General features: G+C 42.3%; 15 protein-coding genes and 2 long non-coding RNA genes across 24 annotated transcripts; 7 read left to right on the top strand and 10 right to left on the bottom strand.

The window, feature by feature from the left end:
• Positions 1 to 63,383: 63,383 nt before the first annotated feature.
• LOC143421544 (uncharacterized) lies at positions 63,384 to 73,966 on the top strand. Its single transcript, XR_013101226.1, has 3 exons — positions 63,384 to 63,546; positions 70,778 to 70,916; positions 73,711 to 73,966. It is a non-coding gene; the product is annotated as an uncharacterized LOC143421544 (long non-coding RNA).
• Positions 73,967 to 122,984: 49,018 nt separating this feature from the next.
• tenm1 (teneurin transmembrane protein 1) lies at positions 122,985 to 318,728 on the top strand. The gene is made up of 38 exons (XM_014409889.3): positions 122,985 to 123,357; positions 139,085 to 139,357; positions 144,620 to 144,949; positions 190,120 to 190,363; positions 197,532 to 197,770; positions 215,894 to 216,067; positions 226,572 to 226,774; positions 228,535 to 228,742; positions 232,799 to 232,900; positions 235,420 to 235,614; positions 238,022 to 238,222; positions 240,068 to 240,253; positions 240,420 to 240,449; positions 240,561 to 240,707; positions 246,166 to 246,400; positions 247,673 to 247,792; positions 247,882 to 248,143; positions 250,452 to 250,737; positions 259,256 to 259,399; positions 260,096 to 260,348; positions 261,118 to 261,138; positions 270,142 to 270,374; positions 290,520 to 290,674; positions 293,545 to 293,628; positions 294,115 to 294,309; positions 299,239 to 299,326; positions 300,859 to 301,055; positions 302,030 to 302,343; positions 304,520 to 304,692; positions 306,561 to 306,805; positions 307,504 to 307,797; positions 309,031 to 309,275; positions 309,838 to 309,980; positions 311,653 to 311,864; positions 312,338 to 312,639; positions 313,583 to 314,289; positions 314,966 to 315,108; positions 317,123 to 318,728. Exons 2-38 carry the CDS (start codon positions 139,141 to 139,143, stop codon positions 317,876 to 317,878), a joined length of 8,283 nt encoding a protein of 2,760 aa, XP_014265375.2. The 5' UTR covers positions 122,985 to 123,357; positions 139,085 to 139,140; the 3' UTR covers positions 317,879 to 318,728.
• Positions 318,718 to 323,135, bottom strand: LOC101487407 (SH2 domain-containing protein 1A). Its single transcript, XM_004563255.5, has 3 exons — positions 322,529 to 323,135; positions 322,173 to 322,236; positions 318,718 to 320,473 (listed from the first exon to the last, which is right to left on the bottom strand). Exons 1-3 carry the CDS (start codon positions 322,663 to 322,665, stop codon positions 320,210 to 320,212), a joined length of 465 nt encoding a protein of 154 aa, XP_004563312.1. The 5' UTR covers positions 322,666 to 323,135; the 3' UTR covers positions 318,718 to 320,209.
• Positions 323,136 to 326,254: 3,119 nt separating this feature from the next.
• On the bottom strand, positions 326,255 to 329,376 carry LOC101486923 (type-2 angiotensin II receptor). Its single transcript, XM_004563253.3, has 2 exons — positions 329,130 to 329,376; positions 326,255 to 328,633 (listed from the first exon to the last, which is right to left on the bottom strand). Exon 2 carries the CDS (start codon positions 328,568 to 328,570, stop codon positions 327,233 to 327,235), a length of 1,338 nt encoding a protein of 445 aa, XP_004563310.1. The 5' UTR covers positions 328,571 to 328,633; positions 329,130 to 329,376; the 3' UTR covers positions 326,255 to 327,232.
• A 7,211-nt stretch (positions 329,377 to 336,587) lies between these two features.
• On the bottom strand, positions 336,588 to 344,284 carry apool (apolipoprotein O-like). 3 transcript variants are annotated; one of them, XM_004563252.6, is made up of 10 exons: positions 344,172 to 344,284; positions 343,435 to 343,533; positions 343,230 to 343,355; positions 342,657 to 342,711; positions 341,559 to 341,657; positions 340,072 to 340,163; positions 339,862 to 339,972; positions 339,268 to 339,490; positions 338,913 to 339,128; positions 336,588 to 337,256 (listed from the first exon to the last, which is right to left on the bottom strand). In XM_004563252.6, the coding sequence occupies exons 1-10, from the start codon at positions 344,181 to 344,183 to the stop codon at positions 337,168 to 337,170; spliced, it is 1,122 nt and encodes a 373-aa protein (XP_004563309.2). In that variant the 5' UTR covers positions 344,184 to 344,284; the 3' UTR covers positions 336,588 to 337,167. The 3 variants fall into 3 exon arrangements, with proteins under 3 accessions (XP_004563309.2, XP_023009226.2, XP_076747340.1); XM_023153458.3 differs by having other exon boundaries at positions 338,913 to 339,125; XM_076891225.1 differs by lacking the exon at positions 344,172 to 344,284 and adding an exon at positions 343,827 to 344,078.
• Positions 344,285 to 345,540: 1,256 nt separating this feature from the next.
• Positions 345,541 to 412,852, bottom strand: si:ch211-26b3.4 (connector enhancer of kinase suppressor of ras 2). The gene is made up of 26 exons (XM_012922452.4): positions 412,437 to 412,852; positions 398,707 to 398,870; positions 391,399 to 391,601; positions 391,089 to 391,176; positions 389,891 to 389,932; positions 385,225 to 385,344; positions 383,151 to 383,210; positions 382,949 to 383,017; positions 378,969 to 379,115; positions 372,310 to 372,437; positions 371,981 to 372,192; positions 369,923 to 370,009; positions 368,906 to 369,114; positions 363,885 to 363,922; positions 363,734 to 363,776; positions 361,987 to 362,035; positions 361,500 to 361,672; positions 358,773 to 358,846; positions 358,565 to 358,636; positions 354,482 to 354,552; positions 354,272 to 354,372; positions 352,986 to 353,739; positions 350,028 to 350,290; positions 348,286 to 348,491; positions 347,190 to 347,235; positions 345,541 to 347,021 (listed from the first exon to the last, which is right to left on the bottom strand). Exons 1-26 carry the CDS (start codon positions 412,498 to 412,500, stop codon positions 347,007 to 347,009), a joined length of 3,498 nt encoding a protein of 1,165 aa, XP_012777906.3. The 5' UTR covers positions 412,501 to 412,852; the 3' UTR covers positions 345,541 to 347,006.
• Positions 412,853 to 414,547: 1,695 nt separating this feature from the next.
• Positions 414,548 to 422,340, top strand: hdx (highly divergent homeobox). Its single transcript, XM_012922451.2, has 11 exons — positions 414,548 to 414,686; positions 417,206 to 417,367; positions 417,488 to 417,634; positions 417,902 to 419,059; positions 419,138 to 419,194; positions 419,302 to 419,448; positions 420,093 to 420,291; positions 420,381 to 420,460; positions 421,408 to 421,500; positions 421,665 to 421,787; positions 421,870 to 422,340. The coding sequence occupies exons 2-11, from the start codon at positions 417,302 to 417,304 to the stop codon at positions 422,128 to 422,130; spliced, it is 2,331 nt and encodes a 776-aa protein (XP_012777905.1). The 5' UTR covers positions 414,548 to 414,686; positions 417,206 to 417,301; the 3' UTR covers positions 422,131 to 422,340.
• A 1,113-nt stretch (positions 422,341 to 423,453) lies between these two features.
• rps6kal (ribosomal protein S6 kinase a, like) lies at positions 423,454 to 444,413 on the top strand. Its single transcript, XM_023153457.3, has 22 exons — positions 423,454 to 423,918; positions 426,762 to 426,821; positions 426,925 to 427,041; positions 427,128 to 427,209; positions 427,320 to 427,400; positions 431,266 to 431,345; positions 432,121 to 432,227; positions 433,365 to 433,402; positions 434,115 to 434,257; positions 434,377 to 434,447; positions 434,583 to 434,671; positions 434,840 to 434,904; positions 435,346 to 435,448; positions 435,611 to 435,735; positions 436,563 to 436,685; positions 437,426 to 437,515; positions 437,600 to 437,758; positions 437,837 to 437,998; positions 438,086 to 438,162; positions 438,271 to 438,388; positions 438,644 to 438,784; positions 443,139 to 444,413. Exons 1-22 carry the CDS (start codon positions 423,892 to 423,894, stop codon positions 443,262 to 443,264), a joined length of 2,184 nt encoding a protein of 727 aa, XP_023009225.1. The 5' UTR covers positions 423,454 to 423,891; the 3' UTR covers positions 443,265 to 444,413.
• Positions 444,414 to 450,684: 6,271 nt separating this feature from the next.
• Positions 450,685 to 454,177, bottom strand: LOC101485482 (POU domain, class 3, transcription factor 4). The gene has a single exon (XM_004563248.3). It carries the CDS (start codon positions 454,106 to 454,108, stop codon positions 453,023 to 453,025), a length of 1,086 nt encoding a protein of 361 aa, XP_004563305.1. The 5' UTR covers positions 454,109 to 454,177; the 3' UTR covers positions 450,685 to 453,022.
• Positions 454,178 to 503,386: 49,209 nt separating this feature from the next.
• On the bottom strand, positions 503,387 to 512,006 carry LOC101485212 (transmembrane protein 182). The gene is made up of 5 exons (XM_004563247.3): positions 511,694 to 512,006; positions 508,880 to 509,003; positions 508,258 to 508,356; positions 505,913 to 506,050; positions 503,387 to 505,596 (listed from the first exon to the last, which is right to left on the bottom strand). Exons 1-5 carry the CDS (start codon positions 511,865 to 511,867, stop codon positions 505,376 to 505,378), a joined length of 756 nt encoding a protein of 251 aa, XP_004563304.1. The 5' UTR covers positions 511,868 to 512,006; the 3' UTR covers positions 503,387 to 505,375.
• Positions 512,007 to 512,279: 273 nt separating this feature from the next.
• LOC101484726 (sodium/hydrogen exchanger 2) lies at positions 512,280 to 519,284 on the bottom strand. Of its 2 annotated transcripts, none has more exons than XM_004563245.2 (13): positions 518,967 to 519,284; positions 518,455 to 518,677; positions 516,615 to 516,855; positions 516,289 to 516,539; positions 515,972 to 516,189; positions 515,690 to 515,886; positions 515,515 to 515,604; positions 515,131 to 515,201; positions 514,817 to 514,954; positions 514,618 to 514,714; positions 514,373 to 514,498; positions 513,875 to 513,938; positions 512,280 to 512,744 (listed from the first exon to the last, which is right to left on the bottom strand). In XM_004563245.2, the coding sequence occupies exons 1-13, from the start codon at positions 519,211 to 519,213 to the stop codon at positions 512,560 to 512,562; spliced, it is 2,148 nt and encodes a 715-aa protein (XP_004563302.1). In that variant the 5' UTR covers positions 519,214 to 519,284; the 3' UTR covers positions 512,280 to 512,559. The 2 variants fall into 2 exon arrangements, with proteins under 2 accessions (XP_004563302.1, XP_023009230.2); XM_023153462.2 differs by having other exon boundaries at positions 514,373 to 514,495.
• A 3,492-nt stretch (positions 519,285 to 522,776) lies between these two features.
• LOC143421534 (uncharacterized) lies at positions 522,777 to 530,379 on the top strand. 2 transcript variants are annotated; one of them, XR_013101211.1, is made up of 3 exons: positions 522,777 to 522,877; positions 525,408 to 525,482; positions 530,070 to 530,379. It is a non-coding gene; the product is annotated as an uncharacterized LOC143421534 (long non-coding RNA). The 2 variants fall into 2 exon arrangements; XR_013101213.1 differs by lacking the exon at positions 522,777 to 522,877 and adding an exon at positions 523,101 to 523,198.
• si:dkey-237j10.2 (uncharacterized) lies at positions 524,979 to 527,135 on the bottom strand. Its single transcript, XM_004563244.4, has 2 exons — positions 526,888 to 527,135; positions 524,979 to 525,937 (listed from the first exon to the last, which is right to left on the bottom strand). Exons 1-2 carry the CDS (start codon positions 527,054 to 527,056, stop codon positions 525,267 to 525,269), a joined length of 840 nt encoding a protein of 279 aa, XP_004563301.2. The 5' UTR covers positions 527,057 to 527,135; the 3' UTR covers positions 524,979 to 525,266.
• sh3bgrl (SH3 domain binding glutamate-rich protein like) lies at positions 528,361 to 541,417 on the bottom strand. The gene is made up of 4 exons (XM_004563243.5): positions 541,132 to 541,417; positions 532,541 to 532,726; positions 529,653 to 529,733; positions 528,361 to 529,272 (listed from the first exon to the last, which is right to left on the bottom strand). Exons 1-4 carry the CDS (start codon positions 541,174 to 541,176, stop codon positions 529,234 to 529,236), a joined length of 351 nt encoding a protein of 116 aa, XP_004563300.1. The 5' UTR covers positions 541,177 to 541,417; the 3' UTR covers positions 528,361 to 529,233.
• A 952-nt stretch (positions 541,418 to 542,369) lies between these two features.
• LOC101483899 (uncharacterized) lies at positions 542,370 to 545,868 on the top strand. The gene is made up of 6 exons (XM_004563242.6): positions 542,370 to 542,528; positions 543,485 to 543,517; positions 543,695 to 543,724; positions 544,376 to 544,423; positions 544,515 to 544,634; positions 544,751 to 545,868. Exons 1-6 carry the CDS (start codon positions 542,514 to 542,516, stop codon positions 544,796 to 544,798), a joined length of 294 nt encoding a protein of 97 aa, XP_004563299.2. The 5' UTR covers positions 542,370 to 542,513; the 3' UTR covers positions 544,799 to 545,868.
• Positions 545,869 to 552,852: 6,984 nt separating this feature from the next.
• Positions 552,853 to 561,353, bottom strand: tent5d (terminal nucleotidyltransferase 5D). The gene is made up of 3 exons (XM_004563241.4): positions 560,544 to 561,353; positions 557,948 to 558,262; positions 552,853 to 557,688 (listed from the first exon to the last, which is right to left on the bottom strand). The coding sequence occupies exons 1-3, from the start codon at positions 560,556 to 560,558 to the stop codon at positions 554,398 to 554,400; spliced, it is 3,621 nt and encodes a 1,206-aa protein (XP_004563298.3). The 5' UTR covers positions 560,559 to 561,353; the 3' UTR covers positions 552,853 to 554,397.
• Positions 561,354 to 561,446: 93 nt separating this feature from the next.
• On the top strand, positions 561,447 to 568,644 carry LOC101483318 (charged multivesicular body protein 1B1). 4 transcript variants are annotated; one of them, XM_076891179.1, is made up of 8 exons: positions 561,447 to 561,664; positions 562,887 to 562,993; positions 563,087 to 563,233; positions 564,242 to 564,310; positions 564,403 to 564,510; positions 564,658 to 564,701; positions 564,894 to 564,966; positions 568,043 to 568,644. In XM_076891179.1, exons 3-8 carry the CDS (start codon positions 563,105 to 563,107, stop codon positions 568,265 to 568,267), a joined length of 648 nt encoding a protein of 215 aa, XP_076747294.1. In that variant the 5' UTR covers positions 561,447 to 561,664; positions 562,887 to 562,993; positions 563,087 to 563,104; the 3' UTR covers positions 568,268 to 568,644. The 4 variants fall into 4 exon arrangements, with proteins under 4 accessions (XP_076747294.1, XP_076747292.1, XP_076747290.1 ...); XM_076891177.1 differs by having other exon boundaries at positions 562,854 to 562,993; XM_076891175.1 differs by lacking the exon at positions 561,447 to 561,664 and adding an exon at positions 562,237 to 562,586 and having other exon boundaries at positions 562,896 to 562,993.
• The last annotated feature ends 8,072 nt before the right edge of the window (positions 568,645 to 576,716 follow it).

Genomic DNA, 576,716 nt, shown 5'->3' with positions numbered 1-576,716 from the left:
GATCAGTAGCATGATTGATAGTAAACCGGCATTCCTCGCACTGAGTCGTCACTGGAAAAGTCCTTTTAGAGTTGTCTGTTTTATCTCCGTGATGAATGTTGACCTCTGACCACGTCATTGTTTCTGGTCAGTGTCCGCTGTGCTGGTTTAGCTGTTGAAATCAAGTTTAACCAACTGTGTTTTTAACAGATACGAAACAATAGCTCTATAATGAGGCCTATCATTTATCTCCCTTTCTTCTCCCTGTGTCCTCTCAGCTTTCTGTGAACTGTCTCCTGGCAAAGGGAAATACATGGAAGTGCTCTTCCAATCATCAGATACTCTGTATAAAGGAAGGTGGTAAAAAGATGCCTCTATAAGTAGCATAACAAAAATATTCTTTTATAATCCCACAAAACTCATCCAAAAGCAAATGCTGCTTATCTGGTAGTCACTTACTAAGTATTGTCTGGAATTCTAACACAAGCCTCATTTCTTTAAACTAAAAATTGTATTTTTATTCACTTAGTTGCAGTTTTTATGTCTATGGGCCAACCCAGCTCTGTGTGCTATTTCTATAGCCACAGCAGACCCTTAGATTACAATAGCAGAACATGGTTCAGCTCTTGGCGCTGAGAAGAGTGCATAAATGTGCAAATGCCAACATACCAGTATTTACAATATATGGAAAATGGACAGACATTGTATATTCTGGACTTTGCATGTACTTGTGTACACTCAGTGCCATCTGAACAACTGTCCCCCCCTAGATCCTCACTGTTTGGGATTGTGTGATTTCCCAAATATGCAAATACAATTGGGTAAAGAGAGACATCTGGAGGAACCAACTGAAACTGTCCTCTTTTTACACCAGGGACATGAGGGATGTTTTTTTTCTTCTACTAAATCAAGTCTCTAAACAGAAAATACACAATAAGTTTCAAAAAACAATAACTTAGGTCACTGAAATATGCTGTCACTCCTGTAAATACTTTTAATAGTGTAACAGTTTATATAATGCAGTCCACACAGCACCCTGCAGTTAAATATGTCCTCCACATGATGGCACTCTGGTTCTTTTAAAGCGTGCCGCTTCATCTCGCAAGTTGCTTTGGATTACAAGACAATCCTTTATTATTAAAAATCAGATATACAATGCATTTGAGAATATTGTCTATTTCACACAGGCAAATCCAGTTTTCAGGGGAATCAGAATGATAAAGTGAAACTGGAGGAATGGATCTAAAATGATGAAATGAAATGAACCAAATTTCCAATGAGGATTTTAATTAACTACCAGAGTTCCAAGGTTTATTTCACTCTCTCATCGGATTATTGGCAATTGTTGGAGGTTCAATAAGAAACTGCTACCAAACCTGATAAAGGGGTTGTGATTGTGTTCAGCACTAGTCTGCACCTGAATCCAGGCTCGCTATAAATGAAAAAAAGTTGTCGTAAGGCTTTGGGCACCGTACTCTGTAATAAATATCTCGTTACATGTGCAGTAATTCCACAGAAACAGGCAGGATTCCTGCTACTGCATGTGCTTTACGAGGAATCCTCTCCAGTGGGATTCAGCCTTTAGCCGTGTGTCAATCAATGGATCATGGCCGTACTGTTCAAGCTGTGACCACAGATACATTTTTTTTTTCAGAAAATGTGCCCTGGGCTAAAAAGTAATTTGGTGTGAAAGTAAAGCATTAGACCTCGGAGATGTGGCTAGCATTAAACTTAGATGTGATTAAAGCCACAGGCATCAATTGGATCTCTGTTACAAGGTACCGAGCCTCGGGATGTTCTTCAAAACAGCGGAATCCCTCCATTCAATATCATGATTTTTCCATGTAACACTGTGAAATCATTTTATTTGCTTTGCACATTTGCAAAAATGTTGAGAAAAATAACAGTAACATGATCTGCCACTTTTTTCCTGGCCAGTTCCATAGAATCCAAGGATGCCTAATTGATGCAAGTTAGGTAATGGCTTGGTTTAAATTAAAAACTACAAGTCAAGTGGAACTTTCTCGTTTATAATTCAGTGAAGCACATCGTCCTTGCTTAAAGGCTTTAAGAAGCAAGATAAGAGGCTTTTTAATCTGTATATGGGGAGACATACCTCTGTTTCAGCTCTCAGTTCCAATCAGCCAAGACGGAGCAAAACCAGTAGAGATGGTTCTCACATGTGTGTTTGTGTGTCCTGTATGTATTACCTGAGTTCCACATTCATCTTTTCATGCATTCCTATTGAGGTTATGTGAGAGGAAAGAGATATCCTGGTTATTAGGGGAAAACTGTTGAAGAGGTTATAGAGCCCAGCACTCCAAACTGAAGCCACTTTTGCTTTCATGTTAGCAGCTGTCCAAGTCCAAAATGGCCAATTACCATCATTTTTTGCTGCTGGTGGTAATGTTAGTGAGATTCAGAGAGAGAGAGAGAGAGAGAGAGGCAGAGACGGGTGTGAGATGCTGTCGGAACAGGGAGCAGATGAGGTAGAGGCAGTCGAGATAAGCCGGGAAATAAAACCATATTTCCACCAGCATGGAAATGTGACAACATCCACCATGACAGAAGGTGAATCCATCATCTGCAAAGGAAATAGATTCGATTAGATAGGTCCCTCTGGTGTGTGAATATACACAGAGATTGTTTTTATGGTAATAATGAAGGTAATTGCAATGTTTCTATATATTGATATACACGTGCATGCTTGTGTGTGTGTGTGTGTGTGTGTAAGAGACCCTAAAAGAAGAAAGAAAGTGATATCTTTGCATTCTCGACTCTGTAACCATGGATGTTATTATCATTGGGAGCAGGAGGGAGACTTACTTTTCCCCAGAGACTCCTCCACTGATCTGTGTCTCAGGCTCTCAGCCTGATCTTTGCTTGAAGGTAAATGCTGCTAAAGCTCGCGTGTGCATTATTTCATATGGGTAATATATGATATTCACTTAGAAAGGGCATTATGTTTTAATCAGTCCTTCTCACAGTGTGCTCAGCCCAAGCCAATCAAAGGTATGTAGCATGAATTAAAAAAAGAAGCAAATACCACTTGATCATTTTCAACTCTGTTAATTTGAATAATCCCTCAAGGAAACATATATCTTTTCAGCGGACGATCAGTAAACAGAAATGACAAACAAACTTCAGCACAGGCAAGGTCCCGCTGAAAGAGATGACATTTCCCAGGTGAGATGAAAGATTGCCTCGTGTCTTTTCATCAGGATTGATAATGCAGCGCACAGTATTACATGTGGGTGGCTTTGGTTGCTACTGAAAAGGAATACAGAGTCTGTCTTCTGACCTTTCATTCGACTGGCTAGACCTTACCAATGGATTGACATCAATATGAGACGGACTTGTCTGACAGAAATAAAAGAGCGAGAGAAAAAAACAACTCGCACCCTTTTTGTGACACAGTAGGATTGTGGAATTAAAGCAAACAGTGGCAGAGCTCTAAAAAAAACAGGAGAAAGGAGGAAAGAGTCAATTAGTCATTAGTAATTTAATTTATAACATTACTTGCATTAAATAATCTGGGGTGATTTATATAATCTATAGGGTTGAATGGTTTTACACACACCTGTTTAAATCTTGTGAATGTTTAATGTTACCATTACAGGCGTCTCTGCTTTGACAAACAGGTAGCAGTTTTCTAGCTTTCATCTAGGCTCACTGAATGAACTGAAATGGACCTCTTCACCATGTTTGTGTTGCTAGTGATGATGCATCATTTTTAAGGCGATAATCAAGCAAGTAATATGGCCCGTTTGGTTAATTAACACCCCATCTAATAAGCCTGCTCCACCGTTTATGAGTCAAATTCTAGTATCTCAATAATATATTATTTAGCGGTAATTAGAAGATCTCTTGCTGTGTGATACATCCTTGCAGTCTGTGAATGTGTCATGCTAGCTTAACTGCAACTTTGTATCCACCCTCTCATCCAAATCTCCTTTTTCTTTCGGCTCTTTCGGCATCTCACCCTATCTCTGGCATCCTCTTCTGTCACACCAACCCTATGCATGTCCTCCTTCATCACATCCATGTGTCTGCCCTGGGGTCTTCCTGGCAGCTCTATCATCAACATCCATGTCAGAGCCATCCCCACTTTGCCTCTCTAAGGGTCTCCAAAACGCTCAACGTGATGTCTCCCTTTGATATTATCATCCACAATCAACCATCACCTGCCCGTCTGCATTTTTCTCCTTAACTCCACACCTACCCAACACCTCATCATCTCTGGTCCCTTTACCTACACATCCATTGACGTCCACTCCAATCATCACTGTCTCTTCTAACTGACATCCAACCTGTGGGGGCATACACACGGATAACACTCAACACTTCAAGCTCATGATCCTGTCTGATTCTCACTTAAACTCCACAAAACTGTTACTGTTACATACTTTTTCTTCAGGATTGCCCCTTCTAGCTACACCATGGTAGAACAGCTTGAATCCACACCCAGTACTCCTGGCCTTGCTTCCCTTCCACAAGGTCTCCTGAGCACGCAATATATCTATTTTCCTTCTTTCTCTCTGTCTTATCAGGCAGCTCTCTCCCTTTACTAGTCAAAGCACTTCTTCCTTTCCTTCTTTCTTGCTGCCTCTGGACATGCCTTCCCCCTGTCCTCCTCCTTTGTCTTCAGCCAACAGTCTCCACTGCCACCCTGTTGGCCAACAGCACCGGAGGCAGTCGTTGTTAACCCAGGCCCTAACCGATCTGGTATGGAAATCTCATTCTTGATGATCCGCATGTTTGATTTGGCAAAGGTTTTATGCCGGATGCGCTTTTTGAACACAACCCTGCCCATTTATCTGGTGGTTTGGGCACTAGAAGGACTGGCTTGTGGCCCCTCCATGGCTGAGTTCTCCCTCTCATCCAAATACATCCCTTATTCTGGCTCCAAAATACCAAGGTGGTGACAGCTGTACAGGCTATCTTGTATTGACACATAAGGTCAAATATACAGCAGTAGCAAAAAAAACCTATTAATTGTGAATACTCTACTCTCTCTGCATCTTAACTGTAATAACTTTGATCTTTTAATTCTCATTTTAGGTCCTTGCATGATAAGTAATGAAGCCCTCCTCATGCTGAGTTTATTTTTGTTTAATTAATTCTAATGCAGCTTTGCCCAGTCTGTGATAACAATGAGGGTTGTATGTCTCACTGCCTCCATCTGTCCTACTAGAACATGTCTGGGAACACAACATCACCAGAACAACAGAACGGTTAATCTGCCTTATTTACTTCGCCCAATATGGCTGCTTTGTCACACACATCATTTGTCCTCCAGGATAAATATTTCTCCAGCGTTGCTGCACACTAAATGTTGATTTATCCTCAGCCTGTTAAACTGGCCAATCTGCATATGGTGTGTTTGTGTTTTGTCAGGATGCATCCACTGTGACAATATATACTATAATTATCATCTAAGTGTGGCAGCAGAGCTGGAGTCCATTCCCTGGTCTGCAGAGACCTGAGTTTGTGTGAACTTGGTTTTCATTTTGTGAATTATGTACTGAAAATATCTTGTCTGATAAAGGGCTGATTTAATAGGCGAACAATTTAATGTTGTCTGATTTGATTGTAACGAACAAGATTTTGACTCATTTTGTTCTCCTCAAAGGGAGCTAAAGTGGGGAGTGGGAGAGAGAGAATGAGAAAAAGATGAAGATCTGATTTGTCGTCGAGCTATTTATGTTGCTGAAACAAAGAGAATTTGGAGCAGGCCATTTAACTTAATGCTCTCTCGTCTTTGCTAACGGTCTGATGATAATTAGTATTACTAATCAAGACACTTGTGTCTTCTCTCCCCTGTTGTGTCACCATCCCCCTGGGCCATTGTAAACTGTCTATTGTTATGAAGGGCACTCAGTTGTTCCTTTTATGTTTCCATTGGATATACATGAGTACAATCTAATGTATTTCCCATCTGCACTGTCTGTTGACGCGGCATTAATGGTCTTATTTTTTTGTTTCGTGTCAGCTGACAAATAGCAACTGAAACACCTAAATCATCACTTCATTTTCCTTGTTTGAACACTGCTAACAAACTTAATTTGCTGGATGTGAGTTGGATAGAATCGAGTGTTTCATGAAAACCAGGTGTTCTTGTGAGTGATGAGCTGCCGCTAGTTCAGTAACTCGCTGAATAAATAATGGGTGAATAAATAAGTTAAATCAGACGATTGTTCAGAATTTAAATACTTAAGTGAAATACAGAAGATTCATTGATTGTCTGTATGCCGTCTTCCCTTGAGTAGCTAGTGAAAAATGAATAACTATTTTCAATTGATGGGTGAAACGTCTGTTAATTGACTGATTATTTAGAGAATTTCTGCCAGTCTCATATGTGATGAAATTGATTTTATATTGCAGTCCACAATGAAGCTGCTTCATGTCTTGTTTGGTCCACAAAACACTGTCCCTGAGGAGAGTCTCACAATTTTAGAAGCTTGGACATTTTTCAGTAATTTCCAATAAAGCTAAAAGTTTGAGGCTTGGTAACCTTGCCTGAAAATTAGAGACTGGGCTCGGCCACCAAATGCTTACCTCCTGGAGCAGGTAAGCATTTGGTGGCCGAGCCTGAGTTCATGGGGCTGTGGCAGATGCATTAGCGCATTAGCGCCCTGTGGAGCCACTAACCACAGGGAGGTGTTGGGAGGGAGCCACAGATTAATTATGACTAATGGAGACAAACTTCAAGCAAATAGATTGAAGTGACTACGAGTGCATGATTGATGCAGGATACTGTTGATTGAGCCTGGAACTAGCTTTAGTTTAGCATGCTAGCATGCTAATTTAGCTAATTTATCTGTAGCAGATTTCACAGCAATCCTTCAAATAGAAGTCTGAACTCAGAGAAAACTACAACAAAAAATCACCATGTGAATTAGAACAGGGGTGTTGTTATTGAGAGGCAACACTGATATCCCCTGAGCCACTGAAGAAAAAGCAAAAATATACACAACGCAGCAAAGCTATATACATAAAAGATGAGCAACATTCAACAAGATGAATTACCAAGCACATTTAACTGAAGAGGGCAGGAAGCCGACTGTATATTTGCTGGTTTCTTTGTTGTAGCACGCTTTCCCTGTAGATTATACTTTACTCAAGGTGTGGATATTGGCAGAGTGGAGAAGAATCACTGTGTGTGACTTCATCTCAATAAAATACAGCCTGTCATGGATTACAGATTAATTAGTTTGTCTTTACCTGAGAGCAGTGAGTGGAATCCAGCGAAGAAAAGACCAATTTTACACATCTCTGATTAAATAGTGTAAAATTACTTTTTAGAAATATGAGCCAAAAGGAAATTGTGGATTTTTACTTACTGGGGTGCATCATGAAGTCTGACTTGGAAAGCAGTTCTGCGTAATTTGAATTAATAACATGAATTAGACTTAAAATGAAAGGAAAATACCATTTGTGCTGACAAACTTTTCTTCCGAGATATGCCACTGGTGGGAGAAACTTGTCTTCAAGGCTTCCTGCCAGAAAGCCTTCAGGAAGTCAGGTGAGCTAGTAGAAAAAGTGTACCAGAGGCAGAAGGGCCGCAGAGGCAGCAGGCTGCACAGGATGACTGGGTTAAACACAGGATTTACACCCAGGAGATATGGATTCTAGTTCAGAAGTGATTATGAAGTTATTATTATTATGAACATATAAAGTTTCTTTTAATTATGGTCAATTTAGACAACAAAACAAAATGGTTCGATTTTGATTGGGCGGAAAATGCTTTTGATTAAAACACACCCTGCAGCAACTTTTAATGTGCTCTAGACCCCTCTCGGCAGAAAGCCCTCGTGACCAAATACATGAATGCGGGAAAATGTGTAGCATACATAACAAGAATCCTTTCAATATGTTTGGATGCAGTCTGCCTCCTGCCTGATTGTGACTGCAGTGCCAAGAATGAAGCCATATAAAGGTTTCTTTTACTGAGAAACTGCAGTAGAAGTAGTGCACGTACCTCTGCCACAATACAAGTCATTGACAAATCAATGGCTTTATAGGAAGAGATATGCCATTTAAAAAACACCCAGGACAAGCCATGAGCGTTTGTCTCTTTCGACATTACAAATCCCATACACTATACTTTCTGAACTCTTAGTCAGCACATAAAGTCAGCAGGCAAAATGCCCCCTGCCAGAACAACCCCTGGGGATGCTACAATGTAGCTGAAGTTTGTTTCAATATTTCTGACAAATGCATATTATAAATATTGCTTATGTTGGGGAATGGAACATCCTGAGAGCTTTTATTATATTTATATAGTTATTTAAAAAGGATGAACTCGGAGATTCAATTTGGATGTCATGAGTGGAATTGATACTGAATTTGGAATTTATGAAATGCCGTCAAACCCCAACCCACAGTGCATTCATCCAATTTTCAGCCAGTGGTTTTTAGCCTCTATATTGTTATTGTTGTGGTATGAACACACATTACCATATTCTTTAGTGTCTCCCGCAAGCCTTGTGTCAGGCGGTATTTCATCAACTCTTATATATCTTTTCTGATTTGCGGTTCTCTGTTGTTTTTCAGTAAGATGTAGCTGCTAGCTAGGACAATCATTTTGCACTCAAGAGCTAAAAACTAATCAGGGTCACAGAAATCAGTCATTCGCTGATAATGACAACAAAAACACCACAAGACAATTCAATGCTGTGCAAAAGTTTCGAGTCAGTCAGGAAAAGGTGCAATGATTTACTGAAATGTGTGCAAACATACATGGAAATAGAGAATATCAAGTTCAAGTTCGAAGTTTATTCGCCACATTTTTGTTCGGCTCCAGCCTTGGGCCCGTGCAGCTGGTGCCGTGGTGTCCACATGTTGATGTCGTTGATTTTTCTTTTATGCGAGCAGCTCAGGAGAATTTCAAAGCTGTTCTTTAACACTCCGACACTGGTCTCTCAATCTCCCGTTGGAGAGCCGCGAGCCTCCCCATGATGGTATCAAACTTCTGTTCTGTGGTGTTGTCATTCTTTTGATTCTGAGACCCCACAACTGCAGTGAGCCTTTCTGCGATGTGATCCAACTTTCGCTCAAGGGTCTCATTTTGAGCAGGCCTCTCTTTGATGTATCCCATCATACGCTCAGTGGTGTTATTTTGAGTATTCGTGGCAGCTGTAAGCGTCTCCAAGGTGTTAACCATGCTGCGTTCGTTGTGAGAGGTCGCGCCTCGTCCCATCGCTTCGATTCCAGCGGGCAGCCTTGGAGGGGGGGGTTTGAACAGCTGGTTCAGCTCTCTTAATTCTCCGATAAGCCAGGGCCAAGCCAGCTCCGATCAGCAAGAACCCTGTTATCATGGTTCCGAATAGGTAGATATCTTCAGCGTCCTCGATCGACAGTCCCGCCAGGCACATGACCCTCCAGTTCTGCCCCCCGTCCATCGTGTATCCGGCAGGGAAAGTCCCTCCAGGGCACTCGGGCTCTCCCGAGCCCAGACTTCTCGTTGAGAAAAGGGTGTCAATAGCATTCAGAGACCAGTTGATCAAATCCATAATTCTCTTTTAGGTTTTAGAGAATGACAGTGAGAGACTGTTCGAGGGAGAGTAATACACACGAGACAAGACAAGGACACAAGAGGCTAAGCAGGAAAGATAAGGGGAAGGAGGAGAAGAGAAAAGTGCGACCGCCTTCGCCGAGAGCCAAGAAGAGAGAAAAAAGGTAAATATGAGGTAAAAACAGAGTTTACACAATTCTAATGAGCTTGAAAGTCAATATTTGTCCACCTTTATTCTTCAACACTGTCTAAACTCTCTTATACAAGCTTTCTTGTCATTTCTTTAAGTAGTCTTCAGGAATAGATCTCTTGGCTTCGTGAAGGACGTTCGAAGCTCTTCTCTTTGTTCTGTTCTCTATCAAGTTGATCCCACACCGCTTCTCTATCACTGTGGCCCAGGGTTTGTGAAACCAATCCATAAATTATTGTATGTGCATTGTGTGTTTTTCTATCTAGGTATGCTTTTACTGCATTGGCAGTGTGTTTGGGACCATTGTCATGCTGAAAAGTTAAGTCATTACCAGCCAGTTTTTAGATTGCATGGTGGATCAAAATCTGATGGTAAATTTCTGCATTCACAATTCCATCAAGGTTTGACAAGATCTCCAACATAGGTCTTTGCCCCAGCAAAAGACGTCAGGTCTTTGCTGGATTTTTTCTTAAGAACAAGACTTTCGGATACTCTTCACCTATAAAGGTAATTTTTCACGGTGCCACTTGTTCTTTTGTCTTCCACTTGTCCAGTTTCCTCAGCTCTTTTAAGAATACGTTGCATACATACCAAGCTTTATGCCAAGCTTTCAGCTGATAGATCTTATGCTACGTGCCGGGTTATGGATGAAATCCAGTAGAATGACGCTCCCACAGTAATACACCTTCCACCCATTTATTCCAGCCCAAACCATAACCTTATCCCTAACCTGAGTTACTGTTTTCCAAAGGAATTTAAGTACCGTAAATGAATGTACATGTGTAGATTCATTGCAAATGGTTCTCATGTTTCCTCATTTTTTCAATCTTGTAATACAGGGACGTGTTGGGTGCCCGGAAGCGTAATATACAGATGATTTGTCAACTAGCGTAAAATGTTACGCTTTGGGAGTGAGAACGTGTTGGTTATCTTGGCATTTCTCGTAGATCCCTTGAGCTAGGCTACATCCACACTAGCCCGGATAGATTTGAAAACGGCATTTTCGTCTGAAAACGCTCCGCGTCCACACTATCGTTTTCAGTCGTTTTCACAGAGTTGTGCGTCCACATTGAAACGGCCAAAAACGCTTACATTCCAGTCCTGCGCATGCATGAAACGTAAGACGATTCAACCTGCCTCATTTCTGTCTGCAGTTAATTTATTTTCCAGCTCTTGAAATGTCACAACAAAACGTGGAGGAAACGCACCGAGTTTTTTAAATGGACTATTAATGAGGTGGAGTTGTTGCTGCGAGTAACACAAAAGTACAAAGTTGCAAAAGCAAGTGAGAATTAAAGAATTTGAAGAACAGCTGTTTGGAGCATGTACAGACTGATATTAATCTTTAATCTCACAATTGAGAGCAAACAAAACAACTGCTGTATAACGCCCTCCGCTATCTTAGTTTAATTGGTCACTTGACTGCATCACATGACTAAAATGTGTCATCGTTTTTAAAAAGTCTCAGTTTTCGCCGTTCACATTGCGACGCGAAAGCACCGTTTTCAAATGTATGCGTTTTCGAGAGCGTTTTCAAAACGCTGCCTTTTCCTCGAGAGAAAACGCCATCTCAGTGTGGACTGGAGGCCAAAACGGAGAGAAAACGATGCGTTTTCAAACAAAAATGCATTAGTGTGGACGTAGACTTAGGTGCCCTTTTTTATACTGGAATAAGTCATAGAAAAATATAAAAATGTTCGTCAGAAAATGGTCAAGCGCAAGGACTGGAATTAAACTGAGTGGAAAAACAGCCAGTGTCCAAAGACAAACTTTTAAATACATTCAGAAATCCTTGACAACTATTGCTCAAGATCAAAGTCTGGCTCCTTGGAAGAAAAACACAAAGAAATGAGAGGTGGCTAAAGACTTTTGCACTGCACTTTATTATGGCTCTGTCTACTTTCTTTTCTACTATTCTGCTCTCCAATGGCTAATAATATATGATTCCACATGCTGTCATCTTACACCGTGTGAATACTTTCTGTGCTTACAATTTGTTGTGTGCATTCCAGAGTGGCTGGAAATCATTTCAAAAGCAACAGCTGTTTCCTTTCTGGCAATTTGCTGAAAAAATTGGAGACGTGTCAATGCTGTATTTATTCAGAGTGTTGTTATTGACATCATGCCAAAGAATTAATTTACCTCACTTGAAAACATATCATTATTCATGAGTCACCTTTAACAGCAAAAATCAGCGATCGTCCAAAAAGCTAAGCCTGGATCAAAACACAACAAGACAGTGAGAATGAGTGCGATTTACCATCCCTGGAGACAACACAACCTTGATGGGCTTCAGAAACTGCTTGTGTCTGACAGGGTTGTTTGGTCTCTCCCTAGTGACCTTATTCATGAAACTGTCCTTAAAAAAAACAAAAAAGCAAGTAAAATCAGTGCTCTGTGTGCTTGATAATAGAACATTTAAAAAGAAAACAAGTTTGCTGTTTATTCTCAGATACATGCACAGTACGTGACAGCTGAAGAGCCAGCATGGATGTTATTTGAAATGGAGAAGGGGGGGGGGGGGCTAATTTGAAATCTCATGCATATTCACATGTTAAGGTAGGGCAGCCTGACTCTTGAAGATGTTTCAAAGTGTTCCAGCTTTACTCATCTGTCACACACTTTGTACTGTGCAAAGCTCTACTGGGAGAAGGTTCGTATGTTTTGCAAAAGACTCCTTTCAACATGTGCTTTTGGCAAGCCATCAGCCCCCTAGCCAGCTCGGCTGTGATATGCGTGTTCGAACTAGTGCATAATAAGAAAGTAGTCTTAAGCCTGAAAAAATACCATTATTTCTCATTTAGCTGTTCTAAACTCATCAGTGCAAGCTCTACCACTGAGGATAGGGTGCTCGTGCAGCTGCAGCTGTGATAATGTGCAATATGCACTCATTGTGTGTGACTGTGTATGAATTATTCAGCTGCACGTGTGTTTCTGTGCTTACATTTGTATGGGCACCGTGTGGGTGTGTGTCCCTCTGAGACAGGATTAAGTGTAGATAGAGTTTTCAGAGTAGAACCGATCTCTCTGAGACACGGGGGTCTCTGGGCTCTCTGTGCTGAGCCCCAGTTCTCCTCCTCGGCATTTCCCTCCCACTCCTTTTAGCACCATGCTTAAACACTGTTGGGCCTTGGGATGAAACCTGGATACAGTACTGTAGGCTCAAGGTTATGGTTTCCATTTGAAATCAGCCTGAATCTTTGTCTTTTTATATATATTTTTTTTCTAAGAGCAGTGAAGGGGAGAGGAGTCTGCTAATGGATAGCTAGAAGCATAGATAATATGTGCTCCCCACTCTTTCTGATCACCAGCTCTGTGGGTGTCAGGCTTTAGAAAAAAGAAAAGAAAAGAAAAAAGCAAAGTAAAACTCAAGTTTTGTGCACTGCAACCTCCGAGTATGCGAAGGATGAAATGAAAGAAGGTCGCTGTCATATTTGAGGCCAAGAAGCAACAGTGAATACCCACAGTGTTTGTGTTTTTCATCACCCGATGTCTGTGGGAGAATGAAGGAAGATTTTTTTTTACCTTTTGCGCACAGAGCAAAATTGAAGAGACAAGCGGACATTACCTTGCAAAGTCAAGACCCAACATTTGCAATGTGTATTGACATATTGATTTTCCTTGGCAGCTATTGGCAGAAGGAGTGAGGAGGATGGGGCCATGTGTGCAGGTCCACAGGAGCTCGGTGAGATCCAGGCAGCATTATGCACACCAAGAGAATGAGGCTTAGCATATATTGAGTGTTTATGCTGCAGAATAGAAAGTGTGGAGCACCTTTGCTTAAACTCACTGACTGTTAAATTGGGCTTAACTAAAAATCCCTCTTACACAAACAGAAAGTGAGCCAGGCCCTTTCTCCTCCTTCTTCACCCTTTTTAAAAAATAAAATCTTTTTCATGTGAGCATGCTCTTTTTCGGGCTCTGCTGTACATGCAGATATACAGATGCAGGTGTACATGAAAAGGATCAAGAATGAGTAGATGAAGGATAATGTGTTGAAAGAGGTGATTTGGAGAAGAGTGAAAGATATCCATTGTTTGTCTTCTTAAGGGCAGGGCACACATGGGGGACAGAGCAGGAGTGTATCTGGATTAGAGCGAGGCTCCTTCCTGAATATATAACCAGCCCAAGGTCTCCTCTGCTCTCCTCTCCTCTCCTTCTGCACAATTGCCATTACAGAGTTGTGCGACTGTAAAATATTAACATCGTTTTTTCTTTTTTCTTTTTTTTTAAAATTCTTACTGGACACCTTTTTGATGTCAACTAGATAATGAGAATAGCACATGACAAGCACGCAAGCTTGTGCAGTTCACTCACGTCGCTTTCCTGATGTAAAATGGGTCAAAAGTAGAAATCATGGTTAGGGATGCATTTTTTATGACTTGCTTATAAGCATGGATGGGAAAGAGCAGTGTATGTCAAGACACGTTTTGATACACAATATAAAATGCTCCAAATAAAAATGCAGAAAATGAGGTAAATGTGCACCATAACGTGAAAACAAAATCCTTTATTTTATTTATTTATTTATTTTCTTCTGTATGAAACTACGATAAAGTACATTTCCCCCCGGAACACTGCAACACTGTTTCACTAAACTGAACTTTATACGAGTGAAATATCAAACGGACTGACTGATCAAACAGCAACAAATATTAAATGCACAAGCGATCATTCATGTAGCTGCCTCACATTGCTCCCCAAGCTGAGGTTAGGTTCTATTGTTATCCGTCATAGTGTGAAATTCATTTCATAAAATGTATACCATCTCCCTGTGGCAGCATCAGTCTCTTAAACACCTGAAGTATTTCTGTGGCATGCATTTCAATCTGCATGGTCCTCCTATCTAACGGCAATTAGGGGCTAAATACAGTAAATGTATGTGTTGCCTGTGTAGAGCACGCAGATACATGAGTAATAAGGAACATGACCAGTCATGTCAGATCCTTCTCTTGTAAATTTGCCTAATGTCCAGCAGCTATAACGAAAGCATTGTTTGTGCAATATAAAAAGAGTCAGCATGTTCCCTCCTGCTAACCTCTCGCTGATAAGTGTGAGGAAATGATTGTGTTCAATTTGCAGCATGCTGTCTTCGAAAATATTTAGGCTTGACGACAAAAGTTACTGGACACAGATAAAATGTGTTTCTAGCAGGGTTATTCTCGGTGTCTTATTGGGTAAGTCAGAATGCTAATCAAATGCACACAAACAAGAGAGATAAAATTCAACATTATGTGGATTTCACATGTATATCTTTTTGTTTTGTTTGTTCTTTTTGTTTTACCTTAGCTTAGTATGAAGACTGAAGATGTGGTAAAGAACTCAATTCAGACACCTCTAGGGCTTTTTATACAACAAGATATAGCTGGGTTGCTTTTTACTGATCTTTTTTCACCTTTGGATAGAGACAAGCAGGCTGGGTGTTTCCCTCTGTTTCCAGTGTTTATCCTGAGTTAGTTGACTTTTGGCTGTAGCTTCGTATTTACCACCAAGTATATCTGAGCGGTTTTGACCTTTTCAGGGGAACACGTGCATTTTCCAGAATGTCGAAATATTGCCGGTATCACAATTCACCATTCCTCTTCACTCACACTTCCCCACAGTGAGAAAGGATGCTTGTCTTAGCATGCAGTGCAGCACTGAGGCTATTTTGGAACCCCCCTCTCTCCGGCTTGGCTCCTGTCAGATGAGATGCCATGAATTTAAGCAGAGATGTGGCAAGTGAAACTGCATGAATCTATAACTATAACCTCAGTGCCTTTCACATGTGATATCTGGAAACACGTACGTATATATTTGGACACAAGCTGAGACGCCGACTCCCACACGTGCACATGTAACGCAATTATGTTTCAGCTGATGCTGGAAGGCTGACGGTAAGACACAGCTTACCCCCAGCTGAGCAGGCATGACTTAGCCCGAGTTTTACAACTAGCCTTATTGATTTCCTCATTATCTTCTTCACAGGCGATCCCCCTGTAGGGGATCAACGGCCAGCACTCTACTCGCTTCTATTTAGCTCTATTGTGCTGCAAATGGAATGTGATATCACGACACTCCCCAAACAGATAAAGCTTAAAGCGTCAGTTCACCAACAGTATGAATATTCCAAGCGTCGGTGGGATGCAGGCTATTTTGGTTTTACTCAAAAAAAAGAGGGGGAAAGAAATTCAACAATGAGAACCACTTTGCACCAGTGAAATATTCTCAATAGAAAAAGCTGACGCCGAGCTTTGTCGATTACTCAGATGAACCTGAAAGACCAAGCTTCCTAATGACATTTTTCAGATCTTTGAGAACGCACAGGGAAGGCAGCTAATGGACCATGAGGTGACATTGACTTGGCTGGAAATTGTTCACTAATCCTTTTGAGTGTCCAGACTCTGAGTATGTGCAGTTATCCACTGAAAAGTTCACTCAAAAAAATTTGACAATGGCTAGAAAAATGCTGTGTCCACAGTATGTACTTTTTGTCAACAATCCCACATCGTGATGTGCCACATTTACTGATGCCAAACTGGCGTTTTAGGACCGGACATGGTGGCGTTGACGTAAAATGACAATAATTAACCGTCTGAAATCTCTATCCTGTTCTCACTGTTGACTGAATTGCTGCTAGTGTTACAAAAGGCACAGTTACGAGTGACAGATTTCTATTTTTCCTTTAAAGCAGATAACCTCTGGCCATCTTTTCACGTTCTACATTATATGACTGTTGATGCATACACTGACAGACAAAGCTTCAGAATCAACATAATATTCCTTTGTTTAGGCTGATGGTATTAACAGTCAGCACAAATCACATCAGGAAGGAACTGTGTCATTGTGCTGTAATTGGAATTATGCAAATAGTTGCAAGGCAGGACTCTGTAATAACCACACTTATTCAGAAATTTCCTTTTTTATTATTAGTTCACTCTGAGGCATGGACTTTTCATCATTTATGTGGCATTCATTATTTCCTGTCGCCACCTTATGCTGCTTTTCTTGTATCGACTTGTAAACAGAAGGACATGAAAAAAACAAGTGCATCCTATTGAACGACGAGCAGGCAAACAAAGTTAACAGTCAAAGAAGCTTTTCATGCATAAGTGTTGATTTCTCTGGGGAGGATCAGCAGGCACTTTTTCTCTCTTTCCCAATTCGATCCGCTCCTATGCTGCTGTAAAGTTAGGCTCTGAAGAGACGAAAGAGAAATCCATACGTGTCTCCGTCTGGCCATTGATATTCTCCTTACTCCCTTCTTTTTCTCCACATCTCCATCACCCCATCTTTCTCTCTCTCTCTCTTCATGCTTTCTCAGATGGTCCGTGGTGGCCAATCCATCCTCACGCCCTCCACTGGCCAGGTCAGAACATCCAATATCCCATGGATTCACACTTTCGCTCCCTCCCCAGTCGCCTGCACTCGAGAAACTTACCCAGCAACCCACCCACTCAGTCTTCCCTCTCCTTCAGCCTCACATCAGTCTTAGAATACTCAGTCTATCCTTTCACCTTTTTACCCTTTCTCTCAATCTGCTGTGAAATGTTTGTCGTGCATTTCGTTTTGTGCCCTTTTGCATTTCTACATCGCTGTTCCCTTTTCTCCTCTAAACGCATGAGGAATACTTACCTGCTGGCAGAGGATCACATAATGAGTCTCCCACCCACTTCCATTTGTGACCTCCACTTTGTCTGAATAATCAGAAGAGCTTTGTTTTCCATCATTTTCTGTCACATATAAAGCTTTTGCTTCAAAAAAAGATTAAAAAAAAAAACAACTATACTTATCTGAAGCATAGATGCAGTTTTGCAGCTTTTAGCACTCACACAATACATCTGTGTTACAGCAATGTGACTCTTTTTAGTTATTATTATTGTTATTATTATGCATGGATTCGTTCATTCAATCATTCTTTATAACCATAATATATAACAACAGGGTTATTAGTTCAGGAAATTCGATGTAGGGTTAATATCAGTTTGTTGGTCCACTACGTGTTAACTTGGCACCGACACTTGACTAGTTACCAAAGGTAGAGTAATCCACCAACTTTTTCTTGCTACATTTTTATGTTTCTGGCAATAATTTTGAGTAAAATGTAACTAAAATATATAGAATAACATTTTTATTTATTCAAATACTTAATCATTAAGAAAACTAAGCATGGGGTAAACAGAATCTATATCAGTGTCAATTTCATTTAACCAGATTCCATTAAATGTAACATTTTCCATTGTACTAAATAAAATTTACATGTATTCAAATAATTTAAAGTCAGCATCTTGTACATAATTTTGGTTTTATGTCTATGACGTTGGCAATAACACCCTGGCCTTTGTCTCATACCAGCATAAGGGTACATGGTAAAATTTAGAAACTAAAAGTGGCAAAGTGTGAATTAACTGCTGGAGATGCAGAATGGGTGAGTCCCAAATTAAACTTTTCTCAACTTCTAAGAGGAAAATTAAAGCAACTACTGATGAGAGCAAAGGTTAACACTGATTGACTTACTCTACAATAAGGTAGTGTGACGGTCCTGGGTCGGTGACCTAGTGTTTTGAGTTTGTACTTTTGTTCTCTTAGGATGGTTGTGTTTTGAGTTTCGGTTTGTACTTCTAGCTCTTATGTTCTCCTTGGCTTGAGATTTCTGGTACTTCGGTTTTGGTCCCTGTGCCCCATGTTCAGTGTAGGTTTACTTCTGTCCTCATGTTTGTCTTCTCATTCCCCAGTCAGTGGTGTCTCATGTCGCTCCTGTCTCCGTACTCAGTGTTCCTTCTGTTCAGCGTCTAGTCTGGGGCTGTGTCCCAATTAAGAGACTGCACGCTTGAAGTACGCATTTTGAGTGCGATTACGTCACCGCCACGCGACGACGGCTGTCCCGAAGTGTACTTCAAATGCATACTCCAAATGCGCCGTCGATTTCCCCAAATATCAAGCGTGGTCCGGTGCACGGTTCGTGGTCACATATATCCCACAATCCATAGCGCGGCGGTGGGTGTGGATAATTTTGCCGCAAAATACGGCAGACGGCAGAAGGGAGCGGCCGAAGAGTGAACTGTCAAAAGTAAGTACTGAATATGATGTCACTTATTTATGTGCGAATGTTTAATAATGAAGAACATTAAAACATTACTGTTGGCCACATGTCGGCAAAGTTATGTGACATTAGTGATGTTTTGTACTTTCAGCGTTAACTTGGTTTTAAAGCCTCTACTTCAAAATATATATATAGTCGACCTTAATCATGGTTGCTAGGCAACCTGAACAGCACCACGAAGGCTAGACCGTCCCATTTCACAAGCCTCTCACTTCCGGACTTCTCATACTTATAGTACTTATGTGGTACTGTAGTGCACGTACTTCAAGCGTGCAGTCTCTTAATTGGGACACAGCATGGGTCTCTGTGTCTGTTGTGTACTTCCTGTTTTATTTTGACAGTCCTGCTCTATGTTCAGCCTCTCTTCCCCATCTCTGTGTAATTAGTACCAGCTGTGTTTCCCTTCTGTCTCCTGTTTCCTGATTACTCCGTCATGTATTTTAGTCCCCTGTCGTCCCTTGCCCAGTGTTGTGTCGTACCATCATACCACTCTCTGTGTGCGGGCCTGCCTGCCTGTTTAGTTTATTTGTATTTTCAGTTTCAGTTTTGTTATATGTTGCAGTACAAACTGCTTTACTGCACTTCAAACTGCAGTAAAGCAGTTTGAAGTGCACTTTTTGCCTCCAAGTCCTGCTTTTGGCTCCATCCCTGCCTGCCTGCACACAGCCATGACAGGTAGTAAATATATTAAACTGAGGTTTAATATAGAACGCACTCGATGACGCAGACTGGGGCATGTTCAGAAACAGCTCCAATGATGATGTCAACGTGTTTACGCAAGCGGTTGTGGGATTCATCGGGAAACTAGCGGATGATACCGTGGAGACAAAGACTATCACAACGTTTCCCAACCAGAAGCCGTGGGTGGATAAAACCATCCGCGACGCTCTGAGATCCCGCACCGCTGCCTACAACACGGGACTCACGACGGGGGACATGGACCCGTACAAAGCCGCGTCATATAACGTCCGGAGGGCGGTGAAAGAGGCGAAGCAGCGCTAAGGGGGGAAACTAGAGTCACAACTCCAACAGAGTGACTCTAGGAGCCTGTGGCGGGGACTAAGGACAATAACGGACTATAAAGCACCAACAACCAGCATGACGAACGCGGCCGTGACTCTGGCAGACGAGCTGAACACGTACACCTATCTGGAATAACCCTGACATATTACAAAACAATAATATGATTAATTTCCCAGAATGGAGTTGTAAAGGAATTAAATACTTAGAACATATATTAGAGGGAACAGAATTTATTCCATTTGACAGACTAGTTGAACAATATGGGATCAACAAGACAAGGTTTTTAGAATATCAACAAATTAAATCCATAGTAAAAAAGAAATTTAACCTCAGTCAAGTTGAATTACAAACACCACTAAGTGCGGCACATTTTCTTACTCTTAAATCCCCCAAATTATTATCTAAAATATACAGAACACTTTCTAAATTAGATGAATCAATATCCCTTCCTATTGCAAAGTGGGAAGCAGATTTATCAGTCAACCTAGACCAAAACTTCTGGTCTCAGATTTGCTTAAAAACTTTTAAATTAATTAAAAATCCCAGTCTGCAATTAATACAATACAAAATACTTCATAGAGTGCACTATACAGGTCATCGGATGTTCAAGATGGGCTTTACATCTTCCAACAACTGCTCACACTGTCAAGGCAATACACCAGACAATTACATCCACGCTCTTTGGTTCTGTCCACCAGTGCAAAAGTTTTGGCGCGAGATATGTGAAGACTTATCAAAGTGTCTGAAATGTAACATCCCAACTTCCCCCTTAGTGTGTCTACTGGGAAGCTTAGATAATGTCACTTCAGAAAAGAATATAGCCCATATGATCTTCACTGCCCTATGCATAGCCAAGAAAACAGTCCTCATGAACTGGAAAAATAAAAATAATCTTAATTCTAACCAATATAGAAATTATCTATTAGATTACATTAGTCTTGACACAGCCTCTGCCACCACATTAGATCAATTGCTCTGGGCCCCTTTTATCAGCTCCATCACCTAGTGGGGGTGGGGGGTCATAGTTTGGTCCCGCCTTCACTGTTGTGATTGGTGAGGGGGTAGGGACAGGCTTAGGGCGTCGGGGGGTTCCCCGGAGGCATCTTCCTTGGGGAGCTCAACCCGGGGTAGCGGTCACGTCCGGTTGGGGGCTCTGTTGGCTCTCAGGTGACTGTTTCCTCGCGGCTGCGTGCAGCGGGGCTAGGGGAGGGTCTGTGCTGACGGACGTGGGTTACTGACCTGGCAACCTGGCTGCCCCTGGGTGGGTCCGGGATGGGCGTGAGGTTCTGGGGGCGCTCCGTCTCTGGGCTGGGGCCCGGGCCGGGCCTCGGGGGCTTGGGTCCTGGTTGGTGTGTTGCCGGGGTTGTGGGCGGGTGGGTGCATGGGGGCCCGGCCCTGGAGCAGGGTGCCACCGGTGCGTCGAGCCGCCTGGGGGGCTCTTCAACTGGTGGGGGGGATGGTCACATCTTGCAGGAGCTTTCTTCTCTTCAGGAACTCTCTGCAGGAGGGGGAGATACAGGAGAGGTGGAGGAAGATCTCAGCCTGGGCGTTTACCGTCTTATGTAGTCTGGAAGATGTGTGGATGGTGGGGTGGGTGCAGTTTTCTCTGTGGTGGGGTTGGGTGGACTGTCCAGGGCTCTGTGGAGCCGGGGGGCGCTACTGCACTGGGCCCCGGTCTGATGGGCCTGGGCCCCCCTTCCCTGGCGGGTCGCGGTAGGTGGGAGTGCCTACTGGGGTCAGCGGGGGAGCTGGCCCCAGGGAGGGGTTACCTGCCCCTCCCTTCCTTCCCTCCCCATCTCCAGCTGCCTCCCTCTTCCCGCTCCTCCACAACCACCCACACATGCAGGGCCTTGGAGTGGGGGTATGTCACCAGGGTGCAGAGGAGGCTACCCCCCCCCCCCCCCCCTGTCCCCTTCTGGCTGCCTCTGCCTCAATTTTATCCCACAACTTAGACATTCACATTATTCACACTCTCATTACACATACATATAGGATCTTGGGGGTGGGCACAATCACGGAGTCCAAATCACCATCAGGGTGTATACCTCACCCCTGACGTCGTTGCCCACCTCTCAATTTTAAATACACTTAGTCATTGAGGGCTAGCAGGAGGGACTATGCGCTTACCTGCTGCTCCTTGGCAGGTAGCTCCATGCCCTCCTGGGTTTTAATTGCACCTTAGAACACATATGCATCAACACTACAATGAGCGGGTGGAGGGAGGTTTGGAGTCTTCTCCCACCCCCATTCTCTGCGGCCTGCTGGAGCGGGAGGGCTAGTAGGAGGAGTTGGCCGTCCGACTGCGGTCTGGGGTGTGGGGCCTCCCTGCTGCTGCGGAGTCGGGGTGGTCTGCCTCTCCCCACCGCAGGGAAAAGGGTAACACCACCTGGGTCTGGGTGCAATTCCCCCCTCCAGGGGCAAGGGTACCTAGACCCGGTTTGTAGAGTACGCTTGGGGAGTGTGATCGTGTGTACAGCGTCTCTTTATGTCTGTCTCCACGTTGGTTGAGTGTGGAGTGAGTGCATATGAGAGCATGAGGGTGGGAATGGATGTTTGTGTCTGTGTGTGCCTGTATGTCTGTGTCTATATGTCAGGTTGGGTATCAGACGCCACCTCTCTGGGGACACCTCAGGCCCTCCAAGGTTTGGAGGCCTATCTCCACCCACCACCACTTCCCCTGCCGGTGGCGGACTCCCTCAGGTGTCGGTGTGTTGGTGGTTCTTTGTATCTGGGGGTGGGCGTCCGGGTACACACCGGCTCACTCCTTGGCGGCCGCTTGTCGGGGCCTGGGGCCTGGGGCTCGCTCGGGCCCCTTTGGAGGTGGGGTGCCCCCGGCCTCTCGGCCTGGGGCTCGGTCACTCAGGCACAGCTGGGGGCCGGCGGAGCTCACGGGCGCGTCACTGCAACTCCCCCTGACTTCTGCTCCGCGGCTGCTGGGCGAGCCCTCATCTGGGACTCTCCTCAACTCTTACTGGAACAGTGGCGCGGCTGCCCCTCTGTTGGTCTTCCATGGTCTCTTGTGTTCTGGGGGCCTCTGGATGTCTGGAGTTTTGATCTCCTCCATACCCGCTTTACACCCTGGAGGACGGGGCTGTGGCCCCCCCACACTCCCTAGCAGATCATTACATGGAGAAACCTTTGGAATGCAAGCATGCTGATCCACACAGGTATGCACACATGGGTATTCACAGACGCGGACTAAAGCTTTCTTGGCTGCTGCCTCAAAGCACACTGTGCGCTGTCTATCTTGCGTGCTGCACAATATCGTTTATTATTTAGTAAATATTGATATCTATGACTAGCTAGTTTATTGTGATGGTATGGTGCTTTGTTTTCTCTATTATTATGTTACTCTTTGTTGTTTGCTGTCTCCTCTGTTTGTTTTTTTTGTTTGTTTTTTTTTTTTTTTTTCTCCATACAGGTGACCCAGGAGTTCTTTTTTTTTTTTTTTCTCTCTCTCTTCCCCCCCCTTCTCACCGTCTCTTCTCCCCTTTGGTTTTCTTTCTTTCTCTCCCCCTCTTTCTCTCATTCATTCCCCCTGTCCCATTTATTAAAAAAATAAAAAATAAAAAAAATAATGACAAAGGATGAACTGAAGCTCTGCCATCACGTAATGTCGCATACTGCTGTTTCTGATGTCATTTAAAAAAAAAAAAGACGAGCTGAACACTTTCTATGCTCGCTTCGAGGCTGCAGCTAAGGACTCCAACAATGCTAGTGCTAGTGGCGCTAACGGCTGCAGACAGGAAGATACTGCCAGCACCGGAAACGTGCTCGTCATCTCCGAGCATGAAGTAAGGAGAGCCTTCAAAAGAGTGAACACCAGGAAAGCAGCAGGACCAGACGGCATCCCAGGTCGGATCCTAAGAGACTGCGCATACCAGCTAGCTCCTGTGTTCACTGAGATATTCAACATCTCTTTATCTCAGTCGGTGATCCCCACATGCTTCAAAGAGTCCATCATTGTTCCTGTCCCGAAGAAACCCCACCCTGCTTCTCTCAATGACTATCGCCCTGTAGCCCTCACCTCAGTAGTGATGAAGTGCTTTGAACGCCTGGTCAGAGACTTCATCATTTCTTCACTACCAGACACACTGGACCCACTACAGTTCGCTTACCGTCCAAATCGTTCCACAGACGATGCCATCTCTCATCTCCTCCACACATCACTCACTCACTTGGACACTAGAAGGGGGAATTATGTTAAAATGCTCTTCATAGACTACAGCTCTGCATTTAACACTATAATTCCCTCCACACTCACCACCAAGCTGGAGCATCTGGGACTCAGCTCATCTATGTGTCAGTGGATCTCCAACTTCCTAACTGGCAGACCACAGGCAGTAAGGATGGGCGGACATGTCTCAGCCTCCACCACTCTCAGCACTGGAGCCCCCCAGGGGTGTGTTCTGAGCCCCCTGCTGTACTCTTTGTACACATATGACTGTGTGGCCACTACCAGCTCCACCACCATCATCAAGTTTGCTGACGACACCGTCGTGGTGGGCCTGATCTCTGATAACAACGAGACGGCCTACCTGAAGGAGATTAGGAATCTGGAGAACTGGTGCCAGAGGAACAACCTCCTTCTAAACGTCAGTAAGACAAAGGAGCTGATAGTGGACTTCAGCACTAAGCAGGAGAGGAACTACCAGACCCCCGTCATCAACGAGTGCCCAGTGGAGAGAGTGGACAGCTTCAAATACCTCGGAGTTCACATCACGCAGGACCTGTCATGGTCCTGTCACATCAACACCGTGGTGAAAAAGGCCCGACAGCGTCTCTACCACCTCAGACGCTTGAGAGACTTCCAACTGCCCTCCAAGGTGCTCAGGAACTTTTACTCGTGCACCATAGAGAGCATCCTGACGGGAAACATCTTAACCTGGTTCGGGAACAGCACCATGCAGGACAGACGAGCTCTACAGAGGGTTGTGCGATCAGCTGAGCGCACCATCCGCTCCGAGCTCCCTGACCTGCACTCAATCTACAGCAGGCGGTGCTGGACCAAGGCCAGGAAGATCGTGAAGGACCTCAGCCATCCCAACAACAGACTGTTCTCTCTGAGGTCAGGAAAGCAATTCCGCTCCCTGAAGACCAACACAGAGAGACTGAGGAGGAGCTTCTTCCCGCAGGCGATACAGTCTCTCAATCACACCACCACACAGTACTGACCCACACATACAGTTCTTACACACACACTAGACATTCTGGACATTGTTTTCACTTCATCACTTAAATCACTTTAAGCATATTTGCACTGCAAAAGACATAATGTGGATTGCACAACACTGGTCACTACATTCTTCATTTCCGGTTAATACTTGTACAGCTGCTGTTATTGTGTATATATTTATTTATATTTCTTCATACATTCTTATATAGTTCTATATTGTGTATTTTGTTGTACAGTTATTTTATTTTCAACTTTAATTTATATATTTTATCTTATTCTTTCCCAGTTAAATTTACCCTTCATTCTAATTTGTGTTGTACAGTTATTCCTTTTTTGTTTTCTTTAGGTCACGAGCAGTTGTCCAAGCATTTCACTACATATCGTACTGTGTATGACTGTGTACGTGACAAATAAAATTTGAATTTGAATTTGAATTTGAGATAATGGTACTGGCCTCAGCAGCTGGACAAGCTTTTATCAATGAAACACGCACACATCTCCAAATTGGACAGACGGAAGTAGACTGCATTGGATTTTAGTCAAGCAGAGTTATGCCTGCTTCCAGAGACAACAGCTGACTGTGGCCTCAAGATGGCAGTAATTTAAAGGAACTTTAAACAAAAAAACTCAAATACTTTTAAAATTATTTTAAGGCCTAAACTTGTAAATTTATTAAGGCTGTGGCCACTTTTGGTGAAAGGTGTATGTTGTTTTGTCTTGTTCAGGTTGTATGAAAAGGTAGCCACCAAATTTCCAATTTTAAAATCATAGTGAATTACAAGCACCTGTTTAAGCTAGCTAGCCAGTGCTAGTTGATAAAGCTCTGAATATACTTTTGTGTCCAAATACAGTCACACCCAGTTTTAAAATGTCAATCTGAGAACAATAAATGTTTCAAAATGAGTGCCTTTGAGTATCTTTTATGTTCAGTTAGCAGCCTGGTGCTGTGTAAAACATATTGTCTCATTGTCTCTACGTGTTATAAAACATGTCAAATGTGGCATTTACTACTATAAATATAATGAGCAACTGATTTACTCATGCACTACTCATCAGACACATGGCGCTGGATAGGAAGTTAGTGGTGCACAAAGGAAATCGAAACAGAGATAGTAATCATGATGGGGTGTGTAGTATAGTACTGCATATACAATTTTAGGCTGGCTGATAATCACAGCTTATTATGTAAGATGGAAACAGCATGTCTTTGAGGTCGAAGAAGAGAAGCTAGCGCTGGACTGTGTTAAAAGCACTTGAAAAATCAAATCAACACCCTGACAGAGCTATCTGCATTTTTTAAGTGTTCATACTTGAAGCATGAAAAGAATGGCATCCTCAACACTAATTCTGCCCTTGTAAGCAAATTGCACTCAGTTCGCATTTCTGCCTGCCAAAAAACTCCAAAATACTCTAAATTGAAACAATCCTCTCCAAAGTTTTCATTACGTGTGAAGTGAGGAAAACTTTGTAGAGGTTTTTTTTTTTTTTGTGCAAAAAGAATTGCCTGTCAGATGTAAACAACTAATACTCTTCTGTGACAGCATCTGGTTCTTGGCTTTTCAGTCGCTGGTGTTTTACTGTAGTCACCCTTTTAGTCATGTTTCGCCTAACCTCATTCTGTCACAACAGCACCCTAGTGGAAGCATAGGAAGGTGATAAAAATCAGAATTAATATCCAATTTATTGTATACATAAACTCACACCTGGACTAGCTGGTAGGGCTGCTGTAGCTGGAAGGCTGCTACTATAACTGTGGACTAAGTGTGTGAAGGATTAAAGGAAACACCTGGATACTTGGACCATACAGGGTGAGGGGTGCTGTGGGGAAAATTTTGCAGCCTTGATTTGTGTTTACTTGCCCTTCCAGATGTAAGAGTCACTGCAAATCAATCAACTGTTCTCGCAAATCGCCATTACCTAATGATCAAATATCATCTTGTTGTGTGTGTTTCCTTCAAGATAGTGTGAGTAGTCAATGAATTGTTTAATTACTATAAAAGTTGTGAATCATGTGTTATGGCATATCTGCGGTCACACCAAATAAGACATTGAAGATTATGGGAATGAATGCCAAATTGCACTGAAGCTGTTCAGGCGGCACGTAGTGGATCTAAAACGTGACTGGGAGACTTTATGTTGGTTTTGCTTTTAATTTGTCCCCCCAATTGCAGGTTGCTTTAATGCAGCTACTTTCTCTTTTCCTGACATGGAGAGGAAATTAGACTGTTACACACTGTCACACACAATTTTGGCCAAGTTCCAGTGAAAGAATTAGGAAATTAGAAAAAAAAGAACTTCTGTAAGTAAAATTATAGAACTCAGAACTGACTTGGACACTACATTTATTGTGTCGGTTGGCCACTTCGATTAGAAATATTCAAATTAGCCACACTTTTTTTCTTCCTCTTGCTTTTTCTCACATGTAATTAGCCGTTCTGAAAGGTGATAACACTCAAATGCAGAACCTTTTGAGAGAATGGGTCAAATTATCCCCCATAGAGTGGATATTAAAATTCTGCACAGCATTACTGAAGCTTTTTATTTTAAAAGCACTGTGAAAACTTCACTCACCTCCCTCAAAAAAGGGGTGCATCACTTAATTACTGACATAGAGCCAATTTGCGTCGAGCATGTCTCTCAGCAGATAATGATAATCATTATAATTGCTTGAAGCGTTTGTTTCATGCAGCAAAAGCAATAATGTTCAGATCTTCTTTAATAAAGGCTTTGGCTCAGCACTTGGCTTCCTCCAAGCTGTTATACAGTGACTGGACGTGCATAATCATTAGTGAAATTGAAATGCAGGGGTAAATACATGGCTGTGTCTGTCCTCTCCTCTGTACTAGCTGTCTCTTTTTCTTGGTCCCCGGGTACAGCGCCAGAGACTGATCAAAGACTGGGTCTGATTCACTCTGAATGATCAAGGAGTAGAGACAGGGAGCTCTGTGATTACTGAACATTGACATTGCATCAATTTCAATCATTCTACAATACGTGGCTGTCACACACAGGGTGTATTATGCACTGTGTCTGATCACCTGGGATCCAGTGGTACAGGCTTTTATTGATCATAAGGGAAATTCTTGCATTTTTCATGAGGGAGAAGAAATTTTTTGATCAAAAGTGCCACTGGCTCAAATCCACTGATTGCCGGGAAGATTAGGGTTTGAAAAGTGAAAAAGGCATGCTCGTTTGCTCACTCACAACAGCTTCAGCCACAGTGGTTTGTTGGGGTTTTTTTGCTCAAAGTTTTGTGATACCACAATAAGACTGGCATATGTGTGTATCGGGTTACATTTAGCTTTTCTGAAACTCATTAGGTAGAGCTTTAGACACTTGTTCTGTAAGATACAAGTATAAGATAGCACACCAGGAGATAAACATCTCACATGTCTAACAAAAAGAACCGAAACTAAACAGTTATTTTTGAAAGAGCTGTGTAATTGTAAACAGACAGACCCTCTGAATAACTCTTTCAAGCCAACAACAACACAGTAGGGTAGTTTAGGGTTAAGGTTAGGATTGTTTGTCTTGTATACTTACTTACATTTTGATTAGATAAAAATATGGGAAGGTTTTGGGTTTTTCCTTTTTTGCCATTCCGTAGTTTCACAAATGCAAAGAAAAGAAAAAAAGAAGTACATTAAAATGCTTGGTTACTAGTGTAACCCTGGTTCTCTGTTATCAGCATGCTATGAATGGCAGTTTTTTTTTTTCTTTAAGTGGTTTATTTATTCAATTTATTTATTTATGAAAGCGTAAATAAACCTACAGAAAAATTAACTGGTGGACTATAGAAAGCATGTCCTCCACCCCCTGGAAACATGGGATTACAGAGCCTGTAGAAAAAGTATAAAATGAGTCTAAGTTTGACATCGAAAAGACGTCCATTACGACCACACTTGAACTTCAAATAGCTCGTACACTAAGGTTCAGTAGACGTCGAAAAAAAGATGTTGTCTGGCATTACAAAACAACCCCTTGAGTGGACTAAAACTGAAAATCCAAAAATGACACATAAAAGACATCAATCCAACGTCACTTTGAGTTACTTTGTTCAGTATGAATGGCCATATGAGAGGTTTTTATCAGCAGGAAAAGCTGTAAAACTTATGAAATTACATTTAAAAGTCCAAAATTTCTCCTTGTACTTGTTTGTGGTGAGCTGCAGATCAAACAAGTTAAGAATTATAAATTGCCTCAAGCGCACATTCAGGCCTGTGAGGCTCATTTAGACACTCAGACACTGAGCCATGGGTTTGTGGTTCATGCAGATATTTCTGCATCTCTGCCATTCAGAGACACTTTGTATACAATTTATGTAATAGTCATTACTGAACTGTAAATTTAGTCTTTTTCAAGGAAGCAAGTTTTCATAAAAGTCTTATTTTTATGCATTTACTACTACTATGGAGAACACACATGAGGTTTAAGACCTTGACAGGTTTGAAACCTTTTGTCCTCCACAACGGAAAATACCTGAGAATATAAATGGGTATCACTTTAGCCAGCTGCTAATTTTATACATGCACTCAGCTTTGCAGTTTCCAATATCATTCAGATGCAGCCATACTGTTTATTTTATGTTGTCACTCATTTCTTTACTTTTCCTGACACTTTTGCATTTAAATGCAAAGCTCCCTTTCTCTCTTTGTATTTGGCTTGTACCGCTGCACTTGCTTTCTGAGGAACATCTGCGTAGCATCCTTCGGTATGATCCCAGTCTGTCTTTGCATGTGATTGGCTGCATAGTGTGCCCATCAAAATAAAGTCCCACCCCTGCCTGCAAGGATCCTCAGCAGGGTTGAAGATCTGGCTACCACATACCAACAGGCCATTAATAATTGATCTATGAAATTATCTCACGGGCCAGATACAATTGCATTCCAGACTGGATGTGGCCCTTGGGCCATAAGTTTGACACCCCTGGAGTACACTTATTGAAATAAGTAAAAAAGCATCAAAATTATAGTGCAATGGAGAACAAAACAAACAAACAAAAAACTGTATGGACTGAAGGGATCCAGAGGACATGTTTATGGATTTTGTTTTTTCTTAGCATTTGTCCACTAGCAATATCACCCTTGACTCCACCTCAGTGTCTCCACATGCCTCTAATTGCATGTCTGGCCGAGGCCTGCTTCTCCATTCTTGTCCCAATCCATCTATTACTCTGTTTCTTCCTCTGTGCATACAAAGCTCTCATAAAAGAGGTTAACCTATCAGAGGTCTATTTGTAGTAAAGCAAATGACTGGAGTTCAATTACTGTCGCTTTTGTGAGTGTGGATGGCAACATGTTTCAAGTGTGGGGTGCTGTGAGGATGACCCTATATGAGTTGGATAGCATGCTTAGCACCCATATAGACAAAGAATATATAAATGATATGTGCTATAAAGTGAATGCTTGTTATGCATGATTTCCTGTATAATTGTGACTTTTAAGAAAATCTGCAAATAATGTTGGTCTCTAAAAGCGCAAGCATATATAAAAATATACAAATAATACAACCTAGCTACAACTCCAGTAATTAACCAGTCAAAGAAAAGTCTGCTGTAAATAATACGATGATAATAACATCACAACTGACTCTAATTAACTATCAAAACTAACCACAATAACAAAGACCGATAGGATTATACAAAAATCATTTTATAAGCATTCTGAAAAAATGCACTGATCAATTAAAAATGTTCAGTGTTTCATGCTTAGAGTAGACAAAATTTATTTAAAGAGACCCCGCTCCATATTCATAGCTTTGCATGATTTCAAGTTCAACATAATGCTTATTTTTCATATACTGAGCCTTGATCTATTTTAGCTTCCTTGTTCCTCACTTTAAGCCATCTTTCTTCTGATTGGCTGCCTGTTGCAAACAAAACACTTGAACAAAAGGTGCGTAGGGATTCTGTGCTCACAGCCAGACCTGTGTACCTCGAATCAGCATATACATCTCTACCAAAAGTGGAAAAAATGTCTGAAATAACATGTGTAAAACAAGTGTTGGTCAAGTTACTTGAAAAAAATAATCAGTAACTAATTACTGATTACTTCCCCAAAAGGTACTTTACTGATCACTTATTTTCAAAAGTAATTAATTACTTAATTACTTAGTTACTTTTTAAAAACACGATTTAAAACCTGAATAGGTAATAAAGCAATAGATATTTCAGCCCAATTCTACTTTTTCTGCATAATCCATCATAAAAGATGTAATCAAATGGAAAAGTCTCTTTTTGGAACTTGTTTTATTAGTTTTAATCTTAGTTTCGCATCAAGCAAAAATTAAATTATATGCAACAACCACACATTTACATGGTAATGGGCCCTTTAAACTCCGAGGGGCTGTAACTTTGGTTTCTTTTGGTCAATTTGCATGATTGACACCTCTTTTTAATCGTTTTAGCCAATAGAATCAAAGTAACGATGCCCGTTCACGACACTTCAACCAATCAGACGTTGCAATGCCACAATCCACGTGGGCCCAAATTTTCTGCATGTGGCGTCTGTCCAGTCACGTGCCTGTAGGTGGGTCTAAAATGGACGTTGTTGACGGAAAATGGTTCTGATGCGGCTAGGTAGGTGTGGTAACTTCTGATAACCAAGTTGCTACCAGCTACCGGTGAAAATATCGGAGGAAATCTAGACAGTAAGCCAATCTCTGTCTTAGCGCATTTGCGCCGCTATGTGTTTTTGTGATCTTCTTTTGCGGCGCATACAGTGAATTTTGGTCTGAACTAGGCATCAGTTATGTTACACGTTTGTGCAGTTATATATGTTCTTGGTTGTGGTGAAACTTGGTGTGTGGAGTCAGTGATAGCTCTGGAAGCTAACCAGCCTATCTTTAACAGGTGTTCTGGGAATCCATCCTACCTGACAAACTATCCCACCTGTTGTTTCTATGCATGCGCATGTGAATTTCCGGTTCGGTTTTGTTTGTTTAGCGGTCTTCGGCGCATTTACGTAACTGCTCGTTTAATCACGGCTTGTTTTCTGTGTGTTTGGTGGTTGTAGAAATGGTTTATTACGGTGGGCCCTAGAGACAAAGCACGTACAAACTCCAAAACACTTGCAAACTCCAAAACACATGCAAATTCCAAAACACATGCAAACTCCAAAACACATGCAAACTTCAAAACACTTGCAAACTAAAGAACACATGCAAACTCCAAAACACGTACAAACTCCAAAACACTTGCAAAATCCAAAACACTTGCAAACTAAAAAACACATGCAAATTCCAAAACACGTACAAACTCCAAAACACTTGCAAAACTAAAAAACACTTGCAAACTAAAAAACACATGCAAATTCCAAAACACGTACAAATTCCAAAACACTTGCAAAATCCAAAACACTTTCAAACTAAAAAACACATGCAAATTCCAAAACACGTACAAATTCCAAAACACGTACAAATTCCAAAACACTTGCAAAATCCAAAACACGTACAAATTCCAAAACACGTACAAATTCCAAAACACTTGCAAAATCCAAAACACTTGCAAACTCAAAAACACATGCAAATTCCAAAACACAATGGAAGTGCTCCAGGACGCTAGGGGCAGTGTTGAGCTCGATTTGCAAAATAAACGGCAAGTTTGTCTGTATGGGACGGTCTAGTCTCCGTTGCGCTTCCCAGGTTGCCTAGCAACCATGATACTAACCGCTGGAAACGTGTCATACAACTTGGTTTGACAGAAATGAGGGAGAACATATTTTGTTCATTTGTTTGTTTGTTTCTACAAGAGCTTTGTGTGATTTGATAAGTATCTGAGGCTGAGACCACAGGACAGTAAAACATGATTTTTGGGCTTCATTTCTGTACTGAACAGTTATTTCAAGATTAATTAGTAAATAGGAATTAGCTGATGTTGTTCATGAGACTAAAGTCATATCACTTTGGTAATGTAAATATAATATGGCCAATATTATAGTTATTATATTAATCATTATTAGCTATTACAGCAGTGAACATGAACTCTGTGTCAAATACTGAGCTTCAGTACAGATTCAAGTTGCAGTTATTTATATGTCTTATCACCTTAAATCTTCACTCAAAGACAAGTATCTTTGACAGTGCATATATAGGTGTATCATATATAAGAGACAAATGTTGTTCCTTCAGTATGTTGGCATTACTAAATTTGGCTCATTGCTTACATATATTTATAAAAAGAAAATGTACAAGCTGTGATAACTGTTTCTGATAAAATGAAGAGTAGACTGATATATGAAATATTCCTTTATTGGGTGAGAAAATCAGACCATGTCATAACTGCTTTAAGTCATACAGAATAGATATCAGAGCCTTAAACAGGCTGGCTTCTCCTAAATGGGTCAAACTGGGCAGAAAGTCTACAAACACATAACATCCTTATAGAATATGATGTAACATTATAGATCAACTTACCTCAGAATATATAAAGCATATAAACAATTACAGCAATATGATGCAACAAACACAGCAGTGCTACTGATCCAAAATACTCAAAGCTTCATAGAACTGGAACAAACATTTATTTTTAGGTCCATTCTGCTGCTGATACATACTTTAGGTTTCTGAATATTACACTTGTTGCTGCCTTTCATAGTGTGTAACTTGAAGGCCCTGAGTACTTTCTCCCACACTGAAAACACTGGAATGATAAAATTATTTGAACATTACCTAATAAGACTGATTCAGGACAGACAATTAGTTATTTTAAACTTTTCTAGCAGTCCTTCACAAACAGGGAACAGTCTGTCTATTCTCTCCATCTGTCAGCTGCTGCTGGCTCTTCCTCCTCCTCTTCCTCACACACTGCTGAGTTTGTCCTGGTGGATCATCAGGGGTGCAAAGCCTCACAGATGATGTGCAGCAGTGTGTCCCTCAGTCTGTCCTCACTCTGGACACTTGCAGTTGTCACACATGGAAATCAAATGTGTGATAAGCTGCAGGATTCAAACACAAGTGTGACTTATAAACACATGTTCATACTTTTATTCCACAATCAGAGAGAAAGAAACAGAGAGCGAGTGCAGGACAGACAGACAGGTGAAAGTCTCAGGTGTATACACTGCTACAAAACAGCACAAAAGAAGGAGGATTTAGTGTTTGTGTTATTACGAAACAAGAGGAGTTCCCAGATGGTGCAGTGGACACATGTGTGACTCCTGTGATTAAAGCATCTTTCTTTCAGCTTAATGAGTGAACCGTCAGTTCGTTCAAACACACGTTAAAGTCCGTTTGGCTCGACACCACCGAACAGAGGCAGCAATATAACATAGCTAACATTAAAGTGCAGTGAATCCTGCTTGTGCCGTGATATTCAGGACTGCAAACCGAGCAGCATCACTGACTTTCAGCTTGTTGTGTTTGTGGATATATGACTGACTTTAATTATCCACAAAATCATCACAATCTCTGTAAGATTAAGGTCGACTATATATATATATATTTTTTAAAAGTAAAGGCTTTAAAACCAAGTTAATTCTGAAAGTACAGACATCACTAATGTCACATAACTTTCCCGACATGTGGCCAACAATAATGGTTTAATGGTTCTTCATTAAAAAAATATTTGCGCATAAATAAGTGACATAATATTCAGTACTTACTTCTGAAAGTTTACTCTTCCTCCGCTCCGCTTCCACCGTTTTTTTTCGGCAAAATTATCCACACCACCACCGCACTATGAAGTCTGGGATATGTTGGGCCATGAAGGCTACACCGACCCATCCTTAAAATTCAGGGAAATTATGGACGCATTTGAGGGCCGCATTTCGAGCAGCCTTTGAATTGGGAAAGCCTTCTCTTGTCGCTGTGACGTAATCGGCCTTAAAATGCGGCCTTTAAGGCTGCAAACCCCAAAGCCGGTCATTGGTACTTCCTGGCTTATGTAGTTACTAGGTAACAAAAGCTCAACACTGCCCCTAGCGTCCTGGAGCACTTCCGTTGTGTTTTGGAATTTGCAAGTGTTTTTGAGTTTGCAAGTGTTTTTGAGTTTGCAAGTGTTTTGGATTTTGCAAGTGTTTTGGATTTTGCATGTGTTTTTTAGTTTGTACGTGTTTTGGATTTTGCATGTGTTTTTTAGTTTGCAAGTGTTTTGGAGTTTGCATGTGTTTTGGAGTTTGTATGTGTTTTGGAGTTTGCATGTGTTTTGGAGTTTGTATGTGTTTTGGAGTTTGCATGTGTTTTGGAGTTTGCATGTGTTTTTTAGTTTGCAAGTGTTTTGGATTTTGCAAGTGTTTTGGAGTTTGTACATGTTTTGGAGTTTGCATGTGTTTTTTAGTTTGCAAGTGTTTTGGATTTTGCAAGTGTTTTGGAGTTTGTACGTGTTTTGGAGTTTGCATGTGTTTTTTTAGTTTGCAAGTGTTTTTTAGTTTGCAAGTGTTTTGGAGTTTGTACGTGTTTTGGAGTTTGCATGTGTTTTGGAGTTTGCAAGTGTTTTGAAGTTTGTACGTGCTTTGTCTCTAGGGGCCACCGTAGTTTATACGACATTTTAGCAGAGATTCAGAGGTTTCTGTGGATACCACACATGTCTGGACTTATATTTCTCACCCCGTTTTATAACCTATTTAACGTTATCTCATCCTTAAGTGGTTAAAAAAGAAGAAGAAGAAAGCATATTAGGTCTCCTTTTTAAACCCAAAGTGGGAACAAAAGCTAAGAAAAAACATCGAGGTTGTGTAATGTTCTACAAGCCTCTGTTTTCATATGTCCTATGTTTGATATGCTAAGTTAAGCTAATCAATCTCTATGCTAACAGCTAGCTGAAAAACAGTAAGTTTGTTGGGGGGAGATGTAAAAGTACACTAAAAACTCCTAGCCTAGCTGCCACCCTCTGAAGAGAACCATGCTTGATATTTTATGTTATGCCACATTTACATAATTCATACAAAAACCCTTGTAAAAACAAGAAGTGGTTTTGTAGCAGACAATTTCTTGGCTGGTAGTCTCTTGTTTTTAATTTTATGCTAAGCTGAGCTAAATGGTACTGGGTGGGTGCAGTTATATGAGTGCTGTGATTATTTATATCTATTCTCGGTGAGACAGCAAATGAACAAAAAAAAGAGAAATAGATTTAAATACAATGAGTTGCTTAGAAACAACAGACTAGCATGGCTATTTTTGGGGACGTGTCAGTGGTGTAATTATCCTTGCTTGACATCCTCCAAGAAATAAGAATATATTTTTAGTCAAACAGAGGGGTTGATGTGCATAAGCATATCTTTTTGCAACCGGTGAAATGGATTCAGTTGTCCCAGTGTGGTTGTTTCATAGTATGAGCATCTAAACACCCCTGCAACAGAGACATGAAGTGTCTTATTTCAACAGGGAAAGTGGTTCTCCTGAGGTAACTGAGGCGTTTTGTTTTGGTTGCGGTTTAGCAGTTTACTGTGTTCTACAGGTGTCATGAATAAAACATTCAGACGTGTTCGAAGAGGCGCCTTGGATTGAGGGTCAGCCGTCCAACAGCCGCAGGAGAATAGAGGAGCACCCCATCAGGAGAAGTGCGCCAAATCGCTGCCGTTTGATGGAAAAAGCTGCAGGGGCAAGATAGGGAGAGATTGGGTGCAGATTTGAAGTCCCCCGATGCATATCTGCTAGAGGGTAATACCCATTGTGGATTACATCAATATTGGAGCTAAACATGTAATCGTACACTAAGGCCACACTCCGGATCCACGTGGATGACCTACAGTCCCATCAGAACAAATTGCTTTAGCGGGAAAGGAGCTTCTTGGAATAATTCATAGGGTAAGCTGATGAGCATCAGAAAACATTTGAATTTAATCTCAACACACATGACGCGGGGTGACATTTTTCAAACACAGCAGTGATTGTGCTTCTAAAAGCTTTCCCTGGGATGGCATAAAGCCACACAGGATCAAGACAATGCGGTGTAAAAACAGCACTCTGTGGAACTCTTATATGCCATGACAAGCTTAATCACTAAACCTGAGAATCAACAGAGTCTATTTAGAGCTCTCATCTTAGGCATGAAGTAAGCCAAATGGATTCAAGATACAATCCTGTAACTTTCGCTGTCACTTAATTGGAAAACTACTCCTTTGATTAACTCTGTCTTTCCCCCCCTTTCTCTGTGTCCCTCAGGGATGTAAAGGGGGGGGCATAAGACATGATTGACAGCTTATAGTTTATCAACAGCTGCCCAAGGCTTTTTTGTACCATAGCAGATGTTCTCCTAAGGATTAAATCTGCCTTTAGAACATGATAACTCAGTGTAATATTAGATCTCTCAATCAGTGCACTTTTCTGTGTAAAAGAACACTGTTAGCTAAAAGTACATTTCTTTCAGTTGCTATTGCTTGGAATATTTGCTAAGTTAGATGGCTGGAAGATAGGAACTATTCAACATAGTGTATACAGTGGGGCAAAAAAAGTATTTAGTCAGCCACCGATTGTGCAAGTTCCCCCACCTAAAATGATGACAGAGGTCAGTAATTTGCACCAGAGGTACACTTCAACTGTGAGAGACAGAATGTGAAAAAAAAATCCATGAATCCACATGGTAGGATTTGTAAAGAATTTATTCGTAAATCAGGGTGGAAAATAAGTATTTGGTCAATAACAAAAATACAACTCAATACTTTGTAACATAACCTTTGTTGGCAATAACAGAGGTCAAACGTTTACTATAGGTCTCTACCAGGTTTGCACACACAGTAGCTGGTATTTTGGCCCATTCCTCCATGCAGATCTTCTCGAGAGCAGTGATGTTTTGGGGCTGTCGCCGAGCAACACGGACTTTCAACTCCCGCCACAGATTTTCTATGGGGTTGAGGTCTGGAGACTGGCTAGGCCACTCCAGGACTTTCAAATGCTTCTTACGGAGCCACTCCTTTGTTGCCCGGGCGGTGTGTTTTGGATCATTGTCATGTTGGAAGACCCAGCCTCGTTTCATCTTCAAAGTTCTCACTGATGGAAGGAGGTTTTGGCTCAAAATCTCACGATACATGGCCCCATTCATTCTGTCCTTAACACGGATCAGTCGTCCTGTCCCCTTGGCAGAAAAACAGCCCCATAGCATGATGTTTCCACCCCCATGCTTCACAGTAGGTATGGTGTTCTTGGGATGCAACTCAGTATTCTTCTTCCTCCAAACACGACGAGTTGAGTTTATACCAAAAAGTTCTACTTTGGTTTCATCTGACCACATGACATTCTCCCAATCCTCTGCTGTATCATCCATGTGCTCTCTGGCAAACTTCAGACGGGCCTGGACATGCACTGGCTTCAGCAGCGGAACACGTCTGGCACTGCGGGATTTGATTCCCTGCCGTTGTAGTGTGTTACTGATGGTGACCTTTGTTACTTTGGTCCCAGCTCTCTGCAGGTCATTCACCAGGTCCCCCCGTGTGGTTCTGGGATCTTTGCTCACCGTTCTCATGATCATTTTGACCCCACGGGATGAGATCTTGCGTGGAGCCCCAGATCGAGGGAGATTATCAGTGGTCTTGTATGTCTTCCATTTTCTGATGATTGCTCCCACAGTTGATTTTTTCACACCAAGCTGCTTGCCTATTGTAGATTCACTCTTCCCTGTCTGGTGCAGGTCTACAATACTTTTCCTGGTGTCCTTCGAAAGCTCTTTGGTCTTGGCCATGGCGGAGTTTGGAGTCTGACTGTTTGAGGCTGTGGACAAGTGTCTTTTATACAGATGATGAGTTCAAACAGGTGCCATTCATACAGGTAACGAGTGGGGGACAGAAAAGCTTCTTACAGAAGACGTTACAGGTCTGTGAGAGCCAGAGATTTTCCTTGTTTGAGGTGACCAAATACTTATTTTCCACCCTAATTTACGAATAAATTCTTTACAAATCCTACCATGTGAATTCATGGATTTTTTTTTCACATTCTGTCTCTCACAGTTGAAGTGTACCTCTGGTGCAAATTACTGACCTCTGTCATCATTTTAAGTGGGGGAACTTGCACAATCGGTGGCTGACTAAATACTTTTTTGCCCCACTGTAGGTGCTGTTCACCTCTAACCGTGTCACCTTCTAGTAGGGGCAGTCAGACAGCTTTTGCAGAATCTCTGCAGGAGGTATGGATACCTTGACATGCACACCCCACATTCTCTGCCTTGCATTCTCTTCCTATTCTCTAAAAATATTTATGGTGTTCCTTAACCAGAAGGTGATCCTGCCACTACTGTCAAAATAATTATATTCAAGGGAGAGTCAATTCTAAGACTAGATATGCTTATGGTTAAAAATAAATCTAAATGCCCAAATCTAACCCTCAGGGCTTAGCAGAAAAACCGCAGCAGCTTTGGTGCTCTATGTGGGTCTACACAAGAGGCGCTCAGGCAGTGCATTGAGTTTTAGGTCACCTGTGTTTTGGAAGCACTCAGAGCCTGGCACACAATTACTGTGCACTGTGTAAAATGCAGGAAAATAGACTTGAAATTCAAAGGCTACGCTTCCACTCATGCATATATCACAGGTAAAAAGCAAGCCTCTGCGACAGCTGGATTGAATATCTGAGACGGACTACTTAAAAAACATGCCTGAAACACTTCTGTGTAGCAAGTCCAGCATGTCAGCGAAGCAGCAGTAGTTCCAACATCAAGACAAAGACAGGTACGAGTTTTGCCTACAAAGGTGCTGTAATGACTGAGGCAATTTTGCCAGTGCAATTTAAATGCATAATGGTAAACCATATCGAGTTGCAATGGCATATATGAATGTTTCAGAGGGGTAAGTTGTATTACTGGATTAATATTATTTATTCAGTGTACCACAAATAATTTGAAGGGACCTTTCAGTGGTTTATTATTCCAATTTCAAGCTGGAAGCAAAGGTGGTTAACTTTTAATGTAACCAGGATTAATAGGATTAACTAACGCATAATCAGCGTATAGTTGCAGGAAAAAGTTTGTGAACCTGTTGGAAATTTTTCTGCATTGGCTCACATTTATACAGAGGGCCTATAGAGAAAGAGAACCAAACGCAACTCACAAAGCAAAGAAACTATTAGATTTACTTATCGAGGGACATGACACATTTTTCCATAAAATATCTGAGGAAGTCTGAGGAATACCAGTATGCCCTGTCCATGTAGATATATAGAAACATTTCAGAGTATAGAAATGTTCCTGGCAACAACCCTCTTTGATGTTTGCATTTTGATAGTTTACAATAAATTCTATTTATTTGAGTTACCTTCTTATGTGGACTTCCACCTTTGAGCTAGTTCGTGACAAATAGGGGCTCATCCAGGATATTAAAAAAAAAAAAAAAAAAATCAAGGAATTAAATTTTGGAATTCACCATTGTGACAAAGATGCTTGAGAGCTCTGCAAAAGATGTTGTTTTGTTTGTACTGGGTATTTTAATAACTTTAGTTGAGTTAATTTTTGTTAGTGTTGGAGGAAGGCAGCACCAGTCGCTATTTTGTTTGGCTTTCAAACCAAAAAATTAAATTTTAAGATTTTACATGTTGTTTTGGGTTAAATATAGCCATATTTCAACTTCCATGAGCCATGCATCTCTTTAGTGGTTGATCATATATAGGCAAGTTTGTGGCTGAAGACAATGTCTTGGGAGCATTTCCCTGGTTTACAGATGGTTCCCAGTTTTTGGTGCCAGTGGAATCAGTGCGTAAGTACCCAGCACACGTATCTGTCCAAAGACTAGGGTTGAGATTAATTTTGAATGCACTGGCAAGAACTAGGGAGCTTGGAATTTCTGGCTGTTACTGCAACACTGCATTTGTTCTGGTACATGTGTTTCTGGGTTTGCCGTATAATTTAAAGACAAAATATATGGCCAATAAAGTGGTCCCTTGTTTATCGCGGGAGTTACATTCTACAAATAACCCACAATAGGGGAAACTTTATTTTTTAGATAGATGTTTTAAGGCTGTAGAACCCCTCACTACACACTTTATACACTGTTTTCAGACAGGCATGAACGTTTTCAAAGTTCAAACCTTCATAGAAAAACAAGTCCAGTATTATAGAATGAAACCCTGTTTTCAGGGTATAATATAATATAAGGGTATAATCCAAAAAATACGGTAACTTCTACCTTCTTTTAGCATGTCCAGATGTCCAACTTTTTGTGCGATGGTTAGCATCTTCCTCTGCCTTTTTGGGTGCTTTTGGCGGTGCAAAATGTTTCATCGACATTGTTGTGTTTATTGGGGAGAAACTTACAAATATACAGTACAGCACTTCAGCATCAAACCGCTAGCGATCAAAGATTTATGTATATTTGACAAGGTGAACACATTCTGTACTGTACAGGAGACATGGCACGGAGGAGATTGATTGAAAGTGGTTTACAGCCAATCAGGATGCAGAACACAGAACTGCGTTATAGCGAGGGACCACTGTGTATCCAAAATGCTTATGATATTTGGTTAACATGGCTCAGTATGGTATAACTAATAAGTCTATGAAGATTAAGTGACCTTAATGTTAAATGGTGTTGTGATATCTGTAACTTAGAAGCTTGGCCTGGTAGTTTTGGTGTACACCACTAATTGTGCTTTGAGTTGGTTTAAGCTTTTTCGTTGCTTGGTTAACTGTTGGTGTCTTGGGAAGTTTGGGCTTGTCAGAGAGCCTTTGTTTGGAGGAGCCTTTGGCTATGCTAATTTGGCTCGTGCTCAGACTTCAATTCCAGTTTTTTGTTTAGTTGCTGGAACTTTAGCAGCTTCAATTCATTTAGCTCCACTCCACCTGGCATCAGCCCTCTTTGATGTTTGCATTTTGTTAGTTTATTTGCAGTAAATTATTTCTAGTGGATCAAAGTAAGTGACTCCCTTCTTCTCACCAACCTTGAGCCAATTCTCGGCACAGGGTAGCAATATAACACAATATGTCTGTGAAGGTTCTCAGTCATCCAGGTCATCGTAGTCAAAGGAGCTTGCAAAGAAAAGCGTCTGGACTTCTTTAAGTTGCTTGAAGACGTTTCACCTCTCATCCGAGAAGCTTCTTCAGTTCTAAGGTCAAATGGTGGAGAGTCCCAGATATAAACCTAGTGGGAGTGACCCCCCACAGAGGGACAAAAGAAGCCATCTATGTCCACTGTGAGCGACCATCTTTGAACAGAGGCGGGGGTTTACGACACCAACTCTCTGCCATCTATAATCCAGTTTTGAGATCCCTTCCCAGACGCCTTAACGCCCACTCACATCCTGGGCCATCTGACCTCAGGAATTCGCATGATAAGGTGGGGCCAGGTTTCACAATGAACACACCCGAAACTCTGGCTGATTGGGACCCACGCCCAGTTTCCCACCTTGGCTCAGGCGATTAGAGGATCATCAGGGGGTCCTTTTGTCCCTCTGTGGGGGGTCACTCCTACTAGGTTTATATCTGGGACTCTCCACCATTTGACCTTAGAACTGAAGAAGCTTCTTGGATGAGAGGTGAAACGTCTTCAAGCAACTTAAAGAAGTCCAGACGCTTTTCTTTGCAAGCTCCTTTGACAATATAACACAATATTAGTCACTAGTCAGTAAATCCTGCTGAGATAACTTGTTTGATATAGAAAAGCTATAGGGAAAACACTATTCTTCATCTAACCAGAATGTATTCAGCACTGTACAGCTGACGATGATGAGTCACAAGCAGAGACTTTGAGTTTCAGTCTCACTGTCTTAAACTGATAATATCCCAGAGATAAAACCAAGAAGGTGGACCATGTGGAGAAAATGTAAATGTATTGTCTTGGTATTCTGTAGCAGTTTTAAGGTAGGCGGAAGTCAAGTCAACTTCAGATAATTTCACATTATGATTAATTTTATGTTAATATTACAGTCATTTAAATGCCAAAATGTAAAATACTCACAGGAGAAAAACCGAATACATTTTTGCCTCGGGTACTGTGCTGTATTTTGCAGCAACAGCAGAAAATCACACCTCTAACTTTTTAATCACCCCCTTGAGAAGCACAGTTGACCTGTGCAGTGATGTCTGCCTCTCTGAGCATGACTTCCCCAGGCCAACCTCGGGTCATCCTCTCCGCCCTGCACCCCAGAGATCTTCTTCTCAATGAGGCCCGGAGTGCTGATGGAGTCTAGAGGTGTGACCCATGAAGTGGTCTAGCCTTCCTCTCTTCAGAAACAGAGCACCTACTCTTTCTCTAATTTAGTCCTCAGAGCTTTCAGATTCAGGTGTATACAGACACACACGAACACATGCACGCACAACACACATATACGCACGCGTGTGTGCATGCAGTAGGAACTTTCTTCAAATCTTTTTGTGGCATTAAATGAACTATTTTCTTGCAATTTAGATTCAAGATGAATTTGGCAGCTTTTTAAATGTTCCTTTTATTTCCAAAACTCAAATATCTCCATAACTGAAAAGGTTCCCTGTAGTTAGTTGTATAATCATGTCTTATGAATGTAATAGCTGTGTGAACGTGGAGGACGTAGAAGAAGAAAAACAGGCTGTTTTCTCTTAGCATCTTGCTCTTGTCAGTATTCATCTCCTGCAGAAGATAATGGGGTTGACTGATGTACAATATGCAGACTCACACTGGTGTTTGTGTGAGTGAACGCGCCCATCTGCAGCTGTGCTCATGCATCGCCATTACGTTTGTATCTGTAGATAAAACCAGACACACGGCTTTGTTTATTCGTGTCATTTCATGCATGTGGCTGTATGTTTACGTACCAGACCGAGCCCATTTGCATCCGCCTTTTAGAATAGAATGCAACAGCTTTGTTGGTTGCACAGCCTTCCCCAGGCTTCCCCCCGCCATCACTGGCTTTTTAACATGCATGGCACACCGCTGGACTACTGCAGGCACAAAGCACTTCATCACCACAGCCTGCAGAGAGAAGCAGAGACAGACTAGAAGATAGGCTTAGGGTTCAAGAAGTCCCCTATTTGGATGGGATATCCCATAGATTACAAGCTGCATATTTCTTGCCTCAGTTTTAAACATAATTCAAGGGGTTACGGGGTAAAAAGAATGTCCTCGTGTTTTTAGATTGCTTGCAAATTATTCGGCGATGAGGTTAGGAATCCACATTATTTTAATTCAGTTGAACCAGCAGGCGTTTCTGCCCTTAAACTCCAGCCTGAGGGGATATCTTCAGCTAACAGCCTTGTGTAGTGGTTACAGTGCTGAATTCTGTCAGAGGACATCTCCGCTGAGAGAAAATGTTGAGTTGAAACAGAGGGGAGCGCAGGAGGGAGACTGTTTCCTGGTGTCAGCTCTAACTGGGCTGGGAGTATTCGAGCTTCTCTCAGGTACAATGATATCATCCCTGACTGCATGCTGTGGAAAGAAACAGTTGCACCGAGGTGTCAGCTTTAAGTGGGTAGGGGAGTTTTGTCACCCATCAGCTATCAGCATTTCACAGTGACTCCTCACTGAGGTGTTTGTCTGAGCCCTCTGAATGTGGATCCTTTCCTTCCTTCCTTTCCTTTCCTTTTGATTTCTCGTCCTTTAATCTTTATCTACTCTGCTCAGTATTTCCTTTCCTCTCCTCTCTCAGGAGAGTGAATAATCTCTTTCACTATCATGGATAATGGCTGTTCTCTATAACAGTGCTGTCTCTCCAATTCATCAGGTCTGACCTTCAGGATGCATCGTGATCAGAGCCGAAGGTAATGACACCACTCTACTCCCCGGCTCCCGTAGAGGAAAAATACCCACAGTGGTGAAAAGACCATAATCAAATCAAGTTTGCATCTGATGTGATTGTTTGATCTGATCTGATTGTTACTGCGATGATACAGACTGACAAAGTATTGGCTTTTTATTATCATTATTATTAAGAGTTATGCTTCAGTGCTACATACTCTTGAGTCTCTCATTTCATTTTCCCAAAATAATCTTTTCTGAATCTGACGCTAGTCCTTGGGAGAGGTTTGATATTCAACAAAGCGAAGGAAATTGATTTGTCTGGGGTTTGAAACTGTATTTTAAAGGGTTATACAGTGTCCCTGCAGGCACCGGGACATGGGGAGGAAAAAAAAGAAGCGGTGGCCGTGTAGCGGTGCAGGCTGATCTCCATAGAGACTTCTCTATTGTCTGTCTGCACGTCTGTTCTGCTCCCTGCCAAATCGCCGTCAAGACATAGAAGCCCGAGCAGAGTCGCTGCTTCATAAAGGACATTTTCTATCCGCTCCTGGCTCTGGGCTGCTGTTCAACCGTAGGCAGACTGCATCCTGCATGTGTGGGTAGAACAACTCTATATCATCTGTTGGTTTGAATAGACAGCTCTTTGTGGAGCAGCTTAGTGTGTGTTTGTCACAGCCCCAGCCAACACATGTTTGACAGTGATCAAATGTTTGTGGTATGTGTGGAACCTCCTACTCAAAGCAGTGAAGGGCAGCGCCGACAAATCAATAGATATCAGTTTAAAGGGATGAAAATGATGATAAATGGGTTAGGGGGGGATCAATGAGCAATGGCCTCTTGTCTCCTGGCTGCGTGCAACTTTTCTCTCGGGCTGCGCACACAGGTACATTTTAGCATTTCAGCTAAATCCTGATTAGCAGGAGTGCTAATTACACAGACAGGATTATCTGGGTCTGTAAGCAGCTGGGATTAACTGTGAGTAACTGAGTAGTTTGTCACTATGTTAGTGCACATGTCCATCTCCAGCCGTGAAGAATAATTTCTTCCCCTAGAATGATCGCTGATGCCTCAGACAGGAGTCTTCTATCTCTGAGTTAATGAAACCATCCTGACACATCATTCTCCCAACACTAACTTTTATCTCCCGTCCTCCTGCAGACTGCAGTAAAATGACCATTATTCTTTCTATGAGCACGTCTGCGTGCGTGTGTTTGTGTGTGTTTATGCCTATGGCCTATGTATGCGTGAACAGCCTTCTCTATTCATCAAAATGTCACCTGTAATGGCTGCTAAATTAACCATGTGTTTCGGGGAGCAAAGCTGGCTTGATAAATCTCTCCGTGGCAGGAGGTGTGTGTGGTCCACTCCCATCCACCTCTCCACTGACCTTCCTCTAGTGGGGGGGGGGATCCTCCACTGAGGTTAGTCACAGTTAATCCAACATGTCCATAGAAGATTGGACATAAAGTCACCCAACTTTCCAGCATCTAAAATCTGTTTCTATCTATTCATTCACCGAGAGTTCAACTTTTTTTAAAAAATTAAATTAATGTCTTTGAAGTAACACAAATGAATTCAGCTTTTGACTGTCCAGTTTAAAAAAAAAAAGGGTCCTATTCATAGTGATGAATCATGAATAACTTAGCTCATGGTTTTAGTTCTATGTCGCATAACTTTAATGTTTGCTCTAGTCCACCCGAGCAACCTCATTTAAGGCAAAACGTTCAGATAAAAAAAACCTCAAACAGCAGGTACGCAAAGCAACTTAGTCTGACATGTTGTGGATTTCACTTTTAGCTCCTAAAGAGTTGGATATTTCTCTCAGGAGGTGGTGAAGACCATAGCAAAAGATCAAGGAAACAAACTTAAGTAAGGCTGTGAGCTTTTAATTAACTTCAGTAAACTTATTCTCGCAACTCTTGGCAAGCGTAGATTGCTTTTTTTGTATTTACTTTGGCATTTAGTATTTCAAACTTTGTCCTTCATGACTGATTTCGCTTTTGTGCTTGCAATCCAATTAGATCCGAGAACACTAATCTAAGACACGTGTATGAAAAGATGCATAAAAACTACATTAATCTAACTGTTTTTTATTTTGGAAAAAGAAAAAAAAATAGATGGTCCAATCAACTGACTTTCAGATTCTGAAAATGAAGCTGAATAAGCTTGAAATGCCAATCAAACATAATTATGCTGTGTTAATAAATATAGGAAAATGTTACAGCAGAAAGTCCTTGCTGGTAGTCAGGCTTTATACACGTCCCTTGTACTGCTGAAATCCTCCACATTAGTCTGATTTGCAAATTGAAATGACACAAAGCATTTCTTCTAACTGTGTCACAGGTTTAAAGAGTAAGAGTCTCTAGTTGCAAAGTAGTACACACTGCAAGACAGTACAAAAGCTGAGCGAGCATCCATTGATTGCTGTACACTTGGGCCATGCTATGCCTTCTATTTGGTGCCATTTCATGATAGCACCATTGTCAAATTTTCTATGATTCTCTCTGATGGAGAACTTGTTAAATTATCAGAAAATATATTCCTCAAACTGAGATATCACGCTAAAACAATTTTGTCTCCTCGCATGACGTGTCCCTAAATGTCCCTCCTGTTACGAGACAATATCTAATAATAAGTGTTTTGAATGTACAGTCACTTACACATTTGCATTTTCTAAGAGCTAAAATGTCCCCGTCTTTACTTTGCAAATATATTTTAAGAGGGTGTTAATAAACAAGTATCACGCCAACCTCCTTGATAATCTTTTTTGAAGTAGAATTTGTTGAATTCTTTTATTGAATTTATTTATTATGAAATTTTGTTAATTTATTACCTTTATTTAACCACAAAGCTACATACAATACTGATTTCTTTAATTTAGTTAATTTTTTGAAAGCAAAACAAAGAAAAAACAACAGTTAACAGGATGGGGCTGACCTCACACCAGTGAAAGCTTGCCTCACGCTATAATAAACCAGTGGGTACATGCAATTTTGACTTGATTTCACAGCTAGGGCTTAGCAAAAAAAGTTTTAATTTACATTCATTAGATGAAACACCCCTTCTTCAACCTCATTCCCAATCATCCTTATTTCACCCTGTTTAAGAAAATCATAATCCTGCGAAGGTTTAAAAATCTCTAACACCTATTAAATGAAAACAATAACCATAATAATAAGTCACATTAAGCAGTAATAACGATTTTAGGGATTTAATTTATAATCCTTGCTTTTAATAAGACTTTTAATAATTTCTTGCAACAGGACCACCTTACTTGTACTATTACTTTCAATTTAAGCAGACTTTTACATTTTTACACATTGGTGCCTGTGTGTAATAAAATAACATATAAACTTAAATGAAATAAAAATCTTTTATTTTACATTGCTTGTACCACATGAGATGGAAAGTGTTCCAGCACTACAAAACTTTTCCTCCAGCCATAAGGACTCCATGATGTGGTCCTTATGCCTGGATGATGAAATATGAAATAGGAGGAAACATCTTTTTCGCTATTATTACTTTTTAAATTAATCATAACAAGTCTCAAAAGGATTTCCATAAGAGTAATGGGGGACAGGTAATTCAGGGAATTATTTCAAAGACTTAAAAAAAATATGTAAATAGAAAAAAAAATTGGTGCCAAATATTATAAGTAAGGCTGTGCAGCAGTAATAAAAAACGCAAATCGGTTGAATTTTTTATAACTTCTATAAGTAAATGAACTTGAATGAAGATGTTTGGAGGCATTTAAACCACTTGAGCTAAAGAAAAAATCTGTGATTGTTTTAAAAAAAAAAATTTAAATAAAAACTGTTTTTTATGGTTGGGGGAGGGGTGTTAATTAATAGTGTAAATAAGTAATGGCCCATTTTTATACATATGGACCTGGTGGTGGACTCAAATAGCACTAGATAGTTATTACAGTGTAATAAAGCTGTGGTGTGCAGAAATTAAACAAAAGTGGAAAAACACTAATTTAACCATAAAACATTAAAAATAAAATTAAAAATTGGCAATTTTCTTTAGTTTATCCATAATAATCCAAAATCCCAAGCTATTTCCAAAATATACATCTTACGGTTTCATCGTGGCTCAAGAGTTGGCAGTTTGTCTTGTAATCGGAAGGTTGCTGGTTCAAGCCCCGGCTCCGACAGTCTCGGCCGTTGTGTCCTTGGGCAAGACACTTCACCCGTTGCGTACTGGTGGTGGTCAGAGGGCCCGGTGGCGCCAGTGTCCGGCAGCCTCGCCTCTGTCAGTGCGCCCCAGGGTGGCTGTGGCTACAATGTAGCTTGCCATCACCAGTGTGTGAATGTGTGTGTGTGTGTGTGTGAATGGGTGGATGACTGAATGTAGAGTAAAGCGCTTTGGGGTCCATATGGACTAAGTAAAGCGCTATACAAATACAGGCCATTTACGAATAATATGGGTGAACAATAAGAAACTTACCTAACTACTTTTTGCCCCACGTTGTTATAGATTTTCCAGCACATAACAGCTGAAATTCAAGGTGTTTTGCTCAGTACTTCCCAGCTGAGGAACAGAAATGAAATGCTGAAATGGGAGTCATTAAGCCTTACATTTTTAAGGCTTAATGACTCTTTATCTTTGTAATTGCTGTTTATTTCAGGATAATTGCGAATTTCAGATTTTGCACTGCATGCTTCCCTTTCTAGTAAAACTTAATTTGAACTAAATAAGCAAAAAATAAACTCAAATTCTAACAACTGTTTGAAAACAACTGCTGAAAGTATGACTTACCTTCTGCCAATCTTACTCTGGCCCATGCACTGCCGGGGCTTTTTAGGCTGATGTTGATAGCACTTATTCCGGACGGGATAACCCTGTTCCGACTTTGCCTATTCAGTTCCGAGCTGATGCAAACTCTTTTGGTCTCCTCTGTGTGTTACATCTGTGGCTAATAGCAAGTATTAGCTTTAGTAGGCTTCCATCCTGACCCCTCAATCTACCAAACTAAAGAACCTATAGTCATTTATCTTGTACAATAAACCACAGGAATACCTCTGAAGTGGCAGATGAAAGAAACCCTAAATGACAGATTGCACCGCATTACAGACGCTATGTGGCGAACACCCACCGGTATAAACTAAATCAAAAAGCAGAACAAAATACAATTCAAATTCTGTAATGACAGTGAGGAGGAAGAAAGGATTGAAGGTATCGCACTTTAATGATTTTTGGCACTGCTTCAGAAAAATGGGGAGGATTAAAGAGAAAGAGACATAAAAGTACAGGGCCTGTAACAGAGAGGAGAAACACAACAAAAGGAGTAGTATCCCGCGGTGCAGATTGATTCCTATCAGTTGGTACATAGACAGTGACCTGCAGGGAGAGCTTATCTTGGCTCATGCTCTGTCTCTCTACATTTTGATCTGACTGCTGCAGGGTGCGGACTGGTTAGGAGGAACAGAAGAAGTGTAGTTAGCTGTGTGAATGGACGGACGGATCCGAATGATGAAGAAATAGTTTTATGAATATACTGATGCGGGAAGAAGGCGATGAATGAAAGTTGGGAAGTAAGGTTGAAGAAATGGAAAGAATATTCCGAGGGGGGCTGACAGATGGAGCGACTGTGTGTGGAGAAAGTCTTGATGGATAGGGGACAGAGTGGGGAACATCCGGGGAGAAGGATGGTTTGACGGGGAAGAGCCTCCTTCTGCAGAATAATCAGGGCATGATCAGCAGATGGGAGGGCAGGGGGAGAGGAACTGAAAGGGACAGCTGGAGAGATGGAGAAGATAATGCAGAGATAGGAAAGAGGAGGGAGAGCTGTAGAACAGAAGCATGGAGACTGGCCAGCATTTAAAAAAAAAAGAAAAAAAAGGAGAAGATGAAAAAGGCAAAGCACAGAAGCAGAGAAACAAAGCGAGTGGAAGAGCAGACCCTGACAGAGAAGAGGATGATAAAGTGTTCACTTAAACAGGCTAACACGCTCACCGCAGGGTGGAGGGACAGGCAGTCACATATATGCACACGATCAGTCAAATGGACAGAAGATGAGAGGATAAAAGGAAGACACAGAGCTGGTGCTACTACCAACTCACTGAAACTCATGTGTTTTCCCCTTTGTACGATTGTATGATTACAGCGAGGACTAATACAGCGCAATAAACTTGGAGACGAGCACGTTATGAGGCTATTTTTTCTCATTCTTTATAGTCTACTTGGATTTTCCTTTATATTAATTAGTGAAATCAGTGCTGATTCACTGAACCTGACCTTCCCTCCTAGCTCATTACTCCTTCACAAGTAGATAGAGTTCACCGTCAATTAACCAACTTTTAATGAAGAGAAGGGCTGTTGAGCAAGACCTACAACTGTTCCAGTGCTAATGTAACACGCCACTACCTTTACTGCTTTTAATGACAACCTGCGAAGCTATCATCACACAGGAATATAGTTTGGAGAAGCGAGGAATATTAGTGATGAAGGGCGCTCTTGTCACATTTTCAGGAAAGTATCATGAGAGAAAAAGCTCCGCCTTACAAGCGATAACAAATGTGCGCCCTTATATCTCAAATAGCCACATACTTGCATAATGTTAAATGACTGCTAAATATAGCTTACACTCTGTATTACAAATGCAGTGCTATGATTTTTAAGCACTTTGTGGCCCCATAAAATAGTCTGCTAAAATGCTCATTAATTGATTCATTCACATATGCACTCATTGATGGTTGCATTTGTCCTCTAATGCCAGAAGACCTTCATCCTTAAGCAATAATACACACTCACCTGACATGTTATTACCGGATTGGACAGTCTTTTGCTGTCAGAACTGCCTTAATTCTTCATGGCACAGATTCAAAAAGAGATTTTGTTGAGATTTTGGGCCATAATGACATGACACAGTTGCTGCAGATTTGTCAGATCCTGTTCCACAGCATCCCAAAGGCACTCTATTGGATTGAGATCTGGTGACTGCGAAGGCCGTTTGACTACACTGGCAGTGTTCTGACTGGCATGTTGAAGAAATCAGTTTGAGATGATTTGAGCTGTGTGACATGGCGTGTTATCCTGCTGTAAGCATCTATTAGGTAATGGTTATACTGGTCATAACAAGATGGACATGGTGGGCAATAATCCCCAGGCTGTGGCATTTCCCTGCCATCCAAATGTCATAGCAGATATTGAGACTCATTAGACCAGGCAAGAATTTTCCAGTCTTTGATTTTGGGGAGCCCTTTCAAACTCGGTCTCAGTTTCATGTTCTTAGCTGACACCCGGCGTGATCGTCTGGTGCTGGAACCCATCTGTGTGTTGTGCAGTCAGCTTTTTTGGATACTTTGCTTGTAATGAGTGACCATTTGAATTACTGTTGCTTCCTATCAGCTCAAAGCAATCTGGGCATTCTTCTCTAACCTCTTGTATTAAAATTGTATTTTTGCCCAGAGAACTGCCGCTTATTGGATATTTTCCGTTTCACTGACCATTCTCTGTAAACCACAGAGATGGTTGTAAGTGAAAACCCCTGTAGATCAGCAGTTTCTGAAATATTCAGACCAGCTTGTCTAACACCAACAACCACGTCATGTTCAAAGTCACTTAAATCTCAGTTTTTCCTATTCTGATGCTCAGTTTGAGCTTCAGCACACAGTCTTAACCTTGTCTACATGCCTAAATACACTGAGATACTGCCATGTGATTGGATGATTGGATATTTGCATGAGCAGATGAACCAGTGTACATAATAATGTGGCTGGTGAGTTGACATGTTACAGTAGACTTCAGGTATATTTTAAATATAGTGCTGTCATTACTTGAAATCTATAAAACTTGTAATCTATAGTGCAAAAAGATACATATTTACCTGATATTTATATATGTGACATTTGATCAATCATATCAGCTTTGTTGAAATTATATGCTTTTAAATTCAAATTATGGAATTATTAGTGCTCAATTTTTATTAAAAGGTGATGATAGTTCTAAAACTTGTGGTTCTGTAAATCGTGATTTACATTTGACAACGGAAATAAACAAGAACAATTCAAATACCATGACATGACAAAAAATATAAATAAAACTCCACTTTTAATGAGAAAAACACTAGTAGGCTACTTTATTTGCACAGTACTTAGCACAGATGAGCAGCTATCTGTATATTGCACATATATTCTATGGGTCGACTTTGCTAACCAAGCTTGCTAGTCTAAGCTGATAACTTCACCCTCATTTCAGATTTCAACACTTCTGGCTCCAAGAAACAATCCTGGCGAGAACAATAACACTAAAGCTCGGGCTTCCAAATGGAAGCTGCAAACAAATGGGTGATGTCACTGTGGCTACCCCCATCTCTCTATGCATGAGCATGTTGACATTAGCATTTGGCTCAAAGCACTGCTGCAGCTGCAGCTGCACTCAGCAGCTAGTATGGCTTTCAGATTCATTTTTAGAAGATTTGTCAAAGTTTTAAAACTTGGATAAAAACTGAGCAGCAGTCTCTAAGTAGAAAATTAAAGTTTTCTGCACTTCTGCACCTTTAGCAGTTACTCTTACCTTTTGTGCACAATAGCTGGTTTGACCTTACTTGTCATGAAGCTTCTGCTAGAAAGTCTCAGTTCTTTAGGTGGCGTGATTTCCACAGAGTCAATTCATATGTGACCTTGTGGGTTCCTTTCATCAGTGCATCATAGCAGAAGTACTGACATGTGCCCTTCCCATGATAGCAAATAAAAGGATATCTGTGATGTGCTGACAAAAATATAAGCCTCTGTCCATGCTGGGGAGAAAGTAAAGGCCATCACCTCTTCACCCTGGAATAATAAAATTGAATAAAAGCTATGGTAATGTAAAGATTTCTGTTGTGCGATTACAAAGCACGTCTCATGGCTGTTATTTGTGCACTGCTCTCCAAAGACCCCGCACCGCCTTTATGAGCACTCACCTTCTCATCAAGGGCAGACTGTTTCTTTCAGTTTTGTGCAACACTGTCGAAAGCTTGTCTGGAAATTTTCAAGGTGGCTGTGTGGGAACAGTGTTATATATTAGGAGCATTTTAAAATCTACAGATTATGCTCTGATGGCGGTGAAGTGGATAGAACCGTGGCCTTACAGAAGGAACTATCTTGGTTTTAAACATGCACTGTCCTGGGGCTATTTTGTCCAAAGTTCGCATTTTCCTTTCTCTACCTGTGTGGGTGTTAGTCATTGGTGTGCATTTATATATTTTTGATGTAATGTTTTTAATGCGGGTGTTATGCTCCTTTCTGCATGCTGGACATGCTGCTTATAACGTACAGATCAATGGAGCCTCTCACGCTGACATAAACACCAAATCCATTGCTGGTTTATTCAAATAAAGGTTAATCTAACAAGACAGGAGTGTCCAAAAATTGCAAAAAGAGATAAAGATATATTTCCTTGCAGCTTTTCAGTGGAATTCTACTATGAATGTAAACTAAGCGAGGGGGAAAGCAATTGGGTTTAAAATAAAAATGTGCAGCCCCAGATGGCTTGAAGATGGAGGCAATGGTAATTCTGTCCTTCAGAGAAGTTCACCTTTATATGCCAACACAATCAAGACTTCAGTTATAGCTGTAATAGTTTTTAATATTATCTAAGTAATCTTTTACAAGATCACTACATTTCTTTTGACAGCAGTCATGTCCAAAAATTAAACCACAGAGATACCAACCTTCTAGAAATCTGATCATCTAAAAACCTGATTGGTTAACCCTCTCGAACTGAACCTCAAGTAACACACTGGCTGCTTATGTAAAAAATAAATCAAACACAGCTAGGCTAGTAGTTGCAGTAAGATATTTACACTTGTAGGAAAAAGCATTCCCACTGTTTTTCTCACAGCATGTATGTGCAACAATGACATTTAGTATTTTCACTACTTATTGTTGTTACTTATTGTACTTACATGTTCTACATGAAATTGCTCAAGCTGAGAGCTTGGTGGAGAATTTTCAGTGCTCTTTGTTTGTTTATCTGCCTGTTTTCAAGGTTATCTAAAAGCTACCAAGCCCTTTTAATTACGGTTCAGTGTCCTACATCCTACTTCTAGTTTTGGCAAAAGGTTTGTAAGAAATATTGATAGACTTAGACAGAAATAGTGCTTCCATCCATCGGTCCATCCATTTTCTTCTTCAGGTCCAGGTTGGCAAGTTAACTAAGAGACATAATCTCTGTAGTGTCCTGTGTCTGCCTCAGTCAGAGACACGTTTCCAAACAAGCTAATTTCCACCATTTGCAGAGATCTGACTTTTTCGGTCACTGCTCACAGTATGTGGCCACTGGTGAGGGTAGAAACATAGGTCAACCTTTAAATCCACAGCTTGGCTTTCACAGTCAGCCTCCATATCAGACAAGTACAGCCTCTGTATTACTGCAGGAGCTGTTCCAATCCACCTGTCAGTCTCCTCCTACCTTCTTCTTTAACTCATGAACAAAATCCTTGAACTGGGAGCCCAACTTCTCAACCCATAGTGGGCACGCCACGCTTTTCACTTGGCACAAAACCAACCCAGTGCGAGCTGGAGGGTAGAACTGACAGAATCATATCATCTGCAAAAAGCAGAGACGAGATCCCGAGACCAACAAAGCCTCCAGCACCTTTCCATAAAACGTAGGACTTGTTATTAGGAAGGGACAAGGTGTCTAAAATGTTCCTGTCTCCTGAAAGATCTTTGGTCAAGTATTTGGATTTTACCTTTATTTTAGAAAATAAGATTTTGGATTAGATACAATGCAAGCTCTCCTGAGCAGATACAGGAGCATCACTGCATTTAACCTTTACATATCAACAAAGCATGACCATGTGTTGGCACATTGCTAGCTAAACTTAGCAGAAACACACTGCACTTTCATAACAATCAAGAACCAAAAATAACACGAGTAAGACTGAACAAGAACACTAATAATCCATTGAGTGTTTGCTTTCTCAAGTGCAAAGCTGTCCATAGTGTGAGAGACCACCCTTGAACTCCTCAGTTTGTTTTGTTATCGCTGTCTTATGAAAGAGGATGGTTAAAATGCTGTTTCATGATTTTTGGCCGACAGTTGTTTCTGTAACATTAACTGACACAAAACTGGATTTTTAAACCACAGTACAGTGACATTTCACATTTTGTTGTAAATCATTTTGAGCTTTAACCTTAAGCTTCTGGCTTCAGTGGTTTAGGCTGTAATGCATTTTCAGTTTCCAAAGGTTGGGAGTTTGAGACACTTTCTTGGCCTCACCACACAACTGGCTCGCTCAATAGACTTTATATAAAACATGGGCATAGCCTCAAACCAATGTAGAAGTGCTTCAAACTTATATTCTTTCTAATCTGGTTTAAATAAACCAAGATGGTAATAAACAAAAAGCTGAATTTGAGGCTCCACAATATAAGAAAACAACACCACAGCAGTAAAGCTCATCTTTTGAAGACAATCTGTTGGAGTACCAAAAAAAGATTATTACAATTTATCAGTTGAATTCAATTTATTTATATAGCACCAAATAACAACAACAACAACAACAACAAACCTCTGGCAGAGCCAGGCTCAGGAGGGGCTGCAACCAGTTGGGGCCGAGGTGAAGTAGGCAGGACAAATGAAACATTTTGAAAGAGAGCCGGAAATTAATAATATGAATTATAAACAGAAACCTAGTAGGAGAAAAGCATTTGGTCCAGACTTCTTTATCACGGACTTCAGGTTTTTTGAGTACTTTTGTCCAAACAGTGTAGATGTCCTAGTAAATTTGTATGTATGGTTACAAATTATATATTTATTTGTATGAACATTACAGACAGGTTAAACGAGGAAAAGTACACTCAGATTTTGTTTAGGTTAAAGTCCCTAAGAATTTTTAGTGACTTATTTCCAACATATATAAGTTAAAAGAAATGTTATCCAGCTTGATCTTTTCATACTTCACTCACCGCTTCAGCTGTTGTCAGTGGAGATGGTGGATGTACTTAAATTTTGACTGGTTGACTGGTTTTGGCAAGTATTTTGTTCAAAATCCATTACCCGTGTGGTGGAGGCAGACAAGTAGAACAAGAGCAGGAGGGAAGAATGAGTGAGTCACTCAAGTACCCAAGGCATTTGCCTGGTTAAAATGTGCTCAGCTGTTTGTGGCAAAACGCATAATCTGACAGAAGTGCTAACACACATTTCATTTAATGGACACTTATCCCAAAATTCAATATGAATGCAAGCATTTATAGCACGTCGGTCCCACTGGGACACAAACCCTTGCGTTCTCACTGAACTATACAACACCAAAAGCTATGTACTTAGTGAGTGCAAGTTGACCTCCCAGCTTTGAGAAGAAGCTCTTAAGGGTTTGTTGATTTGTTTTTACTTTTTACACTAGAACTGAAGATGCTGTCAGAACATTTTAGAGAAAAAAAATTGCTCTAAAAGTGACACACGCTTTTCACTCGTAAATTACAAGGTTCATTAGAGGCTCCGCAGTACCATGTGTTTGTTTGTTTCAAAACATCGAGAATATACTTACAACAACCATCTGCTGGTGGTTAAAGATTAAATTTATACTGGTTTTCTTTTTAACCTCATTCAAAAGTATGAAGCACAGTTTCTTAGAGCTTAATCCCCCCCCTATTAAAGAGTAATGTTTTTATCTGATGCAATTCATTCTTTTGGAAAAATAGCACACAATACATAAATGATCTAAGTTATCCCCATGCAGAGCAGATGGCAGCCAGGAGGCTGTTTCTAGGTTGCGTCAGAAAACTTATCAATTTAGGTTAATTTTTAATATATATATGTGTGTGTGTGTGTGTGTGTGTGTGTGTGTGTGTGTGTATATATATATATATATATATATATATATGTATATATATGTATGTGTGTGTGTGTGTGTATATATATATGTGTGTGTGTGTGTATATATATATATGTGTGTGTGTGTGTGTGTGTGTGTGTGTGTGTATATATATATGTGTGTGTATATATATATGTGTGTGTGTGTGTATATATATGTGTGTGTGTGTGTGTGCGCGCTTATTCCGTTTCTAGAATAAATACTTTATCGAATAAGATTTGGGGTATGATGGCTTTCTCTGCCCTGCACCTGTTACACATGCGTTTTGTGTGCTCACGAAACAGAGAGCCTTACACAATCAGCTCTGCTTGAAGGGTTAGTGGAGGGCAAACTTCATCAGCATGCACGGTGGAAAAATCTGGGCGCCAAAAATTTGCTTTCTGCCTTCATTACACTCCTAACCTTGACCTTAACTCTCCACATTTGTTTTAACAATTTCCAAACTTTTGAAGCTTTGACCTTTGTAAATATTCATATGAAGAAAAAAAGTATGTATCTGAAAGCTAGTGAGAGTTACCGCGGAGGTTGGGTTGGTGGTAAGTTTGGGGGCAGAGCGCTGAAAGGCAAGGTTGTGCTTCTCCACGTTTGTTAAACTCTCCGCCTTGGTTTAAGTGTGCGCCTCCATGTGAAGACTTTTTGCCTTGAGTTTGTGTTGCTGCTGTATTATCTCTGCATGTTGGATGGGAGAGGTCACAGCTGGAGGCTAAGCTCTGCTATTCCATGTGAAGAGGCTGCTTGTTGTGGACCCCAGCTTGCTGCTCTAATGAACTCTCTCACCTGCTACAGCCTTCGCTCCGTTGTCAGAAGCTGAGGGCCAAGCTAGACCAGAACAGCATGATGTAGTGTGAAACTGCATTAAGCAAGTAATCAGCTACAGAGGCGGCAGAAGGACTGTTTTTCTCTGAAGTATTTTTTGTTGCATGTTGTAAACCGCTGAAAAGAGATGTGCTATTTTTTTTTCATCCACAGCCACTGTCCTCACCAGAAAAACAATGAAATTTCTTGTTCAAACCTTTGAAAAAAAAGTCTGTTTATGTTTCCCACAGACAAGCGGCCCCTTGCTGTTTCGTGAATAAGATTGTCCTCTCGTAGCAAAGGCGGATATTGTGTGATATTGTTTTAAAACTACAAAAGCTTTTCAGGAGGAGGTCACGCTTTTTGGGGAGCACAAAGTGTGCGGCTTCACCCCACAGGAAAATGTGCTCATATCCTGTTTCTTCAACAAAAGATTCTTTTTATCTTCAGTAACTTTAACTGTGACCATGACCTTTCTCTAACAAAGCCATTTTACTTTCCTAAACTTCTGTTCTGTTCCATTCTTCTCATATATAAAAAAATAATCCTCTGTGTTTTCTTTCTTACTTTTCTCTAAGGCACAATGTTTCTATCCACCCAGGTCTGGACCAGGAGTGAAAGCGCAGATATTCAGACATCCAGTACAGACAAAACAGTGTGAGGTCAGATGATGTGTGAAACTTAAAATGCGTTGTGATCACTGAACTGTAGGGGGGTATTAGGTGGTCAGCGGTTTTGTCTCATTAAGAAGAGGAAGAAAGAAAAAGATTCGGCTAACATCCTGTAGTGACCAGAGGACGGTGCTTTGGCCATGGGCAGAGCAAAGACTCATGGGACTGTTAAAACTCTTGCTCCACATCATAAGTTAGCATTACTGCTATTGCTTCTGCTCCTATGTTGTATTTAATGTTATTTCTGTCTTTTTTGAGGTTTAGAAAAGAGTTAAGCTTAGAAGCTTACTTAGCAGGAGGCCACTGTGGCTGAGGCTGAACACGTGATTTACCGACAGTATATTTAAAACAGCAATCCTATAGCTGCACGGTGTATGAAACATGTAGATTTGTAACTGTGAGTCAAGATTTTTTTTTTCTTCTTGTTATTTCTGTTGCACACTTAGATTAAAAGGATATGAAATCAGTGTGGCTTTGTGAGTCTGCCTTTACTGTATATTCTGCAATCATTACATATTTGACTCACTCAGCTCATTAGGCGCACTGCGTTACTCTGAGTCGTCTGGCCTGATTCAAACTCAAAACACCAATACTTCTTACAGTACAATAAATGAAATAAACATAAACAGCCAGGTACAGGTGTAGATCCACCACAGCGCCACAAGGTTTCCACACCTAGCGAATTAGCTCTAGCTGCTAATCGTTAGCTTCATGGCTAATCTATATGCCTACCAATAAATGTACACTAAACACAAATAAAGGTAATTGACGGCCAGCTTTCTCACATTCTCTGCAACCCTGTGGACTTATTCTTAGACCAAGTTTAAGTTATTTACTATTTTGTATCTGCTTTCCTATCCGGTTGTTCAGTGATGACGCGACGAATCCTACTTCCGGGTCTAAAGTAGTCTGCGTTTAATATGGCTTTTGTGTTGTTAACATGTTTAATGTTGTGTATTTTCTTCTATTTGATCTCAAAAAGCTCCTAAAACAGTCAGTGATCCCTGTTGACCTCCCTCGGCTTTTATTACCGCTAATCATTTATTTAAGCTCAGTTTTTAAAACCTTAGGATGTAACTACAGCCCAGCCCATGCAGCAGTATATGAATGACTAACCTCGTATTGTGGATGGATTATCTCAGTTGTTCTCCTGGCTGAAGTTTGGTCCTTTTACAGCATCCTGCCATGCGATTACATTTGTTCCTGACCACCGACAACACTCACGTTAACTTTTATCGAGTGGAAAAAAAGTTAGCTTGTTTATATTATGCTAACATAGCTGTGTCGCTAGCTGTCACGTAGCACATCATTATATACCAGCTAGCCCAACTTCAGTAACCCTACAAACGTCACTGCTGTTTAGTTTTCTGTCTTCATTTATGCTGGAAGTGATAACAGAGCTGTACGTTTTAATTTGTTTCCAAAACCCCGCAGTCAGGACATGCTATATTGTATTTAGATAGAAGCTAGCGAGCTAACTCCCTGCTAACTTCTAACTCCGTGCTATGCTATTTAACTTTGGCGTGCTGTAGATTATGTAAGTTTCACTAGAACCTAAATTCCGTTTTCATGGATGCCTGGATGTTAAACTCAATTGTTACACCTGGTAGAGCAGAACGCTGATCATTTTATTAAAGATGAAAGACTTTAGACAGTTTTTCAACTCTCAGTAATGCCATAGTGATCGTTTGATATATGGACCTGCAGCGGAGTTTAGACCCAGACACAGCTAGTGAAGTCAGACTGAACAACCGGATAGACTTTACTCCCACTAGAGCTGCTCATTTTAGGAGATACTCCCTCTTGTGGTGTAACGGAGGAATAGCTACTCTTCTTGTACTGTCTCATCGGTGACTCGGGCACACATTATTTTAAAACAACTGAAGAAAATAACATATTTGAACAAACATATCGTTTTAACCAAATACTCTTTTGTAAATAAAAAGTGCTGCATTTCTTGTCTTTACATTTTCCCATGTTGTGTCACAGTTTACAATAAAATTATTTTAGATGAAAATGACAAAACCTGTGATTAATAGAATAGGCTACCCTCTTTTGTGATTACTTGTTTTTTTTTACCTTATGCCTTTTACTGGATTATGATGGATGGATGAACCAGGGACAGTGGTGATGCCTGACCTAGAAATAATGTGGGACAAGGGGTTTTAAGTGGGAAGGCCAATGGCCCTTTTGCCCCTACTTACAGATAGCCACAGTGTAGTGTAGAATATTTATAGCACTGCATATTGTACTAGTATGCGTAATTAACTAAACTTAATTCAAGAGACTCTGTATCATTTAAACCAGGCATGCAGTGCAATAATCTAACTCATTTATGTGTTTTTAGTGGTTTTGGACGATATTGTTCCATGGCCCTGAGGAATGAGTCTTTAGTAGAATAGAAAATAGAAAATTGTTGGCAGAACTCAGAGTTACTTAAATTTTTTATTAGTTTTTTTTATTATTTCATTTTGAAAAATGTTTCATTTTAGTTTGGTTTTTATTAGATTTAGTCTTAGTTCAGTGTTGTAGGGACAAAATATTTGAAATTTCAGAACAGGTAGACATCCAGAGTCAAACTAAGATGCCTCCCGTTCTTAACTGTATTGTCAGATTTGACAGAATTCAGATGAAAGCCTTTTAGTTGATATATTGATTTATTTTATTTAGTTTTGTGAGTAAACACAGTTTTTTCAGTTAGTTTAAAAAATATATATTTTTATTTAATATAGCAAATATGCAGTTAGTCGGGTAAGGTTACTTATTCTGCCCATAGGTATGAATGTGAGTGCAAATGGTTCAGTCAGTCTCTATGTGTTAGCCCTGCGACAGACTGACGACCTGTCCGGGGAGTATCCTACCCTGAAACAGAAATGTGGACTTGACACTGAGACATAAAGGTAAACAAACAGAGACGGGGACAAGAGTGAGCCACAGAGGGAACCACAGAGAGCCTGAAAATACACAACCTAACAACTAAAATAGCCAAGGCACAGATAACTGACTAATAAGGGTCAGGAAAAGCAAAACAACCACTATAAACAGAATGGCAAACAATTACACAGAATATCAAGATTAACCAAAACTGCAAAACTAGAGAAACCTAAGAATCCCAAAACTAAAGAAAAATTAAATACTCGCACTATTAACATCACTGTTTGATGAACACTTATTTACAGACCCCAAAGTGCCACTGCGCTGAAAATTGTTAACAAACAATGTACACAGACACATATACATATATAGTGTGTTTCCTTCCAATTGATTAATGTGTCCAGGAGGCATTAGGGAATAGACATACATGCTAGAGCTGGGCGATATATCGAGTTTTTAAAACATATCGATATATTTTTATACGAGATATAAGATGTGACAATATCCTTTATATCGATATAGTCTATGTTACGTTATAATTATAGTTGTGGAGCCGCAAGTTTGCCTCTCTTTCGTCCACTTTTGTCTCTACGCAACGTTACTCGGCCTCGCCTCTCTCCTTCACTGAAGACAACTCCCCCTCCTCCCCCATCGCTTCACGTGCAGGCAGCGACAAGACGTTAACGGAGATTTGCCGTGTCCGAGTTACTGCGCATCGCCCCATGCGTGGGGCTGGACGGCGTCAACGTGTTAACGAGCTAACCATGCTAACGAGCTAACCGCGCTAACCCTAAAATCCTTTCATTCTCTCAAAAGTTGATAGCGCGCCTTATGTATGAATTCTGGTTGTGCTTGATGGCCGCGAACCGATTTTATGTGGTACACGGCGCTCAGCAATCTGTCACAAATGTTTGAGTACGACTTTGGTAAGCTACGGAGCTGCACCGCTTGATAGATTGTCGGCACATTACGGCTACTGAGGAGCTTCGCGGAGTGATACGTACTGTGCTTCAACGTAATATTACCCTACTGTGTATAAGGACCATAAATGGCACCTGTAAGAGACGTGGTTATGAAGCGGATTTCAAACTCCAGGCTATCAGTCACACAGTAAAACTTGGGAACAGAGCAGCTGTGAAATCTGTCTGTCTTTGTTATTACGCTCAGCGTCTTTTAGTTTACATTTTGACTGCACAATTGTGAGCTCTTTGTTTAGCACAAAAACAACATTGTTTTCTTTTATTTATGGAGCATTATTATTTAATGAATGCTCATAATTTAATTTTGAGTAATTTTTCATGTACATCTGTGCTGTATGTTAATAAAAGTGCCTGTGTGACATCTGGGACACAGCTTTGACTAAGAACTCTTTTTGTTCTTACTTTATGGCTTAAAAAAAGTATCGAGATATATATCTTATATCGCCATCCAGCTAAAAAATATCGAGATATGAATTTATAATATATATATATATATATATATATATATATATATATATATATATATATACATACATATATTAGGGGTGCAACGATATTCGTATCGATATTGAACCGTTCGATACAGTGCTTTCGGTTCGGTACGCATATGTATCGAACAATACAACATTTGTAATTTATTTTATCAATTTTCCTTCTGACGATGCTGTCTGTGTTGAGCGCTCAGTGAATCTGTGTTCGACTACTCCGCCTAGGCTGCACTGTCGAGCGCAGATCCACTGAGCGCTCAACACAGACAGCATCGTCAGAAGGAAGAGCGCAGGGCAAGCTAGCGAGACAGAAGTTAAGCTCTCCTTGCAACAGGCAAGTTGAACCTCATTCAGATCTGGCGTTTGGAATTATTTTGGTTTTCATGTGACATATGACCCTGAAGGTAAGCGAGTCATGGACTAAAGTAAAACAGTATGTTGGATGTGCCATGCAATGCTCAATTACATTGGTGTGACCTAGTGTGTTAGCGCAGTTAGCTCGTTAACGTGTTGGCCGTCTAGCCCCATGCACGGAGCGATCGGCGGTAGCTCGTTAACGGAGATTTGCCGTGTTGTGGCGTTAAGGTCATTTCAACGAGATTAACCTGAAAGCACTAGTGGGAACACAACGAATATGAGTGCACATTTATGCCGACATCATCCTAGTGCAAAGACAAGTGGAAGCAGACAAAAAAAGCAAGCATGCTACTAACTTTAGCCGAGTCATTTAGACAGCTGTTAGCACATGATTCTCCTTATGCTGCTGAGAATATAGCCCAGAAGAAGCGGATAGTATAGCTTTTATTTTGGAAAGAGCCATTTCTCTGTAATAAACTCTCTTTTCCAAAGATGAGTGATTCCTCAATCAGATACAGGGCTTGCAATATCGCTAGCCCGACGTCCCGGAGCTAGCGATTTTTTCAGTCGGGCTACCAAAATCTATCTCTTCCCTGCCCGTCGGGCTATTGTAGGAAAAATATATGTCAATGCTTTTGCATTCTTTCAGAAATGTAGCTGGGTAATTATGTCATTGGCATCGGTGAGCCACTGTCAATATGTGACATATTGAAGTCGCGTTTGAATTTTCGCTTGTTTTTTTGCTTTCACTTTGCAATCGTGCGAACTGTGTATAGAGAGCGACAGCACTGATCTGTGAGTGATGATAATTTGTGCACCAATTCCTCTGACATCGTCTTATTAATCGTTAGCTTACTATGCAAACTATGCAAATCGAATTTCCCAGAGGAACCCACCCGAGGGATTAATAAAGTTCTATCTAATCTAAAAAACATGACAAGTGAAATCTCCCGCAGCAAGCTTAAACATGTGAGAGGTTGATTGCGCAGAGAATCGCTGAGCTTATGTGAGTGAGTGTGTAAAAGCATTTCAGTTCTGCTGAGCCAAATAAGACAGGTCAGGGTGAAGAAGTGACAGCCAAAGAAAAGCTTACCACAAAACGGAGAAGTTATGACAAATCAGACTATAAGGCAAAAAGAAAGTGCAGCTTTATGGTTTCATGGACAAAAGAATTTCTGTGGCTGCAATATGACGAGCTAAATAACCAGGGCTGCACATAAGTGGTCCGCAGGTGCGCATTCGCTGTCAAAATAAAAAACACGCACAAGGGTTAGGGTTAAATTTAAAAACTGTACTTTTGAGTTAAAATATATATTTATAATTTTAATAAATGACAAATTAAAAATGCATGAACATTTTTTTGTATCGAAAAAATATCGAACCGTGACACCAAAGTATCGAACCGAACCGAATCGTGAATTTTGTGTATCGTTGCACCCCTAATATATATGTATATATATATATATATATATATATATATATATATATATATATATATATTTATATATATATATTTATATATATATATATATATATATATATATATATATATATATATATATATATTTTAGGGGTGCAACGATACTCGTATCGATATTGAACCGTTCGATACAGTGCTTTCGGTTCGGTACACATATGTATTGAACAATACAAAATTTTTTATTTATTTTATTAACTTTTCTTCTGATGATGCTGTCTGTGTTGAGCACTCAGTGGATCTGCATTCGACTACTCCGCCTAGGCTGCACTGTCGAGTGCAGATCCACTGAGCGCAGCGCAAGCTAGCAAGACAGAAGCTAAGCTCGTTGCAACATGGCAACTACCTCAGCGCTACCCGAAATTGAACCTCCCCCACCCTCATTCAGATCTGGTGTTTGGAACTATCTTGGTTTTCATGTGAAGCGTGACCCTGATGGTAAGCGCGTCATGGACAAAAGTAAAACAGTATGTTGGATGTGCCACGCAATGCTCAATTTGTGGGAACTAGTTAGCTTATTAACGTGTTGACGCCGTCCAGCCCCACGCACGGGGCGATCCGCGGTAACTTGTTAACGGAGATTTGCTGCGTTATGGCGTTAATGTCATTTTAACGAGATTAACGCTGATAGCACTAGTGGGAACACAATGAATATGACTGCACATTTACGCCGACATCATCCTAGTGCAAAGACAAGTGGAAGCAGACAAAAACAACGCATGCTACAAACTTTACCCGAGTCATTTAGACAGCTGTTAGCACATGATTCTCCTTATGGGGACCTAATATGTTTAATATGCTGCTGAGAATATAGCCCAGAAGAAGCGTATAGTATATATATAGGCGAGTGGCTCCAGCAGATCCCGGGAACAACATCGGAGATCTCTGTCCAGAAGAGCGCAGTCCTAGGAACAGCTAAGATACTGCGCAGGACCCTCAAGCTCCCAGGCCTCTAGCTTGAAGGATTGACTGCCCACAGGGGCGAGTAGGGAATTATCATAAAATATAATTTTCCCCACATAGTTTCCAATGAACAATGACATTACAATAATAGAGCACCCAATTTAATTATACTAATGTGCCAGCAGCTAAAAAACTGAATATGTTGCGCAAACAGGTGAGAGATAACACTGATGATTCTAATAGTAATGTTTTGTCACTGAATTCATTTTTGTGATCTTGTGTAATTGATTTTTACATAGTTTTTATTATATATTTTATTTGTGTTATTACGCTTTAGAATAAAGGTCTGTTTTTACTCAGGCTACGAGACAAGCGTCTGTTAGGAACTAGATATCATTGGTGGAAGAAATTGGAAACAAATACTTTTAAGGACCTGTTGGGCAGTCGTACACGATGCATAAAAATCAGAAATGGCTGACCTATTGTGGCTGATCACCCCTACATCTCCTTCTGTATCTTTATACAAGAGGTGGGCTGATTAATCCAAATGTCAATAGTATTGACACCAATGCTGGTATTGGTCCTGCCTTTATAGGTTATAGGTCATTATTGGTATCATCAATACTCGCCCTGTATTTTCTTGGTATTGGATCACGGCATTGTACACCACTACTTCAGACCTCTGTCTGCTAAATTAAGAGGCCTCCTTGAAAATCTCATTCTTCCTGAATACATTCCTGACTGGAAACAACTACCTCTGCATTGCAATTGCACACACCTGCTGCTATATATTTTTAGTATTTCTTTTAGCACTATTTATATTATTATATTACTATTACTGCTGCTATAATCTTATGCTGCATTAAAACAAAATACTACCTCAAGTAGACTAGTATACTATTTTCCAGGGAACACTGTTGGAACACTTTATTTTATTTATTTTTTGTCTATCCTGTTACCTATTTAATATTACCTTATTGTTAGGGCTGTTTTTGTTGTGCATCTGCACTTTATTGTTGTCAATGTCTACGCATGGGACAGTGTTAAACGTAATTTCAATTCCTTTGTATGGCAAGTACATTTGAAGAAATTGACAAATAAAGTTTTCTATTCTATTCTATTCTATTCTATACCTGATTTCAACATGGACCTTAAACTTGGGCACAGAGCAACTTCTGTGTCAAAGTGACCCAGCTTTACTTGTAGAGGATCTTCACTGGTAATGAGAACTGGCTTTCTGGCTATGACCCAGGGACCAAAAAGCATGTCAATGTGCCATTCAGATAGCACATAGCACGCTGAAAAGACATAAGATTTTTGGCCACGCGTAGACAATCTTAGCTTACCGCCAGCCCTGCTCGCCACAGTTGGCTCCCTGTGACTTAGTCCTCTTTCAGAAAAATGAAATTGAAGTTAAACCGGTGCTGTTTTGACATGCTGGATTAGACCAGATCCACTGCTCATTGCAGATAAAACACAAACGGTCATACGGGGACTTCTAGGAAGCATTTAAGAACTAGCAGCAGTAGTAGAGGTATGTTTTTGTTTTTTTAATAGGCATAAACTTATAATGGTAAATGGCCTGTATTTGTATAGCGCTTTACTAGTCCCTAAGGAACCCAAAGCGCTTTACGCATCCAGTCATCCACCCATTCACACACACATTCACACACTGGTGATGGCAAGCTATATTGTAGCCACAGCCACCCTGGGGCGCACTGACAGAGGTACATCCAGATAATCTGGATCCTGGATGTAGTTGCACTTGTTCTTACTCATTGTATAATCTCAATTATAGTAGAAGAGTAATGCCATCTTCACCATTACCACGTATCACCAACATTTTCCATTATTTGAAAATGGGTGTTGGTGAAGCGAAGACTTTCATCAGTACACTACATATGAGAAGTCAGTCACAGTCAATAGGTGTCAATGAGGGGGCCAAAACTCAACCGAACCTCTCGACTATCACTCTTGTCTTTCACATATCAATAGGTGTTTGCAGCTCTGCATCAACTTTAATGAAGTCTGTCCCATTCTCTGCTCACACCTTTTAATCTTGTATTGACGTTTCTTGCCAGCCTTGTGATAATAGCTTATAAGTCACCTTTATGGAGGCAGCAAATAAAGTGGTAACTACAGCTATTGAAAGGGCGTCAGAGGCAACAGAGCCAGTAAAAGTAAGAAATATGTAATAGGATTCTCTTTATTTCTGATAGAGGAGAACTGCTTTGCAGACAACGATTGAGAGAAAATTGAGGTGAGATTGAAAGTGTTTTTGATGTCTTACTTTCCCTTCTTTGATGGGGGAGGTTGTTTTGTTTTTTTACTTGGATCATTGTGAGTACATTCAGTCTGGCTGCTTTTTGATGGTTGGCAAGCAGGAGCTGGGGTGGAAATGCAGGTGCAGCACAATGTAGAACATCTGCATCTACGTCTCGGTGGAGAGAGAGAGAAAAAAAGAAAACAGGCATTAAAATCGAAAAGCCAAAGCAAAATGGAACGGCATCTGTCCTCTGTGTTTAATGCAGGCCGACCCCTCCATTGTGATGCAGATATGCGTCACCCCAGCAGCACCTCAGGTGATTAGCTGCACTGTATTTGTGAAAGATTGTATAAACAAACAGGTGTCCTCCACTCCCTCTGCAGCTCATTATGCCTCCGCTCATTTTGTTTTGCTTTATTTTATTGCATCTTTATCAACCGAACAGTGACTATTTTGAAGGAACAGCAGGCTTCCTGAGTGAATAACTGTGTAAATGTGTGTGTGTGTGTGTGTGTGGATGTGAGGCAAGAGAGCGAGGGTGCATATGTTCTGCACAGAGTGTCCTAGACATATTGGGGGCTATTTCCTAGTCTCTAATGGGGTGTGTAGAGAACAGTCTCCCTTGTGTAAAATGTGACTCAGGCAGACAGATCATGTTGCCTAATGGCAGGTGAGAGATGGAAATGCTTCACAAAAGAGGACAAAAGCAGGACATTCTGGTATGCTAATGTTAGCTTTTAACATACACGGAACAAAAAAAACATAAAAAGAGGGCTGAGACTGAGGAAAATGATGCAGAAGACAAAACAAGGTGATGTCTAATGCAACCCAGAGTGAGCTAAGGTAGAATAGAGTATTGTTAGGCGAGCAGAGCGGGGTGTTAACGGGAGATGTGGCAGATGCATTTATGAGTTTGTGTGCATTGTGTGCGCGCAAGCTCGCCTCGGAGCTTTTGTGCGAGTCATAGAGTGGGTGGCTTTGCAGCACGCCTCGAAACCTCTGCATCAGCATCTTCTCTCTAGCGACCAATTAGCTTAGACATTCAGAAAAAAAAATTCAAAATAACTTTTCTCCATTTGCATCTTTTTCATTTGCTTATCTCTCATTCAACCGGCAGCGCTCTCTCTGCCTCCTAGACTTTCTTCAGCTTCAGTGATGTCACACCTGCAAGATAATTGGATAAACTCAATTCAAAGCGAAAGCTCACGGAAACCAAGACAGTGAGGCACCATTTAACAGCTGCAGAAATGGGGCATTGCTGAATATATTCAGGAAGGAAACGCAAACACTTACTTGATACCCGATACCTCTGTGGCATTTCACCCATCCTCGTTATTTTATTTAATAATGCAAGTCATCCTGACGTTAACGTATGGGGACATGTACATCTTGTTACAACGCCCGCATAGTTCCGCTTTTTGTGTGTGTTTCTTTTTGGGTTGGCGCGTACACATGTAGATGTAAAGAAAAAGGTATAGTTGCAAGTCTACAGCACGTGCGTTAAGGAGAAAATCTCCAACCCTGCTGTCTGCGAAGACTCTGCCAGCTTTATGGATCAATTCCCTCTGATTCTGGATGAATTATTAATGCCCACATTCTGGTTTTTACTGATGGGCAAATCATTTGGGATGGATTTTTCTTGAGCTCCGAATGAATTCATCAGTTGTTTAAGGTGTCAATATTATTTCCTGATTTTGCTTCTGCAGAAAGAAGCGCTGATCCCGATCCCTAACGCGGGGACGTTGATGCTCTGACCTTGAGCAGAATGCTTACAGGGATCACACCTGCCACGCGCCACCAAGAAGCCGCGTGTACACAGCACGCTCATCTGCGGTCTGTTACATTGCTTAGCATAAATTAGCAGCTGCCAGTGTATCATGCATTTTTTTTTTTTTTTACATGCAGGCAGTGCTGCTTCAATATGATAATTCAGGTCTGAATCCTTTAAACGGCTGCTGTGAGCACAAGTAGAGCTTAACATGGGTTATGCAGACGCCAGTTGAAGTTTCATTACTGCTTAATTAAACTTTAAATTTAATTCTGCATCTTTAGAAGCAAAATGCGAGCGCGTTCTTCCACAATTGCCCCTAAATAAGTATGCGGCAGAGTGACTTAAGAGACAAATGATATTGTTAGCTTTATGTCAAAGGTGGTGCCAATGCTGCTTTGAGACAGTGACTGACGGCTCTGTTTGTGCGAGAGCTCAGCCAGAACAGGATGAATAGAGCACAGTTAGCGTTGCCAGCTGAGATCAATAGGCTACAGTCTCAGGTAAGCACCGCGGCTCACCCTATGGGTATTTCCTGAAACAATGATAAATGCGAGATGTTGCCTGCTTTGAAATGTGATATTTTTCATTTGTCGTGTTATATCACGTCATATCAGTGATTATACAGGGAAAGAAATGAGGCTAGCGTGAGACATTATTCCATTATCTCATAGAGTAATGTTTTACACAGCCTCAGTGGACCTCGATAACAGCGAGGCAATAACAACACCAGGATATTAGAAATCCATGTTTAAAGTTTTTGCACTTCAGTTCTTGTGATGAAATATCAAAGGGAACCAGCGCTCGGGCAGTGCTAGCAGCAGCTTCAAAATTGTCCCACATGATTTAATGTGTTCTGTGCAGACTTTATAAGATGCCACTGTCAGACACGCAGATGTGAGAAAGAGGGAAAGCAGGAGAAATCTCCCTGCAACATGACCGCCTGCCTGTGGTAGCAGTAAGACAACCACGCCGGTACCCAAGGGACCTATCAGCATCTGCGGTAAGAACAAATGGCTTCGCTGGCTGGTCCTGTACAGCGACCGCAGAGTGAGAGGGGCTCTGGGAATGACCTGTAAACCAAACACATCACCACATTTAGTCTGTTGCCTTATTAATCTAATCAACAGCTCATTCAGTGCTCCTCAGAGACGGCCATCAAAGCACGGCCGAGAAACCAAAAGAGACATGACATTCTGGTCTGTGAAACCTGCTCGGCAGATGAGTTTATTTTCTGATTCCAGTCTGAAACGGTCAACTTTGTTTCAGTGGAACCATGAAGGTGAATGCTGAAGTTATCCTTTGTTTGCCAATATCCCACCATGCTTGCATTTACAGTATGTTGACAGAAGCAATTCAGCGCTAAGACCTTGGAAAACCTCTCTCTGTTTAGTCCAAAAGGGAAGCTGATAAATACCCCCTCACACTGCAGTGCTTCTCTTACAGGGTGCTGCCCTAAGGATGAAAGCTACAGTCACAATACTCAGTAAGCGGTAAAGGATCCTAGACCCTTATATAATAATAATTGTTATTTCATCAGATTCACTCTGTCAAGTGTGTCGTTACAGTATGAGGTAGTTAATAGCAGGTTTCACAATCTCTACAAAAAATAATGTAAAAAATTAAGAAAAATTTGATTGTATATCCTTATTACATTATCATAAAATCGTTTTTCATGAATATCTGCTCGATTTTCTGCATTACTTAATATTAACAACCGGGATTATAACTGAGAAACAGTTATTATTACAACATTGACTAATCTGATCAACTACTTTCTTTCAATGTATTTGTTTTGTGTATAACTCATAACATTTGAACCATCTGTCTAATATTGCCAAAACAGCTCTGACCCATTGAGGCACGGGCTCCTCTAGACCTCTGAAGGTGTGCCGTGGTATCTGGCACCAAGATGATAGCAACAGATCCTTTCAGTCGAGTAAGTTGTGAGGTGTGATCTCCATGGATCAGACATGTTTGTCCCACAGATGCTGAATTGGATTGAAATCTGGGGAATTTGGAGGACAAGTCAACACCTCAAGCTTGTTGTTGTGCTCTTCAACCCATTCCTGAAACTTTTTACTTTGTGGCCGGCTGTTTTATCCTGCTGAAAGAGGCCACAGCCTTTAGGGAATAGTTTCCACGAAAGGGTGTTTATTATCTGCAATAACGCTCAGGTAGGTGGTACGTGTTAAAGTAACATCCACATAGATGGCAGGACCCAAGGTTTCCCAGGAGAACTTTACTCAAACCATCACACTGCCTCCACTGGGTTGCCTTTTTCCCATAGTGCACCTATCCCCAGGGTAAGCCATGCACGCACACCTGGCCACAGTTCTGAGGCTCACATGCTCATTGCTGGTGCTTTTGATGGACAGAGGTCAGCATGGGCACCTTGACTGGTCTGCCGCCCCATACTCAACAAACTGTGATACTCTCTGTATTCTGTAGTGATGGGTCGTTCGCGAACGAAATGGCTCTTAGAGCCGGCTCTTTGACGTGAACGACGCGAGCCGGCTCCTTATCGCGCGCCGTCACGTGGGTTTTTTTTTTTCTTTCTCTCACCCTGTCTCTCTCTCTCTCGCACTTTTTTTCGCTTCACTCTGCACTCGAGCCTTGTGCTTTACGCTGGGCAGAGGGGGGAGGGGCGGTAGTTATACTCAGTAGCACAGGAACAGAGCCAGAGGGAGAGAGAGAGAAAGAGAGCCAGGGACAACAACATCACATTAGAAAGGTATAGTAATCATCCACAACTATTTTACGTTGCAGATGATAAAGGATTCAGAAAGTTTATTCATGCAGGCCCATATGACAGAGAATATGCATGTTCTTCTTGTTTTAATATTATAATTTATATTTAATTGTGTTGTGGTTTGCAGTGTTGTTTTCACTTTAAATTTGTAAAAGGAAAAAGCTGAAAATTTAAATAGTTAAAAGTTGAAATGTAAATAGTTGATTTTTGTATTATATGATTTATTTATTACATTTTATGTGGAGTGAATAAATAAAAGTATATTTACGGTGGCCCCTAGAGACAAAGCACATACAAACTTCAAATCACGTACGAACTCTGAAGCATGTACAAACTCCAAAACACGTACAAACTCCGAAGCACATAAAAACTCAGAAGCACATAAAAACTCAAAACACTTACAAAAGACAACAGAATTGCTCCAGGATGCCAGGCGCAGTGTTGAGCTTTTGTTATCTTGTGGCTACACAAGCCAGCAAGTACCAACGACCGGATTTGGTGTGTGGTAGTAACAGGTAAATGAACTTTTTTTAAAATTATTTGAATATATATGAGTGCCTGTATATAAATACACAAACAATACACACATGCTTTCAATTGTGTAATTTAAGTGATCTAGTAGCTCTGCTTTGGAAGTTCAGTTCATGCTAGAAATGTGTTTTGGAGTTTGTACGTGTTTTGTCTCTAGGGGCCACCGCATATATTTATATATAAACATATATAAATAAAACCACTTTTTTTTACATTACTAATTCCTTTTGTGCATAATTTTATATTATTGTTAATAATAAATAAATTAAAGCAACAAAACAACCTGAAGAGCCGGTTCGGAGCCGAAAGAGCCGGCTCTTTTTAGTGAGCCGAACCGAAAGAGCCGGATCTCTAAAAAGAGCCGGAAATCCCATCACTAGTATTCTGACAGCTTTCTCTCAGAACCTGCTGGGCAGACGAGGTTTGAGCTTGTCTGTTTGATCGAATTACCGGACCTGCTTCCAACCCTCACTCACCACATGCATCTGTTTCTTCCTTGGACCACTTTTTATAGATACTGACCGCTGCAGACCAGGAACACCCCCCAAGAGCTGGAGTTTTGGAAAGCTTTAGTTTACCTATTTTTCCTGCTTCTAACACAAACTTTGAAGAAGAAATGTTCACTTGCTCCCTAATATAACCCACCCACTAGCAGATGCCATGACGAAGAGATAAAAGTGTTATGTGCTTCACCTGCCAGTGGTCATAACGTTGTGCTTGATTGGTGTATACACACAAAAAATGTGAATAAATATATACGAGTCACTGAAGTCCAAATAAACTGTTTATAAGCATTACATTTACCCTGCTAAGCCAACAATTTAGTCTTCAAAATGATGGTGAACAAAACATGAATCTCAAATTGCTTTTTTGTTTTCAACCAACAGTCCAAAGGCCAAAGAAATTCAACCTAGTGACAGACAAATAAATTGTTCTCATCTTAGAATTAAAAAGAAAGGATGTTTTGAAGGTTCGCATTTTTAACAACATTAATGTCTGCAGTATAGGTGCAAGTGTGAGAAAATCAAATCTCTGAGCATTCGAATGCAGTTCCATCAGTTGAGCCTCCAACTTGTGTGTAAACTCAAATAAGCTCGAACACTCACTGATCAGATGTACGGATGAACTGATTTATCATCTCTATCTGCGACTGGAGCAGAGCAAACAGTAATGGCATTTCCAAAAAGTCTCACCTCAAATGCATCATTAAGCAGAGGCAGAATAACGAAATTATCAGCTATGAATAAATAGACAATGAAGTGAGGGAGCTTGAATTCTTGAAAAATGCATGATTTTAACCTTCTGAGTCTGATTCTTATTTGGGATGCATTTTAATTTCTCCTCACTATTTGTGATTAGTTGGACCTGTTATAAGTATGGTAAATGGCCTGCATTTTTTTATAGCACTTTACTTAGTCCCTAAGGACCCCAAAGCGCTTTACGCTACATTCAGTCATTCACCCATTCACACACTGGTGATGGCAGCTACATTGTAGCCACAGCCGCCCTGGGGCGCGCAGACAGAGGCGAGGCTGCCGCACACTGGCGCCACCGGGCCCTCTGACCACCACCAGTAGGCAAACATGGGGTTAGTATCCTGCCCAAGGATATTTAGCATGCAGCCAGGAGGCAGCCTGGGATCGAAACACCGACCTTCTGATTAGTGGCTGACCTGCTCTGCCACCTGAGCTACAGCCACCCCACTTATATACCCCAAGTATATAAATTTACGAAGTTTGCAGCAGAACACTATAAGAAGTCTGTGTGAGCTGCTGTGTTTCTGTCTAGAGGCGAAACACTAAACAAAGTAAAAAATACTGCTGAGCAGAATGACGAAAAAGTAGCAGAAAAGCCAAAATCATTTCCAGATACAGTGGGGCAAAAAAGTATTTAGTCAGCCACCGATTGTGCAAGTTCCCCCACCTAAAATGATGACAGAGGTCAGTAATTTGCACCAGAGGTACACTTCAACTGTGAGAGACAGAATGTGAAAAAAAAAATCCATGAATCCACATGGTAGGATTTGTAAAGAATTTATTCGTAAATCAGGGTGGAAAATAAGTATTTGGTCAATAACAAAAATACAACTCAATACTTTGTAACATAACCTTTGTTGGCAATAACAGAGGTCAAACGTTTACTATAGGTCTTTACCAGGTTTGCACACACAGTAGCTGGTATTTTGGCCCATTCCTCCATGCAGATCTTCTCGAGAGCAGTGATGTTTTGGGGCTGTCGCCGAGCAACACGGACTTTCAACTCCCGCCACAGGTTTTCTATGGGGTTGAGGTCTGGAGACTGGCTAGGCCACTCCAGGACTTTCAAATGCTTCTTACGGAGCCACTCCTTTGTTGCCCGGGCGGTGTGTTTTGGATCATTGCCATGTTGGGAGACCCAGCCTCGTTTCATCTTCAAAGTTCTCACTGATGGAAGGAGGTTTTGGCTCAAAATCTCACGATACATGGCCCCATTCATTCTGTCCTTAACACGGATCAGTCGTCCTGTCCCCTTGGCAGAAAAACAGCCCCATAGCATGATGTTTCCACCCCCATGCTTCACAGTAGGTATGGTGTTCTTGGGATGCAACTCAGTATTCTTCTTCCTCCAAACACGACGAGTTGAGTTTATACCAAAAAGTTCTACTTTGGTTTCATCTGACCACATGACATTCTCCCAATCCTCTGCTGTATCATCCATGTGCTCTCTGGCAAACTTCAGACGGGCCTGGACATGCACTGGCTTCAGCAGCGGAACACGTCTGGCACTGCGGGATTTGATTCCCTGCCGTTGTAGTGTGTTACTGATGGTGACCTTTGTTACTTTGGTCCCAGCTCTCTGCAGGTCATTCACCAGGTCCCCCCGTGTGGTTCTGGGATCTTTGCTCACCGTTCTCATGATCATTTTGACCCCACGGGATGAGATCTTGCGTGGAGCCCCAGATCGAGGGAGATTATCAGTGGTCTTGTATGTCTTCCATTTTCTGATGATTGCTCCCACAGTTGATTTTTTCACACCAAGCTGCTTGCCTATTGTAGATTCACTCTTCCCAGTCTGGTGCAGGTCTACAATTTTCCTGGTGTCCTTCGAAAGCTCTTTGGTCTTGGCCATGGCGGAGTTTGGAGTCTGACTGTTTGAGGCTGTGGACAAGTGTCTTTTATACAGATGATGAGTTCAAACAGGTGCCATTCATACAGGTAACGAGTGGGGGACAGAAAAGCTTCTTACAGAAGACGTTACAGGTCTGTGAGAGCCAGAGATTTTCCTTGTTTGAGGTGACCAAATACTTATTTTCCACCCTAATTTACGAATAAATTCTTTACAAATCCTACCATGTGGATTCATGGATTTTTTTTTCACATTCTGTCTCTCACAGTTGAAGTATACCTCTGGTGCAAATTACTGACCTCTGTCATCATTTTAAGTGGGGGAACTTGCACAATCGGTGGCTGACTAAATACTTTTTTGCCCCACTGTATGAGGATGTGAACTCTCAGAAGAATTATTTTAAATCAGTCCTCAAATTCAGAGGTTCAAAACCAGTCGGACAGTTGACTGACAGATAGTTTCATGGTGAAGTGAGGCCTGTTCCCTTGATATTCCATGACAAATCAAGCCGATTAATTATTTGGATTTCATCACAATTTTTAAAATTGTATTTGGTACCATTTCACTGGAACCTTCAGTATGAGGTTCGGAGCAAGTGAGAGCAACTATCATTACACTAAGAAACCAAAACAACCCTATCAGAGAGAACAAGAACTCAAAAGTCTGGTATATTCTTAAAAACAATAAACACACTGACTAGTTCAGTAGCACTAAAAGGCCTGAAAGACCACGGAAGAAAACTAAAGTGGATAATTGCAGTGTTATTTCCTTGGATAGGCAGAAAAAACTTCTTCACAATAACTAACCAAGTCAAACACATTCTCGAATAGGTCAATGCCAAGATCTACAGTCAAGTGATGGCTGTTTATGACAAGGTGCAAACCACCAGTTACACTCAAGAGTGAGAAGGCTTTGCCTCAAAAGTTGGGAAAACATCTTTGGACAGATTGAATGGAAGAGAAAAGTACAGCGAGGGAGAGAAACGGCTCGGGAAGATAGCACATCATCCGTGAAACATGGCCGAGGTAATGTTATGGCCTGGTCATGTATGGCTGCCAGTGATAGCAGCTCACTAATGTTTATTGATGATGCGACTGGTGATAGAAGCAGCTATGAACTATGTAATCTGTACTTTCTGCTCAGATTCAGCCAGATGCTGTAAAACTGGTCATACAGGGCTTCTCAGTGCAAATACATAATAACCCAAAGCATACTGCAAAAGATATCCTTCAACGGCCAAATCAGTCACCTGATCTCAACCCAATAGAGCATGTTTTTTTTTTGGGGGGGCTATGTCAGGAAGTGTATCCGGTATAAAAACTGCCAAATCAAACATGCTGAGCTACCCGCTGTGGTGACCCCTTGTGACAAGGGAGCAGCCAAAAGTAGCTAAATACAAAACTGAAGGCAGAAAGACCAACAAATAAGCAGCAGCTGAAGGTGGCTGCTGTGAAGGCCTGGCAGGGCATCTCTAGGGAGGAAACACAACATTTGTTCATGTCCATGGGTTCTAGACTTCAGACAGTTATTGACTGCAAAGGATTTTCATCCAATGCATAAAAAACAATTCTTGTATTTAAGAATATGTTTGTTTGTCTAGTTACTTTTGTGCCTCTTGATATAGGGACTGTGTACAAAAATGACTGTAATTCCTGAACAGTTAATGCAACACTTTGGTTTAAAGTCTTGACTCAAAGCTGAAAGTCTGCACTTCAATCAACACGTGATTAATCTAAAATCCACTGGGTTAGTGTACAGAGACAGAGAGATCATGCAGGAGGAAGCGCGGTAAGATGTAAAACATATGCAAAAACTAAAACTGAAAATCAGGTTTCTTGAGGAGAGTTTGCAACATACACATTTACCCTGAAAATGCATTTGTTTTTTCAATCAGAAGGCAACATTATATTTACTGACAATGCTTCGCCATTACTTTTGCCATTTCAATCGGTACACTTTATAATCACATATTAAAAAGAGGACACTACCTTTCTGTCGACTCGCTCTAGTGTTTGGTAAATCCTCAAATTCACCAGCTGCTTTCACGGTTTTATCCCACAACTAAATAATAGCTCTGGCTCAGGCTGTATTTACAGGGTAATGAATGGGTGCAGCTTTCGCATGCTCATACAGCAAAACAGCCAGCAGTCACTTCCAGGCCATGCTCAGACACACATACTCGCACACACATACTTGCAATCATAAACACACACCTGTGAAAGCAATGATGGGAGTTTGTCTGTTTGTGCTCGCAGGGTCATGTTTGCCTCATTTAGTCACTATTGTTGCGATGATAGAAACTGTATGCAAACTCATTTGAGAGCGGGACACACAGTCAGTTTGGATTAGGTATCTGAGCTCTCAGCGTTTGAAATTAAATTACAAAGTGACAACAGATTAAATGTCAATTTGTTGCTGAGAGACACTGCTGGAATTTGTTTGCTCCAACTTTGTAACTGTGCTTAGCTTTAAGTAATGAACTAGTTTGTTTACTGAAAAGTGAAGCAAAATTTCCATCGTTCAACTGGAAGAGAAGTGCATATCTGAAATTAGGCTAGACAGACGGACAGACAGACAGATTTTGCAAGCAGGGATTGTTCAGTTAATGAGCTAAAAGACAATGAAGGGAAACTGAGGTGGACTTTATCTACTTTGAACAGCAAGTGGCTGATAGCATAGAGTCATAAGCGACTGCAGCTCACCTGGGCCTTCCTCTATAAAAGCTGCTCCATGTCTTCATTTGCTCTCTCTCTCTTCTCCATCTACCTGACATCATCCCTCTTTGGTGTCTGTGGTTTTCTTTTTATTAAATTCTATTTTTATTTAAGTAATTATCTTGTGTGGGCTCCCCCCTCGGCACTTACATAGAGCCATTGTGTGACCGTAAAGATATAGAAGTACTGATGTCGGAAACATTATAGGTATTACAGAAGTTCATATAACCTGTAAACATAATAAATGCATTAAAAAAAGAACTAAGCATGAACTTATTACACAGTAAGGCAAAACAGAATGTGAGCAAAGACGTGTAATAAATGACTCAGCGATTTCTTACTCATACATACAGTACTGCACAAAAGTCTTGAGTCAACCCACATTTCTTTATATTTTAAGAAATACGTGCAAAGATTTATTTAAATATGCAACCATACGTACGACATATGAGGAAAAACTACGGTGGCCCTGAGAGGCCAAATGGACTGCAACTTAAGAAAACACCAGCAATAAGAAAAACGCTGCAAAAGCACACAAAACACAACGGAAATAGGAAAAACGAAATAAGAAGAAAGAAAACAGAAATCGGGGAAAAAAACCAAAACATATTTCCAAAAGCACAAGGGAAGTGTTTCTGGGGAGACAATAACCCGACGGACCAGTTGCAGGAACCAATATGCTAAGAATTGCGCTGGGAGACACAAGAAGTGGAGGATCTGTCGGTTTTGTGAGGAAAGAAAAGATGAGAGGTAAGTGTGTTAGCCTAACTATTAGCCTAAAATCCGTCATCAGTATTATATGAATCATGAGATTAAAACACTTGCCTAGCATGTTTTGGTTCCTGCAACTGGTCCGTCGGGTTATTTTCTCCCCAGAAACACTTCCCTTGTGCTTTTTGGAAATCATTTTTTTCCTATTTCCGTTGTGTTTTGTGTGCTTTTGCAGTGTTTTTCTTATTGCTGGTGTTTTCTTAAGTTGCAGTTCGTTTGGCCTCTCAGGGCCACTGTAAAAAACAGAGTTGGTGCATAACAAGCCTGAAAGTCAATATTACAGCTCAAATTTACGCAAGCTTTCTTTTAATTTCTTTCAGTAGACTCCAGGCTTCATGAAGGACATTTTCTGCTTGTTTCATTGTGTTTTTCTATTCAGGTATGATTTTACTACATGGGATCATTGTCATCCTGAAAAATGGAGCAGACTCCCTCCAGATGATATTATACTGTGGATCAAAATCTAAAGGTGGTTTTGACATAGGCTGTGTCGTGTTTTACAGAAGGCTGCAGACACTTACTGTTGTACTGCTGCCCTGACTTCCTCTGCACATATTGATAACTTGAACCAAAAATGTCAAATTTGGTCTCATCACTTCATAGAACCTGTAGCCACTGATTTTCAGTCCAGTTCTTGTGATATTTGGCATACTTGAGCCTTTTCGTCCTGTTTCCGTTCATTAAAAATGGCTTCTTGGCAGCCGTTTTTCTGATGAGGCTTCGCCGAGCAGTAGATCGATCAATTGAAGCACCAGCTGCATCTCTCACTTCCTGTGTCAGGTCTTTGCTTGATTTTTTCCTGTTACTTCAGAATATGACTTTATCTGCTGAAGAAGTTTTTTTTTAGTCCTGCCACTTCTTTTGTCCTTTTTGTTTCTTCACATTCTGTAAGGACACTGTGCACACCATGCTGAGATATGCGAAGGTTTCAGGTAATAGTCATTTTTGGACTCACTTTGTTGGTGCCAAAAGACTATTTTGTGTCTGTCATACTGTGTTATGTTTGGCATTTTCATAGGCTAATCTAAAGAAATGGGAACAAATAATGTGTTTTTATTACAAGCTGCTAGTAACAAAGTGACTGAATTTAAAATTGGTCCTTTGCTGTCTGTAATGTGTAGACACAACATTGGTTCATCCCATGCCTTGTTTATGCATAAATGATTCATAGGTCAGTGTTAAGTGGCTTTACCAACAAAAACATTCCTGTGAAAATGGTCAGGTAAAATCAATGGACTGAAAATCAGTGGAAAAAGCAGCCAATTTCCAAAGAAGAACTTTAAAAGACCTTCAGAAATTTTAGACAAGTATTTTAGACAACAAAAAAAAAGAAAAATAACTAGAAAGCATGGCTCCTTCGAAACAAAAATATAAAAAATTAGGGTTGCAGTGTTGCGGACTTTATACCGGTCCATCATGATGAAAAGAGAGCTGAGTGGAAAAGCGAAGCTCTCAACTTACCAGTCGATCTACGTCCCTACCCTGACCTGTGGCTACGAGTTCTGGGCAATGACCGAAACATCAATGAGCTTTTTCTGAAGCGTTGTTGGCCTCTCCCTTAGAGTTAGGGTGAGGAGCTCAGCCGTTCAAGAGGGGCTCAGAGTACAGCTGCTACTCCTCCACATCGAAAGGAGCCGGTTGAGGTGATTTCAGGCATCAAACAAGGATGAGAAAGGCATGACCCTCTGGGAGGAGGCCCTGGGGCAGACCCAGGACACGCTGGAGAGATTATATCTCTTTGCTGGTCTGGGAACACATTGGTGCACGCCTGGATAACCCTGTGACCTCGGATGAGTGGAAGAAAATGGATGGATGGGTGACACAGTATTGTACATTATTTCTACTTTACAGTAAACAAATCACATTTAAAGACCAAAGCAACAATTTTTCTAACAACTATTGCAGCTAGAGCCTAAAGTTTAATATCATCTAAACTATATTAAATGACAATACACAGCCACATATTGCTCGATCAATCCACACACTAGTGTTGTGCTGTAAATATTTACTGCTGGTTTGTGCATTTATCCCCAGCTGCACAAAATGCACTATTTACTCTTAAGTAAATATAATTTCCTAAAGAAACTGCAGAGCCAAGCTGTCTTAGGAAATTAACAGAAGAAATATGATTAGGGTTGCCAACCGTCCCTTAAAATACGGAATCGTCCCGTATTTCGAAACAAAAGTACACGTCCCATATTGAGCTAATAAGGGACGCACTTTGTCCCGTAATACAGTGAGAATCAAAAGTAGTCTATAAATGTTTATGGAATTAACACTTTGTTTGAAAACATAATTCCCAGCCCCTCTCCTGCTTTGTGACACATGAGCTGACAGCACACTTATGACAATTCGAGTATGACAATTCAGATTACCGCTCATCTCATTGGTCGAGGAAAGGTCGCTTGCGGAGAAAATACCGGAAGACGACAGATGACCACAACAAGAAGCATGGCCAACAGGGAAACAAACGCCGACACTGCGGTGCAAGTCTCGGACGACAGTACACCTAAAGCTGGACATACACTGTGCGATTTTCAAACTGCACGATTGACTCGCCCGATGCTCTGATGCGACCTGAGTGCTCACACTGTGCCTCCATAAAATAAAGGTTATAACAGAAAATCTGTCGCTCTCTCTTGCTTTCTCTCCCTCTCTGTCTTTCACTCACACAGACACACCACCACCATCAACTTTGCTAAATTGCTAATGAAAAACATTGATCAGGCAGCTGTGATTAAGCAGCAATGTAAATCCAACTATTTTCACGGTTGTTGTGATCGTGATAATTTTGTGATGCCACATCGAAAAGGCTCGGATGAGCTTTCCAAAGTTCTACAAGTTGTGCCTCCATCGCTTGTGTCCAGAACACCGTCTTTTTCACCGACGTTTATGTGTTTGCGCGTGAGCAGTGTGAGCGGCTGCGGTGACACGTCACGAGCGATTGATGATCGGAGCTGGTCGTGAGGTGTTAATCGCTTCTCGTTACCCCACGTATACTACACGATGCACGATGAAGGCCAAAATCGGTCCGATCACCAAATCGGTCGCACGACTCAAAAATCGTCTCAAAATGGGCCAAAAACCGCAGTGTGAGCCCAGCATTAGAGCAGCAATGTTTGTTCCCCTCAGAGAAAGGGAAGAATGGGAAAAGGAAAACACCTGGCTGGAAAAAGTTACTATGGGCATGTGCAGTGAATATCAGCGCTATGTGGCCAGAAGTGTGATAATATAACTTATTTTGTGTAATAAACAACTGCAAGGATAGATGATTACAACAAATAGATGACTAATACATAAAAGTAATACATAGGTGAATAATGATGATGAGTTAAGATGCGTAATCATGGGAACAAGCGGGTTTACAAACAGGAGCAGCTGATTAGCATTAGAAAAGCTGAAATAATACCTCAACTGAAGCCAATTGTACTAAATGCACTAAATGTGCACTGTTACAAGAATATTTTTCTTTCTATTGTTTTCTATTATTTTAAGTTAAGCAGGACAGAGTTCTTTTAAAGAAAGGTTTACTTATATTCTCAAAAGTTAAGCATGACAGGCTTCTGTTTAAGAAAGAGACCTGTTTTATTGTGTTAATGTTGTCATTTTGAGCTAAAAATAAATGGCTAAATGATCATTTGTTTCCCATATGGTCATATCACAAAGAATATGCATCTGCTTAAATCAACTTCAAGTCAAATGGTTAAAAAAATAATTTCACACACAAAAAAAGAGCTACCACACTGGGAAGGGTGAAGACAACTGGCCCTGGCCACGAGGTGTCCCTTATTTATTTTTCAGGGAGTTGGCAACCCTAAATGTGATGTTTCTGTAGCTCGACGGCGTGGAGCATATAAAACTGGGAAAACTGTCCAGTCACTATATGGCTTTGCAAAGTGCGAAAACTGCTGGGGGTGGGGGCTTATTTTGAACTTGTCACTGTATTTTGCACCAGAAAGCACTGTGTTGCAACTCATTAGAATGGCTCATGTCATCAAAGTGACTATCTAAACTGTTAATTACATTGAGCCAGAGGTCTAATTATGTCAGTTTTACAGCCTTTCTTACTGACAAAGACATTACCCACAGCCTACCCATACCAAACCAAGCTGAGGATGAGTTTCTCTGATGGTATTATTTCTGACTGAGGAAAACAACTGCAATTGCATATTTCTCGAGACATCTCAGACCGGTCACCATCTGTTCATACTAAAAGGAAGGGGGGGAAATTATGGGGGCAAGTTATTACGCAGCCATTTTACTGGTCACACTGGGCTGTATGTGGCAAAATGAATTTGTGTCCTACTTTAGGAGGAACAACTGAGCTTGGGGCTGCAAGAATAGCGAGCTCTGAGTGAGAAGTGAGATAGGCTAACAGATTGCTTAGGTCTTGCCGTGGGATTTATGGAAATTCTATAAAACATAAAACATGGAAGAACACCTAGAGGTTTCTATGACAGTCTGCACTTTGTGTGGCTTCTGCACGTTTCCGATGACAGAGATGAACAAAGGGTCAGCGATGTGACCCAGGGTCATAGTGCTGTCCAAAAGGCCAATAATGCCTGTGACAAATGTCAGAGAATCTGGTGTTACTGTGAACCTGCATGGATTTATTGATTCCCTCTCTTTTTGTTTCTGTTCACAAAAGCTCTGACTCAAGTTTTATGCCCACTGCAAGCCATAAACATTTCCCAGAGTCAACAACATCCCTCCATTTTTTACACAGTCTCCCACCTCTTCCCTTTGTGTGACCGGCCTCTTCATTTGAGTGGATTTGTTTTGTCCCTCTTGTTTAGGCCTGGGCTAATCTCCCTCATCGGCACAGCTTTGGCCTGCTCTTTCACCCACTCTCCCTTGGAAAGACTGTTTGTAGTAAAGATTGTAATCTAACGGCTAATCTTTACGGCTTTCTCCAGGGCAGGGGCACAGAGCCTGGCCGAATGATTTGCCAGAGATGCAGAAACTTCTTTGTGAGCTGGGATTGAAGGAAAGAGATTCTACACATATTCAGATGTGGCAGCTGTCGCTGCTGGAGTTGTCAAATAGTGAGCCAGAAGGTGTGTCAGGTTGTATTTGTTTTATGATAACGCTCATTACTTATAGATTCTCATACAGTTCAGTTTTCCTTACTGTATAGAGAGCCAATTATTCAAAAACAGAAGATGTGTGTCTGAAGTGTTCCCTACTACTCTTCCTCTCTTTGCTAGTAAAGCCACATATGTCTGTCATAATGAGGCACAAGCAGTACCACCAAGCTGCCTCTCGTCACTAACACAACACAAAGAGATTTACTAATGCAGACTGTTAACACAGCCAGTTTTAAACACAGCCTGGGTTTTATACAGCACTACAGCAAGCAGTCCCTGGACGGCATGCATTATACACATCTAATTAAGTCTTCACATGTCTATAATAAACCACATTATGCCTTTGGGGGCTAGAGGGCAGGTCAGTAGCTGGCGTCGAGCTTGTGTGAGACAGCCAGTTGTCAGCACACATGTGTGCGTGCATGTCCGAGTTTGTGTTTTTTCAGAATCATGTCGATGATAGCTATTTAACTTTCACTAATTAACCCAGAATAAATCAGGACACCACAGTAAATATTTGTAGCCAAGGGAGTAGAGCGACGGAGATGCTCCTCTGCGGTGCTATCACACCACTGGTTGATGAGAAAGGACTGTGGCGGGGGTTGAGTGAAAGATGCACAGAGAAAGGGACAAACTGAGACAGAGAGACAGAGATGGAAAGAGAGCATGGCTGAGGAGGGCAGCTGGCCAGCTGTTAGTATAGTTTGATTGGCCTGTGGAGAGCTGCCTCTGTCTTTTCATGGCACCAGTAAAGTGCAGTGCTCCCAGTAGCAGGTGGCCGCTGCCCATCGCCTACCTCCCCCTGGGACAGCAGGGACAAAGATCATCAGTCGCTCCCTTGTTTTTTATTAAACACCTTCATGGTCTGCGGCTCCATAGCTACTGAGAAGGAAACAGAAAGGCTCTTTTTTCACACAGAATAGTTAATCAGCACATTAAAGTCAGGAAAACTATTTTTAATGGCACAGCTACACTGCACTCGCTACTCCCCCCCCCATTTCTCTGACATCAAAGTCTCAGAAGACCTGATGCTACAAATCAGAGGCGCTTCAAACAGCCCACACAGATTTACACAGGTTGCTTCAGACATGGCATAAAAGTGTGGAGTAGTCGGCCTTTCCTTCACGAAGCCGGGCTTGGCAGTTGGAGGGATAAGGCTACAGTAAACCGAGGGAAAAGAACAGCCTCTGTAAGTGCTCTGAGTGCTTTCACCCCCCTCTTCCTCTCCACCCGAGCAGCTTGACAGCCAGGTCTCGGTGACCGTGTTTGTGACAATCAGGCTACCTCACATCATCACTTGGTTTAGCTGTTGCCATAGCAACGCACGGTACAGTAACACCGCCAGCCTCGGCTCGATTGTGAGCTGATACTCCTGGTGTTTGCTCTTTTCAGTGCCAGAAAACTGTATTTCCACATTGTTAGCCACACAACGCAAAGCAAACTCCAATTTCGCTCAGTGTCTCCATTTTTTTCCGTCTCTGTCTCTTGCCCCCCCTCCACCCCCACGCTCTCCTCTCTCCACTCCGTCTCTCCAGAGGGGTGTAATTCAATTCTCTGAATACACTTCAGAGAGGAGTGTGAAGACTCATTTAAGCCTCTCTAACACTTGTGAGTTTTTGTACCAAATGTTACTTATTTTCACTGGCTTTGGATCCTGGAAGGCCGTGCGTTTGTTTTTTTCTGGCTTCGTCCAGTAATTCAACTATTCTGAGGATTATTTTTCCTGGAATCTGAGATGAAATTCAAGCAAACTGCAAAATCAGTTTGGTTTCAAACTTTGCAAAATTACTCCTATTTTTTGCTGAAACAATTTTGTCTGATTTCTCATATTTTTCAGGGGTGATAAACAGTCCTTTTTTAAAAATAGCAGCACCGACCAGGATTCACTGGCGTTTATTGTAGAAAAAAGCCTAATAAATGAATGATACCACATATTAGCCTGCGCGGCTATTATCCGAGGAAAATGAATGTGAGGTTCATTCGTTAACTGCCCCTCTTTGTTATTCAGATTCACTCCATTGTGCAACTTCAGCACCGTGAAGGCAGAGCAAAGAATCAGAAGTTGTCTGGCGACAAAGGTGTTACTCAAAGGTGAGACAGACTGATGGGACAAAAGCTTTGAGAGGCATATTGTAACACTGCTCCTCCTTGGAGTGGTTATCTCCCTCCACTGTCCTTGAGCTTTTTTGAGCAAGTCAGCAGACATTCTGCCAAGCAAAGTCCATTTCTTTAGAGGTACACGTTTATATAAAAGCAAGGAAGCAATCTCTTACCGAACGGTTGTCCGTGTGTAATTAGGATTACAGTCACATTTAAATGGAGTGCTTACTTGGCTCTGTGTCGTGAGCTGTGGCAGCGAGAGCTTTTCTGCTTGTGGATATGAGCTGGCAAGAAGGTCAGGATGTGGGCTGGCAAGAAGGGCACCGTGTCACTCCCGACCTCTCGGAGGGGCTTTGCTGCGAGGGGTGGGGTGGGAAGGGGGACGATGACATGTGTCTCGCTCTGCCAAGTCCTGCTCCAGCACTGTAATAATACCCAATTATAACCTGGACTAATTGGAATGGCGTTTTGTTTTTCTTTCTGTTATTTCAGAAAGCTGACAGCAACAACTCACGGAAGGATCGATGGCGGATTACGAGGCTCATGGAGCTGCATAGAGAGGAGGGCTCAGACTGAGGCAGCAGCTCTCATTAAAGCCCGGCCTGATCTCAGCCAAGCCCTGGGAAAGGAGGGTGAAAAAGGCAGGAAAAAACAGAGGAGGGAGGAAGAAAGGGGAAAGCTGCAGGAAGAAAAAAACACAGAGAAAAGTTTACTGTCCCCTTTGGACATGGCCTCTGCTGGACTCTTATAAATGGGTATTGTTCCCCATGAAGCACACAGCGACTGTTTACAGTTTCCCATAAAGGAGGGCTTTATTCCTGCTCAGGGATGCATTGTGACAAGATAATTTGAATAGCTGAGGTCTTACCACAAAGCTATAAACATTTACGGGCAGTTGACACGGAGAATAAAGAATGAGCCACGTAACCTCTGCAAGATGCCGGCCTGACTTCTGATGACACAGCCAAAGCTCAGTCGACTACTTCCAAACTCTGCCGCCGTCCTCAACACGCTGGCAGACGGGGCGAGGAGGAGAGACAAACGCAGAGAGGAAAATGCAAACGAGCACATAAAAAGGAGCAAAAGAAAGACAGATAACTAAAGAGAGGCGATGCAGGTCTCCGACGTCCCCTTTGACTTGTTCCACAATGAAATGGCGGTGTCTTGTTTTTATGTTTTATCACAGAAGTCGACCGCGAGAGCAGACCCACGGGAGCAGCCAGACATGAGGCTGAATTCGATTAGACGGTAATCGGAGATGGGCAGGCAGTGGTGCAGTCAGCGCCCGCGAGCCGAGGGGACTCCATAAGCAAACTATCCCCATGACTTTCTAGTTTAGCGATCCGTCGCGGTGGCCTTTATGAGTGTTTATAATCCACGACTTAGCTTGGTTTCGAGCTTTGTTTTAACTCTCAAAACCATCCTCTGGAGTGCGTGCAGTAATAATATCAGGACTCAGATCCATTAATGAATTACCAACCTCATCTCACTGCTGCTGCCATCTCCACGGGCTTAAGTAGGGAAACTGAGGTCTTGGGGAATTAATCACATTGGATTGCATTTTCTTTGAGGCTTTCCCATCTACACACAATCTTCCACCTCTCTGTCTATCTTTCCCGCTCTCACTGCTACAAAGTTGTGTTTCCTTTTTCCCTTTTTTCTCCTTGTGCCTTACTTGGCATTCTGTTCATTCTCCAAGATGTTTCCAGCGTAACCAATGATTAACAATTATGCCAGTGCATCTAATTAATGCCGGCTAATTACGAGGTTGAGATGCTGATGGGGAATGGGGGGTAGGACTAGGAGATTGCAGCATCAGAAATAATCAGGAGAGAAGAAGAGGCTGTAGCAAAAAGCCAAAAAAAAAAAAAACAGAAGAAGATGAAGAGAGGGAGAAGATGAGTGTCTTAATTGGCGTGCTCAGTTTTTGTCTCAGGACCCTGAGCTTATTACATTAAAAAAAATTGGAAATGTTGTGCATAAAATTGTTATACATACTCATCTAATTTATTAGCCATGTGCATCACATTAAAGAAAAAATAAAAGGGATACACAGGATGTCTGTTTTCCCACTTCTGAACTGGATGGGAATTAAGTTTAAACCACGTGAGGTCCCTGGAGTGGCGGGGAAACTCAAGCCATAATTACGTCCATAAAATGCCCACAGACAACTAATTTGCTGTTCATTTGTCAAGAGCTGGTAAACCGAAATAGCCAACGCATGCACGAAACACGCACACACACTTCGACCTTTAATATATATATAAATCACACCAACTAACGATCGCTCGCTCTTCATTTACCCTATTTCTTTTTTCCTTCTTTTACAATCCACACACCATAGACCTCTGCCCAGTTTCCCACCTCAAGCAATACTTCATTGGGAAAATAGCCAAGAAAAACAAGCTCTCTCCACGGCTCATAATGAGGCTGCACGGAGCGTTCATTAGCATAGTCAGTGTCTACGGTCCTACAGTATATCGGGGCGTTATGTTCAGTGACGTTTTTATTCCTACAACTATTCTGTAAGGGCTCCATAATACTGTCCAAGAAAGAAAACACATCATATATTAAAGGGACATGATTCCTGCTTCCTATTCAAATGAGCACATCTGAAGAGAGCAAAGATGGAAGAGGGGGGAAAAAGAAAAGGGAAAGGGGGGGGCGTGGTTGGGGAATTACCCGGAGAATAGTAATTATATTCAGAGGAACCAATTTAGAGTGCATGTTTGTTGTTTTTTATCTTTCGGCTCAGAGAAGAGGTAGGAGGCTGCGCAGCTCGGAGCGGTGACACGGGTCCTCTTCAGTCTTCCGAAGTGCATTAAACTAAATGATTGACAATGATTGAAACCACATGGAGCCTGAGGCAAATTACCGGGGGTGAGACTTCATTGTGCAGATCTGCTGCTGAGCTGCTTTCACAATTCATGTTTAGAGTGGGGTGGGGAGCTTTCTGCAAAAAAGGGATATTTGTTAGTCATACAAATGTAACATAAAGTTCAAGAGGAGGATAAAGAAACGTTTCCGCATCCTGTAAGAAAGGATGTAGCTCTCAGTGGGTTGTGAGAGGCTGAGCTAACACTGCGGCCTGCTCAAACACAATCAGAACAGCAGCAGGTGAAGTCAGGGCCAACAAGCTCGACTCCAGGGATGTTTGTCATCGAGTGTTGAACAGGGCGGGTGGCGGTGGTGGGGGAGTGGAGGGTTATGTTTAGCGCCGTCAAAGCGAGCTATTTGTGTTTGAGATGCTGCATTGAATAGCGCTTCCACCTGGCAGAACTCAGCCTGAGTGGATTTCCATCTATTTTCCAAGTCCTCACCCTTTTAGTGTCAAGGTAGGAAGCGTTAAGTTCGATGGGAATCTTAAATAATAAATCAATAGTGCGGCATTTATTTCTTTATTTTCATTCAGGAAGTTGCATCTTAGTCAATATCCTGCTTCATTCATCCTCACCTCCATCTTCCTCGCAGCATCGTCGAGCCTCGCGTGCACATCTGACCTCGTTAAGTTCAAATGAAAATGTGCAAAATAATCAGCGGCTCCCATCAAAAGCAAACAAAAAAGAGCGAGAGAGAGAAATGGGAAATTTTAGGAGTGTTTCAAGACCACCCGTGAAAAATAAACATTAAAATTCAAGGATTGCGTGCAGTCTTTTTTTTGTAAAGCCTTCTCTTTACTTAAAAGTCCATTAAGTTGTTTCTAGCTGTGAATGGTGCGCATATAAATGTGAGCAGAGACGCATATTAAACCCTTGCTTTTCATAAGTGACATTTTTGTTAACGGCAGCTTAAGACTGATTTCTTTTTGAGTTCGGAGAAGCTGAACTTTGGGCATTTAGTCGCTGGCTCTCGACAGAAGTAAATGTCCAGTTAATTAGTTTCCAGGGTGTATGGGGCATTCGCAAGCAGGAAAAAGAAAAGGGGAAAAAAGCAACTGTCAGCTGAGTGTGCTTTTCAAATTCGTATAGCAAATGCCTTGGGGTAGGGTGGCAGGAGCCAGATGTAGTTGTCTGGGGACAATAGATGAAAAATTCGTCTAATATCATTCCTTTTTGGAAGCATTACATTACATAGGCATGAGGGGGTCTCTGGCAGTTCTGCTTCCAGTGAGACAAACATTTTTATCTTGCAACATCTCCTATCATGTAGGTACATTGCTGTTTAAGTTATTGTCTATGATGTAATAGCCAGATCCAGTGTAGTAAACATTAGAAGGGAATAGCTCACTGAATACTGTTGTGAAAGTCAATAGGGCTGCAATAACATAAATCAATGGCAGACAACAGCCCAAAGCTTATGCAATGTTCTACTAAATTAGGCATGTAACAATTAGAGCGGTGCATTTCTTTCCCCTCCCTCTCTCTGGTGTGACCTTTGATTAAGGTTCTGTCAGTACAGGGGTGTGAGGCCGAAGGGGTGTTGGGGGGAGTGTGTCATGCATGGCCCCGTATGATTACTTTAGATGGTGCAAGGTGAGAAATTTATGAGGCAACTTGTGTGTGACGTTCCTGTGTGCGCGTGCACGCATTTTGAGAGAGGTGGTGAGAAGAGGGTGGATTAGTGATGTGTCGCCCGGTGTCATTAAGGGGGGGCTATACAAATAATTTGATGGGTGTTTGCTGTTTACAATCCTCTGCTCTGGACGCACTTAAACTGCAGTGCCAGCTGCAGACACAGCTCCTAGTCTCCCTCAAATGTTGCTTGAGGGGGAAGCTGCTATTCTTCTCCGGAAGCCTTAAATAACGTGGTCTATAACATTTTTCATGTAGTGACCCTCTGTTCGAGTCACACGCGGAATATTTTAACACGCTAAGATGTTAAACCTTTTTACAGCACTCTCCCTGCTTATTTTTATTCCCCAGCACTGGCCAAAAATAATAAAAAATAATAAAAATCACAAAACAGTAGTGTGTCAAAACAAGCGATGAGCTCTTTGATCCCTCCGCCTGGCGTTTACAGGGGTCGTTATGGTCACTTTTTGAAGACTGTATGCAAAATGATGAGGCAGGTAAAGCACCTTCTGAGGGGAACCCTTGGTAATTGACCTTGCTGTCTTGAGCCTAGTCAGCAAGCAATAAAGAACGGTTAAATGTTAAGGCAGAAACTAAAGTGCTTGAAGGGCTACACGTTCTCTGCATTAATGAAATAATAGCCCGGCTTATTTCATATTCTATGCGAAACCAAGGTCACCATTACGTGTTGTTTAATAGGCCATGTGAGGGTGAAAAGCTCTGATTTGAGTGAGCGCGTCTCTGTGTATGTTTGTGTTAGCGAGAGAGGAAAAGCGAGCGCGTGCGTGTGCGCGCGTGCGCGTGTGTGCTCATGTGTACATATCTAAGTATCTGGGAGGCTTTTTTCATGCCAGGGAGAAAATGAATATTGGAATGATTATCACTTGATTAACGATCCGGCTTAACAGGTATATGAGGTTTCTGATTTAACAATGCAGATATATCAGCTCGCTGATTAAAACTAAAATTAGAAATGCAATGACAGGGCACCTGAATGATTTAAATGAAAGTCTCTCTTGCCGGTTGGTGTCACATGCAGAGATTCATTTTTTCTTCCTCCCTCTCTTGGCCTACACTAGTTTGTTTAAACATGGTTAAATACATGCACTTAGAGTTTCAGTTTATTTGCAATCGCCTCATTTTAAAGCCTCTCTCCAGACGTAAATAAATGGGACCACCTATAGACGGGATGAATGGGAGCATGCTGCTGCCAGCCACTTACAAAGCCGGTATGTTTAACCTGTGACATCAGGGATCACTTTTAGATTTATATATGTTTCAAATCAAAATGTTTCTAATGGAGCAATTTGAGCTCTTAGCATCCAGCTGTCAAAACTCCTCAGAGCGTTCCTTGGGCCAGCCGTGACAGAAACAGAGCATGTGATTGGCCTAATTGAGATGACATTTCCCTGTCTCTATGGAGAAGGTCACCTCAGAGTCAGAATGAGTAGGTGCTTATGTCGCTGTCTCTTTTCCTCGTCCTGCTCTACAGACAGACACATCCATCTGAAGCTATTAAAATCATGTTGATGTGCCCTCCTACGTCCTGCTGTGATTATCATCTATTAAAGCCCAGCACCACTGAGACAGCATTCACCGTGGTGGCAGCTGGCTGACGGGCTTAACTGGGGCTCGCCGTAGGTTACACCTGCGAGTGTTAATGTGGTCAGCGGCCGTGGAGCAGAGATGAGAAAGGCAGGCAGGATCCCTGAAGGAGAACACGCAGAAGCCTGCACTGACTCTGCGACGTGTTTTGCTTTATGTTTGCAGCAGTCTCACAGGACTCCCAACAAGGAAAGCACAGATGATGAGGCTGGAATGAGTAAACACAGATTTAAATACACCTATCAAGGAGGAAGAAACACGCGGTGCATGCAAATAGTTTGGGTTTTGGCTTATTAAAGTTGAAAATAAAATCAGCAAAACATCTGACATGCCTCTGCCATGACCCTAATTACAAGGAGGTGAATAAATTAAATTTGATAAAACCACGACATGTTTAAGACTACAAATTAGCAACAGTGATAACAAATGCACAGTTATTGGGGTGCTGGAAGGAAACTTTGTTTTTAGGAACATTTTCACACTGTATTTCGTTTACTCTGTTCCAAATCAGTTTATGAATTTTGAGTGAGGGTGCTGTGTTCTGGACTAATGGAAAGATGGAGAATTTGCAGTTACATGTTATGGATAGTAGCTCTGTTGTCTCATTCCAGAATTCAAAGCCGAACAAGCAAAGTCCTCAGTCACACAGTCGATGATGAGATCTTCGATGTAAATTATGGGAGACTCCAGCAACCCACTAGCTAAGAAAGCAATCACAAGAAGATTTTCCGTGTAACCTGTTTGCAACCAACTTCATGCTAGCAAGTGGACATGGAATACACATTTTTTTCCACTTTCTTTGCAATCCAGTCTTTAAGTCCGAGTCATTAGTCGTTTCTGGATCCACACTCCGCTTCAGGTCCCAAAGTCAAACGAACACTGCGGCATCACTGAAAGCTACAAACTCTAAATTCTTTCATCTTTAATAAAATGATCAGCATTCCTGCTCTACCAGGTGTAACAATTAAGTTTAACATCCAGGCATCAATGAAAACAGAATTTATGAGTTAGAAGTTAGCAGGGAGTTAGCTTGGTAGTTTCTAAACATGGTATAGCATGTTCTGACAGAGGGATTTCTGAAAAAATTAAAACGTACAGCTCTGCCACCACTTCCAACATAAATGAAGACAGAAAACTAAATAGCAGTGACGTTTGTAGGGTTACTGAAGTTGGACTAGTTGGTATATACATGGTGGCAAGCTACACGGCTATGGTTAGCATAATATAAACACAGTGAAGCAGGAAGATGAACGCTAACTTTTTTCCATTTGATAAAAGTTAACGTGAGGGTTCCCAATGGTTAGGGACAAATGTTATTGCATGGCAGGATGTTGTAAACGGACAAACTTCAGTCAGGAGAACAACTGAGATAATCCTGGAAAAAGGCTCAGATCCATCAGGTGCAAAACCAACAGACTTTAATGCAAATTCAGAGTTTGAGCAGTTGTCTTCCATACAATCATATTAGTATTCTGTTGCTGCTATTTGGCATTTATTATGTTGATGTCTTTTTTGTGCAATATTTTGGCAGATGTGCAACTTCCATAGCCCTTCCACCCTTATTTATGATTTAGTATATTCTAGTGTACATGGTGTTCTTGGTATACATAGTGTTTTGTATATTGTCTTTTACTTTCACACCTTGTGGTCTTGTTACATAATTTCATTGTGCAAGCAACTGTAAAATGACAAAAAGTTCTAAGTCTAAGTCTGTAGTTACATCGTAAGGTTTTAAAAACCGAGCTTTAAAATAAACAGTGGTAATAAAAACCCAGAGAAGCCGACAGTGATCACTGACTGCTTTTAGGGGCTTGTTCAGATTAAATAGAACAAGATACAAAGCATTAAAACATGTTAAAAACACAACAGCTTTAATAAACGCAGAGTAGTTTGGACCCGGAAACAGGGTTCACATGTCATCATTTAAAGACGAGAGAGGGACTGTCAGTACCCATATGGAAAAGATATATATAAATCTTATAAAGTTTGTATCTGTCTTGTGTGAAACTTGTATGAAAAGCATATAAGAGTGAAAACAGATATAAGATCCCTTGAAAAATTATATAATGAAAATGTACGAAAGTAATGAGAAAGTGGCCACTTTCATGAGTAATCACATATAAGTTTTTACTATTTCTTTTCCATATGGGTAGCCTCCATCAAGCTCCAACATTACAGTATAAACCACCGTGAGGTAACTGTTGTTGTGATTTGGTGCTATATAAATAAAAGTGAATTGAACCACTCACCAACGAGCCAGGAATACACACTTTTCCTTAGTGACTGGTAAGTGCCAGATGGTTGCAAGTAGTATGAGGCCTTAACCCTAACCCCGGGGATGGTGTCTACCTCAGACTTGCAGCATATTACCTGGTAGCCGGGTTTATCCTAAGACTTAAACAGAACATTTTTTTAAGGTTCCTTGTTTTAAATCCAAGTGGCCAGCCTAAGTGGTCACAGGGGGGACTTGTAGACCTCCAGAAACCTTGAGGCCTTACACAAATAAAACTTTTTTAATGCAAAGAAAGTACGATTGGGATTTCTTTGTCACACCTTAAGATTTTTTTATTTGCAGTAGTGCAAATAGTGCAGCCATGCTGCAAGGTGAACATCGCCACTGAAAAGGTAAAGCAACATGTTGCTCTTGTTAATATAGCTTATGTCAGTCATAATGTTATTTTTATTGCTTTAATCACATAGCTATAAAAGTGTCAGCTGCGAGTGACCTAAAAGGCCTTGAAATCCCATTTGGATGGGCTACGCTATTTAGCAGTTTTGCAGTGTTTTACATACAAATGGTTGTCTTTCTGGTTTTGTCTTTGCCTTTATGCACATGTACAAGTAGCGCAACACCAAAATAAATGAAAGAGTACTGCTAAACTTTCAATAACAGTTAATGTTGCGTCAACACTTGATAGGAACACCCCATCACACCGATGAGGCTGGGAGATCAATTTCAGCAGCTAAAATCTAAATAAATAACAAACAAGGTTCTCGTAATCTAACTTGGATTCACAGATATCCTCAGGATTTACTTTAGTTTTCAGAGGGTTTAAAAGCCAAGCACAACAAAAACTATTTCCTGACGACATCTGTAGCTCTTTTCTTTTTAACACGCGTGACAAAACAAAAATCTTCCACTCTCCACTTGTAATTTTCCAGAGCTCACAGTCAACATTTCTTCGGCTGCTTTGGGTCAAGCGAATTTGAAAACAAAGTTAATTTGAGCACAAAGTGAAATATTGACTTCAAAGGCCAGATATGGCATTTACTACCCACGAGGAGTTCACAAAAGTTTCGGAAGAAAATTCGTACTGCCTTTTTCCTCAGGCTGTATCTTTTCATCTAGACTGTTTATTGAGGGGAAATTAGTTGAAAACTGCTCATTGCCAGGATTGTAGATTGTCTGCAGTGAAATGAAAAATTGTTCTAGAAGCAGATGTTGCAGCTCTTTTGTTTTCATAAAAAACAAAACAAAAAACAAATTTTTCTAATTTCAGTGCCATGATTGCACACAAATTTGTTTTGGAGTGATGGCAAAATCAAAATTTACAAAGCTGAAATGTTCCCCAGGATTGAAACCCCTGTGATTTCGTTTTGTTTTGATTTTTGGGGGGGGAATGAGGTGTTCCTCTGATCCCAGCTCTGCTTTTTCAGAGTTCAACAATGCCCCTTCTGGTGTCCATCTTACCAGTGAAAAAGAAACATGTGAATGACTTGACAAATAATAAGTTTCTAGGATGTCTTGTCACCTCGTGAGAGCCCTAATTGTTTTGTTTTTTTCCCGCCTGTCAGACGCACCCCATGTTTGACACAGCGCTTGTCTCGGTAGTTTTGCGTCCCCTTTGTTCCATGCCTCATTGGTATGTTGCGATCAATAGAAGACAGTTCAATTTTCAAGTCTGTCACTTGGAAAAATCATTTTAAAAAAAGATAATTAATTTTAAAAATATATTGTGTCAAAGTGATTGTTTAGTTTGTCCAATTATACGTGACTCCCTACCTGTAACAGCGTCTGCTCGTTCCCTTTTATTTAACGAACACACATCAACACACCCAAACACACTGGTTCCACTACAATATGGCACTTGATTCATTATTTCACAAGCAAGGCAGGCAGTGAGACCATCAGCCAGTGTCATGTTAGAGGGATATCAGTGCGAAAGAGAAAATTACAGCGACGTGTTCAGGTGTCCCCTCAGCCATGCGTTCAAAGCACTTCTGGGGGCTGAGGGAGAGGCAAAGTGGATGTGACAGGCTTAGATTAAATGCCAGAGATAGGGCGTTTCTCACACACGCTGTAGCCTCCTGGACAGCAGCCTAATTAGGCACTTCCATGCTCTGCCATCAGATCTTCCAAAAGAAGAAGAAGGGAAAAAAAGCCATCTCCAGAAACACATTTGTTAATGTAACGAATATAATTTTGCAATGAAGTGCTACTCTGATGAGGAGAGATTTGTGAAAATGAATCGCTGATTCATTTTAATCCACAGCTGTGGAACTGAACCGTTAACTTATTTTTGTCATCTTCTCATGCCGATTTAAGGAGGACCGAAAGTGCAATAATTGTGAGGAAATAAACAAATGACGTGAAGTAAATGAATTTTGATACCATTAATACAATAAAAACAGGCAGTATTTTTAGTTTACTGTATTAATTGCACCCTTTTACTTTTTCATTTAACTCTGGGACTAGAGTATAATCATCTATTTTACTTATTTAATTTCAGCATTATTTTCCCTTTTGAAAATTACTGCCTACTTTGTTCAGCTGCACAAAACAAAACATGGCAGTAACTCAGTGCATTTAGGCATTCATGCATGGTCAAGACAACCTACTGAAGTTCATATTTGACCATCAGTTTGGGGAAGAAAGGTGATTTTAAGTGACTTTGAACATAGTGTGTGTGTTCTTTTTTAGCCAGGCGGGCTGCTCTGAGTATTCCAGAATCTGCTGGGATTTATCTACACAACCATCTCTAGCATTTACAGGGAATGCCAAAAAATATCCAGTGAGCAGCAGTTCTACTGGCAAAAGTGTTGATGTCAGAGGTCCCAGGATGGCCAGACTGCTGTGATACGAAGCCACTCCATACAACCAAGGTATGCAGAAGAGCATCTCATGCACAACACATCAAACTTTGAAGCAGATGAGTTACAGCAGCAGAAGGCACAATTTACCAAGGATCACCAAACATTGCTTTTTATGAGTCTTGATTGCTGCTGTAACATTTGGATGGTGGACTCAGAATTTGTCATAAACAACATGAAAGCAGGATCCATCCTGCCTTGGATCGACAGTTCAGGCTGTTGACACTGAAAATAGCGAGTTTTCCTGGAATGGGAGACTCACAGCCAAATGATCTGCAGCAGCTGTCTGATGCTATCATGTCAATGTGAACCAGAATCTCTGAGGAATGTTTCCAGCACCTTCTTGGATTTATGCCATGATGAATTAAGGCAGCTCTGAAGGCAAAAGGAGGTCCAACTGGTGCTAGAAGATGCACCAAATGAAGCGTCCAGAGAGTAGTTACCTCTGCCAAGGAAGTGTGTGAGTGTCTGTCTGTAAACACAGTAACTCAAAATGTTTTGCATGGATTCTGGTAAGACTTAAAAAATGTAAAAGACTTATAAACTTGGTGTAAAGTGAGGTCATGTTCATGATCCATTAAAATTTTGTTTTTGTCTACCAAAGTGTTCAAGGTCAACTGAATGATTTATTGTTGAAAATTAAAATAAAAAAGTCTTAGAAACTATTGTGTGTGGTGTGTTGTCAAGATATATAAAGTTTCATGGTCCTGGGTCATTTTTACCCATCGGTTTGAGTTTCCTGTGTTTTTTGTCATTTTTTGCATTATGCTAAGGATTATTCTAGGTTTCCTAGGTTATTCTGTTCAGTATTGTTTATTAGATTTCCCGTGTTGTTGCTCTCTGTGCCTCCCCCTGGGTGTCTGCGTTTATATTGTTGTGTGAGTTCTTGTGCCTTGTTTTCCCAGCCTGCCATGTCTGCCCTCTTTCCCTCGTGCTCCTGCGTGTTCTCTCTCTCCCTCTCCGGTCCACGTCTGTGTACTTCCTGTTTTACTTTGATAGTCTCCGTCAGTGTCTGTCAAGTTGTGTTTGGTCTTCCCCTCTTATGGTTATCTGTGTCATTTGTGCTCCTCATGTGTCCACACGTCCCTGTTATCCCTCTGTGTATGTAGGTCAGCGTCTCTCTCTGTTCAGTGTTGTGTCGTCCCTTACTGTTGTGTGCGTTTCCCCGTGTTTTCCTTGTGTGTTTAGAGCTTCCTAGTTTAGTTTTGTACCATTTCCTTTGTGTCAGGAAATAAAGCTGCATTTTGAGTTCATCCACGTGTGTAGTGAGTCCTGCATTTTGGGTCCAATCTCCCGCCTGCCACACAGCGATCCATGACAGAAAGTACCATATAAAGATTTCAAATACCACGTCACATTTGACCTCTGACCTGTCTTTCAAGGTCAAAAGATTTATCTCAAGGTCAAAGTGCTAATAATTTTATTCAGTGCTATTTGAAACTAATTTTTCTTACTGCATTTGTTTGAACTGACAACATATAGGAATATAGGGAATGATATTCTAAATATCACATAACCTTGGACTTCTGACCTCTGACCTCTTCTTCAAACAAACTCAAACTTTCAGAAAATGTCTTTTATATTTAAAACTGCTTCAAATCTCACTGCCTTTGTTTACATTGACATCATTAGGCAATGATACTGGTCTATCAGGATTCTAAAAAACGCATTATCACTTGCATCCAAATACTAGGGATGAGTATCGTTTAGGTTTTATCCGATACCGGTGCCAAACCGGTACTTTTGAAACGGTGCCGGTGCTTAAACGGTGCTCAAACCGGCGCTTAAAGAATGGAGAACACAAAATTGGTCCAAAAACCTCTCATGTTCAGCTGGTTTTTGTAAAAATATAACAATGTTAGCCTTTTCTGCAGCTATGGGGCATATATGGTATCACTCTTGGCTGGAAGCAGTGCTTAAACAATGGAAAAAACACAAACTTTGTCCAAAAACCTCTCATGTTTAACTGTTTTCCACTTTTTCTTTGGTCATTTTAGCCTTTTTGGCCAGGGTGAAGGGAGTATCTGCCATCAAACAAGAAGACAGCCGCATGTAACTACGACGGTGTTTGCTAGTTCACCTTACATGCATTAATGTAATAACGTGGTTAGCCTACGCAACGTAAATTAGACACGAACAACATTAAGCTACTCATGCAGAGAAGAACGGCTGCTGCTGCCATCATCATCCGTCATCATTTCTGCTACACTGGCAGGGCTAGGGGCCAGGACTCTCCTCCTCCGGTTTTTGGGGGATGTTGGTAACTCCGGGTCTGATAACAGGCAACCCACCCGCAGTAGATGTGCTCGGTGTGAGGTCTCGCAGCAAGCTATCAAATACGGCGCATTTTTCGGCTTTTAAAAAAAACGCTATGTGTCGCCAGGTGTTTCATCGGATTTGACGTGTTACCTCCTTTGACAGTATCACAGTATCAGCTTAAAGCACTTGTTGCAGGCTGCTGAGTTTGCATCTTTTGCTGTGAAGTACAGCCAGACTTTTGACCGCTTTGCCTTGGGCATTTTTAATCTGTAGCTCTGCTCTAACAGAACGTACGTACCTGGCCCCGCCTACTATCCTCGGAAACGTAAAATGATTGGCTAGAATCTAAAGTGTATCACAGCTCAGGAAAAAAAAGCATCGAAAAAAAAAGCACCGAAATGTGCGCTGCTTTTCGGTCTGGTTACTACCGTTTATGTCAGAACCGATACCGTTACCCATCCCTACCAAATACTATGTCTCATTTGACCTCTGACCTCAAATTTTTATTTCCCACCTGCCTCTCTTTCAAGTTGACCCCAAAATGTATCTTCAAAGAAAGCTTTGTCGAGATAAAGAATGAATCCACATAAATACAAAAATTAATTATACTTATATTATATATTCTGTTACGTAATAGTAGTATTAAAAAGCCTGCACTTTGCACCCATTTTTACTGCAGTATAAACTTCTCAAAGCAAGTTTCAAAAGGGCAAAGAAACTAAAATGAATATATACAAAATACCTTACTATTCCCTTTAAAGGAAATGATGAGTAGAGAGGGAGCTGGCCCTGAGTGAGCGCTCTCGGAGGGCTTCTTCTTTATTTCTTTATCTCTGATTGTCTATTCAAAGCAAAAAAATAAAGAACTGCCAGGTAATATTAAGAGTATGTTTTTTTTGAAAGAAGGAAGTTATAATTTAAGGGGTTTTTGTAACTTCAAAACAATGAAGGTACGTACTACAAGAAAAGGCTTTTGTGTTTCTGTTCAAGGAGTGAAACTATGGAACAAACTGAATATGGAATTAAAGCAATGTCCAAACATAAAACTGTTCAAAAAGAGTTATAAAAATATGATCTTCTCGATCTATAAGGAAAAGGAAAATATTTAAATTAAGTGAATGTCTCTATTTAAAAACAAACAAACAAAAAATTCATGATGTGATATTATAGTATATAGTATATCAGAAATCTGTTCACTATTTTTATTACAAATTATATCAGTAAGGAAGCTGACTAAATATTCACTGATAATTTATGGGACAGGGGAGGGATTAAATAAGTGTATACTTCTTCCCACTCCCTTTCAACATGTAAATTAATCAGAATGTTTTTTTGTATGTAATTTGTATAGTATATTTTTTTTTCTCTCATTTCTTTTCTAAATGTACTTGTATATTGTTCACATGTTGAAATAAATTACCAATCAATCAATCAATCAATCAATCAATTGTTTTCAGGTATTTCTCACTGATTTTGCAGATGAAGTTGCTGCAAGTGTTTCAAGGCTTCAAGTACTAGTTGATCCTTATTTCTTTGCTCCCACTCCAGTCAAGAGATGCTTAGAGAACTGAGGTGCTTACCTAATCAAGATGAAAATAATAGTTAGTCAGACATTAAGGTTTTATACATTTACTCAAGTCCATCTTTATTTTATCAGTATTTTTCATGTGTCAGAGTAAGTTATTATTTCACTGAGTCATTTTCTTTTTATTTAATAACATAGCAGTTTTGATCATCCATGCCACATTATATTACTAAAAGTATTCACTTGACCGCCCTTACATATTAACTTGAGTGACATTCCAGTCTTAATCCGTTGAATTTAACATGATGTCAGACCTCCCTGTGCAGCTTCTGGGAAGGCTTTCCACAAAGGTTGGAGTGTTTATGGAATTTTTGACCAGTCTTACCAGACAATGATGTTGGACGAGAAGACCTGTTTTGAAATTGTTATGAAATTGTCCAAAATATTTTGGTATGCTGAAGCTTTAAGAGTTCCTTTCACTAGAACTAAGGGGCAGAGCCCAACTCCTCAAAAAAAGCCCCACACCATCCACCGTCCATCAAACTTTCCACTTGGTACAATATAGTCAGACAAGTATCGTTCTCATGGCAACCGCCAAACCCAGACTCATCCATCAGATTGCCAGACAGAGATGTGTGATTCATCACTCCAGAGAATACAGCTCCACCGTCCAGTGGTGGTGTTGTTTACACCAGTGAATGCAACGCTTTCCAGCACAATTGCGCTTGGTGACACAAGGCTTGGATGCAGCTGCTCAGCGATGGAAACTAATCATAAATACTTGAACAATGTGTTTTCTGCACACTGTTCTTGAGCTAATCTGAAAGCCACATGAAGTTTGGGAGTCTGCAGAAAGTTGGTGACCTCTGTGCACTCTGCACCTCAGGATCTGCTGACCCCGCTCTGTGATTTTATGTGGGCTACTACCTCGTAGCTGCGTTGCTCATGTTATAATACCACTATCAGTAGTAGTAGTGAGAAAATTTCATGACTGAACTTGTTGAGCAGGTGGCATCCTATCACAGTGCCACGCTGGAATGCACTGAGCTCCTGAGAGCTCCCTTTCTTTCACAACTGTTTGTTGAAGCAGTCTGCATGCCTAGGTGCAGCATTCTGTACACCTGTGACCATGAAAGTGAATGGAACACCTGAATTTAGTGATCTGAATAAAGCATAGGTCTCTAAGTAAGCAGATGAACAGGTGGTCTGTGACACTCCACAAGATCAAATGGCCTCCTTTTCTATCAGTTCCTATATTTCTATGAGAACTTGTCAGTCCATATCAGAGGTCAGGTGTTTTTCCTCAGGCACAACAAACACAGATACCGTCTCCTTCTCCGATAGAGTGTTCTTCATGGATATTATCCCGTCAAGTATAGGGCAGAATTCTCTCGTCTATATCTGCTCTCATATCTGTTCATAGGCCTCAGCGTAGACATGCTGGACAGGAAATAAATCTGATTATGGAGTGCGTGGGGTAATGTTCAATAATAAAAAGTATTATTTGCCAAGATCAATGTGTGTCGCCACAGCGATAAAGTACAATGAATGGAAAGTGCTGGAAGCCTGCAGTAAATTTTGATGCGTTGTGATATTGAACACATTGTGACAACATACTGCTCGCCTGGGCTGTAAAACATCTTCCAACAGGCTGTTGAACATCCGCCCGCTACAATCTTACACACCACAACTGCCATACATCAAGCCCCGGCCACAGCATGCAAAAGGCTAAGTATGTGAGGGATTACGTGGCAGCAGAAAGGAAAATAGGACAGCTATACATATTCATTAGGAGAGAGTGGATCACATTGTGTGTGAAAATTAATGGTATGCCGCCTCCACGTGTACAAGTGTTTGTGCATGACAGGATGGAGGGTAAGTTCAATCAATCAATCAAGTGAAGTTGGACGTGACATTGACAGGAATCGTCTCAAGTCTCGAGGCTTTGAGCTCACACTGGCTTGATGACATTCACACCCACCAATGATCAACAAACCGCAATCACATCGAGTGCGACCGACATGCACTCAAAAACTTTTAGCAGCACCCCCGTCTGCCTCCCGTGGCCCCGGACTATGCAAGCCACGCTTCCCTCAAAGCTTTCACTGTTGGGCGGCTCGGGGTATTTAAGAATGTTATCTCTAATGCACAGATGTCTTAAAGGTCCCAGTGGAATAGGCCAGCAATTTTCCCTCCTAATTAAAAATTAATTAAATCGGCTGTGGCTCTAGCCAGGCATAAAGCTGAAGGCCGCAGCAACCGCCACTGGAAACGCAATCATTTATTTAACTCAATTACAGGGAACCACAGCAGGCTCCGCCGCCGCTCCTGTCACCTGGAGATTCGGGGCAGCTTTACTGACCCGACTGTCCTCTCGCACGCTCTGCAGCGGTCCAGTGCTATTTTCCCTGCCCGCCTGAGAATTCAGTGAGGAATCTGCAGCCAGATGCTGCTTGCGATTGCACCCGCATCTCTTTCCCCCCTCCACCCCACACCCCTGCTGTGATTAATATGTACATAGTCATAGAGATATCCTTTGTCACCTGTTTTACCTCCCTCATCCCCAGGGGCTGATTTGGGGTGATTGATCAGAGATTCAGACATGGGATCAATAAGGCTTTCACCTCTCTCTTGGCAAGAGCAAGGGGGCTCAGCGATGGCCCACTACGCTGTCCAATTATTCAGTAATGGAATACTGGAACCTGCCCAAGACTATTAACACAGTGGACACAGGGGATAGCAAGTAGGACTGCTAATTGTTGGGTTACATTGTAAACTGTGACAACAATGCAGTGTCCTAATTCCCCTCTTTTGTTTTTCAGCACTAACACAGAAGTGCTGGAAAAAGCACTTCTGTGTTACACCTAAATAATCCTTGGACTGCAGATATAGTTATTGCATTGTAACAGCAGCTGCTGTGACCCTTGCACTCCTTACATACTTTGTCATCTGCAGTATTGACAGTCAGGGAATTTAAGCTCACAATGGGCTTACACTAACTGTCATCTGTTCCTGACGTGAACGTGCCTAAAATGTGAATCGATCCTGGTTTAAACTGTTCATTAATTAAAGTCAACACGCCTCGTCCATGGGTAGATTCGGTTTAAGCTTCGTCCCTTTATCGAGACCTCTGAATAAAATCAACACAGATGGGAAATGTCTGGTGTTTGACCTGGCAAAGCCAAATTTGCAAATGTCATTACCAAAGGAAACAGAGAAGGAGTTGAAAGCATTTTTTTTTGATGGGCCCCGTTTGAACAGGGATAAAGATCCTGCTCCTTAGCGTAATCTTTTCCTCGCCTTTCTTTCTCACAAATGTTTGCATCCCTGCAGATAAAAGACTTTCTGAGTCTGCCACAGCCTGGCGTGAATGTGAAAGGGGGGAGAAAAAAGCATCACATTTCTACAGATGAAGACATGTACGGCACAGCTTCTGGGTATATTGACGGCGCTTTATTGTGATCTTAAGACACCTAGCATAGTCGGACGCATCTTCTGGGTATTTCTCTGCTCGTTGGTTTGTTTGATTATTAATTAGCCTGAAGCAAATTCATGTTTTTTTTAGACATACATTTGTATGTATGAATTAGTTCTGCTACATCGGTACTCAGTGAGACGTCAGTAATCACAGCTCTAAGTGTGATGTGCTACACCCCTCCTCATTATGAGCAAATCACATTATTCTGTTCTGGTGATTAAGACTGTTTACAGATTCACCCCCCCCCCCCTTTCTCAATCAGGGTGCATTGCATGAAGACGACCTCGGAGCCCAAAAACAACTAAACATCACCTTCTACTACACTTGGCAGATTTCAACTTATCCAACTTACCTTTGAGGTTCAACACAAAACCTCCAGCAGATACAGTACTGTTTCAAATTCTCACTACTGTAATGCAATATGTTCGGGCTTTGTAGACGAGAAAGCGATGCTCCGCTGGGAATGTCGACGTTTGGATGTTTCAGTACCCGGTGTTACAGAGCTCATGATGATGTACACCAGCTCCAGACAGATACTAGCGTGTGATGTAGCTGCCTGCAGATATGCCTTTGGTTCCCTGCAAAGCAGTCTCTGGGGTTCAGGGACCTCTGGTGCACTGTGCTCCATGAGCTTTCAGCTACATATCATCATATCATCAGGGCAGCCCTTCCAGACTGCTACAATGAATCTCATATGCAAACACTGGGGGCATGTGTTTGTGCTATTCTGTGTGTATTTCTTCAAAAACAGGCATTTACAGTTTTAAATTTACAGTATTTATGCCATGTACTATTTGTATATATCAATGTGTGTGTTCATCTTGTAAACACGGTTCCAACAAATCAGTGAACACAAGCAAAAATAACTCCGCTTGTCACAAAATATGCATTACAACACGGCTAAAGCTGCCATGAATCAGTTCAATTCATTCTCTTACTTTTATCCTGTTATTTTTTTCCCCATCTCTCATGCCTACAGAAACAGCAGGGAAAAAAATAGTCATGTCACGCAGCCGGGATGTGCTATTTTCGTGGCTTTGCCAAATGATTCAGTGTGTTTCATAACCTGCTATTTTGAATGTAGCTACACACACAGATAATGTGCAGTGTTGTGGCATTGTTAATAACCAGTACAAACAGCAACACAGAATCACTTCTAGCTTTGAATCAGCGATGCCGCCACGAGCCTCAGAGACTCAGACTAGTGTGTTGTCCAGGTCTTATTTTTGGATGTCCTCAAGTTACATCTCAATTGTTAACTGGAAGTGGATGAATATGATCAGTGCTTATTTTTTTATTGGGACTGTTGTCTCAGTCTTCAATGAGGCAATGCAAACAGGTGACAGTTTAAAAAATAGCCACATTATTGTGAAATGTCTCCGTCTGGTGTTTGGTCATAAACCAGTGGTGTTACTTTAGATCACTGGTGTCTAATGATCACAATTTGTCTCCAGTTACTTTTGCAGAAGTGGAAACTGTTGTTTAAGTTTGACTTAGCACAATGGTTGGCTTATAATGAGCAATGTACTTACAGGTGAAACTACCACATATTGCATTTAAGTCCATCTTTAGCGACAATGTACACTGCCTATTTGTTAAAGCATCGTTCCAAACCCCGCGAGTCGTTTGGTGCCGGGCCGCGAGAGTTGAGGCTCGAGTGTGAAATTCATGGTTTTAGGTTTTTTATCGTTAACTCGGTTTCCCTGGGTATTTTCCTGTGTTGTAGTTGTGTGTCTTATTTTGAAAGAAATATTTACGCGTTACCATAGGAACCAGAGAGCATTAAGGGGCAGAGAGGAGGATGTTACTCTCAGTGTTGTTGGCACATTTCAGGAGGACGCTGCTAATAAAGTTACACAATTACACAGTGAATTGGCATTTATTATTATATTTACAAAATACCACAGTTTTTGTCTCGGTCATATCATTTTATTTTGTTGTATTTATCCACGACACCTTAAAGGCTGGTCCGTGAAAATATTGTCTGACATTAAACCGGTCCGTGGCGCAAAAAAGGTTGGGGACCGCTGGTTAAAGTATCAGTCGGTAATCTTTTAGCTCTATGAGTCTGACGTGACAGCCCTGCACAGAAGTCCATTTTATTTCCAGTGAGGGCTGTTACTTTTTCATTTGCATTTAAACTTTTACTTGTGGAAAGAATTAAATGTTTGAACTGGACTAACCTGTTTGCATTAAGCGTGGCATTTAAAGGAACAAAAGAGCTTTTGAAGTTGTTTTTCCTTGTTTTCTCAAAATTGAAGGTTTGCTGTTTGACCTGTTGCTTGCCTTGCTGTGCTATCATTAGCCTAAGCTAGTGGATAAAAGAAAAACACGAAAGCATATGAGAACAATGTAGCTTGCCATCACCAGTGTGTGAATGTGTGTGTGAATGGGTGGATGACTGGATATGTAAAGCGCTTTGGGGTCCTTAGGGACTAGTAAAGCGCTATATAAATACAGGCCATTTACCATTTACCAACCAGCGAGGACTTTGAAATGTACAGAGGGAGGAACTGGCAGTTAAACTCACAGCAAATTGGTGGACTCAGCTGCGAGATTGCCACCTAAGTGGGCTGTGGAGGCGCCAGAATAAAAGTTAAGGAAATTTGCGTTTGGGTGATTATTTCTTTATTGCATCAGTGCTTCTTGGGAATAAATTTTATACCATTGGAAAGCCTGTTTATTCTCTTTAAATGTTGCCAAATTTGTAAGAAAAATGCATTTGTAGGTTGAGCAGCAGAGTGGAGCGTGTGGGTTGTGCTCATAAAAAACTTGCCAAATCTTTTCTTGCAAAGCCAAACAGCTTATTCTGCTACTGACTCTTGTTTGGTGTCATTTATTGGATTGGATGAGGTCTGAAGAAACAAGACATATTAGCAATTTGTAATTAAGAAAATGTGATGTAATTCAGTTGCTTTCCAACAGTACAAGATTTATTGCCAAGAAACATTGCTACAACAAAAGAATAATCAACCAAACACAAATGTTCTTACTTTTTGTGCTAAGATGAGCAAAGATAAACTCTGTGTTGGTTAGAGTGACAGGGCTGTGCAAGTAGAAAATCTGTGGTTGGAAAACCAAAGCAAATAGCTGAAAGGGTTCTCACCCCATCAGCTCTATCCTGAAAGACAAGATGCCAAAGAAGTGGATAACTTTACAGTGTTACTTTTAATTATAGGAAAAGCACAGGTGTTGCTAATTACATTAATGATAGCTGTGTTGTGTTTAAGTGCCACAGTAAGACATGGCTGTGAGCCAGCGTACACATTAATAGCCTTCAGAACTCTGAAACGGAAGCAGCTGAAAGGAATTAGGCTATCATCATCACTATTATTATTATTTTTTAAATTTAATTCGCACGTGTGCTTTTCTTAGACTGACATGCCACTTTAAGAGCCTTATAACTGAAGGACACTTGTATCTAGGCGCTTAGCTTAGCAATATCTGCTTAGTGATTTGGCAAAGTAAAAATATTTAATGCTGAATCTTTCTCTAGCTTTTGGTTAAATGCAAAAACCAAAAAAAAATCAGATTTTAATGCTTAATTATGGGGATCGTATTACCAGAAATCATAGCTCTAAGGCTTTCAAATTCCACTTTAAAACACACCAATTTTAAGTTTTTACCTGCAGTCAAAGATGAGTAATTTTATGGATTTAAACAAATAGAGCGTCAGATAAAAATAGTAATGTTTCTGCTCGTGGGATAAGCTGTGCAAATGTTGGCTCAACTGCACCTGATAACAAACTGTCATTTCATGACTTTTGGCCAAAGGGAAAGTCACGGGATTAACTAGAGAGTGGTATCCCACCAGCATTGTTTGTCATCATTGCCCTTTGAGTCTCATTGGTTCAAAACTTTATTGCTGAAAGCCCTATATTGTGTAACACGGTGGCTTTTTTAGACAAAATCAATGAATAATTTCGTTGGCTTAATATTACAGGCTGTGAGTTCTAGGAGCTGAGCTGTACAAGTGGGAAATTGGTTTTGGAAATTACTCTTTTTTTTTGTATTTATGTAAATGTCAGATATCTCCTATTTAAAGTTTCGACCTTTTCTGAGAAGTAATATTCAAACAAAATGCTGTTTTTATATCTCGCACAATAGCTTTGTTACAGACCTTCATACCATATGCAGAAAATGTCTGCCTTGTATGTGTGACTTGCCTTGATATGTCACTCCACGCAGTCACCAGTCACTCCACGGGGCTTTAGTGTCATAGAAGGACACAGAAACAAAACAGAAAACTCCACACGCTGAGAGTGGAGATGTTAACAGCCAAATTCAAAGAGCTCTCCATTTTCTCTGAAAGCTTCGGGGTGTGATACCGTAATTGCAAAGGTATCAGGTGTTAGCTTGAATCCAGAGGAAAGGTCAGATAGTGAATTAATAAAAAACACGCCACAGTCACTCTTGGCTTTAATAATGTCACTGTCTTAATTAACTCGCCTATCAGATGTCAGGCGGAAAATCCATCTCCACTCAGAAAAATATCTGTGAAACAGCTTAACAAGGTTAAATCAAAGTGGAGGGAAGAGTTTACAGTATTTGCGCATGTCTGCCTGTAGGCTTTTATTACACTGACAAGCTGCGTGTGAAAGTGTTAACGGAGGAGCGTTTAACGCCTTGCCAACTGATGCTCCATCACAGATCAACAACACTGTACTCTCTCACGCCTGCAGGATCATTGATGCCTTTTGGATCAGCCCCACGGTGCCTGTGCAACTTTCAAATCCGGTCCTCAACATTACCTATCGATGTCTTCAAGTTCCCATCCACTGCCACACACACACACACACACACACACTACTTAAATGCAACCCAATACCCCAGACTTGCAGGTCTGACTTACCCCTTCACTTCTCCTTCCCATCAAACTTGGCATGAGGCCGCAGGGTATCCTGCACTGTACCTCACATCTTTTGGTAGCTAGAATACAGAATGTTCCATAAATATAACAGTGCTCCTTGTTTAATATGACACCCACAAACCTTAGAGACACACAGAAAGTGGAGTGAGACTGTCTTCAGTTTTCATGTGAAAGTTCACATTCAGATTGGTATCCATCACAGAGCCATCAGGGAGTCAGCTAAGTCGTGCCAAATTCCTTGTTCAGCATGAGACAATGAAGCATGCAGTCAGAGACATGAAGAACTGTAATCTGTGGCAGGAAGGAACAGTGAGGGCCTCGATATGAAGCTTTAAAATTAGGGGTGCAACGATACACAAAATTCACGGTTCGGTTCGATACTTTGGTGTCACGGTTCGATATTTTTTCGATACAAAAAAAAATGTTCATGCCTTTTTAATTTGTCATTTATTAAAATTATAAATATATATTTTAACACAAAAGTACAGTTTTTAAATTTAACCCTAACCCTTGTGCGTGTTGTTTTTTAGCTCGTCATATTGCAGCCACAGAAATTCTTTTGTCCATGAAACCATAAAGCTGCACTTTCTTTTTGCCTTATAGTCTGATTTGTCATAACTTCTCCGTTTTGTGGTAAGCTTTTCTTTGGCTGTCACTTCTTCACCCTGACCTGTCTTATTTGGCTCAGCAGAACTAAAATATATATCTGTCTGTGAAGGTTCTCAATCATCCAGGTCATCGTAGTGAAATATATATCCTGCCGCACTCACATAAGCTCAGCGATTCTCTGCGCGATCAACCTCTCACATGTTTAAGCTGCGGGAGATTTCACTTGTCATGTTTGCATAGTAAGCTAACAATTAATAAGACGATGTCAGAGGAATTGGTGCACAAATTATCATCACTCACAGATCAGTGCTGTCGCTCTCTATACACAGTTCGCGCGATTGCAAAGTGAAAGCAAAAAAACAAGCGCAAATTCAAACGCGATTTCAATATGTCACATATTGACAGTGGCTCACCCAATGACATAATTACCCAGCTACATTTCTGAAAGAATGCAAAAGCATTGACATATATTTTTCCTTCCTACAATAGCCCGACAGGCAGGGCAGAGATAGCCCCGGGATGTCGGGCTAGCGATATTGCGAGCCCTGTATCTGATTGAGGAATCACTCATCTTTGGAAAAGAGAGTTTATTACAGAGAAATGTCTCTTTCCAAAATAAAAGCTATACTATCCGCTTCTTCTGGGCTATATTCTCAGCAGCATATTAAACATATCAGGTCTCCATAAGGAGAATCATGTGCTAACAGCTGTCTAAATGACTCGGCTAAAGTTTGTAGCATGCATGCTTGTTGTTTTTGTCTTTGCACTAGGATGATGTCGGTGTAAATGTGCAGTCATATTCGTTGTGTTCCCACTAGTGCTTTCAGGTTAATCTCGTTGAAATAACCTTAACGCCACAACACGGCAAATCTCCGTTAACGAGCTACCCTATACAGAGGGGCTAGACGGCCAACACGTTAACGAGCTAACTGTGCTAACACACTAGCTCCCACCCATGTAATTGAGCATTGCATGGCACATCCAACATACTGTTTTACTTTAGTCCATGACTCGCTTACCTTCAGGGTCATACGTCACATGAAAACCAAAATAATTCCAAACGCCAGATCTGAATGAGGGTGGGGAGGTCCACTTCTGTCTCGCTAGCTTGCCCTGCGCTCTTCCTTCTGACCATGCTGTCTGTGTTGAGTGCTCAGTGAATCTGCGTTCGACTACTCCGCCTAGGCTGCACTCTCGAGCCTAGGCGGAGTAGTCAAATGCAGATTCACTGAGCGCTCAACACAGACAGCATCGTCAGAAGGAAAGTTGATAAAATAAATTACAAATTTTGTATTGTTCTTTTTTTTTCTCCCCTTTGGTTTTCTTTCTTTCTCTCCCCCTCTTTCTTTCATTCTTTCCCCCTGTCCTATCCCACAGTCATGTCTGTCCCGTTTGCAACTGAAAATAAAATAAATTCATAATTATAATAAAGGTCAATCAAATGGACCAATATGATGATCCACTTAAAATAAATCCTCTTGGCATCTTTCTTGGCCTCAAGACAACAATTCTGATGGCTATAGATCCAAACAGGACACAAAAAAAAAAAAAAAAAAAAAAAAAAAAAAATTGTATTGTTCGATACATATGCGTACCGAACCGAAAGCACTGTATCGAACGGTTCAATATCGATACGAATATCGTTGCACCCCTATTTAAAATGTCATATTTATGTAAACAGCAATTACAGAGGAAGTCCAGGAAAGGGGGATTCTTTTTGAAAAGATGTCAGGGCTATGCAGGTGTGTTTTGATTTGACTTGAATGACACACAATAGGCAGCATTAGAGACTGTAGTTTGTGAAGTTGTGTTTTGAAGCCTCAGTTTAGTATTTTGTGTCTTTGTGGAGGGAGAAATATTTGAATGAAAGTGTGCAATGCTAAGTTGGCAGTTAATAGTAGCTTCGCCTGCAGCGACAGTTGCCTCAGTGGGATTTATATTGTGAGGTAAAGACCCTACAATAATACAGACAAAACCCCAACAATCAGACAACCACTTTGAGCAATGGGAAGTGAGAGTGGGGGAGCAGTGGGAATGAAAAGCTCCCTTTTAACAGGAAAAACCAGGCTCGGGGAGGAGAAGCCATCTGCCACAACTGGTTGGACGTGAGGGGAAGGAGACAGGACAAAAGAGAGACATGTATTAATAACAATGATTAAATGCAGAGTTGTGTGTAAACACGTGGAGAGTGAAGAAGAAACACTCATGAGACACTCCCAGTAGCCTAGACCTACTAACTAAGGGAGGGTTTGAGGTCACCTGATACAGCCCTAACTAAATAATTACATTTCTAAATCAGCTAAATTGGAGCACAGTTCTTTGTCATATAACTGCATTAAAAATATTTCAAAAAGCACCAACACTACAACAAGTTTAAGAGATCAGTTTAGCTCAGCTAAAGCCTAACAAGCTGCTAAACTCATTTTTGACAGGCACTACCTCTGTCTCACCCTTAAGCACAAGATGTCTTCATGGACCTTTTTTTCGACAGCATTTGGTCCTTTGTGTTTGCATTATTTCCTCCTTTTTTCCCCACTGGCTCGTGTTTAATTGTCACTTTTTGCTTGGACTGGGTTAGGTTCCCACACTGAAAACTGATTAGTCATTGGTCAAAAAAAAATATGTAGAGTTATTTAAAATGTGCCACTTAAAAATAGCAACCCCGCACGCTGTAAAATGATGAGGTGGGGATGACTGATGCCATAACCCTGTGTGTCATGTAATGCTGCCAAATGACACCTTATGTGTAACTGAGACACGTCGGCAGCTTTGACAAAACGGTATAATTTGATGCCCGGGGAATGAGATGTGGCTGGACAGCTTTTGAGTACAGCCACGTGCCTGAGTAATCACCAAGGGCCAACCCGTGGAGCTGTAAAATGAAGCCAGTGTGGAAGTGGAAAAAAATTGCAGTTCCTCTAGGAGTCGATCCCCACAGACGCAAAAACATTACTGCGTTTAACAGCATGCTTAAAGCCTGGTGCAAAAGAAGATTGTTTTGAATAGTTGAATAGTTTTATCTTCATAACAACTCGAAGCTCATCCACTTGGACGATTGAGTTAGGGGGCACGACTCACCCTGGCCCTCCAGCCAGTCATGGTAGACGACCGCCCCATCCTGAGAGGGTTCTGCTGGAGGTTTCTTCCTGTTAAAAGGGAGTTTTTCTTTCCCACCCTCCACCTGCTTAATCACTTTGCATTTAATCATCATTATTAATCTCTGGCTCTCTTTTATCTTGTCTCCCTCCCCTTACCCCCAAACAGTTGTGACAAATGCCTGATCCTGGTTCTGCCTGCTTCTTCCTGTTAAAAGGGAGTTTTTCCTTCCCACTGTTGCCAAGTGCTTCCTCATTGGGGGTTGTCTGATTGCTGGGGTTTTCTCTGTATTATTGAAAGGTCTTTACCTTACAATATAAAGTATGTTAGAGTGACTGTTCTTGTACTTTGTTGCTATATAAACACAACTGAACTGAACCGAGCTCATCCACTACTTAGTAGTCAAGTAATTAAGCTGGATCCCTGCACTGTATTTGTGCTGTTGGTGCCTTTTGGAGCATTTACAGTGGATTACAAATCACAACAACAGTCACCTCAAGGCACTTTATATTGTAAGGTAGACCCTACAATAATGCATACAGAGAAAAAAAAAACCAACAATCATATGACCCCCTATGACCAACCACTTTGGCAACAGTGGGAAGGAAAAACTCCCTTTTAACAGGAAGAAACCTCCGGCAGAAGCAGGCTCAGGGAGGGGCGGGGCCATCTGCTGTGATTGGTTGGGGTGAGAGAAGGAAGACAGGATAAAGACATGCTGTGGAAGAGAGACAGAGGTTAATAACCAGTATGATTCAGTGCAGAGAGATCTTGAGTGAGAAAAGTGACTGAAGAAGAAAAAGTCAATGCATCATGGGAGTCCCTTAGCAGCCTACGTCTATTGCAGCATAACTAAGGGAGGATTCAGGGTCACCTGAAAACTGAAGGCTCTCCCTCCCATTTTACTTTTAAATATTCTAGGAGCAACAAGTAGGCCTGCAGTGTGAGAGTGAAGTGCTCTAATGGGGTGATATGGTACTATAAGGTCATTAAGATAAGATGGAGCCTGATTATTTAAGACCTTGTATGTGAGGAGCAGGATTCTAGTATTTTACTAACTCACTCCTTAGCACTAATTAGCCAATATATGTGTTTACCAAAAATGTATGGTTTATGAACGGACCTTGATAAGATAGCTGATAAAAGAAGGTTCCACCCTTTCATCCATATAAGGCTTAATAAAAGCAAACAACATGACAGCAAGCAAAGCACGAGTCCACTGTTTATGATATCCACCTGTCAGAAAAAGAAGCCACACCCCGAGTCATGCAAACTTTCTCCTTACCGTGTTTCTATAGCTGTAAAACCATTTTTTTGTACCAGGCTGTGAACAGACATGTTTATGTTGTAAAGGTGGACGTCTCAACATGAGCGTCCATTAATGTGGGTTGATTCAGCAAACAACAGTAACCTAAACCCTACCTCAGAGCTTCCTGCACAGCGTCTCACACCTTTTCAAGGACGCATTTATTTCTGTCCGAAAACTGCAGCGCAGCGATGCAGTCTGAGCACAGGCTTGTTATCAAAGTCTGATTCAATCCAGAGATCAGAGCACAAACAACAACAACAACAAAACAAACACTGAAATCTCCCAATTTAAATTAGTTGTTCACACTGTCAGAAAATAATATGCTTACAGACTCCATCACTAAAAAGCTGCCAGAGAAACCGTGCTTTGAGGGCATTTCGGTTCTGTAAACTGTTTTGGCTCATAGCTACCTTTGTGAGGAGGGATGAAAACATTTAAATACACACAAGCTATTTTTGTTGTTTATCTTTAATATAACAGCGCAAGAGAAAAAGAGAAAGCAACCATCCTTGGTCATGATGAGCGTCGTAAGGAGCGGAAACATGATCATTCAAAGCTGGATTGATAAGTCACTCTATTGTTGTTCGCTAACCCATTCACGTACCACAGTCTGCCTGAGAGTAATTTGGAGCCAAGGGCAGTCACAGCTGAATTCTCATTGTGATCCACTGAAATACAAAAAGGGTGCAAAACAAGTTATTGGGAGTCTGGTGATATTTGTGAGTTTAAAGCTTAAAGAACACAGACGTAAAATGTTAGTTTTTGGTCAATATGTTATTAATCTGTCTGCAAAATGTTGATCCGTGAGCAAATTTTGTTTCTTAACTCATGCTACTCTGATAGCAATCACAACTACAGAGCTTTTTTTTTCAAGGCTTCTCCTTTAATCCTGCTCTAATCACATATAGCACAGAGCAGAAATTATTAGGCATTTTTAATTATTAATTTTAATATTCTGAATGTGCTATGCCTCACCCAGATAACATTTGCTGTTTCAGAGCTGGCCCTCTCCAGAGCACCACACATGTAAGTGTGTGGGTCTGTCCTCGGTAAAAGTAAAGATGATTTACTGTGTTGTTAGAGTTTTGCCGCGATGAGATTAGATTCTTTACCACCTCTGTTATCTGTATTAACTGAATGTATGCTCATAGCAATTGCTTTATCTCTTAGCAGAAATGCATTGACACTGGGACACCGTGTACCATATATATATATATATATATATATATATATATATATATATATATATATATATATATATATATATATATAAATAATTATTTTTTTTTTTTCCTTTTGCTTCAGTGATTACACAACTAATTAATCTAACTTTTGACGGCTCTGTCTTCTAAAATAGAAGGAAATAATGCAGGATTTGTGCTGACATGTGAAGTCGGAAGGCTATTTTTCTCTGTTGTTCACAGCTGGGTGCTAGAAGCTGAGGAAATGCTATCAATCTTCTCCTCTAAATCTCTCAGAGAAAGTGTGTTTTCTTTGAATATCAAATTATTCTCTTCCACAAAGAGAAATCTAAATGTTTGTTTTCCGAGATATTCCTTAAGCAGTCTCACTGCCGTACACAATTTGCTTTATTTTATTTTATTTTTTTCGTCCCCAGCTGCGAAGAGCTTTTCTGCAGCATTGTGGGATAATAACCTCCATCAACAGCGCACTTGAATACAAGTGAATTTAGTATGCATACTGTTATCTTTGAGTATGCTTAATTTCAGCACTTTTCCAGAATGAACCCTATGCATACTGAGTATTGGTTACAATTAGCATGTCACTTATAAAGTTGGATACAGCATATGTCTTGATTTTAGCTGCTGTATTTCAGCACCATGGACAGAGCCGCTTCTGTGGGAAGCTGTGTGGCCTGTAGGGTGAAATTCTGCTCTACAAGCCTCTGCAGGGAGCACAGGTTAACAACAGAACAGCGCCCCTAGAGCAGGTGGGGATTAAGTCAAAAAAAAATACTCAAGGACACTTAAGCAAAGTAAATGCTTCCTGTCACCGGGGCTTGAGCTTAAGCCCACTGGTTGAAAGATGGGAAAGACGTGCTGACAACTTCATTGGCTCGAGCAGAAACAGGAAGAAATCGGAGAGGGGAATTACAGTGTTTGCTGCAGATTTAAATCAACAGCACTGTAACATGCTTAAAATGTTTCTCCAGGAAACCCCAAGGACAGCACCCCTCTGACCAGTATTACCATTAATATGTTTTATCTTCGGCGCACTCTCATGTAATTACCACTCTCCCTGAAGGCAAAAACCTCCCTCCTTGGCACTACCCTTCCTTGTTTCTTTTGCCTTAATTCAGACGCACACAGCCACGCACACGCACAAATAAAGACCCCTTTTAACAGCTGGGATGCTGCCAGCCTGTGTTTGTGTTGCTGCTGATAATGTGCCACCACTATATTTGTCACCACCACCCCACTCACTCAAACACACCCAAATAGCTATGCCAGCATATGCACAATCTACCCCATGGGTACCACGCGCACACATGTGCAGTATGCAAGCACTGGCAACCTTGCGGTGCAACAATTCACACCATGTGAATGCTTAAATATAAATCATGAGAAATACACACAATCCATTGTGTGCACACTCTGGGGCCAACCGGTGTGTGAAGCAATAAAACAGAGAAAAGAGTAAATATATCGCGTGCAGCTGGAATACACTGGTCACGCTCTATCTCCTGCTCCCGCGTACCGGGCCTAATTTCACATTCAGATTTTACATTCATGTCTAATTAGGAATAGCTCTTTCTCTCTACTCATTATCGCTGTTTGACCTTTTGCTTGGGCTGTTTGAGAAACTGAGCAGTAGTCAATGAGTGGTCAGTGATAATGGCTTGTCATTTAGCTCAACACATGCTGATTAAATAAGATAGGCCCATGTGTATATACCAGCCTGTTGTTCCCAAATGGGCTTGGCTAATACGGGGCACCTCCTGTAGTCATAAAGATGCTTGGACAACAATATAGCTTCAACAAGCTGCACAAGAACAAGAAGACGCAGCGAGATCAAACAGTCCCTCTGCTTACTGGGACTTTCCCCCCTTTCAGATTTTACCCAGTCTCCCTTATGCAGGCATTCATTGGCATGAATTAATAATACCACTTCAAACAGATGCAAATTCATTGTACTGTGTCCTCTCCTGTTTTGACAAATGCTAAGGTATGTAGGCAGACTCCATCTGAATCCGCTGCTGTGATGAATTCTCCCGAGAATGTGGTGCCTATGCCAAAACTAGACTCCCGTGGCCTTTTGGACCTCTAAGTTTTATAGACACAGCATCCGCACAATGTATATTGATCCCTGAGACACTGCAAAGCGAGTGCTGCGCAATGTGTTCTTGCATTTAAATACAAGAACATCATTTAAGTGCATCTTAATTTAGCATATAAAAACAAGCAGCACACAAATATACGTGAGCGCAGACGGAGACACGCACGACACTCACACAAATGTTGGCAGCGAAGTAGGCTCGGTATGTCTTTCATAAGCTGTGTCTGTGTGTGGGCTGCTGTGGCATGCATAAAATATTATTTTCTCAACAACTCGAGGTTGTGGAGGAGTTAGTTCAGGAAGGGGTGGGAGGGAAGGCCAGGGGATATACAGTATTTGGGCAGCTGACAGCTGCGTGCGCGTACGTCTGCGTGGGAGTCTTGGAAACGGGAGTGGGAGTTACTGGCGTTTGAAATGCAATGAGGTGCTTTTGAAAGGAGCGCCTGTCACAGGTAAGCAGGGTAGCGAGTGCAAGAAGTGTACAGTGATAAAAGGAGGAGAGGAGAAGTGCCCGTGCTTTAGGGTGGCGTTCGGTATCTGAGGGCTTTTTGCACAGTCTGAGGAAAGCACTCAACGCCACACACACTTAAATACAAAAGCTGCTGAAACATACATATACACTTTGATCCTTTTGGGAACAATCCTCAGATTTTAGGGGACCAAAGTAAAAAGCTTTTTTTTTTTTAGCCTTGGTTTTGGGACCAAAGAGTGTGCGTGTGTGTGTTGAAGCTTTGTTAAGCCCAGAACAAAGACTTGATTCCATTGCTCAAGGTGATTGAGAGATGCTCTTGATGTTCTCTTCGCTTTCATGCATACTGTAAGGATAAAGATATGCCTTATAAATCAATAATTCCTGCATCACGTGCTCGGAGCCCGTCTTTGGTGCAGTGATGTCCTCCCCCTGTATCATTCTGCGTCCTCTGTAGTGCAATCTCCTCCTCGCTCTTCACTAGCTATTGAATGTCAGAGCAGTGCTGCTTAAAAATATAGCTTTCTTTTAAATCCTGCTCAGTTTATACATGTGGATTTTGAAGTGGAATTTATTAATGTCATGCCCTTTCAGGGATATGACTAATTATGAGAGAAAGGTTTGAAGGAGAATGTGTCGCCTGGGTGAGGTTATATAGCTGTTTCATCTGTCAACACTTTGAAACTGGTTCACCGTGCTCACACATTAGGGCTCTTACTGTTGTTGGTTAATCAATAGCTACCTCTCCATGCTCACTTCTTTTCTTCCCCTTTCCTTTTCTCGATGGGAAGCAGATGACAGGCTTAGGAAAGGACAGGCTTTGACGATGCTGTCAAAATGTGTGTGTTTTTCAGGACAGATTATACCACCCCCTTTTTTTCTAGAGTGCTGAAGTGCTATCGAAAAGTTTTTTTTGTCTTTAGAAGAAAAAAAAAGAAGTAATAATTGAAGATGAAAATACTGTATTCTTGCCTGTAGGTTGAAGGCTGTGGAGGTGTTAATTTGGTTGTGAATGCTTGGAGGAAATGTAAAATGAAATCTGCGAGAATTTATGGTCGTGAAGCGTATGCATCGGGAAAGGTCACAGCTCTGTCATTTAAAAGAGGAGAAAAAAAAAGATTTCAATAAATGGTTGGCTCTGTCTCCGGTGAGATACTCGAGCTGCGTATGGCTGACTGGGTGATGCTGGAGCACTGGTGGAGAACAGAGGGGAGAAAGAGTGATGGAGCACATCCCTAACACCCTTCCGGAGAAAGAATACCCCAGTTAACTCTTAACGTCCCCCGAGATCAGGCCATCCACTGCAAGGGCAGAATAATACTGTATCTCTGCTGCAGCTGGTGAGCATTGTTGACAGCACTGATCCAAGATCCCTTATTAGAGAATGAGAGAAACCCCTTCAGCAACGTCACCCTGGAGAGAGGATGGTGCTAGGCAGGGGGATTGAGAGAGAGAGAGATGAGGGTGAAATAAAGCAGAAAAATAAGAGAAATTGTAGAAAATTGAAGGAATATTTTTAGAAGACTGCACAGGAAGAGGCAACCACACTGAGGGGAAAATAAAGGAGATAATCAACAGAGAGAATTACAAACTATTGAGAGAATAATTGTTAGTTTCTAGTTGCAACGTGCAACGGCTGCCTTTTTTGGTTTCCGTGGTGGAAAGATTGATCACCGGCCAATCGAACGCAGCCCACAAGGAGCAAAGAGTTCCGAGAAGTAGAAGCTGTGTTGGCTTTGCAGTTTGCATGTATGAGACTAAGTAATGCTCAAGGAAACTGCCTCCAGCTGTGAAGTGAAGTAGTGCAGGGATACTTGGAATCCAATATCAGTGCTAAGGCTTGAAGTAGCTTTAAGGCAAGGCTGCATTATAGATCTAGCCCTTGTTTCATGACAGCATGTGAAGTGCAACGTACCCCGAGCACGCAGGTTTTAATAGATGTGTCATAGGGGATGAGCATGCTCGTAATCAAGGGGAGAGGACGGGTGGCAGGACTGCGGACAACTTCCCATTAAAGTGATTCCTGCCAGACTACCATCTTAGCATTCACACCAGTAGCGGTTGCTTTCTCTTTAGACTCTCACATCGTCTTTTATGAACCTCTAAATCCACCTCTGTGCTCGCTGTTCCTCCCTGTACACCCCAGCTGAGCTTCCATGTTTTCCAAATAGGGCAGGAATAATTAGATGAGCAAACATGGTCTTATGGAGAACAAGCTCATCTTTTTCTGTTTCGACCAACTGCATTTATTTATTTATTTATAGCCTGATGAGATACTGTTTAATTAGGTCGTGTCACTTTAACTATAATGCGGTGACACCAGATTCAATGCAACTGACATTACGTCTGAAATGCACTCTAACCAGCACCATACAGCTTCTGCGGCTCTAATGAGCCTTATTATCAAATAAAATGTTGTCTGACTTTGCTCCAAAAACTTTCCCCAGCATGAAGTGTATTAGATACACTGTATCATAGCTGTATGCCAGGGCTAGTTATAAAACATTACTTTCATTTTCTTTGTGTCATCCTGTCCTTAATAAGTCTCTCCTGTATAGCAAGGCCAGTCCCCCCCCACCCAACCACCCCCTCTCCACATCTATTATCGCTCTCCTCCATAGACAATAATGTTCAAAAAGAATCACAGTAAAACACTGTGACATTTCAAATCTCTGCAATGAGCTGGTTGTCAAGGAGATGTCTCAGTGAGATGTGTCAGGCAAAAAGAGGAAGTGCTCTTTTAAAAGAGCGTTTACCCAGCCACCGGAGGTGTAATGTGCCTGCCATTAGGACTCTGCAGGCAAATAAGGGAGTTAGAGAGACGCACTGTTCTCCACAGTGTAAGAAAGCACCTTTAGAGATCCGGGGGGAGTCCCTCTGAATCCTGATCAAAATCCATTAGAGTCTTGCGCAGTTAAAGGGAGCATGGTCCTGTAGTGACCAGGCAGCTGCATATTGACACACTGACACACACTGGTCATTTCTGCACCAGCCAGGCACAGTTAACATCAAACGGACAAGGACCTGGAGATCTTTTCCCCTCACTGAGGTCTCCTCTTGGATAACCTCATCCCCTTGGGGGGGAGGGGTGGGTGGGGTGGGGCGTAACTGTTTAGAGCGGACTGGCCGATGAAACTGACGAAAAGTGCCAAAAACTATTGTTGATAAAAGATGCATACTGCTGTGTTGTGTTGGGGGGATATAGCAAGACAGGCTGAAAGGCGGGTAGACTGAAGCAGCTGTCAAAATGGTTGTTTGTAGCCCCGCGGTACAGCGCTTTGGGGAAATAATAAACTGCATCATTAGAACCCCTGTCATTCACAAGTTGTTTGTAGCAGGCTGGCTGTAAATACCCACTCCAATGCATCGCACATAGAGCACAGGTCAGAATCATTAGGTGGCTAATTTAGCAAAGAAAAACACATCTTATGAGATGGTGTGCAGGTGTAATAACACACCAGGCCCACTGCAGCCATAAATTAATGCCATATTCCATCTTCTGCTTAAAAGTAATTGAAGTGAATGCTGTTGATTTTTAAGGCTTTCTTTGGGTCCTATATATTTCCTCGCAACAACATGGAGTTTATTTTATTTATACTTTTTTGTATAATTTTTATAAAGGTTTTTTTTTTATGGGGGGTGGGGGTGAAATTGCACCTCTGCAGCTCTCGGGCCTGTTGCTCCATGGGACCGGATGAAAAAGCGAAACTTTTCCTCGTCTTAATGAGTCAGCATTCCAGCGCAGGACCACGGTGTGCAGCCATATGGCACCACCTGAACGAGTCTGACTAGTGATCCAGACGACCTCCTGACGCCTGCAAGTGTTTGTGTCTGTGGCCGGTCTGTGCCACACCCCCTTCTCCTCGGTGCGGTGGTATGATCCAGGGATACTGTTATAGCACCACCGAGCCTCACCAGCAACAGCATCATCGGGTTCAACTGCGGCTAAACGCACCGCGCCGGGATCCCTGTCACACCGCACAGCGGAGCTGGCTCGCGCACAGCCCCGTGCGAGGAGATCCCTTCCTCCCCGCGCAAAATCGTCTCGTCGTCCTCCATCGGCATTTCAGCGAGCATCATCAGCATCATCAGCACCGCCGCCTCGAAACCAGACCGCGGAGAGAGGGTGTCTCGTCCACATTTTTTAACCGGAGCTCAAGTCACATTTCTGCCGGTGGTGGGGAGGGGGGATAGCACACACTTCGGCTTTTGCAGGCTGCTTATAGCACGGAATCGGACTAAAGGGATGTCTTTACGTCGGGAAGGTAAGCGGCACGTTCAGTTCTGGCCTTTTTAGTGGGCTCATTAAGCGGGGGAGGGAGATCGGGCTACGGTGCTGCTTGGCTAAACGAGGCTCGGGTGCCGAGACAACGTGAGTTTCACGGGAATGGTGATTATCAGCTGTTCTGATGCGCCGTGCAGTGCTATGACCTGTGCGTGTCTGTGCGCGCGTGTGTGTGCAGTGTATGACAGAGTGAGGCAGACACGCAGAGAGGGGGAGAGTATATAAACGTGTGTGTGTGCGTGTGTATGTGAGTGTGTTTGTGTACGTGTGTGTGGTTGGGCTTTTATGAAAACCAGTGCACCTCGTTTGAAGTGTGGGGATGCAGACTTTGTGCCTGTGTGTGTGACAACCTGTCTAAATGATGACGATCCGAGTACAGTGCGCGGAGCAGCAGGCTGCCAGCTTTGTATGTGTCGTAGCCGTTTTGAACACTCACAGCCTTGAGTTGTTGGGGTTTTTTTGTTGTTGTGTTTTGCTCCACTTCTGACTCGTCCGCTTTATCTCCATCAGCAATCAGATCCAGAGGGTGTAGATCTCTCTGACGCGCCTACCCGGGCCCGGGCTAGACATTACCACCAGTATAGGTCCAACAGGCACCGTGACCCACTGTGTTTCTCTGTTATTTTTACATCTCTCATGTCAACTCCTAGCCCTTCTGGATGGCTGGTGAGGCAATTTCTGGCCTAAATTATTGAGCTGCGTGATATCTATTTTCCACGTTGGCGCAGTTTAAAAATGTGTGAGGGTAAATAATTAACAGGCGGCAAATGCATTTTGATAAATCATAATTATTGTGAAGGCAGCGCAAATTGCACCGAGATGGATAGGCTCTGAGAGACTTAAATTAGACCTCCTCACTTCTCCCCTTCACAGCAGATTATAAATAATTGTTTGGAGTAAACCACTCAAGGCACATTTCCAATAAATAAATAAATAAGTCATAGATAAGACAACAACAAATAAGGAAAACAAATATATGAATAATGCAGATTTCTGAGGAATTCTCCAGATATATTATTCCATTAGCTTTGAACTCTCATTCCACATCTTTTCCGATGGTATTAAATCTGGCTTTGTTTGATTGAGGGGAGGCAAAAGCATTTTAATCATAAGCTATAATTCATCAGCATCTCTAATACATGCATCTAATGCATCACCCACTACAGCCACTGTACACATCTCTCAGAGAGCTGCATTAGTGTTTGGACTGTTTCACCCATCTGGCATACCTGATTCCTGCATTATTATTTTGGAGTGTTCAAAAAAAAGAAAACAACAAAAGCAAACCAACCCGGTGTGGCTTCTGCTGCAAGCTTTGAACTGTGGGGATTTTTGTCACACGGTGTAACCCTCCCGTGTCACTGCCCTACCTGGCTTTGCTCACAACGAAGCTGTAGCTGTGCTTTATTCTTCTTCGGCTTGCACATTATTGATAGTCATGATAAAAATCAGGCACTTTGTCTCAGCTCCATGTGATTAATAGAGTGCATCTTGTACAGGAGGCTTGATAACACACATACACACATGCTCTCTTCTTCACCATATGGACGCACACTCTTTTAGTCACATTAGTCATAGGGAGATGATGTGCATGCACTGGACCAGCAGAGGTTGATGGTTGGTGCTCTGGTGTAGATTGGCTTCGCGTCGTGGTGGCGGCCTTCTTGCCATTCGCATACATGCAGATGACTTTCAGTCCTTCCGCGATGATCAACAGTGATTAAGTGCATATTTTTTTTAAATGGCACACCCATAATGGCAACACCTTAACAACCACAGGACAGGCCTTTGAATTGAAATGTCACTTCAGCAATTAAATGCTGCGCACACACCACTGATAAGGCCTTCCTGTCAGTCAACCAACTCACCACACCACCCTTCAATCACTCGGATATTCCAGATTGTACATTTAAACTTGAGCTAGCACACACACACACACACACACACACACACACACACACACACACACACACACACACACACACACACACACTCTCTCAGCAGCAGTTAGCAGTTGTCGCTGTGCTAATTATCTCCCTCAGTTGTTGCACTTTTTAATTTTCACAATTGTTGTTCTTAAGCGGGCGGTGCATATGGTGTTTTGGAAATCCAAAATAGCTGCTTAGTTACTTGGCTTGGAGTCACATCATTATTTCAGTGCAACTTCCTGACAATTTGGGCCCCGAGTGCCGATTGTTAGGATGCTGGCATTTTGCCTCGGCTGTCAGCAGATCCCATTGTCCTGTGTCAAGAAACCACTAACAAAAAAAAAACCAAAACAAAAAAACTGTTCGCTTACTTCCAATAATTTGTGTTTTTCTGAGATTTGAGTGATATTGCATGGCCTTTGGATAGTGCAGTGCTGTGCGAGACAGCGGGGGAGTTCTTTTTGTTATCCAGCTCTGCATTATTTATGAATTTTCATTCCAGGAATGCAGTAGCCCCTGGCACTGTAATGCTCCCCTCTCCCATGGAATCGCTCACAATCTTCCCTTCTGACCCACAAGTTTGTCCACAAAACTCATTTTCTTTAATAAAATTGGGGTCATGAATTAGCGAGAGGACAATGTGAAATGCATCAGAGGTTGTTTATTATATAGAGTACAACAATCAGTGCTGCAGCCAGGCAAAATGTGGCCCGGTGGGAGTTTTTATCCCTCTCTCTCCTCTTCTTCCTCTCGCTCTCTCTCTGCATGTCCATCATATAGTAGGAATGTAATTGCTGGAAAAGCATAAAATGCGTTTGCGTTCGCCACCCGGCTGATAATTTCAAAGTAAAAGCGCTCACGCCAGCCAGCTAATCAGAGTGCTAGACCCCTAGACTTGCAGACACAAACACACATATACACACACACACACATACGCAGCGTAGACACTTAGAGATGTAACCACTGTACAACTTCAAATATTTACCTTCTTGCTGCAATGCTGCTCCATCCTCAAGAGGAATTGTTTAACAAATCCTGCAGTGCTAATTAGCGTTTCCTCTATTCATTCGCCTGTGGTTGGCCTCTGCAGCAAGGAAATTGCCAGCCTGTGATTTTTTTTTCTTTTTTTTTGAAAAAAGGAAATACAAAAGCAATATAGTGCTACCAAATTACCCTATAAAAACCTCACATAGTGAGCCCATCATTTAGACTTGACAATTCAGGCACTTGGAATAAGAAAGCAGGGTTGGCACCAAAGTGATTACTGTTAAAAAAGCAGTAAATATGAAAATGGTTCAGTTGATGGCTTTGCAGACTCATTAACAGCTAATTATAAAAACAAGATTCATCAAAACAGTTGAACTCTTAGATATTTGGTCGCCATTTATTGATAAATATCACAAAATGTTACTTCAGTAAGTATCATGTATTGTATTTTTCTAGTAACTGACCATTATTAAGAATTCAGTAGTTACATATTAAGCTTTGAAGATTTTTTTTACTAGTGAGTGTGTGTGTGTCTAAACCAAAACCTGCACCGACAGCAACAGAGAAACAGCTAGAAATAGTAACCAAAATCACCTTCTTTGCCAATGCTACACACACATGCACACACACACACACACACACACACACACACACACACACACACACACACACACACACACACACACACCTACAGACGCATAGATACAGTATATGCCGGAGGCACTCTTCTTTAAAGTACTCTGCTAAGTCTCAACTGGCATCTCCAGCCCTCTGTTCTCTCTTGTCGTCTTCCATTGGGCTATGGGCAACAGTCAGGAACTATGTACAGTTCAATAACTACTCAGGTGTTATGTGAGATTTCTATGACAAAAATGCAATCACAGCCTCCCTTCACACTCCTCCACTTTCATCCTGGTCCCCCTCCTTTCAGATTTCTAGTCTGCACACAGAAGGATCAGAACCACGAGAGGCTGGCTGGTCAAGCCCACTCTACCTCTCTTTAAAATATGAGATTAATTTGTCAAGAGGTGTGTGTGTGTGTGTGAAGACCAGCGCTGATGGCGCACACCTAGACAGAAATTTGAGATAGCTGTCAGAATATTTTTAATTTCAAACCTTAGCACGTGCGCGTTAAGGTTTGAGGACCTAATTTTGCGTATTTATGTTGAATTATATTACACACAGGGATACAGCAGACAATCTTTTTCATCGCTTATTAATACATTTTCTTGCTTTTTAAAAAAAATAAATAAATATGGTTCTTAGAATTTGTAGTGATGCCTTTAAATGTCAGCCCAAGAGCCCCAAGCGCAAACATACAAAAACAACAAGTTAATGTTAGAAGGAGCCATAACCTCGCAATATGGAATATTTTTGCTTGAGTAAATACTTTTAACCCTAGCAGATAAATGTTATTTCAGTCAATCGCTGAGCTATTTCGGTGTAATTCTTTCTTTCATGACAGCATTTTATTTTCTGATATTGCTGTACTGGAACTATCATAAAAAATGACAATGCAGTATCTAATGACACACATAGAAAGCACTTCTACATGGACACGCATCCCACTGTAAAATCTTTTATTAATCCAGTCAGCAGACAACTTTAGCAGAAGAAAAATCAATTTTTGTTTCTTTCCCAATTTATTACCACATAAATTGTCCTTCACCTCCAGGTCCACATCTTGGAATTAGTGTCAAAATAATTAAGTTTAAACCAATTATATCATATCCTGCATTTGTTCACACAGAGGACAAAGGGGCAGCTGGCACTGGCTAGCTTATCGCCTGCAGACACGGGAGCCATCAGGAGAGGGTACCGGCTGAAATTGGATGCGTCAGATATGCCGAAAAACTGCGCACGATCCACCTTGAGGGTGAAGCAAACAGCCATGGTTTAGCCAAGTTACTAACTGGAGACTAAGTCGCCTTCACGTCTGCTCCATATTAGCGCACAATGAAGCTCAACAGCACGTCACACACCTACAGTTGCACCTCAAGACCGTGATTAATAACTCAATATGAATGAGTTGCATCAGTAGCTTTGTTGCATGCCCATGAAATGATTTATTTAGCACTATAAAACACAGTGATATTACACTGTAGATCTCTCCGCTAAACGAGTTCATCTATTTCCTGCTGACTGGTAAATAGCCTCATGTGTATCATCAGTAATATTCATAGCTCTACTTTCTAGATGATCATGAATTATTAACTCATAGAAAAGATGAATAGCGCCAAAATGGTGCTTGATGCATCTCTGCTGGAAGCCACATTTTGCACAATGCAATGTACAGTAGGGTACAGTACGGTTGGGTTGGGTGTGTTTTTCAGTGCCTTGCGAGGAGGTGAATTGTTTTCATTGTTCAGGTTTAATTTCAGGGAGGAGACTTGATCCACCGTGAACTCAGGGATGTATTTCAAGCGCGTGCATCATCGCACCAAATTGACTTCTGTCTGTAGAGACACATATTCTTCGCTGATTGCAAGCCAGGATGTCAAGCCAAACTGCACAAAGCAAAGTGATGTGAAAAAAAGGAAGACCAAAAAAAACAAGGCAATATGTACTCCAAGAAAACCAGAGAACGGCAGAGCTGCACAGCCATTTTTCATGCGAACCAGGCTTTGTACATCACGTTTCCGGACGTAACAATCCCGAAATCTGAAATTTTACCAGATGCTCTCGCGTGTCATCCCCACCTTGGTCTCAAAAAGGAATTGTCTGGGGGGAAAAAATCCTTATTTTGTTCTCGTTAATGTGCTCGGATGACACAGTGATTCATTTGACAGGAACCAAAATGAGAAATGCAAATTGGTGAGGAATGTGCCCACTGCAGATTTTGCCTAACAAATTTTGAGGAAGGAGAAAGAAAAAGGACTGCAGTGGAAAATAAGATGCAGGATAAATGAAAAAGCAAGGCGGAGGTTTGAGATATCGAAGGAAAAAGTGCTTCAAATGTCTCTCTGCCACTTCCTAACTGTAAATACATTTTACAGTATGTGTGCTATTGATTTCAAATTTATGTGATTTGTTTATCTGGAAATCTGCAACTCTTCTCTTTCGCTGTTACATCTCACCATGGCCTGTCTGTGCGTCTCACATATATATTATAGCCTTTAGGGCTGAATACACATTTCTAACAATCCTGCATTCATTCTTGGTGAAAGCTCGAAATTTTTATGTCTGTCTCAGAGCATGGTTAAACAGACTGTCTGCCATAACCTTGAGGCGGATTTATATGTTTATATAAATTGAACAGACGTATAGGTGGGATGTATTCAGCCCATCGCTTCTGTCTCGTCAGCTCACAAAAGAGCATTGCGAGAACGTCGGCTTGTTCCCGACTGAGTCCCGTGGTCTTTGAATAGCTGCTTCTCTCTTTGTTGAGAAGTATTTTCCTGTGTGAGGCTGCTGAATGCCATCCGTGGCCTCAGTCTCTGAGCCGCCAGGAGAATCAGAGTGAAAGTGAGGGCTGAGAAGAGATCTGAGGAGCAGCAGGAGCCCTCTGGACTTTTGCATTGGGAGTGCCGCAAAAAAAAAGAAAGAAAGAAAGAAAAAGATCTCCTCTTACACGCTCCTTGGTTTTCAGAGGCTGAGAAGCATCAAATTGTAACAGCGCAGACGGAAGATTAGCCCACTTAGCATTCAGAAATCAATCTGCTGGGCTGCTCAACAGCTACTAGTACATCGTTTCAGCTGCTCCTCTGGAGGACTAATGCTCTTTACTCACTCATTTCTCCGTAATCAACAACTTCATGAGTGAGGACGCACAGGAAATACTGTCTAAATCGCAAGTCACCAAATCCAATTTCAGGAATCAATGGCATTGATTTATCAATTAATTTTGCATCCCTAATGCTGCCACTTTGCTTGGCTTTGGGTGTTGGGAGGGTTTTAGCGGTCAAATGCATTATTGAAAGAGGCTTTTTTTCCAAGCAGTGGCTGATGCAGAGAGCTTAGGAGGTTGTCACTCATGATGTAAAGCTTTATTTGCAAAGCGAGTTAGTGCGAACAGCCTTTTAGTCCGCCGAGGAGGACAGTGACATGTATTTATCTTGCGAGAGAGGAGGAATATCAAATGTGTTGAATAAGGCTTTGCCTTGTCAGGAATATTGATTAAGTGGTTTTGGGTGGTGTCTCTTGCTCCGTGTGTGTGCGTATTTGCGGTCAAATCCCCGTGTGCCCCTTCAAGTGGATGTGAATACAGTACATGTGTGCTGTTGCATACTTGCATCATATTTTGTGTTTTCTTGTTTGCTCTCCGGCCTTCTAGGGAATCAGCAGAGGGCTTTAGATCAGAGACGGGCAGGATCGGAGCGTGAATAGAAAGAAGCAGTGGGGGAGACAAAAAAGACTATGGGCTACCTTAGTCGAGATCTGAAAGGAAGAAAAAAGTCATAACTGTAGTCAAGATATAAAAGAAAGCTTTGAAAAGTTAAAGCTTAGCTACTCCCTTGCTCTAGGCCACATTCAGAGAGCATGAATAGTGTAGGACCTTATGGATTTCTCCACACTGCTCAGGCATGAAGCGCTGATATGGGATTTGAGCCATGTCCACTATAAATAGTCAAATGGCCCAGGTTGGTCCTGACAGCTCCTGACAGCTCCTGACAAGGGCCGATCTGCTCCGTGAGCGGACGCACGCAGACTTTATTTCCTGCTTCTTGGTCATGCTCTCATTCTAACACGGGTGGGAATACAACAAGGATTTGCAGGGCTACACGTGTCACCTATACGACTTGCTTTGCACATGCAGCAGATGCATTAACCTTGGGTTATATGGTGTGCGGAATAATGAGGGCGTACGGTGAACCGGAGGCTGAATGGTGAAAGACACTGCGACGACAACACAGGAACAGCAAGCGGGGTTCACACAATGCTGTCTTTGCTGAGAAGGCCAGTGAAGACTGTTGAGCCTCTGTGGCATGTGGGTGTTCAAGTGTGCTGTTTGTCAGCTAGCGTGAAATGCTATAAGAACTTGTAGGCGCAAGGGCACTGAGTGTGTGTGTGTGTGTCCATCTGTGGATGATTGTCAGTGTGTTGTTCATCTTCAAACCCAGGAGCTAATAAAGTCTGTATGCTGAGGTTTATGTGTCCGAGCATGCGTATGTATATATATATTTATATATATTTATATGTGTGTGTGTGTGTGCTTGTGTGCTACAGTATGTGTTCTGCTGGTAAATTCGGCAGCAAGAGATTTCAGGCTTGGTCAGCTATGAAAGCACAACTACGTGACAAGAGTGCTGCTGCCGCCCACAGATAGCTAGCCCTTATCCACTAATTAAAACCCTCTATCACTCCATGTCTCACTTGGCAATCTCTCTATCCTTCAATGCTCCCCATTTTCATAGTGAAATCTCTCCATCTCTTATTATCTATCCATCACTCCCCTTATCCTTGTTCGCCGTTCATCCCTCCCTCCCTCCTCTCAGCAGGAGCCGAGGGCTCCCAGTGGGTGGTGCACTCTTTTGTTGTGTTGTGGGTGGTTTAGGTATAACAGGGTCCTGTGGGTCCTTCAGGGCCGCTCGTCATCGTCGTCCCTGTCATATGCCTGAGGAACCGTGGTGGTGCTAACGAATGGAGAAGATAGCTTTTTAAGCCCTATCCCCCCCACACGCACACACATCCTCCTCCCATCTCTCCATGCAAACAGCCACAAACACACACAGGAGGTGCACACACACACACAGACACATACACCCTCGCTTTAGGAGAAGCGCTCTCTCTCTCTGACAGCTCACTGTTTACTCCCGTAGGACCTGTAGCCTGGATCTGCATTTGCAGCTACAGACTGTGCCTCAATTGCTTCTGATGATTAAGCCATTGTAATGGTAGACAAAATGAAAACCTGCAAACAGCGACAGGATTGTCATAACTTCACTTTGGAGCATCTGGGGCGATAAGTCTATGCTGTGGCATGAATATATTTTCTCAAGGTTCCTCATCGTCATTCCTGCGACTCGCCGGGCCTGTTTAGCGAGCAGAATTAGCTTGTCTCTGTGCAAACAAGCTTCAAGGAAACGTATAAAGGCGAGAGCTAACAAAGAAACTAGCTTCCTACTCACATGGGGTCTCCGGCCTGTTATGAAAATAAGAGCCTTCTCTGCATGTAATCCTGGAACGATACTGTATCAATAATCTGAGGACTAATATGGTTGGATGCCACTCTGCTCTCCCCGTCCTCCTTGTTTATTTACCAGTTTGAAACTCAATTTCACTGCCTCTGCCTGGCCCCAATCCTCTCTCTGCCTCATTCTCTTTTTCCATTTTGCATGCTCTCTCTTCTTTTTGCTTCATGACTTCAGCACATTCATTTGAGATTGGGAAGCGAAAATCGGTTTTGACTTGTCCTCATGGTCCTTGCCTTTTCACATGACAATCTCGACCGTGCTGTTTGTGTTATCGTCGCTGCTGTTGGACATCTGAGGGACCCCGCCCCTCCAGAGGAGACTCGGAGCGTAAATCCTTTTTAAAAGCAAGTTGTGTATGTGAGCCTCGATCACTTCTCTAAGCAGATTTTGTCCATGGCTGCACTGTTTGAATAAATAGATAGATAGGACGGAGGATCAAGTGGGTGAAGGGTCCCATTAGATATTATTGCATTTGTGTAGCCATGGATTATCACTCCCGTGTCACTGTGTGTGTGTGTGTGTGTGTGTGTGTGTGTGTGTGTGTGTGTGTGTGTGTGTGTGTAAGAGGGATTGATAAGAAATAGAAAAAATGGCTAGTGGCAGTGGATAAGCACTGGAAGGGGATAACAAAGCAACATGATGCTTGTGTTGTACTCAGTGTTGTCACTTTGTATTAGTTTGGTAAATAAGGAGGATGTAGTCCCCACATACTGAATCAACACTGATGCTACCTATGAATTCTGATTTGTACCATGCTGCTCAAATAAAAATGATAGATGCACTTTGAAAATGTCAAATTTCAATGGGAAAAGTCATGCTGGATATCTATACTGATATGGATGAGTAATGTGTTAGGAAATAAAGGATGACACGTTGTTTGATGGAAATGAAAATTATCCACCTACAGAGGGCTGAATTCAGAGAAACCCCCAAAATCAAAGTGAAAGGCTAGTCCATTTTCTTGAAATTTCATTGTAACAACTCAAAATGGTCCTCGGCAGTTTGTATGGCTCTCACATGCATCCTTGATAATGTGAGAACTCCTAATGAAATGATGGATATTGTCCTGGGGGATCTCCTCCCAGATCTGGACCAGAGCCTCACTGAGCTTCTGGACAGTTTGAAGTGCAACCTGGCAGCATCCGTGGACCAAAACAAAATTTCCCAGAAGGGTTCTACTGGATTTGCTCAGGCGAGCATGGGGGCTAGATCATTTTGATCATTTCCTTCATCCTTCAGGAATTGCCTCCAGACTCTCACCACATGAGGCAGAACACTGTCATCCACCAGGGCGAACCCAGGACCCATTGGACTGACGTAGGGTGTGATAATGAGTCCAAGCATTTCATCATGATACTTAATGGCACTCATGATGTCATTGACTAGCCTGTAGAGGTCTGCGTGTCCCACCATGGATATGCCTCTCCAGACCTTCACCGACCACCAAACCAGTTATCCCGAACGATGTTACAGGCAGTATAAAATTCTCCAAGGCTTCTCCAGACCCTTTCATATCTGTCACATGTCCTCAGGGTGAACCTGTTCTCATCTGTGGTGCCAGTGGTGGACCTGCCAATTTTGGTATTCTATGGCTAATGCCAGTCAGGCTCCACAGCACTAGAGAGTGAGCACAGGGCCCACAAGAGGACGAGTTCCTCAAGCCACTCTCATGAAGTCTGTGTCAGATTGCCTGGTCAGAGACACCAGTGATCTGCTGGAGGTCATTTTGTAGTCGGCAGCGCTCATCCTACTCCTCGTTGCACAAAGGAGCAGATACCAGTCCTGCTGATGGGTAAAGGACCCTCTACGGCCCAGTCCAGCTCTCCTATAGTAACTGTCTGTTTCCTGGAATCTCCTCCAGACTCATGAGATTGTGCCACCCTGGAGGAATTGGACTATCTTTGCAACCTTTATATGGTCCAGATATCACCTCATGTTACTAGTAGTGACACTGACACTAACACTATCAAAACTAGTGAAAAAACCGAAAAGATTAGGATAAAAAAAAAAGTCAGTGTCCTCCACCTGTAAAACCATTCCTGTTTAGCTGGTTGTTTCCTTGTCGCTCCTTTAGTCCACCTGTTGTTAAATTCATTGACACCAAAGCAGCTGAAACTGATTAACAACCCTCTCTGCTACTTAACTGATCAATGTCCCAGAAGTTTAATCAACTTGATGCTCTACTCTGATTAAAAGGTGTTCTTTACATTTTTAAGCAGTATATTTTGCTGTACAATCAAGTAGACTGTATAAAACAGGGGTCGGCAACCTGCGGCTCCTTTTAGTGCGGCTCCGCGTGGTTTGGGAAAATAAATTATTATTTTTAAGTAATTAGCTGAAGTGTATTTTATTTATGTTAGTTCTTTTTTAACTTGTAGTTCTAAATTGGAAGATTATTGTGATATTGGAATATAAAAATAAAATTATATTCTATAATTTTCTTAATCGCTCAAAATAAGCGTCACACTTGCCGTGCATTTATTAAGACTTTCAACCCCAGGTAAGACAATTCTGGATCTTCGGATCCACATCATGTCAGCAGCTCCACCGTGAACTATGTTAAACACAAACACCGCTCACGCCTCACAGACGACAGCTTACAGTCCTGCGTAAAGATGAAAGTGACTTCGTACAGCCCCGATTTGCAGACGCTGTGCGCAGAGGTTCAGGAGCAGAAGTCCCATTGTAAACATATCACGGCAGGCCCGACGATGTTTGCATGAACATGCTTTTCAGCATCTCTCTATTGACCACTTTTCACACACGGTTGCTGTACGCATACAGCCGGTGTTAAAGCTCACAGCCCGACACATACCAACACAACAGCATAGAGACCACAGACGTTAAGGCGGCGAGGCGCGATTGCGGGTGCCGCTAAGGTGCGTCCGCCTCCCCTGCAGCGGCTCTGCAGACCACGCCCCGCCACACACATTAACTAGGTAAAATACATATTTAGGCAGAATATTGCAAATATCTATTTTTCATTTTTCAGCAGCATAGTGCTTTTCCCCCCCAATTATTTTGGGGTCAATGCTCCAAAAGCCCAAAGGCGATATAAGGCTGGCGGCTCTCAACAGTTTTTGTTTGCTACATGGATCATTTTAGTTCAGCTGGGTGTCTTTCCTTTTGTTATATTTCTTTAAGAGTTCAAAATGTGTTAATTACATAAATAAAATGTAATTTTCTCTGTAGCACTTCATGGATTTAAGCAACACACCTTAGTTGTTCACACAAAGCATAAAGGTGAAAAAAAAAACCAATATATACAGTGTTATCTTCATTTTAGATGTCAAAAAGTATTTGCGGCTCCCAGTGTTTTCTTTTGCGTGGAAATCGCGTCCAAATGGCTCTTTGGGTGTTAAAGGTTGCTGACCCCTTGTATAAAAGATGGTAGTAGTCAACAACATACCTAACGTGAAGTCTCCAACATAGCTGGTGCAATCTTGATTGACCATAATTATACAAATTATACCATCAGTGCTAAGTAAAACACAAATAAAATACTTGTACCTATCAAAACTGGAACACAAAGTTTATGGATGAGCTGTACCACACGAAGCATCCAGATGTCTGTCAAAGAGGCCACGCCCCTAACTTTAAAACCTAATAAAAAAAAAAGAAAGCATAATCCTTGATAGCTGCAGAGATGCAAAACAAATTATCGATGGGAACAAAAAAATACGATTTTTGTTCCAGACTGTAATCCCAATAATTTCCTCTTTAAGGTTCAGCATTTTTAACATTGAAGACTACGGAGATTGACTCACTTTTGGAGCCTGCTTCAAGTGAACTGTGAATTTTGGCATCTCTACTTTGGCTTCCTTTTTCAGCCTCCAGGGTTGCTGTTTGTGAAATAAAGACAGTGATTGTGGCTGCTTTTGACACACTGAAAAAGCTCAGTGTTCATTTCAAACAGATAGTGATAATGTACCTCCAGGGTCAAGGCCTATAATCTCCTTACCGATGAAAACATTAACAACCATGAAGAATGCAAAAATGAGATATTTCTGGCTGCCAGAACAGCTAAAACTAAATTCAAAGTTATACTAAATACATAGCTCCTCCTCCTAAGATGCAGGCTGCTTGATCACCTTAGCAACAGCCCATATGTTTCCCATATTGTTTGTGTCTATCTAACAAGTGAGAATAGATTTTCTATTTCTATTTTATCACTGCTTTCCATTCATAGCAGAAACACGTTTATTATGCTATTCACCGAATAATAAGAGATTCAGTGCATAAAAATATTCACCCATAATCGATTTGTGACACATATCTTATAGCTTATACGTTTTTTTACAGTCTCCCAGTCAGTCTGTCTTTGCATTTGCAATCAGACTATGATCATTTTTAGTAACTGGCAGTATGGTGATACAATGAAGCACTTAGCTTAACAAATGCACCGTGTAGTCCCGTGTTCTACAAGTGTATAAATAAATGATGAGAGATGATACAAACCTTGTAAGGATGGTCTGAAAGAATCCTATATTAAAAATTTACTCTAGCACGGAGCTAATTATAACAACATCTTTGGACCTTTTCAGAGCAATTGTGCTTTTTCTCTTGGAAGAGTTGCCAGTAGCTGAGCCAATGTGCCCACTCTGCCCCAAGGTGGTTATTCCTCAGCTGTGAATCTCGCCTGGTGTTGAGCTCAGGTGGCACATGCTGACTTGTCCTAGAGAACGCCCCTGTGTCTTGTTTGAAGCAAGCTTGGCTCTAGGAAACAATCTCCAGGTTTCAACATCAAAACCGAGAATCAACCCCCCTAATGGGCACCCTACTGTGGGCTAGAATTAGCAGGAATAACCCCCGCCAGCAGGCTTACTTCTCTAAACGCAGGAGCCTCGAAGGACGAGGTGGAGGGCGGAGAGCGTGCGAGGCAGGGGAAGAGCGGGGAGGAGGGAAAGCAGAGGTGGACCGGTACAAGAAAGAGGGAATTATACATGTCACATACAAGCGCAACTACATTTATTAAGAGCAATGTTCACTACACCATCTGTGCGAGTTCAAACGCGCGGCGGAGGAACAAGATGATGCCCCTTTGTGCCGCGTTGCAGTCTTTCATTTTTCTGTGTAAATGTAAGACAGACATAAAACGGGACAGAGAGCCTCTGTAGAGACAGACAGCAGTCAGTGCCTGAAGCAAGCTCAGAGCTCACAGGGTAATGTATACTCGCTCCTCACCGTACCAGAGAGAAGGTGACACCAGTCAATCCCGTTCTGACAGGGCAGCTGAGATAATAGCGGGCTTTGATTCCTTGCAATAACTTCTGCCAATCAAAACCAAAGGCATCATGATTGCAGAGAGAACCACAAGCATGCGTGCGAGTGAATCCGGAGAAGCTTACTGTATGCTACTGTACGGACTGAGAAGTGAGATAATTGCACAGAAAATGCTCTTGTGCACTTTAAAAGGCCCTGTTGTGCTTAAAGGGGGAAAGATGGATGCAAGCAAAGGCTAGTGGTGAGCTTTTAGGGTGGGGGTGTGTGCAAGATGAATGCGCGAGTGACTTGGCCCATTTTTTGACTGTTTGCTGTCAGAGGTCAGTGGGTGGTCTGCATGTGTGTGTGTGTGCATGCATGGAGGGGATGAGGAGGGTGAGTGCAAGGCCAGGCTAGGGAGGCTTTCAGGTGGAATAAAAGCGTTACTGCAGTGGTAGAAAGGTCAGCTGTAAACTTGTATCAGGCGGGTGGTGATCACCCTATGCCGCAGATCTCTGAGGTATTGAGCAGGCACGCTCTAATGGCTTTGATATATGGACTACAGGACTCCCTGAAGAGGTCAATACCATAGCACTTTGTCTCTATGAGCAATGACCCTCTCAAGCTCCATTTAGAAGCTTTATAACTGCAGGAAATAGGCTGGAAAGGCCTCGAGCAGGGCACGATGAAAGAGAACTAATATGAATGAAGTATTTTCTAATCACGTCTTCTGTGCTCTAATCGTCGTCCCAATCAATCATTAGTTTGGCGGTATAAGTATATAGCGATGGACGTTATCGGAAGCAGATTTTGATGTGGTTGAAAGAAGAACAAGAGAATCGGAGCTGAATAGAGCCAAAAGAGCTGATTTATCATTACTCCATTCGGGAGGGCAATGACACTGTAAAGACTGGCTTCTAATAGCATTTCATCATTACTTCAGAATCTGGTGAGTCACAGCGTTTAATGAGAGTGAGAGACACGGCTCTCAGCGACAAATTTGTAGATTTATTCGTAGCTTGTCAATGCTCGTCTGTAAAAGAGAGATAAAGCTTAAAGTAGCGAGAGGAAAAATAGAAACCGCAACTGACAGAACACTAAGCTTTGCTTTATTTGGGCCAATTTTTTTTCAAACACGTGCGGACATAATGGCTACCATCGCGGTCCCTTCTGAGCGTATTGATTTGGAGCAACCTTTGGTGTGAAATATGAAAGAAGCCAAATGCTGTTTATGAATGTCTGCTGTAATTGGAATGAGCAGATGTTGCAATACTGTTCCACTGTGTTCAATAATAGACTTTTGCGCTATTTTTCTCCTCTGCCCCTGTCCATTTTATCCCCTGTTTCCTTTCATTTTCCACTGCTGGCCCATTCTTCTTTCTCCCTGCTGCCCTTTTCCCTTCCTCGCTGTTTCTACCCCATTGCCCTGCGTCTCACCCGCCTCGTTTTCTTCCAGACTCTGTGCTCTGTGCTGTGGCTGTGCTGAGTGACTAAAGTGGAGCCCTGCGAGCCATGGAGGAGATGGACAGCAAACCCTACCAGCCGTTGTCTAAGGGGCGTCATGAAATGGAGATGTCCTACACCAGCTCATCCGATGAGAGTGAGGATGGGCGCACCCATCACCGCTCCTACACATCACGCGAGACCCTGCCTGACTACACACACGAGCTTCGCCTCACCCTCGGTTCACATCGGGAAAGGCAGAGCAACTACAGCCAACCCCAACAAGGTACAAGGTCACGCTTATCATGCTATCAGGGCATGCTTAGGCTGGATATAGTTACCTTGAAATATACGTCCGCGGTTGCAAAGATACTGTATGTGTACTCAAATGGATACTGGCACCAAAAGATAGGCAGACACACACACACACACACACACACACACACACACACACACACACACACACACACACACACACACACACACACAGAGGTCTTTAAAAAGACCTCTGTGAATTACCTATTACAGTCCACAATGAGCCAGAAGGACAGTCGGAGGCAGCCAATTACCTCTTCTCCACGGAGGTGATATTTCTCTCCCACAGCTAAACTAGGTCAACCCCAAACCTCTCTGGCCTCACCTGGGGTGGAACACCACCCTTCATTACACACACACAGATACTGACACGGGCAGACAGAGGCACGCATACATGCACACACGCTTGCATATACGCGCGTGCACACACCCCGACATGTACACACACCCCGACACGTACACACACCCCGACACGTACACACCGAAAAATGTCTTCCCTGTTGGTGACAGGAGGAGAAATGGGCCAGCATGCGCTGTGATGGATGGCCTTTATGCAGGTCATGTGTGGTGTTAAAAGAGAAGCAGCACCTCATCGGGAGCACGCCACTGTGCAGGGTTCATGGTGATCAATAGATACTCTTTCCACTATCTCAACCTTGTGCTCCTCTGCAAGACCTACCCACCATGCTAACAAGCGACATTAGCCATTCATAACGGTTACAACTCCTGACAAGCGGCCCGCTCCAGGGATTTCATGGTTTGAATGCCACCTGCTATGGATTTTGTCGTCCTGTTTGCCCATACGGCAACCTGTCAATGGCCATTAGTCATAATGATGCTGCCTCGATATATTCCACGACACTGCGGTGTCAAAAGAGCACTTGCCTTTTTCAGCAGTTACTCGCCTTTCTGTTTCCATAACAAACAACATCCCCTGCCATCAGTGTCATATGGTAAGGTGCACGAGACCCCCCCAAAGCAGCCTTTCAAATGTCAATGGCAGCCGGTTCTGCAAAGCACATCTGTTCATCTTTGGGCCACAGAGTTATATATAGTATACCCTACCAAAGTAACCAACTGTTAAGGGGGGACATTGCCTCCAGTGACATTTTTAATGGATTACGGTGTTCGTGACAAAGATCAGCCAATTCGTTTCTCATTTAATTCCCCACCCATGTTCTTCATATTTTCCTTCATCTTTTAAGCCTCCCCATCTTGCCCTCTCCTCCCGTTCCTTCCGGTTCCTATCCTTCCTTTTCTTTTTCCCACGTGTTTCACTATCCACTAATATTACAAATTCCTCTCTCTTTCCATTTAATCCCACATCACCTCCTTTCTGCGCTGCACCTGTCTGTGCTAAGCCTGTTTACTTTGGACAGATACTGTTGATAGATGGCCAGATAGACAGCCAGGTCCCCAGCGACGTGACCATTTTACAGAGCTGAAAACGAATGACCAAAATAATTACATTTTTTTCCTCTACTAATGGATGCTAATTAATTCGTGCTTTTTCAGCATGCTGTTTAGAAAGCCAGAAATGCATCACAGTTTAAATATTTGAATTAAGTAAGAATCTGATTATTTATGAACCTTTTTCCAACTAATTCATTTCACATTCTTGCAAAATACCTTCTGATGACACCAAATAGACAAAACCAGAAGTTCTCTGTAAACTGCTCTGTACATAAACATACAAGGCTCCTGCCAACTCTTATACTAAAAAGAGCAAAAAAATAAACAAATAAATAAAAGCGCTGCGCATGATCCCAGCCGATCACACAGAGGGGCAGTGTACGTGCCCCGAGTTCATTAGGTTTACAAACATTATTGCTAAGTGTGCACAATAACAATTAAAAGTGTCTCAGACGGGTTCTCGGAGTTTCTCTCCTTTTAGAGAGACTTCAGTTAGTTAATCAAACCTAATCTGTAATTAAGAATAGATTTTAAAAAGCAAGTGGCCGTTTAGAATCCTCAATTAACCTAACCCCAATAAATGCACGTCTTTGGACTGTGGGAGGAAGCCGGAGAACCTGGAGAGAACCCACGCAAACACGGGGAGAACATGCAAAGTCCACACAGAAAGACTCCGGCCACACGGCGGAGTCAAACTCAGGACCTTCTTTCTGTGAGGCAACAGTGCTACAGTCCCAACGTGGACTCTATATACAGTGGGGCAAAAAAGTATTTAGTCAGTCACCGATTGTGCAAGTTCCCCCACTTAAAATGATGACAGAGGTCAGTAATTTGCACCAGAGGTACACTTCAACTGTGAGAGACAGAATGTGAAAAAAAAATCCATGAATTCACATGGTAGGATTTGTAAAGAATTTATTCGTAAATTAGGGTGGAAAATAAGTATTTGGTCACCTCAAACAAGGAAAATCTCTGGCTCTCACAGACCTGTAACGTCTTCTGTAAGAAGCTTTTCTGTCCCCCACTCGTTACCTGTATGAATGGCACCTGTTTGAACTCATCATCTGTATAAAAGACACCTGTCCACAGCCTCAAACAGTCAGACTCCAAACTCCGCCATGGCCAAGACCAAAGAGCTTTCGAAGGACACCAGGAAAAGTATTGTAGACCTGCACCAGACTGGGAAGAGTGAATCTACAATAGGCAAGCAGCTTGGTGTGAAAAAATCAACTGTGGGAGCAATCATCAGAAAATGGAAGACATACAAGACCACTGATAATTTCCCTCGATCTGGGGCTCCACGCAAGATCTCATCCCGTGGGGTCAAAATGATCATGAGAACGGTGAGCAAAGATCCCAGAACCACACGGGGGGACCTGGTGAATGACCTGCAGAGAGCTGGGACCAAAGTAACAAAGGTCACCATCAGTAACACACTACAACGGCAGGGAATCAAATCCCGCAGTGCCAGACGTGTTCCGCTGCTGAAGCCAGTGCATGTCCAGGCCCGTCTGAAGTTTGCCAGAGAGCACATGGATGATACAGCAGAGGATTGGGAGAATGTCATGTGGTCAGATGAAACCAAAGTAGAACTTTTTGGTATAAACTCAACTCGTCGTGTTTGGAGGAAGAAGAATACTGAGTTGCATCCCAAGAACACCATACCTACTGTGAAGCATGGGGGTGGAAACATCATGCTATGGGGCTGTTTTTCTGCCAAGGGGACAGGACGACTGATCCGTGTTAAGGACAGAATGAATGGGGCCATGTATCGTGAGATTTTGAGCCAAAACCTCCTTCCATCAGTGAGAACTTTGAAGATGAAACGAGGCTGGGTCTTCCAACATGACAATGATCCAAAACACACCGCCCGGGCAACAAAGGAGTGGCTCCATAAGAAGCATTTGAAAGTCCTGGAGTGGCCTAGCCAGTCTCCAGACCTCAACCCCATAGAAAACCTGTGGCGGGAGTTGAAAGTCCGTGTTGCTCGGCGACAGCCCCAAAACATCACTGCTCTCGAGAAGATCTGCATGGAGGAATGGGCCAAAATACCAGCTACTGTGTGTGCAAACCTGGTAAAGACCTATAGTAAACGTTTGACCTCTGTTATTGCCAACAAAGGTTATGTTACAAAGTATTGAGTTGTATTTTTGTTATGACTAAATACTTATTTTCCACCCTGATTTACGAATAAATTCTTTACAAATCCTACCATGTGGATTCATGGATTTTTTTTTCACATTCTGTCTCTCACAGTTGAAGTGTACCTCTGGTGCAAATTACTGACCTCTGTCATCATTTTAAGTGGGGGAACTTGCACAATCGGTGGCTGACTAAATACTTTTTTGCCCCACTGTATGACCCCAAGTTTAATTACATATTTGATTGAAAGAGTTAGAAATACTTTTATAAATGTGCAAGCTCTTAACTCAAACAGAGAAAGAAACACAAAGCTAAAATTTGGGATCCAATTCAGGGATTTTGTACATTATATTCAGCCTACTTTCTTGTGATTGTTTTACCCAAACTGCTTGGCAAATAATGATTTTTGCTCATGACAGGTACTTACGAGATTGGAAGAAAGCACAGTAATATAAAACAGTCACATAAATAGTCCGGAGGCCTGAGCGGGTGACTGTAATGGCAGGAAATGGGAAGTTCTTCAAAGAAAAATATTGTTGCTCTAATCACTTCCACCCCCGGCCGTTTTATCATAAATACGTTTCAAAACAAAGCGGTTAGACAACTTTTCAGTTTGCAGTCAATCCGTGTTTGTTGCTACTGGGAAATGGCCAATTTGCTTCCAAATTGCCCTCTTGCAGCCAATTTGAACTAAACAGTAGTGTGGAGTGGTGACCAATCTTTGGCTGCTTTAATTCCAGCAGAACAGTATGTGAGCCAGACTTGGTCTTGACCCCATCAAACAGGCACAGCAGGACACATCGCTGGTCAATGAAGTGGTCAACAGGACTGCGGCTTTTATTGAAACGCTGCGGTTCATGTTCAGAGGACCTGACCTAACACACGTATTAGCTGCGCTAAGTGAGAAGGAAGGGAAGTGTTTCTTTCCTCTGTTCTCAGAGGGGCCTGTGGTACCAGGCTGCTATCTATATGGATTTCAAATGATGCCCTCATTTCTTCACAATTACATCAGTTCCTTCACTTCCACTTATACATTCTAAACAGAAAACTCATGTGGTGAGAAAGAAAATTTACTCAACTGCCTCTACAGGAAAAAAAAAAGTAGCACTCAATTGAATTGAATTGAATTGAAGTGTAACCAGAGGACTAACACAGTATATCTGATGTTCTCAGATAACAGGTTGATGCTCGGGATTGGAGGGCGTTCTAATACCTGAAAGCATATGAGGCTCAATTTTTCCCTCAGTCTGAGTCAATATTAATAAGGTTTGATCTTTATCTGATCTCTTCACCCCACCAAGGAGAATATAGATGAGATCAGTGCTCTGTTTGAGCAGCAGTTCAATACATCTCGAGCTCAATAACACACATCGGGCAGCCCGAACAGGATATAGCCTCACTGCAAATGGTTAAGAAAAATTGAGGCTGGCATTTTGATTTGGACCTCTGCTAAAAAAGAAGAAGAAAAAAAAAAACTTTTAATAAATGCTTGCTCAAATAACAGCCTGCCTGTTGGAATAATTTGGGAGGTGTTCGCTGTTTGGCTTGTAAATGCCTGTCTTTAGCAAACACCTGGTCAGCTTAGTCGCTGAAGCAAATAAAAAACACACGCCAGTATTAGAGGCTTTGCAGTTCTTTGGCTGTGCGTGCTCATTTTGCATGTCTCCCCTCCCTCTAGATTTAGACTTCTGTAAGGCCGGGCAGTTGAGGAGCCCAGACTTTCACATCCACCAACAGCAGCAGCAGCAGCATCAGCAGCATCAGGAGGAGGAAGAGGAAGTGTTGTGCTCTGGACCGACCGGGCACGTCCACAGCCACGGCTACTCCCTCGGTGTGGGTTCGGACGTGGACACGGAGCCGGAGGTGGACCCGTCTCCCGCTCACGGCCTGCAGCACATGTGGATGCGCGGCCTCAAGTCTGAGCAGAGCTCCTGCCTCACGAGCCGCGCCAACTCCGCCCTCTCTCTAACTGACACCGAGCACGACAGGAAGTCTGAGCCTGACAATGGTGAGTGGGGAAAAAACCCTCTCTTCTTACTCGTTAATGGGATTGTCCATCAGCAGTGGAGATCGGCTTGGCAGATAATTTAGTAGCACACGTTTGATGATTTTCTTTTCTACAAGCAAGGAGAATGCAGCATGTGGTGAAGTGAGATGGTGTTTCACATCCTACACTTATAGCCTCATTATAGAAAAGAGACGCAAAATAAACGCAAAAAGAAAAACAACACCTAACATTCTTCTTTTTTTTGAGATTTAAGTTACACCCCTGGTCCATTGCGTGATTGAAACTCTCAGTATTCGAACTAAAGCTAATGCTTAAGTTCCTCTTTCTTTGAAGGCTATTTGATGTGACTAAATAGAGTAAATGTACTATTGGTTATTTAGTCTCTGAAGTGAGCTCTTATTGAAGGTGAAGCTGGGGTTGACTCTGAGCTCAAGGAAAGTCCAATGATGAACATCCACAGAATATGAGTTGGAAAAAGGATTGGAGATTTTGGATTAAAGGAATTGTAGCGGTCCCATGTCTACAGTGCCTGAATGGCTGCCTGAGGGCATCTGACAACCGCCTCTGTGGGAAGACTCTAGCCTAGAAGGAAGGAGAAGTTGAGAGGCAGGCGAGGTGGGGAGGGGGTGAAGATATTGGGCCAACTAGAGAAGAGCCTGGGATGGTGCCAGCTATCTGTCTTGCGCTGCTGGGCTTGGCTGGGCTCCCTGCAGATGGAGAGTTAGTTAGAGGTGCACGCAAACAAAGACAGAGCTCTCCAACCCGTCCCCAAGGGCACTGTCTGTTTATGTGCCGCAAAAAAGGTGGAACGTATTCAGTGGCTGAGAAAAGGAAGGGTGATGGAGAAAAAGAGAGAGGGGAGAAGGAGAAGGGGCAAGCAAAAAATGCAAATGAGAGAATAGAAATGGTAATGTAATGGTATAATTAGAATGAGAATAAAAGGGAATGAGTGGTTGAGGGTAAAACAGGTGAAGGAGACGCTAGTTTCAAGTGAGTGCTAGACAAAGATGGTGAAAGACTGGGAAGACAGAGGAGAGAGCGAAAAAGGAGCTAGAAAGGTTTTGGGATGCTTGGGAATAGCTGGTGCACTGGACAGGAAGTCAGCGTCACTGAAAATGAGGGTGAGAGAGAGTGGGAATGCTTGCAGCAGTACACAGTAACCAATTTGTGATGGCTGCGTGCATATGGTCCAAAGATATTACCATTTCAGATGAGGGACTCTGTCTTTATCCGGGGTCAGAATTAAAACTGCAAAAAAAAAGAAAAGAAAAAAAGGTGGAGGCAGCTTTGAATGAAGCAGACAGCAGGGAATAAGGATGGATGAAGTCACAGACGTAAGAGGGGAGGATTAAAATGTTCAAAGTGTTGGGCTTTGCTGCTACAGTGCACCAGGAAAGCCGGTTTATGTGTGGATTTCATGTGTCACATGATGATGTAATGCATGTCCTGTGTTTCTCTCTCCAAACTTTTCTCAAGAACACGCTCTCCCCCCTTTTCACTCACACCTATGCTCCTCTGCTGCGTCCGTATCCTTTTTACTCTGCAACCTTATTCCCTCTCCACCACCGGCAGCAGCCCATTTATTCTTATCCTCTTCCTGTCCATCTCTCTCTGAGACATGGCCAGGTGTGTCCATGCGTGGCATCCTCTAATAGGAAATGTATTATGGATGTCACATTTCTCTCCATCAGCACAACAAAGTCTCACACGCCCCTCTGTTCCCGGGCGATAATGAAAGTTAGAGGCACTCGCAAAAAGATGTTGGCGTGAAGGGGCTGAAATCTAAAAGCTAACGTCCCTGCCAAAATGAAAGTGCATTTTAAGTCGGCCCGACCTTGCACTCCCTTTGTCTTCAGAGCTCACCCCCCCCAAACCTATTAATGATGTCAGCTTCAAACTGGCAGGAATCCTTTTGTTCCTGGTCTGATTGAAGCTGACAAGTCAATTTAGTCCCCGTGTGTGTGTGTGTGTGTGTGTGTGTGTGTGTGTGTGTGTGTGTGTAGGTGTGAGAAAATAGAGAGAGGGCTCGACAGATTAAGAAAGAGTAAAAGAAAAGGAGATTCAGCTTGTGTGTGAAGCCACATTTGTACAGATGTCTGTCTTTATTCTCTTTCATGTTTGCGTGTGTGTGTGGGAGGCTGTGTGGTGGGGTGTGTGTGTCCAACTGTGACACCTCCCTTGAGGAAGGCTGCAGGCATTTTCGAGCGCCAGTCAGACCTGCTGACAAACTCAGGAAAGCATCAACACCCCGAATTGACGACAGTTCATCGCAAGAACAGAGGAGATTGGCAGTAGAAAGAAAGTGTAGTTCAGCTGGAGTTCACTACTGGGAGATGCACACACACGTACACCACTTACAATACATGGACAAAAGTATGTGGACAACCAGGTGTCAGTCTAAAATTATGGGCTGCAGTATACTTTTATCTGGGAAAGCATTACATAAGACTTGGAAACCTGGAGTGGTAGTGAACACTGATTCTAAAGTAGTTCATCCCAAAAGGAGCTGGCTGGGAATGCTCTGGAGTGAGTGACCTGAAGGTGTACCAACTACAGGTTAGTGAGAAAACATGATAACTAATCATCAGAAAGACGATAGTTGTATTGCAGAATAAATGGACTGGACAGTAAAACTGACTGAAGGAGTTCAGGCTTCGGGTGGCCAGCATGCAATAAATCTTTTGACTTGAGCTTGTAAACTGTGTAAGTCTGAGTGTGACAGCTCGTGTAAGTGTAGCAAAGCTAAGAAATCCATTTCATTGTTTATGTTTTTAGGTGTATATATTAGTGCTGTCAATAGATTAAAAAAAATTAACTAACTAATCTCACAATTTTCTGTTATTAATTGCGATTAATCTCAATTACTTTATTAATAGCCTGGCTCCAATTACATTTTTTTATTCTTTATATTTTAAGTAATTATCGTTGTTCACCGAAGTCCAGTGGTCTCCGGTGAGAGCGACATTCCTTACTTGCACAAGCTTGCTGGACTGCTGAGCCCTCTGGTCCCCATACAAAGTGTGCAGTCTCGACACAATGGTTCCTCTCGAGGGCAGATTGTAACACTCATCTCCTGATGCAGCACGAATGACTTCTCTCAGTCCATCATCTTCTACTATGCTAACTGGTCGGCAGTTTTTAGCTATCCAAACAACCAAGGAATTGGTTACCTTTTCTCTCACATTTTTTGTTATTCGTCCACAAGCACCATACTCCTGAAGCGTAGACTGGCGAGGTCCCGTAGAGGTGGATTCAGTTGGGTGTTTTGCTCTCAGGTGATACGCCAGTGATGAACTGCTTCTGTGGTACTTGAATTCAGCGTTGCAAATTGTGCATCTTACTCTCGTTTTGTCCAACAAGCCATCAGGCAACTTCTTAAAGAGAAACTTTCCACCCAAAAGTCCGCCCTCGTCCATGCTTGCGTGTGTTAGCTAGTGTTAGCTAGATAGTAGCATGGTGTCACTTCTTCTTCTTCTTCTAATCATTTCTGTCAGGCCAAACGCCAGCATAGCACACTGTTGCCCCCTCCTCCAGAGGTGCTCATGAATTTAAAGGTCTTAGATTACAGGAAATTAATAAAAAAACAAAATCAGCGTTAAATTTTTTTAATGCATTAAACATTTCGCGTTGATCTTAACAATTAACGCGATAATTTTGACAGCACTAGTATATATGAATAATTTAAAATGCCATCCCTGTTGTGCTGCATGCATAAATGTGCACAAAACAAATCTTTGGCTTTGGTGATGCACATATCAGCCCTCCCTCTGTAGCTGCAGGGATTTATAATATTAATAAACCTAGAGGGAAGACTCCCACATTCAGCTGTAAGCAACAGACTAAGTCCAGTCATGCTCACTAGTTCTATTTTTGTGGACTTGAAATCAAAGTGAATCAGGCAGAACTGTGGTCAAATGAAACACACACACACACACACACCTCCTTAGTCTCAGGGGCTCTGTAATTTTTATAGACTAGATTCTGCAGCTTTAGTCCCGTGTGCGGGAGAAATCCTGTTTAACCTATTACAAATATTTTTTTCCCCAAAAAGCAGAGGCTTGAGACAGATATTACATATCGGTCTGATACTGATGTAAATTACTGGATTGGATATCGGAGAGAAATAAAAAATGTAATCTGATCCATTAAATATCAAAAAAAGCACCTCACAGAACTTGTGACACTGCGTAACTCGGCCCATATCCGTAGCACGTCGGAGCAGTGTGGTCACGTGATAAAGCAGCTGTGTGTATTTGTAGCCTCGCTACCAAACCAGCATTTCATCTCCGAGGAAGTTATCCCAGAGAGAAGTAAAGCAAGTGTGTAAGTTCATCTCTGAATGTTTGTAAAGCATTCCCACGTTAAGCTTAACAACCGATATATGGAGCGACTGCCTCTTCTCTCCCTCCCTCTTCTTGCTGCTACTTCAATCATGAAACTGATCAGTGATCAGCTGATCGGCTTTTCTGTCGCTAGTCCATCTCTCTTGTTTGTTTATCGCCCACTTTGCGCCAGAAAGAGGAAACCAGCGGCTGAACAACAGCAGCACGTTTAAGCTTGATAAGCTGTTGTTAGAATTTATTTAATATTACTTTCTACACCAGGATCTTTTTCTATGTAGCTGACGGCTGGTAACTGTGCAGGGGCGGATCTACCAAAGTTTAGCCAGGGGGGCCGATAGGGCATGAACAGGGACAAGGGGGGCACAAAGACATACTTTTCTTTCTTATTCTCATTTAAAATGTCTAGCTTTTAATAAATAATTATCTGAATCTTACACCCAAAGTTTTAATCTTATGTAAAATGTATAGAAGTCCATTGCTGTATATAGTAACTGTTAAGTCTAATATACCCTAGTAAGCTATACTACTTTTTCCTTTGGGAAGGTACCATCTGTGCAGTCTGCAATTCTGTTGAAGAAAGATGTTGAATCTATTTAATTATTGTAGAAAAATAATTTATTTCTGCGCATTTTTTTTCCCACACTGCATCAAATTAAAGTTGATTACGTCAATTAAGCATCATAAGGTGGAGGGTGGTTCCCTTTTTCTTTTTCTTTTTCTTTTTGCTGGGAGTTTGCAACCCTATTAGTTAGGTTGCTTAATATTTCTGCTAAGTACTCTTTAAAATACCAGAATAGGAAGGATTGAGTAGGTTTAAGTTTATTAGATTGATCAGTTTTGCTGAACTATGAAATATTTTCGGTGCAGTATATTTTTTACATACAGGTATAACAGAATAGCTTTAGTGTTATTGTTTATTTAAACTTGAGTATGAACTTATACAAAATGCAGCAATATATTAAATTATATTATTATTATTATTGATTAAAAAAACACACTATATCGGATTCATATTGGTATCGGCAGATATCCAAATTTATGATATTGGTATCGGACATAAAAAAGTGGTATCGTGCCATCTCTAGTTCAAACCTGCCATTAACTATGAAGCTTAAGCTGGAAACCTATTAGTTGATTTCTTTGAAGAGTAGAGAAACACAGAAAGAAGCTAGTCTCACTACCCAGTTGCGCTTTTGTGTTTAATCCATATAAAAACAGGGATGTAAAAATATCAGTTTATTGAGAAAGATACATAGTATTTGTTTAACTGTTATTTTATGTGTAATGCTACAGTCACAAAACTGTGTTGGAGACAACAGCGCAAACTAAATTATTGCAACCGTGTTCAATGACCTCTTGATCTTGTTGGCTTTTGAAATGGTTATTTGGTGCACATAGATGACAATAAAAGAGCAAACGCAGTCAGTCTGCCATCTGTCTGCAACTGAATGGGGTTAAGGTAGCAATTACATGCAATCTGTTTGTGGTAATACGTGATTATCTGTGGTAAACTGTCAAACAATTGCAGGTTTGTTGCCGTCTGCAAACACATAAATTCACATTAAGTATTCAGATTCAGAGTCCTGGCAGAACCTCAAAGATTTGAAGCAGAACTCCTCCAAAAACAGTGAAATTGTCGCTGCAGGGCAGTGATTTAATGTGAAAATGATACAAGGTGCTCAGCAACCTTGCTGTTTTACAGGATTATAACCAAATAAAACCAGTTAGCAAACAGTTAACAGTTCACTGCAATTGTTTAGAGACAGGTTGCCTCCCGCCAGGTGACCTTGCGATTTTTTTTTTTACAAATCACCAGCAGGTTACCGCCCTTTTTTCTTCTATTGAGACTAGGGCTGCCACAAACGATTATTTTGATAGTCGACTAGTCACCAATTATTTTTGCAATTAGTCGACTAATCAGATCCATTGAACGTAAAACGTACAGCTTATTGCACCCGCATGCATCTGCTCTTATATAGATATCATTAGCTTACAGCTTGAAGTGTTTAAGGTATGTGCTAACTAAAAATAAAGACAAGATGATAGTTTATTAAAGTTTAATGAAATCTGCAGATTGTTTCGTTGGAGTTTAATAAACTCAGTCTCGTCTGCTCCTTGCTATCTAAAATATAACAGGACACGGGAGTAGATTCTCAAGCATCTCACACTTCTGATAATCAGCTGTCTGCTTGACGTTTATTCAGCTGTGTAAAAACTATAACTTTATTTCTCAGCCAAACTGATTTACTCAGGAACAAATAAAATACTAAAAAAAGCCAAACAATAACATTTTTAAGTTATCTAAGTGACTTATATCACATGTGTAGCGAAAGACAGCGGTGGCTTTGAAAACTATTTGCTGGGAGTCCGGTGTTCTCACGGGCTCTAGTGAGCCTTGCCCCCAGCTAGCTATCGAGCTAGTGGGTAACAGACGCCTCCGAAAACGTCCGAGCGCTTTTGAAAATATGTGGTGTCTTGATAAACTGAGCAGATATTTGAAGTTTACACAGCTACATTCTCGCCTGGAAATATGTTAAACTTTATTTTGTGACCCAAAAAGACTAATAAGAGTAATATTAAAACTAACTAGCTGCCGCCATTGTTGACAACTGCGCTGGGCCGCGCTATGAATTCTGGGACACAGCTTCTTCTTCTTCTGGGTTTAACGGCAGCTGGCATCCTTATACATGCAGTGCTGCCATCTTCTGTTTCAGTCCATTATTACACTCTTAAATCCTACTACTTATTCCTGCGTCTTTGGGATCTTACAAAGCTTCAAACAACGCGTCGACTATTAAATTTGTCGTCAACGATTTTAATAGTCGACGTAATCGTGACTAGTCGACTAATCGTGGCCAGAGATGGGCAGTAACGCGTTACTTGTAACGCGTTACTGTAATCTGATTACTTTTTTCAAGTAACGAGTAAAGTAAGGGATTACTATTGCAAAATCGGTAATTAGATTACCGTTACTTTCCCGTAGGAACGCTGCGTTACTGCGTTACTAAAACCGTGATTTTTTTTGCGAGAATGTCTCATGACAGTGACGTAAGCAAGTGCGACGTTGGTGACAGCAGCTGTGTGCAGATCAACAATGGATAATATATCGAGTGCGGGAGAGAGTATGAGCGTGCAGCGTTTAAAGTGTGGAAGTACTGACCTTACTTTGAGTTTGATTCCATAAAAAGTGACAAAAACATTAGCGTCCATCGTGCGTGGGAAGAAAACTTCTTTTTACAGCGAAAAAAACCCCTAAACTTCCGAGCAAGCACCGAGTAGCTACGACGTGATGGGAAACTCACAGAGACACTCGCGCGGATTCTTCAACTGACCGCAGCACACCTACACCAGGGTAACCCTCCGCCTACCCTGCTCCTGCTTTACAGGTGAAAATAGAGCAAAAGGACCGCTGAGTCTTTGACTTTATTTATTTTCTGCTGTGTTTTACTTGCATCTGTTTGAAAGAGTGAGTGAAAACACAAAAAATATTTTATTTTATGTGCTGGAATGTGTAGAAAATAGGTTTAAATGTTAAACTAATTTATTCAAGTCAGAGAATGTTGCATATAATTAAATGTTTTGCTTGATGCATAAAGTTAAAAGATTAAAACTGATAAAACAAGTTAAAAAAAGAGACTTTTCCATTTGATTACATTTTGTATGATGGATTATGTAGAAAAAGTAGAATTGGGCTGAAAGATCTATCACTTTGTCACCTCTTCAGGTTGTAAATCGTGTTTTTAAAAAGTAACTAAGTAACTAAGTAACTAAGTAATTAATTACTTTTGAAAATAAGTAATCAGTAAAGTAACGGGATTACTTTTTGGGGGGAGTAATCAGTAATTAATTACTGATTACTTTTTTCAAGTAACTTGACCAACACTGATCGTGGCAGCCCTAATTGAGACTGAACCATGAAAGGTTGCTCCTCTATTCTGTACATATGAGTAACATCTCTACTTTTTGGCAACCCCGCTGTGCTGAAACGACTTCAGAAAGTCACTGTTGCCTTTTACACTGCTGCTTGCGTATAAATTGAGTAAAAAAGACCGGGTTAATAAATAGGTTTATGATGGCGAGGGTCATTGACTCTGGTGTTCAGTTACTTTGTGACGGTCAGAGGCCTATAGTAAATGCTGAGACACAGACGAGAGAGGGCTGATGAGAGAGAGGTGTCAGTCTTCTGAATTACTGCAGCGTGGAATAATAATCATAAAAACAAACATTAGCTATATAATCTGAGTTACAGCACTGTCATATAATGAGATGCTAATTACTTGACTTGTTTTTCATCAGTTGAACAGTTTTACTCGTCACCCTCTTCTTTAGGCTTATCTTTCTCCCCGCTACTTTTGAGATTGACACATTGACGTGTATCAGACAGCCTCCTGGTTTTATATCACTGCGCGTTTCATCCATCGTCCATGAGATGAACGGGTTCCAAGGCGTCCGCAAACAGGAGTCCAGCGAAAGGCCCTATCGCTCTTTATACTAGATAACTTTCTGTGCTAAATGCAAATATCTGTGTAATTACCCGGGCCTGAGTAAGCACTTGATCCCGATTGGCTGCAGGATGTCCATTACTTTTTAAAAACTTGACAACTCCCTTAAAACTGTCTGATCGCGGCGCTAAATTAATACTCTAGAAAGGTCTGAATGTTCCCTTTCCGCCATACTCTGCAGATAATGGTTTGAAGAAAATGGGTTTTCAAATTGCCTCAAACATTTACAGTCTCCGAGTTACCAATCAGGCTTAATGAAAGCAGTGCTCTGAAAACACGGCTCAGCGTGGATGTCGTTCCCATGGGTCGAGGTAGGTTGTCCCAGATTTGCCGATCTGACCCATTGCAGACGTTGTAAACACATTAAGACAAAAAGCCAAGCGATCACAAGATGACTTTATTGTGTAATTGATTGTTAATTAATTGAACATTTGTATTCAGTGTTGGGTGTTATCTTTTGTCACTGCTTAGCAGCCTGGTATTAGATGAAGTTTTCAAAGGAATCGTGTCAATAAATGAATATTAAAAGCCTTTGATCATGTGATCTAACGCCCAAACATAATCTGAACAGAAAAATGCAAGGCCCCTCCTCGTTCATTCTCACCAGACATGAATTTATTTACACTTGACAGCTTGCGGGTCTTGAATTCAATTTGCCCACACTCATTTCTCAGACAAATTTTCCCTCAAGTACTAATTTCTTTGTTGATGTGTTTAAAATACGTTTCAATTTTTTTTTTTCAAACAAGGAACTGTCCAAGATGGATTGCAGAATGCCATCAATTTAATCATTTTTCCATCTCAAAAATTAGAATTTGATCCCTTTTTTAAAACAAAAAAAATCTTTGTAAATGGAAAACATTTGGGACGTGTGTCGTCGGTTAGACTAACCAATCTTTTTGGAGACTTTACAAACAAGCGTTGAAAGTCAGTTTTTTGTGACTATGAAAAGATTAATTGCTTAAGTGTGAGGCTTTTTCACGAGTGGAAAAATATTTGGCAATTGTAGCAGTAAAGCAATTTAAAAAAACAAACCACGAGACGACAGCAGTTTCACTCACACGTCTTTGTGAGAATTCAGGCATGATTTCAATGCAGCGCTTTCCATCTGCATTACAAACTTACCGCTAATTCAAAGTGCACTATAATTACTGGAGAAAGACTCTAGAAGGCAATCCTCACTAATTGTCATTTCTCTTAATATGCTCTTTTTTTCAGTAAATGAACGATAAGCAGTATTAATGTTCTCTGCCTTGAATTAGAGTGTGGAAGTTACCCTGTAACAGAGTAGATGCTGCAGGGTTTATACTTACCAACACTAAATGAGGCATATTGCCCCAAAATAGATTGCTCCTTTTTAGACCTTCAAATAAAGTCATTTAAAATATATATTTTTTTCATAGTGTGGCTGTTGTCCTTGCCTTGAAATAAGACAAGCATGAATGTTACCTTAAACATAAATGTTACAAGCCGACTATAAACTAGGTTGCTCGAGGGCCTAGGGGACTGCACAATGTCATAGAGGAGCCTCATAGCCTTTGTAAACACGGTCCATTATTTTTATAATGACGTGCCAAAGTTTTTCAGTCAAGTTTGACCAAGCTGTGTTCAAGTAAGAAATTGCGGAAGGTTAGCGAGGGCACGGAAGGCGTCTGGTGAGAGAGCAAAGTACAAAAACTGACCACACGGTTTAATGAGAGCGTGAACGGCTCGGGGAAAGACAAAGCAGGAGAGCAGAGAGTGGAGAGAGAGCCGGAGAGGCTCGCTAAGATCCATCATTAAAAAAGGCACTGGTGAGTTTTTTTTTTTCTTTGACAGTAGTCATTTGATGCGCGTTAAAGCTATGTTTGAAATACCATTCCTTACCATTTCTATGCGCTGATGGAACTCAGTGAAACAGCAACAGGTGTTAGATTTCAGATGGGATTCTGATCCGTGTGATGCAATTCTGACAATTATTAGGCAATCTGGACTTTTAATTAGATAGTGAGGGAATTACACATGGCTCGTGTAAGCTCTCTTATCCAGGGGTATCAGATAGGAGCGTTTAAGCAATGTGAACGAAATGGATTTTGTGTGTTTTCCCCCCTTCTGATCTTGCAAGACACAAATCTCCTCTTGGCAGCTCCACGACCTCGATAACCTCAGGGGAATCCAGAAATGACAATGCCCTCGGAAACTGAGATGTCTGCAGATGTGCCGGTGAAACCGCACATGTGGACACGCACGAGACACACAAGCCCCATCCCGCTCTCTCCTCCGACCTCTTTGGTGTGTTTTGTGTGCGAGTGTAAGCGCAGGTTTAAGTGGACACATCAGGCAAACAGCCACGTACTTTAACACCCTTCTTGCCTTCCAGAGGCCCAAGGGGTTTTGCAGGAATGGATTTGTCTATTAGCTCGTAAAGAACATTGCTCAGTGCCATATCGATCATCGAAGCTGTAACGTTTAGGGTCTTTAAGTTGTAGAGTTGATCTAGAGGTACATGGGCTCCCCTGGCTATTTTACCAGAGTGAGAGATGATCAACATAACCCTGGTGTTGCGCTTGGCCAGAGGAAACGCTATAAACACATCCGCTGGAGCCAGAAAGCGTTTTTATTGAACTGCTCGTTCAGCCATCCGGGAGAGGCTGAAGAGTTACCATGAATCCGCCAGGTGCCTTGTTGTAGCAGCAGTGCAGTTGTATGGTTTTCCTCTTCTTTAATGGTGGTCTCATCACGCAGTTAGCCATGCAGGCCTCTGTTCTTGACAAGCTGTCAGGATGTCGGACCCCACCCTGTTGTCCTAATGATGGACTCGTACAGCTCACTGATCCAGTGAAGGACCTGCTGGACTGTAGAGCTGGTTGATGCGGGGTTAGGGATGTGTGTTTGTGAGTGAGAGAAAATGAGACGAAGAGAAAGAAAGAGTCAGATGCGGTGGGAGAGAGAGAGATAATTTTCTGTTCTTTCTCCCTCACCCCCTCCTCCATCATCATCCCGCTGCCATGGCAACAGTCATCAAATCAGAACATCAGCCGTAGCTTTCATCTCAAGCTGTCCACTGGCTGCCTACAGGCTGTATACATAAAAACACTGCAATGGAAACATCAGAGTCCAGCCATTTTAATAGGCGGCTAAATTGTAGAGAATCCTGCAGTCACCTACAGAGCAGAGGAGGTGAGAGGCAGACACACTTTTTTCTCTTTTTTAAACATAAACAGTCAAATAAGCAGTCTTAAAGCCTGTTTTTAGCTCGCAGCGCTGTTGGTATTAAAATGAGAGGAGAGCGCAGTGAGTGGCACATGAATAAGCTCGCAGCAGAAAGGAACAATAGCCCCGAGAGTGTACCGAGAGATTAGTGCAAATCAGAGTGTTCTGCACTAGGGAAGAGAGGCTGAGAGGGGGTGGAGGACACAAAGGTGCCTGTACGGACACGCACACATGCACACTCGGATGCCCACACACGCTCCTGCTGTTTTTTGCGCTCTCTGTGTGTGAGGAGGTCAGTGGGCTATGTATTTTGGAGGTGTGGTAGAAAGCATGAACTGTACTGACAAGGCAGTGGTTGGATGGGAGGATGAAACAGAAAAAAGATGAAAAGAAAAAACAGAAATCAAATATTTTTGATGTCTCTTATGTCTCAAACGCTTGTATGAGCACAGACGCCCGTGTGAATGGTTAGCTCGAAAGCCTAAATGAACAATGACTGAGAAAGAGGGAGAACAAGTGAACGGGGACTTTTACGTCCTGCACAATGCCATCCTCGGTGTTGATGAACCGAACCTGTCGCTAAGCAGTCTCCTGTAATAAAAAGAAAAAAGCTCGTCTGAATAATGAACGCACAGATTCATTGTTAGTCTGACGATCAGAATCGCTATCTGAGCCTGCACGGGGATTCAAATGCCAGTCACAGCAATAACGGCGCGCCGGTTTTCCCACCATTACCAGTTGCTGCCATTTTAGTTTAACCACTTGTAGTAATGGCTGCTCCTCTGTCGCATCAGTCCTCAAACTGCCAGGGATACTTCTGCCATAGCTGCGTCAGCGCCAGCGTTAAAGGCTGCCATCACAGTTATGGTGCCAGTAGTGAAGGCTGTTGTTACGTGGCACGATGCCCTGAGCCTGTCAGACCTCCAGGGTTTGTGCACCACCTGTCATTATCAGCGCTCGGCCCTGGCAGCTTTGGACAACTAATGGTCCGCTGGGTCTTACCCAACAATCTGCTGACCAATAGGAGTGTTGAATGGTCGGACATGCACGCGCATGCCAGGGAACACAGTGACATGAAAACACAACCTGTCTACATCTGAGGAAAAATTACTTTTATTTGTTTTCTTACTTTCTTTTTTTTAAAGTAAGGTGCGAGTTGAAGCTTAAGCCACACTGAGAAAAGTAGTGATGTATGAGTCTATTTCACTCATTCACTTCAGCCCTGGGATGGAGGAGAATTGTCTGTATGATTTATAGGATTGGATTGCAACCTTTTTCACAGACAGCTTTTAATTGAAAAAACCACAATAGGACTTTGGAAAGCCATTAATTGTTACGGTTAATTAAGGTAAACATTAAATGAAGAGATTTTTAATTGGTTTGCTCTTGATGAGGGAAGGGATCTAGGGTGACCAGAATCTGCATATGTAAATAACTGAAAACTCCTCCAGGCCTTGGCTTATTACTCGCTCCCTCGCCTTTTTTTTCTGTTGCTGTTTGTTTTCCCGTCTGTTTCTGACACTGTACCTCTTTCTGTCTGTGCACACAGTGTATGTGTGCAAACACACACACACCTTGAGGCCCTACAAAGCTGTCAGAAACACAAATGGGGCGCTTTCGTCTCGTGGCATTGATGTGATGTATGTACATGCTTAATGCTAAACTGGCGGTCCCTGAAGAGATACATTTGCTATGATGAGACATGACAGATTGGCAGAAGCCGTCACCTTCATATTTAAGACACATGGGATTACCCCCAGGCTTTCAACATGCAAAGGAGGCTGTTTTATTTTTATATATATCTGTATTTTTTAAAAGTAACTCCTTTAGAGATGTGCGTGCCGCCACAGAATGCTAGATTGACCACCAAATCAAATTTGCCACACTGTGGCAAAGATTGTACGTTTGAAAACTTTCACACATACGTCAAGAATTAGTCTGTTTTTTGGGTGGGGCGGGGCTTCTCATTTGCTTGTCCTCTAAACAGCTGCCACCTGTGCTGGGGGAGCGGGCGGTAATAGCACACCCAGTCGCTTAGCTTGATAGATCGCTCGAACACCAGATAGATAATCATGCTGTTAAATAAATCGCTTCTTAAAATGTTTTGGAATGCCTCTAAAAGCTAAAGGCATGAGCATTTTATGGGTGACTGGGGGAAAAAGAGACTGTTGGTGTCAGGGGAGGGGATGGGACTGAATTTGCATTGCGTAGTCTGCAGGTGACGGTGTGTGCGCATGTGTGTGTGCATGTGTGTGTGTGGAATGAAGCAGGCAGACAATTGGATGGCTGCTTGGTCACCCGGTCACCCTGCTGCAGTAGGAAAAGCTTCTCGTGGCCAATGCAGAGCTCTTGCCAGTGTTTTGCAAAACCTGAATGTGCTAGCGCTGTCCAAACAGATGCACAATGTCATTTAGATAGGGTTTGTATGTGTGTATATGTGTGCGTATGTGGCGGGTAGGGTGAGCGTGTGCTTGTCTACGTGTGCTTCCAAGGGAGTGTTCACTTTGTATTCGTGTCTGTGTGTAAGTGTATTTTGCTCCAAACAGATGTTTTTTGTTTTTTTGTTGTTTTTCATTGTGTGTGTACGAGCAGAATCAGATCAACACCAGCCGGTGCAGTGAGTCTGGCCAATGTGGATAATATTCAGTAATTGCTGTGGCCAGTATTACACACGTACACATAACACTGAAGAGACGAGGTAAAATGAGATATGGAAAGAGCACATGCAAGCAAGCTTTTACATGAAACGTACTGAGATTTTATGCTTTGGCTGACTCTGTGCAAACAGCACATTAACTCAACATGAATCATCATGATTATAAGTAGCTTTGCTATTGCAGGAAATGGCACACAATCAATTGTATACCCCCTTTTCACTCACATTCACACCTAGTGGCAATTTGGATTATCCAATGAACCTACCCCCACAAGCTGCATGTCTTTGGACGGTGGGAGGAAGCCGGAGTGCCCGGAGAGAACCCACGCAAACACGGGGAGAACATGCAAACTCCACACAGAAAGACCCCGGCCTGATGGTGGAATTGAACTCAGGACCTTCTTGCTGTGCGGCAACAGTGCTAACCACCGTGCCACCGTGCTGCCCCACGGTATACTGAATACATCCAAGAAATTAACAAACAACCATCTGTAAACGCTGATGTCTAAAGAAACACATTCTATACCTTGTTGGATCCTAACGGGATGCCTCCAGGTGGAAAGACGTATACTTTCGCTACAAAAAATGGATATTATAACACTGAATAATTGCACATATGCAACCATAGATCTCACACATCTCTCCTTTTATAGGATTTCTGTTCACATTTATCTCCCAACGAGAAACATTTGTCAATCAGAACACAAGAACATAAATCCCTAACTCCAAGAAATTCTAGAAATAAAGTACACCCAGTGAATTAATGAAAAACTGTGGGCACTGTTTGGAACTTGTGCTCAGTTTTAACTCATCACATGGCGACACTTGGTCTCCATGTGGTCTCCCTTGGCTTCACATTTTAAAACACAGTGTTCCCTTTAGCGTAATTTTCCAACATCACACACAACTGCTGTCATTTCCTAAGCCCAGTTTTTGTCCCTGAATCGAAGATGGAACGAAAAAGATAATGGCACTGATAAAGCTCCCACACAGGACACACGCTCAGTGGTCACGATATTTATATCACCTCTACACCTCCGGCTTCCTTAAAGCAAGACAAAAAGAAAGATGCATGTGTTTGGTGTCCAACGTTCTTTGGGCACCATGTCAAGGCACAAACATGAATTAAATTAAACTCAATGTTGTCTGTTGCCCAAAGGGTGACGTTGTACTTATAGTCTTTAAGACACCCAGAAGCAGCCATGCCAAATGGTAAACGGACTAGTGCTTTTCTAAGATACTTGGCAGGCGGATTGGAGAAGCCAGGGATGAACCACGGCACTTCCCACAGGTAGACTAACTCGACCTCCAGAGCTACACCCACTGCACAAGTGGTTCCAAGGATTTGAACGTAATCCCCATCTTTATGTTGCCCAGTAAGAGACTCTTCATAAAAGACTAAAAGCAAAAAAATCTGTACATTTAAAAAGAAAAGAAAAGGGAGCAACATGATTGACAGCAGCATTAATCTGCGAGGTATATGCAAGGATACATGCTGTGACTATTTTTAGTAAAGGCAGCTTTAAATGCCGAGGTACACGGTGCACACCTGTGCAAGCAATCATTAGGAAAATGAAGGCAGAAAACAAAGTAGCAATCAAATTCAAGAAAATGAGGAGGAGGAAGTGGCTGTATAGGCATATCATGAATGAGTGGACTTCATGCTAGTCAGCTGGGCTTCTGTTTGTGTACTGCAACTCTTTTTCTATGCACTTTATAATCCTGCGCTAGCAAGAGGGGTTCGTTTACTTTTTCCCTGCCAGCACTACCCGTGTTTGGATAAAGTATCCCGCATTTACACGAGCAACTCAAGTTAAAGCAGTAGATTGTATTTGTTCATAATTGCAAACGAGACGAGGATCTGACAGTATTTCAGAGGTAATCCTTGTTGTAGATTGTAAGCCATCTGGATATGTTAATGTTTGAGGCACATTTGAGGACAGATAACAATGTATAATTCATTGACCTAAGACGTTTGCGCTTGTATTTTGGTTTTAGGAGATTAAAAGACATTGCATCAAGTCTCTTTAAATATCAGTCCTAATAAAGACTTGCTACTCCAAAAGCTTCAAAGTGCCTAAATTATGATTGGAAGGCTGCTGTTTGGGGGAGGGGTTTGATTTAATTTGTTAATTGGAGGAAAATGATGAGAAGGATATAAAATGAAGCATGAAGGTGAGCATCATAAGCCACTTTCCTTTTTGTACATCTCTGTCTTTTTTGGGTGGTTTTTTTTTTTAAAGACAGAGTAGATATTCTCCTCTTAAGGTCTCTTTCCGTCCCTCGAGGGTCTGGTGTTACATCCGAGGTACATTCATCTATTGTTTTTCTGTCTGTGGTGGAGTAAAAAAGGGAAAGACTGCAGCCCGGCTGGGCTGGATGCACGTACAGTTTGAGAACGCGCAAAAAATGAGTCCGGTTTGTGAGATGTGTTGAGAGATGATCACCTCGGGGGAAGTGTGAGCTGAGCCCCCTCGTAGCTGCAGAATGAGAAAGAGAGAGAGAGAGAGATATAATGGGCTGTGCAGCCGACAATAGGTGGACACAGGCTTTTCTTCTTTTTCCTTTTTGGGTCAACACCAGAGACGGGTCGGCACACAGGCAGAGTGAGGGAAATAGATGGGAGCAGGAATGAACGAGTGCTAAATCTCGCCCCCTGGTTGCCTTCAGTCAAATCCTCGCCATTATGCTCTCTTGGCTGATTTATGTGATGCGGGTGGTGCCGCGGTATCTTTTCTTCCTCCTTTGCGAGACAGGAAACAGAGATGGCAACCATCACAAAACCAGATTTGGAACCGTATTCTTGACCTGTGCCACACAAAGGCTCCAACCCCCACCCCAAAAAAGCAACTAAATATAAATCTTAGTTTTGTCTGATTGCAATTTCTCGTTCTCAAAGCCCTCGTTTTCGTTCCTGGTGTGATCGCGATTAGGAAGGACTTACGCAAGAGCTGTTTACATGTGGACCTTCTCCGCTGAATGGATCTCCCCTGACAGCTCAGCTGAGGGGATGTAAAGAAAAAGGTGAGGGAGGAAAGTGGGTGAGACGCGCAGTTGTGTGCTACATTAACGGAATGAATGTAGGATGGTACACAATCACTTCTAATGTTTGGCTAGAGGCGTAGAGGGAAGATATGAGAGAGAAAAATCTACGGATTAATGTTCTCATGACCACTGCACGGCGAATGAGAGGCAGCTCAGTATGGTTTTGGTTTTTTTCACAGATGAAGGTCGTGATTGCGTGGATGTAACACAGGCTATAATTGCCGCTGGAATAAATATGGCTGGTTGGTGGTGCTGCAATCATCGGTTAATACTTTAATGAAGACACGATGGCTCAGAGATCAAAACGTCTCCAGCTGAGATAGCTGCTCCCGCTAATTTTACTTAAACAAGCACCGAGTAGCTCTACACTCCGGCTCGTTGAGCTAAAGTATTTCTTATGTAAAGTGGGTTCTTTCATGCCACAGTATACACTTTGTAGTTTTGGAGCAACATAAAATAAAAGCCAGGGAGTCGCAGTTGAAGTTAGACTAGATATGTTTTGTTTTGCCAACAGATGACATCTGGGGATCAACCTGCACATGGTGTTCGTTCATTTGTCAAGCCTCTTTCTCTCTCTCTTCTTCCTCTCTCCCTCCGTTTCTCAACACCTCTCAGTATCATCAGCCACAGACTCTAACCACCCGCGGCGAATGTGAATTAACAGACGGCATGCTGCTAGCAGCACCTTGCTTGCCACTGAAACAGATTCATCACACAGACCTAGATTCTGCCTCACCCCACTAATACACACATACAAGCATAAACACACTTTCACCCTAGAATAGCGCCTCACATATCATGCATCCATGGTGTAACACTCTTCGCACTTCCACACTGTACTTTGTGGTCAGGAGAACAAAAATATCGGTAACAGATTCTTCTCTGTGGCTTCCTTCAGGATGATGCAAAGCCTTTTAGCTCGCCGTGGTTGCAGGTTAGCGGCAGATGAAATGCTCCCCTGTATTTTCCTGCTCAAAGCCTGGTCTACACTTTAAATACATCCCCTCTCATTTCTCCTCAATTGACACATTTATATGAGTAGGAGTTGCTTGAAAATCAATCTCCATCGGAAGTTGAAAGGGAGAGCGAGGCAGGTTTGCCCACAGGTCAGAGGTGCATTGTGGGATATTGACTAGTCCTCGGTGCTGCAGTAGGCGCAGTGAGAAAACACATCTACACGGATATTATTGACAAAGGCAGCACAACCCTGCACCTCTGTAAAGATGACAGAAACTTTATTATCCTCTGAGAGGAAATTCGCTTTCGCAGTCGATACATGAAAACACGAAACGCACTCAAATGGAGGCATACAGGAGGGGTTCGTCTTTTCACTGAAAAGCATATTTCTTTACCACAAAAAGCACTCACGACACTCATCCGCCATAAACAAGTTTCTGACGGTTAAAGATTGAAATGTGGTTCCAGGCTGGTTTAAAGTAAGAGCAGCATTTTCCAATATATGTATCGCATGATGTATACGAGTCATACAATTATTAATGAGTACTCTGTAGTTTGACAGTGGTTTAAAAGCACTGCCTGTGCTTTGTCGGTGTCTCTCAGCTGTGGACCTTGAAAGCACTTGCCCAAAGACATGGCAGCATTGCTTCTGGCTTGGCTGAACATGCCATCAAGCATAACTGACAGTGTTTGTGGGTGGGAAGCCAGTGCGGGATCATGTTCTTGTCAGCAACAACAACCGCCCCGTAGGGTCACCTGTATGATGGCAATGGGCTCTAAAGCAAGAAAAACTTCTTACAAAAGAGAAGCAAATAGTTTGTCTACTCCCTCCCAAGGTCAGCAGTTGCAGGGACTGTAACGTAGGGGGGGTAAGTGTCCGTTGAAAAGGGCTATCATGCAGATTTTATAGATGTTTAGCTAGCGTGATGTTTATGGTGGCCCTGAGGGGTCAAATGCACCGTGACTAAAGGAAACACCAGCGAGTATAAAAATGCTGCCAAAGGAGACACAACAGAATCAAAGCTGAATAAGGCACAACGGAAGTACAATAAAATGAAACCTCACAACAACATAAAGGAAGCATCTTTGGGGAAATATTAATGTGACAGAACAGCTGCGGAAGTCAAACCAAACCATACAAAGGACTGAAACACACTTAAAGGAAGTGGGGGATTCATTGGAGCACATGTCACATGATTCACATAATACTGTAGATAAAGGTTAGCTGTTTACGGTTAGCTTGTCACTTTGCGGTTAGCTTGTCACCTAAAAACACTTCTGTTGTGTTTTGTGAGTTTTATCGGTCTTTCGTTGTGTTTTGTGTGCTTTTACAACATTTTTCTATTTCCCGGTGTTTTCTTATGTTCCAGTGCGTTTGACCTTTTCACTGAAAACGTAGATATTTTTTTCTTAAAGGTCTTTGCAATCACCTGGCTCCACAATTGTACCTTTGAAGTTAAAAATGGTTCTGTCCAAGGTAGCTTCTCTTGGACTCAACTTTTCTGATTGTGGAGAACAGCCACTAGAAAATGTGACAAAAAACAACAAGGTATGTGTGAATGTTGGCCAAAATCCACTCAAAGAAAAAAATACTGGCGCATTATTAAACCAGAAGACATAAACTTTCTTCTTTTGCTTGGTAAAGAATGATTTGTTCTGCTTAGCTTATCTTGAGGTATTAATTATATTCCAGTGAGAACAAAAGTGAATAGAATAGAGACCATGACATAAAGGGCATCTAAAGTTCAGCCAAATCAAGCATTAATAAAAAGCTTCATTGGCTTAATTATTTATTTGTTAGTACTGCTATAAATCCTGAAAATTTAATGTAGGCTCTTTTTTGCTCGTGCATATCAGAAACAGAGTACAGCTACAGCCTCAGAAGCATTATCTATCTCTTTGCAAGTACTAGATGATATAGAGACAAAATCAACAAGTCTTTGTGAATATCAAATTCGTTATTTCTTCTTATTTTTACATCAAATGATCATTTAAAAAGTCGATGGTGTTCAAGAAAACTCGATTTTGCGCAGCTGAGCAAAGTCGAGGTGGACATTAAAAAAACAGAGCATTTTATTTCTTCTTTGTAATTTTCCCTTGTGTAGGATCTGAAACTAAGATTGATAGAACTACGTAGCTTACATAGGCAGGATTAATAGAATGATTAATCCTATCAGGACTTCAAGGCCACAATGCACAGATATGTAATTGCTTGTGAAAGGGCACAAAGCTTCTGATAGCTTCTGCATATGTGCAGCCTATCAGGAGGTGGGTGAAACACTGGTTGAGGGGGTGTTCGAGTTGTTTGGAATAATATAAATTACAGTAGAGCTAGTCCGCTAGTTCTACATTCCCCTGGAAATACTGACGTTTCAGGTTTGTTAGGCTTCTGAAAGAAGCTTGTCATTTCACATTAAAGTAGCCCAACATTGCTGCTTTTATGGATCTCCTCCTCACCGGACAAAGAAATTATATATTTATGTAAAGATTTAAGATGGAAGGAAGACAAGGTCTACTCTTACCACATTACCTTCTATGTGTGTGTGTCTATTTAAATACTCGTGTGCTCTTGTGAGTGTGTGTTTGTCCCTAGCCGATACAAAGTATTTCCATTATAAGGCATATGCCATCCTGCGTTATGGTGGGAAGAGATGCTGGCTCTTACTGTGACTGTCACATCTATAGAGGAGAAGGGAAGGGGATATTTCCTGTTTAGATGCCACCAATTTCCTCTTCATGCATGGCGCGCACGCACATGCAACGCACACACGCACACAACTGATAGATTTATTATAGCGTGTCAGGAAAGTGCAGGCTTCACATTTCAGCAAAATGGACCCATTTGGCGGGCAAACTGCTGCATACACCCCTCTCCCCCCCGAACCCTCCGTTACCTCTCCCCACCACCCAGTCGGCGTGCCAGTCCGCTCAGCCGAATCCATAACGGCACCGAATACATGTTTCTGTCACAAGCTTCGCGTCAGCCTTTTTTTTTTCTTTTTTCTTTAACACGAGCAGGAGAAATGGGGGAAGAACGGGTCATTCTGACAGTAGGAATCACTCTGTGTGGATCTTAAATGTTTTACCGCCTTAATGGGACTCCAGAAATAGATGCAGCGCTAATGTCCTCTGACGCTAGGAAAAAAGAAGGGGAAGAATGTGTCTATGCTAAGTGTGTGTGCTGGGAAGTTTGTGTGCATGTCCATGTGTGTCTGCAGAGGCCGGTCTGCACGATTCAAATGGGCTCAAGTGAGGGATTCACGCATGCAAATGAAGCCACTTAAATCTGGGTCCTTTCCCCTCTATCTCAAAGGACACCCTTTTCTCTATTTAGAGCACCACTTTGACATCAGTCCTACGGAGGCAAGGCCCTTATGGGGCTTTGGTCTTAAGTGGTGCACTATAGAATATAAGGAATCATCCAGATTTGCCTTATGTAATCTCTCATCCTTGGAGATATCCACAGCAAATCTTCAACAAGCACCTTGCTTGATGCAGACACTCAGCGTAACTTATCGCCCAGCTTGAGCATTAAGCATTACCTTTTGAAGACGTGTTCAATATCGTGGGATTCCTGGCATTCGTTGCTTCCAGACAGCATTTGCTGCTTTAGAACAGTTAACCATCTCCCAGCATGGTTCCTCCTCTCCAGACAGACTCTGACTTAGAATATTGATCTCTCTCCTAGCTGTATCCTTACCCCCTCAGACGATCCATACTAAATGTATTAGCTGTGGAGAGAGCTACAATGTCCTCTGCAGCTAATCATATTTAGAGAGCGGTATCTTTAGTTAAAGAAGCAGCCCGTTTTTGTGGGGCCAGAGTGAAATGTTCAAACCAGAGGATTCTGCTGCAATGTGCAACATCAAAAGATGGGCTTCAAGGCTGGCGTATTAGAAGACCACTTAGGTTCATCACGAGAGATTAAGGCGTGGGCTGACACATGCTAATGCACGTATGTTCGTGCATTATGGTGGGGGGGGGGGGGTCATTTTGAATTGTTCGCGATTTATCGTAATTTCTTGCCTCTCTCACCAGTCGCACGCGCCCTCTCGCACACGCACACACTGTTCGTTTCGCACCACGGCAGGCATCATACGGGAGAGCAGCGCTGATTGTTGAGTGGGGCAATCAAAGGCTTTGATGCTAATCAGAGCTCTCTGTCCTGCCAGTTTGGAATGATGCTGGAAATATACAATAAAGAAAGGCTTTTATAGCAGATGCCCGACGCCTGGCTGATGTGATTGCTCTCTACCTCATTCACTGGGTAGCAGGGGATAGAAATCAGACTTGAGCTGAGGGATAGAGCTGTATACTGGCTCGTGTGAGCTCCTAATGCAGTGCCACATGTAATGAGCTTTGGATTTGGGCCCCCATCATGCATAGAGTTTTTCCACCTAATCTGCTAAATACTTTGTGAACCGTTCATTACATTTGTTTGGGTTGATTTCCATGCTGCTACTTGTGCAGAGATGACAGTAGTACTTTGTTTGGCGGGATCTCCTGTAAAGCGCTCTGATAACACCTGTGCTGCTTGATGCAGCAACTGTATTCCTGGCACTCATCTCCTCTCTCGGTGGGGGGGCTGCCGGTGATGTGTGTTTTTCTAACTGCCGATTTCTCTGTACGTGCTCGGAGCGCTTCCGTGTTCATCTCTTGCCTGTCTCAGCTCTTGCCAGAACCTTTTTGGACATATGTGCTTTAGCTTTTCGATTTTTTTCTTCTTTTTCCCTGTGTGCCTGCGTGTGCGACTGCTTGTGTGCATGTGTTTAAGAGAGAAAGAGAGACAGAGAGAGCAAGTAAAAGAGGGAGTTTTGACAGTCCGTCTCCATTATGGGGTTTGGGGTTTGTTTGTTTTGTTTGTTTTGTTTTTTTTTTGTTTTTTTGCTTTGTTTTTTTTTTCTTCTTTTTTGGGAGTCTGTGTATGTACTTGCGAGTGTGCGTGTAACCTCTCCTTGTTGGTTGACAGACTGTTGTTCAGCCTTCTGACAGACAGTTCCATTAAATCATGCTGCAGTAGTAACCTGCAGTGACAGGACACCATTGCCTCCCTGGGATTCCTCCATCAGGGTTCCTCATGCGCTTAACGAGGAAGTAAACATGCTAAATTGTCTGCTGGAAGATGAAGTGGAGAGGCTGTCTCAATCCCGGATGTCACATGCGACACCCACGCACGTTACTTACCTTGCTTAAATCACACAAGGTTTCTGATTGCTCCTGCCTTAACATTAGCTTATGCGAACACAGGTAACTAATGTTAAATTCTGCATGCTGCCACAACAGCAGGAGACTGTGTGGGCCTGCAGAGTGATGGACCTGCAAACACTTGTGAAAGACTTAATTGTGGTCACAATGGTTAAAAAGAATAATAATGAAAAAAAAGCATGGTGAGGCATAATGCTGCAAAATACTGTCCGCCTCCAGTTTTGCAATAAAAATAGACGAGCAGTAATATTTTGCATTGGTTTAACAAACAGACATTTGTCTGTTTGTTAAACCACAGCTGCTCTGACAGCCTTAAAGAAACAGTGTTGTGGTTTTTGTGGCCAATGGTTCTGCAGTCAATTATTTTCAAGTGCACAGTAGGAGTAGCTGTGCCGTAGTTCCTGGAAGGTCATGCAATAATAAATGCAGCTGCCTTTGATGACTTGTCTAATAAACGAGCGCAGTATTTGGAGATGCTGTTAGTTGTTACGACTCTTCCTGCAGATTGAGGCAGAGGCTGCCCGCGAGCTGCCTGGTGAGAAAACGCTGAGTGGATTTTGAAGAGGTGTTGAGTGCAGGGGATGATGGCTCCGCTTGTTCCTTTTAAGGTTATTTTAAGCTGCAGACCTGCAGGGTGTGTGTGTGTGTGTGTGTATGCAATGTGTGTCAGGGTTGTGTTTTAATTAGAGAGACAGGAGTGTGTCCTTGGGCTGCCGCAGAGGGTCAGGAGAACCTGGTAGTCTGGGAGAGCGGTGGCTGGAACAAGTCTGGCAGGCCTGCTAAACACCCATTACCCGGCCGTGTAGACGTGCTCGAGAGTGCACGCTCGCGCCCACACCTGTACACACGGGTGCACACGCAGACGCGCATCTTGGCGCCATTCCTCTTGGCCAGCGATACCATGGTAACTGAGCAGCCCGTGCCTCCATGTGTTCCGCGGCCTTCTCGTGTCTCTGAAAGCAAAATTACCACTGGCACTGCTCTCAGGAGATGGAGGGAGGCGGGCGGATCGAGAAGGGCCACGGGAGGTGGAGTGGAAGGAGCAGGGGGAAGGTTGAAAAGGTGCTGAGGGGATTTGAAATAGGAAAAGGTTGAGAGGGGAGCGGAAGGATGCATCTGACATTTATGTTCCCGACCGACAAAAAATGCCACTTGAGGCTGGCATCTCTCTTTCATTCTCTGCTGCTCTCTCTAGCCTCCCTCTGACTCTTGCCTGTACCTTGGCTATTCCTCCCACCTCCCATCGGTCACCTCTCCTCTCAGTTCCCTGCATCAACCTCTTCTCACTTTAATATCTGTACTATATGACCCCTGGCTTTTATCCAGGCATTTCTTCATCTCCCTCCAGTCATTTCCATATCACAGGCCCCCACCCATGCCACATCACGCCCATCTTTCGTCAGCCTCCCTCTTTGATTCTTTGCTTTTGAATCTTTAGCCTGCCCTCTTTCCCCTCCCATACCTTTATTTGCATCTCCTCCTTTTCTCTCTTTTTCTCCATAGCTTAATCCCCCCCCACATCCTTCCCCACACACCTCTGGTGTTCGTAGCCTTGGTTCCAGGCGATGATGGGGCTCATACAGCCTCCCAGATGAGGCAATAGCTAATGGCTGTTGAATAATGCATGGCAGGCAGGATTTAGAGAGCCCAGTCTATTAGCCTGACCAAATACTCTGGGCTTTTATTAAAGACCAACACTTACAATTACAAACTACATTAAGGCCCAGGTCCTGTCTGAGCTCAGCCTCTCCTATTCATCGCTGTCTTCGGAGTCACAGCTAAGGCAGAATATTATCTTTGCTTTTTAAGATTTTTATTGCCTCGGAGCACCTGACCCTTTTAGAAGGGATCACAGACTGTCTTTTCTGGATGCTGTCTTTTTGTGCATTATTGTGTCATAGGTTAGTGGCCCTTTTAGTCACAGCTGTGGACAGGAAAAGAGATGGGCGAGGCGAAGGGCACAAGTGCCGCATTTTCACTGCTTGTGCCTGGTACAATCACGGCAGGCTGAATCATACATGTACTTTTTAAATGTTTCTCCCACTGTTTGGTTTTATGGCTGTGTTGTTGAGTAGGTGATAGTTGGTGTGGGGTTGTGTATGTATGCACGCGTGAAATATGTTGCCATTTATGCGTTTTGTAAACCTGCATTGTGCCCCTGTGCTCCACCGCTGGCTGCACAAGTGTCACCAGAATTTAGTTTTCCCTGTGTTTTCTGTGGTGACTGCAGATGAGGCTCCCTTGCATATCATTCCACATGATTATACATGAATGATAATGGCTGCTAATAGCGCTAAGTGTCTGGAAGTGTGTGTCCTGTAAGTGGTTTCTGAATAGTCATAAAGTGCAGTTAGCTAATGGCTATGTAAACATCCTTCTAACTGGAGAAGTGTAAGTGCATACGTAGCTGTCTCGCCGTAATAGTGTATTGACTTATCTTTTAATTTTCAGACTGCTATGCATGGTTTCATCTTGCATTTGCATTCTACGCACTGACACGTCTGCATATTTTTGACGGGTTTGCAGAGCCAGGTGCTTGGGTGTCATAGTTTGTTGAGATATTTTCACCATGTGACCGTAGTCACAGGACCAGTGGTCACTGGGCTACTGCTGTCTTTTATGCTCGAGGGCTCGTGTTTTTTTTAATACACTGACAGGTCTTTAATCATTTTATTCTGGAAACCAGGGACTATTCAGGCTATGACAGATACCAGAGTAGATAACATGAGGGATGATGGATTGATGTCAATCCGTTCATCCCTGAAAGTCAGCCGCAAACCCTTGATCCGTCTACACATCTTCCTCCGCTGTCCCTCGTCTGTCACATGTCTGGAGAGCTAAGTGATTATATGTGTGACCAAGGATCACATAAAAAGCTTGTATTTAATTGGTGTCCAACAAAAAAATCGACCACTTGAGCTACCTCTTCTCTTCCGTGTGTGTTTGTCTCTCTCTCTCACTTGCTGATGTTTATTTAATCTGATCTCCTGGCTGACCCTGCAACCAGCGAGTGCACTATATAATAGATGCCCTAAATGTCACCGGCTTTAAAGCATGCTCCTCGAGTAACAAGCACAAGCTCATGAGGGTTTTTTTCACATGTGCATTTTCGATTCATTCGTACATTTATGTATGAATATGTGATAATGAACCAATTAATTCAATATTGAGCCATAATATATATCCATCCATTTTATATTCCTCTTTTACAATTCAGGGTTGTGGGGGCTGCAGCCTATCCCAGCTGTCATAGGGCGAGAGGCGTATTACACCCTGGACAGGTAGCCAGTCTATCGCAGGGCTAACATGAGAGATGAGATTTAACTGATAAAATGTATAATTTTTGCAGTAGGCATCAACTCATCTCAAAAAGGTTGGGTTGGGGTGCCATATTTCAGAAATGCTGCTGTTTTCTTTGGGCAAAAGATCCTTCAAAATACATCGAGGCAAACTGGAAAACTGTTCTGTGGTCGGCTTCTGAAAATATTCAAAAGCCTGCATCTTTGTTGTCATCAGTGTGGGTACATCAGTGCCTATGGAACTGGCAGCTTGTACATCTGGAAAGGCACCATCAGGCACCATCATCACCCATCCAGATGATTTATTTTACAGGGAAGGCCTTGCATATGTCTCTCAGACAGTGCATCTATTACAGCAACATGGCTTTTTAGTAAAAGGGTCTGGGTCCTGAACTGACCTGCCTCCAGTCAGGACCTTTTTCCAACTGAAATTATTTGATGAAATAAAAGATAAAATAAAGAGGCACAACTGTTGATCAGGCAGAATGCTATACCTGACAGGTATGGGACAACATTTCTCTCAAAAGTCCAGCGGGTGGTCTCTTCAGTTCCCAGATGTTTACAGACTGCAGTTAAAAAGAGAAGGGATGCACAGATGTGTTGCTGTCATCAAATTTAAAATCTGTCTGCTGTTACGTTCTATTGTAACTGCATATTGTTTACACACCGACTCAACTTTTTGGGGTTGGGCATATAAAGTATATCAGCAACCGTTAGCTCTAGCTCCATCTCCACTAGAGTATATTTGATTAGATTAGCCTTTACAGTCGTCCCTCGCTATAATGCGGTTCACCTTTTGCGGCCTCGCTGTTTTGCAGATTTTTTTGGGTGCAGTTTTGCATGCTTTTTTCCCCCCTTGCAGCGCATTGTGTTCTGCGTCCTGATTGGCTGTAGACCATTGTCAATCGATCTCGTGCCGTGTCCTCTCCTGTAAAGTACAGAATTTGTTCAGCTTGTCAAATTTACATAAATCTTTGATCACTAGCAGCGTGACTCTAAAGTGCTGTACTGTATGTTTGTAAGTTTTTCCCCAACAAACACAACAGTGCAGACGAAACGTCGTCACCTGCAGGTGCCTTTGGTTTCATTATGTAATACTGGGCTTATTTTTCTACGAAGGCTTGAACTGTAAGTGTTTAAACAAGAGAGACAAGCGTGAAAATGTCCATGCTTGTGTGAGAAAAGTCTATAAAGTGTGTTTTGAGAGGTTTTACAGGCTTAAAACATAATAATTGTAATAAAATACAGTTGGCTACTTTGCGGATTTCACCTATCGCGGGTTATTTTTAGAACGTAAATCCCGCGATAAACAAGGGACCGCTGTATTGTCTCTCTTATGAAAAATTCATCTTGGAAAAATGAGAGAACACATCACAGTCCATCCATCATATTCCTCTTATACCTATCTGAGTTACAGTCTGGTATAAACTGTACCTTCTTCCTGAGGGCATCAACTCATTCTCTAATCTGAGTCATGTCTTTGTGCCTTTTGGAGTATTTTCAATTAAACTGTCTGCCCTGCTGTGAGGTACAGCCTGTCCAAGAGGTTTGGGCTCCAGTTTTGTCAAATGAAAATCTAGTAGTTATATATAAGTTACAAGCCTGAATTAATATTTATCTGTGTCTTTGCATTGCACTCATGAGGTTTATTTATGCACTTGTTAAATAAGCTTTCTGGCATTACGTGGTAATTGATGCACTTTGCTGCCCTTAAAACTGGTCACTTCTTGGTCCAAAAGACCAACATGGCAGCAGCCCAAACACTATGGCTGAGATTCACTTTAAAAATCACGGCGGTAAAGCGTGTATGTTCATCTTTTATATACAGTGCTTGCTCAGTATACAGCTAAAGATGCAGCAATAGATATACTCCTAGCATAACAACAACAAAAACAGGCTACATAGTTAAACTGAACTGCAGCCTGTATTATCATAAATATATTACGATCATTTTGTATCTGAGAGAGATGCACAGCCCTTTACCTTAAAAAGAAAAATTGAAGCTTTCAACAAAGAAGTGTTTTTATTTTCCGCCTTGGTTGAATGTCTGGGTACAAGAGGGTCACTAAATATCTTGTTTTCCTCTTCACCTATCAAAGCAGCTCCTTGAGTTCAACCAGTGAGTAGAGGGCGACAGCAGCCAGAATAAAAAGGAGTCACGTCCCCAGAAGAAAGAAAGCATAAGGGAGGATCGCTTAGAAGTGTTTACAGCAAAGGAGGGAGATGTGATTGGAAGGTGGGCATGAAGAAGGTATTACAGATATTCTGGTTGTATCTCTTAAGCTTTATATTGATATAGACATTAACAAACGACTCAGAAATGTGTGTGCGTGTGTGTGTGTGTGTGTTCTCTGTGGGCATCTGTTAAGACAGCAGAGGACTGCGGGGTCTTATCTTCGTTAACGGTATCCCTCTGTCTCTCTGGAGGCATACAGGGAGCAGAGGGCAACTGCAGTCTGATGTGGGGCATCTGTTCCCACATTTGTTAAGTTTCTCCTGGTGTGTGCGTGTGTGTGTGCGTGCGTGCGTGCACAAGTGTGTGTGACAGAACGATTTCAAAAGAGAGGTAGACAGATAGAAAGTGGTGGAAGAACGTGAAAGCGTATGCATGTGCATGCGCCGTGATTGGTGTGATAGGTGCGGTCGGTGGAGCGGAACGGTAAGATGTTGCTGCAATAGAGGGCAAGTGCTGACTTGTCATTGGTCTGTGTTAATCCTGACCCGGGGCGTCGGCCGCTCTCACCTCATTGACCGCAAGATGGCCACCAGACTAGTCTGCAGGTGGTGCTGAAGACACGTCTCTTTCCTCTTATTCTTTCTGTCTCTCGTCTGCTCTCCCGTTGTATCTGTATCTCACTCCACCATCTATTACACCGTCTAGTCGGAATACCAAGCAGCCCCTGGTTCCATCTGCTCCTGTTCCTCTTCCTATATTCAAACAGACCTGTCCTCTTGTGCAGAGTGCACATATGCGTGGACCTCTCTCTGTGCTTTCCATACTTTAATCTCAGTGGGGACATTACATGCATAATCTACTCTATAATAAGACTCTAGTTGGCCCTGGAAGTCTGGTTAAGATAGAAAGGGAGATGTGTTAATTAGGCTCATTTACTGCACTGGTTAGTAAAGAGCAGGACCCCTTCACAGACAACCTGCTTCTCCTTGAGAGAAGCTGCAGAGTTACTGATCAAAGTTTCGCATTGGAAACCGCTGGGAATCTGCAGGTGAGCTACGCTGGTACTGGTGAGCATCTCTAAGTCCAGAGCAACGCTGGTGGATGTTTTGGGAATAGGAATTATTGACTGGAGCAGCATGGTATGGAAATAGTGTCTCTGGTGTGCCATCATAGAGATGGAAAGCTTATAGCGCCCTGATTTATGACTGCTGTGGAGAATTGAGTGCTTCATAAAGATTTGCCGCTGGCTGAGATGGAGTAATCAGTGAAGTGATCTGACTTTGGTGCATTACAATCCCAACGAGTTGTAAAGTCGGTGACAATGCCCCGACTTTGTCTGTCGCACAATGCATGTGGAAGGAGTTACGGTCTAGCTGTGGCCCTCTGTCAAGGTCATATGGATTAGAAATGATTGGGTTTCCAATACTCTACTGGGGAGTTCTGCATGATGAATCATCACTCCGTTCCAAATCGACACCAATTAAGAAGGGTTTGTTTATTCCGCTGTGGGACATGCAGGGGATATTCGCTTGGAACGCACAATTTCACTTTCTCTTTTCATAAGCAACACTGTGCTGTTTGTAGGGATTAGTATAATGTGTGCGCGCGCCTGTGTTGCGTATGTGGATTTGTATCTGTGTGTGCTTCCCCACGCACGGTGGGGTTCATATTTGTTTCATGCCTGCGGATTCGCATTTTATTTACACACCTGTGCACGTCTGTTTCTGCGTGCGGACACGTTGGCACGTGCATGTCCACAGTCGTGTCACTCAGTGTTTACCATGTAGCCTGCCTCTGTTTGTGCCAGTAACTTCATGTCTGTAAGGCGTGCTATATGAAAAGTGAGGTTGTGGAGCCCATTGCCGGAGCCAGTGAATTCATTTGCATTCATTCCACTGCCTGTCTCTCCTCAGAGCCCATTCTAATTACCAGCAGCTCAGGTCTACTACAACACTGCGCATACTCTCTCACTCTCTCAGTAAAAAAATGGATTGCTGGTGGTGCATTCGTGTAGCTTTGATACCACTCTCTCTTTCGCCTGCCAGGAATCTCTTAATGTTGGTTTGTTTGCTGTCAAGCCCAGGCACTTTCTCCTGTTTTACTGTCAGAGGAAATACAGTGTATGCATGTGTGTGCAGGTGAAACTCCTCCTCTATGTACACGCTGTGTGCATGCTGTGATTGTTTTGGGGTTGAGGGAGATGCCGTGTGTCTCGATGTGTAGAAGAGAGGGTGAGGGGGATGGAGCGAGACAATGGTAAGGCTTGTAAAAGATTAATGAACTCACTAATCACCGTAATGGCCGCTGTGAGTCTCAAACACCTTTGCCACACCCTTTTCTTGCTGGTGCAAATTTCTACCAAGACTTAGAACTCACATGACATCATGCAGCCGAGCACGCTCCAAATCTCTGTCAGACTCTAATGTGCATGCTTACGACGGATTTAGACATAACGTAGAAGGCCAACGCTGTTACCAGCAGTCATGCTTTTGCATGCTGTTTAATGTGTTAATTACCATGTGGTCATGTCCTAATGTGTTATATGCAGTACCATCCACGATAGAAACAAATAAATGCTGGAACATTTTTCTGTCGTCTTTTTTTTTATAGGTTCTTTTTTTTTTTTTCAAATAGTTGGAAATGCATGGTCTAAGTTACGGCATAGTTTTTGGTGTACGTTACGGTGTAGGTTTTGGTATAGTCTCTGTGTAGGTTAGCGTATATGCTATGGCATAGCTTGTGGGGCAGGTTACTGTGTACGTAGGCTATGGCGTAGTTTACAGTGTAGGTTATTAGGTTGTGGCTTTGTTTGCTGTGTAGTTATTTGTGGCTGAGTGGTTATGGTATAGTTTATGTTATGATAGATGTTATGGCATAGGTTGCAATGTAGGCTACAGTGTAGGTTATGGTGCAGATTATGGCGCAGGTTATGGTGTAGGTTATGGTATAGTTTACAGTTCACAGTAACCTATAGTGTAGGTTATGCTACAGTTTTCGGTGTAGGTTTTATGGGGTTTATAATGATGACATGGTTATGTTATGGTGTAAACTATGGTACTATGGTATATGTTATGGCATCGTTTACTATGTAGATTTTGGCAGAGTTATGGAATCGTTTTGGCCCATAACACAGGTTACTTTGTAAGTTAACATGTAGGTTATGGTTTATGTTACTGGGGTATTTTATGGTATAGGTCAGGGGTCAGCAACCTTTAACACCCAAAGAGCCATTTGGACGCGATTTCCACGCAAAAGAAATCACTGGGAGCCGCAAATACTTTTTGACATCTAAAATGAAGATAACACTGTATATATTGTTTTTTTTTTTACCTTTATGCTTTGTGTGAACAACTAAGGTGTGTTGCTTAAATCCATGAAGTGCTACAGAGAAAATTACATTTTATTTATGTAATTAACACATTTTGAACTCTTAAAGAAATATAACAAAAGGAAAGACACCCAGCTGAACTAAAATGATCCATGTAGCAAACAAAAACTGTTGAGAGCCGCCAGCCTTATATCGCCTTTGGGCTTTTGGAGCATTGACCTGACTTTTAAAAAAATAATTGGGGGGGAAAAAGCACTATGCTGCTGAAAAATGAAAAATAGATATTTGCAATATTCTGCCTAAATATGTATTTTACCTAGTTAATGTGTGTGGTGGGGCGTGGTCTGCAGAGCCGCTGCAGGGGAGGCGGACGCACCTTAGCGGCACCCGCAATCGCACCTCGCCGCCTTAACGTCTGTGCTCTCTATGCTGTTGTGTTGGTATGTGTCGGGCTGTGAGCTTTAACACCGGCTGTATGCGTACAGCAACCGTGTGTGAAAAGTGGTCAATAGAGAGATGCTGAAAAGCATGTTCATGCAAACATCGTCGGGCCTGCCGTGATGTGTTTACAATGGGACTTCTGCTCCTGAACCTCTGCGCACAGCGTCTGCAAATCGGGGCTGTACGAAGTCACTTTCATCTTTACGCAGGACTGTAAACTGTCGTCTGTGAGGCGTGAGCGGTGTTTGTGTTTAACATAGTTCACGGTGGAGCTGCTGACATAATGTGGATCCGAAGATCCAGAATTGTCTTACCTGGGGTTGAAAGTCTTGATAAATGCACGGCGTTTCGGCGGGTACACCGGCTTCCGCAAGTGTGACGCTTATTTTGAGCGATCAAAAAAAATAATAGAATATAATTTTATTTTTATATTCCAATATCACAATAATCTTCCAATTTAGAACTACAAGTTAAAAAAAGAACTAACTTAAATAAAATACACTACAGCTAATTACTTAAAAAAAATAATTTATTTTCCCAAACCACGCGGAGCCGCACTAAAAGGAGCCGCAAGTTGCCGACCCCTGGTATAGGTTATGGTATAATTTACTGTGTAGTTTACTGTGTAGGTGTAGGTGTAGGCTATGGCATGGTTATGGTGTAGGTTATGGTATATTCTACAGTTTAGGTTATGATATATGTTATGGCATAGGTTACAGTGTAGGTTGTGGCATAGTTTATGGTGTAAGGTGCAGCTTTATGGGGTTTATAGTGATGATATGGTTATGTTATGGAGTCATTTATAGTGTAAGCTATGGTATATGTTATGGCATAGTTTATGGTGCAGATTACTGTGTATGTAGGTTTTAGCATAGTTTACATTGCAGATCACTTTGTAAGTTATCATGTTGGTTATGGTCAGAGGTGGAAAGAGTACTAAAATATTTTACTCAAGTAAAAGTACTATTACTTTGCTGAAATTTTACTCAAGTACAAGTAAAATTACCTGTCTAAAAATGTACTCAAATAAAAGTAAAAAGTAGCTAATTTAAAATGTACTCAGAGTAAAAGTTACATAGTTACTTTTCTATCAGCAGGAGGACAGCCGCTTCTGAGTAGTGCAAAAAAAGACAGTGGGATATAAATCTCAAAGTAATTCTTTTTTAGTGAAAAGAAAAACTTTACAAATTAAAGTGCAGTGGCAGTTAAACTGCAAGTCTATACATGAAAATGGATAATGGTCACCAAACCAAACTGTCAGGTATCACAGTGTTTTCAATACAAAACCATATCATTCTTTCACATGAGAATGTGTTCTAAACTGTCAAATAAGAGAACAAGTACTGAACTGAACGGCAGCCGCTTTAAAAATGTTTTTTAATTTTTTTAACTTGGCCCTGCCCTACTGTACCTCTAGATTAAAGTTCCTTTGTATCCATGCTAGAGTGTTACTCTCTGAACTTCCTGTTAATTTTGAGGAGCAGTTGATTTTCAAAGTTAGTAGAGTTCATCCTTGCTCACTTTGCAGTGAACAGTAGTCCAGCACAGCTAAAGAGACGCTCGAAGGCAGCTGAGGCAGGCAGGCCAGTGTTAAGTTTGAGAGAAAGTTTTTTGACGTCCCTAATAAGACATCAATGCATTACATAGCTACCGCTGGTAAATTATACCAATATACCTCGTGGGTTTTTTTTTATTGGACAGTAACAGGCTAGTTAACGGGAGGTTGCAAGTGCTAATTAATAAGTAACAGAAGTCAGCTGTCTTTGACTAATCTAAGGTAAGAGAGCGCTCTGTTATTCTTTTGCCTGCAGTATGAACATATGTGGGTTAAGTAAGAAACTAGCTGCTTCTGTCTTTAATTTAACTATTTTTTAAAATAAATTATTATTATTAACAAACAGGAAAAACGTAGGTAAACACATTTTCTTTTTGCAATATACCAACCCAGTAAAAAAAATGTAAGTTGCGTGGACAACAACGTGCCCGATTACAGCAAGTTGCTAGTACCAACCAACGTTATCTGTGTTCTTCACAGATGTCTTAACTTAATGTGATTAATTTGAACACAGCCTTTTTGCTACCATAACGGTACGAGTTGTATTTAACTTACCTCTACATGCTTGCGCAGGTTTGATGTGGAATTTTTAAAAGCTGCTAACTCGGTCTCTCTGGGCAAACACAGCTTACACTGCATAATAAAGCTGTTGCCTTTCTTGCACTTGAAGCCGAAATGGTCCCTTAAATACGGCCAGGGGTTCACATCCGTTTCTTCGAGTTCAGGGTCAGCAGAATTCGACGGGGTTTCTTTTTTCACTGGATCCGTAACACCGATGTCAGACTCCATCTTTAACGTGACCTTAGCGCCAATTTGTTCTACTACCCATCATTCCCTGCAGTATTTCCGAAGCGCAATGTTTTTATTTTTATTTTTAACTTACTCAGTAACGGGTGTGATTGAAAACGTAGCGAACTACAATACTTTTTAAAAAATATACTTAAGTAAAAGTAAAATTACAGACTTGAAAAATGACTTTAAAAAGTACAAATACACAAAAAAACTACTCAATTACAGTAACGCAAGTAAATGTAATTTGTTACTTTCCACCTCTGGTTATGGTATATGTTACTGGGGTAGTTTATGGTATAGGTTATGGTGTAATTTACTGTGTGGGTTTCGGTGTAGGTTATTGTATACAGTATGTTATGGTGTAGTTTATGGTTTTAAGAGGTTTCAGAGGGGTTTAAAGTGACAACATACATGGTGCAGATTTAACACAGAAGAATGAATCCCCTATCATGAGTGTATAGATGGATGAATGGCATGACACACACACACACACACACACACACACACACACACACACACACACACACACACACACACACACACAGAAATACCTGTACTGCTTAATGGCAGTGGTGATACTGACTGGGCACCCTGCTGCAGTCACAAGGTCAGGAAGGATCAGGACACTGCTGTGCTCTCTGGACAGATGAGCTGAGCTGAGCTAGCTTTTTCTTTTCCTTTTTTTTCCCACTATAAGCCACTTTCAGAGAAACCTGCTCTGGCCTCTTTTGCCTCTTCTGGCAAAACAGCCAACATTGATTAAGATCAAAAAAAGTTTGGTCAGGCAACTCCTGTCTGCAAAACATCAGCTGATTAATTAGGACTTTTAAGCAAATCATTTAAATTGGAGCTCACTCTACTGAAAATGTAATTTGAGCGCAGGCCCCTGCAGTGAAGTGTTTGAGTGATGGTAAGCCTCTTGCTGTAGCACTGAGGAGCTCGACTCAGGAGGTTTCATGCCTTCTCTTGGGAAACGCTACTTTCAGAATCACCTGCAGCCTAAACACGAGTTTGTGCCGGAGTTGTTTTTGGAGATGGGGGTACAAATAAGCAATTACACAGCTATGCATATCCACTTCTGCATGCTTGCATCCACGCACCTCCCAGCTCCTACGCACACAGAGTTCTCTGATATGAAAAAGTCAGATGATGCATTGCTGCTAATTATCAGCCTCTGTATGAGAATCGACTGGGTTCCATAAGAAAGGGGAAAGCTCTTAGAGCACTCTGCTTCTTCATTTGTATTTTCTTGCTTTAATTGGACAACATGATTGTGTCACTTTGTTAAATGGAAATCCCACCGTTTATCCCTGCGTCTGCAGAGATGAATCAATGGCTGTTTTTATTCTAATTGCTGTCTCCGAGCCCACTGTCATCAATGTAATTATCAGTGTTTCTGCTGCCATCGCTGCTGTTTTCATCATCATTGTTATCGCTGTTATTACTGATGCTATCGGCATTATCTTTGTTATTTCCATCGCCACCAGCGCCGCTATCGGTAACATCATTTTCTTCAACATCATCATCGTCCTCATGATCATTAGCAATATTAGTCCCCGTTGTCAAACGTTCGCTATCATTGTTATTGATATTGTGATCCCTCTTGCCAACTTCGTCAGCATCTGGCTGATGAAAGGAGTTATTGGAACTTATAATGTCTGATGAGATAATGCGTTATCTGCGATTCAGAAGACAGAGACAAGTTATTGCAGCGAGTCCGATGGTCAGTTAGGGCAAGATCCTTTCTCATTATTGCAAAAAAAGAAGAACAAGAACCAGTTAGTTCTAATTTCAGTTGTCTGACCTTTTTATAGGGTTAATTATTTATTTCATTGAAGCACAGCAGCGGAATAAACTTTGTGGCAATTTAATGCAAGTCAATTAAGAAGGAAGATAGATGAAAAGTTATCCTGGGGGAAATTATTAATCTGTTATTTTTAGAGTGGGGTGGGTGATGTGTGTTTTTTTTGGTTTTTTTTAGCTGGGCTGGTGTTAAATGTTCTCTAAAAATGGTCACATTCCTCTGTTTGTCAGGCAGGCTAGGTGTTGTTGAGGTCAGGCTCTATGGATTTTATATTGCTTCCCTGGAATAAGTGAAATTAACTCTATGCTAGAGGGCTAGACACAATAATGAAGAGAAGGGGGAGTGAGAGAAAACACGGGGAATGAAGAAGAGGAGAAAACCTCCTGAAATTTAGGCTTCAATATTTTTGCGGCTCCTGTTTTTCTGGTCTGCTTCACATCAAATGTGGTGTGGTCTCTTTTTATTAAAGGAGCTATATGTTTTGGATTTTCTGCTTCCACACTTGACTGTATGGAAATTAGTAGAGTGGGGAAGGTCTGAAAACCTATATTTAATTTCATAAAAAGTAAACAAGGTGATTATTTTTTGTTTGACCCTCTACTCTGACTTTGAAAGAAATTGCAGCCCACCCCTAATACACCAAACACTGAGCTACACAATTTTAATAAGTACTGCTAGAAAACTGAGCATAATTACAGTGACTGAATGAGTGAATGGAAGAGTGCGTACTTGTGCTGTGGTGAGGTGTTCCTCATCCATCTACAAGTGCTATACTGTTGGGTTTTTTATAGACACTTTTCCATTTTCCTCTTAGATTAGTGAAACCTGCACACAGTACAATAACATGAGTCAGATGAGCCACATTCACGTTCCTTCATCAGATTATCCCACAAGCCCTAAAAGTAGAAAAAGAGAAGCTAGTTTGAGACATTTGAGAAAATACCATTAAAATTTGTCACTTTCAGATATTGCACATCTGTTAGGGCTGTTATGGGCACCTTTGCTTTTGGTAATAACGGCAGCTAAATGTTTCCAGCACCTGTTGATCAGTTCTGTGGAAATTTATCTTATTCCTCTGTAGAGAAGAGCTTCAACTGTGGGATTTTATTGGTTTTCCTCACGTGCATTATTTGCTTCAGGCCATTCCACGATATATCTGATGGATCAGGGTCAGGAGTGAGTTGCAAATTTTGCGTGTTTTGGTTATTTTCCCACTGTCCTCCGAGGTTCAGGTCACAGGCAGACATCGGTACATGTTGCTGGTATGACTGGAGCTTAATTGCTCCATTAACAATGACTCAGATGACTCAGATGAGATAAGATCCGTCCAATATGCTTATAGGGTTGTTCAAATAAATCAATACTAAGATCCTGCAGATTACTATTGGATTAGTAATTTCCAACAGTATTAGGGTCTTCTAATATGTTGAACATATGGACACAGGCTTCACCTTAGCAGCAGAAGTAGCTAAAGTTCACAAAACTTAACAGTTTCCTGTCAATAACACTAAACAGTTACCATAAATGTTAACCTGCCCTGCTCACAAGTTAACGTTAGCTGATGACTGCATTAGCCATCTGCTAAATCATCATTAAGGTAGTGGCTAGCTGCTAATGATAAAACGCTAATGTTAATGTGGAAGCTATAGTAAACATTAGCGGTGCCCATCTGTAACATTAATAGGCAATATTCATTTAACGGGACAAAACACAATTATCTGTGTCTAAACGGTGTCATGTTTCTCTTAAAGGTCCACAGTGAAGCTGGGGACAGTGTAACAGTAGCAGCCTATCTCACTATGTTTGATCTGCAAATACATAAAAAAAAAAATACTTACAGTAAGATCTACATGTAAGATCGACATTTTAAGATTCTTTTAGGTAGTAGTACTCGTACCGGTTACTGCTATAGATCTTACAGTTACTGTATTTCAACAGCCTTGAAAACAGAGTTTGTATTTTCCCATTCTTTATTTTTAAAAAAGCCTTTTGTCTTTTTCCCCCCAGCAGTACTGAAAATGGTATTGAGTATTTTCCTGGGTATCAGTATCACGTTTGAAATTCTAGTGTCGTGACAGCCCTGCGTGCTTATGCTTTGTCCATGTAATCCTTAGCAAACTGCAGATGGGCAGCAGTGTTATTTTTGGAGAGCAGCGCTTTCTCCCTGCAGTGCTGCCATCCACACTATTGTACTCCAGCGTTCTCCTGAAGGGGGACTCATGAACATTAACATTAACCAGTGAGAGAACGGCCTTGAGTTTCTATCTGGGCTCCTTTGTGACTTCTCAGACCGTTGCATGCCTCCCTTTTTTGGTTAACCGCTGCTGTGGAGGGTAACATTGGTCACGAATTGCCTTCATTTGCAAACAGTCTGTCTCTTTAGAGATGGCTCGCTAACCTTTTCCAACCCATTATAAATATCAGTGACGCTTTTTCAGATCCCCTCAGAAATCTCCAATTTTTATCCAATGATTCATTTTCTCAAAAGTGTTGTGAAGATCAGTCTTTCATAGATAAAAACGTCATGCCATTGACTGAAATTACCTGACTCCAATTTCACCTTGAGATCAGCCCCTAATGGCAAATTACAGACTACAGAAGTGCTTAAAACTATAAAAGGATTCACAAACACTCGAGCAGTGCTGCAAAGCCCTGATACGTAATCTTGAACTGTTGCTCACTCCACGCAGGCAAAGAAACCCCCTTTTCATGCCTCGTCTTTTTATTGTTTAACTTTTCCTCTGCCCATTACCACAACAGTTCCATGTACTGTTAGCGCTGAACATCTTTCAGGCTAATCAAAAAAGAACGTAGATAATCTTAATGAGCATAACAAGCCTTCATTTACAAGATTATTTTACTCAAGTTATTCATTTCTGCGCTCAGTCAAACAGTTTTATGCCCATTTGTTAATATCCCTTCAAGAGAGAATTGCGCCATCATGACAGCTAGCTCATTACGCACCGGTGCTATTACTCAGTGTATGCATGCTTGAGTCATGTTTTACTATGTTCTCCTCTCATTTCATTAGTAGGACTTGGCTTTAAATGCCCAAATTATCATAAATACTTAATTACCGTGCTATTTTGGGTTCATCTCACCTCCAGTAATGCATTTTTAATACCTGGCCCCAATACCTGTTACCTGTTACATATCCCAGTAAATCCCCCCAGATCTGCCTTCTACTTGCTATAAAACTCTTTTTCCTCATATCTCGCTTATGTAACCAAAAGCTGATGATTCCAGGAAAATATCTCATAAGCGACTTTCTAAAAGTATCTTTTCTGGAGGCCTAAGTCCCAGAGGAACCCCGGGGCAGAGGATGTTCTACACTGTCATGAATGTCATCGAGAGCCTCGGTCTGCTCCCCGCAGACTCGATTTGATGTTTCTGAACTCCTGGCCAAATATTACACGGCCTCTGCCCTACATTTCCAGTCCTATTTGGGTTGCTTTTACTTCTTAACAAAATATCACAGCTTGTGTGTTTAATGTGACTTTGTTTGAATGAAGGAGAGAGGAGGACTTTTTTCCTGCCATTTGCTTGATTGTGTGAGGAAAAGTTTTCGGATCTTTGGAAGCGCAGACCCAAAGCTGCCTTTACTAAGCCTTCTAAAGCACCATCTGGCAGCCAGGGCCCCTGTGTCACCCTACTCACCAAGATTACATTCTCCTCTGGCCCTCTATCCCTGTCCTCTCTCCTCCTCTCCTGTCCACTTTATATTCTTTTCCTCTTTCCTTTGCCAGAAAACACAAATGTAGCCGAATGAGGGTTTTTTGTGTGTGACTGCAAAGCCTGGGCTGTTGTAGCCTAGGTTTTCTAAAATGAATAATGCACTGGCAATCAGTTGAGACTTAACAGGCAGAAATAATTTGCATGTATTATTTTAGTTTCAATATAATTGTGACCCATTTGGGCTGAAAAGAATTTCTCATTAAATTTCTTCCTAATATAAAAAACACTTGCCTGCTTGAATCCAAAGATTGTTGGCAGCCCACTGTGGTACAAATCTATTAATGGTTTCACCTGTTTGTATTTATATGCATTGTTTAATTTGTGGTGTCATATTTGCAGAAAATCACAGCAACGCAGATTCTGATATCACCTCATAATGATGTCGCACATAGAAATGAGTACATGGCATCATCAGATTGTGAAGAACTAAAGCTGTTAACATCCAGCATAAATGTATGTACTTATGTGATGTGCAAAAATCTTTATTTTTTTATATTAGGAGAAGACTTTCTCATTAATATTTTAAAAAATGATCTTGAGCAGTAGTTCGCCAGGCTTTCTGGAGATCTTTCTCCAGCTGCTTTTGTTTGCTCATTTTCAGTCCAGTCCTTGTATGTAATTAAAAATTATTATAATTCAGGCACTGTTGCAAAAACAAGCACATCATTTGTTCCCAAATCTTAAGCTGACTCTATGAAAAATGCCAAAGATAACACAGTTTGGCAGGCATAAAATACTGTTTTTCATCAACAAGGTAATTCCCAGAGAGCTATTAGCTGACAACGTGGACTATGTTGGACAACTGGAAGCTAAAAAAGGTGTTAGGTCTAAAAAAATCTACAGAAAATGAACAGTATCTGAAAGTCATGTCCTTAAGAAACTGGGGGGGGATCCATGAAAGACCTGACGCAGAACCTGTGAGATGCATCGGACCCTTCAGTTTGCCACATCCTTATCAGAAGTTGTCTGAGTGGAAGGGTGGCTGTTAAGAAGCCATTCTTAAGGAAGAGAAACAGGGAGAAAAGGCTGAGGCATGGCAAATTACACAAGAGCTGGGCTGAAAATCAGTGGCCCAGACCTGAGCATCGTTGAAGCGGTGTGGGATCATCTTGACAGAGAACCAGTCAATATCCAAAATATTGAATGGAATGTCCTTCAAAAAGTCTGGAAAACTATGCCTGAAGAGTACCTGAAACTTGAACACATCACAAGTGACGTGTTGAAGAATAAAGGTGGCCATTCCAACTACTGACTTTCATACTTGTTAGAATTACACAAACTCTATTGTTGCCTTATATACATGTGTGTTTGCACGTTTCAATACATTTCCTGGCATAAGACTTTTTCACAGTACTGTATAGTGTGTTCTTAGACATCTAACTGACCAGCAGTTAGTTATTATTATGTATTATTTAATAAATAACATTTGCTTTAGTCAACTGAATTAAAAAAGAACGGCATCTTTTGTAATTCAGTATCACTTTTATCTGGCATTTGTCATGTGAAGCAGAATCAGTCACCTTTGAAGAGAAGTGTTCAAATTTTCTTCACAATTTCTCAATGCCTCGTCGTGTCCTTAGGTGCCACATTCTCAATGAAGTTGACAGTTGACAATGAAGTTAAGTCCCACTTAAGTTTGAAGTCTCAAGCTAATTCACAACCCTAAGTGCGATTTGAGTACAAGTTGCCAACTCAAGTGCCCAGTGCTGGCTGGGAATGCACTTCATGTGGGGTTTTTTTTTCTCTTTTTTCCTTTAAACATTTAAAAATATTACAATTGCTAAAAACATCTACCTTCAGTATTTAGAGCTGTGAAAGCAGGGGAATCTGGCAGGACTCAAAGGACTCTAACTTACTGATGAATCAGGTCCTGCTAAAAACTGAAGCGCCACTTTAAAAATCCTGCAGCATTACAGCGGCGCACTACAGTGGAGCCCTCACTTTTCCCTAAGCGTGTAATTTTTAATACTCAGGGGTGGTACAGTCAAAAATAACTTCCATTTTCCACATGCATTAGTTTAGACTAAACAGCACCTTCAGGTGATGGCACAAATGCATTTCCTGTCATTTTACTGGGCCCTACATTGTCAGATTGAGCACAGCCTGGCTGTCTGATGAGATCATCGAGTGATGTATTATAGTAATACCAAGCAGATGTATATGCTACAATATCATATTGTCTCAGGAGGCAAATTAATTCTCTGGCTTCACACAAAAACAGTTTGAAATGTGGAAGAAGTCTAAATCTCTCGCATCCAGTTAATGCACATTTTCAGCTGCTGCCATGAACTGCATAAGATGTGGAAAAAATCACATCTTTTAATGTGTTAGTATAAAATGCAAAGCCCATAAAGAGTAACGCCACATAAGGGAATAGAGTCGAGCCTCCTTAATTGTCTCAGTGAAACGGTAAAAGGAACGTATTGCGCGAGAAACGGCGCTTCGTGAAAATCAAGAGCAAATTTTATTATTCAGAAACACATGCTAACTATTACATGCTCTGCATTTGTGCTGTGACAGTTCAGGCATTTTGGGAGATCAATAACCAGCAATGTGTCACAGAGGATGAAAAACCTGTCACGTCTTCAAAGAGCGATTCGACAGCACTCACACACTTATTATGGCGATATTTTTGTCAGATATGTATATATATCTGACAAAAACATGTGCATGCCCACATCCAAACAGTGGTTGCTAAAACAAATAAATCTTGAAAAATGCCGTTAGACCTGGACAGATGGCACTGTGGCAATATTTTAAGGAAATGATTACAGGAGCTGTTTTTGTCTCGCCATTATCATTGTTACATTTCTGCCGCGACGTACATATATCTTATAAATATGAAACTTTCAAACGTACGAGTAATAATGTGATGCTTCAGTGGATATGACATAGCTTACTGGCTCACATATCTGCACAGAAGGCAGCAGTAATTTTGAGGAGATCAAAGCACCAACGTGATATCGGTGCCTGTGCACACATTTTTCTTATTCTGAAAATATTAACAATAAACCACTGCTCTATGTAACGCTGTGAGATGTTTTTCAGGTGGAACGGTAACAGAGCTACATATTTCCGGAAACATGCCGGTGATAGAAAGCACAAAAAAAAGATTAATATTTTACTTTTCTCAGTGTTCATCTGCCAAGAGTCAATAAAATGTGTTTTGCGGTATTATCTGTGTAATACTTACACTTGAATAGGGAGGGCTGAGGTAATCTCCCAGTTGGACTACACTTCCAGATACTAAATTATTGCTGACATTTTGGCAGCAAATACAATTGAGGTCCGAGAATTCTGGCGGGCAAACTCTTTACCCTCTGGTTTGAGGCTAATGTTACATTCATTGTCAATACAGCTGGACAGAGTCGGTCTTTTGGGACGGAGGATTTGCCTCGTTCGTGGAACCATGCTGCAACCGTATGGCACGAGCTGTCCCCCCTAAACAGTGCTAGCTGTCGTCCCAGCTGATGCACATTCATGAATTCACGCAGCCTGTTACACACGCATGGGCGCATGCACGTATGGAAATGCATGCAAAGCAGCTTTATCTGAAGCCATACCCATACGTTAAGCTGACATGTGCGCGCGCATTGCATTTAATAAAACTGTAATTAGCCTGCTCAGTTATAGAAGACAGGCAGGAATGCGGAAGAAAGCAGCATGGAGGAAGAGATGGGGAGAGGGAGAGTTATAGTGAAAGAGAATGATAAATGATGGATTGAGAGCGCTCTCCCTAGACCCCGGGGTTAGCAGTGTGAGGGAGTTACAGCTGGCTAGCTCATTCCGTCCAGCCGCAGATCCCATAATAAACATCACATGGGTAGTTTGGGCTGGCGGGTGCAGATTAAGCCGGAGCTGTTAGCTCTTTAAAGACTGCTCAATGTTGCAGCCAGCCAAGAACCTATTTATAGGGCAGCTGGAAGTGTATCAAAGCAGGTAGGCAGGAAGGTGCAGGACAGAGATGGTTTTCAAGCTGATTTATGGCTCTCAATCAGTGTAATAACAATAAACTGTCAACTAACACGCCACGTTTATTTGTAATTTATGGTACTGTGCTCCTAATAAACCTCTGTTTATTTCTCCCCTGTCCATCCCTCCCCCTCGTCCCGGGCCTTCTGTTGTGTCTATCCTACGCAGAGCTTCCCAGCAGTCCGGGCGGCCAGTTCACGTTCCGTCCGCTGCCCCCACCTCCGCCGCCGCCCCACTCCTGCACTTGCGCCCGCCCGGCACCTTACACTCAAGTCAGCCTACAGAGGAAGACCATGCCAACTCGGTGCCAAGCCAGCCAGGGCGGCCAGGGGGCAGACACCAGCTCGAGCGCAGACCAGGCCCAGCTTCACAACAGCTGGGTGCTCAACAGCAACATCCCCCTAGAGACCAGGTAAGGGAATGCTTTTTTTTCTGGAGTTATTTTTAGCGCGGGCAAACACAGGGCTGCGCTCCAAAAAGCTTTCAGTCCAGACTGGATGTCATTTTGTAATGAAATTCTTCAAGTGAAAATATCTTCAAGGCAAACCGCCCTCCCTCAGCATAATGTCACTTGATTAAAGACATTTCTTTAATCTCACAAATGAGGTTCATTAGATTAAAGAAAATTCTTTCATCAGGACTGTGACTTGGCAGACTTTCACAAACTTCTTCGAAAAAAATCAGAGTGTAATGATTAAGAATGAATGCTGGACTAAAGGATTTGTTAGGATGGGCATGTTTTGCACATGTTTGGAGGAATAAGTGGAACACCACGCAGGCCTCTGGGGTATTATTAAAGGACTTCCATCAAAGTAATCATGAAGCTTATTTGGAATTGTTTTTGTTCTCCTACCACACACACCACCGCATTTACTAGGGGACCTGCGTTTGTGTAAAAACAATCCAAAATGAAAGCAGAAATCCTCTTTTCAGGAACACATTGTAATTTCACTTTCAGCTTTAGTACCCCGAGAAATTGTTTTTCTGCCAAAATGCTCGGAGACAAGCCACTGGAAGTCGGTCCCATCAAACAGAATTAAGCATACGCTTACCGCATAGGTATTAATTGATCAGAGAATTATTTAGGAGATCCTCATTTGTGCGGCTGCTTTTGAGAAGAAGGAGAACCAAGGTGGAAAAGAATATGTTTGCATGTGTAATGAGCGGCTGGGCGCGGGATTCTGGTATATTATGCGCGAGGATGAGATTGGCAGGCTGCCACACCAGAAGAAGGGATTTTAATAAGTTATGCATTAGGCCATAATTAGATCTTACCTCATTTAAAGGGAAGGAAGAATAAAATTAGATTCAGTGACAATTTAAATTAATCATTGGCTAGACATGAGTATCAATGTAAAGGCTTGTCAGGAGCGCACTGTAATTACATTACTTATCAGTGAGCGTGTGAGCGCGCGTTAAATGAAAACTCACCACAAACAAAAAAATTCGGATCGTTCAAACAATATTTGATGAGCTCAAAGAACTTTTCTCCCAAAGTGAGATGTGATTATAAAAACACAATTTCCGCAGTGACTCACTATATTTTTTCTTTTTTTTTTGTAAGAATACATTTTGCGCGTTTGGGACTTTCTAGTCAAATATGTTTTATTTGATAGTGCGCTATTAGTTCTGAACCATAAAATGTAATCATATTCATAGTCAATAGAATAGCGTCCCTGCGTAAAATAATTCAGATAATATTGGCTCTTTTCTATCTAGTTTTTGAAGAGAGAGCCCACAAAAAAAGATCCAACTCTTCACTGCTTAACTGTTTTGAGTTTGGATTTAATATTCAAGCTCTCCTCTCTCCTCTCTCACATTCTCAGATACACTGCTAATCTAATGATTTCATATTTCTGCTTTTACCCTGGCAGCGCTATCGGCTCGATCTCCAGATTAAAGATTAATCAAGTATTTACAAACTTGACACGGGGGCTTATGCTGACAGAATTCTAAGTGATGCTGTGACCTTAATAAAAATGGCAAAACATGGATAACATCTCTTGTTGTCAAGTGTGCTTCCATTTTCCTCGACTTGCGCACTTGATGAATCAGTATTCAAATGTATTGACATTGCGTCAGCTGAGATTAAGATTGTTTGAAGTGTGCATAGATTTTCCTTTTCAGCTGCACATCCGTTATGTTTCTGGAGAGGCCAGCTTGTGTAAGTGGAGGCTTGCGGATATGGATATTCAATCTATCTGACTGGCTCTCGCTGTGGGTGTGTTAAGGGGTACAAATGTTGGGACTGTAATAAATTGACTTGTGCCCTGCCTTCTCTCCTTCCTCTTATTGATAGGACGTGAGTGTACGTAAGTCACACACTGTGGGTGTGCACCAACACTGTGAAATCAGCTTCTGCATCGCACACCGCACATTGCCATGCACCTGTGAAAAAAGTCCTCCACCTACACAGGCAGACACACAGACAAAGACACACACTTATCCAGGTAGAGACAGCCCCTGGGCCTAGACTCCGACCTCCTGGAGAGCGGGAACTCTCATTTTCTTCCTGTCTCGGGGGAAATCTGCCCTCTGATATGAATTCAGAGCTTCCTGGGCGTCGCCCCTAGATATTGTCTGAGAAGATCAAAGGCGGAGGAGCCAGGAAGAACAGTGAAGCATTTTAAAAGCACCGAACAAGAAGAATAGAGTTCCACTTGCGTTGACAAATGCAATTTCTTCAGCTGGATTCTGATCCCTTTCGCTCTAATCCACCTTCGGCAGAGCAATAAAAGTGCCGCGGTCTTCTCGACCCGTGCGTTGGCCTCGAAAGTGTGAAAATGCTGTATTTGACATCTTTTTTGTGCGTGTTTGTCTTGCGCGCCATTCTTCGAGTCGAGCTATGTGTCTCTCTCTATTTGTGTGGCTGTGTGTTTCTCGGGTTTATCTCTGGCCTTTCAGAGTTGAACTGCCATTGACCCGTAGGTGTGTAGCTGCTCTGTGCGCAGTCTCCTGTGTCCTCAATCTAGCTCACAGTCTTCAGCAGATGCTGGATGAGAAAGGAAAGGAGGCAGACAGTGAAGGATGGATGTCACCTGTCAGGCACTGGGCCACAATGGAGACACACAGAGAGAGAAACACAAAACAGGCATGGGTTTAAGATGACTGAGGCAATGCTTCCTCACATGCAGCACAAAAACCATAAATAACACAAGTTTACTGACAATATAAATATAAAAACAATATATAAATAAAATGTGTTGACATGTGTTCGTGTGACACGTGTTTCGTATTTAATAGTTATCCCACTGTTTTTCCCATGTTGGTGAGGATTAACTTTGCAACTGACCAATCACTTGTTGTGATGTCATAGCTTTGCAGTGTGGAGAAAAAAACATCTTCTGGAATATGGTAGGCATTTCAAGTATTTTCTTTATGTAGTTATACAATGTAATAAATATGTTATCAAGTTGGGTTTACAAATTTGGCTTTCTCTTAATAGTTGAGCCATATTCCTGGCTAATTCTATTACTTAGCTAATTAGCTACAAATTTAGCATTAGTCATATTCTTTGCTAATGCTAACTGAGCCGTTAGCATTAGCAAAGAATATGACTAAACTATTAAGACACAGCACACATTTTCCATAAAATTGGATGTTTGGACTGAACATTATTAGTTATTTACAGACTATTTTGGTATGTATATGTAATATACATACACAAATATATGTATATGTAATAAGCAAATTTCCCACATGTGGGACTAATAAAGGTTATCTGTTATTTTATCTTATATGATAGATACCTGAGGGTTGTAAATATACTCATCTAAAGCAGTAGAATATCATATTAGTTAATTGCATATAATAAAATGTACATCAGAAGCAATGATCCAAGGAGTAATACATGGAATTAGGCAATAAATCAATAACAGGAGAATACAAACATTAATTGAACTTGGAAAAAAAAAGCAATCTAAGGCCAATGTAAGTCCTAGAGAAAAATCCATTAAAAATCTTGCACTGGGGCTCCACTTGTCCTTTTTCTTGACTGCTTTGATGCTGCAACAGCTGTGGCCACAGACTTGACGTTTGGCCGGTCGTATGTCCTCCCATCTGCCGCTTTGTTATGAACACAATATCTATTGGAGGTACTCACAAGAATGTTTTTGAGTCTGGTACAAATGCTCACCAAGTTCTCAAGGCTGAACTGACTGTGTTTTGAGAGATCAAAAGTCAAGGTCACCATCAACTCACATCCAGCGTGTCCTCTTGAATGCGAACACCTGGAAGACATATGTTGTTCTCCTGTTTTACTTTTCAATAAAGCTTATAGTTCTCAGTTGAAATTCAAAGTCCTTCATGGAGAAGTCCACTGTCGCCCCAGTTTTCTTGTTTTTAAGTAAAATGCGCCTGCAGGGCAGGATAACAGTTAAATGGATAAAGGAGATTGATGTAGTTTAGCCATGTGTGAGGACAGCGTTAGAGTCTGGAGTCCAGCGATGTTGTCAGTCTGTTGTCTGGCACCACTTTAATGGCCTGTCTTGTGAGGTCCCTTTAGAGACTGGTGTCCTGCCGGCAGCCTGTGACCTCGCACCTTTTACTGCATGGACAGAATAACACTCTGGCGAACTGCACATATCCCCCAACATATCGCACCAACAGCCAATATTAACCCCTGGAGAGCACACAGTAATCTGGAGCAATAATGCTGTCTGTGAATTGCAGGAGCTCAGAGATATTTTCTTGTTGTTTTCTTTGTTTGCTTGGAAAAACACACACACACACACACACACACACACACACACACACACACACACACACACACACACACACACACACACACACACACACACACACAGTGCAGAGAATAAGACAATGACTCATAGCTGTTTTCTCTTTCTGATGCTGTCTCATAGCCATCCTTTGTTTCCCACCACCAGCAGTCTTTATTCATTTTTTTGATGGGATCCGGTACGGCCAGATCAAGCTGGAATCGCTTATAATTGCTTTACCCAGATCTACTTTTCCACGTTGCATAATTTCCATTCCCTGCTTCTCATCTGACACCATCCAACCTTCGCCCCCCATTATCCAAACACAATATAGATGAAATGCTACTTAGATTAATTGCCCCGCAGCTTAGTTTCCTATCATCAGTGGCAATCTAACACACTCTTTTTCATAATGAGAATAAACCTCATCGTCGTTTAACGAATACAGCCGTATAACTTAAGTAGTCGCTTTGATGAGTCAAAAAAGGAATAGGTAAGTCCTTGATCCTTGGCTGCCAGGGCTGTTTCATTCTCTTTCATATCAGTGCTGCTCTGCATTACAGTAGTGGCTCATAACGTTGCACCAGAGAGAGATACTTGGTCATATATGCCCTTTTTCAGCCTGTCAGCCTATACTTTATCTATAATGTGCTACAAGTGTATTACATAGCTGTTTCTTGCATGCAGTACATTCCAATACTGTCCGTTGTCTGATTGTTATAATGCAGTAACTGTGAATAATGTATGTGGTATACATTTGCCACAAAAATTGCCTGCTTTCCAGAACACATTATAAATTACAAGTAGAATCCTAGCGCTTAGGGACTTCCTCAGACTACTCTTCTTCCTTGGATTTGGTTCCTGTATTAATTTTTGATGATGCTTTTCTTGGAAGTTTAACAGATTGCTTAGATTACAGGCACACAAATGGAGACAAACACGTAAGATATTAACAGTTTAGCTGAATTTCTTTTGCACAGCACTAAGTGCTTATTCTGGACAGGTTCAAAAAAGGACTGAGTGTTCATGCATGGGCAAAGTGGAACAGTCTGCCCTCTCTGTGATATGTGAAACCTGAGTCTGTATTCATCATTCAAAAAATAGTGGTCTCTTCTAAAGTCCCCCACCTTGGGGGCTCTTTAAATGAGCTTCAGTCAGGCGTGCATCAGCGTGAGACTGAAATCCACCGAGTACAGATTTGCATGAATAGAATCAGAATATGATACTAGATACCTGAGAAAAATGATGTCTGCACTGTGCTAATTGGTGAAGCGTTGAAGCACTGTCCTAGATAGGCCTGCATGGTTACTGTGATCGTTTCCAGCTGTGTACTGTAATCTGCTTTACAAAAGCACCAACAGCGGTCCCAGAGGTAGGAGTTACTTTGCAGAGCGCCGAATGCAGAACAGCTCCTCGCTTGTAAGATTAGGGCAGCAATTAATACAGCGCTTGTTTAACCTGTCGCCTTGAAGAGCAACGGTCCAGTCATAGCTTAACCGTAGCTCTGCTTAGCAGAACTTTCAAGCTTTCTCCACTTGAATAGGTGATGTGTGAGGTACTGTAATTGGGGTGAAAAATACAGTATTTAAAAGCTACATGTTATAATAGTTTCATTCAGAATGTGTCTTAAAGTTTCAACTGAGAAAAGTCCAGATTTTCTTTTCTTTTACTATCAGTATGCTGTAGATCTCTGGTTTTAGCCCCATTAAAAAACAGGCTGTTTGAGTTTCTGTAGCTTTAAATGCACTACACTCTTCATTCAATGGCAGAGAGGAGCAGCATATAGGTGGCCACATGACAGATCAGCAAGTCTTGTTTCAAATTATACAAGATCAGGATTTTAACAGGGGACTGGCAACGGTTTGGAAGTGACTGCTGGGTAACATCTAGGCTTCTTCCCTCATCTGATAACTGAAAAAAGCCTTACTGGAAAGTTAGCTTTATTAATAGATTATATTTGAAATCAGACGGTGGGAGAAATGCAAAGAGATGGATGGTCTGAAAGGAGCCTGTAGCTACCACAAAAAGATAATTGTACAGTTTTCAGATTGGTATTACATGGTAATGTCAGCCATATTAGACACAACATGTAAATGGTAAATGGCCTGTATTTGTTTAGCGCTTTACTTAGTCCCTAAGGACCCCAAAGCGCTTTACACTACATTCAGTCATTCACACATTCACACACAGGTGATTGCAAGCTACATTGTAGCCACAGCTGCCCTGGGGCGCACTGACAGAGGCGAGCACTAAACATGTATGTTTGTTTCATGTTGTTGGATGTTGTCATTGTAAATAAGAAATGATGATCCTTTAGTTCTGTATGTATGAATCCATCCAGGCTTCTTAATCTGGCTCAGCTATTTGCGATAAAATAAATGGTCATTTGGTTTCACTAGTTTTGGCATTTTGTGTCATTTTCAGTAATTATCAAATTGTTGTACTTCATCAAATGCAAAAAAAACAAAATCCTCTAATAAAAAAGAACCCAAAAACCAAACTTGTCAAAAAACCTTTTTTTTAACAAGTGAAAATTCTGGTTTTGAACCAACTACCAGAGCCAATGTTAGCTTAATTAGCTGGCTACAGTTGATTAAAATGAGTAATAGCTATCAGGTCAACTGCCATAATTAGCAGTTCCTGGCGAAAAATGAAAAGCATGATTTGTTTGCTTCTGGCTGGGGCCTAAAAGCCATTTTTTCCATGAACAAAAAAAAAAAATAGAATTTAGAGTAGTAATGTCCCGGTGTTATAACTGAAAATTGCACATGAGACCGCGAGAAAGCATAGCAACAGTAACTGAGGAAGGTAACGGTAAACTGCATTTTGCAATAACACCTTTTATGTATGTTTCTCCTGCAGACACTTCCTGTTCAAGCAGGGGTCTGGTTCGTCAGCTCTGCTGTCAGGGGCGGGACAGGGATACCCCCTGACCTCTGGGACCGTGTACTCCCCTCCACCTCGGCCTCTGCCGCGCAGCAGCGTGACCAGACCACTGTTTACCTTCAACAAGCCTCACCGCTGCTGCAACTGGAAGTGCACAGCCTTGTCTGCGTCACTCCTCACTCTCACCCTGGCCCTGCTGCTCACTTACGTCATCGGTGAGTTGCCGTCACGCACCCAGCCCGTGTCATGAATGAGAAGCACGAAGAGTTCTGAGTTTAGTGGAAAATTTACATTTTCAAAAGGGATTGTTAGAGGAGTTGGAAAATTGTGGGACTTGCCAAGAGAGTGCCTAATTAAATCATAAAAGGAAGCAATAAAAATACAGAAACAAACTGTAGCCTTCTAACAGGGAACCTTACGCATGCACAATGTTTCTGTATTCAAAGGGTAATATAAATATAGGAACTTAAATAAAAGGAAAGAAAAAAAGAAAGGGCGATCGATATGGGATCAAAGCAGGCCTGCTGAAATTTTTGCTCTTACTTTGAAGCAGTATTGCATTGTCTTCACTCCGAAGGATATTCTAAATTGTAAATTAGCTGTTCTGGACCAAAGCTCACAAAACTAATATTTGAGGAATCCACACATGCAGTGACTTATTTGATGTTTTTCACACAGTCTCTCTCCCACACTCACACATACACACAGCTGCACAAAGTTGCACAACCTTATTAAACTTCTCCCTTGGTGATTTTATTATATTAATCAATCCAGGTTTGTCTAAGCTTAGCACCTAATTGCCTGCACCTTTTCTTCTTTTCTTTTTTTTTTTACTGTTTACATATTTGTCGATTGTTTTTCCCCTTTAATGATTAATTAATTTGATTTTTCATTCGCTAAAAGCAAAGACTTCCTATTTAACCCCCACATTTTATTTCGGATTAATCACAACTTTGTAAATGTCATTACTGCACTTTGTTTTGGTTATTTTTCATCCCTTTTGTTTTGTATCGTTTTCACTATTAAACCAAGATAACCTAAAATTAATAAGCTCAACACTGGCTGCTGAACTATTGCCTGCATTTTAGTACGCTGCACAAAGTACTAGTTCACAGATTTAACATATAAACTGTGCCTATATGTCCCCTCAAGACCATTAAGGTCTGCTCCTCAATCACTCCTGATCATCCTGCGGTTGAAGCTTATTTCAAAAGGAGCTTGTGTCTTTGATGCTGTTGCATCAAAACTCCCCAATGACCTCAGACATGAACATGAACTGTGACTGTTTTTAAGTCTAAGCTAAAGGCTTAGATAAGCTTTTCTGTCAAGCTTATGGAAACTGTTGATTGGTACCTGTTGGACTGTTTCATGTAAATATTGTGAATGTGTCTAGCATACATTTTTTGGGAATCTGTTTATTCGGTTTTAGTTTTAGTGTAAAAGTGCAACTTTTTGGTTTTAAATGTGCTACAAAAATAACATTTACTTACTTACACATGAAATATTAAATACGGTGTGCTATTATAGATTAAACTAGACAACAGCAAGAGTTAAGCTATAAGTAGCAATAAGCAACAACCTATTTGAAATAACTATTAATATAAAAGTTCTTAAATTTTGTCTTCTTGCATTAAATTTTATATTTTAGTCTCATCTTAAATTAGTTAAATTACATAAATTGTATTATTGTTTAGTGCCCAAAAACATGGCTGATTGCGTTTCATCAAGTCTTCTGTTAGTTACAAAGGAAATAATGTGACTCTACTCTGCACTACCATGTGAAAATTAATGTTTGCCAAATAAAAGTTCAACAGTAATTGCATCTGTGTGACGCTAAATGGAAATACGGGATCAGACTCAGTTCTGGAGAGGAATAAAAGTTGGAGAATTTAATAAATCAATAAGCAACTTAGATGGGAAGGTGTAAAAATAGTGAAGTTAATAATTGAATTGTATTGTCACCGCAGGGCGTTTATTGGTCATACCTTTAATTGTAACGGAGTGCTGTTAAACTGCAGTTTTGTTAATTTTCCTTGTGCAAAGGATTTAAATGTTCTCATGAAAGCAGATCAAGTTCAGTTTTTATGACTGAAGCTATCTTTGCAGTAATTAGAGTCTTAAAAACTGGAAAGTTGTTGAGTAGGTCTGTGGTCTGGAAGATCATTAGCAGAGTTTGTCAAAGTCAAACACCAAATTTAATCATCGATCCCCTCCAATTGCTTCATCTCCCTGCTTAGCCTCAACCTTGGCCGGGCCCTCGACCGCAGCACATCGGCTCCCCTCCGCTGCCCCAAGTGCAGATATCCCAACCCTCCACCCAGCTAGTTCATTTCCCTCCTGTGGTGGTGCTCAAGGTCACGCTGGAGCAGGGCGGGGGGTTTGCATTAATCACACACACACACACACACACACACATCACAGACAGACATCACACATACACAAGCGAATCCACGCAGATTAATCCCCAGGCTGAACCATGCTATTCCATTAATGTCCCAGCCCCGGTAATTAGTGCATTAGTGAGGAGTGTGAGTGATGACTCGGAGACGACATCACCTTTTAATTGGTGTCATGCTCCACTCCTGTTTGGCAGTGATTGATCTCCGTGTTGACGTCACCATGGCAACCGCACCAAGACGTATGGGATGTAAGCACAGATGATATGTTAGCCTGTAAATCAAAGGCATTCAAATTGCAAGATTAAAGTGGTCATGGACTTAATGTCTTTGTCTAGGGGGAGAGGTTGAGACACAGGCCACAGGATGATTAGGTTCTCTCATTACATAATGATTCAGTAATTTTAATGAATTAATTAACAGCCACTGACAGGAAGAGGGGAAGAAAAAAAATGTCCCAGTGCACTTTCTCATCTTCATCGAAATACTCGCCGTGCTGACTTTTGCCCGTTTATTGATTTCAAATCGCTTCTTCTCATTATCATAATATAATCCAGAATGAAATGAGTTCACTCTGCTTTGAAAATGAGGTCATGTTTGTCTTTAGTTTAGCTTTTCACAATATGATCAGTGCCTGCCGTATCCAGTATCCAGTTGTCAGACTTATGTTATATCTATTTATTAGTTTTACATGTTGAACATGTTTCTCAGCTAAATTATTTTTACCTTTTTCACTCACTAAATGCAGAAACTATCTCTGACAGCCAACAGAAACAATGTGGATAACTGATGAGTCATTTAGGTGAATTGAAGTCAAGCGAGATGTCAAACATACTGACAGTCTTTGCTTTTCTTCCGGTTTTATGTAGGTTGACTTGAAAAACTAACATTTACTTATTTTGCGTTATTTTTCCAATTCATTCATTTACTTGTTTTGGCTCTTCAAACCTTTTGCGGATTAATAAGAAGGTAGATTCATGGATGCCCCACATAGTTTTTCTTTTCCTTATCCTGCAGTAGGTAAAATGTTGTGTGTATATCTTCTGCAGTTTTATTCCGCAGACACTGCTGATTATTTGCAGGATATGAACATGACATATTCCTTTACAGGCATGCCAAGCTGGAGCCTAACATTTCAGAGCGTTGGAGAGGGTTCCTCCCCTCGGTGGAAATCGTTTTAACGCAGCTGTCAGTTTTGGCTCAATCTTCGTCTTTTTTTCATGACTCTCGGCCAAACCTTACACTGCTTTCCACAGTGCTTCGACGTGTAACTAAGCTTGTAACTGATCCCGCGTGCTCTGTGAGGACGCGGAGTGGACGAGCGGTTTAACGGTCAGCGCCGTCCTGCCAGCGGTTTCTTAACAGCTGGGAAGCCGTTCCTAACACCCTTCGAAAACCATCGTCTTTATTGTCTAAAGCTCTGTGTGTAAGTTATGTGACTTTGTTTATTAATTTGAAGCAAAGTAACCCACCAAATAATGAAGCAATAATATTGTATTTCAAATTAAGAATTCCAATTAGCACAACAATAGGACGATGCATGATTGCGGAGATAATACTGTGCCTAAGTGATTGCGGTGTGTGCCCCCTGTTGTGATTAGCTAAGGCAGCCATCCTCTCTTCCTTTACTGCCCTCTCTCCTCTCCTCCCATACCCCCTGGTGTTGCAGGGGCTGCGAATAGCTTTGTTAATTTGTTTATCCCCCAACGCGCCCCTCCCTCCCCAAGTCATAGCTTGTTATTAAGCACAACACGGCCATCAGATATGAGAGGCAGGCATTATGATAGTGAAAGGGGCATTTAAGGAGAGATAGAGGACAGATTAAGATTGCATCTGTAATCTTGAAGAATATTGCTACTGACAACACTACCCGTAACTCATTTTTCTATTTTGAGCCTCATTTAAGCCTGCGTTAAAAAAGAAGAAGAAGAAGGAAAAAAAACTACCTACCATTGCTTTATCATGCTGTCAGAAAAAGCTAATTAGAGTATTTTCTGCATTAATGAATGTCTTGCTGTTTTAAATGGTTACAATCCTCAGTTGCTCAATCAAATATGAGAGAGGGTGGGATGTTTCACTTGTGAATGATAATCATCTCTATGGCAACAGGGAGAAGCTTCTGATTCAGGTGAAATGAGCAAGTCAGCAGCACCCTGCAATCAAATAATCACCTTCAAATCACATTTGGTCCCACAGACACACACACAGACACACGCATGCATGCACAAAGACACAGCGTGCACTTTCAGCTATGATCGTCTTTGTGGTTCTGCTGTGCAGTGTGTGTCGCTTTGGGGCTTTTGGTTCCATAAAGAGCCAAATGACTTGTTAGTGGCTTTAAGTTTATTACATTTATGTCTTTTTTTCCTTTGCGCAAATCTACTTTCACAGTTTGATGGCAAATCCGAGCATCTGCCCTTAAACGTTGCATATTAATCAGAGAGGTCAAACACAGTGCAGTTTCCAACTGTGCTTAAAAGAAAAAACATGTGTTTATTAGAGCTAATGATTATTTCCATTAAGATAAAGCCACAGATTATTGTCTTAATTTGATTTTCCAGAGCCTAAGGTAATGCCTTCCAGTGAATGGCTTCTTCCAAATCTCCAAATATATTCTGCTCACAGGAATAAAAGGCAAAGTAGCACACCAGTCTCGGAGGCTGGAACAAGCAAATGTTTGGCAGCTGTGCTTGAAAACTTCTCATGATTAATCAGTTCTCCGTTGTCAGCTCCAATGTTTATGTACACGGTGCTGAAATTGTTTTTCACTTTAGTTAAAGTTGACAACAAAATGAACTGATAACGTTTTTTTTTTTATTTGTAAAGATTAATGAAATTCATGTTTTGGTTTCGTATTCCTAAATGTGATAAATTGGTGATTTAAATCATTTTTCTGTTGCACAAAACAAGCAATTTCACACTCTAGACACTCTGATAAATCAATTGCTATCAGAAAATCAACAGATACATTTATAATTTTTTTTTAAAAAAGTATCTTAATTTTATGTATAATATAACACATGGTATGTTTGACAGCTTCAAACTGAGGCAGGGCTTTTAGGTTCTTTCCTCTCAATGTGGATTTCTCCTCTAAATGTCCTAGCAGGCCTGTCTGTCTCAAAGCTCCGAGCTGATTACAGCTTATCATAAATGAAGTGCTTGTTCTATGTTGTTGACCTCCCTGGCTTCCAAGTTGGGCAACTGCAAATGTGATTTGAGGAGAACATTATGCAACAAAAACAGTGGAGGAAATTGTCTTGATTAACAGTCCTGTGCAAAAGTCTCAAGCCACTCCTCATTTCTTTACCTGCCCATTTTCAGAGCAATGTTGTTTTTTTGGTTTTTGTTATGCTTTGCGAACACTGACCCACGAATCATTAAAGCATAAAAAACTAAATCAGGGGATAAACCACTGCTGTATCTACATTTAACAGACAGACAGACTTTGTTAGGAGCAGACTGACATAAAATCCCCTTTTTTCCCCCAGGATAACACAGTGGTGCAGGCATAAACAATTTTTTGCACCAACAAGTTGATTCCCAGAGAGCTATTAGATGAAAACTTTGGCATGGTGTGCAGTGCGTCCTTAAAAAAACTAGGGAAACCGGACAAGTGGAGGACAAAAGACAACGTGGCAGACTTAAAGGGCTATCTTGAGCAAAGGAACAGTATGTGAAAGTCATGTCCTTAAGAAACAGGGGGAAAAAATCCAGCAAAGACCTGACAGAGGAGCTGAAAGATGCATCTGGCCCTTCAGTTGATCCATCTACTGTTCAGTGAAGCCTCATCAGTAATGGTCTCAGTGGCATTGTTGTTGTGAACAAGCTGTTCTTGAGGAAGGGAAACAGGGAGAAAAGGCTGTTGTAGCCAAATTACACAAGAACTGGACTAAAAATCAGTGTCTGATGGAGTCATGAATCCAGATTTTACTTTATTTAGTTGTCAATTTGTATGGAAAAGGTCAGGAGAGAGGTACAGCAGCGAGTGTCTACAGCCATCTGTAAAACACAGTGGAGGCTGTGTCATTATTTGGGGCTGAATTTCAGTCAGTTGTGTTGAGGTTTGAGTTATGAACACAGAAACTACAGTCAGATTTTCATCCATCACACAATACCATCTGGTAATGGGAACGCTATCAGTGATGGACTGGCCTCCCCAGATACCAGACCTCAACAGTATTAAAACAGTGTGAGATCATCTTGACAGAGAATGTAGCAAAATGCAGCTGACATCCAAAAAAGAGCTTTGAATATCATTCAGTAAGCCTCCATTTATCAATATAATCATTTTCTTGGCTGTTTCCTGTCAAAAACCTTTTAAAAACAGATAAAAGACACAAATCTGCATTTGTATTATTCTAATTCTTTGTTCATAGTAATTATCTCCAAATTTTAGATATATGCAGATCAGAGTTCATAAACTGAAATGAAATCAAAGCTAGAATTTGTCAAAAAAGTCTAATGTGTTGTCTGCTGCTGTTTTTATATACAATGCCTAAAAATGTAGCAGCTGATGTTACAATCAAGGCGAAATAATTTTTACTCTTCATCTGCTTTCACAGTGTGACAGAAGACGTTAGGGTATAGACACTGCAGTTACCGACTGCTGTCACGATTGCTGAGCTAATGTGAGCCAAACAAAGAGCATCTACTGGCTATGAATGATTTACAAATCATGTCTGAGATCATTAACCAATAATCTAATATCTAGCTTATCTAGGAAGACTAAGAAAAACCTTCGTACAAAACAAACAAATCTCCATTACAGTTTCCAGCCTATCTGATACAAGCCCCACAAACCTACCAGTGGGGCTTGTTATATATTTTTTTAAAACACATAAATCCATATCGATGTTTAACCCCAGAAAAGTGAAACGTTTGACAAACACAGATTTATTTGTATCAAAATGACTCATTTAGTACAAATGTTGTAACAGACATTTAAAAGAAGTGACTATTAATTATAAATCATTCATAATTTTTAATGAACTTTCATCAGTCCTGTGTTCCAGTGGAACATTGTGTTACGTGAAGTAATGTTTTTATAATTAGAAAACCAAAACAATCCCAATTATGCAAAAAACTGTTGCACTGATTAAGGAAGCAATAAATTTGGTTATTTGAGTGTGTGTAGCAACAGCCTCTGTGGGTTTGATTGTAGCCTGAAAATGGCCATAAAAAAGAAAACAACAGAAAAACAACAACAACTTTGTTTCGAAACTCGTCAGAATAATCGTTCTGTAAAAAAACGAGGGCTATACCTCGTGGGGAAAATGCCATAAAAAACATTAGGTTGTAGCCTGCTACCTTCACAGAACAGCACCAGCTGGTCTTAAAATGAATAAAAGAAATGTGAGCAAGAGGACAAGTACATAAGGGTCTGTAGTTTCAGAAGGGGTAACCGCACATAGGAGCTGGCAGCTGTATTAATTGGCACCAGTCTCAAAATGACCAGTTAGGAGGCAACTCCAGCATGCTTACCTTTGAGGCAGAGATGTTGTACATGTGACTGACCACTGAATAGAAACTATTAGGATGGGTGAAAGAGAACCAGTGTTGGATATAAGAACATATGAGGGAGGTGTCCAGATTAAAAATAAGAACATTTGTAGGATCAAGTAAGATGTTGGAGGAGTGCTCATTAGGGTTGTTTGGGTGGTGCTAAGCGGGAGTGTTCTGGAAGATAACTGAGAAGTTGAACCAAGAAGGCTAATACTCTATTTTCCAACCCCGTGCCATGCCCTGTGGACGTCTATCAGTCACAGCCAGTTCCCTCGTAAACAGGTCAATGACCTCTCAACCGCATCCCAACTGCAAAAGCATCAACCATGCTTAATGCGTACACAGTAATGAACATGATGCAGAGTAGAAACGAACACAATCTCATTTGCCTTTAGAACCTGATTGATCCCATCTCTGTGTAGGGAATAATTAATAGTTGTGAATAATGATGATGTTACCTCTGTTGTACCGACTATGTAAATGTGCATGACTCTCTCGCTTTGAAGACGCTCGTGGATGGATCCTGCTGCCGTCTGATGCCGCAGCTATTAAATAAACTCCGCAGACGGGCACAGCTCAAAGCAACAAACACAACTTCAGCTCTTGATAATGTTTTATCGAAGCACTTTTATTACACTTTCTAGACATGCGAGCGAGTCTCTCACCACTCACTGGTATGACTTTTTTACGGACATTTCAGTTTGTAATAGATGTGAAATTGCGGAGCAAAGTGAATGAGGCAAGAAATGCGGAAAAAGCCTGCTGTTCAGACCTGGAAGAAAAAAAAATAATGTTAAATTTTACAAGTTTTTTTTTTTTGTCGTAAAGGCTTTCTTATTTAGCATGAGATTAGTTTGGGCAGCATGAAAGCGCGACACAGACATTGAAAGAGTTTGACGCCTGCCAGAAGCATGAGAATTGGCCATTGTGCAAAAAGTCAAGGTTGATTTTTTTTCTCCTCTTGGTGAATTTTATTCTCCCCACCTAAAGCCACTTGGACCCTTTACATCGTCAGACCCCACAGCTTGAGCCCCAGTAAGCCTGTGCTTTAAAACAGTGGTGGCTCCGTACTTTCTAAGAGCTGATCAGAAACAAAGTCAGGTGGTCTCTGCCTGTGATGGAGTGGCTAGCACAATCTCTCTAACTCTCAACCCTGTTGAGCTGTTTGGGGAGACAGCATGACCGTGTGATATGTGAGAAGTGTCCAACTGCCTGTCAAACCGGTTCGTGGGAAGCACTTCAGGAAACATTAGGTGAATACCAAAGATTTGCAAAGTTCTATCTGCTGACACGTGACTTCGTTTGATAACAAAAACACATTTTTAAGGACAAAATTTCTATTTTATTTTATTTTATTCCAACCTTGTCATCGTGTTCAGTATAATTCTTTGTCACCTTGCATAAAAGTTAGATTTTTCAAATAAAAACATTTTGAGTGACTTCAAACCTACATAAAGGATTTCTTGTAACGTCCCAGACATTGGTGACAGACTAAAAGTGGCTGTTATAGGAGCTAGAGCACTTGCAGTGCTTTAATAAATTACCTTATGTCTGGTCAAAAAGTTCCTGTGGTGTTTTTAAAATGTAGAAAAGTAACAAAGCTAGTGACAAAGTATGTAACAGAAATAGAGTCAGAATCTTTATTTTCATCGCACAAAAGGTACAGCGAAAATGAATGCAGCCCCATTCAGAGTGCATGAATAACATTGTGTGTGCTTTTATCGTTACTGATTGCACAGTTATTCAGAAGTATAGAGTTGGAGGTAGATCTAGGCTGAATATACAGAAACTATATAAAGTGTAGTGAATATGTAAAAGTTAGACTGAATGGATGTGCATGGGACCTTTAGGCCTCTCCTGCCTATCCATCCATTTTCTTCTACTTATTGAGTCATAAGGGGTCACACGGGGTGGCTATCCCAGCTGTCACAGGACATGAGGCAGGGTACTGCCTGGACAGGCCACCAATCAGGACTAACACATAGAGACAAACCACCACTCCCACTCAAAGTCACACCTATGGCCAGTTTCTGATCACCAACCCCAAGCATCTCCTTGGAATGTGGGAGGAAGATGGTTTACCAGGAAATACTCACATAAATACATTCAACCTAAACCTTCTTGCTGTGAAGTAACGGTGCTGACCAGCACACCACTTGTGATTCCTGAAAGTTGAATATTATTTGGAAGTGTTTAGACATGATAGTTCCTATCACAGACACGGTTTCTCAGAGACTGAAAAGAGAAAGGCTTTCCCAGCTTGGACACAATGCTTGGTAGCTTTGTTCTTTTTCAACACTAGTGCTCTGGGCTCTCGTTTAACTTGTCACAGTTTAATAGCGAACATAGCAAACACAGAAACGTGAACAAAGGACTTCACTTTGGTATGGAGCTGAGAAAACATGAAAACTGGTATTGCTAGTGAAGAAAATATGTAGCATTCCTTGCTTTACCTAAGATATTTTCTCCTGTTGTGACAACAAGGCCCTCTTCTTCCTACCAACAGCCAAACACAGGGCCTGCATGTTGCACAGTTAACTGGTATGAACGGTAATAGAAGTGAACTTATTAAGAAATGTTTAATTTTACTAGTTAATACTAAAATATTGAAAGTCCATGGCCTGATTTTCAGCATACATATAGAAAGGACAAAGAAGCAAAGACTTTGAATAAATCCATCTACAAGACATAAATAAAAGGATGGTCCAAGTCTAAATGGGAAGAGCTCCACTGTGCTGATTCACTCGGCTGAGGGTCTCCTACTTTTATTCCATCTGAACTGAACCCTATATGCAATCAGACAGCACAGTCTTCCAGCCACTGCGCAGCATGCTGTGCTAAGCAGTCAGTGCAAAAATGCTTCATGGATTTTGAACCTTCAGTGACATGAGCTACTGAAATAATCGGCAGATGGACAAAAGCTGGGGAAAAAAACACCACAAGACTGTGGAGGCAGTACTAATGAGGTCTTTTTAAAAATACTGCATTGCAATGCATTCGTTAGCTTACAGAAACTAGTGTGTAGCAGTAATGACCTCAATAGAGTGAGCAGTTTGCATGAAGAGGTTTGCAGTCTGTTCTGATAGCAGGTGGTGGGCAGTAGGCCAGAGATTGTGTATAGAGGTAACGTTAGAGGGTCAGCTCAGTCTGGTGATGGCTGTCGGGACGAAGCCGTTGAGGTGCTGAGTTGGCGTAGCTCTAATGAAATGTTACCTTCCCCCGAAGGAAAGCTTCTGAACAGGTGGTTGCCTGTTTGTCTGGGATCAGCGGCGATCCTCTTCATTGTGTGGCTCTGTCATGGAGGGCAACTGGCAACCAATTATCTACTCAGCAATGCTGAGTAGGTAAGATTGGCTGCTACAGCTTGTTTCCAGTAGTGCCGGGAAAGTAGAATCCTTTCTATTCGGAGTGTTCCGGCTGAGAGCGGTTAAGGTGGACACAAAAAACGCTGTCACACACATAGCGACTCAATCACAGTACAGCAGCTAACGCAGAGGTGCTCTGTGCTGATGTTGGCTTTATCCTTTTTGCCCCGACAGATGTTTTCAAGCATATTTATCTCAGATTTACAGGACAGTCACTTTACTGTATATGCTGTGAGCTAATGACTCATTAGTTAATTAAAAAGTATGTATTTATTCAGATTTTGAAGAGTAAAAACATTATTTTTTTTAGCACAAATACATGTATTCATACAATTTGCTGTATTTTAGCCATGCATTTCAGTTATTTATTTATTTCTAGGCATACAGAACGATGCATAAATAATGGTGTGTAACTGGCAGCACATTTGTAGATCCTTCTCATTTCTCTCTTTGCTTTGCAATTAATGGGACCAAAGTCTGCTTGCTTACTACAGTCTATCGTGCTCGGTGTTCTTTTGTGTGAATGGAGACCAATTCAGGCTGAATATTGGTTTAAACTGTATTATTGCCTAAATAATGATCCTTAAATACTCGTCCTTGACGAGTCCAAACGTGTGTGTGTTTGTATGTGCAAGACGGTGCATGTGTGACTTTGTAATTGGATTCTGTGTGTTTCCGTGCATGTGAGCACGCGCCTCACCTCCAGCTTCTTTCAGCCAGCTGCTTCATGCCTCATTGGGGTTTGTATTGATTGTTCCAGTTTCTCTTTGTTTTCAGTCCTCTATTTTGGTCGTCTGATGCAGCTCTAAGAAACCCGCTGGCCTTTGCTAAAACTGCCCTAACAGCTACAGGAGCCTTTGGTAAAATTGCTTTAAATGGGTAGACAGACTGTGGTCAGAAAGCTCTGAATGGTGAGAGAGCCCTTTGGTAAAATGTCTCCAGAAGGTCAGAGAAGCTGCAACAAAATAGCCTCAATAGCTCCAACGGTACACTGGGCGAGTTCACACACGTGCACGGTAGGCACCGCGTGGCAACTCACACACACGCATTTCCTTATCTTCCCGATCCTCTCTATCACACACACAAATGTAGGCATGCACCCACGCTCCAAACCAGCAGAGATGGAGCTCGTATATGACCGGCGGTGCTGCGTCGCTGTTTGTCTGCAGCATTTCAGCATTTCAGCTGTAGATGGTGGCTGCCAGAGGGAAATGTAACATGGCGGCAATCCCCTGCTCATTGAGTAATATCCTGCCCGCCGTAACATTACTCAGCTTTCAGTAAGAGACCAGATCAGTGAGACAGCTAGTGGGAGACAGATGGAGAGAGATGGGGGGACTCTGACAGAAAGAGAGAGGAGGCGTGATGGGAAATGAAAGAACAACAGAGAAATGCGTGAAGAAGAAAGCTGTGATCTGTTGGACTTGGTGTACTGTCGCAACCATGACTAACTAGATAAGTGTGACAGCGAGTTTTACTGGTAAATAAACACCGGCGTGTACAGCAAATCTCATCATTGAAGACGCGTGAAGTGTGTCACCACCTCCGCTCTTCGTTTATCCTTCTTTCCGTCATTTCATCCCTTTATCCGAGCGAGACGTCCCATTTCAGATTAGCAAGGTCAAACCAATGATGAGTCCTGAGGTTTATACCGGTTAAAAAATTGCGGCAATGAGCCTCTGCTCATGCTCTCTCACACACCCACGAAAGACAGTCCGTCATGCATGCAAAAAGCACACAAGTTAAACAGTCTTGACAGTGGCATTAGTAGCTTTCAAGGAGTTTGTGGAGGGGAGTAAGAAAAACACTTTAGCACCTCTCTTCTGTCAGAGTGAAGCGAGGGTCGACAGGCGAAAATGCGGCAGGGCACGCGGACCCCCGGGCTCTTAGTCTCTACTCTAACGTTGACTTAGACACAGATTTGTTTTATTGGCTCTGAAGTCCCTCTCCTTCACTCTCCTTCACACTTGTTTTTTCCCCATTTGTCTCTCCTCTTTTTTACTCCCCCCCCTGCCTCTCTTTCTCCCATCCCTCAGAAGTCTTGGCTTAGCTAGAGGCTGACACAGCCATGCAGAACTTGGATGAGCAATTGCCTTTACTGTACATGCTAAACTACGCACTAAATCGAATGACTGATGTGCTTGAAAGTGTTTGCTGCTGGGCAAAGCTGGCTGTAGTCTTTGGTTGTCAGACAGAATATAGTCGGCGGTTAGCCATGTCTACGAGCGAAAAAGGACTTGGCAATCAGGCCAGGATGTGTTTCCACTTGTGTGAGGGTATTGATAAATCATTTTTAACTGACTGCAGTGCTACCTTGGCTGTAATGCTTATCGATAAGGCAGTGTATTCACAGTCAATCACCCCCATTGTGCCCCACAGCTCTGCCCAGGACTGATACAAATACTTGATAACGATATCTGGTTTACTTCAGTGGTTAAAGAGGAATGAACACATGCATGCTCACATGCACATCTCCCACTTTCTCCCACCACAAGTGTGAAATCTAATCGTCATAGGAGCACACAATCATTTTTTATCTAATCTGGAGACACATACATGCCTGACAACAAGAGCGAATGCTGCATGCTAGCATTGTCGCCATGTCGACCACCTGAAATGGTTTGTCTCCTATGTAATCTGTACATCTTTGCGTTTTAGCCGCTAATGTGAGAAAGCTTATGATGCTGCTGCTATCTCAGCAAGCCTCACTTTGCTACTAAATTTCCACCAGCTTGAATTCTTCTCTGTTCTCTCATTTCTCTCCACGGTAGTTTAAGAAAACCTGAAAAAGCCACATCAAGTACCTCCTTCTTTTAATAGTGAACTGTCTGTTTCTCGCTCCCTCCACCCCACGCTCTTCTCTTCAGCTTTCCTCATCCTCCGCACACATCTCGGCGGGGTAGCCGACAGCGAGGGTACAGCACAGAACCCCCCTCACAGCGGTACCGTCCTATTACCTCTGGCAGTCATCTCACTGTCACACTGATCAATGATTCATGTGTGCGCGCGCCTCAGCCTGTTAGCTCACTGCACTGCTGCTCATCGCTGGCACTGTGCTGCTGCCGACGCCGCTGCTCCTTCACCAGTTATAATGACTGGACTAACTCAGAGTCCTCTCACTAACGTGTGCCTTCGCCAAAGCACAAGAGAGAAAGATGGACGCTGAGAGGGATGGATAGACAGGCAGGAGGAAAAGGGAGCGAGAATGAAGGGTCAGGCTGAGCACATGCTGCTCGCATAACTGGCTGCACACTGTGTGGAAGTGAGTCTGTGAGAGCGTCTCTGTATTTTAAATGGAAAGAGGTGCCGGTGTCTCTCTAGATGAAATTCTTGCCACTCAGTAGCCATCTTTGAAATGTCTCCAGGCAGTTATGTGGACTAACAAGTTCAGATTCCTGTGGGGGGGTGGTTCTATTATATAAATACTTTTACAACAGTGGATGAGTATGTTACACATGGCCAGAGTCTGAAATCATGAGGTCAGTATATCTGTACATGTATTCCTCATGATTTGAAAGCACAGGCTTCGGCTCTCTGTTCAGTTTTTTTCTACTCTTGGCTCTACATAGTTTAAACTCCAGTGCATTTCCTAAATATGCTACAGACACTGCTCTGCTGCATTTTAGCTCAGCAGCACTTCCCATCCTTTTGTTTCTAAGAGGCAGGAAATCAGAAGAAACTCAGTCAAAGGGAGAATCTGCACAAAGGGAAAGGAGTTAAACAGGCAGTGAATTAATGGACTGAACTGATGCCTTGTTTAAAACAAATAAGAAATGTATGGGGCTAAGCTAAGCTAAGCTAAGCTAATTAGCAGCTAGCTGTACCTGCATATTTACTGTACATATTGCCCTGCCAAGAAAGCAAGCTTATTTTCTAAAACATCAAGTGAAGGTTTAAATGTTCTACATGGTTTTGTGGGAAAAATTATTTTCTATTAAGTTATTTCTCCTTTTGATCTAATAAAGAAATGCGAACAATAAAAATATCAAGGTGTCACAAAGGGCCTATATTAAACACTCCGTTACTCTGTTTATCCAACATTGTTTGAGGGGGTTGTAGTTGACTTTTTTCTTATATTTCCTCAGGAGACTGCATGTCCTTTTATCATCACAGATAAGAACTAACACCACAGTTCATTTGACGATATAATCCAGATTCTCCAAGGTCTCTGTGATTTTCTAGAGTGTAGGATAGCGTAACCCAGGACGACAGGACATCTCTATGACGACTGTGCCAGTATCGTTTGTGTGTCCAAAAACGATATTAATTTGTCTGTGAGTCAGGGGTCTGACAGAATAAATGTTAAGGTCAAGAATAAACCTTCATGCTCAGCAGTTGCTCATCTTTTTTCATGTCTCTTTGGCACTGAATAACCTGCAGCAATTGAAACCTTGTAACCTCTACATGCCTAATAGATAGACATATATTAAACTCCCATTCCTGTCCACATTATGGGCTCTATGAGTGCTCAGTTTTAAATGCCCGGAATTCATTTGCTTAAATGACAAACCAACAAATATGTCCTCACTGGTATTAATATTACTGTTTGGACATTAGATCCTCAAAAGTACAAGAGCATATGCTCAAACGCTCACTCTTCCATCATCTCCTCATCACACTCAGAGGTCCTTGTTCCCTTCTTGCTCCGGTGTGTTTGCGTGTGCATGCATGCTGTGCAACTCTAGATGCTAAGTGTTCAAGCAAAAGGTCAACAGCCATAAAGTAAGAGAGAGAGAGACAGAGAATGGGGGGAGGGCTGATGAGGAGGAGCAGGAGAAGTGGGGTCTGAGGGTGTTTTGAGGAGAGATGGAGTGGTGACGAGGAGAAGGTAGGAGAGCCGGTGAGGACTGTCGCTGCAGAGTCATAACTGTAGTGGGTAATACTTGGCCAGCAGAGGTGTGGGGGACACCAGACAAACATGGAGAGCAAGAAAAGCAATTCAGATGAGAGGAAGCGAGGAGAGAATGGAGTCTGAGAGACTTAATGGTGGAAATGCCAAATGTATCAGTTTGGGAATAACTTGTCATCCCTCACTGAGCACTCTTACAGACTAATTTATGAAACTATGATAGGTTGTTCCACTCCACTCCACTGCCAAATATAATGCCATACAAACTGTGACGAGGAATACAAACCTACATTTTTAGGTGTGGTATGATATTTTATGGTGTATTTTAAGAGAAAGATAATTGCCGTGGTCGAAAGGAAATTTCAGCGGCGCTCTTGCTAATTCTGTCAGTGTCAAATACGTGTGATTTTGACCACCTTCACTGTGTGTGTGCTTTTTTCATGAGTTTCTTTCTACCTGCTTCCGTTCTCCTCCCACCTGTCTGCTAAGGATGCAGTACGGGCAGTACCAGACAACCGAAAGGATTTTGCTGGAAGCTAAATCCATGAAATTAAATGTACAAGGAAGATCATTTGGGTTACTGTTTGACATCCTTTTTTCCAGCATCAAAATGAATCATCACAGGTACTTTCACAGCAAGGTGTTTATGCGAAAAATCCCCCACGTCGCCTTTTTTTAAAAAAGAAAAAGAAAACAAGAGATGTTTAAAAATGACTGACTCGTACTCACACTGACGTGAGGAGCTTGTGCGTGTCCATGTCTGGTCTCGTCACAGACTGACAGTTCAATTAGTTTGAGCTAAATGATGCATGACGTCTCCCTCATGGCCCTGGTAATCGTCAGTGTTCTGCTTTGAAGAGCTCATATTGTGCATGAGTAGATAGCTAAACCAATAGTGGCTAGTGCTAGTCAAAAGTAGAAATGTATGATTTGCTGATCCCCGTAGATGCCAGAGTGAGGCATGGGACCCTGTTGGCTTCAACTCTCAGAGCTCATCATAGATTTGCTGGTATTTTTCAGAGAAAACAGTTTTATTTCCCCGCCTCGCACCCCTCTCCTCTGTGCTTCCTCAAAGGAAAGTAGCAGCAAATGGCTTTGAACTATTTGGAGTTTTAATTAGGTATCCTTCATCAGGAGGGGGTGGAGTGTGGGCGACTGTGGAGGCGTGTGCATGCATGCATGTATGCACAGATGAGAAAAGTGTGAGTCTGCGCCGTACCTGTGTGATTGTGTTGGTTGCGCCGTATAATTGTGGATTTGTTTTTCTAAGCAGCCATTTTACGCGAGCGTTATCAAGCTCGTGTCAAGTGCTTTTTCTGGGTGTCGGCAATCAGCAGACAGAGGACAGACAGTGAAGATGTTTGAAGTCCTTAGAAGTTCCCTACCTTGATCTGCATGCAGCAGCCATCCTCTGACTGCCACCAGCACATAGTAACTTTTTGATTTAAGTCTTTGCTTTTGTTTGATGTTCCAAATGTGTCAGAGGAGGGGAGAAAAAAAACTGCAATGATTTATTTCATTTGCTTTGTTCTTCCTATCAGCAAAGGCACATTACCTTTTTAGATTCTTTTAAAGAAATTAAAAAAAAAAATTAAAACACTGCTCAAGTATAAGCCTGAATGAATGGAACCTCGTGATTGGTCAGAACACAGCTGAATGTTTTACTCAACACTTTACTGACAACACTCGCAAAAAACTAATTCATTTCCTTAATGGGCGTGTGTTAGTTGTTTTTATTTAACAGCATGTTGGTTTCCCGTCCTAGTAAACAATTTTATGAGTGGGAGGGGGGAATCCAGTATTCTCTCTCATACCCTTTGTTGTTTAAAAGGCCCATATGGATTGTGAATCGGCAGCAGCTTTCAAAGCATCATTAGTCATGCATAAAAGCCTGTGTTAGCGCTTTAATACTAGCCCTGGGCTCAGACTCACAAGATCTGCCTTAATTGCCCACCACTGCCACGTTCTGTGTTGGTGTGCACATGTGCCATGTGCGCAGGCATGCACGCATGTGTGCGTGACAGTTTGTCTTCTCTGCGTGTTTTCTAATTGTCCTTTGCTTTGCCGGACGCTAATAAGCACATAAAGCGAGTGAGTGCTCTAAGATGGGCATTAAAAAAAGGATTCAGACACACCCCTCTTGCATGTTTTGAATAATGATCTCCTCTGTCTGTTTTCTTTTCTTTACCCTTGGCTGCCAATCTGCGTGTGTGTGTGTGTGTGTAGCGGTCCACCTGTTAGGTTTGACCTGGCATCTGCGTCACGGTGAGAGCCAGCTGTATGAGAATGGCCTGAGCTCAGCAGACCATCAACAAGAGGACCGCAGCAAAACCAGACCGACGAGCTCCGTCCACCTGCTGGACACGCTCAACCCTGAAAACACACACAGTGGTGACAGAGGTGAGCTGACACGCACACAGTGTACACTGTAATAACAGATGTTCTGCACTCAGCCACTGACAGGATCTGCCCGTTAGTAACAACAAAACAAATGTAATACAGCAGCTTGAAAAATTTGTATTAAATGTATTGACTAAAAACATAAGTGATGACTTCGAGTGCTTCACTTCATTTTTCTTTATCTGTGCCTGGCTGTTTTCTTTTTCTTTCTATCGACATTTTTGCAAGCAAAAAGGCAAGGAAAGCATTTTTGACTATTTCATTAAGCATGCCCAATAAGAGCGTATTTTGACAAATCGGAATTATTTTCGGGGCCTTCATATTTCAGGTTTCCATGGAAAACCACCCCTTCAGAGTTGCTCTGGACTTACCTTCATGTCAGTCTTTAACCAGACTTATGCGATGTTAGTCAGCTGGGACTTTTCATTTTGACAATGTTTTTAAAAACTGTCTGCGTTGTAGCTTCGAAGTTCTGCAGACTTTTGCAGAGAGCTCCTCATCTTTGCTTTAGGTTGTCAGCTCAAGGCTACAAGCCTTTACATGTGTAACACACCCGACTCATCAAATGGATTATGAGTAATGTACATGCCAAATTTTGAGACAGGAGAGGAATGTGTTAAAAAATTATGCACATGAAGTTGTCTTTGGATAACTGTTGAATCTTTGCCTAAATCCTGGAGAGCGCTCTTGACGGGCTGCAGAGACATAAATGAGTTTTTCTTCTTCATGCAGACTTCTTCATGCTGTTTGCCATTTTTTTTACTTTTGCTGGGTGCACCTGGTTTTCTGGAAGGAGGCCAGCTGTTGGTTTTGATGGTACCTGTGATAGTGCTCTGATAGATTTGTGCTTTTGTGCGAGTCCTGGTATTATGTCCTTCATTTGCATGGCTCCACTCTACTCCTCATATTATCACCTCTGCATAAATGGCAACTTTCAGTCAACTTTCAGCCACATGGCAGCTCTTTTAGGCATGAATTATTGATCAAAAAAATGAGACACATCTGCCCACTTAGTGTCCCGGTTACTTTTGGACCACGGCAAATTGTGCACCATAGCTTAAGAGGATTCTAGTTGTTTCTCTTCGATGATGCTGTGAACCACAGCTGAGACTTCAATTAGGATCCATTAACTTCTGCAAACTAAACATATTGAACAATGACATGTAATGTTTTAATCACACTTTTACAAACACCATACACATAAGCCAAAGATTAAGCCTGTCATGTTGTGTTGCTGCAGAGGCTAAAACGAGTACAAAGAGTTGCTGAAGAGTGAAAACTGAAGATGCACCAAACACATACACCAAACACATGCACTTATATTCGGATCTTCAGGTACAGGTCTACAAATTTCAATCAGCTTCTAGTGCATTAAGTCCCTGGCTTCGTAAATAACACTCTTCCCACAACTAATGATCCAATACAATAGAGAGACATTAGTCCAGAGATAAGCCTTACTCTGATTACTCATTTTTTAGAAAGGCTAGGAAACTGGTTAATCGCGTTTTCTTTTTCCTGCTACGTGACTGGAATTGCTTTTCTCCACTCTGCCTTCTCCCAACTAGCCAGAGGAATTACTAACACCAGTTTAACCCCAGGATATGGGACATTAATTGTGAGCGTCTCAGGTCATGAAGTCAGACAGGACAGAGCAACCTTCATGGTTGGTGTGATTCTGATGGATATTACATCGGAGGCTGTCGGAGCCCACGTTCAGCGCTTACACAGAAAACGTGCGAGGCAAAACTGCAACTCGCTGCAATTTAGGCAACCTGGGACATCCCTGAAGCAACTATTCTTGATGAATCCTCACATTCGGAGGATTAACGCTCTCATCAGTATCTAAATCCTCCAATAGAGCACGCAGGGGTCGTGGAATTCACTTCTGAGTGTTGCGTCACAACAATCTATTGTTTCAGCTCTTATTGCTTTATATGCGCCGTGAAAGCTGGGAAATCAAAATGGGCAAAGCTAAGCTGTTGATGCAGGGGGCTCAGATTAATAAAATTGGCACGGTGGAGGTGGTCCCCAGGCAGAGGAGGGCCAGGGAGATTAGAGATTAGGCTGTAATCCAGTGTGGCAGATTATCACGCTCATCCTGCTGCACCCATCACCTCTCACACCAAGAGACCACACAATCCCCTAGATTACACCGCGAACGATGGCGAGGGAAGGAATGGAAAGGATAGAGAGAGATAAGGGGGCAAGGGACGGATACACGATGAAGCTAAAAAAGAATTGCTGTCATTAAAGTAGCAAATTCCTTAAACATCTTAGAAGAAGCTTTCACAACTTGTCTGCAAACCACCAAAAAAAAAAGAAACTCAAAGAACAACAAGATGCAAAATGTTCAGTTTTTTTAATTCGGAATAAATTGTCTTAGCCTAACACGCTGCTATAAACACAAGGAACACAAGTAACAGTGGGAGCATGAAGATAGCTGAGGCGGCTGATTGGAGGATAGTCATCAGTTTCTGCTTGTTTTGATATAAACTGATGAGACAGTAGGGAGAGATGAAACGAGCTTGGCGGAATGATTGGAAGGTAGTAATCTTCTTGTATTGTCGTTCATGTATTTTTAGTGTTGTTGTTTTTCTGTCAACTTCAATGCCATAAAGATGATTTGTTGGCTCCACTCCGAAATCAGAATCCGGAGCCGCAAGACTTCTAATCCACCTTATGAGGCGGCCCGCGCCACCATGCTTGATGCTAATTGACATGTTGTGTCATGCGCGTATGGCTAGCGTCTCGTCAAGCCGCGCGTGCTGTTTTATATTCTTCACGCTATCTCTCCTGCAGTTTCCAGAGATCACCAGCAGCCCCTCTAAGCCGACCACACATAAAAGCTTCTCTAATTAGTATTACAGTAATTGCCACTCGCCCCATGATACCCAACCTCGCGCTGATGTGCATGCATGAATGTGTGCTCACAAACACACCGCCTTTCCCTTATCTCTTCTCTGTTTTTATATCAAACAAGCGAGGGTAAGGGCATTTAGAGATGGCCATCTCACACACACACACACACACACACACACACACACACACACACACACACACACACACACACACACACACACACACACACACACACACATTAATGGAAACTCTTCTGGCGTACATGAAAGCAGATGTGCCCAGAACAGAATTTTTTTGTCGGTGGAATCCCTTCCTTAATGAAGTACATCAGAGTTTGAGAGTAATATTTCACTCAATGTGCAACGTCGGATGTATTAACGATATGAAATGATACAAAGTGACATACAGTAGAGCGGCGCGTTGCCTCATTATAATGTGGAGATGATGAAATATGGAGCTTGTGGAATGCCATCTGAGCCTATGTGATGATTGTATAAACTCCTGAGTTAGTGCCGAATTGTTTTCACTCTGCCTGATGGTGTGGTTGGAAAATTGTGTGTAGATGGATGAAATGTGACAGAGACAGAGAGAAGGGCTCTTAAAGAGCACATCAATATTCTAGACTGCGTGCAGAGAGAGTGGAGGGAAGTGAGGCCGAGCAGTCCGCATGTGTCCACAAGAGTAAGAAAGTGTGTTGATGTTGCGCGCGGGTGCGAGCAGAGCGAATGTGTGTGGCGCAGAGGTGAGCGCGTGCGCGTGTGTGCAAATGCTTATGGACTGGTCCCTGTTACACTGGTCTCATTGATTTTCTCACGCTGGGATACAGTCTCAGGATGTAACACATGCGCACACGCCCACGTTCACACAGACACACACGCAGAGAGAGTATGGATCACTTAGTGAACCCCCTGCTTGAGCGCCTCAAGTTGAGAAAGCCTAACAGCAGCGGCATGTCTGTCTGTTAGGCGGCCGGCATTCAAAACATCTCATCCAGAAATATCGGAGGAAATGAAACATAATTTCAAACTACAGCCAGTGTTTACAGTATACATGTCACGTTTTGTCAAGAGCAGGAACTTTTGACATTTGAGTAGTATGTGCCACAGGCTCTGACATCAATTGTAAAATAAACAATAAAATAAACTCAAAGCTGGTCAAAAGGTGGTCAAACAAGAACTTTATTCAACTGTTTCCATTTGATACTGGTGCACTGTACAAAAGTATTGAGCCACCCATCAAGTCATTATATTTTGATTTTTAAATTTTTGTTTGCTATTGCTCAAGGCGTCTAGAGGAATAGTTCTCCATGCTTTGTGAAGGTCCTTTAAAGCTTTTCTTTGGACATTGGCTGCTTTTTTACTTATTTTCAGTTCAGTTTTGTTTGTTAAGCTACTTTGTTACTGGCAGCCTGTTGCAAAAACAACACATTTCCTTATTTTTCTATGAAAACTGACAGAATAAAAAAGTTTGGCATACAATAGTGTGCAGTGTGCCCTTAAAAATGAGGAAACTTGGCAACTGGAGGACAAACGAATAAAAGAAATGATAGTGTAAAAAAAACATCTGTAGCAGATGAACGGTATGTGAAATCGATATCCTAAAGAAATAGAAAAAATCCAGCAAAGACCTAATACAGGACCTGAGAGATCTGGCACTTCAGTTAATACTACTGTTCACTAAAGCCTCATCAGAAATGGTCTCAGTAGAAGGGTGGCTGTCAAGAAGCCTTTCTTCAGGATGAGAAACAGAGAGAGAAGTATGCCGAATTACACAGGAACTGGACTGAATCAGTGCCAACAGGTCTGATGGAGTCATGAATCCAGAGTAGTTTTGGTTTAAATAATCATCAGTATGGAGGAGGTCAGATGTCATGTGGTGGAGGCTCTGTCATGGTTTGGGGCTGTGTTTTAGCCAGTGGTGTTGGGGATATTTAAAAATTGATGGAATTGTGAATGTCGAAAAAGTACTGTCGCCATGATACAGCATGCGGTACAGTGGAAAGTTTTATTTTTCAGTGTGACGCCAAAAACACTGCCAATGCAGCAAAAGCATACCTGGATAGAAAAACACAATCAGTCATGGATTGGCCTCCCCAGAGCTCAGACTCATTATTGAAGCAGTGTGGGATCATCTTTGTAGAGAACAAAATGCAGCCAACATCCAAAGAAGAGCTTTGAATTTCCTTCAAGAAGCCTGAAGAACTATTCCTTAAGACTGCTTAAAGAAATAACAAGAAAGCTGCCTAAGAGAGTTTATTATGAATTAAGCAATCTCTGTATGTATGCACCTATTTCCCACCATCCCAGCAAAATATAAAGAAATTAGGGGTGGCTTGAGACTTTTGCACAGTCCTGTTAATGCAGTTATTAATGCGTTTAATTAGCAGCTTCCTTGCAGATTAAAATTACATTACATGCCACATGCCACAGTGAATTGTTAAACCAACCAACAATATCATATTCCTGACTCAGAATGTGCCTTTGGGGAACGTCTCCTCACACAAACATGATGAGTCTGCTTTCACTGAAGTGAATGAGTCTTGTACCTTAGTTGACAGAAACATGAGTATTTTCCTGTTGTTTCTGACCACATTTTGATTATGCTTGTCAGTTAAATCCCTAACAACAATACTGGTTTAAAAATAGATCATTTGAGCACAGTGCTGGAGTTTTGTTTCTTTTTTTCTTTGGCTTTTGTTGGAACAAACCTTCGAGTTCCTCTGCGCAGGAAAAACTGGGAAGATACAATTTTAAAAAGCAGTTAAAGTAGCTTTGCCTTGATTTTTTCCTACATTCAAACACTATTTACATATGCATCAGCATTAACAATCTAATAGCATAGCATGATATAAGCACATTTGTTAAGGAAATACATATTTTTATTAAGCAGGTAAAAATATCTCTTCACGTATCTTTATTAGTAGTTTATTAGTAAAATTTTGGAAAACATATTAGATACAAATATTTCATAAAAATGACAAAGTGATGTACCAAAGTGTAAAAAACACTACAGAGAAGGAAGCCTGTTTTGTTACACAAAGTTGCATCGACCTTGTGCTCTACTTTTTTGGACATAAATATCCAAGAGGGGTAATTTAAGATACTTACAAGTAATTTTCAAAATGCATCACAGTAGTTAAGCCTCTAGACCTGCACCCAGACTACACAGGTAAAGCTTGAAGAAAAATAATCTGTAGGTACTTTATCCACGTTCCAATTGACACAACACATATTACGTGTGTAACAATGCATGTGTCGTGCAGTGGGTGCGTTTGCTAAGGGCCAGATGTGTCTGTCACACACGTAGCCTGGGGTCTGATGGTAGAAGGTGAGGAAGAGAGCGTAATGGAAGGGCCTAAGGCCAAGAGCATTATCTTCTCCTGACTCTGACTGACACTCATTAGGCTGCACAGTGGAGAGAGGCGGCTGAAAGCTTATTAAGCCACCTGCTCAAAAGGCCCTTAATTGAATCCAAGTAATTATAGAGACCTTGCCCATTGTGATATTTTTATTCATCCTGCGGCAAACTCAATCTCTCTTGCATTTGGAACGCTATTAATGTTGTCTGCACCAATATGTGTGAGATTCAGACACAGACCTACGCATCAGTATTGACGTGCGCACACACACACACACACACACACACACACACACACACACACACACACACACACACACACACACACACACACAATTCCAGTCCCCTCAGACGTGTCCCGTCACCAAGACCCTGGCTGCACTTTTTAGTCTGTTCTCTGCTTCATTAGAATCTGAGGGATAATAAAATTAATTGCAAAGACAGTTTAGTTCCTTTGAAAATAGATTACAGGTGTAATTGTTTTACCTGAATAACCCGTAGGCAAGAGAAATTAATTAGACCTTGTGTCCCAAGTCCTAATGTAGTTCCGTTCCTTCATTGGCCTGGTGCACCCACACGCACACACTCAGAGACACACAGCACATTCAGATGGATGGGCAGGCAAACTCACACTAACTTTTGGAAGCACGTGCTTTGCAAAGACGGGGGTGAAGGAGGACAATGTGGAGGTGTTAGCGAGTCATTAGAAATGGGAAAGGTTAAGAGTTCAATTGTAAAGCCGTCCTGATCCAGATGTCCTGCGGCCTGGGAACATTTTCAAGGGCTAATTTAGCAGAAAATATTGCATTGTGTACATGTGTTTGCATATTGTGTGCGACTAGTGTCAGTGGGGGCATTAGAAGCACGATGTGTACAACCAGTATAATTGGCTGAGGCAGCATCATCATTATTATAATGCTCCCTATGTTGGTTATGTCAGACTGACCCACTACCAATTCATCATTCCCATCAAGGCCATGTTGATGGTAGACATGAATGAGCAATGCAACGCTTTTATCTGCCCTTTAAACAGGCTCAACATTTTCAAATATTCCAATTTTTTTCTTCCCCTGCCAACTAATGATAAAAGGAGGCTTATGCGACGCTGTTGTATTTTTACTCTTATTCCAAGCCGCCGATAGCAAGTGTGAATTTCAAGCTGCTTTTCTGTTATTAAAGCCACGAGATAGCAAGGTGCGAAGGAATTTTTGCCTCCCAGTTTGCATATCATCTTGTTTAAGCTTGTATTCTTTATGTCTGCCAGATAGGAATAAACACAGATTTGCTGTTTTGAAAGATCTTTTCAAAGAGTGGGCTCAGGTTTTGTGCTGAGACACACGGCTGGAACACACTGATTGACAGAAGTAATCTGAGCGGCTCTAGGAGCCCCCGGTCACCATGTGAGCCGTCTGGTTTCTGTGGGACTCCCAAAAATGCCTCGATCCTCTCCCCTGGTTTTACTGGAGCTGCAGTATTATTCTCTACGTGCTGAGACAGACGGAGAGAGAGGGAGGGAGGGAGAGAGAGATGCAAGGAGGGTTTTTCTTCTTTCTTGCATCAGCAGTTGTAACTCGACACAGCCAACTCGTCAATGAGCATGGTCCTCTCATATGTGCTCCCCCCTCCCTCCCTTTTACATCTCCCCTGCTTCCCCCATCTCCCTACCACCCTTCCTTGTGGCTGACCTGAGTGCCGCTTTCTGTCCCCTTGTTGCATCACACTTGGAGAAGCACTGTACAGTAATTAGCGTCAGTCCTGCTCATCTGCCCGCCAGCCTGCCAGTCAGCCTGCTTGTGCGCCTGCCTGCCTGCCAGTGTTCCGCCAACTGCCATGCCCTATTCATGTCCTATTCATGTAGTGCTGAATAAAAGACTGCTTTCCTCGGGACATCCATCCCTCTGCTGGCCTTTATATTTTTGTGGCGAGGCGCAGAAGTGAGGATTAGCATTAAAAGGAATAGACTGCTGAGGTAGACTCGGCAGGAATGCATGAATGCATACTTTAGTTTGGCCAAGCTGCTTTTGTTCGGTTTGGTAGAGATTTTAGTGCGGGAACAATTTATGCCTCATACAGACACCTGTCTGTGAGTGTGTGTGTGGGTTGGTTCTTTTTTTGCTTTTGCTTTTACTTTCATTCAAAAATCTTTTTGAACTGTTTTTGTTCTCGTCCCAATCTCATCGTTTTGTCCCTTTTTTTCCCTCTCGTCGCACTGGTTAAGCGCGTTACCGAATTAATCACTTTATTATTTCTTTTCAAGTGTTGCCTAAATGAGATAGAAGGGTAGAAAGAGATGATGTATGATCTTTTGGCATTCATTTGCACAATTTTTAAAATTCACTGAAATTCAAGTATTCACTGTGTGTGATTTGACGAGTGAGCTGTGAATGTCTTTTAGTCTTGGCTCTAAGATATTTGTCTCGCGTTAAGGTTCAAAGCTGACCCTTTCCACAATCTCGCTGCTACAGATGGCCTGCCAAAGTGTTGGCATCGTCACGTCCACTAACCAACCAGATAGGAATGCAGTATTAGATAACACACACTGATCAACTTTGACACTGGCACACTGGCACAAATTGTAAAGGAGAAAAAAAAAACACCAAAAGAAATGGAATGAATGGAGGTAAAATGTGGAAAATGAAGTGTTTGGAATTCCAGCAATGAGTCGTGGCGGCAGAAGCCACGTTTGTATGATGTGTCTCCAGATGTTATTATGACTCCGTTAGGCATGGAAAGAAACAGCCAGGGAATTGTGACCGTTCATTGTGGCCTAAGATTCTGTAAGTTTCATCAATTGTGCGGTCCGCATAACTCAACTTGATGTCGTACCTAAGTTTATTTGATCTATGTTGGCTTGAGATTGCTGAAATCTCCCAGTCTGCAGGTGCCACAGCTATACTAGAGATGCATGCACAGTAGTGCTTTGAGCAAGAAATGCATTGCTTAGGCATTTTCAACATACTGCAAACTTGTTGTCTTTGCTTTATAGAAAAGGGAAACGACTTGTCCAGGTAGTACCTGTCACCCTGTGATGACCCTTAGTAGGAGATGGATAGACGGATGGATGCACCTTTTGTCTAACATTTGTGTGCAGATATCCGGCTGTGTAGTTGGAGCAGGGTAGCATGTTTGCTGATTAACCCAAGGCGAACTGACCTGGTGACGAGAGTAGAGAAGAAAAGTTGATGTGACATTTCAAGCAAAACCACAAATGTCAGCTTCATGGCGTGATAAGCTGGAAAGACAAAACGATCATCAGACCCAGAATTTTTCTCCGATCGTCATGAATATCTGTGTAAAACTTAACAGCTGTAGGTACTGAGAGGTCTGCAATAAAGAGCTGGAATGACCAACGGACTAATAAATATTCCCATCGCTTTAGCTTCTGCTAGCATAGCAAGATGAGTACCTCCGCCTCCCTCGCTCTGACAGTACGTGTGATATATGTCGGCTGGCCTGCAGGCATGTATGGTGTCGCCATAATGGAGTGGTAAAGCAGCAGGCATTATGGATTGAGAGCGAGCCGGCTCGTCCATGAATCTGCCCCAACTGTTCTTCTGCCTTTGTGGCCGTAACGATCGGCTGGCTTCCCTCTGTCACCATATTTCCTCCATCTTAGTTTAGAAGCAGAGATATATCTCTACATAAAGGCTGACACACAGAGGGCTGGAGAGCCTTGCCTGCTCCCCAACACAAAAGACTTGGGCCTGGTGGTTGATAAAGGCTTATGGAGAGAAGAGGAGCTGATGGCCAGGGGACTGTTGGAAAGACCTATTCTCTTCACAGACAAAGACACACTCTCACTCAAGACACTATCTGTGTGACGCTGTTTGTGAATGCGTGCATGTGCCCTCCTCACTTTTTCTCATCCTTCGCTCTCTCTCGTTCTCTCTCTTCTTTCACACTAACACACACACACACACAGACTTTCTTTCTTGTTAGAAGATGCTAATATAGCACACGACAAAGCCCCAGTAGACAGCTCTCAGACAAAACACTTCCTTTTTAAAGCAGTTCATCTTTATGCAGAGTCTATCCAAAGGCCTGCCAAAGCATGGTCTCTTGAAAAGCAGGATTTTCACCACCGCTCAGTCATTCCTGACATCTATTCAGTCTCGCTTCATTAGTGCAGCGGCTGATCACGCTGATGTTTGAGGACATCAGGTTGGTTATTAATTGCTCCCTCTGATACTGAATACGACAGCCTGTCCGCCTTGATAAATCTGCAGCGTGTGTCTTTAGCGGCCTCACCTGTGTGATTTTTTTAATTTTTTTATTTTTTTGCCTACAGAAAAGTGGGTGCGAGGCCGGGCCATCGACCGTGGCGAGGTCGACATCGGGACTCAGCAGAGCCAGGCAATCCCGCCGGGACTTTTTTGGAGGTTTCATATAACTGTGCACCATCCGACCTACATCAAGTTCAATCTTTCTCTTTCACACAACGCACTGCTGGGGGTCTATGGGCGCAGGAACATACCGCCTACACACACTCAGGTAAAGAAGGCCCCATGTCGTAGCGTGCTGTTCACCAGATGGGCATGTTTGCTTCAGCTGCTACAGATCCCATCCACGCTAATGCACCTATTTCTCTCCACTTTGTCCTTGCATCTACACTGAGGCAATATTCAGCGGTGAGGAGTGTTAAGCACTTATTTGAACACGATTACATTATATTCTTTGATCCAGAACTCCTGATACTCCAGGATGCTCTAGACACACACGACACACAATGCTTTTTTTTATATTTAAACATGAGAAATTATTTTAGTTTGAAAGTCTTTTTAAAAACTTCTATTGTGATACACTGGCTGTCTTTTTTGTGGATTTCCTCTAAAACCACATCTCTTTATTTATCAACATCTTTGTTCTTCCCAATCTCAAACTTTGTCAGTGTGCTCATTCAGCCAGACAGAGCATTACAGCAAGCACATTTTCATCCAATCTGACAGCTGGAATAGGTTTTGTTTTGGTTTTTTGGATTCGCTGTTACTTTGTCTCCATTTTGATGTCTCTGGATTTCTTGTCCTAAAAGAGGTGGAAGTTGCATTTTGTTCTTTTCAGTACAAACGCCGATTTGTGTGGAGACAGATGTCCATAAACTGCTTTTATTCATGTTTTGTGAGGCAAATGTGTTAGAACAAACAAAAACAGTTAAATCGATAACTGACTGCAGCAGAGCATGAATTTGCTGTCTGCCTGTTTAACAGGTAGCATTCATGAACCATGAACCAAAAAAAATCACTGCTTTAAACTTGTTCTGACAACACAAAGAGAAAAAAATGTAAATCAGATCAATTAAATTGTGAGTTCAGCTGTATTGAAACACAGTGTTAGAGTTGCTGATGGAAAACTGATGTTTTTTTCTTCTCTAGACTCGTGCGTGTTTTTCTCATACTGAATATGATGCTAATTTTCCAGCTAAGAAAACAAACAAAACATGAGGACAAAGCAATTCTCCCCACATGGACACGTGTCTTTCTAAAACGGCGCACGGGCACCCTAAAAAGTACGGATGCACTCGGTTTTTCGTGAAGAAAACGCTGATGTTAGCGTCTCGTATCGTGCAAAGTGTAGAACAGCATTGTGCCATTCAAGACGCACAGATACAGACAAAAATACAACACACACTGAGTCATCTGCTTTTTAACATCAGTGCGCCCCTGCTCTCGCCTGCATGAAGAGGTCTAATTAGCTGTTTTTGACACTAGTGTGACACACAGCCCTCAGGGGAAATAAGACTCAGCGAGTGCTTGCTAGTTCAAGGAGGTTTGAGGATGGATAGGAGGGGAGGGAGAGAGAGGAGATGAGAGTGGTGGGGGAAGTTAAAGAGGGAGAGAAAGAAGCACGAAAAGGTTAAGACAGATGAAATAATAGTCTGCTCCACTGAAAACCTGGGTGGTAAAGTGTGCCCATGCTATTAGCAGCATGTCAAGTTTTTGAGCCAGCTGCTGTGGAACACGTCTGGTAGAAAAGGGAGATGCGGCTGAAAAAAAGCATTCCTCCTTTCCTTTGGCCTCTGGATTCACATTTGATATGCGCATCATGAATTCTACTCCCCAATTTCTTGTATCCACCCAGTTTTCTAATAGCATTCACGCAGCTAGCCCAACAACAGCCACACGCCACTGCACAAGGTTTGCCTCGCTCATTTCTGTTGGCTTTATGTAGCTTTTGCGAATTCCCATGTTGTTTTTGTTGCTGTTGTTTCCTTCAGACTGGTTGATAATGCTGTTTCCTGGTTGTGTTGTATTCAGTTTGACTTTGTAAAACTGCTGGATGGGAAGGCCCTGCCCAGGTCCTTGACTGATCCCGTCTCAGCTGCCAAAGCTCCCAAAGGCCTGCTACTGAGCGGCCTCCAAGAAACAGGCTTCATCGAGTACATGGACCCCGGCACCTGGCACCTGGCTCTCTACAACGACGGCCGCAACCTGGAGCAGGTGTTACTCCACAGCACTCCCATAGGTGAGGAGGATTAGCTTTTTTTCTTCTGTATTTGTCTTGCTTTACATGTGTTCCTCTGATAACGTCTCAGGGCTGCTTCACTCTCTCGTTCTGTCTTCCTTTTTATCTGCGGATATGCAGACATGTAAGGACATGGTCAAGAGTGGTGTGAAACTCATTGACATTTGAAGGGAACTTTTCCTATTATGCGAGTGAGTTTGGCATGGCAGAGACAGCCGTTAGAAAGGGGAGGACAGCTCCTGTAGTAATGACAGGGCTTGCTAACTGCAGCTCATTACTATGACACACACGGATGGCAGTGTAAATTGAAGGATGTGAATAATGCAAGAGTATGTGGCTGAATATAGACAAGTGGATAATTACCAGGGCAGTTTCTTCACTCCCACTTTGCCCAGTAGTCCTTAAGAGAATACAGTGTTGAAATAACCAAAAAAAAAAAGTGTTGGGAAATGTAGTAGCACAGTAATGCCATGGAGCAACTTGGTAATTTCCATGTTAATACACTCACACGCATATCGTGAGCGACCCTCCATGAAAAAAAAGTCTATATTTTGGGATGTTTTTCCTCACGCGTCTCTTATGACGAGGTTTTCCTATTATTCAGGAAATGATCAGGAACATTATGCGTGGCTGACGTGATGCTTTTAGGCTAAATATGTATCAACAACCCCTTCAAAACCCAAGTTGCAAGCCAATCAGTAAACAGCTCCACAGAGGCAAAACATTGTACTGAAGACATCTTTCATCGTCATATTGACAGAGTCTTTTTTACAATGACTGACAGCGTGCGACAGCTAAACACAGATTTTATTTCAGAGCTGTCAAACATTTGTTGACACGTGTGCTGTCTGTAAAGTCTGGAATAGACCAGACTTTCTGTTTTTTTCCCCAGTCACATATTTCGTGATAAACAGGAACCAGGAAGAATTTTTGTTGCCTCTCTTTAGTAATCAAAAACAAACAGAGGAACAACAGATGGCCTTAGTCTACCGGCCTTTAGTTTGCCGAGGTTGTTCAAAACAATTAATCGAGCGATACAGCTTGAAAGGCAAAAATAATATTAATGGATTGGGGTCAAAGATCATTTTACTGCCTATTTACACATCTGAAAGAAGTTACGGCGGGACACCGCTTACTTTCAGAGGCAGAAGATGAAAGCCGCCCAGCCACTGTGTGGTAAATCCTAATAAGGGACACAATATAGTGTAGACCGAGAATTGAACCTTGATGATGAGGAGAGGAGGGAGAATTGAGATGATCTCTGTCGGGAAACTGAGCTTTTCCGCAGCCAGTGGTAACTGGATACATCGAAGAAACGAGAGAGAATAAATAAGCGAAAAGCGACCGTGAAAATAAATAAATAAAGTAAGATGAAATCAATAGAGTGTGGAGTATGACAAGAAGTAAAAATATGAGCACAAAGATGATAGGACAATACCTGAAATGGGGCTGATTGCGGTTTTTGAAAAAAAAAATTGCTTGTTGCTTTGGGATGTAAAACATGATTGCAAGAGTAATGAGACGTGGGGCTACCTGAGAGAGAGAAAACCCTGTCATGGATGTTCACAGTAGTCATTATCTTGGGGGGGAAACAAAAGATGAAAAGAAGAAAGAATCAAGTTGGGTTCGATCGTTTAAAATCACATGTGTTGTCAGCGGATAACTGACCTTTGTCGTTCGGAAGATATTTTGTTCTGTCATCCTTTCACGGGCCATCTCACACGCACACACACGAGCAGAACACAGTCATATCGTACTTGCTTGCAGCTAAAAATTGTCTGCATAAATTCTGATATAGATTCTGTAATGCATGTCGATGTGTGCGTACAGTATCTTGGTGATTCTATGGTATATAAATGGATGCCATAAAAAAATACTGAAAAGGTACACGCTGATTTCAAAATAGATGCCATTATGAGAGTCAGATTGCATTTTCAAACATATTCTCTGCTGTAAAAAATGCCGGCAGATGCGGATAAAGCTCCTTTTTTCCTGTTCCGCTGATACCGACGTTTACATGTAGGCCACTTTGCCAGCACCGTCTTCTTTTTAAATCTGCTTAGGGAGAGAGTGCTGCTCCCTGCAGGGCTGTTAATTATACATAATTGCTTATTCACCTGCCATCACACGTGTGCTTGAATATTGCCTCTTTAAAACAATGGCCATAAGAAAAAGGAAAAAAAATCTGGGAAAGTTTCCTTCATAACTTTTAATAAAAAAAGAGGATAAACAAAACTGGTGGTTGGCTAGAGGCTGGATACTTCTAGTTAGCTGATCAGCCATTTCATCTTTTTTTTTTCATAAATTCATAAAGCCCAAGGGTCATAAAGCATGGCTGAATCTTTACGGGCTCATAAAGTACAATTGGAATGCTTATTTGACCAATCAGATCACTTGGCTGGAAGCACCCATTTTATAATAGCATTTAACTTCAATAACTTATGGCATGAGTGATTTCTAACTGGCCAGGGTTTAGTCAGTGGAAAGAAGAGAGTGGGCGTCTCATGAATGCCCACACACGTGCACACTCACACACATACACGCTGTAACAAATAGAGGCATAGCTTTCTTATGCATTACCTCTTAATTGCACGGAGAGTTTTATGTTTGAGACATGAAAAGATACAGAGCTTATATCACTGCTGCAACCCTGCAGCCTTGTGAGAGATCTGACGGATCGCTCGCCTGCGCCCGATTCAAAAGCAACTCGGTGACCTTGCAGATGAGTTTTTGTTCATTACATGTGTCAGGTGCCACAGTCAATATTGGAATTTGTGCATAGGAGGCTCTTTTTTTTCTTCCCCCGAGCGTGAGAAAGAGAAACATTTGTGATTTCTCCCGACTGTGTGGGAGAGAAGATGATTGCCACTCCTTCTCTCCATCAGTGTGACGATGACAGGTGATGGAGGTGAAAATGACTTTGGTTTCTGTAGTGATGCGCTGCTGTGGAGGATAACGCTGCGCTGCCGGCTACTGGCAGGGCCTGTCTCATTAGCATGTGTCACACGCGCCTCAAGGCGGGTGTCACATAATAACTTTGTGTGCATGTGTTTGTAAGCGTGTGTGTGCGTGAGCCGTGCCACTGAAGGATTTGTCATCCATGCTCCCTGAGCAGAGCGAGCCAGGGGACTGCAGCGGTTTGACTCTGGAGTCGATCCCTGTTCAGAGGAGAGCGAGCAGGACGGCGCAGGGTCAAATAAAGGATGACATCCTCGACACTCATTTTAATTACTTTATCTAGCTTAGATGGAGCTCGCCTGCCACGAGACAACCTGCAGCATGGTTCAAATCCCCAGCTCTGCCAGCTGCTGATTCTTCTTCACCAGAAACTTGTGTCTTGAGCAGAGCTGAGAGCGAGGCTCCTGTAATGCTCTAAAATCATGAAAGCGCGCTCCGTTTTTATCTCCCCTATCTGCTCGGGCCCGGAGAATGAGCTCTGACATGATGGACGTATCAATAAGAGAAAAAGGGAGAAGAGTAAAAAAGAAGTTTTTCCTTTTGAAGTCTGATTGTGGATTACGATGAAATGCACATAGCCTACAGAGGGATAGGATGAAACGCACACATCCAGATGAGACAATGCTCTAGTAGAAACAAGCATCACATTGATCTTTTGCAATGCCCAGAGTGCATCTACTGTAGCGACACGCCATTGTATATTCTCCACTTACTCGTGCACTCACAATGTCAGATTTTATGTTGTTCCAGTCTCGTTCCAAACTGCGGCCCGTGTAAACAGTTTGTTGATTAAGCCTTGATGTGTGTAAATTTGCGTACCGCGTGTTTCCAACCTGTAATGCAGTATAATGTGCTTAGTGCTACTGAGTGTAAGTGAGTGCTTGGCCGTTCCCCAGAGAGTGATAGCAGCTGGATCAGACTAATCTAATATAGCCCCTGTGTCTGGGGAGCCATCCATTGCTTATCAGATCTCTCATTCAATAACAGTGAGCCATGTCAGCTTATGGAGTTACATGCAGAATATTTTCAAGTTCTTGTATTATTTTCTGGCTTTTAATGTTCTGATGTGTGTGTTTGTTTGTGCGCGTGGGTATGCAGACTCAATGGACGGCTGCTCCACAGACTGTAACGGAAATGGAGAGTGTGTCGCTGGACACTGCCACTGCTTTGCTGGATTCTTGGGTCCTGACTGTGCCAAAGGTAAGAAATATCTATCTGTCTGTCTGTCTGTCTAATTTCAGTAAAAGAGCAAGTTTAAAAGAAATGCGTCTTTCATATTTTCCAGCCTCCCAACACAGTCTGGAGGGACTTTTTGTAGCCCTGAGCCTGTTCACTTCTGCTGAAAATGTTTCTAAAAGTTGTCACAAATGTGTAATTCACTATATATATATATATATATATATATATATATATATATATTTGTATAAAGATTTAGTGATGTTCCAAAACAGCTACAAAGTCATTTTTGCTTTGCAAACTTTGCAAGTCCTGACATTTTTGCACGGTACTATTTCATCATGCGGATGAATACACACATATATGCAGGGTTTTTCCAAGCACAAAATGGGCTTTTGCTGTTCTCATGCTGTCTTCACATGAGTGTGTGATATCTTACTAAACAATGCTGTTTCCAGTCTGTGGAGTTTTCTGTGATTTTATGGCCAACAACCACACATTTGTGTAAAAGTCTTCTGTAGATTTTATATTATTATATTATTTCTGTATATTTTGCTTTTGAGGGGGAAGACTTTCTGAAGTTTTTTCATAGTTTTTAGACATCGGCTGCTTTTTCATTCATTTTCAGTCCTGTCCTTGTACCTGACCATTTTGTTAAGCTACTTAACAATGACCGACAAGTCATTCAAGCATAAAACAGCCCCCGAACTCAAGAGATGAACCAGTGTTGTGTCTCCACAGAAGACACAGTATCTGTCTGTTTGTTATTAGCAAAAACACATGATTTGGTTCCTTTTCTGTAGTTGGATCTCTAAAAATGCCAAAGATAACACAATGAGACAGGGAAAAAATGCCATTTTTGCACCAACAAGGTGATTCCCGGGGATTTATTAGCTGGAGGCTTGACATGGTGCAGTTTGTAAACTGTAAACTGGACAATTTTCTTCAAAAAAGCACAGAAAAAGAAGTGGCAGACCAAAGAACATATCGGATGGATAACATCTGAAAGTCTTGTCCTTAAGTAATAGAAAAAGAATTCAGCAAAGACCAGGACTGAGAGCTGTATCTGACCCTTCTTGGGGGGTTTCAGCCAGTGATGTTGGACAGCTTGTCAAGTTTATGTAATTATGAATGCAGAAAAGTACAGTTAGATTTTGATCCACGATGCAGTGCCGTCTGAAAAAAGCTTGCAGTGGCAGAATGCAGCTGTAGCTTTTATTCTGATATATAATTAATAATTAATACTAGTATAATAAATTTCAACGCTTTCTTCTTTTTGAAGCAAGAGTAAAGTAAATAATTGTTTTAGTTACTTCAGTAAGAGCTACCTTGTCAGTGGCTACTGGGTGAATTAGAGTACAATAGTGTAGATGGGGAGTGAACAGGCTCCGGTTTGCACAGATTTGCTCTAAACCTTCACGTTTCCTCCAACGTTGTTTCTCAATAAACACCTTCCCCGTAGCTCAGTGAGCACCACCCTTAATTTCTGATAAACTGTGACATGTCTGCATGAAGTCGTACATCGTATCAAGTCGGTGAAGACATCAGCAGCTGAACTCTTTTGGCTAGTCTTCATTACTGACCGGATCTTGTTTGCTCCCGTTTGCTCTACCTCCCTCCCTCTGCATCTCCACGGACAGATGCTCTATTTCCTCTCCCTCTCTCTCTCCCTCTTCTGCATTCTCCCCAAGAGTCAGTCTTTGTAAAAATTATTGTAGTTGAATCTGTCTCATTGTGTCGAAACAGGTGATATGATATCACTTCCTATGATTTATTTACGCTCATCATTTATTCATACGCTCCTGCCGTCTTTGCTCATTTGCTCGTGCTGTAATATCCTCTGCTCGAAAAAGTTAGACAGCAAGTTTTAGCACGAGCCGTAAAATGTGAAGTGTGATTTTATTACCGTGTGGCACAGAGCGTTCGATTTTACAATGGATCAAACAAACACGGGACACACGAGGCCCTCATTGCAAATTATTCGAGAGAAAAAGGCAATGGCTATGGATCATCTTTTTAATGCATTTGAACTTCCTGAGCTCTGACTGCGAGCGTGACTTCTATTCTACCTGTCATTACATTAGCCACACAGCTTTCCATCTCTGCATGGAGATAGCGCTGCCTCATTCTTTAAATCCCTAATGCTCTCTTTCCTAATCTTCGTTTTCACGATTGTTTTCACGGCCCGTTCAGAATGAGTGAGGTGACGTTGGGAGGATTTTCTACAATTCCTGGGTTGCCGTGGTAGCCAGGCTCAGGTGGTGCTTGAGTAAATTGAAACAGCGTGAGGGATAAGCTGGAGTGTGTGCGCGTGTGTACAGGTGTGTGTGTGTGTGTGCGTGAGGGAGAGAGAGGAAAAGACAGGGAGACAGAGGCTGCTTGAGGATTTGCTGAATCTGCGCACTACTGAGATAAGAGAGCGTAGCCCCACTCACGGTAGGTTACCACGGTCTTCCAGCTAATATATTGCAGCACTGTGTGTGTGTTTGTGCATAGGTGTACTACAGAATATGTGAGTGTAATCTGTGTTTGTCCTGTTGCAGATTCATGCCCCGTGTTGTGCAGCGGTAACGGCATGTATGAGAAAGGAAGGTGCGTGTGCCTGGAAGGGTGGAAGGGGGCAGAGTGCAACGTGGAGGAAGGTCAGTGCATCGATCCCACCTGCTCCAACCACGGCACCTGCATCCAGGGCATCTGCATATGCAGTCCGGCCTACAAGGGTGTTAATTGTGAACAAGGTAAGAACTGTTGTTTACACTGCTAAAAAGAAGAAGAAGAAAGGGCTCCACTTGCACACAAATGACTTTGCTCTTTTTATTAAAAGCAAGAATTGAATTTAACACCACCCTAATCAATATTTTTATATTGAGCAAGGATCAAATGACTTTGTGTGATACTAAAGGGATCCCACAGACTGACAGACCATGAGAGTCTCTGCAGAGCATTTTACCCTCGTCAGTTTTCACTTTTACATCCCCAAATTGCAAATTTCCTTTCCCGGATGAACTTCATACAGCCTTTGTCCTCGCCCACACTGCAGCTGGAGCAGCCAGCTGTTTTTTACCTGCTGCACCACATGGCAGGCAGACAAAGTTAGAAACATGATAGTGAACTTAATTTTGTTGTGTCTCCTGCCCTGACCCCATCGGGCTGCAGCAGAAGGATGCCCCTCGCTGGTTCTTCCTGTTATAAGAGAGTTTTTCTTCTCACTGTCACTGAGCTTGCTCGTAGCAGGTCATCAGATTGTTGGGGCTTACTCTATATAATTGCAGAGTCCTTAACTTTCACTATAAAACACCTTGAGGTGACAGTTGTTGTGATTTAGCACAATATAATAATTTTATAAATGGCTCACATCTTTTAAAAATCAACATTTTTGTAACCTGAAGTCAGACCTGAACCGTGAATTAGTGACTATTTTGTTTCCATCTTCATCTTCTGAACATTTTTTCCCAGTTGGGAAAATCACATTGAAAAATACTTATTCTTCTTTTATCCTTTCTTTTCCTTTTATTTCAACAAACCAAAGTAAGAATCTCGTGAAATGTAAGCAAATGTCAACAATGTTATTGAGAGATCAAACTGTAAAGCACGATGAGAAGTCTAGCTTTAGAACTTCAAAACACGTTCATGCGGCTCGGAAAGACCAAGAAAAAAGAAATGTTGTTGAACAGTAACTATTTGTAACACTGGCAAAGTAAATAATGTCTTAGACATTCAAATACTGTCTGAGAGTGTCGCATTCACAAAGAGACAGTCTGAACAAAAGCTGATGGAGACGTAAACACCTTTACTAATGCTACAACTACTGCTCTACTACCACTACTAATAATATTTATGTTAATAGGAAAATTGCAGACATTTAATTCTAAACATGTAGACTAAAGCTTTAGCTGTTTTGACATAATATATTTTAATAAGTGACCTTTTCACTTTTCAAACCAGAAGACAAAACGAGTTTCAAACATTATAGAATCGTGACCACATTTCACTTTTTAATGTTTCACATAATAAACCCACATTCAAGAAAAACCTCCTTCCAAATATCCCAGTTTTGGCTTATCTAAAAACTGTAGCAGCAGACAGGTCCGATGGTCCTTGTCATACATGCATCTTTCAGGACAGACTGCTCAGGCCTTGCTTTTTCTTTTTCTCCTTCTTTTTTTCTCTTTTGAAACAATCATCACACCTCCAGGCTAAATGTGTTTCCTCATAAAGAGAAATGGGGGGTGTGGCAGTAAACAGATTGAAGATACTCAGCATGCAAATGTCAGTTTAGTATCATTGTGATTCTGTGTATAATATACGCAGAGTGGCAAGAAAGAATTTGGCCTGTGCGCGTTTCATGGAGAGGGTAAGAACATCTATTCAGACTGACTTAAGCAGGAAAAACGGTCACTAAACCTTCGCTATCGGTTAGGCTTTCCTGGAAGCAACAAATGGCATTCTCGGCATAGCAGGAAAAAGACCTGTAAGCAAAGGAAGTAAAAAACAATGACAGTACAATTGATTCGAGTCTCAGGTAGTTAAGGCAGCTTGCAGCTGTGGAGTAAAACAAGCCTTGGGCGTTTGCCACATCCCCTTCATTGTAAAACCATCCAATAAATTACCAAAAAACAAACAAAGCTGCAATATTTGAAAACAATTATGACGTTACACCTGACAGAAACACCGATGGCACAGCTGTCCTAAAGACCTCCGCTGCTGCCTTCTCTGTCTCGGCCTGCAGAGACTGAATCACGTGTTTGACCTTGAGCGGCGAAGCTGAGCTGAGCCGAGTTTAGCCGAACTTTGCTGAGCTTTGGCTCGGTGCTCAGGGCTGTAATTACACACACTAACACAGCGTAGCATGGACCACCGTGACACACATACACACACACACAGCCGCACACCAACCAACCCATTTCACCCCTTATCAAAGCCTCGGCTCTAAGTGTCCTATGAAGTGTAATGTTGTGGAACAGATACAGGGATTGTATCTGGGGTGGTTAACTCCTGGATGGGATGCAAAGAACACTGCTTTCATACTCGGTGAACTGATAATTATAACGAGACAGGCTCTCGCCGCCCCCCCTCCCCTTCGCTCCTTCCTTTCACCTCTGACTCAGCCGTGCTTTTATATTCCACCCTCCCCTCCGTCCGCAGTGGACTGTGTAGACCCTCAGTGCGGCGGGCACGGCGTGTGCGTGCGTGGGGAGTGTGTGTGCTCGGCGGGCTGGGCGGGAGTGAGCTGCGATGACCCGCTGCCAGCCTGTCAGGAGCAGTGTTCGGGACATGGCACCTATCTCCCAGAGTCAGACACCTGCACCTGCCAGCCCAACTGGACGGGACCAGACTGCTACACCGGTAAGAGCTGAGGATTATTGTTCACACACAGGAAAAAAGAAAACAACCAAAACAAAAAAAAACAAAAAAAAAACCACTGAAAATTGAAAGTGCACATCGCTAGGTTGCCAGTGTTCTGGTAGCACGCATGGTCTTGCCAGATACTATTTTCTGGGGATTTGATAGACATGAGAGAAATGTGGATTGGAGCCACACTGTGAGCTGTGTGTATGCGCCTCTACATGCGTGTGTGTTCGCATGGGCGTTTTGTGCACTCACTCTTCATGCTAGTCGTAAATGAGATTTCCTCTCATGAATCTTTGAGTGCAGCAGCTATGCCGCAACACACATGCTCATGCGCGTACAAATACACAGGCGCTCGGACGCTCGCATTCCCTTTTAGCTAAATGAGGAAAGAAAATTACAGTGAGAAAAATGTGTTCTTTAAAAGACTTCTTTTCTCATTTTTGCTGCAAGGCCTGTTAGAGATCGCAACTCTGAGGAGCATTCAGCTTGGCATTTAAAAGCTCGCCAACATTTATAACATACCTGAGCACAACATGTTAGTTAGTGAGTGTTTGTTAAATATAAAAAGCCTTGATAGATCTGAAAGGACTTTTATTCTGCTTGCTTGCAAAGACAGCAATTCTTTACCGATTATGAAGGAAAAAGACTAGAACAAGGCGAGCCAAGCAAGTCTACTGTGGTGTCTAAACATAGGTTACAGCGTGGCGTGGAACACAGTGGGGGGGAAAAAGAAGTTTCCTCGTCCTTGCAGTGTGAGCTGACAGAGAGGAAAATAACCATTTTAAGGTTGGCTTTTCTCTGGTTCCACCAGACTAACTTAATGCTGGCGTTGGGACGAATCCTCCTTGCCATGCACACCGATGATTTGCAAGCAATTGGCATTAGCACCTGCTTTCAGGTGTGTGCATGCCTTATTATAGTGATATAGCCCATGATAATGATAGACCGTGGCTGAATATCTGAGATATGAGCGGCCTCCCTCTACCTGCCGGGCTTTTAATCAAAAGGACCCAGCAATTCTATGTCCTGGTCTTGTTGAGGCATAGCTAAGTTAATGTAATTCTAATAGAGAGCCTAAAAAAACCTCTCCAACTTTAATCCACTTTTTCCTCCCTCTCCATGCTATGTATATTTAAATTGAAATAACTTTTTACTGCAGCTGGATAAGTAGTCTTTGTGTGCCTCCAGCACTTTGCTCTCTTTACTGATGGATGAGGCTTTGCCTCTGCAGAGGGAGAGAGCGAGGGAGAGCTGGATGCAGAGGCGAAGTACAGAGAAAAGGAAATAGACAAAAACAGGAGGAAAGAATTTTAAATGCACGTTGCAAGACAGAGGGGAAGAAAGTTACGGAGAAAAGAGAAAGTTAACAGAGAAGATGATGGAAAATGAAGAAAGAGGAAAAAGAGGTATTAACATACCCAACATATCTGATCAAAATGTCAGAAAAGAATAATAGAGCCGAATTGAAATCCCTGTAGTTTAAATATGCGGTGCAAATACGAATCATTTGGCTGTTATGAGTGTATTCACTCTTCTCCTCCTTCAGGGAGCTCAGCTATTAGAGGTGGGAAGATTGTGTATTGTGAGAACGTAGACTCTTTAGTCTCTGAGGTTATCTTTTTCTATCGCTTGTTATTTTTTTTCTCACCTGTATCCAATGGCTCACCCCCAACTCTTTGAAACTTCTTTCTGCTCTCTGCGTCCCCGGTGCCTCTTTTACATTTTTCCCCTCTTCCACCGCTCAATTCCTCCATCTGTTCCACTCCCTCTCATTCCCTTCCCCTCTCACACTTAAATGCTTTTTTTTCTCACGCATATCTCCACCCACCTGTTCGGCAGAGCTGTGCCCGGTGCCATGTGGCAGCCACGGCGTTTGCTCAGAAGGCCAGTGCCAGTGCGAGGAGGGTTGGATTGGCGCTGCGTGCGACCAGAGAGCATGCCATCCTCGCTGCGAAGAGCACGGCCAGTGCCACGATGGGACCTGCGTGTGCCAACCTGGCTGGGAGGGAGAGCACTGTAACATTGGTGAGCGGTGCCCGAGTCCACGTGGGAGTGTTCGGTTGTCTTGTGATATTTTGATGAGTATGATTAATGCGTTTACAAAAAAAAGAGGTGTTGTTGTTGTTCTTTGGATGTTTTCCATTTACAATCATTCTGGTTTTACGCAATTCTCACTTATTTGTTCCCGCAGTTACTCATGATTTGGATGTCGTAGTGAAAGGTAATTTATTTTTACTCAGGTGATAAATTTCACATTGTGCTCCTCCAGCGTCCTCACAAGCGCTAAAACTCTGTGTCTGTGTGCACGAACACGTGGGACACACCTTTTCAGATGGCTGCCCGGGGTTGTGCAGCGGGCACGGGCGCTGTACCCTGGAGCAGAGCGGCTGGCGTTGCGTCTGCCAGGCTGGATGGAGTGGGCCTGGATGCAGCGTTGTCATGGAAACTGACTGCAGTGATGGAACAGACAACGACGGAGGTGAAATTCTACCATCTTCTGTCATTTTCCATCTCTTTACCTCTTTCTTTTCTGTCTTTCGGGCAGATTGTCCCTTCTACCCTGTTACTTCTTGTTCAGTTTCCATCTAAACAAAAAAAGAAAAAATCAGCCTCATTGTTCCTCCCCTTCATCGCACTGTGCTGTCCCAGTCCTGCTGAGACTCCCGAAGAGTCCTGCTGGACATTATTATACTGAATACGTATTTGTGTGTGTGTATGCCTCTTCATTTTGTGCGAGTGTGTTTGTCTGCTTTTCCTCTTATCACAGCTAAATGTCTAATATGCATACCACCTGCTAGGATAAAAGGCACTCAGAGAAAATTTCCCAAGTCCAAATACAGCAAACCATGCATAATAGATTTCTGCTTCTTTTTTGCTTATGGTTGTCAGGTGTCTGGTGGCAGGTGAGAGGTTTGTGTCTCAAGGCCATGTAGTTGTGTTTTCCTAGCTGAAGAAAGGAACATTTCAGCGATGGCAGGATCTCTACTCATTACAATCATTCCGTCGCCATATCGGTCCCATCTGCAGCTCTTTTACAAAATAAAAAAGGTAGTTGTAAGGATGTAGTGCACTATTGCATTGCTTTCAACTGTGCCCATTCACTTTGAAACTCTATCAAATATCCATTATGGGCATGGCTGTTAAGCCGGGGATGTAATCCATCATTGCAAACAAGGTAGTGTTGCTTTTGTTTGGAGGAAAACCCTTTTTCCCTTTTTTTTTTTGTTTGTGGCTCCAAGTTTTTTGATTAGAGTTGTTTGAATCAGCCACAGGAAACCACAAACACATACATATTTTCTCTGGTTTCTGGTTGCACAGGTTTCTTTTTAGGTAGCTACAAAGCAACTCTTTTTTTCCGTCTCCACATTGTTTACACAAACTGCATGATTGACTCAGCGACACTTTTGTAGACTGTAAAATAAGGGCTGAATAGAGGAAAGGAGTCCTAGCAGGACTGTGCCTTGGCAGCGGTGTGGTTATGCTTCAGTATTGTATCGATGGATTATGTCTTTTTGTTCGGTCTATTTTTGTGTGTGCGTGTGTTCATTTGTGGTTTTTAAGGAATAAAGGACTGTTGTAGTGATGAATAGCATTAACTGTTTATTCAGTCACACATTTCTTCATTTAATGGTGCACTTTCACCATTTTTTTGCATAAATGTCAGCATACTGCTTAAGGGAATACTATCCACCCTGGGAAAAATACAGTGTCTTCTGTGGTACTGAGGGAGTTTTGTCAGATCTGTAAGAAATGATGACATCAGGAGTTATCTCAGCTAGCTACAAAGTTAGATAAAACAAAGTATTAGAATTTGAAGACATAAGATTAACTTATCGAGCTAGTCTTGGAGCTTTTCCCGGCTTAAGTTTGGGTAGACACTGAGTGCATTGGCAGGCCATCACGGGGCTATATGTTAAGGTTGAAACAATTAAGTATCTGCTGTTATAAGGAGATCTGACATCCTGGATTCTTGTTGTCTGACACTCTGACAGCCTCGTGTCTGGTTTTCTGGCATGATGCTGGAAGGAGCCAGCCAGCAAACACTCCAGGAAGTCACTGCCCTGCCAAGAAATAGTTTGACCCACAACCTGCCCTGCCATCCCCATAAAACTGCAAACTGTTGTTATGGTTTTTGTTTGGATGAGGAAAGAAAATATGATTTTTAATTTGTAATCTTTAAAGCTGCTTATTGGTTTTAATACCTTTGAACAAAGCCAGCTCGACTGTTTTCCTGATGCATCCACTTTTAGGCTAATCAGTTGCTGGCAGTAAACATATTCTGAACAGAGTGGTATCTAGATTTTCTCATCTGACTCTCAGCGAGAAATTACATTTTCTAAAATTTCAAACTGTTCCTGTAAAACCAGGGTTTTAAACATAAGGCCTGTGGCCCGGAATCAACCCTGCAAAGACTCCAATCCTACACGCTTTGGGAAACGTGAAGGACATTTGGTACCTACTGCGTTCTCATAAGTTTTACAACTACACCAAAATTATTAAATAACAGATGAGCAATCACATGTCAGAAAAGCTTCAGGTTTTTTCCTCTATCTGCACATATTTCTGTCAGGTTCACAGTAAAGAAAAAGAAAAAGAGGACATTTTCTATTAATTAATTAAAAAAACTGTTTTATACTGTAATTACAGGACAGTCTGGGCAGTGAGCTACCAGAACTTCTCTGCAATTTTACACATTTAATTTTTAAAATTTAAGCCCAAAGAATTGTACTGACAGATTTCTTTAATTTACTACTGCAGAATTACTTAATGCTAACATAGAAAAACTGAGATGCATTATTAATTTGCACTTCATTTTCTTATATTGAGATCTTAGGGATTAAATGTGCAGTTAAACTTCTTTGCACCCACAGAAAAGGGAGTTTCACTGGTCCGTCCCACTTAAGATCAAAGTGGGCTGAATGTATCTCACAATGTAAAATTAGTTTGATTCCTTGATGTAAAAGACACTGTTCCCAGCACTTCACTTCTTTCACCTTGTGTCAGGTTACAGCTTTAGTCCAGAATGGATTCAATTCATTTTTCAGCTGTAAATCTTTTTCTTTGAGATTCTTGTAAATTTATAAAAACAAAAATATGACATGTACATAAGTACTCACAGCCTTTGCTCCCTACTTCGGTGAAGCACCTTCAGCAGCACCTTATACCCTCTTTTCAAGTCTGATGCCGCAAGCTTGGCAAACCTATTTTTGGGCAGTTTCACTCATTCTTCTTTGTAAAACCTCTCAAGCTCCGTCAGTCTGGATGGAGAGCGACACTCGAGGAGGTTCACAGAGCGGTCCCAAAGCTGGTTCTTTGTTATCTTGGCTGTGTACTCCAGAGCACTCTGGAGCAGATTATCATCAGGGATGTCTCTGTATGTTGCTGCATTCATCTTACACTCGACCCTGACTAGACTAACAGTTCCTGCTGCCCCACAGCATAATGCTGCCACCACCGTGCTTCCTATAGGGATGTCATTGTCCATATGAGAAGCGGTGCCTGGGTTCCTCCAGACATGATGTCTTGCATTCAGGTCAAAGAGTTCAATTTTTGTTTTATTAGAGCAGAAAATTTTATTTCTCATTGTCTGGGAGTCCTTCAGGTGACTTCTGGTAAACTCCAGGTGGGCTGTCATGAGCCTTTTACTGAGTGGCTTTCCTCTGGCCACTCTATCATGCAGGTCTGATTGTTAAAGTGCTGCAGAAAAGGTTGGCTTCCCGTCTCCATAGATCAACACTGATGTTCTGTCAAAGCGAACATTGGATCACTTTCTCAGTCACTCATGTTTGCCAGGCGGCTCTTCAAGAAGTCCCGGTGGTTCCCATTTACAGCTGAGGATTTATGAAGTCCACTGTGCTCATTGGGACTTTCAATGCTGCAGGAGTTTTTCTGTACCTTCCCCAGATCTGTGCCTCAATACTGTTCTATCTCAGAGGTCTGTAGACAGTTTCTTGGACTTCATGGCTTGGTTTGAGTTTAGCACAGGTGGACTGAGTGATCGGTCAAGTGGTCAAAACATCTGACAGATGATTGGTGGAAACAAGATGCACCTGAGCTCAATTTTCAATGTAACGGAAAAGACTGTGAATATTTATGCACATGTTAAATTTTAATTTGTTTTTATTTTGAATGAATTTTAAGCTGAAATTTAGCTGTTGCTAAGTTGGCTCTTTTTTCTTTGGGGCAGGTAACCATATCATAATGGCAACGAGTTGTGATGAGGTATCAGCTAGCAGCTAATTAGCACTAAGTAACACACCAAAATATCAAAATTTCCCTGAGCAAACTTCTTGGTCTGTTTGTACAATTATTAGCACATTTTTGTAGAAGGCTGTAAACATGCTTTTTTCTGCTTTGAAGTCGGACATTTTAACAAGGGAGACTATTTGCTTTTGGAGCCAGCCTCAATTTGAGGGACTGCAGATTTTGGCACGTTCGTGTCGCCTTCATTTTCCAGCTCCTTGGGGTGCAGTTTGAGCTCATCCCACATGAGACTAAAAGACAGGATTTGATTTAATATATTTTTTTCTTTGTGAAAGAGTAGGTTAAGTAGAGGTTGATGTAGCGAACAGATGGAAGCCAGACAAAAAAAAGATGCAGTGAATACACTCTATGGCAGTATATGCAAAATGGGATCACTGTAAACATACTGCATTAAAATACCATATGAATATTAATCTTCAAATGTCTAAATGTCTGTACTGAAGGTGTGAAAGTGTTCACTTTACTTGTGCTTATGCCAAAGAAGTGCTTGCTGACAACGCCTTATGCAGTCGGTTCCTACTTCTCTTACCTTGCAGTACTTCCACCTCTCTGCGCAGCTTTTCAAATGCCATAATTTCCAGCCGCACAATTCAGCCATCGCTCTTAATTGGCAGATATATGGTAGGCTCTCATAGCCTTCTCTCGACGCAATCTTTTTGTCTCTGAAGATAGACAGAGATGGAATGATGCTATCACAAGTAATCAGAGAATAAAGAAGAACGTTGAAGAGAGAGTTTCAATTATTCTGCCTGGATGGGAGCGAAGAAAAAAATGTATTGTGCTTTCTGTTGAAGAAAAAAATAGAAAAAGAGCATTTATTCTGCACATCTGAGCAGTAAAATCACATGCACATACATATTTATATGTATTACACGTGTTCCAAATTTCCATTTTTACTGCTCGCGCCTCCCTAATAAGCTACAAACTTGTCTGTTCCTTGAATGATATTTCAAATTCAATTAATAATGTGCTTTCAAGTTCAGATAGTGAATCTTATGGAATTCAGCCATTGTACTGAGTTATCTTTGCAGGGGGAGGTTATAATAGAATATTGTTGGCCTTTAGCTCCCTGCTCTGTGGTCAGATGCATTTAAATGTCAGCACTGTTTCCTGCCTTTTCAGAAACAGGCTTGAAATAGGAAACACAAATGCCAGCCTGGGTCCTATTACCTGCCGCCCTGCTTTGTATCCGTGGCTCATTGTTTATGCCAGCCTTTTATGGATCACATTCAAATAATGCTGGCGATTCAAGTCTGATTTATAGCAATAGATGCTATAATTGTACTCTGATGGCCCCTAATAAATTTCATTTGATTGATTCTTGTGATAATGATGATGCATGCATAGTTCGTTATTGCAGATCGCATTACTCCGAAAGAGTTTCTCACTGGCCGGCACTGCAAGAATCATTTATTTGATATTATGTCTGAGGTTTTATTGGGTCTGCTTCTAGTCTTTTACTGAAGGTGCATAGAGTACCTTGGCCTTGGTCCTCTTAACCTTATAGCCACTTACAAATATTAAAGCCTGTGTTAATTATGCATTCTAAGGTGAAGTAGTAAATTTAATTCCCCTCTAAACCACCTCTTCTGTGGTGCTTGTTTGAAAATGCGTGCCTTTTTGCTACTGTTGGTCTTCTCTTTTGTACAATTTTAACCTCCTGTGCGTTTCAGATGGCCTGTTGGACTGCGTAGATCCCGATTGCTGCGAGCAGCTGAGCTGTGGCTCTGACCCCCTGTGCCAGGGTTCGGCCGACCCGTTGGCCCTGCTGCAGCAGGGCTCGCTTCCCCTCACCACACCCCATTCTCCCACCAGCACGCACACTCACAGCTTCTACCACCGCATCCGCTTCCTTCTTGGCAAGGCGGCCACACACACTCTCCCTGGAGACGTGCCCTTTGATACCAGGTATGCGCTTATTTACTCTTTGTGCCGTATTCTTATATGTAGTCTAGTATTTGTGTTTGCGCATCCATGCTCTCGAGTTGTTCGACTGCACGGTGCGCTGAAAGACCTCAGGAGTAGACGATGGACAAATACATCCATTTTAATGACTTGCAACGTCCACTGGATGTCATTTGTTTAATGAGGATTTGTGTTTGCATGTGAATGGGGCATGTCGTGTGTTCAAGCGCCTGCACGTACATCTGTTACCCTGAAGATCGGCAGTCACACGACAGCACATTGTTCCTTCTTCCAGGATCCGTGTCAGAATCCAGCTACAGAGTGTTTGTTTGGTACATATTAATGCTTTATGTGTCATTCAGTTACACCAGTCGTAAAGGTGTCACCATAAATTTTTCAGCACCCTCTGACTGCTGTCTAAGAGCGCAAATCCATCTCAGCGACATTATGATGACCTAGAAAATTTGGTTTGGAAAACAAAAGGGGATACCACTCTGAAAAATGGCAAAGTGCTTCTTTTTTTCCCCGACCCGTTGGTTCACTTGTAGAATAAACAAATAAATTAATTATGTGGCATTTTTTTCTGAGGGGAAATCGATTGCAGCTTTCAGGACAGGAGTAACAAACGGGACTACGCAGTCACCCGGAGAACACCTCACCATCCTTCATTTATCCTTTTTTCCGGAGTAACAGATTGACTCCATCGTGAATGTGTGCGTACGTGTGTGCGTGTGCAACGCATGTGTCGGCCTAAATCTGTCTTTATTGCACCGGGGCAGCTGTTAGTCCAGGTTCAAGCAGTGTAATCTATTCTTTACCTGCAAAATCAAGATGAATATTTTCAAATGGGAGAGATGCTTCTCATCATTTAGGGCCTTTTTAAAGAACAACCTGGCCTGCTTTGTTTTTTTCTTGGTTTTTTTGCTGCAGGTAGCGCTGTCACTGTAATATAAAAATGATGTGGAAGTTTTGGTCTCTTTATGACAAGGTGTTGAAAGGTTTTACTGTGGGTGAAGCTATATTTGTGATCCTTGTATCCTGGCAGTCTCTGGTAGACTTTTTTCTGTGCTGAAGAATGGAATTGTACTGAGAAGAATAAACTCAGCTGCTTTTTTATTCGCACAAGGTCATCTGGCAAGTGCATCACAATGTGCCTCTCTCTTCAAACAGTGATTATGTTCTCCATCACTGTAAACCTGTCATCTCTCCCTCTCTTTGTTTATCTCCATCTCTTTTTTCCCTCTCCCTCTCTCTCTCTCGTCTTTGTTTTGGCAGTCGGGTAGCTGTGATCCGAGGTAGCGTTGTGCTGCAGGATGGCTCTCCTCTCGTTGGAGTCAACATCTCTTTTCCGCAGCACCCCGAGTATGGTTACACCACAAGTAGGCAGGATGGAAGGTACAAATTTAGGCACAAGAGACACACAAAAAACTACATTTCTAATTCCTTTTCTCCTCCAAACTTAGTTGCTCCTCATTTCTCTCCAGCTTTGACCTGGTGACCTTGGGCGCCATGTCTATGACCTTGATGTTCCAGCGTCCACCCTTCCTCCCTCAAACACGAACCATCTGGTCCCCAAATAACAACTTCCTGGTTCTAGATCAGGTGACAATGTCCAGGGAGGAACCTCAAGCTCCTAAATGTGACATCAGGAGCGTTCTGAGTCCCTATCCTCTCGTCCTGCCCTACCCACTTTCCAGATACACCGCATCGTGTGCAGAGAAGGGGCCAGCCATACCTGAGCTACAGGTAAAATCCCTGTTGACAGACGTAATCACTGTTCTCAAACACAAGCCCACGACTATGTGATGGTGCTGATTTCCTGATATCTTTTCTCACCTAATTAACTGAACATAATTGCCTGGATTTAGTCATAAAGAAATAAAAATAGCAAGAGTAACGAAGCATTTAATGTGTGCGTGTGAGTGTCAGCGAGAATGAAGCTTACATAAACTTTGTAACAGCTCAGCAACAAACCAACCTGGCCTCACACGATTGAGACAAACAGGATTGTGCAAATTTAGCTCGATTCATATTTGCATCATGCAAACACCAAATGAACAAAATGCAAATGTGTGCTACATCCATACACTTCCCCACCACAAAAGCAAATTAAGTACCTGAAAATCAGATGTGAAGGTCATTCAGGTGGTTACATATTTACTTCACAATGTAGCGCCAAAGATTGGTTTTTTTTGTTGTTCACAGAGAGCAGGACCTCACCCTGTGACTTTTTTTTCTCTCTCACTACATTTGTTTTTTGTGGTTTTTTGGTAGATTAAAAGCACAAAGCACATTATTCCTTTTCGCTCTCGCTTGAAAATATCATCATTCAAGGCCACAGATACACTATCTGCACTTTGTATCAACAGAACATCAAAACGAATGAAGGGACATTTTTTATCTTAGCTTAGCTCACACAAGCATCGGGTAAATAAATGGAAAGAACAGCACTGACAGTTCGTACATGTAACATGTTCATTGACTATAGTGAACACAGGCAGCTGGTTAAATGAAAAACTTTATGAATAGAGTAATACAGTATATACTGGATATACAGTGCTGTGCAAAAGTCTTGGGTCACCCCTCATTTATCTATATCTTACTAGGAAAACCGGAAATGCATCCAGCAACTTACTGAAACATGTGCAAGCATACTTGTCGGTGTATGTTTGTATTATCTTTGACGTTTGCTTCCAAGAAGCCAGGCTATCAAGAAGTCATTCGTACAGAAAGGGTAAAGAATGCTGAAATACAAAAGAACTGGACTAAAGATTGGCCTACAGGCTCTACCATGGTGGCTGTGGGGCTGCATTTTAGCCAGTGGTGTTGGAGATATTTAAAAATTGATGGGATTATCAACAGAAAACAACCTTCAGATTTTTATTCGTCGTGGAATACCCTATAGAAGATGTCTGAGCTTCATTTTTCAGCACGAGAACAATCCCGAACACACTAGCAGTGCAGTAAAAGCATATCTAGGTAGAAAACACCTACATAATGGAACACTATCCATCATGGATTGGCCTCCCCAGAGCCCAGATAACAATATTATTGACACAGTGTGGGATCACCTTGACAGAGAACAGCTCAAAAGTCAGCCAGCATCCAAAGATGAATGTTTTTTGTTTGTTTATTAAGTCACTGACCTATAAAACACCGAGGCACAGACAGCACAACCAATTTTAAATGGTAGCTTTTAGTCCTTTGTTACTGTCATGTGAAAACTGATGGAATTATGAACGCGGAAAAGTGCCATCAGATTTTTATCCACCATCTGGCAAGCATCAGCTGGTACGGATCAACATGACAGTGATGCCAAACACACTTCCAGTGCAGTAAAACCATATTCGGATGGAAAAACACAACATCAGTCATGGATTGGCCTCCCCTGGGCCCAGATCTCAGTATTATTGACACAGTGTAGGATCGTCTTGACAGAGAACAGAACAAAAGGCAGCAACATCCAGAGAAGAGCTTTAAATGTCCTTCAAGAAGCCTGGAGAAGAAATGACAAGAAAGCATTGGTTTTTGCCTTATATACTATATTCAGTTCAGTTCAGTTCATTTTTATTTCAAACATTTCAAACATCTGCCTTCACAATCATTACAAAATATCATTCCATTATTTGTTTGAAAAGGAGTAGGCTGAAGTATTTACTTATTTGTCCCTACCCCCTCAAGTAATATATTTAATGCATATAATTGCATGTTTCAATAAATCACTGCACTTACTTCCCATTTTCCATCCATGACTCAAGACTTTAATACTTTTTCTATTTTCTACAGATATCATTGTGGTGCAGACTTCATTTCATGTATTAAAAAAGATAAGAAAACATTGACACGTACTCTGTGTACTTACTGCACCCTACTGTGCAGCTATTTTCTTCTGTACCTGCCAATAACACTTATTACTCTAGCTCATTATACAAATACAAAGTCATGATAAAACACCTTTCTTTCCTATATTACTCTGTCACTCTCTTTCATTTCTCATTTATGCTCTCACCATCACCTGTATTTCTCACTCTGCTCCTCTGCTTATTCTCCCCAGGCAGTGCAGGAAGACGTTTCAATCCCAGGAGCCTTTGTGAAGCTGAGCTACTTGAGCACTCGTGCTGCTGGCTACCTCTCTCTCCTGCGAATCCTCCTCACTCCTCCCTCCCCATCATCCCCTGTCTCCCCGCTGGGCGGTCTGTCCAAGGTTCATGTCCGCGCCTCTGTCCAAGGGAGGTTATACCAGCGGTGGTATCCTGCCGGGCCTGGTCTGGTCCACAGGCTGGTCTGGAACAAGACAGATGTTTATGGTCAGGAGGTCTGGGGTCTCACTTATGCAACTGGTAGGTAAAATATGAAATTATTCATTAATGTCTTTTTTCACATTTGGCAACAAACATTTAACTTTCATGCCAAATACCACAAAAGAAAGAAGGTAAGATAACTTGTGGATCAAGAAAAGGACTACAAACTATTGATTTGTTCTTAGCCATGGGAGAGTCTGTTAAAAGCACAGATAAAAATCCAACTCATCCCAGATAAATTAAAACCAGCAGCAGTCCTGAGTGCCATGCGAAAGGCGTCTACCTGGGGAAACATAATAACAAAATGAATGATAATATTATGATAGGCCTCCTGCATAGTAAACATAATGATGCCATCAGTCCATAATAATTTTCGCATTCAAAAATAATCATAATAATCTGTGTGTGTGTGTGTGTGTGTGTGTGTGTGTGTGTGTGTGTGTGTGTGTGTGTGTGTGTGTGTGTGTGTGTGTGTGTGTGTGTGTGTGTGAAAGAGCAAGAGCAGGAGATTGAAAAAGGCTTATTTTTCAGCCCATTAAAGTTTTAAGTGTTGAGTTTGATCTCCTATGATTGGGTTTGGTGAACATATTGAAATGAATGTTTCAGCACTTTACTTATTTGCGCTCTTTCATAGCTTCATGATACGATCACACCATCTCATGTTCATAAGGCAGGGCCAGACTATTTTTGTTTAGTGTATTTTTGTTTCCACTAAACATTAAATGAACTAATAAATAGCGGGGTTAATGCAGAAGCCTTGAGAGCTTGAATAAAAGGACCTCTGGATTGGAGAAACCAGCCTCCATAAATGCATGGCACAATGGCACAACACTGAGCTGTAAATGTGCACCTAAAAGACAAATGACGCTCTGTCAAGGATGATGATGCTCACATTTTGGACAGGGAAGACAGATGGTTTGAGAGAGGACTGAAGGAGGTCATCTATGTGAACAACAGTCATTGAACAGAGGGGATGCTCTACAACACCAAAAGACCCTGCAATAACGGGAAAAAAACCCCAAACAATCAGATGACCCCCTATGAGGGAGCACTTGGCGTCAGTGAGAAGGAAAATCTGAGTTTTAACAACTTTAAATCTCAGCAGAACCAAGATCAGGGACGGGCAGGCATCTGCCGCAAGGGGTTGGGGATGAGGGGAGGGAAACAGGACAATAGACAAACTGTGGAAGACAGCAGAGATTAATAATAACCAGTGATTGGATGCAGTGTGTGTATTAACTCATAAAGAATGAAAAAAGATGAGTGAAGAAGAAACACACATGATCAGTAGTAGGTCAACGACTCCCAGGACCCCCTCCAAAGGGAACAACCCCCACTAGGGGGTAAATGGATGGGACTCTCCACCTTTGATTTTAGAAGTGAAGATGCCTGTTGAATCAGAGTCTTCACAAACTTGAAGAAGTCCAGTGGGCTTCTTCTTTTTTTCAAGCTCTGAAGACGATCACGACCTTGATGAATGCGAGCCTACACAGATGGTTAATCCAGTTTGTGGTTTGGGAGTTGCTTTTTATTACTTTTTATTAATAAAAGTATTGGCAGTTTAACTTTTCCCATCCACTTTATATTTCTAGCCACACTTTAACACTGCGCTTTATTCTGTCTACCTTGGAGCTTTATCTGAAACACACAGTCACACACCGATGGGTGCTTTTGGGATATTTTTGGTTTTAGCATTTTGTCGAAGGACACTTTAGCATGCAGACCTTCCACTTACCTTCCAAGCCCTAGCCGCAAAGTAATTACAAATAAAACTGTTTTTCACCAAGAAAAGAAAATGTAGCGCAACACAACTTCTCCAAAAAAAACCCCACAGTTTGTTGCTTGGTTTTACAGCTTTGTTTAAGCTAAACCACATTAATTAGTGAGCTTTGGAGGCATATTTTTAGGCGAGCTTTGTGAACATTGGACGGAGCCAGGGTAGCTCTTTCCCCTTGTGTTCCCCTCGCTCCAGTTAATTCACAGATATGAGAGGGCTATCAATCTTTTTTCGTCCAACTCTGGACAAGGAAACAAACAAGCCTGCCCACAGAGATATTTAACTATTTCTACAAGCAAAGCTCCCGTTAGCTTAGTATAAATCAAATCTGAGGGACTCAGAGAAATGTTTTTTTTCCTCTTTCAGACAGGATGCAGGCCAGATGAATAAAACCCTTTGAAAGACAGAAAAACAGATTTTCTTTTATCATCGTCCCTGTTAACTCTTAGGTCTGCGAGGGAGCGTTTCAGCACTGCGGTTTGCACAAAAGCCTGATTGGAAGTCATTGTGTAAATGATTGACCATTCAGTGGGTAATCACCCAACTGTTAATAGACAATGTCCTGCTACGAAATTACAGATGGGAGATTTCAGTGTTTGATTTAAACTTTTTAACAGTAGTTCAACAACTGCCGATTCACTGCAGCACACCAAAGGGTTTCCTATAAGTGAAATATCATTATGAAATTAAGAACATATCGTGAATGCGGTGAGAAGGGAAACATTTTCTTCTTTTTCCCTGTCCTGCCTGACAGCGTAGCAATCGGAATTGTTGACTGAAAGGCAAAAAAATGCCAAAATTTATTAGAATTACTTATTTATTTTGGGTTATTACAACCAAAGAAAGTGGAGTTGGGGAGAAAGTTAAGAGAAGAAGAGGAAGCGAGAGAGAGAAACGCTGAGAATCTGCTTCAACACCTGTTGCGGTAAAGAAAACAGCAGAGAAACCACAGCAACTAACAACATATGCATAAATAATAGTGTTACTGAACAGCACTTAGCTTGACTCTGTCCAAGGTCCCTGAAACCTGAAATGGCGCTGACAGCAAAGAAGAGTAGAGATGTAAGGAGAGGGAGGAGCAGAAAGACGGAAGGCTACAAATACTCTGCAGAGATATTTTCAGCTATGACAGGGAGATAGCCCCTTTGGACGCGTTTGACGGCGCTGGTTCTGTGGGATAAAATAAAAAAAAAAGTAAAAAGCACATAAATACAAATCTGTGTGCTGAAGGTTTTCATTACCGCGGCCTTCTGTCTCCTTTTCCCCAGTGTCTTCTCTCACCTGTGTGAAAAACAGATTTACAGGATGTGAAACTGTTACTGTTATTGCTCTCTAGGTTCATTATGGCAAAAAACAGCCCTTTGTAAGATGCCATCGAGGCTTAAACCATTGAACTTTCTGCTATCTATGTCCGTGGCTTCCTCTTTGTGGAAGAGTGTGCGTAAACAGTGCAGCAGCAAGATAGAGCTTTCCATAAGCACTGAGATCAGGCTTACCAGACTCTTTGTCCACCAGAGTGTAGGGCCTCATACCAAGATTGCATCTTTCTGTCCCCAGGCCTTCTTTTCCCCTCGTGATCCCTCCCCCTCCTCTTATCTGTTCGAGCGGCATTTCATCTGCTCCGGCTCTCTCGTGATCTTTCACCTCTTCACGGCTCACATGATCCCTGTTTTTATTTACCCTGCTTTGCTAAACCACTTCACCCTTCATGCCCCCTTTCCCTCGCCTCCCTCTTCCTCTACCCAGGCGGGTGATTTCCTGTGTTTCCTGTCCTGTCCTGATCTCCCTTTCGCTTTTCTTCCCTTCTTGTTATTTCCTCCATTCCCTGTGATCTCCCCGGTTACCTCGCTCCTGTTTTCCTCTGCCCTTCATTGTTTTTGTCTTCTCTACCCATGTTCTCCCCTGATCCTCCCCTCTCTATAGTTCCTCGTGCTATGTTGGTGCAAAGACACAGACGAGCGTGGTCTCTCGCGCACACACACGCATCCTGCGGTACGTCTGTGCATGCACACACACCCATGTGCCACAGAGAGCAAGAGAAAGGGAGATCATGCTCTGTTTGCTGGGGTGAACACATTGCCTGAGGCTTCGGCAGTGGGGAATGAAAGCTTTCACCTGTGAGATATTGAGTGTGCATTTATGGACTATAGTGTGCATCTGTATTGTTTGCGAGCGAGTGTGTGTTCTCGCGCTGAGGCTTGTATCGTTTCTTGTAATATAGCTAGAGTAATATTCGGTTGTGAAGCAGTTCTCCAAACACTGACACTTTCCCTTTGAGATTGTTTCGCCTGTTTTGTCCTGGAAAAAGCTTTGTTCTTCATATTAAGTCAGTTTTATTGTAGGTTTGTTTTTTTTAAAAAGAAAACAGAAAAATGTTCCTATTTACAGAAATGTATTCATGGCAACTTTTAATACATTTTACAAAGGCTGGAATGCTTTCCAGGTTGTCAAACAGGCTTTTGAAGAGGAAATGCAATGTACCTTCAAGGGTCAAAACACGCACAATGCAAATATGTGTGCTTTGGGGTTTTTAAGAAAGGTTTTTTTGTGAAGAATATATGTAGCTTTGCATTTTCCGATCCCTCTCACTTCTCTTTCTGTCCTTTAAGCCTGACCTTAAACCTAAGATTAAAAGCCTAACTGAGCTTAAGGCAGATAAAATTGAAACAAATGGACTTTTTGGATGAAACCAAAGCGAGAGTTTCTAGGCTCTAAGAACTTTTGTCCAGCACTATAAGGTTTCTTTTTCTCTTCCATGATCTCCAGTGCCCCAAATTACAGATTATTTTCTCTCCCCAATCACCATATCGATCGTTCCCTCCGACTCTGAGATTTAAGTCAGCCCCGTGTGTCTGCTGAGAGTTTCTCTCCGCGTTACTGGGAATCTCCTGAGTTTCTGCATAATGCGAGCGCCCCTACTTACGTATTCCGGAATCTCATCTGATCTTTATGCTGACTTTGCCGCATGGTTTCCCTTGAGCGCCCGTCAGTTCACAGGCATGTTGGTCTACAGTGAAGTTAAAAGAGATCAGTGCCAACAGTGATTGACAGCGACAACTGTTCTTCTCCAGCTTTTGTGTTGATGTGTCAACCTAACCTTACTCTACAGTATATCATTATATTCATTTAAGAACACTGTATCATCTTAAAATGTGCTCTGTACTGAACCCGTGCAGCTTTAAAGCATCTTGTGGTTAAGTAAGGAAGATGGAACGGCCTTTTCTTTCGTGTTTGCTTGGCTACAGCAGCGAGGTACCTAATACAGTATTGCCCATCAGAGCAGTTTAACACTGAATATGATATTCTTGTATGATTTACCATAATCATACTGATAATAGGGGATTATCAACTAATGCTAGCACTGGCTATCAGGCACGTCCATAATTCAATGTGATTTTAATTTGACTGCTTATTTTGGCTAATATAATAAAGGTGTGCTAATACATCTGTGCTGCATCCATGCAACGTCATGAAATGTGTAAGACAACCAAACACTAAACAAAATTAAAAGGAATCCAACTGCCATTTAGATAGTTACCTAAAGTGTAATAGAGTGGCATTTATGTAATGCTGTTTCAGTCTTACTCACCTCTCAAGCTAAATTTAACCATGCATTCATACAGCACTATACACTTCTCATATCCATGACCAATTTAGAATCACCAGTTAGCCAAACATGCTAATGTTTGGACTGTGGGAGGAAGCCAGAGCGCTCAGATGAAACACATGCAGGCATAATGGTTAGCCCACATTTACCTCAGTTACCTAGCAGACCTTCTCTGCATGTATAGGCCCAAGAGATCACTCCGATCCTCTAACCAACTGCCCTTAGTGCAACAAAGACCCCGACGAAAGACTACAGGGCACCGAGCTTTTGCAATTGCCGCACGCAAAGTCTGGAATAATCTTCCTGTCGATGTTCGCATGTCAGATTCCATTCAATCGTTTAACTCATGCTTAAAAACTCACCTGTTCCATCTAGTTTTTGAAGCAAATCAGTTTGGACTTCCATCTGGTCTGCATTTGTGCAATGTAACTGTAAATATCACTGTAACTGTAACTATAATTGTTTTTAATTGTTTTTAACTGTTTTTGTTGCCTTTCGTTGTAATCTGCTTTGCTGCCTTGTGTGAAGCACTTTGATGGACACTGTCCTTTTTAAATGTGCTTTAGAAGTAAAATATTGATTGATTGACAGTCTCACAGAAACAAGGTTCCAAATTAGAGCCCAGGCTGTGGGGTTTGCATGTTCTCTCTGCACATGTGTGGATTTATTCAGGTTACTTTGGCATGCATGTTAGGTTAATTGGTGTTTCTTAATTGACACTGTACTCTGTGTCAGACTCAAAGCGTGCTACATAATGCTACAGTCACACTACGTAAAACAGTGCTGCATCCAAAACTGCAAGAAGATAGAGTCGGTCTGCCATCAGTCTGGGTCACGTTGGCAATAACATATGATTAGTTTGTCATATTAGTGAAACTAATTGCGATAAATCAGGGAAAATCACAAACCTCTTGCCATCTGCATCAGAGGTATAGAGCTAAACTTGTCTGCCAGCGGTAGAGTGGCCACTTGGAAAGACTAGGATATTTTTCATTGGGTCCTTCTGGCCGGACACAGCAAAATCCACACATAAGGCATGACTCTCTGAGCCACAGACTCAGCCAGGCTTACAAAAAAGGGAAAACTTACAATTTACACATGTATAAACATACAAAAACACACAGCTTGGTCATTTTGTAATGACCAACGTTTTACAAAGGGCAGTGCAAATTTGTGGCTTAAAAATCACAGTGTAAGCACAGGTTTTACACACGTTTCTCTCTTAAAACATTTTGGCAGTTCAGATAAATGAGAGGAGGCTGACGGAGAATCGATATGTTTACGATATATGAGGATGAACTCTTTCTGACAGACATTGCTGGGGACCTGAGGACTGAAACACAAGTAGAGTCCGGGATTAATCCAGAGAAAACTATTGCTCCATAGAAACCGGAAATCCGTGTGTAACAACTGATATGCACCATGTGCAGAAGGACAAAAAAACATTATTTCCCATCTGATCCCGAGCTGTCTGTGTGAAGATACTGTTACTAAGCCAGGTGTGTAAATGTGCACATCCTTCTGGGTGTTTCTGCAGGCTGTGTGAAACTGTAGGTCCTTATTAAAGTCAGTGTTATGTACAGGCATGTGGTATTATATACCAGTAGATTATATGACATTATGTGATGAAGGGAAGTTAAAGAAAGAAACCTGAGAGTTGGTCTGGTTGCGCACTGCTGAGATGCAGACATGCAGAGAGTTGTTTTCATTGTGTACTGATCATGGTGTAGAAATGCAGCTAAAAGCCTGGAAACATAATAAAGTATTTTGATTCTGATTGTGCAATACAAAGATGTATGTTTGTATGCATCTTGCATTAGAATTGTACTTCCTCCTCCTCCAGCTTCAGTAATTATTGCCGAGCAGGAATATGTGGGGCTCGGTTGTAAACACTCAGAGTGAGGACTGAGTAAAGAGTGCCAGGACAGTGCCAAAGTTTTGGCGCTGCACTCAGAGGTTTGAGCCATCCACTCCACACTCCTTCTGATAACATCTCCCCCTCTAATTCCAAGTAAATGAGCACTCCTCTCAGCAAGGTGCAAAGTAAGACATGTGCAGCTTGCAGTAAATTGCCTGCCACAAGTCTTAATAACTCACATTTGTGTGATTTATTATGTTGTGTCCTCACTCGGAGAAATAAATGGTGGAGCAAAAGAACTTCACTGATTACGTGCTGGCAATCTGCATTTACAGATTGAACGGTGAGTATTTGCAAACATTCTGCAATCTGTCTGAGAGCGACTGCAGTCAGCACGGTAGTCGCAAGGATTTTGTCGTCCTATTTTTGCTGTAGTGTGAGCCATGCTTAAATAAAAGTGCACAATAAATTGATTATGAGAGAACCATTTTACAGTTTCTGATTCAGCAACCGCATATTTCTGCAAATACTTTTACAGGTGGTCTTGTTTATCATAGGACATCGTACAGCTAGGAGCTATTTTCAGAGTGACTATAGGCATACAGCGACTGGAATGTGTGAGAGAAAAGGCAGCAGAAAGTTGCCATTAAAATTGTAATAAAGCACTTGCTTAATTAGGTAAATGTATTGCTTGTGTGTTTATTTTTTCCACCTCTAATGACTCATGTGCATGGGCTTCTTTCCTTCGGTGTGTGCAAGCGCGCCTGATTACACACTGCAGAATGACATGTATGTAAGTATGTTTGCGTGTTTACTTTGAAAGCTCCTGCAGCTTGGTCACCTGCTGCCTTTAAACATATTCCAAGTGGCAAATTAGTGCCGAAACATATTTAATCCTGCCAAGCCAAAAAAGAAAAAGAAAATCTGTTGATAGTTGTTAGTTGTAGTGGGAAGCTGCACAGCGTATCATTACAACTAAGAGGCCAAGCAGCTAATTCTAGGGCTCCTTCATGAAGCCGTACTCCTCCTGATTACGCCCCCACTCCTCACTGATGTCTCTCAAACACAAACACTGATGAGGTCTCCCTACAGGCCTTTTATCTATCTCACCACTCGATACAATATAGCTTTGAAAAAGATATGGGGAAACTTGTGTGTGCTTTGCCTTGTTTTCAGGCTTTGTTCAGATACAAGCGCGTGCAGTCATTCTGCGCCACGTGGTGCAGCGTTAAGCACAGCCGGTCTGCAGCACATAGGAATTGCACGCTACTGCTTAATGTTAAGCTCTCGATGTGTGCACGTGTTTCTGTTCCAGTGGCAGTCGGCTATGAGTATGAAGTGTGTCCCGGTGTTATCCACTGGGAAAGAAGGACCGCTCTGATGCAGGGATTTGAACTGGTCCCCTCTGATCTTGGAGGATGGTCTCTGGACAAACACCATGCCCTTAACATTCGCAGCGGTGAGTTTGTCCGCTTGTTTTTGGTGCTTGGAGGCTGGCTGCGTTTTTAAAGCCACAAAATGAATTGGAGAAACTTGAATTCAATTCCAATTAGTTTTTTCTTTTATGAAAGAAAAAACTGATGTTTTTTGCTTTCTTTCTTTGACATTGAAATAAATAAGAACCACCGTGTGACTTCTTTTAAGTTATGTGTTGATAGTCTGGACAGACTACATGAAATGATACAGAGCTTAGAAGTCCAAGATGTCCTTGAAGTAAGGACATCAAAACACTGTAGTGTGGGTGACTCAGCTACAATGTGCCGTTATTGCCATTAAAGCTGCTCAGAAAGTGGTTTGAGATGTATCAAATTTGAATTTTCTCACACAAAAAATCTTAATTTGTTACTTGTTAAGAGTTAGGCACACAGAAGATGGTCCAGATTGTCCAAAAAGTCAGACTGACAAAATTTTGGTCGGTGCAACAGAGTGAAAAACATCGCCCTGTCCCAAAACTCTTTTACTCCCTTAAATCTGGCGTGATGAGTTCAAAGGAAAACAAAAAAGACAGACCCCAAGTCTGACACGTGAAAGAACTGAAACTATTCCTACTTGTCATTGCATTCATAAATGATTTCAGCAACATTAGCATGCACCCACTGATGGGAAGTACACTTAAAGGGCCTTTCATGTCACCTTTGCATTCCTCTCTCCCCAGGAATCCTTCACAAAGGGAATGGAGAAAACGTCTTCCTGTCCCAGCAGCCCCCTGTTATCAGCACCGTGATGGGGAACGGCTTCTATCGGAGCGTCCCGTGCGGCCCGAGCTGCAGCGGCGCGGCTCGGGACATGATGCTGTTTGCCCCCGTGGCGCTGGCTAGCGGCCCCGACGGCTCTCTCTACGTGGGGGACTTTAACTTCATTCGCAGGGTCCACCCAGACGGATACACCAGAACCATACTGGAACTCAAGTGAGAGCAATGATCTTGTTGGGTGTGCTCGTGATAAGACCGCTTTTGGTAGGGATCTCTCGCAGTAGGAAGCAGTGGGATTTGGCGCATCGGATTCACTCGAGCACAATGTGAAATAAAAAATTAGCTCAGCTGATACGGGTTAGCATGGCATTAGCTGCGGATGGGACCTGCAGCTGCAATCTATTTGATCTCGGTGGAATTCTTTCTGAAGTTCGTCTTCATGCAGAAGGAGGAGCGTGTGAGGTTTAGAGATCACAGACTCTAATCTACCTCTTTAGGATGCGAGAGAAGCTGAAAGTCTCTGCTGAGAGACAAAGATACGTTTTTTTCCGTCTTCTTTTTTTTTCCTCTGGATTATGACGATGATATCTCCTACTGTGCTGCAGGCATTACATTCTCTCATTTCTGTATTTTTTCAAGCGTTGACTCTCAATGGGATTGCACAGTCATTTGTCCTGTAGAGTGTTCTCCTTATGTATCTTTACTCTCATTCACTGTTTTTATTCTATGGCTGACTAATATTTCTGGTTCAGGCAGAGGTTTCCTCTGGGAGGAAACACCCCCAACCCGCCAAAAACGGCTTCTTGTTTAGGTTAATATTAAATGTGAAACAATACAACTGTCTAAAGCAACCCCAATTTCACTTTATGGGGAGAAAATTTAGCAGCCTATGAAATTCTGAGAGCCTCTCGTTAGCCTCATAAATAATTGTTTTTACTTTCTCTTCTCTCCCCTTTTGAAATGCTCCTTTATGGCTTGTTATCAGGAACCGGGATACCAGACACAGGTGAGAAGTGGTGATTTACACCTCCTTTATATACCTGCACAAATGTGTGTCGAGGGAATAGACAGTTGCAAAACGCCCCGCAGAGCTTTAACTTTGTTTGTTTGCCTCCTTTTAAATTGCATTGACCCAGCTTCACCTGGAACACGCATGCGGGTTCTGCACACGCTACGAACGCAGTTAGATCTATGAATGTCTCATTTAAATTTCACTTGGTGATATTAAAATTTGTATGCTGGACCGCAGCCAAAATGTCAAGGATTTCATTTTTTTTAGAGGATTACTGAAAGTCTGTTTGGTGGATGCCTCGGTTCATTCATTTCCCGAGCCAGACCAAAAGGCCCGAGGCCGGGAGTGGCCTCAACGTCGCCCCGGTCTCAAGCCTCTGTGATGCTGTGAGCTGTTTGACAGAAGATTAGACAGATGTTATAGGGTTTCTGTGTGTGCACGTGTGTTGTGATGTTTGCATCTGTGCGTGCACCACTATCGTGGGTTGTATCGAGCCGATTGTGTGCGTATGCGTGTTTGTGCTTGTGGGTATTTGTGGAAGAGCAAGAGAGGGTTCATCCAATTTCAAAAACCCTGACTATTTTTCACGATACTGTGCCAAAATCTGAAACCGTGCAGAACTGATAATATGATTGTGATGTACTTTGTGGGTGGGTAGGAACAAATGTCAAAAATATATATAATATATAAATATGCAAACCGTTGGTAATTTTCTACTGTAAAGCCATGTAGCCAGTGCTTCTCATCTGGAGCCGCTTTACCTCAGTGGGGTACTTCTGCGTTTGGCATGTGGAGAGATTGTTGAGTAGCTCCAGAAATTTAAATAAAAAGAAACAGGAGAAGCAGACAAGCTGGCACAAGTGAGGTAGAGAAGGAAAGGAGGCAGTGGAGGTGTGTTGCCTTGAGATCGGCCAATCTGCTGGGATTGTAGCTGAACTCAACTTTGTGACCCACCTGAATTTACAGTATGCTCTGTTAAGCTGAAATAGATGCCAAAAAATGAATAAATAGCTGTCTTTGTTAGGCATTTAGCCATAAGTAGCTGAATTTCAGACTGCTTAAAAATAATAGCTGAAGAAGAAAGCTTAATGTGTAATGGATAAACGGTCTTAGATGATTAAAGTACTTGGGCTATTGTTATAGCATAAATGCAGATTTTTAAAAAAAATCAGCTAAAACTTTGCTTGAAAGAATCCACTAATATATATTATTAACAGAAAATTTGATCCCAGCCTGAAATAAATTCAAATGAACGCATTTACAAGATCATGGGTTGTGTTAGTGAAGGAGTATTTGAGTAAATCTGGCTAGCGTGTCAGATAAAACGCAATAACGAGATTTGGAGCCTATACTGCACGAGCTGGATTCTTCTGAAGGCACTTCGGGTGGTGTTTCCTTACCCTGGAGGCTTCTCTTTTAGCTTCTGCTCCCTTCTTTTCCTCCACAGCAGCTTTTTACTGTTAGCAGCATGTTAGAGTTTCTCCTTTATTCTGTGCTATTGTTCTCCCAAGTCAAATACATTAATTATTCATCCATATTCAGCTTTCAAAGCTTTTCACTATGCATTCTTCCCAGCAAAGTGCCGATCAGCCAAAAGGGCTTCAAAACAAGGTGCTCTCTGAGGGGAAGACGGTATGGGAAGTGCTCAACATGAAACCACCGTCTATTCTTTCCCCCCCTTTAAGAGTCGGAGCGAGGAGTTAAGCAAATAGGGGAGGAAGTCCTCGACAGTATTATCTGAGAGCCCAGACGGTCGATTTAGGAACAGCTAGATCACTGTGTCTATCAACTCTGATCACTGTTTTGTTATTGCATGCGGTGGGAATGAGCAAGGCTGGAGTGGGATTGTTTGTGCTCCGGTTGTTATTGTTGTTTATTTTCCTTCCACTGGAGGAAAGCATTTGGAGCTATGAGCATCTAATTGAGGAAAAGATAGGTGAAGCGATTTGTAATCAGTTATATACAGCACGCGATGCTCACGCTAGCTTCAAGAGGCCCGGCAAATACGATGCACCATACGCCGAGCAGTGGCACATTTTGAAACTCGGTGAATATAACTCTCTTAGGATCGAGTTTAAATTATGTATGTGCAGTTCAGCGCTGAGCTCTGTAAACAGTTATGCACTTAATGGACTAGATGACTGACAGCAAGCCTGCCGTTGTTGCTGTTTTTGTTTTTTTTCTCTCTTCTGGGCATTGAGAAGGTTCAGTAAGGAAGTATTCTTCTTTAAAAGAAAAGGATATTTAGGGTACAAAGGCTGTCCAAAGCAAACTGGAAATCATAAGGACACGCTGGCTACAAAAAAAAGAAGAAATGAAAAGGGTTGCGAGCGTGATAACAGAAATATTTGTTTTGACATTGTATTTTTCCTCGCAGGACATTTTTTTATTGAATAGCTGCCGAAGAAAGGAGGAAAAAAGAAACCTTTAACAGGGTGTCTTCAAGTTTAATTGGCAGGAAGCCTTTGACCAGACCCAGCTGACATTGGATTTCACGCTACAAAAGTAATTGCCTGGAACTCAGTTAGTTACAGTGTTCAAAGTGTAAAATTTAAATTCCCTCTCACTTTTTTGATCACTGTGTTCAAGTCTTAATAATAATGCAACACAATACAACACAATAGCATGACAGTATCAAAGGTTTTATGTAATTAATGAACTGTGGACTATATGTGGAGAAACAAGTCACATCTTGCCTGCACAGCTGCTTGCCCACACTGTTGGAATTCATCCGACACAAAGGACAGTATGCAGCTTGCAGGAAGCGTAAGGGCGAATAAAGTCAGTTGTGCAAATGTTTGGCTCAGGCTTTGAGGAGTAAAGGACAATTTCTTATAAGCAGTAGGACATGCACATGACGCCGCACGGAGGTATTTCTTCCTGTGCAACATGCTGTCTATTTGAGACTCTCAGTGAATCAGTTCCAAGGCTTTTGTCCACTTTTCATCAAGCAACAATAACAACAACAATAACAACGGGCAGTTGTTTGTCCCCATGACTCATTCAGCTGAGGTCAGATTTACCTGGGTTTAATTTTGGACCTTTGTTGCACTCCTTGTTATTGTTCCCTCTTATTTTCTGTTGGGTCAGAGCTTTTTTTTGATGCCGTACTGCGGTCCATTGAAAGGCCATGAAGTTTACAGAAAAGATGATCCTGTATATACTAGAGTAGCTTTAAGTTGATTAGGCTTCTGGGATATTGATCTGGTCAGTTTAGTAGCAGAGGGGGTTGTTAATCAGTTTCAGCTGCTGTGGTTGATGAAATTAACAACAGGTGCACTAGAGGAGCAACAAGGAGACAACCCCCAAAACAGGAATGGTTTTATACATGTTTCCCATGTCAGTACTCATCTGACGGGTTTTTCTCTAGTTTTGCATTTGAATAGTGTCTGTGTCACCACTGGTAGCATGAGGTGATACCTGGACACTACAGATGTTGCGCAGGTAGTCCAACTCCAGCAGGATGGCACAAAGGTTTGCTGTGTCTCCCTTCAGGGCCGTAGAAGGTCTTTTACCCACTGGTTTTCCCAAGTAGGAACAGGATGAGCACCCCCAGAGCTACAAACTCACCTCCAGTGAGCGAGTCTGGCTAAACAATCAGAAAAAGACTTCATGAGGGTGAAATGAGGGACCAACGCCCTCTAGTGGGTCCTGTGCTTACTGGTTGGCACTGTGGAGCTCGATTGAAATTTGCCATAGAATACCAGAATTGGCAGGTCCACCACTGGTGCTCTGTACTGTCCCCAGGTTCACCCTGAGTGTGTGTGACAGACATGAAAGGGTCTGGAGAAGCAGTGGAGACATTATGCTGCCTATAACATAGTTTAGCATGATGGTGGGGGGGTCAGTGATGGTCTGGGGAGGCATATCCATGCAGAGACACACAGACTTCTGCAGGCTAGTCAGTGATGCCATTAGCTATCAGGAAGAACTCCTTTGACTTATTGTCAGATTCTACACTGGTTCAGTGGGTCCTGGCTTCTTCCTGGTGCACAATGATGGCTGGTCTCATGTGGTGAGAGTATGCAGGCCGTTCCTGGAGGATGAAGGAATTGACTACCCCCATGCTCGCGTGACCTAAATCTAATAGAACACCTCTGTTTCAGTCCATCTGAAGCAGCCAGGAGCTTGGTGATGCCCTGGTCCAGATCTTGGAGGAGATCCCCCCTGACACGATCCATCGTCTCATTAAGAGCATGTCTCTGTGTTGTCAGGCTCGAATTACAAGCACCTGGCACCCATACAAACTACTGAGTACCATTTTGAGTTGCTGCAATGAAAGTTCATCAAAATGAACTATTTATTAAATAGCACAACAACAGTCACCTCGAAGCCTCACCACATCATTTTTTCACTTCGCTTTTTGGGCTGTCTTTGAATTGAGCCCTCTGTAGATTGATGATTTTCATTCCCATCGAACAATGTGACATCCATCCATTCCTACCACATTACCCAGTTCATATCAGTTTTTCCCCCATTGAACTCTGATGTGTTTTCAAAATGTTCCTTTAATTGTTTTAAGCAGTCTGTTTGACATCAGGTGAAATCAAAAGCAAAGATACATACAGGCATAAAATTACAGCTGACGAGTCATTTTCACATTATTGTTTTTGTAACCAAAGTGTCTCAACTCAAAAACATCATACAATGACGCAGCTGTTGGAAAGATTTCCACATGCAAGGATTATGCTGTTCTCCTCCTTATGCAGCCTGCGCATACATTTATACATAAGGCTTCTTATTGCTCCCTGACATGTGGATACAATTCTGCTGACAAATATATATATGTGACACTATAAAATGATAGCAAAAACATCCTTGTGGCTTTATTGTAGGCAGTTGTAGGTTTGCTGTTTTTATACTTAGTATTATACAGGCGTGCCATTGAAAACAGGAAAAACAGGCACTGACATCGGCTCTTCTTTACTTCCTTATCAATGAAAGCCAGTTTAAGTTAGCGTAACTGGTGTGGCCCAGCGGCCCAGAGCATGTCACCTCAGTGAAGGAAGAATTAATACATTTCATACTGGAGTTGTTGCTAAAGGGTTTTTTAAAATGGCCTGTGCAAAGTTATTGTAAATTATTGTTAAGTCATTAAAATAAGTACATTTTTTATTTGCTGTCATAAATTTTTATTACAAGTGTCTGTCCATCCGCTCATTGGATGGCTCAGTGGTTGTCTTTTAGGCCAGCACACCCTCTTTACTGAACCCAAATCCCAAAAATACAGACTAATTAAAATCCCTGAATGTTAATAGTGGGACTACCTAATAGTGTGACTACTACTTATTTATTATAAATTCATTATATTTTCATTATTCAGTTATTTTTATTAGTAATGTTAACATTGTTTGATATCCTGGGGGAAAAAAGCAATTTTATTGCCAAATAACTGATTTAATTTAGCCGGAATATTGTTTGACATATGGAAAGAAATTATTTCAACAGTTAGAAATTTTACATTCAAATTTTAATTACATCCTGTTATTGATCACGAGCAGCAGCATAACCAACCATGCCAAACAAGAAGCATTTAATTGTTCCAGATCACCGAAGCAAGGGAAAAAAGTCAGAAGCAGCAACAACAACAAAAAAAGAACCCCAGAAGGATTTAAGCTTAACTTTCAAAGCAAATAAGCTAAATTGCTTTAAAGTTGGCGTGAGCCCTGTGCCTGGTGGTTCTTTGCCAGCTTTTTTCTTTTTTCTTTCACTGCGGGTTGCAGAGAAGTTAGTTTTATCCATAGTGCGCCTGAGGCCATCGAGTCCAAGCGATTGCTGTACTTGGACTGCATGTAGAGGAGCTGGCCGAATCTCTGCTCAACGAGATATGTTGTTTGGACAGCAAGAAGAAACAGGCCAGTCGTCTTCCAAAGAACACAGGGCATGCTGACCTTACAGTTCCTTTTATTCACACATTCAAAGGATTTTAGCAAGAACTTTCAGACTGAGCAGCAGTGCAAGCTTGCCGGGCTCAACTGGAACTACGGCAGGCTGCTGACCGAGCTTGTCAGGGGTCTTAGTTTTGGTTTTAGACCAGTGCTATCAGTTTTGTTTTGGGTTTTTTTTGTATTTGTAAATCAGGATCCTGCATCACAGGATGGTGGGAGGTGAAAACCCACACAGTCACAGGAAGAAGCCAAAAGCAAGCCACGAGTGCGAGCCACTTCACCGCCGTGCTGCCCCATCGTTGGTTTCTTCATTCTTATAAGCAGTTCAACCGGATTTTATATGAGGAAAGTACTTTGGTGCTGTTATTGCACTGAACACAGACGTGCGAGTTGTCTGAGAGGATAAGGCCGACGCCCCTGTGACCACAGCTGCTAGTGTTATTAGGAGTTGATTCGTGGGGCTGTAGGCAACCTCCCTGTGTGAGGCTGCAAGAGGAATGCCCAAATTGACCAGAAGAAAAGTTTCACTGATTTAAAAAAAAAAAAAAGAAAGAAAAAGGGGAAACTTCAAAACAGAGACAAATTCCAAGAGCTTTCTAAATGATTGTAAGCTCTATTGAAGAAGGCAAAGGGAGGTCCAGCTTTTGGAAGTCAAACATAAAAAAGCCAAACTGGTGTTTAGTTAACTCTGTGAGGTCGACTTTACTCTAGCCCTATTTTTTATTTTGGGAGGATGGGGGATGTTCGTTTGCTCTTCTGAGTTTCCTATTCTTCTCTTTTTAAAAAAAAAAAAAATAGGCATAGCATTAGAGCATAGCATTAGAGCTAGGGTCGATTAGACCTCAGATAACAGCAAAAAGGGATTCTTGTCCCTCATAAACACGAAGCAATAATTGTAAGTATAATCAAAGGTTTATTAACCAAATTCCAAGAGCTTTCTAAATGATTGTAACGTTAAATGTAACATTTTACATTACACATTTGTTACAAAATTACAAGTAATTAAGTCCATAATGGAATTATACGAATGTATTTACATGAAATTAAATGGTACTGGTTACATGGTTACATACATGTAATCAGATTACTTAAAATCAACATTTTGAGCATGATTTTTTTTTTTTTTTTTTTTTTTTTGAGTGCAGGGTTGTAAAATTAAAAAGTGCTGGGAGACTCGCTGTAATGCTGCGAGAACGTCCTTTGAACACATCAAACTAATTACGAGCTTTTTGATACGGCGCACGAGTTCAGTGTTCAGAAGAAAAAAACGCCGCCGGAAAACACAACCCCCTTCTCACACATTTAAGATGTACTCGCACAAGGTATGACTGCTGTAGCATGATTGTTGTGTGTGTGTCCCCAAAAACCCCTGCTGATTGACTCTCGCATTACTCTTTCCCTCTCTCGCTCTTTCTTTTCGATCACACGTGCTTTCAAATCGTGCTCCTTCAACTGACATTTTAGTCATTCTGTGACTCAATTAGGGAAGGGGTGACACGTTGTCCTCGCACTAGCTTGTTAATTACTTAAGAAAATGTTCACAAAGACATCTGTTGTTGAGAAAGCGTTAGAAATCCATGCGCAGCGTGCGCAAGTCCAAATGAGCTGCACCCAGGTCCAATTCTTCAAGCGAGCCGGGAAAGAGTTTGCTTAATCGCTAATCAGACAAACTGGACTTGGGGGCAAAGGAGCCTGATGCGACGCCTCCTGTAGCTGTGTTTTAGAATCAGCCTGCTTTGCTGCGCCTGGCAGAGGGTCGAATCTGTGCTTATCAAAGGCATTTTAGAGCGAGACGCGCTGCCTGGTGTCAGAGAGCTGCGTTTCAGTCGGAGGTCGCGGCTCCTCCGACAGGATGAGAGCCCAAAACACACGTTTAAAAGCACCCAAGAAACACGGGGCCATTTGAAGTGGTCAGCTGTGTAATCTTAATCCAACTGAATATTTATGGAAAGAACTGAGACGCACTGTTGGGATAAAAGCAGCCATAAACCTGAAGGAAGTGCAGTCGTTTTTAGTGAAGTTTTAGAAAATTCAGAGAAGGGCATTTGTTCTACAAACAATAAAAATCATGTCGGGTAAAAGGAAAATATCAGTTTTATTTTTAAGCAAACAAGGTCTCTGATTAGGATGTAAGAGTCATGTAAGTTCAGTTTTACATCATCAGTGTTTTTACGCCTTGTTATTGTTTCTGTGGACAGATCCGCACTAAAAGGAGGAATTACTTATCTCGATGCAGTGTTACGTCTCCGCGAATTTAGTCTGCAGTCTGTTCATTACAAGGATAATGTGTAGCTCGTTACAAAAGAGAGTTATCTCTGGATACAGTGGTGCCACTTTCCTTTTAAACGGGATTTCTGTCCTTATAAAAAAGGGTTTACAGTAGCTCAGGAGGACTTTGTACTGTTTTTCTCAACAGTCTAACTAAATCCACTGGTTGTTTGTTCTTATGCTCTGAAAGGACCCATGTAAATGCTTTTGAAACAAGAGTAAGGAGTGGTTCCATCTGTTCAGCTTTCACTTCATTTTACCGTAGGTAAGCTGTGGCATCTTTACTGCTAGCTTACAGCAGGAAAAAACATCATGATTTGGGTTAAAATCCACTTTCTACAATGATAAATGCATATGTGAAAGCTCCACTCTGGCCCCAAATGTAAAGAAAAAAAAACATGCTGTGCAACATGTTGACATTTTGAATTCATAAGCATATTAAGAATGTCCCTAACATACACAATGCTAAAAATAAGATTATCACTCAGGACTATTCTTCAGCTGCAGTGGCTGTGGCCATCTGTACTATGTAAATTAGAAGGTATTAATCTTGTTGCTTCGGCAGTGTCGCAAATTTACTCCAGGAGTCTCACAGTAATGCTATTCACTGGGATGACCTAATTGCCTCTAAATACCTATATTTCAAGTGACGGTGTTGTCTAGGCAGGAGTATGGAGGTGTAATATAATTTTGCAAAACTAGGCTAGTGTCTCAGTCAATGTCACTTTGAACTGCAGTGTAATAAATACAACACCAGACAAGCAAGAAACAAAAGAAAGTAGCATGTACAGTTTCACTGTACAACCTGTTTCAACTAACTTTGTCCACCTTGTCTCACTAGCACCAGCCCTGCCCACAAGTACTATCTGGCCATGGACCCGAGGGGGGAAGTTCTGTATGTGTCTGACACCAGCAGTCGCAGAGTTTACAGGGTGAGGAACCTCGGGCAGCCAAAAGATCCATCTCGCAATCTGGAGGTAGTTGCTGGGACGGGGGAGCAGTGTCTACCTTTTGACCAGAGCCACTGTGGAGAGGGCAGGAAGGCCACGGAAGCTGCACTCAATAACCCTCGAGGTAGGACAGCCTTCAGCCCTCCAGGTGAATATTTACAGATCTGTTGGTCGGTACACACGGATCAGTTTGGCAATATGTGGTGCATTTAGCTGGAGTCGTTGCCTTTGGCTAGAAAAACAGCCGTAAATATCAGGATTTTGATATTGGCGCGGCTTGTTACGCACCCACATTTTATGCGGACTGATTGTGCTTCAGCACATCTCACCGTTCAGTTTCATTCCAGTGCCTTAACTATCAGGATTGAGATCATTATAGGACACAAAGCTTCTATGACAATCTCAAAACGCCACACTGATAACATTGGAACAGTGATACTCTGTGTGCTTTAAACATCTTTGGTTCAATATCCATGTGAGCGAGTGATAGCATCTTTTTAAAATCATAATATTGATAAAAAGGCCTTAGATACTTTATCATGCTTTCATTACTATACTGATAAATCCATTTCAGTCGGATGCTTTTTCACAATATATTGAGTTATTGATTATTTAGATATTATATATTAAGTATGAGTGATGCTGCAGAGCTAAAAAAAAACTATAAAAGCATGTATGCTTAAGAAGAGAGCGTGGTGAGCTCTTGTTATGGAAAGTAAGTGACTCTCAAATCATTGTACCAGCAGGAAGCTGCAGCCACAGTGAAGTGCATGCAAACGGGGCTGATTAACTCACTGAAAACAGCCACAGAACGTTGAAAATTCAGTGTAACAACGATCCCAATGTTGTGCACCGCTGCCTCGGAAAAAGGTCATAAAGACCCGGTTCATGCCATGTTATTATGGTTTCTTTCTGCCTTTCCTCATCACTGTAGAGCTGGCCGGGACAGTAAAGGCTAATTACAAGCTACGAGCACGGCTGGAGTAAAGACAGTGCGGCTATGGGAAGATAACCTGTGCACACATGTAGCAGTGAGCAAGGAAAGAGAGATAGCCCTTTACAAATCTTTACAAATGAATGCAAGCTGCACAGCCAGTGTTAAACATATTCAGTATTATGGACATGGCCATTTGGTTATTGTTTTCTTTATAAATTATTTTTCCCTGCATTTTGTGTACAGGATACATTTTTGGATTTAATGTGCACAGTGAGCTCATGTTCTGTTTGTCAGACGAAGGATAATTATAGTGCAAAGTGATTAACATGACTCTTTAAATTATCCCGCCGACTTCAGAGCACGTTTCAGTCGGGTGTATACTTATTATAATGAAGCGAAAATTAGCCGTGCACCTATTGCAGGAATGACTCATGTTATGTTTTGACCAAAGTGACATTTAAAGCTTTGTTTCTCATATGATTTGTTGAATTAGCACGTGCACCACATGCCCTCAAATATTTAGATAATCCCATGGCATTAAAATTATGTTTAATTGGTTCAAAGCTCCAACTGTTCACTGCCACAAAACACCCCATCACAGTCTCACCAGCAGCCCAGCTACACGGATAGATTGATGGATTCATGCTGGTTGTGCTTTTTCACCACCCTGCCGTCATTATTTTTTATTTTTTTTATGTAAATTGATTTAACCAGGCACCACTATTATATAATGCAGTTGTTATATAGCTCCTGCCATTCATTTGTACGGTGCTAAAACTTGAAAGTTGCCTTTTAAAGTCTTTACCTAATTTACCCTAAAAAATAACAGTAATACTGTTATTTTGCTGGATTAAAAGCAGACTGTCTGCCAGGGTACAGCTAGACCTTTTCCACAGCAGACACTTTGCCATGGCACAGTAGGACCAGCACCGGTGTGACTAATAAACTAATAATCATGGCTGCAGTCCATTGAGGTGCTCTAGTTTCAGGCTCTGGTATTATGTATGCTGACTCACTGTCAGGGCTTACACTTCAATGGAATAAGGCCATTGTTAATGCTGTTCGCTGCACCTGTGCTTTTCTTGCTTTAACAACTCCAAATGTCTCTGTGGAAAAAAGTAGAAAAAGGTCTGTTTTTGGCTCTGTGGTTCAAAACACCCCACAATGTAATGACTGGAAATGGAAAGGGGAAAAAAAAATCTATTCTTCATTCCACGGACTTGTCCACAAAGCCTAATTTAGACGAATTACCAGAAAATATGTCATGAGGATGTGACTTAGAGCATGCTTTCCATCATTTTTTTTGTGCTGACTGCTCATGGTAACACAGTGCACCCTCGAAGCTGCAGTCGGCACACAAACACATGTACTTACTTAGGTTTCAGGTCGGGTTGTGTTCATGGACATTTACTTTGTGTAAGCACCATTTTTTCACCTTTTCTTTTTAAAAAGAAACCATTAAGTTGATGAATTAAGCATAGCCTAAGTAAACTTAAACGTAAACCCAAATTACTATCACACCTGCAAACAAGTTGAAAAAAGAAATCAGGTGTAGGGATACAAACATGTGTGAGAAGTGTGTAAAAATCTTGAGCCACCCCTCGTTTCTTTATATTTTGCTTGTGATGAGCCACAGATAGCAAACTATAAAGCCTTACAGGGTGACTCAAGACTTTTGCACAGTACTGTGTCTTGCATTAAACTTGTATATGTTTAGTTTGAGTGCAAATGTGTGGCAGTATTATGATAAATCAATCAAACATCGATAAGTTTGAATCATGAATTCATTAGAAAGTAAAAAATAAAAGTTTCCAACCTTGAAACGCCAAGTTTATCATACATGACTTTTTAAGACCTCTACATCATCAGGGGGATTTTTATTTTTCATAAACAACATGTTTACAATCAGACACATGCTGTGCTCATACATGTAAATTTATATTATCAGAAGGTTGAACAAACACCTTTTACAAGGTTAGATTATAAACTATAATAACAGAAAGTTACAAAATTGTAACAAATTTTAGCATTCAATAGATTGTTTATGTGCATTAAATTAAGCAACTTACGAAATGATTAACTTATCTGCGTTTGATTCTCGGCTTTTAGGGAGAATGTTGGCAGTCGTGTCCTTGTATTTCACACAATATGTGTTTCAGATGGTCTTCTTTTGAATATACTTCAGATATTCGCTGCAGAAAATTCTACGCATTATAAACTGAAAGCCTAAATTTACCTATCTCCAAATTGTCCTGGTCTACTCCCTAAAATATTCAGTTTCAAATCCTTCTCTTTATGCACACTGTGGCTGTGGTAACAGTCATAAATTCCTGTGACGCAGAAGCGCTGTACTCTTCTGTCTCTTCTGTAGATTGATTAAATCGCCACGTTATTTTGCTCGTTTCTGGCTACAAGAGAAATATTTTTATCTTGTTCCTAGGGCAAGGGAAGTTTGATCTTTGTTAAAATGACAATAATAGTTCAACTAATAGGGTAAGCATGGCTTCCCCTGGCTTACAGGGGGAGAAAGCACTTGTAGGCATAAACTTAAACCAGAATATGCCTGTCATATTAAGCGTTTCTAATGCACAGAAGTCTGCAGATTTAGTTTTTCATTCCCTCCTAGCTTTAGCCGGGTTCAAGCAATTTAAATTAATGCACATACATTTCAGACATTAAGCCCGGGGTGTTGATTTGAATTGGTTAATCGTTCTGCCCTCACTTATTAGCTGACAGGAGTGGATTCCAGCTTTTCCTGCTATTGTCTGCCATTGCACGACTACATTTTAATTCCTTTTGTTCTGTCCTGGCTGTGAGCTGTAGCAAATTTAACTGGTCTTGTCTGACTTTTGTCATCAACCCACAGAATACCTGGGGTTAGGGATTTTTTTTTTTTCTTTTCTTTTGGTCCCTTACACTCATAGCAGTTTGGACAATAGTGGTGAGAGAAACAGTCTTCGTCTATAAAGCGGTGCTGAATGTGTTTATTGTATATAGTGCTGCAAAATGTGTTCCAAAAGAAGAACGACAACAGATGGTGTGACCTCCGCAGGCTGATATAACCTCAATATCATAGCGACAGAAGCCTAAATGTGCAGAGAAACTGCAGCAAGTTCTCAGAGATTCTCACAACAGCTTATCTGTGTGTGTAAGAATCTGAGCTGTTTTAAAAACACAGAGAAGCAAACACAGACTACTGATTTAATTTATTTTTCTGTTAATGTTCATCTGCGTCTTCACATTGCAGAGATCCATATTTTTGCAAGCGTATGTTGACAATTCATCTCAATTTAGCCGTCCTTCACACCCACACGTTATATCGTTTATTCTGTGATGTACTGTGCACCGTGACTGTATGCACAGACAAAGGGTGATGCAAATATAACTGCACAAGTACAGCTCCAGGTTGCCTACTGACTAATGCTAGAGTTTGCAGTAAAGCTCGAGCGCTCGTATGCAGAAAAAGCTGCAGTTCACTTTATTTGGTCAGTGACTCTGAACTCAGAGCGGATTAAAATCAAATGTCATATGCTACATCAGTTGTCCTCCAGGATGTCACACTACAAAGGTTAAAATGGCAGATTTTTTGTTCCTGCCTTCCAGCGTTCAGTCTCCAAGTGTCACGGGAGATTTTTTAGCCACAGGCCTGTCACTCAGGCTACACCCACAGTCCTGCAAGGCCTGTTCTGTCAGTCATACTCAGCGTGCGCCTGCGACGCCGTCCGACGTCGGAGGCAGACAGCCGGTCGATACAGAGCGCAATAAATAAACGTAGCGTGCCTCCGTTCTTTAAATGTCACTAAACACAGGGAAGCTCCAGGTTTGATGGGGGATGTTTGATTTTAATTTCCTCCATCTTCTGGAGTTCATTCAGATATATAAAAGCGACGAGAGGAGGAAAAAAGAGAAACAAGAAGATGATAAGCGAAAAAGATCGCGGTTGACTCGTACTACCATTTGACACGTGATCTGTGGCCTTCTGCTCTGTGTATACGCGCTACTTACACCTTAGAACATGCCATATCTCTGCCTTCGTGCAGTAATAGAATATTCTGTCCCAAGACTCCTCTTGTTCACTCAGGGTGCGGTAATTTATACTGACTCATTGGAGTTCACAGAGTCTCTTCTGTGGCTATTGTGCTCCTACTAACCAGCTCTTATAAAGGATCTAGAGATTTCTGCCTGGAGCCCCTCGGTTCGCTGTCATCTATCTGCCACAGCCCACACTCCCCTCCTCCCATCACCCTCTCTCCAATGGTAATGAGTGGTAGACTTCACAGAGAAATAGCTGTCCCCTTCTTTTTTGAAGTTGTGTCTCTGTGATTCTCCAGCATTGATCTCGCCTCTCGTCCTCTGGTGAGCTCCTCGCTCCAAATTAGCACCTTCCTCTTTTTTCCTTACTTCTTCCATCTGTTTTTCTCCCCCCCACCACCAATCGCGTCGATGAATCACCCCCGTGCCCCGGTGTTCAAATAGCAGCGGTAGGCCTGCTGCGACACATAATATTGTTGCAGCACGGCAAAACAGTTGTTAAACAGTAATCCATAATTTTAATTTAGCTGACAGCGTTGCGATGTTGCAGAGCGTTCTCGCTTATAGTCCCCCCCCCTCACTCCGCCCCACAATAACCTAAGCTACAGGGATTATCGTGTGTCCTTCAAACATTCACTTATGAATACAAGATCTGGGGCATTGTTTGGAGCTGGCTGCACATTTGCTTCTGCAGTCAATTAGCTTGGTAAATAAAAGGCCTTGCTCCATTTAGGATGGATCCCATGTCTGACATGAAAGAGGCGTCAATCCCTCAGGAACAGGAACAGCCTTGGCTCACATTTTAGACTAATTCCGTTCACAGCGTAAAGGGGTCCCTTTTTTTGTTTGTTTGTTTTTTTAAGCAATCGTCCAATAAAAAACACACATATGTAAAAATAGCAGAGTGTTCTGTTTCTTTCATGTGTTGGTTTGGACAGAGGACTTCAGAGGGAGTCCGGTGATTGAAGGTTTAGTTGTTGGCGGCTGCAGTGTGCAGGTCTTATCTTTAATTTGTTGACTGGTCCCAGGCAGCAGAGCTGACATCCACAGAGAGAGGTGTGCGCGTCTATGCGCGTGCACGTGGTGGTGGGAGCACTTGCATTGTCAGTCTCTCTTTCTGACCCACAGGGGGCAGACTAATGCCCTTATCAGAAGCTGACATGCTGCCACCACATTTCTCCCTGTGCCCTGTCGGCCCGCTCTCTCTCCCCTCCCCTTTTTTCTTTTCTCTTCTCCACTGCTTTCATTCAGTCCCTTTCTTTGCAACTCTCGCTCTCTCTCTCTCCCCCTCACACTGACAGACACATTTGTCCCCCATCTCACTCGGCAACACAGCTGCGAGGCACGCCATCGGTGATGAGATAGCGGGGCCTGGTTGCCGAATGAAGCTGTGGGGTTTAAACTGGTTGCGGTTATTTGCATGTTGAACAGCCTGGGTGTGTTTAAAAAAAAAAAAAAAAAAGAAAAAGCGTCAGAGCCACGGGTTAATACGCTTCACGTGGCACAGAGCTGCTCAGAGACCACGACAGCCAGGCTTTCATGCTGTACAGTAGCTGTCTTGGCTGGTGGTTGACATATAAGCAGCTTAGGTGAATGAATATCTTCACACACTGGGTGCTGGTCTCATTAACAGAAATAGCTGGAAACGCAGCAGCGCGCGCAGGATCACTTCCCAGTTTGTTTCAGCAGCGGTGAATCAAACGGTGCTTCGCTGTCAGCCAGGCCGCACTCAAACCATTAACTCAGCAAACACTGGTCCCCTGCCTCTGCTCAGGCAATGATGCCTTATGAGTGGTACTGTCCTTTAACTGCACCGCTCTAATCGCTGCGGCCTGCGTTCCACTTTTCTTAAATCTGCTGCTTCCCAAAACTGTGTTAGCGAGAGGCAGTGAGGGAAGTTCTGAGGTCTCCTACGGCTGCGAGGCTGGTCTGTGCCAGCTGCTCCGCGTTATAGCAGCGGAATGAAAATGCCATTGTTATTCTATCAAGTAAATACAGGCCCAGTACTGCCGATACCAACGCTGAAACTAATAACATGTCACAGTAACAGTGTGTCGTGATTTATGAGATGAATAATAATCAATTAGCAAATTCTAAACACATTTTAATGACCTGTAGAATACTGTAATTGTTACTTTCCGCATTAATTAGTTAATGCAACAAAACACAACTTTTAGCTTTTCATGTATTATGAAACTCTGTTTTTTGTCCGTCTCTAAAGCACTTTGGGTCGACTTCTGTTGTTCTAACTTGCTTCAGGCTATAAACAAAACAGATCTCACAATCAACAGGAAAAGGTTCTGACATTTTTCATAGTTCATGTTTAGGGATATTGTTTCTTTTCTAACAAAATAACTTATTTAACATGGCTATAGACAGGCTCAGAGTATATTCAATTAAAATAATACATTCTGTTATTTGAATGTCTGAATATAGTCTATAGATACTCAAATCTGCTAAAGTAACAGCTATGATGACCAACAGCACTTAATGATAAAGAGACCAGAGTAGGGAGGAGGGGGTGGAGTAAAGTGTAGCTGCACGAGATGAGCAGTGTTTGTGGAGACACGTCTCCTGTTCTGCTGAACTTAGAGGATGGAAACAAACTAAAGTATTGATCCGGTTATGCTAATGTACATCCGAACACCAATACCAGCACTGCATTGATACTATAAATTAGATTGATCCACTGCTACTGCTATAGAAGTAGATAGATTGAAATATTATTATTGTTGGTATTGGTATTGGTATCGGATCAACACTAGCATGATAGGAACGATACTTTCGTATGTTTCCAACCTCAAAGTTCAGCATGTAGGACACTGAATCGTGTTAAATAAATAATTTTTGTGGGAAAGAAAAAAATATACCTCAAACATGCACTGTGAAAAATGTCTGAAGCTTTTTCTGCTGGCTGTCACGTCTGTTTTATTTATAGCCTACAGCACATTTAAACAACAGAAGCCGACCCAAGTGCTTCAGAGACAGGCGTATTTACCTTCCAGGTCTCCAAAAAAAGCCCAGTTTCAAATACACAAAAAGTTTGTGTTAACTAATTATTGTGAGAAGCAAAATTCACAGTGATTTCATGAATGATGATTCACCTGGCATAGTGCTGGTGTTGGTATGGACCTGCGTTTACTTGGTGTAATTACTGGGTACTGGACTGATACCAAAATTTGCCGTATCACACAGCACTCAAGTGAAGTCCTACAGCAGGGTAGCTGATCTGTGCCGGCTGCTCTGTGTTATGACGCCGGAATGAAAATGCCATTGTTATTCTACCTCTGGCTCCCATAGCATTTAGTGCAGAGAGACAGTTGCACCTCGCAAAACAGGAGAGCGGATTAAATTGATAGAGAAACAGAGGGAGCTCAGGACCGAGGGAGGAGGAGAGTTAAAGATAAAGCGAGTGCAGCCGAGAATGAAAAATAATATGACATTAATAGAGAAAAATTGAAAATGGAGAGAACCAGAGAATGCATGAAATGGATGAGGAGAGAAATAGAGCGAGAGTGGACTGAGTGTTTCGCATCCAAATCCGACAGCATGCAGCAGTCCCACTCCTCATCTGCATATTAAACTGGCCCTGTGGCTGCTTTCCCACTCAGTGGGTCAACTATCATTGTTTTTGTTGGTTTAAACAGAGCGCTGTTTCACAAAAACAAGGGCATATGATAAGTCACACTGCGTTTTTTGAACTCAAAGATTCGGTTCGTGTGTGAGCACGTGCACGTGCGCGCACAGCCTGCCCCCGTGTTTCCTTTCGCATTGACCGAGCTTTTGTCTTTGCCCCTGGACATTCCTGCATTAATGATACACACATGAATTAATCACACAGCAAGGCAAACAGCAGCATACTCTATGATAATGCAAAATAGAGGAGACGCCATTGGGTCATGCTAGTTCTACCGCAGCTCGTTTTCACACTGCAGCATCCATGATAATTAGGAGAGCGGCGGCGGTTTTGTCGAGGCAGAAATGCATCGTTGAGCAGCCACAATATGAAACTGTGCCAGAGACTCATTTTCTCTCAGAAATAATGCTAAGAATATAGCTGCCAGCGGCAAATCTGGAGGGCCAAGCAAAAGAGCGTGAGGCAAGGCACATAGCAACGCAGGTACATCAGGACTTTTTCAGCAGGTGAGCCAAGTTTGACATAGCTGGGGAAAGAATTGCAGACACATGGCCCGTGTCATGTCTGCATTTTTACTGCTGACTTTGTCGCTGTATGAAACAGTGACAGGCCCTGCTCGACTGCATCGCATTAAAAGATAACTCTGGGTAAATAATGCATGCAGCCTCACTTTATGCCGCGTGTTTTTCTGAAAATTTCCAGCTGACCCACTGCCACAAGTCACACTAGGCTCTTTCCAGATGGTCTAATGAAACACTTGACAATAAAAAAAACACTAGAGCTCTGATGCTGAATGTTCTTTCAGTCACAGCTAAACAGCTTGGGTTTTTATGAACATATACACAGAGAGAGAAAGTCAGTTTTTTAGTTTTCTGTCAGTGCTTTTCAAATAGGCTTTAACTGCTGATCTGGTAATACTGGTGACCAACACGTTGTCATCAGTTTAAGTGGGAATCAGTTTTGCACCAGTTATAAGAGCTGAAGTGCTTTGGACTGCACTGGACTGCTAATAATACACAACTGTTAATAATGTAATCTAGAAACTGTAAAACTGCCACTTTCAGAAACTGTAAGTTCTGTTTGTCTGTGGTCAAGAGAACGCCGCTGCTCTGCACTGTCAAACAAATGTCAAACTTTCTGTTTGGGTTTGTCTTTCTGGGACTCAAGTCCCACAGGGGGCATCCTGGCTTTGTGACAAGGTCACGCTACTTTGGCGTTGTCATTATTTATGAGAGGTAAAGACGTTGCTTGTCAGGAATTGTTGACATATGTCATTTAAGCATCTGAGCAATGTTTTCATGCTTTTGCACTGGTGACAGCTGTGGCCAGAACTGCTGCATTTAAGGACTTGTCTGTCTGCTCTCATGAAAGTGATATTTTTGGTGCGTCTTTAGGGAATTTAAGTGAGTTTTTCGGGATTCTTCTAATATGGTAGAAATATTTACGTGTAAAAAAGCCACCCTGGCCTAAGAAAAAGTACATAGTTCACAATAACTGTTAGCTAATCACGACAGGATGTTACACAAATGTCAGATGGCATGAAAGATGAAGTGATGTTCAGATTTCAAAGGTGAAAGGTCAAATTCACTCTGTAGCGTTTGGAGAAAAGACACTCTTCTGGCCCTTCCTCGCCAACATCACTCAGATACTGGACTGATGTTAGTAATCTTAGGGATTCACCGCGAAATCTGTACTGTAGATAAAAGCATTTATGTTTTAGAAGCTGCAGAACTCCATATTTGGAGGATTTTCTGCTTTCGTTGGTTCAACATTGTGTTTTGTTCAGAATTAGCCTTATGTATAAAACTTACAGGGATGTTAACTCCAGCCTGACTGGCTGGCTGAGGCTTGCAACCAGTCCTAGACTTTCTGGTGAAGAATGCTTTGAGTTTGATTAGACAGCTCTTTTCAGCTCCTTTCAGACAGAATGAGGACTTAGCTGTCAGTCAACAAAAATAAGTTCAACAAAACTCCAAACTGTGGATTTTTCAGTTTATTATATTTGCTAAAGTACATTCGCCTGGACCTCTGCTGGCCTTCTGTACAGTCCTAAAGAGAACACTTTTCAATAGATGCATGCTACAGCATCCACAATGTGTTATTCTGCATGAGTAATAGCAAGTAATGTGAAATGAGTCTGATTTTTAAAATTATGATTGGACAAAGTCATTTACTGAAACAGCTTTCTTTGCTGCCTTACAATAAATGCAGATGGATTTTGTATGTAAAGTGACCTTGGGTTTCTTGACAGGTGCTAATTCTGATTTAATATTCTGATTTTTATTATAAACCCTTTGGAAGATTTTAAAATTTTTCAGTCAGGTACTTTAATTCATAGTGTGCCAAAAACATTTTGGAGCTTCAGAAATCCCTTACAGGGGAGAATATATATACTCCTCTGTCGTCACACACATAAGGACTTGAGTGGGATCCCATTCTTAATCTATAGGTTTTAGTATAATGTTGGCCCACCCTTTGCATCTATAACAGCTTCAGCTCTTCTGGGGAGACTTTATGCAAGTTTTAGGAGTGTTTATGGGATTTTTTTTGACCATTTTCCCAGAAGCTCATTTGTCAGGCACTGATGTTGGAAGAGATGCCCTGGCTCGCAGTTGTTGCTCTAATTCATCCCAAAGGTGTTGTGTCAGGCTGAGGTCAGGACTCTGTGCAGGCCAGTCAAGTTCTTCTACACCAAACTCACTCATCTATGTTTGTATTGATCTTGCTTTGTGCACTAATGAGCAGTCATGTTGGAACAGGAAGGGGCCATCCCCAAACTGTTCCCACAAAGTTGGGAGCATGATGCTTGGAGCATGATGCTTGGTGATGTTGCTTGGTGATGTTGCAGCTGCTCGGCCATGGAAACCCATTCCATGAAGCTCACTGATCTTGCGCTAATCTGAAGGTATCGTGAAGTTTGAAGGGCTATAGTGACTGACTCTGCAGAAAGTTTTCGACTTCTGAGCACTATGAGCCTCAGCATCTGCTGACCGCACTCTGTGATTTATGTGGCCTAGATGAGTTGCTGTTGTTCCCAATTACTCCCACTATGTTATAATTCCATTAACAGTTGACTGTGGAATATTTAGTAGTGAGGAAATTTGCCTGGTGCACAGGTGGCATCCTATCACGGTACCATCCTGGAATTCACTCAGCTCCTGAAAGCGACCCGTTCGTTAACAAATGTTTGTAGAAGCGCTCTGCATGACTAGGTGCTGGATTTTTTATGGGTTTATATGGGATTTGGATGGGTGGGTGAATACTTTTGGCAGTTTGGTGTAAAATTGGTTGGATTTAGTTGTTGACTAACACATAGAATAGAGCATTCCACACAATATATTTTATTTATTGCCATAAATGGTCCCCGACAGTGACACATTACACCTTTAACATTTCTAGCAAACTTTTTTGCTGACCCATTGACTCAGGGTTTCAGAGACCTGGTAGTCCTCAGATCTAAGAGTATTAAAACATGAGATGGAATTCATCTAATGGTAGTAGAGGGATGGTCAGTTGAACTTTATTTTTTAGCTGAATCAGATAGATGAATCAGGCTTATCTGGGATTACTTGGAAGAACAGGGACTGCTTTCAAAAATTATTCGTGCTACATTCTGATAAGGTCAGGGTCAGCGGAAAACTGATATTCTGAGAAGAAATTGTCTGCTGTCAAGGTATACACAGGACAAAAGAAAGTACGATTATACACTAACAACAAGGCTCTGCCTTTACAATGCCTCCTATTCAAGCAATAAATAGGTGGTACGCTATAGAGACTGACAGCTACCTTGTTTGTAGTCGGAGTGTGTAGAGTAGCTTCAGAGAGATTACTGAAGCTCACTGTGTGTGTAATGAAGCGCAGAGTCAATAAGACATGCAGGCTTAAGGCCAAGGGCTGAGCCTTTGCGCCAAAGGTGCAACATGTGTGCCAGTCAGCAAACTTGTATATGCTCGTTTTTGATTGACAGGCCGCTGGTCGCCGGACCGTCTGTGTTTCCGATTCTGAAGGGACAGGCAGTTAGTTATGGAAGCCTCGTTAAAGGTATGTCAGGCTGACAACGTCAGTGTGATCATGGGAAATGTGACACACGTGTCCCTTTAACTGGTCGGGATGGCCACTGCTGGCAGCTGGCCTGTCAACCTCCACTGGGAGCTTGGCACACTGACAGGAGGAGTGGAGCTTTGCTACCGCGGAGGAATAAATTGCATTTATTTGAGGTGAAAGCCCAAAATACGGGCGATACACACAGATGGACGCATTTGTCTCGGTCACGGGGGTGGAGGGAGTTCTGATGAGAGGGGAGAGAAAGTAAACTCGTGCTTGCTGTTAGCCAGTCAGTTCTTTAGACGTACTGGGCAGAAAGATGAAAAAGCGGAGCGATGGTAGCGGACGTACTTGCACATAGCAGTTTAGCTGAATCTCCCTGTGTGAGAGTGGGGGTCAGCAGCTGTTAAAGGGGTGGAAAAACAGAGCCAGTAATTGTTCACACCTGGGCACTATTATCACCTGCAGCTCTCCAAGAGTCCATTTGTCACATCTCAACCCGAGGATGTGCTCACACAGTTGTTTGGGAAAACGATGAGGCAAAATCTTAGATGACTGTGATAGAGACTACACTGGTGCTGCCTCTGGCTAGGACACTGGGATGTCTTTGTACGTGGGATACTTTGTTTGGGTGGAAGCTGCATAGATTTGCACTCTATAGTAGTTTTCTGCCGCTCTTCCGTTTGCTTTTTTTCAGATGTCAGAACATTTGTTCCTCCCATCTGATCCCACTTCCTGTTTTTTGTTGCTGTTTTTTCTTTTTTGTTGTTGCCATTTTCATGGCATCATGCAATATTGCCACGATGGCGTGTTTGGTAAAAGAGCGCCTATTGATAGACCTTCTTGTGTTTTGTTTGATGTTCTAAACAGTGCGACATAATCTGCAAGACACTCGCACAGATCCCAAACCCCTCAGCCTTTCATGGAGCTTTCTAGTCCAAAGCATTTCAATTGCTTTTTATAATTGAGTTTGTCTTCCGCTTCTGTGATTGCTTTGGATCTCTCTTTTGCTATCAAACAAGGCAATTACCACCGAATCGCATATTTTTCTGAAAAAGAAAAGGGAAAAAATGTTTATTTGCATGAATATTAGCATGCAACTAATTCAAAATCTCCTTTCAGGTCTCTGCGTGCGAGAATTCCTCGCCTCGCCATACATGTGTAGTTGGGAACTATACCAGCTCAAAATAAAGGAGAACGCTATCAATAATTAATTAATGCGGGTTAATATGTTAACAAACTTATAGTGGTTGGTAATTAGATGAGCCACAGTGTCTGATTCAGACTTAATTACTAAGCCACTGTCTGTTCTGTGGGGCTTCAATGAATAATTAATTACAAGAAGCATGAATTATTTCTGCTTACCAAAGATCCACAAGAAATACACGCCTCTGCTATTTGGTATTGATCGATAGAACGTGTTTGATTGGGGAAATAGGAGCAACTATAGCACAGCAGTTAGGATATGAGCATGTCATAGATTATAGAGCCGTTTGCTGCAGAAGGTGCAGGATCGGGGACTGATTGCAGCACTAGCAAAATGTGTACAGCACAACTTTTTCTTCTTTGCACAGGTGTGCAATCAAACATTGTGTGAAATGAACACATTTGGACTCACACATATACCACAGAGTGCACAGAGGCGTTTCACAATTCTGAAATTGAATGAGGCGGTTTATTTTCCCTCCTTTAGTGCACATGGGCGACCCAAGTGTCTTGATGAAAGTTGTGCGTGTGTGTGTGTATCTGCAGACGCTCTGATTTACCCGCTCTATATTTGCATATGCACAATGTGATTAACTGCCAAGCCTTATCTTTTCCGCCTAGCTTCTTCATTGCATGCATTGCGCGCACACAAACACTCACACACCCACAAGCTGCCGCGAACATGTGCACACATTCACACTTTTACGTACCGGCAGCGTTGTGTGTTTTCAAGGAGAAATGGTGAAGGTGAGGTGCAAACCACACAGCAAGCTAAAGACTCTGAGACAGTCTGTTATTCAGCTTCACTCACAATTGGACTGCAGCAGTTAGTGAACCCTGCAGGCTTTCCCCAGCTAATGTGGTTGACTTTATTTATGGCCAGTGTGCCTCGCTTGGGCCAGTCGTGCAGGTGAAACTGTCTATCGCTCTGCATTCAGTTGTCAGTCACATACAGTTACTTTGTACAGAAATGCCACGGGCCATAATCAGCTCCAGCTCGCATCATTTACTGTAGATGTTGTAATAATATGTCAGTCCATGTCATTAACACTCACTGGGCCTGGGGGATACGGGAGGGCAGATTGAATGGCTTACACCTCGGGCTGCTGGCACCCTGTGTGTGTGTGTGTGTGTGTGTGTGTGTGTGTGTGTGTGTGTGTGTGTGTTCCTCTCCCCCATGTGTTGTGCTGTGATTGTGTGGGTGCGTCAGAGTTTTCATATATAAACGAAACTGTGCAAATTATGCTTTCTTCTCCTGTTTACCACATCCCTTTACATTGTGTTTCTTCTGTACATGTACGTGCTGGTTAACTGCCTGTCAGACACTGATGTGTGTGTGATTTTACGTTTCTTCTCTCTTTCGTCTATAGCAGCACCTCTTTTGGCAGCTTTGCTGTCAATGTTTGAAAGGTGAAAGTACTGTTAAGGAAAACTTGAATAGCACCATAAGGCTGACTTCCTGTGCTCTCGAGTGCTCAGGTCTTAGCAGTCACTGTGCACCACACACACACACACACACACACACACACACACACACACACACACACACACACACCACATCCTGATGTTACTGTAAGCCTGTAGTGTTGTCTCCGAGTGCTACTAAATAAGATATATAATCCACAACTTGTGTTCTAATGACCGTATTACACATTATCTTCTTTCTCACCTTACACCTTTCCTCACCTCTCCCTCGCTCTTTGCTCAGAGAACTCCTGGTGGCATCCTCTCTTCAAATAGCTGTAATCAACACTGATGTTCTCTAAGACCCCTCTCTTCAAGGCATTAATCAGATTGGATTGTACTGCATTGCCACAGGGGGCCGTTAGAACTGATATTCTTTTGACAAGGACACAGAACAAAGAGATTCTTTGATTGAGAGTGATTGGACTGTAATGGTTAATTGGAGCAATTCCTCATCACGACCTCTGTCTTATTACCACCCTTCTTCTCTTTCCCACCTCTTTTGGCACTGTCTGTCTTTTTCCCCCCTCTTTGGCTGCATTTTCGTCTTAAATCTGAGCTGCATGTGAATAGCGTCACTGTATCATCCTCCCCTTCCCTCCACTCCCTCTTCCCTCTGTTTTTTCCAAGGTCACCGCAACTCAGTCTAATTCACTTTTCTTTGATGATAAAATCCTGTCCCAACTTTAGCCAAATGTCCGTTTCCCCGTGGAGTTGAGATTTATCTCAATTACTTCTCCACCGGTGTGTCTGCCAGCTTCTAAACATGAGTATCAGAGTGCCAGGTTCACCCAGGGAGAAACAGTAAATCTTTTGATGTCTTCTGAGTATCCATTGGCTATACGGCGGGGCTGTAAATTCCCTTAAAGCAGCACACAGCTTTATAAAAGACAGCAGGAAATCCAGTCCCTGACAAGGAGAATGTGGACTAATCTACCACCTTTTCAATAAATACGGCAAAATGCTTTTAAATAACACATAAACTGGTGTAAATCCTGTCACCAATGTCGAGCAATAACAGCAATATTTCTTTATTTTCGTACTTGTGTGTGAATGAATAAGACTTTGTTTACTGTTAATGGTAGTTTGGCATCTATTTAGAACCTGTTTGTATAAATATGTGATATGCCGATCCCGAGTATGCATAATAAGGATGTCATAATACAGGAAAAAAACTAGCGGGAAGTGGGAATTTAGGCTGGAAGTCTGTGAGACCAAGGCGGGCAAAGAAAGAATAATATCCAGGGACAGAGGGAGAGAACAGAAATCAGTATTGAGGGAGAGTCCTGGCTGACTCGTCATGTCCTTGTGCAGGATTTATGAGCTCTAAGATCAGGGACAGGTTTAGCGAGAAAGTGCTAGGAGGAGGAATGGATGGGAAAGTGAAAGGAAAGTAGGAGGAATACGAGGATGGTGTTACAGCAGGGAGAAAGTGCCAAATTTCAGGCCTAAGTGGGCTCAGACTGCACTGTGGGTTGAGACGTCCCTCTTGCATAATAGCAGGTGACAGGAGGAAGAATGGCAAGGCCAAGAGGAAGAGATGGAAGAATAAAAAATGGGCTGAATAGAGAGAAGATGAAAAAAAAAAACAGAGCCTAAACATTATCCAAGCGCCAGAGGTCAGTGATTTGATTAACACCTGCGAGATACAGGGCAAGACACAGAGAGCGCGACAGCAAACAGAAAGCAAAGGACAAGAAAAAAGCAAAGAGAGGAGGGGGAAAGAGAGAGTGGAGGAAGATCAGGTTAGGGAGGATGGAGAGCTGGGGAAATGCAAGACGAGGAGTGGAAAGGTGTTGCCGAGGAGGGCTGAGGCTGTGTGGGTGCTGTAATCTGTTTGTGTCAGAGAAATGATGAAGGGGCCAGGAGGGAGAGCTCTGCAGTTCACCTTCTGGCCCCTGGAGGAAACACACTGACCCTGGCCCTCCCCCTTTGCCCACCTCCCTTTTCCACCACCACTCCACCTGCGCGATTTATGACTCACAGGGTCGGTCCAGGGTTGCTCGGTCTGAGGACATTTGTGAATCTAGTTGCGGCGGCAGTGCATCACTTTTTTTAGTGCGCGTCTACGTGCGTGTGCGCGCGTTGAACACAAAGCATGTGTAAAGAAAGCTATTGTATGTCAAGGAGGATGAGACATTAGAGCTACCCGGGGAAAGGGCAGTAATGATTTTTATCCTGGGCTCTCAGAGCGAACAGAGGCACATCTCGAAATAATCCAGCGTGACAGAGTTTGGAAGGAGAAAGACTGACAGAACTAGAAAAGATGACTGAATGATGGGGGAGTAGTTGTACTGCATACTGATGATTTCACTCCACTGCCCAATTTAATCACGATAAGCTGAATGTCTCAGTGAGCCCATTAAATCTTAAAAACAAAACAACAACAAAAAAACAACTTGAAACAATTATCTTCTGTTCCAGGAAATTTCCACTGTGTTCTGACATTTTTTAAAGCTGAACTAATCAATATTCTTTAGATATGAAAGAAATGATTCAGTGACTCTGTGTTCCTGTCAAAGGGGTCACTTTTAGTAAGGAAGCCACACATAACTCCCCTCAGCTCCACAGTGTGTTTTAGCATATTTTGTTTATCTTATGACTTTGCAACTTTTTAATGTTTTGGTTCACAAAACTACACTCATCATTTCTGGCTCGAACAGGCAATGGATAGAGCTCTGAGAAGTCGTTATGTACAACATGCTGCTTTACCTTCATATTCAGGGGTCACCATCTTGGCTAGAAGGTCCAATTATCAGTCATCAGATGAAGAATATGTGATGCCAGTGCTAGCTAATTAGCTTAGAGCAGCATTTTTTGTGGCATTGATGTCACGCTACAGTCATAGCAGGTAAAAAATAGCGCAAACAGAATTGTTGTGAACTTTGTTTTTCCCTTTAAAGACTGGGACCAGGCTTGTGACCATTCACAGTCAGTGGCTGTCTTCAAACCAACTCTGACGCATCAACACGCTGATAAAACAACAATCAGGCAGAATCAGTCTGCCATCAGTCTCCTATTAGTTTGCAAATGAATGGGGACATGTTGGTCATGACTGTTTGTGATAATATGCTGATTAACTGTGAAAACACTATTGCAAAAATCTCATCTGCATACACAGAAATTCACATGAACTACTTACTTTCAGAGTCCAGCCAGAACATCAAACAGAAAATCAGAAACGTATCCACAAATAGTGACATAGTTGCTGCAGAGATTTAACTACAAAATGGCATAGCTAGCTTTCATATGGGAATATAATCAGAATATAATCAGAATACAACCAGTTGGCGATTACCTGAGTCAGTTCCCCTATTCCAAGGAGATGCGTCACAGACATTTAGAAATTGACATCCTGAGTCAGGCTGCAACCAGGTCATGCGTTCAAAAGTGTCGCCCAGAGGTTGAGGGTGTTGCACACTCGCAGTCGGTTGCCGAACACAAAAACAGTCCTGTTTTTACTCTAGTGTGTCTGGGTCATTTCATGTGTTGTGCCGTTATTTGGTATTTATTTATGTTAAAATGTCATCTTCACTATTTCATAATAAATATGTTGTCAGAGGATAAAGTTTTGCAGCACGGTCAGTTCCATTAAGTGCAGAATTTGCCGTGTTAGATTGGTCACAACAGTGTCGAAATTACAGCACGCTGCTAGCAATTACTCGTTCTTTTACCTAGTAAAATTACACAGCAGTTACATAGTGTACTTCATGGAAACATACTAGTGGTAATATTCAAAGTGAGACAGCAATAAAGGACAAAGTTAGCAACTAGGAGGTTTACACATAACATTTATCTGCTAAAAAGTTAGATATTTCCCTTATGGGGGGAAAAAAGAGAGCTGAGTCAACTATGAACTTGGATTCAACCAATGACTCCATTTTTTCTATATCCTTGTGTGGTTAAAGAGATGAAATGTTAAAGACAAAATTAAGGAACAGAATCTGCTTATAAGACTCTATGTTGTCATGCTATTTAATGCTTTCTACTGTTTTATAGTCTACTATATTTAAACCGCTTAGTTCTGTCATTGATTGGAAATGCAATAAGTAGGTTTTGTCTCCATGAAGTCCTTGGAGGCCAGTGTGAGATGAAATTATATACACAGCGCATAAACATGTTGTGACTTAATGATGCAGAATAAAAAATAAAAATCATTCGTAAATGGCACACATGCGCTGGAGATGGCAGGTAGAAATGCTAAAAAAATGGCTTATTGTCACAGATGCTAAGTGAAAGCAATCGAGTGAGATTGATGTAGTAAGAGGTGAGGGCTGAGTAGTGGAGTATTATTGAATCAAAGGCCTATTCTCGGTATGAAGATGAGGCGGGGATGAAGGTTGCTCCTCATCCATAACAGATGATTCATAGGCTGCCCTGACCTTTAATACCTGGACTTACCTCTTTTCCTTTCTCTGCTGCAGAACTCCACTGCATGGAGAGTTCAAGTATATGCTGTTAATAGCAAACAGCGCTGGCAAAGCTTGCGTCCCAGAGCACTCTGCAAATACAAGTGCGCATGTATGCACATGCGGGCATGTGCACGTGTGTTTGAAGTGTGGATGCTCATTTATAAAGCACATTTGCAGAAGCATCAAATGTCAAAAGTTCACTGCGGCACCCTGCTCACATCTAATGTGACAAATAACTTCTTCCTCCAGTTGCATTGTTCTAATCCCTTTAGTGGGCTCTGGAATGGAAATATAATTACATTTCTGTGGTGCAGTGCCTTTGATAAGACAGCCACTTGCTGAGCTGAATGTCTAACTGAGTTGGATGCCTCTCCCAAGCCCTCTCCTCTCTCCACTCTACTTCTCTCCCCTTACTCATCTCCCCTCTTCCTTTCTCTCCTTTAGGTTTTCTCGTTTTCCCTTTTCATTCTCTCACCCCCCGCTCGCTTCTCTCTGTCATCTCCAAAAGCTCATTCTGTCTCTCTCTCACCCGCCTAGGTATTGCTGTGGATAAAGGAGGAGTTGTCTACTTCGTTGATGGCACCACCATTCAGAAGATTAATGAGAGGGGTTTGCTCTCCACTGTGATTGGTTCAAACGGACTGATGTCGACGCAGCCGCTAAGCTGCGATTCACGCATGGACATCGGCCAGGTGAGTTAATAATGCGGCAGAGTTTCGATGACCAGCGGAAAGCAGATTTGCTGTGAATGCTGTTGTTTTAATAATCTGTAGAAAAATAAGCCTGCTTATTAAACAGCAGTATACACTGCAAAGCTTCTTCTACTGAGAACCTTTATCATTTCTTCAAGGTATGTGTGCTTGTGTGTGAAGGAGAGACCAAAGACTGCATAGGTTTGATCTGGCAGCCTTCAGATCACACTGCTAACTTATATCAGGCCTATTAGAGCAAAGGATGAATTATAGATGAGCTACTGGCTCTATAGAGGGATCTCTGCCCACACATAGGGATGTGAGCGCCTGTGTATGTGTGTGTGAATATCAATGTTCAAGCCAGGTGAATTCCCAGAGGGGATATTATGTGTCGTTAAAGGGGCCCGTGCTGCCTCCTGGCTCTTCTCGTTGTTTGTTACTCATTGTTCAGATCATGTCAAATTCATTCTTCGTTGAATTAAAAAACAAAACAAAAAAACAATGTGTGACCTCAATGTGTCATCTTTGCTCATCATCTCTTGGCTGTTGTAGCACTTTGTCTACATTCAACTTAGCTTTCTCCTGAAAGTACAAGCTACCAAGCTAGGCTATCATTTCTGAACTTCTCAGTTTGATAGTTTAGCTCACTAAGTCTGCAAGGATACAGATTATTAATACTGGAAATGATTGCTCTTCCTTGTCCTTTATGTTAATGCTATTCCAGCACTGCAGAGTCATCTGCCACTCACCTACACAGCTCAAAAAATTCATTACAGACAGCTAACATTAGCGAGGCATGCTAATGTTAGCTGTCTGTAATGAATGGGTTTTATTGTGTTGATTACAAAAAACGGGAAGGGGATGAGTACACAGAGCTACGTCACTGTGTGTTTTAAACCAAAAAGAACTGCTGAACTCCTTGATGGTGTCAAATAAGGCCTAACAATGTTATCTCCCCAGCTGGTTTCAGGTATAGTCAAGTACTCCAAAGTGCAGTTTTGACATCCTCAAGGGTGTCTCCCGCTTTAGCCCTGTGACACCTGCTTTCAGGCTCTGCCTCACACTGTCACGCTGCTCACAGTAATGTCAGGCCAAATAAGAGAAAGCCTCAAAGCCTCTCTTTTCTGGAAAAAAAAAGGCGTAAACAGGCTTTCTCTGCACACAGGACAACATCTGAATATGAGGCTTTTTTTGCATTTCAGCCACAAGCACAAAAGACATTTTTCAGTGCAGTTCTGTGTAGTTCAATAGTTTCAAAATAACATAATTCAATAAATAATTGAAAAAGAAGGGGAGGCGTTGAAAATGTTTATCTCAAATATTTTCAGAGAATCGGGAGAAATAGAAATGGGACAAAATCAAAAACTGAGTGGCCGTGATCTTTGGGTTTCCAGGCAGTACGCTAAAAAACACAAATGTGATTTGGGAGAAGAATTCACAGCTCAGGAACAGTTTTTGTTGCTGCCTCCATGATTCAACATCCACTGATGTGATGTGACCAATCAGAATCTGAACTTCTAGAGAAGCGAGGGTTCCTCCAATGATTATCATTGTACAGACAAGTGCACATAACATAGGGGCAGCAGGTTTTGAAGCAATGTATGTTGTCATAGTAATGACATTACAACAACAGTGCATTAAAGAAATCCAGGTGCTAGACTAGAGTGCCTGCAGTGTCAAATCCAACACCCAAGTGGAAATATGTGGAGTATTCTAAGGCCACAGACTGTTCAGCATGTGAAATCCTATATTCAGCAAGAACAGGTAAACACTTTGCTTTCAAAACTGCAGCAACTGATCTCCAAACAAAGAGAGGTGATGCAACACAGTGGGAAGCATGTCCCTACTGCTGTATCTACTTCACTGATATGTTATAAACAATGTTACACTTTACAACATCTCCCAATGTTTTTAGCAACTAGATACTCTAAAATTAAATAAATAAATGTTGTACCTTTTACCTTTTGTTGATAAGACTTTTTTTCCTGCAGTACTCGTCTCTCATCAGTACGTATGGTGAGCAGTGTATCATAGCAACACACTAAATCCATCTCCTACCATTGGTGCTTATAAGCAGAGATACTGCATTGCTCAAATCTCTGGTAATAATATTGGCTTTCTGTTTAAGAGATGTGGAAATGCAAGCTGAAGCTCTCTTAATATATACAAATGAAAAACACAAAGAACTTGGATTTCAGCTCTGTGTGCAGGTCAGCTTCTCGAAGCAATCGCCTGCCGTCACAGCAAAGTTCAATATCGTGTGCAGCAGGGATTTGATGCATGGGACACCGTGAGTCCTGCTTGATGAATCTCTCTATCTTTAAAAATGGAATTTCAGAGTCAACCTTCTAGTCTCTCATTTGACAGGGCCTATAATTGGACATGTCAGTGGCAATTTAACATGATCCATTTATTTACCAATCCGTCCTCGGAGTCATCAATCACCTCATCCTTCAGACGCACCGCGTCGTCTCTGCAGCGGTCACGGGCGCCTGCGAGTGAGATGGACAGTCATGTGGGTGGCTGTGCGCTGGTGTAGGTTTGCCTGCCTTTGACCCCCACAGTGTTAGCGGACAGGGTGTGCTATTTGAGCAGGCAGCGATCACGGTTATTGGATGACATTTGGAACAGTGCCGAAGCGAGCCAGTGTGAGTCTTGAATAAACACAGGGAAGGCTCCCTGCCCGCTACTGACCTTTGCATGAGCAGGGAGGGTCAGGAGGCCTAATACTATGTTATTAAGGAGATGTTATTTGTATCACCTGTAACTGGCTCTTGTGGGCAGCTGCCACCAAGGACTTCTTTGCTCTTTTGTTCTCGCTTTTTTTTTTTCTTCACAGAAATATACAATAAGTGTTTGTCATTCCTCAGGTGCGGCTAGAGTGGCCAACAGACCTGGCCATTAACCCACTGGACAACTCCCTGTACATCCTTGACAACAACATCGTCCTGCAGGTAGAGAAATACGCACGAAACAAAGCAGAGGCTTGCAAGAGAGGGAAATATACGCCTGCTTCTCATTCATTCATCTGCTTTCTTATGAGACATTGGGACTATATGTAGCAGTGGAAGAGAGGGTAATAAAATATTTTTCACAAATTGCAGTGCTGTCACTTTAGGTGCATTTAGAGTGAGTGAGGCTGCTAACATAAAAGAAAGCAAAAAAAAGCACCTTGTTAAAAAAATAACATGCTATCACAGGTCTCTGCAGGAGTTGTTTTTAAGAAAATGTCACTCAACTTTTTTCTCCGAAATTAATGAATTGCCTGTTTGAGCATGTTCAAAAGTAATGAGTCAGGAGATGAGGCAGGCGATGTTTGATACACCGGATCAAAACCAAAGCAATTCAACAGAGTGGCTGACTCTGTTGAATTGATGTAAGTGTCTGTATTGTGCCTCTCTCTTTTATAACAGATAATACGTTGTGGTGTATTTTCTTAGGTGTCAGAAAGTCTGCAGGTGCGGATTGTAGCAGGACGTCCCATCCACTGCCAGGTTCCAGGTATTGACCATCACTTGGTGAGCCGGGCAGCTGTGCGCGCCACCTTGGAGGCAGCTAAGGCCATCGCCCTGTCCCACCTGGGCACGCTGTACATTGCTGAGACTGATGAGAGGCGAATCAACCGCATCCAGCAGGTCACTAAAAAGACTTTTGAGGGCACCTGTTAATGATGCATTTATCGCAGTTCTCATGTTGCAAATTTATACTGAAGTTGCAAAAGACCATACTTATCCAGAGTGTTAATATACTGCTCAAAAAATGAAAGGAACACTTTGTAATCAGAGTAGAGCATCAAGATGATTAAACTTCTGGGACATTGATCTGGTCAGTTAAGTAGCCGAGGGGGTTGTTAATCAGTTTCAACTGCTTTAGTGTTGATGAAATTAACAACAGGTGCACTAGAGGAGCAACAAATCAGAAATACTTTTAGAGGTGGAGGCCACTGACATTTATTCCCTTCTCTTCTTTTCTGGCTTTTTTTCACTACATTTGTATTTGGCTAGTGTCAGTGTCGCTGCTCATATTCCTCCAGGATGACATATCAATAGGTTTGCTGTGGCTCCCAGCATAGCATCAAGACCATAGAGGAGATTTCAGGAGAGCTGGTCAGGGCTGTAGAAGGTCCTCAACATGTCAGCAAGACCCGAATCTGCTCCTTTGTGAAAAGAGGAACAGGATGGAAAACGACCTCCAGAAGGCCACTGGTGTGAATGTCTCTGACCAAAACATCAGAAACAGACTTGGTCCTTTAGTGAGCCCTGTGCTCACAGTCCAGCACCTTGGACCCTGACTGGCATTTGCCATTGAGTACCAGGATTGGCTGGTCCACCACTGGTGGTCTGTGCTTTTCACAGATGAGAACAGCTTCACCCTGACAGACATGTAAGGGTCTCTACAGACCTCTACAGGCTAGGCATTGGCATCCTCACTGCCATTAGGTGTCAGAATGAAATCCTAGGACCTACTATCAGACCCTGCACTGGTGCAGTGAGTCTTGGGATCCTCCTGGTGCACAACAATGGCCTCATGTGGCAAGAGTATTCAGGCAGTTCCTGGAGGCTGAAGGAATTGATACCATTGAATGACCCCCTTGCTCGCCTGACCTAAATTGAGTAGAGCACCTCTGAGATATTATGTTTTAGTCCATCTGACACTGCACCTCAGACTGTCGAGGAGCTCGGTGATGCCCTGGCCCAGATATGAGACGAGATCCCCCAGGACACCATCCATCGTTTCATTAGGTGCCCTGATGTTGTCAGGCATGCATACAAGCACGTGGGGTCATACAAGCTACAAACTAGAACCATTTGAAATGTAAGCAAAATGGACTAGCCTGCAGCATCATTTTTTCACTTTGATTTTCACGTGTCTTTGAATTCAACCCCTCTGTAGGTTGAGCATTTTCATTTCCATCAAAGGATGTGACATCTTTTCATTCCTAACACATTAACCAGTCCATATCCAGGCTTTTTCCCCATTGATATCTCATGTTTTTGAGCAGTGTATATTCCTCCATATTACCCTGACATTTCAATGCACGCCTCTTGTCTCTTCGCATGAACGTTTTCCACGTCTCTGATGGAAATAACAACAGGAAAAAAGAAACAGCTCAGCTAGAGCTGACACTGGCAATCCATCTGGCCTTATGACACTAATTTACCTTCACACTTGTTGCATCATGAGTCCCACTGTGAACAGGTTGTTTGCCTAACAGATGCTACGCAGCAAGGTAGTGCGTCGAGTCTGTGTCTAGGACGTAGATGCTCAAAATCAAAGGCATTCAAAAAATAATCAAGAAGTACGGTTTCAGTTTTAGAGAAAAAAGAAGTATATATAGTATATTACTTTTTTCTGTCCATTTGCTCCATTAGGTAGCAGCATGTTGTCATAGCACTGCAGCATTTTGGAACCAACAGCACAAAGGTAGTGCCTGCTGGACTCAATCAATAGCACCTTTGTGGTGTGCAGCAACACGCTGGGTCCATGTGGAGGCAGACAGGAACATATAATACCTCAAATGCCTTTTTATTGGGTACCGACCAGCCATGTTGCAATGGGCAATGAAAAGACCTTTTTTTTTTTTTTTTTTTTAAACTGCGTTTGACACACCTATTTTATGTTTGGCATTTTTAGGCTCCTATTTATCAAGCGTCTCAGTTGGACTCAGACAGGAATGGATCCATCCATGTTTGTTAAGGTTTCCACACTTATTCAGCAACAGGTGCCAGACTGACAGTGAATGACACCGCTTTGTAACAACGAGCCGTAAAGTAAAATTAATGATGATTTGTTTAGATGTGTGTGATGACGAGTTGGGATTATCTCAGCAGTTTGTGATGTGCAATCAATCAGTGCATTAAGAAACAAAGAACAGCCAGGCAAATACAATGTGATGCAGGAGAAATGAAATACAGAACACTTCAGGTAAGTTCGCTGCACACAGATACACCTGACATGATGTTTTAAGCTGATTTTAAAAATGATGCGTGAATTAAGTGCTCGGTTTCACTTTCAATGGTTCGCACCAGCTTGTACTGTTTAGCCAGCAAGTCTTTTTTTAGTGTAATAAGCTCTATTAAATGTGAACGTGCCTTGGCCTTCATACTAAGTATTTAGGCGATGACTTGGCACCGCCTGCGGTCTGCGCTCATGGTCCAGGCACGTCTTCCCATCACATAGACTCAGAACATTTGGCCAGGACATCAAGGACCACACATGCATAACCAATATGTGCTTTTTAAAATTTTTATTTTGCATAAGTTGCTGTGTTATTCGTTATATCACACTGGAGCATTACAATCAAACTCATTACATGCCACATTTGCTCCGTTGTGCCCGTCTTTATCTGCTTTAAATTAAGGGCAATTTGCAACAACTTTTTATTTTCTGTTTATTTTGGACATGTTTAAAGATGAAGCATTTGTTGTACTGTGAAGAGGAAACAAGCTGTTTTTTCCCTGTGTGAGTAGAACAGTTTGCATGGCGAAACGAATTACACCTTACGTTTCAGAACATAATAAGCACGAGATAAAACATAATCTTGTTCTGAGAAGGCTGAGATGAAGAACAGCACATGATCTGTTTCACCATGTCACTGTTTGTTTACCGAAAGTCAAAATGCAGAAGCATTGTGTGAAAAACCTAAACACACCGCGTGATTCAGTACCCTGTAAAACCGCCTGTGGCAGTAATAAATGGAATTAACTGTTTTCTCGACGACCTTATCAGTCTCTCGCTTCGTTGTGGAGGAATTTTGGCTCTCGCGTCTTTACAGCGTCGCTTCAGTTCATTGAGGTTTGTGGTTCGTTTCTGCACAGCTCTCTTCAGAGCCTGCCACAGCATTTCAGTCAGTTTGAGGTGTAGACTTTGACTGGGCCAAGGCAGCGCTTTGGTTCTTTTCTTTGTCAGTGTTTCTGTTGTGCTTTTGATCATCGTTCTGATGCTTTACCCAATTACTGCCAGGCTTTAGGTGTCAGACAGATGGCTTCTAGAATACGTTGGCACTCTACTTTGGGCTCAACGATTGCAAGGTGCAAGACAAGCTCAAATCATCACCCCTCCACCACCGTGCTTGACGGTTGATATGAGGTGTTTGTGCTTATATGTTGAGTTTGGTTTTTGCTAAATTTGCGCTGTGCATCGTGGACAAACAGCTCCAATTTGTTCTTTATTGTCCAAAGGACATTGTTTTGTCTTGCGGTTCGTTCAGATGCAGCTTTTCAAATATGAATCATGCTGCCATCTTATTTTTAGAGAGAAGAGGGTCTCCCCTGACATCCTTCCATACTTTTTCAGTCTATTTCTAATTGTGCTGTCATGAACTTTAACATTTAGCTTGCTGATTTAGGTCTGTGGACTCTAAGATGTAGATTTTGAGTGTTTTTATGGTTTCTCTGAGCAATGCATAGACTGACCTTAGGGCGAATTTGCTGGGACTTCCACTCTTGTGAAGATTAGCAGCTGTCTTGAATGTTTTCCCTTTGTGACTCTTTCTATCTGATTGATGGGAAACAACGGGTTGTTCTTCCTCCAGACCAGCAAACTGCCAAAGCTTCTGCTTTCATAGAGGTGCTCACACTTGCTGATGATAAATGAACAAAGTGAATTTGATTAGCAGCACATGGCTGCTACTTACCCTCTAATTCTTATTGAAGCTGTGCGTAAACGTGTACTGTTTCCTCACTCACTGCTTCTAAATTTGGCTTAAATTAACACTGACATAATATATTGTGTTGTTATTGTGGTTGTATCTACCTGCTTTTATTATGTCCTGATCCGTAAAACCTTAGATTCGAGTATTTTATAGGTCAAGGTGATGAAATTCTGCTTCTAACCTAAAATTAGGAGTAAGGTTTTCTCTACTCTCAGATGATGGATGAATGGAGATTTTGGAAAGTAGTTTTGTGGGAATTGTGCTTATTTACTTGTTTTTTTTCCCAGACACTGGAAACATGGGGTTTTCTGGGTTTGGCAATGCAAACAAACGAGCTGCAGTAGGGAACGGCTTTATAATAAACACCTCAGATAAACTTTCCCCGTGGAATCATAAAGTTGATAAAAGCAAGTCTTCATCAAACATATCATCTTTGACAATTATCTTCCAACAATGCACGGTCCTCTCGGGCTAGTTAAGCAGCATCGGCCTCCCAAGATTAATCAAAATCAAGCTGTTGTTGCAACAGTTTTCACCTCCATTTGCAGCTCGCCTCCCCATCAGGACAATCAGCTTAATTTGTTTGGAGAGCGAGACTTAATGTTCCAAAGATCTGTCAATCAGTCAGCAAGGGAATAGTGTCATACATCGAAGATGCATAATGCCTTTGTTTGTCTAAACTTCACGGAGAGGCACCAAAGATATCATCGGTGATGTTTTTGGCTAAAGGAACAGCGGATACACGCAAAGTGATATTGTAACTCAGCGCAGGTTTTTATATGAAATGCCATCATTATCTTATTTGCCAGAGAGACGAGACATTACAAAGGCTGTTGTGGAACATTACCTTCTGTTTAACAGTGGCCTCCTGCAGCACGTTGTGACATGTCGCTTTTTGAAAACTCCACAGGTGTCAACCAACGGCGAGATATCGATTATCTCCGGAGCCCCCACGGACTGCGATTGCAAGATAGACCCCAACTGCGACTGCTTCTCTGGTGGGTCACCAGACACACATACGCACACTTGTTATGTGAGGAGTGCAGGATTAAGTAATGTGAACGTATTAGATTATGCTTAATAGGATTAGAGCGCTACAACACATGCAAAAGCATTTGAGAATTAATTCTGGTGGCATCATATTCGGCCTGCTTCAGAAGTAGTTTTAGAGGAAACAAAAACTGGAGCATTGTGAAGCTCGGAGGATTTGATTTAGTCTGTATATCTTGATATTGAGTGGGTAAATCTGGCTGCCCCGTGCGTCCCTGCTGGACAATAATTTGATTAGCACTTTCCCTCCCCGACTTATTAAAGTCAGCTGGAATCTTAGTGTCTAGGAAGAGCCACTTCGACTCTCCTTGAAAAACAATAAAAAATATGACAATGACTTTTATATAAATGATGACAATACCCAGGAAAGAAAAGACCGCCTATAACATCAGGCTGGAGAATTAAGAGAACGACTTGACTGTGAGCGTTTGTGTGTTGGCTAAACAGAAAGTGGATGCTTGTGTGTGTGTGGGTCGATGTATTTATATTTGTATTCATAGGAAGGCTTCTTCTTTGTGGAGACCTCCAGCTAAATTCAGTAGCAACCAGCTCAGGAGAAACCTTTCAAATCCATTCAAATTACAGCTGGTGAAAGAAAATGCTCACTTCCACACGCCGAATGTTTTAACTGGTTGCTGTATCATGGTTGGGCACCTGAAATGCAATAAAAGGAAGAGGAAAAGGACCCAACAAATAAGCAGATGTTCTTTTGACAGTTAGGCCGTGCTTTCATTGTAAGTGTCAGCGGATGTGATTTTATCATTTAATTCTGCTCATAAAAATCAGTCTCTTTTCTATTCAAAATGGAGGGAAGTGTCTCTCCCATGCCACAAGCCAATGGGCTGTAACCATCCCTATTCCTTGAGTTGTACTTTGCATATTTTCAATCATGTCTCGCTGTTAACAGATGATTACTCTCTTCAGAGGCTTTCCGTTTCCATCCCTTCGCCGTAAACACTCACACAGTGTCTTTGAACGCGGACACGTATGCGAGCGCACACCCGCCGATACTAACGGATGCGAGCCCGTGCGCGGTCGCCCACAAAAGCATACACACATAATGCGCATGCTGTCGCGAGATAAACTGCCACCCTGCTGTCTGCACAGACCCATCAGAGGCCCCGGGCCTACTGCTGACAGCATCTAAAGGGCTTCACCCAGCTGTTATCCTGCTGTGCAACCAAAGACATGATAAGACCGAGGTCACTATCAAGGTGGTCATATCCACTCCACTGGGAAGTTACCATATCCCAATAGGTCCACGTCCTGAGCCAAACTGATAACCGTTTAAGCGGCACCATGGGATCCTCGTATTTTGCCAACCTGCGTGTGGACTGGTTGTGACTTCTCGCTTTCGCTGGAGAACGAATTGTATTTCTCAGTGTGGTTAGAACTGATGCTGCTTTGAATTATGCTATTTTGTTGATAAAGAGCTTTTCCTGTCCTTACCGAAATGACAAGTTCCCGTTTTTCCTATCAGGAGACGGAGGCTACGCCCGTGATGCTCGTCTCAAAGCCCCGTCCTCTCTGGCAGTGGCTCCCAATGGCACCCTGTATATTGCTGATCTGGGCAATATCCGGATCAGAGCTGTAAGCCCCAACCAGCCCCAGCCCAGCCCAGCCGGACTGGTGGAAATCAGCTCACCTCTGGACCAGGAGCTCTATCTCTTTAGCCAGGTTCTTATCACAATGCCTAATGTGTGTATTTGCATGTAAAATATTTGGATACCAGCGAATTGTCTTTTTAATTCATAATTTATTAGCAAATTTAACAGACTGACTAACTCAAGTGTTTACTTGGATTTGCACATTGCTAAATTAAAACGGATTAAGCCACGCAAGCTCATTTGTACACACAAATTAGTCTGAGATAATTAGTTATTAATTATTGACACACAGTAACTGCTAGTTGGGCCTGTTAGGAAGGTAGATAACTGAACCAGCTAACAAAGCTAGCATTAGCTTTCTAATATGACCCATTTAGAGAAAAATAAAGAATAAATGCGGTAAACTGGCTAAACTTTAATAACTTGGGATGATTTTGGATTGCATTTCACAAAAATAATATTCCTCACTTCCAAGTCTCGTTCTAATAGCTTTGAATGATTGAATGATCAAATAATGTCAGCTAGGTTAGCCTAATCCAATCAGGGTGTTTACTGGCTCAGAGTGGGCTTTTGTGGGTGACTAAGCACGACAGTAAGCATGATAGATGCACACAAGATAGTGAGCCTATTGCCTTATGTTGCAGAAATCTGGCCTTTCCTGTTATTTCTGATCATTTAATAAACAAAACGGTTCATTCTGCCTGAGAAAATGAAACTCTTATTTCAAAAAATTATTTTAAAATTTCATACAGACAACAGTTACATATTACATATTCTAAGCTCTAAAATGAACATGTTTCTTCATCTTTAAATATATAATTTAAAGAAATAAACCCCATAATTTACAGTAGTTATGGTTAATGTGTGTGTACCTTTCTGTTTATATATACTTCATTGTTTTTGGAATCATTTTGTTTTATTGATGCAACAAAATTAGCAAATCACTAGTCTGAGAGTACAGAGTACCTAATAGTTTCTAAATTTACAGGTTTTGTCATTTGCAGAAGCTGAATCCTCAACAGTGTCTCTCTCTCCCTCTGATAGAATGGTTCCCACCTGTACACCAAACACCTGATCACAGGTCACTACCTGTACAACTTCTCTTACGGCACAGACGGCCAGTTGTCGGGTGTGATGAGCCGCGACGGCCGCAGCCTCCAGGTGAGGAGGGATGCTCACGGAGTGCCTCTCTGGCTGGCTCTACCTGGCGGACAGGTGTACTGGCTGTCCCTTAGCAACAGTGGCACGCTGAGGAAGGTGTCCGCCCAAGGCCACGACATCGCCCACATCACTTACCATGGCAACACAGGTCTCCTAGCAACCAAAAGTGATGAGAACAGTTGGACCACTGTGTATGAGTGAGTTTGTGGTTTATTTATAAAGCTTATCTGCTTATTGCGATCTTCTTTCTGTCTGTCCCCGCTCTTTCTCTCTTCTCCTTCCTTCCTTCCTGTTCTCGCTTTGTTGCTTGACTCTGAATGTTTGGGCTAACACTGCATTGCATGAATGTGTATTCATATGACAAGGTTTACGTTAGGGGTATGAAATATGAGTGCCATCTGGTGGTCACTTCTGCATCAACAAAGCTGGAGAAGGCCAGGGGCCCGTTCTTCGTACCTCGCTTACTACATCCAAGATCAAATCATCTCGCTAACTTTGAGCTCGCTATTCCGGTTCTTCGAACACACCTGTTGTTGACGATTAGTATAGCTGGATGAAGTAATGTGAGATCACTGGGTGGCTTAACAGGGGCTACGCATCGATAGTAGAAACATTGATCGGCAACCCTTTGATTGGTCGGCGAAATGTCGAAGGAGCGCGCTCAGTATTTTTCGGCAGCAGAGCAAGAACTCTTGAGTGAGGGATTTCAGGAGTTTCAGAGTTTAATTAAAATGCAAGGGAACACTGCAAAGGCTGCAAAAGCAAGGAGAGAGGGGCTGGCAGAAAGTTTCTGACAAATTAAACTCGTAAGTAATTTAATAATAATAATAATAATGGATTGGATTTATATAGCGCTTTTCAAGGCACCCAAAGCGCTTTACAATGCCACTATTCATTCACTCTCACATTCACACACTGGTGGAAGCAGCTACAGGTGTAGCCACAGCTGCCCTGGGGCAGACTGACAGAAGCCAGGCTGCCATATCACGCCATCGGCCCCTCTGGCCAATACCAGTAGGCTGTAGGGTAAATTTATTATATTATATTATATTATATTATATTATATTATATTATATTATATTATATCCTCTTTCACATCAGAGCCACAACAGGACCCACGAAAACATGTGAACAGGTAAAAGTGAAATATAAGAATATTCTACAGAATGGTAATATTTATCACTTATATTGCTTTTAGTCTCTTGAAAAGAGACCCTGGAATAATCTGTTTGTTTGTTTATAAAGGCAACCAAGAAAAGGGCAGAGCAAAAAAAGACAGGTGGTGGTCCTGCACCCCCTCGTCAACAAGTTGGTTAAGTAAATAATACCCTCACGGGAAAATCGATATCTCTCTATGAGCACACTGTCGCGCTGAGCTAAAGGATCCTGTCTGTCCCGCAATATACGCTGAATTCTGAAAACTCTCCTTATCAATCTTGCACCTTCCGCAATGGGTTGCTCGCGTATACGGACAGGACATGGCTGCGACAGGCTTCCCAAATCCACCTTCGCTTTTATAGCCGTGGTCTCTCATCTTGATTACACGAAGTAATTTACAATTACTACTCTGAAATATGAATTACATCTGAAATAATCAAATACATGAAATAGAATGATTAATAGTACATTTCCCTTTTTTTAGGAAATGACCTGTATGTATCTGTATGGAATCAATAAAAGGATCAAGTACTGCATTATCTTTAGTTACATTGATAATATTTATTTATGGAAAAACAGTGGTAAAATATCGCTGTTGCTTTCGTATACATGAAGCGGACATACCTGCGTGGCCGCGATCTAATCTTGTTTACATAAAGTAAACCTGCTTCCGAGCAGGTTTACGCTTACGGATCTGTTGCTATGACAGCAAGTCCCGGATGAGCTTCGGAGAACCGAACGATCCAAGATCACGCGAAATCGTCAACAATCAAATCCAGCTAACTTACTTAGCGAGGTACGAAGAACGGACCCCTGGGGTGGGATTGGGCGGTGTGACTGTTTTTTTCTTTCTTCTTTTTAGTCTTTGCTTAAAGTGACTGATTAGCTGAAGGACGTCTGCTGCAACTCTTTGAACACATGCGTGTTTAGTATTGCACATATAGTACAGGCAGAAAAACACATCTGTCTGAATTATTCACCACTGCCTAGTCGGTCTCTGTCTCAGATTCCACAGCTGGATAATTACACATATAAATCATAGTTGACACTCACTGCGAGCTCATGCTAGCGCACGGGAGCATGCATATGTGTGCCTGCGTGCTTTTTGCGGGCTTGGTTGTGGTCATTTGCCTGCGAGCGATGGATTTCTGCGCGTGTTTGTGCGCGCGTCTGTGTGTATTTGTTTGCTTATTGCCTTTGTGTTTATTCTCCAAGGTACAACAGCGAGGGTCGAGTGACCAACATCACCTTACCGACGGCGGAGGTGAGCGGTTTCCATGGCAACCTGGAGCGCTGGTCTCGGGTGGAGGTTGAAGCGTCCAACCGTGAGAACTTTGTCACCAGCACAAACTTGTCTGCCAGCGACACCATTTACATGTTCAGACAAGGTGCAGCATCACAATGAGTTCTGCGCTTTTGCCTTTTAAATTTCTTGCATCTACCCTCAGCTTCTATAACCAGCAACTAGCCACAAGGCTATTTATGAGTCATGTGAAGAGGCACTAAACCATACACCACATACTAAATGGTAAATGGCCTGCATTTGTATAGCGCTTTTCTAGTCCCTAAGGACCCCAAAGCGCTTTACACTACATTCAGTCATCCACCCATTCACACACACATTCACACACTGGCGATAGCAAGCTACATTGTAGCCACAGCTGCCCTGGGGCGCACTGACAGAGGCGAGGCTGCCGGACACAGGCGCCACCGGGCCCTCTGACCACCACCAGTAGGCAAACACGGGGTTAGTATCTTGCCCAAGGATATTTGGCATGCAGCCAGGATGCAGCCTGGGATCGAACCACCGACCTTCTGATTAGTGGCTGACCTGCTCTGCCACCTGAGCTACAGCCACCCATGCTACTATGTAGAGGGCAGGGCGTAAGGTTACAGCGATGTTTAAACATTTATGCCGGCAAACGTGGCTGTTATTCTGGTTTAAGTCAGAAACTCTGACCTGCGTTTCTCTCATTCTTCATCGCTGGAGATTCACAGCTTTAAGTAAGCATTTATCCGCTTTTATAAATAGTTTCACATACAGATCTGATGCGACCTCTTTACATAACCGGACGAATGGGCAGCGGGGGGGAGAAAAAATGCTGTTTATTTACACAAAACATGCTACATTTGACTGACTCGTGAAATGCCTTAACTGCTGGGGCAAAGCAGAAAAAAAATGGAAAAGAGGGCAGAGATGAGAAGAGGAGAAAATGAGAGTGGAGTGAAGAAGCCACTCATGGGAGCAGTTTCTTCTCATGTCATCCCTTTAATTGCTTTCTTGCAGTTGTCACACTGACAGGACTGCAGGGAGGGAAAATCTGCGCCAACTCGCACGCGCTCAGTCACACACGCGCGCACAAACACATGCATGTACGCCACGCTACAGTGTGACAGAGCTGCCAGGGAAAAAAGTTGAAATGACCCACTATTTTTCGAGCACCACCTCTTTCTCCGCCGCCCACAATTTCACCGTGTCCTCGCCTGCCTCTGAGGCAACAATAACCATATGTACAGAATAGGTTTTTTTACGGCAGCGGAGGGAATAGAAGTTACTATCCGGTTTATTAGCCGCGTTAAGTTTTATGGTTAAAATATAGTTTTATGGTTATTTTCACCCCTCTTTTTCTAAATTTTTGTATTAATTGTGTTTTAAACATGAGACAAAGCCATCTTGGCATGTGTGAAAGTGTGTGGAAGCCTGACTCTGAGCAGGGCAGAAATGAAAGAGCAGTTTCTCAGAATGCTTTGCAATGTGTGAAAAGCTGCTATACCCCACCTTCCTCTCCTTCTTTCTCTCTCTGTCCTCTCTTTCTCCTTTCATTGCCCCCCCTCTCTCTCTCACTCTCTCATTATCTGTCTCCTGCGTTCCTCCTTTCTAAAGATGTAATAGCTGATGCAGTACAATGCTAATGTTGCAGAGAGCTTTAAAAAAAACACTCAGCACAGTGATTGAAGCAATTAATTCAAATAAAACGCACACACAAAGAGCCAGACATCGCATTCATGCAGCCCGCTTCTCACAGATTTCCTCTCAAGGCTGATTTTTTTTCTTCTTTTTGACACACAATGACTGATGTTTTCTTCACACTTCTTTTTTCTCATCTGTTGTTGCATATTTGCATCTCTGTGCACTTGTGGTTTTTTTGTGTGTGTGTCTGACCCACCCACGACAAACGGTCGACCCTCGACACCCACCCTCCCCCCCTTCCACATCCCCACAATTCACACTTACGCTTGCACTTTCCCACTCCAGATCACTCTCAGAGCTCGTACAGAGTCAGCGCCGACGGGTCATTTCTGGTGACGCTGGCCAGCGGAATGGAGCTGTCGCTAAGCACCGAGCCCCTCCTCCCGGGGGGCGTCGGGGGTGGAGTCAGTCCCACGGCCAGCCGCTGCAACATCAGCTTGCCTGGAGACCACGCCCCGAGCCTGATAGAGTGGAGGCAGAGGAAGGAGCAGAGCAAGACTAACTACAGCACTTACGAACGCAGGCTCAGGGTAAAACACTAAATCATCAGCCTGTTATTACGCCAACTGTGATAATATATAAAACACAATCCTGCGGCATCAGTGCTGCACAAAGGCATTGGGAATTAACAAGAGGATGCACGCAACTAGCCGAATATCCCAGAATCCCATATGAATGGATCAAATAAGCAGCCCGGCAACATTTTAGGAGTACGCAGGGTTAAGCTGTGCAATTTGACATTAACCAGGGGGACAAAAAGTGTCACTTTTAAGTGCTAAGAGTTGTGCAATCCGGTAGATTTTGAGCGATTGATGATGTCAGCGGAGGTGATAATAGGTCAAATGACTCGTAACCTGTTAGCTGTACTTTCCACACGCACAGGCTGCAACACCTCTGCAGTGGTGATGAAAGCACAAACAGGAGATTTCCTGAGAAAAGGGCATTTATGTTACGTGCAGCAATTAATTAGCATTCCCCGGGAAACGGTTCTCTCACTTGTTCGCCAGGCAGCTTATTGTTTATAAATGCAGACCAGGGTTTGCTGGAAATGTCACAATTAATTCATCTGGACTAATGAAATCTTTGCTGCTCTCAGACATGCCACTTCATTCATATATTTGCATGTCTGCGGCTTCAATCACCATTTATGATGATTTTAATGCTGTTAAAAAAAAGCTTCTGTTTGTGTTCTTGTCACTAGCTGACATTTTACTGCTTTGCTTTCCAGGCACATAACAGGAACCTGCTGTCCATAGACTTTGATCAAAGCACCAGAGTTGGGAAGATATACGATGACCACAGGAAGTTCACCCTCCACATTCAGTATGACCAGCTGGGCCGGCCTGTCGTGTGGTCACCCAGCAGCAAATACACTGAAGTAAATATCAGTTATTCAGGTGGAGGACTGCTTTCAGCCATCCACCGCGGAGAATGGTCCGAGCAGCTGGAGTACGAGAGCGACAGGGTGACGTCCAGAGCCTGGGTCAACGGCAAGATCTGGAGCTACACGTATGCAGACAGAGTGAGTAGAAAGTTTGAAGCGAACGTGACAGACAGCTTGTGATGAGGTCCTGCTGAGATTTGTTTTCAGGGCTCCTGTCGCCGTTTTCTTCTTGCCTTTGCTGCTTGCAGAAATCTAACACATCTTCTCCACTTACGTTTCCTTCTTGGTGCAGCTCTCCGAAACCGGCGCTGAGATTAAAGGCAAACCAAAAAAAAGCGTCTCAGTTGTGGGAAACGAAAGTAAAGAAGTGAAAGCATATTAAAATCAGTAACAGGTGCTATATTACCAAGTATCTTTTTAATGTGTTTCCCTCAGTTTGAGGGGCTTTCCATTTAGGCTATGAACATCAGTTTGCAGAGCGAATATTAGATCTGCCATAAGTTTAATGGTTGGGCAGACCTTTTAAACTTGGCCTTGTGTCTTCACGACTGCAACAGCGCGCACAGTTGAGAGATGTAAAGGCAGACGGTGTGTTCTTTCTGATCAATTGCATAACTCCAGCATGTTTCAAGGTTCGGCAAATAGATTTTCTCAAAAGAAAACAGCAGTGAAGTCTTTGCAGTAAACACTCGTCGTCTTCTGGCAAATGTTTAGAAGTTATATTCGCTATAAGGAATTTTTCAAGTCAAAGAAACTCAAACAGTGTGTGTGACTAAGCTGAGAGCTACCAGAAGGTATAATTTCCGCTCTTGAAATTAATTGAAATATTTAATGACATGATATTCAGTCTGAAATATATTTAGTGTCAAGGATTTTGGTCTAAGACAAAATTAGAGTGAAAATGAGCTTATATTACAGAACCATCTAGAAATTAATACCACCTTCATGTATTATTAACACATTAATATCATACCTTACAGTTGAATAAAGACATTAAAGAGAACATTGTTTTAGTGCAGCTGAAACTGTGTGAATAGCTACGCAGATTTTTAAGGGGGGGGGGAGCAGCGGTAAACAAAAACGCTGCTGTCTGAAAACCAATTATGGTTTTTCTTTTTTCTCGTTTTGTTTTTTCGACACGTACGTCTGATAATTAAATAGCTTTCAGTGAATAACTGAAGCGGTCTCAAACTAAAACCAAGGTTGCTTTTGAAGAGCCGATTTTTTTTATTTATTGAGGAGAAAGTTTTAACCCAGTGACATTGGAATTTAAAAAGAGAGAGTGCAAAAGACAGAAAACGAGAAAGCCGTGAAACCACAGAGATGCAGTGTGTTCGAACTGTCTGTGAATATCTCTGTGTGTTCTTACAGTCCATCATGCTGCTCCTGCACAGCCAGCGGCGCTACGTCTTTGAATACGACCAAACGGATCGTCTGGTCGCGGTGACCATGCCCAGCATGGTGAAGCACACCCTGCAGTCGCTGCTGTCCATCGGCTACTACAGGAACATATATGCCCCGCCCGACAGCCAAGCCTCCTTCATCCAGGACTACACCCTGGACGGGCGCCTGATGAGGACTCAGTACTTGGGAACTGGGCGCAGAGTCATCTACAGGTGTGGCACATCGCTGTTTTAGCTCCGTACAAAGACATAACACTGATCGTCTTGATGAAGGTGATATAATTAAAGCGCAATCTTAAAATTTAAAAGCCCAATTACGCCAACTCTAGCGGACACTTGAATGCACGCCACACATCCATCCATCCTTGCGAAATCACACCGATTGGACCGATTAAAGGTCACACCTTTTTTTATCGTCGCACTTTGTCAGACAAACTGATCTGATTTTGATGAAAGTCGGAGGACTGATTCAGGCAGCGTTCTGGCATTTAACATTTTTAATACTCGTTGCCTGGATGAGGATACTGTAATAAATGGTCCCATTTTCAAGATTTGAAAGGCTGTAAGTGCCGCAGCAGCTGGTCTGCTTCTGATGAAATGTTGAAGGATGGTGCAACTTAGCGACCCAAAGGGATCCGTGTATTATTAATGTGGCATAGCATGTTTACTTACATTGAAGATTAAATGCAGTGTGCTTTAAAAAGAAGGTACTTTTATTTTAACATAACTTACTTATCGATCATCTATTCAAAAATGTGTTTCTTTCCCCCGTCAGGTATACAGCTGCGGCTCGCCTCTCGGAGGTGGTTTATGACTCCACCCTGGTGACCTTCACTTATGACGAGGCCTCTGGAACAGTCAAGACCATTCATCTCACCCACAATGGCTTCATAAGCTCCATACGATACAGGCAGACAGGTACGTACATGTGCTCAAAGCAGCCAACAGAAGCACATTTTAGATATTCACAACGTGCAAAAGGATCATAAATCAATCCTGTGAGCAAAATTTTAAAGTCTATATAAGTGATTGTGCACGGCGTGCCAGATTTGAGGAGTGATGTCAAATTCAGTAGTCTGGCTTTGAGTCAGACGTCGTGCTATTTCATCTGTGACTGATGCAGCCACAGTTAGAAGTTTCAGTAGGGCAAGGCATGTTCAAGTGGAATAGACTGTGGTCTACCACAGCTGTAAATTCAAGACCACCCCCCGGGCTCTTACCCACGTCGTCTCTTCCCCACCTCCGCAAAAAGGCTTCCTGATCAAAGCAAACAAATGAATGTTTGAATGCAAAATTATATGCGGTGAGCTAGGTGTGGACATACTGCATTTGTTGTTGCATGCCTGAACACTAAAAGTAGCACTTTGCTGGGTTCATATTCGCTCTCATAGAGGAGGCAGGAAATCAAAAAACCATAGCTGAACTTAATACAACTAAACAATACTTTCAGTGCTGAAGGAGAAAATGAGTGAGACAAGACGTTTTCTAAAAGGCGGCGCTATCGACGATGGCACGCCATCGCTGCAGCTGCAGATATAGCATGTTAGGATACAGCCATTGTTAATACAGTTGAGCAGTCCCCTTAAGTTCCATAGTCGGTCCAGGGTCATGGAAAGTGCTCTCATCTCTGCTGCCGGTTCACTTCCCATAGCTTTGTGATTGGCTCGCCACCATCAGTTGTCACTAATCTGCGCGGCGCAGCTGTGTGTGTGTGTGTTTATCGCTTTGCCCTCACTGTGAATAGACTCTCACCTTCCTTTAACTGATCTCATTTCAGCAGAACAAACGGAGCCTTGGAGAGAGGAGAGATAGTGGTAATTGTCCCTTGAGAGGAGACAAGGAAAAGTGTGGCACCGGAAAAAGAAAGATGGGGATATAGAGTGGTGGGCGAGGGAAGGGAAAAGGAACAGAAAGGGAGAAGGGGGAACGATGACAGCTGGGGGGAAATGACAGCTAGAAGAGCGAGATGAACAGACTGCAAGTTCCCCAGGGCTGCAGAAAAGCCTCCACCTTGCTCTCAGTACTTCTGCCATTTTCCCATTAGCGAAGGTTTAGAATCAACATTCCACAGAAAATAAAAATAGAAAGATGTAACACTGATCCAGCTCTCTACAGTCTCCAAAGCTAGGCACTTAGTCATTTTAACTGCAATCAGAGTCATCTCAAATAGCAGCGTAATGGTGTTTCATTAGCAGGCCCTTTTTTTCCAAACAGAGGCCTGGCTGCAGAAGCTCGGAGCAGATGTGATGAATGGTGTTGTTAAAGTTGATGCTCTGACATTAAGCAGCACATTGGCCCATCATGGCTATTGTCTTTAGATTTCATTATCTCTCCATATTAAAGGTCACCACAGGAAATACCATAGAGGTGTGGGGATAGTTAAGATGGAATGGATTGCGCAGTGTGTGTCTCTGTTAATGACGGCGAATTAGGCCTTGATTTGAATTAATTAGGCAGGGTTATGCGGGCGGTGTGACATCCACTTGTAAGGGCTATATGTGTGCTGTGTGTACACTTCATGTCCCTGTATATTTCTATAAACGCCGTTAAGGGGGTTCTAATGTAAATCTGCTCCGGTTCCTCTGCGTAGGTCCCCTGACAAGTCGGCAGATTTTCCGCTTCAGCGAAGAAGGCTTGGTCAACGCCAGATTTGACTACAGCTACAACAACTTTCGAGTCACTAGCATGCAGGCCGTCATCAATGAGACCCCTCTGCCCATTGACCTGTACCGCTATGTTGATGTGTCGGGGCGGGTCGAGCAGTTTGGCAAGTTCAGCGTCATCTTCTACGACCTCAACCAGGTAGGAAGTCACACCAGTTATCTTACTCGGTAGTGGAAATGTGGACGTTTTAAAGCTGCACCAATCAGCTGTTTCTGCTTTTAAAAAATAATCACATGACTGTGGAATATAAAATCTGACTCTGCAGCTCAGCTCAGTGGCGCCTTTCAGCGTCTTTCAGCTCATTGTTTTGGCCTGCGTTTTAGTCGACTTCGTTTCCGGTCAGTCAGCTGGTTTTACTTGTCTATCAAATCTAGCCTTGACAACACTGGCAGGCAACTAGTAACTAGTAACTAGTAACTAAACAGTCAGATATTTCACATGGGTGTCTGTGAACATCCAAACAGACCCAAAAGAGAGTGAAATAATCAAACTTGTCCAATTTGTTACAATTTTGTTTCCAGAGTGTGCTGCATGTGTAAACAAGCAACCTTTTAGCCCATGAGTTTGGTGTGACACTTTCATGGACTCTTATGGAGTCAATATGTGTTTAGGTGATCACCACCCATCTGATGAAGCACACCAAGGTATTCAACTCCTACGGCCAGGTGGTGGAGGTTCAATATGAAATCCTCAAGTCCATCGCCTACTGGATGACCATTCAGTACGACTCGTCCGGACGTACAACCACCTGCGACATCAGAGTGGGCGTGGACAGCAATGTGACCCGTTACACTTACGAGTATGATGCAGACAGCCAGCTGCAAAGCGCCTCAGTCAACGAGCGGCCTCAGTGGCGTTATAGTTACGACCTCAATGGGAACATTAATCTACTTAGCCACGGAACCAGTGCAAGGTATGTTAGCACACAAACCCATATACTGTACAGAAAGCATTGAATATAAAAGAAATTGCCTGTTTGTTATTAATAAATCGATAATTCAGATCAGCTCAGAAATCTTTATTATCCATTGCAAAGCAGTGGATAAATATCTTAAGCATGGCTCTCAGAGGAAACCAATAAAATAGCAAAATAAGACATTGTTTATTTATAAACACACACGTGTAAATAATTGTCATATAGCAGTATTGACAGTATTGGCTCTGGCTGCAGGGACATTCTAGCAGTGGTCTGATAGGAGGAGTTGGAATGAGTGGGTGTGAGAGGCATGCATGATAGTGCTGACTTTACATTTAACTGCCTCGGTGTGGAGATCTATCACAGTCGACAGTGACGGTGATGTTGTTTAACCGTTTAATGACTCATAACAGTTTTGATTTGTTTTACGCTGAAGGAAAGGTGTTCGAGGATGTGATGTCTGTAGGTGAGAACCGAGTCAATGAGAGACTTGCAGGCAATTTTTGTTTACATTAAACGATAGTTATGGAACTGGAAACGGTTTCTCAACCCATCAACTGTAACCTTTGTTATGTCACCTTTGTTACGCTGTCTAATCGGGGATATCTGTTGTCATTAACACCTTCTTTGTTATGCACGGAGATCTTGCTGGTGCTTCCCCGCTGCCTCCAGTTTTTCACATTTGCTCATGAGTTTGCAGAAAGGCCACAGAACAGAACCTGAACGACAGATGAGACTGAGCGCAGACAGACCGGGTGAACTATTAAACGGCTGAGACAAACTTTTGCACAGATTTGGCACCAGAATCCCGGTTACATTGTGGTTACATTTGTTGCATACTAACATGATTTTTTGAGCAGTTGTCAACAAAACTGATGCACAGTTGTAGTTGTGTACAGCATGCGGTAAATATCACTCAGGGTCTGATGTTTGTTTTCAGGCTCACGCCGCTGCGCTACGACCAGAGGGACCGCATCACGCATCTCGGCGAGCTGCAGTACGGCGTGGACGACGACGGCTTCCTCCGCCAGCGAGCAAACGACCTGTTCGACTACAATTCCAACGGCCTGCTGACCCGCGTCTTCAACCGCGTGACCGAGCGCACCGTGTGGTACCGCTACGACGGACTGGGCCGCCGCGTGGCCACCAAGAGCAGCCAGGGCGAGCAGCTGCAGTTCTTTTATGCCGATCTGTCACACCCTACCAGGGTCAGCCACTTGTACAACCACAGCAGCAATCTGATCACGTCGCTGTACTATGACCTCCAGGGTCACCTTATCGCCATGGAGCTGAGCAGCGGAGAGGAGTACTATGTAGCCTGCGACAGCGTGGGGAGCCCGAGGGCAGTTTTCTCTAGCAAGGGGCGGCTCGTCAAAGAGATTCTCTACACTCCCTACGGAGAGGTTTACCAGGACACCAACCCAGACTTCCAGCTTGTCATCGGCTTCCACGGAGGCTTGTACGATCCTTTCACGAGACTCGTCCACCTGGGAAGGCAGGACTATGACACGCTAGCGGGCCGATGGACTTCACCGAATCACGAACTGTGGGGGGAGCTGAGCAAGGAGCCGAAGCCTTTTAACCTGTACGCGTTCAAAAACAACTGCCCGGTCGGGAGGGTGGAGGAGGTGACGCAGTTTACAACAGGTGAGCGTCACACATGCGCAGACACACTCACGCACACTGCTGCCAAGTCAAAAGCAAATCACTGACTGACTGACAGAAACTAAGTGATACAGAAAGATAGATCACTCAGTGACACCTACTCCTACACGCGCACCTACAGGGGAAACATCTGCCATAAAGAATGAGTGAATGGGCCACATTGCTAACCACAGGTGTGCTGGGTGTCAGAGACGTGAAGCTGTGACAGACAGGATTTACTGGCAACAGAAAGGACAGCCATGCCTCTGATCACATTGTTCTTTAACACAGCCGGTTCTGTTTTCTTCCCTCTGCCTGTCAAGAACATACTGTTTCCCCGAGAGACAAAATAGAAACTGAAACGAGGGAAAGAGATGGGATAGGAGAGTAGAAGATGAATACAGGATGTCAGCGGGGGCGTCTGTCCTTCTGCTTAATAGAACATTCATTTGGCCTGTCACGTTTCCCTGCAGCGGGATTGTTTGTTACACAAGGAGTGTGTTTGTGGGACACGCGCGCACACCAGCAGACACGTCTCTGCCGCACGCTGCACTCATGCATTGTGTGGTTTCCCATACGAGGTGTTGTTTTCCCTGCCCTCGTGACTGTCTGTTTGCTTTGCAGTATACACATTAAATTCTAAACTTTCTCCTGTGCAATTTTCTCTCTTCCTGTCCAGACATCGGTAGCTGGCTGCAGCTGTTTGGCTTTCAACTTCATAACGTGGTCCCCGGTTTCCCAAAGCCTGAGGTGGGAAGAATGGAACAAACATACGAACTGATGAAGGCGCCGACCAAGATGCAGGACTGGGACTCCAGCAAGGTGAGCATCACACTGCTGCTAGATTCTTTCATATCTAACACTGTGTGCCTGTGGTAATGCTTTGTATATTTAAACTATATGTATAACATTTTTTCAAATGTACTAGGGTCTGACTGCGAAACAATATTTTTCATAAAGATATGTCACACATATATATATATATATACATATGTGTGTGTTTGTGTGAGACATAGCCTATGTCAGTGCTTGTGATTAACACTTTCATAATTAGTCATTTATCTCATTCGTTTAACACTTTGGGTCTTCATGTGAGATCAGACCGAGAGTCCTCCGCAGAAGCATGAAAACTCAAATTACCTGCTAATTATCTGCCATTTTTATGACCTTAGTGATTCTTCCTAATCGGCTATATGGATGAAAATCAACACTGAGTTGATTATTATGAGAATATTCTCCAGAATGAGTACGAGTAATGAAATGATTAGTTGATTTATTAATTAGTTCATAGACTGATTGTCATTAAGGTAAATTGGCATGAGCGTTTGAGGGTCCCAGTGTCTCTGTTTTATAGCGTTGTGCACAGCGTGGTAAGGCCACAGCCACCCTGCAGTGTGTTCAAACCTTGCGGGTTTAAAGCTGGGCCACGTTCTTCCTGTTCATGCATGTCTTTACTTCTGCAGTCCAAACACACGCATGTTGTGGGTTTTAAGCTGGTTGATGTAAATGGGCGTTTTGTCTTCCTGTCAGAGACATGTAGGACGTAGCTCTAACACATTAAAATTTTTCTTACATCCACCAAGGACTTCAAGGTCAACTTAATGAGAAAATCCTTATAAGATAGAAACTATTATTCTTAAAAATGTAAGAATAATGGTGTGATGGGTATTCTCAACATATGTTTCCTACTGCTGTTGTTTTTATTGACACCATATCGTCATATAAGAAAAGATATGGGGGGATTTTAAATATCACGACCTTTTGTTCAAGATCAGATAAGGTCAAACTTTGATAAAAGGTCTTATCTTCAAAACTGTGACTAAAATATTGGCTTTGGTTGTATTGGCAACAGTAAGGAAATTATATTGATTATGGGTAGATTCTAAATATAATGTTAATTAATTATTTAATTCATTACTCATCTCACTTTTAAGTTCCATATCTGCTTTTCTTTCATGTTGATACCAAAATGTGTTACATCTTTAAAAAACATTTTTTAGAATTATATTATATTATATTATATTATATTATATTATATTATATTATGAGTTCAGCTTATTCATGTCCAGTTATTTACATTAGTACTTTAGTATCCATGACCTGCTCCTACATAATGTTTGTGTAATCCGAGTAGCCTTATCTGACTTTCTTTGCTGATGTCTAATAGACATTATCAGTAGTGTTAAAGGCACTCTAGTGCTCGGGCAGCTAGCCAGTATGAAGCTACTGCCTATAGCACCGTCTGTCACATGTTGTCTGTGTGATGACACATCAGTGCACATTTCTTTAAAATTGTAAATTTCTGTAAAATGACGATACGTTTTCACTCTGACCAGAACATGATGTCATACTTTTTGAGAATAGTGTGTTAATTTTGTCCTGTACATTACAGCAACAATCCATAACCCTTTATTAAATTTTTTATTTTATTTTTTTAATAAATGTGTGATCAAATAAATTTTTTTTCATTACTAAATATTAAAAAGGAATTTACTGAACAATAAAATGTAATAAGAAATAATAATAAATATACTCCAAAGTATGTGAAGTATATTAAAGTAGTTTTCAACACAACAGATAAAATAAAAAGCACTTTGCACTTGTTTTTACTGCATTTCCAAACTTCCTAAAGTCGGTTTAAAAGCAGCCACGCAAACTGCAAATAAAATATGATGCTATTTTTTTAAAAGTTGCCCAGACAGTGATGTGTCTTGGTGGAGGTTTGCCTCTCAAAGTGCTTCATGTTTTCTACGTGTCTAAATATCTAGTGTGGATCGTGTGTTTCTGTACGTCATGCAGAACGCTGTAATAAATGAGTCCGTCTGTTTTTTTCTAGTTGGTTTTGGGAATCCAGTGCGAGCTGCGGCGCCAGCTGAGGAGTTTCATCTCCCTGGAGAGGTTACCTCTGGTCTCTGAGCCCGTGGGCTCCACCTGCCACCGACCGGCGCACCCCCCTCCCTTTGGCTCCCGGCCCTCCATCCTCGGCCCCAGCATCCGCTTTGCAGTCTCTCACGGCCGAGTGAGCGCGGAGGTCATTGGAGTGGCCAGCGAGGACAGCCGCCGAGTCGCGGCCATCTTGAACGGCGCCATCCACCTCACTGGGATGAGCTTCACCGTGCACGGCTGCGACACCCACTACTTCCTCCAGTCGCGGCCGATCGAGGAAGACCTCGCCCTGGGGCTGGGAGTCGGGGGCCGCGTCCTGGAGAGCGGCGTGAACGTGAGCGTGTCTCAAATGAGCGCGACGGTGAACGGCAGGACTCGGCGTTTTGCCGACATCACTCTCCAGCAGGGGTCTCTGTGCCTGTGCGTGCGGTACGGTGGGAGCGAGGAGGAGGAGAGGGCGCGGGTGAGGGAGGAGGCGAGGAAGAGAGCAGTGGAGGGAGCTTGGGAGAAGGAGAGAAGGAGGGTGGAAGCGGGAGACGCCGGGAGCAGGGCGTGGAGCGAGGTTGAGAAGCAGCAGCTGCTGTCTGGGGGACGCGTTCAGGGTTACGACGGCTACTACTCCCTGCCTATAGAGCAGCAGCCGGAGCTGTCTGACTGCCCCTCCAACATCCACTTTATGACACTGAGCGAGGTGGGGGGCAGGTAACAGAGACACACGAGCGGCCCCCCACCCCACCAAAGACTGCCTGTTTCTACTCTACTCTGATTTGTTCTACTGTTTCTATACTGTATCGGGGGGAAAAAAAAGAAGACGACATCAGAGAAGAAGAAGAAGAGCGAATGTGTGGGGAAAAAAAACAAAAAACTTCCAAATGCCTTTAATTGTGACAAAATGATGGTATTTTATTATTATCGTCCAGTTTCTCCAATTTCTAACAGTGGCACAAGCAGTGTGGTTTGGCTGTGGCTTTGCTTTTTTGTATCTCTGATCAACCCGACCGACTCGCCGACCGACCGACTCGCCGACCGACCGACTGCCATTCGCTGTTTCAACACTGTTCATCATTTTCTGGACTCTGCTCAACATCACGGCACTGTAGGGAAGAAGACTTTTAGGATTTTGCCAGTGAATAATCCTCTTCGTGACTCGAATCGAGAGCTCTCCGGTTTGCCATTTGAGTTCCTACATGGTTTACCTCGGATATACTATCGTTTACATATTGTGTAAGAGAGGCCTTGTCGACTCTGACACTTCCCCCCTTTAGAGAAGGAAAGCTCTTGTGGTTTTCCGCCTCTGGTGTGCTCCAACAGTAGTTTGTATGAGTGTGTATACTTAAAAATCAAGAATGTATATAGCCAGTGCTTTCTCACACTGAAAAAAAGAAGTGCTCAACTGGAAGTTCTGTTGTTCATAAGTGTCAGTATTGTTAATCAATAGAAAAACAGTTACATTTTTGCAAAGAATTATACATGGCTATAGTAAATATTCTCGCTGAAAAATCTGACTTTATTGGGTTACAAAGCTGATTAAAGTTATTATGTGTGAATTACCAAAATCGCTGGCTGGGATTTCATAGACGTTGTTACTTATTATTTCTGCCCCTCTCCTCCGCTCGCTCTCGTTCACGTCGTCTCCGCGCCTCCCCGCCACACATTTGTTGTGCTCTCTTTGTTCTTGTTTCTGGGAGTTTGTAACTTTTCAAATCTGTGCTGTCATTATCACCCATCATTATGGCTCGAACCGAGATATGCACGAGAAAACCTGCGTCGTCTGTCAGAGGAGAGGGAGCAGAAGAAGAAGAAGAAAGGGGAGGAGGGGAGAAAGAGGGAAAGAAAAAAAGAAAAGCACAGAGGAAAGGGAAAAAGAAATGTGACAGCTGAGGCTCAGCGAGTGGGTGGTGAGTGCAGAAGGGGCAGGACCTGGAGTTGGCTGAGCTGTTCTCTCCAGCTTGTCTCCTCTCATTAGGAAATGCCAATCAGACTACATGTGAACCACTTCCAAGCCTCTCCCCACAAAAAAAAGTTTAAAAAAGAAAGTAAAGAACTTTTTTTTTCTCTTTAAATGTTGCTAATCCACCTCCCTGTCCGTCTGCCTCCCCCACACACACACACACTCGCCTCCCGCCGTCGCTCCACCATCTGCCCACCATTAATTGTTTGTGTTTCCTCTCCCGGGCCGCGGATGACAGACACACACACACAATGCATATGTTCTGACTGCGTGCAGGTGATATACATTCCCGACTAGCACTCTGCCGATCGGCCGCGATGCACCTTCCCTTCGAAACCATATGCTCCGTTAGATACTGTCCAACCTCATCTCCGCGGTGAAAAGATGGAGGGTCCGGTTGCTAGGAGACCGCTGCACTGAAGAATTGTCTGCGCTGAATGGATGCTCTCCTCTTTCAGCTCCGCTTTCTCTCTCATTTTTTTTTCATCATGTAATGCCAATCAGACGAGTGAATGATGGACCCACACACACGCATGCACACACACCAGTAGTCAGCATTCTCTCTGTGGAAATCAGCACTCCAATATGTCAAATTGAATTTTTTTCTCTCGTCCCCCCCCCCTTTCCCCTCAGCATTATGTCAAACGCAGGCTCGGGTGTGTACAGCTGTGTGTGCATGACCTTATTTAAAAGAGTTTATTTCAGCCAATATCATTTATTTTCTTTGCCGCTCACACAACTCTATTGCATTAAGAAAACAGAGCACAATATTTGTTGTCAGCTTATGTATGCGGTAATGGATATTAATGGTTCTGCAGCTGAATCTTTTACATCCCAGAAAGTTAAGAGGGGAGGAGAGAGGGGGGGTTGCACTTTCTGTGCTGCATATGCAAAAAAAAAAAGTAGAAGGAGGCTGAGATCTGAGTCACTGCTGGAGCCTAAATGAGCTCAATGTAGCAAATAGGGGGGGGGGGGGAATGACATTTACTTGATGCACATTATGCAAAAAACGCAAACAGCAGGAATGGTGCCCTGGCAGTATTTCTGCTTAGAAATGAGGTCAGTGGTGCAGCTTAGGGTTCGCCCCTAACCAAAAGCTTGTCGCACCTCCTTCTTGTTCCTGTTTTTCTGTCCCTGTGCAGCATGTGGCATCCGCTGCTGGAAGTAAGGGTTCGGGCTGCTCTCCGTCGTCGACGGGCTATTACAGGGCTCCTCTGTGTGTGTCTGCGCCCGTCTCTGAGCGGTGACAGGGTAAAGCAGAGGCATGGCAATTCCTTGTCCAGGCTTCTGGAAAGCTGCTATCAAATTCTTGATTTGCCGGAAATATCGTTTCTGCACACCAGGAGTGGTCTGAAACATGAGAGAGAGAGAGAGAGAGAGAGAAGAAGTAGAAGTGCAGAGAATTCAGAGCATTTCCCCATCTCCACATCAAAACCCCAGTGGGGAGATGAAGAGGATGGGACAGAGCCGCCTTGAAATGAGCTCTCGCAGATTTTACCTTATAAAAAGACATCAGATACGCTGCCAGTGGAGGCAGTAATACAAGTGCGTCTCGGGGATGGACTGGGGATGGTGTCAATTATACATTTTTTGCATATCTGGATTCAGTAATCCAAAGTAAAAGGACAGATAAATAAATAAGACGAGGCAGAAGAGATAAAATATATATAAGAGCTGTAAAAAAAACAAAAAAAAAACCACGTGCTGTGGAAGGGAGGGAAACATACTGATGATATACTCAAGGAGTTTAAAAGCTACACTGGGAATATACGGGATGCAATTACCTATGAAAACATCCTCTCCTGTGGGTATTTTAGATAGTTTTTAAGTCAATAAAAAGCATTATTTTAGGATTAATGCACCACAAGATGCTTTAACAGTCCAGTAATCTCAAGAGCCTTATTTGTAACAGAGAAGCACTGAAATAAAACTTAGAAAACACACACAAATATCTTTTAAAGAAATGATGATAGCTTAGTAAAGTCATTTTTCTCTCTCACAGGGAGTTTTGCATCATTTCTAATTGAAAACGTTCTCATCTTTCTCTTTTTCTATTCTTTCCACCCCCTCCCTGCACTTGTTTGTTTGCCCACAGCTGTCACTCCAGCGTTTAATATTCCTAAACCACTACAGCGCTATAATTTTGTCAAGTAAGGCCTTTAAAAAAAATACATTATGTGTTTTCATTCGGCCCCATCAATCAAACTGCAAATAAATTAATAAGTACAACGGTGAAAACGGTTTTCTTTCGATATGTTTTTTTTTTTAAGAAAAAAACATATCATTTAATCAAATGTGGGGAGCTCTCCCGCCCAGCACAGCACTTTGGATGTTTCCTGTCTCCGGCCACAAGTGTTACCTCTGCTCCCGAGAATATTTCATTAGAGTGATTGATATTGCGCATGAATAATGGAAACTGTTATCGAGCTTGTAGGGAAATTCTTGTAATTCAAGCCTCCACACCGAAACCCAAACATGCACACACACGCACACCGCTCTCCTTCAATCCCTCAATCCATCCCCATCTGCTCGCCTGACGGCATCAGTGAGAATGAGCGAGGTTAAAATGTCGCTACGAGAGCGTCGCGCTCAGTCGGAGATAGACGCGGCCTTCAGATGTCTCTATACATTCCCAATCCCGGGGTGTTCGCCACCCCTCAGCGCTCAATTACACATCCCATCAGAAATGCTGTCAAATGCAATACACCCCCCCCGGTCTCTGGAGTATATGCTGATGCTGTGGCATCTTCAAAATTTGAGGTGGGGGTTGGTGGGAGATGGATTTCACTGGGTGTTATTGCTAAAGCAGAAGCGTACCCATTTCTCAGTGCTGTCACTCCTCAAAAAAACGAAACACATGTTTGTGCCTCCGCAGCTTGTTGAATTACAACCAGCACCAAAACTACTTCTAAACCAATAAGCGAGGCAGATGTGTGCAGCTGCTTCTGCGAACTTTTCTGGGGAGGGGATGGAGTGAAAAGAGGCACAGCACAGACTAAAGAGCGAGTCGCAGGATGAAAAAAGAAATCTTAATAGTAAAATGTCTTACCTCTGCTGCCCATGAGCCTGCATCATCTCTGTGGATTCTATATGTGTAGACGTAGCCTTGGCATCTGCATACAAACAGAAACATGGGTTTGTATTTCAGTGTTTCTTCTTACTGTCACTATCACTTCTCCTTTTGGGAATCTTTATTTGATGCTTATTAAGAGACCACAGTTACTTATTACTCAGCCGGTTGCCGTATTGCCTTTGCGCTTGCATTTCTCTCTAAACGTGAGGGGATCGATAATCTCTATAACTGCACAAAATAGGATTTTGTATGTGTTGATGTGATTATGAGGTCTCAGCCTAGAGAAGTAGAACAAAAGCAGATGTTGCACTTTTTTCTTTGATTGTACTCACAGCACACACAGGCAGTAGACACCCTCCACGGTGTCACTGTTGCGGACTAGGTAGCACCCGTCTCGGCCGTCCTGGCCCAGCCGCCTTTCTCCCTCGTCCTTGCCGATGGGTCCGTGATAGACGGGCAGGTTTTCCATCACAGTTATTCCCCCAGATGCTCTTTTTCTTCTGCTCCCAAAGTGTCTCTTTCCCCACTTTACCTTTTTTCCCCTCTTTACTACAGGAAAGCTTTTTCTTGCCTTTGCTGCATATGCTCTGGACTGGGAGCACAGGTAAGGCAAGCTGTCTAGCCTCTCCTTCGATCCCCGCTTCTCACCGGTTCAAATATCTGCTCAGGGAGCCTGAGCTTTGGCGTACGAGCTCTCTGATTTCTCCACACTTGTTTACCTACAGTGATAGCAGCTCTCTCACTAACCTCTAACCTTTCTGGGTTGGCTCTTACAGTCTTCCTCTTTCTTTATACCACGCACACATGTGAGCACGCACACACACGCACAAGTAAAGTGTGGGTTTGTCTATCTCTCAGGAAATGATTCTATTTTTTCTTTCTTTTTTGACAGGAAATAACATAAAAGATTCTAACAGAACATTTCCACAACAGAAGAAAGCACAACAGAGGGATAAAGTGAAGCAATCTCGCCCTTTTTCACATAGGAAAAACGTATGCTGTGATGATGCACTAACGCGCACTGTTTCCAGTCTCAATTTGGTTTCTTGTCAGCAGAAGTTTGCTCAGACTCTATGGCTCTGAAACAACTTCTATGAATTGTGTGGCACAATATGTAGGCAGTCATGGAAGTTGTGCTCAGATCCTTAATTATACATGCTTGTTAAAAAAAAACATGTAGAATATATCAGAATGATTTAAAATTCCTAATTAAGTTTTTAAAAACAGTTTGAAAAATAATAAATGAAATCAATAATACGCAACAAAATTGATTTAACAAATGAAAATAGCACAGCTGTTCTTTTAAAAGTTTCAAGCTTGTTTTTACACATTTAGACGATTTATTAAAAATGGCAACAACTATTTTAATTTCTCAAATCTTTGCTGTTTTTAGTGTAATTGTGAAATTTGTTGGAATGTCAGATAAATTTGTCAACATAACTGATGCCTAGTTACATTGTGTATACACTCACCAGCCACTTTATTAAGTACACCTGCTCATTTAGGGATTTTAAGCATGAAGAATATGTCAAGACAACCTCTAAAATTTAAACACTTCAAAATGGGAAAGAAAGTTGATTTAAATGACTTTGCATGTGGGGTGATTGTTGGTGTCAGAGGCTGATCTGAGCGTTTCTGCTGATCTAAGATGGGCTACCACAGCATAAGACCACAGCTTCCATTACCTTATCTGATGAGTCTCTATTTCTGCTGCAGCATTCAGACAGTAGGGTAAGAATTTGGCATAAACTACATGACGCAAAGACTCCATCCTGCCTTGTATCAGTGGTTTAGGCTGCTGGTGGTGTAATGGTGTGGGAAGTATTTTCTTTGGCACACTTTGGCCCCCTCAGTACCACCTGAGCATCATTTCAACACCTCAGCCGACTTCAGTGTTGTTGCTGACCATGTCCATCTGTTTGTGACCACAGTGCACCCAAGCAGGATAACATCTCACAAAAATTAAAGGTTTCTTGATTATGACAGTGAGCTCAGATCTGCATCACAGCGGTCCACCAACAAATCTCCAGTAACTGTGTGATGTCAAGCCAATATGGACCAAAATCTCTGAGAAATGTTTCCAGCACCTCGTTGAATTAAGGCAGTTTTAAAGGAAAAAGTGGTCCAACGTGGTACTAACAAAGGATACCTGATAAAGAGGCCAGTGACTATATTACTGCAAAAAGTGGAACTATAAAGTAGTTCAAAATAATAACTACATACAGCTCACAGCAGTGAACTGCAGCTATTCTCACTTATTTTCACTAGTTTGTTTTATAAATGTTTTTAAATGCATATCCAAGTTTCCTGAGACCAGGAGCTGTAACCTCCTCAGAATATTTCTTTTTAACTGCCACCTCAACTTGCTCAAGATTCAAATGACAATATTTCAAGATTAGATTCGCTGTGACGTTTTTTTCCAAAAAGCCTTCCACCTACAAGTTTATGTGACATGATGTGTTAAAACCTCAGCTCATTTCGGCGTTGACAGTTTTAATAAAGGGGCAGATTCGTCCTATTTTCCCACCACTGGCCTGCCTCCCTTTGATGCGTGGCAAAAAAAAATCTCAGCAATTCTTATTATTTCTCTACTTTAACTTGTAATGGAACACATAAAGAGGAGACAAGAAAAGAAAGAAAAGTCTAATTTGCACTTGGGTGCTCAGCTGAATTAAACTGATATGTCAGAGGAAGACATTTTAAAGCAGATAAAGGAAGGGAGAAAAAAAACCCGAAGCAATGTGCTTCTCGGTATTTCTCAGCATGCATTTTCTCATCACATGTCCACACATCTCCTCAGCCACATATCTCTTAGTCTGTCTTCTGCTTAAACGTGTGTTCAAAGACACTCCCACCTGCTCTGTAGAAGAGCGAGGAATCAGCTAATGAAGCTGCGCGTACAACAAACTCATCCAGCAATCTGTCCCATCAGTAGGAAAGTTCTGTTGTGTCAAATTAAGAGTCTGGTGATTAAAATATTCAATGTTTACTGCGGTGACATTACCACAGGAAACGTCAATTTGCTGATAGCACGGCGTCTGGTACTCTGAGCTCATCTGTCATGTTCAGATGTAGGCCTTTTTATTTGCAGGACTGAATGCTGTTCTTGACCGCATGGTGTCCTTCACATCACCAAAAAGCTTCTGCAAGAAAAAACCCTTCAGAAAGGTTACCCATGTGACTCTGGCATTCAGCGTATTCTCCAAGTGGGTGGCTCTCTTTAATGCGGCTTTTGTCGCGGGTGTCTGTTTTTATACATTCAGAAGTGTAGCCTACATGAGTCATCAGTCTGTGTCAGAGCCATTTTTCCCTCGGCTCAGAAAGATCATGAGCAGTGGGACTTTGGGCCTTTGACTGGGTTAGCAGCCAATGGCATCTCTTTCAATGATTCTGCAGCATTTTAGCGCCACCCAGTGGCAAAAAGCAGGAAATATTCATGTATTTCAAGTAGACTGAAGAAGTTTTCCTCACTTTATTTATTAGCAGCCCCCCCCCCCAAAAAAAAAACCCCATTCAAGATAGAAAAGAAGAATTTACCATTTATTCATAATAAAGCCTTTCAGTGATTATTAATTTAGCTTTCCTGCTTGTAAAAATTCCTTGCAACCACCAGTCCGGAACAAAATTACTCCATGTTGTATTGGCTCTCAGCTCACAGAGAGACAGCCCAGGGTCAATGCAGAATGCAGCAAATCTATACTGGACACAAATAGCAGGCAGAGATATATCATTGATCAGCTGCAGGCTCCCTCAACCAACACAAGCGGCTGGACTGGAATGCATCATAAGGATATTAGTATGAGATTATGATATCTGGCCTTGATATGTGTGGAATTTGTGTGAGGGTTTCTGGAAGGGGAGACTGGATGTCCATCTGCCAGGCTGACAGTAATCTCAGCTCTCATATTCCCAGGTGGGGAAAGCTCGGAGTCACAGCTGTTAGAGGGTAAGACGGGGGAAAAGGAACATTTGAAATCTCTAGTAAATTGATCGGGTTTCACAAAACGGAAGGCATAGTCATTTTGGAGAACTGTATCAAGCAAAGGAAGTGGCATATGGAAAGTGGTTTTTGCTTTATTTCTTTTCCCAATACATACAGATAAATGTCAAGTACACATGATACTTTGGTCCCCCCAAAAGAGGAAAAGTAGATCCTTTTGTGAAATTAATGTATTTGTTTTTAGCTTGTTTTCCTTTACAAAAAACAAAAAACAATTTAATATAAAATATTATTATACAATGAGATATTTCCTTTTAGAAAAATATAGGATATAACATTTGTATAAGAACAAACCACACTTAAAAAGCATACTATTAAATTAATGCTAGCTAGTGAGATGTCTAGAGCTAGCATAGGCTAACGCTAAATTATCAACTAGACTTTTAAATAATGTGGTCTGATTACCCAACATAGAAACACAGCAACACAATGTAGTTTCTTATATTTCATAGTAATTTGGGCTAGAGGAACATAAAAACTAAAGCAATGCTTAAAAGTCTTAAATTAGCATAGATGTAGCTTGCACTGCTTATAGCTAACAGATTTTTTTTTATTCTGCGAGGCTATAAAACAAGCTGTGAATAAATCATCTTTATATACAGCAACTATGGACAGAGATATGATCATTTGTTTAGATTTGTGTTTATATCCAGATGGTGAATTCACATGCAGTATTTGTTATGTTTTAGCTTTGTTTGTAGTTTCTAGCAACTCCAGGGGGAATATCTTCTTCATTAGCTGCTAATTGTGCCACTCTGTTCAGTTGCTAGGCATAAACTGTGTCTGTCAGCTGTTTGGTTCTTATCAGGCACTGTACATTAAGTTTTGACAATGTTGTTTTTCCAAAATGATTCCCGCTGCAGCCAGAAATGACATCATGTGAGTGACTCACAAGAGATGCTTGATGACTGTCCAAATCAAGTGTGGAAAAAATGTTTTATCTACAGTTATTTTTTGTAAAGCAGAAATGACCTCTGCTAGAATTTGACTTAGTTTTAGTAACAGCTCTGTCTCACACAGCCACGCTCATTGGTGTTCAGCAGTTATCACTGAGGGGATGAGAAAGTCTCCTTGCTGGAGTCAGGGCTGGGAATTGGGGCAGGTACGCAGAGCCAGAGGGCTCCACAATCGCCAAGTCTTTGAGGTCACTGAGTTTTCGAGAGAAGGAGCTCAGCCTGGTGCTGAAGGAGCCCCTCTTCTGGCTGTGTTCTTCCCCTCGGGCCTTTAAACAAGCACACAGGCCCTTGCATAAGCCTCCTAGACGGCCACGGAAATGGTTCCCAATGAAGCAGTAGAGCACAGGGTTGATGGCCGAGTTGGAGAAACCCAGGCAGAGTGTGAGAGGGGTGAGGTTTTGGATGCTCCAGCTTACCCAGCAGCTGTCCAACCAGCCTTCACTATAGAGCACATCCAAAAAGGTCACGCAGTGGAAGGGGAACCAGCAGAGGAAAAATGCCAGAACCACTGCAGCTACTGTCCACAATACCCTTTCAAGCCCCCTACCCTCCAGGGGTCTGGCCCCACTTAACCTGGGATTCACAGAAGGGGTGGGGGGTCTCTCCGATTTACTATAGCCCTCGTGGGACTGTAGTGATTTAAAGGATGACATGCTGTGTGGGTGAGACAGATTCTGCATTCTTACCAACCCCGTATCAACCAACAAATGTCTACCAATAGCACAATAGCAACAAGAGATGACAAGGAGTGGTAGAAGAAAGGCCAGAACAATCTTTATCCAGACCAGGGTCCGATACCAGGTATGATCAGGATATAAAATTGCACAGGCCTCCACACCAAGCACATCCAGGTAGTAGGTCTCCCTCAGAGCTAAGGTAGGGCCTGAGCAAGCACATGCCAGAACCCACACAAGGATGCAGATGAACCGGGCGCGCTTGGCGTCTCGTGCACTTTGGGAACGGAGTGGATGCACAATGGCCAGGTAGCGGTCTATGCTCATGCATGTGATAAAGAAGATAGACGCATAGAGGTTGAGGTTGTGGAGAGCGCCGCAGATTTTGCAGGCTACTCGACCGAAGGGCCAGTTGTAGCCCTGGGAGTAGTAGACGGCCCACAGCGGGAGCGACAACAGGAACAGCAGGTCGGACACGCAGAGGTTCAGCATGAAGGTGTTAGCTACTGTTCTCCTTGAGGCACTACCATGTGCCAGGACGCACACTGCCAAGGTGTTGGCTATGGTTCCCAGCACACAGATCACACTGTAGACGGTGGGGATGACTGTGGTCATGGGCACAGGAGGCCAGTCCGAGCAGAGGGGAGCAGAGGGAGTCGGGGAGGTGTTCACAAAAAGCTCCGTCGTCGAATAGAGGGAAGAGGTGGAGTTGAAAAGGGAGAGGTCATTTGGGATTGCCATCATGGAACTGGATGTACCGTTGCCTCACACAGTTTAACTTCCCTCCTTTGAGTTTTCCAAGGTCAGCTGGAAATAATGCAAAACAAGAGCGCATTTAAAATTCAGCTGCCTTTTATGGACAAAGTTTCTCTACACGGGCATCTTTATTTGGTGCGAGCCTTTATTAGGTGTCTTACTTGATATCTAATCAAAGCAAAAATACATTACGCCATACTTGATACACTGTAATCCAGTGGCTGTAATCCAGTTTTATTGGAATACTGTAAAAAAACATCTTTCTCCAATTAAAGATTACATTTTTGAAACAATCATGAATTAATTTGAAAAAGTTTTAAAAGTGTTAAAAAGACTAAAAACTAATCTTGCAACAGTGTACAAGTGAAAGCACTACTAACTGCATAAATAAATCAAATTCAAAGCAAGCCATCATTCGTACATGGAAAATGATCTCATCGACTACGCTGATTCCAATAAAAAATGATTCTGACGGTTGAAGTTGTGATAGAAAACAGACAGAAAACTCTCGCTCTTAGACTAGTAAAGCCATTTATGATTTCTTTACCTGATGTAATTGAGCGTCCAGTCCAAACAGTCTAGCTCTTTTTCAAAGCTTCTTTTGGCTAAAATCCATGTCTTGACAATTTCTCCTCGACCCCTTTAAAAGAAATCTGCACAGCTGAAGACCCCGGACTGTATCATGCTCATGAGTTGGACCGCCTGTGTGTGTGTGGAGCAAACAACCTCCAGACTCTGAGAAACCAGATGACGTTGGGGGTCTTATAGGCCCCGGGAGTCTCTTGACGATTGCACAACAGGGAAGTTGCTGTACGTCACACACCTTCATCACTACCAAGGGGATGGACTGTAACTGGACATAAGCCAGCCTGCACAGAAGGAGAAGAACAGAAAGACATAAACTTGCTCTGTTTCTTTTTTTCCCTGTATCCTTTCTTTATCCCTCCCCGCCCTCCCTCCAGGAACTTCCACCAGAAACTAACAAAATCAAATCAAGATGTATGTTGTAGTAAAACTTTGTCTCCAGTGACTGCAGCCACAAGGCAGCGTGTCATACCTGACCGTAATAAATGGGACGCTGGTGTGTTCTGTATTTCAAACTTACAGCTCTAACTGCCCCCGACGGGGCCTCTGACCCCAGAAAGAGAGGCTCTGTTAATTAGCAGAGCCTCGCACTTTGTGTCATATTGGTCCTGCTGGCGGTCAGATAAGCCATGGGAAATATTTACTCCATTTGAGCGGAAGTCAAACCAGCTCCTGGGCCAGAGAGAAAAAAGGGAGGGGGGAGAGAAGATGGATGTGGAGGAAGATCAGCAGGAACTGCGGGGAGTGAAGAAGAAGATGCGAAGGCAGAAGGGAGAGAAAGACAAGGGAAGGGAAGGAGAGAAAGCGGAGATTCCCTCCAGTGGTTTTTTATTAAGGCCTCTGGTGAAAGTTAATGAGGGATGCGTGCAAAGCTCCGACACTGATTACATCACAGCTCCTTTGATCAGCACGTTTGCACCTATGCTGCACTACGTGTAGATGCGGGTGCACTCAGCCCGGCGTGCGTTCATCGACGCCAGCGCACTTGGATCTGTTTACATGTGCGCGCACTCTGCTCCATTGAGCATCTATCAGGACGTGATGTTTTCTAATGGCTGCGGGAAAGCTGACAGCGAAGATGAAGGATGAAGGCGAGACAGAAAGCAGAAGATTTTGAAGGCCGCAAAATGAGGAGGTTCGCCGTGGCGTGCTTGCAGGATATGAACTGGGAACGTGCTGCAAAGCGCAAAATTATTAAAATGCGATAGCTTTTGCTTCTCCAGAACGGAAACTTTGTCATGTACTGGCATGCTGGGTATGCACAGTTGTTCTCATACTCAGACATGTCATATTTTCATGAGGACCCTCGCAGATAATAACACATTCCTCAGCTCCATTAGATGAACCTTAAAAACCACGTTTTACATGACATACGACCCTTTAAGGCATCCTGTCCTAAAGGTCACTAAAGCTTTAAATCAACAGTCCTCTCAGAGACAGGAATGCAAACACACACACAGAGATCGACAGAAGCCAAGCCTTAGTCATGACATGCAACAACTAAAAACAGAAATTTATGCTTTCACGCTGGCCAACAGAAATACCAGATGACAGAGAAAGCAGAGCTATGTCTGTGCCTCACCAGTTCCACCATAACAGAGTGATGAACCTCTCCTTTCGTCTCATCAGAAGATATTGTTCTTTTTACTCTACTAGACTTAGTTTTAGCTAAAACAACTACACAGAAACTCTTTGCCATATGTATGCAGAGTTTCATTGATAGGTGCTCTTACTAAACAGTGACAGCCAATATCCTTAATGTGGTCGTCTCAAACCATAGCTGTGGCTGTGGGCACAGGAACCCCACCCACCTGCTTTTCAAACCTAATATTTGTGACAGGCAAAGAAGGGTGGTGTTAAAGGGGGAGGATGCAATTGCACTTTAATGTAAGCTTAAATATGGCTATATAATATGGCTCCAGACTCAGGACATAATTCCCCTGTAATTACATGGAATTTCAATTATTTTAGTTAGAATTACAAAGTCATTTACATATAAACACACTAGACTAAGGCGACAAGTCTGGCTTATAGAGGAAACAAAGTCACTACTATACAGTTAGTACTGATTAACTTCCTGGTAATTTAGGGGAAAAACAATCTTGCACTGTGTGCTGTGCTTTTGTTGTGCAGGCTGTAGTACGGAGTGACTTAACCATCTTTATTTTTTCACATCATTATTTAACATTTATTACACTGATGGGCATGCTATACTTAAAATTACTTACAGTAAAATGGGTGTCTAGGCCCAGAAGTACAGCATACCTAAGATAAGAAGAACTTTATTTATCCCGAGGGAAATTCTTTTGTCGTACACAGAGACAGAGCAACAGAGGAATAAGATATACAATATATACAATAAAAATATTAGTACACAGTAATATACAGTAGGATAATGCAAAATATGATATCCAATAACTCTAATGAAGTAACAATATAACTATATCCTGAAAAATAAATAGCTTAGCTATCTTCCATATAAGATGGAAAAATATTGTTTCTTTCACCACTAAATTACCAGGATTACACAGTATTTACAAGTATTTTCAGACTACTTAAATTTACTGCAAGTATAATTAATTTCTCTTAACATCAAAGCAACAGAAAACAGCTGTTTTACAGTAAGCCATGTCATCGCACGTCCATCCATCCATTCACTTCCACGTATCCTTTTCAGGGTCCCCAGCGCCCCGCTATCCCAGCTGTCTTAGGGCGAGAGGCGGGGTTCACCCTGAACAGGTCGCCAGTCTGTCGCAGGGCTAACACATAGACAGAGACAACCATTCTAATCTAACCAAGCTAATTTAGTCTGGTGCATTTTAACGTTCTGCTATTAGGCCTCCGCGGCCAGTGTGATTATACTGTTGCAGCTTTATAAACACAAATAAGCTTAAAAAGTTATTTGAACCTTCACAGTTATCAAGATAATTGCATTTTGTACAGTTATTATGACGGACCTGGTTTGATCTCTGTTGTGCTTTAGCGCTAAACAGATTGAAAACACTGTGAGGCTGTAAGTAGGTTAAGAGGAATTTCAATTTTAATTCTGGTGGAAGGCCTGTGCGGCGGATTGTGAGCAAGACGACGAGATGGAGGATGATGGAAGTGAAGCGAGAGGAAAAGGAAGGTCGCCCTGAAGGTAACAGGAAGGACAGAGGGTGCTCGACAAGTGCTACAAAACTGACAGTGGAGCTTTTTTATGTCACTGGAATCATAAATATTAAAATAAAAATGAGGAAAATAGTCTTAAGCTTTATACTCCAAGCAGACTGCAGGATGTTGGGAAATGAGTTTAAATATGAGATTTCAAACAATAAACAATGACCTTTGTAGATAGTTGTGTGCGGTTGTCGGCTCAATTAATTGCCAAAAAATATTTAAAAACCAGAAGATATGTGAGAAATATGGCTGAAGAAGTGATGGTGGCTCACAGACACTGATTAGTTCTGTGCTACACCCCTGACCGCTACACCGCTGAAAAATGTTCAAAAATCAAAATAATTGTCTTGCTCAATCACACACACACACACACACACACACACACACACACACACACACAGAATGTTTTCTTTGACCTTTGTCAACAATTGGAAAGGCAATCACACAACATCCTATCTGCAGACAATCAATTAAAGCGGCTCACGGTGAATTCACTCTTCAAGGCGGTGATTGCACGTTAAAACGAGGCAGCGTCTGCTGCACGCTCAAAAATCCCCAAATCATGCATTCACTCGGGCTGAGTGAGACTGAGCATGTATGGGAGAGCGGGAGGCTGTGTGTGTCTGCACAGTCAGGCACCAGATAAGGAGAGCAACGGAGCAGAGGGCATCAAACCTCAGCTCACCTCGCAAACTACTGCTGGACATCACTCTCCCAGCTAATTATTTTCTTTCACAGTTCATTTTATCCTGGATTAAAAGCACGACATTTAATTCATTATTATTATTATTATCATCATTATTATTCCACTGGCGTAGTTTGCCAGGTTTTTTCTGCTTTCTGTTTCCTTGGCGCTCATTAAATAAAATGCTATTAACAGCTGTAAAGAAAAAGGAAAAAAAAAAACTACAGCTGATATCAGCAGCCTGAAAAACGTGCCAAACTCTGCTAAAACCAGTTTGTTGCTCTTCAGCGGGCTAAATTGCTACCATCTGATTTAATCCCACACTTGCAGGAAAAACATGTACTGCGAACACATGCTGGCTTGCATAATCAGAAGAGGAAGTTGTGCTTCAGTAAACATGCACAGCTTCCATTACTCTTGTGTTTATGTTTTTTTGCTGATAAATGTGATATGTGTTTATTTGCTGGTGGTGGAGGCGGTGGGGAGGTGTCCCTTGCTGAACAGACCCTGAGAAGATAACCACCACAAACCATAACCCCCATAAAGTCCTCTGTGGAAAATCCAGCTCATGGGGGTGAAAGGTGAGAGGTCAGGGTTGCAGTCCCCCCCCCATTTCCTCTCTGCTGGTCAAAAAATCAGATCTGAGCGCACTCTGGCCTACATGCCAGAGTCCAGTCTTCTTATTAATTCTCAAAACATGGCTGTAGCCGCTGTTCGTGTGGGATGCTGTGAGGAAAGGGGACCCTAATATGTGAAGGGGACCCTTGAGGGAAGCCAGTTGAAGCTATACTTAGTCACATCTGTGTGTGTGTGTGTGTGTGTGTGTGTGTGTGTGTGTGTGTGTGTGTGTGTGTGTGTGCGCTGGGGGGCACAGCTTATGGCAACAAGATGTCCATCCTTCCCTAACAAGCTGTGAGAAGAAAGGATTTCTCTGATTTACACGATTCCCAACTCTTTCTGGTCACTTCTATTTTGAACTGAATCAATATGTTCCATATGGGTTTTTTATTATTATTGATGCTGCTGGTCGCTAGTTGTTCCTGGAGGAACTGTCAGACTTATTCTATTTATATATTTAAAAAAAAATACAGACTCCCTCCAGTCAGTAAGTCTCTGGCTCCCGTGACTCAAAGCAGCAGCACAAGCTGTTGCTTTGATGCCACACGAAGCCAGGTTCCCGTATGTGCGCCCTTCTCCATATATTCCAGAAAGAAAAACGTGCAAGTACGGACATCTTGTGACTCGCACTACATACACACAGGCAGAGAGGATCCCAAGGGTCGTGACTCTGGACAGACTCGTGCAGAGTTTATGAGGTCCGGGGGTCCAGCTCCAGTTCCTCTAAGGGGCCGTAAGAGCCTATAAAGATGTGAACAGATACCTCAGCCCCTCTTTACAAATACAGAAATAAGCAAAAAGATGTGGCACCGGGAATGCTGTTTTTTTTTGTGTATGTGTGTGTAAACGTGACACAGGTGATTTAAAGCAGCCTACAACAGCCGGTGTGGCTTATCTGCTGTAACTGCAGTTACTGGATTTCTAACAAAGGGAGGAAAGGAAAAGGGGGCAACAAAAAAGCTGTATCTCAGCCGGACAAGCAAAACCATCCACTAATGGAGAACTGGGAGTATTCTGCCTGGGAGTAAATGTAACATAAGATTAAACATAAAAATGTGCACCAACAATACCAATATCATCTCCAACAATACCAAGACCAGAGGAAACAACTGTTTGCAGGACTGGAAACGAAGAGACAGGGTTGAACCTAAATGTGCTAAATCAGGGCTTAAATGATCGATAATAGCAATAAATGTAAATGACAACTGAAATATCCAAAAGTAGAATAATAACATGAAAAAAAGAGAGATCTTATGACTTTGCAGTGGTAGCCTTAGTTATCCAGCTCTTTGCAGCTTTTTCTAATTACAGTAAAGCCTATGGCAGACCAAATAAATCAATAATTAAAAACATACAGTACCTCAGGGTGCTTCAGTGCCCAAACAATAAAAACACTAAAGTGCATATAAAACAGTTAATGGTGAAAACAAAGGTGTCAGCCACACAGGGAGAGCACACAAAGCATCGTGATCGGAGCGCGGGGGGGTCAGCCTGCAGTCTGCACAGCTGCTGGCCAGGAGCCTATTTATTCATTTGTGATTTCGCACCTGATTGGCTGCTGGCTCCTGCTCGGCTGTTAATATTCTCGAGCTAAACACACACACGCAAGCACACAAACAAAAATCACTTTTCAGAGAACACAAGGCATTAATGCACGCTTGCTGTTCAAACTGCTCGGCATAATCATTCCCATGAATAATAATTGCTCGGGTGATGTGCTTACATTATGATTTTATTGCAACTTTGAAAACACCATTGAAACTTTTGGTTTCTGTAAAGCATCGATCAGTAGAGATGAGCTTTTAGATTATATGACCCAGTGTCTGACTTGTTACAACTTGATTTGATTCAATGGCTGACATGTGGCTGTAAGGAGCCACACAGGTCTGTTACTGTAAATCATAGGACACGTAAACACCAAAACATTAAAAATGTAAATGTGGTTCTGGAGGAAAAGTCAGGGCTCATTATCTCTTCTTAGTGGGTGTGAAAGAATTGCAGTACATTTCATGCATGTCAACGTGCTGATTGTTATCAGGAACCCAAATAACTTGCGTGATATTTACACATGTGGAAAATGTGAAGGTGTGATGACAGTTTTGTTCTAGTCAAAACATGTTTACTCTGCTGAACGAGCAGAAGTGTTAGTCGAAACCGTCCCCTCTCACATGGCCGTCCCTCCCTGAGCCTGGTGCTGCTGGAGGTCTCTCCTGTTTAATGGGAGTTTTTCCTTCCCACTGTTGCCAAGTGCTTGCTTATGGGAAGTCATCTGATCGTTGGGGTTTTCTATTATTGTAGGGCAGGGGTGGGGGAACTCCAGGCCTCAGGGGCCAGTGTCCTGCAGGTTTTAGATGTGTCCTTGATCCAACACAGCTGATCTAAATGGCTAAATTACCTCCTCAACATGTCTTGAAGTTCTCCAGAGGCCTGCTAATGAACTAATCGTCAGATTCAGGTGTGTTGACCCAGGGTGAGATCTAAAACCTGCAGGACACCGGCCCTTGAGGCCTGGAGTTCCTCACCCCTGACTTTTAAATATAAATCTAAGATTACTCAATCTTCATAATGTTTTTGATATATGGATTATAATTAATTATTTCTACAAACTGTAACAAAGCTTATTATGAAAATCCGTTGATACAGATTTGCACGTACTAAATGTGCCCTTCAATGTAAGATACTTTGAACAGAGCTGCGAGTGTGCACCATATGGGTTTTTGCACAAGTTGTTGTTTCTCATGGACTAATTGCAGCATGAAGACTCACTATGTGAAGCGTCTTCCTATGGAAAGGGGAAACTTTAATGGTCTCCCTTCAAAGATAACTCTGGTTCATGCGGCTCAGATGATTCCTCATGTTTAGCTGCTCATTATGTGACAACTCGGGGTCTGAGTGAAGATCTGTTGATGCTACATGCTGGAAGTGCTGTAATCAGTAGCAGACATGACCCAACATGAATTCATGAAAAATATAGATTTATTTGAGTTCCATAATTAACAAGTGAGGACAATTTCCTGTGTTAGCGAGTGAAACGGTACTAGTCCATCTTGTAATCACCACGAGTACATGTGCAGATTTTTCAGTTCACCAACACACTGGGCTAAATTACAATAAATAAAAGCACGCTGCATCCATGACTGTGAAAGCTGGAGCACAAAAAGCCAGTATTTGTTAAATGACACAGAAAATTTCACAATCTGCCATTTGGGGTATAAAAGCTTGTAAATAGTAGTGGGTGGGTTTTTTTTTGTTTTTTATTCCAGTTTTCTGTCCCACGCAAACTGATTCAGTTATGTGTGCCCAGATTCACTGCCTCGCTGCTGCAATGCAAATGTACTGGGATGTTTTCTGTGGAAACAGCTGATGTGGGCAGACGAAATGAGAATGGAAATGTTGATTAAAGTCTTTCTAACTGCGATTGCTTGCAAAATGGCCTATTTACAACGCATAATGATACAGAGCGTTTGTCAATTAGAGTGAGATATGAGATGGCAGTGTGTGTGGGAATGAGGCTTCTCCTGTGGCTGGCTGCAGTCTCTCAGCTTCGTGTGCTGTACAGGTCTTCATCCTCAGGGCTGGACTGGCCGAAATCCATGAGAGAAGGGTCTGGTTTGAAACTGGAGCCCTCTGCAGGGCAGCAAGAGAAATGCAAAGCACATCAATAGAGTTAGATTTGTAGAATGAACTTTTATTAACAGATGAAAACATTAAGAGTTGCCGGGTGAAAGTCACAGGTTTCTGTCGATCTTTATGTTCAGCGCAACAACCAAACGTGCAGAAAAACGTGATGTTTCCTCCTAAAATTGCCTGAATTCCATGATTGATTTGGATGCGTTGGTTCTTAAAAAGTACAAATAAATCAAAACTCTGTGTTTAGTCATTTGGTTTACATAGTAATCCTTTGAGCACTGCGGTACAAAGATTTGGAAAATCTTATGAACGAACTGAGTGTTTAACAAAATCAAACAGTTAGAGTGACCTTGCACTTTTTCCGCACTTGGTTCATGGAAAGAACCAAGAAGAAAAGGGATGGGAGACACAGTGTCGACATAAACTGCTACTTTTACCAGCTAAATGGAAACACTGAGTTAAAATCTAGCAGAAATACTGAAAAGTATAATGTGGTATAGTTTGGCACAGCCTGTGTTACTATTTGCAACTCATGTTAAAGAATTTATACGCAGAGACAAAGCAGAGATCGCTGCGTACATACATTCTGTCAGTTTTAGGGCAGTTTCACCCACATGTCAGCACCCAGTCAACCTACTGGGACGGCAACCTCCTTTAAACATTTACAAGGAGCTCCAGTTGCTGCTTTGTGGAAGAAGATCTGCAGCAACATGGAACGGGAAATGTATTTTCTTGAAGGAAAAAAAACATCCCAAACACATCCTCTTACTGTGATCTCACTGGAGAAAACTGTATTATGCAATATGATATCACTTCTTGGTAAAACTATCTTTCGGTTCAACTTAAAGCCAGGCTGAGCAGACTGCAACTAAAGCCCTGCGATTCTTTTTAAAATGCATATTCCACACACCGAGTGCTGTGAGATGTTACATCACATTCCTCTCTTTTCTTTCACATCACACAGTTTGTGCAGAGTGAGTCAATCCTCAGTATGTCAAACTGCTAAACAGATGTACCGAAAAGATAAGTAAGCTGTGCTGAAGGATGAGATGTGAAGAGTTAAACTGAAAACTAATACAGATTTATATCACGTTAGGAAGTAAACCTGAACGTACTACAGCGACAACAGAATCCAAGTCCCAGGTAGCAGTGATAATCATACTAATAACAACAACTATGTAGAACACAAGACCCACAACGTTTAGGTCCCCACATTTAGGTAACCACATCATTCTTAGAAGAGGTCGAATGTGCGAGTAACAGGAAGTGAAGGCTCACTATGTTTGTCTGTGGGCTTAAAAAGAAAAAAAAACATTTGTTTGTGCTGGTCTACTGTAAACACCCAAACAAGAGCAAAGGTACATGTGCAGAAAGTGTTAAAGTACAACCAGTAACCGTTTTGTGTTGGATAGGTGTTGGTGTGAGTGTGGCGACTGGTGTCTCATTAAAAGCAGCAACTCCTCCATGCTATCTGACTCGACTAATTGACATTTCAGGGTAGAGGAAATGTAAAAGGTTAGCAGCACACATTAAGTGTAGAGTAAGAGCAGCGGAGTGATGATTAAAGCATAGGTCCTCTGTTTAGGTTATCATTTCTTCTTATTTTATTTACTTATCAACCTTTCGCTCTTTGACATGAACTATTTTTGGTACCTGTGGCCTCACTGGAAGCCTCTGGAGTAGATGTTTCTTCAGAGGAAGATGCCGACTCGACTGGAACGGCCTTTATTGTTTCCGGTCCTGAGCTTGCAGGCTCGGATGGGCTCGTGTCCGTGGATACATCCCCGGAGGCTTGTTTTCTATCCGAGGCTTCTTCGCTTTCAACAGGGGCCAGCAGCTCCTCTGGGGAAGGCGCGGACACTTTTTCTACTGGCGGAGAATTTGCCAACAGAGCCGGAAAGAGCGGGAATTAAACCACCACTGTTGATATAAGTCTCTGTGTGATTGTGTGTGAAATGAAGAGACGGAGACAGAGAAACAAGACGACAGGGATCAATACTGATAATACCTGTGCTGGTCTCTGTGGGGGCCTGGTTGGGGGATATTTCTGTGGCTGTTATGGATGACTCTTCTTCTGTTATGACAGCAACAATGGGCTCATCAGAGATAGGATCAGCTGATTTCACCTCTGTGTCTGAGATTGTAGAGCTCTGGGCTGAGGTGTCTGTAGTGGAGCTGGGCTGTGAGGTTTCTTCAGCCGCTGGAGGCTCTAGATTTGCCGCTATAGCTGACTAAAAAAAAACAATAAAAAATCGACTTTAATGGTGCGTAATTAAAATGTACAATTTTCTTGAATATTTAAGTAATAAAATTTTAGATTTAAACTCTCACAAAATATGCCTGAATCACATGTGAGGCACAAAGAATAAAACTCCACTAACAGTTATGAAAGGCAATGTGTAGGAAAGGAAATGGAATATAACCCATTTACCACACAAAAGGGATTTTTTCTCTGTCAGTAAGCAACACATGTAGAGAAGGGAAAGGCACCGAGTGGAAAGCAAGTTACACGAGCTGAACTGCTGTTTAGGTTTTAGTCACACAGTAAAACAGCTTTATAAGTCTTTCTGCTTAAAAACAGTTCGCTTAAAAGTCTGTTAACCTGTGGCTGTGAAGCAGCAGTCTCTTTGGCAACCGGCTCTGCGGAGGCGAGCAGTGAAGACGCTGCAGCACGGCTCCACTGCCCTGCAGCGTAAACCTTCTTTCCCGTCACCTTGGGAGGACAAAAGACAACGCTCGAATTAAACTAGGAAAATATTAACATTTATACTGCGAATTAACAAGATATCCGTGCTTGAGGAAGCAGCGTTACCTTTAACACTGCCACTGCTTGTGCAGGGTAGCACACTGATGCTCCTGCGCTCATCAGGCCCAGCGGGACCGCTAACCTCTTGAAACGAGAGCCTGAAATAAAACATTTTGCAAAGCAGGGCAGCGATCAATACAAGTGGGCAGAGGTTAAGTCCTGGAGGCCAGCTACTGAACTGCTATATCCAGAAAGGTCATGCTCACATAGTGTGTTGCAGCACATTTTGGCCAACACAATGCCCAGGTTAACTTAAAGACATTAACATTTTCATGCACTTTAATGACTCTTTGGTAATAGGAAGAAAGAGTGAGGAAGACAATGTAATGAGAAAAGTGAAACTTCCTCAGAAACTTGTTTCTTGTGGTAAACTTTGGGCAATCGATGATGAGATGATGAGGGGTACTTCAGCTTCACTGGCTGTGGTGTCTAAACCCTGATAATCACAGTGTTATCTCGTACATGAAAAGGTCACGCTAAGATTAAATACACATAAATAAATCTGGAGCGTATGTGCATTTTAAAACACAAAACAAAAAAGGGGGTAAAACAGATGTTCTTGTTAACAAACAATGCATATCTCTGTGCAAGTTCACATGCATTGTGAGAAGTGTAGAAAATATCTAAAATGTTCATCCCATGAATACATTAAGCAGAAGTTGTAATACTTTATTTCCTGTGTGGCTGAAATGAAACTTTCTTCTGAGACAGTCTGAGAGCGTAAAACTAATTCGTATCTTTCTGAAATGACTTTATATGTTTTTTTTCTATGTTCTGCAAAACAAAGAAAAATATTAAATGGTCTAAGAAAGAACGTAAAGTGCTGTGATCCTCACAAGCAGAGCTGGGGTCGCACCTTAACAATCTGGGACTGTTAAAACACACAGCCCAGAGGTCAGAGGTCAGAGCCTGCCAAAGTGTCAAGCCCACTGGACGATAAGTGTAAGAAGTTTCCTTAATAAATGCAGTTTGTAGAAGAAATACACTGTTGTTGTGACGCAGCGACAGAACAGGAGTCGAGTTTTGCTGATGAGTTTCAAAACATTGTATGTGACCATTTAGTGGCACACTGATGTGTCAGCAGCAATGCATGTTTATTGAGACATATTCAACAAATTGCACTTGTTTTTCAGGATTTTCATCTTTAATTTTTCTAGACTGATTCCTAAAAAAGGGAATTGTTTTGATGTCTTGTGAGTTACTTATTCATTAATGTATATTTAAGCTTACTAAACTTGCACTATGTGCAGTTCTTGCGTATGCTACATTTGTTATAGTCGTATGCAATGCTTTTACTGGGTCACATGGGGCTGGAGCCTATCCCACCTGTAATATGGCACAATGGAAAGGTGACCTGTCTATTGCAGGGCTAACACAGAGAGACAACCGTTCACACTTAGACCAACACTCTTTCAAACATTTTCCTTTATTTAATATGAGAAACTGATTAAAACGTTTCTTGCAGGCCTAAACTGTTTGTCAGTTCAAGTTACCTTTCCGTGCCAAGAACATGCCAAGCAGGCCAGCCACGGTGATGGTGCCAAATCTGGGTAGAAAACCAGGAGGAGGGTCCTTCAGGTAATAGTATAAATCTGAGGAGCAGATAACAGAAATCAAGATGCTGACAAAAATACATTCAGCTTCCTTTAAAGAAAAGGTGTGACCTGTATCACTAATATTGGGACTACCATTAAACTAACTAAAAAAAATAACTTTAAATAGATCACTCTCATCCTCTAATGTCTTACTGTGGGTAAGACTGAAGTACTGAATACATCACAAATTAAATATGTTTCTAAAGGTGCTATTTACATGAAAATCTGACCAGATGTGTGAAATAACCCTTCCAATCCACAAATGCCACAATATCAAACCAAAGATGCTCATAAATTAAGTTATGTGTAATAATGAGAAATCACACAGGGAGAAAGTATTGTATACACAGTATCAACCTTCACTGTTGGTATGCCGTTTTGGGGGTGATATGCAGCGCCTCTAGTGCTGCTTGACTCTCAGACAACTCTTCTGATAATTCTTTTCACTCCTCTGTCTGAAATCTTGCAGGAGGCATCTGGTCATGGTCGGTTTATGGTAACATGATGTTCTTTCCACTTTGTTCACTGGAATCTTCACTAGTTTAGAAATTCTTCGGTATGTTTTGCAACGGCCTTGAGAGAGCTAATTGGTTTTACACCTTAGTAATGAGACCCCTTCTTATAGGCCATCAGTTGCTGAAGAACCAGCTAATATAAATTTGCACTTTGCACAAGTGGCAGGACTGATTTAAGCTACTGTCATGACTTTCCACGACTTTTTGCACCTCCCTTTTCATGCGTTTGATACTTTTCCCTGTGTCATTTCTCGCTATTACACATAATTTATGGACATCTGTGGTTTGATTTCTTTGCATGTGTGAAATGGATGGGTTGTTACAGACACCTGGTGAGAATTTCACCTCAATAGCACCCCTTGAAATATATTTACTTAGTAAATGTGTGACATGTTGAAAACTTTAAATGTCTTATTATTATTGAAATTTGATATTTAGGTGCAATGTAACTAAGACTGTTGTTTGCCTGTTGTTTACTCACCTTCTCCAGCATGATAAAGATCAATACTTCCCCTTTTCACAGAGATACAGGCACCCTGCAGGGAACAGAAGACTAAACTGAAACCACTAGAAAAGTTCATCAAGAACATGCCTGTTTAACACTGAAACAGATACATGTGAGTCAGTGCTAACTGCTCACCCCCACCCAACAACCTGTGTTTCACAGAATCAAACTGTCAAATCTTCTTGCAGCAAACTTCATGCAGTTTAACTGAAGTTAAACTGCATGAAGTTTCCTGTCTAACTCCTAAACCTGCAAGAATCCTTCCTGCACCGAGCACTTGCAGCGTGTGGGATCGTGCTCTGTAAACCACAATGAGCAGCAAAAAGATAGCGGTGTCAACTAAATTCGCAGGTGCAAGATAAGAGTTCTCTGGTGCATTTTAGCTGTCATATGTTTAAATATAAATGCGTTTCCACCACCTGCTCGTGTTAAAAGTGCAGAAGAGGATGTGAAAGCATGAACTACATCAGTGCTTGACGGTGAATGTGAATGAGATTTTTTCCTACATGCAGCTTTACATGTACACAAAGGGGGAAAAAACTTGAATACCTTTACAGCATGCACAAATGGTAGTACTGTCTCTCTGGCTGTAGTCACTCCACCCTCGATGACCCCTGGACTCTCTGGGACAAACTTACTCTGAGCAGACTGCAACACCGGGTTGTAGATGTTGAGCTGGGGAAAGGGAGGTAGAGAGTTGGTGCGTTATTATGGCTATGAATGGCAATATCCCATACAAATCATGAATACACACCTTTTCTCGAGTAACCAGCCCATCAGCGGGCGCTTCATTCACAGAGTACACACGGAGGGAGGCTATTCCCAGCACAGTCGGGACGGCCACCATTACCACCTGGCAGGAGGGGGAACGTACACTGTAGTTTTAGTCAGTGTGTCAACACCACATCACTATCACAGCTTACTTCGTGGACTTTCAGTGGAAGGATTATTATATATATATTTTATATTATTAATTACAACAATACCACCATATATTTCAAAGCATCGCTTTTCCAGTCTTTCCAATATTTATTTATACTGCATTAATGAACTTCTAAGTATACATCCTGAGCTTATTCCCTTTGTTTTGTGTGTACAAACTGTTTCGAACTAGTTAAGCTAACTGACGTTAAGCGTTACTCTTACCGACAGTGTTTGTGTTGTAGCTTAATGCGGCTCTAGAAAGCTAACAAAGGCAGGGCTGACAGCTATTAAGGTTAAACAGCTGTTACACACTTTTAAAGATGCAACCTCTGCTAAAACCTTCCTCCGTGTATTCTTTTTAGGAGTCATTCAGCGAAGCTAGCACAGCACACATAGCTAGCAAAGATATTTCGTGCAGAGTAACAACGCCTGAGATGTGACAACCAGAACAAGTAAACATTAGCAGCTGCGGGGCACTTGACGCCAACATACAGTCTACACTTTCATTGAAAAGTCATTGTAATAAAAGCTAAAAACTTTGCTGAAGACAAAATGACATGCATTCACCTTGGCCGCCATGACAGCGCTCTCCCCCTTCTTCTGTTGGTTACAGCTTCGTTCTAGCCCAAAAAACCCCGCGGTCGGCTACTGCCACCTAATGGGCTGAAGTGGGAATTGCAGCTCGGCTGTGCTATCCTACTCGTCAAGTAAGTCCACATGTTGCTCACCCACTGAGCGGACAGTTGACCCTTGCCTTTGTACATTTGCATCAAAATAAAAATAAACTCCTACTCGCAGTTTCACATGTAAATGAGTTGTTATTTACGTTGCTGAGACATTGCCAGCATCGACCCTGAGGGGGCCTCATGTTCCAGCACCACAGGATTTCTCCACATTTAGTTTAGTTTTAATGAAGTGAATATGTATAAGGAAATTTACATTACTACTTAACTTTGTGCACAAGAGCTTTAAGATGTGTTCAGTCAGAAATCAACCTACACACACACAAAGTTCTGCACCAGAACAGCACAGGTGCACATGTTGCACTGGATTTGATGAAACAGTATCAGTCTAGGAATTAATTTTTGGGTTGCCGGTGAAGCCACTAGATATCTGAGTTAAGGTTTGCAACATTGTTTACAAATGGAAATACATCAGGAATAGCTGCTGATTATGTATTGCATTTCAACAGCATCCTTCTTTTCCTCTCCATCTGGACTATTTACCTGCAGGCAACCAAAGCCTGCTCAAACCTGTTTTGTTAGTACTGAGAGTACAAGCAGACTACTAATGGAAGCTTCCAGTATCAATAAACCTTCTCTATATTTATATGCCAAAACTGTTTAGGCAATTGTGCACATACTCATTCCAATAGTAAGGCCCCAACAAATGGTAAATGGCCTGTATTTGTATAGTGCTTTACTAGTCCCTAAGGACCCCAAAGCGCTTTACACATCCAGTCATCCACCCATTCACACACACGTGATTGCAAGCTACATTGTAGCCACAGCCACCCTGGGGCGCACTGACAGAGGTGAGGCTGCCGGAAACTGGTAGGTAACGGGTGAAGTGTCTTGCCCAAGGACACAACAACCGAGACTGTCCAAGCCAGGGCTCGAACCGGCAACCTTCCGATTACAAGGTGAACTCCCAACTCTTGAGCCACAATCGCCCGGCAAGGCTATAGATCCCCAAGAGATGAATCCAGAATAAAGATTGTCTTTAAAAGAGTGCAGAGAGTGAAGCCAAGTGACAGCCTGGAAACAAAGCTTTTGCCCACCACATTGTAAACTGAAAAAGATATGATGGATAGATGGATGGCACGAGTTGCACAGCATGCTGTAGGGCTTCCTGCCCTTAACTTGAAACTGTTATTAACTAGAAGACACAGCAAAACTCTTCCAATAAATCAGAGGAAAGGCACACATTAACCGGCCATAGTGCAGAGGATTCAGTTTATTGAAGTCAAAGTTTAACAACTTAGGTTTACAATCTGTATTTTCTGTAATATATATTCATATATATGAAACCAAAAAAGGCTACTTTAGGAAGAATAAATGTAATTTTCTTTCTTTTTTAATATCGTCTTTAGTCATTTTAATGTACAGAATAACAGTAAGCTAATATTATCCTTGAAAAAGAGCAATATGTTCCTTTTTTTTAATGTCGCAGTGCAACTTACATCTTACACACCTGTGCAATGTACCATGAGGTGTACACCCCTGAAAGAACACACAGTGGAATCTCCCTTTTCGGCCTGTTTCTGCAGGTTTACACACACAAAAAGATTCGGGAGGAATAACACAGTCGGTGCCTACAAATGAAAACTCTCAGAACTCCTTTAATCTACAGTATGTCAGAGCAGCAGTTGGAGAAAGAAGACCAACACTACAGATGACAAACAGAGAGAGGTCTGCAGACTAAAACTGTATTGTAACTCTTCTACAGCTGCGCGTGTGTGTCTGTGTGTGTGTGTGTGTGTGCGTGCCTGTGTGTGGAAATAGTCAGTCCTTTCGTTGCCAAAGAGAGGATTGGGAGGCACAGGGAAAGTGCTTGCATCATTGAGTTTCTTTGTGTTACTCTCAAATTAATCATTAAAAAACAAACTAGCAAAAAAAACAAAAATAAAGAAATAACAGGCAAATAACATGAGCTATATCTCTGGGGCACGTTTGATATTTCACTACAGTGTGACATGATGAAAACTCATGAAGAAGAACAACAGTAAAATATGAAGACTAAGTACAGACAGTGCTGGATGCAGCAGGTGCTACACGTGTCTCTCGGAGTCCTCGACGCTGGGGGGCACCGTTGAGTCCTTGGCCTGATATTGCAGATGAAATGATTCATCCCGGTTTCACAGACATTACAGACCGTTTAGTGCAGAGGTTATGACTGCCCAGTATCAACCATATGCTTAGAGGGAATGTCAAATTAGCTTTCACTTTGGAAGCAACTGCAGTGATGTCACTTGGAGTGAGGTGTCAGAAGCTTCTTTAGGATGCAGGTCGGTCTTCTATGTGAGCCAAACATCAAATTATAACCTGCTGCTTGGATGCTAAAGGAGAAGGAAAAACCTCCCTTAACTCTCATGGTACAGTACGTGTCTCTAAACACTGCAGAATGAAAAACAAAGACTTGAAAGCTACGAGCACATAAAGAAAAAGTCATCCTTCGATGGTACTTTTGCATCTATCATGCGCTACGAGTCTAATTACCTTGCAATTGTGAGAAGGAACAAAAAAAGGAACACAAATGATCCACAGTATTTTACCCTGTCCATTCAAATCAGTCCCAGGCCTTTGTCTCAAGCAACGCACCACCCAGAGAATGGTCAGCCATGATGTAAACCAGTAAAGACCATCAGCGACGGCTGTCGGTCGCATCCTATTTGTTCGACTGCTAAACACCCTGCATCTACAGAGTGAAGAGGGGGACACTGCAGAACCTTGGCATAGAATACATCATACTTTACATTATTTCTATGACACAAAACGTAAATAGATTTTATATAGTCTTCTATGTTTAAATATATTTGTAGACTGTACACAAATCTTTAGAAAATGAGACGGCAAATGCTTTTACCTGATATTTGAACAGCAATGGTAATGAGGCCGATGACACGTAGACCCTGTGATGCAGCCGATGAGATATAGAGATATAGAAAGTGCATTCGTTGTAGTGAGTGACTGAAAAAGAACTCTCTAAGCTCTTGCATTCACGGTTTAAGGAAAAAAAACTACGAAAGAAACCAAAAAAAAGTAATAATAATAAACTTGTTTTGCACCCGCACAAATACATACTCTCTGTCTTCCCTCCGCTACCTCTAGAAGCCTATCACAGTGGTAGTGGAACGCAAACATTTACATCAGTATACACATATACACAAGTCTTTGAGGACTAGAGAAAGAAGTCGCTAAGAAAAGAGAAGGTGATGGAGAGAAACGAGAGGAAGAGAAGATGCCAACAGAACTGCACTCGTTCAGAGGAGCCTCCTTCAGCACATGAATCCGGCCAGCGCAAAGGGGTTCTCGCTGATAAACCGACATTGCTGGCTACCTCTCACAGTTTCACACTTTACTTTCCCCGCACTGTGCCGTGAGATCAGCCTGAAATAACAGTGAGGTCCCTGTAACTCAAAAAGATACGCAAGAGGAAAAAAAACACAGAGAGAAAGGGGGAGAACTGGTGGCTCTGGGTGCAAAGTTCATCAGTACAAAAGTACAGTGTTGTGGTGAAAAGGGTTTTCCTCTGTATTGCTGCTACATAGCTCCCCCTTACCCCTAAAATAAAGCAGAAAAAAAAGCAAAAGCAAAACCTAGAGAATATAAAAGAAAAAATTTGTGTTAAAAGGTCTGTTTTTTCCCCCCGTTTTGCTTGACAAGCGTGTGGCGTTTATGCTGAGATCCATAGACAAAGGAAGATTAATGCTTTCTGTTCAGGCATGCAATTGGCACCCTGTGGGGTCCTCGGGATTATCAAAAGTTCATACACGCAGGTCTCAGACTGTTCCCTCTATGATATTTACACATCTTACAATGTGTGTGTGTGTGTGTGTGTGCATGCTCAGAGTCGTGACCAGGACAGAGGGTTAGCTAATGTAAAGCTCCGTGTTGCTGCGCGCGTGTGTGTGTTTGCGTGTGCGTGTCAGTTCAGCCTTCGCTTCTCGTCTCTTTCTCACACGTGGGTCTCGATGAAGGAGTGCGTGTGGGTCATGAGAGGTGCGGCCAGCGGGGAGAGGTCATCCTGGCCGTTGGTGCCGGGGCTGAGCTGGCAGATGTCTGAGTAGAGCTCGCTGTGCCACTGCTTCCATTCTCTGAAGGTTTGGGAGCACAGGCCAGGGTCCTCCAGGAGGGAACAGATCACTGCTAGCTCCGACTCTTTGGCCTGTAGGAGAAAAGCGTTACCGCATTAAATCCTCACGTTGTTTTTTTGTGTAAAAAAACCCAACAACAACCTGGTAACACTTATAATACACCCTGTGATAAAGGATGTAGTTCCCCTGTAATTAACTCATTCACTGCCAGCCATTGGCAGTGAATGAGTTAAACCCATTGACTCATTCACTGCAATTGACGGCTATAGACGTCAATGGCAGTGAATGAGTTAAATGGAAATTCAATGTATTTCAGTTGAAACTATAATGTAATTGTTGTATATTTATCTGTAAATATGGACTAGAATAAACGTAATATAAATGATAGAATAAAGGGGTAACATGTCAGCCAAGAAAATTGTACTTACACTGTAATTTTAAGTATAGTGTAAGTATGTAATTCTATGGTAATTTTACAGAAAAACATTATTTCCCCATCTTGCATCGTAAGTATGCTGTACTTTTCGGAGTGTGGGCCGTATTATGAAGTCGGGAAATCTTGCTTTTTTACATCTTTTTTTTTCAATTCAATTCAATTCAGTTTTATTCACATAGCACAAAGCATAGAAGCTTCTTCAGTTCTAGGGTCAAATGCTGGAAAGTCACAGATTTAAGCCCTGTGGGAGTGTCTCCCCCCCCCCCCCCAAGAGCGACAATGGACCCCCTAATGATCCTCTACCTAATCACGTGAGCCAAGGTGTGAAAACGGGTGTGGGTCACAAGCAGCCAAGGTTTCGGGTGAGCTCATTGTGAAACCTAACCCCACCCTATCATGTGATATCCTGAGGTCAGCTGGCCCAGGATGTGAGTGGGCGTTAAGGCGTCTGGGAAGGGATCTCAGAACTGGATTATAGATGGCAGACAGTTGGTGTCGTAAACCCCCCCTTCTGTTCAAAGATGGTCGATCACAGTGGACATAAATTGATTCTTTCAGTCCCTTTTTCAAACCATCTGTCGTCTCTGTCCAAAATGTCATCCTCGAAAGAGTGACCTTTGTCCTTTAGATGCAAATGGACAGCCGAGTCTTGTCTCGTGGGGGTCCATTGTCCCTCTTTGGGGGACACTCCCACAGGGCTTAAATCTGGGACTCTCCTCTATTTGACCCTAGAACTGAAGAAGCTTCTCGGATGAGAGGTGAAACGTCTTCAAGCAACTTAAAGAAGTCCAGATGCTTTTCTTTCCAAGCTACTTAGACTACGACGACCTGGATGACTGAGAACCTTCACAGACTTTTAACAGGCGCCATCTTATTTTGGGTCTATCTTTATTTAAAATTCATCAAGTTGTTGTGCATCAATTAATAAATAAAGACGTTAAAAAATAACGATGTGAAAAGGCAAGATTAATCCATTCCATAATACGCCAGGAAAGGTACAGCATACTTATGATGTAAGGAGGGGAAGTATTGTTTGTTTTTCAGCAACATTTCCATGAAATGACACACTAAGGGGACACGTAACTAAGGGAGTTATGGGTTTACGGGTATTAGAAAGTTTTAAAACATGTTAAATCTTTGTTCCGTTTGTGACAGAAGTTGTTAATGATACCTTCAAGGTGCTACGGAGGGCTCGGACCCGGTGCAGCCTGTCGTTGAGCAGGGGGTCCCTGGCTCTCTGGATGAAACAGCGTCGAAGCTCCTGCCTGCTACATGGTCTAGGGTCTCCTAAAGCTGTCACGTTGGCTTGCTCCAGGGCCCGATAGAGCTGCTCTAGCCCATCCAGCGGCTCGGGCTCGCGGCACTCTGAAACTCGCCGCTCCCGTCCCTCCGACACCCTCCTCTCTCTGCTCTCCACTCTCAGCTCCCGCAGATCTAACGAGACGAGCGGTGAGAGACAGACCGATCACGTACAACTGACAGTTAGAAAAAAACCTAGCAAACAAAGTTGCATGTCATCCCACGCTCCTCAGAGATATTCTTGTTTTCTTTGGGGGGGTTTTCAGAAGTTAACTGAAATGTTTTTGTCCCATGTCTAGATTTGGATGCCTTTATACTAATGTGACACTGTTTTGTCTTTACAAAATAAATAAACGGTGAAGTAAAGAGAATTAGTTAACTCCGATCACTGGCACAAGTAATACTAAGAGCAGTATAAATAGTTTCACATGTGTCACACAGCAGGAAAGAGTCTATTTAGATGCATTCATAAAACCGGGAATTCTCAGTGGTTTAGGCAAGAGCTGCCTGGACACAATGAGCAGATTGCCGCACATGTGACGCCCACCTGCTAGCACGTACTGGAATATTAGCTGTGTTATTCGCATATTGGTGCAAAAGGTATTCGTATGAGGGAGTTCCTGCAAAATTTCAAGACTGCAGTGCATCTGCAAAAACAGCTTAAGGAAAAACTATTACTTTCAGCTGCTCCCTTATTCATGAGGGGTCACAACAGCTGGTAGCTGCATGTGTCTGATTTAGCAGATTTTTACACCAGATGCCCTCCTGATGCAACCCCAAAGGGATTTGTGTCTCCTTTTGGGATCAAACTGGGAATTTTCACTGTTATGGAAGCTCTTTTGTTAGCTCTACCTCCTTAATACAAATAAAACTTATAGTAGTACCCTTTTTGGAGAGTGAACCTTTTGTTTGGTTACAGTGGATTTATGCATTCATGTTAAACCTTGGCTGAAGGCATCTGTATGTCATTGCTGCAAACCCTTTTAAATAACCTAACATGCACCTTCCTACAAATCTAACTACACATGGCATCGCCACAGGCCGCACTGGTATGAATATTGACAACAGAGTGGAAGGCTTGTGTACAGTTTGGGCCACAAGTTTACAAACACTCGTCATGGGCATGAATACCGTGGTCATTTAGGGCTTTTAATGATTTCTTTGTACTGTTTTATTTTCCAGCATCCATCTTTGATGACTATAAAAAAAACAAGAACTCGTGCACGAGTTTGAATTTATTTAGGATTTTCTCTGATCCACACAGGCTCAAGCTTATACATACACACATTTAAATCTCTCAGTAAATGTGTTTCAACTCCATATCACAGCAAAATGTGAAAGACGCGCCGGTCCACCGTTTCCATTTCACATTTTCGTCTCCAAAGCGTGAAATGTACGTGCATGCAGAAGTAGAAGTAAGTTGCAAAAGTTTTATGTTTAGATGAAACAAATATTTTACTATTTGGCAACAATTCACTTTAAACCAGTTGGTATATGGCTGAAAAGAAACGAAACAATGATCCTGAAAACACTTTAAAACTGGTTTGGAATAGATAAAGCAGACCAACATTTAGCATCTGAAACGGTCTTCCCCGAACTCAACACTATTGGAAATTTGTGGAGAATGCGTCAATGCCAAGTCCGTGCCTGGAAACCAACCAATTTAAATGAACCTAGTGCCAAAGAGAGGGGTCAACTATCCATCCAGGATTATGCCAGAAGCTCGTCGATGGCTCCCAAAACATCTGCAACTCGGTGAGGGACATTTACCCAAATATTAGTGAGAGGTGTACATATTTATTTGACCCTACAGATGTTGCTGTACAATCATTTGATCCTGGAAAAAGAAGAGTTTAAAGAAATCATTTAAAGTCCAAAACCATGAGATTCATGCCCATGATAGGTGTATATACACTTAGAACCACTGCAGACTATGTTCTGGGCTCTACATAGATTCAAAGCAGAAGTTTAAATTAAGTTTTAAAGTTTAAAAGATTTTTTGTTTGTTTAGTAGAAATGGGAATATTAGAGAAATATTATTATCTAATATTTACAGAATTTCTTTACATTTTTGTATCTGACAATGATCACATCATCATCATCGTTTATTTATATAGCACTTTAAAAACACACCTGGTAGACCAAAGTGCTGTACAATACTAATATTCACATAGTAATAAAACCAGACATAGCAATAAAATAAAATAAAAATAAAAATAAAAATGACACATGACAGCTTATATTAATTTCATAGTTGACTGTATTGAACACTGTTAGAAAACTGGGCTTTTTTAAAGCCTGAAAAGTCAGTGATTGCATACTAATCAGTAAATTAATCTGAGCCAGACATATTAATTTCCCTCTGGGATCAATAAAGTTATTCTTATTCTTCTTATTGTTAATGACTGAGCTGATATTTACTACATATTTTGACCTGGGCTCTACATAGATATGGGTGGGAGGATAGTTATATACAAAACAACACTGTAAACTTGATCAATTTTACATCATTTTGTGTCTCAATTCCTGTAAAATACTCAGAAGTTATGCACTAAAAGTTCCTTACAATATAGTTATTTCTTTATCATCATTACTTCTTTATTTCCTGTGAATAGTTGCTATAAATAGCTGAATTGTTACCCGATTACTTTAGATAAATATGACTGTATTATTCAGAAAACATAAAGTGAAATTACATTTAATTCTAGTCTTAGTCGTGGGCTGTGTTATAAAGAGCTTTTTTTTTTTTACTTTAACTTAAATACATGACATTAATATTTTGTCTAATGTATACAACACTAGGAAAATATTAACCCTGTAACTTTCTTACCCTCCTCACCCTCAAGCATATCTGCAGCCTGCTCTTCTGCCTCCTCGTCTTCACTCCTCTCCTCCATGTGAGCAGAGGTGTGCAGCAGCTTTCCTGGCATCGGGTCCCTGTTCCTGGGGAGACTCTGGCTCCGCTGCTTGTGGGAGCGCCTGTGTGTGTGGCTGTGTGTGTACGGCCCCCGCTCCAGAGGGAAGGGCCCGTCCCGTTCTCTGTCCCTCTCTGCGGCGTGGTGTCTCCGTACGGGCAGCGTGGCCTGCCTGCGTCTCTCTGGGGACATGCCCTGTCTGCCCAGCCCTCCGTAGAACCCCATTTCTCCAGCCATGCTCCCCATTAAGCCGCCATACTCACTCTCCCCCGGTGCTGTCTGGAGGAAGTGCAGCCCTGCGCTGGTCAGAGGGGTCTCAATGAGGTCCTGCCAGGAGCGTCGTTCACGATGGGAAGAGCGGCAGCCGGATGAGTGGGTACTGGTGCTGCCTGTGCCAGTTCCCATGCCCATGCTGTCTCCACGCTGGTCCTCAGCAGAGGAGTGGGAGTGTGTGGACTCGCTGGAGAAATGCCGACCATGCTTAGGCTCCGGGAAGGGGCTAGAAGAATTAACCTGCGGAGGGAGAGGGGAGGTGGAAGAGACCATCTGTGGAGGAATGGGGGAGGTGGAGGCACTCATTGGTGGGGGGAGTGGGGATGGAGTGGAGCGCATGAGGCTCATGGAGCTCACTGAGCGGGGCAACTGGTCATAACTGTGGAGGAGGTTAGCCTGAACGGATCAAGAGTAAGAGAAGTGAGCAGGGATAGATGAAAGTGGTGAAGAGTGAAAGGTGAGCACAGATACAAGGAAACAGTGACCCGCAAGACGAGGAGGAGGAGGTGTGCAAGGGTGGAGAGAGGACAGGAGAAGGAAAGAAAGAGAGCAAAAGATGAGAATAAAAAAGCAATGAGATGGCTGAAGAGTAATCTACGAATGACTGACATGAGCATTGTGTGGCTCAGCTGAGATATTAATGACACCAGTGCCACTGGATTTTAATTCTCTGAGTAACATCAGAGCAGTGATGTAATGAGCATGTGCATGTCGCCACCTAGAGGTCAGACTAAGTACAAGTTCTGGCAGCAGAACACAGAGAAGTGATGGTCTTGGCTGCTTACAGAAGCCGTTAGGCTCACACTCTGATGTTTTATTAATGCCGAGCTCTGGTCTACGCAGATCGGAAAACTGTGGGGCTTTTAAGAATCAAATATTCTATCAGAATGAAACATTGCAAAGGAGTGTAGTTGAGTGTGTTACTTACCGATGGTGTGCGATGGTAAGTATCACAGAATGATGAAGGTCCCTCCTGTTTGAGTGTCATCGAGCCGTCAACGTCGTCTTGATCGCTCTCACTCCAATAGTCTGACGTGACGATAAATACACATGCACATACAAAATTGTGCTAGTTATACACACACACACACACACAAAGTTTGAGGGAATCCTTTCTTGTCTAGCCCATCCACCTCACCTTCATCAGGGCGAGGCACCTTATCATCTGGTGTGTATCCAATAGCAGCTAGACCCAGCCGGTTCATCCACCTACAGGAAACAAGTGAAGCAAAGCATCAAAGGATAGATGAGAATAAGTCTAGACAAGATGATGAGAAGGAAGGATGGGTTATACTTGGTAAATGGTAGGTGATGAATAAAAAAACTTTCACTCTAAATAATTTAAGTTGTTTCTCTTAACAGCTGATGTCTAACTGACTCTATCCCCCCCAAAGAGAGGAGAAAGGCTTTGAGATAATTAATGAGATGGAGGCAGAAATAGAGAAAGACAAGAGAGAAAAACAGCCATTCTCTCTGAAGAGTGAGTCTCCGATGCTGTCTGCCTCCACGCTCCTGTCTGTCTCCAAACAGATCCCACCTTGTCCCGTGTCTCTCTACAGTCACCTAATAATAAAGTTGTGACTAAGAATAGTCTCCGACTTTGACAGGTTTCCTGTTCTTGCAAACTACAGTAAATAGGGCCTCCAACAGGAAATGACACACGCATTACATTTTTAAATTAAAAACAAAAAAACCCCTCATGAACAAAAAAGCAGCAACCCCTGCAGTTACTGGAGTGGCCACTTGGGGCATACTTCAAATTCAAATTCAAATTTTATTTGTCACACACACACACAACCATACACAGTATGACATGGGGTGAAATGCTTGTAGCTGTACAATGCCCGACCATTAAATGAGAGAAGAAAAGTTTTACAATATTTATAATTTACAGTTTACTACAAAAATTTACAAATTAACTTAGGAATTTACAGTAAAGAATGTGCAAATAGCAGAAGAGATTATAAAGATAAGGATTATAAATTATAGGATTATAGGAAATGTGTGGTGGTGCGTGTGGTGACGTGTGTGAGAGTCCAGTCTTATAGTGACGTGTTTGGGAGAGTCCAGTCCTACACCTGGTTCAGGACCCAAATAGCCTGGGGGAAGAAGCTCCTCCTCATTCTCTCTGTTTTGGCCTTAAGGGAGCGGAAGCGCTTCCCAGACCTCAACAGTGAGAAGAGTCCATTGTTGGGATGGGAGAGGTCCATCATAATCTTCCTAGCTTTGGTCTTGCACCACTTGGTGTAGACGGACAGCAGGTCAGGGAGCTCTGATTGAATGATGCGTTCTGCCGAGCGCACCACCCTTTGCAGATCTCGTCTGTCCTGCTTGGTGCTGTTCCCAAACCAGGTGCAGATGTGCAGGACGCTCTCGATGGTGCAGGAGTAAAAGTTCTTGAGCACCTTCAGTGGCAGATGGAAGTCTCTAAGTCTTCTGAGGAAGAAGAGACGCTGACGGGCTTTCTTAACCAGGGTGTTGATGTGACAGGACCATGACAAGTCCCGAGTGATGTGGACACCCAAATATCGGAAACTGTCCACTCTCTCCACTGGTGTGCCACTGATGATGAGGGGTTTGTAATTCCTCGCCTGCTTTGTAGTCAAGTCCACGATCAGCTCCTTAGTCTTGCTGACGTTTAGGAGGAGGTTATTCTCCTGGCACCAGGTCTCCAGGTTCCTAATCTCCTCCAGGTAGGCCGTCTCAATGTTGTCGGAGATCAGGCCCACAACAACAGTGTCGTCAGCAAACTTGACAATGGAGGTGGTGTCTGATGTGGCTACACAGTCATAAGTGTACAGTGAGTACAGCAGGGGGCTTAAAACACAGCCCTGAGGCACTCCAGTGCTGAGTGAGATGGAGGGGGAGACTTGTTTTCCCACCCTCACTGATTGGGGTCTGTCTGTGAGGAAGTTGAGGATCCACTGACACAGTGATGAGCTGAGTCCTAGATCCGTCAACTTGGTGAAAAGCTTAGAGGGAATTATTGTGTTGAATGCTGAACTGTAGTCCACGAACAGCATCCTAACATAATTCCCTCTGCCAGTGTCCAGGTGACTCAGGGATGTGTGGAGCAGGTGACATATGGCATCGTCTGTGGAACGATTAGTCCGGTAAGCAAACTGAAATGAATCGATGGTGGCAGGAAGTGAAGAAGTGATGTGATCTCTCATCAGTCTTTCAAAACACTTCATCACAATTGAAGTCAGTGCTACTGGACGGTAGTCATTGTGGCAAGCGGGCTGTTGTTTCTTTGGAACAGGGACAATGATGGACTGTTTGAAGCACGTGGGAACCATTGCTTGGGCCAGGGAGAGGTTGAAGATCTCCGTGAACACCGGCGCTAGTTGATCAGCGCAGGCTTTAAGGACCCGGCCAGGGATTGCATCTGGTCCTGCTGCCTTCCTGGTGTTCACCCTCCTGAAGGTGTTCCTCATGGCATGCTCTGTGATGACGAATGCATTTTCTTCACTGGTGCACTCCGAGCGCGCGCAGCCGTTTGTTGTTTTAATTGCTGCGGCGTCGAAGTGAGCATAAAACGTGTTCAGCTCATCAGCCAGTGAAGCATCTGCATTCATCATTGAAGAAGCTGGTCGTTTATAGTCTGTTATAGTCCGCAGTCCTTTCCACAGGCTCCTAGAGTCACACTGTCGTAGCTGTGACTCTAGTTTTTCCCCGTAGCTCCGCTTTGCCTTTCGGACCGCGCTGCGCACGTTGTAGGACGCAGCCTTCAAAGGTACTTACTTACTTCAAAGGTAAATAAATATCCATACACTTTTATTTTCAATATTTACAGAAAAAATGACCTAAAGTTATTGATTTTGCTGCTAGGTGTCACTGTAGCAAGGTCACTGAACTGGACCTGTGCTTTTTAATTTTGTGACAAATAATGGCTTTATACATGGTTAACTGCGCTAATAGCATGTTCAATCGCCATTTAAAAAAATGTGTTTTATGTGTTTTTGTGTGTATAAATGAAATCCTAGTTTATTTGTTTTTATAGCACAGTTGTACAGTATGTTAAGACTGATTAGCAAGTATCTGTCGGAGCAAAGCACCCATTCAGTCTGCAGATGCTAACCGACTTGCTAGCGTTAGCCGATAGCTTAATGCTCTCATGTAAATGTGGTGATTTCTATCTAAATTAAAAACAAAAATAGACCAAAACACAAGGTATCACCAGCAAAAATGCTAAACTTTAAAGCATTTTAAACAAGCCTTCTTTAACCAGTTGTTGAAGTCATGTTAATTATGCATTTGTGTTTTGTATTTTTGTTTTTCTGCTAATAGCTCATATAGCTATTACCGCGTATTAATCCTTATATAAAAATAGTTCCTCACAATCCAATATTTTCCTCTTCTTTGATTAAAAAAAAAATGTAGCGCCAAGCTTTATTCTGCGCTTTTTAATAACACATTTACCACCAACCATTTGTTATGATACGCACTATGTTCAAAGCTTTGGAATAAGTTTCACAAACCATTCAGATATTATTGAGGAACAATGTCTCTATTGATGTGGTTTTATCTTGGCTAGTTTTCAGTGTTTAATCCCGAGTAGGTGTTGATACTGGAATGAATGGTTGTCTGCCTGATAGACTGGCCTCTCATCCAGCAACCCTGAATTCGATTTGCGGTTAAGACGGATACATGGATGAATTCCACAGGGAAACAGAAACCTTTTAGGACTTTGTGAACCACCACGAAGAATCAGGATCTAAATTTAGCTTCACTGTAAGTGCTGAAAAATGCTAACACCCACCTTTTCACACATAATGCCCAAGAAAATGCGTGAAACAACACTTTCACACAGGAACACTCCAGATGAAGTATGGAAGTCAAATATAGCTGATTAATTACTCTCTTCCAATTATCTCCCCATGTCATTGAGGAGAGGTGTGGATAATTAGAGCTCATCAGATAGCACTCCTGCAAATATATCTCTACAATCTATCTCTTGTAAGCACACACAACACACACACACACACACACACACACAAACAAGAGCATTTAACAAAGGAGGGCCAAGTTCATGCCTTATTCATGCTTAGAGTTGTGTTGGTGAGTTGTTCCCTGTGTAAACTTGATTTACTCCATTAAAATATTCATTAAAGGACACGTGACGTCCCCTGTCTCTGACGTTGGTCCATATTTAAAGAAACAAACCCAAAACACCACCCCACACACGCTCAGAAACTTGTATATATTCACAGTAACTCACCTGTTCATTTCCTCAAGACAATCTGTGGCGAAGAAGAAGCTCTTGATTTTCGGATGACAGGCTTTGAAGGCACTGCAGTCAGTCAGGGAGAAGAAGGACTGATTAGTGTTTTTGCGTGTGCGCAGTGGGTTTGTGCGTGCTCACGTTGTGTGGGTGAGCGCACATGTGCTTGATTAGTAATTTTTGGCGACATGTGAGAGACACTCACAATTTCCGTCTGCACTCTATGGCTCGGTCTATTCTGAACTCAGGGAGGCTGATGAAGCCCTCAGCCTTCTCATCCTGCAGGCAGAGACAGATGGAGAGTGGTGGTACAGCATCAACACACAGAACAAAATGTCATGCATACCAATTTTATTTGGGATACTAAGACTCTAGTCAAGCATATGAAAATAACATATGTTGTTTACATTGGCTGGGATAAAGTCCTTTTCCCACTTAACATTAAAAAGACAAGCTATGACTATCATAGCCAGAACATGGAGATAAAATCTTCTGCATAAACAAACTCATCCACTGTTAATTTCGTCTCGATGAGATTTTGGTTTCAAAATATTTCACATATACACTAACTGGTCAATTTATTAGGTACACAACCACATTGCAGCAACTCTGTTCATTTAGGCATGTAGGCATGGTCAAGACAGCCTGCTGAAGTTCATTTAAGTGACTCATTTAAACTGATTTAGGTGACTTTGACCATGGCATGGTCGTTGGTGCAAAACCGCTAATCTACTGGGATTTTCCCCTTACAGCTGTCTTTAGGGTTTAAGGAGTCTGAAAAAGCGAAAACATGTCAAAAGTGGAAGACTAGCCAGACTACTTTGAGCTGATAGGAAGGCAACAGTAAGCAGCAGAAGACCAGACCCGGCGCCACTCCTGTCAGCTAACAACAGGTAAATGAGGCTGCAATTCACACAGGCTAATCAAAATTGGGCAACAGACGATTGGAAAGAATTTGCCTGGTCTCCTGAGTCTCGATTTCTGCTGCTACAGATAACAGTGTCATAATTTGGCATAAACAACATGAAAGCATGGATCCATCCTGCCTCGTCTCATCTGTTGGTAGTGGTGTAGAGGAGGATTTCTTGGTACACTTTGGGCCCCTTCGTACCAAGAGAGCATTGTTTAAACACCACAGCCTACCCGCGTATTGTTCATGTCCATCCCTTTATAACCACAATGTCCCCATCTTCTGATGGATAATGAGATCAACCGAATGATCTTAAACTGGTTTCTTAAACGTGACTATTAAATGGCCTCCACATTCACCAGATATCGTTCACAGACAACTGTGTGTTGCTGTCATGTCAATACGGACCAAAATCAGCGAGAAATTGTTTCAGTACTTTGCTGTAAAACATTAAATTAATTTTTTGTTTACATTTTTTTTGTAATGAAAATTTTCAATTGAAAAAAGTATTATTTTATTTTAATTGACTAAATTATGCATTTCCTAGTTGCAGTCCAATTATAAGACACTGCGACAGAGATGTAGAAATGATATTAGCCTTTTTTTCTTGATTTTATGAGAAGATTTCATTACAGGAACAGTATGGGGTTCCATTTGTATTAAAATTATGGTCACATGCACACTTTCTATGTCAAATGAAAAGGTTCATGTCAACTCTGAACTGTACTCCAGCACGGACAGGCAGACCGTCGACATCTGTCACCTCACAAATCACCTGACAAGTCATCTTTGTGTCGGTGTACTTCTGGTTCTGCATGTTGTCTTTATGTGTCACCTGGCTTCTTGTTTTTACTAGTATCCTCATTATTACTTTGGCTGGTTCTATAGCCAAAACTACACAACACAGCTGTCACGGCGGGGTGCGCCGATGTGTGTGGAAACAGGACCCAAAAGCAGATGATGACGAGTAGTTGAAAGTTTGAGCAGAAAAGTGATCCTTTATTAGATGACGGCAGAAGTAAACCAGGAAACCAAAGTAAACTGACAAAACACTAAGAAACAAAACACTAAACGGTACTGAGACCAAAACCTAAACTATGACTGTGATGGAAAATAACCAGCAAATACTATGACTAAGACTAATGATGAATAACAGATGAAAATCATAACTAAGACCGAGGTCAAAATAAACAGAACCAGGCTAGAACTAGGGCAGAATAAACAGACGACCCGACAATGGCATGCAGAAAACAAAGGGCTTAAATAGAGACATGAGGTGAATCAGGGGAAGTGGAAACATATGGGGAAACAGCTGACAGCCATAAACCTAATGACACGACCAGGAGAGAAAAGCTAAATACAATTAACAGAGAACACATGACATTGTCAGAATAAAACAGGAAATACTAAAACTAAACATGACAACACAACTTAACAGACCTAATACGTGATGAATAAATACCAAACCCCAAAACATAGAAAACCCAGGAACAATAACCAATAACTGCCTAAACTAAAGGCAAAATAGGAAATAACACAAAAACTAATAACATATCAAAAAATACAAAGAAAAACTCAGAGTGCTGGGTCGGAGTCCCAGCCTGTGACAACAGCCAAATGAAAGCAAGTAAGATGATGTTTTGTCAAATGTTTGTCTGAAACAGACAGAGGAGATGTAAACCTGATTTCAGCAGAACCTCATAAATAAGAAAGAAAAGCCTCAAAACTAAAGAGAAAATCATTAACATTAATATCCTGTAGCACTCATTGCTATATGCTATTAATAATGCCTCATATGGTGTTTTTGTTTTTTATTCAAAAATCTAATTTGGTCTCTAATTTGAAAGAGAGCCATTATAGTCATTTGAAATATAATAATGTATCTGTATCAGACACTGTATTACACTTCATATGTGGACTGGTGAAGTTTTGTGTTGAAACTGTGACAACTAGCTAGTGTTCATTAGTTCTGGCAACAATAAGCACAGCGAAATTGCTGTGTTTTTGAATGTAATGCCTTACGTTTTGGTTGGTGTACCAGTAGAGACAAGACTCTTTGAGGATAAACCAGTACTTCCTCCATTTTTGGGTGAAGTAGCCTTTAGCGTCCTTCTTTTTCCATAGCCAGCCTTCACAGTCACCGTGGCCGAGATCCTTACAGGAGATTCTCCTTCGACTGGCACTAGTGAGGGAACCTAGCGAGGGAGAAGAAAGACCAAGAATCCTGAAGGTCTGACAGTGAAAATAAGTACTCTGTGTGTGCTAACATGTAATCAGTATTTGAAGTTGCTAATGCTAACAAATGAAATTCAAATGTTAGGAGTCTATTCTTTATCTCTGGGAGAATTTTAATCCCTGTCATTATCTCACAGCGATGAGTGATCATGTCTGGAGTTTAGACACATTTTCAGGGTAAATCACGGGGGCCTCAAGTGCTCCCATGCATGCAGCACTGCAGTGTGTTACTGTGAAGATCCTACACTGGAAAATAAAACAGAAAAGTACCTACCTTTACTTCTCTTTTTGGTTTTCGTTCTTAGGGAGGTGTAATGGAAAGACTAGATGGGGGAAAAAAGAAAGATATTAGAGAGAAAGTCTGTGGTTGTTTAATGGATGTACCACACAGCTAAGCGGCTAGCTCACACCGCAATGTTTAGCTGATTTTTTTCAAATTTTCATCAGGCACACTCCAAAGAGGATTACAGGCACAGGGCACAAGGCTAAACCTACCAGAGAGCAGGAAGTGACCTACAATCAGTAATAACCTGTGTGCCAAAGAGGTCAGGACTGCTCTTCTTTTAGACTTTTAGTAAATTAATAAAATACAAGTCTAACTCCAAAAAAGTTGGGATCTTGTATAAAATGTCAAAGTGGATTGGAGTGATTTGCAAGTCTCATAAAGGTATGTTTTAATCACCACAGAACATAGGAAACATATCAAATGTTTAAATTGAGCTATTTTGCTATCTAATGAAAAGTCTAAGGAGCTTGGAAAGAAAAGCGTCTGGATTTCTTTAAGTCGCTTGAAGACGTTTCACCTCTCATCCAAGAAGCTTCTTCGGTTCTAGGGTCAAATGGTGGAGAGTCCCAGATTTAAGCCCTGTGGGAGTGTCCCCTCCTCAAGAGGGACAATGGATGCCCTAATGATCCTCTACCTAATCACATGAGCCAAGGTGTGAAAACGGGTGTAGGTCACAAGCAGCCAAGGTTTCGGGTGAGCTCATTGTGAAACCTAACCCCACCCTATCATGTGATATCCTGAGGTCAGATGGCCCAGGATGTGAGTGGGCGTTAAGGCGTCTGGGGAAGGATCTCAGAACTGGATTATAGATGGCAGACAGTTGGTGTCGTAAGCCACCGCCTCTGTTCAAAGATGGTCGATCACAGTGGACATAAATTGATTCTTTCAGTCCCTTTTGGATGTCAGTAGCTGTAAACCATGATTTGCATAGAGTAAAATGCAATTGTTTTATATATCTGTGCATTCCATCACCCGAGTCCAAGTTTGACACCAGTGGCTAGACTACCGCCTTGAGAATAAATGAGGTTTTTTTTGCTCTTTTGGTTTTGATCCTTGGATGTTTGTACAGCTGGCCAGAAGGCTGTGGCCCAAACTCTGAAGCTCAGAAGAGTTGGACTTTATCCATGCAGACCTTTGTCTGCACTCTCAGTCAAGCTCAGTCATGTATAGGTGTTTAAGGTCAGCCTGCTGCACCCAAATGATTTTTCCACAAGAGTTTTCTATATAAAAAAACTGTAGATCAAAGAAGCTAATGCGTGTTTAGGTGATAGCATTAGTACTAACACAAATGAACAAGCCTAGCAGCTATTTGTTTGTCTGTTTACAGTCAAACAAGGTTAGTCACTGTACACGACAACTCATGTTGCTTTAGAGAAAAGACTGGGGCTAATGACTAAAGCAGCTCCCTGTGCCACAGTAGCCTAAAAATGGAAACCAATTCAACTTACCCGACTGTTATCTTTTTATTCAATTAAAGAAGTGCTAAATTGATTTAATCTCAGAAATCTCTCCTGCTCCTGTCTGGCTGTATGTTCAGCGATTAAGACATAATTGATCTCCGTGTAACAGCGAGATGCGGTTGCTAGGAGATTGTTGATGTAACTGTCACTTCATTAAAATGGTGCCAGAGTCAGAATCAGTATACTGAAGGCAGTGCTGCTTGAAAAATCCCATCATAATAAAGCATGTTAAGAAAATATAAAGCCAGTCCCCTTAGCACTGTTTTCCCCCTCACCTTCCTCATGGAGGCGGCTCCCGAGCTTCCTGAGCCCGAGTACCTGCAAGAAGGCACAGAGCTGAAAGTCAGCACAAATGACTCTCACAACCTCTTCCACCAATCACAAGCAAGCGGTGAAACCGCCAAGCAACCACGGACACAAACTCACCTGTCTGTTGTGTCTGCCCTCAGTGTGTCTGCACCTCTCTGAAAAATAAATAAAAATCATTAAATAACCTCTGAAACCTTCCATAATTCTGCACGCATATTTACACTGCACTGTATAAATGAATGAATAACAGCTAAAATGAAAACACCACAGTTATAAGACTCTATAACGTGAGGATCACAGCAAAGCTGAGGATCAAGACTCATCAGCGCTGCACTGCCTTTTTTTACTGAATTGTTTTATGTTGCAGTCAAGTCTGCAGGGAAACTATTTGTGGCTAACTGCAGTGTTACGAGAATTGCTCCCAATTATAACACCACAAACATAATGACCTGAAGGGGGAGAGTGTCCCAGTAATATAACAGATATATGCTCCTGAAAAGTGACATTTTGCATTATAAACCACTTTGTTGTAACCACTTTAAATATGTTTTGATCCTAAAAAATGTATACTCCCAGGCCACTAAAGTAGGATTTTGATTTTTTTTACTTAAGCAATGGGTTTGGGTCATAAGTATTTGGACAGTAATGCTAATTTTGTAATTTTGCTTCATGCACCACTGCAGAGGATTTTTAATGAAAATACCAAACAATTATTAAAGTGCAGACTTTGCCAGGCCTTTACTGCAGTTGTTGCCACTTTTCTCTTTGGCTGTCATTGATTGACTTGGTCATTGAAGGATGTCACATTTCTTGACCTTGTGAATCTCTTGGCTTTGCAGCACGCTCGCTATTTGCACCGTGAAGTGCTGCCTGATCAGTTTTGCAGCACTCGACTGAATATGAGGAGAGAGCGTGCAGCCCTGCGCACTTCACAATTCACCCCGTTGTTTCTATGAGACGTCACATCATCAATAAACACTAGTCTGGGTCACTGGTGTCCATACATGGCCATGACATAATATTGACTCCACCATGTTAGATGGAGGATGTGGTCAAACTCTTTTAGATGTTCTCTTAGATGTGTAATCAGTGGTTTTCACCTTGGTGTTAAACCCTCCGTATTTCTATTCATGAATGCATCTCTTGATTGTAGACTTTGGCAATGACACACCTTCCTCCTCAAGAGGTTTCTTGACTTGGTTAGAGGTTGTGAAGCCAACCAAGTAAAGAAACCTCCAGTCTTTAGTTGTCTCCTGTGGTCTTTCTTGCTGAGTTTTCCAATGCATTCCTTATATTAAAGAATAACCAGATTGTACTAGAAGCTTTTTCCCATCTTCCTAAATAGTTTTTTTCAGCCCAATAAGGCCCTCCTTCATGTGCATTAACATCTCTTTGTACCTCATATTAAGAGTTCAGGGAAAAGCTACCAAATACCCCTTGAACACATAAGATCAATACTAATCTATAATTTGGCTAATTGTTTATGGAATAATGAAGGAAGATCATCTGGCAGCAAAACCCCTTGTCAGTGAATTGCCAAAATACTTTTAGGCCTCTGAAAATGCAGGTCTGCGTGGAAAAATGTCTGTAATTTTTGAACAGTTAATACAGTACTTTTGTAAAAAAAACCCTTGAAATAAAGTTGAAGGATACACTTCAACCACATTTAGCCTGTTGGATTTAAAATTCACCGAGGTGGTGTAGAGAGGCAAAATTACAAAAATTATGACAATGTCAAACACGTATGGACCTAACTATAAAAATCTAGTTGCAGCTCAGTGAATTCACTTGTGGTGTCCTTTAAAAACATCTATTTTTTAAAAATCCATTATCACAAAATATTCTTCTTAAACAAATGGGACTACTTGTGAAGCTTTCTGTGCTCAAGGGATCCTCAGATCCTGAGCCACAGTGCGACGAGATCATTAGGAGCATTTGTTGCTGGAGAGCAGGGGCTCAGTCGGGGTTTCATTATCTCATAATCCTTGCAGTCTTCCAGGAGATTTTGCAACACAAGTACTGTTGCACGTTCTTTTGCTAGCCTTATACACTGCACATCTTACAGTACATGATATGAAGAATACGTCACCTGTATGGGCAATCTAATGGCATGCAGTGTAAAAAATGTGCAAAAACTAAAAAACAAAACAAAACAAAAAATCTTCTAAATGTCTGCCGTTCAGTTTGTGTGACATTTGCCAAACTGTTGCTATGATAGAAACGAATCAGACAGAGGAAATGAGACAGACAAAACCCACGGGTCATTTAGGTTAGCATATGCTTGTTAGTGCAGGATGGTATACTTCATGTCCCACCAAACAGGTATGACTCACCACCGTGAGAAACACGCAGCCGAGAGGGTTAGAGAGGGCCGGTGTGAGCTAAGCTGTTAGCTTGCCGTGTGGTGTGTGTGCGTGTTTGTGTTTGCGTGCGTAGTGTTTTAAGCACAGTCTGTCAGTTGAGCTTGTAATTGGTCTAGCTGATGCTGAGTCATACACCTACTCACAGGGATACGTGCTCCTGTGTGTGCGCACGGGAGCGTGTGTGTTTATTCAGAATAAACTCCTATTTAGACCCAGGCGTGTCTGAGGAGATGGGGGATATTAGGATGAGTTAGGATGAGTCGTGAGATGGCTACCCTGCATACAAATGCCCTCCTTGTATGCTCGTTTGTTTTGCGCGTAGCCGCGTGCACGTGAGCTTGTTGCGCACGGGAGAAACATATGAGCTATGGAGGGGAGTGCTTCGGTGTCACTGTCTTTCCCGTCATGGGCGATGCTGACGGCCGTGCAATAACACTTATCATTGTCGCTCTCCTCTGTGTCCTCTACCTGACAAATGCACACAAACACAACCGACAGCATGTCAGAAGGTGCGAACACCGCGACCTGTCCTACAGCCACCGGCAGGTCCCTTCTCAGAGGCCCAGATGCCTCTGATGATAAGAACAAGCAATTGTAGTTATGACTTAATGCTTTTGATCAGCTTTGTGCCATGTTATTCACTAATAATAAAGCTTCCGCTACACTCAGTTTTCTGCTTCGCTTCTGAAACTCTTTTCTGTTTCTCCAAACTCTTGTTGCTTGTTGCTTATTTTCTGATCATTTTAGCACTTGATACTTAATTTCCAGACATATCTGATGTTTGATAATAAGGAGAAAGGTTTGGCTAGAAATACACAAGCATTAAAGTTAACAAAAATGAAGGTAACACGTCGGTGTTTTGTTTCAGTGCGTTTCTTAACCCTGTCTTAGAAAAACCTAGTCCTAAGACCAGTAAATCCTAACAATGGTGTAAACCAGGGGTGGGGGAACTCCAGGCCTCAAGGGCCGGTGTCCTGCAGGTTTTAGATGTGCCCTTGATCCAACACAGCTGATTTAAATGGATAGATTACCTCCTCAACATGTCTTGAAGTTCTCCAGAGGTCTGGTAATGAACTAATCATTTTATTCAGGTATGTTGACCCAGGGTGAGATCTAAAACCTGCAGGACACCGGCCCTGGTGTAAACCTTTAAATTGGTGTCTATCAGTAGTTTAGTGTTTAAAAATGGCTCAATAATCTTAAACAGCTGAGCACTGTAGTCTGAAAAAAGTTAGTAAAACAAAGTAAATAACATATTTATTAGGAAATGTTCAAACTTGAATAATACACTGATCAGGCATAATATTCTGACCACCTGCCTAATAATGTGTTGGTCGAGTCATGGACTCCACTAGACCCCTGAAATGGTGCTGTGGTGTCTGGCACCGTTGTTGTTAGCAACAGACTGTAAAAACCCTGTAGGGGCTTCATGGATCATGAAGGGTGGACCCACAGATGCTCGATTTGATTGAGATCGGTGGAATTTGGAGGCCAAGTCAACTCCTCAAACTCGTTGTGCTCCTGAAACCATTCCTGAACTATTCCTGCTTTGTGGCAGGGCGCCCTATCTTGCTGAAAGAGGCAACAGCCTTTAGGGAATACAGTTTCCATGAAAGGGTGTTTATGGTCTGCAACAATGCTCAGGTAGGTGGTACAGGTCAAAGTAACATCCACATGGATGGGAGGACCCAAGGTTTCCCAGCAGAACATTACTCCAAGCATCATCCTGCCTCCGCTGGCTCGTCTTCTTCCCACAGTGCATCCTGGTGCCAGGTGATCCTCAGGTAAGTGACGCACATGCACTTGGCCATCCACGAAATATAAAAGAAAACACGATTCATCATGTTTTTTCCATTTCTCTGTGGTCCAGTTCTGATGCTCACATGCTCTCACGTGTTGTTGTCTGTTGGACAACAACAAACTGTGATGCTCTGTGTGCACCTTTCTATCAGTACCAGGCCTTTCTCTTCCATGGTTAATGTCAGACATCAAATACATCTGGAAATTAATTATCAGGAAACAGAAAATCAAGAATCAAGTCAGAAATATAATTGCTTGTTACTTTTTGAACAATAATTGCTACTTTTGTCGATGATAGAGCAACTCTGGTTAGCAGTGAAGCAACGGAAGGCCTTGGGTTCGAATCCACTGGCCGGCTCGGGCCTGAGTTTCCTCCCCCAGTCCACAGATAAGTGGTGATTGTAACGTGGCCCTAGGTGTAGATGTGAGGATGAATGGTTTTCCATCTCTGTGTGCCTCTTGCTCCTTGCCAGCTTCGATAGGCTCCAGCACCACTTAATTTAGTTTTGAAAAGTTTATGTTTTCTTGAATGCAGGTTACTTTAACCCTGAAGCTCTTTGTGTTTTGAGCATGCTGATTTAAGATGTGTAAATGTGTTTTGGTTTCCTCTTCTTCAACTGACATTATCTTGATGACAGCACGTGTTGCTCCAAAAATTCTGTATACGTCCAGGATTAATGGTGCCTTCACAAATGTCATGCATTCATTAATGTCTACAAATGCCATCAGATGCTGGCTTTAGAATTTTGTGCTGACAGCAAAGTGGACTTCCCCTCTCTTTGGCTCCTTTATATGTTCTCCATATGACTATAAGGCTCTATCAAGAATGTCAGTCTAAATTGGTTTGACTATGGGACAGTTGTTTCACTTGGACACAGTCTGTTTTAAAATAGCTTGTGTCCTGATGAAGGTGGATAAAACTTACTCGCCCTGTATTTAAAGGCAACAATAAACGTTCAAAACTAATGTACTTACAGGCAAAGCTTCAGGTGGCTGGTCTAGGAGCAGGGTGGAGGACAGCATGGAGGGGCTGATGGGAAAACTAGGGCTGCTGGGATTACGGCTCTTACGCCTCGAGCGTCTGGTGGAATCCCGGCGGCTCTCTCTGCTCGGACCCTCGGGTTCTTCCTCGATCACCAGGATCTTGTCGTCACTAAGGTAGCGCAGGAGGGAGTTGTCTGAATCTGTATGGAAGAGGAGGGGGATTGAAGGGACATGGACATTAGATGATGGACAGGATCGATAGATTGGATGACAGTAAGAGGAAAACCACAGAGGGGGGGAGATAGCATATAAGAGCCAAAGGAGAAGCCCTGAGCAGAGCGGAAACAGACAAGACTGAATAGACCCTTACAGATAAAAACCCAACAGAAAAGGATAAAAGTGCCTCAGAGCTGTTGCATCTGACATGGCGCCACAGCTGGGGACATACATCTAATCTGTCTGCAGTGATTATGTTGATTTGGGAGGCACCACAACAACTAAATCTTGTTGGTCACAGAAAGTTTTATACTGCTTTGGCTCCACATAGACAATGCATCTTACCTAATTTGCTTCTTATCCGAACACTTAAATATTAGAAAACGAAAAAGTTACAGAGAGAACGAGAAGGAGAGGGAGAAGGGCAGAACCCCAACATTTGTATTGTGCTTTAATATTATTCATAGACTCTCTGATGGCAGAGTTGTGGATCCCCAGCTGAATACAAATTGAGTATTGCCGCAAAAAAAGGTGAAGCTGGGTAAAATCGGGAACATTGAAATATCCACATTTCCAGGGCAGCTGTATAAATGCAGTCGCTTTGCATTTATGTTCGTTTTTCACCCTGTCAGATACATACCTGGTAGATATGTATCCTCACACAACCACACCACCATGGATAACCAGAAGATGAGCTGAAATGTGTTGAGCTGAGTATGAAGCAAAGCACCAGTCTGAACAGTGTGTGTGAGGGCTGTGCTTTAGCATGTATAGGTGTTTGTGTGTGTGTACCTCGGCTCCCTCTCTTGCCCATGCTGGGTTCCTTGGCCTCGGCCATCCAGTTATATTCGGGAGGCATGGAAACGGGTCTGAGGTCACCTGGAAGTACCAATCATCAATCAGATAGTCTGCTATGGGGGAGGAACTGGAGGTGGGGTGTTTTGCAGGACGCAGCGACTAAGAGACAGAGTGGGACACAGCTGGTGGGGCAGACAGGTGGGAGCGAAGGTGTGTGCAGGTAGGGGGTTGGGCAGACTCTCGGGGGACTTACACAGCTTGCAAGGCGAGTGTCGAGTAAGGCCCCGTAATTAGGCTGAATTTATATTTTGTTGTCACTTAATTTCATTCGTATTTCAACAAAGCTTGACGGTGTCTTGAGTCACTCATTTCTTTATATTTTGCTTCCAAGGAGTCAGATTTTTGTGCAATTTTTAAAAGTGGCCTTGAGCAATAGTTCTCCAGCCTTTCTTGAGGTCTATCAAAGTTTTTCTTAGGACTTTGGCTGCTTTGTCAATCATTTGCAGTCCAGTACTGATACCTGAAAACGTGCGAGATCCTTCCTGCCGATGCCAAACAATGTTGGCCACAAATATTCTGTAAACAACACAACCCTGCTGGGTGACTCACGATGCCATCTCACAGCAGTGTGGGGCCAAGCTGGTGGCCATCATGAGGAGGAGGTCTCAGGCGTTTGTGCGTGTGTTCGGTTTATCCACAGCTACTGAGGCCCCCCTTTGTTAAACGAATAAACTGTTAAATTGCCACTATCTCAGACTTTAATCATCCAATCCAAGAAACGACACCAAACGAGAATCAGTAGCAGAATAAACTGTTTCCCCGTTTAAGGGTTAATAAACATGTTTCATAATGGTATAAGATTTATTGTCATCCACTGAAAAACCGTAGAAACTCAGCTATATTCAGCGGCAGGTATTCCAGGATGTGGCAGTTGAAAGCTGGGTTTATAGCTTTACATGTCACTTTGCACAACCTGTGCATAACAAGGCAAAAAACCACGAGGATGCTCCTGGTTGTGCTTGAAACCTTGAACTCTAACCGAACACAGCTAACAGTATCACAGGTCACTTTCTTTCACCAGTGATGACAGCTCAGTTTGAAGCAAAAATTTTATGTTTTCTTCCTACAAAAATCGAGGTCCACGGTGAGATCACAAAGTGCACAGTGCAGAAGAGACAAAACAAACATCGATCTAAAAATAGCAGCTGCACTGGAAGTGGCCCAGAGGTGCACGAGAAGATTACTTTGAAAGGGAAACTGATTAAATTCAAATCAGGCATGTTGTCTGTTCATAATGCCATGGTCCTGCAACTTCATTTAGCAATCCCCTCTCTTTGCCTTTGGAGGTATAGAAAATGCTAGCATATTCCACTATAGTATAGATATCCATGCTAGCATGTTAGCTGCTATTGACATTGCTAAAGTATATACTGTTGCACTCATGTCTGACATGACAGGTATTTTTTTAACCCATCATTTCTTTCTCAGCCACCATCCTGGTAAAGATTTGTCATGCTGTTTTGCCTGGCACAAAACGACACATGAAACATACGAGGACATTCTTGCATATGTAATCGCTAATATTAGTTTCATTTTGCCACTGTGCTCTCAGACTGCCTTGCTAAAGAGATGATAAAGTAATGTTGCCTTCTGACTCAGCTTCAATGACCCTCATCCTGCATGCCATATAGCTGTGCCTGAATAAACTCAGAGGAAGGGTGCATTACAGGAAGCTTTGGAAGTGATCTGGAACGAGGGTGGACACAGGTGGTGGGGCAGACAGGGAGCTGGAGACAGTTTATTTGGATTGACTGTTTGGCGTGTGATTTTGTTTTGCTTTTGGCACATGTGTCCGCCGGAAAATGACACAAAGGAGCAGAGCCATGAAGCGGGTGATGAACAAACATATAAGGAGGAGCTCTGAGAGCATGGTGAAAAGAAAAGGTGAGAGAGCTTGTGGGAGAAAGCATGATTTTTTTTTTCCCATTACAAACACAGACCCAGAGCCATTCCTGCTCCATCCATGCCGCCTGGTCACGCTTGACCTCTTACCGTGGGTAGGGGTCTTATCTCGCCGACGAACCCCCGTATTGCGACCCCTGTCATAGTCAGGTCCCGGCGGTCCATCTCCTTCCAGCAAGGAGAAGTACTGACCGCTGTCCTGGTCCAGGTAGTAACTGACCGCCTCTGAACCTTTAGAGCCCGACTGGGAGCTAACGCTGTAGCGGCTGATGTCGTCACATGACATCAGACCCATCTCCTCCCTGGGGAGAGACAGCACAGCTTGTCATCACCGCTGTCATGAGTGTACTCATCATCGTTGTATCATAATAATCAATGTAATGGTCATCATCAGACATCTGCCTGTGTGTGAGGCTGACCTGGTGCTATAGAGTCCGGAAACAGGAGAGAGGATATAGACGTCCTGCATGCTGGGGGCATCCATTTTGGACATGCCCAAAGTTCCACCGGGTGTAGGTGAGGTGCTGGTGGGGCTGGTCGGGACCGGCTGAAGAGAGAGAACAGAAGAACAGAGAGAAAGGACGAGTCTTTAATGGGAGGATGGTGAGGGATCTCAGAGCACAACCTGCAGTAAGTGAGCATTAGAGCTTTCCCTGCTTCACAGAAAAACAAACAAGCACACAGTTTACGGTCCTACAAGGGAATGGAGCCTTTTATTTGTGATATCCTGCTCGCGCTGCACCTGGCATTTGTTTTAAGAGCGAATCACAAACAAGAGCGTTATCTCCACACCGCTGTCATGTCGCCTATGTTGTTTTTCCCTTTTTAAATACCTGCCTACCCCAAGTTCAGTCACTTCACCACCCTGTCATTTTGTCTCAAGCCTCTTCGTTCACACAGGCCTCTCCACGTCTGTTCCCATGACAACCCCTCCTTCTCCCATGCTCTCTTTGCTCTTCCTCGGTTCTCACCCCTCTGTAAACCCCTCCCTGCATCCCGTGCCACAAGAAAAAGCGGGGACAGAGGGAAAGTAGTGTAGCCTCCTACCTATGCTTGACTCAAGGACACCCATTTGTTACGGAGTCCTCCGTGAGGAGAGGATGCCTCACCTCTGATGTCACTGCGACTCAGTCCAAGTTTATAAACAAATTATATTAATTCTCAGACAAAACAGTCGGGGGTGGCAAATGCTTAGCTCGTGCCGCCACCCCTCCACCCCTGAGGAAGAGGCTTACAGATTTAGAAAAATGAAGTGTTTTACTGTCAGAGGAGTACGCTCCATTTTAGACGGAGACGACACAAGTGAAGACAGATAAACAGATATGAAGCCTGAGCAACGGCAAAGTGGGCAGTGCTCCCATTACGAAAGCCCGTGGTTTCATCATTTCATCAGCAGCGTATTAATCAAATTCATTTCATATTCCAAACTTTCCATCCTCTCCCCTCTCTCTCCCTCGCCTCTATCCCCCAGGCTGCCTCTGTCTTCCTCTTCTCTCTCCCGCACAGCCCTCCACTCATAAAGGCAGCTTACAGTAAGACGGCTTCACGATAAATAATGAAGGCGAGCTGGGAAGAGAACGACATGAGAAAGCAAATGAAATAGGACAAAGAGAGAAAGGGAAAGAGTGCTAGAGAGTGAGAGAGAGCACGAGAGACAAAGAGGGAAAGAGGTGGGGGAGCTGTGCAGTTTGGTGACTCGAACTGAGTCTGAAAACAGTAATTTAGTGATTACAGCCCACTGCTCCCTGCAAGGGAAAGGGATTGGGGGTAGAAGTAGGGAGAGATGGGAGTAACACAGCAGGAGAAATTCTAGTCTGTTAAAACAACACTTAAAGCATTTGACCCCCGCTGTGTCCACTCTAGACTACCTAAGAATCTACCACTAAAACCTTTCCCAGACCAATTTTCCTAGCCCCCCCCCCCCCACACACACACACACACACACACACGACAAAGTAAAGGCCTTAAACGCTTAAGAATGTTTCAAAAAAGGGGAGTTATTAAATTGAATGTTTTACCATTCCTTGGATTCTTTTACTGAGTTAAGTTCAGTGAGCCTGTAATTTTCAAGTCACAATAGGCCTTATCCACTGCAGACAATTTGGTGTGTTAGAGTATAAAAAGCGTCCATGTTTCACAGGAAGCCATGCCGTTTATCGTTCATCCGGATGTCAAACACTGCTGCACTGCCTGATATGTCAGAGTGTCGTTTCCTGCCTGTTCCTTGGTTGTAGACAAGTTTTTTTTAAAAAGTGCCAATATAGTAAAATGCGACACCAAGCAGTCCTTTACAGTGAGACTGTGGAACTGGCCCAAAACAGGTGACGCCCACACTGGCACAAAAAGACACCTTGTGTGTAATTTCTGATATTACACACTTTAATGAAATGGCAGTATTTGACCCGGCTGAAATATCAGGAAAGTCACCTTTGGTGTATCAAAATAACAACATAATGCCATTGAATAAAGCTATGTAACGCCATATTCAACTCAATTCAGTTTTATTTATATAGATACTTCATATTGTGGGGTAAAGATCCTACAATAAAAAATGGCCTGTATTTGTATAGTGCTTTACTAGTCCCTAAGGACCCCAAAGCGCTTTACACATCCAGTCATTCACACACTGGTGATGGCAAGCTACGTTGTAGCCACAGCCACCCTGGGGCGCACTGACAGAGGCAAGGCTGCCGGACACTGGCGCCACCGGGCCCTCTGATCACCACCAGTAGGCAACAGGTGAAGTGTCTTGCCCAAGGACACAACGACCGAAACTATCCAAGCCGGGGCTTGAACCGGCAACCTTCCGATTACAAGGCAAACTCTTGAGCCACGATCGCCCCAGAGAGAAAACCCTAACAATCATATGACCCTCTATGAGCAAACACTTGGCAAAAGGAAAAAACTCCCTTTTAACAGGAAGAAACCTCCAGCAGAACCAGGCTCCCGGAGAGAGGACAGTTTAGATCTGCACTAACATTTATGTTCGATCAGCACAATAAACATGTTTTGACTAGAACTAAACTGTCATCACACCTTCACATTTTCCACATGATGTGTAAATATCACACAAGTAATTTGTGTTCTTGATAACAATCAGTATGTTGACATACGTGAAATGTGCAGCAATTCTTTCACACCCGATAAACGTTAACATGAGGGTTCCCGATGGTTAGGGACAAATGCAATCGCATGGCAAGATGCTGTAAACAGACCAAACTTCAGTCACGAGAACAACTGAGCAACAACATGGGAATAGAGCAGCTGCAAGAGAATTGAACATTAATGAATCAATGATAGGGAAGTGGAGGAAGCAAGAAAAATGAGTTGAGTAAAGTTTGACTTATCTGACTGTTTTGTTTTGCTTAACGCGCCTTATAATCCGGTGCTCCTTATGGTCCGAAAAATACAGTACTAATCTAAACTTAAACTCAGCTATAACATTTACAGACAAATCTAAAATGTGCTGAAATAATAAACATTCAATCATAAGCACAGAAGTTATAAGCTACAGTGACTGATAAATAATGATAAATAAGCCATACTGTGACCCAGAGGGACACTCATGTCCACTTCATTATAGAAACCTGTTCAGCTGGTTGTTAATGCAAAAATCTATCTATCAGCCAATCACATGGCAGCAACTCAATGCATTTAGGAATTAGGCATGGTCAAGGTGCCCCGCTGAAGTTCAAATCAAGCATCAGAATGGGAAAGAAAAGTGATTTAAGTGACATTGAACCTGGCATGGCTGTTTATGCTACTCAAATAATCTCTTGTATACAACCAAGTTATACAGCAGAGCATCTCTGAACGCACAACACGTCGAGCATTGAAGCAGATGCCACTCTTTCAGCTAAGAACAAGCTATTGAGACTACAAATTGCACAGGCTCCCCAAACCTGGATAATTGAAGTTTGGAAAAATGCAGCCGGGTCTCATGAGTCTTGATTTCTGCTGCAACACTTGGAGTGGCAGGGACAGAATTTGGTGTGAAACAATGAGAAAACATGGATCCATCCTGCCTTGCATCAATGGTTCAGGCAGCTCATGGTTTAATAATATGAGAGATATTCTCCTGGCCCCTAACTATCAACTGAGCATTGTTTAAATGTCACAGCCCTATTTGAGGATTCTTGCTGACCATGTCTATCCCTTTGTGACAACAGTGTACCCATCTCCTGATGGCTGGATAACCCACCGTGTCAAAAAGCTCAAATGGATCCGTTTTTTGGGGGGATGCGGCGGACAGGATGTGCAAGAATCTGCTGCAAATGTTTTAAGCTATCATGTCAGTATGGCCCAATATCCCCCCCAGTATTAGCAAAGTGTACATAATGAAGTGGCCAGTGACTATATTTAAAGCAAGCCCATGTGGAAAAAATAGAAATGGCATATACCGATGTGTCAAATTAACAGTGTGACATTTGGAGAAATGTAATTATTTGCTTTAATGCCTCTAGTTAGATGAAGAGATTGATACCACTCATATGACTGCACTGAGTATGAAACTAGGAGCTGAAAACACCACACAGCACAATAACAGACCAAAAGAACGACTTGTGATTATTAAAAAAATAATAGAAATCAATAACTTCCCTCGCACTCAGCTAGCCAATCAATTAAGAGCTTCACTGCCAATACATGTTGCTCAAAATAGCAGGTTTTTATCAAGAGTAATGGTTTATATGTCTGAGCATGTAACAGGTTTGTGAAAGCAGGGTCACAGGCAACGTGTGGCGCATGTGTGACCTGTGACGTGGATGCTCTCAGTAACACATACATGTTGCAGCAGCCCAGAAGACATTCATGCAAGAATGCACGCATGCGGTATGCATCATCACGGTAATCCTCGTGTTCTCTTTTAAAACCCTTTCACATGTAATGACAGTGAATCATCAAATTGCTTTTACTCCTTCCTGCTGCTCACAAACCGGCACACACATAGAAAGAACGAGAGAGAGAGCAAAGGAGAGAGATATGTCATTATTTAGTAGAATAAAAGACGTTGCCATGGAAGGATTTCGGGAGCTTGGAATCACATGATAACATGCCGAGATAAATTGTTTCCTTTGTGGATTCAGTTATAATCCAGCTGTACATTTGCCACATTTCAGCTAAACTTTGCAGCCCTTACAATTCATCCTCCAAAATTGAGCTCAGAGGTGCGAGTGCGCATGTCTTCTCTATGTGTGTTTGATTTGGAAGCGTGCATGTACAGTAATGCATCCAAAAACCAGCGCTTACACAGTGAAGTGACCCAGTTCCCTCGCCTCTCAAAGGAGCAACGGGTCCGATGACGGGGAATCATCTCTCCGCATGCATGCACAAACACATACAGTAACACACTTGCTCCGACACCCAGATGGACAAGCGTGCATGCGGCCAAGCTCAGCAATGTGCGCACACCCACCTCTCTCCACCGCACACACACACACATGCTCACACACAAACAGGCTGTTTAGCAAGATATTTTGGATTCAGTGAATTATCTACAGTATTTGCTGAGTAGCAGCTCTTGTTTCAGAGCCAGTGGAGCTGCCTGTAGTTGCTTATGAATAATTAAGAGATCCAGTCTTTCTGAGAGAGAACAAAACTAAAACACTCCTTTCTTCTCTTCTCCAGCAGATATCTCTGCGCTCTGATCTGGGCCCCTCATGGCGCGTTTATGTCTAAGCAGTCCATCAGAGTAGAATTCCCACAATCCCCTGCTATTGCATAAATATAACAATAGGCTCCTGATGACAACTCGGGGGCCGTGATAACAAGGCAGCAACCTGGAAACGAGAAGAGTCTTTTACCTTGTTATGATCTTTCACCTTGTGGTGATGAAGTTGAGCGCTATTGCACATCGCTACCCAGAAGCTGCAAGTTCTGCATAAATATACACTTGCATGCATGCCACCTAATAATGCAGTTATATGCTCACAGAAAGCACAGAATAAAAAAGGAGCATACGAAAAAATAAAAACAAACAAAAAAAACCTCAAAAAGCTAAAGAGCAGCTGAACAGAGATCAAAGCATACATGTAGCATGTAAATGAATTAGCCTGATGCTGAGATAAAAATAGCAGCCGTGCAACACAGGATCTTGACAAAACATTTGGCGCTTCAGAGAGCACTCAGGCAGCATCAGACTAGCCCTCGCCTCACCCCTCCGTCCGTCTCGGCACAGCTCGTTCTTTCTGTGTGCCTAAATTGCTCAGTGATATTTCTGGGCGGCGAGTGACAGATTAACAAAGTATTTGCCCTTAAGTGAAATGTGTACACCCACTACGAGCTGCGAGACTTCAAACAGGCGTTCCACCTTTAAGATCTACAGTACATTAAAAATTTACTCGTCTTTGACAACGAGACGATCTCTGGGGCAAAGGTTGAATGAATCGGGACTAAAGTCTCAATAAATCTGAATGTGAGCAGGAGGGGAGTGGGATGGGGACCCCTCGGATGACCTTTTGTTGCCTAAACTCTTTCTCTCCAGCATAAAACTTTAGGCCACGTTGCGCTATTTACATCCTTTACACAAGATCGAAATAAAGTGCAGATTTAATTAGGTAGTTTACTCTCCACTGCTATGATTTTTTAGCATTATTGCTGTTTAACAAAAAAAAAGCAAGCCTTCTGTATGCCTAAATTCTCTTCAGGTTGAGCATTAGCTGCCTACGCATTTGTGAATGGCTTTGAACGCTGCCAGCAGTGTGGCAAATGGTAAAAAAGATTTCTTAAATGCTCAACGGAAGGACTGATACAAGGTCAATCAGGGAATAAGTTTCTTTTAAAACAATATTCGTTTAAAATGCCAGGAGCAGAATGCAGAGTGTGGGCAGTAAAAGCAAGAGTGAGAGTGAGTCAAAGATGGAAGTACTACACAGGTTACTACATGTGAATTTACACTGTAGCTGTCGAGTGTGCTGATAAGGATGCATGAGACTAAACAGAAGGGGAGTAATACAAGTAATACAAGTTTCTGACATCTCCGTTCACATTTTAGTCACAGTAATTCTTCAAACTGAGTCTGACCGTTTGTCCGGTCAGCATGCGAGACATTAATGCGTCTGTGAGTTGTGCTGGTGTTTACCTGCAGGCCCAGTGGTTTCCAGCGGACGTTCCTGAGCAGAGCTGGTGTGGAGCTCAGGGTGTTCTGGGGCCTTTTCTTCAGCGTGAGGATGACTCCACATGGGTCCTCTCTTAGAGCATTCACCAGGTTCTTCAGTTGCCAGCCCACCTGAGAAACACACATACCAGGCTCCCGAAACGACTGCTGCAAACTGCTACACAATGAATCAGGCTCATCTGAATCTGTTGTGGAAAACCACCATGCACAGCAGCAGATATAGGACTGACTGCTGCTGCAAACCACCACACACATGCTTTTGATACTGCTTGTCCAAAAGAGTGTATGTTTCTAGGACATATTATAAATTTTTTTTTTCCAGACAGAGAGTAATAATAGTATGAAAGAAATTATTAGAAAAGCCACTGGAGCAGCTCTAGTATACAGCTTAGACAAACCAGCATCCTGTGAGGAACTTCTGTTTTAAATGTCCAATAGATAGATATCATCACTGCCAGCCAGTTCCATTCATGTTATACACAAATATTCCCTACAAAGATAGAATTATCTAACATGCTAACTTCATACCTACCTAAATAGTACCTGCTAGCTTTCAAAATATCACCTGCTTTCACTCTCTGGTATGTCTGTCTTGTAAGATTTGTTAATGTGATTGGTCAAAATTGGTTAGTTGACACGCAGTGATGGACAGCTAAGTTTATTTTTCACTAGTGCCTGGCCTTATCCGAAAACTTTCCAAGCATGATTTCCAGCCAAGTTGACTTTCAGTCCGTTTTCTTCTGCACTCAGTGTCACAGGGTTGCTGTAGCCTATGCCAGCTGTCATAAGGCAAAAGGCAGGGTTGCCAGTTTGTGGCAGGGCTAACAAATTGAGACAGAAAAATTTTACAGTCACATTCACACCTATGGCCAATTTAGAATCCCCAATTAAACCAATATGCATTTTTACTGTGGAAGCAAGTCAGATTACCCGGAAAGAACCCACAGGTGTGCATGTAATACCATCTATAATAAACCTATAATTTGCAATTTCTGAAACTAGTTACCAAATTAGTTTAGAGTTTGCTATTTAACTCAAAGCTAAAATTCGATGTAGTCTAATACAAGCACGTCTAACCTAAAAGGAAAAAATGTTCCGATTTAATAGTTGCAAACATACAAGCTGCAACACAGAGTGTTTGAATGCTAAACTTTGTAGCCTTAAGTAAAGCAAAAAACTGACCACAGTGGCCCCACTGGTCTAGAAGAAGTGTCATATTTAAATAGAGGGTTGCTTAGTCAGTATAGTTAGGCCTAAGGAATGCAGAAAAGAGAGAGAGAAAGGAGTGCTGACTGCAGCAATTCTGGCCGGCCTGTCTCCAGAGCTCGAAGTAGTCGTCAGGCCATTGATTGGCTACACTGGTCTCAGCCACTGTAAATGTCCGCAGAGGCCACATACACTCGCATGCACACTCAGCCACACACAGAGACAGAGCTGCTCTGACCTTATTCCTGACATAATGATGGCCTGTGTCGGCCTGTAGCGTCCACTTTCCCCCTCTCCAGTTCAGAGCTCTGAGTTCAGTCAGTGTTCAAATGCAGGAAGAGCCTGGGTCAAAGTGAGTTACTGCTGTCTGTTCTCTCCTGCCACTTAAACCAAAAAGGGGTTATTCCTGGACACACTAAAACTGGTGCCATTCATCTGTGCTGTAATTTACCAATGTGAACTGTTGAGCTCAAGCTCAAATCCTTGTGCGAGGGGTAAGGACATTTATCAAACAGAAGTGTGGAAACAAATAGTTCCTGTCATCTAAACACCTTCAAGCATCGAAAGCTAGCTTTGAATCTCTGGTCAGATTTTAAATCTTGTTTACGATACATTAATCAGCTCCTGATTTGAAATAAAAGTCGACTCATTTTAGACAAAGCTTTAAAGAGCTGTGTACGCTCACAGAACATTTACCATTTAAGCATTTTGGCCTCTTTTATAGTAGGAAAACTTCAACATGTTGGGACATTCTTGTCGTGCTTGGCTGCTGAGCTGATTGCTAGCAAACTGTTTAGCATGAAGTGATAACCACACAACAATTAGCCAAGCTTAGTGTAATCACTTGGGAAATGGTGGAAACAGGTAGCTCAAATCTGACAAAATGTAGAAAAAAAACAAACAAAAAAACCCCCTTTATATCAGTGCGTCTGAAGTTTAACAATTAGTGCAATATCTTGTTTGTTGAAGCAAACGCTGCCCCCACCTGACTTAGCTATGCTAAGCTAATCCTGTCGTGTCTGTAGTTTTGAAGCTACATGAGTTGATAAGACTGTGGTTCGATTTCCTTTCCTTGATTTTTATGCAGCTAAACTGCGAGTGAGCTGAACTCTACTTTTATCAAGCTAAACTTTTGTTTCTTCCATGACTTTAAGCTCCACAGCAACATAGTGCATTGTAAACTACAAGGGCTCACACAGCTACTGGTAACCAGCCCAGTTTAGGTCTCCTCTCTTATCCAAATACACAGATAGCAAAGGGAAGCAGGGAGAGACCTACCAAAATAACAGAGCATAAACTGCTGCTGGAGAGCTTTTTTCAAATCCCAGGGGTCTTCATTATTTTCCCAGATGCTATTACCTCCACATAATTATGCTGCCTCTTCAAACAATCAGTTTTTTATTTGAGCAAATTCCACATTTTTCCTCAGAAAACGAGCTGAGCTAAAAAAAACAACTCCCTGTTTTGAAGTGAGTCTCCAAAAACCCTCATTCACAGACACGAAGGCAGCGTTGTTGCTTAATAGGCCTACATGATGATTCCATAATGTAACGGAATTTGTACGATCCATATTCACACTAATGTAATTTTAACTTTGAAGGCTGATAAGATGAACTTATCAATTGCTGTTGACAGTTACAGTTTACTGGTGGTGTGTATCCGTCTTTACTCTTTAGCAGCTCAATTTGGGATTGAACGAAGAGCTGTGTTGACTGGAGACTTCCCTCTGCTGTCTCTCCCCCCTCTTCTCTTCTTCTTTTATCCCCTTACTCTTCTCCCCAAGTCCCTCTTTACTTCCTCCTCCCTCCCACCAACTCTCCCAGCTCTGCCTCAGCATCTCAGCCTCCCCCAAATGCTTCAGCCCCCCCCACCGTACACGCACACACACCTCTCTTTCCCCCACTGCTTATCTCCTACCCCAGAGTGAGGTATCAGAGTGGTGAGGGTCTAGCTGAGGGAGTAATGAAGGGTTGGAGCTGAGAGCCTGGCAGGGTGCGATCTGCACCGTCACCCCGAGGAGAGAGAGACAGAGATAACACCTACCTCCCTCACATGTCAATCAGAACCGCTCCCAAGCCCCTGCATGCATGCTTTCGCATGAGCAACACCTATCAAGATGCACAAGGAAATTCATATGGGGAAAAAAGCAGACAAAAGACGTCTGCACACAGACACAACACTCCCCCCTTCAGAAAACTCATATAAACACTGGAACAAATTGTTTGTGCCCGAGCTGACAGCACAGGCAATAGATAGGCACGTTCAATCACATGCCCTCACAAGCCATCGTTCCATTTAAAATGGCTGCCCATTTCTCTGCTTTTCTCTGATGTGATGAGTTATAGGCAGAATACAGCTTTTCACATATGAAAGTGGAACATGGGCTCTCATTTCAAACAGGATGCCTCCTTCAGGGTTTTTTTTTTCTGACAATAGGAAGAAATTCCAGAAAGAGTGAGCAGATAATCACACTGGTCTGAATAAAGGTCTTCTAACAATTGCCCTATAATCTGCTCCTGCCTCTAGCCTAATTAGCCTATATAGCAACACAGGCACAGGACAGGAAGCACCATGGTGGCAGCAGTGGTGGTGCCGGCAGACATTATGTACCTTGGCACCTCCTTAACATAGCACATAATGGGAACAAAAGACTGCAGTCACGGTGGAAACAAATGGAAAGGACCTTTTCTGTAATTTTTTATGCCTTCAGTGTTGTGTTTGGCAGGTCTTTAGCTCACCACTGTCTGGTGGTTGACTTGGATCACCTCATCCCCTGGATGGATCTTCTTACACTGATCTGCTGGAGACTGCAGAGGCAAAAAATGGAGGACAAAAACAGACAATGGAAACAAATTTAGGCGAATACTGAGGCAACAAAATCGGTGTTATATTGGGGTTGGTGGAGCATCAACCTTTCAAATGAGTGAAGCAAAAACTCACATTCTCTGTGGTTCCGGTGATAACATGGAGTCCATCATATGTTGATTTTATATACATCCCCTGAAGCGCAAGCAAACACAGGTAGGCAGGGTGGATTTAGTATAAGAGTACACAGGGAAATACATCATATGTACAGTACTGTGCAAAAGTCTTGAGCTGCCGTTCATGTTTTTATATTTTGCTAGATAAATGGGAAATAGGTGCACCGGTTTATGAGCGGTTTACACAGTAATATAAGGGAAAAACAGAGTTTGCATAATACTGACAAACTTGATTGTTTAATACAGCATGAACTCTCTTAGCCAAGCTTTATTCTAATTTCTACAAGTAGTCTTCAGGAATAGTTCCCCAGGCTTGCTGAAGGACATTCAAAGCTCTTCTTTGCACGTTGACTGCCCGAGGACTTTGTTCTCTGTAAAGATGATCCCACAATGCTCTAATAACATTGAGGTCCAGGCTCTGTAGAGGCCAATCCATGACTGATAGAGGTCCATTGTGTGATTTTCTACACAGGTATGCTGTTACTGTACTGGAAGTGTGTTTGGGATCATTGCCACGTTGAAAAATGAAGCTGTTGCCAATCAGACACCTTATAGACAAGACACCGGAAGCGAACCAATATTTCCATCCCGAGCAAAATCCACCTTTTCCGGACACTGATCCTGCCGATTCTACTCTATGGATCCGAAACGTGGACGGTGCTCAAAGTGGACCTCAACAAACTCAAAGTTTTCCAGATGCGTTACCTTCGGCAAATATTGCGAGTATCACTTCGAGACCGCCTTCGAAATGAGGACATCCGACGGATGTGCGACAACCAACCACCAATCGAGGAGCAAATTCAAAAACGCAGATCGCGATGGTTTGGCCATGTGTGTCGAATGGACGCGAGCCGACTACCACACCAACTCTTCTGGTGTAAACGACCCACCCAGTGGAGAATCCAACAAATAGCACCAAAGAAAACATGGCTAAAACAGGTCGAAGATGACGTCAGAGATTGCAGAATAAATCTCGACAAGGCCAGGACAATCGCCAACGATCGTCATGCATGGAAACGAGTTGTGAAGGAAATTCGACATCCATTGGCACCCACCATTGGCGTATTGGCTTAGGAGCCGATCCAGGCCTAACGCCAGCTAGGGATCAAAGAAGAAGAACAAGATTGATAGATAAGACACCACCAATGGCTTGAAATGCAGCCTAAACCACGACAGAGCCTCCACCGTGTACATACATGTTGAAAATTACTTGAACAGAAATTTCCAGTTAGGATTCATCACTCCATCAGACCTGTTGCCACATATTTTCAGTCCAGTTCTTGTGTAATTTGCTATCAGTTTCTCTCTGTTTTACATCCTTCCTTGACAGTCACCCTACCACATAGACCATTTCTGATGAGGCTTCAGTGAGCAGTTGGTGGATCAGCTGAAGGACCAGATACATTTCTCAGGTCTTCTGTCAGGTCTTTGCTGGAGGTTTTCCTATTTCTTAAGGACATGACTTCTCGTCTGCTGTAGATAGTTTTTTAGGCTTACCAGTTTGACTTTTGTCCAGGATGCACTGCACACAATGGCAGGATACAAGTTTTTTGTCTAGAACTTCTTTGGCATTTTCAAGACCTCTGCACAGTGCTGCATATTTATCCTTTGACCTGAAAAGTGAGAACTTCAGACCTAGTTAGGAAATATTTGCTGTGAGACTTCAACTGTACAGATGGATCATTTTAAAGGAAAGGCTAACACAAAGTTTCCGGATAGCCAAGAACCACCAAAACACTCAAACTGCCGGTCCAAATTCTGCACTCTTACTTGACTGGGCTTTCTATGAGACTACAGTTTTATGATACTTGCAAAAAATAAACCAAGACCTGGAGCCTGGAAAATGTAAATTAAGAGCTGTATAATTGCTTCCTGGAAGACTTTTAGGTTAGAAGATGCTATGCAACTACAGGTTGCCTTTCACAGTACAAATATAATTTAATCGATTGTCGAAATAAAGTACTTGTTGATATATGCAGTTTTAAAACAGCCTTAGTTTGTTTGATTGTGTGCATCTTCAAAGAGGTCCTCACCAGGCCTTCGTTTGGCATGATGCTGGTAAGGTGGACCACCTCCAGATGGGCAGACTGAGAGACCAGAGAGTCTGACGACAGAGAGATGATGTGATCGCATATCCCTGCTAAGGTCTTACACTGAAGATGGAGGCAAAGAGAGCAGGGAAAATGACAGGAAGAAAGAAAAAGACAGAAAAAGAGGAAGACAGAAAGTTATTGAGATTGGTTTTGGGCCGCAAGGGATGCTGTGACCTAGCTGGAGGAGGTGAAACAGACATTATTTCATCAGATTGTTCCACGTCGCCACTTCCATCAATCCAGCGCACAAACTGTTTCCTGTCACAGTCCGCCCACAGGCATGCCCACAAGACACCGTCACAGACAGAACAACACATCAGCCGTACTAGCCAGCCTGAGGTGTTCAGTTGACATTTTCTAACGTCTAAATTACAGAGCACAGTTTCCATTTGTTTTTTTTTATCAGTAACATTTGCCTGGATATCAATGAAACAAGCAAAAAAAGAAAAATTGTAAAACTGCTGTATTTTTTCCCCACACTGCACTTAAAGCCTATTCCTAATACAAACAACATTACCCAATCCAAGCAGCACTCACAAAAAGCATTGCCTCACCTTGCCTGTTCTAAATAAACCTTGACTATATTTCAGGCTGTTTGTGTGCTCGGTCACGCATGCAAGTTCATTTATCTTTGCCTTCTAATCTTAGTTGATTGAATGCAGGTGGTTTACAGACACTGTTACCCTGCTTATCCTCCTTCATAGCATCTCTTTGTAGTGCATACACACATGCTAGCACACATGCACACACGCTGAAATGTAACAGGCATACATGGAAGACAGACTACAGCTACAGTATGCTTGTGACTAGCATGGCAGTGATGAACCCTGTATGAAATAATCTTCTGATCTACGTCCTAATGAGCAATTACCAGATTACAGTTACGAAACGAACAGAGGAGATCTTCAGTATACACACATGTGATACACACGGTGTGTGTGTACAGCTCACAGCCTATGATTCATTCAGTGTGAAAGAAAAAGGTGGAGAATCTTCGGCGAGCTGGCTATGTGATGCTGTCTCTCACACACACCTGCATCTTTTTTTCTGAGTCACTTATTTAAAGATCGCCTTGTCTGCTTAGTATTATGTTTATACAGTAATATTATGTTCTAGCCAGCATGTTCACGTTATGTAATGGCATACCCAGCTCAGGCACCAAACAGCATTTTGAGTTTTAGTGAGGGTGGGTTTAAAGGTTGGTTAGGGGTAGAAACAATGAGAAAAGGTGCATTTATAATCCTGTGTATAGAGCCATGCCAAGCTAAAGCTCAAGTGACAATATTGGGGCTGTACTTGTGCTCCTCTTTGATCATTAGACTAATAGTCCTAACCCGGGATTAATGCCGAGTAGAGAGACAAAAAGGCCACCAGTGCGGCTACTCTCAGCTCCTCTAGCTCTGACACCCTGGACCTTGATCTGACACGCCTCCCCAGCACCAGAGCACAGATTATAGGGAGGTTAACTTATGTGGCTGGCTGGCGTGAGATTTAAAAGCAGTCAAACAGAAAGCCAGACATAGTACACTGCCAAACGGATTAAGCTCTGGCGGAATCCCCCTCCTTCAACTGCACCACCACCACATTTCTTATTCCCATTCTCTCATGTGCTTTCATCCTCATCGACTCGCGCCTTCTATCTCATGCACATGTACACACCGAGCACGGTTGCATAATGCATCCTCTGCACATGCATGGTCTCTCACATACTCACACACACACTGCAGCAAGTATCAACCAAGACAGAGCGAAAGATGGAGAGGCAGAGAAGGGAAGAGGAAGAGAGAGAAAGAAGGAGAAAGGCAGGGAGGTGGGAGCGGGAGTCCGGGAGGAAAGGGGGAGAAAACAAGAGAAAGGGAAAACACACAACTAGGACAGTCTTATGTAATTCCTCTCATCCTTATGCATGCATGCACAAAAAACACTCACTCATACACACTTCATGCTCCATCAGACACAGACTCACACATATTCATATCTTATAGCTCTTCTTTTCTATCTCCCTCTCACTCACACACACACACACACACACACACACACACACACACACACACACACACACACACACACACACACACACACACACACACACACACACACACACACACACACACACACACACACACACACACACACACACACACACACACACACTCCTTGTCCATCTGATTGCTGCAGGCCGTGGTCTAAAAGAGAACAGAGTAGCAGTGAGTTTTGCATTATTGAGCAGAAGCTGAGATAGGTACAACTATCACTACAGTAAACAGTCTGTAATCCCCATGCTGGCTATACACTGGAGACTCTTAGATACTGTATGTCTGTCTGAATCAAACTGCATACAGTAGAATACTTGAGTGAAACTGTAAACCCAGTTATGTGAAATGACTGCATTGTAAGTAAGACTTCAGACCGAAATGAGAGCAGAATTTGAAGAATCACTCCCTTTAAAGCATTTCCTTTTAGAATAATCATATATTTATAGAGATTGTTACGATAGGCTATAGTATCGCAGTGTCCTACAGTTATGGTATGTTTACATTTGCTCCACTGTTTTGGAGCTCTGGATGAAAAAGAGCCCGCTGGAAATGTAATTAATCAACCAGTGTTACTCACGGGTGTGTTTAACTCGTTTTCTATCAGTCTAAATCTTCAGTTATAAATATGATCAAATTACTAAAAGCTTACTTAATTTACTTATTTTTTTTATTGCTTTGCTTGTTTTTTTGAAGCTTTGTGCAATGTTGTCTGTAACATGTTACAAAGCAGCAGTACTCAGATTACATTTGCATTGAAATGAGCAACATGATGTTTCCAGTCAATCTGTTACTGTCTCCATTGTTGCGTCAAAAGACAAAAAAGAGAAAAAAAGAGTCTTGCTTGGGGTGATGATAAGTCTGTTAGCTGCTGTCAGCCGCTAACATGCTCTACTTCAAAATTTGAAGAAGCACCTGTGAGTTAAGTGCACCTTGCTGAAGAAGGGTGAGGCTGAAGAGGCGAACATCCTTGCTGCATCTGAGAAACAGGTAGCTTTTAGTAGAAGCTGTAACAAACAGACATAAACCAGCTTGTTGCTGGTTATGTGGTGGAGAAGATGCTACTTATATCCCCCTGCTATACCTGGAGGTCAAATCTAAACAATCGGAGATAAATAGTAAATAGTCTGTTTTTTATAAAGTGCTTTGAGTGCTCTAGTAGAGTAGAAACGCACTTTAATGTACCAAGTTACCATCTATACTGAATCACATCTGGCTGCTGTTATTTTGAAGTAAATAATTTTTAATTTCAGGGGTCACTAGGATTCAAATGTTAGAAATATGCTGTTTTCTTCCCTCTAATTCAGTTTCCAGCTACAATAAAATTCCATCGAGTCAACATAACACATTGGCTAGAACTAACCTATTTTTTTTTACCTAGCAGTGCAATAGAAAAACTTTTTTGGGGACAAGTGCGCTTGTCCAAGTCCAAATATAAGTGCCATTCTGTTTCAAAAACAGGGGATAAGATTGGATATTTGTGTTTGTTGTGTGTGCCTGCATGGTTTATCTCACCTTCACTTCATCTTTGTGGAAAACTCACAGTAAATAAGAGCCTGCGAGGAAGCTGGATCTAAAAACAAACAGCTCCTCCTCTCTCTCGCTCTTCATGCTGTTTCCCTCTTTCACACATAAACCTCCCGCACATAACAGACTTAATCATGTGCGGCCCTTAGTCGGGCACTGATGGCTGTGAGCATGTAACTGCGTGTGCAATGGAGCCCTTTAAATATTTGAATTTGCCTGATGTCATTGTCCTGTGCCATTATTGGGGCTGTAACAGCAGAGGTAAATGACAGCTCAACCAAAGAGCTTATGGATTACAGAGTATCCAATGTGCATGTGCAAAAATATGCATTCCTTGAGCGTTTTCTTTGCCAAAAGATGCGTCAACAGTTTTTTCTGTGAGCTCCCCCTGCTAACATTTCATTTGGTTTCCTCCACCTGACCTTGAATGGCAGCAGGAAGTGTCCTAAACCAACTGTCAACCCAAATCAGACACTGGCTGCTCAGTCCGTTTCACACGTGGATGCAGACAGTTCTCCGTCATGGATGCACACATTTGCGCGCATGGACACACAACACGCACACATACTGAAGCTTTCAGAAGGCCTCGGGCTCATTTGCACTTTAACATGCACAAATTTGTGCCACACACTCGACCAAAAACAAACAGTACGCTGAAGTGCACGCACATACATGCCCACACACGCCCACACACAAACACAAACGTCTAACTGAAGCGCACTCAAATGCACCAGTTTAGCTAATACTTTTTTTTTCTGTTTCACACACAGATTTTCTCTAAATGCTTTAATTTCTCAAAACCGGTGCAGAAGTCTGCCGGTAGATGTGAAATTCTGTTCTTGCAAATACTAGATGGCAGGTTTGTGCAATGAGCCAGCTGCTTGGAAATATGCGGATTACCACGCGCTGCAGTTTCATGTGTGCTGTAACCACATGTGTGACAGTGCAACAATGAAGTAAAGCTAGTTGAGCATGAAAGTTCATTGTTGACCCCAAAAACTGACTGACAACTTTGAATGGTCGCTGATATTATAAGAAAAACTTACCACGTGAAGAATTTTATTCTCTGTCTCATAGACAGTGCAGTCCTGTAGAAAAGAACAAAGAGGAACACATTAAGAAAACATCGATGTGTACATCCGCACTCCAGCTCAAGTGTCTTTCTCTAGTCCAAATATAACATTGAGGAAAGAAGGAAATGAGATGCCCAACAGGAAGAAATGGAAGGCATGTGGACCTGAGCAGTTGGCTATTTTGTTACAACCCCTCTGCATTATGTTTGACAGTAGAGTGACGAGTTTTAGATCTACTCTGGGGTCTGGAGCATCAAATTCATATCTGGATTTATAAAATGACTTTATTTGAAGCTTGACGGAGTGTTATTCACCGACAGCTGATAGGTAATGCATTTCTGAGAAGGCAGCCCACTGAATCCACCAGATGTACACGGTAGCAGCTAATTAATCTGTCTGATGCATTAGTACGGACAGCGCTGCCACCTTTGTCTGTCTCGCTGCACCCTGGCAGCCACATGTTCATTTGGCCCATTGTGGACCTGCGGTGGTCTCTTTCTCCTCGCTCTTCTTTGGCCCTTGTAACAGGGGATGGGTGTTATCTGCTCGGTTCCAGGACTCATTCTGGGCACAAGTACAAACACACTCTCACACACACTCTAAGCAGGCTCTTACTGGGAGGATATGAATGGGGTCCAAGAGAGGAGACATAGTTTCTGTCCAAACAATGAGATGGCTAAAGTACCAGAGTGAGTATGCTGGATGTGTGTGTGTGTGTGTGTGTGTGTGTGTGTGTGTGTGTGTGTGTGTGTGTGTGTGTGTGTGTGTGTATAATGTGGTGCATTAACATGAGGAATCGAGCCAGAGGGGAAGCAGAAGGAGGACAGGGAATTATAGGGATGAGAGACCTCTGGTTCACTGTTCAACAGAGCCTAAGTTAGGCAAGGGATGATGTCTAACAGTGAGTCGATGAGAATGTTGCTTAAGGCTTTTATTGAGAGCCACTCGTCCCATCAGCCATGCTGCAAACAGCCTGTGGCAATGCATGTAAGTTGCACACGTGCTCAAATCTATAGAAACCAGCTGCAGGCAACAAAAGCTCTATACATATTGATGTCTCCAATCCAATCCTGCTCTAGTGTTGACCCTTAAATTCAAATCATGACCTTTATTTTAATGGATATGGAAATGGTGTATTGTGTGATGTTTGCAGGAATGTGTGTGAAAGCACCTGTTGTACAATGGTGGTTAATTCTAGGCAGAGCTGCACAATGTTGTTCTTCAGTAATGAATACTCTGTCACACTGGCAAACGGAGACCTAAGAAAATAAAGAATAATAGGGATCATAACCTGAGAAATGTTTCTGCTGTGTAAAAACAAAACATCCAACAATTTTAGAGAAAAAATGTTTGCCTGAACAATTTGAGAAATATTGGCATTTGGTGTTTTTTTTTTTTTTAATATTTGCAATTTCATTTATTCATTAACACTGTAATTTAAAAAAAACAAAACAATCTAATCTCCATATGTTATCCCCCACCTGTCAAGCCAAGCTAGCAAGTTCTTGGCTGCACCAATTAGATCCACCACTGAAGTGAGAAAATCATTTGGTAGCCTTCGGGAAGCTCGCCCATCATAATGGCCGCCCCTCCGTCTGCCGAGGATGAAATTTTGGAGGTTCTTTGCTGAAGCGTTGAGTTTGTGGGATAGAGTCCGGAGGTTCTCTGTCTCTAGTCCGTAGTTCTGCAGGACAAACAGACAAACTGAGATCAGAAAATATGTTTATCCTGAGAATTTGAAGTTGGATAAAAACGTCACGACCTTCTGTGGAGTCAGGAGCTTTGCCAAAGAGCAAGGAGCTTAACTTAAGTTAGCTAATGTAGGGATTAGAAGACATACATATATACATATATACAAAAACCTAAATATGTATATATATATATTTCAAAAGGTCTGGAAAGAGGAAATATATACATAGGGTTTTGGGTTGCTGATTTTTTTTAAAAACTCTGGATAAAATCATGCTAGCTTTTTCCTAAGTTAAGCTAACCTGACTAGCTAGAGGCACTGACATGCATATTTTTGTTCTGTTCAAGAATAGTGAGGCTAGCTATCACCTTCTGCTAGTCTGTATTTTAGTCCAATATACTTTATCTGTATAACAGACATGATATACAGTCAGTGAATAACTGTATCATCTGATATCTCTGAATGAATACTTTATCAGTTTCTCACATCATTGTGGACGATTGGCCCTCTCTTTATCACAACCTCGTTTCACTTCGTTCATTTAGTTCTCTTAAGGTCCAGCCAGAGCATTTCACTCAGGTTGAGGTCTGGATTTTGAAATGCTTTTATTTTTTTTATCTATATTTTAATTCTATTGTAGATTTACTGCTGCACTTGATATCAATTTTCTGTTGCATAACCCACGATTAGCTAACATTTTACTGTCAGACAAATGCTGTCACTTTCTAGAGTCACACCTGACTCTAGAATTCTTTGATGAGCTCATGGTCAGATTTCAGTCAGGTGCCCAGATGCTGTCACTGCAGACCAAGCTGAAATCATCACCCTCCACTGCCATGCTCGACAGTTGGTTTGAGCTGTTTTGCCAAATGTGGCACTGTGCAACACATCTCATCTTTATTCCCCCACTCCCATGTAGAAAATGTATATGAAAGAAAAGGCTTTGTACTGTCATCAGCTTTTACACTCAGCACGCTAACTGAGGCCTGTAGAGTCTGAGATGTTTCTCAAAGTGTATTTAGTTTTTCACTGGGTTGCAGAGATGTCTGTGAAAAGTCTTTTTACATGTCTGTAGCTAGTGATAGATAAGCCTAATTTACTCGAAGACTAAGTGTTTGAAAAATATTTGTATATTTTGTAAGAGTATTTATTTTTTAAATACTTTTTTATACTTATTATTTAAAGCTATGATCTTTACACAAGTCTTAGCTGATCATGTGCAAAGATCATATTTAAGAAACATGAGTTAAATAAAAACTTATTCCGGGTGAAATTACATGAAATTTAAAAATGTCATCTGGGAATTACTAATAATCATTCATACAGCCACTAACTGCACTAATAGAAAAACACTGAGCTGGCTGAGTAGCCCATTACTGCACTGGGACCCTTTTAAATAAACAAACACACATCCACTAATCCACACTGTGCTCAGCATCCCAAGGCACCTCAAGTCATGTCCTGTATGACGGAGCCTGATTCCTGCTGACACACACACACACACACACACACACACACACACACACACACACACACACACACACACACACACACACACACACACACACACACACACACACACACACACACACACACACACACACACACACACACACACACACACACACGCCTCCTTGTGTAGTCAGATCCACAGGCTGAGCTAGACGTATCTATTCCTCCTCTGCCTCTAGATCTATTCTACACAGTCACGACCACAGTGACTACAAAGGATGGAGGGTTTCACAGTGGCAGCAGAGAGAGAGAAAGAGAGAGATGAGGCAACTAAAGAAGTAAAGAGGCAGAAGACAAGAAGGGGGGAGCGAGACGAACAGAGACCGTACCCAGCTATGCATCTTGCTGAAACTGGGTCATGCATACACTGTGTTCTGGATAATCTCCTGTGCGAATGCAGATGCATGCATGTACATAGAGTGAATGGTTTGCACAGCTGTAATTAGGCTGTCATATGATTCAGTCTAGAGCTGTGTGCTGCTCTTTGCAGGCTACAGAGCGCTTGAGATGAAGCGGGGGAATAAAAGCGCATGAATGACTTTGACTTTGGAGAAAGAGAGAAGTAATTTTAGCAATGCTTGCGTGTGTGTGTGTGTGTGAGTGTGTGTGATGGAGAGAGTGTGCCAGATCAATACAGTAAGAGAGCGATGCCATTAGAGTACCACCCATCCACCCCACCCCCTGCCATTCATGTGAATGTGGTTACCATAGCAGCCATGTTTGGAGTGGCCTCTTTGCTATGCTGGTATTTCTGCTATTGTTCGTACACTGAGTCACAATCACACATCATTTATGACATGTTTGGGTAAAAGAGGGACTTAACTATAAAACCCTGTTGAAAAGTAAAGTATTGCTCAGCTGCAGATTCCTCGGTCAAAGCTTTTGCACTATGCTTGCACCAAAATGTAGAATGTCTATCAATCATAGAAAGAATATATCCATCGTGCCCATGTTGCTTTCTGCAAAAAGATTTGGCCTCAATGCTCAAATTAGTCAGATGGATTCTGTGCAACCAATGAATTTTATATTTTTACTGCAGGCTTTTTGCATCTCTTCAAAATAAGTCCTGCTGTAATTTTTGTGACTGTTGAGCACTGCATTTAATATAACAGTGATTTTTTTTTAACCTTGATTGTCAGGGACATCTATTTACAGTTCAGTGAGTTAAATAAATGTTTAAAAACAGAGCTACATATAGCTTGATTTGTTTGTAATGGCCCCTTTTGTAAGTCTATTCCAAACTACTTGGTAAACAGTTAAAAGACCAAGTAATACACCAAGCATGAGCTGGTAAGCATGGTAAGAAATAAATGTTGCAACTAACTTTGTTTTGCAGTCACAAGATAGCACTGAGAAGGACCCACAAATGAAAGAGGTGCAGGGAGAGATGAAAGTAGAATAAAGGAAATGACAAAAAGCAGATTTGGAGAGTTAGAAACAAAAAGAAAAAATATGTATTATCAGTGAAGATTATGACAAAACAACTTTAATTGTTAAGTTACGAAAAGCTAATCACAATCAATCTCATAAACTCACCCAAAGTGTCAAAGTGAGAATCTTTCATGGCTGCCGCTGTTTCAATACACAGATACGTGCTCAGTCCAAAACTTATCTCATGTTACAGTGAGAAAGAAATTCCTTAATGAAGAGCAAAAGTGATAGATGATTGTGATAAAAGCTCTCACTGACATGTTTGTTTTCCAGTGGACAGTTTCTCAGCCTTTAGTTCACACAAATCTTTCAAACCACAGACACATTCAGTAAATAGTCACTCTTGCTTCTGTCATTTGCTCTACAATTTCACATTTATAACAAACTGAAAAAAAAAGTCTCCAACAAGTCGGAGTGACATGACTCACCAGACGGCCTAATGAATTTAGCCGTTCAGACAAAAAAATTTACAGGAGCTAAGGTTTGATTTGTTGCTTAAAGCTGTTTGTGGAAGTCTTTCCTCTGAGTTTATGAAGTACCTGTAGCACCAGACAGCACCAGGATCCTCCCACAGGTGTCTCCAAATGAAGAGAGGTAGTTACACACACTTACTCATGTAATTAAATAGCTTTAATTATTAATTATTCCCCACCCACAAAATTAGAGAGAGTTAGGTCAGAACCTAAAGGCTATGTATACTATGCACTTTTTAACTTTTTAGACAGGTGAGTTGTCACGCAGATAGCCAGAGTGCATCGATGTCCTTGGGATAAATCCTGAGCTAATATCACACCTATATAAGGCTGATGGTTTAGATCTGATGGATGTTTTTTTACAGGATACAAAGGGCAAACGTTAGGTAGTGCAGGATAAAGCAGGTGCAGGGTGGTACTTAGGTAGCATCTAAGTAGCACCCCTGTATAGTCCTGAGACCAGTTTTCCAGTGCTTTTCTCGTGTACGTTTATTTGAAGAGGAAAAAACTTCCACGGGACACCGATGAGAAAAGATACAAACAAAAATTTATTCCACAGCTTGTAAATCTTCTTACAGGAGTAATCAGGTCTAAGTTATCCTCAACAACAAACATACTACGGTAGAAAAACCGTGTGGCTCCCTCCCGGGATTTTAACTACAAACCAAGCCTTTAAGGCACATGTATTCACAGTTTTACTTAACCAAGCCAACACGAATGCAAGAAAATAACTTTAGTTCAATTATAACCGTGAATTTACTTATTAAATTATTAATTACACAAAACAAGTTTAACAACAAATATAAATACTGAAGTATATGAGCTATATTAACCTGGCTCCCACAACCCTGTTCACATAAATGGCCACCTTAGCTACTTAGGTAGCCTAAGTAGCCTGACTGTTAAAGTCGATTTAATTAATCAGTTAAAGCAGAACACATAATGTATACTGCAGTACAACCCTCACTATTAAATAGTGAGGGTTGTACTGCAGTACAACAAACTTGTTTGTATTTTTGTCCTGTAACTTTAATGGCACCAATATCTTTGTCTTTCATGTTAGGAAGGAGCAGTAATTTTGTTTTTTAAGTTATTTCCAAGCACAGCTTGCTGAAAATTCACTACCCACATATTCTACTTAGTATACATGCTGGGGGCAAAATTTGATTGCACAGGCATAAAAGAAGGAACGTTTCTACAATTACAGCAAGACTGAAAGCTCAGTCAGTTCTTGAAACCTGCATTGATCAAGATCAACAGACAGACCAGAGAGGGATCCCAGCTGAACCATGGGAGCCAACTTCATCTCTTCTTTATGACCAGACATTTCATTTCCTTTTATCGTCCAAATATTCAGGATCTACATGAACCACAGAGCTGTGGCGCTCAAGTTTTTCCTCACTAAATATGTTTTTTTTTAAAGATTTGGATTTATTGGGTTTAATATGGGTTTATTTATTCTTTTTTATTAGCCAAAATAATTGGAATCATAACGACGTCCCTGCAAGAGAGACTGGGCAAGGAATGAGCAGTGGCATGATCAGACAAGCTGTACACCTGCCAACAGATTACCCAGATTTTCTAAACATACCAAAAAATGTTGGTACTAATCCCTCTGAACATAAAAAAAAACTGTGTGTGCACAATGCAGCCTGTTTGTAGTCTTAGCATTACAATTGTCAGTTTGGATAATATTTCTGTGCTGTTTTTAAGTACACTATAAAAACGGGTAAATGTGGGCTATATTTAAACATGCCTGACTGTGTGTGCTTTCCCATCAGACGCTGACCCATTCATCAGTCTCACTAATTATCAGTGCAACTGATCGGAATGACGCCAAACAAATAAAAAGTAAAAGTACTCACAGCGGTAGCTTCAGTGGCTCATTTTGTCTGATACTCAGAATTTATGTCCGTGAGAAATTTCCGGACATATGGTGATCGCTACTGCTGGACTCTCATTCCCATACTGGAACATTTGAATGAGAAGAGGTGCTGATTAGCACACACACACACACACGACCATGTATGCACACACACACACACACACACACACACAGACACACACATTCAAACAGCCCCAACTAATCCACCCATGTGTGCATGGGAGATAAGGTGCATCCTGCATACTCTTTCTACATTCTCTCTCTCTCTCCCATTCCCTCTCACCCTCGCTTTCTCTCTCTGGGAGAGTAGCACCTAATTCTCCCTAATTCTCTAATCCCGGGCAGGGCCGCTGCACATACAGTCAGCAATGACCGAGGAAGTACACACAAAGCGAGGCCTGAATGATTTTCTTTTTTTTTCAGTCATTTCTTAAGCCAATATCAATAACTGGTGGAGGAAAATAAACAAAAAACAACATATATACCTTTGAACCTGTTAGTATTTCTGTGAGTTATAAAAGAAGAAAACTCATAGTCACATCTTAAAGTAACTGGGAAAAAGGAGCAAATATCTTCTTGTAAAACCTACTTGCACATAATGTACTTTTTAAAAATCAGCTTCAACACTAGAACCAGCTATGGTTTAAAACCTTTAACAGGATACAATAACTTTATCCTAACAAAAAACAGCAGTTTACTTGATATCTCATATATCTAGATAATGTATTATTTTATATATCTAAACAAAACCAGAAGAAACTATAATACATTGTGGTATCCAAACAGGTGCAGTAGTTCATAGTGCTCCCTGACTTTGTCAAATCCATCTACATGTCGTTACAGGAGGGTTGTTGACATGGTGGCTAATCAATGAACCCGAAACCTTTAAATGAGTTGATTTTAACAGATTTTCCATATGTTTTATGCACTAGACAATGATTGTTCTTTGGTGAAATGTTCACCTATCATATATACACATACATACACTCACCAGTCACCTTATTAGGTACACCAGACTGAAACCACTTCTGCCTGCAGAACTGCCTTAACTTTGAGGCACAAATTCAACAAGGTGCTGGAGACATTCCTCAGAGATTTTGGTCAATATTAACACGACAGCATCACACAGTTGGTTCACATTAGTTGGCTTCACATCCATAAAGTCAAACTCCCATTCCACCACATCCCAAAGATGCTCTACCAGATTGAGATCTGCTGACTTTAGAGGCCAATTGAGTGCCGTGAACTCACTGACATGTTCAAGAAACCAGCTTGAGATGATCTGAGCTTTGTGACATGACAAAGCAGCCATCACTGTGGTCACACTGTGGACGCTGTGGTCACAAAGGGATGCACATGGGATGGCTCAGTTGGTGCTAAGGAAATATTCCCCACACGGTCTGTGTAGGTTCTCCGTCATCCCAGTAATGGTAGTCTAAGGAGCTTGGAAAGAAAGCGCCTGGACTTTTTACAGTTTAAGCAAGAAACTTAGAGAAGTCCAGTGGCTTTCTTTCCCAGCTCCTTGGATATTCCCCACACCATTACACCACCGCCAGCCTGAACCTTTGATACAAGGCAGGACGGAGCCATGCTTTCATCTTTATATGTAGATGTTTTCCTTAAAGAGCAGTTGAACGCGTGTGCCTGAAAAAATGACTAATGAGTGTATTTTTAAGCTTATTTTATCTCAGCAATAACTATAACTAACTAATAGCTATAAAAGAAGATAACAAGCATATCTAGGAGCTTGTTGACCATCACTCCATCCAGTACTGTGCATTTAAAATCATAGGCTGACCAGGGCGCAGAGGAGGTCCACGGCTTCCAGGATGAGCTCCTGGTGTCCTATCCTGGTGACACCCAGCTCCTCCAGCTCCTGATGGGTGATGTGAAGCAGCTGCTCTCCTCCCATCTGCTCCCGCTCGAAACTCTTGATGTACTGCTGGAGACAGTCATCCAGACCTAAGGAGAGTGGAGACAGACACAGATTAGGATGTGTTGATGTATCTGTCGTCTATCACTTTGCGCAGCTGTATATAGAAAAATATTTATATTGGCTTCAATCAGTGATTTAGAAGGCTTTCTGCTCTGAGACAAAGACGGAAAACACGATTAGGAAATATTGTCCCAGACATGACTGACTGACACAAGAATGAGCTCCTTTCCCGAGACCGAATCCTGGCTTACTTTGATGCAACACTGTAGTCAGGCATAAAAACATGCAAATTGTGCCTGCCAAATAGAAAGTAAAGATAAACAGCAGCCTCAAGCCAGGAGCTCTGACTGATCTATGAGCAACTTACTGACAGCTAGAAAACACATCTGTTGGTACACCTTTTCTGTACGGGATGATAAGCTTGATGAGGAAAAAAAAGTCTTTTCTCACCACTGCTTTTAACATTCAAGAGGCAATAAAAGAGATTTTAGAGCGAAAAGAATCTATTTCACACATATTTTGCATAATTAAAGAGCCATTCGAAAGAAAACGAGGAAGATGCGAACAATAAATCGACGTATGACTTGCTGCTGTTACGCTGTGGCTGCCTGCTTTGCACAGAGCCAATCAGCTGCACATAGGCGTGGTGGATACAATTGATCGGTAAGAGCCTCTGGCTTTGATTCAAATATAGTCAGCAAAAAAGGCGCATCTCCCCACAGATCTAATGAACGAGCCCGCTCCAAAACGAGCAAACACAGAGCAAAAAAGTTGCACAAGAGTAAGCAAATCCATGCGCACACACATGCACAGAACCACAGTTAAACACATAAGGTACACTCACTCCCCCTATGAGCATGGACTTCAAACACAATGCAATTACAGCTAGTGTTGCTCTTCAGGGTCTTGACACCTCTGTGGATGCCCGTTGTTAAAGCCTAGCAGAGCTGTGAGGAAAACACTGATGCCCGAGGGATGCAAAGCTTAAGAGCAGACAGTGCGGTAGCACCTCAACAAAGTCACCACACATGCGTATATAGAGTACACACACTTGAGCGAGATATCTCTTGGTCTTCGTGTGCCATGGGAGATACCAGAACGGGGGAAAAAGCCTGCTGTTGCTCTGAGTGACATGCAGACAAAGTGTTGTTACATATAGCACAGCAGAGCCATTTCAAAAGCAACACATCAGTGACACCGGTAGCAACACAAGTGGAAACTGTTTAATAGAATAAGTTCCCCGTGGAAAAGCCCTAATGGCCCACATGTAAGCATGTGTTTCACAGGTAATGATACAGTGTTGCAACGTGGAAGGCTTGTGTGATAACTTAGTCTGCACATGAATTAGGTGCATATGAGGATTTGTTTTCATATAGGCAATATTAGTACACATCAATACCGTTATTCAAGTACTATATTATAATTATTATGTTGCACACAATACAAAATTGAGGTACTGGTGCTTCTACCAGTTGTGTATTCCTGTTTTAAACAATTCATGCTTTCAAATTCAACCGAACAACTACTACTGTTATAACTTGTTATTTTTCTCATTTTATATATACGAACTTATTGGAAGTTACCCGTTTACTTTTTAATGCACAGGTACAATCCATAATCTGTACTTTTTTCTAAATATTCTATTTAAACGTCTTCCAGTAGCCTGCTCTGTCTGCACACTACAACCTGGTTTTGCCACTTTTATCTGTACTTTAATCTTAATAACTGTACAGTACTCTGTTTTTGTAACTATTGTCCATCATGTAAATATTTTTTTTCTGTAAAAATTGTGTGTGTTTGTTTTCGGTGTCCTGTTCTGTTTGTATATGTGCTTTTCTTTTGCTGCTGTTACAACCAAATTTCCTCTAGTGGGACATTTAAAGGATTATTCTATTCTAAATAAAAAAATATTTATGGCTTTTTAGAAAAAATCTTAAGAAATTATAACATTAAACCTTTAAGATATAAGACATGGCCAGGTTAGACATATTAGATGGTGTGTAAACTGTTTTGAACTATTTCTCTCCATTTTGCTAGGAATATAGGAAATTAAAATAATTAAAATACAGGATATGTAAGGTAAAAAAACAAACAAAAAAACCCAGTTTGTATGAGTCAATATTTGATTTGACAACCTTTACTCTTCATCACAGCCTGAACTCTCCCAGGCAAACTTTCTTGTCATTTCTTTAAGTCGTCTTCAGGAATAATTCTCCAGGCTTCTTGAAGAACGTTCAAAGCTTTTCTTTGGCTGTTGGCTGTGTTCTGTTCTGTTCTCTATAAAGATGATCCCACACTGCTTCAATAATGTTGAGGTCAGAGCTCTGGGCTGGTGAGTCCATGATTGATAGTGTCATGGATTGGTGTGTTTTTCTTTCCAGTAATGCTTTTACTGCATCGTTAGTGTGTTTGGGGTCATTGCCGTGCTGAAAAGTGAAGCTGTTGCCAGTGAGATTCATTCATTCATTAATTTCTGCGCTCATAATTTCATCAATTCTGACAAGATCTCCAACACCACTGACTGAAATGCATCCCAAACCATGACAGAGCCTCCATCCTGTTTTTTATAGATGGCTGCAAACACTCACTGTCATGCCTCTACCTTGACCATACATACATGATGATTTGAACCAAAAATGTTACATTTGGATTCATCGATATATCAGACCTGTTGCCACTTATTTTCAGTGGTGTTCTTGTGTAATCTGGCATGCCTCAGCCTGTTTCTCCCTCCTCCTCCACAGAGACCATTTCTGATCAGTACAACAGTAAATGGAACAACTGAAGGGCCAGATGCATCTTTTGGTCCTCCGTCAGGTCTTCACTGGATTTTTTCTTGTTTCTTAAGAATGTGCACGAATTTCAGATACTGTTCAACTGATGCACATTTCTTTTTGGCCTGCAGCTTTTTCGACTTCTCCACTTTCCTGAAATTTTTTTTCACACTGCACAAAAGTATGCCAAACATGACAAGTTTTAGTTCTTTGGGAATCACAGTGTTGGTGCAAAAATACTATTTCCTGCGTTTGGCAGTTTTTAAAGATTCAGCTAAAGAAATTGTATGTCTTTGCATTACAGTTTAACACTTTGCTAAGTTGTCTGCTGTGTTTAGATGCAGTGCTGGTTTGCCCTTTGAGTTGTTTCTGTCATGATCCTGGGTCGTTGACCCAGCGTTTTGTGTTTCTTTTTGGGTTCATCTTGTGTTTGGTGTTTATTCTGATTCTGTATTAATTCTTTGGGTTGGTTGTCGTGTTTATTATCCCTACCTGTGTCTCCCCTCTGTGCTCCGTTCAGGTCCCTGTGTTTTTGTTGCAAAACAGTCTGGGTGTTTCCGGTTTTACTTTGTAGGTCTGCCTCTCATCATGTCCATTAGTATCAGCTGTGTCCACCCCTGCATGTCATCTCCTCATTACCTAGTGTGTATTTATAGTGTGTGTTGGCTTCTGTTCATCGTCGGATCGTCTGTGTTTCTTGGTGTAACTACGTCTCTCTGCATTGTCCGCTCCCCGTTTCATGCTTAGGTTTGTTATTTAGTTTTCCCAGTCTAGGTTTTTTCAGTTATTCGTCTTGTCTCACTACCTGTTCAGTCGCTCCACTTCTGCAAATAAAACTTCATTCTCATCACCAGTCAACTGCCTGCATTTTAGGTTCTTTTCCTCCTACACCACACGGCTCACGCCGGCAGCCGTGACAGTTTCTTTTTATCCTCGAATGATTCATTGGTCACTGTTATGTGGCTTAACAAACAAACTGAAAAAACATCCCTCTGAAAATGGTCAAATATAAGAACTGGAGTTTAAATGAGTGAAAAAGCAGCCAATGCCTAAAGAAAAACCTTGAAAAGAGCTTCAGAACAGCTGGAGAACTATTACTAAAGGCCACTTTAAAAAATTACAAGAAACTCCATTTGTTTTACAAGACTGCTCTTGTTGACAAATGCTTGAGTAAGGCCAAGTGCAGTGCTATATTCTAGTATTATATTCAAATTAGCTTTAGTTTTTCTTTGAATACACCCTGTTCATTGCTGTGGTAAGACAGTCTAGTACAGTCTCATAAATCATCACCAGAGCTGGCAGAGACACGCACAAGTGGACTCGCTCTGCAGTCTCCTTTAGCCGGCCGCCAGCTTTAGAAGTAGAGAACATGGAGATAAAGCAGAAAGACAGCCTGCAGCTAATAAATAGGGTGCCTGAATATTTTACTCCTGACCCTCACTGTGAGAGGCGAGGGAAGAAAAAACTGTGCTGGCTATCTCACAGATGGAAGTCTTTATGTCCACAAGAAAGGTGAGCCTTCCTCTCCAACTAATACCTCTCTTTTTCTGCCACTCCCTCCGTGCCCTTGTCCTTCCCCATTTCTCCTTCCGGCGCAAGGGAAACACATTTTAATAGGGACCACGTGATGCAATCGGGCCCCTTTATAGCTTATTCCATCACGACGCGAATGAGATTTCTGGTGACAGTGTAATATCTTCATTGCACGTTTAAGATCGTTTGAGGGTGGAAGAAAGAGTTTTAGGCACTTAAGATTATCTCTGTCCGGGATTACACGAAGAAGGAGAAGACACCGAGACAGCCTAAATCCACACAAGACGCTTGGACACTCTCCCTGCCAAGTATCCCAAAAAACTCTCAACCTAATGGAATAATTGCGTAAATCAATTTTTGATTAGATTTGTTTTTTTATTCTGGACTAATCGATAAATAAATTTTTTTAAAGCCAACTCATTGTGCTTGAAGTGCATAAGGATTATAATCACAGTACTGTAAATTATATGGAGATGTGATGAATGAAGAATCAGAGGTCCAGGCTGACTAAGAGCGCCTCCTGGGGAAAACCACCTACTATACCATAGCTATAGTATTTCCCACCTCTGCAACACACACACATTTAGATGCAAAGAGATTATGCACACACATTGTAAGGAGATTTTTTTTTTTCAAATATATGCACTTACACACGCTCGCACTCGCATATGCATTAAAACGCACGCATACATCCACAGAGTGACACACAGCTGCTAGCCAATCAGATGAGCCAGAATGCTTTCCCCCCCTAGAGGACAAACAGCTGATCCGGGTTCATCTGCCGAGTTCATGTGCCAGCTGGAAATAGCACATGGCGCACAAACGCTGCCACGAACAAGCGCTATAAGAGACGAGCTTTCTCAGCACCATAACCTCACCACATCGTTAATGATATTAAAATGTTGTATACTCAGATGACACAACTGCGCCACAGCGAGTGTGTGAGATGCAGTCACTGCATCCTCAGACAGTTTGTAGTGTTCAGAAAATATGAAAACTGACCTCACTCTCCTGTGCAGGACAAACAAGCCCAACCGAAATACACAAAAAGCAATTTTGAATGTGAAATGTCTTTCATAGTCATAAGCTTGTTCTCGTACCCTCTGGGAAATATTCTAAGGAATAAGATGTTTTATCATAGCTTATTTGTAATTATTCTCCAGTGGGCTCAGGCCACTCAGTGTCTTTCCAGTAACTGTTGTTTATTTGCCCGACACAGTTCAGGAACTGTAGTTGCTGAGTCTCAGCATCGCTCGTAACGTCTCTGATTTCTGCACCTCAGATGACATCTGGTAACAGAAATGTGTCAACTGTCAACAGTGTGACTTCTCAGACAGTTTTGATCGATAGTATTTTTTTTCTTTTCAAATCAAGGCTACTGCCTGCAGCCTGACATAAAATGACATCCCGAGTATTCACAACAGCATAAATTCTCCCGTGAAAGGTTGTGAACTAGAGTCTGAGCAGTGCTTCTCACTTCTGGATGATCAGACTTAGAAGGTTTTTTTTTAAATGAATTATTACTGAACTACAAGAGGAGACAGGACAGGAAATATTGGTAGTATTACAGTAGTTTTGCATGTATGCTATTCATGTATATTACTAGTACTGGACTCTTTGTAACCATTAAAACCCTGAGGTGTGGCATTCTTCAGAGCAGAAAATCAGCACCTCTATGGCGTCTTTTATTTAATCCACTGCTCTCTGTCATGGTCTTGCTAAAATCTTTATCCACTTTTCAGCACAAATTGCTGATTGCTGTCAGTTCCAGCAGGGTTTTCTTGGATATGTTGCCTGGATTAAATCCCCCGACAACATTTCAGCAGGATTCTATTGTCCTCTTTATCATTTAATAGCGTCCATTTTTTGTTTTTGAGCCATTCTTTGGTGGATTTGTCCATGTTTTTAAAACTGTTATCCTAAAAAATCCTGCCAAACACATCTACTGTTAAAGAGGCCAACCATCTTTGATTTGCCTTTACAAAGCACATACAGATGCCTGCTCTTTGCCTGTTTGTTCACAACAATATGCAAAATATGAGTTTGGTTCCTGACCCAACTGCTAACCTTCACATTGACACAGGAGTCAGGAGAGCAAGCTGCACATCGTGTGGTGAAATTTGCATTAAAAGGGTCGCTCCTTGGCCGCTCCCAAATTCGCAGTTGCTTCAAACGACTTTCTTTAAAGTGTAATTATTTCAAATACTTCTGAGATTTTTTTAAAATCCTTTCCCAGACTCATAAGCATCCACAGCTTTTTCTCCAAAGACTTTTTAATTCTTGGCGTGATGACACGGCACAGACATCAATAGCAAAGAGAAGACCAAACCCAAGATCTCAGGGCTAATTAAGACAGGTTCCAGCGGTCACTCAAAATGCTAATTTTCTGTTATGTTTGAGTATATTACCATTATCAGCAGACACTGCTTCAAAAGGTGTCTGCTTGGCAGCTTGTGTAAATATTTTTCTCTGTACTTGTTTTTTTTTATGCTGTGTTGCCTGCAAGGCCATTTTCTCTTTTCTCTCTTTTAGACGTGCAGTACTCAAAACATTCAGCTGGAAGAGAATATGCAGTCCGACAGGGAGAGATATAGATTTTAGTAATATGACTGTAGGTTCTGAATAGTTTTCATTTTTATTCTTAAAATTACTGTGAGATTAACTGATTGACACATTTGTCTATTGTTTTTAAAATATGAATGTAGCAAGCGCAGTTATGTTTTTATAACCTCAAGTCAAAGGCCCTGTGTTGTTTGTGCGTTAAATAGATCCCTATAGGAAACACTAAGGCAGCGGTGGGCAACTCCAGGCCTCGAGGGCCGGTGTCCCTGCAGGTTTTAGATGTGTTTTTGAACCAACACAGCTGATTTAAATGGCTAAATTAGCTCCTCAACATGTCCTGAAGTTCTCCAGAGGCCTGGTAACACACTAATCATGTGATTCAGGTGTGTTGACCAAAGGTGAGATCTAAAACCTGCAGGACACCGGCCCTCGGGCCTGGAATTGCCCACCCCTGCACTAAGGGATCCCTTGATCCTGACCATCCCTGAATCCCAGAGTGCTAAGCCTTGAGCAAGCATCTCATGTTGACAGCTTCATCCACATTTCATGCGGTTCCCTCCAATCTTTTCCTCTTTCCTGGGCAAAATAAACCCCTCCCGTTCAGAAACACAAGGGTTGCCAGGCAACCAAAGGGAGAGATAGGCCTCCGAGCAGAAGTGAGCGATCAGCAGTTGCTTCCCCTCAAGACCTTGCACTGATACTAAGCTAAGGATCGCGCACACACATTAAGCACACAAATACTAACACAGTAGCCTGTACATGCCTTCCACTATGGCTGAAAGCTTGTTGAAGAGTTCTTGTTCTTAGAGTTGAGTTTGCCTCAAATTGGAAAAAAACCAACAACTTGCGGAAAACAGGCTCCACTGCCTGGCTGTTAATGTCAGCTGAAATCAGTCAAACCTTCGTCCTTCTTTGAGACAATGTTTGGGTCAGTTTGTGGCCTGGGCTAAGAGTGGTGACAAGCACCAAAGACTCCTGTCCTGTTGCCTTACCCTCCAACTGTGAGATCCGAGCCGGAGTAAGTGCATCGGCGAGCGCAAGGAAAAGACACAGCTCTCACTAAAAATATTCCTACTGTGAAATATTCATCACATCATGCCAGAATATTCTTATGACTGTGGCATTTTAGCTCCCCTGTACACTTCAAGTGCACCACGGCATCTTCTCTGAGATCCAGCTTGCAGGGAGGTGCCAAGAGGCAATCTCACAGAACAGGGTCAACCAGAAAACTGCGAGGAGTTCACGGGCAGCGCTTTACTCTGAGGATCTGACCTACCTGAGAGAATGTGAAGTGACTACAGTAAGGCTGGAATAGAAAGACTGATAATATGTTAACATGAGCTTTAGTTTTACCTCACGAGCCCCAACTGTCTCTGTTCTAACCCATTTGCATTTGAGCTGCAACTTTACATAAAATCTGGATTAATTTACTGTCTGCAAAGGACATCGGGGTGCTTGGGGGAGGCAATCACAGCAGGTAATAATTTTGAGCTGATTAAAAAGGTGTATGTTAAAAATCTAACTCTACACGGCCACACAGTTAGCAGCGAGAGCAGGGGAACGAGCCATTTAGCTGCTACCAAGAAGCTGGTGGAGAACAAAACAGAGCTAAAATAAGAGTCGCTGTTTGACATTTATTTTAGTGCCCGGATACTTTCTAACTTTATGATCATAGACTCCAATCCAGTCCACCAGACAGCTTTAGAAGATGTGAATTAGAGATCGAACTTTTAACTGTATTTTAACAGGTTTTACAGCTTTTCCTACAGATAAAGACCTCCACCTCTATTCCCAGTCATACTACACCAAAGTACAAGGATATTTTCTCTCAGTTAATGAAAACTTTATATTCAAAATTTACCATTACGGGACAGTCTGAGCAATAAACTACCAGAGCATTTTCTGTAACTGTACAAGTTTATGTACTTTCATTGGTGTATGGCACATGATGTGAAATGAGTTTGACATATCTGCTCTAGCCTGTTACATTACAACAGCATCCTGGCTGGCTTTCTAAATTATTGGATTCAAGCATTTATATTCCAATGAGTCTGTGATTGCCAAAGAAACCTACAACTTTATACTGTAAAAACTGTAACTGCGGTTAAGTTTTTTTTTTTTTACCTCACAGGCATTAACAGCAATCAAATGGTTTTTGCGCAAAGAATGAAGAAAACTGAATGTAGTTTCACAGCAAGCTGTTAGTGTGCACCATAAAGGATTTTATAGTGCACATTTGCTGGCTTAATTAGATATTTCAAGTGATCCCGTTTGTATATTATAAGACCTCATCTGAAGTCTTTGGCCCTGGGTTGAAAAACTTCATTTGATCCTAACATGTTTGGCCGTAAAACGGCAGCCCCGGAACAACAGGTGCAAAAACAATCCAGTAACGGACATGTGAACACACACACACACACACACACACACACACACACACACACACACACACACACACACACACACACACACACACACACACACAGGCCCCTCTGTCCGAGCAGCCGGATAGACCGGGTGCTTTGATATGATGCCCACTGCATCCCCTATTCTACACCCCGCTCTGAAACCGCCTCTCCCTTTCGCCATCATGCCCAGCATTCCCTTTTCACGCACCCTCATTTCCTCCCCCATCTTAGGCTCCTCAGCCTTTCTTTCATTTCGCTTTGGGCCTCCCGATCTCTGAATTCATGTCCCCGCGGTCTCTTCTCTCTATCTGTCCCTAACTCGAGGCAATGAAGCAGGCGGAGGGGAAACGTGAATATGCGGCATGGGTCTACACGAGTCTGGATGTGCGCTGGGCATCTGCGTGTGCGTGTTGCTGCTTCCCCATCTTATGACATGTGCCGTGACTCCCAACATGATCAGATCTGGTTTCCATGACTACGGATGCCCCACTTTAAAGCTGCTGCTCCAGAGTTTTTGTATCCATGCCCGTGTCAGCGTGCGCGCATATCTATCTATCCTATCCTATGCTTCGCAGCATCGGTGCCCATACGTGACGCTTTCACCTCAGCATTTCTTTTGTGAATAATAGAGGACACGAGGAGTTTTCGCGTGTGTGTCCCCCCCCCCCCCCCCCCCCCCGCCCCATAATAAGGCACACTCTTCAATCTTTAATGCAGCTGAAACTACGACAAGCACACAGTCAGAGCCGGGGGGAAGTGTTCTGCAACACAGACTTCCTTACCATACCAGCGGGAGACGCAATCAGAAGGCACAGTATGGAATGATGCTAAACATGGTCCTTAACACTCCAGGAGACTTAATCTACCACATAACATTGAGAGGAGCTCTTTAATAAGATCACACTACTACACATTAGTGAGCTGGAATCTTCCCTCCATCTGAACACAGACTACAGTCTATAGTCACCCAAAGCAGCCTCGCGCTGAATCAAATGTGACACCCCACCATCGAGATCGTTCCAATACATTAGCGCACGCGGAGAGGTAAGAGGGATTACTGCAGGAAAAGTGAGCTGCCTTATTCATTCATTTTCCTGTCAATGTATGCATCAGCAAGCTGCCGATACCGTGTGGCTGAAAGAGGACTCAGAAACAAGCCCAGATTGGAGCGCGCCACGCTTAACGCATCCACTGCGTCTGCACACACCCTTGGAGATGCATCATGCGCTCACACGCGCACATACATAGAGGAAAGTCCTCCGGTGTGGGTGTTTAAAATCAAAACAAATGCTGATGAGTCATCTTTCTGTGAGGCTCGCCAGTGTTCTGCCGCTGGAGTAGTCCTTCTACAGCAGCGGGAGATACAGTATGGTCTGCTATAGCTGTGTCAGGTTTTCTGGCTGGGGCTGCAGAATATCGTGTTTCCGTTCATATAAAAGGAAAGGGCTGTGGAGGAAAAGGAAAAGAAGAAGACGCCGTCCCACACAGAAGAGCAGAGCTTGTGTGGTTGTTGTTGTGCTGGTAAGGGATGGATTCCCAAAAATGTAGACGGGTATCCGCTGATTGATGCCCAAATCATCACCCACGCTCACGGATCACTTAAATGGCTCATTTTGTTCCAAGAGCTACAGCTTCTGGCTGCTTTTTGCACACTCACACAGCTGACAAAATATTCGAAGTCATGGATATTATTCTTTTTTTTCTTTTTTTTTACTGACTTTTCTTTCAATAGTTTCCAGACTTTTGCACGATTCTTGCACTGGTTCATAACATGTTTGAATGTGTTTGTTATTTCTCTCTTTCATCAAATGACAGTAAACACATTTTACAGGCACAGCATTTACACCATGAAAAAGGGAGATAATTTTGGCTTCTTCATGCGGGGAAAATATCAGTTTATCTTAATGTTTGTTGTCGGCACCCACGTGTTTGCTAAGTGTTTGCAAAAGCAAAGGGGGGGGGGGGGGGTTGCTGAAGTACTTCTTCTTAAGAGAAGGTCTCAGAGTCACTGCTCTGCTAAAATGGTACAAGAGTACTTAGATCGGCGTGAGAGAGACGGGGTGCTCCCCAGCAAAGAGGCCAAATTGGAACCCACATAAACGGACAGATTAGCACTAGCTTTTCACATTTTACTTTGTTCACGCGAAAATAAGATGCCTTCCACTGGTCTGTTATAAATCCCTGCAGGGGAAAAAAACAAGGGGGAAGGAGCTTCACAAGAACAGGGATGACACTGTGAGATGCTGGCAAACATCTATGAAAACGAGCCTCCGAGCTTCATGTGAAAGAGGCCGGGATGTGGCTTGTTTTATGTGACCAAGATGAAACAGTTCTCCTTCAAAGGGTTGGATGCAAATGTGGACATATTTCTTTGCTTGTCCTTCACTGAACATAAAGTTGTTTTTTTTTTATAAACAGTGCTTTAAGACGTCTAGGATTTGCATGTAACAAAACGTGAAAAATCGTGAAGCATGATCATTTGTACTCATTATCGAGCAGGTGGATTTGAATCGTGGCACTGAGTTTCTTTCCTCGTTTTTTTCTTTTCCACACTGAGAGCTTTTAAACTGCAGTGGGATGCGATGGCTTAATGACGATCACAACATGACAGTGGAAATTAGACCCACCAGCTCAACAGTTATGTTCTGTTTTTCAGGGTTTTTTTCTTGCTGATCAAATGGAACCTGGGCTACATGTGGAGAGAGGGTTTGTTTACACTGGAGAAACTGCAAATAAGGTGGACATCACTTTTTTGTTGGCACTGGCTCTGTAAAAGGGGGTAAAAGCTCTGATCACTTGCTTCTCGACATCTTGTGAGCAAATGTTTCTTTTTATTTTGTGTTCTGTTTCTGTTCTCCAAGTTGCGATATCTATTCACGATTTGGCCTGCCCCCATGTAATCTCACATAAAACAAACAAACAAACAAACAAAAACATTAAAAGAAATCCGCTCAGCCTCTCTTAATATGCAGTGCCGAATGAGCACTCCACGGATCAGAGCATGAAGCTGGAGCTCCACTGGCTGAGGCCGAGGAGAAAGAGAGAGGTAGAGGTAGAGGGGAGCATAAAAACCTGGAACAACGTCGTAATCACTTTAATGTAACGCATCCCAAAATAATCCCTTTCCGCGTACTCAGATGGTGTGTTGGCTATACCTTGACTCTCCAACCCAAGAGATCACCGCTTGGCCGTCACACGAGGAAAGTAGTGGTCCCAAAAAGCCACACAGGGACTTGGGGATCGAGCACATCTCTACATTAAATACCGAACCTGGCCACTGCATATATAATTCAAACACACACTCGCAAAGTATCTGTTACACTCCTGTAACAGTCTGAGTCATCAAACAAGGAGCGATTAAGTCATCCTCTTAAGTAAGGGGTTGCGGACACCCTCCCTTTCCATTTCTATTGTCTGTCAATAGGCCTACCACAGTTTCTCTCACAGCTTCTGTAGATGACCATGTGTGTGAGAACACCACCTACCACCGCCACCAAACACACACACACACACACACACACACACACACACACACACACACACACACACACACACACACACACACACACACACACACACACACACGCACGATTAGGGATTACTCATTCATACTGTCGCTTTGAAGGGACTTAACTCGTGCCAGCAAAGCGAGCAGCAGGGGGAAAAAAGCAAAAAAAAAAAAAAAAAAGCGAGTGTGATCGCTGCGTTTGCCTTATATGGCAGGCGGCATTGCGCTGTCCACGGTGCTGAAACGGGCTGGCGTGAGCCACTGGAGGGGGCGGGGGCGGGGGGGGTGCATGCAGCTAACTACATTAATCACACACGCACGGTTGGCACGCGCACACATGCACGGCGAGAGGTGACATGGGTTTGATAAGGGCATGTGCCAGTGAGCGGAGATGACATATCTTCAGCATTCATTGATGAGAGAGATGCCGCCGCCGCTGCCATATATGGCTGGGCTTGCAGGAGATGCGCTCTCAAGCAAGCCAGATGACAGAAGCCTGAAGTCCCCGCTTCTTAATGGGGGGGGAATCCATGCTCGAACGCATTTCGGTCCACTTTAGTGACTTTAATCAGTCTCCGAGTGGTCTGGCGCAGGGTACAGGTTTGGACAAGGAGAACACACATGCACAGAGCGTGGCCCTCTGCTACTCATCACCACCACCATCATCATCACCATCCTCATCATCATTATCGTTATCGTCGGTCTAACCACAAGCAGCATGAAAACGTTAGAGCATGGTGCAACAGGGAGAAAAAAAGAAAGAGAAAAGGGGGATGGGGGTGATGGTGGTGGGGTATCCAACATTACCTTTCATCCAGTCCAGCACCTGCTTTGGTGTCCATTTACTTATAGGTTCCATAACCAAAGCCATGGTGTCACAGTCTATCCGAGATGAACGGCGCACAGCTCAATGCGGGCGACATAAAACGACTTGTCAGTCACATCTGGAAACACGGAGCGGAGTGGCTAAATCTGTGGGGAAACCAGACGTGGTCGGGTTTATTCTCTCCATCGGAGCATGGCCGCCTGCAGAAAACGGTGAACTGGATGCGGTGGTGCAATCCACACGCGCACACACGGACACGCACACACACGCTTTTCTCCTCTTCTCTCTTCGCTTCTCCCTCTCCCTCCCTCCTCTCGTTCCCTCGCTCTCTCACTCTCTCGCTCTCTTTCTCGTGCCTTCCCGCCAGCCAGCAGCCCCGCGCTCTGTGAGAAGTGGATTCGGTGGGCGCACAGGGGATGGAGCGACCCCTCCCCTCCCTTCCTTCTCCTCTCCTCTTTTTTCCCCCTCCAGCCCGCCTCGCTGCAGCATCACTAGGGCCACCACTCATAATACAGACCAGGGAATGGTGCAACGCACACCATATAGGGAGGATCTCTCTCGGTCTCCCTCCCTCCTTGCCTTACATACACATGTACATATACACAATGTGGGAGGGGTGTCTGGGGGTTGGGGTAATGCAAACAGTAAATAAACAGCAGACTATGTAGCAGCAACACCCTGATAAATAATATATGAAATGCAGTAGGTTCTACTGAATACAAGAGACGGTATAAGTAGGGCACTTGTGGAAATTTTCAGAAATGATCATTAATTATGTTTTTTTTTCTTCCCAGCAAAGAAAGAATTCGTCAGCGCTGCTTTGCAATACCACGTCTGCGCGTCAGCAGCTCGTGCCGCATCACATGGCAAGCAGGTGTAAGATTTTTCTTCTTCTCCTCCTCCTTTTTTTAAAGTTCAGTCTGTGAGGAAATCAGCATCAACTTTGTCAGGCGTTGCTGCTCGCTGTGTGGACCCTAGCTGGGAGGAACAGCGCCCCCTGCTGCGTACCTGGGAACCAGGTGACGTCATGGATTACAGCAGCGCCCGCTTCCACACACATCCACACCACCAACTTCCACTCACGATAGATACCGTTTCAGGTCATCGTTTAGGAATGAGAGACATCTTTATTGAGAGAATTAATTAATTAATTCGGCAGAATTAAAAAAAATGAGCAACAGTACAAAGTGCTTACGTGACCCTTCTTAGTGGCAGTTTATATTAATAATGACTCTAGAAGTCATCTAAATTAAAACGAGATTCAATTATTGTTTTATAATATTTGCAATTGACAGGCAAGTCTTTGTTTCATTGTCATAGATTCAAAGTAAAACAAACATCAAATATCAGTTTCTCATACAGAAAAATCTCTATTATAGAGGTATCTTACAATAAAAGCACCTTGAGGTGACTGCTGCTGTGATTCGTTTATGTCCAAAAATGGTAATTGAATAGAAATCAGCACCTATTTTTTTATAGCACCGAGTCTCCGTGTTGATTGTTAGTGTTACCTATAAACTCCTTGGCTGTAACAGGTACTGAAAATCAGCTACGTTGTGGACCTTGCTGAGAGTGCATCCAAACTTATGTTAGATGAGGTGCTTAAACTTTATTACTATAAACAGTAATTCAGTTCACATATATATGTTTTGTATCTTCATTATCATAACAAATTCATATAATGAAAACATATGTGCATATTTACACCATCTTAAAGTTTTATAAGTGTAGATTTTACATCTCCAAAAGCAAATTCTAATATTCAGCGAAACGTATAATAACTCATGAAGACCTTAGCCAGAACTCTAAACACATCTGCAATCAAACAAAGTGTGCGTGGGGGGGTTGTTGTGTTATTTTTTTGCAGCCTGTAGTGAAACAGTTCCTCCTTGTGCAGTGCTGTAGAGGGCAGTTTAAGTAAGAGATATCCAGGTGAAGAGAAAACGAGGCATTCCCCACCCAAACTTTCCACTGCTTCCATGTCTGTGACCTCCTCCTTCCAGCAGTCCTGTGAACAAAGTCAATGGTGGGCGGGACTACGGTGCTCAGTTTTCAGCCTGTTCCGAACGTGACAGCGATGATCTCGAGCTCCCATTGGCTCCTGTCTGCAAATACGTCACAATCATGATTAGAATTGATGATCGGACGTTCTGATTTCATTGTCTAGCAAAGGGGACTGGTGAAGAAATCTGCTGAATTTGAGCGTTCGTCTGATTTTAACATCAAAAATGGTATGTAGGGACGTGATTTTTCCTTTTTGCTTCAGGGTACCCCAGAACGCTTTGTAGCCTGGCATCCGCTCGAAGCCAGGGTCAGTGAGAATGATCCTGCCGCGGTCGGGAAATCACAGATTTGAAGGAAAAGTTTAGCTGCAGCTATCCATTGGGAGAGCTATGCTAATGCTAGCTAACGTTGGCTGGCTCAGACATGGCCGCTCGGGCCTGCAAGCTAACGTAGGCTGTCTGTGTTGCCATTGTGACAAAGCGGTTCTTACCCGGTCAGTTTACTGTGCGGGTTTTCGACCGTAAAGTTATGGCACGAGCCTCCCGTGCGGTAAATCCGCGCCGGAATCCGCCGTTTCCTGACGTGCCCACAATTTGTTTGCTAATTCTCTCCTTAATGTTTCCATATTGACTGTAGCCATGCGCAGTCAGCCTTTCAAAATAAACCTGCCGCCTGCTTATTGGTCGCACAACATTCCCGTATGTGACTTTTGTTTCAAACAAAACATTTCCCAGCTCTGCTTTAAAACTTGTTCGCCTTTGTTTTCCCAGCTCTGTGAAAGTCCGCGTGGGTTTTTTTTACGCTAATTTGGCTACCGCTGTTTTCTTCCTCACGACCCCGTCCTAACGCAGGACAGCACTGCTACGAAACTTGCACACATTTAAAAGTCTCACATTTAACTCAGCCATGTTAATAAATCAGTTTGTAACAAATGGACAAGGTTACCTGTGTGCCACTTCATTACTCATGACGGTGTGTACAATTAAATTGAAGGCTGAATGGCTCTAACAATTACCAGGAGTTTCAACAGGACCATTTGTTTTGTTTTTGCCAAAAGTCAGGCATAACGTTATCATTTATAAGTATGTAATTATGAATTTTGGATTTATTAAAGTACTCTTAGTGGTTTTCATTTGACAAAACAAGTACTTGTTTTGATTAGTATTTTGAGTATTTTAACTGCACTAAAATTACGCAGCTGCTCAAATGACTGAGTACTGTTATGCTATTATAGTACTGGACTATTATAACTTTTATGCCCTGTGCCCTCTTTCCTTTGCATTCTGCTTTCAAGGAGCCAGACTGTCTTTTAATTTTGCAGTTATCCGAGAAATAGTTCTGCAAGATTTTCAATGTTTTTCTTTTGAAATTGTTTATTTTTTTCACTCTTTTCCAATCCAGTTGGTGCACCTGAGCATTTTCAGAGAGATGCTGTTTTTGTTTGTTTGTTTGGTTGTTTAAACCACTTGACTATGACTCATTCAAGCATAAAAAAGGCTCTTAACTCAATGGATGAACCGGTTTCATATCTACACATAACAATTTAGCAAAGAACTGTTTTTAAATTGTTAAAATGTTATTTGTTACTAGCAGTCTGTTGCAGAATCACATAATTTGTTGTCATTTCTTTAATTTAATTCACAAAAAAATCCCAAACATAACAGAGTTTGACAGGTGATTGCTAACGAGAGGTTAGTTGACAACTTGGCATATCTTGGTGTGGTGTGCAGTGTATCCAAAAAACAAAAACAAATGTGAGGAAATTGGACAAGTAGAGGTTGAAAAAAATGATGAAAAAGCCTAACACAGGACCTGTGAAATGCATCTGACCTTCAGCTGAATCATCTGTTGTTCAGAGAAGCCTCATTAGAAATGGTCTCAGTCGTAGGTAAGGAAGGAAAACAAGGAGAAAGAGGGAGAGCAAGAACTGGACTGAAAATCAGTGGCAACAGGTCTGATGGAGTGCCAAATCCAAATTTGAAATTTCTGGTTCAGTTATGAGAGAGAGGTATGACAGCGAGGATTTATAGCCATCTGTAAAATACAATGGAGGCTCTGTCATGGTTTGGTGCTGCATTTCAGTTGGTGGTGTTGTCATGCATGGAAGCTGTCTGACTGTCAACAGCTTCATTTTTCAGTATGGCAATGATCCCAAAACAAACTGCCAATGCGATAAAAGCATACCTGGATAGAAAAACACTATCAGTCATGGATTGTCCTCCCCAGAGCCCAGACCTCAACATTATTAGAGCACTGTGGGATGGTCTTGACAGAACAGAACAAAAAGCAGCCAACAAGCAAAGAATAGGTTTGAATGCCCTTCAGGAAGCCTGGAAAACTATTCCTTAAGACTACCTGAAGAAATGACAAGAAAGTTTGGCTCAGGGAGTCCAGGCTGTGCTGAATAATGAAGGTGGTTGCACCAAGTATTGGCTTTAAAGCTGTACCTCTGTCTTTGCCTTATATACTGTATTTATATAGTTATATAAGGTGAACCATATGTGTTTCAGTTAATCACTGCACTTATTTCCTATTTTCCGAGCAAAATATAAAGAAACGAGTGGTGGCTCAAGACTTTTTTGTTACGTATATAGGTGTGTGTGATAAAAGTGATTTCATTTCTGGGGCTTTTTTTGTCAATCCACACTGCTAAATGGAGTAATGTTTTTTTTTCCTTTTCTTTTACTATTTATACTCTTTGTTTACACTTTGCAAGAAGGTGTTGTCTGCTTTGCTTTCTCCTCAGCCACACTACCCAGCGGCACGTCGGGTACACTGAGACAAAATGGGCACAAACAAAATAGTGCAAATGTAGAAATACGGAGGTTTCGCTTTGATCTGCATGGCTGCCCCGTTCCCCTCCAGCAGTAGAATGGATGCGTGGCCACAAAGGCGTGGCCTGCAGACGGTGAGTACATCAAGAGTTTCTGTTGGTTTTAGCCAAAGAAAGAAAATTCCATAATTAAATAATTAAAATTTCCGCGAGCTGGGACTTAGTAGTAGTAATTATCTTTCCTTTTCCCCTAAGATGAACCTGCGGTCAGTATTTACGGCTGAGCAGCAGAGGATCCTGGAACGTTACTATGAGAATGGGATGACCAATCAGAGCAAGTCTTGCTTCCAGCTAATACTGCAGTGTGCTCAGGAGGCCAAATTGGACTTCAGTGTTGTCCGGGTAGGCCCATAAAATGTGCTTGTGCGTGTGAACGAGCAGTAGGGAACCCTTTGCTATGATTTATGCTCTGTTTCGTTTTTATTAAGGAATGTTCATGTAATGCCGCAGCAGGTAATCAAGGCAGTGAGTCAGATCTATACTATGCGAGCTCTTCATCTAGTGTAGAGTCATGAGTTATTGCCCTCACTTAGCAGAATTAGTTCCCCTAATGTTTTGCAGAATGCTTTTTTAAGTGATGTTACTGAGCTGATTGCTCTCTCCCTGCAGACATGGGTTGGCAACAAAAGGCGTAAGCTCGCCTCCAAGGTTCCCCAGAATGGAGGGGTGTCTCATTCCTTATCTAGTCATGGACTAGCTGGGGGAATGCTCTCCAATCACACATTGGCCGGAGGTGCTTTGTCCAATCACAGCCTAGCAGTAGGAGCGCTGCTTCCTGCTGACATGACTGCAGCGCGGAGCATCCAGAACCGCGTGCACCTTCTCCCTCCATCCTCGTCCTTCCCTTCTGTGTCGTCGACACCTTCCCCGCCCTCATCTTCCTCACCCCTAAGCAGTGGAAGCAACAACAACAATGATGTAATACTAACAGGGATCTACTCTCTGAACCCTGGCCCTCAGTCCCGACCGAGAGCCGCGGCCCCACCGCCTCAGTCAGACTCTGACCTCTCTGCGCACACATCCTCATCTCTGATGAACCAGGTGCTGCAGATCAGGAACAGTTCCTCCTCCTCCTCACCCGTCCACTCCAAGTTAGTGTCACTTTCTCAGAATCTCCCATCCCTCACTTCTGCCTCAGGGCCTTTAGTCTACACTGCAGTCAGAAAAGGCGCTTTATCCCTTGGGGAGGGGGGGGTAAGCGCAGGAGCAGGGGTAGTACCTCACAGCTGGACTAGACAATACGGTACAGCGCAAATTCGCCCTTGGTCCTCTTCCTCACAATCCCAGACTCAGCTTCAGCCCAGACCTCACTCCAACCCACAACCTCAGCCGCCTGCTCCGCAGAAAACTCGGGTCTCCTTGCCAGTTCACAACGCCGGCCCCTCCTCTGATCAGACACCTCGTATTCAGCAGGTTTTCACCTTGTCAGAAAAGGGCGACAGGGACCGCCTCAGACCCGGACCAAAATCAGCTCGTAAAAGCCAGGAAACCCACAGGTCAGCACCTCTGGACACCAGTCATAACTTCTCCATTGCCATGGAAACTGGAGATGAAGAAGATGAGTGGCAAAGGGAAGAAGAGTTGGCAAATATGGCCGCTCAAACACACATCCACAGGGAGCAGACGTCAGCCAGCCCAATCGGGGCCGAAGTGTCTGTCGTGCGAGGAAACCACACACCTCCGATGACGAGCTCCAGACCCGCATTGCTTCAGGGCAGCTACTCCCTCACAGCACAGACCTCACTTACAGGGGAATCCAGCTCACAAGTAGGAGCGGTTTTATTGCTGGTACATTCGTCCCTTTAAGTGAGTTGACAGATTTAACCTGCGTGTCTTTGTGTGCAGACTGCAGTTGGTATATCTGCTGCCCCCTGGGTTATTAGCAACTCCAGAAAGAGAACAGTAAGCGCTCTAAAGCACCACATTTATGCACGCATGTAGCATGCTGGAAATAAGTAATACAATTATAGATGCGAGACATGTAGTCAGACAGGTGTTTGTGTTTTCAGCTGCAGGATCGGACCCAGTTCAGTGATGGGGATCTTATCCAGCTAAAGCGCTACTGGGACCGAGGCATGACCAGCCTGGGCTCAGTGTGCAGGGAGAAGATCAGCGCTGCAGCAAACCAACTCAATGTAGACACTGAAATAGTCAAGGTAGCCAACTCAACAAGAAAGAAATAGCTTAATGTATTCTAGGTTTGGAAGAATCAAAAAAGAGACATGGCATTGCATACGCTACAAAACAAATGGTAAAGCTTTGGGTCTTCAGTTGTTCACTTATTTATGACATTTAGTGGAAACAGGACTATTTAACTTGTCTGAGCTCTTGAGGGCTGTTAGAAAGGAGAAAAGAACAACTTTTCTGGGTCAGGCTTTCTAACTTACTTGCACAATGTTGTGTAAAAGTCATGCTGTTATATATCAGGGCCACAGCAGGAATGCTGGTAGACTAAATATAGTCTCTAAGTCCTGACACACACACATGACCCTGTGCCATCTCACTTACAAGGATATTTATTGCAAGGAATAAAACTTTTGCCTTCAGAGTTACAGTAAATTAGGACTATCTTCAGATCACTGCAAAATAATTTCCTTGCTGCAACTGGTGCAGTTCACCATCTGACCTTGCCTTCTGACTTTGGTGATTGGATGAATCAGTGTTAGAGAATCTTGTTACAGATCAAAGAGGCAGTCCATTTGTTTAATAAGCGCACTCATAGAAAATCCGGGTATGGAAATATACCGGACACCTGCTGATACTTATCCCGGTCTCCCATTTGTTCTCACATGATTTACAGACATGGATCAGTAACAGACGGAGGAAGTACCGTCTGATGGGTATTGAAATCCCTCCACCCAAAGGTGGGCCTGCTGTATTCACAACCTCATCGCCAGGAAACCAATCGCCAGTGTCCCTCAGCCCTAACGAGGAGCGCCTCAGAACCCCTGAAATCGGAGATGACATGAACGATGGCGGCTCTGTGTGCCTGTCTGAGGGTGAGGCCGCTGATGCCGTCTGCACATTAACACATCCTGTGTACAAACCGTGCATCCCGGCATTTACGCAGTATCTATCTCAAACCTAGATGGCACCATCGATTCACAACACAGGGATGGAGAGGATGGAAACGATCTGTCCAATGCTGCTCCAATGGCCAATAATGTGGTACTTTATGAGTTCTTCTTTATATTAGAGCCTCATTAGCTTTTGTGATTTGTAGAATTCATATTAACATGTAATGATATGAGTTTAGCAATTAGGCTGAGAGTTGTCTGCTAAAACTGAAGCTAGTTTGGTTGACAGCAACTATAATTCACTGCAGTATTAAAGGGGATGCTTGGAGTGCAGTCTGTTTACCAGAAAGATTAAACCGCTAACTCCTTATAATGTGTTTCAGTACAAGCTTTAAAAATGTTGGAGATCTTAACATGCAAGTCTGTGGATGTCAACTCACTTTTAGAAACAGCCTCAGGTCTCCATTAAAGGAACTGCACATAGCAGTGGCTACATTTTTCTGAGTCTTCAAGGTTGCCACCCGGTGACTCGCAAACTTACATCACAATGTGCAATGTGCTTAGTCAGCCTTTTTTCAAAGGGGACTTTTCAACATTATAGTAGAGCTAATATTATGTTCATACATTAAGCTTTAGAGGATTTTAATTAGTACCCAGGAGAAATGTAGCAGTGTATAAAATCAAAAGCAACCTAGTGACAAATACAATGCTTACGAATACATTTCTTGACCAATCGCAGGCACATTTTTTTTATCTTAGCTTGTTGTGATTAAAGGGTCACCATGTAGCCAATAATTGTATTTATTTTTCTCTGCCTCAGCTCATTTTTCTAAATAATAGTTCTAGAGCACTGATTAAGATGACTGTTGGGTTATTAGGTTTTAAATGAATTAGTTTTAAATAATTGTAAAAGCCTTTTCATTCTCATTCTCTGGATTATTTATTGACGAGGATGATGGTGATGTATTGTTTACTTAATTGAGGAGAGGCTTCATGTAATGTGTATAAGGGTATAATTATCACCGAAACTGTTGGAAATCATTTTTCTTTGCTCGTTTCCAGAGTTTAAAGTGATTTGATGTCTGTGTTTTTTAACAGAAGATCGAAGTGATCGATGAGGACGAGGAAGCCGATGAGGATGAATTAGTGGCTTCGGACCTTGAGCAAATGCAGAACCTGCTGGAATTCAAGGTGAAAACACCCACACAGACTGTGACACATTCACAAAGCATTGCTCACGGTGCTGTAAAAGCGGCAAAGATAAAATGCACGATGGTAAATGTGCTGTAACCTGAATTAGCATTATTTTAAATTCTGAATGGATTCTTTGCCTTGTTTGGATCCTTCTGTTTCAGCATGAGGAAGTCCAGTTCTTGGAGAATGAGCTAGAGAACCAAAAACAAAAGTACCAGGATCTTGCAAGCTTCACAAAAAGCCTGCTCAGTGCTGTGAGGAACAATGACCTGGAGAGGCAGCAGGTATGTTCACAGTCTTGTTTATATGTTAAATGAGAAAAGCTTATTATCAGTGTCTAAGCTGAGTTGTGCCGTGCATGTTTAGGAACTCATGGCCAGTCTACCTCAGCCTTCAGACCAGGAATGGGACATGACCGTGGACAGAGGAGCCCAGTCTCCTGCTGAGTCAGCAGATGAATCCTCCAACCACAGTAACCCCCAGGCAGCCTGCGCGAGCTTCAGAGACCCTCAGCTGGCCCAGGCAAACGAAGTCCCGCTGGTCACCATGATCAAAGATGATACTGATGTTGCCGAGCCCTCTGCATCAGAGGAGCAAATGCAGGAAGCAGAAGCAGAACCAGAGTGACACAGACACACTTATAGAGATGTTTCCTCACTCCAAAAAGAGGCTTATTTCAAACTATAGAGACTGTAGTGTCTAACAATTACAAAAACACTCTTGGAAAAGTCACACTCCACGCCCAGTGCCTGTGGATTGACGCTTCACTTATGACTGTTGGGCTTTTTTACTGCATATCATTCGCCTTGAGAGAACAATAAATGACCTCTAACTTAACTTTGTCTCGTGTTTTGTTTTTCTCATGTATTACTGAGTATGAGTAGGAAATTATGTAGGAATTTAAGCTGTAAAAATACAACTTCTTAAAAACATTAACAAACTTGTAACTGCAATGATCGCAGCTGCATACACACACACTGCTACTGGAGCGCCATCAGTATGAGTTCAGTTAATCAACTTCAGTGCATCCAGAATGCTGCAGTGAAAGTACTGACGGGGACTCCAAGCATACAGGCTTGAATAATCAGGCCCCATCTATCTTCATCTTATCTCACCCCAGTAGAGCACTTTGCTCTCAGGCTTTTGGCTTACTACTGGTTTCTAGGGTATTTAAAAGTAGAATGGGAGCTTCAGCTTTCAGGCCCATTTTCTGTGGACGTAACTCCCAGTTTGGAATCGGGACACAGACATCCTCTCTAATTTCAAGATTAGGCTTAAAACTTTATTTTTTTGATTAAGCTTATAGTGATGGTTGAATCAGGTGACCTCAAACCCTTCCTTAGTTACACTGCTGTAATAGTTGCAGGCTGCTCAGAGTTGGGTTGAGCCTGGTTCTGCCAGATATTTCTTCCTGTTAAAATGGAGATTTTCCTTACCACTGTCGCCAAGTGCTTCCTCAGGTTTGATTGTTAAAATACAGTTAGTCTTATTGCGAATACTGGTATTTATTAACAGATTGGCACGTAAGTTTTGACCTACTGTATCTTGACTTGTACAAGGAAGTATTAATGGCCAAATATGTACACGAATATATATTTAAATAATTAAGCTGTATTGTTTAGACTGAAGAAATGCGTGTGCCAAATCAAATAGACAAATCCACGCATGTAGTCGTTCACTACAGAAACACGGAGCATTTGTGGGTGGGAGAAAGCTGCAGAGAAAGCGGAGAGCGTTAAGCCTCTTATATGCACTTAAACCAGGGATGGAAAGGCTTATGAAACAGTGGTTTTAAAACGTACAGCTCGCACTGTTAAGATCGCTAACTTACAAATCGTTTGCGCTTTAATTTCATCATGCGTCAACAGCAAGAAAAAAGCAAAAAAAAAAATAACTCCCTGCCTGCCACAGTCACGGTGACTAACTATTTCGGTCGCTAGCAAATAGTCCATCAACCGGATGTGTGCATGTCACACACAGCATCAGGTCCCCGCGCCACCACGTCCACTCTCCCTCCTCTCTATCTCGAGACCTGCTGCTTTGGTTTGGACGGGGGAAATCCTTAACTGAATTGCGTCATAAATACGTCAATAAAGTCCCATTCACTGACGATCAGGTACCACGGTAGCCGCCATATTCGCATCTATGGTAGGGTAGCGGTGCTTTCGGCGAGCGTGTGATCCAGTCATCAACATCGACTGTTCCCTGCGCCGACCCTCCAAACCTTTCCTCGGAGCGGCCCGCGGTTCCACAGCCTGCATCGGCGCATCGAGGCAGAAAAAAGCCGGACTTCCACAGAGGGTGGTTGGGGGGGAAAGACATGCAACGTGGAGCGGGGGTCTAGGTGGACTACGATGCCTTAGACTTGGAGAGGAATCCTGGTACAAGATGGAGGTAAACAGCGTTAGTAGTGAGGTGAGTTGACAAATGCGTGTTTTGCATGTTAATCTCGCCGCGTTGCTTCTGGTTTCGTGGTGTCCCGTTAAGTTATCTCGCCCCGCTCGTCTCGGCAGAGCTTAAATTCGCATCACGACCTGCAGCGCACCGTGATGCATGCTAACGCACTAGCTAATGCTAACAGCTGGTTAGATGTTTGTTTTTATTGCACTGCCCTGATTTTTTTTTCTTATTAGTTTAACACTTACCCGTCCCGTCTTTCGCAACGGCTCATCATTCCGCACCGACACTGGTGTTTTTACCCAATGACAGGTGCCCGTCGCGCATCTTTTTCTTGTTATTTACACTTCTCAGGAGGAGTTTACCTCCTAGCTAGCTTAGCGCTTGTAGCATTAGCAGCAGCTAGCTTGATAGCTGACAGCTTGCAGGCTTGAAAACTTGGGAGCCAAGTTGTTATCCAACCTCTACTGTTTAAGTAATAAAAGGTTGCTAAAGTATTTTAGTCTGTGTGTGTAGTAGTTAGGCAGCGCATGAATCCAGCCACTGCAGTTTTTTGTTTGTTTTTTTTGTTTAAAGTTTGTCATTAGCTGCGCTAAATCGGTCAGTCGTGTTTACTGCTGAAGGTTGGCTTGTCAGCAGTACTTGTGAATTAGTGATGCTGTTAATAACTTAATAACAAAAACGTCTGTGCGCAGCTTTATAAGTTATAATTTGACCAAAAAAGTGCACAACGCGTTTAACAATGGACTGACAGCGGCAATAAAGTGACGACGCTGTGACTGAAAATTGCGCAATATGGAGCTGTACTATTTATCACTGTTAGTACAAACCAGTGATACCTTTTTGCAATGACATCCAGAAACAGTCTTGTGATAGCTGTGGGAAGGATTCAATTTGCTTTTGCACGGGCTCGGTAATAAGGTTTTCCAGTTGCAGCAAAGCCAACTTGACATCCTAAACCTGATTTCTGGGATTCTTTGCGGTCCTTTCACATTTACACACTGAAAAAGTCCGTCTGGCAGACTTCTGTGACTTTCGTAAAGTCAACAGAAAGTTACTGAAACATCCCGGGGTTGTTTGAACTGACCCTTCCATTTTTATTGAGGTTTCTCTTGGAAACTTTTAAAGCTTTTTGTTAATCTTTCATATAATACCTTTTATAATAACTTAATCAGCTTCATGGCCCAAATATTACAATGCTTTTAATAACAATAATAATGGATTGCATTTTTATATAGCGCTTTTTCGGGACCCCTCAAAGTGCTTTACAATACCACTATTCATTCACTCTCACATTCACACACTGGTGGAGGCAAGCTACAGTTGTAGCCACAGCTGCCCTGGGGCAGACTGACAGAGGCGAGGCTGCCATGGCGCGCCATCGGCCCCTCTGGCCATCACCAGTAGGCGGTAGGTGAAATGTCTTGCCCAAGGACACAACGACCGAGACTGGGGCTCGAACCGGCAACCTTCCGATTACAAGACGAACACCCAACTCTTGAGCCATGATCGCCACTTTTAAAAAGTTTTACTGCAGACAAACACTTGAATTTGCTGTTTACTGTAAGCTGCAGCTTTGAAGACTGTGAGATTACAGAAGTAAATATCAGCTGAGCTACCTAAACCAGAGCAGTGGTGATGCTGGCTGTTTAATCAACACTGTATCAGTTCTCACATAAAAGACTTCTTTTTTCTCAGGCCAAACCCTTGTATGCCGGTATAAGTGTATGCAAAATGATATTATGTAGGATTGTCAGACATCAGATGGCTGCAAAAGGCTGGCCTGGTTGCGCTGAGTGTAGGCTGCACTCCCATTACAAGCTGTGATGAGCCACAGCAAAGGTGGGAGTGAAAAAAATCTATGTGTGAATTATGACACAAGCTCTGCCCTGGCTTCGGCCAAGCTTGGATGTTACCCTTCACAGATGCACCGAGGCGTTTGCTTTCAGCTTTATTCTGCGTTGTTTCGGCCTTTGCGGTGTCTATCTTGTCAGATTTTTTTTTTCTTTTAAATATGTTTTTCTTGCCAGTGTTGCTCTGCTGCAGCAGCAGTAGCAAGATATTGGAAAGTGGTTTTGCTGGCCTCCGTTGTGTGGATGTACACGAGTGTATGTTGGTGGCTCCACCCACTGAGTGGGTTTGCGTAGTGCTATGACTCATACCCCTCTTCAGAGGCTTGATGGAATTCAACACACACAAACACAGTGGACTGAATACATAATGCAGGCTGCGCTTCAGCCTGTAACTGAAATATTCAGACCTGGATAATGTTTTTGTGGTCAGTCGTTTGATTTGCAGATGCCGAGATATCTGACATTCCTCCTCTGACAATGTCATTTCAGCGTGCGTGGCTGTTACAGTAAACAAAGAGGGTGTGTGTGGGGGGGGGGCGCTTCTTAAACGTGGTCTGCGGTCATTTAAAGTATGCATTTACCAGCATCATCAGCTAGAAGCTCTAAAAGAAACAGACCCTATTATGTCTTGAATGCTGACTGTAGCTCCAGCAAATATCTGACTCTTGGAGCTTGTTTTTTGCTCTCACTGGGGATTAAGCTAGAATGCTAATAATGGGGGGGCTTTATAGGGACAGGATAAGGGCTGGACAGCTGGACGGGATTAAAGTATGGACTCCATACTGTTTGACAACACGCAGAGAACTACAGTTGGAAAAGGGACAGTGCCGTATTATTGCATGTGTGACTCATCGAATTCATCTGTTGAATCTTCCATCATACATGTGGGCGTGCAGCTGCTGCTGCAGTCATAGTCCTGCTCAGCTAAAAACAAGGATGAATAAGCTTTGTGAAAGTGCTTACTGCTGTTGACAACAACTCTGATCAGATTTGTTGCTTTGGCTGCAGGTCAATGGGCATCAGATCATGGATGAGCCCATGGAGGAGGGAGAGTCTTTCTCACACTGTGTAAGTAAGGCTGCGCTTTTAAGTCTTCATGTCTGTGTGCGTGAAGCGGTGACCTAACCCCACCGCCTCGTGTTTCTGTCTCATTCTGCTAATGTTTGTGTAGGATGATGGGACATATAAGGAGATTCCTATCACCCACCATGTAAAAGAGGGCTGCGAGAAAGCCGATCCGTCTCAGTTCGAACTGCTAAAAGTCCTCGGCCAGGGCTCTTTCGGCAAGGTGAGGGAACTCTGGAGATGAGTCGAGTGGTTTGTTTGTGCCGGCGCTTATATCTGTCTAAAATCCTCTCATTCGCCTTCTGTCAGGTGTTTCTTGTCAGGAAGATCCTGGGTCCAGATGCTGGTCAGTTATATGCAATGAAAGTTCTAAAAAAGGCATCTTTGAAAGGTAATGCCACTGTTGTTTTTGGCCATCTCTGCATAAAACAGCACCAGTATTGTCTGTCCAAAGTGCTGGATTTCTTTCTGAATGGCTCCATCTGTCTCCTTTGTCTCCAGTCAGGGACAGAGTTCGCACTAAGATGGAAAGAGACATTTTAGTGGAAGTCAATCATCCCTTCATAGTGAAATTGCACTACGGTAAGACAAACACTGTTTGTTTGTTTGTTTGTTTATTTATTTATTTATTTATTTTTTTTTAATACACATAGCATGGCTATTACACAGTTTTGAACATTTAGATGCACTCATGGACTAAAACGTCATGGAAACATCAGGATTTAATTTATTTCTTTTTCTGGGACGGAAACTTTTACATCAAGTAAAAATAAAAATTTAAAAATAAGTGAAATGTACTGCACACATTTTAAATCATTTTTTTAAAAACACAATGGGGTCCAGAATTTTACATAAACAAGCTTTTGGCGTAATTCTGGTAATCATTCATTTGTTTTTGGCCGAATTGGTAGAGTTCAATAAAGTTTGTTGTCCTGGCATGGAACTGGCTTTAAAGCCGAGTCAACAGATTTCAGTAGTGTTGAGGCTTTAGAGAAGCTTAATATTAGGCAATTTATCTGTTCCCCAACCAGCTTTCCTCTCTTTAAGGGCGTCACTGTCCTGTTGGAAATATAGTTGTTTTTAAGTTTCAAGAGTCTAGCTAATAGCTTGAGGTTGTGCTGAAGTTCTGCAGCCTGTCAGTGTGTGGTGATGTGAAACATGATTGGTGGTAGACTGACACTGGTGTTCCAGTAGGGGTGGGGGAAATGATCAGTGTGTCATAGTATCAGAGTGTTTTATGTGGTGATAATGTATCAATAGAGAAACACCAAATATGTGCATTTTATGAAGTGTATAAAATGTTCTGGCTCATCTCATGCACCACCATCCACCACAGCAGTAAAAATGGGAAAAGAACCTCTTTGCAAAAAATCAGTGTCAGTCTGATGATTTTCTTTCATATTCTCTGACCGACTGCAACTGCAACTTATTGTGACTAATAGGGCTGGGCCATATTATACCGTTCACGGTAATACCGGTATAATGTTAGGCAACGATAGGAAAATGAAATATCGCGATAGAATGGGAGTAAAACGCGCATGCGCAGTGCCTTTGTTTTCATACGCACATGACCGATTGTTGGTTTGTAAAAATGGTGCAACTTCCGTGATGTGGAACTGGTTTGGTGTTTGTCCATCAGATACACAACAAAGCACATTTTTTTGCAGAACATGCAAGCGGCCGTTGTTATTGTCGTATTTGTCGGACTAAGATGCTCTTAAATCTGGGAGTAATCTGGGTCCCAAACTCCGTATATTTGACTTCAGGTCAAACAACCCTGCAGCATCACTGAGAGTTGAAAACTGTCTAAATTCTTTGATCTTTAATAAAATGATCAGCATTGCTGCTTTACCAAGTGTAACTATAAAGTTTAACTTCCAGGCATCCATGAAAACAAAAGTTATTACATTTAACGGAGTTAGAAGTTAGCAGGAAGCTAGCGGAAGTTAGCTCGCTAGTTTCGCTAGTTACCTAAGCATGATATAGCATGTTCTGACTGAGAGATTTCTGAAAAAATTCAAACGTACAGCTCTGCTATCACTTCCAACATAAATGAAGACAGGAAACTAAACAGCAGTGACGTTTTTAGGGTTACTGAAGTTGGGCTAGCTGATATATAATGATGTGCTATGTGATCGCTAGCGACACAGCTATGTTAGCATAACATAAACAGTGAAGCTGGAGGACGAACACTAACACTTTTCCACTTATAAAAGTTAACGTGAAGGTTCTTCATGGTTAGAAACAAATGCAATCGCATGGCAGGACCAAACTTCAGTCAGGAGAACAACTGAGATAATCCATCCACAATACGAGGTTAGTCATTAATATACTGCAACAACATGGGAATAGCTCAGCTGCCAGAGAATTCAACATTAATGAATCAATGGTACAGAAGTGGAGGAAGCAAGAAGAATGAGTTTAATAAAGTTTGATTTATCTGACTGCTTTGTTTCGCTTAATGTGCCTTATAATCCCGTGCAACTTATGGTCCGAAAAATGCGTACTGCACACTGCAGTTTAATGTTGCAAAGCACCTCTTTTTAACTTCAGTGGATATTATACATGGTTATGCTCAGGATATGTCAGCCCATTTCTACTGGAAATGCCTTTGGGTTAAACTTTCAGCAAGGAATTTGCATTTGCACTGTTACATTTTTATAAAGCTTTAATGTACATAAAAACCAGCTTCTTGTTTACGTGAAAATAAATGGAAGGTTGTCTTTTTGCGCTAGTAATGTTGTGGAGTTGTATTTTGTCTCGCATCAATTATATCGTCAGTTATATCGTTATCGCAAATTTTCAAATATATATCGTGATAAATATTTTTGGCCATATCGCCCTGCTCTAGTGACTAAATGGTTGCTTCGAGCTTGAGGCTGTCGCACATTCACGACCACTTTTGATCGCAATGTGATTGCGCAGGCTGGTCAATCAGCGGCAACCCTGCAGAACGGTGGTATTCCTGAAGAACAGGAAGTTTGCTGAGTGCAGTGGTAATAGTTAAATATGCATTTCGTCCAAATGTGAATTTCTTTCTATGTAGCAAGCAACAGACTTTCAATGATTGATCACAGTTAAAAAGATTGCTTGCAATAGCCAACTTGACCCCATTCAATTGATGGCAGGCTAACTCCCATCTTATGGCAACATTTATGGCAGGTTTTAGTGACAGTGCTGGTGTGTTTGGCTCATTTTACAGCAAGAAAAACTTGACGTGAGATGACTTTGTCTTATTGGATTAAACAGGCACTGTTAAAGTTAATCTTTGAGGACATAATTTGCAGTTGGAAAAGGTGATAAATTACAATATATGTTGCAATACTCTGCACATTGCAAAATGTTAGAAATGGCAGTAATATTGTATTCATGGGGTGTCTGCTCATTCCCACTTCTGCCTTCTAGCCGCTTCTACTTCAATGCAGACCTGTGCTTTGGTGATTTCTGGATAATTTCTCCAACTTTGTGTCAGCCGAGCCGAATGTTGTTGTCGTTTTTAACGTGTAAACGTCGGACAATTTCAGAAAAAACGGTCAGGACATTTTCTACAGTTGCCCTTTCTCCTTAGCACAAAGAATGAAAGGTTCTACTTCAGGTGCTTTTAACACAACTGGAACTACTCAGTGTTGTTTATACGAGGGTGCTGCCTTGATAGAGCACGCTGAAAGCGGTAAACATGACGCCCACTCAGTAGGTGAACGCACCTGACAGATAGCTGCGCTGCTCACACATCTGCATAATTCGACATCGCAGACTTTATAGTAGGGAGCTATCAGGTTAAAGACCGGCTAATGTTCAGTCTGACTGCATTTGTGTTCCCCCGTGCACGTCTGTTGGGTGATGTCTGGAGGAGTTCAGGGCTGTAGTGCACGCATCAAAGCTTTTGAGTCCTTTTCAGACTCTGACAAAGTGGCTGCACTTCATTTAAACTGATAATCTTAGACTATAAAAGTCTTTAGAAATGGCTTCAAGAGATGTCCCCGACTTGTGCAAAATCGTCTTTCTCAGACGTGCTCTGAGCTCCTTGGACTTGCTGGTGAGTCTAGTCATTCACCAGCATTTGGAACTTGCAGCAGCGCTGAATTAATACGCGGATGTAAAGTTTTGAGCCTCTACATGGGATCAGAACCATGTGTTCATTTCAGGGGTTTTTTGCTTTCTGCTCCAGAAAAAAACAGTTTGCAGAACTGATTGAAATCAGATGTTGCTGTAACGTCTCATGTGCGTGTAACTGTATGATCATACAGAATGAATTCAGGGTGGGTTTAACATGGCGTAAGCTGTTTATCCGCATCGTGTTTCAGTCAGAAATGCCTTTAACCTCATTTAACAAAATATTTTTGAATGCTTTAGTTATTTAACAGGATTTGACATTTCATCTCGACATCTCTGTTAAATCACAATACTGTTGGCTTGTGGATAAATTGTCAGTTTCCTGTCTCCGCAGCCTTTCAGACAGAAGGGAAACTGTATTTAATACTGGACTTTCTCAGGGGAGGGGATGTATTCACTCGCTTATCCAAAGAGGTAAGCTGGCATTCTGTTGTCTTACATGTTGTTGTGCCTTCAAGCTTATTTTTGTCTTTATTCTGTTTATTTTGTACTTCGGTTAAAAAAAAAAAAAAAAAAAAAAAAAAAAAAAAAAAAAAAAAAAATCTGAGATGTTCTTAAAAATAAAAATCCTGTTAGTGCCCATGTTTGTGAAACTCAGAGCTACAGATGCCAAAATGTTAATTTATAAACCCTAAGGAAATGTAAATATGACGGCAACTAATGGAGCAGGTGCAATTTTAGTATGCAAGAGTATTTTATTTATTTTAAAAGCGCATAAATGTGCCAAGTCATTTGTCTCTGATATCTTCTGTTTGTTTTTTATTCAAATTCCGACTTGAATTCCTCATGAAAAGGCAAGTGCTTTTCCTCGGAATCTTTATTCCCCCTTTTTCATCATCAGCTGCTTGTCAGTCAGATTCCCGGCTCAGCTTTTCTCAGATGCTTTCAGGGCACTCAGACAATGTGTGATTGTTCTCTGGATAGACCTATTGTTGAAAGCATGTCTCAGAACCAAAGCGATAGCTGCCAGCGGCGTCAGATCAACAGCTTGCCGAATCCTGAAACGTATTTGAAATGTTGATGTTGTTGTGACAATAACGATAATACTCTTTTTCTCTGTTTTGGTAACTGAAGCTTAATATTCAAGTTTGGTTTTGTTTTTTTGTTTGTTTGGTTTTTTTTTGTTTCCTTTGCTGCTGCTGAATTTCTCTTCAGAGTTCAAAGAGTAAATTTGTCCAGTTCTTATCAGGTTATGTTTACAGAGGAAGATGTGAAATTCTACCTTGCAGAGCTGGCCCTGGCCCTTGACCATCTGCACAACCTGGGCATAGTTTACAGAGATCTCAAGCCAGAGAAGTAAGAATCACAGACCTCATCTTCCCCTTTCAGCCTGTTGTAGCAAAGCCCTGCGCAATGGCACAGAACGGAGTACAGAAGGGAACTGCAAAAGCCGATTGCTTTTGGTTTCATTACAAACATTTTCAAGTACAAAACCACTTTGATCTTTCACCTATATTGCTGCAAACTATATTGTGTGTGTGTGTGTGTGGTGTGTGTGTGTGTGTGTGTGTGTGTGTGTTGTTAGCAGCTAATACAATTATTAACATATAGTCTGAATTAAAACAATAGCTGTAAAAACAATAGACCTATTGATTACACAGCCACGTAAAATAAAATGTGACTAATCAATATGTGTATGCATAAATTCAAATAGTTAAAGTTTTTTTTTTTTTTTAAATCTGACTTAAAAAAAAAAGATAAAGATCTCTGCTCAGTTTGAGTCTGCGTTAGTTTCCCCACGGTGTGCGGCCCTCACACACACGGAGTGGAGCAGAGTAAAGCTGACAACATGCCAGGTCACTGTAAATGCAAGGCAGCGTTTGACGCTTGTTGGGAGGCTAACATAGCAGTTGGAATGGAGAAAGAAGCTGTCTGAGGCTCTCTTATTGTCGGCTCACTCAGCCAAAACGAGTCGCAAAAAAAAGTCAGAAACTGCTGAACGACTGCGAAACAAACAACTTATTGGTGAGAGAGGGTGAGATACCTCCAGACAGCACCTGCCTTTGCTGTCTTGCACTTTAAAAAAAGAAAAACCATAATTATCAGTATTGGATCACAGTTCCTTACAAATACAAAATTGCTCCATCTCTAATATGATTTCATTTCTGTAAATGAAAATTTAACATAAATACATACCATAAATCTAGGAAAATTTCTCCATATCACAAGGCGGATTTGATCAAACATTCATTTTTCAAGAAAATCAGTTGAAGGGTTATTTTTGTTTTCTAACTTACCTGCTGTATGAAAAGAAATTTTGGTTTAGTTTTTCCGGCTTTTGCTCCGTTTTTCATAAAATGTCTGCAGCGTACGGATTGAACGTTTTATACAAACCTCTCAGAACTCACTCGCTTTAGTCGTGCTTTATGCAGAAATCACAAAACATGAGATGCTTTGATGCTCACCTCTGTGAAATCTCTTCTTGTCTTTCAGCATCTTACTTGATGAAGCTGGACACATAAAGTTAACAGGTATGAGCTACCTTACTTTTTTTGACTATGAAGAATCAGGAAAGAGTCTAATGTAGTTAACCTGTTAAATATGACCATGCTTAAAGTGATAGATGTGCCACTACTGTTGAGTATTGAGTCCTACTAGTTTTGTTGTTTGTCAAATATCTTACTCGTGTGCTCCTCACACACGACGGAGTTTCACTGCCAGAGACGCCCGATGTTGCTGTCAGAAATCAAACTAACAGTCGGAAATGTCCTCCTGCTTTCTCTCATTTGATGATGATGGATCAGTGTAGCCGTGTTTCACTTCTGCTTATTATGAGTTTCGTAATAATGATATTGATTAGATGCATCAACAAAACATTAAAAATTTTAAGATCAGTTTTTAATGCAAAGGTAAAATTATGCCTTAAACAAAAGCAAATCTGTGATCACTGAAATGAGTTAACTGTTTCTATTTATTTCCTGTTTGTTGTGGTTGCTGTTGCTGTTTTCTAACTGTTTGATTTATATTTGTGTTGCTATACTGCATCTTAAAAGCCTAACCAGGAAAAGATCTGCAAGTTAGCTTGGTTAGAAGTCGTACGTGTATTGCATTGGTTACGTTTTTATTTAAATGCAGCAACGTTAATATGCATGGTCTGTGTTTTGTATAAATAAGTAAAATCCAAATGCAAACATTTGCAGTAAATCTGTAACTTCTTGCCTAAAACTTTACTATGTTACACAGACTTTGGTTTGAGTAAAGAGTCGGTAGATGCTGATAAGAAGGCATATTCCTTCTGTGGTACGGTGGAGTATATGGCCCCTGAGGTGGTCAACAGGAGAGGACACACGCAGAGTGCAGACTGGTGGTCTCTGGGAGTACTTATGGTACGCAACCTCACACAAACCTGATTTAAATAGGAAGAAAAGACATGGGACATATGTATTCATAGGAATTTTATACATTAAAGTAAAAGGAAAAAACCTGACCTATGGTGTGTTTGCAGTTTGAAATGCTCACAGGGACGTTACCATTCCAAGGGAAAGACCGCAATGAGACTATGAACATGATTCTCAAGTGAGTCATTATGAATGACATCATTAAGGCATGTCAGACAAGTTTTGATATGTAGATGATAACAGTGACACCCCCCCCCCCCCCCCCCCCCCCCCCCCATGTTCATCTGTCACTCTGTTGTCTCTCTCCCTGCAGAGCTAAGTTGGGAATGCCCCAGTTCCTTAGTTTGGAAGCCCAGAGTTTGCTGAGAATGCTGTTTAAACGTAACCCTGCTAACAGGCTAGGTAAGGAAACGTGATCGTCAAGTCACGCTGTTCACTAAGCCTAAGGTTGGTTAACATTTTGGCATCCGCTTCTACCTCGAAATCGGCCAAGAGGTTAATAATGTGCGGATGAGTCGATGAAAAGCAATAACGCTGGGTTAACTGAACCAGAGCCATCTGTGTCTTTAGGGGCCGGGCCCGACGGCGTGGAAGAGATCAAACGCCATGCATTCTTTTCCACCATCGACTGGAATGTGAGTGCACACACCAACACGCACTTGTCACACTCTTTTTCTTTTTTCCTCCTCTCTCCCACACACCCACACGCATAAACACACACACACACAACTCCCCAGCTTCTGCTGAGGATTCACACCTAACAAATGCTTGGCGTGGTGACTACTGGCCATCAGTCTTGGCCACGGGATCTGTGTTTGTGTGTGTGTGCGCGTATGTGTGTGTGCATGAGTCTGGGCAGAGGTCCAATTCTCACTGTGTGTGCACTAATAGCCCTGCATGAGCGTTTAAGAGCCGGCAGGATGCTATTGGCCGGACCAAGCGGTGGTGGGATTTCAGGGGGTTAATCTGGGAGGGGGTCTTGGCCTCTCCTGCACATATGTTCACACGCTCCAGACGGCCTGTGATAGTTTGATTCCTCACACGTTTACGTGTCTCCTGCATTTTTGTACCTGCAGAAACTGTACAGGAGAGAGCTCCAGCCCCCGTTCAAGCCCGCAGCAGGTAAACCAGATGACACGTTCTGCTTTGACCCAGAGTTCACCGCTAAAACGCCGAAAGGTACACCTACACACACACACAAGCACGCACGCACGTTCTGCTCACATGTTTTTAAGCTTACAAGCAACAGCTAGTCCTGCAGCCATGGAAACAGCAACTGCAAAATGTTAGTGGGTGTTTATGTTAGTCTGTTTATATTCTGAATTATCTTGGTTTATTTAGACTCCCCAGGTATCCCGCCCAGTGCTAATGCACACCAGCTCTTCAAAGGCTTCAGTTTTGTTGCGCCGACCCCCATGGATGAGAACAAGGGCTCCCCGCTGCTCAGCATCCTCCCCATAGTTCAGGTGAAGATGCATTATCGTAACCTTGTATTCGCTCACTCTTTACACGAGGTACTTAATGGTACTTGAAGTATTGTCTTGCATGCACGAAGCTCACACAGACTTTTTTTTTCTCTTTTCATGAAGCAGCGTTCATGAGAAACTATTGTAATCTCTAGAAATTCAGCAGTTTCTCCTCCTGTTTTGGAGCCATGCATAAATTTCATGATGCAGTTGCAGCTCTGTGCAGAACACAGTAAGACAGATCGGTCACTGAAACATTGTAACTAATACCTGAGTGCTGCTGACACGGTTTCTTTCTGTTGCCTGCTGATTGTAATTACAGTGGAATAGTTTGGATTGGTGGCAGAGGTCTAGGATCCAAATTAAATGATCTTGTAATGACTGTTCTGCTGCTGACCGACACAAACAAACAGGCACATTACAAAGTTGATGGCAGGTTTGCTGCGGAGCACCTGTGTAAATGTGCAGCAATAGTTTCACTCTGGACAGTTTGGTGCCGATGTCCACCTGAACTTTAGGTTGACCTGCTAAACATTTGGTGGTTAAAGGTCAAACTATTAGATAAAATGATGAAGTACTCAGTCTTTTTATTTTTTTTCTTCTCCAAAGGTCAACTTCACTGACATTATGTTCTTTGTTGTGGGACTCAAATTACCAGGATGCTCTAACATTTGATACACGTTGTTGACTTGCATAGACAAGCTGAAGTGTCACTTGCATCCTTCAGCGTCGCTCGTGAAGGACACGAGGTGATGCTGTGCTGGAACTTTTTTTTTTGTAATGTCACAGGACACTGTATAAATGTTAATGATTCCTGCCCTTTCCAGCTGCACGGAGGCTCAGCCAAGTTCTCCGACATGTACGAGCTGCAGGAGGACATCGGGGTCGGCTCCTACTCTATTTGTAAACGCTGTGTACACCGAGTCTCTGCCATGGACTATGCTGTGAAGGTAACCGGCTGTTTCCTTGTGACCTCTGAACATGTTAAAGAATCTATACCAGAGGACAGAAGTGTTTTGTTTTTTTTAGATGGCTTGTTTTCTCATAACTGCATCTCGATCATGTTGGGAAATTTCATTATGTTTATGTAAATTACATTTACATTACAGCACAAATGTGCACTCGGAGTCAGGCGTGAGCTGTTTAGAATTTGGGTTCTTTCAAAATCACTGCATCTTCACTGCCAGTCCTCAAGAACTGACACTGATTATAGCAAAAGTTCATAAAAATGTCTAAAAGTAGAAGTTCTTTAAAAACATATGTGAATGTCAGACGCTTGAATTGGTGACACAAATCTGTGGAGCCTGCTTTATTCCTCCAAAGCCTTTCCTGTGTGCGTTCTCATGCTTGGACAGGCATGGATGTAAACTGCAGCTTCTTTAGTTTGCAGTGTCCTGCAGCTGCAGGTTAATAGATCGCTAAGTGGCACGACTGGTTCGTTTTATTACACATGCTTTGCACCTCTTGGTAGAGCCAATGAAAGTACAGTTGATGTGTGTAGAATAAGAGTTTGTGGACATCAGCGTCTTTAACTATCGATACATTTAAAACAGAGCGACTCAAATGGAATTTGGTTATTCATAAAGCACCAGCAGATGGCAGCACAGCTTCAGTTTGCTTTTAGTGTCTCAAGTCTCTGATAGAAGTTAGAGTTGTTTGATCACTAATACTGTGTTTGTGTTTCACTCAGATTATAGACAAAAGTAAGAGGGACCCCTCTGAAGAGATCGAAATCCTGATGCGATATGGACAGCACCCCAACATCATCACTCTGAAAGACGTCAGTGACATTTATGTGTGAGCTTTCCGACACAGTCGGCTTTTGGCGGGTATATTCTGACGGGTTGTGTTGTCTCTGTGTCAGGTGTATGACGAGGGCAGGTATGTATACCTGGTGACGGAGCTGATGAAGGGAGGGGAGCTGCTGGATCGAATCCTCAGGCAGAAGTTTTTCTCCGAGAGAGAAGCAAGTGCTGTTCTTTACACCATTACAAAGACTGTTGACTACCTCCACTGCCAAGGGGTGAGGAAACGCTTACACGCGCGTGCACAGCAGAGTTAATTTGGACACGTTTTCTGAATATCTTCTCCTTCTCCTCAGGTAGTACACCGAGACCTGAAGCCCAGCAACATCCTGTACATGGACGACTCGGGGAATCCCGACTCCATCAGGATCTGTGATTTTGGATTCGCTAAACAGCTCCGGGGAGGCAACGGCCTCCTTCTAACCCCCTGTTACACCGCCAACTTTGTGGCACCAGAGGTGAGCAGGAAGCAAGGCAAAAAAAGAGAATCCATGATCTGCTTTGTTTCTGAGTCTGATGGCTTGTGTTGTTCTTTGTTTCCGTAGGTACTAATGCGACAAGGTTATGATGCAGCCTGTGATATATGGAGCCTTGGAGTCTTGCTGTATACCATGTTAGCAGGGTAAGACTGCACACAGAACTCTCAGGAGACGTTTGGATGATTAATAGCAAACTGCATGTGATGCGATTATGCATTTCATAATCTGCGCTTTGTTTTCATCGCTGTCAGGTACACACCGTTCGCTAATGGGCCAAACGACACACCGGAAGAGATTCTTCTCCGGATAGGATCTGGGAAGTTCTCTTTGACGGGTGGCAACTGGGATACTGTGTCAGACAGCTCGAAGGTACACACTGACACATTGTTCTAAATCCTTTTGTTCAGGCTTCCTTTTAAGCAGCTGTGATGTTTCCTTTTGTAAACCCAGCGTTGTAAAGTTTAATGAAGACGACCCGCTTTTCCCATGTACTTAAAAGTTTGATACAAATTATGCCGTTGACTTAAAATTGGCCAGAATTAAACCTTTATACCCGTATGAATTCATAGTGGCTTTTTAAAATGTGCCCTTTAATCTTTAGAAATCTGTATTTGTGTATTCCAGGACTTGCTGTCCCATATGCTCCATGTGGACCCTCACCAGCGATACACAGCAGAGCAGGTTCTAAAGCATTCCTGGATCACGTGCAGAGATACGCTACCGCACTTCCAGCTCACACGCCATGATGCACCGCACCTCGTCAAGGTGAGTAGATCCAACCGTATCCCGCTAACAAAGACCTCAATTTACAGGAACAATTATTATTATCTACTACAGTTAAATGATTAGTAACACCTCAACATGTGTGCTGGACTTAAGACCTGTAAGAGTTTTCTCATTTACGTCAGAAGATTTGTGCCCTGTGTGCACAGATGGACAGTGATAACGTTGTATTTAGAAGGAAGTTGTTGTTTTTTTTGTTTTTTTTTATGGAGCGATGTGCGGTGGAAACGAGCAGATTTGTGAGCAGATGAGGAGGCTGAGGAAGAGTAAACGGTTTAGTGGAGGCTATTTGTGGAGCCACTGCTGGTACTTGTGTACGGAGGCGCGTGTGGGCGCAAAGTTGGAGCTAAAAGTGTTCAGATCGTGATGTCGGTGGCTTCAGTGAAACAGATTTCCTCCAAAACGTCAGGATTTTGAGGACTTTTTTTATTTATTTTTTGTCCACTGCTGCCAAATGAAAGGGCCAGTTTGGGGACGTAATTCTTCAGCAGATGCTTTAAAACAAACCACAGACTGAGCAGATCCTGTATACTGCCGAAGGTTGTTTCAAAGTTTAGGCGTCACAAATTGAAAAGCACAGTAATGCCTGTATTTAAGACTGGAGCCAGAAATGGGTCTAAGGCAAATGAGTGGAGAGGTCAATCATTTCTGCCCTCACTCTGCTGGAATACGGACACCCTAATGTGGCTGGACACACGGGGGCCAGGTCAGGTTGTCTGGGTATCATTTGTGCTAAGCACTCGACCCAGCTGAGCTGACCTCTCTTAATCTCAGAGAGCAGCAGCTGTATAAAAGGCCAGAGTCATGCACAGGATTTTGCTTCTGACTTTTTACACTTCCTGATCCGGTGATAATGTCGCCATTAAAGGAAGGACCAGATTAACAGCAGGTTTCAGTCCTAAAAATCCAAGAATTCTTTGTTAATCCTTGTGTCTCCAGACTGCTCAGTTAACATTAGGTAGCCTGGACTAGAGCAGGGCGATATGACCAAAAATATTTATCACCATATACATTTGAAAATTTGCGATAACGATATAACTGACGATATAATTGACACTAGACAAAATACTTTACAACTCCACAACTTTATTAGTGAAAAAAAACATCAATGTATTTTCGCTTAAACAAGCAGCTGTTTTTTATGTGCATTAAAGTTATCTAAAAATTTAACAGTGCAAATGCAAATTTCTTGCTGACAGTTTAACCAAAAGGCATTTCCAGTGGGAACTGGCCGACATATCCTCAGCATAACCACGTATAATATCCACAAAACTTAGAAAGAGGTTATACACACACACACTATACGGTAACATTATGTTGAAGCACAGTACGTATCACTCTGCGAGGCTCCTCCCTATGATAGCCATAATGCTCCGACAATCCATCAAGCGGTGCGGGTTCGTAGCTTAGCAAAGTCGTACTAAAACATTCGACAGATTTTCGAGCGCCGTGTACATAAAATCGTTTCAAGGTCAGTAAACAACCAGAATTCATACATAAGGCACACGGGATTATAAGGGGTACTGTCGATTTTCAGAAAAATCAAAGGATTGATTTTAAGTGTGCCGTATTTTCCAAAAAACACGGTAATAACGACGGCCCGCTAGCATGCTCTACCAAAAATAGTGCTTTGTTGTGTATCTGACGGATGAAAGCCAAACCAGTTCCACATCACTGAAGTTGCAGCATTTTTACAAACCAGTTCTGGTTCATTCGTTTTATTCAACGATCCGCTTTCGCTCTTCTCATTCTCCGTCGCAGGCACGCTTTTTCCTACATGTGTGTATGAAAACAAAGGCACTGCGCATGCGCGTTTTACCCAAATTCTATTGCGATATTTCATTTTCTTATCGTTGCCCAACATTATACCGGTATTACCGTGAACGGTATGATATGGCCCAGCCCTAGCCTGGACTGCACCGTAACCTCTGCTGGTCATGTCAGAATTCTGCCTAATGTCTACTTTCAATAATTAACTGTATCCACACAGAAAAGCTCATTAAACTGTAAACCGCAGAAACATTAGATGCCTAATCAAGGACTCTTAGACTGTGTGGCAGAGTAGCTGCTTGTCATGTTTTTATTTTTCTTACTGGGGGGGAAGGGAAAACAATTCGATGTGGATCACAGAGGATTACTAAAAGAGGAGGAAGTTACCCAAAGACATTTTCAAATCACCTTTCAGCCTTGGTTGTCAGTATATTGGCCCCTACCTGTCACTCAAATGTATCATATCCATTATAACAGCGGTCTCCGTCCTCTTTTGCGCCTCGGATCGGTTTAATGTCAGACAGTATTTTCACGGACCGGCCTTTAAGGTGTCTCTGATAAATACAACAAAATAAAATGATACGGCCGAGACAAAAACTGTGGTATTTTGTAAATATAATAATAAATGTGAATTCACTGTGTAATTGTAACTTTATTAGCAGCGTCCTCCTGAAATGCGTCAACAACGTTGAGAGTAACATCCTCCTCTCTGCCCCTTAGTGCTCTGGTCGCTATGGTAATGCGTAAATATTTCTTTCAAAATAAGACTCACAACTACAACACTGGGAAAGACCCAGGGAAACGGAGTTAACGATAAAAACCTTGAAAACCACAAATTTTACACCCGAGCCTCAACTCTCACGGTCCAGTACCAAACGACTCACGGACCGGTGAGCCATTAAACAAAAAATAGTTTAGATATTTTAATTTTTACTGTAAAGTTAGATTTTCAAACTTTTTGGGAGTCTTAAACAGCCATTTGAGGAACTGCGGTTGGTTGGACAAAACATGTGACCATCTCATTTACCAAATCTGGGAAAATGTGATCGACACAGATGGGAAAATATGACAATTTACAGTGGCTTGCAAAAGTATTCGGCCCCCTTGAAGTTTTCCACATTTTGTCACATTACAGCCACAAACATGAATCAATTTTATTGGAATCCCACGTGAAAGACCAACACAAAGTGGTGTACACGTGAGAAGTGGAAGGAAAATCATACATGATTCCAAACATTTTTCACAAATAAATAACTGCAAAGTGGGGTGTGCGTAATTATTCAGCCCCCTGAGTCAATACTTTGTAGAACCACCTTTTGCTGCAATTCCAGCTGCCAGTCTTTTAGGGTATGTCTCTACCAGCTTTGTACATCTACAGACTGAAATGCTTGCCCATTCTTCTTTGCAAAACAGCTCCAGCTCAGATTAGATGGACAGCGTTTGTGAACAGCAGTTTTCAGATCTTGCCACAGATTCTCGATTGGATTTAGACACCAGACAGGTCAGGGATAAAGTTATTGAGAAATTTAAAGCAGGCTTAGGCTACAAAAAGATTTCCCAAGCCTTGAACATCCCACAGAGCACTGTTCAAGCGACTGTGGATGAGCTGCAGAGATCTACAGCTCAGGTGGGGGAATATGTCCATTTTTGGCCAAAATGCAAAACACTATGTGTGGCGGAAAACTAACACTACACATCACTCTGAACACACCATCCCCACTGTCAAATATGGTGGTGACAGCATCAGTCTCTGGGGGTGCTTCTCTTCAGCAGGGACAGGGAAGCTGGTCAGAGTTGATGGGAAGATGGATGGAGCCAAATACAGGGCAATCTTGGAAGAAAACCTCTTGGAGTCTGCAAAAGACTTGAGACTGGGGCGGAGGTTTACCTTCCAGCAGGACAACGACCCTAAACATAAAGCCAGGGCAACAATGGAATGGTTTAAAACAAAACATATCCATGTGTTAGAATGGCCCAGTCAAAGTCCAGATCTAAATCCAATCGAGAATCTGTGGCAAGATCTGAAAACTGCTGTTCACAAACGCTGTCCATCTAATCTGACTGAGCTGGAGCTGTTTTGCAAAGAAGAATGGGCAAAGATTTCAGTCTCTAGATGTGCAAAGCTGGTAGAGACAGACCCTAAAAGACTGGCAGCTGGAATTGCAGCAAAAGGTGGTTCTACAAAGTATTGACTCAGGGGGCTGAATAATTACGCACACCCCACTTTGCAATTATTTATTTGTAAAAAATGTTTGGAATCATGTATGATTTTCATTCCACTTCTCACGTGTACACAACTTTGTGTTGGTCTTTCACGTGGAATTCCAATAAAATTGATTCATGTTTGTGGCTGTAATGTGACAAAATGTGGAAAAGGTCAAGGGGGCCGAATACTTTTGCAAGCCACACTGTAACTTTAACAATATTTCGTCAGCTTCTGTTACATTATTGAAACTATATTATCTTTTTCCCAGCCAGTAAGAAACAATTTAATTATATATTTATACAGTAGCAGTGGTGGTGAGGCCAGCTGAAACATTAAAGCCACGTGTCTTTGTTTCATCAGGGAGCGATGGCTGCCACCTATTCAGCTCTGAGCCAGAAGACGAGTCAGCCAGTGTTGGAGCCTGTGGCGGCATCCAGTTTAGCCCAGAGACGCAGCATGAAGAAACTCACCTCAACGGACATGTAGACCCATGTTTCTCACCCACCAGTTTTGATCTCACTCTGTCAGACTCATACGCAAACAAGAAAAAGCAAAAAGTACGCGCACACCCACAGCCCCAAGTCTTGGCCAGTCAGAACTACTGTCTCCCAGGTTTTCTTTTAAAAAAAAAAAAAAAAAATCTATTTATTTGAAACACCGGAACATCTGCAATCACAGACACACACACACAGGACGAGGTTGCGTTGCAGAAGTCAGCCGAAGACGAACAGAGGAACCTCGTATCTGTTACTGCTGGGGAGACAGACTTGTATTTATTTCCACAGCTTCTCATATGCACTTACCCTCCTCGCCTTTCATTCTTTCTTCCTTTTTATGTGAGGAAGAAACGCACCAGCTGATGTTTTCCTTCACTGTGATTGGCTGATTAAAAAGCTGCTTTGGTTAAACTGTGCTCCCCCCCCACACACTGCTCTTCATCTTCGCTCCGCCATCCTCCTCTCCCCTCATTTGCTTTTACTTTTTTTTTTTTTTTTTTTTTTTTTTTTTTTTCAACGTGAAGTAATGATTTATGTGTGAGAGTGCTGGCAAGTTGGTATTGACTGAGGTACTTTGCATAACCGTTTCCTTTCTGAGACAAAAATAAAAAAATAAATGTATTAAAAAAAATCAGATACTGCTTGAAGCGGGTTTGAAGGTTCTTCAGAACCAAAATCACTTCCCAGCACTTTTGGTAACATAAACGCATGTGTGGACAGATCCTGTATTGCTTTTCCCTTGAAACTCAGTCGGATTTGTTTTACTTGTGTATCAAAAGACGTAAACATGCTGCAGACGGACAAAAGATACTGTCTCGCTACTGAAGGTGAACCTATGTGGTAACAAGAAATCGTTTGCAAAAATGATATAACTATATAGAACATAATGAAGATGAAGAGCATGTGGGGGGGAGCTGTCGGGATTTCTCTGGGGGGGATGGGACGCACCCTGTCGAACCAGAGAGGCTGAATTTAAAAGAATAAATAAATGAATAACAAAAAAACATTTCCAAGGAAATCTCTTCAAAAGACATTGTGGAAATTGTATGATACTGTATTTATTTCATTTGATTTTTAAGATTCTATTTTTCTTTCAAGTTCTGTATATATTGACATTAAAGATCATTATTGACATGCATCCACTGTGGTCTGTGCTGCTTTGTTACATAGCGCTGAGGCAGATTTAACACATGAGTGTGACAGAGCCAGCGTTCATGTGAAGAGGTAACTTCAGTTTTAGTGATCCTTCTGATTTACTTGGTTAGAATATGTGAAGAGCAGAAACAACGGGTACTGTTGAACCCACTTTTGTACCATCTAATAATTCTTTGTAGCACAGATTCAACAAAGTTCTGGAAACACTCATGAGATTTTGTTCAATGTTGATATGATGCAATCACACAGTTAGCTGCACATCCATGATGTGAATCTCCTGTTCCGCCACATCCCAAAGGTGCTCTACTATATTGAACTGGTGACTGTGCAGGACATTTGAGTACACTGATCTCATGTTTGAGATGATCTAAACTATATGACATGGTGTAGCAGTCTGCAGGAAAAACAGTCATCAGATGATGAGTACACTCTGGTCATTTAAAAAAAAAAAATTCCCCCAGGGATCAATAAAGTATTCTGATTCTGATTAAATGACGATCAGCGGCAATAGTTTAGGGTTTAAATTCTCACCTACCATACAAATGTTGCAGCGGAAATCGACTCATCAGACCAGATGATGTTGTTTTCAATCTTCTATTATCTAGTTTTTCTCACTCACCATCGATAACTCCACAGTTTTCCCTTCTCCTCAGGTTAAGAGCCTTGGTGTCATCCTAGACAGTTCACTTTCCTATAAATCTCACATCAATAATCTCACCCGTTCTGCCTACTTCCATCTACGTAACATTAACAGATTGCTTCCTTCTCTTTCCACCCAGTCTACGTCCATTCTTGTACATAGGCTTGTTACCTCCCGTATTGACTACTGCAATTCTCTTCTGCATGGTCTCCCCCAAAAATCCCTCCATAAGCTTCAACTGGTTCAGAACTCTGCTGCTCACATTATCACCAGAACCCCCTCCTACCAGCACATCACCCCTGTTCTTCAGGAACTTCACTGGCTCCCTGTGAAATTCCGGATAATTTTCAAACTTCTTCTGCTCACCTTCAAGGCTATTCATAACCTCGCTCCTTCTTACCTTTCTGACCTGTTAACCACCACTTGTTCTGCCTGTTCACTTCGTTCTTCTTCTTCTATCCAGCTTACTGTACCTTCCTTCCGCCTCACCACCATGGGAAGCAGAGCTTTCAGCTGCTCTGCTCCCAGGCTGTGGAACTCTCTGCCCCCTGAAATAAGAAATATTGGTTCTCTCCCCCAGTTTAAATCCCAACTCAAAACTCATCTGTTCAAATCTGCATATTCACTGTGAATCCACTGTTTGTTCATTTTATCTTGTGCTTTTATTTTATTGTTCTTATTCTGCCATTGTTTTACTAAGTGTTTTATCCTATTGTAAAGTGTCCTTGGGTGACTTGAAAGGCACTCATAAATAAAATTTATTATTATTATTATTATTATTATTATTAGTTTCGGTGAACCCTAGTAAATTGTTGGCTGTTTTCTATTCTTAGCTGACAGAAATGGCACCCATCATGGTCTTCTGCTACTTTAGCCTAGCTGCTTCTAGGTTAGACGTTCAGAGATGCTCTTCTGCACATCTTGGTTGTATCAACTGGTTGTTTGAATTGCTGTTGCCTTCCTATCAGCTCAACGCAGTCTGTTTTATCTTCTATCACCTGGTTATGTGGGAAAATCTCAGCAGATGAGCAGTTTCTGAAACACTCAGGCCAGCCTGAGTCTGCACCAGCAATCATGCCACAATCAAAGTCACTCAATCACCTTCTCCACTGATGTTCAATTTGAACTTCAGCACGTGGCCTTGACCTCACATGTATTGAGTCGCTGCCATGTGACTGGCTGTGTAGATATAGATGTTAATAAGCAGTTGATCCATTGTGATACTCACCCTGAGTGTAATTCTAGTGAAAAACAAACAGAAAAAGAGTTGAGGAAGGAAAAATGTCAATCACCTCCACCTGTGAAAGCATCCCTGTTTTGGAGGTTGTCTCATTGTTGCCCCTCTACTACACCTGTTGTTCATTTTATTGACACCAAAGTAATTGAAACTGATTAACAACACCCTCTGCTACACTACCAGTCAAAAAGTTTGGACACACCTTCTCATTCTTTATTTTCATGACTACTTACGTTGTAGATTCTCACTGAAGGCATCAAAACTATGAATGAGCACATGTGGAATTATGTAGTAAACAAAAACGTCTGAAATAACTCCAAACACGTTTTAGATTCTTTAAAATAGCCACTACTGCTTTGCACACTCTTCATCGCCTGCAATGGTTTCCAACACTCTTGAAGGTGTTCCCAGAGATGCTGAGCACTTGTTGGCTCTTCTGTCGGTCCATTTCATCCCAAACCATCTCGACTGGGTTTAGGTCAGGTGACCGTGGAGGCACTCCATCACTCTCCCTCTTGGTCAAATAGCCCTTACACAGCCTGGAGGTGTGTTTGGGGTCATTGTCCTGTTGAAAACTAAATGATGTTCCAACTAAAATAGCTTTAACAGTTGTGTCAGAAAAAAAAAAGTTTTTCGTTTGCGAACTTGAGTGAACCGGTTCTTTCCAAAATACCTGCGCATCTCGAGCCGCTTCTTCTTCCCTTTGTTCCCCTGCCTCCCCCAACAAACATCAATGACCTGCAGCGGGTTCTAGCCACCACTAGGTGGTATTACCTTCCAGTACATGCCAACTTCCACAAGCGTTGAACACGCAGCGTCCCAGGTTGGATCCGTGTCCTCCTACCCTGATGTAAATCATCAGTCTCGCCTGCTTCCATTTTGTCTGCCCACCCCACCAGCACCACCTCCCCACCCCGCTCCCCTGAGGATATGAGCTCCTCTAAGCAGTGGCGTGTTAAAGGAGAAGCGCGCGTCTGCGTGTGAGTGTCTGCGTGTCGGAGCTGTCACGAGCAGACAGCAGAGGATGGAGGGTCTAGGCAGGAAAGCAGATGGATTGAGGCACGAGGACTGCTCCCATCACAATGCGCGCGCGCGCGCGCGCGCACACACACACACACACACACACACACACACACACACACACACACACACACACACACACACACTTTGGCCCAGGGACCAGCTGTTGTCCTTTTCCTGAAACTGTCTGAGCTGACTCCCTCCTTCTCTCTCTGTCCTGGATTAGATGCATTTTGCAGTCATCGTGGGAGCTAAGAGGTAAACAGTGGGGCTAATTGCTTTGACATACTGCTCTTTGTTTTGGCCTCCTGGTGCTAATCAACCACTCGGCTAATAAGTCTGCCTGGCAATGAAAACACCACCGCGCTTAGGCTGGGAGGAAGGAGGAGAGCGGGACAGGTCTCTTCTCCGCTCACTCAAACCGATGCAGTCGTATCTGCAGCCCACACTCGCGTCTCTTCCACGGCTCCCACAGTGCTGCTGTGGCTGGGTAGCGCCCCGCTCAGGTGTGAATCTATTTATCCTCATTAACGAGCGTCTCCCTAAAGTCAGCCAATTAACACGCTGCTCCTAATGAAGCCATTAGCTGTCAGATGAGGTAGAGGCAGTGGCTGTCATCGGCCCACTGTGCGCGTGTTCGCGCGCGCGCGCTCCTGCAGCTAATAAAAGCGGGAGAATTAATGGAGTGAGCGCGTGTGATAATGAGTTAATGTGGAACAAGCAGGACGAGCGGTGATCAGCCCCCTGTCTCAAATGAAGATATCAGACACAGTGATTTACTCACTGCGCCACAAACAGGCCTTTCTTCTGTGTGTGTGTTTCCACGTTCGTGGGTTCCCCTATAAACCTGGCACTTTGTACAGCTTAATCGTGGGCCACGTGTGACCACCCTAACGTCACATCAACAAAAAAGTGCAGCCTGGAAAATGTCAAGCTGTACTGTATCGCTTTGTGTTCACATGTTGCTTAATTGATGGATCACACTGCACAGCGGTAATATAGCTTTAATTGACTGCAAAGGCATGAATGACACAGCCTAGACAGAGAGGAGCAACCGGATGTCAGAGGCAGCTGTTCCACTGACACGATTTTTATTATTAATTACTGACCCGGTGTGGGGGGGGGGCACACTAGTGATTCTGGGATTTTAAAGGGCTTCATCAGTGACTCCACTCATGTGAGAAACCTGGAAAACTCACACATACAAAAACTAAATTTATGCTTTTGCCAGGAGAGATGGAGCAATCCTTTCTGGAAGAGTCAAACCCACCCAACCTAACAGTTAGCCGACCCTGGTGTCACAATACCAGAGCTGAGGAGGTGAAACTGATTTCAGCTTACACCTGTTTGCAGATGCGCCCCCTTTCTCCCTCCTCATCCTCACCCTGCTTGCTTTTCTTCTGTCTCTCCACCGTCCAGTTGGAAGGTATACAGAGCTGACTGTCCTCCAGTGCATCAGCACCAGCGGCGATAAAGCAGCTGTGAAGTTTGCTCTCTCTCACTGAGACATTGTGCTCCTGCAGGACCAGGAGGTTATAATCCTGCAGAGGCTGAAAAATGCTGTGGTGTACATTATAATCGCCCTGCAACAAGTGTGAAACGTGCTGCTAACAGATAGGAACATAAAGACAAGACTCCAAAACAACTAAATCAATTCCCATGAGAGGAAGTTAACTTTTTTTCTTTATGCTCTGAGTCCAGAGCTTATTTATGAAGAATGAATCAAATCTTTCCCTCTTTTCTTCCTCTAGCTTCACCTGAGGCCTCTCAGACTGAACCACTTGGTCCTAACAGATTGTAAGGTGTGTTTTATTGAAGAGTTTGCTTGTCTCCTTGGAAATCTTTGGATCGTTTTCCATAAACATCCACTATAATAATAACTATTTGCTTTACTTCTTTTTATTCCTGTATCAAACGTTGTCATTTTTTAAATTTCTTTAGTCCGCGTAATAGTGGTCATGTTTACTGAACTTTATTTTAAAGTTTTGGTAGGAATATATGTTTGTCATACAAATCCTGCCAGGTCTTAGGCAGTTCGGATTAGGCAAAAGTGAAAAAAAGAGAAATAAAAATGAGGGGCTGAACTGGTCACATGTGGTTGAATACAGCAGGTATCCAGTTCTAAGCAGAAAGGACGCAGTACGATAGGTAACGCAGCAGACACAGCAAACATTAGGAGAGTGGATCATTTTATACACTTTAAGTTAAAGGAAGAGACAGGACTGGTGTCCAAAAGTGAAAGAACCACGTGGCAGACGAGCAGCCGACATTCATTACTCCCATCCTCTCATGTGGTGCTGCTGTTTGGCTCTTCTCTGTGCTCTTGCTATGGCAGATAGACTGCAGCCCTGTCTAATTAAAGAGAAATGTGATGTTGAGTGTCCTTGCTTTAACCTCCAACGTTTTACTGCAAACAGTATATCAGCCCCTTCTGCTCTTTCCTGCCTTCCCCAGAATCTTTGCACCACCTGAAGTTACTTTAATCACAACGTGTTTCAGTCGTTTCACTGAGCTTGACAGATTGTATTAATATTATTATGATTATGGGCAAAGTAACAGTATAAAAAATACAGGAAAACAGTTTATTTAATGGTTTAACTTTCAGACAGATTCTTTGAAAGAGAGAATAGATTAAAAGAGAACAAAAGGTTAGAAGAGATGTAATTATGAAAAAAAAGAAAAGGTGTGAGTCAGCTGCTCCCATTATAATCTGCACGTAAACAACTCTGCTCATCCTCCAAAACTGCTACTGCACAACTTCACCACTCCTGCCTCTCTATTGTCACTCAGTCACTCAGGATCTGATTCAGAAGCTCAATTATTTGCCAGAGCGCCGAGCCGAGCCAACCTGAAGCGTTTTTTTCTCCTTTTTTTTTTGAAAAATAATTACCTGAAGTTCATCATTCAATACCTCTGAAGTATGCTTTCATCTTGCACCTGTTATCTTTTTTCCCTTCTTCTTCTTTACTCAATATCCTTTACACAATCTCCCCAAGTCAGTCATTTTTAAAACTGGTAAGTTATTCACGCCGAGGTGCTGGTTACTCTTTAAAAACATATTTGGATGGGTTTGCATGGGGAAGGAGAGGTGGAAGAGGCTCAAGGATACCGCAGCGCCGCCGTGGACCTTGGCTTGCTTTGCTTTATTTGCTCGGCTTCTGGGTTCTTCCTTCCTTCCAGGGTCATTTTCTTCCTCCCAGAAGCTGGGGATTATTTCAGACTAAAATAGATGGATAGAATCAATCAGCCATGGTTTTACTTTTCTCTTCTTCTACATTACCCCCCCCCCCCCCTCCTCTTCACCTCCACCCTCACACCCTTTTCTTTCCCCTTCTCCTCCCTCTCCTCTCTCCTCTCTCTCTCTCTGTCTCCCCCACCCCCCTCTCAGGGCTGCAGACTGAGGAGATGCATAAATTCAGACACATTAGTATTCCAGTCAGGCTCCCCATTTCAAGGCAAGGCCTAGCACCCTTCCGCCTCTCCTCTCCTCCCTCTCCCTCTTTCACTTTCCCTCTCCAGATCTATTTTTGAAACATTTAAGCAGTACTGAATGCATCTACTTATTTCCAAAACCATCCCTAAATTATTTTGGGGCATTATGATGTTTTTCTTTCTTTTTTCTAAAGGGGGAGTACAGCTTTATTTTGCCCTGGCATGGCCAATTATACACAGCCATAGCCTTTGAAATGAGATTCATCTGCTTCTGATTGTGTGTGTGTGTGTGTCTGAGTATATGTGTGTCATTGTGTTTTGCTGTCAGGCCCAGCGGCCCAGGCGATAAATCACGCATGTCTGATTGAGAAGGGCAGAGGGCCCGGACAATAACATTTCAGTGGAACTGCAGGAGAAAGCGTCTCAGTTTGCAGTGCAGGGTCTCTGTGAACCACTGGATATTTTACAGCTGTTAGTTGTAGAGATTTATTTATTTATTTGTTATTTATTTGGCAAAAGATGCCTCTTGACATGACATTGAGGCCAAGTGAAGGTTACGCGGCCTAACAATATAATTCACCTAAATATAAGAGTTTGAAAGCAGCATTAAGGGACTGATCTGGTGACTTTGCAGAATTAATCACAAGCTCAGCTCGAACCATTTCCCACACAGAATGCTCCACATTATATACAAGCTTTTAAAAGCAATATTTTTTTAAAGTGCTGTGATTCATTTAAATTATTGCTTTGTTTCCATAACAATAAGAGGAAGCTGTGATTTAAAAAAACAACTTCTGAATAGTCTTTACTTTTCTAAAAAAAAAAAAAAAAAAAGAAAATCAGAAGCTGACTTCTGCTTCGGACAGTGAGCAGTTGTAGCAAGAAATGGTTTATTACAACATACATAGTTTATTTCAAAAACATAATACAAGCTTTATACTGAAAATAAATAATTACTTGAGCTGTCATTGAAATTTGGAATAAAACCGCCGAAACAGTTCATTCAGTCTTATTGAAAATAATTTTTTTCTTTGTTTTTTGATTTTTAAATTTTTCGCGTGTTTGTTTGCTTTTTTCTTTCTCTTAAAACACTGCTAATCAAGTGCGTGAATAACTAAGATCATTTATTTAAATTAATGACTTCAAAAGGGTAATATATAAAACTGTACAATATTCGAAAAAATACTTAAGAAATAAACCAAATAACAGGAGTATTTAAGATTATAAAATTTCGATAGTGAACGTACATTAAAATTATAGGCAGGTGTATAGCGTTGCTTTCTAGACTCTCGGCTCTTTCTTGTCCTTTTTCAGAGTCCGCACAGTTTAAATGGTCGAAGATGATCGAAATAAAAAAAGAAGTAAATGAATAAATAGAGCTGCAACTGCGCGTGGCTTCGTACAACCCTCGTAAGCTACAGGCCAAAAGTAAAAGAAAGCAAAACAGTCCTCCAAGAGTCATGTAGAGTGGCTGCACAGCTGGAATGAGGGCCTAAGGTTGCAAATGCACAAAAAGAAAAAAAAAAATACAGATCTTCTACGTTACAAAGTAAATGACTGTAAATATGAGGAGAACTAAGGCGTTGGAAAAGCCCGAGGGGGAAGCGTGAGGTGGAGTGTAAAAAATGGCCTCTGGTGCTGGTACAAATCAATTAAGAACAGTAACATTATTATTATTATTATTATTATTATTATTATTGTTATTATTGGTGTTGTTGTTATTATTACTGGTTCCACGCCGCCGATCGTGGGTACAACGGGAGCACGGCGTGTGTGAGGAAAGCCACGAAAACAACAATAAAAACAAAACCATCAGTCCCATCTTATCGTTATTACCGAGCTGATGTTAAAAACGGTGACACACACACGCACACGCATACACACACACACACGCACAAACCAAAGGCGCTGGCAGGTTATTAGGCACATTTTTTGTATGTATATCCGTGATGGAGAGAAAAAAAAGTGGCGGGCTCTCCCAAAAAAGAAAATAGAAAAAGAAAGGTGATCTGGAATGTGATGTTTGATATGCCGCTATAGGATAATGCCCTCGTGGCAGGAAAAACAATGACGAAGGCTGAACAGGTATCTCTGTTATTGTTTCAGTGCTGGAGGCATCCGGGCGAGTCTGTACCGGGACAGGTGCGGAGGGCTACAAGGTGCCACCGCGCGTCCGAGCGCTCGAGAGTCTGCACCGGGTGGAGGTGGAGGTGTGTGTCGGAGGGGGTGGGGGGCGTGGGGGGGATTCCTCCAGGTGCTTCGGTCAGAGATCATGGCACGAGGAAGCGTCTCCCGCGCTCCCGCTGTGAGAATAGGGTCCCTCGTGGGGCGGCTGCTCTCCGGGCGGTGTCATGCGCTTCTCCTTCTGCCTCCGGTTGCAGAACCACACGCGCACCACCTCCTTCTCCAACTGAAGCGAGTCCGCCAGCGACGTGATCTCCTGCGCGGAAGGCTTGGGACACTTGAGAAAGTGCGTCTCGAGAACTCCCTTCACGCTCACTTCGATGGACGTCCTCTTCTTCCTCTTTCTCCCCTGAGCTGCTATCTTGTCTATACTGCTGGAGCTGCCCGTGGACGAGTCCGCCTCCTCCAGCCACTTGTTCAGCAGCGGCTTTAGTTTGCACATGTTTTTAAAGCTCAGCTGCAAAGCCTCGAACCTGCAGATAGTAGTTTGGGAAAAGACGTTACCGTACAGCGTGCCCAGAGCCAAACCCACGTCCGCCTGCGTAAAGCCCAGTTTGATTCTCCTCTGTTTGAACTGCTTGGCAAAGTGCTCCAGCTCGTCCGAAGTCGGCGTTTCCTCGTCGGAGTGGTCGTGGCAGTGGTGTCCGCCGAGGTCGCTGTGCTCGGGGCTAAGTGTGTCCCTGAGGCCCGGGTGCATGCCTTGGCCCTGCGGGTTGGGTGGAGGTGTGAGTCCCCCGTGGTCCAGCATGCCGTTGACAGTGAAGCCCGTCTGGGAGTAGATGTTGATCTGCTGCCCGCTGGTGATCGAGGAGTTGTGGGACACCGGAGTACCCCAGGCTCCCGGGTGGTTGCCATGGTTGTTGTGATGAGGAGAGTGATGCGCTACGTGCGGAGAGCGGTGATGGATGATGCCGAGCTGGAGGTCTTCTCGGCCCGGTTTCACGTCCTGCTGCTCCATGGAGGCCGACCAGGGGCTCCCCTCCGACAGGTTGCTTGCCCACTGGTGCCCGAGGGAGTGCCCGTTCTGGACACTTTGCAGGTAGTCACTCTGGAGCAGTTTCTGATGTCCTCTGTAGGGGCTAGCAGGCTGCATGGCCTGGCTCTCCGGGTGGATCATGGGACTGGAACTGAGCAGGGTGTAGGGGCTAGAGGCAGCTGTGGCCATGCTGGCTGCTCAACCCCACTAATGCTACTGAAGAGAGGGAGCAGCTCAGCCTCTGACATCTCCCTCTCTCCGGAGGCTCAGCAGCAGCTTGGGAGTGACTGACAGCCTCCACCACCACTCACAGTCCGACCGAGACGCGGTGACGACACGTCTCCGCCAATGACGGCGCACACCCGAAACCTCCGCCTCCGGCAGCAGAGCTGCGGGTAGGAAAAGGTTTACAGGCTGTCGAACCGGAAGTGTGTCGGAGTGCTGGTCCAGTGGGTCTGGCTGTGGAATGATGTGAGCGTGGAGCGCAGTTCCTGTTTATTAATTAAAGTTTCCAACTGATTTACGCACGAGTTTATTGCTGCTCCTGTCACCCTTGAGCGCGCGCAAAGAAGGAGATTAAAGCGCAATGGCATTTCTTAGACGTGCCAGCACTTAATTTAAAAGGATACAATTAAACTAAGAGCAGTTCTCACTGCTAATTATTAACTTGGAGAATATTTCCTCAGGTGTTTGTAGAATGACACGTCTGGAGAGAGTGTTTCAGGCAAAATTGCTTTACGCACGGGCTATCCATAATCCCGAGCTTGTGAAAATATAACACACATGTTTGACTTTACTCTTGCCGTCTTTCTCTCCAAAACTGGAATATTCATAAAACACATAGAGATATGAAATAATATTTCTACAAGAGCCCAAAATCCACATCTGCTCACCTGACACATTTTCCCAGAAGGAAAACGTCTCCATGTTACACACGTTCAAAGAGATAAACGCGAGCACAGCCAGTAGACACTTATCACTCCCAGTATTTAAGAATCTCATCAGGTCTTCTCAGAGTTGGGGAAAAAAAGATCTGCAAATCAGCGAGCTAACTTAGCGGCGTAATTATATTTGCCATTAGAAGACTGCGTTGCAATCTCCTTATTGGTCTGAAATTCCATTAAATATATTGCTCGAGCTCCCAGGTTAAGCTTGATTTAAATTTGCATACATTTTCATACATTTAGAAGAAATAAAAGAAGGCTGCAGCCACCAGAAAGTCATTAAAGAGCGCCGAGTATAGCCGAGCTACACGCTGCTGGTGGAAGACAGAGGAGGAGGCCGGAGCAAGGTGAGCTGACCGCGGGCTATAGAACTTCGGACAGGGATGTGCTGGAGGGTGGACGGGGCCTCGATAACCGTGGTGGGGTGGGGGTGACAGACGGGCAGTTAGCTGTGAGGATGGCAGGATGTTTGCGCTCTTAACTCTTACATGGTGCAGTAGATTCGCCTGTGGATGGAAGGATAATTAATCAGATACGTTTTGTCGTGTCTTTATTCTCATTCTGCTGCGGCCTTACGTGTAAATTCCCTATGTGTCTGCGTCTGTGGAAGTTGGGTGAAAGTGGCTGAATATTTGATGTGAATGGCAGTGTTGTTCCAGTGGCCTAGTTTGCTGAATTGGGTTGCTTCGTTTGGAGCTGTTATGGGACTGGAGGTGGGGGGGAGAGAATTAAATGCAAAATATAAAGTTATTGCGCAGCGTTAGTAGCGGCTCCCGCAGTTTCATACGTGTCATATTAAATGACACGCACCGTGAAGTGATTTTGGAGGATGGGGGTCTCCATTTCAAAAGAAATAAAAAGGATCTTCCTGGGAAAAAAACAATTAATTAATTATATGTAAGACGAAAAATTGAACAAAATGTAAGATTTTAAATTCAGATTTACTCGAACTAAATTTGAATATAAAAAACATTTTTTTTCTCTTTCTTTTTCATTTTCGGGTCTTTACAAAGATGAAGTCTGCGGGTTTTTTTGTGGTGCATAAAGCAGACAGGAGAGGGACTTTGAGAGGGGGCTGTATTGCTCTCGATAGTCTAAGTTTCTAAGTGTAACAGATGCTTCTCTAGAAACTGCTCCTTGTGCCGATTCCTTTTATTCGCGTCAACATTTTTCTGCCGTCGAGCGCGTTTCCATAGCGAGGCGAATAAAAGGCAAATCCCCGCTCCGCGCCTCCAATAAAGAGCCCATTCACAGATAACCCGAGCCAGCCCTGCTACACTTACACCACGCACTAACACTGCAGACTCTATCTTAAACCAGTGCGCACTAGTGCTAAATAACTCCAACTAACTGACTTATCATTTCTTCATTTTATTTTTATTTTATGTGTGTGTCTTTGTGTGTTAGTGTTGCTTCGTGGAGCGTTTGTTCAGCGGCTTGTTTGTGTTTGCCTGGCGGCTGTAAGCGAGTCTTAACCAGTGATTATCTTCTGACTCGGGCTGTTTACTGTATAAGCAGAGAAGGAAATAAATAGATTTGTTTCACGACTTCATTTAGGCAGACTAAAATAAAATTATAAGGTAAACAAGAAAACAAAAATGGATTCAGTTTTCAGGAAAAAGGAAAAGAAAAGCAGTGTCCCTCCTTCCTCGCGTGGCACGCGTGGGACTGTAAATAAATGCTTCTATTTACACTAAAAAAAAAGAAACAGATTCACTCAAAACCGAATGCGAGTAGAGTGTCATATCCACCGTCATGTTTATTAAGGTCTCTAATAAACCGCGTATTGATTGCAAGTTTGAAACATGCACTCGCGAGCGCAACATTTGTGTTCAGCACTGCTGATTAATATCTCATGTGAGGTCACTTTAATTATATATATGCCGCAGAACAGAGCAGAGAGAGACAACATGACAGGTTTCCTTTGGAGAGTCTGAGTCTTGGCTCTATGATGTTTCTAACTTTAAAGGCATTGTTACATTTTTTCCTCTTATAATAATTGACAAGTGCTTCAGTTTTATTGTTATAGTTTGGAAGCTTTTCCCCAAAAAAATATTATTTAAAAAAAATGACAGTGGAGTTGCGTTTCATATGCAAGGTTAGAACTGCAGCTGACAGTCGTGAAGTATTTTATATTGTTTTATTTTGTTTTATTTTTTTTATTTTTTATTTTGCCTCGATCTTGGCCGTTCAGGTCACAACATTAATGCTGTAGCTTTTCTATAAATCAGACTCAGTCTGCTGTGGAGACAGCTCTGGGCCTCGGGGCGGGACCTGCCACTTGGTGTCGTGACCTTTGCAAACTTTCCCCACGAAGCTTAAATCTCTGCTCCTCGGTGTTAGAAGCGTGCATGACATAAACGTTATTTCCCGGCTTGTTTCCTATCAAAATAAGAAGGGGGATGAAAACACTTTTATTAATTTGTATTTATGAGGTTCTTGTAGTTTATTTTTCATAAGCACATTTTTTATCATCATCATCATCATCATCATCATTATTATTATTATTATTATTATTGTTGTTGTTGTTGTTGTTGTTGTTGTAGTTTCTTTGGTTTGGCTTCTTTTAAAGGAATCTCGATCCATCCATGTCACCTCTGAGTCTAAACTTGTGCTTGTGCTCTCATCCCTGACACCCGCCGCGCACACTTTACAAGCTCCCAGACAGTAAAATCGATATCCCCATTAACCCGTGACGTCGCTAATAAAGGATAGTGACACCGGAGGGGAGTGTGTGTTTGTGAGGGGGGGGGGGGGGGGGGGGGGGGTGCGTCTTTTACAGAAACACACCCGAAACTAAAATGTCTTTTAAAAATTATTTATCATTTTTTTAAAGCGCTGGTTTTGACACGGAGGTGTCAGTCACAGACTCCATTGTTACCTCTGTGTTTGTGTCCAGCAGAGGTTTTAAACACACACACACACACACACACACACACACACACACACACACACACACACACACACACCGGACACGCCAGTGAGTGAGTGTAGCCGACGTGGAGCTAAAACTCATCCCCATGAGAGCACGCCGGTGTAAATGTACATTCATAATGCATGAGGCCCGGTGCGTTTGTTTGGTCTGCACTGTTCAAGAGGCAGTTTGTCTCACTGTGTGTGTGTGAGAGAGAGAGTCAGACATCTGCGCATCATGGCATAGAGAAGGTCTTCAACAGGTTTAGAATGAAGACTTTTGTGGAAACAAATCTATGTGAAGGTTATCCCATTTTCAGATTTTCCACCGGAAAAGTCCATTATGTTATTTATGGGGGGGTAGATAACGGGGGTAGATAACGGGGGTAGATAACGTCTAACATGGGCACTGGTGATCAGAGCTTTAGCACTGCAGCAACACAAAATGTGTCATTCATTAAGAACAAATTTTTATAAAATGTTACTTTTATTTTGAAAATTTCCCCCCTCAAACAGAGATTAACAAGACCTTTCCTGCTTCCTGTGACCTCTAACATTTATTTAATCTGTGAAGGAAAAGTGCAGTGAACAGATTTGGGGAGGGAGATCTTAGATTAAATTTAAAAAGCAGTGGAAAATTTCATGCAGATAGGTTCAATGAATCTATTTAGCAGTCTCAGGCTATGGGGATCAGGTTAATAGTTATTTTGTCTGTTTTTCTTGTTGTTATTATTATTATTTATATTGTTTTCCCCACATAAACAGATGTCCTAAAAATACAAAATGAAAAAGAATCAATACACAATTAATCAAGCATCATGACTATATCATTTTTAAAGTAATAAGTAAAGTAAAATACAGAAATATGCAATCAAAATAATGTTTAAATTGCAAAGTCCCTCTAAAATGAAGTCATTTAATTTTCCTGGAGGATTCAGAAGGACACAGAGTCCAGCAAAGACTTTGAATAAATGTCTAAGGTGTGGATATTAGTATTCCAACTATGATGCGAATCCCAGCGTAAAATTGTTTTTGGGTTTGTAGTTAATTAGAAAATGAATTCAGTCAAAACAACACACACAGGCCCGGGGTCAGGGAGTCTTTCAGCTCCCCGAAACGTCTTCAGTCTTTACACGCAGAGAACAAACACTCTCTGCAAAAGCAACTGTTGGAATATTATTATTATTGTTATTATTATTATTTTTTCTCTATCTGCAAGGATTTGAAACGCCCGAAAAAAATAGAAACTGTTTGTCCCTCTTGCCTTCTGTCAAACAAAGGTAATGTTTGTCAAAAAGATTATTCACTGCTCTGTGTGTGTGTCTGTGTGTGTGTGTGTTACAGGTGCTGTTTGCAGAAGAGGCTAGAATATTGTTCCTGGGTCAGTGAAGGCACCACAGCTGATAAAAAAAAAAAAGAGAAAAAGATCTACATAACATTAGCATATGTTAAACTTCAAACTGTTCACACAGACACACGTGAACATAAACACAGAATATCTTTAAAAGAGACCCATGAAGAAGAGTAAGAGTCTACAGAAATGTGATGTATGCTCTTCAGACCCTCTCCAGCTCCTCGTCCACATGCCCTTCTTCTGCTCCTCTTCTGCATTGAGAGCCGAGAGCTTGGGGAGGAGGAGTTGGGGGTGTTTCTGAGGCCTTTGATGGCACCAACGAGCAGGAGAAAAGGACTCCGGAGCAGAAAAGAAGGGCGAGAACTTATCCACTAAAGATCTACCTTTCCTCTTGCCGAGTTTTCCTTCAAATCACCCTCAAAAGCCAAACGCAGTCTGCGTTTAATGAATGGCCCTGCTGAATTTTATGTAGAATATGAGCAAGTTCTCTGCCACAGCTAAACAACCAGCCAGCACAACATTCCTTCCCTTGTGGCCTACAAAGCCACACACACACACACACACACACACACACACACACACACACACACACACACACACACACACACACACACACACACACAGGTCCCTCTGAAGGAGCAGGCGGAGCCGGCAGTTGCACATCTGCATTTCAAACACAGACTCTCTGGGATTCATTATTAATTAGCCTGCTGAGCCCTGGAGGACTGGTGATGCTGCCATCACACACACACACACACACACACACACACACACACACACACACACACACACACACACACACACACACACACACACACCTCATGACCTCTTTGCCCCCTCTACGTGAGCGTTGCTTTCCTCCCTCAGATCCCGTCACCTCCCCCTGATTTCCCAGCTCAGTGTAACGGTAAGGATGATGAATTACAGCGGTAGATGGTTTTATTAAGCAAAGCACAGTGTATGCTGTGTTTAAACCATCATAATCAATCCAGTTGTTTATCACAGCAGAATGCTAAATGACACACAAGCCCGGAGAGCTGTCCTGGTACTTACATCACCTCAATAAACGACGCAAAACTCCCCTCTGCCTTTGTTCACCTCGTTCTTCGCCGTTCGTCGGAAATGCAAAGTTGTGCTTTTTGGGGATTTTTTTGCTTGTCTCTAATTCGGGACTGTGTTTTCTGCATGTGCAGCTCTGCGCATTAACCTCCACCAGCGGCACACAGAGGCACATCAGAAAGACGCATACGGTGATTATGCATGAGCAACGGTGTCTCCAGGGCCTATGAGAGTGAGACAGAGAGAGAGCAAGAGAGACATCAAACACATCGAAGCAAGAACACTCTGTCGACAACACACGTCCCGAGTTGGGGGCGACGCAGTTTGCGAAAATAAACACGTTGGGGAGAAACAAACACGCTGTCTTTTTGGGTTTATAGATTTCTCTGCTATTGTGTGTCCCTGCTTTGGCCCACAGTTGAATTAGCATGCAGGAGGCCGACGCTGGAGATCGTTCAAGAGCATCAGATTGCGCAGGATGGGCTGCTGACTGCTAATATCCGAACACGGAACACGTCTTTCTTTTATTAATTGAAAGGCTTTCTTGCAGCTACTGAAAATTGAAGAAGAAGTTGGCGCAACATGTGTGTCCATCCAGCAGTCCATCATTACAGCTCAGATACTATTACCATTGCCACAGGGGCCATAAAGTGGGCAGACTGTGATCTCCCACTCCACATCATCACCTCTCCTACTGGCTCGCCCAAGGCTATAACCTGGGCTCTGATAGGGCAAGAGGCTCTGGCAGTAATCTGAACATAATAATTGAACAGGACTCGGTGATCAGCTCCTGCATCTAAAGTCTTACATTTAGGCCTCGCAGTGGCTGAAGCTGCTGCTCGGCTGTCACCTTCTATCGCTGCTCAAACTGCACGAGAGTAAATTATACCCACATACTGCAGCATCCCTGCGAGGGTCAGCGCCTCTTGAACCAATTTGATCTGATTCAGAGCCAGCAGTGGACCTCCATGGAGCACACACACACACACACACACACACACACACACACACACACACACACACACACACACACTTCCTGGATTTGTAGAGATGGCTGTGTAGCAGTGCAGCATGAGTTTGAAAGGGGAAAAGACCACTTGTGGACAACACAGCGGAGCCTTTGTTAGATGTGTAACGAAGAATGTGGGGCAATCGAAAAATCTGCACAAATGTTGTTACAAGTTCTTACTCCGAAAGGGAATTCTCGATCCCGGTTCCGAGCATTCCCCCTCGGCACCAGCGCTTTCCTTCAAAGGAATGTACATATGATTTTTGGTTTCATACCAATTCCACCTGGAGTCTCGAAGGGAAGAATAACAAATATGGGAAACATTTAATCCAGAATAATATGTTTATCCAGAGACCTGTGGACTCGGGGAGGAATGGACCCCCTCTGATGTGGTCTGCTGCCAGTGTGTGTGTGTGTGTTTGAGTTGGATGTGTAAGACCGGTGTAGAGACCCTCCACCCCCTGGGGCCAGGAACTTTGGGTGAGGAGGAAGAGAGGCCTAACACACTCAGATTTCGAAAGTGTGTTTGTGTGTGAGGTTTGTTAGTGTGCATGGGATACAGGATGTGACCAAGTCGGGCAGCAAGTAAGGAGCTGGACAGAACCGCAGTAAAAACCAGAAGCGGCTCAGTGATGCTGTTGATAATGAAAACATAAATTTAAACTTGCTAACCTCCCTCTGTATTTCTGCAAGTGGGGTTAAGTGTTGAGAAAATACTCAAAACTTGAAGAAAAATCCAGTTTGATTGCAGCTGTTTTGTTTTTTCGTTTGTTTTTTGGCACCATTTTTGGGGAGATTTGTGAATTTTGCAACAAAGTCACACAATGTTGGAGGGTTAGGGTTAACCCAAAGGAGACTAAACTTTTTCCTAATTCATGCTACCCTGCCCTTTAACCTATGACAATGAAGCATTGCATACTAAAATGGTGTATTTGTCATCTTCGTTACACATATGGTTGGAGAGGAATTAGCTGAAATCTTTGGCTTCTAAAAGCTATAAAAACTTGAGGTTTTAAGATATATTCATGCAGTGTGTGAGTTTGTGAAGTTATGGCATCAGTTATGGCACTGAAAAAAAGTGTGTTGTGCAGCACTCTCCGTGCCCTTTCATATTTGGTTTCTTGAAATTTTCTTTCAAGGTTAACTTTGACTTTGGACGCTAACAGTGAAGGTCAAGGTCAAATGTTTTTCCAGCCTAGGTACACATGTTCCACAAGGCCTAGTTTATTGTTGTGAAGTTTGCAGGCCATCTGTAAGAAATTATGGGATTTCTAAGAAAATTAAATCATCTTGAGCTGATTTTGGTATCTACCATCAGACCAAATGATATCTTGAAAACTGTGAATGCTAAACTGCTAACAAATACACAGGCAAACAAACAGAACTGATTACATACTCTGTCCCTTCTGGGAAATAATAATAATAATAATATTTTATTCGATCCATTGAATAGAGTTACTTTGCATAATTCCCAGTTCAAAAGCAGTGACACAGTTCAGCCTCTGTCTTTAGCTATTAGCACGCTTTACTCTCTAAAGCTCCAGTCAGCCATTTTTTGAGGTTATTTAATTGAAAAAAAGAATGTTGTAATCATAAATATACATAGTTTAGTATGTCACTGCGTATTCCAACAAATTATGTTGATGTTCATGAACTTAGAATCAATCCATTAAAAAAACATAGGAGCAGTAACGGTAGCTAGCAGAGGCTAACAACAGCTAGCAGAGGATATTAGCAGCTAACAAAAACAGGAGCGCTTACTGAGAGGAAAGTTCAGGATATCCTCAATGACTCATCTCAGTATCACTGTCACCGGACACAAGTGAACTTCACAGACTTATCAACGTGTTCCTTTCACAAAGAATAAACAGACATGGACACCATCTGAGGTAAACATCGGACTGACAGCCTACCCTCACTACAAATAAATGATAGCCGGACTTGTTAAGATTATACACTTGATGTGGGCGAAGTAAGAAATCAGAATTTAGTTGACTGCAATCTGCAATTTAATCATGTCCAACAGTTTTACATGCTGTATCTTTAAACCAGCTTTCTTCTGATTGGAAACCCCCCAAAACACTTTTGCACTCTTAAGTCGCGCTCAGATAGAAAATGCTAGACGCTGTAAGCTGGCTCCTAGCACATGCAACAACTCCGGGTGTGTTTGCATGGCAGGTGAGCCTCTAAATGATCACACTGTTCCTATCCTCCTTCTCTGTAAGTGTAAAGGCCCTTCGATCAGAATCAAAATGTTTTGCACAACCAGAAACTTGTGATGATTTAGCATCTAGCTGTGACTTACAGCCAAACTCTGCTGCAGATTATTTCATGGTCATGCAGGTCATAGCTTTGACCAACAAATGATTGAATGGCAGCACAGATTTGACCATCAATCACAAGTCACATCACAACTGTGTTTCCGCCCATGATGATCCCACTGTCATAAAAAGCCACAGCAAACTCTTTGTCAACATTTACAATACACTGTGATGGCATTTGGGATATGTAACCCAACAGCCATTTTTTTACCAGCTTATGAACACTGTCTTGAGTGACCTTCCATCCTGCAATTTGTACCTGGATATATCTATTGCCACTCTAGCAACTTTTGCAGCTCTTTCACCTCAAACTTGGCAAAGTGTGAGTTTGGGAAGGCTTTCGTGACAGATCTAGGTAAACAGATTGGATGTGGGCAAGTGTGTACCTAACAGCAGTGGCGGCTGCCATCTTGGCCTACCCTATACCCACCACAAGTCACTTTGGCCGTTTCTAGGTTTAGTTGGGTATTACAAGTTTTTATGCCATCACTTCTCAGCAGTAGTCTGGAAAGACATAAAAATTCTGTATCCTATGTATCATAAAGGCTCTGGAAGTTTGCTAATCTTTCTTTTGTGCTTCCGGCCCAGTTGGATCTCTCTGGTTGATGTGGATGAGTTGGGGAAAGGTAGAAATGGTGGTTTTAAACTCACGTAGTAGGAAGAGACTGTTAGTTAATGTGAATGCTGATGAAACGTGAGAATTTGCCTTTTACAAAAACAAACCCAACATGGCATCACCTCTGCATACTATAAACATATCAGTATGCCAAAAGTACTAAATCCGACTCTTGCTCTTTCCTTGCTGACGCTTGCTGACGGCTCCTTCCCTCTGAATGAAGGTCTTATTGTGGCAATGTCAGCTGTCTCAAGGGCATCCAGAACAAAGAAGCTTTTCAGCCCTCTGCATATCCTCCACTCATCCTTTACTCTCTCACTTCCCTCTCTTTTCGCTCAGTCTCGCCCTGTTCAGTCTGACTCCCGTATCATGCAAACGTCTCATTTGTTTGCACGTTTTCGTCTTTTTCCCCCTCCTCACAGCGTTCTCCCCTCTGCGTTTTCCTGTGAGAGGGATCGTTGCTGGTGAGCACGCGTGCAGGAGCGGGTTAATGTATATAAAATTATAAAATATTAAAGGATTAATCCCTTGGCAGGTTTTGTGATTTTTAGATCCCAGATGCAGACTGGGCTTCCACTGTTGTGTGAGTGCGCGTGCGTGTCTTTCGGTGCTCGCGTAAATGTCCTGCATGTATCTGTGCCTGGCAGAGTGTGGAGGCAGGAGGAGAGGGATGCACGGAGGCAGCAGCAGCTGGTGGAGATACACAGTGTCAAGAGAGCTCGCAGATACACAGAGAGAGAGGACAACAGAGGATGCCTCCTTGGCCGACTGTGTGGAAGGGGGGGACAGTGGAGCATAACAAACAGGATCCACCTTTCTGCTTGGCTAATTTTCCCCATTAAAACAGCCCAGCAGGGGCCTCAGCAGTCCACCAGCTGGAACAGAGGTTATTTTAGTGCCTGTCTTTCACCAGGGTGTGTGTGTGTGTGTCACTTGCATCTATTCTGGCATATGAATCTGCAGATTGGGGAAGCATAAAGATCTTCCATAGGAACAGTTTCAATACACCAATGTTAATTTCCTTCCCTGCAGTCGTGCATAAACAAATAAAATCTTCACAGTTGTCTGCTGGATGTTTTTTTCTCTCTCCCTGCTGGGTGTAGCTATAATATGTTCACTGCTGATATTGATGCACATGCTCATATTTGCCCAGTCATCTCTTTATGTGGCTAAAGTCATCAGCCCTCCTTTTCCTATGTCTCAGTCAGATCCTAAACTAATCCCCAACCCTGCTACTCTGACAAGAAAATCCTCTGTTTTAATGCATGCACACACACACACGGCGTCTTCCTCTTTCACCTCCCTGCCCTCGCACCCCCCATCATTCAAACGCACACACATGCCACACACTTTCAGGTTTATCCCTCTGTGTACCTGTGCACAGCATCTCTCTATACGTTTTCGTGATTTGCACACATATTAGCATTTCTAATACCTGTTATGCTAATATCTTCACAGTGTGGTGGCATTTTTGCAAATTCATACGGTGATGAAATTTCTCCTTTTGTTCACACAAAGTAGAGTTTGGCTGCGTGCTATCATTATGGAAGAGACTGTCGGGAAATGTTATCCAAATTCTGCTACGGTCCATTGAATGTCAGCAAATATAATCACATAAGAGACATTTCAGATTTAGGGAAAATATGTGTTGTTACTGAAACAAAGCATTAGAAATGCTAAATGTGCTTGAAAAGGATCATAATGGTTCTAGATGAGCGGGACTGTGTTTTGAAAATGATCTAATAAAATTAGGAAAAACATGGTTTGTGCACGCATGCTGACAATTTTGCTTTGGATTGCATTCGTGAAATACGAAGGAGAAATACTGACTCAATTACAAAAAAATGTCTGCCAAGTTTTACTCACCAAGGCTTGGATACATTTTTTCTTCACAGTCTAGATTCCCCTCTGTCCTCTCTCTCTTCTTCTTCTTTTTTGGAGTTATTAGCCTTCATTAAATTTGCATCCATGACCCTGACTCCTACTGGCTGGGGCTATACTCCTCCAGCCAATCAAAATTCTGTTGATATGAATAACTTTGCTATGCTGTAGTGACAGTCATGGCTTCAGCTGTAAGTGAAGCTGTACAGGCTAGTAGTCTTTTAACCAGAGTTTCTAGAACTGGAAGGGAAAAACCTGTCCTCGCCGGCTTGATCTCTGAAATGACCACAAACTCTTACGAATGCATTATGTGGTGATGAGGCTCCAGCTATTCCAGAAACCAGAGAGCCTCTATTCAAAAGCGGAGGGAAGATTTGTACTGGCTTTACTGAAAGATGGCTCTCAGTAAGGAGACTTGAGTTTGCCTTCTCTTTTCAGATTTTAGGAAAGCACTTTTTTTTTTACCTTTTTCATGCTTTGGTTTGGTTTAAGCACCAGAGCCACTTGGTTGGGATTACGAAGGCATGGTCATTATGTATAAATAAATAAACACATGTAAGATCTCCAACATGTTAACAAATGTGGTGGACGTTGAATTGAGTAGGACGGATCTCCCTGAGATGAGGAGAATCTTGTTGGACAGTCAAAGTTAGTGTGAAGACATCATAGCCATTTCATATTTGGGTGAGATTGGACTTTCTGTTGCACTGCTGAGAACTGATCAGGAGTTAGAGCATTAGCTAACAAATGAAAACGTTTTCTTTTATATTCTAACCATGTAACCTGAGTTGGCTAGCTTTGTTATAGTACCACATAGAATATTCCCTAACCTTAGGCGTTAGCCTGCGTGCGCTAGTTGCTAAACATAATGAGTGTCTGTATCTCAGTGGAGACAGAAATACACCATTAATTTGTGTAACAGCTGAAGAGGTTTGCAAACAAACAAACACTGAAATGACTATTTTTGTGATTTTGTATTTGATTTCTGATATAAATTTACTAAACCATACACAAGAGCCAATGCTTATATGGTAGAACAGTAAGACTTTTTCTCTGCTAAGCTAGCTACCTCTAGCAGGGCTTAAGCTATATTTGTGGTGAATCAGTATTTAGTTTACTGAATTACTGTTGCAGTTACAGTTATGTTGTTACTTGTATTACAAGGTTCTACAAACGGTGAACAAACAAAAGAAAAAAAAAAAGCAAACAGACATGTTTTTTTCTTCCTGGACACTCAAGCTACAATAATTTCAGTTTGTGTACCAGAGAAAGAAAATGATGGCGCGATTTTTGAGGGGTGGTGATATGGACATTATGTTTATTTTATTTTTTTGCAACAACAAGCATAATGGTGAAACACAAATGGCATCCAGGAAAGAAACAACTGCATTTATTGCTAACACAATTTGGCTCTGCAAGTATCTGCACTAAAACCATGCTAACACTAAGCTAGCCAAAAACCCAGAATGACATTAAAACTGAGTGAATCCTGACCACAGCCTCACGGCCAGAATCTGAACTTTAACAAGTAACAAAGGGACTTGTTAAAGTTAAAGTTTAACAAGTCTGACTACAAGCAGTCAGACTTGTAGCCTCTGTTTCTATTTGTACATGGTTCTTATATTACATCACTTTGAAGTAGCTTTGGGCTGGTTTTCAACTTTGCTTTCTGTTGTTAGTTTTGGGTTTATTCATAAAAACTAAAAGAATGTCCTTATCAGGATTTCTGTTGGTGTGTGGAACTCTAGGGGCATTTTAATGGGGTAGTGTGAAAGTAATAGTAATAGTGTAACTTTCTTTGGTGAGCAAGTAGCGTACTGCTTTACCTTTAAGAACAGTAACAACTAATGTGTAATACATCTTTTTTTGCGTATGGACCCCACCACTGATCATTATTAGACTTCACACCTGCTCAATCCAATTGATTTATAAAGCACATTTTAATAAACACAAGTCTGACAAGGCTCCAAAACACCACACAACAACAGTAAAAGGTAATAATAATAAGTAGAAGGTAAGAAGACACGACTCTCTGTCTTAAAAACAAAAAATAAATAAATAAAAATCCACGAGTAGCTTTAGCTTGTACATTACAAGAGCAGCTCTCATGCATTAGCTGCCTACGTGGCTGATTCTCATATAAGAGAAATGATAATTAATTATTATGATTACATTGTTATCATTGTTATATTTACTATAACAATCCATATATTGGTATATAGATATAATCCATATGTCTCTCTCTCTCTCTCTCTCTCTATATATATATATATATATATATATAGAGAGAGAGAGAGAGAGAGAGAGAGAAAGAGATAAAGCACATTTAGGTGGCAAAACATTTTGTACATTGTTTACATAAACAAAAATAAAAATAAAATATGACTCCTTGAACATTCACAGAATTTGCAGCAAAGGGTTAATTTATGACCTCGCTGCCCTGTCTGGAGGTTTATGCCGACTCAACTCGGCCCATTTGTATTTCCAACTGTTGTTTCCTAGGCAATAAAACCTTTCACTTCTAATCTTTGTATATTACAGCATATTAACCCTCATAATAAAAAAATACTATCAAGCCTTATTTATATTTCTTTGCAATAAATTCAAACTAAATTCCTGTCCAGATGACCTTTTACTGCTTAGCAGCCTGCACCTGTAGATATATGGCTCACAAGCGATGCATAAATATAACTTCGTAGATTTTTGTGAGCAAAAGGAAGGATTTCATCTGTGGAATACCCGCTTTATATTTAACAAGTAAAAAGGGTTATCTGCATTTACCAGCCAGCAGCGCTCAGGTGCAGCAGACCCTATCATGTGTGAGAACAACATATGCACACACAAACACACACACACATACACACCATGCAGGGCAAAACTGACAAATGGCAGTGCAGCAGCTCAGTTAGGTGGTAAATGTGTGTTTAAGGAATGCAGTGTCGCTTGCACGCACAACACTTAGTGGCCGGTCAATGACATAAGATTGATTTGGTTCTCTCTCTTTTACACATGCACACACACACACACACACACACACACACACACACACACACACGTAAAGGAATATGAGTGATGTGATTCAGCGCACCTCTCGGCAACCACTCTGCTTTCCATCCTAACGCCTGAGCAGAATACTAATCACTGGATCACATTACAGAAAGAGAGAAAGGAAAAGGGATGGAGAGACAGGGCGAGAGAGTGAATAGGACGAAGAAGAGAAAGAGGAAAGAAAGGAAAGAGAAGGAGAAGAAAAGGCAGACGGAGAATGGCAAGGTTTATATCAGATAAGTGAAATATAAAGGTGGGCTCCACAAGACGCGGTGTAGTTCTACATCTACACCTTCCTGTGAGCAGCATGCAAATGCTGCAGGGTTAGTGATGAAAAAGTAATGTCATGCGCAGGTGAGAGCAAAGCTAAACAGCAGGGTGGGAAACAGAGATGAGATCAGAGAAAGCCAAAGATTTTCTATCCTTCTGACCAAAGTCACCCACAGAAGGAGCTGGAAATATAAAGAAATATCACAAGACATCGTAAACCTGAGTACATCACAGTGTGCTGTCACTTTAAAAATGAATCTAGCTCCTGCACAGTTTCTGTACATGCAATTACTTTACAATAACATAATTAAATAATTGTACTGCATTGTATAACATTAAGGATATATTTAAGGAATCATATATTCAGTGGAGTTTATCCAGCCTTTCCTAATATTTGTTTTTTAAATACCCATCAGATCAAATGCTCTCACAAAAAAAGAAAACCAACACAATTATGTGAAGATTCAGTTTCATTCAGAATTCTGAATAACTGCACACTTGATTCCTTTTATATACACTGTGAAATATTTTACTCTCTGTTCTTATTATTATCTGTGATCATAATTGCGATTGTAGTTTTGTTTTCAAACAAGAAGCACTCCAAAAGTACAAACCTCCACCACGGTGCTCACCCTCTGGGCAGTAGTTACTTTTAAGCATATATTCATAATTTTTTTCTTTGTTCTTTTTAAAATACTTTAAGAGTGGATTAAAAATCAAATAAGTGTAGCATGACAGATGTTTGACTGAACAAACATTATTAAAGACATTTTATGAAAATTTGACCTTATTTGACCTTGAAGAAGACGTCCAAGGTGAGGTGATATTTGAATCCCCGCATATCATTCGCTGTATATGTTCTCAGTACAAACAAAGGCAGTAAGAAGTATAGTTTCAAATACCTCTGTATAACATTATTAGCACTTAGTGCCTAACATCAATCTGTTGACCTTGAAGGAGAGGTCAGAGTTCTTTTTCACCAATAAATCATTAAGTTGGCCTTGAAGACCTTGGTGGATGTCAGCTAAATTTTAATGGATTGACCCCACTCTGCACTCCTACAAAGTTTTATCAGAATGCATGTAAAACTTTCTGAGCTATTACAGACATAATAACCGCACGCACACAACGCTAACAAAGTAAAAAATAAACCTCGAGCAGCACAGTGGTGCGTTGGTTAAATCCATCTTCTCACAGCAAGAAGGAGTAGTTGCTGGGTCTGAGCAGCTGGGGCCTTTCTATGTGAACTTTATGTCTTCAGTGTGCAGAGTTGGGTGTTCTCCAGGTGCTCCTGCTTCCACCCCCAGTCCTGAGACACGCATGCCAGGTTCACTGTTCATTTCAAAATGAACATGAATGTTTGCCTGTTTCTGTGCCCTACCTCTCGTTTCTTAGAATTTCAGATAGGCTCCAAAAAAATACAGATTTAACATCTAACACAGATTAAAATTCCCCCCAAAATACTTGAAATTAGCTGCACTATTATAACTTTGCACACACGTCATCAGTGTGCATCAAGAATGAAGATCCAGTAGTAAAAAACGACATTATGGCCTCATAAAGCTGTTCTAAAGCATGAAGGTTACATCTGCCTTTTAAGGTGAAGACTTGAAAACTTGTTAACAAGAACAATTAAATGTGACAAACCCACACAGAACCATAGCTTTAGATGAATTAGCAGCTAAACAGATGGATTTTTCTCCTCAGGAACTGGTGGAGAAAAAGTTGACCTAAAGCGACTATTGCTGAAACAAATTAGTCGCATCATCTTCTAACTGTATTTTACAACAGTGTCGCCTTCACGGCATGCTGCTTTGCTCCCGAGTGAGTTTAAATGCAGTTTACTGATTATAATTATATGCCAGCCTGCTGTGCGGTTTGCCACTTTAAGTACAGAAATGTATTAAGACATCAAACAGGAGAAGTTGTGTCCACCTGAATGGGACTCGAGGAAAAAACGGTGACAAAGACATTCAATTTTGTTGCGGGAAATAATTGTTGGAGGCAATTTTCAGGAGCGATGACTCAAATTAAAGTTCATTTTAGACTAATCTCGATCATAACATGTCCGTTCAGGCAGTGCGCCGTCCATTATTCTTAGCTTTTGCACTTGTCTCTGTAGCTCATGCAAATACAAACACTCCGACTAAATCTCATACGCCCCCCCCGACACACCCTTCCTTCCCCTCCCCTCCCCTCACAGCCCCATGCTGAAGCAATTATGTCCAGTGTGTGAGTCTTCTGCAGGCAGTGTGAGAGTGATTGATGATGCTGTCAGCGCAGGGAACATGTTTTAACGTCAGAATAATCTCCCTGCTAATATATTACATCCACTGGATAGGGTTCAATCATTACTAATAGCGCCACTAAGTTGGTGAGAAGGGAGCTGGTGCTGAGAGCACGTGCCTTCGAGTGTGTGTATGACTTTGTGTGCGTGTCTCTCATTAATCAGAGAAGAAATAGAGGCAGGGAAGTGTAGTAAGGCCAACCAATAAACAAGTATGCCAGTGCAAGGTGGGGAGAAGGGAATAAAAAGCAGCCAGTGAGATGTGTTTACTTCTTACATAATTACTCACTCATATCCTATAGTCGATGAATCAACTGAGACGCTGTTATTGTGAGTGTGAGCGTCTTACCACCACTTGATATAATATCGTCTTATGAAATGAAAGGCTCGGGAAGAATGGAGCACAAAGGCATCCGATGCTTCAAAAAGGAGGCAGCCTTGTGGTGTCTAATCCGCGCTGTCTAATCTCTCAAATTGCTGTGACGTTTGATGAAGGGGATCGGGGCCGATGCGAGGAGAGAAACAGACCCAGTGACAGAGCGAGTGGGAGTGCGAGTGTGTGTTTGTGTGTGTTTTCTCTTCTTTTGCTGATGTGTACAGTACAGATCCAGCTGTGCCCTCCGCTCCTGAACAAATCCTCTTTTAAATACAAGCTGTGTTGTTTACAGCACTTCCAGACACCAGCCGCTCTTTGCCTACGCTGCCTCTGTTCATTTGACACTGTCTCCTCTCTTATCTGCTCTACGTACTGCTGATCAGATGCAACCCCCGCCCGGTCTTTCCATAGCCTGGCAAAAAACGCACACAGCCGCATGTTGCGTACACTGACATGCAAGCATGTACATGTGGGAAAACCAGGGGAGAAAGAAAAGGAACGAGAAAGCAAAAAAAGGAAAAGAAGGCGTGTACGAGAGAGTCTGAGGGGATTGGTGTTATATTCTGCTGGTGTCAGCTGACTCGTGGCCCTGCAGATTAATGTGTGCGTGTGTGTGTGTGTGTGTGTGTGGGTGCGTGTGTAGTGTGTGTGTGTGTATGTGCATAGCACAAACAAAGGAACTCTCACAAACACCCATACACAGATTAGCTCGTCTGCTGAGAAACAAAGGGTTAAGAGAGAATGCAGATTTCACAGGGAATGGGAGGGAGTTTGAGGCCGTGCATCTAGTTTTTGGGGTGCTCCGCGTGTGTGTATAAACATATACATATGTGTGTGTGTGTGTGTGTGTGTGAGTGAGAGAGAGAGAGAGAGGGAGAGAGCGAGGCCAGCGCGGCAGTGGAGTGTCGTGATCCCTCTCCCTAATGCTGTGTGGAGAATCTCCTGGCCGGGCTCAGCTGCCAATTCTCTCCACTGTAACAGTTCCATTCTCCTCCTCAGCCAGTGAGACAATGCTGCCGTGCTTTCTGTGCATCTCCACACAAAGAGCCCGGCGCTGAGACAGACGCTCACAGTGAACTGAGACACAGCACCAGGACAATAGACTAAGAACGGTTTTGTTCGGCATTGTGTTGCGTGTTTGTGAAGACAAACAATAAAGAAAGTTCCGAGGGATGGGCAACTTCTTCCTCATTGTTGAAACTTTAAGAGGATGTTGCAGTTTACAGAAGCGGGAGCTGAGAATTTGTTTCTTCACACAATCTTTTGGTTGAAGCTGTTTGGATCACATGTGCGTGTATGTAACTCTACTTAGGGGGAAAAAACTTTTTATCGCAGCTTGAACTATGAAATATGATCCAGGCCTACGTTTCCATGGAAAAAACTGCACATCATACACATTAAAATATAATTGAAAGTATATATATATATGTGTGTGTGTGTGTGTGTGGGTGTGATTTTATGTGTTTGTATAAGCAGGATATACAGCCTATATATAATATATATAGGCTGTATATTATATTGGCATACTGGAAGTTCTCCCTCTACTGGTGGCGGCAGATGCTGAGACGTACTGCCCCAGAGGACCACCTCCCAGGAAACTTGAGCCAATCACAACAGCTGAAACAAGCCCTTTATCTACAGGGGCTTATTAAGCTAATTGAATTAGCATGTTGTGGTTTCTGAACCCAAATACGATTAGCCTGTTATTACCGTGTTATCAGGGTCCCTTGTTACAGTAACAGCAGGTTACTTCTGGCTGCTACATTGCCTCTTTCTCTCTCTCTCTCTCTGTTTCACCGTCTGCCTAACATATTCCATTTTTGAACATATTCATAAATCGTCTCCTAATCTGTTAAAGACCTGGCACGGTTAACAGCGTCCTGATATTCACAGCTATTGTGAGGCTCGTAGCTGTAATGCTTATGTGAAAATAAAGTTTATTCAACTCAGTCTGTGAGTGCAGTGTATTAAAAGATGATCCCTATTTTGTTTTGACAATAGAAAAATGTATATGTTGTGAGATGTGTCGAGTGTTTTAGTGTCTTGGTTTCAGCTCCCTTTCGTGGTATCATGGCACACAGATACTGCTGTGATTCAGTCCCATCAGTGTTTGGGAGAGGGGGCTCTTTTCCACCAAAGCACTCTTATAAACCTAAAGTACACTACCCACACAGAGCCAAAGGGCAGACAGATAACGTTAGCAACTAACTGGTGAACATGGAGCTCCATTTTGGATCTTTTTAGGGGAGGTGGCACTAAATGAAGTTAAAGACGCAGAAGCCTGTTGCTCACAGGGTCATCAGGGATTGGCCAACTAGCTGTGCCATCTACTCTCAGCTTAACACAGCAGGAACACAGAATGTATAAAAGAGCTTGATGTCCCTCTTTTTTTATTTATTTATTGCTTATTTGTATTTGGACATGCATTAAATATGAACCACACACAGCATTTACTGCCTGTCATCATTTGCATTGTCAGTTTCTGTGGGTCTTAAAAATGCCCTAGAACTACTGAATGCACAAGGCTAAGAAAGAAACAGTCAAAAAATGAAGATATTATTTAAGAAGCAACACAGAAAAAGACAAAAAGCACAATACGAGGCACAAGTGCCAAACGTCAAGACTTTTCATGACTGTGGGACTGATCTCTCTGAAAAGTATCAGTTTAAATTCAAAATGATCCCAGTCAGGATCCAGCTTGAGTTTTGCAAGTAAGAAAGTTGACTTCCCTAAAGGAAAAAGCTGTCTACCTCAATGATGATTTATATGACAAAAAAAGGTTCCCACTAGACACAAAATCACAAGTGGATGGAATCTAAAGGTCCACTGGGCAGTTTGTAGAGAGTGAAGTTGATCAGATAAGTTCACACGGTCACTAGACCGGTCACACAGGTCATGAAGAAAATCTCCTAGCAACCATCAGTCTCTGGGGAAACGTGTGAATATTAGAGCTAGTTGCAGGAGATTACTGGCAGTCACTAATCACCGTTCTGCTGCGCCAAAGACCTCTTTGTAAATGCTTTGGTTGTCTGCACTTTGCATGGAAGACTTGTCTGCAAACACTCGCAAATTTCCCGTCAAGCAGTAGTGAAACTGAAATGTGGAATGAAAAACAGAAACAGAGTGTTGTGCTTTTTCAAGTTTCACTACAGCTTGGAGAGTTAATTGCAGGAACCACTCACCAACTATTTGATTTTTGCCCTTCGAATGGTTGCCCACTAGTCTCTGTGAGACAGACTAGCGCAGGATGCTAGTTTTAGCAAAGGAAAAAAACAAATATATATATATATTTTTTTTAATGATTACAGTGGAACCACCTTTGCCCTGCAAAAACACATCCTCCAACCACACACACCCATATTTCGCTCCATTGTGGTTTATTTCACACCTCAAACATTTAGTAAACAATTAAGCAAATACAAGTAATCTGCAGGTAGTAAGAAAATAAACTACTAACTCTTTTACGCTGCGTCCACACGTAAACGGCGTTTGGAATCACCGAAAACGGAGATTTTTTAAAGCTCCTTTTTTGGGTTTACGTGTGGACGAGGAATACAGAGTTCGTCACGCAACGTCAAAGGTATCTGCCTTTTTTCACGTCAGCTGTGCGCCACGTTATTGTTTACATGAGATGAATTGCAGAATGGCAGATAGAGACAAAATACTGTTAATCTGAGTATCTTCAGGTTTTACAGGCTTACATACACACGCAGTTACTGTCCCTCTATTTACAAAGGCAGAGGCGTCACGGTGTGATTATTTTACATGTAGTTGGTTTTTTTCCTGTGTAATAATGTTCAACATTGCTGTCAATACATTTTTCAAAAAATGCTTTTCTGTGCAAAATGGGTTTAAAAACATAAACAGCTGTGGGATCCTGTTTGTCCGTGATTTAGACAGGGGGAACAAATCCTGGCAGGATCAGCCTGATATTATTTGTATCCCACTGTAACTTTACTTTATAAAGAGCTAACATCTCCAAAATGTCAGGAGTAGTTATTTATTACAACAAGTGTTTGTGAACTAAAAATCAAGAATGTGGGATCCTGTTTGTCCGTGATTTGAAGAGCCCAGCGCTGCTGTCGACGCAGGGAAAACCACTTCTGCAGGGGAGACCTACCTCGGCACTTGTGCTGGTGAAGCCAAAGGGAAGATTTGCTTCAAGATATTTTCAAATCTTTGGCTTAGAATGAAGTTGGTTTGGAAACATATTCAGCGATGCTTCATCTTCTGCTTTGCGTTTGTATAGGGGCCCCGTGCTAGCAGTGTCCAAGCTTTGTTTTGTTTTTTCGCTTTTCATGCCGCACCCGCCCTGCAATGGGGGCGGGCCCCACATTTTGGGAAGGTCTGCTCTAACGGATACGTAAGTTGTTTTTCTAACTAGCCGCACTGCCTGCAAGTCGCCTTAAGCAATAACCTCTTTACTTTTTCTTTGTAAACTCTAGACTTATAAAACAGACATTTCTTTACATATTTCAATAAAATGATTTTTGTAACCCCATTACAAAATTAACATTTTTACTTTTTTAACAGCAACACAACATGTAGCATTGTGATAAATGTTTTCTTATGAAGAATTTCAAGGATTTAAAAACAATCAAAATATTTAAATGGCAGCAACAAAATATCCTAAAATAACAACTAGTGGACTAAGACAAAAATCAAATATATCAAAAAATATTAATAATGTTGTAGCATCTTTGGACCCAATGTAAAGATTTCCAAAAAGAAACCCCATTGTGTATCCTTAGTGAACCTGTGTGAACACAGTGCTTCTTGTGTGTTGAAGCTCCTTTTACCAGCTGGCCAGGGAGTCAAAGAGGCTGACTTTAGTTGAGAGGAGGAGGTGGGCCGAGTGGGTGGAAGGAGGCAGGGGAAGGGGCAAGGGAGCTGCGTGAGGAGACTGAAGCAGGATTTATAGTCTGTCTGAGCTACACGTCAGATGATCTAATAGCATCACAACCCCCCACAGCATCCTGACATTGGAAAGGGGGTTTCTGTGCACCCCACAAGAGACCAGGTTGGGGAGTCAGCTGGTCTCACTGAGCCTGTGATTAATACACTAGGGCTGCTCTGTACCACCTCCACACCACACTGTCCTCACCTCCAATTAGCATGCTAATGAACCTGCACATGTGTGTGTGTGTGGCACCTGAGGGCTCTTTCTCACTGTGCAGTGTAAACAGAAACAGGCTGGCATTCAGAGGAATGGCTGCTGCTCTGCTAATTGAGACTGTGTGTGTGTGTGTGTGTGTGTGTGTGTGTGTGTGTGTGTGGACTCTGACCCTGGTTATACTCGCTGCTGTTATAGTAACTGGTTGAATAGGAATGTTTTGTCTGTCTAGACCTGTCCTGCTGACCTTTGTTCTCAGTGATTGTGTAGAGGTGGCCAGTCACAGCTTGTTCTCTATATGTGTGCCATAGACAAGAGACAGATGGACATATCCACATTGCTGTAAACACACAAAACGCATTCAACAAATAATCAATATATGTTTTTATTTTAAAAAAAACGTTTAAAGCTTAACAATATTTTGTTTATTTTTCTGTTGTGCCGTTTTTACTTATTGTGTGCTGTACAAACTATAAAGTAAAATTGATGTAACTGATACCAGTTTGCTGGAAATTTTTGCCATGGCATTGATTTTCCTAACCAATAATCCAACAATAAGCATAGAGGGTCTATCACTGCAGAATTTATACAAAAGAAAATACACCAACGATAAATTGTAACAAGATTAAGCCAGAAACACAGTTATTGCTTTGGCTTATTGGAGGAAACCTTCCCATGCAGAGGAAACCCATACACGCAAACGCCGAGCAGAAAGTCCCTCGACAAGTTCAAAGCGTGAGCCTTCTCCCTGAGAAAACAGTGCTAACCCCTGTGCCACTGTGCAGTCCGTTTTTGCTGCTCTTCCACTCAGTTTTTTTGAGCATGGTTGTATCTTAGTGGTGTATAGTATGCAGGATGTGGGAGTCATTAAATATCTGACTAAAAGCAAGCTTCATTAGCTGAAAACCAAACTAACAGGTAAATAAGCCCAAAAGGCACAAGGCAGAGCTCACGGAGGGATTGCACACAGAAAACAAAACAGACAACACAACCTAGGCAAAGAGCAGGGACTAAGTGATGTTACTTAACCTGGAGCCAGAACAGGAATAATACAATGAAACAGGAATCCAGAACCTCACCTGCCATCTAAACCTTCATTAACATTAACTAAGAATTCAAAACCTCATTAAAAAAAGTCAGTCATGCATGTACTGAGTTTAGCTTTTTGGTAGAACACCAATCTGGACTTTGAGCCATTCCCGAGTGCAATGTCAGTGCGTACAGCATTATTATGTTAATCATATTGTTATAAGTCATTGGTCTGACATAATATCTGTTTATATGATATTATATGATTTATATGGCTTTAAAATCGAATCAGTGAATTTGAGCTGAAAGCAGCGATACTCAAACTATTGCATCCACATGCTTCAGAGTTGTTATAAGGGTTCTTCTCAAAAGCCATCTATTGTCTTTTCCAAACATGTCTGCTTTAATTCACACATTTAATTCATGTGTCCATAGCACATTAAAAGTCCAGTTCTTTGCTCATATGGTCACTGGCAAAGCTTTGTTTGGCGCGTCTACTTTGCAGGTTGGATTTATACAACCAATTTCTAATTGTAGACTCATCCACATCAAACTTCAACTTAATGTAATATTGTAGTTTCCTATAAGATCCTAATTTGTAGAGTTCATTTTGTTAGACTTTGTTAGACTATTTGCATAAATTGTGATGTTGTTTCCATTCTGATAGTATTGCACATTATTGAATGCAGGAAAATATTTAGCATTGATAGAAATTAAATTTTAATGTTTTTAGAATGTTTAATGGATATTTTTGGTCCTTCCTTGGATTTAATTGTTATTGATGAAATAAATGTTAAAAATTATTTTTTTGGTTCCAGATATCTGACCGACAGCAAACCTGTGATGTCCCTAATAGTTAGTATTTCCTGATTGGTTGATTGCATTCTGCTTTGGTGGATGGGAGTGATGGAGTAGATACTATTGTATATAAGTGACTGTGTGAACATTGTTTCATTGTACCTGATAAACGTCACTTTTATGAAACCTATTAAAAAAAAATAATGGTAGACACATTTTAAAAATTCTTTCCTCCTTAGCACCTGTCATTGATTCAAGTGTGCCAACCCAGGATCACAGCAAAATGTGCAATAGACACGCAACAACAAGCAAAAAACATAAGAAGTACATTCCAGGGTCTCTAAGCTAGGCGGCTAAGCTGTACATTAATATACATGTAAATGTGTTAATAATGCCTGTTTAAACATTTTCACGTAATTATTAGTATTATCTCCGTCTGCTGTTACTGCAACTTACTGCAACTTCTACATGCGTGCACATATTAAGTTATAGAGAAGCAAAGCAAGAAATGGATGCACTGGACCGGTGTGGCTGCTGCACACTTTGCCGCGATATGGGGTTGGGTGTGCAGAGCTCTCCAAGTTACTCATGTATGTGGACAGAAACAGGTACAAGAATTATATGCAGATACTCTAATTAATTTGAAACTTGTTTGCATCAAACTTTAGGTGTTTGAATGGTTATTAGCTGGACACTTTTAAGTAAGTAAGTAAAGTTTATTTATATAGCACCCTCCACAGACATGTGACACAAAGTGCTTTACAAGAAGGTAAGAAACCACAATACAGTCATAAATACATCATAAAAACTGCATCTAATTAAAAGCTTGGTAAATGGCCTGTATTTGTATAGCGCTTTATTAGTCCCTAAGAACCCCAAAGCGCTATAAACAACCACCCATTCACACACTGGTGATGGCAGCTACATTGTAGCCACAACTGCCCTGGGGCACACTGACAGAGGCGAGGCTGCCGGACACTGGCGCCACCGGGCCCTCTGACCACCACCAGTAGGTAACGGGTGAAGTGTCTTGCCCAAGGACACAACGAGCGAGACTGTCCAAGTTGGGCTCAAACCAGCAACCTTCCGATTACAAGGCGAACTCCCAACTCTTGAGCCACGATCGCCCCCTAATTAAAAGCTTTTTGAAATAAAAATGTCTTTAGCTGCTGAAGGTCATAGATCACAGCAGGATAGCTCCATATATTAAACGTTAGGTCTTTTGACAAGATTCCCATCACGACTGGCTGAAATGCAGCCCCACATGTCTGTAGACAATCCTTGTACTTCTCTCATGACCTCCTTCATATATTTTGATGATGGTTTGAATGAAAAATGAAAAATTTGGATTTATTACTCCATCAGACGTCTTGTCATTGATTTTCAGTCCAGTTCTTGTGTAATTTTGCAAAATTCAGCCTTTTCTCCCTCCCTTCAACTGAGGCCATTTTTGATGAGGCTTCAGTGAAAAGTAGAGTAAAGTTGTAGTACCCACTGAAGGGCCAGGTGGATCTCTCAGGTCCTGTGTCAGGTCTTTGCTCGATTTGTTTTCCGATTTCTCAGCAACATAAATGTTTTTTGTCCTTCACTTGCTCAGTTTTCACTTACTACACAACATACTGAGACTCCGCATTATATCTCACACTTGATCACCTTGTGGTAGATTGCTTGAGATCCCTTTAAAAATTAACATTAAATCTGTCTCCTTGGAAGCAAAATATATAGAGATGAGAAGTGACTCGAGACTTTTGAGTATTGTAATTGCACAAGACCCAAAATACATAAGTTGTATCTTAGTGACCATTAATGGTCTCTTTTGTCTTTTTAAGCATGAATTTGAAAAAAGGCAGCTGTTACTCTACATGAAAAACATGTGGAAGAAAAACTGTCAAAGTGTTACCAAAGTGGTAAGACAAAATAAAAATGCTCAATTTTGGAATTTGGAGGCATCCAGCAGTATTTTTTAAAAGTGATTTATGGAATATGTAATTATGTGTGTAGGACAGAGACAACCATGATGAGACTTCCTAGTGCATTTGTTTGTGGTGCTGAACCAAAACCATAATTTTACAGTCCAACATCCCAAATGCCAAAGGTAGCAACCGCACATTTCTTCAGCTCAAAAAATAGATACGTCTTTATTTCCCCAGAATTCTTTGGATGTACTCAGAAAGCAGCTTCTTCAACTAAAAAAGGTTTTAGGTCCTTCAGCGTATTTGTTAGACCTCACAAACACCACTTTGTTAAGATTAGCCATAAAAAATAAAACAATAAAAAAAAAATTAAATATCCATTTCAGAGATTATGTAAACTTGCATGTGCATGTAAGTGCACATACACACACTTATGCATGTACAGGCATAGACACAGCACTGCTACTGTAACCTTTGCAATAATCAGTTCTGTCTGATGGGCCTTTTTAATTAACCTTGTAGGAAATTAATCCCAGTGTTAAATGGACAAGAAAAAGATGTTTGATTACCACCACGAGCCAACTGGGACTTCTCCCTCTGTCTAATTGCCCAGGAAGAGAGAATAAGAGAAAAAGTAGTGCAAACGAGAAGCAGAGAAACCGGGAGAGAGAGGAAAGAGGAGAGCAAGCAGAGAGTGAAGCGCCTCGAATCCTGCGGTGTCATTAGCATCCGTGTGAATGTCAGTTAGTCCCTGGAGCTCTGATAAAGCTTCACTGAGAAGAGCGTGTCGGGAAAAAAATTAGGCATGAGGGGGGAAAAAGAAAGGAACATTTTGATAAAGAGGGACAAAACACGCTACGTGATGTCCAGAAATTCCTGAGACTCCTCCAGAGAATCAGTAAGAATCTGTTTAACACTAAGCACTGAACAGGCGTCGCGTCCCTTCTTTACTTAAACTTCTTATTTTAAGTAGTAAAGTGTGTTGACATTGGCTCCATAATAGAAAGAAGGGACCACTAACGAGTTTTCAATAATGGTACCAATGCTAAATAGCTTGCTAACACCTGCAGATATTTATGGTCTGATATGTGCGGTCCTCAAGCTGCAAAATGCAGTCATGGTCAAATGTTGTGCACGTAATTGGATCCATATCTGAGAAAACTCTAATTCATTAAAGTGTACGCACTACAAAAGTTTTTACATATTATATGTAGTGTACTACACAAACATGGACTAAGGGAAGGTGTCAAAACCTGTTGTGTGTTGTCATATTCGACCATCTGCTGTGATGTTGGCTTTAATTCTGAATCAAGAAATGAATAAATAGTACTGAGAACAAACCTCTACACCAGGGGTGCTCAATACGTCGATCGCGATCGACCAGTCGATCGCAAAGGTAGTATTGGTAGATCGCATGGCATTAAAAAAATAGATGCCAGCCTATCATCCATCCCGTCACTTGATTGATACAGGGAAGCCAGTCAGATGACAGCAGATTTTTTCTGACGCTTAGGTCGCTGCGCATGCGCAAACAGCGGCGCGAAGTGTAGTAAAACTGACAAGCTAGTCAGCGAGTTAACTCCAATTTTTAGCTCTCGGTTTTTTCTCTTAAACCTGGCCGTCAGCAGCTACTGTCCGGACTATGCATCCCTGGCTGATTCAATTCAGTGCAAGTCATCAGAGTAAACTCAGGTAATGACAAAAAATTTACATAGTTAATTGTGTTGTGAAATATTGGATATTGCGGTTATGCATGTATATACATTGTAGATATAAAGAATCCTCAATATATTTATAAATAAGTATATGTTTTGGATTTTTGTAGTGGGTAGATCATTTTGACTTGGTCATTTTATAAGTAGCTCACATGCGGAAAAAGTGTGAGCACCCCTGCTCTAGATACTTTATAACAAAACAACACAGATTTGCTCAAAGACAATCTGGGACTGAACCAACCCAGATGTGCAGAAGCTGCAGATTCTCCAGTGTCCACTTGATGCTGGTCCAAAATCAAATCAGTCCCTATACACACACACACACACACACACACACACACACACACACACACACACACACACACACGTCCAACATTAAAGCTAGCTAAAGCAATGTTAACTACTCAGTTGGCAATTTTTCACTCTGGAAACACCTTTTCTAAGAACTATTTACAGTTAACCACTCATCATGGGCATGAATGTAATTTTAGGCATTTGATGATTTCTTTAAACTGTGCTTGTAGTGCTTGTACAGCAAATGTCTCTAAGGACTTAAAAAACAGAACTGGGTGCATAAGTTTCAATTTATTTTATTTATTTAAACATACATCTCCATTCTTAAGTCAAAAGACCCTCAGCAAGTTGCACCTCAGCCGGATGCTTTCGGTTACCATCAACAAGCTTCTATATCAGAAAGTGTTTGTGATATCAAAGTGATACAAATCAAAGGAATTTCCTGGAAAAATTACAGCTAGCTAGGCGACATTGCCAGGAATTCATTTGTGAAAATGGCTTAAGACAAGAGGAAAGAAAGCAACACTAAGAAGACTGCAGATTTGCAGATATCCAAAAGCAAAACTCATTACTTGCTATCTTTGTTTCATCTAGTTTTATCAGAAATATCAGCGTAGTGTTGTTTAATCCGAGCTTCCTGCTTCCTGTTTTGTGGAGCCACAGCAAAGAGAGCGCTGCTTCCCCTAAGTTAATGTTTATGTTTAGCAGCTTTGGTATTAATGACTAATTAAGCTGCTTTACACACTTGAGCTATGATGTGGCAATAATGTGAGAAACAAGTACTGCATTTATTGTTGAATGTTTGCAACATTAATTGGGGAATCAACAGCAGAAAAGGCGCCTAATTAAAAAGGCCTTTTGATACATGAGGTGTCACAGCCTCAAAAACACTCTCACGGTTTTCTCCAGTACGCTCACGTCAATGCCATTTTCACCCCAGTCTTGCCTTCTCTCCCTAAAGTCTGCTCAGGCAGGTGCTTCCCTTCTTTACTCCCTAATGTCTAAAGATCTCTGCACTGACCTCAGCTCTACATGACTCATCCTGTAGCGTGCTGGCTCTGCGTATCGGCGTATGTGTGTGTTGGCCGTGTTCATCGGCCTGTGTTGACTTCCCGGATCCCTGCAGGTGTCTGTGTCAATAATCCAGAGGGCAGTGCGAAGAGAACCAGCGGAGGTTGTATTACCTGTGCACTGACGCACAGTCTGTCTGACTGTTATGTCACTAAGTTTGGCTGTGTGGCCTATTATGGAAGGAAAAAGAGTAGCTATGAGTTTCCTCTGCACCTAATATCATTGCATTTTAATAATTTTATTAGCATATTTGACATTTTTCTCAATTTCTCTAATTGGCTTTAAAGTTACCTTCCAACATCTGTAAAGCCTCAACACCTGCTTGCGTGTCTTTAGTTTTTAACACAAGAAAACAGAAAAAGTCAACAAATCTTTGAGCTCTTCAGCAGCTAAAAAGAGCTCAACTCTGCTTTGCATGTGATTCAATGACTCCATATAAAGAATGATCACAAACTCCAGGTCTGAAACATGAAACCTGCTTTTCTCATTACCAAAATAATGTTCAGGGTCTCAATTGCTAGTTTATCTTTATGTAATACACCAGGATGTTAATGTTGTAATGTACGGTACCCATTCAGAAGTATGCTTTAGTGTCTGGCTCCCATATGACTGACGACACGTGAAGTTGGCCCCTTAAGGTCGGTCTCTCAGTTACGCACTCACTTATTTAAAATTCAGTTGTATTGAAACAGACCTTAACGAGTGAGCTATTCAGCTTTTCTTCAAAAACATTTCCAAACCCACCACTCCTGGAAGCTCTCTTGCTGGTACTATAATAAAATATAAACCTTTTTATTCAAAGAGTTTACTTATTAAGATAGTAAAAGTTATATAGTCCTCACCAGGTGTTAAAACTGAGTGAATACAACCTCAGCTGAACAATGATACATGAGATATTACACCGTGTCATTATTTATTTAACAAAAACGAAGCAAATATGCAGAAGCAGTGTGTGAAAGACTAAGAGCACCCCACGATTAAATAGCTACTAGAACCACCTTCAGCAGCAATAACCTGAAGTAATTGTTTTCTGTATGACTTTATCAGTCTCTCACATCCTTATGAAGGAATTTTGGCCCCCACGTCTTTAGAACATTGAGGTTTATGGGGATTCGTTTAAACGTGATTTTCTTGAGGTCTTACCCCAGCATTTCATTCATGCTAAGGTCTGGACTTTGGATCATTGTGTTCTTTTCTTTGTTCCAGCCATTCTGTCGAGGATTTGCTGCTGTGTTGGGATCATTGTCCTGTTAAATGACCTAATGTGGGTGAAGCTTTAGCTGTCGGACAGTTGGCTGCACATTTTCCTCTAAAATACTTTGGTTTACTGACGAGTGTGTCACTGTTGGCAAGGTGTCCAGTGCAATGTAGGTCCTATTTTTTTAGCTTCTCTACATGGTCTTTGCTGGGACAGCCACTCCTGTAAAGACTGCTTGAATGATTTTTCCACTTGTGAATCTTTCTCATTGGAATGATGGACTTAAACTTGGACATTTCCATATGACCTTTCCCAGACTGGGCAACAACTTCTCTGAGATCATTGCTCATATCTTTTCTAATTTGAGATAATTCATGTTGTTTTCTGACATGAGAACTCCCTGAGAACTGAAAGAAGGTATACTTTTGTTGTTATCATGACTGTTAAATCATTGGTTCACTTGTCCGAATATATGGAAGCCCATTTCCGCCACTAAAAAAAGTATCTGTAACTTCTTAACTCGAAATTTTGAGAAAGGTAGCGCTAACAATCAGTAATCTAAGTGAATTACGTCATTTTCTTGTTACCTGGAAGGATATGGCGCAGAGGAATGCGGACTCAAAACCGGATTGTGAGCTACCAATGTATAGCAACAAATTGGTGCTTTTGAGAGTACATTTGCTGATAGTAACGCCATGTGATTCCGCTAATAACACAAGAATTTCATCATTTGTGAAGCCACGCTGAAAATACTCAGCAATTTGTGCATTCATGACTAGCTGTAATACTGGTAGCTTAGCTGTAGCATTTGTAGCTGAGGGCTTCAGCTTCCGGGTAACAAGGAAATGACGTAATTCATGTAGATTTCTGATTGGCAGAGCTAACTGTAAATTTCGAGTTAATAAGTCAAAATTTTGTGAAAACAACTCGAAATTTAGAGTTATGGAAACGTCTTTTTTTTGGTTAGGGGTGGAAACGGGCGTCCATACGAATGTCTTTATGAGTCTGATTGTGGCTGTTGTCACAGTGACAACAGCCACAATCAGATATTATCCACCCTTAATATACAAGCTATGGATACATATGAACGCTAAGTTACCAAAAGACATAATTTCTGCACCTGATAATATATTTTAAAATTTTAAATATATTCCTTTCAGATTGTTTCCTTTCAATAATTGTTACTGGGAAAAAATATGTTTTCCAATACTAAACATGTTCATTTTTTTCATATTCTGTGGGCTCATGCATTGAAATAAAATGACATCTAACAAGGATCATGTAATCAAACAGTAAGTTCTCAGGTCTTAGTAACTTGTATACATATACTGTGAGATCAGATTTGCTTGTTAGACGTGTTTCTATGTGAACGTCGGTGAATATCGTTCCTGTTAGTCCACTAACTTCATTGTCTTCAGCTCACCTTGCCCTCCCCTTGTTACGAGCTTGTTAGTGTTAAGTCATCAGCAGGGTCAAACTCTCTGAAAACACACATTACAACACAGCCAAAAGATCACATTACACAGTTTGAATAAATACAAGGCAATTTGTCATTGTCATGTCAGAGTTGCCCCTTCCTCTGTCTGCACTGGCTGTCTCTCTCATCCTCCTGCCTACCCCCACCTCTCCTCCATGCCCTGCCTCCTCTGCCCCGGCACAGCAGCAGGAAGCAGTAATGGTGATTGTATTAACCCCTCGCAGAAAGCGTTGACCTTTGCTGAAGATAGTAGTGAGGGGGGGACAAACTCAGAGATTAAAAGTGTACACTTACACACTAAAGCATTAAGCAAAAGCATAAAGAAGAAAGAGAGATGTTATATTTTATATGCAAATTTGGGGTATTTGTTGTATTCCATGCATTAAAACATAAAAACGTATGATAGCAAGGATGGGAATTAAGCTCCAGCTCCAGTTGAGAACCAGTTCCCTTACCTGTCCTTTCGTCCTGCTTGCTGGGGAGTTTCAGCAGTTTTGACTATTTATTTATACTCAGTTTTTATAAACACTTCTGCAATGGCAAGTACATGTTAACGGGACTTTTACGGTCTATCTTAAAACCCTTCATTTAGTCGTGTTGCGATTTTTATTTCAGTTGTGTCGACTTGGATGTGTGATGTGATTTCGGCTATTTAGGTGACGAAGAACAGTTTAAAGGTTTAGCTATTAACAGGCCACCATGACTGAGACTCCGGTAGCAGTTAATGACTACCTTTCTGCACTCTTGCTCCGGATTGTTGCTTAAATGGCAATAAAAGCAGAGTTCCTGTACCTGTGCGGTGTATGGGGCACAGGAAAAAGGCAAAAACGTAAATATCTGCCAACCATTTTCTGAATTTACCATAAAAATTGCTAGGTTTTATTAGACGCATTACTAACAACTTTGAGTTGTCAGTAAGTCTATAACAATGTTGCCATTTCATTCAGTCTGTTCCATTAAACCTAAAACTAGAGCTGTTCGACTTTGGTGTCGTTCTAAACGTATTTAACTCGACTTCATTAGAGTTAGCATAACTTGTCCTTCTGAAATTGAGATCCCTTAATTTATTTAATCGGTTAAACTTACAATGTTTTATAGTAGACATGGAACCGTGCAGGCTTAATCGATTCTGTGAGTTTCTGTCACTGGTAGTGGTGTGCAATACTTCATATTTTGGTATCGATCTGATACCAAGTAAATACGGGCCAGTATCGCCGATACCGATACTTTCAATAAATAAGGTGGATGCGTCCTTGAATTGCTAAATCTCAATTTTCATGACGTTAAGTGTTTTTTGTGATGTTTCCTTTTTTATTATTAAATAGTTAAAACTCAGGACATAATTAGGACAAAGTTTATAATTAAATAGAAAATGCTTTATTATTTTGGCGGGGTGTGGCCTGCGATGCCGCATATGCAATCACGCCTCGCCGGCTTAAAACCTGTGCTCTGCTTGTGTTGTTGGTGGTGGTGGTGATGGCAGCGGGAGAGCTGCAGCCGTTGAATGTACTGTTACAACAACCGCATGATTATTGTGAGAATAAATGATGCTGCGAAGCATGAAAACGCCATCGGGTCTGCTGTGGTGGTTTACAGTTTACAGTTATTTTTTTTCTTAAATAAAAAGCGCTCGCAAACCAGTAAACAAATTAAAACAAGTACTGTTGAGAAACTATAAAACAAAACACAAGGGAGGGGAGGGGGAGCAAAGCATGCCCGCTCTGCACAGCATTGCAAACAGCAACCTGCGTAAAACTTTACAGTTGCACAGAAAAAGCTACAAATGAATTGTTCACTTGTGAGCTATTACCTCTACTGAACATATTTAACTAAACATTAACAGGCAATAGATGGTGTTTAAGCTCTGAAGTCAGCACAATCAGCACAGTAAAAACCACAATGTGGTCATTTACTCATGTAAACACATATGAACAGTGATGCTGTTGTTTTAATTATAAGCTGCCAATCTGTGGCTGCAAATCTTTGGCCAAAACAAAGTCAAATTTGCAAAGCGATTCACACATCCAGCATCATTTTGCAACACCACATGTCTCAGTTCAGGTGGTGTGCTTATGTTTAAAACAGCGCACTTGCTCGAGTTTTAGGGGTCATACAGCATACCTGTCTCCACTAAAACAGCAGACGGCCCATGTGGTTTAAATGGGCAGGAATCAATACCACTGGTTGCTGTCTGAAAGATTCAGTGCTCATATTTACATTCTCAAAGGGCCTATTTTCATTGCCAGGCTAACAAAGAGATCTATCATCACCCTTAACTCCCTGTTCTTGTCAGACATCACCGACATTAACCCCGACGCATTCACGCTCAGATCTATCGGCCTTCTACGGTCAGAAGACTGAGAGGACAAGAATGATCTGAGAGAAATCACATGTATACCTTTTCGCCTACAACAAACCGTCTTGACAGTTTGGGCACAGAGGAAAGCGATGTGTGTGGACTGGAATTCAAAGGGTCACCTTAAAATGTATCAGGGTTAGTACACCAGCGAAGACCTCCTACCCCTCCCATTCCTCTCTTAAACAAATCCTTTTCTTTCTGACAGCCGACTAACTCTTAAATAAATCCTGGTTGATGTGAGATCCTGGCTGTTCCCTTCTGACCCAGACAATACCCCTCCAAATACACACACAAACACAAAGAACCTCAGGGCAGAGCTGTGACCTATCCAGACTTTGACCTGTGTGGGTGAAGCAGTCAAAGTCCTCGTGGACCCAGATGTCCTCTTGGCTCTTAAAGCAGCACAGTCTCTCCTCTAATTTTCCCCCCCCCCCTCCTCTTCTCTTCTTCATTCGCACTCCTTTCCCTCCAGCCCCTCTGGAGACTCAGTGATAACCAGGGTAGACGTGAGGAGGAAGGGAGCAGAGGAAGGAGCGGTGGAAGGAGGGGAAGGAGGGTGGTGAGAGAGAGTTGCGATGTCCCGACTCAGGGATATTTAATCCTCTCTGTGAGGGGCAAGAGTTTCTCTCCCTGTTTGGTTTTGGGAGATCAAAGAGGCCGTTCAGATTCGGAGCGAGATGGTTCGCTCTTTCTCCCATTGAGCCGACAGACGCTGCACACACTTGCACATACACTCACATACTTGGGGTGAGCTGTGAGGACACTGTGGTGGTAATGAGGCAGTGATTGATGAGACTTTATGCTTCTTTGCTTCACAGTCTTAAACCACCAGTGTTTGAGCAGACTCCAAATGAAATCAAATCTGTCTGCAGAAAGAAATCAGTTAGTTAAGACAGGAAAAAGAAAAACACAATTAGCTTCTATTAGCAGTATCATAAAATGTTTCTTTTGCTTGTTTTGTTTCTCAGTTATAATCACAGAATTAATTTCTTGCTTTGGGAATCTTTGTCCTCCCACGTGCTCCCACTGTGTTTCTTCATCTGGCATCGGCCCAGCAAAACAAACACACCTGGAGTCGGGTCAGTGTGGTGGTATTTGCACTCATCTGCAGTAGGAGAACACACCAAATGCAGCTGGCTGTGGGCCGTGGCCCTAATGCTAATCTGAGTGCATTTAAAAAAAACATTTTCCCACTGCTTTGGACATTTACCAGGACAAAGTTGATAATTCAGCTATCAGGAATTGGAACAATGCTCTAAAAAAAGAAGATTTCTGAACTCTCTGTCTCAATATCTTAGAGTGATCAATTTTTAACAAATCTTCCATTCCAGTGTAAGACGAGCATGCAAAATGGCATCACCAATTTAATTTCAGCGCTCATCAATTTCTTGTGCTGTCAAATTAAAGCAAAATAGCCACGGAAAATAAATACATTGCATAAAGTTGATTATCTGCAAACTTGATAAAACTCATAAGTACTTTTCCATTGTTTCTCTGGTTTAACGAATGCATGAAAAAGTATGATTAAGCTGGCATCGCTTTAATTGTTATCCTCACAAATGGTCCTTTCAGTCTTCTCTGCAAAGGTAGGTGGAATACTAAACAACAATCAAACTTAGAATCCATCCATCCATCCATTTGCAAACTTGGAATCCTTTTAATAATATTTTTCATCAGGACAGATTTTTTTCAGCTTTCATTTATTTGTTCTAATTAATCAAAAACATTTTAATCTTAGTGGTTTGTAATCAGAATTATTACCATAAGTATAAGGGACACTTTTGCTAGAAATTGGATGAAAAATCCAGAGCGTCCAGAGAGTCCAGAGTTACATTTTGTATAAAGATTTGATTTTGATGGGAGTGTAGATGCAGTAGGTACAGATACTGGGCACTGAACAACAAAAGCAGTGACTCTAAGAGTCCTGTACACTGGGCATATTTTGCATTTGATTGGGATGATCAGGAGCAGTGTGGGTCACATAAGAGTCACAAAGATTTGTGTCGTTTTGTTCAGGCTAAGCAATAACTCATAATGTGCTCATACAGTCTGTAGGCTACACTCATTAATGTTAGATTTCCCAAAAAATACCATCAATGCTGCAGATTGTTTGTGGTTTTGTTTTTGTTTCAATGTATGTTAAAAACATTAACTTAATATTTTTATTTTATTAATACCAGTTGTAATTCTGTGGTGCTGTTCTGGTCTTTAAGTGATGACGTATGAAACCTGCTTCTTTCCAAACTACTCTGCGTTTATTAAGGCTGTTGTGTTTTTAACATGTTTTAATGCTTTTTATCTTGTTCTATTTAAACTGAACAAGCCCGTGAAAAAAGGCAGTGATCACTGTCGGCCTCTCTCAGTTTTATTACCACTGTTTATTTTAAAGCTCAGTTTTTAAATCCTTACGATGTCACTACAGCCCAGCACACACAGCAGTATATTAATGACTAACCTCGTATTGTGGATGGATTATCTCAGTTGTTCTCCTGACTGAAGTTTGGTCCGTTTACAGCATCCTGCCATGCGATTGCATTTGTCCCTAACCATCAGGAACCCTCACGTTAACTTTTATCGAGTGGAAAAAAAAAATTGCATTCATCCTCCTGCTTCACTGTGCTAATGTGTTTATATTGTGCTAACCATAGCTGTGTAGCTAGCCACCACGTAGCATATCATTATATACCAGCTAGTCCAACTTCGTAACCCTGTCTTCATTTATGTCGGAAGTGATAGCAGAGCTGTACGTTTTAATTTTTTCAGAAATCTCTCAGTCAGAACATGCTATACCATCTTTAGATAAAAGCTAGCAAGCTAACTTCCTGCTAACTTCTGACTCCGTTAAATGACATAGATTTTGTTTTCATGGATGCCTGGATGTTAAACTTAATTCTTACACTTGGTAAAGTAGCAACACTGATCATTTTATTGAAGATGAAAGAATTTAGACAGTATTTAACTCTCAGTGATGCTGCAGTGTTCCTTTGACTTTGGGACCTGAAACTGTCACGGCCAGATCAGCAGGCCGCTGACTAGTAGTGTTCTCTCTCTTGCTCTCTCTCTCTCTCTCTCTTGCTCTCTCTCTCGCTCTCCCGCCAGGGCGGAACTCATGGTGGGTTCGCGCCCTCGGCCCACGCCCCTCTGAAGAGGAAACACCTGGGCCTCATCAGTGCAGCCAGCATTTAAGCCAGGGAGTGGCTTCTACTCATCGCTGGATCGTTGTGTGTGACTCGCGTCAGTGCAGCCCGGCTCTGAGCAAGTTCTCTTTTGCTTCCCTGTGCAAAACCTCTAACGTGTGTTTCCTTCTGTACATAGATCCCCTGGACCCGACCCTGCATTCCCCGAGCGGATTCCCTTTTTGTGTGAGTGTTTGGAGAGAGAGTCAGAAGAGGAGCAAGTGTCTTTTCCCTACCTGGATTTCCCCGGAGCCTTTTCCCTGTCACCGCTTTGTATATAGCACTATCCCCTGCACTGTTTGTATATACACCTGGTGGAACTGTAATAAATACTGACTGTGCCTCTGAGTCCTGCATGTGAGTCCTCAAGCGAACCGTGACAGAAACAGATTTTGGACCCGGATACGGCTAATGACGTCAGACTTAAAGACCGGATTAGCCATACTTTGATTACTTTGATTTGGATATATACACTCAGTTTAACCATGGACATGGTCAGCAGCAATACTATTCTGTGACATCAAGGGGGGCAAAAGAAAACATCACCCGAATTACAATTACGTGACCATCACCAACCTGAGCAATTGATGCGATGTAGGACAGATCCATGCTTTCATGACATTGGCACAGCAGAAATCAAGACAACGGTGTGGCGCATTCAGAGATGCTCTTCTGGATACCTTAGTTGTAAAGACTGGTCATTTTCTCTGACCTTTGGCATCAACAAGGCTTTCTCACCTCCTGCTCACTGGATATTTTCACTTTTCCACCTATTCTCTGTAAACCCTGGAGACATGAAACCATGTCATATTCAGAGTAACTTAAATCACCATTCTTCTTCATTCTGATGCTCAGATTAAACTTTAACAGGTCATCTTGATACAGTTTCAATAGTTGCCATGTGATTGGCCGATTAAGAAACAAGTGTATCTAATAAAGTGGCCAGTGAGTTTATGTAGCCTCCAGATCAGAATCAGAATCAGAAACTTTATTGTCATTGTCATGAGAACAACGAAATTAAGAATGGTCCCCGATCATTGCATCATCCCTAGCAATATCAAAATATAAATAAAACAATAAAATTCAATAAATAAAATAGATAGAATACTTAAAATACTAATAAGATATAACAGTAAAACATTCACATACATTCCCACACACATGCTTCAGACCGTGCATAGATTAACACAAGAGTGGCGTGATGGACACTTTTTTTGTAGTATTCAGATGTGTTATTGCAGTTGGATAACAGCTGTGTTTGAGTCTATTAGTCCTTGCTCTGATTGCCCTGTACCGTCTGCCTGAGGGCAACAGTTCGAACAGGGAGTGGCCAGGATGTGAGGTGTCTTTTATGATGTTTTGGGCCTTTTTAAAACAGTGGGCGTTGTGTAGAACTTCCAGTGTGGGGAGAGGGCAGCCAGTGATCTTTTGGGCAGTGTTAATGATCCCTTGGAGTGCTTTCCTCTGAGCCCCTGTGCAGCTAGTGTACCAGATGCATATGCAGTAAGTTAGAACACTCTCAATGGTGGCTCTGTAGAAGGACACCAGCAGTCTCTGTGTGATGTTATTCCTCCTGAGAATTCTCAGGAAGTACAGTCTCTGTTGGGCCTTTTTCAGCAGCTCGGAGGTGTTCACACTCCAGGAAAGGTTCTCCTCTATATTGACTCCCAGGAAGCGGAAGCTTGCCACCCTTTCTACACAGTCCCCATTTATGAATAGTGGTTGGATCTCTGCCTTTTTCCTTCTGAAGTCTATTATGAGTTCTTTGGTTTTTGAAGTGTTGAGGAGGAGGTTATTGGCCTTACACCATGACGTCAGCTGCTCCACCTCGTCTCTGTACGTAGACTCGTCTCCCTTGGAAATGAGCCCCACCACTGTGGTGTCATCTGCAAATTTCACAAAGATGTTGCTGTGGTGGCGAGGAGTGCAGTCGTGTGTGTAGAGAGAGTAGAGCAGTGGACTGAGCACACAGCCCTGGGGTGAGCCAGTGCTGAGACTCAGGGCTGAGGATGTGTGATGGCCAACTCTGACTCTCTGTCTACGGAAGCTATTGACCCACATGCAGGTGCTGTATGGAAGCCCAGATGTGAACAGTGAAGCCCTGAAGTGTCTTAAACCTGTATTTTTTGCAATGAGCACCAAGGGGAGGCTCCTTTGGTTGCAGAGGCAGTAATATGCTATTTTTTAACTTATTTAATGCTAAACTGTTTCCTAATGAATATATGGTACCAGTTGCTCGCTTCTTTTTAAAAAAAAATATATAATCACAATGTTCATTTGAAATCATAATTCAACTCAGATTGAAATAGGTGATAAAGCTGGAGACGTTTTGGACGTGTTCTTTCTTAACCAGAGGTTATTCCTGGCTAATGTCTGGTTGAGTAAAACAAAGGCTGAAGATGTCAAAACAGGACTAATGGGTAACACCAAGATGGCTTTGTCCATTTCATATAGAGTCATGTATCATCTACCAAACTTCTGGCATTGTGGCGAGCTGTTTGCACTCTTACTCTTGCCTGAGGAAACAGGAAATGTGGGAAACAGTACGGTTAGGTCAGAAAATGTTTGGACACCAACACATATTCCTCAGTGTCAGCAAAGCGCAAGACACTAGATTTGAAATGACAAGATAAGTTGCAGTTAAAAAGTAGACTTTAAGCTTCAGCGGAGTTGCTCATTTTGGACGTAAGGCCTACACCTGTGGGTGATCTGTCATATCAAAAACCGTCCCGGGATATTTCTCGAGATAAAATACGCTAAGCAGCTCTTACTGCATCCAACAGTAAAGTGCAGGCTCTGCTGTTCGCAGTGATGTAATGCCTAAAATGAGTTTCACTCCCCTTGCAGTACCCCTTGCCAATGGTTTATAATGTTACTTAAAAGATATTCTGTGAGTCATGAAGTGAGTACATTTCAGCGCTTTCTGTTTCATCACCCTGGAGGAGTTTGTTAACAGTGGGAGCCGTAAACCGCGTAGCTGGCGATAAGAAAAGTGATGATTCCAATGTTTCCTTTCCATTTGTATTTTAATTTTATCCCGAAACACACACACACACACACGCTCATACGGACTCAAATGTAAACCTGGCAGCTCCCCTGCCACTCGGCTTCTGAGGTTTGGAGGTCTCTGATAGGAAGCCTCTGAAATGGAAAAGAGATAAGAGTAAATAAACAAATAAATACAATAAAACTGAATTTGTGCTGGTTCAGTGCACACAGAGGAAAAGAGGGGGAGAGAGAAAAGGAGGGAGTGCACTCTGCGAGGCCTGACGGCGAATCCCACAAAGGTGCATTCTCAGTAAAGCAAAGCAAGGTAAATAGCTAAGTGAATTCATGCGAGTTGCATTTATTCTCTGAAATCTGATGGAGAGAGACACCATTTTGACTCAGACAATGAAGCTATCGGTTACTGCCTCTGATATGATCTCTGTCCATTTTGCACTACCCAATTGCTCCAGAAAAGGCATTTTTATTTCCATCACAATGAAGTTATTTGGTGCTGTCAGCTAATTCTCAATGGCACGACAAGCTTTCTTTGGGCACACATCGATACCTTCGCAGAGGAAACCACGCTAAACCAAATGTTCTGCACAGCAAGCCCGCCTTTAATGCAGTGCCACGGGCTTTGATGTGCACCCACACCAACACACCACTCCAACAGCCTTTCTTCTCAGATGTTGCTTAATTACACTATCATAGTCTGTTAATTACCTTATCAGTGGTGCATAATCCCATGGTCAGTGTCTGAACGCCACGTATCAAAGCAAAGCAACGTCTCTTTCATGCGGCGGTTTCTTTTTTCGGAGGCCCTGATTAGTGGTTTGTGAGATTGCAGATGAGGTTATTTTTTACTAACAATTAGTGTCTCGAGGCCAAAATAAAAAAGATTTTTAAAAAGGTGTGTTTATTTTGTTTTGTTTATTTAGTAGTAGCGCTCTAACGGTAACTCTAATTGTTGCCCCAGAGAATCCGTCTTAGTCATATGATTAATGAAAACAGTGCAAGGCTGGATTTTGTAGATATAACATTAAAAGAATAAATCAGCTCACTGGAAAAATGTTTAAATATTTGCTTTCTCGTAGAGAGGGAGTTGATTGACTGAAGAGATGATTGGCCTAGATTAGTACAGCCGGTGTGCTCTACAGTTTGTTTGTTTGGTACTTTTTGGTATTAAAGTAGGCAAAAGATGTTAATTTCTATGCATCTAGTGTACTCATGGGGTAAAGGTAGGGTTAGTTCACTATGGCCATAACTCACATCGATCCAATAATAATAATAATACAGGTTCAAAAAAATCAAGCAGCACACAAGACAACAGGACTCTCTCAAAAAACAACAAGTATGGTTTTTAGGACTTCATCCAGCCATTTAAAAGCTCTAAGCACAACATTAGGACTGTATGAATTTATCCGTTTCTTACATTGCTGTGGAGGAAACATGGCATCAGTGCATTGAGGTTTGCAGGCATTCATTTATGAACAGCTCTCACAGCATTTCAGTCAGGTCAAGTTCTGGACTTGCAACATTTGTTGCTATTTTGGGGTCATTGTCTTCTTGCATAACCCAATTTCAGCCAAGTTTTGGCTTTTTGACAGAAGAGTTCATTGTGGAATCAGTGACTGCAAGCCGCCCACATCCTGCGGCTGTGGTACGCCCAAATCATGACTCTTCCACCACCGTGCTCGACAGTTGCTATGATACGCTGACATGGCGTGTTTGGTTTTCACTAAATGTGGCACTGTGCATTATGCCCTGACATCATCACTTTGGTCTCATCAGTAAAAAAAGGGACATTACTCCAGAACTGCTGTGCTTTGTTGAGATCCACAGAGCTCAGTATACTGTAAATGTATACTGAAAAACAATCTCCCCATAAAGCCCTTATTATTTGGGCTGGATCAGGTAATTGTGCACCATCCCTTAATTACACTGTAATAGGCCAAGGCTGGCTGGAGGCTTTCCATGATGCATTGACTGTCTCTTCTTCCTGTTAAAAGGTAGTTTTTCCTTCCCACTATTGTCAAGTGCTTGCTCATAGGGGGTCTGATTGTTGGGGTCTTTGCCTGATAATAATATAAAGAAACCATTCTTGTGATGTTTTTATATTTAATATATAAATAAAATTGAATTTAATTAAACTGTAATTCTCTTGAATTGCTGGGATTCATGCCTACCAATACTTACTTCAAGTGCATTTAATGCGGTGCATATGTGCCGATCTCCACGCATCTCCGTTTTGATGTGGAGATGATAATTAAGAAATAATTGAAGCCGCTAGAGAAGTGTGAAAGATGCATTCTTAAATGTCTGTGTAATTCTGCTCAGAATATGTTAACGTATGCACAGATGTTAATGCAGAATCTACGTTGGGCTCCTGTCTTCGCGCACCTCAGCGCTTCCACATATGTACTTACCCTCAGCTCTGCTTGCAGCCTTACTGGATCTGTCAACTTGGGGAAAATTTCCATTTTGCAGCTAACTCTGCAGCCTTTTGATGGGTGCGTCTTGCCGACTTTTATCTCTCAGCGCGTCTGAAAACTAATTAATATTTTTTTTACTCTCACTCACTCTCTCTCGTTCCCTCCTTCAGGCAAATATTTGTTTCCTCTGAAGTGAGCGTGGGCAAACCTTCTTCACGGCTCCATATGCTGCCAGCTGCCAATCAAGCGAGCTAGAACCCTGAAACTAATCGCAACCCCCTCCTCCTTTCTTCTGCGTCTCCTCTCCCTCTCCTTCAGCAGAAATGAAGGAGCTTGGGAGAGTGATGTTTGTGTGTGAGTGTGTGTGTATGTGTGTAGGGGGTGTTACAGGAAAATAAAGACATACAGTAGAGAAGAAAAATGATGGCTGAGACACGAGCCCAAAGCAGGATCTCCTCTGTTGTGTCTGTCCACAGAGCACTTCATGCTTGTCTCTATGCTAAGCTCTCTGTTTCCATTTTACATCCTGCTATTTATTTATTTACTGTTCACATAGATTGTACTGTCTCTGTGCTGGATTTGTACTTGTTTGCTTGACAGCTCCAAGAGCGAACAGCGTGTGTACACAGTGGCTGGTGTATGTGTGCGCCCTACCAGATAGCTACAGTGGTGCCAAAAAAAACATACAGACTAGGACAGAACAGCTTTGCATGCCCCCACCCCCACGCAACCTGCAGCAGGTGAATGAAGAAGGTAACAGAAATGTATTTTGTCAGTCATACTGGTGTGTTTCCACGTGAGCTCGCTGTCTCTGTAAGATACTCAGTGGTTGAGAGTGTTTCCCATGGGGCTCTTTGTGCATATAGCACCACTGTGGGTAATGAGGGAAGAGAGGGAGATGATGGACAAGTGTCCAGTGCTCTTCTGAGGAACTTTTAGGGCAACATTTTCAGCATTAGCATGAGGCTCGTAAGCCTCTTCTCTTTATTTTCCAACCAGGGATTTATTTTAGACACATACACACAAAAAAATGATTGTATCTCTCATATGAAACATCCAAGACCAGCTTATTCAGGGAAGAGAAATCAAACACACCTGAGTATAAACCATGAGAGTGCATCTCTTGTCTGGGACTATTTTTAAGTTTTTTTATGCTACAGACACAGGGGAAAGGTGGGTGAACATGACCATGACTATGTGCAATCAACTTGTGATCTCTTTGCCTGAAATGGTTGCTTGAAAACGGGGACGAGGTCTGCAGCTGCCTGCAGTCAGCTGCCGTCTTCAAAGTAACTGGTGCGTCGAGATGGTGATAAAATAAGACAGAGTCAGTCTGCTATCAGCTTGCAACTGAATGTGGTCATTTGGCAATCTGTCTGGGATAAAATCACAAATCATGAATCTGTCACTCTCTACATGCTCGAAGGTATTTATTGGAGATAGGTCGCCTCCCACCAGACGACCTGTGCAGCTGCCTTGTGATCAGACGTGGCTGTCCAGAGATTGAGGGTGACAGTGATAGCAATGTAATCACTCTCCAACTGATTTTTCAGTCCTAGGGAAGTTGCTGTGTGACTGCAGAGTGTCCTGACCTTTAGAATAGAATAGAATTCAACTTTATTGTCATTGCATATGTCACAAATACAAGGCAATGAAGTGCAGTTTGCTTCCATCCAGAAAGTGCTTTAGCAATAATATAGATATATTACAGAATATAGATCTATTATAGGTATGTTACAATGCTTTATTATGCAAAACAAAAGCTTATTTACTTGTGTTTTTTTTTTTAATATGTGTATATTACTGATTTAGTGACTTTTATGTGTAGCACATATTATGTGTAACTTGTGCAACACTTTGGTCAACTGATGTTGTTTAAAACGTGCCGTAAAAATACACTTTGCTTTGACATGACTGAGGCTTCAGGGGCGGAAACTTCCCGGTCATGGTTTGGGTCAAAATATAACTTTTTTAGAATATTGAACACGTGTTAGAGAGATCAGTTTTTCAGGTTTCCCGGTTGCCTAGCGCCACTTCATATGCAGGTAATGACTTAAGTGATAATACCACGTGCAGGTCGAGACATGGCAGCTCGATGGTATTTTTAAAACTTCACTTTATCTCGCTAAAGCCTGATTGGACAACCTGTCTGGTCTTTTGGTGGGAACAAAGAGAAGGAGCCCAATCATGGCTGTTTTCTCACTTCCACATGTGTGGCCAATCCCTGAGCTAAGTGGGAAGTTATAACAGTTATCCACCTAGAAGGTTGGTACTAGATTATCTGACAAGCTTTTTCCACAAAGCATCTGCAATCTTCCACTTCAGTTATTGAATGAGAAGCACCTATGAGCACAGCGCTCACATATACAGGACAGTAATGTAATGACAGTAACGTATTTTGTGATTATTCTGAACCAGCAACGAGTGCCAGACAAACAAACACAAACCTCGTGTCGCTCTATTCAACTTCTCCACTAAACGTAGACAATCTGTTTTCCTTTGCCTTACATCCAGTTTTGACCACACTCAGCAGTGCATTTCACCTATTTGCTCTTTTTTTCTCTTTCCTGCAGCATATGTTGCAAACGTTTGAGAGAACATCTCGGGCGACACAGAAGAATCTCTCTGAAGACTGAAACCACGACATTAAGTCCATCACTAAGAGTCAATTCTTGTATCAGGCCTTGCTGTGAAGTACAGTCTGTTGTATACATTACACACACACACACTCACACACACACAGGCTTCACTGTCTCCCTCCTGCTATCATCATCATGTGTGTGTAAATGATCCTGTCTTTGTGAGGTTAATTGAAGGCAGGAGCTCTGACTGTCTGAGACATAATCTGTCTGTGTGAAAAGTAAGTGTGCCTGTATTGTGTGTGTGTGTGTATGTGTGTGTGTTTAAGGATTGGGTGTTTGAGGGGAGGGATGTCTTTAATATGGCGACACTACTTTTTAAAAAAAATACAAAAACAGAAAAAGAAACATGCAGCAACTCTTCTTTATCCCTCCACCTGCTCCCTCTCTACCTCGACTAAAACCCCCAATACAGATTAGCTGTGTGTGTGTGTGTGTGTGTGTGTGTGTGTGTGTGTGTGTGTGTGTGTGTGTGTGTGTGTGTGTGTGTGTGCTGGGTGAGGGGTTAGTGGGTCTGTTCCTGGGGATTTGGGGTTTACAAAAGAAACAAAAAAAAAGAAAAAAAAAAGCCAAGAGTGATGCCATAAGGCTTTGCTTTTCTCTCATATCAGCTCTTATCAGGGCAGTCATTTTTGACAGGAGAAAAAGCCTTTATCTGGAAGAAGCTGTGTCCGTCTGGCCCTGCGTGTGAGCACAGACACACACACACACAAAGAGCCACGCTCAGGGCCTATCGGACTGGGGCTCACACACACACAGAGCAGGTAATCGGCTCACTAGTAGAGTTAGGGGGTTAGAGAAAAGAAGGAAAAAGCTCTTGCCAGAGTGTATCCCGCTCTTTGACTGGATTAAAGCCCACCAGTATTCAGTCCAGGTGCTCTGGAGGACAGAGGGCCGAGGGGGTCCACGTGGGGTTAACTCTCCCTACGGTGCGAGATCACTTCCTGCTGTTCGCCACCTGACACATCGTATGCACGTGGCCCTCAGCACAAACTGGGAAGTACATCAACGCATAGACATACATGGAATCATTTCTGCTGATCGATATGCTCCTCTGATGTTTCAGGGTTCATTTTCAGAGCGTTTAAGATCTTATTACCATGTCATGTCTTTATTCTTGTGATATACATTAACTATAACTATATAATAACACCATAATTGCCGACACTTGAAGTGCAAGATTATTTCTGTTTTAAATGAAGTGATACTGTGTTTCCATTGTAGTGGTTGACAGGGGAGGAGACATAAGAGTTAATTAACTCTGATTAGGATGAGCCACAGTCACTGAACAAGCCAGGGTTCTAGCTCGATACTCCACTCAGTAATTGCTTCCTTTCCTTTTTCTCTTCTTTCCTTTTACTTTCCCTTATATGTCTTCCTTGTGTCCATCCACGCATGGGAAGCTCGTCTTTCATAGAGGAGAGCTGGAGAGCCCTCTGCTGGCTCATCATGCACGTCTGTCAAGTGAAGATAGGCCAACTATTCATCTGGGCTGCAAAGCATTGGTTTGTTCAATAAAAATAAATAAAGATGTACAAAGTACTTTTTTCCATACAGAGTTCAGTTTTTCAGTCAGCTTCATGTAAAAGTCTTTAGTTGATTGTTTTTCATGTCTTTTAATCGCACACTGAGATCAGGCTCTGCGAGGGCCGTGCCATCTGTTGCAGGAGCTCTTACTCTTCCTCATGCTGCAGATAGCTGTTTATGACTCTGATCTTATATTTGGGTTTGTTGTCATGCTGCAGCAGGAATTTGGAACCAATAATAGGACTCCCTGATGAGAATGCAAGACAGATAAAAATGCAAACATCTGTGTATGGTCATTTGATCTGCACGAATCAAATTTAGTTTTACAAGAGAGACGTTTTAAGACACTGACATCAGCTTTTTTAAATCCTAAATAGACAAAGAGTAAAATGACTCTAACAGTCAAGAGTCATGGGGTTTTAGTAACCCCGATTCTGAATTCATACAGCTTTTATGGTCCCAGCAGCAGCAAGCCAAGTTTCAGTGAAATTTCCTGCCATTTGATTAAAGCTACAACAATAGGATCAATACTTTGTTTCTATCCCTAAAGGTCAGTAGGTAGCACTCTGAATCATATTACATATATTATGTTTTTGTGAAAAAGAAAAAACTGTACCAAAGTACATTTAACCAAAGCATTAACTTTAAAAGAAAGCTGATTAGCATGGCAATAGCAATAACATGGCTGATATCCTGAATTCAAATTGGATAAGCAGTAACCCTACTGATATACATCGATCTTTGTATTTCAATGTCATTGGAAGATTGCTAGCATTAGCTAGCTAACACTGATATTTATGAAGGATGTATTAATAAACATCCATTAATTACACATATTAATTAAGTAGTCAAAGAATCAGCTTAATCGAAGGTCAGTTGTTTAATATTTATGAGAATATGTCATTATGTGCTTATTTTTACAGAAAAAATGTCTACGAACTGCAGTGCCTACTTTGTAACACAGTCAACTCATGCTAAGCTGCACTTATACTTTGACATATTCAACAGATATTATGAGCAGAATAAGTCAGCGAGTTGATACAGTATTAAAGTCTTCCTACACAATCATTAGAAGTTTTAGTTTTCTTCTGCTCATGACTTACAGGACGTAAACTGAAATAATTGAGGCTAGCCTAGCTTCAGGGCTAACAGCGTATGCGCTAGCATTATTTGTGATGGGTTCAGTTTCAAGATGAGGACCAGACAACTCTCATAATCATGTATATTTAAACCTTATTAGTCAGTTTTTTAAGTAGGTACCCTTTCTCTTAATTTAACTCACCGAGCTTGAACAGAAAGAGTTAGAGCTACCACAAGGAATGATGATTAGCTCTTTTATAAAAAAGGTATGGAGAGGGGAAGACAGCAGGTGGGGTCTCAGCAGAGGTCTTGGCAGGAGAGGATATTTATGCTCATGGCTCCTCGTGTTGTTAACAGAAAATGCAAATCAAAGTTACTATTACAGTGAGTATGTGTTTAAAGAATCAGGAGATGTACTTCTCTTTTAGTTACACAAACTGCTGTCGTACTGTTCAAGCCCCTCAGTGGTTCATCATAAGCCCCGAGAGTCTGAAAGAGTTTGGTTCTCAATATAGACCACAGGCCTGAGTCATGGCCTTTAGGTTACACACAACAAAGTAAAGAAGTTCAGTCAGGAATTTCTTCTTATTTTTATTATTCACGTAATTGTCACATAAAAGCGGTTCATAAAAACGTTTTTAATACCCGACGAGCAGCTAAAATGGGAGGTTTGCAGATTCGAAAGACTTTTTAAAAACATTTTCAGGCCTGAGTAAACTGCAAGGGTCTTCTAATGGGCAGTCAAAAGACAATACAATCGCTGCAATGTTTATTTCCTCTTCTTCTTCTTTTTTTCTTCTCAAATTTCAGTGAACCAGAAGAATATTTTGACCTGTTCAAAGAGTTCTAAGGACAGGGCCCAAATACTTAAAGGGATTATGCTAGGACAAGCCGCACTACCCACTCTCTGTTCCTAACTTCCTCCCCAGTGCCATTCGGTCCCTTTGCCTGAAAGACTTCCAGTGTTGCCTCATCTCTTTCAGGACCCTCACGTCCTCGAGCCTGACAGCCATCGCCTAATCAAAGACCTTCTTTTCAGAGGGAATGCTAAGTGCTCCTTAAATGGAATGAAAACAGGACACTTATTACTTGCTATTAAATTATTTTCAGTGATAGTACACTTAACAGAAAACAAAGCTAATGTAAAACATGCCATTAAAGCTCAACTGTCACTGGAGACATCCGCTGGTCCAAGTCTGTCTGAGTGGCCAGCAATGGTAGCGACAACCACATCATCGGCCTCGCATGTAGCGCCACTAGCAAATCACTGACTGCATGCCACAGGCTTTGACTTCTTCTGTTTGTTTTTCATCTGTCAGACTGTCATCACGCTTCCTCAGATCAGAAGTGGTGCTTTTTTTCCCCCTGTGGTTGAAATCCTGTCAGAAACCAGCTGTGCTCAGCTGTTCAGACTTCCTGCTCAAAGGACCCAGTGTTCATTTGTTATGTCACAAAGTCGAGTCAGTTTTATTGATATATGTTGTTGTATTTTCTGCGCAGAAATAATTCCACACACAGAATTTCATTGCAAAGATGTTACAGTCGGTCTTGCATAAAGCAGCTCTAGTAACGATATTTAGATATTATGTGCACATGTATTTCAGAAATCAGTGGACAGTTTGATCACAGCGTGTATGTGTGTGTGTTTGCGTGTGCATGAACACACGTGTGTCGAGTCCTTTGAAGCAGACATACACCCCACCACTATCACTGCCGTTCTTGCTCCTCAGATGAAAGCTGATATGTGATCGAGAGTCCGGCCGCTTGTTTCCATTCAGAGCAGTGAAAAGGAAAGACGAGCTAATATTGTAGCACTTGTGATACAATCACACGTCAGCGTTTCTCCTTTTGAATAACACAAGAAAAGATTCCTATAGGGCACGGCTCATTTTGGGAATTATTTTTGGATTTAGCTGCACTCTGGGTTTGAAATCTAAATCTAAAGTTTCTGTAAAAGGTGGAAAAAAGAACAAAAAACCAGAAAGAAACAATAAAGCATGGGGGGATTGAATGAGGAGTAAAATGTGATTGGGGTGAAGGAGGCAGGTGGCTGGCCTGCTGTACACCAACCAAACCCACAAACAGCTGTTCATTTCTCAAAGCACCCTTGTGCCCCCTCCATGCATCAATTCTCCCTCTCTCTTTCTGTCTCTCCCCCCCAATATCTTCCTCTTTCCCGCTCCACCCCCACCCTCTCCCCAAGCCTCCAGTCCACCCAGCCATTCCTGCCTCCCACCTCACTCTGCTGCAGCTAAACACACTTTGATCACGCGCCAGAATCAGGACACAGCTGGTTCACCCGTGCACTTCTCACCGTCTGCTTATCATTTGTGGCGATAGTAAAACATGGCAGCGATAACATGTTTAAGTAAATAGTGACATTTGAGGAGAAATTAAGCAAAGTGGGAGACAGACAGAAAACTTCCAGGAGACCCAAAGCAGCGGCAGTCTTTCCTGTATTTACATCCCAAAAACACGCTAATCCAGTCAAGTGCAGGACATAAAAAAGTCAGGCCTCTCCACCACCACCCGCTCCCCTCCTCTCCACCCTGTGATCCAGGCGGGCAGGTCACTTGCTGGCATGAATTGCACGGCCTACCAGCAAGAAGACCAAACCAGAGATGAGCTCCAGGGGCACTCCGGCAGCCGCCACCATGAATGACAGGCCGTAGAGGACTGAAACCTCAGCGTTCGGACATGTTTCCCCTCTCTCCTGAAGGATGTAGCTCTTCACATCCACCACCTCCATCCACAGGACGTAGAGCAGAAGCGTGAACAGGAACAGGCAGGCTGCGGAGAGAGACAGTATTAGAGAGACAGACACAGAGGCTGTCAGTGCTGTGAGTGGCTGCAGAGGAACGCAGCTCCTCTTCATCTCTACTGTTACCACGGCGGCAGTGTTTACTGCTGTCGTTATAGTGACAACACTGCAGAGTGACATCTGCTGCTCCGCGTGCCGGGTGTGTGTTTATCATGTGACAGGTATGAACAGCTGACAGCAGCAAAGGCTGCAGAATGAATGTGCGTCTGTGCATTCGTCTCTTATTTCACGCTACAGTTAGGACTTACACACACATAGATGCACAGGCAGCAGTCTATATTTTACCAGCAGCTAAGAGGAAGGCCCCGCCCAACTTGTAGAGTTTGTAGCTGATGAAAGGAACACCACAGACCAAGAGGAAGCCTCCAGCCAGAGCTAAGACGAGTCCGAGGATTATCAGCACGGTCCAGAAGCCCCGAAACACTGCAAGAAACACAAGCACAGCAGTGGAATCCCATAAGTGTTCTGCAAAGAAAGGGTGTTTTTGCTCAGGTTTTCAGTTTAATCCCAGCCCCTTGGATTCATTTGCTGACCGGTCCGCAAACAAGATGCTGAAGCCCAGGTTGCTCCTGTCGGCTGGCGAGTCTTGCATTCCTACCCAGGAATTTTGTGTATGTGTGTGAATGGAAGAATAGGAAACACATTGCAAAGTGCTTTGTAGAGCTGCCAAGGTTAAAAGGATGTCATATAAGAACAGATCATTTACATGTAAGAAGCTAAAGTCAGCATCCAGTTACTCTGGCTCTGAGAAAAAGAAAGCAAGAAAACTGCTCTTCCACATCAGTCATTACATGTTCATTTTGTTTGGTTTCAGTCACAGGAAGGCAACGCTGGTTCTGATCTTTTGCAAGAAGACTGGAAACAACCAGCCATCTGTAGATGTGGTTAAATGCTGTCCTATTTAACACACAAATAGAAGAGTGTTTCCCATCTTCCCATAAAACGCTTATCAAGAAAGCACAAAAAAGTATTTCCCAAAATAGACTGTTCCTTCAGGCTGGTCCTTTAATAACTTCGATATGGTCCTGATACGTTTAGGCTGTAATATGAGCACTTTTTGACTGAATAATAAATACCAGATTAAGTATTTCTCTGCTAAATCTTTACTGCTGTAGCAAAGATGGGATTTACTACTGATATATATGTGGGGACCTACAGATGAGGCCAAAATTATTAAGCGTTGCTTCTTTTAACGGATCGAAGGAATTTGTTATACAAGTGTCAAGAACAGGAGTGAGGAGTATCCTCAATAAATTCCAAGAAACCCACAGAGTACAGAACACGCCTGGCAGTGGTAGGAAGTGAAAGATTTCAAAGATTCTGGAAAGAAAACTAGTGAGAGATGTTTCTAGAGAGCCCAGAATAACTGCGAAGACACCCATGAATGATTTAGCCAAGTTGGGAATTGTAGTCTCAAATGAGACAATCACTAGAGCCCTGCACAGGAATGATGCGAGATTGGAGACCAGGAAAAACTTCACTTCTGCAGAAGACACGCCTTCAAGCCAGACTGCGGTATGCTAAGGACACCCTAGAGACAGATAATGCACACTAGAAGAGCGAGAAGAGGAGATAAAACTAGAGCTCTTTGTCCACAGACACTTTGCTGATGTTTGGAGAAAGTAGTGAGAGTTCTACATCTCAAAGGACAGCGTCCCCACAGTGAAACACGGTGGTGGGAGGATCATGATGGGTGGATGCTTCAGTGGGTCTGGAACTGGGAATCTCATCAAGGTGGAAGGAATCATGAAGTTTATGTGAAGATTTTAAAAGCATTCAAAAACAAACCTGAGTCTGGGTCGTCTCTTTATCTTTAAACACAACAACAACCCAAAATATGTCGCTCCTGGGGAACAACTACCTCCAGAACACCAAAGTAAATGTTACTGACTGGCCAGTTCAAAAAAATGCAAAGCCCTGACTTGAAAATCACTGTGGGATGAACTGAAAACCAGGGTCCCTGCTGGAAGACCATCAAATCTGGAGAGCATGTGAGACATGTTGAAAACTACAACAAACGACTGCAGGCTGTTATCCAGCAAAAAGAGTAAACGACTGACTGTTAGCATCGAGGAGGTAATTATTTGGAACCTGGTAGTTTTTGTGAAATAATTTTGTTTCTATGTGCAAAGCAAAAATAATGTAAGCATCCAAAATAAAACAAGGATGTTCGGACAAGCTGTGCTAAAAACAAGTTATCGCTCTGTTAAACAGCATTTGGGAAATACCCATATTTTTATTCAAGAGTAAAAAATATTTCTCAATCATGTATCAAAGATTTGTATCAAAGATAATTTTACCTGAAGTTTAGGAGTGAGACTACACCTTAAGCACTCCTCTTCTAAAAACCTGTACCTGCTCCAAACACCTGTCTGTTCTCAATTTTAGGTCCCACCCTCCCCGTCTTTCTCTCCGTTTCCCAGATAGGCACTTGGTGTATCCGGCATCCTCATATCAGTCTTCTCCAAACCTCTGCCTCTCACCCAGCTGGCGTCAAATAATCTATCCACGATTATTTGTACATATTTTGTTGTTCATAAAATGTCTTGCATAGATTTGACCTCACTACTGAACAACAGGAAACAGAAAGACGTGTGTCCATGCAGCATATATTTGAGACTGTGAATTACCTGCTGTGGGGTCATAATTTGGATGAGGGACTTGTCCAACTGCAACCGGTAGCGGGAAGAGGTAACCATGGATGCAAACCTTAGACTCTGGCTGGTTTGCTATAGTTAAAAAAATGAGAAAGGTTTACAAAAATAATCACTCAAAATAATGGGCAAAGGTCTATAACCACAATAAACAGCAGACATATTAAGGCTTACACATAATTCAGTACTGACTTTATTGTTGCCTTTTATTTCCCATCATTGACTAGATTTTCTAAAAGCAGTGTCTGAATGAGTGGCAGAAGCACACTCAGCTATCGGGCCACTTGAATAACAATATGCTCAATGGTTGTTCTGGATTTCTTTTTCAATTCAGTGATGAAACATTAAGTGCAGCAGAAAATAAAAAAGACACAAATGCAAAATGCAGTCGGGGGAAAACAAAAAGCCCCAAAACACCCCATAAACAACATATTTTAGCAATCCTTTACATTTACTGTCATATATGGGCATTTTTCTTTTCTGCACTTGTAGCATGTCAAGGAGACCGCAGTGTTGAGCAAGGGACACGCAACCACATTGGACAACTCCCAAGAAAACCTTTGCTCAGCTTAACTAGAGGAAAGTTTCGCCTACGTACTGAAGAGAGTGGCCAGCACTGCGTGCGTCGTGGGCTCCACCTGAAACGCACAGCGCCAGAAAAAGCCCTCGTGGTGCAGCGTGAGGGAAGGAGGGGAGGTACTCGCTTCTTCCACCAACAGCGTCTAAGAAAAAGAAATGGAAGACAGACTGACATCACACAGATAGATGCTCGAATACCTAAAGATGGATGAATCCCATTTTCTGTCAGCGCTGTCAACACGTCTGCGCTCGCGGCTCTGTGTGATTCCCTACTTCACTGGAGCCACGGCATCAAACGTGGTTCTGATTATGGCCTGCTGGTCTGTGAGGTTTTCGAGGGGGAACTTATATTCTCTGCTCGCTTGTCAGAAATATGATTGATGGCGCCGAATAACACAACAACTTTAATCATCCTGTTTTATTGAAAATGAAAGACTTTGTTTCTGTGATGTTACGGAGGAATTCACTGGGGGATTAGCTTTTATAAATATATCCCTTACGTTGCACTCTTTGAACTTTCACACAAGTGCTTCATGGGAGAATAAACTGGAAAATTAAAGGGCCACTCCACTGATTTTACACATGAAGCTCAGCCGGCTCGTCAGTGAGAGTCCTACTCGCCGTGTAAAAACAGTCATATCAAGGTGCCACAGTTTTGTCAAACCTTACCCCGAACCGCTTTTATTTTACAGCTGGCAGTCGAAGTGATGGACCAAAAATATTAAATTTATGAAATACACTCAAATTTTCAGCAGCATGCTGATAGCAGCAAAAGGTTATCAAGGATGTCAGTGTGTGATGACTGGGTGGTCCACAGCTGTGGTCCAGACTGAAAGATCTCAACATCTGGGTGGATTACTCTGACATACTCTATATAATCCCTGTTTTTGTCTCCTATTCATGAAATAATACCTCGGCTGCTTATTTGCTTAATATCAGCATGTTCATATTTTAACCAGAGCCATGCTCGTCTTCACAAAGATGCTACTGTAGTGTGTATGATGGGATGCTGTGTCACAAACTCTGGATGTGAAGTCAGAATGTAGGTGTGTAATGAGCAGGGAGGGTTTGATGAAAGGTGCATTTGGAGGTATTGTGGTAAGATCATAAAGGCCACTAAATACAAACTACAAGTCCACATGTCTCTTCTAACTCCTCTCCTGCACACTTTACAGAAGTGCAGTCACCTACAACAGGAAGGCCAAACATAAGGTCCGGGGGCCAGAATCAACCCGGCAACAGCTCCAATCAGGCCCACTGATTTTGAACCTTTAACTGTATTTTCATACGTTTTACAGCTTTTCTGATGAAGACCTCCAACAACTCGTAAAGTACCAGTGAGGACAGCGCAGGGAATGAGCAAGCTGAACTTTTTCTGTACTTTTGCGAATTTATCATGTGGAAAGACTGAGGCGTGCTGTTTAAACTGCACTTCTTGTTCTTCTCATGGATTTAATGTTTGGATCAAAGTCTTTACACTGACAGAAAGGGGAGTTTTACTAGTCCAGTCTATTTAAGATCAAACTGGGCTGTACTAACCACTATGTAAAATGAGTTTAGACATCCCTGGCCTCCCACACGTTTGGGCAGAGTGTAATCGGTTAAAAAAAAATGCAGTGGTTTCCAAATCAGGAAGACTTCTGATAATGATTGTCAGTCAGCAACTTTTACTGGATTCACAAATGCAAGACCTTTGCTATGCCATTAAAGAGACAAAAACATATTTTTAAAAAACACTCCAGTTGAACTTATCTAAGAGGCAAAGTGGAAAACTGTAGTCTGACTGCTTTCTCTTGCAGGCCAAAGAGGTTAAGAGTCCTCTGCCCTGACACAGTTAAAAGTCAGTACCTGTGTTGGTATGGAAGTAGATTAATAATAATGGATTGTATTTATAAAGTGCTTTTCAAGGCACCCAAAGCGCTTTATAATTCCACTATTCATTCACTCTCACACACTGGTTGTAGCCACAGCTGCCCTGGGGTAGACTGACAGAAGCGAGGCTGCCATATTGTGCCATTGGCCCCTCTGGCCAACACCAGTAGGCGGTAGGGTAAAGTGTCTTGCCCAAGGACACAATGAGCAGGACAGAGAGCCTGGGGATTGAACCGGTGACCTTCCAGTTACAGATGCGCTTCCCAACCCCCTGAGCCATTAGTGAGCATTACTCAGGTAACCAGTAATGCTGACCAGTGGATTCAGGTTCTGGAGCAACATATGCTGCATTGCAGTGTCTTGTTTCAGGGAAGGTCTTGCTTATTTCAACAAGATATCAGCAAACAACGTTCTGCATGTATTCCAGTATGGGTGGAGCTGTTGCCCAGTCAAAACATTTGGAGCAAGAGAGGTTCAAACTGCTGGGCAGCTGGAATCCTTACAAGAAAGAATAACGCTACTGCCACGTTTCAAGAATTCGATATTGCAGCAAAGCATCTGACCCAGCTTTTATGAAACATGCCGGTAGCATCAAAATCTAAACTTATATTTTTTTCTTTTAAAAACAAAATCCCTCTGCTTCAACATTTGCTGTTTTCCTTGTTCTAGTTTTAATTAAAACTCATATGTTCTGTGATTATAAATGTGTTTTGCACAGCCTCCCAGCTTCTTTGGAAACAAGGTTGTAAATTGCTTCAGGACATCTTTAAATATCTTATAGTGGCACAGCAGCGAGTCCACAGCACCTGATCGGGTTTCCCCGTTTATTCTTTTTGTGGTTTTCACGTGTGACCAGTTAAAAATAATATTTTCGGTTGCTGTTATTGAATTGATGTGTTTTGATGGAAGTGATCAGTGATTGCTTACAGTATGTTAGGAATCGCACTTCTATCTGTCCTACCTCAGTCCTGTTGGCATCTTTGTCCCCCATCGGTGTCGTTTGTGTTTGCCATCTATATGGTCCGCAGTTGTCGCTTGCGACCAGCCAGTAGTCAGTACCAAATGCCAGGAAGAAACACAGAGTCCCTATTACCCCAAAAATCCCCCCAGACAGGGCTGCAGCTCCCACCCTCATAACTCCGGCCTTTACCCCGCTTTAAAGTATGATTCCTCTTAGCTTTTAGTCTTCAGGTCAGTGACTCCTTACTTGTGTCCACTCTGAAGGCTGTCTGCCCAGTCCCAATCCTAAAGAACATGACCAGCCTCTCTCAGCCACTCCCTGGCATGCTGGGAGCTGTGAGGAAAAAAATGCTACAGTAACCGAGCAGGTCAAACAGAGGGAGGTGGGGGGACAGGAGTTATTTTAGGACGCAGTAAGCCTGTCCTCGTCAGATTACCAGTGTATGTATTTTGCTGTGCATTTGTAAAGGAAACAAGGAGAGGAAAGATTGGCGTGAGGACGGTGTGGGCAGCAGGTATCAGCATTTATGACTGCGAGGTATTTGTAATGTTGGTGTTACTCTGGGAATGGTGCTTTGAAAATGAATTAGGCTGGAGATGCAAGAGTTGTTCAAGAGGTGAAACATAGAGCTGAGAAAAGCTTTATTGTAGCCAGCAAATAAATAAAACCATTAAATTCATTTTATGAGGAATTTACTTGGGATGCATCCATGAAATTGCTGAAGACTTCTACTAGTTCTGCTTTGCACCTCACAACTCTGTGCTTAAAGGAATACGAGGTACTTATCACTTCAAATGATGGAACACGCTGAGTTCTTTGCTTTCATATGTTTTTCTCCCTCCCTCCCCGTGTCTCACAGTCTGCATTCATTGCTGCTTCTCATTCTCCAAAACAAAGCTGAGGTGTTTCCTGGCGGCTCTCTCCACGGTTTCTTGATGTTTTGGAGAGACTAGGTCTTCTCTAGCAGCTTTTGGATCCATTGATCTAGTCTGAGCCGGGCCAGCTGAGTCTGAGGAGTCCAGGAGAGTGGATCGTGGGCTTATGGAGCACACTGCCAAGAGGGAAGAGGGTGAAGTGAGCTCAAGAGTCACAAAGTCAAAAAAGCTTCTGGTCAAAGATCAGGAGGGAGAGAAATACTAATAAGCTGTTTTTTTTGTTTTTTTTTTTCCCCTTTCTTTTCTTTAAGTTAGAGCAGAAAGTTTGAGAGACAGCAAACACACAGTTAAAAAACTGCATGAATTAAAACACAATTTTGCAGAAGTAGACAGGATGACTGAGTTTTAATCTTACGCACTAACTAGCAAGAAAAGCAAAAAGCCTTTAAAAGTAAAGCTTTCCATTTGTTCAACATAAGTTTGATAAACAGACATTTGAAAAAGAAAGTGGTTGTCGGACTCTATGCGATCACATAAAAAAAACAAAGTGCACCCTTATTGGTTCCATATGAGGGGAAAGTAGCAGCCTTAATTCATAATTTTGGTCATGTAGCCTGGAAAGTAGCAGCCTGGAGAAACTGCAAAAAACCAAAGAGCTGCATGTCCGACTCCACAGGCCTCAGTTAGCATGTTAAATGTTAAACTTCATGACAGAATGGTTGGCGAGATAAGTTATGGCTTGTTTTAAAGTGCCAGGAGAAAAAACGACCATGGCAGCATGGTTTAGTTTTGAAAAGCTGCATCTGAACAAACAACTTCTGAAACAATGTCATTTGGACAGACCAACAAGACCGAATTTGAGCTGTCTCACCATCTTGCAGTTATTGAGTTTAACTCAGTGCACCAAAGTCATCTAGAGTCAAATATAATGCTATCTGAGAGCTAAAGTTTGGCTGAGAGTAGGTTATTTGGCATGGTAATGATCCCAAACATCGAGGTGTTACCATGGCTGAGCCAAAGTCCAGACATCAGCTTCATTAAAAACTGTGGTGGGACATTCAGAGAACCTGCAAAACCGCAATGAACTGAAGCAATGATGTAAAGAAGAGCAGGAAAAATGTATTGACAATGATGTGAGAGACTGATAAGGTCATACAGAGAATTAATGATTCAAGTTATTGTTACGTAAGTTGGTCCTACAAGCTGCTGAATCATGCAGAGGACTTGGCTGTTTTTTTATAGGACTGCATAGAGTCCTGTCAAGACTTTCTGTTTCACATGGCTGTGCATCTGGCTGCGTCTTTACCTGTGTGAGATCTGCTAAGTCCAGTTCTCACTCTCTGTGGCTCACTTAGCCCACCATCCTCCCCCTGCAAAAGTAGAAATACACAGTACAGCACCATGGAGGATGTTCTCTACTCTGATACCGACACTCCATCATTCACGTAGAGTTTAAACAGATTCCTAAACTTGGATGCAGTATTTCAACATGAATCCACCAAGCCACAGGTGTCGAACTCCAGGCCTCGAGGGCGATGTGTCCTTGATCCAACACAGCTCATTCAAATGGCTAAAGTACCTCCTCAATAAGTCTTGAAGTTTTCCAGAAACCTGGTAAGGAGCTAATCATTTAATTCAGGTGTGTTGATCCAGGGTGAGATCTAAAACCTGCAGGACACCGGCCCTTGAGGCCTGGAGTTCGACACCCCTGCAACCCTGTGAACTTACTCTCCTAACCATTCAGTCTTTTTAATTCTGTTCAATAAAACTCGAACATGAGGAAATGCAGGTAGTTTGCATGCACCTGAAAGTGTGTGATTGTGTTGTATGAGTATCTTTCTCCCAGACTTTGGTGTCTGTAAAGGGGCTTCCTTGTTCTGTCCACCGATGTGTCCTGGTGCAGGGTGTGTCTGCTGTAGGCTGGTGTCTGCTGGAGTGAGGACACATGCATGAGCCCAGAAGTGTGGAGCTGAATTATACACATTGTGCAATTTCTAAGTTATAGTAGCTGGAACTAGGAAATAGCTAACAGTGGCATAGAAACTTTACCTTGTTGTTGAAGTTTTGGAGGTTTCTTGAGAGGATGCGCCTGATGCTTTCCATCTCCTCCGGTAGCAGAGGTCGCCCTTGGGAGCGAGGATCCACTCTAGGTTTTTAGAAAACCCTGATTATGGTCATGAACCTTTCTTCCGTTATTCTGGGAACTTTAAGGACAAACACTGACACAGTCCAAAAACCATTTTCTTACATCGGCGGGGCCTCCTCCTCGACTCCCCTCTGCTCCCGTCTCTCCAGCTCCTGGTAAACTCTGAGGATGCTGGAGCTAGCCTGGCGGTCGTTACGGATGAGGAAACGGCGAAGGTACTTCTTGTTGAACTGCTCAAACCTCACACACACACACACAAGCACACAGATGGCAATACTGTGACTTGTAGAAAATCTGCATAGTGTTTGCTGCCACCTGCTGGTCATTTCATATTTTATCTTTTTATATGCACAACAAACGCTTTATGATAAAACACAAGCAGAAGACAAAGTAACAGTTAAACACGGAAAACTAACTTGTCTTTCCAGTAGTGCTGCCCCCAGTAGCCAACCACATCCTCTATACCTGCCACCAGGTGATCTATGAGCTAACAACAAACAGGATTATTTGCAGATAACTTCCAAAAAATGATATCCTTTGGAAGTATTGAAAGAAATTCATGAAACAGGCTGCTCTCTGTGCACCATCCACTTCAGTGCATCCTTCAAACATTGTATGCTTTGCATAGGAAAAAACCGAACTCACCTTGTTTCCTTTTGGTTAGTAAGCCTTGCTCTTCTGAGATCATAATCCTTGACAGTCTTTGCTAATTTACTGATATCTAAAAATCAGTAGTGTCCAGAGTTATCTACAGCCCTATCACAAATCCACACTTAGCTGTGATTCCTGTGATCTCTCACCCTGCTGTGGATCTCCTCGCTGAGAGTAGGCAGAGCTCTCTTCTTCCTCTTCACATACAGTAGCTCCACCAGAGGCTTGATGGTCATCCCCTGCAAACCAGACTCAGAAAATAAAATCCACCTTCAAACTATGACAAACTTTTTTCCTTACAATTCACGAACATGTTTGCCCCACCTGTACAAAGACAGTAAAGAGAATGACCACGATGGTAGTGGTGATGAAGAGTCGTTTCTTTGGGAAGTCATCAATCAGGAAGACCAGGGAAAAACAGATTGCCCCTCTCAGGCCACCGTAGGCGATGATGAACTGGTCTCGGAAGGTCACGGCGTTCCTCCGGAGCTTGTTCACAAACGCGGTCAGCAAAAGCACGCCTTTTAAGAAGTGAGAAAGAGTTTAGATATCCACTTTGCTGATCTTGTGATATAACTTGTTTTAAAGTGCGGGGAAGACTTATACCCGTGGCCCTCCAGATGAGACAGAGCAGCAGTGTAGAGCACACAAACGGCCAGCTCCACATGTGGATGTCCTGTATGGTGGACACTCCCAGGAAGGTGAAGATTAAGGTCTCGCTCACGCTACTCCACATCTTCAGAAAGTACTGGATGCTGGTGTTGCTGCGCTCCGACACATTTGCTTCCACGTACTGTTTCATTGTAGCAGCACAGGTCACTATGCTGCAGGGCAGGGAAAGGGGAAGCAAAGTTAACTAATGTTTATACTAATGTGTACAATTTGTGGTCTTTGGGATTCAGATGATTCTGAGCAGCACTCACGCCATGATCCCAGAGAGGTGAAGCATCTCTGAGGTAAGGTAAGACAAATAGGAATAGAGGAAGACAAAGAGCGGGGCGATGACTTGGGCCCTGGAGGTAAAACGTGAGGTGAGGGCTGCCAGCAGGCCGAAGAAGAGACCTACACACAAGCCCCCGATTCCGACCACCACCACCCTGCAGCCCCCCAGCAAAACATCCAGCCCTGACACTGATGGCAGACGGAGGAAGGACTCAAAAAGCTTGTAGAGCACCTGAGAGGAAGAAACGTCTATGAGTATCAAGTGTTTCATTTAGGTACCTGAAACACGCACCGCTTCTCTCCTCACCACAGTGACAGCGTCATTGAGCAGTGACTCTCCGAACACCAGGATATGCAGCTGTTCGTTAACTTGCATCTCTTGGAAAACAGAAAGCACCGCCACTGGGTCTACAGCAGCGATCAGGGAGCCAAACAGCAGGCAGTGGAGCAGAGAGACATCTCCTAGTGAGCTCTGAGCCAGCAGGCAAACACCGTACAGAGACAGGCCGATGCCCAGGACGTTCCACAAGGTCCCCAGCACTGCATACCTGCACATGCACAAGAAACCAGCTTTAAGACACCTGCTCCAGGTACCTTTAACAAATGCTCGATGAATATCTGAGTTTAGCCACTCAGGTCCACAAAAATAAGCTCAAAATATGACAAATGTGGTAACATATGCAGTGCGTCATGTTTATTTTGAATATTCAATGTGATTCCTAAGTTCATGGTCAGTTCTTAGTAATCTTAGAGTTCTTCCTCCCTCAGTGTCTCGTCTTCTTCTGTGTTCATTCAGCCTTGTCTTCACGTTGTCTTCATGTCTTGTCTCTGTGTTTTGTGTTCCCCTGTCGGTCATGTCTCCAGTGTGTGTTAGTCTTCTTCTCTGTTTTTATTGTACTTCCTGTTTTATTTTGACAGTCTCTCATCCTTGTACAGTATGTTCAGTTTTACTTCCCCTGTCCTATTAGTCTGTATAGGTTCCAGCTGTGTTTACAATTGTTGCCCATCCTCTCGTTAGTTTCTAGTTTATCTTTTATTAGTTTCTATTTGTTATTGTTTTTGTATTTTATTTCAAGCACCGTGTTACAGCACATGAAACTGCCTCCTTTAGTTCACTCCCTTTGTTTCATCTGTCTGCCACACAGCCATACATGACACAGAGGGGTAAAATGATTATTAGGTCTCCTGCTGAATTTGTAAGTTCACTCACTTACAAAGAATTGAAGAGTCTCTATTTTTGTTGCAGATAAATACAACCAAATAAAACCAGTACCGGTACCCAAAAAAAAAGAAGATCTATCCATAACCACGGGAAAAGAACCAGGGAAACCAAGTTAACAATAAAAACGATTTAACAAAAATAACAATAAAAACCAATAAAACCCCTGAAAACCATAAATTTCACACCCAAGCTTCAACTCTTGCAGCCCGGTACCAAACGGCTCATGGACCGATACCGGTCCATGCCCCGGGGGTTGGGGACCGCGGCTTTAACCCATTCCAGTCAAACAATCCTGTGACTCTGTGGGAGGCAGAAATCTGGCTGGGCTGTAGGAAACCAAATACTCATTTCACTCAGTGACATGCAGGGATGTTTATATCTTGGTTCTCTCCATTAAAATAAAACCGTCATAAAAATTAGAGACTGTCCAATTCTTGGTACACGATCAAAATGATGAATTAAGCAGGAGATCAAATAATTATCATTTGGATGTTTCAAATTTCAACCCTGAGCCTGAACCATGAAATAATTGCCACAAAATTCAATTGTTTTTGAAAGTAGAGCATTCATTAAATCATTTGAAGAAATTTAAACAATAAATAAATAAAATATAGATTTCTGTTTGTGAATTTCAATTTGTATCATATTTGGTGCATCATGACTTCTTTTTTTTTTTGCAATTTATTCTTTTGAATTTTTATTTTATATTGTGTAATTTACACTGATGATTCAGACGTAGAGGTAGAAGAAGGCTTTAAAGGGTAAAACCAAAATAAAGAGTCTAATTCTGACTTTTAAATCAAACTCTTTCTACTCATATTTTATGTGGAAATGGCGTACTTTCATTCTGTTCAACGCAATCTGCATACGAATGCCTCCACACACACGCACACACACAAAAATCAAACATTTTAAAGCTACCAACCAGAGGATTGTACCAAGGTTTTCAAAGAACAGCCTGCCTGGCAGGAAGTATCCCGCATCTAACACGATGGGTGGCAGCAGAAAGAGGAAGAAAGCATCGGCGCTGAGAGTCGGTGGAGCAGAGTGGCGCACCCCATAGATCACACCTCCAACCAGGAGGCCCACCATGATGAGGACGCAGCTTTCGGGGACAACTGCAGGGACTCGACCTGACCAGTGAAAACCTGAGGGAATGAGAAACGGAGAGGGAGTAAAAGGAAATCAGCAGGATCCGAACTTTGTGGAGTTCTGACTAAATCGCTCTGTAGCTATACCGAGGGAGGACTACTACCATTGTACTCAGATAAACTCTTTCATTGATAGAACAGATTGTTAACTTGAGGTTTGGTGTGAGTTTTAAAAAATCCTGGAAATAACTAGAAATGTAGAAAAATAATAGATATTATATACATTATATTATATATGAAAGAATCTGGCTTCTCGTGGATGAGTGTGAGCACAACTGAGGCTTACCCAGCTTGGCCAGTGAGGCCAGCATGATCCACAGCACGATCTCAAAGGGAGCCTGTACGTGGTGATAGTCCATGCTGAACACCCTCAGAGCCATGGGTAGATCCACAGACAGGCTGCCATCGCTACTGTTGGTGCCCAGCGAGGGAGGCAGATTGTGGGGCAGAGGGCTCCCATCGGGAGAGGTCACAGCCAGACAGCCCAGCAGACTGGCAGAGAGCAGCAGAGAGAGAGTCCACAGAGCAGTCATCCTGCAGCCATGCTGGGACAACAGCAGAGAGAGGCAGAGAATAGGAGTGGGACTATGGAGATGGGGGGTGGGGGCGAGACACACAAAACAACCTGACTGGGACTCATGCAGCCACTAATGTGCACAGGAATCCCTGAGCTAGCAATGATACCAGCAGCACAGAGCTCAAGGGGTGTGTCACACACACAGACGGTCTCATCAGCAACTCAAAGAACATTACATCCATTTCCTGAAAATGAACCCTAACTGGAAGCCAAAACAAAACCCAAAATATGATTATTTCCATTACAGGGAATTGCTTTAAGTCCACAATATGTGCCTGTGTACACACATTTGTGTCCCCACGGCATAAGTAATGCAAGTACACATGCACAAGATTCAGCCAGGGTATTAGCACTGATGGTTTGTTGTGCACAAAGCTTAGATAGATTGCAATAATTGTTAATATATTTTGTTTACCTAGCAGAGAAAGGGCTTCTCCGATAATGGACTCATTTTCAGTGTTTGTTCTCATGCTGTGGTAGCAGTGCTTCATTTGGTGGAATTTGTGTTCTGCTGTGGCTTATTTGATTTGCAATCTTTCATTTCAAACAAGCAACTTATTGTTGATGCGGCATGTTGTGATTATTGAAATAGTTTGAATTACAGTTACAAATATGTTGCCTAGTGGTGAGAAAAAGGCTTTAATTATCAGCCAAGACAGTATCTCTTCCTCCCACTGGCTTCTTATTAAATTCGGTTTATCGTCTTTACATATTTTATGCCAATATGCGTGCAGTCCGTCAGTTCCACTGCAAACACAAGGATCTGTGTCAGAATAAGCCTTCCACTGTATAAGTGCACAAAAATAATTGGTTTAGTGAGTTTAGTTGTACGGGTCATTTACACAGAAAACAAACAAAAAGTTAAAAATATGTTGCTTGTGTGACTTGTTCCCTTTTCCAAAATGTTAGGCAGATGGCATGTGATTTTTTTTTTTTCTGTTGCTTTAAAATCTGTTTGTGCTTCTGGAAAGTTGTTAGTTGTTCTTCTCCAAGTCCAAGAGAACATTTAAAAGCTAAGAGTTGTTTTGGTTTTTTTACACACCCTCACTACCTCAGTGATTTTGCCCTTCGTCCCTTCTTCCCTACAAGTGAACTCACTGAGGATCAGACCTCTCCACCTCTGATTAACACACAATGCCTGACTGCAACTTCTGGCCATGTTAGAAAACAGCTGGAGAAACTAAGAAGCAGCAAGTCCGTTTGTGACTCTAAGTCATATTTACAACCCGAGTCTGAAGCAGGAGAAGATACCATTGAAATGGAAAAAACATCCTGTTTGATTCCTCTACTGGAGAAGTTGACAAAGTCCAAACTTACTGACTATCAACCTGGCGGACTTCAAATCGCGTGTGAGGAAGGTGATGGGAAGACATGTCAGTCCACGTCAGACCAGAGATGAAACATCTTGACCCTCTGCAGTTTACACACAGTCCATCATCTACATGCTGCACAGCGTTTAATCATTTTACACGATTCAGCCACTGATACAGACAGAGGAGGTAATATCAGTAAACACACCCTCCATCGCATGGATTGCTGACAGACAGGCGTTGCTCCGCCCAATCTCACATCCGTGGACTGTGCAGTTATTCCTGTTCCCCTTGTTCACCTTAGACTTTCAGTACAACTCCAACTCACGCCACCCTCAGAAATATTCTTTGATCCTGGAGTGGTTGGATGTAAGTAATATATAATCAACTAACTTGCCATTAATGTATAAAAATGAATGTACACTGAACAAAAATATAAACGCAACACTTTTGTTTTTGCTCCCATTCCCCATGGGATGGACGTAGAGACCTAAAATTCATTCCAGATACACAATATAACCATCCCTCCCACAACAGTGGTCACAAATCAGTCCAAATGTGTGGTAGTGGGCACATCTGCTATATTGAGATAATCCATCCCACCTCACAGGTGTGCCACATCAGGATGCTGATCTGACATCATGAGTAGTGCACAGGTGTACCTCAGACTGCCCACAACAAAAGGCCACCCTGGAATGTGCAATTTTGTCTCACAGCAAAATGCCACAGATGCCACAAGCAATGAGGGAGCGTGCAATTGGCATGCTGACAGCAGGAATGTCAACCAGATCTGTCGCCCGTGCATTGAATGTTCATTTCTCAACCATAAGCCGTCTCCACAGGCGTTTCAGAAAATATGGCAGCACATCCAACCGGCCTCACAACCGCAGACCTCGTGTAACCACACCAGCCCAGGACCTCCACATCCAGCAGGTTCACCTCCAAGATCGTCTGAGACCAGCCACCCAGACAGCTGCTGGAACAATTGGTTTGCACAACCAAACAATTTCTGCACAAACTGTCAGAAACCGTCTCAGGGACGCTCAACTGCATGCCCGTCGTCCTCATCGGGGTCTTGACCTGACTCCAGCTCGTCGCCGTAACAGACTTGTGTGGGCAAATGCTCACATTCGATGGCGTCTGGCACGTTGGAGAAGTGTGCGCTTCACGGATGAATCATGGTTCACATTGTTCAGGGCAGATGGCAGCTGAGAATGTCCCAGTTCTTGCATGGCCAGCATACTCACCGGACATGTCACCCATTGAGCATGTTCGGGATGTGCTTGACCGGCGTATACGACAGCGTGTACCAGTTCCCACGAATATCCAACAACCTCGCACGGCCATTGAAGTGGAGTGGACCAACATTCCACAGGCCACAATTGACAATCTGATAGACTCCATGCGACGATGTGTTGCACTGCATGAGGCAAATGGTGGTCACACCAGATACTGACCGGTTCTGGGTCCCCAGACCCCCAATAGCGCAAAAAACTGCACATTCCAGGGTGGCCTTTTGTTGTGGGCAGTCTGAGGTACACCTGTGCACTACTCATGATGTCAGATCAGCATCCTGATGTGGCACACCTGTGAGGTGGGATGGATTATCTCAATATAGCAGATGTGCCCACTACCACACATTTGGACTGATTTGTGACCACTGTTTGGGAGGGATGGTTATATTGTGTATCTGGAATGAATTTTAGGTCTCTACGTCCATCCCATGGGGAATGGGAGCAAAAACAAAAGTGTTGCGTTTATATTTTTGTTCAGTGTAAATTCTATAATACATGATTGGGAATATCAGCACAAACAAACATTATAAATTCGGATCTTTCTAACAAGGTTTACTTTTTTTTTCCTAAATCCCTTTTCATTCATCTTTTACTTTAACAGTAGTAACTTAAATACCAAGTTACTTGTTCACAAGAACATTTAATGACACAGAGTCACTGTTCATCACACCTTACACATACACCTGTGCTATAAGTAGAGATGCCCTCTCATCTGAGTGTTTTCACTATGTAGTTTTGTATTGCAAATTCATAAGAATAAAGCTACTAATTCTTAATTAATTTAATCACTTCATTAATTTTATTTGCTTAGAACTCAATTTAATTATAGGACATGTAAAGCCATGAATGTTGTGTAATGTAGGTGTACACACCTATAAACGGTGGAAACTGTCTTGTGTATCAGACTTGACTGAGAGCCTCCTGCCTGCCGTCCGTCCTGTTTCAGGTCAGACAACTGCTCTGAACTGACTTGAATCTAAATTTCTAATGTTGCCTGTGTGCGAGCCTAAATCAGGTATGCCATTTTAATTCAGTTATTAAGTTGCAGATAATTTAGTTTTATGTTTTAAAAAAAATCTATTTTCAGTCATGGGTTTTCATATCACTTGATTTTGCTAAAGCATGAATTAATGTCCTGTAATCCCTGTAAACAGCATGCATCATGGATACCAGTACACCACATCCTTTTGATGATGCCGGAACCTGTTAAAGTTGAATAGCTTCCACTTTCTACCACAGGACCTTAAATAACTCCTGCTTGCTTCTGCCTTTACTGAGGTCTAATCAACCAGCTGAAAACACTTGTGTAATTACACTGGATAGGGCCCCTAATAAGGTATAATGTTATCAATGTGAAGTGGGGAAGTGATTCAAAACATGAGGTAGCCTACACTGCTCAGGGATACCTCTGTAGTAGTTGGTATGTGGCAATATTAGCTTTGCTAATCAGAAAAATTAAAAAATATTTTAGTAAATAAATTGTGTGATCCTGAACAGGCGTGAGTTATGAATAAGGACTTCAAATAGACAAAGAGAGGGCAAAAATGATTAGAATAGCATGAATACTGGGCCAGAGTGAATAATAAATACTTGAAATAGCTAGCTAAACGTATAGCTAAAAACAGCTGAAACTGTTAGCTAACGGGCTGGATTAACATATTGTGAAACACTAAACTGACGTTAAATAGCATAGCAGAAAAAAGTAGTGGTAGAATTGTTTCATAGTTAGCTAAAAAATAATGATGATAATAACAAGTTAGCTACAAGAATATCCAAAACATTTAACCATCATTGACATAGCATTACCTTTAGCTACGCTTAGCTAAATGTAATGCTAAGCATAATCTGAAAGTCATTGAGAAGTGGTTTAAATAAAAATGAATTCATGATGAAGTAAAACTCTTAAAAATGAATTGATGAAAATGATTATAAATTTGCTGGTAATGGACAGATAGTAAAATACAAAGACTGTAGCTCAGAGCAAACTGACCAAAAAAACCCACGGACTGATAGTTTGACTTGGTTGAAACAAGTGTTAAGTTAGACTGGGTTCAGATGAACACATTTAACAACAAACATGAGGTATTTGAATCCATCTCAATAGACTTCAAGCTTATATCAGATGAAACATAATAACTTAATTTCCTCTGTTCACTCGGTTTGGGACTAATACATCTCCCACAAGTTAAATCTAATTTACCCCTGTTCTTTGTCTTTGTATTCAATTTTTAGATTAGCTCCTCTAAATTACCTTGGATTTACCTGCCATAATCTCCACACAGAGGCTACATATAACAAAGCCTGATCACACTGCCAATTCTAATCTATTAATTACAGGATAACCTCAGTTAAATCTCTGTTTTCCATCTCTTTTCACAGATGAATAGCATGCCTTAGGCTTCCAAAGATTATGTTGGTGCATGTTAATGAATTACCATTAACCTCACTGCAGGATGCCTACTTGTGAGGACGATTTGTGTTTTCTCTTAGCAGCCAGATCAATCATATTTCTTGAGACTGCTGCTCTGACAGTTGATGCCAAAGCTAGAGTGATCTTCGGGTCCCTTTAAACAAAAACCTAACCACTACTAATAATAATCATGGTGGAAACAGCTGTACTAAAGCCTATTCTCTAAACTTAACAAGGTAACATCTTTCTCAGGACTACAGGAAGAACCTGCTTTCTCCTATTCCTTTATCTGCCAGCGGAGATCAAACTAGGTGATGTGTATACACCCGTGGAAATCATCATGGAAACCTAATCAGACACGTTTGCATAGAACTGGTCGATAACATGTAAAGTTTGTGCTTGTGTTAAAGGGGGGCCTTGTCGGTGGGGTTGTGTTTAATCTCTGTTGCTAACATGCCAGCATTATCACCTTTTTCTCCTGACCTCTATTAGATATCAGGCAGTCCGAAGGCTTTTTGTAATCACACTTGAATCAGTTATTTGGTAGCAAAAACCTTTGCACACCATATTTTTTCATAGCGCACATAAATGTCAATATCCAGCCTTCTGCTGTCTAAGTAAGTAGATGGGTACAAGATGGCTTTACAGGTGTTGGTAAAAAGCAACAGATTAATAAAACGCAGTTGTAAACAACCACAAGCTGATACTTTGTTATATCTTGCTTTATTATAAATCAAACACTTAACACATTCCCAACTATAAGTCAGTAAAATACATTTGAATGTATAACAAGTAGCTCCCCGGTGGTGTAATACTCAAATCTAACAGAAGATGGCATATGAAAGCAACTAAGTTTCAGGCATCTTAAGCAAGAGAGCAAGGCTTTGTATAAAAATAGCACTGATATAGTGGATACAATTGTGTGTGTGTAAACTTGGGTGTGAAGCACTGAAGCAAAGTCGTCTAGGTCACAATATTTAAAGCTTTTGCAGGATCATTGCGGATGAGGATTTTCTGCCTCTGAAATCCTCAACACTGGGGAGCTGAAGTTGGAGGAGCAGGGCACTAAGTTATGGGTGTTCAGATAACTAATTTTACTGCTGCTGTCTTCTGTGCTTTCTTCCATGCATCCCAGTAATGAGTCTGGCCCCTCTGACTGGCTGCTAGGCTGCGGCGGGGGCACCAGGCCGTGCAGGAGGCTGTTCCCCAGGTGGGAGTTGCACCGAGCTAAGTTCTCAGTTAGATGCTGCATGTACACCTCCTCCAGCTGTTTCTCCAGCAGCCCGTTCAGCACCGAGTTAGACATGGGCTCTAGCCCCGATCCAGGCAGATCCAGGCTGATGTTCACACTGTCCCCCATTGCTAGATAACCCTGGTCTGGTATGGATGGTACTGAATTCTGTGGCTCTTGCTGGGCTGTGCTTGGACAAACTTGAGAGATGGGAGACTGGATGCAGAAATCATGCTGGCTGACAGCAGTTCTCAGTAGATTGTGTGTGATGCGGCCTGAGTCAGCCACCTGCAGGTCTGGATACTGTTCCAGCAAGCTACAGTCTTCTATGTAAAGGGGGTACAGGTCAGTAGGGATTGAGAGGGCTACACGTCTCTGAGGCACCACTTTGAGAATCTGGGGTTGGCTGGAGTTTAGATCTTCCTCTATGATCCCTGATTACAGAAGAGAAACTGGTTACATGCTTGCTTACAATTTTTTCCCCAATATGAAACCAGATAAAGGACAAATGATTATTTACAAATGGATTGCTTCTTATTAGCTATATTTAATTATTTAATACAGCTGTTAAATTATTTAACCAAACTACAATATGGGTGTTATTAGTTTTAGATTCAACAAGTTTTTACCTTTAAAATATCATAAATCCACTGTCACCTGTACCACACTTTATTCTATTACGTTCAAAAAAAGGTTATAATAGTTAAATAAAAAGAGAATAAAAATCACACCTTTGAACAAAAAAAAACTCGAAATGAAGTGATTTTGTGAAGAAAAATAACTAAAATAAAATAAAACAAAAAGTATAGAGAATATATTCATAGTTTGTTAGTTTGCTAAAATTTGATCAAAACTTGCCTGACGATTCTTTGACGGAAACATTTTGGGTTTTTACAAGACTGTGAGTTCACTGCTTTCAGAAGGTTCTGTGTTTTTCGTGTAGTTTCTGTACTGCTTTTCCTAAATCTAACCTCTGACATCTGCCCTCCATACAATAAGAATTCACGAAGACTAAAACTAACACAAACTAACCTAAAACTAAACATGTTCAAACTATAAATAAATAACCAGAATGAGCAAACTCTGCCTGGAAATGAACCAAAACTTAACTGAATTAAGAGAAAAAGCTTTTTGTTGTGAGGCGTTAGTTCTATCAACTGCACCACCAACCATTTTAAACCAGTGACTGTTGATGTGTGTGTGTTGGTAAGTTTGCATTTAACAAAAAGAGGAAGCTTGTTAGTTAGAGGGAACTAGACTGCAGCAGGATACAAAGTTACTGCATAAACCCCACTGCAGAATAACTGTCTGTCACACTAATATGGGACAGTTGTTCCAACATGTTTTGTTGTTTGTAATCGCAAAAAAGGCTTCTTTTTTTTACCTGCTTCTGCTGAATGCACCCCTGGGACTGCAGAGCTCGAGTCAGAGCGAGCACAGTTGGATGGATCAGCACAATGACCACTTGTCTGCAATCTCCTTTGCTTGGAATTGGAGGCAAACTTTCTCTCCTCCCTGTACACCAGCAGTCTGAGAAAACCTTCAGCCAACATGCCCGCCTAGTAACTGGCCTTCTTTTTCCTCTGCCTCTTTTGCTTCTTCGGTCACTTGCATGCACTAATGGCACTGCGTGACTGTAAGTGCGGTTATAAAGATCTCCAGTCTGGTTTCACTTCTGCATATAAGAACTGCCCCCTCCACCTTCCCGCCCCGGCACTTCCTTTATTTAATCTATAACCGAAAATCTGAGTTAAAAAAATGAGAACAGCTCATTTTTACATAACAGGATAAGTTAACATCGTCAGGTTGAGGAGCAGGTGGTATCCTGCTCCGTTACTTAAGCAAAGGAAAAGTTCAGTTCAAGTAACAGTCATTCATTCAAAGTCAGAGAATAATTATATTTAAAGTCTGTGGAAAAGTTTATATAACGTGGCGTTTAGTGGCTAATAACCTCAGAATCAGACCCAATTCAAAGAGTAACAATCAAAATAACTCTGCTGTGATAAACGAGGTAGGCTGTTTTAGTTTGAAAAACAGCAGTCTGATACAATTTCGTTTCGTTTTCCTTGAAACAGTTATGTAACTGACATCATATGAGATGTTTATATGGGAAATCTTTTCTTTTGGTTCTATTGATCATATAACCATCCACAAACCTTAAGAAACCTCGAAAGGAAGGTTTACGCATCTCACCTTAGGACTCCTGTCCTTACCACTAAGTTGGTGAGAGAATACACGGTGCCTTACAGAACTTAAAGCACTTTTGAAATGCAGTTTTTGTCTTTATGTGTTATTCAAATGATAATCAGCTCCAGAGGTTTCACATTCTGAATTTCATTAGTACTTTTAGTGGCTTCAAGTCTTCTGGGTAGGTTCTGTTAAAGTGAACACCTATCTGAGATAGGACCTATTTGTGCTATTACAGTCAAATTTAATCAATGTCTATTCTTACATTTCACAGCTGTTGAGGCTGGTGGTAACACACAGAGCTTTAGAATAGGTTACATGCGCTTTTCCTGATTGGGAGAGTTTTATTTTGAAGGTCCACTGACAACTCCTGGGACTCTTTGGTCCTGACATGTGGTGTAAAGTGTTTGACCAGCGTGAGTTTGCCAGTCTGACACAGTTTGGAGGGCCACAGTAAAGTGTCTGAATACTTGTTATTATTTAGTTACTTCAGATTGAGATTTTGAATAGAATTTTAGAGAAGCGACACATATCAGTCTCCTGGATGTAGATGGATTAAAACAGTGCATTTGTTTAAAACTACATTTACGAAACAGTTACGTGTTCTGAATACTTTCTGAGATGACTGACACACGCTAAAGTAAAACAAAAACAGACACGTCAAGTCAAGTCAACTTACAATTATTTATTGTACATAAAAAATGAACAGCACGGGGCGAGGAGGCAGAGCTCGTTTCAAAATCGGCTGACTGTTTTAAGAGTCATTCTTTTTGTCTGTGTGTCATTGCCGTTTTATTCCGAGGAGCGATTGTACCAGTTTACGTAAGTCAGGGATTTACCAACACCATGTTAAAAAAATTTATTCTAATAGGAACAAGAACTTCCCCCAAAACAAAACAAAAAAAGCACCAAAATTGCATGTATTGTCATTTCTGTTAAGCAAATATCATCTTGTAGAAAAAGGGTTTGCTAATAAAACAGTTTTAAGACGACAGAAAGTAACTATAAACTCAGCGGGTGGGACTGTAAGAGAAAACCGTTACTGGATCACACAATTTGGCTGAAAAATTTAAGACTTCTACTGATTAAACCTCTAAAAAACAATAATATTCATGTTTACAGTCAAAGGTTGGATGATGTTGTTTGTGGCCAACAGTGAATCTGTCTTTGTATATTTCACTGGGTCTGATGATGTCGTCCCAATCGGGTAGTCACACATTCACGGTAATGCTCTGATTGACATGTCATTGGGCCAATAGGACTATCAGGCTGAGATTAACGGGAGGAAGCTGAGCTGTTTTAGATACCCTTAATAGTCTGCTTTAGCACCTCCTTTCAACTACAGCTAGCAAGGCACGGCTGAACGCAGATTTATGAAACAGAAACGTCATGAGAAAAAGTACATCGAAACCTTCATTATATTTATAAGCTGAGCAAGGTGTTGCTTCTATTCCCCCCCCCCCCCCCCCCCCCGGGTCTAGGCAAGGCTGGGTCCAGATGTAGGTTAGGCCTGAGGTGTCAGGACGGGAACGATGGGAAGCTGCTACTGCTGTGCTCCTTTCTTCGCTTGAGCCTCGGCCTCCTGGAGAGAAAAAAAACAGAGAGGGAAGGGACAGAGTGTGTTATATTAAAATGGAGGATACTGGTTAATATATCCCTTGCCACAGCTCAGAGGAAAACCCCCTCTGTCTCCATGGTAACTGGCACACCTCCCTGCAGTCCCCTTTGTGGCCGAGAGGAGGCGCCAGCGAGCGAGAGAGCCTGCAAAACCGATAGGAGGCCTGCTGTGGTGGATATCATGAACAGATGTATTATGTAATGTGTGTTTTCTTTATGGAAATTAAAGTGCGAAGACGAGTGTATATTTAGGATTGTTTTACAGGAAATGTGGCTGAGGGTGTAGGAATGCACTTCTCAGGAGGGACAGTCACCCAGCATGTGTTACTGTGTCCGTGAGCTTACCTTAGAGCCCGGAGGAGCGGTCAGACCCAGAAATGCGTACACGGCGTTTTCCTCCCTGGCGTCAAAGAAGGCCTCGTAGTTCTGCGAAGCAGGAAGAAACACAAACAGAGAGGTTTAAGGCCGATCAATCAGAAGATCCGGCTCTCCTGAAGCTGAACGCTGATAATTTGAAACAGCCTCTGAGCGTGTGCGGCCTGAGGCAACAATCTGGGCGGCTGTGAGAAACAGTTGAGGTTGTGTTATCTGTCCAAGGACAGACCTCGGCAGTCAGTGTGATAGGAGGGCATTGTCTTTTGAGAATGCAGCGCAGGGTAAACAAGCTAACACGTTCAGCCCGTCTAGGGTTTAGCCGTCTCGCACTTTCCTGATCCCTCGCTCCTTCTCTGACCCTTTGTCTTCTTCCTCTTTCTCCACCAGGGCACAAAACTGATTTTTCAAAAGAGCTCTACAGCTGCGAGCATCCCTGTCGTCTTTGTCTGTGACATTCAATACAGCCCATGCTGCAAGTGCACCTTCACTTTGAGCCACCCATTAGCAGCACAGGATGATGCCACAGTGCACGCATGCTAAAGGCCCCAAGTGTTTACAAAGGGAGTAAACGAACATCTGCTAACACAGTGCATCAGGTTTGTGTAGTGTTTGGTAGAGTATGTCTGATCAGCACAGCTGCCAAACTGATTCCTGAATAGAAAAAAATGAATGGGGAAGTAAACAGAGGAAAGCAGAATTCATGTGTCACATTTTAAGACTTAATGCCTACAATTGTTTTGTTTTTTTTAATTGTGCGATTAGTGTATTTATACAGCCATTGCAAGAAAACTTCTTAAAGTCTTAAAGTCAGTCTGGATATAGCTCCTCCTATAGACTGGTTGATGTCATGCATTGGTTTGTGGACTTCTCAAATAAGAGGTGGATGACTAAGAAATCACTATATATGCTTTTTCACTAGAAGTGAGGCAAATCGCAGGCCTGTGACCTGGTGACTCAATTACATTTTTGTAGAGGATACAAATTTTGGTGACTGTTAAGTTACGTATGGACTCTGTATTATGACTGAACATAAAAATAAACGCAAACAGAACATAGCCTTACATCTGCAGGGTCATGAGGAATATGAAAAGAATTTGGATCTATAATAAATGTTTGTTTTTTTTAACACATACAGATGCTAATAATCAGTGTCTGAGTGATGATGTTCAACAAAGTTTTGTTCAGATTGGCCTGTTTGTTAAGGAGGATATACGTACATATATATACCCTGATCAAGCATAACATTCTGACCGCCTGTCTATTATTGGGTTGGTCCCCCTTTCGCTCCCAATACAGCTCTGACCCGCGGAGGCATGGACTCCACTAGACCCCTGAAGGTGTGCTGTGGTATCTGGCACCAAATTAGCAACAGATACTTTCACTCCTGTAGTTGAGAGGTGGGATCTCCATGTATCATTGTTTGTCCAGCACGTTCCACAGATGCTCGACTTTGGAGGCCAAGTCAACACCTCAAACTCATTGTTGTGCTTCTCAAACCATTCCTGAACTATTTCTGCTTTGTGGCAGAACACGTTAATGGTCTGCAACAGTGGTAGGTGGTACGGGTCAAAGTAGCATCTAAATTAATGGCAGGACTGAACCCTGCAGAACAATATCTAAAGCATTGCACTGCTTCCTCTAGCTTGCCTTCTTCCCATAGGGCATCCTAGTGTCAGGTATTTCCCTGGTAAGCGATGCACACAGACAACTGGCCTTCAATGTGACCAGGCCACCTTCTTCCATTGCTCCATGGTCCAGTTCTGATGCTCACGTCCCCATTGTTGGTGGACAGCAGTCAGCATGGGCAGCCAGATTGGATTGGACTACACAAGCCAGTCTTCACTTCCCACATGCATCAGTGATCCTTGGCCGCTCATGACTCTGTCAGTGGTTCATCACTGGCCTGGAACATCCCACAAGAGCTGCAGTTTAAGAGATGCTCTGTCCCAGTCGTCTAACCATCAACATTTGGTTCTTGTCAAACTCTCTCAAATCCTTTCACTTGTCCATTTTTCCTACTTCTAACATGAACTTTGAGGACAAAATGTTCTCTTGTTCCCTCATACATCCCAACCACTAACAGGTGTCATGATGAAGAGATAATCAGTGTGATTCACTTAACATGTTAGCAGCCTTGAGTTTTGCCTGATACATGCATACACACATTTACTACGTTAAAAATGAAACCATACCTTAAAAGACACCCTGATTTGTCACCAGTTTTACTATAAATCATTTACAAAAATGGCCACGATGTTGCAAGCAGTCAGGTTTAAAACTGAACATAAACTCAGCAGGAGAGCATTTATTAGGCTATAGATCAAATGACAAGTACGGTAAACAAGCTCCCCCTATTGCCCATTAGAAAGTAAATTAAAGGTAGTTTGCATTAGTTTATTCTTTCAGACCCAGGGGTTATGTCCATTGTTTATTTACCGTCCGTAGGGGCAGCAGAACAGTGACATATTGAGACCTTACGTGTTTTGTATCAGCTTTAGTCTCCAAAAACTCTGTTTCCACTTTTAAAAAAACTAGCTGTCTTGTAAGTTGCTAGATTCCCCACTGTGTTCACCAGCTATTTGCTAACTATGTTTGGCAGCTCTGCGGTGCTGGGAAGGGAGTGTACGGAGTGTATTTTTATTAAAGCCTTTTCACTGAGCACAGCAGCTACTGAAAGAACAGTGAAGCTGCAGTCTATAAACCCAAAACAAAGGGATAAATGACGCCTGTACACTCTGTATACTTGAGGTCAACTTTTAATCAGGTGGTCTTGAAGACATGAGCTTTATTATCACAACAGTAGCTGCTTAGATGATCGCATGCAAATAATTTCATGTGTGTGCACGTGCGTGTCTTACCCCGCAATATTTGGTTTCATTAAATATCTGTGGGGGGAGCGGGTTCCCCGTGGCAGGCCTGGATTCCTCTGGGACATTCTCCCTCATCCACTTCCTGTTAGCCTCGTTGGCTGCGATGTCACACTCCTCGAACTCGATCTTATTGGCCGCCAGGAAGCCCATCACATCCTGCTGCTGCTTTTTAATCTGTGTGCGGGTGGATGAGAAAAGATGGTAGAGGGGGAAGTTGTCGGTTAAACATGACTCAGCCGTATGAGGAAACACAAGAGCCTCAGTTCATCATGCTGTCATGAGTCTGTTTTAGAAATAAGGAGACTTTTTCTCTCCTGTGAGAACTACAGAGATCACTGACTCTCTGTTACTAAGTTACCACTCTGCTAGTAAGTAAAGGAAGTGGGAACATGGGAAAGGCTAAGCAGGCACAGATTATACTTCATCTGTATCAAAAAACACACCATACAGTGAAGAAGCCTGCAGACACCAGTAATTCCCCACATTATCAGAGGAAATGTTTAAAATAAAAGCATCTCAAAATTAGTCAAAGGCTGCACTGTTTTTCTCACTGTCTGGGATTTTATGCAAATGCGATTGATTTCGACAGGAGGATATCCTGCTGCACTGGAAAAAGCACTAAATTAAACATTAACACATTTGTCATTTGTCACACTTCTAAAATAGTCTATCCGGCTTGTTGCAAAGCAACATTTTTATCTAAGGGGATGCAGCTCTACAACTAACAAGGAAATAAAGGTCTATCAAGGTTGCCACGGTGATATCTTGCAAGGTTTCATCTCTTTACAAAGAAGCCTAAATGCATCCTGCTGACAGATGAAGAAGAAGCTACAGTCTGCATAAAAGTGAGTGTTTAACTTTGTTTTCTTCCTCCTTCTGTGTCTTTCTGTGTGTGTGTGTGCGTGTGTGAGAAGTTGTGGTCCAATGAGCTCTCAGTGGGTGTGTTTAAGAGGGAGGATGGCCCTACAAGGCCAGACGGAAACATTAGCTCCTCTGGGACTTGAGAGGAGGTAACTGGTCAAACACGAGCCAAATAAGGCCTGCTGAATGGAGACACACACACACACACAGAGACACACATTCAGTCTTAGCGGCACACACACACCAAAAGTAAACCAACTTCACCACGAAAACACATAATAAGGATCGATGTATCATCTTTGTGCCAGACCTGACGCCCCTGTGCGAGGGTTCCTCCCAGCTTTATGGCATGCAGATGAGACAGGTGGATTATTTAATAGCTGTTGAAACTTCACTAAGGCATGGAGGACAGTGCTCTGTGATCAGCCAGGCTGCAATCTGAATCATGGCAGTTTCACTCCAAAGGGCAAAGTCCTAAAACCAGCTCTCACTGTCTATCCACCTGCCCCGAAAAGCAATGCAACATAAAGCAACCGAGCAGAAACCTCAAAGGCTTTTTAATAGACTCTGTGTCTCCTAACGTGCATGTTTTGCACAATCACAGGAGATTATTTGAATCTCAAAATGCTACAACGACAAGTTAAGCATAAGGTTTCTCATACTTTGGTCTGTTTTCCGCTTCACTTTGGTGCACTCAGGCCATTGGTCCAACAGGGCTACATTGTACCGCTGCCAAGCAAAATTAATTTGTAGGACAAACTGGCCACATGCCATCTGCACCGTAACTCTAATTGAGCAGTGGGAGCTCCCAGCTCCGGGCCTCTGAAATGCTCCCTCATGTCTTGAGTCCCGAATTGAGCGCCTGGTGAAAGAAAACTGGCTGTCCTTGGATTTGGGTGTGGTAATAAACAAACACTTACTTCTTATCCATTTCTTCAGAATGCTTTTATATCATTCCTTCTTCTCAAGAAGAAGATAATCATCTAATCATCTTCTTCTTCTTAAGAAGAAGAACACAAAAAGAAGTGTGAGGCAGGCCAGTATGTGCCTTACAGCAGAGACCTGCAAGTGTGAGGTTTCATTTCCATAAACTATGCTTCTCTTGCATCGAGTCCAAGCATGCAAATTAATACTGGTATTTAGCTGAACATAATGCAAAAACCAAAAAGGGTGCGCTAATGTCAGAGTTGCTTCTTTTGCATAGATGCTGATCAGCATTAGCTGTGTTACTCTATCTAATCCAGGCGTTCGTGGTACTAACCCAATGATTCCTAATCAATCAAGCGGTCCTTTTAACATTTCCAGCAGTTGGATGTTCAGTCATAGAATAACATTCAGTTATTGAATGTCTTGCACAATTGGTAAGCAGTTTTCCTTCAGGCCAGACTGTTTAAATATCTTCACCATCAAAGTAAGCTTAACTTACTTAAGTAGTCTGGCTTACAATCAAATTAAGCCAGCTGAACATCAACATGTTAGCGGTGTCACTGTGAGAAAGATAGCACCCTGATGTCAGTGTTTAGCTCAAGGTGCTGTGCAGCACTCACTTAGCGCCGTGTCTCCTGTGTCGAGTCACTCGCACACAATTACTTACTGCTGACTACCTACACTGATTTCATCTGGGTTAGGAGAGAGGAGCCTGAAACAAACACTTCAAATCACTGATAACTACCATCATAGCACTTACTTGGCACAGTAATTAAATTTGATCACACCCACGCTGACGGACACACCCATGGAATGACTCAGGCAATTCCACATTAGCTTACTATACTAGGATGTCCGAAACCTTGATAAACAACTCCAGTAGGACAACTCCAGGGATTTATTAGAATATGAAAATATATCAAACTATGCTTTTGAAGTCATAGCAGACATTGCCGGATAGCTTGCCTGAGCTTTAAAGTCAGGAACACTTGTTTAATATAGTTTAAATTTCTTAATTATTACTTGGTTAAAATTAAACGAGACCATTGTTACCCACCGACTATCTGCTCTTAAAAGTTGCCATGCTAAGCACAAACCAGTATGTCTAAAAAGATACATACAGTCATGTAAAAAAGAAAGTTTTCACAATAGTCTATGCAGTCCTGTGAGCTCAAGGTGAACTCAGTGACCGCAAGGTACCCGGTCCAAATCATCAACCTTCTACCACCGTTGTTGACGGTTGCTACAAGGTGTTTGTGCTGATATGCTGTGTTTGTTTTACGCCAACATCTAAACTTTGATTTCTCTGTCCAAAGGACATTGTTCCAGAAGTCTTGCAGTTTGTTCAGATGCATCTTTGCAAACCCGAGGCATGCTCCCATGTTCTTTTCTGCTGCCAACACCTTCCAAACAGGCCATACTTGTTGAGTCTTTTTCTAATTGTACTCAATGAACTTTAACGTTTAACATGCTATCTGAGGCCTGCAGACTGAGAGCTCTTGGGTTTTTGCAGTTTCTTTGAGCATCGCAAACTCTGACCTTAGGGTGAATTTACTGGGACGTCCATTCCTGGGAAGATTGTGGCACTCTTCCAAACCACAAAAACTGCCACAACATCTGCTTTCCTATAGGTGCTCACACTTTAATCAAGTGCATTTGGTTATCATCGCCTGGCTGCTACTTGCCATCTTATTTTCTTTGGAACCAGTAAGGGTGTACTGACTTTTTCCAAGTACTTCATAGTCTTTTGAAACTTTCTTTTGCCTGTACTAAAGTTACAGATTGAAGTACAGATTAAGTTTATTATTAATTAAAAGAACAACTAGTTTTTGGTAGTAAGTTCAGCGGAACTTACTGTATATCGTTACATGAATGATTATTGTTGACTGACTAGAATCTGAGTTGAATACAGTTGAAGGAGGTGGAATCTGCACCACGTGAACTTTGGTTTACATGCCTTATCATCATGTGAGAGAGTTATGGCAGGACAATCCACATCCAGACATGATCAATCCCAGAAAAGGTCAGAACTCTGGCATTAACAGCTGCCAGACAATGACAAGAATTGATTGGATGGACCGTATCCACAACACTGGCTTAGATCAATATGGTGGACACTAATTGAATACCCCATCTGATTAAGGGCTGGGTTCAGCTCATGTTAATTTCAATAAGACAGGAAAGAAAACATGTTTAAAACGTCAGTTGCTCTTCACAGATAAGGCAAATAGCCTTTCATATTCCCCGGAAGCCCAACATTTGAATATGGGAAAGAAACCACTCTTTGCACCAAGAGGAAACATGAATCAACCCCTGGCCTGTATGCTCATAAGGGATAAACGTTTGTCTTGATTAGATCATGTCTGATTTCAGCTGAAAACAGTTGCTTACTGGAAAAGTACCAAAAGCAGTAGCCTCCACCCAGTCCTGTACTCAGTCAGCATTACAATATAGTTACAAAAGAGCCTTACACTGTTGCTCTGGCTGAATTCCCATACTGCTGCCTGGAGGTGAAACAGCAACAAAATTAGCTGATATAGAAACGAACTGTAGCACCAGCCCAAATCACGTCTGACCTATAAACCTTAACATCAAATCCACAATAGGGAAAAGCATGATAAGGCTGACATTCTGAGGGCGAAAGTCCTGGGCATAGAGAGTTACACTGCATGTCCACAGCATCTCAGGTTATTACAGATTCACAGAGCATTTATTGTGACAATAAGGAAATTGTAAAACAGTGTGGCTGCAGTTCAGGCATGGAAATGAGGGAGGAAATGTGCCGTGGTGCTGGCCAGTGCCTTTGGCTCGTTAGACATTTGCAGTTTAAGTCGACCTTGTGGTCTATGGTCTAGATATACTGTTGTAGGTGCATATGTGCATTGGCATATGTGTATTTAAGGAAAAAAAGATTCTAGTTTGTTAGGCAAACTTGGCCTCGCTCAAAACCAGGCGCAGTTGAGATACCCGGTGGCATTCTATAAAAGATATTTTACATACAAATACAACATCAGAAATTTGGGTTATGTTTTAAAGAGCCATTAGCAACAGGATTGAAAACATCCCTAGAGAACTTACACGAAAGCACAATATTATATATCTAAGTGATTGAAATGCTCTGCTTCACATTACTGGGTGGAAATACAATAATGTCAGTTCACATTGTGATACCCTCCTTCATACTGTATAACTAGCTCAGACCAAAGTCAAGCAGCAACCTCCAGGGATAAAAACTGAAACCGATGTGGGAAAGTGCCAAAAACACCAGTTCATCAAACGGCCACTTGGCAATATATTGCACACAGCTTCTTGCACTGGCACAAAATATGGCTGTTTTTATAAAAGCGTGCAGGCACTGTTAACAGATTCCACTGTTAATGTTACTCACTAGTCGCTCCTGGAGGTAGTGCTGATAATACTGAGTCCTCGTAGTATTGTACCTTGAGTTAGTCTACGATTGTAGCCACTAAACATGGGTGTCTCTCCCTGTGAGACACATCCATACTGTCTATAGCTGTGTCTTTCTCTTTTAGCACTCAAAACCAAAACATGGCCACTTGTGGCTTCAAAAAACCAAGATGGTTTTTGGCTATAATGCCATCTTAAAGCTTCAAAATGGGACTTCACGAACTCAACATCACAATGCAAATGTCTCCTGGGGAAAGGTTTTATGTTCAGATGGGATAAATATTGAGCTGTTTGGCTACAATGACAAGAGGTGTGTTGCAGGAGTAAAGGTGTACCAACTGTCAAGCATGGTGGTGGTAGCATTATGCTCGACAGTTGGTACACTATTGTTAGGTTTGAAAGGCTAGCATTATGCTCTTGTTAATGAAGAAGGAGGACTACCTCCAAATTCTTTAACTTCATTTTAAATCAACTGATAAAGTGTTGAAAGTTACTCAGAGAGTTGCGTTCCAACAGGACAATGATCCAAACACTGGTTTTGGAATGGATAACACATGCTAGCAATTAGCTTCTGTAATGGCCTTCCCAAAGCCCCGACCTCAACCCTATTTAATATTTTGGGACTATGATTAAAAGCCAGGCCTGTGCAAACAAACCAGCTAGATTAAATGAACTCTACCAATTCTGCCAAGAAGAATGGTCAGATATCGATCCAGAATTATGCCCGACGCTTGTTGATACCAAAAGTGCCTGATCAAGGTGAGTGTATATGTATATACTTGCGCCTGTATGTAAACTTGGCAAGTTGTGTATATCAGAGAAAACCTGAAACGATTTCAAACTTTTGTACCAAGTTTATGTTTTTGGATATAGGAAATCTGAAAAAAATAACATGTCATGCATGACCATGGTGGATGTATCTGAACTTCTAATTACAACTGTATACATTTACCATCTCCTACCAGAATACTCACATTGTGTATTTATTTCTTATATGTATTTCTTTAGTGTAAAGTGATCTATTTTTTAGATCTATTTCTTTTCTGATAGTTTTATTTTTATAGAGCTATGTTTTTTAATGTTTTGGGGACATGGTAATTTCCCAATTTTGGGGATAAAGTATTTCCTCATCATATTCTTCTGGAATTTTATTGTTGTTCCCTTTTTTCCATTTTTTTCTGTCAGAAAAAAACCTGTTTTTTCCAAGTGGCAGCAACGTATGCAACTGGAGTTTGTGGCATTTTGCTAAATCATATTTTGAGGAACAGTACTGTTGACATAACTCACCTCAGTTCTTTTTTTCATTACCATACTGTAGCCTTTTCTAACTGGAATCTGTCTATTGACACATACTGTAAATCTGATGTTGTGCTCTTCTATGACAAACTAATACTGAAGCTCAATCAAATAACAGTACTTTGTTTTTGACCTTTGACTCTTGTACGGATCAGCTTTCACATGAAATCAATCAGCCCCAAAAGCTAACACAATGCTCGAACACAAAGGAGAACTTAATGTCTTGGAAAACAAAACCATCTATCTGGATGATGCTGACTGTTGTAGTTTGTCAAGTGCTGAACCTCATATAGCCCTCTGGCTAACTTCACACAGTCTGCTGCTCTGACCTGCATTCAGTTTCCTCTGTGGAACAAAAAACACTTGAAATATTATTTTTTTTAAATACTCCTACTTATCTCCCTGTTTTTGGATGTTCCTCTCTGCACATTCTTATTTATACTCGAGTGCTTAATGTAGTATCAGATGGGGCTGGGTAGAGGAATGTGATGACACTGTTTTGTAGACACGGACGCAAAAAAGCAAGCTTAGTTGCGACAGAGGCTTTTCGCCACGATTTCCCGCTCAGCAGCCTGCTCATGCTAATGTGCGAAGAGAGATTTTAAATATTGTGTAATTCAGACATTCAGTAAATGCTTTAATAATCTACAATAGTGCATCTGCTAAAATAAAAATCAAAGGGAATGAGTTAAACATGGTAAGAACAAACAAAATGAACTCTAACGCTGCTGCTCTGCTGACTATGAAAACAGTGCAAAAGCTCGTACGCCTCTTCTAGAGGACTTAACCAAAAACAAATCAATGAGAGGTAATGCACTTTCCCAGACAGACTCCAGGACGCTGATGGCATCGCTGGCTCTAAACTCACTCCACTCTGACTCTACAGGAAGCTCCTGGGCAGGGATAGCTCAGTAGGTAGAGTGGTGGCCCCATGATCGGAAGGTCGGGGGTTCGATTCCCCTGAACAACTACCCTGAGGTACCCCTGAGCAAGGTACCGTCCCTACACACTGCTCCCCGGGCGCCCAGTGGCTGCCCACTGCTTCACTGAGTGAATGGGTTAAATGCAGAGAGGGATTTTCCCCACGGGGACCAATAAAGTACACTTTCTAAAGCCTGCTGCTGAGCCTGTGCAAATGTCATTTACTGTCAGGGCAATAAAGTCACTCAGAGCAGTCCAACTGAAAGGAGGCTCTGTTTGATTATTTCCTGTATGTGAGCTGTGAAAACAAACGGCTGGCGGAAGGAAAATCGCCCTACAGGTGATCTAAAGCACAAGGGACTATAAAGTTGGACACTTTTATCAAAGGAATCTTTAAAGGTTCTTTTTTTGGGAGCATTTCTCCTGATAAAATTTGCACGTTTACAGTTTTGAGACTTTGCAGACACCAGGCGCGATGCTAAATGCAATGTTTTCATCGCATCTGATGTTGACTAGTTGTAGGATACAGTGTGCAAGAACTCAATGTTTAATGCGCTTCTGCATGCTCGTGTTTATGTTGATCCAGAAGTCTTAAACCCTACTTCAGGGCTGCAGCTGCTTGTCTAAAAGGGGGGCCCTGGAGAATTGCATCACCATCATTCCTCTGCACTCTGGAAGAAACTGGCAAGTCTGGAGCTAAAAGAATGTCCTCTCTACTGAAGGAAAACAAGAGTCCTGCTCTGGCATCAGGTGACACTGCACATCGTTTTAAGTTCATCTATTGATTTTTTTATTTTCTGCATGTCTTTCCTGTTCACAGTCTAGTTTCAGCTGAAAAACCCAATAAACTGCCACTCCAGGAAGCACTGTGACAAACCGCAGCTGAGAGAGACAGACGCCCGCTCGCTCCTCAAACTTCCTCCCTGCCCCTTTCTCTGTGCACGAAGTTAAAAGAAAATCAAGGAGAGACTCGAGCTGCGTTCAAAGTGTGGTGGACGGCAGAGCTGCATGCTTACTGATGAGTCAGGCCACCCCGCGCAGTGAGAGGATGACAGCCCGGTGGACATCAGTTAAGTAGAATAAAAAAGTTCGGCCTGGCTGCTGCATATACACCCCCCAATCACCTCGTACGCACACAAGCCACACGCAATCACCCCGAATCTTACCGAAGTGGATCCAGAGGACGATGCTATGTACACTTTGATCACCATCTTATCTCCCTGATGCTGTTGTCACAAAAGTCCGGCGGGCTGAGCTGGTCGGCTGCTTGCTCTGCTGCTCGCAGACACTGTGCAGGTGGGCGGCTGAGCAGCGAGACACAAAGGAGAAAAAACTACAGCAACAAACTTCCGAGGCTGAAATAACGTACCAGTCTCTGGTAGACAGCGCAGACGATCTGCGCAAATGCTCCGGTCCTCAGCACTGGATGGAGCTTTGCATTCCTCCCCCGCCTCCACTCTGCCTCCCCGCCCCTTCTAGCCTCTCTCTCTCTCTCCGTTTGTGTGTGTGTGTGGAGCTGAAAAGCACACACTCTCAGACTGGTACACGCACAGAGAGGTGGCCTGTCAAGATGGCAACGGGGTTATACTGCCTGAATATTTCAGCATCGACCTCCCCCTCCACAGCATCACCACCACCCCTCCTCACCCCTTTGTCTGTAAGCCAGACACTGGCTATTGTTCGGCGCACAATGCACGTGTGCACGGTTACAGGTGTCCCGGCACTACGTGTGAACGAGGAGGCAGGTTAATGTGATAGAAAATAAAAATCTGATTTGATTTTTTTTTTTTTTTTGGAGAGTGTGTGTGTGACAGCACAGCCTGTGGAAGCGCCGTCTTCAGAGCAGGCGCTTTATTATTAGCCGGGCTTCGTGGGCCCCCTGCAGGCGTCTGGAGAAGTCGACGCGAGGCCTTTTTCCCCCCTGAAACGAATTTAAGGAAAGCCGACTGACAAAAAAAGTGTCGGAGAGGAGGAGGGGGAGGAGTGGGCGCCATATTGGACTGAAACTCGAAGTGAATCTATGGTTAAATCTCCCCCGCTGACTTCTGCAGAGGCGAGCCTGTGCTTTAATAAGAGCCAGCGAGGATGCCTGGCTCGCACTGGGGGCATGTTGCCTACCGCCGGGGCCTGTATGAACCATGCATGCGGCTCCCTCTCTCACACACACACACACACACACACTAACACGGCTCACTCGTGTGAAGGCAAACATGTCCTCGAACGCGAGCCTTTTCCCCCTTCTTTGCAGGCTTCCTCCCATCTCCCTCTGCAAGAACAAGCCATTCGCGGCAGACCCCTCAACATCACCGGCTCCAAAATTCCAAGTGTTCTGCAGCCCCCAATGGCGTCACCCGATTGGCCGAGGGCCTATCAATCATGCCTTTAGCCGCACCCCTCCCCCCATTCAACCACTCGCCTCTCTGTTCCAGTGTGTTTACTACACTGCCGAGCATAAGGGAGACACTCGTCTTCACATGCACTGATCCCACAGAGAAAAAAAAAAACAGTTTTTAGTTGTATTTGTAAGGAAACCCTCCAAGAGATCAACATGCCCAAGAGAAAGGTACGTATTACGAAAATAGCAAAAATACTTTGAGGCGGATAGCAGCCATTAATGCAATGAAAACGATTGTGAAGACATCCCTCTGAGACATTACTTAATTATAACGCAACGGATAGCGGTTATTTTTCGCTGGTAATTTTTTGCCTGTTTTCTAGATATAATCTGCATTTTTTTTGTGTTAGAGCGAATATTTTCCTGCTCGGACACGGCCTTTAAAACGCCTTTTTCGTGTGCGAGCCGCTGTCCTTTGGGGAGTCAGAAGTCTCTCTCGGTCTCCATGCAGTTAAAGCACAAGCAGCAGCCATGCTTTGCAGCTCTTGTCCACCTTCGTCGCCCGACCTACCGAGAACAAACGCTTCGCTTATCGCCGTTCGGGCTCCAAACCGGCCCGAAGTGGCGCCAGAAAATGCCTTAGTGGCTTTACTTTGCATTTTGACCGCGAAAACAAACATTCGCCGTCGCGTTTCGATAAAATTATATATTTTCTCTCTTTGTTCGCGGTCCCAAATGGCTGCGATGGCGTTTCCCTGCCGCCCGGTGGCGCCTGTGAGCCCGCTAAACATGGTCCCTCCCCCTTCTCAGAGACTCCCGCGCCAGCTTTCAAATCTCAGCTCCATGCACTGAATGAGAGAAAGAGATGGGGGGGCGTGGAAGGGGAAAGCAAGGCCTGGACCCTCGAAATATGGCCTCAGAGACCCGCATGACTCTGCTCTCACAGTCTCCGTCGGAATCCAGGCGTGGAGCCGGCATTTCTGGCCTGTAAATCGCTTAAACCCACCTGTATTTGAAATGAACTTTGCTTTTCACCTGAAACTGAAAAGTTTTTTCAGCACCTCTATGACCAATCCTAATATGTGTCCAGGTCGCACAGCATCTGTTCGCTGTTGATATAAACAGCAGCTAAGCTCTTATTTTTTCCAGTCACTCATTTAAAGCTGTTGTGTTGTGTTTTTCAGGCACACGGAGCAGAGGCAGGAGAAAAGGAGGAGGTAAGCAAGGAAACGGCGAGCTGCACCTCTCGCACGCCATTTAAATTCAGATTTTAATCAGCACGTGAAAGATTAAAAGGGAAAATAAAAATTTTAGATTAAATACCTGTGTGTCTGTGCTTCCTGCTTGTCAAAATAAAAGCCTCGCATTAACAACAACCTCTTGTCATGTTTCAGCCCCAGAGGAGATCAGCTCGGTTATCGGCGGTAAGATGGCACACACTTTTCCACGCTCACCGACATCACCTGATGAGAATGGACACGTAAAAAACCCAAACAAAGCAGAGCGGCTAAAAGTGTAGCACATGCAGATATTTAAATTGAGTGTGCATAGGGGCGCATAGGAGCAAGAACTGCGTTTTCCAGCAAAGCAAAACTTTTCAACAAGTTGTTTTTGCATAACAAAACATAGCAGTGACTTGAGAACAGTTATATAGTGCATTAAAATTACTACAAATGTCTCAGATATACTTTAATTTGCCTAAATTCACAATTAAAGCAAGATTAATGAACATTACAGTGAGTTAAAACAGCCAAAATCAACCTCAAAGATGTGTTCACATGTATCTACATGTAATACTAACTAAAAGCCAATAGCTGGCATAATCGACCCCCAGTATTGACTGTGGGGGTTTTTTTTCTTAATGAAGCAAATTATTGGCACGCTGTGTCTTTATTGAAAGAAGTTTCTTTTCAGGAACATTTTAGGGGTTTAAAGATGTCTTTCATGCACCAAAGTCCTCATGAACATTCAGAAGTACTGGGAAAAAACAGGCTCTAAACTATCATAGATACTCCTGTAGTGCTGCTGTATTCAAGCGTAGCAGTTTCCACATCGCTTTCCTCTTCTTTCCCCAGAAACCGGCCCCGCCCAAGCCGGAACCAAAGGTGAAGAAGGCGGCGAAGGTGAGAGGCTAAATGAAGTAGTATTCGAGGGTGGAGGGAGGGCGTTTGTAGATGCTCAGCATGCTCACTGCTTGTGTCTAAACCTGAACAGAAAGAAAAGGCTGTGAACGACAAGAAGGAGGACAAGAAGACCAAGAAGGCGAAGGAGAACGCCGAGGCAGAGGCGAACGAGGAAAACCACTCTGAGAACGGCGAGGCCAAGACCAACGAGGTGTGTGCGCAGGGGGACGCCCCTCCCCTTGGCCTTTTTGGACAACCCTGGTGATTTCACGATTTCACCAAAAACGAACAAAGTTTTAACTTCAGCCTTTCTGCTTCATCCCTTAGGTGGAGGCAGCTCCCGAGGAGGCCAAGGAGGAGGCCAAGTCCGAGTAGCACCACTGCCCAAACTCTCTCCTCCTCCATCTTCTACAGCCCCTTCCCCCCCCCCCACTCCACCCAAAAAACTACCCCAGCCAGTCCCACCCCACCCCCCCTCTAAGTCTCTCTCACATGGTTTCCCTCCAAGGCGTATTGTTAACAGAGGAATATTTTTATCAATGATTTTATAAGTATCCGTACAGATTTTTAGCACAAAAAAGCAAAGCTGATTATGGAGCGCCTTGCAGATTTGCAGTGGTCATATCAAAGTGTCTGCAAGCGAAATGAACACACTAAAATCTTTTTTAAATGGCATTTCATGATTGTTGAAGGCTTGTTTTTGGTGTAGAAAGCGTGTCCCTGCCGGATTGGCCATGTTGTGAGTTGTGTATTACTGTGGGTTTTTTTTGTTTGTTTGTTTCACTTCTAACTCCACAAAAATCAGACCTTTTCTTCCTCACCTCCTCCCCTTTCTCCCCCCTTTTATCCACGTTTTTACTACAACGGTTCAGACATGTCGGTGTGGGCGATTCCTTTTAGACCTCTATAAACGTGCAGTGAGTCCCCTCCTCATTTTTTTTTTTTTTTTTTTTTCCATTTTTGTTTCTCTGCTTCTGTCTCATGGTGTTTTTTTTTTTTTTCTTTCATTGAAATTGTGTTTTGACGAAGAAGAAGAAAAAAAAGATACAAAACGAAAAACTACTAGCGTGTTGTCCATAAGAAAGAGGAAGACGAACATGTGAAACATTCCGGAGAACGGCGACTGCCTCCGATCCGTCTCCTTAGACGACCCTGCGTGTATAAAAGAAAAGAGGAAAAAAATTCTAAAAAAAACAACAAAACAAAACAGCTCCCGCTCCATCCACGCTGTCACGCCAGCTTTTCTAAACACTGTTTTTTGTTTTAGTTTTTTCTGGTTTGGTTCGGTTTTTTTGGTTTTTTAACAGCGATTGAATTTGGAATCCTTCTGTGACAAAAAAAAAGGAAAAAAAAAAAAGAAAAAAAACATATATGCAGGTGTCCGGTCCCTCTCTTATGTTCTGAAATTCTCTTAATAAAAAGAAGTCCTGGGAATTTTCCTCGAATCGGAGTGTCCAGTTTGCTTTCTTTGACGACAGAGTGGGATAAATAAAGGGAAATGAATGGGGGAAAATGGGTTGTGAGTCAAAACTCAAGCGTTTCGTAGGTAAAAGCAACCATGTGTTGTCTTTGAATTGAAATATAAAGCCTGCTTGCGTCTTTAAAGCATGCGATTTCCACTACTAACTGTGCTTAAGAGCCTCCCGGGATCTATCTGTACGCATAATCAAAAATGACTGCATTCATTTTTCTTTTTTAAACAAGAACATCCTTGCCACTTAGCAAAATCCAGTATTTCCTTCAAGAGAAGCTGCTGCAGGTTATAGATTCCACATTTCATCCGTCCTCCTTTCTCTGATTACACACTCAAGTCCACTTCACCCTCCAAACTTACTCGAGGCATGTTTGTTACAGCCCAGACTGCAAATATCTGTTGCAAAAGACTCTTTAAGGGAGGTCAGGTCAGCGAAAGGTCAGCCAGACCTTCATTGTTCATCCCACTGATCGATCCTTCTAAAATGCACCAGTGAGAGGACATCATACCCAGTAACTGAGCAAAGCCTTTAATAAAGTCATGCTTCTACATCCTCTCTGGCTCGCAGCCTTTACAAACCCAGAGAAAAAGGGCCTAGATGCAGACAGTTCCTAACTGCCCGCTTCTTCCTTCCCCTTTAGGGCTTAACACGCTCACGTTAAACCCTGGCGCGAGTGCTGTGACCCACATTCACCTCGACCCTGAAAGAAAGAAGAAGTTGCTGCTTTATTTCGTAACCTGCTTTAAAGAGAGCCCCGCATTTAGGTTGCACGTACAAAGCTTTCATGCATCGGTTCATGGCAAAGGCCTGGCAGGAGAATGGTGAAGAAGATGCTTGTAGTCTGCTGAGCAAACACGGTGTGAGTGGGCGACTCTGATGTGCACTTGCCTGCAGCACTGGGTGTGTGAGCGTGCACGCTTGCTGCGTTCTGTTGAGCCTCAAAGTCAACCGCTGCTGTGAGTTCAAGTATATGAAGACACATGCATGTGTGTGTGTGTTTGTAACAGCATTGTTTTCCAGGCTTGGACTGGGTGCAACAGCCTGCAGCAGCTCCTCTGGTTTAAGCTTCAGCTTTGTGTCTTCATGTGCTTCACTTATCTGTGAATCACTGCACAATATGACGCTCGATTTTAATTTGTATTTATTTATTTTGTTTAGTTTTGGGTTATTTCCCCCCTTCTCTTCCGCTATGCTGTGCAGCAGTCTCAGTCCCTCTGACCTGCATTGTCATGGCCGAGCACTGGGCTCCATTTTGTCGATGTCTTGCTGTGCGTTAAGCGTCGTTGCGCCTCGCCGCCACTAGATGTCAGTCTTGTCTCATATTTCATACCTTAAAAGAAACTAAAACAAAAAACGCTCTTTGCCCACGGCCTCATGTGGAGCTTTGATTAACCTTACATTTGATTAACTCATGCATTAAAAGGCGTTATTCTGTTTTTTATTATTAATTTACTATGAGAGATGACTCACACATTTCTTAATAGAGCAAAAAAAAAAAAAAAAAGCATTTCAAAGGCCTCCTTACCTCCCTTCCCCTTCTTATTCACATCTCGCTTCGTTATGGCTTTTAATCCTCTTGTCATCAGCTGTTGTTTAATGCATTTACTTTTCAATGTAGTGTGACTTGAGCCGGGCCGGATAAAAGCACACGGTCGGGCCCAGGCGATTAATTCGCAGCCTCTGTGTGTGAGATCCGTCGATAAGTGAGGGAAACTAAAGGAAATACATTATTGATCAGACAGAAAGTTTCAGATCTCAGCCAGGGTGGTCTCTTTTTTATTGCTCACCACCTTCTTTCATCTGTGCACTCCTTGTGATATTCCTCAGCTCTTACACTCTCATTGATCCGTCCATTCAGCCCTCTGACTCGTTAACGGCTTTGATACCGAGACACACACAAACACGCGCAAACAAACCAAACATGCAGCCCTCTCTTAAGGCAATCGGGCATCAAAGTTCTAATGAGCCCCTACCGATATTGTTTTATCTTCTGCCTGTGTGTGCGTGCTGAGTGCTCTGGCTGAAATTGAATGTTTGTCTGCCTGCTTTATCTGTCTCTCGGCCCATCTGCCGGTCTGCCTGCTCATCCTCTTCTGTCTTTTCACTGTCTGGTCTGAGTAATCACAAGGCTGCTTTGCCCCCGCCGTGCATGAACCCCCCTCCACCGCCAGTGTTTACTCTCACTTTGTCCTTACTCCTGGCAGGCTTGTTGACTAAAATAGCCCCCACCCCCATTTTCCCCCTTTTATTTATTTATTTTTAAACATTTGCACAGCCTATTCTGTCATCCCACGCGTTTTCAGCTCCCGTCGTTTACCTCCCCCCTGTCCGCATCCCTCTGGTCAGGGACGGTGCATGTTTGCACACATCTTCCCCGCGTAGTTCGGTGTGTGTTACATGGAAGGAGATGGAGGGTGGGGTGCTCTCTGAGTAAAAAAGAATGAGGATGACCTTTTGCGAGGAAGTGATTTAAATGATGCCCTGTCGTCAGCAGGAAGAGCACTGTGTGAATGTGGATGAGCAATTGTTGTGGAAAGGACGTCACACTTTTTGCACACGCGTAAAGCTGGGGGACAGTGTGCGCACACACACACACACACACACACACACACACACACACACACACACACACACACACACACACACACACACAGGTTCAGGTTCACATTTTCAATGGAAAATGTCTGGCTGTCTTAAACAACTGTTTGTGTTCGACTGTCTTGTTTATCTGTACTCGATGGGGGTGGGATGTTCAGGAGTGAATGGGAAGACGCAGGAGGAGAAAGAGAGGAAGAGGAAACTAACGGGAGGTGAGGAAGAAGAGGGGAAGGGGAGAAGAGAGGAGAGGAAGTGTGCAGGGGAGAAGAGCTGGATGCAGATGGGGATCTATTCTCTCCGTGCACACAGACAAGATGGAAATGAGTGGGCGTCTGTGACGTCAATCAGTGAACACACACACACTCCCCTCCTCTTCCCCTCCTGTGTGTGTGTGTGTGTGTGTGTGTGTGTGTGTGTGTGTGTGTGTGTGTGTGTGTGTGTGTGTGTGTGTGGGACTGTTCCAGTCCCATGCTAATACATGCTTCACTGCAAACAGCAGCAGTCCTACGGATCACAGGCATAAACATCAGCACACACAAACACCATCTCCACACACACACACACACACACACACACACACACACACACACACACACACACACACACACACACACACACACACAGGCACATTCAGATATGCAGAACTGAGTTTCATCTCTGAGCGGCTCGCGGAGCGCAGGATCTCTGCTCTGTTGTTTACACAGAGAGAAAATCTTGTTTGGCGCCACAGATGGCATTTAAAGACACTCAGATCTTTACCAAAGTATAAAACATAAAAAAATTCTAATTTTAAAATTTCAATAAGAAACAAAAAACTGGCATATAAGCCGACTCCAGCGCACGCTTACAGCCACTCTTGTTTTTGTGCAGACCTAATGGAAAGTTGCTGTGCGTATGTAATGTGGAATTATCTTCCTTTTAATGGATGAAGGTTCCGCTGAATTCAGTCCCGGCCTCCGTAGACTTCTCGTGCCATCTTATCGCTGACTGAGGGAATCGAAACAAGAAAATATAAATTCTTCATGTATAACCAAGAATGTACACAATATCACACAAGACAGCATTAGGGGGTTGTTGGAAGAATGAAAAGAAGATGACTACAATTAAGGCATGCTATTGACGCACATAGATGGGTTATCTTGTTGAATGCTGGGTAACCGTACCCCACTGTTCATTTAAATGAGAGGGTGTGAAGAGTCTAAAAGGAATCCACCGCATCTTGTCTTGAACATGAAAAGAACTACTTTCTAAAAGCTGACATTTTTTGAAGGATTTGAGCACAGAAACTGAAATTCGTCAGTGAATGTCACAATACATCATCAGCTACATAGCAGCACTTGTGCTGCTGTATGAAGCAAAACACTTAGTAAACTCACAGCAGCCACCTGCATGTTTTTCTCAGTAAAATGGGCCCCTCCCACTGTCGTAAACCTCCCTTTCCGTCCGCCTGATTGATCACCTCTTATGTAAGCCAGTGTCTTTGCCACACAGCCACCATTAAGATCCATTATGCTGAATTTAGTTTGCATAATTAAAAAAAGAAGTAAGGTCTCGTTGACCCGCGGGTTCCTGAATAAATCTGATAACTAAGAGTGAAGTAGGCAGGCGGGAGGCACAGACAGCCGCTCAGTAAACATAATTGTCTGCCACTATATTCCACATCGGTGCACAATTTTCCACTACTTTAAGAGGAAGTTAAAGCCATCGTGGTGCGAGCTGAGCGTGAAAAACATCACAGATGGGTTGGCGCCGCTCGGAGAGAAAGAAAGTGATATGATCGACAGCTTTGATTCCTCAAGGTTTTCTGATTCAGGGCCCATGTAAGGCGTGCATTTGGCAAGTTCGCCTTTAAGAAATCATCCATCCATGTCACAGAGTCGTGACGACACAGACTTCTATCTAGAGAAATGAAAAAACTATTTTTGAAACACTCCACGCTGCCTGCCCAATTTTTGCTTTTAAGGATGAATTACCGGATAAAGTAAGAGCGCATCCGTTTCAGAGCGGGGGCGGCGCGTGTCTGTGTGTGTGTGTGGGGGGGGGGGGGGGGGGGGGGGGGGATTTGGGTGTGTGGGTGTGGTGGGTAGCATTAATGATGCAGCAGACACTTGTCTTTCTGGCTGCTTTACTTCTTTGAGTATTTATCTCTCTCCCCCCCCCCCCCCCCCCTTCCCCCCCATAATGTTCTCATGTATCCTCAGCTGGAAGAGGACTGAGTCACTGCAGCCATGGAAGCAGGTGGGTGGGTAGGAACACAGTGGATGGGAGGGCGAGGACATGGGTGTGGGATGTGGGGTAGTGGGGATGATGAAGAGGGAGGTTGTAGTGAATGAAAGAGAGAATATATGAATGGTGAATACTGTGTGTCCATTTTATTGCTCTGCACTGCTCAATCACTAAAAGACAAATTCTGTCTGCAAAGGCAAATAAAGCCGTCCCAACTGGTTTTGGACTCTTACAGTCGCTCGCAGGAGACTTTAAAGGGTAATCGAGAGAAAGGAGCAGAAAAATTAATTCATGGGAATATGATCGGGGGAGTGGGAGCAGGGGGAATACATTTGTCGGCAGCCTTAATTATCTTAATACACACTTCAGGCAGAGCTACATGTTTCATCCCTTAAGCCTCCGCTAACCCCAACTTGATGCTTTTCTTTTCTTTTCTTTTTTTACATTTTTTCCCCTGCAGAGGCTAAATGTGCCCACAAGCGATTCCAGATTTAACTCTGAGGTATAAAAAGATTAGGCAATGTGAGCATATCAAACTAGAACCCATATTGTGTTCATAAAATGGTGCTGAGAACATCATCTAACCAAATGTATTGGCCTGAGTGTGTGAGGGACAGAAAGAGACAAAGGCAGATGTGTGGGTGATGTTCTCTTTTTGTCTCACTGAGTTTGAAAATGTTTATTGAGGGTGGACGGGTGGGCAGACCATTAGGAAAATTGATGTGCATGCAGATGTGTGTGGACATGTGTGTGTGTGTTCCTGCTCTGACATCACTGCTGCCGTCACTGCAGCCACCTCACGGTGACTCCCTTGTGACTGAAGGCCTGACAACCTCCCACGCTCTCCCCATCAAACTCCCATGCTCCTGCTCCTCTCTTGCCTGGCTTCATCTATAAACCCACCCCCCTCCCACCTCACTCACTCCTCATCCCCTGCTTTCCGTCTCCTCCTCAGCTCCGTTTCTATATCCATACATCATCGCCGTCCACTAGCTTTTCACCTCACCCACCTTCTTTTCATTCTTCCTGTTTTTTTCCCATCTCTTTCTCCCCCTCATTTGGTGTGTGGGTCTTCCCTGTCTTCCGTCATGCTCTCTGCACCCACAGTGCTCCCTGTCTGTGTCTCTATGGAAACCCTGAGTGGACATGAGTAGCTCAGAGGTCTGTGAAACACTGATACAGACACTATTAGATCACATGCTCCCGTTTCCTCTCAGAAAGCCGCGTGCGTGTGCAAGCCCTACTGTGTGGGAATAGATGCTGCGTGACCATGGCAATACAGCCTCCTCGCAAGATACACCTCGTCTCCCCCTGTGCCAATGACCTATCAGTGGTGTGAAGTGGGAGGAAAGGATGGAATGAGGGAGTAAGGAGGGAGTCCTATTGTTTCATTATACTGTAAGTCTCTTCAATTACTAGCTGGGGAAAGGGACCACCTGATGCCGCCTCTGCACAAATATTTCCATCAGAAGAACACACACAAGGCTGTGTTACCATGGCTTCAGAGGACTCTTGACTTACAGTCATTTCTTAGAGACATACCTTAACCTTATCGCCTTACCTTAAAATATGTCCCCATCTTATTCTGTAGTGATTTAAATTGCTTTATGTCCTCATAAAGATGACAAGTCCCCATAAATATGACTATGTAAACAGATTTAGGACCCCGTAGTATCATAAATTCCAACCCATACAAACATACACACACACCGTCCCCCTCCTCTCCTTTCTCCCCGATCACTCTCACACCTCATGAACCGTACTCTCCTCACATTTACACATTGTTGAGCCTGCTGTGTTGCGTAGCTCGTGCGTCATCTGTGTCCAAACACATCAGAAGGACAGGTGATTTGTGATAAGAGGCCTCGCACAGACAGAATTTTACAGCTCTGGGTCGCTCTCCTGGGCACCATCGTTATTTGTCGGTCACGCTTAAGTGGATCATTACAGAGCTTAATCACGGGGAAGGATATGTAAGCTGCACAGCATGTCATTTCGGGAGTGCCATGAGGTTATGAACGTGCGTGCAAAAAGGCAGGAAAATACGATAGTGGAATTCTTTTTCTCTTTGCAGTCGAAGCATTAACCGATTTGAAAAAAGGGGAAAAAAGAATCAGTTTCACTCACATGTGAAGGTTTGTCGAGTCTCCCCTTTATTTTATCAAAATGTACATACAGAAACTACAACAGGACTACATTAAAGAAGACATCAAAATGGGCAGCAATAACAGGGGTCAACAGCTGAACAAACACCCAACCCAGCCCCAGGCCCACCCCATTAACATCCCCAGTGCAGTGAGATAAAGACATGCCAATGATGTCTCACATTTAGGCACTTGATTTCCCTACCGAACCATCTTTGGTCATAGTTGCTGTTGCACGGTTTCAAACTGAGATTCAAACAGGTTTGAGGTGGATCCGAACTCGATTCACGTGGGTTCTGCTGCGAATCGGCCGAAGCCGATGTACGCTGAGAGGAGTCGCATGAGTTTTAAAGCAAATCGGTTTAGACAGAGCTGCATCTGCCAGGTTTAGAGATGACCCAAAGATGGTTTTAACCTGACCGCCTCCATAGAGTAAACCGCAGTATTAATTAAATTAACACTAGATGATACAATACTTCACGTGATTACAGAAAAGACTCCACAACAGAAAGGAATCAAGCAGCACATCTTAACACAGTTTACCTGAAAACAACGCAGTGTATTTTCACACGATATACTGTAATCAATACGCTGTACAGTCTATTCCAAAGGCAATGTTTTAGACTTTTTTGTAAGAACTAATCAGTCTTTTTACCACTGAGTATAATCTTGGAAAGTCTTGCAAAAATAGATCAATTTTTAATAAATTAAAAGCCTTGTTTTGATTGTTGGATGTGACCTTTTAAGCTACTCATGCATTGTCTAACTTTGTGTGTATACAGTAATATGCGTTACCTTGTATCTCTTTATGTATGTATGCATGTATGTGTGTCTATATGTATGAGAGTGATTTGATAAAAATACTGTACACACTAGTAGACTTATCCCTCTCTCCTTTTTTTGGAATACACCTCTTTCGGTAAAGGAATAACAAAGTTACATTAAACTGTTTAAGAAGCATAGTAGTCACACAGTATTTGGCAGTGAACAGTCCTAATTTATCCATGCACAATATCAACCACAGGCAAGGTCCACATTCTGAACAAACCCATTAAGAACAACACAGTAAGAACATGGAAAGAGTTTACAAGAATTTAAGACCCTGGAAGTGTGTGTGTGTGTGTGTGTGTGTGTGTGTGTGTGTGTGTGTGTGTGTGTGTGTGTGTGTGTGTGTGTGTGTGTGTGTGTGAGAGAGAGAGAGAATGTCCACAGCACATTTGGTTTCCCAGGGAGACCAAAGGCCTATGACTCATGTAGTGCATACAGCATTTTCTGGAATTTTTAACAATATCGGAAGAATTAGTATTTTCCACAAAGCCCAAATAATTACATATAATCATGTTAGAACCTTACAGAGTACTTGGGGAGTTTAGTGTAAAAACCCACTCAATCCCACCCCCATAGGTCTATTATAGACCAAACAGTTTATCCCTGGATTATATTTCCATTCTCAAGCTTTTTCTTTGGAGCATGCACCATCCCCTAGCTCAATTGTGTATTTTGTGTAATGACATGTGTATCCATGCATGTTTTACACAAGTCCAGTTTGCGGGTGCAGGTGTAAAGGGTAAGGTTGGTACAGCAGAGCTGATCCCCCTTGGGGTATGTAGTAGCTGCAGTAGCTGGGTTCTGCTAGATAGGGGGCAGTGTGCTCAGCAAGGTACGGGGCAGGCTGGTAGAAGCACGTCACATGGTCTGTGTTGGGTATTATGTTCTGCTCTCCCAGAACCTTCAGTGCCAGCACTGTGATCATATTCAGTGTTTGACGCCTTTCGTGTCCCATCAGACACACTGTGCTGTCATCTACCACACGACGCAACGTCATCAAGTACTGGTACTTGCTTCTCTCCTCGCCGATAAAATGGTTCTTCAAGTAGGACAGGATCTTTCGCTGTTGTTCCTGCACGTCAGGGAAATCAATAAAAAAGCGTGAGCACATGTAGCGCTCCAGTGTCTTTATCTGAGTCTCGCTGGCTGGTCGGTAGTCTCGCACCAACAGGTTGCTGTATTTCAACAAGCCACCACCTCGAATCTCTTCGGGGTTCCTGGTAGCAATCAGGCGGTAGCGCAGGTGGTCCATGGCTGCCTCAAAGTCACCATACATGCTCTCTGCCAGGACCTCGACAGCAGGGACTGAGTCAGATGCCTGAGGAGAGTCACACTGTTCAGAAGTGTCTGTGGTTACCTCAGGGGCCTCTTTGTTCTCAGGCACAGAGTTGGCTGCCTCAGTGGCTTCTGGAGAGGCAGATTCCCCGGGGCATTCAGACTGAGAGTGAGGCAGAACATGTGAGGTGGAACTTGGGATAGTGATTGGAAAAGAGACAGGCTCAGTAACCTGAGGCAAAGATGAGATATATTCATGTTCTTTTTTAACCTCCAACTGTAAGAGAGGAACTCCCGGCTGAGGGGAAGACTCTTTAATCTGTTCATCACTGTCCGTGTTTAGTATCAAAGGCTCCATGTCTGAAGATACCTGAGGTACAAGGTCCTCCGACTCCACCGGTGGAGTGAGGCAGAGGAGGGGAGGGCTCAGGCAGGGGGAAGGGGGTGTGAGACAGAGCGGTGTAGGGCTCAAGCTGAGCATTGGAGGGGTGAGGTAAGGAGGCGAGCTGAGGCAGGATGAGGTAGGGCTGAAGCTTAGGGTTGGAGAGCTAAAGCTAGTAGCAGGGCTGACAGTGCTTAGCATCGGAGACGAGAGGCAGTGAGATGGAGGGGTCAGGCATGGGGGAGGGCTGAGGATGGGGGGCGGGGGAGTTAGGCAAGGAGGGGACAGACTAACTACTGGAGGGGTGAGACAGGACACAGGAGGTGTAACACAGTGAACAGGAGAAGCTGGACTGAAGGCGGACCCTTGCGGGCTGTCACTTGGTTGATTCACAGCCATCTTTTTGGTCTCTTGTTCTGTTCTGGAACTAGAAGGATCTGACTGTGAAACTAACATGTCTGCTGAGTCAAGGGGCTCTACTTGTTTGGCAGTTTCTGTAGGGGAGGACTGACTGGGCTCACTGAAATCCACATGTGTAGTTGGTGTTTCAGTAGGGCTCTGAGTAGCCGTTTCACCTGGGTCTTCTGTGGCTAACTGAGAAACCGGTGGGTCTTGAGGTAAAGCAGACATGGAATTCAGAGTAGAGGTGGAGATTATATCAAGGGCTGGATCCGGAGCTGGGCTAAAGTTAAGATCTGAAGCTAGGTTACTGGAAGGACTAGGTTCAGAATTAGTCTTAAAAGGAATGGTGCTTGTTGGGGTAGCTGTAGAGTTTGAACTGGAAGCAGTTGGCTCTGTGTTAAAGGCTATCTCGGGGCTCGCGTGAGGGTTTGACTCCAGGCAGGGCACAGAAACGAGTAACTCGTTTTCGGGGAGTGAGCTGGGGTTAGGACTGGGGGTGACCTTTCTGCACATCCTCCGAGGGGGTTTGGGGGATGAGTGTTTGAGCACCACCATGTGAGATAGTCTCTCTGAGGCCTTACAAGGGGGAGCAGAGGAGGTCTTTTTGTCAGAAGAAAGGCTAGGTGGTGGAAGTAAAATATCCTGAGTATCTGGAGGGTTAGCGGCATCAAGTGTGTTAGGTGTTTTTTCTGAGATTTCTGTTTGTTGTGTGTTGTCAATCTCCAGCAAATCCTGTGCGTCAGGAAGCTGTGTGCTGCAAAGTGTGAGAGCGGAAGAGGAGGAGCAGGAACAATCAATACCCTGTGTGTTCTCTGTGATTTCACATATTTCTGTGTCAGTTTTCCTCTCTTCTTCTATTTCTTCCTCTGTTTCTGCATTTTGTTCATCTGCTAACTTGTGTGAGGATGTACTAGTGTGTAGAGCTGGCACATGTTGTGTTTTATCTTCCTCACTGCTGCTTTCATACTCTCCGAAAGACTTAGATACGTTTGTTTTATCAGATTGCTCTGTACTGCGAGGGCTTTCTCTAAGGTTCAGACACTCTCCCTGGGTTTCGTTTGAGGTTTTTGGCATCTCAGACTGTCCCATCTGCTCTGCTAGTTCTTTCTGTTCATCAGGGGGTTTTGTGTGGTTAGCAAGTTCTTTCTGGACAGAGAGTTCTCCGTGGTTTGAATGTGCTGGTGGTAAGTCGTCACAGGGCTTCGCTTGCTTTAACTGTTCTACCTTTGTTGAGCCTTCAGTCTTTTCCAAGAGCTCTGGCTCATGTTCAATCTGAGCTGGTGGTTCAGCTTCCTCAGGGGCTTGTTTCTTTTCTGACAAAGATGTCTGGCCTGTCTGGTTTAAGTTTTCTCCGTGCTCTGACACTTCCTTCAACCCTTCAGGTATTTTCTCTTTGCTGTCTTTCTCCAGTGCTGTGTGTTTTGTCTGGTTTGAATGTACAGTTTGTTGCGAGAATTCGGTCTGAGAATTGTTTTCCTGCACCTCATCTCTCTGTTTTATCTGGCTGTTTTGAGCACCTTCTTCACCGAAAATGTCTCTGTCTGTGGGCTTTTCTGTTTCTGGCGCAGCTGTTTGATTCAGCAGGGAAGGAGAGTATTTATTCTGATTCTCTGCGGGCTGGTCCTTAACTTCAACCTTATTCATTTTGCGCTGCGAGTCCTTCTGCATGTAAGACTCTAGAAGACGATCCAGAATGATCTGGAAGGAGTCTACGCTGAACTCAAATTGGCGCCTGAGCGCACTCACAAATTTGAGCTCCAGGTTTTTGCCACTGTTGTTTGAGAGGGAGATGAGGCTCCAGCGGTCATGTTCGTTGAAGACTTTTACCATTTTCTGGACATAGGCCTCTTTCATTGTGGCGTTGCTGATCCGTTCCCTGTTGACTGCAGCAGGCAGAAAGTCCAGCAAGCAGCCCAGCACTGACTCTTTGATCACCTGGGAGGGCAAAAAGTTAACAGCATGACAGCTACAACTAATCACAACGATCTACTGAAATAAAAATCATTGCTGTGGTTTAGGTTTTGGTATAATCTAGTTAAAACAAGCATGATCGATTCAGCTACAAATTAATTATGGTTAGGATTACAATATCATGTTTAACAGAACCCCAGTAAAAATCATTTGCAACCCCTACATGGCTTATTCAGTGCTGTCAGCGCAGGTAACTGGTGTCTAAACGCTACAGTAATCTCACCTGGAACTCCTCTTGAGTGGGCAACTCCACTCCAAAGATGATGTCCAAGTCCTTGTAGCTTGTTCCGTTGTCTCGGACAAGGACGTGGCTGGCCGTGGAGCCGTTCAGACGAACATCTCTAACTGTGATTCCCTGCTTCTGCAGCCTGGCCCGCACGGCAATGATGATGTCACGAGGACGCAGCTCCAGCGTGGGAAAATTCCCACGGCCGTGGATTGGAACCACCTCTGAAAGAACCTGATGGAGAACCTCCACCTGCTCAGCGTTCAGGCTGTGAAATCGCTGACTGGATTTCTTTTCAGACATGCTGCTGCCCTGAAGGGAGGGATGACAATGAGAGTTTATTACAGCTCCTCAATGAAATATGCTGTGTGTTTCTCTCTCTCTCTCTCTCTCTCTCTCTCTCTCTCTCACACACACACACACACACACTCAGTATCACTCATATGCACACTCTCTGCCAGTCTGCTGTCTGCAAGTCACAGCTTGGCTGACAGCTTTTCCACAATGCTAATGTAACTGCTGTGTTGACAAGCTGACACATGGAGCAAACCACGCAGATGTGCTTTGCATAAATACTCTTCAACTGTTCACCCAGGTCACAGCAAATTATGGGGAAGTGGTCGAGTTACAAAAAGAGTCTGAAATGCTTTACAGTATTTACTGCTCATGACTTACAACGTGTTAATTAGTCACTTTATTTACACTCCATCTATTAATTGCTGGCTCAGGATTTAATGTAATTCCTTTAACTCAAAATATAACATTTACTTAGCCTTTGTATAAGATAATAATAAAAGATAATAAAATGCAACCTTTGTTTATTATTTTCACCGGACAAGAAAGGGTTAAGTTGAATGAGTCATCACCAGCAGACTGCATTAATCACACCAACGTCACTAATTAAAGACACACATCTGTTTTTGTGGCCGTGTGTGCAGCACATGATGCGTGCATATTACAATCAATAACTCCATCCATTTGTGGGACTGCATGTTAAATGTATAAAAAAAAATTCCAACCCAAATTGAAACAAAGAGAAATTAAATAAGAGCTAATTATGCTGTTTGGCATTTAACATGTGGAGTCCTCCTGGCACTTACACACTCAGCCTCTGCATCCAGACTCCATTAATAAATCTCTAAAGAGTCAAAATATTTTCAATAAGCTGCACAATATCTTTATTTGCCTAACCAAGTCAGTCTGAAGAGTCTCTGTTAAGTGACTGAGTGTGCGATTGTGAGCGCCTGTCAAAGTGTTTCGGCGAGTGAGTGCTCGTGTTCGTGTTTGCAACTGTGGTTCATAGCAGCCCATTATGATCTATTGTTTGCTTTAATCAATAGTTGTCACTCAGTGCTACAGCTGAATGCAGCTGATTGCTATGATTTGTCAATACTAGCAGGCTAAACAGTGGGATAATAATGAGCAGTAATCGGATGCTTTCTGGTATCATTTAGTCAGACACCAGAGGGTTATAGTCTGTAACAACCACAAACAAAATCTATAATGGGGGCGTCTTAGAAAGCTTTGCATGCATTTCAACAAACACTAAATCAGCATAAGTGCAGATCGTACATAAAGCTACAGAAGTACAGAAGTTGCTGTTTTTTGAAGAACTGCTTACCAGGATGAAAAGAAGTTGAGTCTTAGAGCACAGAGCTCCTAAATAGCTTTTGTGGATGAGACATCGGCTCACGTGTCCCACTTTAACCGGGCAAACTTCACATCGCAAAATGATCATACATCCAGAGCTGATACAAACACCTCCAGATGTTTACACTTATCACACGCACAGCGACACAATATGTTGACGAGGCACTGCAGGAGCGTTTTTCCAACTGGCCCCTTGTATTTCCCCCACAACCCCCCTCCCCCTTTCTCACTCTCCTGCAAACTTGCAGCCTGAGTGACTCATCCAGGCGTATCGGCTCAGCTCACACATAATCTATAGCCACTGAAAACCCAACAAATCTGAGAAGCTCATACACACTGGGCTACATGTACAAACAAACAATAAGGCTCTGTAAACTCAGGTGAATGTCTTGTGTATAAAATCTGTCAAGTAGCACACAGGAGGGAGAGTTAGTCCTGTGGTTAGAATACTCTAAATATATGTCCTTTATATATACCTATATATAGACAGACAGACAGACACACACACACACACATACATACATGCATATATGTTATTTGCATGCAAGTCCTTGATTTTTACTTTTATCCCTTTGAAATATTATAAACATATGAATACTGAAGTGGAAGACAACTCAGTAGGCTACTTACTGAGCTTATAACACAATATTTACTGAGAAGAAAGCCTGTATTTTTAAATGCAGTGCTTGAGTTCACCAGTACATTGCTAAAATAAAGAAATAAATAAGAAATAAAAATACAGCTATTAATTTTTCCCATAAAAGTTAACACCTGTTGGGTGTTATAGTTCACCACTTGTACAGTTTCACAGTCCTGTGGCAAGTGGAGGCAATTAAGCGCAATGAAGTGCCTGCCAGGGTAAAGGGCAGCACTCGTGAGAATTAAAAACTTAAAAACGGGATTAAAAGAAAAAAAAAAACTTCACAGAGCTGAGTGTTCTTACCTGTTGCTGAGGCATCTGAGGGAGCGAGCGGCTCCTGACTTGTCAGCGGGATGAAACAGCGGGTATCCACCGAGCTACAGGTCGGGAGAGTTCGTGTTTTCTACTGGCTTTGTTTTTTCTTTTGAAGTCCCTGCCCGCTCCGTTTAGACTCGATGCTGACGCGGCTGGGTCCCTTATAAGGCATGCGTTGCCAGAATCTGCGCGCGAGTTCATTCGGGCGCTGTCCGGGAGGCGCGTGGTGCTGAAATGAAGAATGAAACGAGTCCTCGCGCTCTTGTTTCTCCTTCGGCAGCCTGGAGCGTAACGCAGTTTCCATAGCGACCTGCCGTCATTCAGTTATGACTGGGGAGTGCGCGTGCACGCGCGCGCGGATGAGTGCGCGTGCAGCAGTCTTCTCACAACAATGGTGGAGTTGTGGTGGTAAAGAGGGCGTTAACAAGTGTCAGGGATAATTCGAGTGTTCGTGCCAGGCCTGCATTAAGAAGAATAAAAGTTTACAGGACGAACTAATCACAGCCGTGCAACCTGTGCGTGTACCAACAAATCCTCACTTTATTATGTGGCCTTTCTGTGTGTTTGACGTGTCAGCGCTGAACTCAACTGCTACCACATCACCTCAGTATTACACCGTGGCTGAGGTTGAGGCCATAAATGTCGGGACATATGGTTTTGGGGGGACATTTTCTCAACCGCTTCTCATCACGAAAACATCATTATATCTAATGCTGTGTCCACACAAAGTGTCAGCAGATACAGTATGAGTCATCCATGCAGCTCCCTCCCCCTAACCCAGCCTTAACCCCCCCCTCGCCAAACCCGAGCCTTCTTTGGCTGGCCGATGCACGCACACACTGGAACACTTTCTCTATCTGGACAATTACAGCCAATAATCCTTCTCCCCCCTTCATACTGCAAATTCGTGCTCCATCCCTTAAAAACCTACTTGCACAAATCCCCGCGCGTGTTCCCTTGCCGTGTTAGCTCACACAGCCATTCTTTCCGCGGAACTCTATAAACAAGCAGTTCCAGATGTTACCTAGTTACGTGTTAATGCATCCGCAATAAAGTGGAAGGATATGCGTGAAAGCGTTAAGTCAAACACGGCTGGCTCTGTGGAAAAGGTAAATTTACTCCTTCTCTCTCTCGCTCTCTCTCTCTCTCTCACACACACACACACACACACACACACACACACACACACACACACACACACACACATAAATGACGTCACTAGACGTGTACCACAACCTACCGATACCGGGTAAACTATTTTTAGCCTGGATGGAACTTGTCTGCTTTGCTTTGGACACGCGCACCCAGTCCACTTTTCCAACGGTCGTGACGTAGAAGGCGCGAGCACGTCACGCAGAATCGTGATCAAGTGTGACGACGGTGAAAGGTGGCCAGAAGTATCAGCGATTGTATTCAAAGATAAAGATTAACTAAGATGGTTCACACATCTCTCTTCTGCCCCGATATAAAGGTTTTAGTCATAGATCGACATTGTTAATGCAGATAATTTATTAATTAGTGACAAAGCTTATTTTGTACGTGTAAATATGGGCCGAATAGTGGGCTATTAATAAAATATAGATGCAAATGTTGAGAAAAAAGGTCATAAATACCACCAAAAACAAGAAGGAACATTCGGGAATAGTCGTCGTGTCTAATAGACGCTCTTTGGCGCATGCGTGATAAGAGAATTCCTAATCTTTCACACTTAGTAGCATTTTTTGCGAGCGATGGAATTTATTTTTGTAACTGCCTAACCAACGGATTAATATTTCACGATTATAAGAGCATTTTGGGGGACAGAAAGACAAATAAAAAAATCTACCACTCTTTTTTAACCGAATTAAAACAAAAGCGGAAGTATCTGCAACCGATGCATCTTGCCTCGCTACACTGCCGTATGGTACAACCCTCAAAAATCAAGACAAGCATCTCCGGTTGAAAAAAAGCGAGTGTCTGGATGCTACTTTGTACATTACGAAACTCAGTAGTTGTCTCAGAAAAAGACTTTTATCATGTCGAATATGGAAAGTATCCTTTCATTTGTACTCTTACGTACATTTGCCTAGCAAAACCGTAGCTAGTCATAAGTTGGGCTTAAGCTAACTCTTTCATACATGGAAGTTCTGCTCTGTTGTGTCGTTATGAGCAAAAACCTGACCTTGTTTTCACGTTTTTCTTTTTATATTTGGCTAAATTTTCGCTAGCATCATGAGAACCACTGACTTGGGTTAAATAAGATAGATGTATTCAGACTCGTCCTCATAGCATTAAATTGTAATTTGGATTTATTACCAGTGCTCTGCTAACATGAAACAACCCCTTGACCAGCTGCTCAAGAACACTTGTTCAACCTGAAGTTTGCTGCCAAGGAGCTACAGCGTAACTCCAGGAAATGTGATAAAGAGGAAAAGTCAGAAAAAACTAAAGTGAAGCAGGTTGGTTTATTACACTTATTAGAGTCTTGAAAAGCTGGCCCACAGTATAACTGCACCGCGTGTTACACTGTGTGTGTATGCTGTGTTTCTCAGGCTATCCAGAAGGGTAATATGGAGGCAGCCAGGATCCATGCAGAGAACGCCATCCGGCAGAAGCACCAGTCCATCAACTTCTTGAGGATGAGTGCCCGGGTGGACGCTGTAGCCTCTAGGGTCCAGACAGCTGTCACTATGAACCAGGTCAGGACTGTGGGTCATGGGTTTGCAGGCCACTTCTCTTGCTTTTCCACTGTAATGTAAACGATGACCACCGAAAAACTCTTTTAATGGCATACATTAAGACAGAGAATGTTCCCTGGCTTGAGTTGGTTGTACTTTGCTTTTTACGTTCCATTCAAAGTCAAAATCAGTTTTGCTTCTCTTGGATTGCAGTGATTCTAAAGAATGATATAAGTAATTATAGTTGTGTACTGCAACTATTCCAGATATTTGTCACACATTCAGATGTGTAAATATAGTGTTTTTTTTTTTTTTCATTTTTAAAAGGTTATATATGTAAACCAGATTTCATCGTAGCCTTGCATGTGCTATGACATCAAAACCTCTTGTCCTACATTTACAAGGAGTGTGCTCGTTCACCACATCAAATGTTATGCATGTATTTTTTTCACTGTGCATGTTCTGAAAATGACATCTTATTTCAGAAGAGGTGAAAAGCGCAGCCACTTCAGAGTCAGGCAAAAGGGCTCGCAGACATGCAAACAAAAAGACACCAATAACATAATGTCATTAGAGGCGCTTTAGACCTTGTGCTATTAGCTCCTCGCTCTTGTGAGAGTGACGGCCTCTTTTAAATTGCTTTAATTCAGCATCACTACAGGAAAGGCACCTTTTCACAGAGTAAAGCGTAATAATGTCTGCAGAAATGGAAGGAGTGCGTGAGATGTTACAGCCGAGCAACACCTCTGAGCACCCTTGTGTGTTGCTATAATACCGCTGCCTCTCATTAAAGCTAATGCCATCGCATTTATTATAAACCCATTTACCGCAGCTTGTTTACCTAATGGTAGGTTTGTTTTTGACTAGATTAATCTTTAATCAGCATCATCCTAGAACTATTAGAGGTGCTTCTAGTGTGAGAGAGTCATGATAGAGTGTCTAGTTAAAAGGGTTAAAGTGACACCTAGTGGACACGTTGGAAAACAGCACCCAAGCTTCAGTGGTTTATTTCATGTTTTGTTTTCCCAGGTGTCAAAATCCATGTCTGGAGTGGTGAAGTCTATGGATGCTACACTGAAAAGCATGAACCTGGAGAAGGTTAGAGGCTGTTTGCAGCATATGGCACAAAAACTATTCAGGAAATTTCTATTCGTTAATTCGTTTTTTGGGCTCACTGTGTTTCTGCACAGATCTCTGCACTGATGGACAAGTTTGAAAAGCAGTTTGAAACTCTTGACGTGCAGACAGCTCAGATGGAGGATACCATGAGCAGCACCACCACTCTAACGACGCCTCAGGTAACACTTCCTGTTATCTCCCAAGAAGGAAACATTCCTGAGCCCTTGTTGCTGCTTATGCATGCAGGATCACTGCATACTTATTCAGTTGTTTCATTTCTAAAGGCCTTTTTTTTTTAAATTACTATTTGCTTGTTGGGTCCCTAGAATGAAGTGGATATGCTGTTGCACGAGATGGCTGATGAAGCCGGGTAAGATCTCTACGCTGTCTAAAAGCATTAGGAAAGAAATTGGCAACTGCAGTGTATAAAATGAACTGTACTAAAAGCTTTATTCAAATGACTTTCATTAAGATCGAGGATGCACCTCTTTCACTGTTTACAAGGCTGCTTTGAAACACAAAAGGCTCATTAATATTAATTAATTAGATTTTTATTTTTCAGTTTGGATCTTAATCTGGAGCTTCCTGCAGGCCAGACCTCTTCACTGGCTTCATCTGTGGCATCAGCAGAGCAGGTAAGATATCCCAGTAGAGCAGGGCGATATGAGCAAAAATATTTATCACAATATACATTTGAAAATTTGAGATAACGATATAACTGACGATATAATTGACACTAGACAAAATACTTTACAACTCCACAACTTTATTAGTGCAATGTATTTTCACTTAAACAAGCAGCTGTTTTTTATGTGCATTAAAGTTATATAAAAAATTTAACTGTGCAAATGCAAATTCCTTGCTGACAGTTTAACCAAAAGGCATTTCCAGTGGAAATTGGCCGACATATCCTCAGCATAACCATGTATAATATCCACAAAACTTAAAAAAAGAGGTTATACACACACAATACGATAATATTATGTTGAAGCACAGTACGTATCACTCTGCGAGGCTCCTGCCTACGATAGCCGTAATGCTCCGAAAATCCATCAAGTGGTGCGGGTTCGTAGGCAGGAGCTTCGCAGAGTGATACGTACTGTGCTTCAACATAATATTACCGTATTGTGTGTTTGACAGATTTTTGAGCGACGTGTACCAAATAAAATCGTTTAGAGGTCAGTAAACACAACCACAATTCATACATAAGACACACAGGATTATAAGGGGCACTGTAGATTTTCAGGTAGCATGCTCTACCAAAAATAGTGCTTTGTTGTGTATCTGATGGATGAAAGCTAAACCAGTTCCACACCACTGAAGTTGCAGCATTTTTACAAACCAATTCTGGTTCATTCGTTTCATTCAACGATCCGCTTTCGCCCTTCTCATTCTCCGTCGCCGTCATGCTTTTTCTGCATTGTGTGTATGAAAACAAAGGCACTGCGCATGCGCGTTTTACCCGTATTCTATCGCGATATTTCATTTCTTATCGTTGCCCAACATTATACCGGTATTACCGTGAACAGTATGATATGGCCCAGCCCTATATACCAGCTGTTAAACATCCATCCTTTAGAGCAGCGGTCCCCAATCCCCGGGCCTCGGACCGCTACCAGTCCGTGAGTCGTTTATGTGTGATATCTGACAGGGTTTTATTGAAGCGAGTCATCAGCACGACCCTCTGGTGGACAAAAAAAAAATCTGTGCCAAATCAAGCATGCTGATCCATCCGCTGTGCCGATCCCACGGGGCAAGTGAATGTACCTACTTCAAACCCATAAGTATGCAGGTCACTCTGTTATTGTTAAGCCGAATTTATGGTTCAGTGAGGGCAGCGCAGCCGGGGATAGCCCATCTACCTGCAGACCAGTGTGTGGGCTACTCTTGCTTGTGCTGTGGAGAACAGTGTAAGTGTGAAACTGAGTGTAAAGATCAATGAAAAGTGTCCACTGACCCGCTGTCTGTGCTTTTCATGCTGTATTTTTGAAGTCACTAAAGGTTTTTTTTGCGGTTCTCCAGTTCCCAGTAAACTCCACTGTTGCTCCTTTCTCTATTCCAGCCCACTTGTCAACCAGTCAGCATTTAGCGAACGCATATGACTTCCGCTTTCAGTGACATGCAGTTGGAATTTTGGAAAACTGCAGAGGAGCAAGCCTGTGTTGGGTGAAAACCGTGATACACTCGTTGTCTGAATGGTAGTGTGTACGCTGGAGGACACGTTTACGGGACCTTAAATTACGCTTTAGCCTGACTAAACCATCAGAAACAGACTTCATGAGGGTGTGCTGAGGGCCCGATGTCCTCTAGTGAGCTCTGTGCTCACCGCCCAGCATGTGGAGCCCGATTTGCATTTTCCATAGAACACCAGGATTGGCAGGTCCACCACTGGTGCTCTGTGCTTTTCACAGATGAGAGCAGGTTCACCGTGAGCACATGTGACAGACGTGAAAGGGTCATGAGAAGCTGTGGAGAATGTTATGCTGCCTGTGACATCGAACATTGATTCTGCAGGTTGATCATTTTCTTTTTCATCAAACGATGTGACATCCCTTCACTCCTAACGCATTACCTCGTCCAATCAGTGTAGATATCGATGTGATTTACTTTCCCAGTGAGATCTGATGTGTTTTCAAAGTGTTCCTTTAATTTATTTGAGTGATACACGTTCTTCACATGCCATTAAGGGTCAGTCAGTGGGATCTGTGGAACGTGTGAAGCCACAAAAAGGATCATCATTTTCTTTCCTGTTTAAGGAAACTTGTCTTTTATTGAGGTTTTCTTCGGTTTGTTTTGTCCTTTTTGTTAGTGTGATTACTTTGTTACTCATCTTTAACCTCCTAAGACCCGAACTCTTCCATTGCATGCATTTTTAATTTCTCTTTGATATTTGGGCATATTGGGGCCCGATGAATGTAAAAACAAAGAATTACCACATTTTTTTTTCTTACCTTTTCCTGTTTTTAAGAAAAATAAGAGCCACATGTGAAGATATTTGTTTAAAATTTTGATAGAACAGTAGCAGTAAAATGTCCTCGTAAGTGGATATCAGGCCCTTGTAGAGTAATTAAGTATTTTGGTCTAAATAACCTAAAATGTGATGTCCACATATGTGGACGCCAGGTCCTTGGAGGTTAAAGAATATTGCTGTCTGTCAGGCTTAACCCTGTATCCCTCACACAGTTACAGCAGTGAGCTGGTTGGATTTTACTTAATGGCTCACCCTCTGTTTCACTGTATTACATTTGGATGAAAATTGCTTGAAAACCAAGAGATTGGTTAGCGCCCCCCTGGGAACAAGTGCTAGGAAAAAATGTGTATTCCCAGATAGCAAAAGATAGCGAATGAAAATTTGAATTTCAATCATTTAGCAGGTTTCTGGAAGTTGCAAGGATTTTGGATCGCCAGGTGGTCACTGACTGGTTTCCGGGCATGCACGACTGGGAAGATAGCTAACAATATCTTAGTACCTGCAGCCCTCACTAGGATGACCTGCTGTCTGTTGTTTTGAAAATGTGTACATGATGCTGGCTGCAAACTAAATCTACCTACAAGTATAAATATTTAAAGGAGCCGGAACATAAAAGATTTACAGTTTTAATAACTCTGTTCTTTTCTTCAGCCCTAAGAACACACAAAATCAATATATCGAACTGGACTATGAATGATTGAAAACCAAAGCTCCTGTAATAAATGTTTCCTTTGACCTAGCTGTCTCCATCTGCTGATTTCTCTCTCGTCTTTCGTGCCGTCATCAGGATGAGCTCTCCCAGAGGCTGTCCAGGCTGCGAGACCAGGTGTCATAGTGACACGGCGAGGAAAACAACAAGAAGGAGCAAAAACACGGAAGGGCCAATAAAAACAAAAAGTGCAATGTGCCTGCAGGCTTCATGCCCTCCTTTATATTCTTTTTTTTTTCTTTTGAGAAAAGCCTGAAAGCAGAAAATGATGTTTTTATAAGAAAGCAGGCTTTCAGTCCTGCAAGTGCGTACAGCTATTACCTCAGTCTAAGCTGGTTATGTTGCATGTGTATATAATGCAAAGCAAAGTAATATATTTATTTATGTACTAATTTATTTCCTAACTGAATGGATATTGTAAGGGTGTACTTTTACTGCTACTGCTGACGGTGTTGACACTTTTGTTTTTTGCTTCCAGTGTCAGCTTTGCTGTCGTAATACAAAATTCTCCAGGTGAAATAGTTTCCTTGAGTATTTAATAGAATTTTCTTCATGTAGCAGTAACCACTCCAAAGGCTCACACCGCACTGCTATTCACAAACGCAAAGTCATTAAAAGTATTGCAAAATCTCATCCTTGTCACTTTTTTGTTGTTGTTGTTGTCCTTGTCATTTTGTGTTTTGGATGAAGTATGCAGCACACATTCCTCTCGGTCTCTCCATTTTTCTGCGTGCCCCTCCCTCTTTCTCTTCTTCAACAGGGAACAGATGAGAGGTCAAAGGTGTCACCTGTAGAGGAAGCAGCCTTCTGCCACTCGCATGCCAGTACCTCATTACACACACACACACACACACACAGTGTATCTCTGGGAGGGAGGCACATCCCAGCTGGGAGCCATTACAGGTGCCGTCCTAACACACACACACATATATCTTCATATGAACACGTTCGCAACCCTGTAGCGAGGGGAGCTCTCCGGAGTGACACTCGGTCACCTCTGACCTCTTTTGTGTCCCTCCTAATCATCATCAGCACAAACTTAACTACATCCACAATCATCATCATCAGTGCTCGCAGACTGACACGAGTCTCTTGTTTGCGCTTGCTTCCAGACACTTTGATGAGTTTGAGGTCTGCAGTACGTTTGAGCACGCACCCGCTCCTTTAAGTCCTCAGTTCTTCTTATTTTCCACTGACCTCTGTGATCCAACAGCTGTCAGTCATTTTTTTTCTCCACCGTTTTTTTGGGGGTCTAAAATTCAAATTCCGTGTTCCTTTTGTGGTAAGAACCACAAAATGTATTTGATACTTTTGTGTGTGTGTTTCAAATCTAATTTTAACCCTCAATGGCCGTCTCTTTTCTTTCAACATGATTAAAGCTGGGAGAGTCTTTCACCGCCTGCCCCTTCCACTGTGTGCATCTCAACATATGTGCAAGGGATGTTTTCACCAGATGTGCAGGAGACAACTCCTGTGTGAGCAACACCGCAGGGAGAAGCCTGTGTTTGTATGTGTGTGTGTCAGGTGTTGATACCTAGCAGCTCTCCCCTCCAGTCAACACCTCCCTGTCCAGGTTCCTACAGGAGTGCCACTTGCTGACAGGAAGGGATCTGGTGGGCTGTGGGTTGTGTCCCTGTGGCTGACCCTTCTGCTTGTGCACAGGGTGTGTGTCTGCATGTCTGTGTTGGTGGATGAAAAGCTGCTCAAAGCCACAAATGCTGGCTCAGCGAAAAAAACTAATTGCAACAGGGGGGATTGGTTAGACTTCCATATGATTCATGTGCAGGATATGAAACAGCGAGTTTAAAGAGTCATAAACTGGATTCAGCAGGAAGAGATGAATACCAAAAAGTCCCAAATTATTTTCTGGAGAATTAAATAGAAGGAAAAAACGAATTAATGGATCCCTAAAGAGTTGATAACTTCCTGATAGTTCCCTTGAAAGTGCTAAAAAATATGGTACTTATTATAAAAAAAACTTGTTGTACTTGGATAACACAGGTTTATATAAACAAAGATGTTTTAATAATCATTTAATTGTTCCAGGATAAGTTTCAGTACAAATTGTTTTAATAATGCAGTTTTGTTATTGTTCAAAAACCATACAGTGGTGACGAACGCAAAGAAACAAAAATGAACTAATACCTAATGAAATAATTAGCAATCATTTATCGTTTAATTTAAATTAAATTAAATTAATCTAGTTTCTTACAGGAAACTTAATGTTAAGCTGTTTTTAAGAAATCTCTGATTTGCAACATGAATGCAAAAAAATAATTTAATTGTTTGATCAGTTTTTATTATTTAAACCATTATAAAATCCTGATGTTGTACTTTTAGAGTGTACTGTGATTAAATCAAAATGCTGAGAAATGTAAATAAACGTAACATCTGCAGTTTTAAATATAACACATACTTTTTCAGTGAAGACCACATTTGCCCATCACGTGTGTCTTACGCTCATCTTTTTTGAGTGTGGATGGTAAGAAGACCGATATTTAAGGTGGCACAGTACATGGAAAAGTGCAGCGCGGCCTCCTTTTCCTCCTCTCCTCTGCTTGTCTTCCTTCCACCTCTCAGCTTCCCATTTTAAATATTCAATTACCACGCGTGAAGGGTCAGGTCAAACACAGGAAGCCGAGCTGATTGGTTCTACTCAGATATCGATGGTCGTGTGTGACCAATCGCTGCTGCTCAGGGCTTTGCCCAGCTGCTGCTCTGTGTGTGTGTGTGTGTGTGTGTGTGTCTAATCGTTCCAGACCACGGTTTCCCTGGGTTTCCACTCACCTCTTGACCACTGTATCCTGTCAGACGTGTAAACGCTGCTTTTAATCAGTTTTACCGTCTCACACACACACATACACCCAATGCAGCTGACCCTGTCCATCCCTGCTCTGTAAAGCACGCTTCATTAAGATTTAACTGATCTCCTGCTCACACACCCCTCTCACAACCTCTGTCAGGCACACACCTGATCCTACCAGCGCTGTTAACCCCCCCAACTTAACCCTCACCTCACCCCATCATCCACCCTGATATCTCTTACACTGAAACAGCTCTTCAGCTCAGACCTGCATCCTTGACTGTATGTGCTAAGCTTCCAAATCTGCGTTTGACGTTATAATTGATAAAAATCAAACAAATTGGAAGACCATGTGTTAAAAAATAATAACCATAATTCATCATACTTTTTTTCTTTTTCTGATTTGCTCTGTTAGCCAAACTGCAGAATTTAACACATTAAAGTAATAAACTCGACACTTTTGGGAAGAATATGTTAGAAATATGGATGCGATTTTCCTTAGTGGAGAATCTGGTGGACCAGAATCTGGTCCATTCATCTTCTTCCACTTATCCAAGGTTGTTTGAGCCTAGCAGAGCTGTCACAGAGCAAGAGAAGCTTGGTGGAACCTGGACAGCTCGCTGATCTGTCACAGGGCTAACACAGCGAGAGACAGAAAACCATTCAAACTCACATTTACACCTACAGCCAATTTAGAATCATCAGTTAGCCTGACTCCGTACATGTCTTTGGACTGTGGGAGGAAGTTGCAAAGAACCCCCACAGACACAGGGTTAGCATACAATGTCTGAGACGGGTGCACAGTATTCTGCGGGACCAACATCACCCTGCGCGCCACCTTTTCCACCTGCTGCCCTCAGGGAGAAGGTACAGGTCTATACAGGCCAGAACATCCAGACTGGCCAACAGCCTGTATCCACAGGCTGTGAGGCTCCTGAACTCTCTGACCCCCTCTCACGGACAATAACCATATCCAACTTCTTAATAGCACTGAACTTACTTGTCAGGTTCTCATGTTTACTTGTCATGTTCTCATGTTGTTGCTAAGGATTGTCTTATTGCACTGGAGTCACACTGGGTTAAATATTTACACTTGGGTTTTAAGGGGTATTTATTATTTTCTTCATTATTTTATTTACGGGTTGTACGGAAGCCCCAAATGCAATTTCATTGTTCTCTGACAATGACAATAAATAAATAAATACTAAATACTAAATACAAACTCCATGCAAAAAGGCCCCGGGCTGTGCGGTGACACTACTAACCACTACACCACTGCACCTCTATAGAAGTTAGGTCACCCCAACAATTTCATTTTGCACCACATACCCGCTAAACTCCTGTCAGTCACATCAAATTCACTTTATGTGCTTTATGTTGAGTCCTGATACTTGTGCACTATTTAATTTATCTGCTGTGCTACTATTGTTACTTTATAGCTTCTTAATGTATCGAGTGCTTACATCATGCTAGCCTAATCCCACCCCAGCTGAGTCCAGCTGTGCCAGAGGTGTCTTCATGTTAAAGAGTTTTTCCTTCCCGCTGTCACCACGTGATTACTTGCAGGGATCATCTGATTGTTTGCGTTTTCTCTGTAATGCCTTACCATATTAAAGCCTTAAAACTGAACTAAATGCTTTATTTTCCTGTAAAGGGTTGGGCACACTGAAATACAATCAAATATGAGAAATCTTTATTGCATTTGGCATCTAAAGCATCCTTTGCTAACACTTTACAAAAAGGACACTGAAAAAAACTCCATAATGTTATCCTAGATAGTGATTAATAAATTATCTAATAACTGTTGATTAGTCAGTGGTCAAGCCATAACTCCACCCCCAACCATCCTACGGAAAACTGCAGATTATACAGAATTTATCTGCTAGATTTTTAACTTTTAACTAGAACAAAGAAACAGGATGACATCACTGGCATTTTTACGCTGCCTCCCTGTTTGTTTTAGAACTGATTGTAAGAGCTTATAGTATCAAGGACCTTCATGGTCTTCCTCCCGCCTACACGTCTCACCTCTTACTACCATATGAACCAGTATGTATCCTGAGAGCCATGGGCAGAGTTTTTAGGGGCCTGGCTGAAAATGAAAAGAGAGCATTTGAAGTCAGGGCCTGGGGGCTCTGCAACAACCTGCCCAAGGAAACTGGGTCAGTGAAGTCAGTCGTTGCCTTCAAGTTGAGTCTTAAAACATGCTTTTTATTGATTATTATGAACTGCACGGGTCACTAAGTACATTTAATAATTATTAGGGAAGCACTGATGAATGACTCCCTGACTCTCGGGTTGCTCCTGATTTGTTCCTCACTCGTTATTTGTCGTCTCTTATGTATTAGTCACGTATCGCTTTGCTGGTAAGGTGATTCTGGCGTAGGCAGTGAGGATGAATCGGTTAATAAGGTGTTTGTCGATAGTTGTTGACAAGAAGGTTGTATTCTTGACAACGAGGGAAACAGGAAGAGAGATCTACCGAGGATTTCTGCTTCTGGAATAACGTTGTTATAGCAGTGGATGTGGCAGAGCTTTGTGTGTGTGTGTGTGTGTGTGTGTGTGTGTGTGTGTGTGTGTGTGTGTGTGTGTGTGTGTGTGTGTGTGTGTGTGTGTGTGGTGCATATGGTAAAATACTCTGCAGGTCTGCTGTTAGTCACACTTCCGCGTCTCAAATTGAATTAGCGTTGACAGCGCACAGCGCCGGCCGCGTGTATGTGTGTGTGTGCACCGGGGGCACTAGCTGTTGGCAAGCTGTCCACGTGTGTGTGTGTGTGTGTGAAACACAAGAGAAAGACGGCCTTTCCCCCCTGAAATCAATTATACAAGTATAGGTCTGTGGATGTGGGGGTGAGAGGGGCACATCCTGTAGAAGGCAGCCCAGACAGACAGCACCATCTGGGGCAGCAGGCGGGTCAACCCTTGGTTGAGACATGAAAGAAGCAGAGGCTTGGATAAGAGGAGAGGAGAGTACAGCCTGGTGCTAAATCACTTTTTTCTCTCCACCCCACACCCTCGCCTCATCCTCTCATCTGCCATCCGATACATCAGCCACGGAGCATCATTCTCACTCAATCACTCTCTGCCTCTATTCCTATTTCCCCCTCTCCCCCCTCTGTATCTGTCCCAGGAGTGATAACCTGTCATACACAGGAAGCAAAAAGAGGTAAGAACGATCTATCCCTCTGCCAGAGATAGGGGCAAAGAGAAAAAGAATATCTCACATCTCTTGTTCCAAAGGGGTTGATGGCTTGTATTAAATAAAACCAATGCCAGAGACTCTTTCTCTCTCACACACACACACCTGTAGAATCACACTTTAGCCTAACAGACAAGGGGAGGAATTAGCAAACACACACACTTTCTCCCAGGAGGAGTGGAGCTGCATATAATAAAGGGTAGAACGTGTTTTTTGGACAATCTTTGTGCAGAAAGTGCTTTAGCTAAATGGATGCACTGTCACATAGCTGCAAGTGTGTTAATTATGTTGAATCCCTTTTTTGGGGGGCTTCTTAAATTAGGAGATCCAAAGATAAAGCATGATACATGGACTGGGAGAAATGATCTTAAGTATAAATTTGGGAAATGAGGGAGAATGCAAGAACTGGTTGGGTGATTAACACTTTTTCTGAAGAATGGCATGAGTCTGAGGCCCAGATGGAACATGCAGAGGAAACCCCAAAACTCACACACACAAACATGGAGGCCAGCTGCCAGACCACATGTTAAAATAGTTTGTCCTCCACTCATCTAACCTCTGCTCCTGTAAGACAGAGGCTTGTCAGGGAGCACATGCCAAAGTGAAGCCCCCATGACCCCCGTCTACGCACACGTGTGGCCGTACTGAAAGGTATACACGTGCATATAAATAGAAATCTAACTCATTGAGACTTCTTGCGCTGCGTCAGAGAAGAGGTTTTGGACTATATCTGTAACTAGGAGGGAGATAACGATCACAGAGAGGAGGAGAGGAGCACTTTCACTGTAACTGTGCAGCGTACGCCCGGTCGATGGGGCGGTAGAGGAGTGCTTAATAACTGTTAAACTGCTCTTGCTTTTCACATTACTCACAGAGTGTAATTCAATTTCAGCCACAGCTGGTTTCACTTTTAACTTTACAGCTGAGCTCAGTCATGTCCCATAATCTGACCTGATAAATAACCAGCTTTTATTGAATTTGCAGAGAAAATAGGGTCCAGTATAAACCTTCACGAGAGACACGCAGAGGTGAACACGAGTTTGGCTGCAGGGCGTTTAAGCTGAATGAGCATATGTGTGTGTGTAAGTGGGTGTATGGCAACTATTATTAACTGGCATACACGTGTTAGTGGTGTGTGTGTTTCATGTTTTTTAATCTAATGAAGGCAGAGTATACTTACACATTCCGACTCTCTGCTGAGCCTCTCTCCTGTTTCAGGATGCCATTTCACATGATTGGAAACAAATGACTTCGGGGTCACATTTCTTTCCCTTTACTGCCTGTCAATCACAGTGGAACAGTCCAGAAAAAATCAACACACAAAAAAAACACAAGCCACCCTTTCTGTTGTTTCATAAGCGCAGCCTCCATGTTATTTCAACCAGAGGATTATGCTGACTCAGTATAAGGCAAATTCATAGAGCGGATGAATGGGCAGATATGGATATTCTTCCACAAGTTGATGAAAGGTTAACCCAGCTGTTACCTTCAACACGCTATGGGGTCTAACCAACACAGCAAAAAGATGGATAGTAGATCCTGTGATGTCACCCACTGGTTAGTAAATTTATAAAGCCTTGAGCTCAACTTTTTCACATCGCCATATTGAAAGCGGATATAACGGGAGAGCACGGGACACCACACAGTCTTTGGCTAATGACTTGTGATTGACAAGTTGTTAGAACTTGTTGACAAGTTCTTAGCCTAAGAGCTAACAAATTGTCAACGACTTAAGATTTACAAGTCAATGAGCAAACTAATTTGTCCTTTCTGTCTTAAATTATAATCAGATTTCACAAAGTGAATTTCATATTTTTTCTGTATATAAAACTAGCGACTCAGCCCATGAAGTCACCAGGAAAGTGTTTAACGAGGGAGCTAAGGGCCATTTTCTTATAGACTTAGCCTACATACAATACACATCCATCTTTTAAGTAGTTTTAAAACACGGTTTCTTTAACTAGCCAAGTAATATCCTGCTAAATTATAATCTGTAAATACATGTAACTCTCATTACTGAGAGTCGAAGGAACTATTGTTGCTTTTATATTCTTCCAAGTTTCCAATTTTATGCTAAGCTAAACGAAGCTAAGATAACCTAAGCTAATCATGTAAGAACCCTGCTTCCGGGTCCAAACTACTCTATGTTTATTAAGGTTCTATTTAATCTGAACAAGCCCCTAAAAAAGGTATTGATAACTGTCGGCCTATCTCGGTTTTTATTACCACTGTTCATTTTAAAGCTTCGTTTTAAAAACCTTACAATGTAACTACAGCCCAGCTCACACGGCAGTATATTAATGACTAACCCCTTATTGTGAATGGATTATCTCTGTTGTTCTTCTGACTGAAGTTTGGTCTGTTTACAGCATCCTGCCATGCGATCGCATTTGTCCCTAACCATCGGGAACACCCGCGTTAACTTATCGAGTGGAAAAAAGTTAACGTTCATCCTCCAGCTTCACTGTGCTAATGTGTTTATATTATGCTAACCATAGCTGTGTAGACAGCTAGCCCAAATTCAGTATCCCAGCAAACGTCACTGCTGTTTAGTTTCCTGTCCTTATTTATGTCGGAAGCAGAGCTGTATGTCTTAATTTTTTCAGAAGTCTCTCAGTCAGAACATGGTATATTATGTTAAGTGGAAACTAGCGAGCTAACTTCCTGTTAACTTCTAACGCCATTAAATTTAATAAATTCTGT

The sequence above is a fragment of the Maylandia zebra genome, linkage group LG2 (assembly GCF_041146795.1).
Source record: "Maylandia zebra isolate NMK-2024a linkage group LG2, Mzebra_GT3a, whole genome shotgun sequence".
Lineage (NCBI taxonomy): Eukaryota > Metazoa > Chordata > Actinopteri > Cichliformes > Cichlidae > Maylandia > Maylandia zebra.
The sequence above is the reverse complement of the archived record's forward strand: the minus strand, read 5'-3'. Positions and strand labels throughout refer to the sequence as shown.

Bases quoted from the DNA above. Each gene is read 5' to 3' on its own strand.
- sh3bgrl (XM_004563243.5), bottom strand. From the start codon at position 541,176: ATGGTGATCAAAGTGTACATAGCATCGTCCTCTGGATCCACTTCG. The intron at 532,727-541,131 runs GTAAGATTCGGG...ACCCGCACACAG, and splicing joins CGTCCTCTGGATCCACTTCG to ATTAAAAAGCAGCAGCAGGA. The intron at 529,734-532,540 runs GTAAGACACGCA...CCTGCTTCGCAG, and splicing joins ATGAAACCAAATATTGCGGG to AACTACGAGGCCTTCTTTGA.
- LOC101485212 (XM_004563247.3), bottom strand. From the start codon at position 511,867: ATGAGGGTGGGAGCTGCAGCCCTGTCTGGGGGGATTTTTGGGGTAATA. The intron at 508,357-508,879 runs GTACGTAGGCGA...TTTTAACTATAG, and splicing joins AGTGCTGGCCACTCTCTTCA to CAAACCAGCCAGAGTCTAAG. The intron at 505,597-505,912 runs GTAAAATATAGA...CTCTCTCCGCAG, and splicing joins GGCCTTCCTCTTAGCTGCTG to CCTGCCTGTTCCTGTTCACG.
- tent5d (XM_004563241.4), bottom strand. The intron at 557,689-557,947 runs GTGAGATTACTG...TTGCCCTCCCAG, and splicing joins CCACTCAAGAGGAGTTCCAG to GTGATCAAAGAGTCAGTGCT.
- si:dkey-237j10.2 (XM_004563244.4), bottom strand. From the start codon at position 527,056: ATGTTGGCTGAAGGTTTTCTCAGACTGCTGGTGTACAGGGAGGAGAGA. The intron at 525,938-526,887 runs GTAAAAAAAAGA...TTCTGTAATCAG, and splicing joins GGTGCATTCAGCAGAAGCAG to GGATCATAGAGGAAGATCTA.
- hdx (XM_012922451.2), top strand. From the start codon at position 417,302: ATGGCTGCCCCGTTCCCCTCCAGCAGTAGAATGGATGCGTGGCCACAA. The intron at 419,060-419,137 runs GTAGGAGCGGTT...CTTTGTGTGCAG, and splicing joins CAGGGGAATCCAGCTCACAA to ACTGCAGTTGGTATATCTGC. The intron at 421,501-421,664 runs GTGAAAACACCC...CTTCTGTTTCAG, and splicing joins AGAACCTGCTGGAATTCAAG to CATGAGGAAGTCCAGTTCTT.
- LOC101483899 (XM_004563242.6), top strand. The intron at 543,518-543,694 runs GTAAGCAAGGAA...GTCATGTTTCAG, and splicing joins AGGCAGGAGAAAAGGAGGAG to CCCCAGAGGAGATCAGCTCG. The intron at 543,725-544,375 runs GTAAGATGGCAC...TTCTTTCCCCAG, and splicing joins GATCAGCTCGGTTATCGGCG to AAACCGGCCCCGCCCAAGCC.
- LOC101486923 (XM_004563253.3), bottom strand. From the start codon at position 328,570: ATGATGGCAATCCCAAATGACCTCTCCCTTTTCAACTCCACCTCTTCC.
- LOC101485482 (XM_004563248.3), bottom strand. From the start codon at position 454,108: ATGGCCACAGCTGCCTCTAGCCCCTACACCCTGCTCAGTTCCAGTCCC.
- apool (XM_004563252.6), bottom strand. The intron at 339,129-339,267 runs GTATTATCAGTA...ATTCTCCGCCAG, and splicing joins CCCCACAGAGACCAGCACAG to TAGAAAAAGTGTCCGCGCCT. The intron at 337,257-338,912 runs GTACCAAAAATA...GCTGCCCTGCAG, and splicing joins GGCTTCCAGTGAGGCCACAG to AGGGCTCCAGTTTCAAACCA.
- LOC101487407 (XM_004563255.5), bottom strand. From the start codon at position 322,665: ATGGAAAACCTGCCCGTCTATCACGGACCCATCGGCAAGGACGAGGGA. The intron at 322,237-322,528 runs GTGAGTACAATC...GTTTGTATGCAG, and splicing joins GTCTACTGCCTGTGTGTGCT to ATGCCAAGGCTACGTCTACA. The intron at 320,474-322,172 runs GTAAGACATTTT...CTCATGTTTCAG, and splicing joins CAGGCTCATGGGCAGCAGAG to ACCACTCCTGGTGTGCAGAA.
- si:ch211-26b3.4 (XM_012922452.4), bottom strand. From the start codon at position 412,500: ATGGCTTTGGTTATGGAACCTATAAGTAAATGGACACCAAAGCAGGTG. The intron at 363,777-363,884 runs GTGAGTTTGTGT...GCCTTCTTGCAG, and splicing joins AGGGCAGACACAACAGACAG to GTACTCGGGCTCAGGAAGCT. The intron at 350,291-352,985 runs GTAAGAAAGTTA...TCGTCTCGTTAG, and splicing joins TATGCTTGAGGGTGAGGAGG to ATCTGCGGGAGCTGAGAGTG.
- LOC101483318 (XM_076891175.1), top strand. The intron at 564,311-564,402 runs GTTAGAGGCTGT...GTTTCTGCACAG, and splicing joins AAAGCATGAACCTGGAGAAG to ATCTCTGCACTGATGGACAA. The intron at 564,511-564,657 runs GTAACACTTCCT...TTGGGTCCCTAG, and splicing joins CCACTCTAACGACGCCTCAG to AATGAAGTGGATATGCTGTT.
- rps6kal (XM_023153457.3), top strand. From the start codon at position 423,892: ATGGAGGTAAACAGCGTTAGTAGTGAG. The intron at 432,228-433,364 runs GTAAGAATCACA...CTTGTCTTTCAG, and splicing joins AGAGATCTCAAGCCAGAGAA to CATCTTACTTGATGAAGCTG. The intron at 434,258-434,376 runs GTACGCAACCTC...GTGTGTTTGCAG, and splicing joins GGTCTCTGGGAGTACTTATG to TTTGAAATGCTCACAGGGAC.
- LOC101484726 (XM_004563245.2), bottom strand. From the start codon at position 519,213: ATGACTGCTCTGTGGACTCTCTCTCTGCTGCTCTCTGCCAGTCTGCTG. The intron at 516,190-516,288 runs GTGAGTGCTGCT...CCTGCCCTGCAG, and splicing joins CACCTCTCTGGGATCATGGC to CATAGTGACCTGTGCTGCTA. The intron at 515,202-515,514 runs GTGAGAGATCAC...GTTTGTTGTTAG, and splicing joins GCGAGGAGATCCACAGCAGG to CTCATAGATCACCTGGTGGC.
- tenm1 (XM_014409889.3), top strand. From the start codon at position 139,141: ATGGAGGAGATGGACAGCAAACCCTACCAGCCGTTGTCTAAGGGGCGT. The intron at 309,276-309,837 runs GTGTGGCACATC...TTCCCCCGTCAG, and splicing joins GGGCGCAGAGTCATCTACAG to GTATACAGCTGCGGCTCGCC. The intron at 311,865-312,337 runs GTAGGAAGTCAC...ATATGTGTTTAG, and splicing joins TCTTCTACGACCTCAACCAG to GTGATCACCACCCATCTGAT.